The 576,716-nt window shown below is 37.7% G+C and overlaps 5 protein-coding genes and 1 pseudogene across 6 annotated transcripts; 3 read left to right on the forward strand and 3 right to left on the reverse strand.

Annotated features, from left to right (window-relative positions):
* The first annotated feature begins 120,771 nt into the window (after nucleotides 1-120,771).
* Nucleotides 120,772-376,528, forward strand: MSH4 (MUTS-like protein 4). Of its 2 annotated transcripts, none has more exons than XM_089980878.1 (24): nucleotides 120,772-120,884; nucleotides 124,684-124,887; nucleotides 124,999-125,034; nucleotides 125,125-125,237; nucleotides 145,114-145,159; nucleotides 146,514-146,560; nucleotides 180,816-180,923; nucleotides 181,068-181,143; nucleotides 274,095-274,167; nucleotides 274,267-274,412; nucleotides 274,492-274,577; nucleotides 293,022-293,161; nucleotides 293,244-293,383; nucleotides 293,473-293,523; nucleotides 293,781-293,844; nucleotides 293,970-294,113; nucleotides 294,247-294,314; nucleotides 294,417-294,475; nucleotides 294,682-294,838; nucleotides 363,436-363,488; nucleotides 363,577-363,675; nucleotides 375,085-375,220; nucleotides 375,325-375,447; nucleotides 376,208-376,528. In XM_089980878.1, exons 1-24 carry the CDS (start codon nucleotides 120,819-120,821, stop codon nucleotides 376,376-376,378), a joined length of 2,406 nt encoding a protein of 801 aa, XP_089837004.1. In that variant the 5' UTR covers nucleotides 120,772-120,818; the 3' UTR covers nucleotides 376,379-376,528. The 2 variants fall into 2 exon arrangements, with proteins under 2 accessions (XP_089837004.1, XP_089837005.1); XM_089980879.1 differs by having other exon boundaries at nucleotides 375,106-375,220.
* LOC149822254 (uncharacterized) lies at nucleotides 189,129-210,641 on the forward strand. Its single transcript, XM_089981328.1, has 3 exons — nucleotides 189,129-189,204; nucleotides 203,230-203,979; nucleotides 210,305-210,641. The coding sequence occupies exons 1-3, from the start codon at nucleotides 189,129-189,131 to the stop codon at nucleotides 210,313-210,315; spliced, it is 837 nt and encodes a 278-aa protein (XP_089837454.1). The 3' UTR covers nucleotides 210,316-210,641.
* Nucleotides 376,529-376,971: 443 nt separating the features above from the next.
* ABCI1 (non-intrinsic ABC protein 10) lies at nucleotides 376,972-389,240 on the forward strand. The gene is made up of 2 exons (XM_089980881.1): nucleotides 376,972-377,858; nucleotides 388,834-389,240. Exon 1 carries the CDS (start codon nucleotides 377,140-377,142, stop codon nucleotides 377,809-377,811), a length of 672 nt encoding a protein of 223 aa, XP_089837007.1. The 5' UTR covers nucleotides 376,972-377,139; the 3' UTR covers nucleotides 377,812-377,858; nucleotides 388,834-389,240.
* LOC149822256 (glucan endo-1,3-beta-glucosidase-like) lies at nucleotides 378,408-389,076 on the reverse strand. Its single transcript, XM_089980880.1, has 4 exons — nucleotides 388,995-389,076; nucleotides 379,710-380,689; nucleotides 378,873-379,173; nucleotides 378,408-378,769 (listed from the first exon to the last, which is right to left on the reverse strand). The coding sequence occupies exons 1-4, from the start codon at nucleotides 389,053-389,055 to the stop codon at nucleotides 378,717-378,719; spliced, it is 1,395 nt and encodes a 464-aa protein (XP_089837006.1). The 5' UTR covers nucleotides 389,056-389,076; the 3' UTR covers nucleotides 378,408-378,716.
* Nucleotides 389,241-511,488: 122,248 nt separating the features above from the next.
* On the reverse strand, nucleotides 511,489-516,699 carry LOC149822257 (luminal-binding protein). Its single transcript, XM_089980883.1, has 8 exons — nucleotides 516,564-516,699; nucleotides 514,739-515,006; nucleotides 514,307-514,521; nucleotides 513,772-514,014; nucleotides 513,148-513,627; nucleotides 512,881-513,035; nucleotides 512,601-512,683; nucleotides 511,489-512,312 (listed from the first exon to the last, which is right to left on the reverse strand). The coding sequence occupies exons 1-8, from the start codon at nucleotides 516,619-516,621 to the stop codon at nucleotides 511,814-511,816; spliced, it is 2,001 nt and encodes a 666-aa protein (XP_089837009.1). The 5' UTR covers nucleotides 516,622-516,699; the 3' UTR covers nucleotides 511,489-511,813.
* A 31,429-nt stretch (nucleotides 516,700-548,128) lies between these two features.
* Nucleotides 548,129-550,991, reverse strand: LOC149822258 (uncharacterized; annotated as a pseudogene).
* Nucleotides 550,992-576,716: the final 25,725 nt, after the last annotated feature.

A 576,716-nucleotide genomic window follows, 5' to 3' on the forward strand; every position in this document is an offset into this window, starting at 1 on the left:
GGCTCCGGGTTGCTTCTTTGGCTTCGAGCCTTCCTTCGAGAGGTCAGACTAAGTCAGATGAAGCTGACTTAGTTGAGAAAGAGGTAGAGCAGGTCAAGCTACTCAACCTAAGTGGTTTGAACCAAACAGGGTTCGATCCAAGTCAACTGGGTTCAGCAGGTTCGAACTCAGCTCAAGTAGGCTAAGTCTGGGTTCAGAAATCCAAACCGAAATCTGGACCAAAAAGGACTTTGACTTTGACTTTAAACCCAACTAGGTTCAAGTCAAGTCAACTGGGTTTGGACCAGGTCAAGTGGGTTCAGACCCAGGTCAGGTGGGTTAGGACCAGGTCAGGCAGGCTCAGGCTAAGTCAGGCAGGCTCAGACCAGGTCAGGTGGGCTCAGGTGGGCTAGGCTAGGTAGGGGAGGTTTAGGAGAGATAGAGAAGGCAAGAGAGAGAGGGGGGGTCGAAATTATGAGAAGAGAGAGAGTGGGGAGGGCTATTTATAGCCCAAGCCCACCTCCTCTTGGGTTTTTCCATGCCCCTTTTACCCCTTGGCTTCTTTTAAATTCCTGGAGGTTCCTTTTGAGGTGGGGCCCACAAGATATTTCCATAGGATATTTTGTGGGTCCCACAAGATATTTTCTGAGGAATATTTCTGTGGGTCCCACCAATATTTCTGTGGGTCCTGCAAGAATTTCGGGTTTCCGGCGATTTTTTCTGAAAAATTCTGAGTACGCCATTTTCTTCGTATTGACGTAACTAAGAAAGTTGGCTCGTACGAATCTATTGATTTCGTTTAGTTAGGAAGTTATGGCTTCCAGAGTGTTTGAGCATATATTTGCAATTCGACGAATATCCTAAGTATAACTGGCTCGCAGGAATTGATTCGTTTCGCATTCTGAGAAGAAATGCTATTTTTACCGGTAAATGCCTCATGAATTTTATTCAGATATTTTCTGAAAAATTACGGGTCTTACATCATTACCCCCTTAAAGGAATTTCGTCCGCAAAATTCAGCTAAGAGTTCAAGGTGAAGAGTTCAGGATATTTATCCCGCATATCCGATTCGGGCTCCCAAGTGCAATCATCGATTCCATGATGCTGCCACCTCACTTTAACAAGTGGAATGACCTTCGTTCTTAGCACTTGCTCCCGTCGGTCCATGATCTCCACTGGCCTTTCTTCTACCGTCATATCTTCTCGGATGTCAATGTCTTCATGTTGAATGACGTGAGAAGGATCATGAACGTACTTTCTAAGCATTGATACGTGAAATACATCATGTATTTGCGCGTATTGTGGTGGCAATGCTACTCGGTAGGCAGTCTCTCCGATCCGGCTCAAAACTTCGAAGGGACCAACGAATCTGGGGCTGAGCTTCCCCTTCTTTCCAAAACGAAACACACTCTTGGTTGGAGAGACCTTGATAAAAACCTTATCTCCAACCGCAAAAGTGAGTTCCCTACGCCGCTGATCGGCGTAGCTCTTCTGTCGACTCTGAGCAGTCAGTAGCTTCTTTCTGATCATGTGGACCTGCTTAGTGTAATGCTGCAACACAATGGGCGAGTCCAAGGTTCGCTCACCCACTTCACCCCAATGGATTGGTGATCTACAGGGTCGTTTATACAAGGCTTCATACGGCGCCATCCCAATGCTAGCGTGGTGGCTATTATTATAAGCAAATTCGGCCAACGCTAGGTGGGAATCCCAATCACCTTTCCATTCCAGCATACAGGCTCTTAGCATATCTTCAAGAGTCTGTATGGTTCGTTCTGATTGCCCATCTGTTTGGGGATGGAATGCTGTACTGAACTTGAGTTTCGTCCCCAGGGCTCTCTGAAGCTGCTCCCAAAAGTGAGAGGTGAACTTCGGGTCACGATCAGATATGATCGAAATCGGCACTCCATGGAGTCTAACGATTTCCCGAATGTAGATCTCCGCCAATCGTTCAGTTGAGTATCGAGTGTTGATTGGCAGAAAATGAGCATACTTGGTGAGTCTGTCCACGATCACCCATATTGAGTCATGTTGTCTCTTGGATCGAGGCAATCCAATGATGAAATCCATCGTAATGCCTTCCCATTTCCATTCTGAAATCTCGATCCGTTGCATCTTTCCACCAGGGCGCTGATGTTCGATCTTAACTTGCTGGCAGATCAAACACTTCGAGACAAACGTAGCCACATCACGTTTCATACCCCTCCACCAGTACTTTCTCTGTAAATCTCGGAACATCTTCGTACCTCCAGGGTGAATGGTGTACTTGCTATTATGAGCCTCCTGGAGTACTTCCTGTCTTAGCTCAGGGTTATTTGGAACCCAAATCCTTTCTTCCATCCATATTCCTCCATCTCCTTTCAAATGGAAGAAAGTACCATCTTTTTCAGCACGAGCTTTCAATTCCAAGTACTGGGGATCCTTGAACTGTTCGGCTATGATGCGATCGAGGAACTCAATGTGGATCGTCAAACATGACATTTGGATTCTGCCAGAATCAGCCAAAAATGGCTTCCACTTGACGAAATCCTCCATCAACTTCCATTGTCCGGTTAGGCTGGCCAGAGTGCCAACAGTCTTGCGACTAAGGGCATCTGCTACAACATTCGCCTTTCCAGGGTGATAGGAAAGCGTGAATTCATAGTCTTTGAGGAATTGCAGCCATCGTCGTTGCCGCATATTGAGTTCTTTTTGAGAAAAGAGGTATTTTAGGCTTTTATGGTCCGACATGACCTCAAATTTCTCTCCATAAAGGTAGTGTCGCCAAATTTTAAGTGCGAAGACTACCGCGGCAAGCTCAAGATCGTGGGTTGGATAACTTTTCTCATGGACTCTCAACTGTCGTGACGCATAGGCGATTACTTTGCCATGCTGCATCAACACACAACCCAGACCTGTTCCTGAGGCATCGGTATATGCCACGAAGCCTCCGTGACCAGAAGGTAAGGTAAGGACAGGGGCAGTGGTAAGCCTCTGTTTGAGAACCTCAAAGCACTCCTTACACTGGTCAGTCCATTCAAACTTGACTCCCTTTTTCAGCAATTTCGTCATCGGTACGGCGATTCGGGAGAAGTCTTGTATGAACTTCCGATAATATCCGGCAAGTCCAAGGAAGCTACGAACCTTAGTGATATTTTCTGGCTGCTTCCAGTCCATCACAGCTTCCACCTTCGCAGGATCCACTGCGATTCCATCTTTTGAGATCACATGACCAAGGAACATCACTTTGTCTAGCCAGAATTCACATTTTGAAAACTTAGCATAGAGTTGGTTATCTTGAAGGGTTTTCAAGACGATTTTCAAGTGCTCCATGTGTTGTTCCTTGTTCTCAGAATATACGAGAATGTCATCAATAAAGACGATGACAAAGCTATCCAAATATGGTCTGAATATCCGGTTCATTAGATCCATAAAGGCAGCAGGCGCATTAGTGAGTCCGAAGGGCATTACTACGAACTCATAATGGCCATATCTCGTTCTGAAGGCGGTCTTAGGTATATCCTCTTTCTTTACTCTGAGTTGATGGTATCCTGACCTGAGGTCGATCTTGGAGAACACCCTCGCTGTTCTGAGCTGATCGAATAAGTCCTCAATCCGAGGCAACGGATACTTATTTTTAACAGTTGCCTGGTTAAGCATCCGATAATCGATGCATAACCGAAGGGATCCATCCTTCTTCTTTACAAACAGCACTGGGGCTCCCCACGGTGACACACTAGGACAGATGAACCCTTGTTCCATCAGTTCTTCCAACTGACACTTCAACTCACTGAGTTCAGCTGGCGCCATTCGATACGGGGCTTTGGATATCGGCGCTGTTCCAGGTAAGGATTGAATTCCAAATTCAACCTCACGAAGTGGCGGAAGTCCTGGCAATTCCTCAGGAAATACATTGGGAAACTCCCGTACCACTTCCAAACTCTCAAGGGGTTGGTCGTTGGATTTTTCCACCGAGAGACTCAACAGGAAGGCCACACAACCCTTCCTAAGGTATTTTTGTACCTTAAATGCTGATATGAGCCTTTTCTGTGGAACAGGTTTGGATAACCGGTATTCCATCTTAGGCAATCCAGGTCGAGATAGAATTACTCTGCCCTCGCGGCACAGAATCTTGGCATTATTCTGAGCCAACCAATTCATTCCCAGAATGACATCGTACTGTATCATATCGATCAGGACGGCGTCAGTAGGCAAGTGTTGCCCTGCTATCTCAATATCCAAATTTTTCACACACCGGATACATTTGGTGCGTGAACCCAACGGGTTATATACTTCGATCATTTTATCAATCGGTTGCACCGAAGCGTGGAGTTGTTCGGTGAAATCGTCAGAGATAAACGTATGAGTAGCACCACAATCAAACAAGACGTAAGCTGCATGTCCATTAACAGGTACGGTGCCTTCAATCAGGTCACCATTTTCGACTTGTTCAGTCGTTACAGCATATACATGACCTGCAGCAGGCCTTTGTTCTATTCTAGGTGGAGGTCATTGAAACTGAGAACGTTGTGGTGCTGGTCGAGAGGGTCCGGCAGATCCGGCATTACTCCTCTGTTCATCTGCAGCCTTCTTGGCGCAATCCCTTATAAAGTGGCCCATCTTGCCACAATACAAGCACCCACCAATGTCACGAGGACATGGCTTTCCAGGGTGGTTCATACGACACCTTGGGCAGCTGAAGTTGGACTGCTGACCATTCGGAGTTGGGTTCTGTCTTGGCCTCACGACTTGCTGAGTGTTGTTCCCTCCTTGGAACTTCTTCTTTTGAAAGGGTTGTCGTGAACCCTGGCCACTTGGGAACGTCCTTTTACGATTCCCACCATTCACTATGGGCTTCTTTGCTACAATCACTTTAGATCGTGCCCAGTCCTCTTGGATTTTTGAAGCTGCTGCTACCGCAGCCTGAAAAGTCGAAGGCATGCTTGTTATCACTCGAGATCGCAGCCCTTCGCGCAGACCATTCACATATTTGTCGGCCCTTTCTTGGTCTGTTTCGAACAATCGAGAGCAGTAGCGCTCTAGATTCTGAAATTTGGTGGTATAGTCCATTAGACTCATACCGCCCTGTTCCAACTCCAGAAACTCCATCTTTTTCTTGTTTCTGGAATGCAATGGGAAGTAGTTATCCATAAAAGTCCTCCGAAAGTCAGTCCAAGGAATGACTTCGACTTGTGAGAACTGGATAAGTTTAGTGGTATCCCACCACTTCCGTGCATTGTCTTTCAACCGATACGTGCCAAAATTGGTCTTCTTTTCCTCTGGTACTCCCAGTACTAAGAAGGCATGTTCCGTCTCTTCGATCTAACTCTCCGCGAGCTCAGGATCGGCTCTGCCAATGAAAACTGGCGGGTCAAGCTTGAGGAACTTCTCATAAGTCACTCCTCCCAGGTGCTCATTTCGTGGTGCGACTGGTTCTGGCCTCGTTTCACGGATGGCTGTAACCAGGTTGTTGAGTGTCTCCAACAGGAATCCCTGCGTATGGGACTCCTCGCTTGGTATGGTTCTCCTCGTCGTAGGAGCCATTTATCTATGCACACACAAGCACTTGTTTTTAGTTTCTCAATGTATATATGAAAGTAAAAGCTTTATTTACTTAATATACATCACATTTACACAAGCATCGCCTTAAACAAAACGTCATGCCGCACTGGCAGACTTTAGGCGTTGAGAAACTATATACATGAGTCTACTGACTCCAAAGCATCACCAGTCTCTTTAAGACTTGGATTTCTTTGATGATGACGAACTCCAAAAGGTCCATCTATTGCCACATGACCTTGGAGCAGGCACTACTAGCTTTGGCTTGGGCGACACTTCCGCACTAGCAAGCGAATATTGGGGATATATGAGGGACTCCAGTCCACTTTCCCAGTCAGCAAGATCAAGACTCTGGGGGTCTGGAATAATGATCGGCGAACAGAAAGAATCCCCTCTTTTGTTCCTACCATTTAAGCTCGGCATATGTGATGCCGGATGGTAGCTTGGCGAGTGATAGACCTTCGCAGGGAAGTTCAAATCAAAATCCCTGAGCCTTGGCAATTCATCAAAAGATGTTGGGGTATGGTTGCTCCCAACACTAGAGTGATGCGGTCCACTGACACGCGAAGTCTCATCCCTGAGACCCTTTGAAGCCCGCCGACCCATATCGGCGGTACATTTCCTTTGGCATTCGTTGGCGGAATGCCCATCTTCGCCACAGTATTGGCAGTCTTGGACTTCATACGGGCATATCCACTCATCGTGCATGACCTTGCAGCGATAGCAGTATCCACGAGAGTCATGAGTTGCCATCTATACAAAGATGCACCCAGATCAGAACAAAAGTATAAAAACATATACTTACAGTGCGATATCGGGACTATGACGGATCTTGAACCAGGTTTCTCAGACTCATGCTCTGATACCAATTCTGTAATGCCCCGGATTTCCAAAACGAAGCTAAGTTAAAATTTTCATGAATTTCTTTTTTTTTTTTTTCATTGCAGCGGAACTTAGAAAAGCTTTTAGCAGCGGAATAAGACGATAATGAGTCGTCAGTTTTAGAAAACCCCGAGCACGTTGCAGGTATGTGGCCAAGCAACTCATTGACCACCAAAGTGTTCCATTTTATCGAAAACCACTTGTTTATTACAACATCACTGCTTAGAAAAGCAGTATAGGTTCAATAAAAGGAAGCAGTACAACTCTGTCTAGAGAAACCCTGGAACTCGATGCCGCCTTGCTCCGCATATCGCCACGCAGGTACAACACCTGAAAACCCCATGAAACGGGATCAGAACCACTGATGGTCTGGTAAGCATGCAGTCATACATCCATTCAACTCAAGTACGATAATGACCACTCAGGGTCGCAATACGCAATAACGACGCTCAAGCCTCCAAGACTTAGCGTATATCGCAAGAGCCTCCGTAGGGCTATGAGTTGAACATCCGCTCGAGTCCTCATGACTTAGAGCAAGCCTTTTCAGGGCTGTGATTTGAATAGCCGCTTAAGTCTCCACGACTTAGCCATGACCTCTTCCGAGTCTCAAAGTGATGTCTAGCTCAAGTCTTCATACTTGGCACATCCGTATCCCATGCATCTAAGGACAACTCCTCGAGCTTCGCTTAGTCGTGCGGATACAACACGGGTCTTTGCCCAGTCGGTCCAGTAGTATACCGAACATGACACCTTCACAAAGGTTATGCAGGACTGACTCAACACGTCATCCACTCATACATTCAAAGCATCGCTGTACCTAGAACTAATGCATTGTTTGATAATTAACCGCTCCCGCCTTTGGTACGCAGGTAGAGCTATTGTCCGGGCATCAACGCGACGTTCTGGGGGTTGATTATTCTATGTATTTTAGATACCCCAGAGGCCTGTTGACCCTATCCATAGTAGGGCAATATGTTTCAACTGGGAGAATCCTACTAGGCCCATATTCGGATGCATCCTCTACTTGCAGTAGTTGGGTTCAATCCTTAGATCTTAAGGATAACCACGACCCCAAAACCCATGAGTGACTGAGGCCATCGTGGACTCTATCAGGTCCAAAGTAAAATACATGTCACTCAAGGCTGTACCATCACTGTCATTCCACAGTGAGCATAATTCCTGAAGGGGTCTGCCAGTCTTACAATTACTTGGACAGAATCTGCATGCCATTTAGGCAGCCCGTGCTTTCAGCACTACGGGAGTATGTACCCGACCCCATTCAGTCTTCCCCAACACAGTCATTACTGAGGGGGTACCCCTAACACGATCTTCAACCGCGGGGTATGTGCGACCTTAAGTCTTATTCATATGCATGCAGAACACCGCTCTTTGGCACTTCGGCCACCACGAGCATCACACCTCTTTGGGTGGAAACAACACACTCTGGCTCTTCGACCCTTACGAGTCTGGTTGTGTAACCGTTCTCAATGAGCATGCATATGACTCGATCTAAATAGATCGGCTACTCGGCGTATTTTTACGCAACGAGTCCAAACCTAGCCAAGGCGCAACCTCTACTCCAGCTCAGCGGCCCTTACGAGCAAGGTGCCCTTGCAGGCACAAGGATACGAGCCGATCTAGCATCGTTCCATCAACGGACATCAATATGCCGTTCCATTGGTTCCGGCAGCTCTTCTGCCGACCATTTCGTCAGCACCTCCCCTGCTCTACCGGCAGTGGTGCGACGAACCCTTCTACGTTGTAGAGGGCAAACCATGAACTGGGTAGCACTCTGCTATATGTCAGAGTATCCTGCTACGTTCTTTCTGAGCTATTCTTAGCTTCTTCAGAAATTTCAGCAGCACTTCCTCTCTTTTACGGAGAAAGCGTGTGTTTCTTTTATCTATTTCAGCGGCATCTCCCCTCTTTGGTAGGAAATCGCCACGCTTAATTCGGGGAAATGGATGCGCACCGTTGTGCGTACTTTGCATCCATCAAGGTTGCAGGAACCCTTGGCCATAGCCAGGCCATACGTAATTAACTTAGTCTTTACGTAAAGAGCATTTTGCCAAAAAGCGAAGCCTTTCCAATAGGGGCTTCATTCGTCAAGCAGAATCTTGAACGAGGAGCGGTCAAGGAATCGCATGGGCGATTTGGAGTTGATCTCCATTTGAACGCTCATTTATGCGCTATATATGTAGTATAAGCAGAAGCATGTGCTTTATACAGCGGCGGCGTAAAGAAATGCATATACTATTGTTCAGGGTGTGTAACTGAACGAAATATTCTACATATATAACAAAGCAGAAGCCTTAGCATCGTTCGACGCGACGGCGTAAGTAAATGCATAATCGGAAGTGCAGTAATCGGAAGTGCAGAAAACAGGGAGCCTTGGCATCATACGACGCGACGGCAAAGGTAAATTACATAGCCTGTGCGATATAAGACGCGTCGGCAGAATCAGTAGATATACACCTAGATCTGTATCCAACGATAGTTACGAGGCGAGCGAGTGAACACCGAAGTGTCCTAGAGGGCTCAACCAAGAACTAGGGTGAGATACTATTTTTGAAGAACGCATATACTGCGCATTCGAACATATATATCCGACGATAGTTACGAGGCGAGCGCGTGAACACTGAAGCGTCCTAGAGGGCTCAACCAAGAACTAAAGCAAGATACTACTTCAGAAAGTATATTCTATATACAAACAATCAAATACTTGAGAGAGATGGATCAACGAAGCGAACTTACTTCAAATCGTGGAAGAAACGGCTCCGGGTTGCTTCTTTGGCTTCGAGCCTTCCTTCGAGAGGTCAGACTAAGTCAGATGAAGCTGACTTAGTTGAGAAAGAGGTAGAGCAGGTCAAGCTACTCAACCTAAGTGGTTTGAACCAAACAGGGTTCGATCCAAGTCAACTGGGTTCAGCAGGTTCGAACTCAGCTCAAGTAGGCTAAGTCTGGGTTGGACCAAAAAGGACTTTGACTTTGACTTTAAACTCAACTAGGTTCAAGTCAAGTCAACTGGGTTTGGACCAGGTCAAGTGGGTTCAGACCCAGGTCAGGTGGGTTAGGACCAGGTCAGGCAGGCTCAGGCTAAGTCAGGCAGGCTCAGGTGGGCTCAGGTGGGCTAGGCTAGGTAGGGGAGGTTTAGGAGAGAGAGAGAAGGCAAGAGAGAGAGGGGGGTCGAAATTATGAGAAGAGAGAGAGTGGGGAGGGCTATTTATAGCCCAAGCCCACCTCCTCTTGGGTTTTTCCATGCCCCTTTTACCCCTTGGCTTCTTTTAAATTCCTGGAGGTTCCTTTTGAGGTGGGGCCCACAAGATATTTCCATAGGATATTTTGTGGGTCCCACAAGATATTTTCTGAGGAATATTTTTGTGGGTCCCACCAATATTTCTGTGGGTCCCGCAAGAATTTCGGGTTTCCGGCGATTTTTTCCGAAAAATTCTGAGTACGCCATTTTCTTCGTATTGACGTAACTAAGAAAGTTGGCTCGTACGAATCTATTGATTTCGTTTAGTTAGGAAGTTATGGCTTCCAGAGTGTTTGAGCATATATTCGCAATTCGACGAATATCCTAAGTATAACTGGCTCGCAGGAATTGATTCGTTTCGCATTCTGAGAAGAAATGCTATTTTTACCGGTAAATGCCTCATGAATTTTATTCAGATATTTTCTGAAAAATTGCGGGTCTTACACCTGCAGGGTGGGCCTCGCTCGAGGAAAGTTGAAAACTGATATGAAAATCAAGTTTTTGAAATGAAGGGTTTTAAAAAAGAGAATTTTTAAAAGAAAGTTTGAAAATAAAACCGAAGTTCTAAATCAACTAGAGTCCTAAAAGGATTGAAACTCTACAATAAAGTCATGAAATTTGAAATTTGATTGTTTGAAAGATAAATAAAGAAGTTTTTGAAAGATTCTCTAAAAAATAGAGTCAGGGTTAGAGTCCTAATCCGACTGAAACTCTAGAATAGAGTCCTAATCTGACTAAAACTCTAAAATTTTGACTTCTTTCGAAAAAATTTGAATGATTTTTTTTAAAGACAGGTAAAAATGGCAATGAAAGATAGTCCTGATTAGACTGAAACTCTGAAATAGAGTCCTAGTCCAACTAAAACTTTGGAATTTTGACCAAAATGAAAGATTTTGACAGGTTTTATTGAAAATAAGTGAAAATAGAGATAAAAGACAGAGTCCTAGTCTGACTGAAACTCTGTGATAGAGTTCTAGTTCGACTGAAACTCTAAGAGTTTGGCTCTTTTGAAAGTCAGATGAGAAGGTTTTTAAAAAAAAGTGAAAAACAGGAATAAAGGATGAAATTGGGATAGAGTCCTAATCTGACTGAAACTCTGGGACAAAGTCTTAGTCTAACTTAAACTCAGAAATTTTAGCCAAAATGTTAAAAATGGGCAAGGAATAAGGCTTCTTCTGATTTAAAACTAAAATAAAATTTTTAAAAAAGGTGAAAAGGCAGAGTCCTAGTTTGACTGGGACTCTAAAATTTTGAAAATTTGGATGAAAGAAGGAATTCAGAAGCGACACCACCTAGATGGGTCTTATCTAAGAATTGAGATCAGTTAAAATTGAGTTTAAAATGAATCAGATCGCTTTCTAAGGAAAATATTTTAAAATATAAGATCTTGGAGGTTAACAAAAGGCAAATATTGATCTAAAAACCTAGGCGTTTTAAATTGATTTTGAAATAGGGTTTTAAAATTTTGAATATGGATTGAAGATTTTGAAAAACCAGAGTGTTGGATCTTGAAAATGACATGCAATGTTGTGCAATGCAATGAAATGATAAGAAATGACAAGAAATGATGTGAAATAAGAGGAAATGATATGAAATGCAACAAAATATAAACCCTGGATGAAAGATTTGAAGTCCCGGACCCCTGGCAGAGACAAAGAATTAAAAAATCCTGTCTGAGAATGAGAACTAACAATTAAAGTTGAGCCAATATAGAGATTGAATCTTGATTGCAAGATGAGAAATTGAAATTTGATGAAAAATTTAGGCTCTGAATAGTCCTGGTTCAGATGACAACCAACTGGTCCTCTAAAGACTTCAGAGAGTGGGTTCCAGTAGCAGGAGGCAGGTGTTTGTGAATGAAAGTAAAAATTTGGGGTGTTTACAGATGCCCCTCTTTGCTACTAAGTCGGTTGAAAGTCGAGCTTAGTGGCAAAGAAAAACTCACCAAATTTGGAGTATAAAAATGCCCCAGTTAGAAGATCTAACTGGATATGAAAGAATTTTGCTCTGGTGATTATGGTAGGTATGAAATGGAGAATAAATAAAAAAAATCCCTCATCGAAATGAGGCTCAGGCTTAGCTCTTGACCTGAACGGAGAAAATAGAATGGAGAAGAAAATTCACCTCATCGGAATGAGGCTCAGGCTTAGCCCTTAACCTAGATGGGATGAGAGATATCTCACGGAGGAGGCTCAGGTGTAACCCTTAACCTAAACAGGCAAAATAGAATGGAGAAAAAATTTCACCTCAGCGGAATGAGGCTCAGGCTTAGCCCTTAACCTGAACGGGACAAAAAATACCTCGTGGAAGAATGAGGTTCAGGCTTGTCCCTTGACCTGAACGGGACGAAAAATACTGCATGGAAGAACGAGGTTCAGGCTTGACCCTTATCTTGAAAGGGACGAAAAATAGAATCTTAGGAAGAAGAAACCATGATGGAACCTTCGGATTTTGCATAATAAATCTGAGAGTGGTTTGCAAAAGGAAGAAAATGGGGTTGCAGGAGGCAACTCAGAAGATGAATAAGGCAATTCTTTCAAAGAAATATAAGGCAAATTTTTTATTAGCGCAAAAGATAAATAAGGCAACTCTCACGAGGAGGGGCAAGAGTGATTCTTTCAACAACACGAAAGACGAATGAGGCGACTCTTTTGAAGCGAAACAAGACAATTCTTTAGACAACGCGAAAGACGAATAAGGCAACGCGAGGCAATTCTTTTGACAACGTGAAAGATGAATAAGGCGACTCTTTTGAAGAGGAGCGAGTCAATTCTTTTGACAACGCGAAAGATGAACAAGGCAATGTGAGGCAATTCTTTCGACAATGCGAAAGACGAATAAGGCGATGTGAGGCAATTCTTTCGACAACACGAAAGACGAATAAGGTGACTCTTTTGAAGAGGAACAAGTAATTCTTTTGACAATACGAAAGACGAACAAGGCAATATGAGGCAATTCTTTCGACAATGTGAAAGACGAATAAGGTGACGTGAGGCAATTCTTTCGACAATGCGAAAGACAAATAAGGCAATCCAGAGGAGTAGGGCGATTCTTTTGACAACGTGAAAGATGAATAAGGATATCTAGAGGAGAGGAGTGAGGTGAATCTTTCGACAACGCGAAAGATGACTAAGGCTATCATTTCGGAGAGGAGTGAGGCGAATCTTTCGACAACACGAAAGGCGACTAAGGCTATTCTTTCGAAGATGAGTGAGGTGAATCTTTTGACAACGCGAAAGATGACTAAGGCTATCCTTTCGGAGAGGAGTGAGGTGAATCCTTCGACAATGTGAAAGACGACTAAGGCTATCCTTTCGGAGAGGAGTGAGGCGAATCTTTCGACAACATGAAAGACGACTAAGTCTATCCTTTCAGAGAGGAGTGATGCAAATTTTTCAACAATGCGAAAGATGAATAAGGCTATTCTTTCAAAGAGAAGTGAGGCAAATCTTTCGACAGTGCGAAAGATGACTAAGGCTATCCTTTCTGAGAGGAGTGGGGTGAATCTTTCGACAATGCGAAAGACGACTAAGGCTATCCTTTCAAAGAGGAGTGAGGCAAATCTTTCGATAATGCGAAAGACAAATAAAGTTATTCTTTTGAAGAGAAGTGAGGCAAATCTTTCAACAATGTGAAATACGACTAAGGCTGTCTTTTCAAAGAGGAGTGAGGCGAATCTTTCAACAACGTGAAAGATGACTAAGGCTATCCTTTTATAGAGAAGTGAGGTGAATCTTTCAACAACGCAAAAGACGACTAAGGCGACTCTCTTAAGGACGCATAAGGTGATGCCAGGATGTGTCAAAATGGACATCGAACTCTTGCTTCATATCAGGATAGCTAAAAAATATTGCCAAAATGAAAAAATTTGCAGTTGATTCAAAATAATTGAAATGTGCACATTTATATGAAAAATATTCCTTCTTCTACCTAGAGTATTACCTCCAACTGGGCTAACTCTGTAGAATCCATAATCAAATTCAAATTATTGTTGTTGAGTTTCTTCAAGGAAGCTATCCATTTTTTTGATATGAAAAGAAAGAAAAAATGTTCTTAGTATCATAAAAGCAATTTATGAAAGGATATTGATAAAAGAATTTCACATGAATAAAGATAATTCTTGGCAGTTTGATATCTGGGATTATCCCATGATGATCTTTTTATGCACTTTAAGACATAGAGATTGAGCTTACTTGGGGTTTGGCGAGAATTTTGTCACATCAACCTTCAACTCGGCTATGTTCTGATTTTTCCTGGAAGAACACGTCACAAGCTCCTTCAACTTGGAAGTATTTTGAGTCTTCTTTGGTCCCAAGAATTCTATTGATAATATCATCTCTTTTATTGAGGTCTTTTGTACCCTTTTGAGACATGAAAAGTAAGCTCTCTTGGGATTTGGCAAGAATTTCATCACATCAACCTTCAACTCAGTGATGTTCTAATTTTCTCTGCAAGGACGCGTCACATACTCCTTCAACTCAGAGATATTTTGAGCCTTCTTTAGTCCCAAGAATTATATTAATATAATTGTCTCTTTGGATTAAAAATCTCTTTATGATAATAGTGATCAAATATCTTTTAGGGGATTGGCGGGAGGTTCATCGCATCAGCCTTCAACTTGACGATGATTTAAACTTTCCCTGAAAGGACACGTCACATACTCTTTCAACTTGAAGATGATCTGAGTCTCCTTTGGCTCCGGGGATCTAACTCATCCATCAGTCTTCATCTTGACGATGATTGAGAGATCCCTTTTGCAGATAGTTTATTGTAGCTCGATTGATTGGAGAGATATTAAAATTGAGTGGATTCTTTTTCACTGAGGATATTTTCACTACCTTATTACCAGAAGAATAGTCTTTAAAAATGTGTCATAGCTATGATCAATATCAATTCACTTATGGCTTCTCAACGCCATTGAATTTTTCTTTTGCCGGTCATATCGAGGATTTTTCTTCATCCTTTTGGTTGACCAACATAAAAGAGTTTGAATTTTCTTCTTTCTTTGCAAAAGTCTTGTCCTTTTGGAAGGAATGTTGAAGGTAATTTGAGGTAATTTTTTATGCAATAAAAATTTGAGATCAACAACTATTTTTCTATGACAAATTGGCAAAAAGTTCTTGGAATCCTTAGTGAAAAAAATCGTTTGATATCCAATTGACATATTTGTGGCTAGATTCTCCTCTCTTTTTTCCAAAGGAGAGACTCAGGCTTGACCCTTACCTGAACGGGTAATAAAAAATACTCCGCTCTTCCCTGAAGAGGAGGTGTTTACAAAATGGACTTTCAAAGATAAATTAAGTTTTCGTCAAAACTCCCTAACTCTAGGCTTCTCTTATGGAAAGGTGGCTGATTGGATAAGATCGATGAATTGTCATAGAGGAACAAGTCCATCACACTCTCCCTAGAAAAGGGGTCCTCGATGATGGGATGGCTTAACAAAAAATGTTGGGGAGTCACAAGGAGAACGAGCTTCCGTCGAAACTCTCCCTGGAAAAAGGGTTTCTTGTGTGGCAATAAAGATTATTTTGCAAACAGTTCGCGAATACACGAGTGTAAACACCCCAAATTTTCCACCTTCGCTCACAAACCCTTTCCTCTTGCCACTAGGACCCACTCTCTGAATCCTTTAGGAAACCAGTTGGTCGACATATGAGCGGGGCTATTCATAGCCCGAAATTTGCCCCGAATTCAAACATTTCAAATTTCAATCTTCATTTTGGGTTCAGTTTCAATCATCAATTCTTGCCTTTGAACATAAATGTTCAATTCTTTGTCTCTGCCAAGGGTCTGGGACTTCAAATTCTTCATCCAGGGTTTGCCTTTTACATCTTATTATATATCATTTTGCATCATTGCATGCCATTTCATGACTTTTCATCGCATTGCACCTCATTTTCGAGATCCAGCACTCCTGTTTTTAAAAATCTTTCAATCCAGATTCAAGTTTTAAAACTTTTTTTTTCAAAATTAATTTCAAATACCTAGGTTTTTAAATCAATATTTTGCCATTTATCAACCCCCAGGATCTTATATTTCTTTACTTCAAAGTATTTTCTTTAGAAAGAGACCTGGATTTGTTTTAAACTCAATTTTTAATTGATCTCAATTCTCAGATGAGACCCATCTAGGTGGTGTCATTTCTGGACTCCTCCATTTCCCAAATTTCTTAAATTTCAGTGTTTTAGTAGAACTAGGACTCTGTCTTTTCACCTTTTGAACCTTTTTCAAAATTCTATTTTGGTTTTAAATTAGAGGAAGTCTTATCTCTAGTCCATTTCTTTCATTTTGGCCAAAATCTTAGAGTTTCAGTCGGACTAGGACTCTATCACAGAGTTTCAGTTGGATTAGGACTTTATTTCTCATTGATATTTTTACCTATTTCCAAGAAAATCTTTCAAAAACTTTCATTTTGACCAAAATTTTAGAGTTTTAGACAGACTAGGACTCTGTCCTAGAGTTTTAGTCGGATTAGAACTCTATCCCGATCTCATCCTTTATTCCTGTTTTTTACTTATTTTCAAAAACCTTCTTATCTGACTTTCAAAAAGACAAAAATCTTAGAGTTTCAGTCAAATTTGGACTCTATCATAGAGTTTCAGTTGAACTAGAACTATGTTTTTCATCTCTATTTTTACTTATTTTCAACAAAACCTGTCAAAATCTTTCATTTTGGTCAAAATTCTAGAGTTTCAGTTGGACTAGGACTCTATTTCAGAGTTTCAGTCTAATCAGGACTCTATCTTTCATTGCCATTTTTACCTGTCTTCAGGAAAATCCTTTAAAATCTTTCAAAAGAAATCAGAATTTTAGAGTTTTAGTCGAATCAGGACGTTGTTCCAGAGTTTCAGTTGGATTAGGACTCTAACCCTTACTTCATTTTTTTAGAAAATCTTTCAAAAACTTCTTTATCTAGATTTCAAATAATCAAATTTTAAATTTTAAGACTTTATTGTAGAGTTTCAAAATTTTAGGACTCGACCCCAGTGTTTCAATCGGTCCAGAACTCTACTATGATTTCATCCTTTTACTTTTATCTCACTTGTTTTTCGAAAACATATCCAGTTCTAAGAGTTTCAAAATTATGGGACTCTATCCTAGAGTCTCAGTTGATTAGGACTCTGACCCTGGTCTTGTATTTTGTTCATTTTCACTAATCCCTAAGAAGGTCTTTCAAAATTTCTTCGTTTCTCTTTCAAAAACCCAAAATTTAAGAGTTTTAAAATTTCAGGACTCTATTCCAAAGTTTCAGTTAGTTTCGGACTCTATTTTCGAAACTTCTGATTCTCGTTCAGCGATTTCAACCCTGTTTTAAAACCCTTTTCAGTCTTTATTTCAATTTTTAAAACCCTGATATGGGGCCACACAGTTGGCGCCACATCTGGAGGAGTTTTAATCCATTTATGACTCTAGTTGATTTAAAACCTTGGTTTTATTTTCAAACTTCTTTCAAAAAACTTTCTTTCTTAAAACCCTTTATTTTTTAAATTTGATTTTCAAATCAGCTTTCAACTTTCTTCAAGTGGGGCCCACCCTGTAGGGATGCAAAACCCTGATTTTTAATTTCATTTTATATTATATCTTTTATATTTCAAAAATACAAAAATATATTAGTTAGTTTAGGTATCCTTTAAAAGTTTTTAGGAAAAATCATTTTGGCCCCTTTGTTTTTAAAGTTTTAAAATTGTTTTTGAAAAATCAGGTGGGGCCCACTCTGGCTTACGCCACATTCAAAAGCATTTTGGTTAGCTTGGGATTAGTCAGTCTTCTAGTGAGGTTGGGAGTTAAAAGTGTCAAAATCGATTTTAAAAATTCATCTTTACTTTAGTGTTTTTAACCTTATTTAATTAAAAGTTTTAAAAACCAAATGTGAACCTGCCTATGTGGCACCACATTTAAAACCTTTTTAAGTTGATTTAGGTGAATTAGGCTCATTAAGTTAGAGTTAGATTACGATTCTTCAATAAAAATTCCCCCCCCCCCCCCCCATGTAGTTTATCCAAACTCATTTTAAAAAAGTTTTAAACTAACCTAGATTCTTTCTAAATTAGTGTCTTGAAAAAATTATAAAAAGGGGCCAAAAGGGGGGGATGACCCTCATTAGCTCTCCCTATCTTTCTTGCTTCCTCTCTCTCCTCCTTCAGCCTCTTCCAAGCTCCAGCATGTTCTCCATTGTTGCAACCCCCAAGGTAAGGTTTTATTTAATTTATTTTGTTATTTTAATCATTTTTATTGCTTTATTTCATTGATTTCACTATTATCGTCCCTTGGTTGTGAGATTCAAGCCAAGCTTTCATTCAAGAACCGTGAAATTGATTCAAGAAAGTGATCTAATGTTGTGTGAGGGTAATTTTCCTGATTTCAAACTATTGACATCGTTTGAACCATCATTTTTTATATTTAAGCCAAATAAAAGATGAGATTCGCATGTTCAATGGGTTTAATCAATTTTTTCGAAGGCTAGATCGAATTCTAACAGTGTATTTCTAGATTTTTTTTATTTATTTACCATATTCATATTTATTCTATTCAATAAAACATCAAATCTAAATTTGTGATGTTATTTTGTAAGTTATTATTTTTATTTTTCATGATTAGATTAGGGTTTTTCATGCTTTATCGATAAATTGTATATCTCGATCCGAGGCACGCGGGAACAACATTATTTGATGTTTGATTTTTTGTAAAAAAATGTGATTTTTTTAGGGTTGATCAATGTGTTTGTCAATGATTTCCTATAAAAAAATCGAGTCGTTTTGGGTTTTGTAACTCTGTCAAAAAAATTAGAAATCGAACCCTGCTTTTTGAAAAGTGAAATCGCTATGTGGATTCGATAACAACTTGCCGAGGTGATATCTCCCTTGTCAAAGATCTTATCGATGATCCGTAAGTTGCAATGTGTTTCTTATTTTGTCTAGTATTTGCTTTAAAAATTTTTAATTTTTATATATCTGTTTGTTATTTTTCCTCTGACAGAAATCAAAATTGATTTCACAGAGCTCGTAATATCATGTTCAAACCCTAGATCACCTTGGTCAGATTGTATCTCCCTAACCGGAAATCTAATTGATGATCCATAAAAAGGAGTCTCTTTATCTATGTATATAATGTCATCTGATAAAATTTTATTATTTTTGAACATTGTTTTCCATATTTCCCTACACCCGAAATCAGGTGTGTTTATTTCAACTCATTATATATTCGCCTTAATCAAACGTATATTGCCGGAGCAATATTTCCCTAATCGAAGATCATTTTTTGATTTGTAAAATGGTAAATCTTGTCTAGTATCTCTTTGTAAATTTTTATAAATTTTTATGGTGTTTTGATACTCGATTTAGGTCTGACACTGTAACAGGTTCATACCCACAAGTAAAATCGCATGTTTTTTTATTTTTATTCAATTTTTAAATTAAAATAATGTCAAAAATATATTTTTTTGAATGCAGTTTAATTTTAGAGTTATTAGAACTATCCATGTCAATTTTTGCAGAGTTTGCAATTTGTTTGATATATTATTTGATTAAATCATGAAAATAGGATGCCCGCGAAGTCCCGATTCGAGTAAAACACTATCAAAATTACAATTTTCATGATTTTTTGATTTTTTTTTGGAAAAGTTTCATATTTTTAGGGTTTGATCATGTTTATAGTCATGCTAGGGTGCTTCATATCTGATTTGGTATTTATTTGAATCTGTTTGAGCCCTAAATCCAAAGTTTTACAAAAATCTTTTCTGAATATCCTAATTTCAAGGCCATAGTCTTGTTTTTAGGGGTATTTTTATCATTTTTCTCAAAATTCTGAATTTCAAAATTATTTATTTTTTAAATTTATTCAATTTTATATCATCCTTTATTATGTTTGTTTCATAGAAACATGGAAAAAAGCTTATATCTGGATAAATCCAGTAATTTCCAAATATTATTGGATAAATCCAGAAAAGTTGATATATCTTCATTAACAAGTTTGCTAGTTTTGCAAGGACATTCAAGGCTGTATTTTTTTATTTTTATTTTCTTTATTTCAATTTATCATTGATGTAAATTGTAAAAACTTTGGAATAAGAATTTAAATTCCTGCTTAGAATAGGCTGCATTGCATATAGTTTATTTTTATATAAATGTCAATGTGTGATGAATGATGATTCATATGCATATTCAAACGCAACATGGTTTACATGATTGGCACGTGCACTAGGTTCTAAGGAGTTGATAAACTCGGTGGGTTTCGTATTTGTGGCCATAGTCAGAATACGAACAAAACCCAGATTTATCATCTTTTTCTAAGCCACAAATGGCCTACATTCTTAGGCATTTTCAGAAATCATTACATATTTTTCAAACTTTTCTAAATATTTACCCCTTTTAAAATTAAATGAGATATATTCAATACATATTTGTGGTCATAGTCAGGAATATGTAAAGAATTCATTTCATGTAAATTCTATAAGGCATATAAACTCTTTTGTCAATGATTTTCTCAAAACTTTTCAGAAAATATTTTCTCAAAATTGCATTCATGCATCATTTAGGTTTAGATGCATTATGAAAATATTTCACAGAGCCACACGCCTATTCTTTTGATTAATTCCAATTCCACTTCAGAAATTGATTTTTTCAAAACATCAAAAATTCTCAGAAATTAATTTACCTTTTCTTCAAAAATGTTTTCCAAATTCCATTCACGATTTTAAAGGTGTCCTATCTCCAAGTATTTTCCAATATTTGAAGCATACATCATATTTTCAATCTACATTTTCTAAAATTCATAGCACATGCCTGATTCTTTGTGCATTTAGGAATAGAACATCGATTTAGACAAGTTGAACAAAGCAAAGCACATGATTGATCCTTGGTTTGATTACCTCTGGTTATGGTGTCAGAAACGGTTGAACCTCGTATCGACAAGCGAGTCTCATTCTTTAGAATTATCCTGCATTTTAAAACAGAGGCATGTTATTTTCAAAATCTTTTTCAAAGATCAGTTTGACTTGCAAAAGTAAAATTTTGCAATGATAACAAGTCCCTTCAAACTCTCTCTAAAAAAGGGGCTCAGCGAACAAACAATAAAGACATGTGAAAGGAGCGAGCTTCCTTGAACTCTCCCTAGAAAAAGGGTTCTTTGCAAGAGAAATGATTGATAATTGATATTGAGCCAATTGGAAATGAGTTTGACACAAAGGTCAAATCTTAGATGACCATGATCAGCGAATATAACCCGAAGGTTGAAAAATAATGATTTTGATAGAATTGGTAACCTGAAGGATTGCTTGATAAAAAAATGATGATCCGAAGATCGATTTGACAAAATGGCGACCCGAAGATCTGATTGCCAAGAATTGGTGACCCTAAGGTTGGTTGATAAAGTTGGTTGACCCAGAGGTCTGACTGATAAAACTTGATTGATAAAAATTGATTGACCCGGAGGTCTGAAAATGATTGATTTTGACAAAAGTGGTTACCGAGGTCTGATAAAGATTGTTTGGCTCGCAGGTCTAAAGATCAGCATTGAGCCTGAACCCTAATGTGAGACTAGTGTTTGGATTGAACTTTGAAAGAATGACCAGTATGAGAACCAGATTTTGAAGAAGCACCAACACGAACATTGGCTTTTGAAAGAGTACCAACACGAACATAGGGTTTTGAAAAAGTACCAGCACGAACACTGGATTTTGAAAAAGTACCAACACTAACACTGGATTTTGAAAAAGTACCAGTACGAACACTAGATTTGGAAAAAGTACCAGTACGAACACTGGATTTTGAAAAAGTACCAGTACAAACACTGGATTTTGAAAAGTACCAGCACTAACACTGGATTTTGAAAAGTACCAGCACTAACACTGGATTTTGGAAAAGGTACCAGAACGAAAACTGAATTTTGTAAAAGGACCAACGCAAAGCTGGGTTTGAAAGAAAAGTTTGATTCAAAACTCGAGTCTTTAGAAGAAAACTAAACAAATTGGATTTGAAAGAAGATTTCAGTCGAAACTCGGATCTTCTAGACCAATTCTTGAATTTAAAAGAAGGTTTGAGTAGAAACTCGAATTTTCAAAGGAAAACTAGACGAATTAGATTTGAAAGAAAGTTCGAGTCAGAATTCAAATTTTCTAAACCAATTCTTAAATTTGAAAGAAAGAAAATTAGATGAATTGGATTTGAAAGAAAATTTGAGTCGAAACTCAGATCTTCTAGACCAATTCTGAAGGAAAGAAAATTAGATGAATTGGATTTGGAAGAAAATTTGAGTTGAAACCCGAATTTTCTAGACCAATTCTTAAATATGAAGTAAAAAAAAATAGATGAATTGGATTTGAAAGAAAATTTAAGTCGGAACTCGGATCTTCTAGACCGGTTCTGAAGAAAAGAAAATTAGATGAATTGGATTTGGAAGAAAATTTGAGTCAAAATCCGGATTTTCTAGACCAATTTCTTGAATTTAAAAGAAAAAAAATTGAGTCAGAACTCAAATCTTTCAAAGGAAAATTAAACCAAATTAGAAAGTTGGGAAACTCGGGACGAGGCTCGGATCGTTAAAGGAAAAGTGGATGAATTGGATTTTGAAGAAAATTTGAGTCAGAACTCGGATCCTCTAGACCAATTCTTGAATTTGAAGGAAAGAAAATTTGAGTCAGAGCTCGAATCTTCAAAGAAAAACTAGACGAATTGGATTTGGAATAAAATTCAAGTCGAAACTCGGATCCTCTAGACCAATTCTTGAACTTGAAGATTGGCTTGAAAGTTGAATTTCGAAAGTTTAATCAGTACGAAGACTGAATTTTGGGATAGTTCGACCAATGCAAAACTGGATTTAGGTGGTTCGGCCAATGAGAACTGGATTTAGAGAATAGGCTCAACCCGAAGGTTGATTTTGGTAAGATTGGCAAAAATGGTTTTTATAAAAGACTCGACCCGAAGGTCGAATTTGGAAAAAAATGGTGTTTTGAAAGCGCTTGATGATCGTGATGGGAGATTTTCAATCTTCACCCTCACGATGACTTAAACAACTTGTCAGGGTCTCAGGATTATCCCTTATTCTGAATGGGAATAAATTTGATGCTAAACAATGCAAATGGATGCAAATGAATGCAAATAAATGCGAATGAATGCAAATAAATGCAAATAAACGATAAAAGATTTTGTTTGATCCTGCCTGCATATAGGACGTTTTAAGGTAAAAATATATTTTTAAAAGATGCCCTAGTGTAACTAGGGAGTAAGATATTGGACAAAAAGATAAATAATTGATATTTGCTGAATGTTCTCTTAAGATAATAAGTGAAAAATTGGCAATACGCTTCTTGATTGATTCGGGAGGCACTCTGAAAGAGGTCGCTCCTCACAAAAACAATTTGCAAAAGGATAAAGAGCAATAATATATAAAGAAGATGGCACCATCTATGAGAAAATTTGATGATTTTATTGATGCCTTAGAGAGAAAAGATGACAAATGGAGACTAAATTGTTCCTTCAAAATGACAAAAGCAAAATGAAAGAGATGAAGAAACATTGGCGTCATCATCCTCTTGAGTGGTCGGGAAAATGTTGGCAAGCTAGCTGGTTGACTCTCCTTCTTGACTTCTACAAGAAGCTTTCATTCAATGTAATCTTGCACGATGTTTTTTAAGATGAAACAACATTCAATATCATGCCCTATTGCTCGATGAAACTTGCAAAATCGATTTTTTCATTTGCCCTTTGTGACAGGAGGATTAGTAATTTTTGGGAGTTTAACCACTCCCTTGACCAGCATATATTCAAAGATCTTTTCGAGGGACTAATCTAGAGGAGTAAATTTGCAATCATAACCCCAACTGTCACATTTTATCTTTTGTCGGGTGCTTGCTTTCTGCTGGGAGCTGGATTTCAAAGGCTTGATCAGAACGGTCGGCTGGTCCTCTTCTTCGTCTTCAATGAAGATATTATTGTCGATGCAATCTTGGATGATGTTCTTCAGGATGAAGCAGTATTCGGTGTCATGTCCCATTGCCTGATGGAATTTGCAAGATTGTTCTTTGAATCTGCCCATAATTATTGGCGGATCAGTGGCTTTAGGCAAACAGATCATATCTCTCACAAGCATGTGTTTCAGAACACTCTTGAGTGTCTGGTCCAGAGGGGTGAAGTTTCGATCAGTACTCCAATCCTTGCGCTTTGGTTTTTCCTGGTCTTTCTCTTTATGCTGGGGACTAGATTGGTGAGGCTTATCATTGTTGGACTTTCCTTTTTGGCCTTTGAATCCCTCTGAATTGTTATCACGATTATTCTTGTTGTCTTTACTATTGTTGACAGAAAGAGTGAAGTGAGTCTTCTATTTTGGCGGGAGCCTTTCTGGGACTGACTTCAGCTTGCTCAGACATTATTCTAATCATCATCTTTCGAAACAATGAGTACATGTGAGGATCAATATCATCATTGGGCTTCTGGCTTTGGTCCCTAGCGGATCGTGGAGAGGCTGTTTTCTTGTTCAGATGCGGATGGGTAGCTGATTTGTTGGACGGGTGTCGTTTTTTTGCCAGACCTTGTTTGAACCATATAGAATCACAAGTGCTCTCTGCAGAATAGGAGGGGTTATTAGGCTCTAAAAACAATTTGAGATAAAGACAAATAGAAGAAAATATTTGTTGAGGATCAAATTAACAATTTGAAGAATATCCCATTACCAGGGATCGGGTCATCGCTGGAATCACGAATATTGCATTAATATTCTTGTAAAAGAAATAAACAACTAAAATGTGCCTTGTTACCTAGGCGAGGTCGTCAAACCATGATAAAATATGAATTGTTGAAGGAAGATGATTTTATTAATAATAAACTTGACAAAGAGGGGGCGGACAAACAATTTGTCACCACTCATGATAGTCAGAAGATACTCAAGGACTAGGAAAACAGTGAGGGTAACAAAAAAATCCCAGCTATGTTTGGCAAAATAGTATGTTCCAGACCACTGAGCCGACTTTAAATTGAACTCTGGCACAATGCCTGATAATAATCGAGCCTCAATGCACTTCTGCCTCTGTGAGAATTGCTTGACACATCGCTCTAGCTGGTAATAGATGGAGAAGAATGGTCCAAGTAACTTGAATCTCTTTCCATATGCATAAGTGTATCGAGGGGGTGACTCTTGACGGTTGAAGTAGTCCCACATGATTTCTTCTTCATGGAGGTTCTTGATCAAGAATTTGTACCGAGAAGTAGGCAGTGACTTCTTGCAATTATATCTGAATGAGCTGGCTCGAGTTGGCACATGCCGAAAGAACCAAGACTGTAATGCGTAGATGCACCCTTCTACTAAGATCGAATCTTTGAGCGTGAAGAGGGTCAATTCACAATATAAGAAAGCAAGTGCAGCCATGGCGATCGAGAGACGGTTGGTCTGCTGACTTCTCCATCTTCGTAAAAGTTGTACTATTTTGATATACATGTAGTTCTGTCCGTCTTGAAGGAAGGCTAGCCCTACTGTGCACAAGACCATCACATGTTGAATCCTCTCTCGTGCTACTCAGGATAAGGAGTCGACTTCTTCAAAAGTCTCATACTCTCGGTATAGCTCAAACAAGTCGATACACTGACTCTCATATACTTCTACGAGTGGCCAGGATCTGCGTCCAGTCATACGAGCTAAAGCATCTCGGGGGGTCGAGTCCCTTGACATTGATTAAGAATTGATGCTCTAATGGATCTTCAGGCTGACCAACTGGCTCAGGCAGACCCATGATATCTGAAAATTCATCTAGTAGTAGAGTCATCTCTCCCCATGGGAACCAGACGGTACAGGTGTGCGGATTCCACCGCTTTGCCAATGCTTGAATCAAATTGTCATTGATGATCTGCTCTCTCACTGATGATGTCAGTTCCAATCCGCAGTCGCTTAGATGGTTTGGGAACATACGGGAGAAATTCTTGAGCCATGAATAGTACCATCGGGGAAAGAAAGATCTGGTATTAAGAGTCCAATGATCAGAGAGACCTTGCCGCACCTCATAAGAGATATGGCCTTGGAAAAAAATTGAATCAAGCTGACTGGATGCCATTAGGATAGGCTGGAAAATAAAGAAGAAGTAAGGACAAGACTTGAAGAGTATACATGACTTTCGAAGAAATTGCAGGTAGGATAAAAAACAAGGTTGGAACTTGAGATTCAGATGAACGAAAGGATGAAAAATCACCTGGAGTTTTAAGAAAAAATAGAGGGTTTTCTGAAAAATCATCCAGGGTTTTAAAAATAAAAAGGGGATGTAAGATATTTCATAAAAAGTAGAGGGTTTAAAAATCGTCCAGTTTTTTTAGAAAATTTATTGAAGAAAATAAAGGAAATTAACTGAAATACATTCAATCACATCCTGGACAATCAAGTATGCACATACAACATTCTCTAAGAAGCTGACTCTAAATGCATAAGTTTTGAAATAGTTGTGGGACCATAACCCTAACTCTAAAGCTCAGATCATCTGTGTCCAATCATGCTATGCCGATATACTCGAGCCGAGGCCTGATGTACGTGGCATAAAAAAAAATTCTCTGGTTCTACGTTCATGTTTTCTAACATCCATAAGTGTCTTCCGATATACTTTGGACTATGGCCTTCGGTACGTGGCAGGAGGGGATCAACCAAAATAGGCGGCCCAGTTGTGAGGCTTTGTTTCCAACTATGGTTATGGAAGAAAGCCCAGCAACATGGTGTCTAGGTAAAGGTAGGTAGGGTTGTTTTTTAAATATGATCAACATGCAAGAAAACAGAAAGCTCTAATGACTTAAAGAAGTAGAATTTTTGAAAAATTTATGAGAAGCAAACATTGTTTTCAGTCAGATCCTAGATTAAGAAGGATTGTATTTGACCTAAGTCTAAGTGAGCATGAATAATGCCTCCTCAATCGGACCTACCAAACCATGCTTAAGTCTACAGGCAATCTATGTCAGCTGGGTTTGATTCTAGGCTCCTAGGTACACATGAAATAAAGCTGACATTGCAAAACATGATTTTGACAAGTTGAATAGAACAAAGCACCAGATTGATCAAACGAAGATATGTCCCATCACGATCGCCAAACCTGCTATCATTGGGAAATTTTACTTTTGGAAGTCAAACTAAACTTTGAAAAATATTTTAAAAATAACTCGCTTCCATTTTAAAATGCAGGATAATTCCGAGGAATGGGACTCGCTTGTCGGTACGAGGTTCAACCATTCTTGGCACCATAACCAGGGGTAATTGAACCAAGGATCAATTCAGTGCTTTTCTTTGCTCAATTGTCTAAATCGATGTTCTATTTCGAAATACACAAAGAATCAGACATGTGCTATGAATTTTTTGAAAAATGCATATTGAAAACATGATGTATGCTTCAAATATTGGAAAATACTTGGAAAAAGGAACACTTTGAAAATCATGAATCACATTAGAAAATATTTCTGAAGAAACGGAGAATCGATTTTGAGAAATTTTGATGTATTGAGAAAATTGATTTCTGAAGGAAACTTGAATGGTTTTTGAGAAAATTGATTTTCTGAGTTTTAAACTCTTGAATTGATCAAAAGGATGGGTGTGTGGCCCTGTGAAATATTTTTATGATGTGATTTAACCTAGATGATGCATGAATGCAATTTAAGAAAATATTTTCTGAAGAAATTTTGAGAAATCATTAATAAAAGAATTTTTTTGCCTTATAGAATTTAGATGAAATAAACTCATCACATATCCCTGACTATAACCACGAATATGCATTGAATTATATCTCATTTGGTTCTAAAAGTAGAAAATATTTAGAAAAGTTTTGAAAATATGCCATGATTTCTGAAAATGCCTAAGAGTATAGGTCGTTTGTGGCTTAGACAAAGATGATAAATCTGGGTTTCATTTGTATGCTGAATATGGCCACAAATACGAAACCCACCGAGTTTATCAACTCCTTAGAAGCTAGTGCACGTGCCATTCGTGTAGACCATGGTGGATTTGAATATGCATGAATCATCATCCATCACACATTGACAGCTAGATAAAAAAAATAAAGTAAGCTATATGCAATGCAATCCTATTCTAAGCAGAAAATTAAATTCTTATTCCAAAGTTTTTGTAATTTATATTAATAATAAATTAAAATAAACAAACAAAAAAATAAAGTAAAATATAGCCTTGAGTGTCTCTTCAAAACTAGCAAACTTGTTAGTGGAGATATGTCAGCTTTTCTAGATTCATCCAGCAATATTTGAAAATTACTTAATTTATCCAGATATAAGCCTTTTCTCATGTTTTTTCTGAGATAAATATAATAAAAATGATGCAAAATTGAAAAAATAATAAAAGTAAATAACTTTAAAATTCGGAATTTTAAGAAAAATAACAAAAATACCCCTAAAAACAAGACTATGGCCTCAAAATCAGGGTTTTCAGAAAAGATTTTTGTAAAAATTTTAATTTAAGGATCAAACGGATCCAAATCAACACCAAATCGGGTATGAAGCACCCTAGCATGATTATAAACATGATCAAATCCTAAAAATATAATATTTTTTATAAAAAAAATAGAATATCATAAAAATATCAATTTTTGACCATGTTTCAGTTGAATCGGGACTCCGCGAGCATCACCCTATTTTCATGATTTAATCAAATAATATATCAAATGAATTCAAAAATTAACAAAAATCAATATGGACACTTATGATAACCCTAAAATTAAAGTTCAATTAAAAAAAAATATTTTTGGCATTATTTTAATATGAAAATTAAATAAAACATAAAAATATATAATTTTGCCCATGGGCACATACCTATCACAGTGTCAGACCCAAATCGGGTATTAAATCACTATAAAAATTTATAAACATTTACAAAGAGATACTAGACATATTAACAAAAATTTTCCTTTTTACAGATCAGAAAAATCATCTCCAGTTAGGGAGATATCATTTCGGCAATATACGTAGATCCAATTTTGGGTGCAGAGAAATATAGAAAATAGTGTTCAAAAATTTTAAAAAAAATCAGATGACAATAAACATATAGATGAAGATACTTCTTTTATAGATCATCGATTGAATCTCCAGTTAGGAAGATACAATTTGCACAAGTTAATCTAGGGTTTAGACAATGTATAACGGGCTCTATAAAACAGATTCTGATTTCTGACAGAGTAAAAATAGTAAATGACCATAGAAAAATCTAAAAATTTTACAAGATATACTACAAATTATAACAAACCAACTTCTTTTTATGGATTGTCGATCGGATCTCCGATGAGGGAGATATCACCTTGAGAAGCCGTTCTTGATTCCCTATAGCGATTTTATGCTTCAAGAATCACAGTTCGGTTTTTAATTTTTTTAACAGAGTTACAGAACTCAAAATACTCCAATTTTTTTATGGAAGGTCACTGACCAATGCATGAATCCACCCTAAAAAAATTATATTTTTTTATAGAAAAATGAATGTGAAATAGCATCGTTCCCGCATGCCTAGAATCAAGAACACATATTATCAATAAAGCACATGAATAAACCTAATTTAAGCATGTAAAAACCATAAAAAATGAAAATAATATAATAAATCATGATTTTATGCTTGAACACAAAAAACAAACATTAACATGATAAAATAAATAAAAAAATTAGGAAAAACATGGTTAGAATTTGATTTAGCCATTAAAAGAGGGATTCGACCCATCCAACGGTCGAATCTTGATCTTTTTCGAGCGTTTAGCATAATAAACAAAAAGTAAACATTGTTAATATATCAAAATCGTGTAAGGGACCATCAAACATCAGCAGATCATCATCTTGAAGTCCTCACATAATTGTTTTGAAATAAAAATAAGAGAAAAGCATGCTAAAAGAGGTGACAATGGTGAAAATTCATTAAAAAATAAAAAAAAAAGGAGAAAGGGAAGAAGAAGGAAGGCTTACCTTGGCTGCATCAATGAAGGAAGGAGAAAGGCTGAGGGAGAGGTGAGAGCCATGAATTTTGGGAGAGAGAGAGAGGGTGAGAAAAAGCATGGGTTGACCCCCCCTAGAGTCCCCTATTTATAGTTTTTCAAAACACTAATTAAGGAGGAGTTCTAATTAGTTTAAAACTTTCTTAATTGAGTTAATTAAGGAGGTGGTTTTTCCAGCTGGGTTTGACTTTTCAACCTTCCTAATTAGACTCTAATTAGCCTAATTGAATTAAAATAAATGCAAATGTGGTGCCACCTATTGTGGGCCCCACTTGTTTTTCAAAAAACGATTTTAGAACTTTAAAAATAAAGGAGTTAAAAATGGTTTTTTTTAGAAACTTCAAAAAAGATAACTAATATTTTTTTGTATTTTTGAAATATGAAAGATGTAAAATGAAATAAAATTGAAAATTAAGGTTTTGCACCACTGCAGGATGGGCCCCGCTCGAGGAAAGTTGAAAACTGATCCGAAAATCAAGTTTTTGAAATAAAGGGTTTTAAGAAAGAGAATTTTTAAAAGAAAGTTTAAAAATAAAACCAAAGTTCTAAATCAACTAGAGTTCTAAATGGATTGAAACTCTTTCAGATGTGATGCCAACTGTGTGGGCCCCACATCAGGGTTTTGAAAAAGTTGAAATAAAGACTGAAAAGGGTTTTCAAACATAGTTGAAATCACCAGATGAGAATCAGAAGTTTTGAAAACAGAGTCCTAAACTAACTGAAATTCTAGACCAGAATCCTAAACCAACTAAGACTCTGAAATTTGGGCTTTTGAAAGACAAAACGAAGAGATTTTAAAAGATTTTCTCAGAGATTAGTAAGAATGAACAAAATACGAGACCAGGGTCAGAGTACTAATTAATTGGGACTCTAGGATAGAGTCCCAGAATTTTAAAACTCTTAGAACTGAATCTGTTTTTGAAAAACCAGTGAGATAAGAGTAAAAAGATAAAATCATAGTAGAGTTCTGGACCGATTGAAATTCTGGGGTAGAGTCCTAAAATTTTGAAACTCTATAATAAAGTCTTGAAATTTGAAATTTGATTGTTTGAAAGATAAATGAAGAAGTCAGGGTTAGAGTCCTAATCCGACTGAAACCCTAGAACAAAAGCCTAATCTGACTAAAATTCTAAAATTTTGACTTCTTTCGAAAAAAATTTGAAAGATTTTCCTGAAGACAAGTAAAAATAGCAATGAAAGATAGAGTTCTGACTAGACTAAAACTCTGAAATAGAGTCTTAGTCTAACTGAAACTCTAGAATTTTGACCAAAATGAAAGATTTTGACATTTTTTGTTGAAAATAGGTGAAAATAGAGACGAAAGACAGAGTCCTAGTTCGACTGAAACTCTGTGATAGAGTCCTAGTTCGATTGAAACTCTAAGATTTTGGCTCTTTTGAAAGTCATATGAGAAGGATTTTGAAAAGTAGTGAAAACAGAAATAAATGATGAAATTGGGATAGAGTCCTAATCTGACTAAAACTCTGGGACAAAGTCTTAGTCGAATTGAAACTCTAAAATTTTGGCTGAAATGTCAGAAATGGCCAAGGGGTAAGGCTTCTCCTAGTTTAAAACCAAAATAAAATTTTTAAAAAAGGTTCAAAAAGGTGAAAAGACAGAGTCCTAGTCTGACTGGGACTCTGAAATTTTGAGAAATTCAGATGAAGGAAGGGATCCAAAAGCGACACCACCTAGATGGGTCTTATCTGAGAATTCAGATCAGTTAAATTTGAGTTTAAAATGAATCTAGATCACTTTCTAAGGAAAATATTTTGAAATATAAGATCTTGGAGGTTAACAAACAACAAATATTGATCTAAAAACTGAGGTTTTTAAAATTGATTTCGAAATAAGGTTTTAAAAATTCGAATCTGGATTGAAGATTTTAAAAAACCAGAGTGTTGGATCTCGAAAATGACATGCAATGTTGTGAAATGCAATAAAATGATAAGAAATGACAAGAAATGATGTGAAATGAGAGGGAATGATATGAAATGCTACGAAATATAAACCCTGGATGAGGGATTTGCAGTCCCGGACCCCTGGCAGAGACGAAGAATTGAAAATTCCTGTCTGAGAATGAAAACTGACAATTGAAGTTGAGCCAAAATAGAGATTGAATCTCGATTGCCAGATGAAATATTGGAAATTGATAAAAAAAATTGGGCTCTGAATAGCCCTGGTCCAGATGACAACCAACTGGTCCTCTGAAAAATTCAGAGAGTGGGTCCAGTGGCAGGAGATAGGTGTTTGTGAATGAAAGTAAAAATTTGGGGTGTTTACAACACCTTCTTCTATGGAGTTGATAAAGTCACTGGAATTTGTATTTGTGGCCATATTTAGAATACGAGTGAAACTCAGATTTATCATATTCTTTTAAGTTACAAACAACTTACACTCTTAAGCTATCTTAAAAAATCATTGCATATTTTTAAAGTTTTTCCAAGTATTTTCCCTTTTAGAATCAAATGAGATATATTCAATACATATTCGTGAACATAGTCAAAGATATGTAGTGAATTTATCTTATCTAAATTCTATAAGGCATATAACAACCCTTTTATACAAAATCGATTTCTGAAAGAAAGGGAATTTCTCAAAGATGTTTCAAATTTTCTTTTCCCAAATATTATTTTTCAAAACCATATTTTATTCATCATATAAGCTAGTCAACATCATTTTCTAAGCCTTCTTTTTCTCAAAATCAATTTTCTCAAAATCAATTTTCTCAAAATCTTTAAATATTTTCCATGTCTGCTCATAACTTCCAAGTTTTCTTTCCTTCAAAAATTTCTTTAAGTTTGGCTCACAATTTTCCAAAGTTTTCCTTTCTTCCAAAAGTGTTTTCCAAGTTTTAAAAATGATTTTTCAACCATCTCCTTTTTCTCGATATTTTTAAATTCGAAGCATACATCATGTTTTCGATCTGCATTTTTTTAATCATACCACATGCCTGCTTCTTCGTGTATTTAGGAATAGAATAATGATTTAGATAGTTGAGCAAAGCAAAGCATAGGATTGATCCTTGGTTAGATTACCCCTGGTTATGGTGCCAAAAACGGTTGAACCTTGTACCGACAGGTGAGTCCCATTCTACGGAATTTTTCTGCATTTTAAAAATGGAGGTGAGTTATTTTTAAAACTTTTTCAAATGTCAGTTTGACTTGCAAAAGTAAAATTTTGGAATGATAATAGGTTTGGCGACCGTGATCAGACCTGTCTTCCCCGGAACAATCTTGTACCTTAATCTATTCAACTTGTCAAAGTCGTGTTCTACAATGTCAGCTATATTTCATGTGAACCTAGGATCAAACCCAACTGACATGAAAGCATGTAGACTTAGGCATGGTTTGGTAGGACCGATTGAGGAGGCATTATTCATGCTCACATAGACTTAGGTCCCATACAATCCTCCTCAATCTAGGATCTGATTGAAAACATTGTTTGCTTCTCAAAAAAATCAAAACTTTATCTCTTTAGGTCATTAGAGCCTTCTATTTCTTGCATGTTGATCATTTTTCCAAAACAACCCCACCTATTTTTACCTGTCCACCACGTTGCTGAGCTTTCTTCCAGAATCATAGTTTGGGATAAAGCCTCACAACTAGGCCACCTATTTGGGTTGAACCCCCTTGCCACGTACCGAGGGCCATAGTCCAAAGTATATCAGCAGGCGTTCAAGGATGTTGGAAAACATCAGCCTGAAACCGAAGAAAATTATTTTTATGCCTCATACATCAGGCTTCGACTCGAGTATATCGGCATAACATCATTGGACAGAGATGATCTGAGCCTTAGAGTTAGGATTAGGGTCCTACAGCTATTTTAAAATTTTTGCATTTAGAGTCAGCCTTTTAGGGAATATTGTATGCGCTTACTTGTTTATGCAAGATATAATGTGAATGTATCTTAGCCATTTTCGATTAATTTCCCTTTATTTTCCTTATATTTTTCAACAATTTTATAAAACCTTGGATAATTTTTCAAACACTCTATTTTTCTTCAAAACTTCAGGTGATTTTCTTTCTCCTTCATTTCCTCTGGATCTCGAATTTTTGGCCTTATTTGATCCTGCCTGCTATTTTTCTTAAGAAAATCATGTATTTTTCTTCAGGATTTCAATCCTGCAATTTTAATCTTGCTATCTGTTTTCAAACTTCATCTTCCTTATATTCTCTAACGATTTTTTTCCATTATTATAATAGAACTTGTTCGCCTACCTTCCTTTTGCCCCTTTTTTTATTCCAAAAAATTATTTCATGGATCATCTCGTCAAGAGACATCCCTTTTCAAAAATAGCATTTTCTTCATGGTTGATGATCTTGCCTAGGTAACAAGGCATATTCTTATTGTTTATTTCCTCTCACAAAATAACAACGCAATTATCGCAATTCCAACGATGACTCAATCCCTGGTAATGAGATATTCTTCCAATTGTTAGCCAAATTTCCAATTCTTTGCAAAACAATATTTTCACCTCCATCAGAGTTGACGACCTTGCCTGGGTAACAAGGCTTACCTTACTTGTTTATTTCTTTCAGAGTAACAATGTAATTTTCTTAATTCCAGCAACGACCCAATCCCTGGTAATGGGATATCCTTTCAAAATTGTCAACATGTTCTCATCATTTTCCTCTTATCCTTTTTATCAAAATTGTTGCCCACAAAAAAAAATCCCCTCATTCTGATCATCCCCCTTGTCCTACAGAGAGCATCGATATTGTTGAATGGTTCAGACCAGATCAGCCAAGAAGACTGCACCATATCAGCGCGTCAGCGATATCAGTAGCAGCAAAGAAAAGATGAGTTCCCTAAGGTCGGCCAAAAGACAAGGTCAGCAGGGTGGCGATGACATCGATTCCGCCATGTATGATCTATTCTAGAGGATGATAACCAAGATGCAGTCAGAGCAAGCTAAGACTAGATCAAGAAAGGTGTCATCCAGGAAGAAGATTAAGGGCAAAACCATCAGGAAACACGTCAAAATTGCCCAGAGGAAGGTTCAGCAGGACAGCGAGTCTGAAGGGGCAGATTCAACGGAAGAGGTCTCTTAAGAAGAGCAGGAGGTGTTTAAAAAGTTTATTCAAGAGCCTGAATCCGTTAACCAGTCAAGGATTTCGACTCCAGCAGTCGAAGACTCGATTCAGTTGCAACTTAAAGAAATGACCAGGATGGTCAAGGACCTGCAGGCCCGTGACAAGGGCAAGAAGGTCTACACTAGTGAGGACTTCTACGATGGCCTTGAAAGGGATGACAGTTTGGAAGATCTCCCCCACAAATTTCTCAAATTCGATGAGACTGACGATCCCAAGGCTCATCTGTCCATGTTCTTCACAGAATGCAACTAATTCAAGAGAGACAATCAGGCTTTGTTTAAATGTTTTTCACGCAACTTGGAAGGCGCAGCAGCCAAATGGTACTCCAAGCATATTAATCCAATCGAGCTGCGAGAGTTCGATAAGGTGGTCAACCTGTTTATCGAATGGTTCTTATTCAATATTGAGGCCTTGCCCACATTGAACCATCTCTACAGCCTGAGGTAGAAAGAGGGCGAAAAGGCCATAAACTTCATTCACATATGGAAATCCACCTACAATCGAATGAGGAATCTGATATCAGAGGAACATGCATTGGCAATCATTCTAAATAATTTCTCACAACCCCTGAGGGGCCTGATCTCTACCTCCCCATCGCGATCTTTTATCGATTTGATAGAATGAGTCGAATGTTTAGAAATGGGGATAGAAAATGGTGTATATGAGAGCCTCATTGTTATCGTCGCGAAATTTTTCCCCCGTCTTCCCTTCCTTGCGGAAGAGAGAAAGAGGAAACGCTTTCGCGCTTCAAACTTTGACCAGATTTTGGAAATTGTTTTGAAATACTCGCCTCCGTTTTTGAAAATTTGCGGGAAAATCCATGGGATGGGGCTCGACCTGTCGGTACGAGGTTCGACCGTTCCTGCCGCCTTTAACAGGGGTAATCGAACCAAGGACCAAAACTATGCTTGACTTAGCGAAATTATCAAAGTTATGTTCTATCCTAAATGCACAGAGAATTCAGGCATGTGCTATGAGATTTTGGAAAATGCCAGTTGGAAAACATGATGTATGCTTAGAAAAACATTTGGAGTTGGAAAGAATCTCTCCGGAAAAAGGTCAATTTCTCAGGAAACTCAGATAAAAAAGGGGTTTTTGAAAACATGAGAAAGCTTATAAAGATGTGGGAAAATCAGAAATAGTTGAAAATCTTGGGAAAATGGAAGTGATTCTTGAGAAAAGATGAACCTTTTGAAAAGGGAAACACTTCTTAGGAAAACTTGGACTTTGAGAGTTTTCTTAGGAAAATGATGGAAAATTTATAGGAAAACTCATTGGAGAAGGAAATTCAAAACTTGGGGAATCGAAATCCTGGGAATTTTACCTTTTGAAATACTTGGAAATCGATTTTGGATCTTGAAGAAAGATTGGAAAACTCTTTTGAATATCTTAAGAAAATATCATTTTCCTGGGAAAACTGTGGAAAAACTTGTCTTTGGAAAACCGATTTTGAAAAATCCTTAGAATTTCTTGAGAAATTGATTTCTTGAGAATGAAGTTTTCTTGAGAAAATCTTGAGAAAATCAATGATTTCATGATGCAAATGACATAAGTGCATGAATGCACTTTGAAAAGATTTCTGAGGAATTGGTTGGAAAATGTGCATTAAGTCCAAATAAATCCTTTACATATTCTGACTGTGGCCATGAATATGTTCAGAACTTAGTTGATTTGATGCACATGATTTTGAAAACTTCAGAAATATGATGTGCATTTTAAGATAGCCTAAGAGTGTAGGCTCAATGTGACTAGTAGAAAGATGACGGATCTGGGTCTCGTCCATATTCCGACTAGGGTCGTAAATATGGATCCCACCGAGTCCGTCAACTCCCTAAGAGTTGGTGCACATGCCATTCGTGAACATCCATAGTGCTTTTGAAATAAGATGTATGCATCACATAAGCAGGATATTTGCATAAATTCAAACTATATGATATGCATCCTAGTCTAAGCAGAAAATTAACTCTCTTATTCCAAAATTTACATTATTACATCACTAAATAAAGGAAGTAAAAGAATTTGCAGACTTCAGCTCCTTCTTTTGAATGTCCCTGCCAAACTTGAAATAAGGTTAGCTCAAATATGTGGGTTTTTCCAAAATTTTCCAATAATATTATGAAATTATTGGATTTAATTGGATATAAACCCTATTCTCATGCTTCCTTGATATTTGAAATGATGTAAATGCAGGAAATTCAGTGGAAAATAGTTTGAAATTCGAAATGCTGGTCAAAATGACCAAAATACCCCTAAAATCAAAGTGATACCTTTAAAATTAGGGTTTTTGTAGGAAATTTTGATAAAATTGAGATTTTGAAATTCAAATTGAATCAAATGATGATAAAATGTAGTAAGAGACATGATGACATGCTGCTAAACACATTAGGACTGTAAAATCAGAATTTGGCATTTTGCAATTTACTCAAAATAACGAATTTCGCTTGTTTTTCGCTTGGATCTGGGTCCTGCGGGACCCTGTTTTGGTATTATGGATGATCTGAACCTCAAATGGATTCCAAATTGCACCAAATTCGATATGAAGCATCTAAACACTCTGATAAACAACATAGAATGCTAAAAATCACGAAATGATATGATTTAAATGCTAAAATTCAAGGAAAGTCCTAAAAATGATGGATTTTGCCTATGGATCCGAACCAAATGCAATGCCTAATATGATAATGCAAGATTTACACCATGGAAACTTCTGATATTTTTTAGAATGCTAAAAGACCCGAAATGGAACATTTTTGGTTTTTATAGCCTCGAGATTTGAGCCATGGTGAGTCCAATAACAGGGATTTAACTCTGACAGAGGTAAAAATCACACTAATCTGATGTAAAATGCTAAAAAAATACAAAACGGCCATGGAAATTTATGAAATTCATCAGAGTAATGCACGACACCTACATGAACAACTTTCATGTTTATGACTTCAGCATTTGATCAACGGAAACACAGATAAAAATATAACTATTTCTGCCTAAACTAACAGGACAGACAAATGTAGCAAAACAGGGGCCTGACAAGAAAAATCCGAAGCAGGGGTCAACACTATTCTAAAAATTACAGTCTTTCAGATTCAAACAGAGGACATCTCGGACACCACTTTCACTTTTTACAGTTTTGGATTTGGAGCAACACACAAAGAGAAACCATAGCTCTAAGTCGATCCAAGATCTCAGAGGCTCAAATTAGGCTCTGACACGTGTCCCGAACTCTCGGATTTTTTTCAGACATAAAAAAAAATCATAAAAATCTGAAAAACTCATATTAAAAACTAAACATTCTCCCAATTTCAGAACGTCTTTCGTATCGAAAATCGAATCTCCCATAAAGGATATCTTGATTTTACAAGTCGGCAAATGATTTTCAAAACGTATCCCGGGTAACAAAACCCGACTTGCCATTTTGAACATTTACCGCAGTAAACAAATTCAAATGGCTCCGAATTTTGGCAAAATTTTAGGGACACCTAAGGGCGAATTTCGTGATTTTTTTGGGATTTGTAATAAAAATAAATGCATGAAATGACGTGTGGACTGACTGACAAAAACAGAGACCTACTGAAAATAAGCAGAATTGAAATAAATGCTAAATTAATCCTAATTAATTCATGAAATGTACTAAATGAATGAAATAAAATGCAAATTAAACCTAGCTAACTATATGAATGTTAAAAATCATCAAGGAAGCATAACAAAACATTTTTATATATGTCGTTTTATGAGAATAGCTCAATCCATCCCTCGGATGAGCTCTTTCTTCAAACGACTCCCGATTCGGATTATAGAATCACATCAAGGGGAAAAGAAGTGCACCTTGCTTCGTTACGCAGCGTAGGATCTCTTGAAAGGGGCAGCTATCACGAGCTTCCTTCGTCCTTCGCTCCAAGCTTCGGATGGTTCACAAAAATCGACCTCTGTTGGAATCGAATTCGCCACAGCACGAGCTCTACTCCACCTTCTTCAATGAGCCAAAGGGGGCACAATTTCCAAAGTTCAAAATCGGATTTTAGGAAGGCTAGGTTGGATTTTCCAAGTTCACAAGAGCTAAAAAAACAATCTCTCTTAGGCTGGGCGTGAACCCTTGTTTTTATAAATTTTCTGAAATTTTTTGAAATTCAAACAGGCTCAATCTGAGCCCTCCATGTGGCGCCATCTCAGGGGGTGCCATCTGAGGGATTTGAAATTCGATTTTGTCTTCTGTAAGGAGCCCTCAGGTGGCGCCACCTCAAAAGGCTATTTTGATTTTTAAAAAAATAAAAAAAATGGAAATTTTGTGGGTGAGACACCTCAGCAGGGGGAATTTGGAATTTTTCAAAAGTTTGCTTGATTCTCTCTGCAGGGAACTCCCAGGAGGCGCCACCTCAGAGGGTGCTCTCTTGGAGTTTGAATTTCAAATTCACTTTTTGTAGGGAGTCCTCAGGTGGCGCCACCTCATGGTGGGCTACCTTTATTAAAAATAAAATAAAAATGAAAATGGAGCCAAGTGGAGTCCTGGAATGGTGCCACCTCAAAGGGTGTTTGACACATGTCAGAAGGACAGAGCAGTGGGCTCAGAAGGCGCCACCTCAGAGGAATTTGAATTTTGCTTTTTCTGGTGAAAGGAGATCTGGACATGTGGCAGTCCAGGATGGTTCCAAGTGTCAGCCTGCTGGAGGAGGTTCTTCAGATGGCGCCACCTCAGAGGAGAATTCGAATTTCAAATGGAGGTTGGCCCTGGAGGAATGGAGGATGGACATGTGGCGCCACCTCAGGGTGGCTCCTACAATGCCATGTGGCAAGAGGGAGGAAAAAGAGGGCAGTGACATGTGTCTCCTACTTTTCTGTAAAAGTAGGGAGAGGACATGTGTCCTCTACTTTTTCTGAAGGAATGAGAAGGAGACATGTGTCACCTTCTTTTCCTGAAAGAAGTAGAAGATGACACGTGGCAGAGGGATGAGAAGGAGGGAAGGGACATGTGGCACCCTCATAGGCCATCTGGAAAAATCAGAGCTCCGGATTTTCGCCACCTAATGCCTTGTTTGAATTTTAAATGGTTTGCTTTTTCTGAAGAATGCCAGGAGTGACATGTGTCTCCTACTTTTCTGAAAGAGGTAGGGAGAAGACATGTGTCCTCTACTTTTTCTGAAAGAAGCAGAGAATGACACATGGCAGAGGGGAGAGAAGGTGGGCCAAGCCATGTGGCGCCATCTCAGACAGGATGAAAAAGGTAGGAGTTCTTGATTTTCGCCACCTATGGGTTTTTTTGAATATTTGAATTCTAGCTTTTCTGAAGAAAGCAGAAAATGACACATGGCACTTGCCTTTTTCTGAGGAAATGAGGGCTTGCCATGTGTCCTCTGCAGGAGACACTCCAGATGGCGCCATCTCAGAGGAGACAAGCCTACCTTTTCTGTAGGAATTTAGGAGTGACACATGTCTCCTACTTTTCTGAGAAAAGTAGGAAGAGACATGTGTCAGGCTACTTTTCTAGAAGGAAGGAGGGGTTGACACGTGTCCCCTGCAGGAGACACACTTCAAGTGGCGCCACCTCAGAGGAGACAAACTCCACTTTTTCTAGACAGGACAACCTATGACACTTGGCATCTCCTGGTAGTCTTTGAAATGACACATGGCGCAGGATGGATAGGGTGACATATGGCAGATAATTGGGATGACATGTGGCGGCTTCTGAAGGTAGCCCCACACTGACACTTGGCATGGAAATGGGAGGAGAGAGAAATGACAAGTGGCACCAATCCAAGGGACAAGGCTCCTATATTTTTGGGTTTTTCGAAATTCAAATTTTCAAAAGGAAAGCTTGTGTGACACCACCTCAGTGTGGGTCCCACATTGCTTCTTTATTGAAATAAGGATAAAACAACAACTCCTTTTTGGAATTTTCATAAAATCTGGACTAATGGGCAAAACAGGAATTTTGGAAAGAGTTGGCCCTTGTAGGGCGATTTTGTAAAAGAAAGATATTTGAAATTGTCAAAAAGGGCCAAATCTGAGGTGAAGTGACTGAAATCCATATTAAAAACTATCCAGATGGTTTTCCTGAGGAAATATTTTGAAATTCAGAGTCCTGGGGGTAAAATGGGAAAATTGATAATTTTGAAGACCCAGGGTTTTGAAATCGATTTTGAAAAGAGTTGAAATTCTAATCTGGATTGAAAATTTTGAAATCAAGAGTTCTGGACCTCGAAATGACATGCTGTGCAGTGCAGTGATTTGAAATGCTCATGCAATGATATGCAATGTCATGTCTTATGAAATGCAATCTTGAACCAAGACTTGGAGTTGTCTGTCTCCTGTCAGGAATAAATTTTTGAACATCTGAGTTAAAATTAGAGAAATTTTGAGAGTTTCAGATGAAATTTAGACTTTTGCAAGGTCCGAGCTCAGAAAATGACCATTTTTCCCTCCAGCGATTTCAGAGGCTGGATGATGATGTTTGGTGAAAATGTCGGGGAGGTGAGTGAAAATTTGGGGTGTTTACAGATGCCCCTCTTTCCTGCTAAGTCGGCTCATGGCCGAGCTTAGTGGCAAAGAAAAACACACCAAATTTGGGCTATACATAAAAAAAATGCCCCAGTTAGAAGGATCTGACTGGGTGTGAAGAAATTAGCCCGAGGAGGATGGTAGATATGAAACGGAGGATGAAGAGGAAAGATTTGCTCTGTGAGAGCAAAGTTCAGGTTTATGCCCTTGACCTGGATGGGACAAAAATACCTCGCATGGAACGAAGCTCAGGTTTTTACCCTTGACCTGATTGGGGAATGGAATATCTCATCGAAATGAAACTCAGGTTTGTACCCTTAACCTGATTGGGCGGAAGATGAAATACCTCTTTTATTGAGGCTCAGGTTTGTACCCTTATCCTGATCGGGCGGAAAATGAAATACCTCTTTGATTGAGGCTCAGGTTTGTACCCTTATCCTGATCGGGCGGAAAATGAAATATCTCTTCGATGGAGGCTCAGGTTTTTACCCTTATCCTGATCGGGCAGAAAATGAAATACCTCTTTGAATGAGGCTCAGGTTTATACCCTTATCCTGATCGGGCAGAAAAATGAAATACCTCTTTGAATGAGGCTCAGGTTTGTACCCTTATCCTGATCGGGCGGAAAATGAAATACCTCTTTGATTGAGGCTCAGATTTATACCCTTAACCTGATTGGGCGGAGAATGGAATACCTCTTTGGTTGAGGCTCAGGTTTGTACCCTTATCCTGATCGGGCGGAAAATGAAATACCTCTTCGATGGAGGCTCAGGTTTGTACCCTTATCCTGATCGGGCGGAAAAATGAAATACCTCTTTGGATGAGGCTCAGGTTTGTACCCTTATCCTGATCGGGCGGAAAATGAAATACCTCTTTGATTGAGGCTCAGGTTTATACCCTTAACCTGATTGGGCGGAGAATGGAATACCTCTTTGGTTGAGGCTCAGGTTTGTACCCTTATCCTGATCGGGCGGAAAATGAAATACCTCTTCGATGGAGGCTCAGGTTTGTACCCTTATCCTGATCGGGCGGAGAATGGAATGGAATCCTCGAAGGAAGAGACCATGATGGAACCTTCGGATTTTGCACAGTAAATCCGACAGGGGTTTTGCAAAAGGAAGGAAAATGGGGTCCCTAAAGCTTGAAAAGGGATTGATCTTGGGCGTCTCATTGTTGAGACTAAAATCAGCTTTTGAAATTGCCTCTTGCGAGAAAATGATTGGTGGTTCGACCTCGAACCGAAATGGGACTGTCCATGGTGGGACAGTGGGGACACAGGGGAGTGTGCGAATCTGAGAGTTTATGCTCTCAAAGAAGGGAAGGAATCAAGTCCTTAGGAGGGATTTAAAATTGGTGTCAGGATGCATCGAAAGTGGACATCAAGCTCTCACTTCATGTCAGGATAGCTAGAAAATATTGTCAAAATATTGAGAATTTTATTGTTGATTCAAAATTTTTGAGAATGTTGCACATTGTTGCAAAGATATTCCTTCTTTTCTACCTAAAGCATTACCTCCAAACAAGGTTCACTTTGTAGAATCGAGACTTGAAATCCAAATTGCTTGCAATTGACCTTCTTCAAGGAAGTTATCAATTTCCTTGATATGAGCAGAAAAGAGAATTCGATATTATGAAAGCAGTTGATGAAAGAGTATTGATAATAGAATTTCACAAATTTAAAGAGGATTCTTGATAAATTTGGCAGTTTGATATCCTGGGAGCTTCTCTCTTGACAATCTTTCTGCACTCTTTTGGCTCTCTGGGTTTTTGCTACATTCTCCTTCATTTTGGAGATGTTCTGACTTTTTCTCTCTTTCTTTTTCCTCTCTTTCTCTCTTTGGGAAAAGGGTACGTCACAAACTCCTTCAACTTGGAGATGTTTCGATCCTTCTTGGATGATGGGTTTGGAGATCTTTGGGCGATAGCTGAAATTAAATATCTTTTAGGGATTGTCGAGAGGTTCATCGCATCTGCCTTCATCTCGACAGTGCTTTGGACTTTCCCTGGAAGGATCTGTCACAAACTCCGTCATCTTGGAGATGTTTCGAATCTTCTTTGGCCCCAGGGGTCTACTCGCCTAATTCGCCTTCATCTTGACGACAGGTGAGGGATCCCTTTTGCGGATACTCAATTGCAGCTTAGGTGATTTTGAGGAAACGGGGCTTGGGTAAATACTCTCTTTTCTAGCGCTCAGGATATTTCCACTGCCTTGTCTTTACAAGAATAATCCTTAAAGTTGTGTCATAACTGCGATCGATATCAATCATCTATGACTTTTCAATAACATTGAATCTTCTTTTCTCACCATATCGAGGACTTATCCTTCCTCCTTTTGGTTGGCCAATAGAAAGAATTTGAAGTTTGAATCCCTTTTCGCAAAAGCTTCACTCTTTTGGAAGTGATGCTGAAGGTAAATTGAGATAGAGATTAGTGCAATAAAAGATTCTGAAATCAACAATTGATTGACAAATTTTCTTGAAATCCTTGGTGAAAGTGAGTGTTTGAAATCCAGCTCAATACATCCGTGACAAAAATTCTCCTCTCTTTTTCCCCAAAAAGAGAGACTCAGGCTTGGCCCTTACCTGAATGGGAATTGGGAAATTCTCCTCTCTTCCCTAAAGAGGAAGTGTTTGCAAAACGAACTTTCGAAGAGAAATTGAGCTTTCGTCAAAGCTCCCTAATATTAGGCTTCTCTTATGGAAAGGGGGCCGATAATAGTGAGGTCTGAAAATTGGGTCATGAAAGGAACGAGTCCATCATACTCTCCCTGCAAAGAGGGTCCTTCATGATGAAGATGGCCTAGTATGAAATTGGGGGGTCACAAGGAAACGAGTCTCCGTCGAGTCTCTCCCTTAAAAAGGGTTTCTTGTGTGAAATTGGAAATTGTTTTGCAAACGGTTCACAAAGATGCGAGTCCCTTCAAACTCTCCCTAAAAAGGGGCTAAGTGAACGAATTGGATAGCATGCGAAAAGAACGAGCTCCCTCGAACTCTCCCTAAAAAGGGTCTCTCGCAAGAGAAAATGATTGGAATTGGATATTGAGATTGATTGCCCCGAAGATCGAAATTGAAAATTGGAAAATTGGTTGCTGAAAATTGAATGACCCGAAGGTTAAAATTGGATGACCTGATGGTCGAAATTGAGAATTGATTTGACCAAAAAGGTCGAAATTGAGAATTGGTTGACCGAAAGGTCGAAATTGAGAATTGGTTGACCGAAAGGTCGAAATTGAGAATTGGTTGACCGAAAGGTCGAAATTGTGTGACCTGAAGGTCGAAATTGAGAATTAATTTGACCAGAGGTCGAAATTTGGAAATTGATTGACCCGAAGGTCGAAAATTGGAAATTGGTTGACCCGCAGGTCGAGAATTGGAAATTGGTAATTGAAATTGAGAGTTGGAAATCGGGTGACCCAGAGGTCGAAATTGGAGAATTGCCTGATTTGAGGACTTAAATTGAAATTTGGAGGGCAGAATGTCAAACTTGAGCAATTGACAGACTTTGATAATTGAAATGACTTGGATTAATCAAAGGGGAATGATGAGTTCGAGTCAGAGCTCGAATAAAATAGAGATCACGAGTCGGGATCCGGATCAGCAAAAGAAAATGAAGAGCTCGTATTTGAGCTCAAATAAGATAATGAGATCACGAGTTGGAACCCGGATCAACAAAGGAAAATGAAGGACTCGAATTAGAGCTTGGATAAGATAAGGAGATCTCGAGTCGGAACCCGGATCAACAAAAGAAAATGAAGAGTTCGAGTCAAGGCTCGAATAAAGTAGAGAGATCACGAGTCGGAACCCGGATTAACAAAGAAAAATGAAGAAATCGAGTCAAGGCTCGAATAAAGTAGAGAGATCACGAGTCGGAACCCGGATCAACAAAGAAAAATGAAGAAATCGAGTCAAGGCTCGAATAAAGTAGAGAGATCACGAGTCGGAACCCGGATCAACAAAGGAAAATGAAGAGTTCGAGTCAAGGCTCGAATAAAGTAAAGAGATCACGAGTCGAAACCCGGATCAACAAAGGAAAATGAAGAGTTCGAGTCAAGGCTCGAATAAGTTAGAGAGATCACGAGTCGGAACCCGAATTAACAAAGGAAAATGAAGAAATTGAGTCAAGGCTCGAATAAAATAGAGAGATCACGAGTCGGAACCCGGATCAACAAAGAAAAATGAAGAAATCGAGTCAAGGCTCGAATAAAGTAGAGAGATCACGAGTCGGAACCCGGATCAACAAAGGAAAATGAAGAGTTCGAGTCAAGGCTCGAGTAAAGTAGAGAGATCACGAGTCGGAACCCGGATCAACAAAGGAAAATGGAGAGTTCGAGTCAAGGCTCGAATAAAGTAAAGAGATCACGAGTCGAAACCCGGATCAGCAAAGGAAAATGAAGAGTTCGAGTCAAGGCTCGAATAAGTTAGAGAGATCACGAGTCGAAACCCGGATCAACAAAGGAAAATGATTTGAGAATAAAACCCGAGTCGGAACTCGGTTTTCTGAAAAAATTGGAATTTTGAAAATGTGTCAGTTTGAGTACTGGATTTTGGAATAATACCAGTACGAGCGCTGGGTTTTGGTTCAGTATTGGTGATGACCTTTGGATCATTAGGAATTGTGATGGGACGGTTTGTTGAGATCCCAATACCGACCGGATTGTTATTAATGCAATTGAATGCAAATGAATATGAGTTGATGCATATGAATGCACATGTGCATGAAATGAAGAATTTGTTTATCCTGCCTGCATATAGAACAAAATTTTAAAATGCCCAGTGTAACTGGGAAAGAAAGTTGGATCATTATTTGAAGGAAACAGGAAGGATTACAAGAGAAGGATAAATGTTTCAAGTATAAAACTTTTTCAAGTGTCGAGCATTAATAGGATCTGGCAATTCTACTCCATCAGCATTGATGAGCCGATATGAGTTTCGGGGTAATGCTTCTTTGACAACATAGGGACCTTCCCAATTTGGCGACCATTTGCCGCCGGGACGATGCTTGAGATAAGCTGTGGATCGAAGTACTAAATCGTTGACTTCGAATCTTCTTTTGATGATAGACTTCGCATATTGCCTGGCTACTCTCTGGCGATAGGATTGAGCATGCTCTGCTGCTTTTAGCCTTCTCTCGTCGAGTAAGTCTAGCTGCACTAGTCGCTGCTGCTGGTATTGATCAAGAGGTAATTGCAGAAGTGAAGCAAATTTCAAAGCGGGCTTCTGAACATGTAGCGGCAATACTACTTATGTCCCATAGACCAGTTCTGATGGGGTAGCATTTGTTGGTGTACGAATGGTGGTCCAATAGGCCCATAGTGCATCGTGGATCTTCTCATGCCAGTCACGGCCTGTTTCCACAGTTCGCTCCAAGATACGAATTAAAATCTTGTTGGTGGCCTCTGCCTGACCATTCCCTTGAGGATAATATGGAGCGAAAAAATGGTGATAGATCTTGAATTTTGAGCAGAATGTCTTCATCTTTTCATTCTTGAAATGACTGCCATTGTCTGACACAATGTCATGCGGGATGCCGAAACGGCAAAGGATGTTCTTGTGAATAAAAGAGACCACATGCCGGCCTTCTACTGTGCGGAGACTGATGGCTTCTACCCACTTGGTGAAATATTCTGTTGCGGCAAAGAAGTATTTGTGGCCATTTGAAGCTGAAGGAGTGATGGGACCTACGACATCGAAGGCCCACATAGAAAATGGCCATGGAGAGACAACAGACTGTAAATAAGTTGTCGGAGCATGAATGGAAGGTGCGTGTATCTGGCATTGCACACACTTCTTCACATAATGATAACAGTCTTGTTGCATAGTCTTCCAGTAGTACCCTGCTCTGATGATTTGCTTGACAAGGGTTTGGTAGCCGACGTGGCCACCACAAATGCCTTCGTGTGCTTCTCGCACGACTTCTTTGGCCTTGTCTTCATCTAAACATCTGGAATACTCTGAACTGAATCCACGACGATAGAGGACATTTGCCAGAATGAAGTATCGAGTAGACATACGCTGGATTGCTCGCTGCTCTTTCTTTGAGAGTTCTGGAGGAAATTCGCCAGTTTCTATGAAAGTTTTGATGTTGTAATACCAAGGCTTCTTCCCTTGCTCAGCCTGGTTTACTTGTTCCGCTGGAATGAAAGCAGGTTGGTCAAGTCTGCCAATTTCAAAAGAGCGACAAGATTCTCCATTCTTGAATGCCATAATGGAGCCTAAACTGGCTAGGCTATCGGCCACTTGATTGAAATCTCTCTTGATATGGAAGAGCTGGAATTCTTCAAACTTGCTGATAAGAGCTGAAACAATTTTCTGATAGGGAAATAGCTTCTGATCTTTGACCTGCCATTCGGCTCGAACTTGATTGACAACAAGTAATGAGTCACCGTAGGCATGTACTCTCTTGACATTAAAGTCTAATAGAATCCTTAGACCTTGAATCAGGGCTTCATATTCAGCCATATTGTGAGTGCATTGAAAGTCGAGCTTGAGAGAAAATGGAATCATTTCTTTCTCAGGAGTGATTAATAAAATTCCAATGCCTATTCCGGCCATGTTCTTAGAACCATCAAAAAATAAATTCCAGACTGGAAATTGCTGGATGTTGCATATTTGCTCATCAGGGAAGTCATCTTCGGCTTTCACTTCTTCGGCCAGAGGAAAATCCGCCAATTGATCTGCGATTGCTTGGCCTTTGATTGATTGCTGCGAGACATATTCTAAGTCATACTGCATCAGTAAGACTTGCCATTTGGCGACTCGTCCGCTGAGGAAAGGTTGTTCTAAGATATACTTGAGAGGATTGAGTTTAGACAGGATTTTGACCTCTGATGCCAATAGGTAGTGTCTTAGCTTCTGACACATCCATACCAGAGCTAGGCAGGTCTTCTCTATTTGAGAGTATCTCTTTTCATAATCTATGAAAGTCTTACTCACGTAATAAATGGCGTGCTCTATCAGGCTGCCTTCTTTGTATTGCGCCAAGAATCTGCCGCATGCGACTTGATTGACTGAGATGTATAACAGAAGAGGTTTTCCCAATTCTGGCGGCTTTAGGATGGGAGGATTAAGAAGATACTTCTTGATTCGATCGAACGATTTCTGGCACTCTGGTCCCCATTCGAACTTAACTCCTTTTCTGAGTAAGTGGTTGAAGGGCTCATATCTCATCGCCAAATTGGAAATGAATCGCCGGATTGACTGCATACGTCCTTGAAGGCTACGCAGTTCTTTGAGATTCTTCGGGGGAGGCATATCAATGATAGCCTTTGCTTTGGCTGGGTCAATTTCAATTCCCTTTTTGCTTACCAGAAAACCCAACAGTTTGCCTGATTCGACTCCAAAGACACACTTTTGCGGGTTAAGCCTTAACTTGTAAAGAATGAGTCTCTTAAAGACTTGCTCAAGTGCTTCGAGGTGATCTTCTTCCTCTTTAGATTTCACGAGAATATCATCAACATACGCGTCCATGATTTTGCGCATCTGATCATGAAAGATGACAGTCATTGCCCGTTGATATGTTGCTCCAGCATTCTTGAGCCCAAAAGGCATGACTGTATAGCAGAAAGTGCCTCAAGGCGTAGTAAAAGAAGTTTTGGATTGGTCGCGGGCGGCCAACTTAATCTGATTGTAGCCGGAATATCCGTCCATGAAAGAGAACATGGCATGTCCTGCCGTGCTATCGACTAGAAGATCGATGCTTGGAAGTGGATAGTCATCCTTCGGAGTTGCCTTATTGAGGTCTCTGAAGTCTATGCAAATCCTTACTTTGCCGCTTTTCTTTGGGACAACGACGATATTGGCTAACCAATCCGGGTAGTCAATAGCTCGGATGAATCCTGCTTTGAGCAAATCTTCGAGTCCTTCCTTGACTTGTTGTTCTATTCTGGGATCCATTTTTCTCAGCTTCTGCTTGACTGGCTTAGCATCCGGCTTTAAGACAAGACGGTGTTCGACTAATTTGGGGTCTAAGCCCGGCATGTCTTCATATGTCCATGCGAACACTTCTTTATGCCGCTTGAGAAAATCTGTAAGTCTTTTCTTTTCTTCCGGATTCAGACTGGTTCCGATCTGGAGAATTTTGGGATCTTTCTCTGAACCGATATTGACACCTTCAGTTGGATCTTGTACTAGAGGAGATGGTTCATCCTGCTTCTGAACTGCGGCGAACTCCGGTAATTCCTGAAGAGACTGATCGTGTTCTGCACAACCATCTGACTGCTTTGCAACCTTGTTATTTCCGGTGCTTGCTTTGATTCTGTGAATTGCTGTCGACTTCTGAAAGGCCTTGGGATTGAGAACGAGCTTCTTGATTGTCCGAGAAGTCATTCTGAAATTTTGGAGAAGAAATTTGGTTCAGACAAATTGGCCTATAGTAATACAAGCAATCATTTGAAGAGAACCATAAAATGGCATTGAATTATAAAATGATGAGACAGACAAAAAGGGAGTAGATGGCATCCGGATAGACAAAGAAACTTGAAATTTTATTGATTGAATTGATCAATGACATTGGTAAAATGAGACACTTATTTGGAAAAGAATAGAAAGGAGATAACAAATGATCTTCATTGTGCCCCTTTGACAAAAACAGTCTTCCTTGATGAGCTTCCTCCGGAGAACCCCAATCCTGCCCTGTGGGGACGATGTTTCTGGATCATTGGCTCGATGCGGCCATCTTCATTCTTGCCGAGTCCCTTGAAGGGTTGATAGCCATGCTTCAGGAGTAAATCAAATCCCTTTCTTGACTTCATGAATTGAGAAAACAAGGGATGATCCTTAATGGTGCTGTAGTCGATTCGACCTCCAACCTTGAAGAATTGAGGACCTTTCCATCATGTCGTGGCTACTGTGTGCAGAGATGACTCTGATGGTGCCTGAAGTATCTCTCGATTTTCTCCGAGATTGATCTCTTCACTTTCCCTGATGCTGGGAATATCTGCATTGAATGATGGCCGAGGAATCATGGGCTGCGGGAGCCTTTCTTCTGGGTCTTCTCCCAGTATTGTGGTAATCATTCCACCTTTTGACCACTTTACACATTGATGGAGGGTAGAAGGCACTGCATTAGCATTGTGAATCCACGTCCTACCGAGCAGCAAGTTGTAGGTTGGTGGTACATTAACCACATGGAAAAGGACGGAGTGCACCGAATAGTTGATAAACACCTCCAAGAATATCTTGCCCTTGGCCGTTTGACCATGATTGTCAAACCCATAGATAGTGATAGGGTCTGGAATATATTCTTCATCCTTGATCCCTAATGCCTTTGCGGTCATTTCAGGACATATGTTGAGGCTACTGCCTCCATCGACCAGCACATGTGGTACCGTCATTCCTCTGACTCGAACGACAATGTACAAGGCATTATTATGAAAGGAATGAGGCTTTGGAAGGTCCTCATCTGAGAAGGTGATTGGTGCATTGGTCATGGCGGAGTTCACGATCTGTGCCATGTCTTCAGGAGTGGTACTGGGCTTAACTTTGATTTTCCTGAGCAGATCATCCAGTACTTGTCGGTGCTTGCTAGAATTCTTGGCCAAGTCAAGGATGGAGACATTGGATAAAGCAGTCAGAGGCTTCTGACTTGAATTCTCTGGCCTTGGTCTAACGATTTGCTTGAAGAAGTCAGGAGTTCCTTTTGATTTGGGAACTGACTTCACAGGTGTTTCTGAAACTTTCATTTTATCGAATGCCGAAATTAAGTCCATCTTCTTAGAATCTGGAGCTGCTTGTCGTAATACCGATACCTAGTGCTGAACTTGTAGGTCTTGCGCAGAACATGGCTTGATATGTTCATGCGGTAGAAAGGGTTGTGCAAACACTACTGCTGTGGTGTGTGAAGGGAAGGGGTGATTGAGAATGTTCATTTTCTCTTCTTCTTCTCCTTCTACCAATAGATTCTTTTCAATAAGATCTTGCACGATGTTTTTGAGAACAAAGCAGTTCTCGGTGTTGTGTCCCACTGTCCTGTGGAACTTGCAGAACTGATCTTTTCATTTCTCCATGGGCACAGGGGGATCGGCCAATCTGGGCAATTTGACCATCTCTTTCGATAGCATGTACTCGAGCACGTCTTCGAGTGATTGGTCAAGAGGAGTAAACTTTCTATCGTAACTCCATCCTTCATGTTTGGTCTTCTCACGCAGTTTTGGCCCTTGATCCTGCTGAGGAGGCTTGCTGAACTGAGGAGCAGGCTTTGCTTTCTGATCTTTGTGGTTCGAACTGCCTGAGCTGTAGCAGTAATCTTTCTTCTGCCCTTTGTGCTGATTTCGGCCTTTGTTGTTGTTGCTGGCAGAATAAGTGAAGTGAGCTTTCTTCTTCTGCTCACCTTGGGAATTGTTCTTGGAAAAGGTGAAGCCTTCATAGACTCCATTTTCCACACTCAGCTCGAGCCATTCGGCTCGTTCAGTCAGCTCAATGAAGGTCCTGGATGGCGCTGTGGCAATCAATCCTCTTAACGGCTGCGAAAAATTGTTGAGGATCAAGGACAATGCGTGCCTTTCCGAGATAGGATCTGTCATCTTATTACAGGCTGATCTCCACCTGTGAATAAAGTCCCGTGCTTTTTCATTCTCATTCTGCCTTAAATTGCAGAGATGACTTAATGTAGGCAGCGCTTCTGTGTTGAACAAGAAGCGTTCAATGAATAGATTTACAACTTTGTCGAACTCCTTGAGCTCGATGGGGTTGATATGCTCAGCATACCACTTGGCTGCAATTCCTTCCAAGCTGCGAGGGAAGCATAGAAATAATGCTCGATTATCCCTTCTAAACCAAGAACATTCAGCAAAGAAAGTGGCGAGATGAGCTTTTGGGTCGCCAGAACCATCGAATTTGATGAATTTTCGGGGGAGATTTTCCAGATCATCATCCCCTTCTAAGCCGTCATAGAAGTCCTCACTGGTGAAGACTTTCTTGCCCTTGTCGCGGGCTTGCAGATCTTTGACAACTCGGGCCATTTCTTTAAACTGCGCTTGCAAAGGCTCTTCTTTATCTCTGCTTTTTGACCTGCGGCTTTTACTTTGGCCACGCTTCTGAAATGCCAGAGGCACCTCATATTCTTCATCTGTGTTTTCAGTTGAATCTGATTCATCTGAAATCTCTTCTGGCTGGATCTGCTTCTTGGGAGCCTTCTTACCCCTGCGACCATGAAACTTTTCTCTGAATGGATTCCTTTTTTAGCTGGTCCCGGGCTGCTCATTCATCATTTTGTTCATCATTTTTCTGAACATGGCATACATTTGAGGGTCTATGCCATCGTCTTCTTGCTGCTGCTCTCGACTCTTCTCAGATCGAGGGGAACTTATCTCTTCTTCCGAGGCTGACGAGTACTGGGATGCCGTGGTTCTTTTGCCTGATCTTGTCTCAACCATCAAATGGTATGGATGCTCTCTGCAGGGCAAAAGACCTGATTAGATTATGAGGGAATTAGCTTTTGGAAGAAATATTTGCTGAAAATATGGTAGACAATTTGGAAAAGATGTCCCATTACTAGGGACTGAGTCGTCGTGGGAATCACGACAATTGTGTTGTCATTCCTTCTGCAAAAGAAATAAACAACGAAAATATGCCTTGTTACCTAGGCGAGGTCGTCAAACCACAATAGAAGGAAAGAGAATTTTATTAAAATGAGAAAAATAAGATTTTATTGATCTTGACAAAGAGGTGGGGGACAAACAATTTGCCACCATTCACGATAGTCGGCAGACACTCTAGGACCTGGAAAGATTTTGAGAGAGACAAAGGAATCCCAGCCGTAGCGGGCAGAATGATATGCCCCGGACCATTGTGCGGAAGTGAGATCAAACTCTGCCATAACTCCTGATAACAGTCGGGCTTCGACATACTGCTGCCTCTGGGAGAACTGCCGAACACATCTCTCTGGTTGGTAGTAAGTGCAGAAGAATGGTCCCAGCAACTTGAACCGCTTGCCATAAGCGTACGTATATCTGGGAGGAGACAGCTGCCGATCAAAATAGTCCCAGACTACATCGTCTTCTTGAATGTTGTTGATCATAGACCGGTATTGCGCCACTGGAAGGAGTTCTTGACCATTGTATCTGAAAGAGCTTGATCGGGCTGGAACGTGTTGGAAAAACCAGGATTGAAGTGCGTAGATGCATCCTTCAACTAAAATGGACTCTCCAAGTGAGAATCGAGTCAGACCTCGATAAAGGAAGGCGAGCGCTGCCATGGCTATGGAGAGGCGATTGGTTTGCCGACTTCCCCATCTTCTCATAAGTTGGATTATCCTGATGTCCATGTAGTTCTGTCCATCTGGGAAAAGGGACAGTCCTACAGTGCATAGAACCATTGCATTCTGAATCTTTTCTTTGGCTGTTCTTGATAGCGAGCTGACTTCGACGAAGGTCCCGTACTGGCGGTACAACTCAAGTAGGTCAACATATTCATCTCCTTCTAACTGGATCAGAGGCCAAGATCGGCGACCTGTCAAATGAGCTAAGGAGTCTCGGGGGTCCAAACCCTTGACATTGATAAGGAATTGATGCTCTAATGGGTCGCTTGGTCGACCAGCTGGTTTTGGCAAACCCATGATTTCTGAAAATTCATCCATTAAGACGGTCATTTCTCCCCATGGGAACCAGAAGGTACATGTTCGAGGATTCCATCGCTCCGCCATTGCATGGATCAGGTTTCCATTGATGGTCTGCTTTCCGACTGCTGATGCCAGCTCTAATCCACACTCGCTCAAATGGTCCGGGAACATTCGGGAAAAGCTCTTTAGCCAGGAATAATACCACCGGGGAATGAAAGTTTCGGTGCTAAGGGCTCGATGTTCAGGACGACCTTGTCGCACCTCGAAGGAGATGTGACCTTCAGGAAAGATAGGATCGACTTGACTGGATGCCATCGAACTGAAAACAGAGAAAGACTCAGAATGAGACTTAGGAAAATGTGAGAAATTTTGAAAAAAAAATTTTGCAGGCAGGATAAAAATGCAGCTAGAAATTCGAGATCCAGTAGAAAAATAGAATGTAAAATCGCCTGGAGTTTTGAAAGAAATGGGATATTTGAGAAAATCATCCAGGGTTTGAGAAAACACCTTGTGGGAAATGAGGATATTTGGAAAAAGACCTAATGAGTTGAAAAACATTGGGAAACATAAAGAATTGAGAAAATCATACATACAATCACATCCTGCACAAACATTTATGCACATTCAGCACTCCCTAAAAGGCTGACTCTAGATGCATCAATTTGAAAACAGCTGTAGGACCCTAATCCTAACTCTAAGTTCAGATCATCTTTGTCCAATCCAGTTATGTCGATATACCCGAATCGAAATTCGAGGTACGTGGCATATAATTTCAACTCCGGTTCTAAGGTAAGGTTTTCCAACATCCTTGAGCGCCTACCGATATACTTCGGACTGTGGCCCGCGGTACGTGGTAGGGGGGTGTTAACCCAAATAGTTGGCCCAGTTGTGAGGCTCTGTCCTGAACTATGGTTCTGGAAGAGAGCCCAGCAACGTGAAGACCGGGTAATGATAGGTAATGGAGATTTTAAAAAAAATGATCACATGCAAGAAATAGAGGGCTCTAAATCCTAGAGAGATAGATTTTGAAAACTTTGAAGAAGCATACATTGTTTGCATTCAGATCCTAAATTGAGGAGGATTGTATTTAGACCTAAGTCTATGTGAGCATGAAAATTTCTCCTCAATATGGTCCTACCAAACCATGCCTAAGCTATATGCATTCAATGTCAGCTGGGTCAGAATCTAGGCTCCTAGGCTCACATGATATCAAAAGTAAAAGAGCTGACAATTTTGTGAACATAATTTTGATAATTGAACTAAGTCAAGCATTACTTTGATCAGACGAGGACAGGTCCCATCTCGGTCGCCAAACCTGTTATCGTCGCAAAATTTTTCCCCCGTCTTCCCTTCCTTGCGGAAGAGAGAAAGAGGAAACGCTTTCGCGCTTCAAACTTTGACCAGATTTTGGAAATTGTTTTGAAATACTCGCCTCTGTTTTTGAAAATTTGCGGGAAAATCCATGGGATGGGGCTCGACCTGTCGGTACGAGGTTCGACCGTTCCTGCCGCCTTTAACAGGGGTAATCGAACCAAGGACCAAAACTATGCTTGACTTAGCGAAATTATCAAAGTTATGTTCTATCCTAAATTCACAGAGAATTCAGGCATGTGCTATGAGATTTTGGAAAATGCCAGTTGGAAAACATGATGTATGCTTAGAAAAACATTTGGAGTTGGAAAGAATCTCTCAGGAAAAAGGTCAATTTCTTAGGAAACTCAGATAAAAAAGGGGTTTTTGAAAACATGAGAAAGCTTATAAAGATGTGGGAAAATCAGAAATAGTTGAAAATCTTGGGAAAATGGAAGTGATTCTTGAGAAAAGATGAACCTTTTGAAAAGGGAAACACTTCTTAGGAAAACTTGGACTTTGAGAGTTTTCTTAGGAAAATGATGGAAAATTTATAGGAAAACTCATTGGAGAAGGAAATTCAAAACTTGGGGAATCGAAATCCTGGGAATTTTACCTTTTGAAATACTTGGAAATCGATTTTGGATCTTGAAGAAAGATTGGAAAACTCTTTTGAATATCTTAAGAAAATATCATTTTCCTGGGAAAACTGTGGAAAAACTTGTCTTTGGAAAACCGATTTTGAAAAATCCTTAGAATTTCTTGAGAAATCGATTTCTTGAGAATGAAGTTTTCTTGAGAAAATCAATGATTTCATGATGCAAATGACATAAGTGCATGAATGCACTTTGAAAAGATTTCTGAGGAATTGGTTGGAAAATGTGCATTAAGTCCAAATAAATCCTTTACATATTCTGACTGTGGCCATGAATATGTTTAGAACTTAGTTGATTTGATGCACATGATTTTGAAAACTTCAGAAATATGATGTGCATTTTAAGATAGCCTAAGAGTGTAGGCTCAATGTAACTAGTAGAAAGATGACGGATCTGGGTCTCGTCCATATTCCGACTAGGGCCGTAAATATGGATCCCACCGAGTCCGTCAACTCCCTAAGAGTTGGTGCACGTGCCATTCGTGAACATCCATAGTGCTTTTGAAATAAGATGTATGCATCACATAAGCAGGATATTTGCATAAATTCAAACTATATGATATGCATCCTAGTCTAAGCAGAAAATTAACTCTCTTATTCCAAAATTTACATTATTACATCACTAAATAAAGGAAGTAAAAGAATTTGCAGACTTCAGCTCCTTCTTTTGAATGTCCCTGCCAAACTTGAAATAAGGTTAGCTCAAATATGTGGGTTTTTCCAAAATTTTCCAATAATATTATGAAATTATTGGATTTAATTGGATATAAACCCTATTCTCATGCTTCCTTGATATTTGAAATGATGTAAATGCAGGAAATTCAGTGGAAAATAGTTTGAAATTCGAAATGGTGGTCAAAATGACCAAAATACCCCTAAAATCAAAGTGATACCTTTAAAATCAGGGTTTTTGTAGGAAATTTTGATAAAATTGAGATTTTGAAATTCAAATTGAATCAAATGATGATAAAATGTAGTAAGAGACATGATGACATGCTGCTAAACACATTAGGACTGTAAAATCAGAATTTGGCATTTTGCAATTTACTCAAAATAACGAATTTCGTTTGTTTTTCGCTTGGATCTGGGTCCTGCGGGACCCTGTTTTGGTATTATGGATGATCCGAACCTCAAATGGATTCCAAATTGCACCAAATTCGGTATGAAGCATCTAAACACTCTGATAAACAACCTAGAATGCTAAAAATCATGAAATGATATGATTTAAATGCTAAAATTCAAGGAAAGTCCTAAAAATGATGGATTTTGCCTATGGATCCGAACCAAATGCAATGCCTAATATGATAATGCAAGATTTACACCATGGAAACTTCTGATATTTTTTAGACTGCTAAAAGACCCGAAATGGAACATTTTTAGTTTTTATAGCCTCGGGATTTGAGCCATGGTGAGTTCAATAACAGGGATTTAACTCTGACAGAGGTAAAAATCATACTAATCTGATGTAAAATGCTAAAAAAATACAAAACGGCCATGGAAATTTATGAAATTAATCAGAGTTATGCACGACACCTACATGAACAACTTTTATGTTTATGACTTCGGCATTTGATCAACGGAAACACAGATAAAAATATAACTATTTCTGCCTAAACTAACAGGACAGACAAATGTAGCAAAACATGGGACTGACAAGAAAAATCCGAAGCAGGGGTCAACACTGTTCTAAAAATTACAGGCTTTCAGATTCAGACAGAGGACATCTCGGACACCACTTTCATTTTTTACAGTTTCGGATTTGGAGCAACACACAAAGAGAAACCATATCCCTAAGTCGATCCAAGATCTCAGAGGCCCAAATTAGGCTCTGACACGTGTCCCAAACTCTCAGATTTTTGTCAGACATAAAAAAAATCAGAAAAATCTGAAAAACTCATATTAAAAACTAGACATTCTCCCGATTTCAGAACGTCTTTCGTATCGAAAATCGAATCTCCCATAAAGGATATCTCGATTTTACAAGTCGGCAAATGATTTTCAAAACGTATCCCGGGTAACAAAACCCGACTTTCCATTTTGAATATTTACCGTAGTAAACAAAATTTAAATGGCTCCGAATTTTTGGCATAATTTTAGGGACACCTAAGGGCGTATTCCGTGATTTTTTTGGGATTTTTAATAAAAAATAAATGCATGAAATGACGTGTGGACTGACTGACAAAAACAGAGACCTACTGAAAATAAGCAGAATTGAAATAAATGCTAAATTAATCCTAATTAATTCATGAAATGTACTAAATGAATGAAATAAAATACAAATTAAACCTAGCTAACTATATGAATGTTAAAAATCATCAAGGAAGCATAACAAAACATTTTTATATATGTCGTTTTATGAGAATAGCTCAATCCATCCCTCGGATGAGCTCTTTCTTCAAACGACTCCCGATTCGGATTATAGAATCACATCAAGGGGAAAAGAAGTGCACCTTGCTTCATTACGCAGCGTAGGAGCTCTTGAAAGGGGCAGCTATCACGAGCTTCCTTCGTCCTTCGCTCCAAGCTTCGGATGGTTCACAAAAATCGACCTCTGTTGGAATCGAATTCGCCACAGCACGAGCTCTACTCCACTTTCTTCAATGAGCCAAAGGGGGCACAATTTCCAAAGTTCAAAATCGGATTTTAGGAAGGCTAGGTCGGATTTTCCAAGTTCACAAGAGCTAACAAAATGATCTCTCTTAGGCTGGGCGTGAACCCTTGTTTTTATAAATTTTCTGAAAATTTTTGAAATTCAAACAGGCTCAATCTGAGCCCTCCATGTGGCGCCATCTCAGGGGGTGCCATCTGAGGGATTTGAAATTCGATTTTGTCTTCTGCAGGGAGCCCTCAGGTGGCGCCACCTCAAAAGGCTATTTTGATTTTTAAAAAAATAAAAAAAATGGAAATTTTGTGGGTGAGACACCTCAGCAGGGGGAATTTGGAATTTTTCAAAAGTTTGCTTGATTCTCTCTGCAGGGAACTCCCAGGAGGCGCCACCTCAGAGGGTGCTCTCTTGGAGTTTGAATTTCAAATTCACTTTTTGTAGGGAGTCCTCAGGTGGCGCCACCTCATGGTGGGCTACCTTTATTAAAAATAAAATAAAAATGAAAATGGAACCAAGTGGAGTCCTGGAATGGTGCCACCTCAAAGGGTGTTTGACACATGTCAGAAGGACAGAGCAGTGGGCTCAGAAAGCGCCACCTCAGAGGAATTTGAATTTTGCTTTTTCTGGTGAAAGGAGATCTGGACATGTGGCAGTCCAGGATGGTTCCAAGTGTCAGCCTGCTGGAGGAGGTTCTTCAGATGGCGCCACCTCAGAGGAGAATTCGAATTTCAAATGGAGGTTGGCCCTGGAGGAATGGAGGATGGACATGTGGCGCCACCTCAGGGTGGCTCCTACAATGCCATGTGGCAAGAGGGAGGAAAAAGAGGGCAGTGACATGTGTCTCCTACTTTTCTGAAAAAAGTAGGGAGAGGACATGTGTCCTCTACTTTTTCTAAAGGAATGAGAAGGAGACATGTGTCACCTTCTTTTCCTGAAAGAAGTAGAAGATGACACGTGGCAGAGGGATGAGAAGGAGGGAAGGGACATGTGGCGCCCTCATAGGCCATCTGGAAAAATCAGAGCTCTGGATTTTCGCCACCTAATGCCTTGTTTGAACTTTAAATGGTTTGCTTTTTCTGAAGAAGGCCAGGAGTGACATGTGTCTCCTACTTTTCTGAAAGAGGTAGGGAGAAGACATGTGTCCTCTACTTTTTCTGAAAGAAGCAGAGAATGACACGTGGCAGAGGGGAGAGAAGGTGGGCCAAGCCTTGTGGCGCCATCTCAGACAGGATGAAAAATGTAGGAGTTCTTGATTTTCGCCACCTATGGGGATTTTTGAATATTTGAATTCTAGCTTTTCTGAAGAAAGCAGAAAATGACACATGGCACTTGCCTTTTTCTGAGGAAATGAGGGCTTGCCATGTGTCCTCTGCAGGAGACACTCCAGATGGCGCCATCTCAGAGGAGACAAGCCTACCTTTTCTGTAGGAATTTAGGAGTGACACATGTCTCCTACTTTTCTGAGAAAAGTAGGAAGAGACATGTGTCAGGCTACTTTTCTAGAAGGAAGGAGGGGTTGACACGTGTCCCCTGCAGGAGACACACTTTAAGTGGCGCCACCTCAGAGGAGATAAACTCCACTTTTTCTAGACAGGACAACCTATGACACTTGGCATCTCCTGGTAGTCTTTGAAATGACACATGGCGCAGGATGGATAGGGTGACATATGGCAGATAATTGGGATGACATGTGGCGGCTTCTGAAGGTAGCCCCACACTGACACTTGGCATGGAAATGGGAGGAGAGAGAAATGACAAGTGGCACCAATCCAAGGGATAAGGCTCCTATATTTTTGGGTTTTTCGAAATTCAAATTTTCAAAAGGAAAGCTTGTGTGACACCACCTCAGTGTGGGTCCCACATTGCTTCTTTATTGAAATAAGGATAAAACAACAACTCCTTTTTGGAATTTTCATAAAATCTGGACTAATGGGCAAAACAGGAATTTTGGAAAGAGTTGGCCCTTGTAGGGCGATTTTGTAAAAGAAAGATATTTGAAATTGTCAAAAAGGGCCAAATCTGAGGTGAAGTGACTGAAATCCATATTAAAAACTATCCAGATGGTTTTCCTGAGGAAATATTTTGAAATTCAGAGTCCTGGGGGTAAAATGGGAAAATTGATAATTTTGAAGACCCAGGGTTTTGAAATCGATTTTGAAAAGAGTTGAAATTCTAATCTGGATTGAAAATTTTGAAATCAAGAGTTCTGGACCTCGAAATGACATGCTGTGCAGTGCAGTGATTTGAAATGCTCATGCAATGATATGCAATGTCATGTCTTATGAAATGCAATCTTGAACCAAGACTTGGAGCTGTCTGTCTCCTGTCAGGAATAAATTTTTGAACATCTGAGTTAAAATTAGAGAAATTTTGAGAGTTTCAGATGAAATTTAGACTTTTGCAAGGTCCGGGCTCAGAAAATGACCATTTTGCCCTCCAACGATTTCAGAGGCTGGATGATGATGTTTGGTGAAAATGTCGGGGAGGTGAGTGAAAATTTGGGGTGTTTACACTCATGCTCTCGAAAAATAGCCTAGACGCCAAGGGGAAAGTGCGAGCCACTTGCTCAACCAACACCATGGGTCAAAACAATAGTAGCAGCATGAAAGGCAAAAGAGGCGATGCCCTCAAGCATGATAACAAGCCTTCTGGCTTCCCGCAGAAACTAAGCACTCGAGAGAAGATAAACCATGACAGTTGGGGTTATGAGCATTAGTTCACTCCTTTAGATCAACCCCTCAAGGAAATTCTTGAACATCTGCTCGCAAAAGATATGATCAAACTTCCAAGGGTTGTCAATCCTCCATTCACCCTAGGGAAATGGAAAGATCGTTTCTGCAAGTCCACCAAGCAATAAGGCACGATATTAAACGCTGCTTTGTCCTCAAGAATATCATTCAAGACTACATTAACAAAAAGCTTCTTATGGTAGACGAAGAAGAAGACCAGTCGACCGTCCTGACCGAGGCTTTCCTTGATCATTCAAGAAAATGCCAATGCCAATGTTTTCTCCTTTCTTTCATCTTGATTTTTTCATTTTGAAGGAATGATGTAATTCCATTTCTTTTCTTGATTTGGCATTCTTCCTTCAATACATTAATAAAATCATCAATTTTCTTCATAGTTTGGTGTCGTCTTCTCCTTTTCTGCAAAGTGTCTTCTGCGAGGGGTGACTTATCTCAGGGTATCTTTGTAAACACCCTAAATTTTCACCCTCATTCACAAACACCTGCCCCCTTCCACTAGGGTCTACTCTCTGAAGTCTTCATAGTCCCAGTTGGTTATCATTATAATCGCAAATTCACTCCTTTGGACCAATCGCTCGAGACTGTGCTTGAGTATATGCTTACAAGTGAAATGATCAAGCTCCCAAAGGTAGCCGACCCACCTGTCGTCATGGTAAAAATGAAAGACAGATTTTGCAAGTTCCACCAGACAGTGGGACATGATAATGAGAACTGCTTTGTTCTCAAAAATATAATTCAAGATTACATTGACAAGAACCTTTTGGTAGAAGGTGGTGACAATGAAAAACTAGCCATTTTAAATCAACCATTTCTCCAACATTCTGCAGCAATGATATCTGACCAGCCCCAGGATCATATTCAGTCATGCTCAGGTGAGGATATCTGTGTCCAGCATCAGGTATTGGTGTTGCATCAGGCACCGTCCAACGCCCAAAAGATGGACCTTGTCTCAACTTTTAGTAAGTTGAATGTCTCAAGAGAGCCTGCCAGAGCATCCTCTGAAGTTGCCAGAAGAATTTGAGGGTTTTCTAAGTGTTTCATAAAGGTTGTTCAAGTGTTTCATAAAGGTTGTTCAAGATAAGAGCAAAGCAGCTAATGAAAGCACCAAACTGGTCCAGAAATCAATCACAGCACTCTCAAATATATCAATTCTTGAATTGGCGCATGCCTCTTCCAATCATCAGCAAGTCTTTGATGATTTGTTACGGAAGATCAAAGTGGAACCAAGCATAACTCTGGAAGACATGGCCCAGATCGTCAACCAGACCATGACCAACGCTCCAATCACTTTTTCAGACGCGGACCTGCCAAAGCCTCATGCATTCCACAACATTGCCTTGTACATTATAGTATGGACCAGCGGGATGACCGTACCCCATGTACTCATTGATGGAGGCAGTAGCCTCAATATCTGTCCTAAAATGACTGTTAAAGCTCTGGGATTGAAGGAAGAAGAATACCTCTCTGATCCCATCATTATTTATAGATTTGATAATCATGGACAGACAGCAAAGGGAAGGATTTTTCTCGAGATCTTCATCAACTATTTTGTCCATACGGTTCTCTTCCATGTCATCAACGTGCCTCTGACATATAATCTTTTATTGGGATGAACATGGATTCATAATGCAAATGCAGTACCGTCTACCCTTCATCAATGCATTAAATAGTCTAAAGGTGGCATGATCACCACGATCTTGGGGGAAGATCCAGAAGAGAGGCTGCCACAGCCAATGATTCCCAGACCAACCTACACAGCGGATATCCCTAGTATTAGGGAAAGTGATGAGGTCATCCTCAGCGAAAGCCTTGAAATGTTGAAGGTAAAGGAAGCACAATCAGCAAAGCATATCGCAGTGATGATCCGATGGCAAGGACCATATTTTTTTAAGATCGGAGGTCGTCTTGATTATAGCACTTTCAGAGACCATCCTTTGTTCCCGCAGTTTGTAAAAGCCAAAAAGGGATTTGATCTTTTACAGAAGCACGGCTATCAGCCTTTCAAGGGCTTAGGAAAGAACGAAAACGATCGGTTAGAGTCAGTAATCCCTGATCATCATCTGCGTAGGGAAGGACTAGGATTTACGGACAGGAGATCTCATAAGAATACCATCTTCGTCAAGGGGACCCATTGAAAGCATATGCCATCATTATTTTTACTTTATTCCTTTGATTTCCGTACTTTGTAGAGATGATGTCCCATTTCATTTTGTTTCGTTCATTGTCATTATTTTATTCAAATCTTCAATAAAGTTATCAATTTTTCTCATTTGTCTGGATGCCATCTTTCTTTCTATTTCTTTATAATTTGTCCTTACAAGTTCGTTGTTATTATCTCCTATATATTTGCAATTTGTCTTATGATAGATGATTTTCTCTGAATATTATTCTTTTCCTAAGATTTTCATATTGTGTTTCAAATTAATAAAGAAGCTCATCATCAATTCGAGTACCCCTCCAATCATTCTGAAGCCCGCAAGGATCCATCGGGTCAAGGCAAGACAGGAAGACAGTAAGACGATAAAACAGTCAGAAGAGTCGGCAGAGTTTGACTCATCCCTTCAAGAGTTGCCAAAGTTCATGTTGATTCATAAGCAAGACTAGCCATCATCCCTAGTTCAAGATCCGATCGAAGACAACAATATTGGTTCAGAGGACAGTTTGAAGATTCTCAAGATCGGCATGATACTGTGCGCAGATAAGAAGGAAAGGCTCATCAATTTTCTCAAGCAACATCAAGAAGTGTTCGCATGGACTTACGAAGACATGCTGGGTTTAGATCCCAAATTGGTGGAGCATCGCCTTATCTTGAAGCCAGGTGTTAAACTGGTTAAGCAGAAGTTGAGAAAAATGAATCCTTGAATTGAGCAACAAGTCAAGGAAGGACTTGAGGATTTACTCAAAGTTGGATTCATTCGAGCAATAGACTATTTGGATTGGCTAGCAAATATCGTAGCAGTTTCTAAGAAAAATGATAAAGTTCGAATTTGTATAGACTTCCAAGATCTCAATAAAGCTACTCCAAAGGATGACTATTCACTTTCCAATATCGACCTCCTGATCGATAGCACGGTAGGTCATGCCATGTTCTCCTTTATGGATGGATATTCTCAATATAATCAAATCAAGCTGGCCGCTCGGAACCAGACCAAGACATCTCTTACCACGCTTTGGGGCACCTTTTATTACACAGTCATGCCATTTTGGCTTAAGAATGCAGGAGCAACCTATCAGCATGCAATGGGTATCATTTTCCATGACTAGATGCATAAAATCATGGATGCATATGTTGACGATATCCTGGTTAAGTCCAAGAAGGAAGAAGACCATATTGAAGCTCTTGGTCAAATCTTCAAGCGACTTATCCTATTCAAGTTGAGACTCAATCCCCAGAAATGTGTTTTCGGAGTAGAGTCTGGCAAGCTGCTTGGTTTCATGGTCAGCAAAAAAGGGATAGAAGTAGATTCCGCTAAGGCAAAGACCATTATTGATATGCCACCTTCGATCAATCTTAAAGAGTTATGCAGTCTTCAAGGGCGTATGCAGTCAAATTGATGATTCATATCCAATTTAGCCATGAGGTGTGAACCTTTCAATCATCTACTCAAAAAAGGATTGAAGTTTCAATGGGGATCAGAGTGTCAGTAGTCGTTCGAGCACATCAAGAGATATCTTCTCAATCCACCTGTTCTGAAGCCGCCAGAATTGGGAAAGCCTCTTTTGTTATATGTCTCAATTAATCAAACTGCTTGTAGCGGATTCTTGACGCAGTATAAAGAAGGCAGTCGTATCGAGCATGTCATCTACTACATGAGCAAGACCTTCATTGATTATGAGAAGAAATATTCTCAGATAGAGAAGACATGACTAGCTCTGGTCTGGATGTGTCAGAAACTGAGACATTATTTGTTAGCATCAGAAGTCAAGATTCTATCAAAACTTAATCCTCTCAAGTATATTCTTGAACAACCATTTTTCAGTAGACGGATTGCCAAGTGGCAAGTTTTGTTGATGCAGTATAACTTAGAGTATGTCTCTCATAAGTCAATCAAAGGTCAGGCCATCATCGACCAGCTAGCCGATTTTCCTTTGACAGAAGATGTGAAAGCCGAGGATGATTTTCCTGACGAACGCATCCATAATGTCCAACAGTCTTCGGTTTGGAGTTTATTTTTTGATGGTTTTAAGAATATGGCTGGCATAGGGATCAAGGTTTTATTGATCACGCCTGAGAAGGAGATGATTCATTTTCCCCTCAAACTTTATTTTTAATGCACTCATAACATGGCCGAGTATGAAGCTTTAATACAAGGTCTGAGAATTTTGCAAGACTTCAATATCAAGAGAGTGTATGCTTTTGGTGATTCATTACTCATCATCAGCCAGGTCAAAGTTGAATGGCAGGTGAAAGATCAGAAGTTGCTTCCTTACCAGAAGATTGTTCTAGCCCTCATCGACAGCTTCGATGAATTCCAACTTTATCATATTCAAAGAGAATTCAACCAAATAGCTGACAGCTTGGCTAGCCTAGGTTCTATTATGACCTTCAAGGATGGTGAATCTTGTCGTTCTTTCAAAATTGGCAGACTTGATCAACCTGCTTTCATTCAAGTTATGCAAATAAACCAGGCGGAGCAAAAGAAGAAGCCTTGGTACCAAGATATTAAGAATTTCATCAAAATTGGTGAGCTTCCACCAGAATTGTCAAGGAAGGAGCAGCAAGCGATTCAGCGTATGTCTGTCTGATATTTTATTCTTTCTAATGTTCTTTATCATCGTGGGTTCAATGCTGAGTATTCCAAATGCTTGGACAAAGAAGAAGCCAAAGAAATCGTTCGAGAAGCACATGAAGGCATTTATGGTGGCCACATTGGTTACCAAACTCTTGTTAAGCAGATCATTCAAGCAAGGTATTATTGGAAAACCATGCAACAAGACTACTATCACTTTATGAAGAAGTGTGTCCAATGTCAGATGCGCACACCTTTCATTCATGCGTCAGCCGCATATTTACAATCAGTTGTATCTCTATGGCCATTCTCTATGTAGGCTTTCGACGTTGTAATCCCAATTACTCCTACTTCTAATGGTCATAAGTATTTTCTTGCTGCAACAGAATATTTTACCAAATGGGTTGAAGTTGTTACTTTGCATATAGTGGAGGGTCGACATGTGGTCTCGTTCATCCACAAGAATATTCTTTGTCATTTTGGCATACCACACGACATTGTTTCATATAATGATACTCATTTCAAAAATGAGATAATGAAGATCTTTTGTTCGAAGTTCAGGATTAATCATCATTTTTTCACTCTCTATTATCCTCAAGGGAATGGTCAGACGGAAGCCACTAATAAAATCCTAATTCGCATCTTGGAAAGGACCGTTGAGATGAGTCGTGATTGGCACGAAAAAATTCATGATGCACTTTGGGCATATCGAACCACCATTTGAACCCCAACCAATGTCACTTCTTCAGAGCTTGTTTATGGAACTGAGGTGGTACTAGCTCTTCATGTTCAGAAACTTGCTCTCAAATTCGTGTCACTACTAGAGCTACCACTCGATCAGTATCAGCAACAGAGGTTGATACAGCTTGATCTACTCGATGAGAGAAGACTCAAGGTGACAGAGCACGCTCAATCTTATTGACAGAGGATAGTTAGACAATATGTCAAGTCAGTTATTGAAAGAAGATTTTGAGCTAATGATCTGGTTTTTAGATCAACGGCTCATCTCAAGCACCGCCCACGCAGAAAATGGTTACCGAATTGGGAAGGATCCTATGTGATCAAGGAAGCATTACCACGCAAATTGTATAATCTAATTAATGCAGACGGGGTAGAACTATTCGATCCTAACAATGCCCGGCATCTGAAGAAATTATATGCTTAGAATGCTTGTTCTACATTTTGTATTCTTCAAAGAACTTTCTTCAATAATGATAAATTATTCTTTCATCTGAATATCTTCCTCCCATACTACATTGGGACATTTTTGTTATAAAAACTGGTCTTTTATTTCAAAATACTTGTATGCAGACAGGATCAAGTTAATTCTTTCATTAAAAAGCAAATTCTTTCATCAAACATCATTTCACGCATAATCGAGCATTGTCTTTTTATTTAATATGATTTGCATTCATTTGCACTGATCAACACCAACCCTCCTTGATCTTTATTCATTTGCATTGATCGGCACCCATTCTCATCGATTTGCATCGAGTTGATACCCATTCAGGATAAGGGATAAATCCTGAGACCCCGACACTAATTTATGAAAGTCATTATGAAGGCGAAGTTGAGAGTTCCTGTCACAATCTTCAAAGCCCCGGCTGGTATCTTTTTTAAAATCTAGTGTTCGTACTGGTACTTTTTTAAAATCTAGTGTTCGTGCTGATACTTTTTCAAAATTCAGTGTTTGTAATTATGCTTTTTCAAAATTCAGTGTTTGTGCTGATACTTTTTCAAAATCCAGTGTTCGTGCTGGTACTTTTCCAAAATCCAGTATCTGTACTGGTACTTTTTCAAAATCCAGTGTTCGTGCTGGTACTTTTTTAAAACCCAGTGTTTATACTGGTACTTCTTCAAAATTCAGTTTTCATACTGGTCACTCTTCCAAAATTTAGTCTAAACACTAGTCTCGCATTAGGGTTCAGGCTCAATGTCAATCTTCAGACCTGCGAGCCAATCAATCTTTATTAGACCTTCAGGTCACTCAAGTCTATCAAACTGACCTTCGGGTCACCAATTTTGTTAGTCAGACCTCCGGTCACCAATTTTGTCAAAATCAATCATTTTTAGACTTCCGGGTCAATCAATTCTTATCAATCAATTTTTATCAATCATGTTTTATCAATTAGACCTCTGGATCGCCCATTTCACCAATTTTGTCAGTCAGATCATTGGTCACCAATTTTATCAAGCAAACCTTCGGGTTACCAATTCTATCAAAGACAATCATTTTCCAACCTTCGGGTTGCATCCGCCAATCATGGTTTTTCAAGATCCGACCTTTGTGTCAAACTCGTCTGCGAATTAGCCCAAATCAATTATCAATCATTTTTCTTGCGAGGGACCCTTTTTTCAGGGAGAGTTCAAGGGAGTACATTTTTTTCGCATACAATTTTTGTTGGTTCGCTGAACCCTTTTTTAGGGAGAGTTTGAAGGGACTCGTGTTTAGCAAACAGTTTGCAAAGCAATTTTTTTATTATCACCAAAGGAACCCCTTTTCTAGAGAGAGCTTCGACGAAAGCTCGTTCTCCTTGTAACCCTCCAACATTTTTTGTTAGGTCATCCTGTCATCGAGGACCCTTTTTCTGGGAGAGTGTGATGAACTTGCTCCTCTATGATATTTTTCTCGACCTTTATTAACAGCCATCTTTCCATAAGAGAAGTCTAAACTTAGGAAGTTTTGATGAAAACTTAATTTCTCTTTGAAAGTTTGTTTTGCAAACACCTCCTCTTCAGGGAAGAGAGGAGTATTTTTTTATTACCCATTCAGGTAAGGGTCAAGCCTGAGTCTCTGCTATGAGGAAAGGAGAGGAGAATTTATCCATAGATGTGTCATTTAGACTTCAAGCGATTTCTTTCACCAAGGATTCTAATAATATTCTATCAATTTGCTATTAAAAACAGTTGTTGATCTCAAAAAATTTATTGCACAAAAAAAATTACCTTAAATTACCTTCAGTATGCTTTCCAAAAGGAAAGAGCTTTTACGAAGAAAGAAGAAACTTCAAGATTTTTCTGTTGGTCAACCAAAAGGATAAAGAAAAATCCTCGATATGATCAGCAAAGGAAAAATTCAATGATGTTGAAAAGTCATAAATGAGCTGATATTGATCATAGCTATGGCACATTTTTAAAGATCATTTTTCTGGTAATATGACAGTGAAAATATCCTGGGCGGTATAAAAGAATTCACTCAATCTCAATTTCAATATCTTTTCAATCAATCAAGCCACAATCAACTATCTGCAAAAGTAATCTCTCAATTGTCATCAAGATGAAGACTGATGGATGAGTTAGACCCCCAGGGCCAAAGGAGACTCAGATCATCTCTAAGTTGAAGGAGCATGTGATGTATCTTTCTAGAGAAAGTTCAAATCATCACCAAGTTGAAGGTTGATGCGATGAACCTCCCAACAATCTATTAAAGATATTTTATCACTGCTATCATAAAGAGATTTTCATTAAAAAGACCATACTATCAATGTAATTATTGGGACTAAAGAAGACTTGAATTATCTTCAAGTTGAAGAAGCATGTGACATGTCCTTCCAAGGAAAATCAGAACATCGCCAAGTTGAAGGCTGATGTGATGAAATTCTCGCCAAAAACCCAAAAGAACTCACTTTTCATGTCTCGAAAGAGTGTAAAAGATCATCATGGGTAAACCTCAGATATCAAACTGCCAAGAATCCTCTTTATTTATGTGAAATTCTTTATCAATATCTTTCCATCAATTGCTTTTATGAAACTGAGAATGTCTTCCTTTCTATTCATATCAAGGAAATGGATAGATTCCTTGAAGAAAGCCAACAACAATAAATTTGATTTTGATTCTGGATTCTATAGAGTTAGCGCAGTTGCAGGTAATACTCTAGGTAGAAGAGGAAATATCTTTCAAACAAACATGCTTACATTTTAATCATTTGTGAATCAACTACAATTTTTATCATTATTGATAATATTTTCAAGTTCTCCTGACATGAAGTGAGAGCTTGATGTTCATTTTGATATATCCTAGCATTATTTTTATCTTTCTTTAGAACTTGATAAGAGGAGTTTTCAAGATCTTTCCCTTCTTGTTTTAATCTAAGCGCCCAGGCTCTCAGATTCGCACACTTCCTTGTGTTCCCAACTGTCCCACCATACACAGTTCTCGTTCAGGGTAAGTGTCAAACCTGAATTGTTTTTGCAAAAGGTCATCAGTTTTAAAAGCCATTCAGTCTCAGCAATGTGACGCCCAAGATCAACCCCTTTTCAAGCTTTAGGGACCCCTATTTTCTTTCTTTTGCAAACCCCTCTCAGATTTATTGTGCTAAACCCGAAGGTTCTATCATGGTTCCTTCTTTTGAGGATTTCATTTTTCGTCCCCTTCAGGTTAAGGGTCAAACCTAAACCTCGTTATTCTATGAGGTATTTTTTGTCCCATCCAGGTTAAGGGCTAAACCTCGGCCTCATTTCGATGAGGTGAATTTTCTTCTCCATTCTTCATGTCATATCTATCATTATCACCATAGCAAATTATTCCACACCTAGTCAGATTCTTCTAACAGAGGCATTTTTATAAACCAAATTTTGTGTGTTTTTCTTTGCCACTAAACTCGGCTTTCAACCGGCTTAGTAGCAAAGAGGGGCATTTGTAAACACTCTAAATTTTCATCCTCATTCACAAACACCTACCTCCTACCATTGGGGTCTACTCTCTGAAGTCTTCAGAGGACCAGTTGGTTATCATTTGAACCAGGGCTACTCAAAGCCCAAACTCTTTATCAAATTTCATCATTTCATAACACTCCATATCATTTTTCATGTCATTTCATGACATTTTATCGCATTGCATGCCATTGTATCTCATTTTCGAGATCCAGCACTCCTGTTTTTCAAAATATTCAATCCAGATTTGAGTTTTAAAACTTTTTTTCAAAATCAATTTCAAAACCTGGGTTTTCAGATCGATATTGGCCATTCATTAACCCTCAGGATCTTATATTCCTGTATTTAAAAATATTTTCTTTAGAAAGTGATCTGGATTCATTTTAAACATAATTTTTACTGATCTCAGTTCTTGGATGAGACCCATCTAGGTGGTGTTGCTTTCGAATCGCTTTTATCATCTGGATTTTTCAAATTTTCAGAGTCCTGGTCGGATTAGGACTATGTCTTTCCACCTTTTCAAGCCTTTTCCAAAATACCATTTTGATTTTAAACCAGAAGAAATCTTATCTCTTGTCCATTCTTTTCATTTTGGCCAAAAATCTCAGAGTCTTAGTTGAACTAGGACTCTTTTTCAGAGTTTCAGTCGAATCAGGACTCTACCTTTCACTTCTATTTTTACATGTTTTCGAGAAAACCTTTTAAAATCTTTCATTTTGGCTAAATTTTTAGAGTTTCAGTTGGATTAGGACTCTGTCTCAGAGTTTTAGTCGGATTAGGACTCTATCCCGATTTCATCTTTTATTCTTGTTTTCCACTTGTTTTCAAAAAACCTTCTCATCTGACTTTTAAAAAGACAAAAAGCTTAGAGTTTCAGTCAAACTAAGACTCTATCACAGAGTTTCAGTCAAACTAGGACTTTGTTTTTCATCTCTGTTTTTACTTGTTTTCAACAAAACCTAACAAAATCTTTCGTTTTAATTAAAAATTCTAGAGTTTTAGTTGGACTAGGACTCGATTTCAAAGTTTCAGTCAAATCAGGACTCTGTCTTTCATTTCTATTTTCACCTGTTTCCAATAAACTCTTTCAAAATCTTTCGAAAGAAGTCAAAATTTTAGAGTTTTAGTGGGATCAGGACTCTTTTTCAGAGTTTCGGTTAGATCAGGACTCTAACCCTGACTTCAATTTTGAGAAAATCTTTCAAAAATCTCTTTATTTATCTTTTTAGAAATCTAATTTTAAAATTATTATGATTTTATCACATTGTTTCAAAATTTTGGGACTCTATTCTAGAGTCTCAGTTGATTATGACTCTGACCCTCGTCTCGTATTTTGATCATTTTTACCAATTTTTGAAAAGATCCTTCAAAACCTCTTCGTTTTCTTTCAAAAAATCTAAATATCAAGAGTTTTAAAATTTTAGGACTCTAGTCAAGAATTTCAGTTAGTCTAGGACTTTGTTTTCAAAACTTCTGATCCTCATCCAATGATTTCAACTTTGTTTCAAAACCCTTTTCAGTCTTTATTTCAACTTTTTCAAAACCCTGGTATGGGGCCCACACAGTTGGTGCCATATCTGGAAGAGTTTTAAACCATTTAGGATTCTGGTTGATTTAGAACTTTGGTTTTATTTTCAAACTTTCTTTCTTAAAAACCTATATTTCAAAAAACTTGATTTTTAAATCAGTTTTCAATATTCTTCAAGCGGGACCCACCCTGCAGGGGTGCAAAACCCTAATTTGTAATTTTCAATTTTATTTCATATCTTTCATATCTCAAAAAATACAAAAAAAAAATATTAGTTAGTTTAGATATCCTTTTGAAGTTTTTGAAAATCATATTTTTAACCCTTTATTTTCAGGTTTTAAAATCATCTTCTGAAAAACAAGTGGGGCCCACATTAGGTGACCCCACATTTGAAAGCATTTTGGTTAGCTTAGGATTACTCAGTGTCCTAGTTAAGTTAAAGTCGAAATCGATTTTACAATCTCACTTTCATTTCAATATTTTTAAAACCTTGTTTTTAGTTTTTATTTAAAGCTTTAAAAACCAAATGTGGGTCCACAGGGGGTGGCACCACACTTGAGGCTTATTTTACACAATTAGGATAGCAATTAAGGTTTTAATTAGGTTAGGAGACTTTAGAAGAGTCCAGAAAAAATGCCCCCCATATGGCTTATCCAAAACCATTAAGAAGAGTCCAGAAAAATTAAAACTCTTCTTAAACCAAATCCAAAAAAATCTATAAAAGGGGGCATAGGGAGGTCGACCCATGCATGCTCTCTCTCTCTCTCTCTCTCTCTCTCTCTCTCTCTCTCTCTCTCTCTCTCTCTCTCTCTCTCTCTCTCTCTCTCCTCAAGCAACCTTCCTTCCTCCATTGTTGCAGCAACACTAAGGTAAGTTTTATTTATTTTATTTCATGCTTTTTATTAATTTTATTATTTGTTTTAGAATATTTTAGTCATTGTCGCCCTTTTGGTATTGGATTTCAGCATCGTTTTTATTCAAAATCCATGAAAATGATTCAAGAAAGCAATCTAATGCTGTGTGAGAGTGATCTACACATTTTTTCTCCATTGAAATTGTTGTTAATAAGTACGTTATGCTAAACATCCGAAAAAGATCGAGATTCGGCCGTTAGATGGTCGAATCCCTCTTCTAGAGACTAAATCGAATTCCAACCATGATTTCCCCTAATTTTTTTTATTACTGTATCATACTGATATTTGTCTTATTCATTCAAGCATCAAATCTAAATTTGTTATATTATTTATCACTTTTTCTTTATTATTTCTCGTGCTTAGAATAGGTTATTCATGCATTATCGATAATTTGTGCATCTCGATCCTGGGCATGCGAGAATAGTGTTATTGATTTTCTGTCAGAAAAATATGATTTTTTTAGGGAAGAACTGTGCATATGTCAGTAATTTCTATTAAAAAAAATCATATTATTTTGGGTTTTATAATTTTGTCAAAAAAATAGAAAATCAAACTATACTTCTTGAACCGTGAAAACACTATAGGAAATTAGGAATGATTTGCCAAGGGGATATCTCCCTCATCAGAGATCTGATCGACAATCCGTAAGTTGAAGTGCGTTTATAATGAAGTCTAGTATTTCCTATAAAATTTTCATATTTTTATACGGTAGATTTCTATTTTTTCTTTGTCAGAAAGTGGAACCTATTTTACAGAGTGTGTTATGCATTGTCCAAACCCTAGATCAACTTGTGTCGATTGTATCTCCCTCACCAAAGATCAGATCGATGATCTATAAAAAAGAATATCTTTATCTATGTGTTTATTGTCATCTTATAAAATTTCATAATTTTTTAACATAGTTTAATATATTTCCTTATACCCAAAACTAAATGTGTTTATTATAACTCGTTGCGTATTCGCTGGAATCAATCATATATTGCTGGAATAATTTTTCTCTAACCAGAGATGATTTTTTTGATCTGTAAAAAGGGAATTTTTTTTTATTTGTCTAATATCTCTTTGTATATTTTTATAAATTTCCATGGCTGTTTGATACCAGATTCGGGTCTGACATTGTGACAGGTATGTGCCCGCGGGCAAAATTGCATATTTTTAGGGTTTTATTTTATTTTTATATCAAAATAATGTCAAAATTTCTATTTTTCAATTCTATTTTAATTTTAGGGTTATTAGAAGTGTCCATGCCAATTTTTGTTAATTTTTTAATTTATTTGGTGGTTTATTTAGTTAAATGACAAAAATAGGGTGCCTTCGGAGTCCTAATTCAACTAAAACACAGGCAAAAACTGATATTTTTATGACATTTCATGTTTTTCATGAAAATCATCATATTTTTAGGGTTTTATCATGTTTATAATCATGCTAGATTGCTCCACACCCAATTTGATATTGATTTAAATCCGTTTGATCCTTAGATCAAAAGTTTTACAAATTTTTTTTTTGAAAAACCCTGATTTCAAGGCCATAGTCTTGTTTTCTGGGGCATTTTGGTCATTTTTCTCAAAATTCTAAATTTCAAAGTTGTTTATTTTTATTATTTAGTCAATTTTGCAGCATCTTTTGTTATTTTTATCCTAGGAAAATATAGAAAAAGGCTTATATCTGGATAAATCCAGCAATTTCTAGATATTGTTGGATAAATCTAGAAAAGCTGACATATCTTCACTAACAAGTTTGCTAGTTTTGCAGGGACAATCAAGACTATATTTTTTTTATTTTTTTTCTTTATTTCAATTTATTATTGATGTAAATTATAAAAACTTCAGAATAAGAATTTATTTTTCTTGCTTAGAATAGGGTTGCATTGCATATAATTTATTTCTTTTAATAAATATTAATTGTGTGAAGGATGATGATTCATGCATATTTGAAATCATAATGGTCTACACAAATGGCATGTGCACTAGCTTCTAAGGAGTTGATAAACTCAGTGGGTTTCGTATTTGTGGCCATAGTCAGAATATATACAAAACCCAGATTTATCATCTTTTTTTAAGCCACAATCAACCTACACTCTTAGGCTATCTTCATAAATCATTGTATATTTTCAAAGTTCTCTAAGTATTTTCTCCTTTTAGAACTAAATGAGATGTATTCAATACATATCGTGGCCATAGTCAGAGATATGTAAATAATTTATTTCATCTAAATTCTATAAGGCACAAAAATCTTTTTATCAATGATTTTCCAAAAATTCTTCAAAAAATATTTTCTCAATTTGCATTGATTCGTTCATCTAAGTTAGAGTGCATCATGAAAAGGACTTTCACAGGGCCACATGCCCATCCCTTTTGATAAATCTTCCAATTTCATGTCAGAAATCGATTTTCTTAAAATCTCCAAAGTTTTCTTCAGAAATTGATTTTCTCAAAACATCAAAATTCCTCAGAAATCGATTTCCCTTTTCTTCGTAAATGTTTTTCAATGTGATTCACGATTTTCAAAGTGTTCCTTTTCCAAGAATTTTTTAATATTTGAAGCATAAATCATGTTTTCAATCTGCATTTTTTAAAATTTCATAGCACATGCTTAATTATTTGTGCATTTAGGAGTAAAACACTGATTTAAATAAGTTGAGCAAAGCAAAGTACATGATTGATCTTTTATTCGATTATCCCTGGTTATGGTGCCAAGAACGGTTGAACCTCATACCCACAGGCGAGTCCCACTCTTCAGAATTATCCTGCATTTTAAAATAGAGGCGAGTTATTTTTAAAATCTTTTTCAAATGTCAGTTTGACTTGCAAAAGTAAAATTTTGCAATGATAACAATCTCCCAAATCAATCAAGAAGCTTGTTGCCTTGTTATCTTCAGAAAGCGTTCTTCAATGTCAATATCCTGCTTTTATTCAGCATTCTTTTCCCTTGTTACACTGGGACATCTTTTAAAGATTTGTCTTTACTTCAAAACGTCTTGTACGTAGACAAGATCAATCAAAATCTTTCACCATCCTTCATCGTCTTTCATTATCAAGCATTATCATGCAATTTTGCATCAATTTGCATCAATTTCGGATAAGGGATAAATCCTATGACTCTGGCAGTCATTTATGAAAATCCCTCATGAGGGTGAAATTGAAAATTTTCTATCAAAACTATCAAGCACTTTCAGGGCACTGGCCTTTTCAAATTCAACCTTCGAGTCGAATCTTTTTATCAAAAATTACTCCTTTCCAAAGTCAACTTTCGGGTTGAGCCTCTTTCCAAAACTATCTTCACCGGTTCTTTTCAAAATCAACTCTCAAGTTGAATTCGATTTTCAAAACACAGTGCTTGTACTGAACCTTTATCAAAATCAAGCGCTCATGTTGGTCATTCTTACAAATCCAGTCCTTGCACTTGTCCTTCAAAATCTAGTTTTTATACTGGTCCTTCCAAATCCAGTTTTTACACTAGTCCTTTCCAATTCAGATTAACATTGGTCCTTTAAAATCCAATTTAACACTGGTCCTTCCAAATCAAGTTTTTACACTGGTCCTTCCAAATCAAGTTTAACATTGGTCCTTTAAAATCCAATTTTTATACTGGTCCTTCAAAATCTAGTTTTTACACTGGTCCTTTCAAATCCAGTTTAACACTGGTCTTTAAAAATCCAGTTTTTTACACTGGTCCTTCCAAATTCAGTTTTTACAGTGGTCCTTCCAAATCCAGTTTAGCACTGGTCCTTTAAGATCCAGTTTTTACATTGGTCCTTCCAAATCCAGTTTAACACAGGTCCTTCAAAATCCAATTTTTACATTGGTCCTTTCAAATCCAGTTTTTATAGTGGTCCTTCCAAATCCAATTTAACACTGGTCCTTCAAAATCCAGTTTTTAACACTGGTGCCTCAAAATCAAGTTTAACACTGGTCCTTCAAAATCTTGTTTTTACACTGGTCCTTCCAAATTCAGTTTAACACTCCTCCTTTAAAATCCAGTTTTTACATTGGTCCTTCTAAATCCAGTTTAACACAGGTCCTTCAAAATCCAATTTTTACATTGGTCCTTTCAAATCTGGTTTTTATAGTGGTCCTTCCAAATCCAATTTAACATTGGTCCTTCAAAATCCAGTTTTTAACACTGGTCCCTCAAAATCAAGTTTAACATTGGTCCTTCAAAATCGAGTTTTTACACTGGTCCTTCCAAATCCAATTTAACACCCGTCCTTCAAAATCCAGTTTTTACATAGGTCCTTCCAAATCCAGTTTAACATTGGTCTTTAAAAATCCAGTTTTTACACTGGTTCTTCCAAATCTAGTTTAACACCGATCTTTAAAAATCTAGTTTTTACACTGGTCCTTCCAAATCAAGTTTTTACACAAGTCATTCCAAATCTAGTTTAACACTGGTCCTTCAAAATTCAATTTTTACACTGGTCCTTCCAAATCCAGTTTAACATTGGTCCTTCAAAATCTAGATTTTACACTGGTCCTTCCAAATCCAGTTTAACATCGGTCCTTCAAAATCCAATTTTTACACTGGTCCTTCCAAATCTAGTTTTTACACTAGTCCTTCCAAATCCAGTTTAACGCTGGTTTTTCAAAATCCAGTTTTTACACTGGTCCTTCCAAATCTAGTTTGACATTGGTCCTTTAAAATCCAGTTTTTACACTGGTCCTTTCAAATCCAATTTAACACTGGTTCTTCAAAATCTAGTTTTTACACTGGTCCTTCCAAATCCAGTTTAACATTGGTCCTTCAAAATTCGGTTTTTACACTAGTCTTTCCAAATCCAGTTTAATACTGGTCCTTCAAAATCCAGTTTTTACACTGGTCCTTCCAAATAAAGTTTAACACTGGTCCTTCAAAATCTAGTTTTTAACACTAGTTCTTTAAAATCCAGTTTTTATACTCAGCCTTCCAAATCCAGTTTAACATTGGTCCTTCTAAATCTAGTTTAACACTCGTCCTTCAAAATCCAGTTTTTACACTGGTCCTTCCAAATCCAGTTTAACACTGGTGCTTCAAAATCTAGTTTTTACACTGGTCCTTCAAAATCTAGTTTAACATTGGTCCTTCAAAATCTTGTTTTTACATTGGTCCTTCCAAATCTAGTTTAGCACTGGTTATTCAAAATCCGGTCTCTGCACTGGTCTTTCAAAATCCAACCTTGCATTGGTTCTTTTACAAAATCCATTTTTGTATTGGTCTTTTTACCAAATCCAGCCTTGTTGGTCCTTTTACAAAATCTAGCTTTGTGTTGGTCCTTTTACCAAATCCAACTTTGCATTGGTCCTTTTACAAAATCTAGCTTTGCATTGGTCCTTTTACAAAATCCAACTTTGTGTTGGTCCTTCTACCAAATCTAAATTTGCATTGGTCCTTTTACCAAATCTAGCTTTGCGTTGGTCCTTTCATTAAATCCATATTTATGTTGGTCCTTTCACCAATCCTGGCTTTTGTGTTGGTCTTTTACCAAATCCAGTTGTTGTGCAGGTCCTCTTACCAAATCCGGTCATGTGCTAGTCTTTCCAAAATTCAACTTTTGAGTTGATCTTTTATCAAATACTGAATCTTTTTCAAGGTCCAATCTTTAGTCACGGATGTGTCAGTTGGATATCAAGTAATTTCTTTCACCAAAGATTTTAAGAATATTTTGCCAATTTGTCATAAACAATGGTTGTTGATCTCAAACTTTTATTGCACAAAGATTCACATCATATTACCTTCAACATCTCTTCCAAGAAGGCAAAGACTTTTGCAAAGAAAGAATAAAATTCAAGTTTTTCTGTTGGTCAACCAAAAGGATGAAGAAAAATCCTCGATATGACCGATAAAGGAAAATTCAATGATGTTGAAAAGTCATAAGTGAATTGATATTGATCACAGCTATGGCACATTTTTAAAGACTACTCTTCTAGTAATAAGGCATTGGAAATATCCCGCACGATAAGAAGAATCTCAGTATCTCTCCAATCATTCAAGCTCCATTAACTATCTGCAAAAGGGATCTCTCAACTATTGTCAAGTTGAAGACTAATATATGAGTTTGACCCCCGGGGCCAAAGGAGACTCGGATCATCTCCAAGATAAAGGAGCATGTGATGTGTCCTTCCAGAAAAATTTTAAATCATCATCAAGTTGAAGGCTTATGTGATGAACCTCCCGCCAATCCCTAAAAGATGTATGATCATTATTATCATCAAGTGATTTCAATCAAAAAGACAATATTATCAATTCAATTCCTAAGACCAAAGAAGACTCAGATAATCTCCAAGTTAAAGGAGTATGTGATGTGCTTTTTCAAGAAAAATCAGAATATCACCAAATTGAAGGTTGATACAATGAAATTCCTACCAAACCCCCAAGAAAGCTCAATCTCTATATCTCAAAAGAGTGCAAAAAGATCATCATGGGTAAACCTCAGATATCAAACTGTAAAATCTACCAAGAATTATCTTTATTCATGTGAAATTCTTTTATCAATATCCTTTCATTAATTGCTTTTATGATACTGAGAGCAAATTCTTTTCGCTTCATATCAAGGAAATTGATAGCTTCCTTAAACAAACCCAACAATAACAAATTTGAATTTGATTCATGATTCTACGGAGTTAGCCCAGTTGAAGGTAATACTCTGGGCAGAAGAGGAAATATACTTTCACATAGACATGCACATTTTTCAAACATTTTGAATCAATTGCAAACTTTACCTTATTGGCAATAATTTTCAGCTATCTTGACATGAAGCGAGAATTTGATGTCTTTTTTGACATATCCTGGCATTGTTTTTGTCCCTCTTTAGGACTTCATAACAAAAGTTTTCAAGATCTTTCCCCTCTTTTTAATCTGAGTGCCCAGGCTCTCAGATTTGCACACTTCTCTGTGTTCCCCACTATCCCGCCATAAATAGTTCATTTTTTTGGTCCAAGGTCGAGCCAGCATCTATATTTCCAACAAAAGGTCACCATAAAAGCTATTTAGTCTCAGCAATGAGACGCCCAAGATCAATCACTTTTCAAAGCTTTAGGGAACCCCATTTTCATCCTTTTGCAAACCCATTTCGGATTTATTGTGCAGAATCCAAAGGTTCCATCATGGTTTCTTCATTGGAGGATTTCATCATTTTCTCCTTCAGAATAAGGGTTAAACCTGAAACATTTTTGCAAAAAAGTCATCTTTCAAAAGTTATTTAGTCTCAGTCATGAGGCACCCAAGATCACTCTCTTTTTTAAAGTTTTAAGGAACCCCATCTTCATTGCCTTCTTTGCAGTCCCGCATTTTTATGCGGTATTTTTTTTGGTTTCCTTAATCTTTTCTCTTGAGGACTCCACTTAAGCCTCCCATTCAGGTAAGGGTCAAACCTGAACATGGTCTTCTCAATCTTTTCTCTTGAAGACTTCATTCAAGCAACCCCCCCCCCCCCCCCGTTTAGGTAAGGGTTAAACCTCAGCCTCCTCCGTGAGGTATCTTCTCTCCATTTAGGTAAGGGTCAAGCCTGAGCCTCATTCTGATGAGGTGAATCTTCTTCTCCATTCTCCATTTCATATCTGCCATCATCACCAGAGCCAATTTTTTCATACCCCATAAGATTCTTCTAATTGGGGCATTTTATAGCCCAAATTTGGTGTATTTTTCTTTTTCACTAAGCTCAGCTTTCAACTGGCTTAGTAGTAAAGAGGGGCATCTGTAAACACCCCAAATTTTCCATGTCCATTCTGGACACCCCCCTCATAGATGCCAATCCTCTTAAGTCAGCCTACCCCTAGGTCCATTCCAGTTTAGGTGTCATTTCACCCCCTTTTTATAAGTAAAATTACTATTCTACCCCTAGGTCACCTTAGACACCTGTTAGTTAGACCCAACCAAGCTCATTTTAAGTTCAAAATAGTTAGAATGTCAGTCATTTCTAGCTCCCCTAAGCTCATGGTGAGTAAATCATATTCATTTCTGATCATTTCAGCTAAAAGTGATTCATTTCCCATGAAATGAGCTCATTTCTAACTTGAATCCAAGCCAATTATCTCTGAGTTAGTTAATTCTAGCCAATCTTGTTTCCCTGAGTCTAACTTCAGCTCACTAGGAGTTCAAATGGTTCAGTTCCAGTTCAAATTTGTTTCTCATACTGTTGGAGTTCACTTTAGTCCATTTCAGCTGAGATTAAGCTAAGTCTAGTCAGTCCAAGTGGTGTTTAAGCTCCAGATTTAGTTCATCTCAGTATAACTGACCTTCATTTTAGCTCAAACCCAGTACATTTTCGTGATTCACTTCACTCTGGTGTGCATTTCTCACCATTTTCCTATGAATGATGTCATTTCTTGATCATCCAGTCTAGGAGTTTAGTTAAGTCAGTGTCTTTTTAGTTCATCTGAGTTCAGAAACCCTAGAATCTAGTTCAACTCAGTTTAAACCAGTTCAAATCTCATTTTCTAGTGTCACTCTTTGCCCTACAGGGCAAAATCATTTCTCCGATCATTTTTATTTAAAACATTAATTCTATCATTTTGCAAACTGGTACAATTGCCAATCTGGGCTCGAATCAATTTTTTATAAAATTTTAGCTATATCTGAGATTCAATTCGCATTTGGATCAGATCCAATATCATATCTGATATCCAGTACCCAATTTCTATCCTTAGACGGGAATTTTCAATTCTTTGTCTCTGTCAGGGGCTGGGACTTCAAATCCCTCATCATGGGTTTGCATTTCGCATGTCATTACATATCATTTTATCGCATTTCATGTCATTGCATGTCATTTTTTAGATCCAACATTCTTGTTTTCAAAATATCAAATCCAAACTCGATTTTAAAGTCTTTCTTTTGAAATTAATTTAAAAAACCTAGGTTTTAGAACCAATTACCGCCATTTGGCCAACCCTCAGGGCTTTATATCCCCTTATTTCAAAAACATTTCCTTAGAAAAATGATCTGGATTCGTTTTAAACTTGATTCCTAAATCAATTTCCAATTTTTACCAACTTTCTTCAAGTGGAGCCCACCTTGCAGGGGGCGCCAATCTAATTTGTCCACCTTTATTCAATTTTATTTTATTTTCATGTTTTGTTTACTTCAAAAATATAAAAATTTTAGGAGATATAGGTGACTTTTAAATCTTCTTGAAAATCTTGTTTTTAACCTCTTTATTTTACCTTTTAAAATTGTTTTTGAAAAACTAAATGGGCCCCACATGGGTGTTAATTAGGTTTAGTCAAAGCCAAATCCCATTAGGACTTCTCAAGAAAATCCCCCCCCCCCTCCTTTTGGTTTATCTTTTTAATTAAGAAGAATTCTGATTAAATATGAACTCTTCACTTAAACCTAAAATTTTCTTATAAATTGAAAGCCCATGCTCTCTCTCTCTCTCTCTCTCTCTCTCTCTCTCTCTCTCTCTCTCTCTCTCTCTCTCTCTCCTCCAAGTTCCAACAATTCCTCCATTGAAGCAGCCCAAGGTGAGCTCCTCTTTCTTTTTATTTTTAGTTTTATAAATTTTATTCATGTTTTACTCCATTGCCACCCCTCCTTATTGGATCTTTTCCTTATTTTCCATGCAAGAAACCATGTTTATGATTCAAGAACATGATCTACTGAGTGTTTATTGATATTTACACATTTTTGATCCATTAACAATGGTTAGATTAGATTTATTTTGTTAATGCCTAAATAAAGAAGGTGATTTGACTCCTCTATGGATCAAATTCCTCTTTTAATGGCTAAATCAAGTTCTTGACCATGCTTCCTTTATTTTTATTTTTATTTCATCATGCTCATGCATATTTTCATTATTTCATACATTTAATCATGATTTATAGCCTTAGTTACACATTTTATTGCTTTTAGCATGCTTAATTAGGTTTTATTTTGTTATAGGGTTTTAGTTTTACAGACTTGAATTTTGACCCCCTATTTCTGCTATTATTTTACTGCTTTAAATTCATTGCCTAAATCTAAATTTTTTATAGTAGAATCATGCGTCTCTCTACAGTTTTCAGTAAAAATAAATAAATTTTTTTAGTTCTGTAACCCTGTTTATAAAAATCAAAACTGAAGCTTATTTTTTGAACCGAAAAAATATTATGCAAATCAGGAGCATCTTTCTGAGGTCATATCTCCCTCATTGGAGATTGTAATTCAGATTCGTAAAAAACAGCATGCTCGCCTGTGTTTCTTGTTTGTTTTATGAAATTTTTATAATTTTCTATAATTGTTTACTATTTTATTTTCATCCGATATCAGAACTTGTATTTCTTGAACCGACAAGCACAATTCAGATTCAAGTTCATCTTGCTGGAGCAATTTTTTCCTAACCGGAGATCGTATCAATGATCCGTAATAAGTGACCAATCTGTTAGCATGTCTACTTTCTGTGGTGTGAATTTTGTGATTTTTCAACATCATTTTTTATTTTCTTGAAACCCAAAATCAGAGTCTATGTTTCAAGATCCAATTCATATTTGGATCAAACCCAGTATCGAATATGATATTCAATATCCAATTTCCATCCTCAGACACGAATTTTTAATTTCTTGTCTCTGCCAGGGGTCTGGGACTTCAAATCTCTCATCTAGGGTTTGCATTTCGCATGTCATTGCATGTTATTTTATCATGTTTTATGTCATTGCATATCATTTTTGAGATCCAACACTCTTGTTTTCAAAATATCAAATCCAGACTCGATTTTAAAGTCTTTCTTTTGAAATCAATTTCAAAAACCTGGGTTTTAGAACCAATTTCTGCCATTTGGCCAACTCCAGGGCTTTATATCCCCTTATTTCAAAGCATTTTCCTTAGAAAAATGATCTGGATTCATTTTAAACTTGATTCCTAAATCAATTTCCAATTTTTACCAACTTTCTTCAAGTGAGGCCCACTCTGCAGGTGGTGCCAACCTTAATTTTTCCACCTTTATTCAATTTCATTTTAATTCCATGTTTTGTTTATTTCAAAAATACAAAAATTTTAGTAGATCTAGGTGTCTTTTAAAGCTTCTTGAAAATTTTGTTTTTAACCCCTTTATTTTACCTTTTTAAAATCATTTTTGAAAAAACAAATGGTGCCCACATCGGTGGCACCATATTTGAGGTTTTTTTATAATTCCTTTAGGATTCCATTAGGGTGTTAATTAGGTTTAGTCAAAGCCAAATCCCATTAGAACTTCTCAAGAAAATTGTTTTCTTGCTTAAATGATGCATGTCATGTTCTACTAATATGCAATTCACAATCTTGTTTCACTTGCCAATATGAGTTTATGGGTAAAGCACAAACTTTTTCAAATGGAGATATGACCCATGATTGCATTTTCTACCAATTGTGTCTTATTAACCTGGGTGACACCCCAACTGTATATACTGCAAAGAGAAAATATAATTTTATAGAGAGAGTTCAAAACTCTTGTAATCCTGATATATTAGATTTTTCTCATAAGTCTTACCTACCACACCGCGAACAAATTATGGTAGTTCCCTCGGTGACAGTTCTTGTAGATAAAGGACAAAAGCAACCTTCTGTGCTAAGCCAATATTTCACAGAATCGTCAAAACCAAGCTTACTCTCCCAATAAAATACAAGAGAATTAATTTTATTTTTGATTTCTTAATTAACTCCCTTGTTAATAGTGTCAATGCAAACATGCAACCACATTCAGGGTTCATATGCAACAATGTTCATAGCACTCATTGCATGCTTTTGATTAGTCTCTACCATAAAATCAATACAATAATGCAATCAATATGCATGTACACAATCAAGGTAGGCTAATTATTGATATTTAGGCATGATCAATACAATCAATAATGAAATGCATTCAGTTAGCATGCATATCAGTCTAATATCCTACTTAAATATCTATAAGCATGCTGCACAAAATAAAATACAACCCAGCATCAATGCATGTCATACAGTGCAGTTCGGATCCCTATTAACCCAATTTTAGAAAACCCACCAAAAATCACAGAGACCAAATTTAACTCTCACAATTTTGTTGGGATTTCCCCATCATCTTAGGAACACAGTCTAAGAAACAGAATTGGAAAATTCATTGTAATAAAATCAGAAAAAATCAGAGACCGAACTCTATTTAGAAAAAATATCAGACAGTTCCTGTCAATTACAGAAATTTATTCTCATTTAAGCAATTTCTCAAGATTTATAGAAACGTCTTTTGACAAAATCCTTTTTACATAATCTTTTTATACATGTTACCTTTCACCCAGATTTTTCACAATTTTTTTTTATCATTTTTTATTAGGGTTTTAGAGCTTTCAGAATTGTGTGTCAGAACAGTCCTGTTGATAGGGTAGAAAATTTGTGCTATGTTGCAATGAATGTTTTGGCCTCAAAACTGAACCAAACAAGATTAAACACGATTCTAAATTTAAGCCCTGAATGTTTACAACATCTAATAGTTTTATTTTTATTTATTGACCTCATTTTCATAAAGATGTTGATTTTTTTAGAAACTAGTTAAAACAAAAAATGAGGACAAAATAACCAAGATTTAAACTCATGTAAGATCTACTAATCAAGAACAAAAATCATGAAAAAATTCATATAATCATATTTTTTTATGCTATAAACATGTTTACGATATCATACAACACATCTTTGATAATGTTTATACTCATCTTGCTAAAATATTAACATCCATAATTCAAGAATCACAAAACCTTTATGAAATATCTCAAATACAATTTCATCTATTCAAGAATCACAAGAAACATAAAAACAACATAGAATCATAGATTATTTATGCAATAACATGTTGTTTAATCATGGTATACATGTCATAATCTGTCATATATGATCAGATTAACTTTTTTTATCCTAAAATATCAAAACCCTAAAACAATTTTAGCAAAAATCTTCTTTAAAATGATTTTTGCATATTTTTAACTAAGATCTATGCAAAATACATATTTATAGTATCAAGAACTATGGAAAAATACTTAAAAACATGCTTTTGCATTCATTATTCATGTTAAACAATCAAATAAAATATAGATCTATCTATTCACATGATTTTTTTTAGGGTTTTGAAACTAGTCTTCTTCCAAATCATTTTCTCAACACCGATCTTCCAAAACATTGTTTTAGGTTTTTGAAAATCGTTTTCATATAAATCTAATAGCTATAGATATTCTAGGCCTAGATTACATATAGATCGAAACCCTAGATCAAAAATAGGGTATGCTAATGCATCCCGAAATTGAGCATCATAAAAGTAGAGATTCTCTACCGAAAATAGGATTCTCGCAATGACACTGTTACTTTTTGTTCCACTTGTACCTCATTATGGGCTTGATTAGACCTTCACCAAGGTAGTTGCAGGTCTCTAATGGAGGTTTGGACTACTTTAATAGCTTGGAGGAAGAAGAAGATGTGAAGAAAAAGGAAGAGATGCATTTCAATAGAGAGAGGGAGAGAGAACTAACCTTTTTAATCCTCCTCATGAGGACCTCTATTTATAGATGAGCTTAGACTAATATTAGATGTTAATATCTATTAATATAAAACCTATAAATTTTGACTATTTTTTAAAATAAAAAAAGTAAATTTTCTTCAGAATAAATATTATAATATGATGTTATTTGAATGCATTGGGTCCAATTGGATCTTAGATCCGAACCAAATCATATGGAACCAGTAGTTGGATCCGGATATAGCAAATGGATTTGAATCCCAGATGGATCCAAAACTCAATTGGATCTTAATGGATCCAAATATTATATAACCCGAATCAAGATTCGAAAACCAATTTGGGGATTTTATAAATTCATAGTATTCGGGAATCCAACCCAAAATCTGAGTTCTGTTAGAAAACCTGTATGTAGAAAAATAAATTAATGTAGACATAATTGCAACAAAAAGTGAAGTAGTGTTATGGAGAGGTTCGTTGCCTCTTTACGAGGTGACATGAGTTCAAATCCCACCACACATATATGGTTTCGGTAAGAATGTGTTACATTCCTTTTTGACAAAAAGACTATAACACCTATATGTATATAAATAAATTAAGGAAGACTCAATTTGCAATGAAAAGAACAATAGTGCTATAGAGAGGTTCGTTGCTTCTTTTCGGGGAGTGACCTGAGTTCAAATCTCCCCACACATAGGTTTTTGTTGTGCTGCACTATAATTCTCTTTTTGTCAAAAATCTGGATTAAATTATAAGACTACACATTTTTATTTATGAAAGATAAAGACTAACCGAGAATTCCATATTAAAAAACATAATTAAAAGTTTGTAATTCAAAAACCTTGGTTTTAGAAACATGAAGAAAATTCTTGATTTAGCACATGTTTTTCTTTATAGGCTTTAATATAGAACTTAAAAAGAATGGGAAGGTTGAAAATTCAATTTAGGAAGCAAGATTTCCCTTCTTCCACTTTCACAAATTTCTTGATAGAGTTAAGGTTGCCTTGTGTACATAATTGGAAGACAAGGAAAGATTTGAAACAATAATGAGAAAACAAAATGAGGAAAGAATTGATGGTGCATGAATGAGGAAAGGGGAGGGATGGTTTCAAGAAAGTTTGATTTAGGGCAAGGAATGAAAGGAAATAAGAAGAGGAAAATTGTTGAAATTTCCATAATACAAAACACACATTTTTTACTGTTGTTGGATCTCCATCTCTCTCATTCCCCACGATTTTTCCTCTCCCTCTCTCTTCCTTTCTTCCCCTCTACCTTTGTCTTGTCGTGCTATCACATATAGTGGGGTGTTGGACGAAGGAACGACTGGAGGAAGGACTGTGAACCTAGATCCAACCACTTAACTCGAGAGTGTTCAGTGACTCGACTCGTCAGAAGAGGTAGGGGCATTTTGTTTCGTATATGCTTGCGTAGGAACGTGTGACACACGTAGACACTTGTTGTCCGAATATGTATAATCATACATATATTTAGTCGTGGGAATAGATATATGTGTAATACCTAGTGAATCATGGATTAGATCTGTCAAAAAAAATATGGTTGTGACATATTTTGATTTACTATTAGATCTGTAAAAAAATACATGCATGACAGTGACATATTTTGATTTACTATTAGATCTGTAAAAAAATACATGCATGACAGTGACATATTTTGATTTACTATTAGATATGTCAAAAAATATGCATGACCATGATATATCTTGATTCGCTATTAGATTTGTCAAAAAAAATACGCATGACTATGACATATTTTGATTTACTATTAGATCTGTTAAAAAAGTATGAATGGTTGTGACATTTGATTCATTGTTAGATCTATAAAAAAAATTATGTATAGTCGTGAATGTATTCTAATTCCCTATCAGATCTGTTGAAAAATAAATGGATGGTTGTGATATGTTTGATCCACTATTAGATCTATCAAAATTATGAATAGTCGTGACATATTTGATTCACTGTTAGATCCGTAAAAAAATTTATGTATAGTTGTGAATGTGTTTTGATTCCCTATCGGATCGGTCAAAAAAAATTGGATGGTTGTGATATGTTTGATCCACTATTAGATCAGTCAAAATTATGAATGGACATAACATGTTTTGATCCCCTATCAGATTTGTCAAAAGAATTTTATGTATAATAGCTATGATATGTTTTGAATTTACGGTTTAGCTATGTCAAAATTTTAGCCAGGATATATCTTTGATTCACTGTTTAGCTATGTCACGAAAAAAAAAGCTATGATATGTTCTGATTTACTGCTTAGATATGTCATAAAATTATAGCTATGATATGTTTCAGGTCAGTGTTTAGATCTGTCATAAAAAAATGGCATACAATTGCTATATGTTTTGATTCATTGTGTAGGTCTGTCAAAATAAAATCGTGTTGGGTTCTGCTGCAACCCAGCCTACAAAACAAATTTATATTAAAGGTAATAATACATCAACAAGTTGTGGGTGGGTGATACAGACCTAGACTACCAGATTTTGCAGTAGCCCAGCCCCCTTTCGAAACATGAATATGCAGTTGGTGTTGGGCACCGCACACCCGCCTATCAAATAGCAATAAACCTTGTGATAAGAGGTTGACTGGGTGCTACAGACCGGACAACAACTCATGCTTTTCCAATGAGGTCAGCAGCAGCCCCATTTGAATTTTAAAAAAAAAGGGAAAATGACAGATAAGTAAAACAATGAATGTTTGCTACATTGGACAAACTGAACCCCATTCGGGTTAGAATCAGGAATGGACCGAAAGAGCTCTATGATGCCGGCCCAAGAATAATATAATCTCAAATACATACATGTGTGAAAAATTGACATATATAGTTATCTATGTCGATGTATACTTGTTGATAGATCTAAATTAAATAAGTTCTCACATCACACCTCAAATTGTGATAATGCTCAAGAAGTGTTCAAAATTTGAATTCAAACTGGTGCTCAGTTTAAAATCAGTGGTACCCTAAAACGGGATGTTGCGTATTTCTAAAGTTGAGAAATACATGTGGGAATTTGTTGAAACTGTATGGATCCACAAGAGCTCTAGCAAATTCTATAAGAACATGGCATGGTTATATGCATGCGAATTGTCAAAGTGACTTGACATGTAATAAAAGAGAGTTAGGCAAACATGAGCATGTGGTTTGTGGATAGTTGTCTGAGTGTTGCTTGAACTATGTCGGACTTGTTTACCCTTGTTACCACCCGAGTGTGGGATGGAATTTTGGTATCGCTATGAGATGTTGTTATATGAACCAAAATAATACACAAATCTATGTAAACACTCTTAACTAAAATTTGGGATTTTTGGGTATACCTGAAAGACGGTATGTGTTACTGGATTATCTGGGTTTTGGGTACACCTGAAAGACAGTGTATGTTACCGGACTCATAGTCTACTTACAGAGGTAGACGGTACAAACTTTGTGGGACACTCTTTGTGTTTGTGAGAGTGAGGCATCTTACCCGGTCTCCAATTATCAGAGTTAGAGGTAGCAGAACTACCAGTGTGTCCTAGGTGGTATGTCCAAGTTTTCTACAGAAGTTTTCAAGATACATCCTATTTCTAGTTTTGTCATTGGGGAGTACTCTCTCGATCGTAAATCGTCCCCTTTGGGTGTCCGTATGGCTAATCACTCAGGTCACTTGAAAAAATCTTAATGAATCCCCGAGTAGTCTTGGTCCACTATGATGTTTAGTCTGTGCGTACCCACAGAGCGAGTTAATAAGACAAACTTAAACTTTTACTTTTATTCTATATTGTTACATGTTTTGTAGTTTTGAGATGGTGATACTTGGGTTCAAATGAATTTTGAAAACTGTCAATGTGACTCTTATGGAATATGCAAAATTGAACATTTATATTCTAATAGTTGTATGTTTATCTGTACACATGGCACTATGCCCATATACAGGTATAGAATGTTGCTTACTTAGACTGGTTGCAGTATGACCCCTCTACCTTTCTTGTTTTCTAGAAAATGAATGAGGTACACAAAGCATATTGTGTGCATCATTGTGAGCAAAGCCATGAGATCAGATAGTCATAGTCTTGTGAATCTTTGATAGACATCATGGTTTGTTATTATCATTTTGTTAATAATAATATGATTTATTGAAATGATATTTAATATGGCATGAACAACTTTTGTTATACTCTGTAACTCGCCAAACTATTTGACCGAATGGTTAACCAATTATTTTGCTGTGAAATTTAAAAAAAATTACTTCAAAATTTTTTAGTTAAATAATTAGGGTGTTATAATTAGTATCTTTTATTAATAAAACAACTAAATAAATTATATGTCCTAACTTATTAAATTTCAAAATTGATTAAGCTAGTAAAGAAATGTGGGGACTTCTTACCATGGCTTGGGCTCTAGTGACAGGGTAACCTTCTGTAAGGCCTAGAGACCTAAAGACTCAATAGAATTTGATGTTTAAATAATCTATTTGATAGCCCTTGATATGTAGATTATTGTGGTGGTCTTAGATTTAATCGTACGTACACGGATTGGCAAAAAAATTTAGTTGACACTGAAAACATTGATTTTTGACATATAATTAGGCATGAACTTCAATCAATGATAAAAAACTCAAATCAACACAAATTTGGGCATGTAGATAGTCAATTTCAATGCCCTCAAAATGAGGAATGTCAAGATTGATTCTAATTTAAAAGGTAAGCCACAGATTAACTAAAATTTTTGTCAAACTAATAATAATGTTGTTCAGAGCATTTTACTCTGTAAAACCTATAAATTTTGATCAATTTTAGAAATAAATAGAAGTGAACTTTCTTCAAAATAAATGTGATAATATGTTGTTATTCGAAAGCATTGGATCCAAATGGATCTTGTATCCGAACTGGATCATATAGAACCTGTAGCCAGATCCAGATATAGCAAATGGATTTGGATCTTGAAGGGATCCAAAACCCAATTGGAATCCAATTAGATTTCTATGGTCCAAATATTTTATATAACTCCAATCAAGATTAAAAAAAAACAATTAGAGAATCGTATAAATCCATAATCCAATCCAAAATCCGAGATCCATTATTAAACTATATGTATATAAATAAATTTATGTAGTCATAATTGCAATGAAAAAGTAAGTGGTGCTATGGAGAGGTTCGTTGCCTCTCTAGGAGTTGACGCAAGTTTAAATCCCACCACACACACCCGGTCTGGCAAAAAGGTGTTACGTTCTTTTTTAACAAAAAAAACTATGACGCTTATACATGTATAAATAAATTAGCAGAGACTCAAATTGCGACGAAATGAATGCTAGTATAGTGGTGAGGTTCGTTGCCTTGTTGGGGAGTAACCTGAGTTCAAATCCCCCCATGCACACACATTTTTTTGTGATGCACTATATTTTTTTTTAATCATTTTATCAAAAATCTGGGTTTTAAATTGTAAGATCACATGTTTTAATTATGAAAGTTAAAGGCTGGCCGAAAATTCCAAAAATAAGGAAACTTGATTAGGGTTTGAGATTCAAATCTTGATCTCTTTGAAACATGAATAAAGATTTCCCCGTTTATCACACATTTTTTTCTTTATAAGATTACAATTAGAATTTAAAGAGAGTGAAGGTTGACAACTCCATCTAGGAAACTCAACCTCCTCCTTACCAGTTACATTTTTTTAGGGTTAAGGGGTAGTTATATTTTGACATGATTAGAAAAGACAAATATACAAGTTAAGTTTTGAAATTCCATTGAGAGAGTGAATGGTGAAGGAAACTTGGTGGGGCCAGTTTCAAGAATTGATAATTTTGGCAAGAAGCCACAAGGAAATAAGAAGAAAACTCAAAAATTAACCACAATGCAACACATGACTTTTGTGTTGTCTCAATCTCTCTCTCTTCTCTATCATTCCCCATGAAATTCCATCTCCTTTCTTCTCTACTTTCACGGTTTTCGTCAAGTGTTATCATCGCAAAAAAAAAATTCCCTCCCTCTGCGAGAATAAGAAGAAACGCTTCTGCGAGTCAAACTTGACCAAAGTTTTTGAAATTGATTTTGAAAATTACTCGCCTCCGTTTTGAAAATTTGCGGAAAAATTCTGTGGAATGGGATCCGCCTGTCGGTACGAGGTTCAACCGTTCATGGCGCCTTTACCAGGGGTAATCGAACCAAGGATCAATTATGCGCTTTGACTAATTTAAATTATCTAAATTATGCTCTATTTTCCTAGAATGCATAAAGAATCAGACATGTGCTATGGAATTTTGAAAAAGATGCAAGTTTGAAAAATATGATGTTTGCTTTGGAAAATGCTTGGAAAATGATTGGAAAAGTGCTTGAAATTGGAATTCCTGGGAAAATTATTGAACTTCATTAGAAATCATAAATTTGCATTGAAAAATGAATTCTTAGGAAACTTGAACTTTGGGGAAATCGATTTTGAGATTTAGATTGCTTTTTTGAGGAAATAGATTTGAGAATTCTGGGAAAATCAGGAAGTTCATTGGAAAATGACTTTTGAAATGGAATATGGATTCTCAGAAAAATGGGAAATCTCAGAAAATTTATTTTGAGATTGGAAACTTAGAATTGACAATGTGGAAATCTTGGAAAATCATAATTTGAACTTGAAAAATACTTTGAAATCTCATTTGAAAACTCAGAATTCTGAGAAAATCAAATCCTAAAAAAGATGGAAAGTTCTCAGAAAATCGATTTTTTTGAAATGAAATTGGAAAATAAATTTGAAAATAATGCAAATTGAATGAATGAACATGAATTTGAAAGATATTTCATTGAGGAATTGAGAAATCCTTCTAAAATTTTGAGAAATGCAGTGCATTCTGAAGTTAGCCTAAGAGTGTAGGCTGAATGTGGCTAATATAAAGATCATAAATCTAGGTTTTCTTCGTATTCTGACTATGACCATAAATATGAATCCCACCAAGTTTATAAACTCCATAAGAGCTTGTGTATGTGTCATTCGTGTCAACCATAGTACATTTTGGAAAAATGTGCATGAATGATGCATAAGATATCAGAATTTACAGAAATTAAACTATATGCAATCCAGTCTTATTCTATGCAGAAAATATAAATTCTTATTCCAAATTATTACATTTTATATTACAATGAATTAAAATGAAATAAGAAAATAAAATCTTCTTCTTGAATGTTCCTGCAAAACTAGAAAACATGTTAGCACAAAAATGTAGGCTTTTCTGAATTTATCCAAAAATATTGGAAATTATCAGACATTACTCAGATATAAACCCAGAATCATACCCCCTTTTTATATAAACATGAGAAATAATGAATAATTTTGAAAATAAACTTGGAAATTCAAAATTAGGGTCAAAATGACCAAAATGCCCCTGATGACCTTGAAATCAGATTTTTCTCAAAGAATTTTTTTAACTTTTAGAATTTTGAAAATCAAATGAAATAAATCTAATATAATATGATGAAATATGATGATATGCATGAAAATTTATGGAATTAGAAATTGGAATTTCGAAATTTAGGTCAAAATGACCAAAATACCCCTAATAACTAGACTATGGCCTTGAAACCGATATTTTTTTAAAGAACTTTTGTAAAAATGGAAACTTAAAATGAAAATGAGATTAAAATTAACCCTAATATGACATGACATGCTTATTTACATGATAAAAACCCTAAAATGGCGAAAATATCATAAAATATTGAATTTAACTTGATTTTCGCCTGATTTTCACTTCTGAATTTAAAGATAAACTAACATATAAAGCAAATGAACTTAGAATTGAGCCAAATCTGGCATGGACACCTAAATTAACCCTAGGAACAGAATAGAATCAAAAATTTATTTTTTTGTTATTTTCTTAATGTAGAAAGTAGCTAAAAATCCTAAAAAATCAAAAATTTGCCTAAAATGTTGTTTCTAAATGGGATTTCGGATATCAACTTTCATAAAAAATCCTCAAATTTTATGGGGTGATATAGGATAGTTAGGCAAAGATTTTTTTCTTTTACTTATTTTGGTATTGACCTATGGTCGAAGTTGTACAGCTCCGGCAAGTCGGATCAGAATCCGACGACTCTAGGATTTAGGGCAAACAGACAAGTTTCGGAAGAAATGTGGGAAAAATAGCAGACAGATGAGAAAATGTCTGAAATTGTGGGAAAATGTTTTTGACAAACATAGGCAAATTTATCTTTTTGCAGCCTTGGGATTCGGGTTATGGTTTAGAAATGGGCACACTGTTAACAGAGACCTAGATCTCTAGAAATTTTGGATATTGGAATCTGTCAGACAGAAAAGATAATTTTAGGCAAAATACTTAGACAATCTCAAAAATCCCCAAAATTTGGGAAATGACAGAGTAATGAGCTAAAAACAACTTTTGTGTTAAAAGTTTTGACAGACAACTTATGGTTTAAACGAACACAGCACATTAAGGTCGGTCTATACCCTGACAAGGAAAAATCAAGATTTTCCCAAGGGTCTGGGAAAATTGATTTTTAACAAAGGCAAATCTACTTGTAAATATCCCAAAATTTTCAAACAATTAGTAGATTCCACCATGAATCTACTGTAATTTTTAGGAGGAGATTCAGATCTCCCACAAGGGTGAATCGGGGCCGACCAGTCTGCTAAAAACCATTCTGGAATTTCTAGGGGGTTCAAAACAGATGCTATTTTTTATTTTTTATGCAAATAAGAATTTCAAATTAAACCAAACTTTTCACAGGAATTTAAGGATACACAAATCTAATAACCATAAAATTTACAAAAAAAATTTATGAAAGAAATCTCAAGAAATAGCATATGGATTTTGCATAGAATCAAAAGCCTAAGTTAAATACTAACAACATTAAATGCTCATGACATGACTTAAACTATTCTAAATGCATGTTAAGAATGAAAAATGCATGAACATGAAAATAAAACAGGAATCAATAAGGAGGAAATAATTCATTTTGATATGGCTTTCAAGATGAAAGATCCAATCCATCGAGTGGATAGATCTCTTCATCCGCTTAGCTTACATATATAAAGTATTATATATATATATACATATATATTTTGTTTATATATATTCTTTTAATCATTCAAAGCCATAAAAAAAAGGGTTTTATTTTCTTTTAAACCCATCTGAATTTAGCTACATCTTATCCTCATGAAAATGGGGATTGTGGTGCTCATGCCAACATGCAATAAAGAGGAAAACCACCTAAGACTATCAAAAAAATAAAGAAGCTAACGTGGAATATTTGAAATCAGGTAAGGAGGGTCTCACTTTGTGAGGCTAAAGGGGAACAATGGAATGACTAGATGGAGCTGGAGTTTGACTTGGCTTGGATCAGTTGAAGCCAAGGCTGAAGGGGCGTCTCTTTGATGTTTGCTGGGATTAGCCGAAGGAGGAAGAGCCTTAGAAGACTTGTACCTGCTGGAAGCAATGGTTGCAATGGAGGTTGCTGCAGCAATTGGTGACTGCAACTATTGCAGCCTAGTAGGGGCGGCAGCAAAGTGGTTGGAACCGTGGTGTGGCTGGAGTTGGGCGCCGACTGAAGGTGGACTGCACGCTGGTGATGGTGGTAGCTGTGTGAGGAAGAACCTTGGAGGAGGCTGGAAGAGGTGCAGCAATAAAGGCTGCAGCCAAAGGAGAGAGAGGGGCCGAAGAGGGGATCCAACGTGTGTTGGTTAGTAACTTAGGGAAAATATCTTTTTTCCTAAGTTTTTAGTAGACTTAATGAGAGAGAGAGGTAGCTAATGGTTGAGCATGTAATGAAAAAAAAATCGTGAATAGGTAAGTGGAAGAAGGGTTTTAAGGTGGCTGGACTAAGGAAAAAGGACGGAAAAAGAGGAGGGAAAGAAAGAAGGAAAGAAAAAGAAGGGAAGAAAGGAAAGAGAAGGAAGAAAGGGAAAAGGAAAGAAAAAAAAAAAGAGAAGAAAAAGGAAGGAAAAGAAGAGAAGGAAGAGGGGCTTACGTGAATGGGTTGGGGAAGAAAGAAAGAGGAAGAAAAAGAAGAAAGAAAAAGAAAAGAAAGAAGAAGAAAGGGAAGAAAAAGAAAAAGAAAAGGAAAGAAAAAAAGAAGGAAGGAAAAGGGGGAAGGAAAAAGGAAAGAAAGAGGAAGGGAGAGGGCTGTTGGTCGACCCCCTTGTGGGTCCCACCTCTAAAAAAAAAAGAGAATAAAATAAAAAATAAATAAAAAGAAAATGATAAAATAAGATAAAAGAGATTTATTTTTTTTCTTTTTATATATAAATTAAAAAGGAAAATGCAAATGGATGGGTCATCTCAAAGCGGGTCCAAATTCCATTTTTGAAATTCATTTTGACGATTAGAGGGGTAAAATAGTCTTTTTAGAAAAAATCTGGACGAAATGAGCTATTTTGGGCAGTTTTTTGAAGCGAGCTCGGATTTTGAAGTTTAATACCCCGTTGCGAAGCAAATCCAACATAAAATTTGAAAATTTGAGTTTGAAATAAATCCAGATTATTTTTCTTGAGAAAATATTTCCAAATTTAGACTCTTGAGGGTAAAAATGTTAATTTTAGAAACCCGAGGTTTGTAATTGATTTCTGAAAACTTTTAGAACTCGATCTGGATTAAAATTTATAAGACTGGAGTTCTGGACTTCAAAAATAAAATGAAACGCTATGAAATGTTATGAAATGCTGAGAAATGATATGAAATCATGCGGAATGATATGAAATGCCATGCGAAATGCAGACCTTGAATGAAGAATTTTGGATTTTACACCCTGATTGACAATTGTACTAGTTCAAAAGATGTTAAAATTGATAAAATTTGCAAAATGATTCAAGAAATGGTTTTTAGACTCTATTGGGTTAGAGTGACACTAAAAATTAGGGTTTTAGCTAAATTGAACTGAAATGAACTGGATTGAGCTGGTTTTTAGAGTTTCAGAACTCAAATGAACTGACCAGACACTGACTCAACTGACATTTCCCACTAAATTTTCAAGAAAAGCTGCCTTTTTTAGAGAAATAGTACGAAATGGTCACTAGAGTGAAGTGAATTACAAATTTGAGCTGGGATTGAGCTAGAACAAAGATCAGTTATACTGACATGAACTAAAATCAAAGCTCAAACACTAGCTCAACTAACTGAACTCAGCTCAATTTTAGCTGAAAGAACTGAAACGGGCTAAAATGGGCTCCTAGACACTTGAAAATGGTTTTGAACTAAAACTGGAGTACTTGAGCTCCTGGTGAGCTCAGGCTAGACTCAGGGGAGTATGACTGACTGTGAATGACTGACTCAGAGACAATTGGCTTGGATTTAAGTGAGAAATGAGCTCGTTTCTGAAGAAATGATCCCATTTTGGCAGGAATGGTCAAAAATAAAAATGCCCTTCTCACTGTGAGTTCAATGAGCTTGAAATGATTGATATTCTAACTGTTCTGAACTGACCAATGAGCTTGGTTGACTCCGACTGACTGAGGTCCAGGTTGTCCTAGGGGTAAAATGGTAATTTTCCTAATGAGAATGGGTAAAGTAGTAGTTTTTGAAACTGACTCAGGATTGGGCTCCTACACTGACCTAACAGGGTTGGTACTGCACGAGGAGGGTTGTCTGAAATGAGTGTGAAAATTTTGGGGTGTTTACACCAAGCGAGAGTGTTTGGTGACTCAACTCATTGGAAGAGGTAGGGGCATTATGTTCTTATATGTTTGTGTAGGATCGTGTGCTAGGCACCTACTGTCCAAATATGTATGACCATACATAGATTCCCTGTGGGATGAAATTTATGTGTGATACATATTGATTCACGGTTTTGTCATGTTATAAAAAATTAAAATATAGATAGTCATGATATATATATAGACAGACTCAAGATTCAAATCTATTCACTATGATCCATTTTGATTAACAAATAGATCGGTCCAAAAATATATATGCATGATCGTGTCATATGTTTAGATCTATACAAACAATATATATATATATATATATATGTGTGTGTGTGTGTGTGTGTGTGTGTAGGATTGGGTTATATTTTTGATGTAGTATTAGACCCATCAAAAATATATGCATGATCGTGTCATCTGTTGATTTATTTTTAGATTTGTTCAAATAGAAAAAAAAAAGTACGGAAGATCGGGTTATATTTTGATTTAGTATTAGATCTGTCCAAAATATATGCATGATCATGTCATCTGTTGATTTGTTTTTAGATTTGTTCAAACAGAAAAAAAAATATGCAAGATCAGGTTATATTTTGATTTAGTATTAGACCTGTCCAAAATATATGCATGATTGTGTCATCTGTTGTTTTATTTTTCGATTTGTTCAAACAGAAAAAAATATGCAGGATCGGGTTATATTTTGATTTAGTATTAGATTTGTCCAAAATATATGCATGATCATGTCATATGTTAATTTATTTTTAGATTAGTACAAACAGAAAAAAATATGCAGGATCGGGTCCTATGTTGATTTATTTTTAGATCTGCACAAAAAAAACAAATATTCATGATCGGTCATGTTTTGATTTATTATTTTACCTATCCAAAAAAAATGCATGATTGTGTCATTTATGGATTCATTATTGGATCTGTTCAAGAATATAAGTATGACCATGTAATAGTTTGATTTATTATTAGATCTGTCGAAGAATATGCATGACCATGATATATATTCGCTTTTTGCTATTAGACCTGTGAAAAAAAAATAATAAGTAAAATCGTGATATGTGTTAAATTCATGGTTTAGTTCTATTGAAATAGAAATATATATAACAGCAATATATTTCAATTTGTTGTTCAGGATCGAGTGGACAATAGGGATATGTTTTGATCCCTTGTATACTGTTGTGAAATGCGTTAATTCCTGGTTTAGTTCTGTCAAAAAAACAGAGTCGTGCTGGGCATAGCAGACCCGAATGGCAGGGCTCGACTGCCGCCCAGCTGGAAAAAAAAAAGAAAATTGCGTATCATATAGGCTGGGTGTTGCAGAACATAATAGAAGTGTTCGGTCAGCCCCAGCTCTCCTTTTTTGGATATAAATCGTGTGATAAACATGTTAATTGGGTGCTACAGACAGACAACAAGTCACGCTATGTCTATGGGGTCTGCAATAGCCTCAATGCGAATAATATATATATATATATATATATATATATATATATATATATATATATATATATATAGAGAGAGAGAGAGAGAGAGAGAGAGAGAGAGAGAGTGGACGCTTGCTACATTGGAAGAACTAACACCCATGAGGGTTAAGTTCTGGAATGGACCGAAAGAGGTCTACCAGCCCAAGAATGATTATAATACCAAATATATATATAGGTATACAAAATCTTCATGTATATATATAGGTATACAAAATCTTCATGTATAGTTATCTATGACGAAGTATACTTGTTGACGAAACTAAATTGAATAAATTCTCACATCACACCTCGAATGGTGTTAATTCACAAGAGGGATTCACAATTTGAGTACAACTTGTGTCCAATTAAGAGAATTACGGTCACCCTAAGAAGGGAATATTATGTATTTCTAGAACTCAGAAATACATATGGAAATTCATAGAAAGTGCATGGGGCCACATGAGCTCTGGAAAATTCTATAAAGATGTGGCATGTTTGTGTTCATGCGAGTTGTCAAAGTGACTTGACAAATAATAAAAGAGTGTTAGGCGAACATGAGCCTATGGTTTGCAGATATTTGTCTGAGTGCTTACTTGCGTTATGATGGACACGTGCACACTTATTACCACCCGAGTGCGATATGAAATTTTGACATCTCTACGGGGTGTTGTGATATAAACCAAAATAACATACAAACACATGTAAACACTCCTAATTAAAAATTCAGGATTTTGGGTATGTCTGAAAGACAATATGTGTTATTGGATTCCCTGGGTTCTAGGTACACCTGAAAGATGGTGTATGTTACCAGACTCGTGGTTTATATAGAGAGGTAGATTGTACAAACTCCGTCGGAGACCCTTGTGTTATGAGAGCGAGGCATTTCACCCGGTCTCCAGTCCTCAAAGTTAGGGGGACAGGACTACCAATGTGTCCTATGTGGTATGTTCAAGTCGTCTGTAGAAGTTTTCAGGATGCATCTTTTTTATAGCAGCTGTCATTGGAGAGTACTCTCTCGGTCATGAATAGTCCCCTTTGTGTATCTATACAGCAAGTCAATCGGATCACTTAAAAAAAAAACTAACAAACCCTCGAGCAGTCTTGGTCCGCTACGACATTTTGCTTGTACGTATCCATAGCGTGAGGTAATTGATGCAGAGTCGGCGATGAAGTTGATCCACAATCTGAGATCCAAATGGGTCTCTATGCGCGGAAGCTTAAAGTTTTAACAGGACAGTCCAAACAAGACTCAAACAATCGGTGATTTGAGATAGAGGCACTTTGTTTCAGTAGTTGGCGCAAATACAAAAAAGATATCCAACAATCATCACTTTCCAACGGATCTAAGAACACAAAAATTGGATCTGTGTTGTTTAATTTATGAGCAGTTCTCTGGACCAGATAGCCTAGTCGCTGGATGTCCGACCGATGTGTAGTGAGTCAACTTCGGAAGGGTTTTTGAACCCTCATACGATAGAGTTTGGGAAAACTTTAAACAGGTAAGTTATACAAAAATCTGTTATCTTTGCAACAAATCAAAATTTTCAATTTTTGGATTAATATCTTGAAAGTTATGTTCAATATACGTTGCTGTATTTTTTGTTCTAAACTATATGAGTTGATGAACAAGATTTTAAGCGTGCAGTCAAACAAGTAACTTTTTGAAATAGCAAGCGATCGATCCACCAAATACTCAAAACATGAAAGTTCTTAATCAAGATGTTATCTTTTCATAACATCATTCAGTTTGACAAACACAGCAGAGATGACAGAGATATGCTTCAAACACTAAACGCTATCAGGAATGTCACATGCAGTCCAGAACCAAATTATTACTCAAGTAATAGAGATTGACAGATATTTTAAACCAACAACGAAATATATTCAGAACAAGTAATAAACATAAAAGTTGGAGTTCTGAATGTTATATTTTCAACAAGCTAAAATTCGGAACTTTTGTTCATCCATTTAGGAGAACAGGGCAAAATACCAAACTTTGGCAAGAAATAAATATTATAAACAATCATGCAGGTCTCAGATAACATGATAACTTGCTAGGAATTTTAGATGATTCACAATGCAGATTTAGGCAAAATGTTTAACATGAAAGATGTAGGGATAGACGTTATCTTTCCAACATGCTAAAGTTCATAATTTTCTATTCAGCTGTTTGGGAGAACAGAACAAATTACTGAACACTGCTAGAAAGCTTGTCCACACGAATTCGATGTGACAACAATAACTGAATCTTAGAAAATGAAATCTCAGACTTAATAAGACGAACCTCAACAGAAATGTAATAAGTAAAGGACTTTGATTTCAATACTAACACCATATCAATAACTTGTAACAAATCAATACAGTCCTGAATATCAAGTTTTCAGTAGAAAAAATGATACACATTCATACAATATCAGAAAAGCTAAAAATAAGTTGCAAGAAATTGTATTTGTTTGCAGCCAACAAAAGACACTAATCTTCAACAACAACACTGGTTGTTCAAGCTGAGAATGAAAAGCAGCAAACGATGTCTCTAATGCCCAGAGTAGATACTCAAACAGTAACCAAGATGCAACCTATGCTCACACACAGCAGCACCAAAGCACATGAACCTTCTTCTTGGTTAAACCACAGCCACACGCCTAGCACATCCACCCTCTTTCCAGAATTTTTATCTTCTCTTAAAAGCAAATCAAAACCTACTGCTCGACTGTTATCATGCAAAATTTTACTTTCGCAAGTCAACTGACCTTTTGAAAAAGATTTTGAGATACTCGCCTCTATTTTGAAAATATGAGAAAAATTGAGAGAGGGGACTCACCTGTCGGTACGAGGTTCAACCGTTCCTAGCACCTTAAACAGGGGTAATCAAACCAAGGATTGAACAATATGTCTTGTCTTGTTTTGTTTAAATGTCTAAGATATTATTCTAAACCCTAGAATGCAGAAGGAATCAAACACATATGTGATATGATTTGGAAAAATTTATTGAAAAACATGATGCATGCCTGGAATTATTGAAAAACACTGAAGAGATTTGAAGAAAAATATTTTGAGATATTGAATTTTCGAGAAGATGATTGGGCGTGTGGCCTTGTGAGCCTCCGCAATGATGCAACCTAAGCTAAGTGATGCATGGACGCAATTTTTAAAAATACTTTTTGAAAGATTTGAGAAAATTCATTTGTAAATGCCCTTGTTTTATGAAATTCTTTTGATGACAAGGGGTTTTTGTGCCTTATAGAATTCAGATGAAATAAATTCATCATATATCCATGACTATGGCCACAAATATATTTTGAATATACTTCATTTGATTTCTAAAAAGAAGGTTTTTAGAAAATATTTGAAAGTATGCAATGATTTCTGAAGATGACCTAAGAGTGTAGGTTGTTTGTAACTTAAAAGAAATTAATAAATCTAAGTTTCATTCGTATTTTGACTATGACCATAAATATAAACTTCACTGAGTTTATTGACTTCTTAGAAAAAGGTGCATGTGCCATTCGTGTTAACCAATGTGGAATTTGAAATATGTATATGAATGACAAACCATTACAATTAATATTGAAAATAAACTATATGCAAATACAACCCTAATCTATGCAGAAAAAGAAATTTTCACTATTTTTTATTTGATTATAATTTACATTAAATATTTGAATAATGAAATAAAGAAAGAAAAGCGAAAACTAAAGAAAATAACATCTTGAGCTTTTTTATAAAATTAGCAAACATGTTAGTAGAAAATTTTAGGCTTTTTTGGATTTATCCAACAATATCTGGAAATTGAGGAATTTTATCCTGAAATAAGTCTTTCTCCCATGTATTCATAAAATAAAATCTTTATATAAAATAAAAGATGATGCATGATTTAATAAAATATGAAACTAAACTGATTATAAAATTAGAAATTCAGAATTGAGAGTAAAAAGACCAAACTACCCCTAAAAGTTGAAATTATTTGCAAAACAATGTTAAAAATCAGGGTTTTTAGAAAATGTTTTTTGAAAGATGCCTAATCTGAAGACCAAACAAATTTGAATCATTATCAAATCGGGTGGAGAGCACCCTGACATGATTAAAAAGATAATCAGATTCTCAAAATATAAAACTTTTCATGAAAAGATAAAATAATAGAAAAAGATTTGATTTTTGCTCATATTTCCTCAAAACGGGGTTTCTGCAGGAACCGATTTTTGCAAAAACAAGAAGATATGATATCAAATTACCTCCAAAAATCATTAAAATTGACATGAACACTGCTAACAATCCTAAAAATATTATATAATAAAAAAATAAATTTATTGACTATGCTGGAAACAAATATTAAATAAAAAGTTAAAAAATAGGTTGAATAACAAGCTATTTTGTACCTATCATGGTGTTAGATCAGAATAAAATATCAAACAGTGATGAAAATTTATGAATTTTGACAAAGATTAACTAGACATGACAATAGAGAGACTCCTTTTTACGAATCAGAAAAATAATCTTTGGTTAGAAAGATATTATTCTGGCAAAGTGCACTTGATTCTAACCAACACTTGACGATTCAAGAAAAGCATAATTTTGTTTTGGGTTAAAAGAAAATAGCAAATGACAATTAAAAATCACCAAAATCACACCACAGAAACTAGACATGCAAATGGATCAGTCACTTTTTACGTATTGGAGAGATCATCTTCAGTTAGGGAGATATCACTCCGACAAGATGAACCTAGAATTGAACCGTGCTTGACGATTCAAGAAGAACAAGTTCTGATGTTGGATGAAAACAAAATAGTAAACAATCATCAAAAATAATAATAAAAAATAAATAAACTAGATATGCATACAAAGATGCTACTTTTTACGGATCTGAAATACAATCTTTGATGAGAGAGATATGACTTTAGCAAGTTGCTCCTGATTCTGTACAATGTTTTGACGATGCAGAAAATAGGTTTCGGTTTTTGAATTTATAAATGGGTCATTTGATACCCAAAAATCATAAAAAAAAATCAGATTCATGAAAATATATGGATATAACCTCCATAAAAAATTTAGATCAAAACAACAAAAAAATTCACATAAAATAATGATATAAATGTGAGGCCAGAATCAAGATTCATGCAGGCCTGTCAAACAAGGTTCAAGAACTTGATCTAACATGCATAAAACGAAAAAGAAACTATAGATGTGATATTTTTTTTATTTTTCATGGATGAAATAATATAAATCTAAATCAAATATGCTCGTAAATAAAATAAAATACAGAAAACAAAAATAGCATGGGATTTGTTTGCTTTGATATAGTCGATCAAAAGAGGGATTCGATCTATGGAAGATCGAATCTTTTTCTTTCTTGTGGCTGAAATAAAATCGATATTGAAGCATCCAAAATATGAAAGAAAGGCATGAAGAACAAGGGTTTACCTGCAACTGGATTGGTCATGGATGCTACCACACGAAAAACACATTAAAAGGAAGAAGGAAAGAAAAAGAGGGGGGCGGCACCATGGAAAAAGAAAGAAATAAGAAAGAAAAAAATGAGCAAGGGAAGGGAGAGAGACTTTACCTTGGGTTGGAGGAGCTGGAGCTAAGGGAGAGAAGGATGAGATAGGCTGGACGTCCACTCTATAGGCTCTATTAATAATAATTTTTGGGCTGGAGATAGGGCTTCTAGATTAGCTTAATTAACAAATAATTAGGAGATTTTAGAAGGGGCGATTTTCTCAAAGAGTTCTATTTGAAATTCATTTTTGACTTTTCTAATTCCAAACTAATTAGAGTACCTAAGAGACCTAAATGAATTTGGAAATCTCTAAATGTGGCGCCACCTAGGTGGGACCCACGTTCCATATTTGGTTTTTAAAACAATTAAAGTATAGTTTTTGAAAAGGTTAAAAACAAATGAAAATAAAAGTAAAGGATAAAAACAAAAATAGTGTTCTAAATCAACTAAAATTCTAAAATAATAAATTTTAGAAAAAACAAATGAAAAGACAATCCAAAAGTGACACCGCCTATATGGGTCTTTTAGATTTGGATTGGATCTAAGATCCACTTTAAAATTCAGGCTTGATAAAATTTCAAATCAGAAATTCGATCCAGATCCAAATCTGACACATTGAAAAATATATTTTTCTGAAAAGCATTTCAAAACATCAAATGCAAATCACTGGGTTTAGATAAAAAAATATGAAAATTAATTTGGGAGCCAAGTTTGAAATTGGATAAAGAGAGAGTTTTGAATTTGGATCTAGATCTGAGGTTTTAAAATGACAAATGGATTTGGATCTCGAACCATGAGCTTGATTCATATTTTTAAAATGATGGATGGATCCTGAATCAAAAACAAAATTGGAAACTAAGTCTTGGATTAAAGATGAGACTGAAAAATAGATACTGAATCAGGATAATGTAATGAAAATGGATCCTGGATATAGAAATTGAAGAATGGATCCAGAATGGCAAATGATTGGACTCTGGATATCTGATAAGATAATCCAAGTTCAAAAAGCAAATTGGACTCTATATATGGTTACTAAAATGAATTGAATAGGATTCAGGCCTGGAATATAGAACTGATATTGAATATCGGATCTAGTATTGGATCTAATATCCAAATTAAAATATGGGTTGAATCTCGGATATAGATAAAATATCAAATAAAGGGATTGATACAAGTCCAGATTGGGAATTGTCCCAGCTTGGAAATTTGACAGAATTGAAGTTCTAAATAAAAATTATCAAGAAATGATTTTCCTCTGTAGGGTGAGGAGTGACATTGGACTGAACTGGTTAAGCTGGATTCTAGGGTTTCTAAACTCATGAGAACTAAAAAAACACTGACTCAACTAGATTCCTAGACCAAGTGATCGAGAAATGACACAATTCTTAGAGAAATGATGAGAATTTCAGTATAGAGTGAGTGAGTACCGAGAATATGCTAAGTGTGAGCTGAAATAAAGGTCACTTATACTGAGGTTAACTAAATCTGGAGCTTATAGCTAGGTTGACTGAGGTTAGCTCAATTTTGGCTGAAATGAGTTGCACTAAGCTGAAATGGGCTCCAACATTGTGGGAAGCAACTTTGAACTAGAACTGGACCACTTGAACTCTTGGTGAGTTCAAGTTAGACAAATGGGAATAGGATCTACTCGAATTGATTGACTCAGAGACAATTGAGTAGAATTTGAGCTAGAATTGAGTTCATTTCATGTGAAATAGACCAAATTAGCTGAAATGAAATGACACTACTCATTGTGAGCTCAGGGGAGCTAGAAATAACTGATATTTTAACTCTTTTGAACTTAAAATGAACTTGGTTGGATCTAACCGACAAGAGTCTAAGGTGACCTAGGGGTAAAATGATAATTTTACTGACAAAATGGGACGAAATGACACTTAAACTGACATGGACCTAGGGTTAGACTCCTACATTGTACTACAGGGTCAGCATCTGTGAAAGGGGGGTGTCCAGAATGGACCTGAAAAATTTGAGGTGTTTACATCAATCTCTCCTCTTGGGCTCTTAAACCCTAAAATTTACTCTTCATTATGAAGGAGAGACCTCCCCAAGATTATCGCCCCCAAGGCTAATAAAATCGCTAATTTTGAATCTAGCCATTAACACACTCTAAACAACCATTTTGACTTCTGAGTCAAAACAAAAGAACTCAAATGATGTCTAAAATGGTCCTCCAAAAGTGGCGCCACATGGGTCTAAAGTGGTTTGGATCTTGGGCAAGATTCAAACAACTCTGTGAACTGGACCCATATAAAAATGCATATGAATTTCATTAAGGCAAAAAAAAAAACTACCCTGCAACCCCGTACACCCTTTAGTGCTACAAAAAGATCATACATGACACTAAAATTATCCAGATCAGTAGAATCCAACACCTAAAAATAAAAAGAAATATCTAATATGATTCCTTAATTTGACAAAATAGAATCGAAAATAAAAATGTAATTTTTGAGAAGGTAAAAACAAACATCTCAGAAATTGAAATATGATAATCAAAATGAATTTAGTTTCTCGAATATCTAATTGGACTCAAATAGTCTTGCATGTCATGGGATCTATAAGGTATCACATCTCGGATCGGGTTTGGTGAGTTGGATTTGGATCCAACTTATCATTACTGAATTGATAATCCGGATGCTCTGCATCAGTAATAAGGCAAATCTAAATTTTTACTTTATTTCTGTACCATTGCAGTTCGAGATGGTAAATGCCTGGATTTAGATGTTTATGAAATGTTACTATTGTTGTAGTTTGAGTAGTATATGCAAGAGTATACACTTGAATATTTGACAATTGCATGTTTACTTATACACACGGTAATATGCACATATACAGTTATAGAATGTTGCTTACTCAGACTGATTGTAATCTGACACTTCTATTTCTCTTGTTTTTCTAGGAAGTGAATGAGGTACATGGAGCATATTGTAGGTGTCGTCATGAGCAGAGACATGAGATCACATATTTGCAGTTTTGCAAAACTCTAACAGATTATATGAGTTATTATTATTAATTCATGTAATAAAATGTTGACTTTTAATTATTTGAAGGATATTTCCTATGGTATGAATCATCTCTGTTATACCCTATAACTCACCCAACTATTTGATTGAATAGTTAACCAACACTCCGCTGTGAAAGAAAAAAAATTCTCAAAATTTTTGAGTCAAATCTTTGGGGCATTACACACCCTATGGGTCCAATCCAACGAGATTGGATCCAAAAATCCTAAATTATATCTAATCCAATACATCCCTAATTAGATTCAAATATAATGGATTATATTCAACCTAGTTGGGTTGGATCCAAAATACAATCCAATCAATTTTAAACAACCAAATTTTGAACTTTATCCAAGTAGGAAAACCTAAAATATAGGCCAGTTAATTTTAAAAATTATATTTTTTGAACCAACCCATAACCAAAATCACCAAATATGATCTCCTACGAGATCTATGGCTCACAATGAACCTAACTAGAGTCCCAGTTCAATTTAAACTCTTAAATTTTGCCTGAATTTAACTTGATTTCAACTCAAATTTAACTTAAATTTTACTCAAATTTAAAAGTTAAAACAAAATTCATAGGTATTACACTAAGACAATATTTACCTTCAAAATTATCCAAAATTATTCAGCAAAATATAATTTTATGAATTTGTTTCATCGAAAGAACAGTTAGAAAAACTCAATTACCTTAGCAGGGGTCTACTGTAACACCATTCTTTGAGATTACATAACCCAAGAATATAACCTCCTCAAACCAAATCTCAGACTTAGAGAACTTGGCATACAGTTGGTGTTCCCTGAGTGTACTGAGTACAATCCTTAAGTGGTCTTGATGTTGTTCTCTGCTCTCAAAGTATACTAAAATATCGTCTATAAAGACAATAACAAGAGAATCTAGGTAGGGATGAAACACTTGATTAATCAAATCCATGAATGTGTTTGAGGAATTCATAAGCTCGAATGGCATCACCATAAACTCATAGTGTCCATATCTTATCCAAAAAGTGGTATGTTGGATATCATCGTCCTTCACTTGGAGCTGATGGTAGCCGAAATGGAGATCGATCTTTGAAAATATCTTCGCTCTACTACGCAACTGGTCAAACAAATCCTTAATTTGGGGCAACAGATATTTATTTTTAATAATGGCTTGGTTCAACATGTGGTAGTCTATGCACAACCTCATAGAACCATCCTTCTTCTTAACAAACAAAATTGGTGCTCCCTAAGGTGAAACACTTAGTTTTACAAATCCGTGATCCACCAACTTATGCAACTATTTCTTGAGTTCTTCAAGCTTAGCTAACACCATACAGTATGGTGCCTTGAAAATCAGTGTTTCCAAGGCAAAAAATCAATATTGAACTCCACCTCTCTGATTGACAGGAAGACCTAGTAGATCTTCTAGGAAAACGTCTAGAAACTCATTAACAACTTTGGGGTCCTCTATCAACGAAATATCAAACTTTGTCTCAACCGTGCTGACCAAAAAGGCATTGTGTCCTTTATCCAAACATCTCTGAGCCTTCATTGCTGAGATGATGCGACCACATAGATTAGGTCTGGATATCTTATACTCTATCTTTGGGACTTTTGGTCTCGATATCACAACCTTCCCTTCTCGACATAAAATACTGGTATAGTGCTCAAACAACCAATTCATTCTCAATATGACATTATAACTTTTCATATCGAGTAGAACGAGATTGGCAGATAAAACTTGCCCTTGCAACTCTATACTTATATCTCAAATATGAGAAACACACAAAGAATTATTCTCAACAGGGGTACGAACATCAAGGGCAAAGGAAAGTGGTTCTATAGGCAATCTCAATTGATTAGCATAATCTACTAAAAAAAAGAATAAGTAGACCCATTGTCAAAAAATACTAAAGCGGCTTGTCCTACCACAAGAATCATACCTTAGATCAAGTCATTCGACTGAAACTGATTTGTCATAGCGGCATACACTTGCCCTGACACTCGGTTTTGCTATTGGTGGTGGTGCTATTGCTGGAGCTATTGTTGTTGTTGTTGTGATTGTCATTGGGGTTGGCCCTTCCCAGGTTGTTTTTGCCCCTCATCACCTTGTTTCTTAAAACAATCCCGAGGAAAGTGATCCTTCCTGATACAGTAGTAACAAACGATAGTCTCTTTAGGGCATGTTGGTCCACTGTGAACCCTGCTGCACTTTTGGCATCTTTGTTGTTACTGTTGCTAACCTTTCCTTGCTTGTTGTTTCTATCTCTTGGCAGGAGGAACAAACTTCTTCCAGCTGAAGGGATGTTGTCTACGATGGCTCTCCATCTTTATAGACTGCTTGGATGACTCCTTTTTTCCTTTCTCCCACTCCGCTGACAAGGCTATAGTAGCTTTAATCGCATCCGCAAAGTTTACGGGCATACTAGTCATGACCTGATACCTAAGGTCGTCTTTTAGACCCTTGACGAACTTCGTTGCCCTAGCCTCATCATCCGTGAATAACGTGGAGCAGTACCTCTCCAGACTCTTTAATTTGGTAGTGTAGTCGACCAAACTCATGCTCCTCTGCTCAAGCTCCAAGATCTCTTGATGCTTTCAAATCCTAGCGTGCAGAGGGAAGTAGGTCTTCAAGAACGCTCTTCAAAAGGCCTACCATGAAATGTCGGCCACTACCATGAATCGCACTATACGAGTAGTATCCCACTACTTTCTAGCATCACCCTTTAACCGATAGGTACCAAAATTGGTTTGTCTATCATCGGGCACAAGTAGAAGTCAAAAAGCTTGCTCGATTTCCTCACGCCAATTCTCAGCAGCTTCGGGGTCAGCTTTCCTTGCAAAAGTAGGTGATTCCAACTTAAGGAACTTCTTGTACGTCACTGTCCCTAGGTTTGGATTCTGATGAACTACCTGCACTGGAGGGACATGATGGTTCTAATTCTGCGTCAGTGTTTGAATGGCCTAACCTATATTCTGAAGGGTGTCAATGACAAAACCCCTCTGAGTCTGCCAATCGTCACTAGAAGTATTTCCATTGGAAATGTTTCCACAAGAAGTGTTCCCATAATGAGTCATCTATAGTTAATCAAACATAACTTAGCTATAATCTGAGCACTAAATTTAAAGATATTTTATTTTATTCTCATAATAACCACATATTTAAATATTGCTTTATGCAAATACATGGATTTGATGAAACATACTTATAGATAGATATTGGATGGATGGACGGGTTGTTAACCAATAATTACGACCCCTGGGCTCTGATACCAACTATAATGCTATGATAGATTTTAACTCAAAAATACCAACAAACTTTTTTATAATTTAATAATGCAACGATCTCACTAATGGACACGTTTCAACCATACCAAGCACTAGACGTCTCACCTGAGTGCAAGCGCAAGCGTGTCTTAGCCTCCTAGTACCAGATCTAATATGGAACCACCACTAACAAATTGATTGAATCATTACATAAAAAATCATTAATTTAATTATTTCACCATTGGCATTGCCTTAACCAAATTTGTAAGTTCCACGATATTTTTAAGATAATATAATACGATGCACTTTAGTGAATCGAAATTTCTTGTATGATTTCAAGAATTTTTCATAATTAAATTTGTAAGGATATACGAGGTCCGAAATTGCGTAAGTAAGATATACACACCAATCAAAGGCAATCTTTAACAAATTAACTTCTGAGAACTTTAAGGTAAATTCATAATATATATATTTAGTTTATCCCCAAATTTGGGACCCAAACGAGGAAAAAAACTTGTTATTTCATGTGAATTACTGGAAACATATATCGATAGAACGTGAGACATAACGAGAGCAAATTTCACAAGAAATGAGATTTTTTTGGGATAAACTTTGAGGGTTTAATTGTAAGTAGAAAATTAAGAATGAAAATATGTGGTGATATTTTTTTTATTATTATTATTTAAATAATTAAAAAGGAATTATTTTTTTATCATTTTTGAGCTAGGTTTGACTAGGGGGAGACCCAAACCCTTGGTCGACCCTCAAGTGGGACGGTTGTGGCCATGAAGACCAGCTGGTCAAGGGGTTGACCAGTCTGGGCGGTGGCATGGAGGTAAAAACTCCATCTCCTTTTGAATGTCGGTCATGGGTTGGCTAAGTGGGCGACAACCCATGGCATTTTTGAAAGGCCTTAAGTGAAGCTTAAATGGCGTATGGTTATTAGCTGTAGTGGGCGGCAGCCTTGGGGCTCCTTCTGTAATTTTTCATCAACTTAAATGGCAATTAGAAAGCCCCTTGAATGGCGTTATTGAATTATCTTTAAGGAATTTTGAAAAGAAGAAAGTGTATGGTGGAGTGGGCGTCACCCCTAGCCACCCATCTCCTACAAATTTAATCTCATCCCTTGGTTCATTAAGCATTAGAGTATAAAAGTTTTTATGGAAGGAGAGAGAGAGAGAGCATCCTTTGTGGTTGGCGAGTTTGGAGCATCTCTCTCTCTTTCTCTCATTCCCCCTCTAGCCGTGTGGTGTGGGTTATCCACCACTTGCGTGGAGCCCTTGCAACCGAGCCTCACCTTCAACCGAATCAAGGTGAAGCTTCAACTCATTATTTTTGTTTCTCTTGGAAAAAATTATACGTAGTATGAACATGAAGCCATGAGGTCGATGCATCTATGGATGCATGACTCATGGCAGATTAGCTACTCTAGTTGATGTTATGGTTGTTGAGAACCCTCTTTTTGGTTTCATGGAACAAGAGGGGCTCAAAATCACCGACTTTAAGGCTTTGTTTCATTTCATTTTTGTTTAAAAAAAATTTGTATACAATATGTAGCTCGCCTTATGCTTTCTAGTTTCGTAGCTATTTTCGGTTGGAAAGCATCTTGGGCTTGTTTTCTTGTTGTTTCTATTTCATAAAATTAGTTGTTACGTTTTCTTTTAATGCATGTAAGAAAACGCATCTTTCTTTTGCCTTGTTTTGTTTTCGTTCATACATAAGCATATCTTTTGTTTCTTATTTCGGTGTGTGCATGTCAGGTCTGGGTCTCTGTCCTATGACAGAGCCTAGTCTGAACCCATGGGTACAGATTAGGGGGTCTGGCAGACCGAGCGGTCTGGTCTAGAGGACCAGACCCGTGGCCCAACTATTTCTCCTTTTGGCCTTGGCGCCATAGTGGCCACCGGGTGAAAACTTCACCTGGGTAGTCTCGTTACGGGCCACTGTGTCTGCATGTTTGGTTTGAACCGTGGGTTCAGACCAAAGTTTATTCAGACCTCACCAGACCCGTGCCCCCCTTTTTTTCATTTCCTTTTGTTTAGCCTTGGCACATAGTGGCCGTCGGGTGCTAGCCGCGCCTGGGTGGCCAGCTTCGAACCCCATTCCCTGACCTGCATGTTTGGTCTGAACCATGGGTTCAAACCAGAGTTAGTCAGACTTGTAAGGTTTGGTCCAGAGGACCAGACCCGTGCTCCTTTTTCCTCCTTTTGGGCCCTAGTGCGAACATGGGTTGTCGGGTGCTAACCGCACCCGGGTTACTCTGCTGAACGAGAGTCTTGTGTGGGCTGCTACCTCTAGCAGCAACCTGGTCTGAATGAGGGTTTAGACCAGGGTCTAGTTGATCCTAGGCCTGGTCCAAGGGACCAGACCACAAACCTTCATTTTCCCTTTTAGTTCGCACCTTGGGACAGTGTAGGCGCTAAGTGTTGGAGCCCCGGGTGCCAAGCCAACCATAGGTTGGTCCTTGACGCACTAGGTGTGCGTCACCGGACAAAACCCATTTGGTTCAGATCCGGGCTTTTCTCAGACCTATAAGGTCTGGTCCGAAGTACCATACCCTAAGAGTTGTTGTCCAGTTTTAGTTGAACACTGACAGATTTCATAATGAAAGAAAAAAAATGAGTTGTGATTTAAAGAAAAAAAATTTGGGGTGTGTATGACTAATGGACTAAGTATGTCGGGATCGTGGTCCAACAGATCCGTTTCAGACCCTTAGCACAGACTGTGCAGTGTCCGATGGCCTCTGAAGCCACTTTTGGTGTTTTTGGTCTAGTCGGCACCTTGTGCCTGGCACATTCGGGTATCCGAATCAGTGTTGGACCCAAAGCGAACACTGTGTCCCTCCGTTGTCTCTTCTTGGCAGCATAAGAATGAGTTGTCGGGTGAGTTTTACACTACCCACATGTACATAAAGAATTCCTTTGTCGTAAGTGTTCGACAAATTCTTCAAAACTATTGTTTGAGCACCTTTAGGTTCCGCAAGTGCGACGACCAACCGTGGTAATGCTAATGTAATTCCCATAAGTTGAGAATATTCTAGACTTCATTCTCGACACGTAAGTGTGTTGAATTCACGAATCCTCTTATGAAATTTGTTTCGCTTTGTCAGCATCAGAGCAAGATGTTTGGTAAACTTTATATAACCCATTGATATATATATATACATACATAATTGTCCTTCGTATCGTATTTGCATCATTTTTCCCTGCAAGTGCGGTGACCAACCATGAAAATGCCAATGTAATTCTCATACGTATGGGAATATCTTAGATTTCAATCTCAACACGTGAGTGTGTCAAAATCACAAATCTTTTCTTTGAAAGTGGTCTCGCTATGCAAGAATTGTCCTTTTTTTTGACATTTGAAGTTCTAACTACTTGGAATTGTAATTATAAGCTTGCAATACTTGTTTCAGCTTAATGTACATACAATTATGATTATGTTAAGCTCTTTGAATTGCATATCTCTCAAAAATGTGGAATGGTACACTCGCTTGCACATCATTATATAATTGAAATATGTTTCTCCTAGATATGCATTTGTAACGTTGCCTCTATTTCATAATTGTGCGATTAACTTAAGATCATGTGGTTCTTAGTCTCGCACGTGCACGTAGCACATCTTGACACTTGTACTACTTAGTACGTACCTCGAAAGGGTACACTTTGGGCTCTTGCTTGAGGCATTGACGAATGCATAAAGTGCACATTATACTTGTGATATAAAGAATGATGAAGACTTAAATACCATAGGATATGAGCAGTACACTGTTGTGGTTTTTAGACTCGGTTGGAGTCTTTGGGCGATGGCCCCATGTTCGTGAGTGAGCTCACACATATCTATACCCTAGAAATGAAAAAGATAAAATGGTGTTATGATCACTTTCATAGGCGACGTGCTCTTTATTAGCCGTGTGAGGCTAAGCACGTGAATGGGCAAGCTAAGTCCTCATTTGCGTATCCCGTGGGGACCACGAGGCATAAACACCTCGAAAGAAGGTATGACTTGGTAAATGAGCCTAAAAAAGATAAACTCGTCGTGCCTCATTCATAAAACGCTTCACCTTAGAGAGGGTGGATGGTACAACCCTGAGTGACTAGTCGTTACTACGACACATATTTTTACAGTAGTTGTAGCATCCTTTGACCTTCAGTCACTCAGAGTTAAGGAGGTCGAGGTGATCTTTTAAGGTACCTCACTACTGCAGTAGTATGGATTGCAATCCTTACCTATGCGAGGGTCTCTCTCAGCTGCGTGCTGCTCGCATGAGGTTTACTTGGTCTGTAGCATCCCCGGTTACCACATTAGAATTTGAATAACAAATGTCAGGTGCATGGCTCACAGAATGCGAGGTTCATTCACGTACCCGAATGAGTAATCAGAAGAACTTAAATACTAACCAATCACAGCTAACATACCTTAGTAGTTCCATACTTGCTACTTTGTTTACTGCTTTCGTCTTGCTTTCCTTAATATTCCTAGCTATTTGTGTACAGTAGATGCGTAGTTCCTTGTTTTACTGCTACAGCCTATTGTACTTGTACTTTTGTGGTTATTTATAATTGTAGCACGTACACTTACCTGACACTTGCATACACATATATGCTGACATATATTCCATGTTATATACATGCTCTTCCTTTGAGAAATGGAGATATGATGTTGTTGATTCTTCACCACCTCGCAAGAGTGTTGACCCCATTTTATGAGGATGTAGGTGATGAATAGGTACATCGGCGATGCGACGACGCACGAACTGGAGGCTTGGGGACCCACACTTAGCTGAAAATCCTGGCTCCTTGTTCGTTTTGGGGTTTTGAGGGGATGTCCCTCTTATTTTTGAGAGACTGTGAGATTTGATGTACTTTTGTCTTGTTTTGTATTTAAACACTTTGGGTTGTATATTTTGGACTTTGATGGATATGTATCACTTACTTGTGGCTCGCTCAGACTTGCGTTCGTTTACCCTTGTCTACCCCTTTCTTTAGATGATTTCCGTTGTTTATCGTAAAACTCTTTCAAAAAAAAAATCCTCAAAAATCAAAGGATTTTTTCAAGGTCAGGATTTGGGGTGCCACAAAATTAAGCTCTAAAGAGTCAGCCTGCGTATGCACCGACGTTTAATAGCTCCTTAGAACAATGCTTAAAAAAAGACATCCAAATAACAAACCTAGTTTTATTCTTTATTTATGTTGAGAAAACATAGCAGAAAATATTGATTTGAAATTAGTTAAACATTCAAGATTTTTGGTTAAACCTCTCAGACACATTACATTCTTAAGCACACAGGTTCGATCTTACATAAACGAAATTATTTGAAATATTGAATAGTATGTCTAATTAACAAACCATTCATGCATATGTCCAAATGTCGATAAATAAAATAATCAAATAATTTTAAATTAAAGTTTTGATAAATAACCCTCAGAATCTTGAAATTATCGGTCTCACACAATACCCTCACAACATCTTGCATCCACTCCATCAAATCACATGTTACATGAAAAATATTTTATTTTAAAAACATGAGACTTTAAAGAGTCTTAATAAGATTCACACAAATAACACAAATATATAATACATTGAGCTTGTATAACATGTATAAATCATAATATACAAAATTCAAAATTAAATATGCAAATGAATTATTAAACAGTAAAGTTTACGAATTTATATTTCCAGAATATGCATAATGATAATATCTCATTTCAACCATGTACATCAACAATACATTTCAAATTCAAGATATTTATTAACATGCATGCATCCACATAATCATATGAATAGATATCAAACTCTAAAAAAGTAAAGAGAGCAGTTATTTTAAATTTCCACTTGATTACCAAAAAACCTATCGGGTATGCATAGGCCATCTACGAAACAGATTAGACTACTCGGGTGTTTATTATGTCATGTATTTTAATTTCTCGAGTAACTGATTTAGTCAGCCCCTAAGAGCGGCACTAGGCTGAGAGACGTAGCAGCGTACACTGAGAGACATGGTTTGGGGCATGGCTTCGTGACATATGGTGATCGATTACTCACTTCTGTAAAAGATCTAGAAGCATAAAAGAAAAGGGCTCATAGAGTTTCATACCGCTTACCCTATCTAAGGTACACCAATGACCATTCCGGTTAAGCATACCTCGGTAAAGGCATACCCTGAATCCTACTCAGGGTTATCTTGTTGATTAGGCCATGGATAAATGCATCTATCATTTAGGCTAGTGCATTATCATCTCATTGTTCTCTTTTTTAACCTTAATTTAGCATTTTATTGAGCGCCCATATGCTCATACAACCCTGTGGGATTTCTATCACCCAACATGTTTTCACAAATACCACATCACATAGCATTATATACATTCTTATAAATAATGGATCATCTAAACATGCTATTTAACAATTATTAATGTAGTGTCACATATTTTCAATAAATAGAAATGTGCAAGCATCATTAAAAATTGTAGATCTCATATATAACTATCATATTTTTATTGTGGTTGCCTTTATTTGTCAGGAACACAACCTAATAAACCAATATTTAAAAGCATGAGTATAAAAATAATTAAAATTCCTCTATTGAACCCTACTTTAACAGAGTTATAAACCATATTCTGTAAACTGTAGTATTTTTCTCAAATTAGAGAATTTCTTGAGATTTATAGAAAATGTTTTTGGAAAAACCCTTTTTAGATAGTCTTATATTATATGTTGGACTTCACCCAAAACTGTCATAATTTATTCAGAGTGATTTTGCTTAGGCATCTATACATCTCAAAAAGATAGGTCGAAACAGTCCTTTAACCATAGCCTGAAACTTGAGTTGTTTTAGGATTGGCGTTTCTTTCTCAAAACTAATCCAAATAAGATAAAACAAGATACTAAAACTAGATGTGTAGATTATCTTGATATTTTTATTTGGATTTTTCGAACTGATATTCTCAGGGATACATAATTATTTCTGAAACAGGTCAAGAAAATATAACAGTCATCTCAAGTAAGAGTTTCTTAGAAAACATTTTTGCTAAAAACTATTGTGAACCCATAAGTCTTTGAAACTTCAGTATTTTAAATTCAACTAGATTTTAAAATGACTAAATTATGACTTTCACAAAAAAGAAATACATTATGGCGAAATCTTACCTGAATCAACAATGAAACCATATTTAGATATCCCTTTCAAAAACATTTTTATGAAACACCCGTGATTCATGTTTTGTAAATCCAAATGAGCAATATCTTCACCCAAGAAAATGTGTATGATTAATCTAATATTGTAAACAAACATCTGAGATAATATATCATACACATATGCATGTTTGGTGTATATTACCTGAAAAAATCAATAGATCACTAAATCGAAAGGAAATTGGGTGATCCGATATTCTCACCAACACCTAGAGTGATGCAGGTTTAATGGCTGTTCAAGCCACACACTTTGGACTTCCTAGGCATGAATAGGAGAGGAGCAAGAAGAGAAAGGAAGAAAATGAAAAAGAAAGGAAAGCGAGAGGAAAATATTTTTTTTTAACACATGAGAATGAGAGGGGCATGTGGGAGGGGGTTTAGATAACACTCTCTCACCTGACCCAATGTTTTGACTTGGTTAGAACTCCCCCCTCCAAAAAAGTGTGGAAGGGGAGGAGTCCTAGCCTAGTTCAAACTCTATCTCTTTAGAATTCCTTTCCTAATTAGTTATCTTATTTAAGACTCTAGCCAATTAGGACTCTACTTGTTTGACTTTTTCACATGCTAACCATTAAAAACTATCTAACTTAACTAATTGATCTAAGAGGTGTGAGACGTCCCACCCTCTTTGTTTTCTTAATTAATAATTTAATTAGATTTTTGAAAAAATATAATTTTACAAATAAAGTTCTAATTAATTTTTTTCCAATTAGACCAAATGAGATTTAAACTGCATGGACTCTTGGATTCAAATGGGGAACCAGATAAGTCATCCCATATGAGGGTCCAATCCATTGATATTAGATCCAATTAATATTTTAAATTAGATCCATTCCAAATATTACCTTAATCCATATTGGATCCAAATGCTAGGATTTAGATCTAAATCCCAAATCCATAGTCTAAAATCATTTACTTTCTTATTTAGTCCACATATTTTCAAATTTATAATTATTCTTATACTATTCTTCATAACTCGAGACTAAATTTCATAATTAGTCAAAATCAAGAAATTCAAGAAAATCAAGAATTTTCACTCAAGTCATAGATGCATAAAAATCATCATTTATTCACTTTAATTGCCAAAGAAAAATCTCGGGTTTTAAAGTTGATGGGGCCGAATGATAATTTTGCAAAAGTTTTCCTAATCGGTAAAGTCGTTTTAAGGAGTTTGGGTGTAAGGGTTGTCATCGGGGCTCAGTAAAGCTTTCCTAGGTTAGGTGTTGGTTTCTAGGACATGGGGGGGGGGGTCTGGACCAGGTTTGGTCTACAAGTGAGTTCGTTTGATAGTTAGGAGATGTCAGATCCGTCCAACGTATAGGTCAGGTTCTCTGCAGAAAGCGGTTTTAGTGTACAAGTTTTGGGAAAAAACAAAAAGCTTAACTAAGGATAGGATTAAAAGTTGGAGACTACTTACAAGTACAAAGCAGGTTGGGGAAGTGTCCCACAAATTATCGAATAAGGTTGTTCAGGTTAGGTAGGCTAGACCGGCTAAGCTAGACCTTGTGGAGAATTTGACAGAATAAAGTTGTTCAGGTTCTAGATTTTTTGAAATAAAGGTGCCCCAATTTATAGTTTTCTAGGTGGATCTAAATATGTTTTTTGCATATCAGAGTCCAAAAAAGATCTATGGTTGAAATCAAAAGAATTCAAACCAAGGGTTATGATTCAAGATTAAGGAGGTGATTTAGGGATATATTTTAGGTTTAGTGGGGGTCATTAACAGATGAGTGTCCTTAGCTGGCTAAAACACTTGAAAATTGGTGAAGTGCACCTTTTTTTTTGAACCTGCCGACACGAAGAACCGTTAAAAGACTTAACGACAAATACTGTAAGATTTATTGATAAATGAATGTGTCATTATATCTACTAACAATACATGATGTCATGATTGAAAACATATCGTTTGGAAATAAGATGTGACAACATAGGTTTTATGACAATTCAAAAGATTTAAAGACAATTCAAAAGTATTAAAGACAAATTGATTTATCGTTAAAAATCTGAAATTAGTTTTTGATTTTGATGCTGGTTTGACCTCATTTTTGGCTTGTTTAAAAGCTTAGAACCTCCTCTTCATTTGGTTAAAAACGTTGAAGAGGTAGTTTCAAAGGTTAAAAAACAAACTTGATTGGTAAAATAAAGATTTTTTGATATGACAAATATCAAATTGGGTGTCTACGGTTCTTTCTTGTGCATGCGCACACGCTTGTACACGACATCAGGGAACAAGCACAAGTTGCTTCGAGTGCGTCGAAAACATCCAAACGCAGCCTTCGCATCTCAGAGTGTCCTTCCGTGTCACTAGGGATACTACCAAAATTGCGCGTCCCTGTAATATAGGGTTCAGCATACTCTAGGGCCGCTATAAAAGGCGATTAACGTTCGAACCTCCTCGTTTTCCCTCCTCCGCCCAGAGAGAGAGAGAGAGAGAGAGAGAGAGAGAATGGAAGAGGAAGGGCGGGAGAGGTCGAGTTTAATCGTCGGACTCATAGAGAACAGAGCCAAGGAGGTAGCAATTTCGTGATATTCTATCTATTACTGTCGACCTTATTACTGCAATCCACTTTTCAACTCCCTTGAAGATTCTGTCGGTCATCTCCGATTTTGTCTCTTTCGAATTCCCGTATGCAATTTTTCCCGATCCAGAGTTAGTACATATATCCAGGAATAATTCTTTTTCTTGATGCTTCATCTTGGTGAAATTCGGTATGAAGTTATAGGCTTTCTCATTGAATTCTTAAACTGGGAGTTCAGCTTTTGGACTTCATTCCTTGTTTGATTCGAGATGATGGGAGATTATATGATCTATGCTAGGTGTTAGGTTCTCTTGAATTTCAATCCCGTTGATGTCGTTAAATATTTCCATTTCAGTGTGAAATTGTAGGGTTTGCATAGAATTCTGACACTGAGAGTTCGATTTTCGCTTATCTTTGGAGTTCATTGCTTTTTTGGTTTGAGATGTGGAGATTGTCCGATCTATGCAATGTTTTGCAGTTCTAAAAAAATTTCAATTATTTCAATATTATCAAATGCTTTGTTTCCAGTTCTCTGGAAGTTCTTATTTCGATCTCCTCTGATTCATTTTTATTGGCAACTTTAAATAGTGAAAATTTAAGGTTTCTTTCTTCGGTGCTTTCTGTTGTGAAACTTTGTCAAGAATCTTGGCATTCTGAAAATTTGGTGCTGAATCTGAATTAAGGCGTTGGAACTATATATTTCCTTTGGAGGTTCATTTGACTTATTCTAGGTACTGCTATTGTACAATTATGCTGATGTTATTTCATTTAATTTTCAGAGTGCTAAGATTTTCCCTTTACATCTTGCATATACTTTCTCCATTATTTATGTTGTTTTCGTTTATTACGTCATTGTTTTTTCCAAATACTGAAACAAGGGTGACTACTTGAAACGTTGCATTTACATTTCTCGTTAAGTTTTCCTTGGCGAGATTTCAGTAAGAAATGCACGGTATGATGTCAAAACAGAAATGAATGTTGAATCTCCATTTCCTTTGGATGACAATGTTCTATTTTTCTGTTTTTTGTTTAATTTGGCTAAAATGGTTGGTCTAGTTCATGCTAGGTACTGATGCGTTCTTGCTTGCTTAGTTTTGCTTGTGCTCTGATTAGGTCGTCATATTAGATCATAAAAAAAACTTAGTTGTATGGATCCTTTTCTTTTTCTTCGTTTATTTCACTGCATTTTGAGATAAAATCCAGCAAATTTGACACTGTGTACTGTGTGTATAATTATTGTTCTCTAAGCTGATTTAATGTTCTATTATTTGAGAATTTGGATGCTGATAGAAACTATCATTTTTTAATCTTAAAAAGATTTACTTAATCCTTATGGTCTCCTCATGTAATGCCTCTTTGTTTAGATCATAAAAAAAATATTATTTGTTTTTTTAATTTATGCAGCAAGTACCTCTGGAAAAGGGAAACCAAAACCCAAAACAAAAGAAAAAGGAAAAAAAATCAATGTAATCCGAAATAACATGTGATGATTTTTGAAGGAAAGAGAATGATAATGAGCCTGATGATTGTGTATCATGTTCTGTGAGTAACAATGCTTATTTTTTGCTCAGTTGATAAAAAATAAAGGAGCATTTGCACACTATCTTTATTTTGAATGCTTTAAATGTTAAATTGTGCATTTAATTCTTTCAACTTTTAGTGCTGATGTGTCATAGGGATTCAAGGTGATAGTTTTGGTTATTTTTTCAAACAAGTCAATTTTTTTGTTCTTTTAACCAAGGTTGTAAGTATCGTATCGTTACTCGTATCAGTCGGGCCCAAAGTAACACCATATCGTATCGTATCGTAAACGTATCATAAATTTTTAATAAAAAAATCCAAAAAAAATAGTTTCAATTATAAAAAATCATATCATATAAAGCAATGATAAATTGCACAAAATACAACCATAAATTCACATATGAAGTCAACTATATAATTTAAATCAATAACAAACTATGCAACTAATAACTAACAATCTAAATAAAAGACTACATAATTTAAATTTTAAACACAATTAAAGCCTTACATTTAACCAATAAGAGTTCATGATAACTAAAAACATTATATTTAACCAACGTCTTACATGCGAATCTTCATCTCTAAAGTTATAAACTATAAAGATCCTAAAACTAAACTATCTTCTAGAGCCTATTTGTCAAACATCAAGATAGTATTTCCTCAGTTCTGCATCCAATTGTCGCTCAATAATCTTTTTATGTTGGGTGTTTTTTGGCAAGTGGGTTATCATCATCATTATCTTCAGAATCTAGAATAATCGCTGGAAGTCCTTCATTTCTGCATTTTTGCAAAATTTTTCTTCTTCGAATATCTTCTACTTCAGCAATAACATCAACACGAAAAGTTGCAGAAATAAATGGAGAATCACATGAACGTACATTTTGATCTTAACCTGCAATATGTTGCTTAAATCTATGCAACCCACCTCTAGTAATAGCACTACAAAACAAACATCTCAAATTCAATGGTAACCCTAGTCGTGGTACATCATCAATGTTTCTGCATTATTGTCATACATGATCATCTCTAATATGACATGAATGTGAAGATGACATCAAAGAATCTAAAATAAAACAGAACCAATTAAAAAACTCAATAAGAAGCACGAAACATACATTTCCCCAAAAACACTCAATAAGAAGCAAAAATAGAGATTTTGTACCTTAACCCACTTGACTGAAAAAAATGGTGGAAATGCACTCTTGATAAAATCGCAAAAGCTCTCTCTCTTGCACACGAATCGGCCTCCAAATTGATCTCATAGAACTTAGGGTGCGTGGATTCCCTTCTAACGAACTCTAGACATATAGAGAACTCGACCTTCAAGAGACCTTTTAAACCCAAAATGAAAAAAATACAACTTTCCGCCTTTTTAAGTGTGCCAACACTGTATCGTACGATACAGATATGATACACACTCGTATCGCGATACGAGTGTGTATCGTATCACAAAACACAAAAGTAACGATATGTATCATACTATATCGTACGATACGGTACAATACATACAACCATGTTTTTGACTGCTATTGAATGTATTGCCACACATTGTTTGTGTCGCGCTTCACTTGGATGCTTCAAACGCCAGATCCAACATTTAGGCTTTCTTGATTTCAGTACAAATATGATTTTGAAGTGATGGTTTTGATTAGTTTTCCAAATGCAAGTTCGACCTTTTCTTTTGGGTGCTATTGGATGAGCATGTCACTCAATTTGTTTGATGCTCTTTTTGGTCTTGAGATTCATTATAGTTGTGATTTTCATACTTGTTTTATATATGTATATATGCATACAATTTTTTGCTAGCAAATTTTCTTAATTCATTTTATTATTTTTCTTTGTACCATAGCACTGACTGTTTATTTGTTGTCCTTATTTCTTTAACAAATGTTATATTTGTCTCTAAGTATTGTTGTTCTCATGTCTATAATTATGCTGAATATTTCATGCCAATGCAATGGGAATTCTGCTAAGTTTTAGTTAAGGTTAGGATTCGTTATATTCTGATTGTGTCATATTAGGGTCCATTTTTTTTGGTAGGTGCATCACTAGGCTGCCTGAGCTGCTAATGCAACTTGTAGATTACTGAAAGTATGCAGGTTTTACCTGGAAACTTTCATATATTTGAAACTAAGATACTACCTGATACTATCAGAATCTAATGTTGTAGATCAAAGAATTGGTATTGCAGTTGTGGTTTCCTGTTGAATGATTGTATTCATCATTTTTCTTCCTTGGTGATCTGAAAAACAACACATTTCATTAATTCAGGTTGGATTAGCTGCCTTTGACTTTAGGTCAGCTTCGCTGCATCTTTCTCAATATATAGAAACGAGCAGTTCATATCAGAACACAAAGACCCTGCTTCAGTTTTATGATCCTGCAGTGATCATTGTCCCACCAAACAAGCTGGCAGCTGATGGCATGGTTGGAGTTTCCGAGCTAGTGGACCGTTTTTATTCATCTGCCACTAAGGTGCTGATCTTGAGCATCTTTTAGTATCAAAAATGAAAGAAGAGGGGAAAAAGCCTTCTAGTTTTCTAGACATGGCTATATTATTTCCTTTCCCTTGTGGATTTTTTTCAGGTTGTAATGGCTCGTGGTTGCTTTGATGATACCAAGGTCATAGCATCTCTTTTGAAAATGTCATCTATGTTGCCATTTTGCTTTCTTTTCATGTTTTCACATATTGTGTAACTGTTCGTCATCCAGGGAGCTGTACTAACTAAAAGTTTGGCCGCTCAAGAACTCTTTGCACTTGGTCTGGATACATACAGCAAGCAGTATTATCTTTGCCTTGGTGCTGTTGCACCAATCATAAGATGGTTGGTACATGCACAATCTAGTTGTTATTTGGAAGCATATCATTGTTAAATGGACTTGTTTGTCTTTTTCAATTTCTTGACCTATTTTATTGTGAATCTTGTGTAATTCATACATTATGTGCAAGAACCTGTGCCATTGAGTATGTGACAAAATCTTCCAGTGCAGAAGAAAGTAATTGTTCTTGTCCTTATCCAAATGCATCGCCTACACTTGATTATGCATGATTAGGAAAGCTTTATTGCAGTCTTATCCATTTTTTGGATGTATACAGTATGACAAAGATGATGAGGCATTAGTTTGTTGCAATTTCTGTGTTGGTGCCAATAAAAAGACGTGTTGGTGCACTGCACCAAAATGAATACAAAGAGAGAGAGAGAGAGAGAGAGAGAGAGAGAGAGAGAGAGAGAGAGAGAGGTTTCAGTGGCCATGTATGCATGTGCATTTGATGTTGGAGGAGGAGAGAGGGTCACTGTTGTAACTGCTTGAGAGAGTGAGTGTAATACCTCGAAATTTTAACCCAGATTTATGTGGATTTTTTTTTATATAACAGCGGAAAAAATAACCAATATAGGGTTAATCATTTCAGAATATTACATTTGAGAGAAAACTCAACACACGTATTTCATTTCATTATAATATAAACATTTAAATTACCATAAACCCACAGAATCACTGGAACAGTAAATCAACAATCTCAATCCAATGCCTCATCCCGCAACCGCTCATAAGTCTACTCGTTTACCTGAAAATGGTAAAAATTATAGGAATTAGACTACCACGTCTAAGTAGGACAACTGTAACTTTTAATGCAGGTATATCATGAATCTAGCATATGATGTGGGTGTTAAAGGTGATTCTCAACATATGTCTAAACAAGTAAGCAATTTATGTCACAGAAACCAACATTCATATACGTGAACATGTAAATAGTTATCCAACAACCATAACTGAGCAAGTAAAGCATCGTTGTAACATTAATAAACAAGTAAATGTGTATTGCAACAGTCATAACAATAACCTGTACAACTCTCAGATAATTCTTCAACTACCTCATATTTACACATTTCACAATTTTATATCGTCACAATCTCAGAATATAAAGCATGTTAAAGAACATAAACATATCTCTCCAGTATTTCCACTCACCATGATACCTAACTGCACTAAATTGTGTTTAAATTATCTTACCCCGCGGGTACACACGAGCACAGGTGACCATCTCAGAAGAGAACGTTCGGGGGTATATTATTCAAGAGTATTTTATTAACCCAAACATTCTAACTGAGACTGAATCCCCAAGGGAGTGATCAATAGCCGAGAGAATCTCCCAAGGGCTCAACTCAAAATATGATGCATCCCTAACTTTTGCAGAAAACATGAAACTACCACCTAGAACACATAGGTAGTCCTGGTCCCTAACTCCGAGGACTGGGACCAACGAGACGCTTCACGTTCAAAACACAACACAAGTCCTCGAAGTTTTGTACCACCTACCCTCTACAAGGTAAGCCTCAAAACTGGTTTCATTAGTTAATCATTTTCCCGAAGTTCAGGACATTTCCCAACTTCCTTCTACTGCCATAGCAGTAAATCCCAACCCTAGTCATTTTACCAAGGTTTATAAAACAGTCTCAATCCTTTGTAATATTGATTTCATAAACCCACTCAAAGTACTCCGATCCCTTTAAACCTGTCAAGAACGCAACATTTATAATTAAGTTTTCATCATTTTATTGTCATAGCACAAGCTAAGAGCCTAAGTACCTGTATCGATTAATCAATCCGATATAGCCCATTGCGCAAGTTTTTTTTTCCAAGTATCCGCCTCGCGGAAAGGCATATGTCCATATGTCAATAAGTGCATCATCATATGTTTGGAGCCAGTATAACAACCTCATTCTTGAAACACAATTAATCTGTTGTCTACAAGCAAATTCAAATCATACATTTTCTGACCAACAAGCAATTTAAGCATATGATAAAAGGAAACATCCAACAACCACTGCAACCTTGGCAAATCTAGACCGGATCTGTCATGTTGAAGAAATTGGAAGGTCTCTCCAGATCCACTAACTCATGGGAATCAGCGGACCTGGCTAGAACCTCATGTGCCTGTTATTTCATAGTTTTGGTCTGAAACAACACTATGTTCACTGTAAGCAAACCTAAACATTTTTAAGGAAAAAGCATATGTATAAACCAGTAAGATCAGCCCATGCACCGATTGAGAAACCAAATCGCATACATGGGTTCTAACTACTGACTGTCAACTGGTCATAGCCCAGTAATTTTGGACAATTCTGGACCAGATCGACAATCATAGCGTAAGTCGGCAACTCAGTCATTTGTTGTTCTACTAGTACAGCAACATGCTGGTGACAACGTGCTGTGAGTTGGCTGATGTCATGGTGTTAGCAACAGGTAATTGCTGCAGAATTTCACAGCAAGAGACTGCTGACAGCAGCTAGAATGCATAACAAAATCGGCAGCATAAAGTTGCCAAAACAAAATTTTCCTTTTTACCAATCGAGTGTCAATATTAAACCAGTTTCGACAAACTAACGTTGTCCAATAAAAACTTTGATATGACGTAACATGACAGCTTCAGACATCACATTATCATGAACCTAGATTGTTCTTGAAAGAGATAATCTACTGAACAATATTAAAACACATTAAATACGACAATTCTTGAAAATACATTCATCATGACATCTCTTGAATCACAATTGCATTCAATATGACAGCTCTTACCAAAAAAAAAACAAATATCATTTGCTGGCAGTTAGAAAGACATGTATTGTTCAAAATAGATCATTAATTCTTTCTATTCATATATCTATTATTTAGTTCATAGGTTTTCTTCATAACATACAAATGCGCGCATATAGCATATAATTAAAATTAATTAATTATTGCTGGGGACCAAAACAAAAGTTGGAAAATAAAAAGAAAGGAGATGCGAGTCGCTAAGTATAACTCTCATAGAAAAAAAGATAACTCTTTTTTTTGAAGTATTCATTATTATTGCATACAATGACAATGTCAGAAGAAATAAAATTGCACTGATTGCTTCATATCTCCATTCATTAGGATCGATGGTATCAACTACCAATGGAATCAACTCCCGCTGATAAATGATAAATAAGATAAAAAAAGGAAAAATAAAAGAAAAGGTTCCAATTCCTATCTCAGTCTATTTGAAATATACCATATATATACCTACCGTCGTGATACACTTAATAACAATAACCAGAAATTAATTACATTACCTAAATGAGATAAAACAAAAATATTTTATCTATCAATTGATCAAATTCAAGCATAGCGTCCCCACGATTCAAATAAGACTTTTGTTCAATGATCCATTACTTGAACTTGATTAAGGCAATTTTAGTAACCTCTTAATTCACCTCTATGGGAGGTTACAAGTATCATAGAATTTCCCACAAGTTCTGGTGGAAGCCAATCAATCAGTTTCAAATGAAACTTAAATTAGTTAATGATTTTGGATAAAATAATTAGATCTTGTTGGGTCGAGTTATTTGTGGATCTCATGATCCATATCAAAAGCTAATAACTACTTAACCCCCAGCCCAGTATTAACCAATAATTTGATTAATTAATTATATCATTTGAATATCATTTGACCAATTCAATTGTAACTCCTTGGGTTAAATTTTAAATAGGCGAGGAAGAGCGAGAATAATAAAAAAGAATGTTCTTTCTTTTCCGTATCCTTATTTTGGTTTGTGTTTAAAAAAAATAATAACTGGTGATGAATATGAATTGGGAACAATAATTAATATAATTATAATATAGAAGAAAATAGAATAAAAAGATTTGATTTTATTATTATCGAACGCATAAATCAATATGCATGGATTATACCTTTCGTTCCGCTTCTAGTTACTATGTTAATAGGATTGGGACTCCTGCTTATTCCAACAACAACAAAAAATATTCGTCGTATATGGGCTTTTCTCGCTGTTTTATTGTTAAGTATAGTTATGGTCTTTTCCACCAAGCTGGTGATCCAGCAAATAAACGGTAGCTCAATTTATGAATATCTATGGTCTTGGAGCATCACCAATGATTTTTCCTTAGAGTTCGGCTACTTGATTGATCCACTTACTTCTATTATGTCGATATTAATCACTACTGTTGGAATCATGGTTCTTATCTATAGTGATAATTATATGTCTCATGACCAAGGATATTTGAGATTTTTTGCTTATATGAGTTTTTTCAATACTTTTATGCTGGGATTAGTTACTAGTCCCAATTTGATACAAATCCATATTTTTTGGGAACTTGTGGGAATGCGTTCCTATTTGTTAATAGGTTTTTGGTTTACCCGACCAATTGCAGCAAATGCCTGTCAAAAAGCGTTTGTGACTAATCGTGTAGGGGATTTTGGTTTATTATTAGGAATCTTAGGTTTTTATTTAATAACAGGTAGTTTCGGGCATGGCCAGCTCCCATTAAAGCGGTACGTGAGCTGGGTTCAGAACGTCGTGAGACAGTTCAGTCCATATCCGGTGTGGGCGTTAGAGCATTGAGAGGACCTTTCCCTAGTACGAGAGGACCGGGAAGGACACACCTCTGGTGTACCAGTTATCGTGCCCACGGTAAACGCTGGGTAGCCAAGTGCGGAGCGGATAACTGCTGAAAGCATCTAAGTAGTAAGCCCACCCCAAGATGAGTGCTCTCCTATTCCTACTTCCCCAGAGCCTCTGGTAGCACAGTTGAGACAACGACGGGTTCTCTGTCCCTGCGGGGATGGAGCGACAGAAGTATTGAGAATCCAAGATAAGGTCACGACGAGACGAGCCGTTTATCATCACGATAGGTGTCAAGTGGAAGTGCAGCGATGTATGCAGCTGAGGCATCCTAACAGACCGAGAGATTTGAACCTTGTTCCTACATGACCCGATCAATTCGATCAGGCACTCGCCATCTATTTTCATTGTTCCATTTTTTACAACATGAAAAAACCAAAAGCTCTGCCCTACATCTCTATCTATCCAAGGGATGAAGGGGCATTGGGAGGTTCCCTTTGGTGTCCCTTCCAGTCAAGAATTGGGGCCTCACAATCACTAGCCAATATAATAATGCTTTTCTCTCATGCCTTTCTTCGTTCATGGTTCGATATTCTGGTGCCCTAGGCGTAGAGGAACCACACCAATCCATCCCGAACTTGGTGGTTAAACTCTACTGCGGTGACGATACTGTAGGGGAGGTCCTGCGGAAAAATAGCTCGGCGCCAGGATGATAAAAAGCTTAACACCTCTTTTTCTTATTAAATGAAAAGGTCGTCTTATTCAAAACTCTAATTATGACATCCCCTCTCTCCCACTTCACACCTCGGAACAACGCACTGTTCTTATAGAGTAGAGAGAAACGCGCTTCCACATCTTCTTAATCCGAAATAAAATGGCTGAGGAGAGGAAAGGTTCCTTTTGGAGGGTACTCCCGGGAACGGATCCAGTGGAGACGGGGTGGGGCCTGTAGCTTAGAGGATTAGAGCACGTGGCTACGAACCACGGTGTCGGGGGTTCGAATCCCTCCTCGTCCATAACCGGCCTCAAAGGGGAAGGCCCCTTCCTTTCCTTTATTACCTCTGGGGGTAGGAAAATCATGATCGGGATAGCAGACGCAAAGCTATGGAACTCGGGTGTAGGTCTTTTGTCGAAATGCAATGGCCTTACTATTTATCGATAATAGTTACATATAGTACGCCCGGTCCGAATCAACATATTTGTGTTTTACTCCCCGTAACTCTTCCTCAGCCAGGCTTAGGCAGAATAGCAGAGCAAGTCCTAGTAGCATAGCAAAAATGCGTTCCTCGTCATTACATTAACATTAATATGCTTGCTCGCGGTAATTGTGGCCACCCATCTAAATTATGGATGAATTGAATTATATTTATTTATTTATTATAGTATTGATGCCTTGTCACATTGCCCTTTCTGAGATGATTCATAGACCATACATATTGGAATAATATATCATTGCTCTTCCCCTTCTCCCTTTCTCTCATCCTTCCATTCATCCGCATCCCTCTATTTTGGCTTCACAACTTACACAATCAATCAAGATTCTTTACTTTATTGAAAAAGGATTTCAGTTGCTACAACTATATGATTATTATCTCATATAATGACCGATTCCTTGGATCTCGAGAATACGAAGCAATGAGCTGGTTATTAATTTATATTAGGTTAGGTAGGGTCCAATTCTTTCTTTTAGTCCCAACGAGTCACACACTAAGCATAGCAATTCTATCATACCAAAGTGGTAAATCGAATTGTTATTCAAACATATATAATTGATCATTTTTGACTAAACGGAAAAAGACCTAACTAAACGGAAAAAGACCTAAACTAAATTGAGTTTTTTGCCCTCTCCATGGATACTTATCCATGGATAGAATCGCAAGAAAAGGAGACATTACTCTTCATCCAAAAATATCCAAATTTTTATCCCTAATACTCCATAGATAGTTCGAACTGGATAGGAACAATGATCAATTTTAACTCGAATGGTCTGTAGGGGAACCCTACCCTCTCTAATCCATTCAACGCGGGCAATTTCGTTTCCGTTGAGACGTCCTGCAATTTGTACCTGAATTCCCTTTGCATCTGCTTGTTCAGCTAATTCAATAGCTTTTTTCATTGCCTTTCGAAAGGAAACTCTATTCTTTAATTGCAGAGCGATATATTCTGCAAGAATATTAGGTTGCCCGTAAGGTCTTGGAACTCTTGCGATAGCAATGTTGAGTCTCCGGTTCACGGAATGAAAGCTTTTTTTTACATTAGTCTGTAATTCTTCGATTCCTCGGGCTCTACCCTCTATTAACATATTGGCGAATCCAATATGAATTATGACTTGTATCAAATCAATTCTTTTTTTAATATCTATACGTGCAATTCCCTCAAAACCTGAGGATATTCTCATATGTTTTTGTACATAATTCTTGATACAATCCCGTATTTTTTCATCTTCCTGGAGACCTTTAGAATAATTTTTTGGTTGTGCGAACCAAAAGGAACGATGACTTTGGGTTGTACCAAGTCTGAAACCAAGTGGATTTATTTTCTGTCCCATATCTACCTACCAATATTATCTTTCTAAACTAAAATAAAAAAGTAATGTTTTGAAAATCAAATATTTTTCAAAGTGAAGTTAGGTCTTTCGCTCAATACAATAGTTATATGACAGGTGGGTCTTTTTATTGGGTAATTACGTCCCCGAGCTTGCGGTTTTAACCTTTTGACGATAACACCTTCGTTGACTTCGGCTTTACTAATAAATAAATCAGCTTCTTTCAAACCCCTATTGTGACTAGCATTTGCTGCTGCAGAATAAACTAATTTGAAAATGGGGTAACATGCTCGATAAGGCATGAGTTCCAGTATCATAAGTGCTTGCTCATAGGAGCAACAACGAATTTGATCAATTACCCTTCGTGCTTTTTGAGCGGACATACCTATATGTCGAGCTAAAGCTCGTATTTCTATACCCTGGGTCTTCTTTATCATAGGGTTTTACCTCATACACACCAATAAAAATAAGAATAAATCATGAGCACCTATTTCATTTTTTATTTACATTACTACATTAACTATATTACCATTACCGCCGAGATCTATTATCGTTTTTCGCGTGACCCCGGAAAGTTAGAGTAGGTGCAAATTCTCCCAATATGCGACCCACCATACGATCCGTTATATAAATAGGTAAATGCTCCTTTCCGTTATGAATAGCAATTGTATGACCGACCATTGCAGGTATAATGGTGGATGCCCGGGACCAAGTTACTATTATCCTTTTTTCCTCCACGTTGAGCTTCTCAATTTTACTTAATAAGTGATTAGCTACAAAAGGATTTTTTTAGATGAACGGGCCACAAGTGATTACTCCCCTTTTCATTTTGTAAAGACGAAAAAACCTATTTTCGTTCGCCCATCCACATCATTCATTATTTTTTCTTTCTATTTACGGCGACGAAGAATAAAAATATCACTATATTTATTCCTTTTCCTACTCCTTCTTCCAAGCGCGGGATAACCCCAAGGAGTTGTGGGTTTTTTTCTACCAATCGGGGCCCTCCCTTCACCACCTCCATGGGGATGGTCTACAGGGTTCATAACTACTCCTCTTACTACAGGACGCTTACCTAGCCAACATTTAGATCCGGAACCAGTCAATCTCCCATGTTGCCACCCACCCGGGATGGTAACCATAAGCTTTGACCAGCATTAAATGCTGGGCCATTCGTTGAAGATAAGAGTACATCGAACCCATATGAAGTCTAACCATGAGCGGACTGTATCCATTGGGCAAATATGGGTTCGATCAAGATTTGTTTTTCTCGAGTACCAAAAGCAAGCATGACGTCATTATGAACATAGAGTCCCAAGGTATGGAACCCCAGGAACAAGCTAGCCCAACTTAAATGAGATATGATAGCTTCTTTATGGTCTAACATTCTTGCCAATACATTATCCTCATTCTGCTGCGGATTGTAATCCCTAATGAAGAATATAGCTCCATGAGCAAAGGCTCCTGTCATGATGAACCCTGCGATGTATTGGTGATGAGTATATAATGCAGCTTGAGTAGTAAACTCTTGTGCTATGAATGCATAAGCAGGTAAAGAGTACATGTTTTGAGCTACCAAGGAAGTAACAACTCCCAAAGAGGCTAGAGCAAGACCTAATTGAAAATGAATCGAATTATTGATTGTGTCATAAAGACCTTTATGCCCACGTCCCAATCGACCCCCCGGAGGAATATGCGCCTCTAGAAGATCTTTAATACTATGCCCAATCCCGAAGTTAGTTCTATATATATGACCAGCAACGAGAAAAATAAATGCAATAGCTAAATGATGATGGGCAATATCGGTCAGCCATAAACTTTGAGTTTGCGGATGGAATCCCCCGAGAAGGGTTAGAATGGCAGTTCCCGCTCCTTGGGAGGTACCGAATAAATGACTACTGGAATCGGGGTTTTGGGCATAAAGATTCCACTGAAATCCGATGGTGTTTTTCGTAGTAGTCCAAGGGGTTGGTTCACTTTTGGACATGCTTCGTTTGCTTTGCTTTTCTTTTTCGGCCACATTTGGCATGGTGCTAGAACCTTGTTTAGAGATGTTTTTGCTGGTATCGACCCAGATTTAGATGCTCAAGTGGAATTTGGAGCCTTCCAGAAACTAGGAGATCCAACTACAAGGAGACAAGTAGTCTGATACAACATTTCTCTCGTATGTCTAGCCTATGTTCCATTTTTTTTTATATAGGGTACCGGAGAAATATTGATTCGAATCATCACCTATTACTCTTGACCTTCACTTGTCTGGGAAATGATCCCAAATGAACAGGTATGGAAGCTATAATTGTAAAACACGATCGAATCTATGGAAGCATTGGTTTATACATTCCTGCTGGTCTCGACTCTAGGGATAATTTTTTTTGCTATCTTTTTTCGAGAACCGCCTAAGGTTCCGAATAAAAAGATGAAATGATTTTTCATTATCTCAATTGAAATGATGACCCTCCCAATAGGGAGGGTCACCATTTCAGCTAGTCCCCGTGTTCCTCAAACGGATCTCTTAGTTGTTGAGAGGGTTGCCCAAAGGCGGTATATAAGGCATACCCAGTAAAGCTTACAAGTAAACCAGATATGGAGATGGCGACTAGAGTTGCACTTTCCATTATTAAGTAATTTCAAGACCACGCTGGATCTACGATAAGATAGTTTATTTACAACGGAATCGTATACAAAGTCAACAGATCTCAAATAATGCATGCAATAGGATTTATGGCTACACAAACCATTGAGGGTAGTTGCAGATCTGGGCCAAGATGAACTATTATAGGCGATTTATTAAAACCATTGAATTCGGAATATGGTAAAGTAGCTCCTGGATGGGGAACTACACCCTTTATGGGTGTCGCAATGGCTCTATTTGCAGTATTCCTATCTATTATTTTGGAGATTTATAACTCTTCTGTTTTACTGGATGGGATTTCATTAAGTTAGGTCGAGAAGAACGGGTAAGTCCTAACTTTCAAAAAAAAGAATCACTTAGGATTCAGATTTCTAGGTCATCTCATTCTGTTTGGTAGTTCGACCGTGGAATTCTTTTGTTTCGGTATTTCCGGAATATGAGTGTGTGACTTGTTATACCTATTGATAATACAGAGAATAAGTCTGTCATCTCGTCAAGGGAGATGGTTCTAGCCCATCAGATAGTCAGTCTAGTATCTGGAGCACGGACTATATGGAATAGATCAAGAACTATTTGAACTATGATTCATACCTACTATACATACCTCGTGACCGGCCTCCAATTATTTTCAATTAACTTTTTAACGAAGTGTTTCATAAATCGAACCACCTTTTTCCTTCAGAATCATGCTTAGTTTGAGCTGAGCGAGGGACAGGACAAATATTTCTATGGATTCTTAGTTATTATATCTGTTCATTGAATAAGTGAAGTGATGATCAAACGAAGGGGTTCCTACTCAGAGAACTTTTTGGTTCTGTTTTGTTCTTTGTTGAATCATCGTGGTTCTAGTAGGAATCTGAGGTTTCAATTGATTCATAGGGTCTCAACAAGATAATTCCTATCAATAGTAAATTCGTATGTATTACGTATAAACAACAAATAGGGTAAGAGAGCATTCAAAAGGCCTGTAACAATCAACATAGGATGAGCCAACTTGATATTTTGGCGCTATCATCACAAAGAAGAGATTTAGGTTTTGGTTCCTTCATTTTTTGGGGAAAGATTGAATCAAGTGAAGTGCCTAAAAGGTTTCAAATCTTTCTTTTCTATTGCACGTTGCAACCAGAACCAGTATTGGGGTGTTTTCGCTTGAGCCGTACAAGACAAAATTCTCATATACGATTCTCAGAGAGGGTCCCTTTGGTTCACCTATCTCAATAAAGTATATGATTGGTTCGAGGAGCGTCTCGAGATTCAAGCGATTGCAGATGATATAACTAGTAAATATGTTCCTCCTCATGTCAATATATTTCATTGTCTAGGAGGGATCACACTTACTTGCTTTTTAGTACAAGTAGCTACAGGTTTTGCTATGACTTTTTACTATCACCCGACCGTCACATAAGCTTTTGCCTCTGTTCAATACATAATGACTGAAGCCAACTTCGGTTGGTTAATCCGATCAGTTCATCGATGGTCAGCAAGTATGATGGTTCTAATGATGATCCTGCACGTATTTCGTGTTTATCTCACAGGCGGTTTTAAGAAACCACGCGAATTGACGTGGGTTACGGGTGTAGTTCTGGCTGTATTGACTGCATCCTTTGGTGTAACTGGTTATTCTTTACCTTGGGACCAAATTGGTTATTCGGCAGTCAAAATTGTAACTGGCGTACCCGAGGCTATCCCTGTAGTGGGATCGCCTTTGGTAGAGTTATTACGCGGAAGTGCTAGCGTGGGTCAATCCACTTTGACCCGTTTTTATAGTTTACACACTTTTGTATTACCTCTTCTTACTGCCGTATTTATGTTAATGCACTTCTCAATGATACGTAAGCAAGGTATTTCAGGTCCTTTATAGAGAAGACAGAGCATAGGTATTTGTAATAGATCATATATCATTTGGGTAGGAACAAAAAAATAGTATTTCATTGCTATAAATATGGATTATTGAAAAGAATAAGACATGTTATTTGGATATTTCCCTTCAACCCCAAAGTATTTTTTATTTGATACGAATAGTTGAAGTGGATTCTCGGAAGAGAGGATGGATTATGGGAGTGTGTGACTTGAACTATTGATTGGTCCAGGTTGGGTATTGTTCTGTTCTATTTAGTCACGTTTTACTCACATGATGATTCCATTCCAATCTCTTTCCTGTTTTACTTTTTTATTGTTATTGTTTTTTACGAGATTAGCCTCCTATGACAAGGCATATATAACATATATATAATTATATCTCAGCGCGAAGAAAAGGAGAGTCAGAAAGAAGAGTCTATGATGAAGGCTAAAAACGAAAGATGACATTAAAAACGAAATAAGACATGACTCTTACTCTTAATTGAGTCAGAGTAGGGGCGGATGTAGCCAAGTGGATTAAGGTAGTGGATTGTGGATCCACCATGCGCGGGTTCAATTCCCGTCATTCGCCCATCCACATCATTCATTATTTTTTCTTTCTATTTACGGCGACGAAGAATAAAAATATCACTATATTTATTCCTTTTCCTACTCCTTCTTCCAAGCGCGGGATAACCCCAAGGAGTTGTGGGTTTTTTTCTACCAATCGGGGCCCTCCCTTCACCACCTCCATGGGGATGGTCTACAGGGTTCATAACTACTCCTCTTACTACAGGACGCTTACCTAGCCAACATTTAGATCCGGCTCTACCCAAACTTTTCTGGTTCACCCCAACATTACCACTTGTCCGACTGTTGCTGAGCAGTTTTTGGATATCAAACGAACCTCTCCAGATGGTAATCTTAATGTGGCCGATTTACCCTCTTTTGCAATCAGTTTCGCTACAGCACCTGCTGCTCTAGCTAATTGTCCACCCTTTCCAAGTGTTATTTCTATGTTATGTATGGCCGTGCCTAAGGGCATATCGGTTGAAGTAGATTCTTCTTTTTGATCAATAAAAACCCCTTCTCAAACTGTACAAGCTTCTTCCAAAGCATACGACTTTCTGGATGTAGATGATGATATCTAGACAGATGGATCTTATATGAATCATATGATGAAGTACCACATGAGTGGATATATAGGAATCCAAATCTGCCGAATCACTCATGCTACGATCTTCTACATCCTAGGTCTCCCCATTCCGTCATCTGGCTTATGTTCTTCATGTAGCACTCATACCGAATGACTCTATGAAATTACGTCGATACTTCCATTCCACATATTACGGGTAACGTAGGAGACATCTCTATTTTTCCCCTGGGGATCTTTAGAATTACCACTGCTTAGCTTTCAATTCGCCTCTGACCATCAAATGAAATGTGAATAACCCATCCTCCTCTCTTTGAAACAAGGGGCGCTTCCGGTTCTATCCGTGCTTCAAACAATTTTGTCTTCTCCATATTACCATATCTCTAGAGTCAATAATTTTATATGAGGAACCACTGAACTCAATCACCTGCTGTCGTTACTCTTCAGTTTTCTGTTGAGGTCTATCCCGTAGAGGTACTCAAATTGGATCAGTGATCGATTTCTAGGTTTTGTCATAAACCTAATTGGTTACTTCCAATTACGTAAATCAATGGTTCAAACCGCACTCAAAGGTAGGGCATTTCCCATTGATATAGGAACTTCTGTACCAGAAACAATGGTATCTTCAATTATAGCCCCTCTGGGATGTAAAATATATCTCTTCTCACCATCCCCATAGTGTATGAGACAAATGTATGCATTTCGATTAGGGTCGTATTCTATGGTTACGATTCTACCAGATATGTCTTTTTCATTCCGTCGAAAATCGATTTTACGGTATAGACGCTTATGACCTCCCCCTCTATGCCTTGCGGTAATGATTCCTCTGGCATTACGCCCTTTACCACAACGATGCTGTCCATAGATCAAATTTGTTCGTGGATTGGATTTCACTTGACTGTCTACGGCTCCTTTGCGTGTGCTAGGGGTAGAAGTTTTGTATAAATGTATCGCCATGTTATTAAGTATTTTTTTTTATTTAAGTTCTTTTCTCTATAAGAGGTGGAATAGAATAACCCGGTTAAAGCGTAATGATCATACGTCTGTAATGCATTGTATGTCGCATAATAGGTCCCATTCTTCTACCCTTTCCCGGGAGTCGATGGCTATTCATAGCTACTACCTTGACACCAAAGAAGAGTTTGATCCAATGCTTTATTTCTGTCCTAGTTGATCCTGATTCGACATTAGAAGTATATTGATTGTTCCCCAATAATCGAATACTTTTTTCTGTAAATACTAAATCCATTTTCTTCTCTATGAGTTTCAGTATCTATAAGAATTAGAATTCTTACCGTTTCTACCGTTTCTATCTTATTCTTATAGTATGAATATACCAATTAGTTATGTATGGATGATGAGATTCTGTTGATATGGAGCCAATTCTATTATTGAACGTTCCAATTCGCGTGCATCGATCCTAATGAATGCAGATATAATTGTTTCCAGAAAATGTTTTTTTTTTAATAGTCATAGACTTTCTGCACATGTATAACTTAATTCGATGACATTTTACAACCAAAGTTAATTTCAGAAATCATGTTTAACAGTTATTGGTTTATAATAACTTAGGTATCCAGAAACCAACATCTGCTGATGCTAGCACCTGGATATTAAGGGATTCACATCTGGTGACAGACTTGCTCTAGTTGCCAAGTTGACTTGCATACATGTGCTTATAAGTTTAGCACTGTACAAAGGATGGACCTTGCACCAATTAGATGTGAAGAATGTGTTTCTTCACATTACTTCTTAGGGATTGAAGTCCTAAGATCAAATGAAGGGATTCTTCTATCCTGAAGAAAGTATTATTAAAGGAAGTTGGAATGCTTGGATGCAAAGATGTAGATACCCAACCATAAGTTGGGCCAAAGTGAAGACAAGAAATTGAAAGACAATGAAAGGAATCAAAGATTGGTTGGGAAGCTTAAATATCTTACCATTAATAGGGCCGGTGTAGCATATGTTGTAAGTGCATTCAGTAGATTCATGCATGTTCCAACTCTTGTGAATTTGAATGCTATATATCAAGTTTTGAGATACTTGAAGCAAAATCCAGAAAAAGGGTCTTTAAAATGCAAATCATGGCCATTTTGACATAGATTATATGTAGATGAAGATTGAGCAGGAGTGTTTGAAGATAGAAGGTCAAACTTAGGGTATTGTGCATTAATTGGAGGAAATTTAGTGTCGTAGAAAAGTAAAAAACAAACAATGGGGACTAGATCTAGTGCAGAGGCAAAGTATAAAGCTCTAGCACATGGAATATGTGAAGGCATGTGGTCAAAATCATTAGTCTCAGAATTGCAGCTCAAGGTCAAGATACCTATCTCATTATTTTTTTATAATAAAGCTATCATACAAATAGCATCAAACTCACTCATCATGAAAGAACCAAACATACAAAGATGGATTGTCACTTCATCACGAAGAAGATTGAGACAAAGTAATTGGCAGATATCCTCACTAAAGTTGTAAATAAAGGAGACTACAGGAGATTAGCGGCAAGTTAGGGATGTTAGATATCTTCTCCACAACTTGAGGGAGAGTATTTGAGAATGATATAAAAGAATAGGGATATTTCAAGCTTTATGATACTCTTATTGCTTTATTAGTTCTTTATATTTTTCTGTAAGAGCATTTTTGTCCAAGACCATATTCTTTGTAAAAACATGTGTATATGTTTAAAGAAGGGTAATAAAAGGGAATTATTATTGTGCCCTAACTTCTCTCCGTACCGCGACCTATTTCTTTCTACTCTCTTCTTCTAACTCTCCTTCTTTATCACTCATTTTCTACACTCTTTTGGATAAGCAAAGGATTCAGCCATGATCACCTGAGTGAACACCCCCCCCCCATGTGAGATTCTTCACTAGAACCTGTTTTGTGAGAAAGAGAAAAGAAGAGGAGAATAGGGGTTGCGGATGTCACGATTTCCTTAATGAAATCGTGACCTAGAACCTGTATTTAAAGTTTTAACCTACAATATGGGTTCGGGTCTGTTATGATATCCAAACCCGGTACATGGTACATTCGGTAACACATGATATTATACAAAATACTACTTTTTCACCTCCCCTCAAGTTGATCATGGTTTTGAACCATGAATAACTTGCCTTTAAGCATCCAAAAACGATCTTTTGTTAAACCCTTTGTAAATATAGCTGCTACTTATCTTTTAGTATTAACAAATTCAGGCTCGATCTCTTTTTCTTCAACTTTTTGTCTTACAAAATGCTGGTCGATCTCAAGATGCTTGGCACGATTGTGATGTACTGGATTGAATGACATGTTGAGAGCACTTTGATTGTCACACAACAAGGTAGACCGAGAGATCGTTTCTCCCACTTCAATCAGTAAATGCCTGACCCATGTGACTTCGACAGTATCGGCAGCCATGGATCTATACTCGGCCTCAGTGTTTGATCTAGCGACGACCTTTTGTTTTCTACTACTCCAAGAGACTAAGTTTTTTCCAATGAAGACACAATATCCTGATGTAGACCTTCGTTCATCTGGATCCCCTGCCCAGTTTGCATCACAATATACAATAAGCTCACGCATATCCTTGCCAGACGATTTTGGAGAATATATCAACCCATCCCCAATTGTTCCTTTCAGATATCTGAGTATCCTCTTAACCGCCTCCATATGTACAGTACGTGGTGCATGCATAAACTGAGACACTTGATTCACTGAATAAACAATATCATGTCGAGTGAATGTGAGATACTATAACATCCCTATTAGACTGCGATACTTGGTGGGATCCTCACACAAACGCCTAGGCTTTGAAATTCCTAGGTGGGTACCTTAAAAGGTACCAATCTTGCCGATTAGGAACGCCTAGTAAGTGACTAAGCTACCTCCGCCTAGACATGAGGGCAATTTAGTTATTTATTATTATTATATATATTCTGTTATTTTTTTTATATATATAATTATATATATGTGCATGTTTTTGTGTGATTTGTTCTGTGAAATGTTGAAAACGTAAATATAAATATATATATATATATATATATATATATATATATATATATATATATATATATATATATATATATATATATATATATATATATATGTGTGTGTGTGTGTGTGTGTGTGTGTTACTTTGCTTTTGTGATTTTTTCTGTGAAACATTGAAAGCATGCACAATTAATTTTAATTGATTGTGCTTATTTATTTGTGTGTGTTACTTTGTTTTTGATGATTTTTTCTATAAAAGACTGAAAGCATGTTTAGTATTATAGATTATGTAATATGTTATTTATATGTATGTGTATTGTGCTTCTGTGAAAGGCTGAAAGCATATTTTGTTGATTATACTGAATATGTTATGAATAATTGAATATATATATATATATTTATATATATATATATATATATATATATATATATATATATGTGTGTGTGTGTGTGTGTACAATAATATATATATATATATATATATATATATATATATATATATATATATATATATATATATATATATATGTATATTCTGGTTGTGTATGTTAATATATTTTGTAAAAGCGTGCGTAATTTTGTACTTGTGTGATGAAAACATCTTATTAGTAAAAGAAGTAAACATATTGTTATGTATATTTTGTATACTTTTTTATATTTTAATTGGGGTACCGACTAGTCCCGCTTAGTCCTCGACTAGTCTTTTTAGGAGTCTACCGACTAGGCACCGCCTAGCGCTTTTGACTACATAGCTTATTGCCCTTTCGGTAGGAGAATACCTTGGGAAAATACACTTGATTTCTCTATGGTCCAACTTATTTTTAGCCGAGAAACATGTAGATAACATATGCACCCAAAGATTTTAGGGAAGACATGAAATCTCTTGACTACAAGATCTAGTTTTTCAAGAGCGTCCTAGGGCATCACTAGGCATCCTATTAATCAAATAGGCAGTTGTTAGAAGTGTGTCTCTCCAATATCTCTTAGGGACATTTCTACCTAAGAATAAGGTACATATCACCTCTAATAGATGTCTATTCTTCCTTAGTGCTATTTCATTTTGCTAGGGAGTGCTTGGGCAAGTTGTCTGAGGTTCAATACCATATTTCTTCATATATTTCCTCAGACAACGAGACAAATATTCTCTATCATTATCTGAAAACAATGTCATAATAGAAGTATGATATTGATTTTGAATCCACTTGTTAAAAATAGGGAATATAGATAAAACTTTGTCTTTGGATTTCATTAAATACCCAATAGTCATTCTTGTGTAGTCATCCACGAAAGATACAAACTAACAAATGACCTTCAATCGACAAAATTACTCTATGAAGCATCTGAAAAGGCCTAGTACTCCTGGATTCACTAGTAGGAAAGTTACTCTATGAAGTTTGGTACTCTGACAAACATCACACTCTAAGACAAAATCTCTTTCTACTTGTACCATAGTCACCTATATTGTTCAATATAATTTCTCAACGAGGGTTCTTTTCGGAGAGATTTTCAAAAATTGATTTTTTTCAAGAAATTCTTGGGAGTTTTAAAAATTAGAAAAATATAAAAAATAATAAGATAAGAAAATAATAGGTTTTCATATCAAAATTTCTTGTAAAAATATAAGGAAATACGTTAAAAAAGTTTTTAAAATACAAAAGAAACAAAAAATACAAAAAATGCTTTAAAATATATAAATAAGATTTTTTTTAAAATATTACAAAATTATCATGATAAAAGTGTGATATTATCGTCATATTTTCATATCTGGTGATATTTTAAAATATCATGATATTTCACATCGTGATATTTTCAAAATATCGCCGATATTGGTGACACTGACTTATAAAACTTCTGGGACTAAACAAGAGTAAGTGACCTAACCTATTATGCCACAACTTCACACTATCCAAAATAGGGGTCAAACTTGGTTCATTCATGGATACCAATGCCTTTGGTTCCTCCAAAGTGTATAATCCTTGATTCTCGCTGCCATGACCAAAGATCTTCCCTGTCTTTAAATCCTAAAACAAACAATAATGAGAAAAGAAAGTTATACAAGAATTTAGTTTCTTCATAAGAAAATTGATAGAAAGAAGAATCATAGTAAATGATGGAACATGGAGTGACAATTATATTCTGTTTTTACTGGCTTTGATGCATGCTTTTGTTTGTTCTCGTCTTCAGGAAGGGGAATGTGTGTTATAGACCTGGTATTTGTTCTTTGACTTCTTACCATTTGTTTTGTTATCATATGAAAATTGGTCTTGCATTCCATCTTTGTTGGTGTGTGAATCATTTAAGATCTATGAATACTCAAGAAATCTAGCATTATTATTAAAGTAGTTTTGTGTAGGAGGAATTTATCTATCTCTAGAAGATCTTATTAATAGCTTTCTTTTTATATTTTTATTTCCATGTTCCCATGGTTTCTTTCCTTTCCCACTCATTTGCATTGTTCTTTGCCATCAATTGACAAATGATTTTACTAATTTTTTTGGTTAGCCCTTATGGATATCCATCCATAATTTTGTTCATAATACAAGTTATGATAAAGATGTTCATAAACTTCTCATTGTAGCTTGGTGGCAATGAGTGTCACAAACCAATACATATCGCATCTCATCTTGAGTCTTACTTTTGGCATTCAAGGTCTTGGTTGTGTTTCTCTGCCTTTGAAGAAATAGAATAATGGATAACTTTCTTTTTTTGGGAGACTTTATTTCATAAAGGATGAAAAACTAGGTTTTGGTTCCTATGTTGGTGTTTAAGCTTTTAACATCTGCAAAAAAAAACAAACTTCCAAAGGCAGGCCATGGTTTTTTTTTGTTGTATTTGTGATTTCAGAATGGTTTTTTGGATGCATGCTTACATGTAAAGTTCTAAAATAAGTACTTACACATTAGTAGGCTGTTAGACGATTGCGTCCTGACCTTTTGCTTTAACTTTCTATGCCTTTTCTTCTTCATTTTTAATTATGTTGCATGCTATATTCTATGGTCCACCTGCCTTTTGAGATGCTTCATGCCATTAGAAGACAGACTGCATTTAAAATGATGTGTTCCTCTTGCCCTTGTTGATTTTTCCTTTCAAAAACCTATTTAATATATATAAGTTGTTGTATCCAAAGAATTTCTAATGTCTGATACATGGTGCTAATTCATATGGATTTTAGGGCAGAAGCAGAAAAAGGTGTAATTGTCACTAACCATTCTTTGACGGTAAGATAAAGTTGTCTTAAATTAACATGCTCTTATTTGAGTTATTTTCCTTTTATTCTACATATTACTGGTGCTCTAAAGGAGAGCAGATCAGGTGATCTGCAAAATCATGAAACAAAATGCTCTAACATCTTCATCATCCAGGTGATCAATGGCCATCATGGCTGTCAATGATGACATCATCTGTACCCATATGGTCCCCCCACCACTTGCTCAGAGGATAGTGGCAGTGGGATCAATGGACGGTGTGGATGTCAGAGCATTTCCCTGCGTGATTTGGCAGATCATCTGATCTGCTCCTGCTCCAAAGTCTTTAATGCTCTTCTTTTTGAACTTTTCTATGTATATTTTTTATGGTTTTCCATGTTTTGTGTGAGGATCGGCACTGAAGCATATGATTTGTCCTATAAGAGTAGGATGAAGAAATGTGGATTGGTTTATGTTTTTTCCCCTTTTTGGGATTGATTACATATTTGTTATTTTGTTCACAAAAATATAGCATTATTGCATGCTTTCTTTCACATAAATAAGGTAACATGAAAGAAAACAGAGAGGCGAATATTCAACTAGCAATATGAAGTATTTGTCAATTGTCATGTATCCAAAGATAATCCTGACAAAGAATGTCAATAATTCACTTTCTCTAATTCCATGGATCAGGAGTCAAAGGGGTATGACTGTTGTAGGCTCTATTGACAGAAAATAAAATATTGATATCTAGCATTGGCTGTAGGTGAGGCTTTGATTTTTCTCGCTCCTTGTGCTAGAATCATTTAGGAATGCAATCTCTATCCTTTTCAAATATGTTCATCTCCACTGAGAATTAGATAAGAAGTTAATTTATTCTAGTGTCAAAGCTGTCGTTAGCTAAAGATGCACTTGAAAGTTTTGAAAGCTATAGAAAGAGAATTTGAGTTTGGTCAGTGTAATTTGTATAATATTAAAAAGTATAAATGTTAATAAGTTACTTATATGATTACCAAATCTAAATTGTTAGTGTAGCTGTAACAGACATGTGATAATCCATGTTGCTTTTCTTGATGTGTCAATAATGGACAGATACTTGCATAGGCATATAAGCTCTTTATGTTTGCAATGTTCATGTAGGACACATTCTTTTGTTAGTTTTTACTGGTGTAGCAGATTTATCGACAAATGTCTTTTTCAGATCCTCAAAACAGTTGTATACCATCTGCTCTCTAGTTTTGCTAAGATACCTTGAGCATCCATTTATGTCCTGACTTGTGCATTCATTTCATTGCAATATACTGGCGAATATATCATTTCTTATATTTTGGGTTTGTTTGCATCTGTCATCATGGCTTGTTTCTAGACCTTATTCTGTGATTTTCAGGTAACTTTCAATGGCTCTTCGGATCATATGAATATCGATGCTACGAGGTATCTTGTTACTTATAGTAGTCTTCAATGTTAAAAGAATTTAGTATCGACTTGTTCTGCTGAGACTAATTCTGCATTTTCTTTTAATACTTGAGGACTGTGATCTTTTCTTTTAATATTTGAGGAGTGTAAGCTTTTTGCACATGTTTGTGTTTTCTCTCTCTCTCTCTCTCTCTATATATATATATATGTGTGTGTGTGTGTGTGTGTGTGTGTGTGTGTGTGTGTGTGTGTGTGTGTGTGTGTGTGTGTGTGTGTGTGTTTACATGTACATATTCACCTAAATTGGCATTTCTAGGATGTTGGCAAACATGAAATGTTTTGAAGATCTCTCTAAGTTGAGATATTCAATGTTTCAATGCAGGGTCACTGATGTAAATATTGGATTATGTGCATTTAATGCATGACCAGCAAATTTGTTGGAAATGGTCTGGATTCATCTGATTTGACTGTTCTCAAAGTTTCTAAACTTAAGTTGGTTGCTTTTGGGTAAAAACCAACCAAAGGTAGGTGGTTTTTGTTAACTTGGTGAAAATGAATCTCGTGTGGGAGATAACTGAGGCTTTTCAATAAATTAGGCATAAAAATTGATGCAATTCTTAGACAATATTGTCTGTTATTTTATGTTATGTTAAACATAACTGAGGGTAAGAAGATAACTCTTATTGCTGAGGGTAAGAAGATAACGTTTCAGATCGCTTGGTATCTTTTCTCCTACTACCGAGCAATGGTGTGTAAACATGTTTAATATATAATTTGTGTGTGTATGTGTGTGCGTGTATGCATGCCCATCTATGGTACCCGAACACTCCATTTTGCCCTCCGTACCCATGTCGACACGCATCGACACCCTCCATACACACAAGTTTGTATTTAATTTATAATTTATAATTATATTTTCAGTTTATAACTTTATATTTTCAGGATATAATATATATTTTAGATGTAGCATGTATATTTAGATTATATTCAGTTTATTTTGAATTTATTTTGTATTTGTGCAATATATATATATACATACATACATATACATATATATAGCGTGTCCCCGTACCCACATTTTTTGAAATTGCCGTGTCAAGCTGTCCGTACCCTTACCCTTACCCTTACTCAGGTGACATAGATGCCCATTATAAAGATACACACATTTCTACATGCATACATATATTTGTATATGAGAACAGATCTGCAGTACCGTGACTTGAAAGTAATTTTTGAGTGTGCAACACGTTAGAGATAGATGAGAGGTACCAGTTGTTGCCTCCAATGAATTCTTGTGATGTGGGGAGGTACTTTGTATTACTCTTATTTATATTGTTACCCTAAGAGGGTGTGTTTCAACAAAATAGAAAGTTTACTTTACAATTGATTCCTTAAAAAATAGGGCCACTAAGACCAAATAGGGAAAATAATAATAATGTCACAGTGAAACACGTCTCTTTATAAATGTCTTCATGCCTCTTATGAAATGACCAATCTTCCCTTCACATTACTTGTCTTAACATGCGCCCCTCAAGTTGTACATGCTTCTGAATCATGTACAACTTGCTCTTCAACTATTCATTTCTTGCTGTAGATAGGCCTTTTGTGAAGATATCTGCAACTTGATATTTTGAACTTATGAATCTTGCTTCTCTGATTCTATTCTTTATCTAACAAAATCATAGTCACAGATATAGGCGATATTTTGAAAATATAGCGATAATATCACTATAACAATATTAAAGGCAAAATATCAAGATATTTTGAAAATGACAGAAATTTATATATATTGCTATAATATCACGATAACATCACATTATTATCAATTACTTCTTACTTTTTTACTTGTTTTCTATATCTTAAGTACATTGTTCTTTATTTTTATATTTTTTACTTATCTCTTTTGATTACATGTATATTTTATTATCTAAACATGTTATTTTCTTACTTGTTTCTTCTATTTTTATATTTTTTAAAACTTTTTAAGCCCCGAATTTTTTCCGAGTTTTTTCAACTAAACCTATATTATCACTAGAAATTGCCTTGCCTAGATATAGCTGAGACCTATATTTGTGACTATGAACAAAATTGGAATCCATGTAGGAGTGTTTTGATTTGTCATGAGAAAACTGGATTTTGTGCTAGCGCCTAGGCACTCTTATTGTCACAAAACATGACAAAAATATTGACCTTTAATCCCAACATACTTAAGAGGCTACCAATCCGTGCCATATCTAAAATGATGGTTGCCAATGCTCTGTATTGAACTTTTGTGCTTGACCTTGCAACTGTCTTCTGTTTTCTACTTTTCTATGAAATTGAATTCTTGCGAAAATATGCACAAAACCTTAAAAGTGAACTTGTGGCTGGATCACCTGACCAGTTAGCAACTGAATACCCTATGATAGATTATATACTCATACCTCTTGATTCATTCTTGTGAAATATCAACCCATGGCTAACTATTCCCTTTAAGTATCTCATAATTCTCTTTAAAAGTCACTTAAGGACCCAATCACAAGCCACTAAGGGCTAGAAGCACACACTTACAACTTAAAAACATTTATAAAAAATGTACAAAAATGCATAAAACATGCATTGCTTTACAAAGGGGACAATGACCCTTATTTATATAGGAGAGCACTAGCAACTAGCCGTTAGCTATTCCTAATGGCTAGTTCAACATGCTTTGTACACTTGTAGTATATATTACATAGCTTATGACAATAGAGGCTATGTACACTACAAAAAAGTACATAGCTTATAATGTAAGGGCTTATACACTTGTAGTTTATATAGCTTATGCAATGCACAAGCACAATTACAAGTCCACCAAGGGACAATACAAAGGAATAAGGCACTACACAAAAACTGTAAAATTCGAGAATTTTCTATGAATTTTCCATGATTATTCATAAATAAAAGTAAAATTTTGCCCAAATATGTTATGCAATTTTAATTAATATTTAAATTGCATTTAAATTTTATTTGGCATTTAATTGTTGATTTTAAATTAAATTGGCACTTAATTGCTAATTTTAATTGAATTGACATTTAGTTGGAATTATGGTTAACTTAGCAATTAATTTGGAATCTAGAAGGCATTTAAATAATAATTAGCATTTAAATTACATTTCTTAATTTAATTAGGATTTTTAATAAAACCATAAAAATTAAATTGGGCCTAAATAATGGATTTGGACCTTGATGGGGATCCAAGTGTGGGTCGACCCATGTGGGAATTTGTTTGGATCCACTTCAGAGGAGACCCAAGTGGGAGGGGAGCAAGTGGGCAACCAAGTGGGCCAGGTGGCAACCAAGTGGGAGGTTAGTGAAGCAAGTGGATGGGGGACCACCAATCATCCCTTGTGCAAAGGAGAGTAGCTTGGAGAAGCTTCTTCTCCTATCTCTTCCCAAAGGTTGACACCCCCTCTCCCTAATTCTTAGCAAACCCTAAGCCTAATCCTCTCTATTTTTAGCCCCTCATCCCATCTCTCAATTTCATCTCTCATCTCTCAAGCTCACCTCATCAAGGCATACTCCCTATCCCCTATTCACGAATTTGGAGGAAGCACTTAATCTCATTCTTCTCTCTCACTCACATATTGGGAAGAAGGCACTCTTCCTCTCACTCTCAATTCATGAATTTGGAGGAAGGCCATCTATCTCAATCACGATTTGGAGAAGGAGCTCTCCCTATCTCATTTTCAGTTCTCGGAGAAGGAGCTTATCCTATCTCTCAATCCACGTTTTGGATGCGGAGACTCTCACCCACGATTTTGAGAATTCTCTTTTGGTTTTTTTGAGAATTCAATTTCTATATAAGAGGTAGGGAATACTCTAACTTTGTATGGTTGTAGGGATCCTAAGCATGCTAAATCTGAAATTTAAATGCATGTTAGAACTAGGTTTTTGTGTAAATCCAAGTTTAAATGCATGCTAGAATGATAATTCATGGAAATTAAAATTGAGTCATGTGTAGGAATTGAGGATTTACCTAAATTAGGATTTTATATGCATGTTACAATTAGGGATTATGTTAATCCTAATTTTGAATGCATATTAGAATGATGTTTTGTAAATTAAAATTGATTCATACGTAGGAATTGGGGATTTACCCAAATTGAGATTTTATATGCATGTTAGAATTAAGGACTATGTTAATCCTAATTTTAAATGCATGTTAGAATGATGTTTTGTAAAAATTAGAATTGATTCATGCATAGAAATTGGGGATTTACCCAAATTGGGATTTTATATGCATGTTAGAATTAGGGATTATATTAATCCTGATTTTAAGTGCATATTAGAATGATGTTTTGTAAAAATTAGAATTGATTTATATGTAGGAATTTGGGATTTACCCAAATTAGGATTCTATATGCATGTTTGAATTAGAGATTATGTTAATCCTAATTTCAAATTTATATTAGAATGATGTTTTGTAAAAATTAAAATCAATTCATGTGTAAGAATTGAGGATTTTCCTAAATTCAATTTCTATATGCATGTTAGAATTGATGATTTTGTTAATTCTAATTTTAAATGCACATATTGGAATGAAGATTCATAAAAATTAGAATTAATTCATGTATTAGAATTGAGGATTTTCCCAAATTCGATTTCTATATGCACGTTAGAATTAGGGATTTTGTTAATTCTAATTTTAAATGCATATTATAATAAGGATTCATGGAATTTAGAATTAATTCATGTGTTAGAATTGGGGTTTTACCCAAATATGAATTGTATATGCATGTTAGAGCCATGTTCTATGTGAAGTTGAATTTATTCATGTGTTAGAATCATGATTATATGTAAATCTGAATTTCTATATATGCATTAGAAATATAATTTTATGCAAATATGAATTTATACACGCATTAAAAATATGCTTCTATGCATAACTAAATTGATACATTGGTTAGAACCATGTGGTTATGCAAATCTAAAATTATTTGAGCATTGGAATGAGTTCTCATGCAAATCTGAAATTAACTATTGTTTGAATTTATAATTCATGCAAATATGAAATTAACATGGTGTTTAATTTTATATTTGATGATGTGTATATGTGCACATAAATTTCAGATTTGATGGAATGCATGGGATCAATTAAAAGTCAGCTTTTGATAAAATATTCATGTACACAAAAATTTTAGGTTTGGTGGAATGAATAAGAATAATTAAAACTCAGTTTTGATAAAGTGTTCATATGCACAAAAATATAGAATACATGGGTATAATTTAATTTCAATTTTGAATTGGTGCTCATGTGTACCAAAATTCCAGATTTTCTGGAATGCATATACATGACTGAAATTCAGCTTTGAATTAGTGTGCACTGAAATTTCAGATTTTATGAAATGCATATCCATGACTGAAATTCAGTTTGAATTGGTGCTCGTGCACCGAAATTCCAGATTTTATGGAATGCATATACATGACTTAATTTCAGTTTGAATTGGTGCTCATGTGCACCAAAATTCAAGATTTTATGGAATGCATATATATGATTGAATTCAGTTTTGAATTGGTGCTCACGTGCACTGAAATTTCAGATTTTATGGAATGTACATGACTGAATTTTAGTTTTGAATTAGTTCTCATGTACACTGGAATTTCAGATTTTATAGAATACATGTACATGTCTGAAATTCAGTTTTGATTGTGCGCTCTTATGCACAGAAATTTCAGATTTTATGAAATGAATGTACATGTCTGAAATTCAGTTTTGATTGTATGCTCTTATGCATAAAAAATTCAGATTTTATGGAATGCATGTACATGTCTGAAATTCAATTTTGATTGTGTTCTTTTATGCACAGAAATTTCAGACTTTATGGAATGAATGTGCATGTCTGAAATTCAGGTTTTGATTGTGTATTATTATGAACAAAATTTTTAGATTTTATAAAGTGCATGTTCATGTCTGAAATTTAGTTTTGATTTGTGATCATATGCACAAAATTTTTAGATTGGATAGAATGTATGTGAATGATGACATTTTAGATTTTAATTGGTGCTCATATATACAGAATTTTCAGATTTGAAAAGGTGCTTATATGCACATAAATTTTAGACTTAAATTGGAGCTTGTATGCACAATTTTTTTTGGATTTATATGGTGCTGATGTGCACAAAAATGTTCTGATTTGTTGTGTTTATATACACAACAATTCAAGATTTGGTGAGTATGTTAGTGCTGTGTATCTGCACAGAAACATCATATTTATATTTATGTGATGTTTATGTTGATGCTATGTTTATGAACATAGTAAATATGTTTAAATATCATGCTTGTGATTAATATATGTTAAGCATGTTGTTATATGTTATCATGCTATTAAAAATGATTCATGATGTTAAGCATGGTGTTTTTATACCACATGATATGTTGAGATACAACATGATATTGATATGCAACATGATGTTATGCGAGCGCTATAAAACATGAAATGCATGCATGCGCTTGTAATGCTCATGAATGAGTTTGAGTTCAAAGGAACCAATGTGGTGCAGTTTTGCACATATGCATACGTGATATATAATTATATTGTATTGTAAAACATGAAAAGGCATGCATATACAATGCTCTTAAATAAGCTTGGGTTCAAAGGAACCAATGTGGTGCAGTCTTGCATATATGTATATATGATATAATTATTGTACTATAAGACATGTAAATGAAAAAGGTGCAAAAGGATCCGACCCGATCCATATAATCCATGTAAAGATTGTGTTCAGTATACGTTAGGACCCCAGCCATGTAAGACCCGAGTCATGTAACTTTTCCTTGGGATCGGGTCTGGATACACCAGACCCGGATCCATACTTCTGTAGTGTAAAATTATAAATGCATTGTTTTAGGTCACGATTTCTAATTAGAAATCGTGACAGCCGCAGTCACCTCTTTGGGTTCTCCTCTCCGTCTCTCTCTCTCTCTCTTTCTTTTCTCTTTCTCAATACAGGTACAGGTGAAAATCTAACATGGTATCAGAGCATAGATCCACCTAAAGGCTGAAAAAGATTTCGGCAGAGGCGACGATCAGAAATTTGAGGTTTTTCGTTCCTCTCTTTCTTCCCTTCCGTTCTTCTTCATCTCTTTGCTTCTTTATCCATCCTCTTCTGTCTATTTTTCTGAAATCCCCTGTGTACTCACACCTCGCGTGGGTCTACTTCTGTGAATCTGTGATTCACGTGAAACCTATTCATGTTAACCCAAATCGTGTATAAAAAAAGGGTTACGGGATTTCACGTGAACCTATTCACGAGGGTTTACTTTTATTAATTGTTTGATCTCCTTTTGCCCTAACTTTTCCAAGTCTATCTCTGCATATTCGAATACTACAGTGTTTCCCATGATTTCTTACTGCCTTGCTGTGCAATTTATCCTTTGATTATTCATTTCTACACTTGTCAAAAAAAGGGAGGTATATTTAACGTGTGAAGGTGTTTTTCACACGTTAAATATCAATTTTTTGGAGTGCATAGAAAAAGCTTCAGTTCCTGTATTCTCTGATTCTTTCTGACAGCCTGCAACCCTCTGTTTCTCAAAAAAAAAATAAAAAAAGAGAGGAAGAGGGTTGAACATTTCGTGGATACTCCTGTCGTTTCTCATTCTCAATGGATTCTTATCACTCTCAATCAAATCTTTCTTCAAGTTTTCTCAACCAGTTTGTTTCTGAAAAGTTGAATACCTCAAATTTCTTGATTTGGAAGAGACAAATTATTCCTTTCATAAGGAGTCAAGGTCTCTTAGGTCACCTAGATGGAACCACTCCAGTTCCACCAGAATTTGTCCCAAGAGAAGAAAAAGATGATCAAGGGGCGAGTTCAATCGTGTATGTCAAAAATGTTGAATTTCTCAATTGAGAAAGAAAAGATCAATTAGTTGTTGCATACATCACATCAACTCTATCTCAAGAGATCCTTGTTGCCATTCCTGACAATTGTACAACTCTACAACTCTGGGAAGGACTGGTTCAGACGTATTCGCAGGTTTCTCAAGCACAAGTGGTTTTTCTAAAAAGAGAATTTCAGTTGCTAAGAAAAGATTCCATGACCATCATGGAATATTTGAACAAGATAAAGATCATCACAGATCAACTTGCAGTTATAGGGTGTGCCGTTAGTGACAATGACATGGTGCAACAAACTCTGAGTGGATTGGCATTTGACTACAATATGATAGTCACTTCACTATTGTGCCTTCCTGTTCTTCCTACCTTTGATGAGCTACGAGCCAAATTGATCCAGTATGAAATGACTCTGAAGGGATTCTCTGAAGAAACTCATAATCATCCAAATACTCAAGAAGTTTTGGCCTAAGGAGTGACTTATGGTAGATGATGGGGACGAGGAGGACAAGGGCGAAGTGGACACGGAGGGCGTGGTCTGCTTCCCACTCCAAACATGTTAGCTCATGCGCAGGGACCAAGATATCCCTACTTGCTTCCTTTGTAACAAAAAGAGACATATCAAGGCGAATTGTTGGCATAATCCAGATAACAAAGGAAAGGGTCTCCAGACAGAAACCAAAAGAAAGCTCACAAATACCAAAGACAATGGAGAGATTAAAGATTTGCTGATATCTGCCTTGTCAGAGTTGAAATCGAAGCAGAGTGATGAAGGCACTTGGTTTGTCGACTCAGGGGCAACGACTCATCATCCTGTTTCTCATGTTGGAAAAACTGTCATTCCCATGTCACATTCCACTTTTACTCTTTCTGACGTTCTTCATGCTCCTGACATTAAGCAAAATATTGTCTCCGTCTCCAAACTTATTGATGATAATAATGCTTCAGTTGAATTCACTCCCTTCTCTGCGCAGTTCAAGGACCTACGCACGAGGGAAACATTCGCTGAAGGAAAGAGACAAGGCAATATGTATGTCTTTGAAGAAGCTCCATGTCATGCTGTCCACCCTGCTCACTTGAATTCGAAGCCTTCATTAGAGTCGTGTTCATCCTCTTCTGCCAGTGTTTTTAGCATCTCTGAATGTAACAAGCCATTCTTATGACATAGTCGGTTAGGACATTGTGAGAGTCATTTTATTGAGAAACTTGTCTCTAATAATCTTATTCCAAAAGAAAGTCTCAATGGGGATGAGAGCAGTCATAAGTGTTCCAATTGTTTTTCATGCAAGAGTCATGTATTGCCTTTCCATTCCATTAATAAGAGAGCTTCAAAACCTTTTGAGATTATTTGTTCTGATGTATGGGGACCCGCCCTAATTGTCTCTGGATCTGGAAGCAGATACTATCTAATCTTTGTTGATAGTTATTCTCGATACACTTGGATATATTTCATAAAAAATAAGTCAGAAGTCTTCTTTTTGTTTCAAAATTTTCTTTCCTTGGTCAAAAATCAATTTTCTGAGTCCATTCAAATTTTCCAATGTGATGGAGGTGGGGAATTCTCATCCCGTGATTTTATTTCTTTTCTTCGAAATAACGGATTAGGAAGAAGGGTGTCCTGTCCTCACACTCCTCAACAAAATGGGATTGCTGAACGAAAACATAGACATATCGTTGAAAGTACCATGAGTATGCTTCATGACAGTAATCTTCCCATCAACCTATAGATAGAAGCCTTTCATTCTGCCGTGCATGTGATAAATAGACTGCCCATGGTTGTTCTGAAAAATAAGTCTCTTTATCACTGTCTTTTTGGAGCTCATCCTAGTTATCATGATCTGCATGTTTTTGGATGTGTTTGCTATGTGCATATTGATCAGTCTCTGAGAAAAAAGTTTCAGGACAAGGCCCAAAAGTGCAGGTTTGTGGGATATGCAGATGACTACCAAGGATATAGGTGTCATGATCCCACCAACAAATGTATCAGAATCTCAAGAAATGTTGTCTTTGATGAACAAATTTTTGATGACGGAGCTGATGCAATGAATATGCTAACTGAAGTTTACTATCCGTGGTTGAGTTCAGAACTTTTGCTGGCTCCAATGAAGTATGTTCCTCAGATTGCGTGCAACAAGAAGAAGAGATGTTTGAGAACAGTGGGACGTCGGGACCACAGAATGTAGAGGAAGTACCGGGAAAATACATAGGCATTGTCTATTCTAGACAGAGACCGACAACATCAAGCCATTCAGATCATGTCTTAGTCGGCAATTCGACTCCTTCCCATACTCTTGAGGTCAGAAAATCAAACCGCATACGACATCCCATTGACATATGGGTTAGCTATAACAACTTCTCCTTGGATCTTCAACTCTTTTTAACTGCCCTCAATAAGGTAGATGAGCCCATTATGTACTACCAGGCAACCACTTCTACCAAGTGGGTAGAAGCCATGAATGATGAATTGCAAGCCTTGCATGAATGTGGAACCTGAGAAGTTGTTCCCAAACCACCTGACAAAAATGTTGTCGGATGTAAATGGGTCTACAAAATAAAGTACAAGTCAGATGGAACCATTAAACGATATAAGGCAAGGCTTGTGGCAAAAGGATTCACTCAAGAAGCTGGGCAAAACTATGATGAGACTTTTAGTCCGGTTGTAAGAATGGAAACAATTCGAATTATTATTTCTCTAGCTGTTGAATATGGATGGAAGTTGAGTCAGCTTGATGTGAAAAATGCATTCTTGCACGGAGATTTGAAGGAGAAAGTATACATGGAGCAACCCCCTGGATATCAAGAACAAAATTGTAAAACCCATGTGTGCAGGTTAAAAAGAGCCATCTATGGTCTGAAGCAAGCATCTCGCTCTTGGTTTGATAGCTTATCGCTAGAGATTTCGAAACATGGATTTTCACGTTCCATGCTGGACCACTCATTTATTTTTAGAAGCCAGACTGTGATCACTCTATTATTAATTTCTGTCGATGATATTATCATCACAGGAAACTCTGCAACCCTCATCCAAGAAGTAAAAGACTTACTAGGTTAGAGGTTCAAAATGAAAGATCTTGGAATTCTACGTTATTTTCTTGGTGTAGAAGTTGATAACAAGGCTCATGGCTTGACACTCACTCAGCACAAGTACACCGTAGATGTTCTTAGCAAGGCAGGAATGAAAGACTGCAAACCTCTAGGAACTTTGAGTGTGCTTCATCAAAAACTTAGCGCTGATGATGGAGATCTGTGTGATGACCCCACCAGGTATCGAAGCATAATAGGAATGTTACAGTACCTCACATTCACCAGACCTGATATTGTTTATTCAGTCAATCAAGTGTCTCAATCCATGCATGCGCCACATACTGGACATATGGAAGCAGTCAAGAGGATCCTTAGATATCTGAAAGGGACTATTGGGGATGAATTGATATATTCACCACAGTCATATGACAAAGATGAGCACGAACTCACTGTATATTGTGATGCAGACTGGGCAGGAGATCCTGACGAGCGGAGATCTACATCAGGATATTGTGTCTTCATTTGAAGAAATTTAGTCTCTTGGGGTAGTAGAAAACAAAAGGCTGTCGCTAGATCAAGCACTGAGGCTGAGTATAGATCCATGACTGCTGCTACTCCCGAAGCCACATGGATCAGGCATCTACTAATTGAAGTAGGAGAAAAGATCTTCCACACTACCTTACTATGTGACAACCAAAGTGCTATCAACATGTCATTCAATCCAGTACATCACAATCGTGCTAAACACATTGAGATCGACCAACATTTTGTGAGACAGAAGGTTGTAGAAAAAGAGATTGGGCCTGAATTCGTCAGTACTGAAAGACAAGTTGCAGACATATTTACCAAAGGGATAACAAAGGACCGTTTTTGGATGCTTAAAGGCAAGTTGTTCATGGTCCAAAACCATGATCAACTTAAGGGGGTGGTGAAAAAGGTGCAAAAGGATCCAACCCGATCCATGTAATCCATGTAAAGATTGTGTTCAGTATACGTTAGGACCCCGACCATGTAAGACCCGAGCCATGTAACTTTTCCTTGGGATTGGGTCTGGATACACCAAACCCGGATCCATACTTTTGTAGTGTAAAATTATAAATGCATTGTTTTAGGTCACGATTTCTAATTAGAAATCGTGACAGTCGCAGTCACCTCTTTGGGTTCTCCTCTTTGTCTCTCTCTCTCTTTCTTTTCTCTTTCTCAATACACGTACAAGTGAAAATCTAACAGTAAAGGCATGCATGTACAATACTCGTGAATGAGCTTGGGTTCAAACGAACCAATGTGGTGCAAATTTGCACATACGTGGCATGCAATTTTATCGTACCGCAAGGCATGAGAAAGCATACATGTACGTTGTTTCGCTCTAGAACGAGCAAGGAGTTGATAAGAATCCATGGGGTGCGATAAATGCACTAAGTATGAAAAAATAAATACATCCACACATAATTTGATGATCACCCTCACATGCGATATGCTCATATGGGCTGAAGGCGTCAAAGCATGCATGAATGGGTTGAGGTCAACTCAAACTTAAGAACGTGAATAATAGAATACCTTGGAGAGGTACTTGGGTTATTTGAGCCTTGAATTGCCTAAAGAGATAAGACACATGTAATATAAATTGACCCTTAGTAATGAACATGACCCAATGACTCATTCATTTTAAGGCTTACCTTGGAGAGGGTAGGTGGTACAACCCTGCATATTATTCTTTTAATGTTTTATGAGAGCGAGATATCTCACCTGGTCTCCAGTCCTTGGAGGTATAGGAGACTAGACTACCAATGTGTCCTAGGTGGTAGATCCGTACATTCCGCAGAAGGTTTTTAGTGGCTTTTAGGGGATCTCTCTCGGCCACATACCGCCCCCATTGGATCCGTTTCAGGTAGTTACTCGGGTTATTAAGATATTTAGCATAATAAACATTTGAGTGGTCCCATCTGACTTGATGATAGTGGCCTGCTTGTGCTCGCAGGAGGGTAAGCAAGAGAAACAAAGACCTTGTATTGAAAACATGCCCTAATTGTATAATACATAATTATGAATATTGGTATGATGCTGCATGATATGGGATGGCAAAGTAAGATAGCTATTATTGAGATTATGGAATAGTTTTTGTGAAAACTATTATATTGTGTTGAATTTGGATATTGAAAGCATGCAATTGATATTCGTATATCATGATTATGCAATTGATGTATTATGTTGACTTGTATCCTGAATGAATGAGGGTTATGTATGCTCAAGTTTTGTGCAACTTGCATTGTTATTGTACCTACTAGAGTCGATGAGTTTGACCCTATATAAATTATTCAAGTGATGAATAGTGGCTTTACGAGCGATGGCGGTATGCGATAGAGGAGCCAAAAACCACACTTTCTTTAGGATCCTCCTGGGGAAACACTCAACTTAGATTTTTTCTCAAGTCATAATCAGTTTATTTTCAGTTGATGTATTACGACTTACATTTTCAATTTGAATTAGATAGTTCGTTTACTTATATTAATGATTTGGAATTTCGATTATGGATCATATGTTATGTTTTGGATTTAGATTCTTTTTAGTGAAACCGAATTACGAAAGTTAATGTGGATCCAAGTCCAAGGGATTAGGATCTAGTCCCACGATGTTAAAAGTAACTCTGACCCTCCCAAGATTTGTAACCAAAGGCCAAATTGAATTATTTCGCTGTATTTGATGTTTGTAATTGGGTAGTCTCTTTCTAGAACTAGATTCTATGGAGCTATTAAATGCTAGTGCTTGTGCACAAGCCGACTCCCTAGAACTTAGTTCTGTAGAGCAATGCCTTCCAGACTTGTTCTTGGTCATCTTTTTAGAATATGTTCTAAGGGGCTATTAAACGCTAGCGCTTGCGCACAAACTGACTCCTTAGAGCTTAGTTCAGTTAAGGCAGTGCCATTGATAAAACCTCACATTAAATTGCGCATTAAAAAAAATGGCCAAATTTTCGGGTTAAAATTTTGGAACATTACAAGTACAATGTGCATACAAAAGACTTAAAAGAGTAAAAAACATAATCACAATCATATAAATAATATTATCTTTATTATGATAGAATACTTAGAAAAGCATTAACAATAAATGAGGGGGGATCCCCTTTATATACACATGGAGAGGCTCAAAGAGCCGTTGAGAGCATCCAAATGACTATAAATATAGCCGTTGGGGAGTTCCCAACGACTCTTAGGGCCTTTGACAAAAATGCCCTTAATCAAATACAAAATTACAAAAATAAAAGAAGAATAAAAGGACTGATGTGCCCCTAAATGGGCACAACCTATTACAAAAGATGAAAATACCCCTAGCGGGTATTACCTATTATAACATTATAAATAAAATATATATACATATATATGAATATATATGTATATATTTACAATATGAAACAAATATATATGTTTGAAATATATATATATATATATATATATATATATATATATATATATATATATATATATATATATATATATATATATATATATATATATATATATATATATATATATATATATATATATATATATATATATATATATATATATATATATATATATATATACAACTTAACACATTCCCTTTTGATTGATGAAACTTCCTGGTCCGGCTTAATCTGTAGTTGTGAAATTGTGGGGAAGAGATTTCCTCTTTGTTTAGCAAGATTTTGGTTCTCATTATCCTAATGAACATTTGCATCAGTTTCTTTTGACAAATGTAGTTCTTTTTTTTTTTGTGTGTGTTTCTTAGAGCATGGAGCATGCTAGTTTCTTATGATATAAAATTACTGAATTTATTTTTGTAATGAAATATGTGAAAAAACAAAACAAGAGCCTCAAAGGGCTTACAATAACATAAACACTGTGCACATGCACAAGTCCACTAAGGGCAATACCATGCATTAAGGCAAAAAAGCAAGATTAAAATGAATAACATTTTATTCATAATATACTCATAAAATGAGTTAGAATACTTTAGAAGATCATTAGAGAATAAAAGGGGACAAAACCCCTACTTATACACATAGGTCGTCTCAATAGAGTTGTTGGACTCTATTAACTAGTAAAAAAAGAACCCAACAACTCTATTTGATATTTGACCAAATAATCCCTATCAAAATAGAAAAGGACAAAAAAAATAATAAAATAAAAGTACTAATGTGCCCCCTAATGGGCACAAGCTATTATAAGAACTGAAATAACCAAAATACCCCTAATGGTTATTTACCTATTACATCATTATAAATACATACATATATATATATATATATATATATATATATATATATATATATATATATATATATATATATACAACTTAACACTCCCCTTCAAACTTCAGTGTAATCACCGAAAGTTTGAAAATACAAAAAAATCAAATGGGAAGGATTTAAGTCTTCAAATGTCTTCGTTAGAAGACACATCAAAGAATTTTGCAAATATAAGTCTTCAAATGTCTTCATTGGTGATCGTCCCAGAATGCCTTCATCGGCTATCTCTATCTTCATGATATGATGCATCAAAGATATTTATTTCTCAATCCATCACATCTTTAAGAACCTGTCGAGAGAACAAAACAAAGATTCCAATTACACAAACGAAGATATCCTAACCAAATAGTTTTATAGTTTCAAAACTAATATGAATATTTTGAACAAGAATAACACACTAGAATTTTCAAACAAAGTAGTAAATAATTTTAAGATTTTTAGAAGCATTAGTAACAATTTAGGCAAGATACACTAGGTAAGAGGAACATACCTCAAAGATAAATTTTCTTAAACTATCATAAACCAAAAATCAACATATTTTTCAAGAAAACATAAATATTGATCATAAGAGAATTTGATCACTAAAGGACATATAAATCATCAAGAAGAGATAAACAATTATGCATAAATAATATTCCAAAGATTTTAGAAAAGCTCTTCAAATCAAATCATCAATTATACTAAGCAAGCACGACGACATGCATATAAAATATAACAATTTAAAAAAATTCTTAAGAAAAGATGAGTTAATTAATATTTATGCATATAACAATGTGAACAAGATAATAAATATGAGAGATATCCAACATGTAATTAAAGCATATTTAATGCATGAGAGCAATTTCATAAATCACAACCCATTAGGATTCACAACATAGAGTCTTAATTTTAGATCTTAGAATTAGACAATGCCGCAAAAGGGATAGACATAGGATAGATCCTAGAATTAAGTGGTGGGCACTGAAAGGAGCTAAACAAGGAATGTTTGTAGAGCAGGTAGTTAAGGAAGTTGATTGGTGTCTCGAGGAGGATTCAGAATCAATGTGGAATAAGATAGCGGGTGGTATGAGAAAAGTAGCTAAGGAGGTATTGGGTGAGTCTAAAGGCGGTGCACCACTAGGTAAGGATACATCATGGTGGAACGAGGATGTCAAATTAGCTATTAAGGTTAAAAGAGAGTGTTATAGAAATCTAAGTAAGAGTCGTGATAATGAGAATTTGGAGAAGTATATGATAGCAAAGAAGGAAGCTAAAAAAGTTGTTCGAAACGCGAGGGCTAAGGTATATAAGGAGGTTTATGACAAGTTGGATACCAAAGAAGGCGAGAAGGATATTTATAGGCTTGCAAAGATGAGAGATAGGAAATCGAAGGATTTGGGTATGGTTAGATGTATCAAAGATGAAACACAAAGGGTTTTAGTCAAAGATGAGGAGATTAAGGAGAGATGGAAAGATTATTTTGATAAGCTATTTAATGATAGTCATGCTCAAGATCTTGGAGACTTCTCCATTCCTTTTCATGAGATAAATCGTGACTTCATGCGCAAAATTCAAAAGAAAGAAATTGCAGAGGCTTTGAAGAAAATGAAATCAAGAAGGGCAGTTGGCTCAGATGGTATACCTATCGAGGCTTGGAAATGCTTGGGAGAGAAAGGTTTAGAATGGTTGACAAATCTTTTTAACTTGATTTGGCGAACAAATAAGATGCCTAATGAGTGGAGGAAGAGTACTTTGGTGCCTTTATATAAGAATAAGGGTGATATACAAGATTGCACAAACTATCGTGGTATAAAACTCATGAGTCATACTATGAAACTTTGGGAGAGGGTGATTGAGTCTAGGTTGAGGAAGGTTGTCATGATATCGGAGAATCAATTTGGTTTTATGCCTGGAAGATCAACTATGGAAGCTATACATCTTCTTAGACAACTTATTGAAAGATATAGAGAGAGGAACAAAGATTTGCATATGGTTTTTATTGATTTAGAGAAGGCATACGATAGAGTACCTAGGGACGTTCTCTGGTGGACAATGATGAAGAAAGGTGTTTCTCTCAAGTACATTAGTATAATTAAAGATATGTATGAAGGAGTAGTAACCAATGTCCGCACTTGTGGAGGGGTGACAACCAATTTCCCGATAACGGTTGGGTTACATCAAGGATCTGCTTTAAGCCCTTTCCTATTTGCAATAGTGATGGATGAGCTTACGAGATCAATTCAAGAAAATGTACCGTGGTGTATGTTGTTTGCTGATGATATTGTTTTGATTGATGAGTCTAGAGCTGGGGTTAATGCTAAGTTAGAATTATGGAGACAGACATTGGAAGCTAGAGGTTTTAAGTTGAGTAAGAGTAAGACTGAATATATGGAATGTCAGTTTAGTAAGCAACGAAGTAGTGATGGGAGTGTAGTGAAGCTTGGTGAGCAAGATATACCAGTGAATGATTATTTCAAATATTTGGGATCCATCATTCAAAAGTATGGAGAAATTGATGGAGATGTAAATCATAGGATAAAGGTTGGGTGGATGAAATGGAAAAGTGCTACTGGAGTGCTGTGCGATCGTAGAATGCCATTGCGGTTGAAGGGAAAGTTTTATAGGACGACTATTAGACCCGCTTTACTATATGGTACGGAATGTTGGGCTGCCAAGAGACATCATATTCAAAAAATGAGTGTAGCTGAGATGCGGATGCTTAGATGGATGTGTGGAAATACAATAAAAGATAAGATTCGGAACGAAGAGATACGTAAGAAGGTAGGTGTTGCACCCATTGAAAATAAGATGCGAGAGAATCGTTTACGGTGGTTTGGACATATTCGGCGAAGGCCTAATGATGCTCCAGTTAGAAGGTTGGAGAAATGGGAAAATATATTAGTTAAAAGAGGTCGGGGTAGGCCTAGGAAGACTTGGATGGAGATGATAGGAAAGGATATGAATGCTTTGAACCTCACCGAGGACATGGCGTTGGATAGAAATGATTGGAGGAAAAGGATTCATGTGGAAGACCCAAAATGAATTTCTTTTTTGGTTCATATCGCTGACCCCAATTGTTTTGGGATGAAGGCGTAGTTGTTGTTGTTGTTGTACAACCCATTAGGATTCACTCAGATAACCTAGAATGTGTCTAAGCACAAAGGACCAAACAACAATCTTAATATATATATATATATATATATATATATATATATATATATATATATATATCAACTAAATGCACATAATATGCATGAAATTTTACCAATAAATATTTTTTCATACAAGGAAAAAATGTAAAAAAAGTTTAAAAATTTCATTGGCGAGATTCTTTAAAAAATCTCACCTAACAAAGAGAATGATATTTGCAAATCTTAGCAATAGTTTGACCACCACAACCAATTACCTCACTAGACCTCCAAACCTCAAAATTTAAGTGTATCAGCTACTAAAACAAGAACACAATCACAGAGCGACTTATGATCTAAACAAACACACAAAAAGTACAAATAACCAATGAGTACACATAACTCACCACATTGAAAAACATCTCTTGTCTACATAAAATGACACTCAAAATTCAAGTGTATCAACTACTAGAATAAGAACACAGTCACAATGCCACTTATGGGCTAAACAAACACAAAAAAAAGATGTGAATAACCAATGGGTTCACATAATTCAGCACATTGAAAAACATCTCTTGCCTACATAAAATGACACTTAAATAAGAGACATCATAGAAGAAAACACACGCGGTAAGAGAGCTTGTAATGAAAACAAACTAATGTCATCAAGAAGAATAATGATATCAATTTTAATAATCTTTCGAAATACCATGGTTTCAAAATTAAATAACCATCACAAATAAACATAATTATAAGCATCCAACATAATAATATTGGCCAAATAAGCAAATGAGTGATACAACACACTCATAAAACCAGAGATCAAATAACCGTCTATTAAAGCCGAACTATAAGCCAACAATCTAAAGTGACAAAAAAATGAGGTGCATACAACTCACCTCAATAAACATATTTGGTTCAAACAAATCCAATATGGATCCAGAGGCCAATCAACTATCAATCAGACCCAAGATAAGTGACAACACGTCACTCATAACCCTTGAGAATCTAGACTGATAAGATGACATAAGGTGCACACATAACTCACCTCAACGGCTAACCCTGACGCAATAACAAGGCCAAAAATAAATGATGCATCATATAAAATTCTGTGATGGACAAATCAAATGCCATAAAAAAGGCGATATGGGCTTATGAAAATCAATTTACAGATAAGTGAGTTCATATAAAAGAACCGATTTGAAAAAAACAAAGTTTCAAATTAAAATTAATAAAGGTAGATGGAATATGAAGTAATCACATGCAAACAAGATGTCAATTGATAATTTTTCATTAACCTTGTATAAACAAAGGCAATCATGATAACATCAATGACAATGAGCATGACCAATATAAGCAAGCTACATAGAGAAATATCTCAATCTAGATTAAAAACCAAAAGTCATTATGAGACAACAATGACATATAACATTAAAAAGGGCCAAAACACAGAGATTCTCAAAAAGCCATATAGAAAACCAAGAGTATACACAAGTAAAACTAATCATAGACTCACAAAGAGATCAAAATTCATGTATATGCAATAATCTAATAACTTTAAGCCACATATCTTATAAAAAAGCTATGACGGATCACATAAGATATGCATAAGAATACCATGATTTTGTTAAAATGTACTCCATATATATATTACATCAATACCTGATAGGGGTATTTTTGTAATTTCACATAGTTGTTTTAGAAAACAACTATTTTTATTTTTTGTTAAAATGTAATTTCTTTTTTTCTTTTTTCTTTTTCTTTTTTTGTATTCTTTAGGAACCAAAAGGGGCTCCAACCATAGAGTTGTTGGAGCCTCAAACGGTCACAAATGTGACCGTTGGGGGCTCCCAACGACTCCATGGGAGCCTTCTTTTGAGGCCCTTGGCCTTCCTTTTCCTTTCACTCCCTCTTGTATAAATAGGGGTGAACCCCTTGTATGTATGCATTCTTGAGAGCTCTCTCTCTTTTCAATAAGAGACTTTTTATATTGTTGCCTTCTTAAAGGCTTGTGTTTGTATTGTCCCTTAGTGGACTTGTGATATTGTCTGTTTTATTCATTCTTGTAAGTGCTTATAAACACTCTTTATATTTTCGCAATATCTCATTACATGGTATCAGAGCCACTCGGTTCTTGAAAGAAAAGTGTGGTACGTATATTTCATATTTTGTGTATCTCTTCTCTTCTCACTTCTTGGAAACATCATGGGGGCAAAGATCAACCTATCCTTCAAGCTCAATGGAAATAATTACATGATGTGGGCATCGGCAATGGAAAACAACCTTAAAGGAAAGAAGCTTTGGGGTTTTGTCAAGGGTACCGTTTCAAAACCTAAACTTATGCTCACAAAGAACGAAGGAGGTCAAGAAAAAACTCTTGAAGGAGATGCTCGCCTCAAGGCCATTGAAAATCATCAAAAAGAAGTAGAAGATTGGGAAAGCAATCACGCAAAAATCCTTGCGTGGTTTATGAACAATGTTGAACTCAAGGTATGTGCTAATATAGCTAAATTTCACGGGCCAATGAGGCTTGGTTCTTTATGAAGGGTATGTATACCTAAAAGGATCTTGCAAGAGCGTATTTTTTGCAAGAAAAGATTAGAACCACCAAACAAGGTGATTCTAGCTTTCAAGACTATTGTAGTGCCTTAAACCCACTATGGGATGAATTGGCTCTTTTAGAGCAAAAATGGGTTGCTATGGAAGATGTTGAATTAAGACAAAAACAAATGGAACAAGAACGATTGTTTCAATTTTTTTTTGGGATACGTCTGAATTTGAGCAAGTGAGATCCTCACTTCTCCATAGATCTATCTTTCCTCCAATTGAGGATGCCATTGCCGAAATCACTCAAGAGGAGACAAGGCTTGACATGAGTAAACATGTTGATGAAGTGCTTGCCGTATCCAAATCCGACAACAATGTAAGAACCTATAAACCTCCTTACTTTGGGAAACAAGGAAATTATAATGGAGGAAGAAAAATGATTGTTTGTCATCATTGCTATGAGCCGGGTCACATCAAACCCGCTTGCCCAAAGCTTAATTTCAAGCCAAAGGTAGCCTCTCTTGAAGAAACTACCATCAAAGAAGATGAAGGCAAGAATGGTGACCTCAAAGAAACTCTTGGGCAAATATCTATGGCTCTTCAACAAATTCTTAAAGCTTCTTCCTCCACATTGGGTGCGACTATTGCTTCTACATCATCACCCAATACGTATTCTAGGATCCTTGACTCCGGAGCCTCTTTTCATATGACCCCCATGAAAATGCACTTGTTCATGTTTGCACCAATTCGAAGGGTTCTTGTGTCTCTACGGCCGATGAAACATTTTTAAAAATTTCAAGTATCGACTCTTTTAGAGACTCAAAATTTTTGTGTTCCAAAAGTAAGAGTTGTTCCCAAACTAAATTTAAATATCTTTTCGGTCTCCCAAATTGCCGACCATGGATGTGAAATATCTTTCTCATCTAATGGTTGCTTTGTGCAGGATCTCCAGTCCGGGAAGCGGATTGGGCAAGGCCATAGGAAGGGAGATCTCTACTATATGAATCATGTAGACCTTCCCACAAATTATTTTTGTTCTTATGTCCAAGAAAAAAATATGGAAACTTGGCATAAAAGACTTGGTCATCTAAGTTATTCCAAAATGTACCTTTTTCCCTTTGAAAACAAATTTTGTAAGAAAAAAGAAATTAATTGCAAAGATTATATTTTTGAAAAAATGAAGTCTATTCCGTTTCTAACTAGAACTTTTCTTTCTTCAAGACTATTTGAATTGGTGCATTCGGATGTCTTTGGGCCTTCTCCGGTCATGTCTAAAAGGGGCTATTCTTATTATGTTACTTTTATTGATGACTTTACTCGGTATGTTTGGATTTATTTTCTTAGTCATAAGTCGGAAGTATTTACTTTCTTTAAAGATTTTCATAGAAAAATCCAAAATCAATTCCAAAGTAACATATCTACTTGGAGAACTGATTCCGGTGGTAAATATTTATTTCATGAATTTCAAAACTATTTAACTCAAAATGGAATTTGTCATAAAAAATCATGTCCTAGAACCCCTCAACAAAATAGTCTAGCGGAAAGGAAACATAGGCACATTGCAGAAACCACTAGAACATTACTTGTCTCTAGAAATATTCCAAAGAAGTTTTGGGCCGAAGCCGTTCTAACCGCAACTTATCTAATCAATAGAATGCCCTCTTCTAAGTTAAAAAATGCTTCTTCCTATGAAAAACTCTTTAAATTTTTACCCGATTTCATTCGTCTTCGTATTTTTGGTTGTAAATGCTTTGTTCTATTGCATAAGAGAGATAAGTTGTCTCCAAAAGCAATTGAATACGTTTTTCTAGGATATAGTGAAAATAAAAAAGGGTATAGATATGATTTTAAAAATGATAAACTTTATGTTTCAAAAGATGTAACATTTCTAGAAGATAAGAATGGTTTTGATAAAATAGAAGAAACAAATGAAATTAATTAGATATTTTTATATGATCTTATTGATGACATACAAAATGATTCTCTTGAAAGCATAGAAGATACATGTGAGGTGTCTAACCTTGATATAATACCCTCAAATGATAATGATGCAAATATGAATGTATACTCAAGAAATCAAGAAAACCCTATTAGTGCCCTCGAAAAATACTCCCAAATTTCTGAGTCTACAGAGGAACCACAAATTAGACATTCTTCTAGAATATCAATACCACCAAATAGGTTTGTATCCTATGATTCTTTGACACCCAACTATCGAGCATGTTTAATAACCTTACATTCTTATTTTGAACCTGTTCACTATAATCAAGCTAAATCTATACCACATTGGGTTGAAGCAATGCAAGTTGAACTAAATGCACTAAAAAAGGCTAATACTTGGGAAATAGTTAATCTACCCCCACACAAAAAACCTATTGGGTGTCGTTGGGTTTTCAAAGTCAAAACTAAAAGCGATGGATCTTTAGAATGATATAAAGCTAGGTTAGTCGCTAAGGGATACTCACAAGAATATGAAATTGATTATGAAGAAACATTCGCTCCCGTAGCTCGAATGACCAGTGTCAGGACTTTAATAGCTGTCGCATCAACCAAAAAATGGCCTATTTATCAACTTGATGTAAAAAATGTTTTTTTAAATGAAAGTTTAAATGAAGAAGTTTACATTGATCCACCACCTGGAATTAATATTGAGCAAGGTCAAACTCTTCGGCTTTTAAAAGCGTTGTATGGCCTTAAACAAGCCCCTAAGGCTTGGTATGATCGTTTCAGCGATATCATGATAAAATTAGGATTTTACTCTTGTTATACTGACACTGCTCTTTTTGTTAAAAATGCAGGTACTAGTATTGTTATGTTGTTACTTTATGTTGATGATATGATTATCACTGTGAATGATCAAAATAGTATTGTTGATGTTAAAAATATTTAAAAAATAATTTTCATATGTCTGATTTAGGTTTTCTTAGATACTTTCTGGGAATTAAAGTTGCATATTCTTCTCGAGGATATATTTTGTCACAGATAAAGCTTGCTGTAGATATATGTTCAAGTTTGACATTTCAGATGATAAACAAGTAGAGACTCCCGAGGTTATTAATGCCAAATTACGGTTGGAAGATGGAGTTCTTCTGGAAGATCCCACACCCTACAGACAACTCATTGGGTCTCTCACCTACTTAACCATCACCAGACTAGATATCACCCATGCAGATCACTCTGTTAGTCAATTTCAACATGCTCCTACAGCTGTGCACATGAGTGCTGTTCTTCGGATCATTCGTTACATTCGGAACACCATCAATAAAGGACTATTTCTATCCTCCTCTTCTTCCTTGAATCTTCTTGCTTATACTGATGCAGATTGGGGAGGTAATCCTAATGATCGAGTCTCAACTACTGATTTTTGTGTCTTTCTAGGGGACTCTTTGATTGCCTAGCGATGCAAGAAGCAGCAGAAAGTTTCACTATCATCTACTGAAGCTGAGTATCAGGCTATGACAACCACAACAATGGAACTTGTATGGCTTCGCAGTCTGCTTAAAGACATGGGGGTTGATATTACCGAAGCTTCAAAGCTATGTTTCAACAACAAGAGTGCCATCTATATTGCAAGCAATCATACCTTCCATGAGCGTACCACACATATCGAAATGGATTGCCACTATATTCGCGATGAATACTTACGAGGAACAATTGCTCTACCGTATGTCACTTCAGAATATCAGTTGGCGGACTTATTTACTAAAGCCCTTCCGGCTCCCCGCTTCATGTTTCACCTTGGCAAACTTTCCGTCATTTTCCCGTAAAGTTTGAGGGGGGGGGGTTGTTAAAATGTACTCCATATATATATATATATTACATCAATACCTGATAGGGGTATTTTTGTAATTTCACATAGTTGTTTTAGAAAACAACTATTTTTATTTTTTGTTAAAATGTAATTTAACATTGGAAGCTAGAGGTTTTAAGTTGAGTATGAGTAAGACGGAATATATGGAATGTCGGTTTAGTAAGCAACGAAGTAGTGATGGGAGTGTAGTGAAGCTCGGTGAGCAAGAAATACCGGTGAATGATTATTTCAAATATTTGGGATCCATCATTCAAAAGTATGGAGAAATTGATGGGGATGTAAATCATAGGATAAAGGTTGGGTGGATGAAATGGAAAAGTGCAACTGGAGTGCTGTGCGATCGTAGAATGCCATTGCGGTTGAAGGGAAAGTTTTATAGGACGACTATTAGACCCGCTTTACTATATGGTTCGGAATGTTGGGCTGCCAAGAGACATCATATTCAAAAAATGAGTGTAGCTGAGATGCGGATGCTTAGATGGATGTGTGGAAATACAATAAAAGATAAGATTCGGAACGAGGAGATACGTAAGAAGGTAGGTGTTGCACCCATTGAAAATAAGATGCGAGAGAATCGTTTACGGTGGTTTGGACATATTCGGCGAAGGCCTAATGATGCTCCAGTTAGAAGGTTGGAGAAATGGGAAAATATATTAGTTAAAAGAGGTCGGGGTAGGCCTAGGAAGACTTGGATGGAGATGATAGGAAAAGATATGAATGCTTTGAACCTCACCGAGGACATGGCATTGGATAGAAATGATTGGAGGAAAAGGATTCATGTGGAAGACCCAAAATGAATTTCTTTTTTGGTTCATATCGCTGACCCCAATGGTTTTGGGATGAAGGCGTAGTTGTTGTTGTTGTTGTTAAAATGTAACTTATTTTTTTATTTTTTGTTTTTCTTTTTTTGTATTTTTTAGGAACCAAAAGCGGCTCTAACCATAGAGTCGTTGGAGCCCCCAACGGTCACAAATGTGACTGTTGGGGGCTCCCAACGACTCCATCAGAGCCCTCTTTTGGGCTCTTCTTTTGAGGCCCTTGGCCTTCCTTTTCCTTCCACTCCCTCTTGTATAAATAGGGGTGAACCCCTTGTATGTATGCATTCTTGAGAGCTCTCTCTCTTTTCAATAAGAGGCTTTTTATATTGTTGCCTTCTCAAAGGCTTGTGTTTGTATTGTCCTTTAGTGGACTTGTGATATTGTCTCTTTTATTCATTGTTTTAAGTGCTTATAAACACTTTTTATACAACAACAACAACAACAACTACGCCTTCATCCCAAAACAATTGGGGTCAGCGATATGAACCAAAAAAGAAATTCATTTTGGGTCTTCCACATGAATCCTTTTCCTCCAATCATTTCTATTCAACGCCATGTCCTCGGTGAGGTTCAAAGCATTCATATCCTTTCCTATCATCTCCATCCAAGTCTTCCTAGGCCTACCCCGACCTCTTTTAACTAATATATTTTCCCATTTCTCCAACCTTCTAACTGGAGCATCATTAGGCCTTCGCCGAATATGTCCAAACCACCGTAAACGATTCTCTCGCATCTTATTTTCAATGGGTGCAACACCTACCTTCTTACATATCTCTTCGTTCCGAATCTTATCTTTTATTGTATTTCCACACATCCATCTAAGCATCCGCATCTCAGCTACACTCATTTTTTGAATATGATGTCTCTTGGCAGCCCAACATTCCGTACCATATAGTAAAGCGGGTCTAATAGTCGTCCTATAAAACTTTCCCTTCAACTGCAATGGCATTCTACGATCGCACAAGTGCGGTTATCGGAAAATTGGTTGTCACCCCTCCACAAGTGCGGACATTGGTTACTACTCCTTCATACATATCTTTAATTATACTAATGTACTTGAGAGAAACACCTTTCTTCATCATTGTCCACCAGAGAACGTCCCTAGGTACTCTATCGTATGCCTTCTCTAAATCAATAAAAACCATATGCAAATCTTTGTTCCTCTCTCTATATCTTTCAATAAGTTGTCTAAGAAGATGTATAGCTTCCATAGTTGATCTTCCAGGCATAAAACCAAATTGATTCTCCAATATCATGACAACCTTCCTCAACCTAGACTCAATCACCCTCTCCCAAAGTTTCATAATATGACTCATGAGTTTTATACCACGATAGTTTGTGCAATCTTGTATATCACCCTTATTCTTATATAAAGGCACCAAAGTACTCTTCCTCCACTCATTAGGCATCTTATTTGTTCGCCAAATCAAGTTAAAAAGATTTGTCAACCATTCTAAACCTTTCTCTCCCAAGCATTTCCAAGCCTCGATAGGTATACCATCTGGGCCAACTGCCCTTCTTGATTTCATTTTCTTCAAAGCCTCTGCAATTTCTTTCTTTTGAATCTTGCGCATGAAGTCACGATTTATCTCATGAAAAGGAATGGAGAAGTCTCCAAGATCTTGGGCATGACTATCATTAAATAGCTTATCAAAATAATCTTTCCATCTCTCCTTAATCTCCTCATCTTTGACTAAAACCCTTTGCGTTTCATCTTTGATACATCTAACCATACCCAAATCCTTCGATTTCCTATCTCTCATCTTTGCAAGCCTATAAATATCCTTCTCGCCTTCTTTGGTATCCAACTTGTCATAAACCTCCTTATATACCTTAGCCCTCGCGTTTCGAACAACTTTTTTAGCTTCCTTCTTTGCTATCATATACTTCTCCAAATTCTCATTATCACGACTCTTACTTAGATTTCTATAACACTCTCTTTTAACCTTAATAGCTAATTTGACATCCTCGTTCCACCATGATGTATCCTTACCTAGTGGTGCACCGCCTTTAGACTGAATATATTTCCACAATATCTCATTATAGATTTCACATAAGATACTAATATACCCAAAATATATTTTGAATTATCATGCTTACGTAAAAGCGAATAAAACAACAACTCACTTAAAAAGAGATTTTAAGAAAAAACTCTAATTTCAATTTTATTTGAGAACACGTCTAATTTTCAAACCAAAAATACCAAAAACAATTTTGAATGACACATAAAAACATGCATAGAGATATGTCCACGACACATAAGGAGCTTAGGAATAGACTACTTATGAGTTAAAGAGCCATTAAAATAACATTTTATAAAAAAACATTTCATAAAAACTCTAATTCCAATTGATTTTAAAAAACATATTTTATATATCCAAGAAGTAACCATAATGTTTTAAACAATTTTTGAAAAATATATCATAAAATACCTTTTATAGATTAAACAAGAGATACATACCAAAATACGAGAGCCTCGAGTCTAAGCCATATATCTGTAAAACCCGAAAAAAAATAATTTGGATTCGGGTCGGATCCGGACCCGGACCCGACCCTGACCCAACCTGAGGCCACCGCCTCCCTCACGCCTTCTAAAGACAGCGAGGCAGGGGAGGGGTTTCAAATAAAAACCTTTTCCCCCTTTGCTCTCTCGTTCTCTCTCCCTCTCTGCAGCACATCCCTGTCATCGTTGCCCGTGCTCGACGTTCGCCGACAACCACCCCCAGTCCGGTGGCCTCAGCAGACACCCCTTCTTTGACCGCCTGACACCGGCGTGGTTGCGAGTCCTGGCGACGAGACCTTCCATACGACCTCGTGCGCCGATGGCCTCAGCCAACCCCCGTCTCGGTCACCCGCTGCTTGCCGGAGGCCACCTGACGATCGATTCCCTAAGCAACCCCTGACGACCCCGTTACCCTTGCCCTCGTGCCTCTTCGGTTCCGCAGAGGATCCCCCGACGTCGGAGCTCCCTCTGCTCGTAGGAGCCTGACGCTGGTGACCCCAAGAGCAGCCTCTCCTTCCTTCGTCCCTTTCCTCCCATCGAATGAGGTCCCGCTGCAGCCGCCATCTTCTGAGCTGTCCCTAGACTCTCCCATTGCTGTCGTCTTTCGAGGTAATTCCCTCTCTCGCTGTTTTCTTGTTGGAGACGTCGGCAGGAGGTCGCCGACCTCCTGCCTCCCTTTTCCCCCTCCTCGTCTGTCTTTATCTTCTTCGCCCTTCATTTTTTGGCAGGCGGCAGGATTGTCGCCTGCGTCGGGTCGGCATGCCGGCAGGGGCCAAACCCCGACCACCTGTGTCCTCTCTTTGGAGGGATGACAGGCGCGATGCCCTGTCGTTAGCTCGCTCCAGCAGGCCGGCAGGGGCCAAGCCCCTGCTGCGCACTCTCCTTTTCGGCAGGTGGCAGGGCTGCCGCCTGCGTCGCCTCCTCTCTGGCAGAGGGCTCCCAGGTGGCCCTTGTGACTTGGTCGGCAGGATGGCAAGGCCCCCTCTGCATGCCTCTTGTTCAGGCAAGTCGGCAGGGGCTGAGCCCCTGCACCATCTTTAGCATGGGAGGGGCCCAACCTCCTACCTGTTTTTTTTTACAACAGGGGAGGGGTCGAGCACGCTCCCTGCTCTCTTTTACACCAGGGGAGGGGTCGAGCCCCTCCCTGCTCCCTGTTACGGTAGGGGAGGGGGTCGAGCCCCTCCCTGCTCCTTTTTTTCTGGCAGGGGAGGGGTCGAGCTCCCCTCCCTGCATCGCTATTGTTCAGGGGAGGGGTCGAGCCCCCTCCCTGCTCCCTCTTCGTTGGCGTCAGGCAGGGGATTCGCCCTCTGTCTGTTTGCGTGTTCGATAGGCAGGGGCCAAGCCCCTGCCTCTTTGCGTATTCGGCAGGCAGAGGCGAAGCCTCCTGCCTCCCCCTTTGTGCTAGCGGGTAGGGGCTTGGCTCCTGCCTCTTTGCTCTTCCGGTAGGCAGGGCGAAGCCCCAACCTCCCTCGTTGCCTTCATCAGGCAGGGGTGCAGCCCCTTGCCTCCCTGTGGTTGCTGACAGCAGGTCAGCAAGGGCACGCAACCCCTGCTCCTGCTTCTTTCGCGTTCGGCAGGTTCACAGGGGCACGCTGCCCCTGCCTCGGTTTCTTTCACGACAAGGCAACGACAACGTCCCTGTCGTCTCTACCTTTCTGATTGAGATAGCATGTTAACGTCTTGCTTTTGCAGCTTGTACGACAGATCCTGCTTGCGCCCCGCGACCCAACCCGTTAATCACTTATACCTGCAGATATCAACAAGCTCACAACTCTCCAAGGTAGGGAAAGATTGCACGAAGGACTTGGACAATTGAATTAAGTTCAATTAACTCAAAAGGACAATTAAATAAATATATATGCATATATATATCATATATATTTATACGAGTACGCATTTAACTCAAGGTTGCGGTTTCGCGATCCTTGTCCTTTACTTTCTGTCATGTCTTTACTTTGTCGTCCCCCTTTGCACCTAGGCTCTTGATTTTGCAAATGCTTCGTTACTGCCTTGTCATTGCAGATGACACTCAGGTTTTTGCTCATTGCATGTGCAATAAAGGCATCCTCGTGGAGGATGTAGGAGGCGTTTACCACTCTTCCTCTTACGATAAGAGTTGAGTCGGGAGCTCAACGATCCATCATTGTCGAAGAAGAGGGATCCCTAGTAGGGATCTTGGCTTTTCGATTGATCAGTCTTGCAAAGTAGATTTGAGAATTTAGGGAGCTGCGCAAAAGCATCAAGACTGCCCAAATCAAAGTATTTGGAAGGATGTGATTGGCTGGTTCTGTTCGTCTATTCGACATATCTTAGGTAACCCCGAATTGGGGCTTGAGCGGACTTCTTAGCGGGGAGTTCTGTTGAGAAACCCGTATCTCGTTTATCGAGGCCAGTATCGAGTCATGCGAGACATGTAGATACCACGATAGCGGATGAGATTCTTGAAAATCGTATGCCAAATGTTAACACAAGTTGGTTGTTTCAAAAGATAAAGTAAAGTTTGAGAAACATTACATCTTTGCGAAACACTTTTGTTGAGGCTCCTATTGAGGAACTATACCCCTTTCATTCTAGAGTACTTGTAGTCGTGCACTACACGTTAGTACTGCGATGATCGAATGAGACAGTCGTGCGACCTCGAACAGTGCTAAATGCACAATGCTGTAAACACATAAAAATGGGATTGCCTTCACAGGTAATATGCTCATTTGGTAAAAAGACCAGAGGATATTGAATGAGTCGTCAGTTAATTTACCCCTGACGCACTCATTCGCTTCTTGTAGTCTGTCAAGGGAAATCACAAAGCAGTACACACTCCAAAGGACAGGTTGTTAACAAACCCCATGGGCAAAAATCCGGCCTCCTTAGTCGTTGGAGTTAGGGGAAGGGACTACCAGACATTATCCTAGGTGGTAGATCCCATGGACTTCTGTAGAAGTTGGATAAATCCGTTGCCAAGTACCTACCTTTGGGGAATCCTCTCTCGGCTAAAGCCGTCCCCTTAGGAGCAGACTCAACTAGCTATTCGGGTTATTGAAAATATATAGAATAACAGACGCCCGAACTAGTCTCAGTTGTTTCTACGATTTGTCTGCGCGTACCCGTAGGCCAGTAATATCGAAACATAAAGTCTGTTCACACTGGTTGAGTCATAAGACTTTTGTGTGTTTTGGATATGTATTTTTTGTCAAGTAAAATCTTATCGATGAAATTACGTATCTCTTTGGTGTCTCCGAGATTCTTATGATGCTTATGCAGGTAAATGACACGTCACGCCTACATAGTTGTATTGCAGAAGATTGCATTATGATTGTTTGTGTGAATATATCATACCTGTGTAACATGATTGCTGAGTATCATGAATATTTGATTAAAATGTCTTGAAGATACATGTGTGAGTTACACGCTAGAAAGGTCGAATGCGATGTGCTTTGAGATAAGAATTGTGAATGCATATGATAATGCAATGATTTGAATATTTGCATATATAACTTGAATCCTATGTAAATTTATTGAACTACGTAAGAGTTGCATATGTCGATGTTTAGGTTGATTCATATTATGTAATCTGTGTGTTCTCATGTGTATAGAACTCATGCTTTGTTTATGCATGCTTTGAGGTCCTATTTGAGGAATGCAATGTTCCTTGTGGCAATGATACGATGCGTAGTATTATATGCTTCTGTATGATGTGATTGAAATGCCACGTGATAAGAAATGTTGAAAGCATGCGATAAATGTTCATGGTTCATGGAACCTTATTGGAGGAATGCGTGATCTTATGTTTTGTTTTACCATGTGAAGTGATACGATACATATTGCTGGTATACATGCTTGTGCCCATATTGGTGACTGCTGACCCTAAGAGCGGTCAATTGTTCAGAGCAGTCGATTGTATTGATGTATGTATCACTGAGTATGGTATCTGTTGAGGACCTGATCTCCAAATGATCATCTGCGAGGGTGTGTATGATCAAGATCAGGTGACCCGGCTAGAGCGGTAGAATCTCTATGAGGATGTATACTGTCCAAGAGCGAGTAGCCGCAAAGACGGTGAACTTCTGTGAGGAAGTGTATTGTCCAATACCAGATATACCATCTAGGGCGGTAATTCCTTGTGAGGTTGTACATTTTCCAGACCAGGTGAACCGGCGTTGATCTTGTTAATTATAATAGTGACTATCGACCTGAGAACGGTCATTTGTGTTGATGCGTGTATCACAATAATTTTTATTGGATATGACATTTGTTGAGGACCGGGTTCCCAAAGGATTCTCTGTGAGGGTATGTATGATCAAGATCTAATAATCGGCTAGAGTGGTAGATTCTCTGTGAGGATGTACACTGTCCAAGAGCAGGTAGCCGTAAAGACAGTGAACTCCTGTGAGGAAGTGTATTGTCCAAGACCAGGTATACCATCTAGGGCGGTAATTCCTTATGAGGTCGTACATTTCCCAGACCAAGCGATCCGACGTGGAACTTGTGAATTTTGATTATCATGAAAAGTTATGGTGAACTGTGATGATCTTCTGAGATTGATTGAAATAGCAGTTATGAATCTATAGATTTGGCTTTCTGTTTTAACATGATTACATGCTGGACTCAGACGTGAGAATCAGATCTTTGTTGATTTCTGATCATGATATAAAATTATGTTTTGGACCTTCTATAGAAGGACAAGTTTTTATGAGACAGTATGACGCCTTAAGTGAGTCATAATAGGTGACAGTTGGCCGCATAAAGCCCTGAGAGATGAGAATAAATTAGGGTTGTTCAAGACAAAGAGTTTGCTAGAAATAGTGAGAGCGATAAACGATGACCTGATAATGATTAGATGCAGAGACCCCGCTCAAGGAACGTAAACAAGCTAGAACAATGTCTCGTTGTGTCTCTTCATCCGTGTCGAATCAAGTAGAAGATAACATTTCTTATAGTCTTTTGCTAAACCCTTTTTATGACTCTGTATAAACTCTTGCGAGGACAAAAGTTTAATCACACATACGTTTTGTTCAATTGAGCTTTGAACTGCTTACTTGCTTTGAGCTGCTTATCTGTTTAACTGTTGATTTGTTTTAAACAGCTTAGCATGCTGAATTAAATGTACTTAATTCAGTTTCCTGTACTCTCTCTTGTGCACCTACTAGTTTTTCGTGAAACTAACCTATTCTATGGGTACAAGTGATGATTAGGTACACCACGGGCGATGGCGTGATTGAAGATGATTTCAAGATTCCCTTTTTTTGCTCTTAGCTCGCGTCCTTGACGTTTTTCGGTTTTGTCACAGATTTTCCTTTGGATATCCGAATTTTGTACTTTTTGGTTCTTTTAGCTAACGTGCCCAAAGTTGTCAACTTTCCTTTCTAAATTCAATAAAGGAATTATCTTACGCTGATTACATAAACAAACTCTGAAAGGAAAGAGATTTTCTTCTATTCTCTTGCCTATTTTTTGAAAGGTTCGCAACTTTAAAATTTTAGAGCGTTACAATATCAATCTAAATTTTCCTTTCTAATCACGAACTCAGACCAAATACCAAGATCAAGAATCCCTAACTCTGATACCATGTAATGAAATATGCGAAAAAACAAAACAAGAGCCTCAAAAGGCTTGCAATAACATAAACACAAGGTGCACATGCACACCAAGGGATAATGCAAGGGGCCAAAATAGGCAATACAAACAACCACTAAGGGCAATACCATGCATTAAGACACAAAAGCAAGATTAAAAATAAATAACATTTTATTCATAATAAACTCATAAAATGAGTTAGAATGCTTTGGAAGAGTATTAGAGAATAAAGGGGGACAAAGCCCCTATTTATACACATAGGCAGTCTCAATAGAGCAATTGGACTGTTTCGACATTTATAAATATAGCTATTGGACTATTCCAACAGCTGTATTGACTAGTCAACTCTATGTTAATTAGTAAAAAAAGAACCCAACAACTCTATTTGATATTTGACCAAATAGTCTCTATAAAAACAGGAAAGAACAAAAAGAAAAGAATAAAATAAAAATACTAATGTGCCTCTAATGGGTAGTGCCTATTACAAGGAATGAAATGACTAAAATATCCCTAATGGGTATTTACCTATTATATCATTAATGTAGAAGGTTCAACTAAAGAACTCTTTGTTAGTTGCTGCGTTAAAACTCTAAAATCCAAATTGTCAAAAAAATGTTTAGATGGCTTGTGCTTATTAATGGCCTTTGCTAAATTTATTCCAGTTACTTCATTTTGTTTGTTTAAAGCATCTTTTCTGATCAATTGCTTTCTTTCTTGTTTGACTTTTTTCGATTGAAATGCTTAGTGTGCAGAACTTGGAAATCATTGACCCACTGGATTCTGCTCTAGGATGCGGGGAAAAAAAGAAAAGAAGTCTCTTCCATTTGCTAAAGACCACAAAAACAATTGGCGGGTATTCTTTAATTTTTTGTCTAACTTGTGCACACTATTTTCATCAATTCTGTCTCGTTTGCTTTTGTGACTGAGCTTCTTTCCCTGTCAAATGTAGATCAGGCACTTTATTTAATACAGTTTCAATCTGGGCTTCTTTTTACAGCACTAGGCTTCTTAGAGCTAACTTATTACAGCCACTTAAGGATATAGAGACTATCAATGCCCGTCTAGATTGCCTGGTTAGCATTCCAAATTCTATTTCTTAAATTTTGCCTGTCTGAGATTGCTTGCTTTTTGTGAAGCTGATCTAGATTATACTAGTGGTTGTTATAATTGGTAACTGAATACTTTTCTTTTCTCGTTAATTTCTAAAGTTTGAATTACACTTCATATTCTTTGAAAATCTTGCTGGATGTGATTGGTTTAATAAAGTAATTGGAATTTGTAAAATTTTTATTTCAATCTATGGGTATCGCTTGGTCTGTCAAATTAACGGTGGGAGCAATCCCTTGTTCTATCAATTTAGTAGTGTGACCAATTGCTTTAGTTTGATGCAGCAATTTTCTTCTGTAGCAAAGCTTTGAATTACAATACAAATGAATTTTTTGCATATACAGGGCATATTTGATAGTCAAACAAGTTATACTTTATTATTATTATTTTTTGTTTGTGGCTTTCTGTGCAACAATTCGGGTTTTTCAAGACCTTTAACTGAATACATGTACCATTATGAAGATGTGGAAAGAGGAAAACTCCAACTTTAAAGTCCCTTAAAAAAGGTGTAATGAATCAAGAGCCTTCAATTACCAACAAAGTGTCCACCAAAGATCCCAATGGACAAGCACAAAAGTGGCCACTGAGGGCATACTCAAACAACCCACAAAGTGCACACACAAGAAAGCTAAAAATGTAAAAAATATAGATTTTATTGATAACCCAAAATAGTCAAACTAGTCAACTTTATGTTGACTAGTCAAAAAGAACAAAAAAAAAAGAAAAGAAAATATTTACAACAAAAAATCTAAATATATACATATATAATACATATATATATATACACACATATATATATATATGTATATAATACATATACATACATTGGTATGTGTACATATAGATACACATATATTATATATATACATTATATGTGTATACAATTTAAGACTTTAAATGACAGAGAGTTTGTCTAAAATGAAGTAAAATATAAGAGCAACGAGAGGTTTGGTGAAGAAATCAGCCAACTGGTACTTTAATGTAACATAGGGAAGATCAATATTTCCATGTAGATACTCCTCAATACATAGTGACAATCCATCTCGATATGTTTAGTGCGTTCATGAAATGTACGGTTGCTGGCAATGCAGATCACACTTTTGTTGTTACAACACATTCGTGAGGCTCTTGTTACTTGAACTCCTATATCAGCCAACAATCTTTTGAGCCAGACCACCTCCATCGTTGTGGTAATCATGACCCGATATTCAACTTCAGTTGATGAGAGAAACCTTCTCCTTTCACCGCCACAAAATTAGAGATTTACTTAAAAAGATACAAAAACCTACGATTGAGTGCCTGTTATTGAGATCATCTCCATATCAATAGAAACAATTAAATCTAATGTAGATGAAGCACATAAGAAGAGGTCTTAAGAAAGCAAAGTCTTAATATATCTAATAATAAACAAAACTGTTCTCACATGAATAGAAGTAGGAGTGTCCTAAAATTTAATGGTTGTGTACAATGTGTGCTATATCAGGTCTAGTAATTGAAAGGTAAGAGAGTGCTTCAATAAGCTGTCTGTAAGGAGTTAGATCTTCAAGAGGTTCTCCATGATCAATTCTTATCTTAGCATTAACAATCTTGGGAGTATCAAGTCTCTTATCATCTGTGATTCTAGACGAAGACAATATTAAAAGCAAATTTAGACTCAGACAACAGATACCCCCTAGGAGAATAAACAACTTTAATCCTTAAGAAGTATCTTAAGAAACCAAAATCAGTCATTTCAAAGTGTTTTGAGAAGTTTTTTAATGTTTTTAACTCACAGTTTGTCTCCTCCGGTGATGATCATGTCATAAACGTAGAGGAGGAGAATAATAATGCATGCATAAAAACTCTTAAAAAACAAAGTCGTGTCAGTCAAACAAGTTTTAAATCGAATATCAAGCATAACTTGACTAAACCTATCATACCAAGCTTTCGGCGCTTGTTTAAGAGCATAAAGTGCTTTGTCTAAACAAAGAGCTTTTCTCTTAGGAGTATTCACATCAGGCGCCGCCTCTATATATACTTCTTTAACTAAGTTTTCATTAAAAAAAGGTATTTTTGACATCCATATGGTATATAGACCATTTTCTAACAGAAGCTAAGGCTACTAAGGTCTTAACAATGGTAATCCTAGCGACTAGAGCAAATGTTTCTTCGTAATCTATGTCGTATTCTTAGAAATATCCTTTGACAACTAATCTGGCTTTATATTTTTTAAGAGTTCCACAACTCTTGGTTTTCACCTTATATACCCACCTATAACCTATAGGTTTATTTCCTTGTGGGATATCTTGAATAGTTTAAGTATTGACTTTTTGTAAAGCTTCTAACCCCACCCTCATGGTTTCTACCTACTCAGAATGTTCTTTGGCTTGAGCATAGGTTAAGGGTTCTACATATGAATGAATTAACACAATATATACCTTGTAATTGTGTGAAAAATAGTTATAAGAACTTTTTAGGTAGTTTTGAGATTCTAGATGACCTTTTAGTTTGTACTTTAGACTGATTTTCAATATTAGAATGTTTTTTTACTGCACATGGATGCTTAGGATCCCTATGCCTAGAGTATTGCAAACAATTCTTGTCCCTATGGGATTGCTCTTCACTAATCATATCATTATGGGACTGTTCTTTATTTACCATATCATTTCTAAAGTCATTACCATTATCGAGGTTAAATTATTAATCACAATCATCAGTATTATACTTTGAAATTAAATCTAACAAAAAAGGACAGTTGCTTCCTTAGAATTTTCAAAATCAAAGAAACCTTCCTTTTTCTAAAAAGGATACATTTCTTGAAATATATAATTTTTTATTCTTCAAATCAAAGCACATGTAGTCTTTTTGGTTATCTGCATAACCTAAAAAGGCACAAGTGATGGCACAAGAAGAAAGTTTATCATTCTTGTTAGTAAAAACAAAGCATTTGCATAAAAAAACTCTTAGTCTAGAATAATCAAGATCTATTTTAAAGAGTTTTTCAACTAGTGTCATATTTTGCAAAGATGTCATTATGTTACTGAGATATACTGTGGCTAAAGATGCTTCAGCCCAAAAATCTTTTGGTGCTTGGATTGCTATAAGGTTGTCATTTCCATAATGTTTTTGTGTTTTCCTTCAACCAAACCTGTTGTGGTATGAAGACAAGATCTTGATGTCTGATGCCATGCAAATTTAGATCATTCTTAAATTCTTTTGATAAAAATTCTCTCCCTGAATCGGTACGAAAGATGAAAATATCATTTTCAAACTTATTTTTGATCAAATTGTGAAATATTTGGAAATGTAAGCAAACTTCGAATTTATGTCCAAGGAAGTCCAAGTATACATAGAAAAATCGTTAACAAAAATTACATAGTATGCATATCCACGCTTAGATATAACTGGTGTTGGGCCCCAAATATTTGAGTGTATTAACTCAAGTGGTCTAGAAGAAACAAAAGTTCCTTATTAAAATGGTAATCTCTTCATTTCACCAAGAATACAATCTTTACAAATACAATTTTCAAAATTACAATTTTTTTCCAAACTTGAAAAATATTGAATTTTGAATACATTAGGGTGACTAATTCTTTTGTGCCCCAAGTCTAAATCCAATTTTTGAATATTATAACAAAGTGTATTCTTGAGTATTTCAAAAAGTCCATATAGTAGAGACATCATTCTCTATGGTCTTTCTCAATTCACTTCCTTGTATAACTCCCCAGAAGATTTTCAACCCTTGGAAAACACGTAAAAGTTTAACCCTTTCATTTAACAGAGATATACTGTATCTTGAAAACAAGTTCCCCATCAGATTCCCTAATCTTGGAAACGTACTTCCTCAAAGGCTCGTCTTCGTCGGACTTACCTGGTATTGGAATAGTACACTCTCACGAAATCGTTCCAACCAGACTACTGGTTTTCGACTTTACATCCTACAGGCTTGTCTTTGTCGGATTATTGGTTTTAGACTTGTATATCCTCACAAGCTCATCCCAGTCGGAATATCCGATCTTGGATATGTAAAACTTCACATGATCCTTTTCTTCGGAATCGTTCTTGAACGTGTTTTGAAGTTATCAAGTGCATTCTATTAGCATACATGCATAAACTTAATTGACTGCTCACCGAGGCAAAGGCTACCACTTCAGCCACAAGCAAATTCAATTAACACAAGATTATCGGCCACCTCTTTGGGACACCAACACATATCAATTCAAATGACCAATCACAAAGTCATAAGCCGCTTGTCTGGGATCGAACATTCAATGGATCATATATTCAAAATAACTGGCACATATTTAATTTCTATCATGGTTTAATTCAAGCATTTCATGTATGCATGCATCACATCAGTTGTCATATCATAACATCACATTTCATGTTATTCATATGTTTGTAAATTGAACCTCGAAGCATGCGTATATAAAATCGGTAATTCCATTCATACACATTTGATGCATCAATTTTTCAAATGTAAATCCAAGCAAGCGTATATAAAACATGTAATTCCATGTATGTGTATGTGAACATGCCTATTTCATATTACCTTATTGCTCTTTGAAAATCCAAGTTCTGGTTTTATACGTGATAGCTACATTCTTTGGTCATTTTTTTTTCAGTGTGCTATATTTATGACGGCATCCCAAAAGTGGATGAGTTCGAACATCAAGTGATTTCAAATCTTTAACCACGAAGAGTATAGGAAAAAACATATATTAATCATAACTATATCTCGTATTAGTTAATGCTAAAAAATCCCAACTTTACTGATAACTACAAAAAAGGCTAGCCATTTAGAGGTTTAATCACTTGACAAAAATTGGTGTGACTGTTCTCCTGAGGGATATTTAGGCAGGGTCTGTCATAATTTCAGTGTGCCAATGTCGTGACAGAGCTTTTGGCACCCCTGAAAATTTGTTGAATCTAAGATTCTTCAATGTGCCACATATGCCAATTTGTCGCCTTGCGACATTATTAAGCAAAATGACTCCTCTTACTGTAACGATCCCAACTCATACATCTTGAAAATGCAGATTTTTTTATTATTAAAATCAGCGCGAAAAACTTTTGAGAGACCCGGGGTCCTCACAGTTTCAATTCCAACTGGATAGCCAAATACCACAAAGGGACTTACAATCATCATCTACATGAACCAAATCAAATCTCTTTATTTATGAATCAAGAATCAACTCTAGGGACAATGTTCTACTCAAGAGAGATTAAAGTAGTATCTAATTGAAACAAAAGAACTGTAGAACTAAAAAACATAAAGAAAGAGCCACTCTGTCCACAAGTGAAGCTGTCGAGAACCAAGTGTGACTCTCGTGCCCTCTCAGTAGCTAGCCAAACCTTACTGGTCACCTGTTCCTGCAAAAAACAAACAAAGTAGGGTGTCAGAACTGAAATTCTAAGCACAACTACTTCTAGTGAAACCAGGTGAGGCAAAGAATATAGATAAGATTTCATGTATTAATTTGAGTGAGTGCAGATATAACAATTTGCAACATTTAAGTAATCATACACGCGACAGGTTACATATGCCAAGCAGGAAGGAACAATAAAGCAGTAGCATATAGCAGAAACTAAGTAGTCAAGACTTTCAATATGCATTAGAAAATAAATAACATACACTCCTCAGCATGTAATGATTGAGAAAATAAGTAAAATGTGCATTTCTAATGCATCGCAGGAAAATGCATGATCTAAGTGCAATGAATGAATCCTTTGTTACCTATCATTTAAGTTTTTCTTTTCTGTATGCATGCCCTATTAAATGCATACAACTTTAAGTTCCCTTTTCTTTTAATTACCATTTTCCGCGGATACACCAAACTGGTACAATCCCCGAGGTCAAGTTAGGTTCCCACGATAACTTAGCACACAATTTGTATTTTACTACTGGGTTCTAAACTCAACCTCGACGGAATCATCTTCGGAACATTAGACCTCCACATCTAATGTCGGGGACACAAGGGACACCCCACGCCCATATGTGCCACTTTCTTGGTACAAAAAACTGTTAAAATATGGTATGCGTATGGATCTGGATCCAGATCCATACACACGTTATGTTTTCACTTTTAACACATGCTCAATGCCATTTCATTAATGGCATTTCTGTAATCTTTTCAGCTATTGTATTTTTACCTATTTATAAAGTTTAGAACTGGGAGGTTGGGTTAACGTGCGCCGCCCACAGCCATTGTGAATCTCCCTCTTCTCTCTATCTCTTTTCTTAGTTTCTGCAGTGAAGGTTGAACCCCACACAGAACCTTTTATGGTATCAGAGCTCGGTTGCGGAACCATACCAGACGTGTGTTCAGCGAGATCTGAAGATTTCTGAAGGAACAGTTTTTGATACACCTCTTCGTCCTTTCTTCCTCCTTCCTGGTAACTTCTGCACTCGTTTCTTTTTTCTTCTGATTCTTGTTCATTCCTCTTCTTCACAGTACTGCAATCATCACCATCTGGTTGTCTCCTTTAGCATCAACGTCTGCATCATCATTAACGTCTGCAGTTTTCACATTTAGCGCCCCTCTTCGACATCAAGGACTGCAATTTTCCTCTCTTTGACAGCAGTTTCCTCTCTTTGATTGTAGTCTCTTTGATTGCAATCCCTTTGATTCATGTTTTCCCTCTTTGATTGAAGTCTCCTTTTGATTGCAATCAAATCTACTGCAGTTATTGAGTATTTTTTTGATTTATTTCCTCTTTGAATACAGAAGTTTCCTTTTCTATTATTGTTTAATGTTTTCTATGCGACGCCTATAGGCAGGTTATAACAGTCTACAATCTCGACCCTAAAAAAAAAAGAAAAAAAAGGTTTACGTCCATTAATATCACGAGTGCATCCCTTATTAAAGTTCTATTGATTAATTAAGTGATCTTCAATTTTCTTCTCTTTCTCTTTATTCGTCTTGTTCGTTTATTCGTTGTCCCATTGATATGGATTACTCTTCGTCATCTACCTTGTCCTCCGGTCCCTCTGCAAATTTCTTGAGTCAGCTTTTTACAGAAAAGCTTACTCACTCTAATTTTTTGACCTGGAAGAGACAAATACTTCCTTTTATACGAAGTCAGGATCTCGATGAACATCTGGATGGTTTGGTTCCTATACCACCATGGTTTATTTTGCAGGAAACCGCCAATGAGAAGGGTGACACAATTACTATTTCCTTTAAGAATCCAGAGTATACAACCTGGAGGAAGCGGGATCAGTCTTTGGTTGCTTATATTACGTCAACACTATCTCAAGAAGTGTTGGTTACTTTTTTCAGATGATTGCACTGCGGCGGATCTGTGGAGTAAGTTGTCTCAGACATACTCTCAGATATCAAAACCTCGAGTTATGTACTTAAAAAATGAGTTTCAAAGTTTGAAGAAAGGCTCCATGCCAGTCATGGAATACATAGGCCGCTTGAAGAGTATTACTGACCAATTGGCGGTTATTGGAAGTGCTATTTCAGATAAAGATAAAGTTCAACAACTCCTCAATGGATTGGGCCCTGATTTTGACATGTTTACCACAACTTTGTCATGCCTTCCTCACTTGCCTACTTTTGATGATCTTCAAGCGAAAGTTCTCCAGCATGAGATGATTATGAAACAAATAGTAGAAGGAAATGAATCAGTTCGTTCTCATTCAGTTTTGGCCATGGACACTTCTATCGGTTTTGGACGAGGAAATGGAGGGCATCAAGGAGGCAGAGGCCGCAAACGTTTTGGGCAGGGAGGTCGTGGTATCTTACCTAGACCTAATATTTCTGGTGTTTTTAATACAGGGAATCAGAGGAGAGTGCCCACTTGTTTCTAATGTAACAAAAGAGGACATGTGAAAGCTGATTGTTGGTTTAATCTACAAAATAAAGGAAAAATAAACAAAATTGAAAATAAGTCAGCTACTACTGTGGACACGAAAGCGCCATCTACAGATATGCAACAACTTTTGTTATCAGCATTATCACAGATGGCGATCAAGCAAAATGAACAAGGCGAGTGGTATGTTGATTCCGGCGCTGCCACTCATGTTACGGGTAATGTCGGTAAGTTATCTCACTTATTGCCTTATTCTGAAAAAGGTAGTATAGTTACGGGAGATGAAACTTGTCACTCCATTAGTCATACTGGCAGTGCACATATCCCTATGTCAGAGTCCTCACTTCACTTGTCAAATGTTCTCCTTGCTCCTAATATTAAAAAGAACATTGTTTCTGTAGCTAAACTTGTTGACGATATGAATTCTTTCGTCGAATTTATTCCCTCTTCTGTTTATGTTAAGGATCTACGAACGAAGGAGACATTCGCTAAGGGGGAGCGACAAGGAAACATGTACGTTTTCAAGGAGATTCCCTCAATGTCTTCACCTTCAGCCCCAGTCCTCCAGTTAAAGTCGTCCAAGCATTCTTCAGTGTCTTCGCCTTCAGAGTTTTTTTTTTCCCTTCGTTGGAAGTTTTTAATTCATCTGATTGTAATAAGCCAGATATTTGGCACAATCGTTTGGGCCGTTGTAGTCGGGGCTTCGTTGAAAGTCTTGTATCTGATGGTCTTCTTCCATAGTCTAGTTTATGTTCATTTTTAGATAATAATAAATGTTCCTCATGCGAACTCTGCAAAAGCCATGTTCTTCTGTTTCATATTATTAATAAAAGGGCTTCAAAGCCATTTGAGATTATTTGTTCCGATGTTTGGGGACTCGCACCTATTCCTTCTCTTTCCGGTAGTCGTTACTATGTTATCTTTATTGATTCTTATTCCCGTTATACTTGGATATATTTCTTGAAACATAAGCATGAAGTTTTTCAAGTATTTCGGGAATTCCATTCGATGGTCAAAACAAAGTTTGCTTGTGATATTGTGCATTTGCAATGTGATGGTGGAGGAGAGTATTTATCGAACGAGTTTATTGCCTTTCTTCGGGATAAAGGAATAAGTCGTCAGGTTTCTTGCCCTCATACTCTTCAACAAAATGGGGTTGCGGAAAGGAAAGACATGCATATTGTCGAGAGTGCGATGATCATGTTACATGATAGCATTGTCCCCGTTAGTCTCTGAACAGAAATTTTTCATACATCTGTTCATGTCATAAATCGTCTTCCTATAACACTTCTGGATCAACACTCTCCATATTATACTTTATTTGGGCAACATCCCTCTTATGATGAGTTGCGTGTTTTTGGTTGTGTATGTTATGTACATATTGATTCATCTCTGCGAAATAAGTTTCAGGACAAGGCCGTTAAGTGCAGATTTGTTGGGTATGCGGATGAATACAAAGGCTATCGATGCTATGATCCTACTACAAAACGTATTAGGACCTCTATGAATGTTGTTTTTGATGAAACAAATTTTCTGGAAAATGACTCTGAAGCGTTGCCATCTCGAGAAGTAGAGGTATATGATCCATGGATGAGTTGTAACGCCCCAAAATTTCGACTTGTGATTTCGAAAACCTTATCGAAAAACCTTTCAAAGATTTAAAGTTTAATATTTAAAAACAACAGCGGAAGACATTTAGAAAGGGACACAAGTCAACAATCCTGGGTACGTTAGCTGAAAAACCATCATTCACATGTACAACATCTTAAAGGAATTTAAGAAATAAGGCAATCGATTAAAATCTGCAGTTTATTACAAAATAGGTCTTTTATTCCAAAGTTCAATAAATCTAAGAAAAACTCCAAAAAGTCCCAGAGCCAAGCCGCCAGCAGAAAGATGATGAATCTTGATCCATGTTGCACCACGCCATCGGCTGCCCGTAAGGTCCTACTCCTCACCTGCCCATGAAGTGGGTCAGTTTTACAACAAACCAGTAGGTGCACGAACAGATAAGTAGAATGAAAAATAAAACAAGATATTCATGAGATAAGCAGTTATAATATTTAAGCAATTAAAACAATTGTAGTCTATTCTAACAAATGTAATAAGTGCAAAGAGAAGCAGTGGGAGTCTCAGTCATCTATATCTATTCATGAATATATTATTTAAGTTCTGATATTAACTGGCCTGTGGGTACGCACAGACGCGAAACGTAGAAACAGCCGAGACCGATCCGGGGGTTTATTATGTCAGGTGTTTTCATTAACCCGGATGGCTGACTGAGTCCGCTCCTAAGGGGACGGTCAATGACCAAGAGAGTAAATCCCCAAAGGCATTCGTGGCCCATGGATGCATCCAACTTCTGCAGAAGTGCCTGGGAATTACCACCTAGGATAATTTATGGTAATCCCAATTCCCCTAACTCCGATGACTGGGGAAAACCGAGTCTTTTGCTCGTGGGGTGGTTGTTAACAACCTGTCCATCGGAGTCTTTGTACCATCCATCCTCTCCCTTGATGAACCGTGAAGATCGGATGGGTACGACGGGGGTTTCTTAACCGTCGTCCCATCCTATATGCTCTGGTCCATTAGACCCAATCGAGCATCTTGCCTGTGAAGGCGAAATGGTCCCCATTTTATGTGATCTCAGCATTTTGCTAATAGCATTCATCGAGGTTGCCACAACCTCATCATCCCACCATCATAACCCACATGGGACGTACTTGTCCAAAAGTACGATCGTACCTTCCTAGAGGTACAACTACGATGGAAGGGCAACATAATGGTATATGATTCTTTGGTTCCTACATGACATGTTTTGCTTTTCTGAGCAATTGGCCCGTGGAGGCCGATATTATTACATCCAAAACAATAAAGTGTAAATTTCACACTTCAATACACTCCATGATCTTACATAAAATTCATACCGTACTTGCCTTAAGGTTCGATTACAATAGCAATTTCAGTGCATTCGGAATCTATTCACAAAGTCTACCTTAAGTATGCAGTTCCAGAGGAGTAATCATGCAAGATAGACAATCATCAGTTAAGTAATCTTGCACGTAAACAGGCATGCCAATTAAACTACTTGATGAGTCTACTAAAAGAATTTACATTATGCAATTTCAAATGAATCACAAAGAGTAAACTTTGACCAGTCAATATTTCTTCAGATACACAAGTATGCAAATTAACTATTCTTCCTCAGAAGTCTTATTTTATTTTGTTCATACATACTATTCGTGCGACTTTCCCCTACCTCGGGATGTCTTGCAGCTGCGTGTGCCTACGCGTGTAGATGATACGAGGCTCGGGCCGCGGAGCCAGAACGAGGGTCCGATGCGAGGTCTGCAACAGTGCTATGTTAATAATAATGCGGAGCAAAAGAAAGACAAACCTGCCTATAGGAAAAAGAGAGGCAGCCGGGGTGTGCCCCTACTGGCCGAAAACCGAAAAACGACAAGGGGCGGGCCCTTGCCTGCAGACAGCAACGGGGCGACAGGGAATGAGCCCCTGTCGACAACTACAGAGGCGGCAGGGGGGTCAGCCCCTGCCAATCGCAAAGAAGCGGCAGGAGCTGAGCCCCTGCCGGCAAAATAAATGTGGCAGGGGCTGAGCCCCTGCCAGAAACAAACAAGTGACAGGGGCTGAGCCCCTGCCAGCAACAGCCAAGTGGCAGGGGCTGAGCCCCTGCCTGAAATAATGAAAGTGGCAGGGGCTGAGCCCCTGCCTGCGAAAATGAAAGTGGCAGGGGCTCAGCCCCTGCCAGCAACAATGAAAGTGGTAGGGGCTCAGCCCCTGCCATCAACAATGAAAGTGGCAGGGGCTCAGCCCCTGCCAGAATCGATTAGGTGGCAGGGGCTGAGCCCCTGCCTGCGAAAATGAAAGTGGCAGGGGCTCAGCCCCTGCCAGCAACAATGAAAGTGGCAGGGGCTCAGCCCCTGCCAGCAACAATGAAAGTGGCAGGGGCTGAGCCCCTGCCAGAACCGATTAGGTGGCAGGGGCTGAGCCCCTGCCTGCGCAAATGAAAGTGGCAGGGGCTCAGCCCCTGCCAGAACCGATTAGGTGGCAGGGGCTGAGCCCCTGCCTGCGCAAATGAAAGTGGCAGGGGTTGAGCCCCTGCCAGAAACGGCAAGTGGCAGGGGCTGAGCCCCTGCCGGAATCATCGAATCGGCAGGGGCTGAGCCCCTGCCGACTGACACTAGACGGCAGGCAAAGAGGTGCCGCAGGGGGTGACTGGACCCCCGCCGGCCCTTCGACAGCCCTACAAGAAAAAAAAAAAAAGGTGAAGAAAGGTGACAGGGGCCTGAGGGCACCCTGTCGACCCTCCGAAGGGCACAGGGGACGTGGGAGGGCACGGCAGGGGCCATACGCCGCCTGTCGGCCTCCCGGCGAGGAGACAGAGGGGGGGGGGGAAGGAGGGAAAAGGGAGGAGAAGAGAAGAGGGAGGAGCGTACCTGGGAGCGGTGGCCGGCGTCGGCGACAGGGCGCAGCGAGGGAGGTGACCGGCGCGGAGGGGGGAAAGCTCGAGAGGGCTGCGAGAGGGGGGCGAGACTCCCCTCGCCCTCCAACCTCTCTCTTAAAGGCGAAGGGGGGCATCGGAAGGGGAAACCCCTGGTGGGTTTCCCAAATCTTCCCGCAAGAGAAGGGGGAGAGGGGGGTGGGTAGCGGCGCCCGAATGCTCGGGTTTTTCTTAAAACCCTAACATAAAAAGGGGCCCGGGTCGGGTCTGGACCCGACCCGGCCCGGGTCCAAACAGATTTTTTTTTTTTTTTTTGGGATTTTACATCCTACCCCTCTTAAAAGAATTTCGTCCGCGAAATATCTATTACCTCGAAGAATCAAAATACAGGTCAGGATATTTTTCCCTGATATCGTTCTCAGGTTCCCAAGTATATTCGTCAATCCCATGATGTTGCCACCGAACCTTTACAAATGAAATGGTCTTTGATCTAAGCACTTGGTCACGACGGTCGATGATCTCCACTGGTCTTTCTTCGAAAGTCAAGTCCCCTCTAATGTCCACATCATCATAATGAATGATATGCGATGGATCGTGAACATACTTCCTCAACATGGATACGTGAAAAACATTATGGATCTGAGCATACTGCGGAGGTAACGCCACGCGATAAGCTGCTTCTCCAATTCGCTCCAGGATTTCGAACGGTCCGACGTATCTAGGACTCAGCTTTCCCTTCTTCCCGAACCGAAATACGCTCTTCGTCGGAGATACCTTAACAAAAACCATCTCACCAATATCGAAGGTAAGCTCTCGTCGGCGACTATCTGCATAGCTCTTCTGCCGACTCTGAGCGGTACGGAGTCGTTCCCGAATCATCTGCACTTGTTGAGTATAGTGTTGCAAGACTATAGGTGCCTCCAATTTTCGCTCGCCAACCTCGTCCCAGTAAACAGGGGATCGACATGGCCTCCCATACAAAGCTTCGTATGGGGCCATCCCGATGCTCGCATGGTAGCTGTTGTTGTACGCGAACTCCGCCAAACTAATGTGGGAGTCCCACTCTCCCTTCCAGTCCATCATACAGGCTCGAAGCATGTCTTCCAAGGTTTGAATCGTACGCTCCGACTGCCCGTCCGTCTGAGGGTGAAATGCAGTACTAAACTTTAACTTTGTGCCCAACGCCAACTGAAGTTGTCCCCAAAACCTTGAAGTGAATCTAGGATCACGATCGGAGATAATCGAGACTGGAACACCGTGCAATTTCACAATCTCTCTAACATAGAGATCAGCGAGACTATCTAACGATTGGTTGAGACGGATAGGTAGGAAGTGAGCCGACTTGGTGAGTCTATCTACGATCACCCAAATCGCGTCATGCTTCCTCCGCGTCCTCGGAAGACCGACTATAAAGTCCATGGTAACATCTTCCCACTTCCAAAGAGGGATCTCTATCTGCTGCATGACCCCACCGGGTCTCTAGTGCTCGATCTTGATTTGCTGACACGTTAAACACTTCGAGACATACTCAGCCACGTCTCGCTTCATACCGTTCCACCAATAACTGCGTTGCAGGTCCTTGAACATCTTCGTGCTACCCGGGTGAATTGTGTACCTAGACTTGTGGGCTTCCGCAAGAACTTCATCTCGAAGAACCGGGTCATCAGGAACCCAAAGGCGCTCCCTTAACCATATACTTCCATCCTCCTTCAGACGAAAAGGTGTATCTGCCAATATCGCTTGAGCCTTCAACTTTTCGTAGCGTGCATCAGTCTTCTGCCCATTGATGATTCTCGCTAGCAGCTCAGGTTGAGCAACAAGGTGAGATAAGCCGATTAAACCTTGAGTGACCGCGAAAGGTTCCCATGAGGCTAGGTCTTCGACCAACCTCCATCCAGCAAATAAAGCATTTATCGAGATTTCCGGTGCTTTGCGGCTGAGAGCGTCAGCCACAACGTTCGCCTTTCCTGGGTGGTAGGAGAGGGTGAAGTCGTAATCCTTGAGGAATTCAAGCCAACGTCGTTGTCTCATATTCAATTCCTTCTGTGAAAATAGGTACTTAAGGCTCTTATGATCGGTGAATGCTTCAAACTGCTCCCCATACAAGTAATGTCGCCATATCTTTAGTGCGAACACCACCGCAGCTAACTCTAAATCATGAGTTGGGTAGTTCTTCTCGTGAATTTTAAGTTGTCGAGAAGCGTAAGCGATCACCTTCCCATTCTGCATCAGCACGGCCCCTAGGCCTGACCCAGAGGCATCAGTATAAATCACGAATCCGCCCTTACCAGAAGGTAAGGTCAAAATAGGAGCACTGGTAAGTCGCTCCTTCAACAACTGGAAACTCGCCTCGCACTTCTCGTCCCATATGAATTTAGTCTCTTTCTTCAGTAACTTTGTCAGGGGTAACGCAATTTTAGAAAAATCCTGAATGAATCTTCTGTAGTAACCCGCTAGTCCAAGGAAACTCCTGATATCACGCGCGTTCTTTGGTTGCTGCCAACCAAGTACAGCCTCCACCTTTGTAGGGTCCACGGACACTCCTTCCTTAGAAATAACGTGTCCCAAAAATATGACTTCCTCGAGCCAGAATTCACATTTAGAGAACTTGGCATACAAACGTTCCTTTCGCAAGGTCTCCAACACAACTGTTAGGTGCTCTCGATGTTGCTCTCGACTTTTTGAGTACACCAAGATGTCGTCGATGAACACTATCACGAAGGTGTCCAAAAATGGCTTGAACACCCTATTCATCAAGTCCATGAAAGCTGCGGGGGCATTGGTCAGTCCGAACGGCATGACTGTGAACTCGTAATGTCCGTATCTCGTCCGAAAGGCCGTCTTAGGAATATCCTCATTCCTAATTCTGAGTTGATGGTATCCGGACCTAAGATCGATTTTCGAGAAAACCTTGGCCTTCTGCAACTGATCGAACAAGTCTTCGATACGCGGCAATGGGTACTTGTTTTTTATTGTGGCCTGGTTGAGCATTCGATAGTCGATGCACAATCGCAAAGTCCCGTCCTTCTTCTTCACGAAGAGCACAGGAGCTCCCCAAGGAGAAACGCTGGGGCGAATGAATCCTTGATCCAACAACTCCTGCAACTGCTTCTTGAGCTCCTCAATCTCAGCTGGCGCCATTCTGTAGGGTGCTTTGGAGATTGGTGTCGTACCTGGTAGCAATTCAATACTGAATTCTACCTCACGAGACGGTGGAAGTCCCAACAGCTCTTTAGGAAAAACGTCGGGGTAATCGCGAACAATATCAAGCTCACTGATGGGAATGAGCATTGGATCTGACTGGATAACACTAACCAAAAAGGCAGTGCATCCCTTCCGCAAGAAGTTCTGTGCCTTAAGTGCCGAGATCATCCGGCTTGCTCGAACAGGTCTGGGAATTCTGAATTCTACTCTCGAAGAGCCTGGAGGTGATAAAACGATCTTGCCATCACGGTAAAAGATCTTGGCATGATACTTGTGCAACCAATCCATGCCTAGGATGACGTCAAATTCAGTCATCTCCAGCAGGATAGCACAAGCAGGCAAGTGCCGCTCTGCCACAACTACGTCCAATTCAGGTATGAAAGTGGTGCAAACCGTGTTCTTCCCAACGGGGTTATACACGTCTAATGCATTATCAAGCATTTTTACCGTTATATGTAATTTTTTTACGATTTTTTCAGAAACAAACGAATGTGTGGCACCACAATCAAAGAGTGCAAAAGCTGCTTGATCAGCAACAAGAATGGTACCTTGAACGAGATCCCCTTTGGTCAATTGATCGACCGTGGCTGCATAAACTCGACCCGGCTCTCTGCCACTGCTTGGTTGTGCTCGCTGTTGTTGCTGATGAGGTGGTCGAGGAGGCTGAGATACGTTGCCGGTTCGCTTGAGTTCATCTGCTGCTTTCTTCCGGCAGTCGCGTATGAAATGGCCCATCTTGCCACAGTACAGGCATCCGCCAGTGTCCCGCGGACAAGATTGTCCCACATGAGGCCTCTTGCACCTGGGGCAGTTATCACTCGACGGTTGCCTGGGTGGTGGAGGGCCCTGTTGTCGCTGGCGTTTTGCTGGAGGAAACTGCTTCTTCCCTGCTTCAGTCTTCTCTGGAAAAGGTGGTCGTTGCCCTGGGCCGCCGGAAAATGTCTTCTTCTGCTCACCACCTGACGCGGTTGACTTCTTGGCTTGCACACTTTTTGAACGCTCCCAATCCTCGTTCAGTAGGGTGGCTGCTGCTACTGCCGCAGAAAAAGTCGTGGGCATGCTGGTGAGAACCCTATGCCTGAGTCCTTCCTTCAGTCCGCGAATAAACTTCCCGGCCCGCTCATGATCATCCTCGAATAGGTGAGGACAATAGCGCTCCAACCGTTGAAATTTGGCGATATAATCGTTCAAACTTAAGCTGCCCTGACACAGCTCCAGAAATTCCACCTTCTTCTTTTCCCTCGCATGAGGAGGGAAATAGTTTCCGAGGAAAACCCTTCGGAAGGCCTCCCACGGAATCACCTCAGCACCCGGAAACTGCACCTCCCGCGTAGTGTCCCACCATTCTCGAGCGTCGTCCTTCAAACGAAAGGACCCGAACATCGTCTTCTTATCATCAGGAACGGACAACACTTGGAACACCCGTTCCACCTCTTTAACCCAACTCTCCGCCAAGTCAGGATCAACCTTGCCCGAGAAAGTAGGAGGGTCTAGCTTCAGAAATTTCTCATATGTGGCGGTTGGTGCATTCCCAGCAAGGGAACCCGGATCCTGATGGGGACGACCCTGGTTACGAATCGCCTCAGCTAAGGAGTTGAGGGTATCCATCATGAATCCCCTCTGTTCACGCAACTCATCGGCCATGCTGTGGCTTGAGTTTCCCGCCATCCTTAAAAGCAACCAAGATAAAAATCAAAAATACTGAAGACATACCAGTAGGCATAAGTATAGAAACAAAGGCAATAACATAAATCTTTATTCCGAGAGTCAAATATTTAGAATCCAGCTGTGCTGGTACATAAGCAAAAGTTATATTCCGCAGTTATAAATGAGTTCACAGACTCCAACAAAACTGGGTGCGTGCTACCTCCCCTTAGGGACGACTAGAGTACTTCCTAAGATATTCCCTTCTATTGCCTGTGCGCCTGAATCTGCGCTTAGGGGTGAAGGGAAGTGGCTCATCGTAGGAGGGCTCCTGCCCGTAAAGGGGCGTCGCCGGAGTATATTCCGGTGAGCCAAGGCTATAATCTGAAGAATCCGTCGCAGGTGTATATGTGGGTGATACACCGCCCACTGGGTCTGCCGGAGGTGGCGGTTGCTCGCCGGCAGTCGAAATTGCGATCTTGTCGTCATGCTCAGCCTTGTGGAAGCAAGCATCCATGGTGTGGCCTGTTTCTCCGCAGAAACCACACTCCTCTGCTAACTCAGGGGGAACAAAATCTCCCGATGACTCCTGTGGTGTCTGATGGTGCACCCGAATGTGTAAAGGCACGAAACCACCTTCTCGAGCATGCACTTCAGCCCATGCTGCTGCCAAGGGTATCTGGTAGGCGATCGGTAGTGAGAAGCCTTGCTCATCCGTAAAAATGGGTAGAGGAGGGCGGTTAGTCCAGTAACCAGCCCCGAACATCTCACGTCCGCCCCTCCCCCTTACGGAACGACCACGTACACTACGCGTGCTCCTACCGCGAATACCATTAATGTAACAACCCGTTAAAAAAAAAATGGTTAGGATTCGGGTCGGATCCGGACCCGGACCCGACCCGGACCCAATGGAGGCACCGCCTCCCTCGTGTCTTTAAAAAGATAAGGCAGGGGGGGGTTTCAAATACGAAACCCTCCCCCTCGCTGTCTCTTCTCCCTCACCGCCTCCCGACTCTCCCTCGCTCGTCTGCTGCCGCCATTTGCGACCTCTCTCCGCCGCCGCCGCCGACGCCGACCACCAGGTACGTTCTCCCTCCTCTTCTTCTCCCTTTTTTTTCCGTCTCTCTCTCTCTCTCTCTCTCTCTCTCCCATTCCTCCCCCCCCTCGGTTCTTCGTTGCACAGGGAGGGGAGGGCTGAGCCTCCTCCCTGCTTTCGTACGGCAGGCGAGGGGCGGAGCCCCCTCCCTACTTCCGTACGGCAGGGGAGGGGCTGGGCCCCTCTTCCCTGCTCTCTGCTACGGCAGGGGAGGGGTCGAGCCCCTCCTCCCTGCCCCTTTTTGTTGCGCCAGCAGGGGCCATCGGCCCCTGCCTTTCATTTGCCAGCAGGGGCCCATGGCCCCTGCCTTTCTTTTGCACCAGCAGGGGGCCATCGGCCCCTGCCTTTCATTTGCCAGCAGGGGCCTATGGCCCCTGCCTTTCTTTCGTCAGCAGGGGCATAGGCCCCTGCCTTTTGTTTGCCAGCAGGGGCCTATGGCCCCTGCCTTTCTTTGGTCAGCAGGGGCATAGGCCCCTGCCTTTCATTTGCCAGCAGGGGCCTATGGCCCCTGCCTTTCTTTCGTCAGCAGGGGCATAGGCCCCTGCCTTTTGTTTGCCAGCAGGGGCCTATGGCCCCTGCCTTTCTTTGGTCAGCAGGGGCATAGGCCCCTGCCTTTTGTTTGCCAGCAGGGGCCTATGGCCCCTGCCTTTCTTTGGTCAGCAGGGGCATAGGCCCCTGCCTTTCGTTTGCCAGCAGGGGCCATCGGCCTTTGCCTTTCTGTGTGCCAGCAGGGGCCATTGGCCCCTGCCTTTCTCTTTGCTAACAGGGGCCATCGGCCCCTGCCTTTTTGTTTGCCAGTAGGGGCCGATCCCCTGCCCCTTTTGTGCGCAAGCCTATACCCTTGGTCGACAGACCCGGGGAATCTTTGGAAGCTACATCGTAATGGGGACAGATTATTACAATTGTTGATCTCCAGCGAGGAATTCCTAGTGAACGTGAGTCATCTGCTCACATTGACTACATCCCTCTTTGGGCGGCAAGGCTCATTTGGCCCTGCCCCATCCTTTTTGGTTTTGAGTCATTTGGGACCGTTGGCCCCAACTCTATGTATTGGAGAAGTTGAGTCTTTGCCTTGCTTTTGCTTTGTCGGGGCTTGCATGTTAATATCGCATATTCGCAGCTACGACGGATCTCATTCGCGCTCCGCGACCCGAGCCGTCAATTGTGTACGTCCGCAGACGTCGGCAAGCTCGTAACCCTCCAAGGTAGGGGAAGATTGTACGAAAGACTTGGATAATTGAATTAAGTTCAATTAAACTAAAAACGATCAATAAAATGAATATATATATATATATATACAAATATATATATATATATATATATATTTATACGAGTATGCACTTAACTCAAGGACGCGGTTTCACGATCCTTGCCCTTTACCTTATGTCAGTCTATACTTACCATCGTGTATCACGTCGAGATCTCGTGTTGCATTCTTGCTTATGGTTTGTATGTGCCGTCACGCATCGTGGCGAGGTTCAGTGTCGCACTTCTGCTTACCGCCTTTACCTTGTCGCCGCGCTTTGCGCCTAGGCTCTTGTTTTTGTATGTATTATTACTGCTTTGCTATTGCAGATGCCGCACAGGTTTTTGCTCTTTGCATATGCCTTAAAGGCATCCTCAGGCATTCACTTCTCTCTCTTGCGACGAGAGTTGAGATGGGAGCTAGCGTTACATCCTCGTCTAAGGAGGGGGATACCTTGCAAGGATCCTGACTCCTTAAGTATGCAGTCCTGCAGACGAGTTGGAGGTTCTGTTGAGAAACATGTATCCCGTCTATCGAGGCCGGTGTCGAGTCATGCGAGGCATGTAGATACCCCGATAGCGGATGAGGTTCTAGAAAATCGCAGGCATAATGTTGGCACAAGGTACTGCTGTTTCAAAGGATATAGTAAAGTTGATAAACTTTACATCCTTGTGAAACACTCCTGTTGAGGCTTCTTTTGAGGAGCTATACCCCCTTCATCCTAGAGTACTTGTAGTCGTGCACGACACGTCTAGTACTGCGATGATCGGATGAGACGGTCGTGCGACCACGAACAGTGCGAAATGTACAATGCTGAAATCACATAAATGGCCTCACATTCGCCTTCACAGGCAAGATGCTTGAGTGGTTTAAAGACTACAGCATAGAGTGGGTCGTTAGTTAAGCAACCCCTAACGTACCTGTTCGTTTCAAGTGGTCTGTCAAGGGAGAGGACAGGACGGTACAAACTCCAATGGACAGGTTGTTAACAACCACCCTACGGGCAATGATCCGGCCTCCCCAGTCATTGGAGTTAGGGGAAAGGGGCTACAATAGTTAGCTCAAAACTTCTGCAGAAGTTGGATGCATCCGTGGCACTGCCTCCTTCGGGGAATCCTCTCTCGGCTAAAGCCGTCCCTCTGGAGCGGACTCAACTAGCTTTTCGGGTTATTCAAATACATAGAATAACAGACGCCCGAACTAGTCTCAGTTGTTTCTACGTTTTGCCTGCGCGTACCCGCGGGCCAGTAATATCGAAACATAAAGTCTGTTCACACTGGTTGTTGAGTAGTGAGACTCACTTGCACTCGCTTGCACTACTGACTCACTTGGACTCACTTGCACTCGCTTGCACTACTGACTCACTTGGACTCGCTTGCACTCGCTTGCACTATTGACTCGCTTGCACTACTGATTCGCTTGCACTACATACGCGTTTGCACTATTTATCTGCTTGCATTGCTTACCTGTTGAACTGCTTATCTACTTTAAACTGTGTAACCTACTGAATGAAATGTACATAATTCAGTTTCCTTGTAGTCTATCTTGTGCACCTACTAGTTTCTTTAGCGAAACTAACCCAGTCTATGGGTACAGGTGATGAATAGGCACTTCACGGGCGATGGCGCGATGGCAAGATGGTTTCAAGACTCTCTTCTTCCTGCTCTTAGCTCGCGTCCTGATGTTTTTGGGTCTTGTAATGGATTTTCCTTGGGACATCCGAATTTTGTACTTTTGGAACCTTCTTTTAATGAAAGTGCCTTTTTCAAGTAGCATGGGTTGTATGTTTTGGTTCTTCAGCTAACGTGCCCAAAGTGGTCAACTTGCCTTTCTAAAATTAACAAAAGGATGGGCTTCCGCTTATTTCTTAAACCAACTCTGAAATAAAGAGATTCTTTTAGTCTCTTGCCTGTTTTATGAAAGGTTTGAAAGTTGAAATTTTGGGGCGTTACATCTTGGTATCAGAGCTAAGGGAAGTAAGGATTCTTGACCATTGAGCATCCGCATCGCGCTGTGAGTATACCTTTCTTTTTGCTTAGTAGGTGTTTTTTTTGCATTGTTAAGCTAAGAGGCTTGACGCGTTCTGCTTATGTACCAGCATTGCTGGGTTTTCCTAAACTACTCATGTTAAACATGAATAGTACTTATGTTTCTGGCTTATTTCGATCCTCCTGAAAATTCTAATTATTGGTATTCCTTGTTTACTCCAAGGATGGCAAGAAACTCGAATGAAGGGTCTGCTGACGATTGGTCAGATCAGCGGGGATTCGTGTTGGATTCCATAAGTTCCCTAGCAGCGGCTATGCGAGACCAGATTCGTTCTCAAAGGGAACCAGCGCCCGTTTCTGAGCCGAAGCCGCATACCGCAGTGACGTATGAGAAATTCCTGAAGCTTGACCCCCCGACCTTCGATGGCAAGCCCGACCCAGACATGGCCGATAACTGGGTGAAGGAGGTGGAACGAGTGTTCGAGGTCTTGTCAGTGCCCGATGACAAGAAGACGTTATTCGGGACCTTTAGGCTGAAGGAGAATGCCCGCAGTTGGTGGGACATGGCCCGGAGTATGCAGTTTTCGGGAATTTCGCCCATTCCTTGGGAAGCTTTTAGAAAGGCTTTCTCGGGGAACTACTTCCCGCCTCATGCGAGGGAGAAGAAGAAGGTGGAGTTCTTGGAGCTCAGCCAAGGCAATTCGAGTTTGACGGATTATATCGCCAAATTCCAGCGCTTAGAACCCTATTGTCCCAACCTGTTCGCGGATGATCGCGAGCGAGCAGGAAAGTTTGTTCGGGGGCTAAAGGAGGGGCTCATGCATCGGGTCCTAACCAGCATGCCCTCGACCTTCTCTGCGGCAGTTGCTGCTGCCACCCTCCTGAGTGAGGCCTGGGAGCGCACTAAGAGTACACAGGGCAGGAGGCCACCCGCTACGGGTGGTGAGCCGAAGACACCTTCCGGTGACCCAGGCAAACGATCGTTCCTTCCTGTGAAGAGCGAAGGAGGAAGGAGACGATATCCTCCTTCGAAGCGTCAGCGGCCTCAGGGCAACCCTCCAGCCAGGCAGCAGACGAGCTATGTGTGCCCCAGGTGCGGTCGATCCCACATCGGGCAGGCGTGCCCGCTCGACACAGGCGGATGCCTGTATTGTAGCAAGATGGGCCACTACGCGCGCGACTGTCGCAAAAAGGCGGCTGACGACGCCAGGCAGACCAGCGGAGCACCTCTGCTCCCTCGGCCACCACAGTCCCAACAGCAGTATCAGACGCCGCAACCGCAGGCGAGCGGTCAAAGGAGGGCACCGGGACGCGTCTACTCAGCCAAGGCCGAGCAGCTGACCAAGGGCGACCTAGTGCAAGGTACCCTTTTTGTCGCTAACCAAGCGGCTTTTGTGCTTTTTGATTGTGGTGCCACACACTCTTTTATTTCGGTAAATTTTGCCGAGTTTTTGCGCGTACCTGTAAAACCCTTACATAATACCCTTGAAGTGTATAACCCGATTGGAAAAAATACTGTTTGTGCGACCTACGTACCAGAGTTGGACGTAGTCCTGGCAGATTGGCATTTACCGGTTTGTGCTATCCTGCTAGTGATGACGGAATTTGACGTCATCCTAGGCATGGATTGGCTGCACAAGTATCATGCCAAGATTTTTTGCAGAGATAGCAAGATTGTTTTGTCTCCCCCGGGAATGCCCAAGGTGGAATTCAAGATCGTGAAACCTGTTCGGGCAAGCAAGTTGATTTCGTCGCTGAAGGCGCAAAGCTACCTCAGGAAGGGATGCACTGCCTTTCTGGTTAGTGTCGTCCAGTCCGAGCCGACGCGAGTCTCGATGGGAGACTTGGAGGTTGTGCGAGATTTTCCAGACGTCTTCCCGGAGGAACTGCCAGGCCTTCCTCCACCTCGTGAGGTGCAGTTCAACATCGAGTTGCTGCCGGGTACTGCGCCAATTTCTAAGGCTCCATATCGGATGGCACCAGCCGAGCTCGAAAAGCTCAAGAAGCAGTTGCAGGAGTTGATGGATCAGGGATTCATCCGCCCCAGCGTCTCGCCTTGGGGAGCTCCTGTCTTGTTTGTGAAGAAGAAACACGGATCTTTGCGATTGTGCATCGACTATCGGATGCTCAACCAGGCGACAATAAAGAATAAGTACCCGTTGCCACGCATCGAGGATCTGTTCGATCAGTTGCAGAGGGCCAAGATCTTCTCAAAGATCGACCTTAGATCTGGGTATCATCAACTCAGAATTAAGGGAGATGATATCTCCAAGACGGCCTTCCGGACCAGGTATGGGCATTACGAATTTACGGTCATGCCCTTCGGACTCACTAACGCTCCTGCAGCGTTCATGGATCTCATGAATAGGGTGTTCAAACCCTTCTTGGACACCTTCGTGATCGTGTTCATTGACGACATCTTGGTGTATTCCGATAGCTGGGAGCAACATCGTGAGCACTTGAGAGTTATTCTCGAAACTTTGCGAAAGGAGCGTTTGTACGCTAAGTACTCTAAGTGCGAGTTTTGGCTCGAGGAGATCATGTTTTTGGGACATGTCATCTCCAAGGAAGGTGTGTCCGTGGATCCAGCGAAAGTCGAGGCTGTACTCAGTTGGCAGCAACCGAGGAATGTTCGTGACATTCGGAGTTTTCTTGGATTAGCTGGGTATTATCGAAGATTTATCCAGGACTTTTCTAAGATCTCTCTACCCTTGACGCAACTCCTGAAGAAAGAAGCTAGGTTCGTGTGGGACGACATGTGCGAGAACAGTTTTCTGATGTTGAAGGAACGTCTTACGACTGCTCCTATTTTGGCCTTACCTTCGGGTCAAGGCGGCTTCGTGATTTACACCGACGCTTCCGGGACAGGCTTGGGTTGCGTCTTAATGCAGAACGATAGAGTGATCGCCTATGCATCGCGCCAACTTAAAATACATGAGAAGAATTATCCGACTCATGATTTGGAGTTAGCAGCGGTGGTCTTTGCATTGAAGATATGGCGGCACTATTTGTATGGGAAGCGGTTCGAGGCTTTTACAGATCATAAGAGCCTAAAATATTTGTTCTCACAGAAGGAGCTGAATATGAGGCAACGGCGTTGGCTGGAATTCCTCAAGGATTACGACTTTACCTTGTCCTACCACCCGGGAAAAGCGAACGTTGTGGCCGACGCTCTGAGCCGCAAGTCTCCCAGCGTTTCCGTTAATTTGTTATTTGCGGGGTGGAAGCTGATCGAGGATTTGATATCGTGGGAACCGTTTGCAGTCACTCCAGTTTCGATCAGTCTTTCCAGCATGGTAGCTCAACCTGAGCTATTATCTAGGATCTTTGTTAGTCAAAAGAGCGATGAGCAGTACGAAAAGCTGAAGGCTCTAGCGCAGCGGGCCGATACCCCCTTTCGTCTGAGTGAGGAAGGAGGTGTATGGCGTAAGGATCGTCTCTGGGTGCCAAAAGACCCTATTTTGAGAGATGAGATTCTCGCTGAAGCCCACAAGTCCAGGTACACGATTCACCCGGGCGGCACAAAGATGTTCAAAGATTTGCAGCGCAGATATTGGTGGAGTGGAATGAAGCGGGACGTAGCCGAATACGTTTCGAAGTGTTTGACTTGCCAACAGGTTAAGATCGAGCACCAGCGACCAGGCGGAGTGATGCAGCAGATGGAGATTCCACAATGGAAGTGGGAGGACATCACGATGGATTTCATCGTCGGTTTGCCAAGGACGCGGAGGAAACACGATGCGATTTGGGTGATCGTGGATCGACTCACTAAATCGGCGCATTTCCTCCCTTTTCGGCTCAGTCAGTCCCTGGACAGCTTGGCAGATCTCTATGTCAGGGAGATTGTGAGATTGCACGGTGTTCCTGTGTCAATCATCTCCGATCGTGACCCGAGGTTCACCTCCAGGTTTTGGGGACAACTGCAGTTGGCCTTGGGCACGAAACTGAAATTCAGCACCGCTTTCCACCCTCAGACCGACGGACAATCTGAACGCACGATTCAGACTTTGGAGGACATGCTGCGAGCGTGCATGTTAGACTGGAAGGGAGAATGGGACTCTCATACCGGGTTGGCAGAATTCGCGTACAATAATAGTTATCATGCGAGTATCGGTATGGCCCCGTACGAAGCTTTGTACGGGAAGCCTTGTCGATCACCTGTTTACTGGGATGAGGTTGGTGAGCGGATGTTAGATTCACCTATAGTGCTACAGCACTATACTCAGCAAGTGCAGATGATCAGGGAACGTTTGCGTACCGCGCAGAGTCGGCAGAAGTGTTACGTTGATCGTCGACGTAGAGAGCTGGAGTTCTCAACAGGAGATATGGTTTTTGTTAAGGTATCTCCTACAAAGAGCGTTTTCCGTTTTGGGAAGAAAGGAAAGCTGAGTCCCCGGTTCGTCGGACCTTTTGAGATCCTGGATCGGATCGGTGAGGCGGCTTATCGTGTTGCGCTGCCTCCTCAGTACGCTCAGATCCACGACGTCTTCCACGTATCTATGCTGAGAAGATACGTTCACGACCCATCACACATCATTCATTATGATGATGTGGATATCCAAAAGGACTTGACGTTCGAGGAAAGACCAGTGGCAATCGTTGACCGTCGAGACCAAGTGCTCAGATCGAAGACGATTTCTCTTGTAAAAGTACGTTGGCAACACCATGGAATAAATGAATGTACATGGGTTCCCGAGTCGGATATCAGGGAAAAATACCCTGACTTGTATTTTGACCAGTGTAAGGAATAAAAATTTCGCGGACGAAATTATTTTTAAGGAGGGTAGGATGTAACAACCCGTTAAAAAAAAAAAAAATGGTTAGGATTCGGGTCGGATCCGGACCCGGACCCGACCCGGACCCAATGGAGGCACCGCCTCCCTCGTGCCTTTAAAAAGATAAGGCAGGGGGGGGTTTCAAATACGAAACCCTCCCCCTTGCTGTCTCTTCTCCCTCACCGCCTCCCGACTCTCCCTCGCTCGTCTGCTGCCGCCATTTGCGACCTCTCTCCGCCGCCGCCGCCGACCACCAGGTACGTTCTCCCTCCTCTTCTTCTCCCTTTTTTTTCCGTCTCTCTCTCTCTCTCCCATTCCTCCCCCCCCTCGGTTCTTCGTTGCACAGGGAGGGGAGGGCTGAGCCTCCTCCCTGCTTTCGTACGGCAGGCGAGGGGCGGAGCCCCCTCCCTACTTCCGTACGGCAGGGGAGGGGCTGGGCCCCTCTTCCCTGCTCTCTGCTACGGCAGGGGAGGGGTCGAGCCCCTCCTCCCTGCCCCTTTTTGTTGCGCCAGCAGGGGCCATCGGCCCCTGCCTTTCATTTGCCAGCAGGGGCCCATGGCCCCTGCCTTTCTTTTGCACCAGCAGGGGGCCATCGGCCCCTGCCTTTCATTTGCCAGCAGGGGCCTATGGCCCCTGCCTTTCTTTCGTCAGCAGGGGCATAGGCCCCTGCCTTTTGTTTGCCAGCAGGGGCCTATGGCCCCTGCCTTTCTTTGGTCAGCAGGGGCATAGGCCCCTGCCTTTCGTTTGCCAGCAGGGGCCATCGGCCTTTGCCTTTCTGTGTGCCAGCAGGGGCCATTGGCCCCTGCCTTTCTGTTTGCTAACAGGGGCCATCGGCCCCTGCCTTTTTGTTTGCCAGTAGGGGCCGATCCCCTGCCCCTTTTGTGCGCAAGCCTATACCCTTGGTCGACAGACCCGGGGAATCTTTGGAAGCTACATCGTAATGGGGACAGATTATTACAATTGTTGATCTCCAGCGAGGAATTCCTAGTGAACGTGAGTCATCTGCTCACATTGACTACATCCCTCTTTGGGCGGCAAGGCTCATTTGGCCCTGCCCCATCCTTTTTGGTTTTGAGTCATTTGGGACCGTTGGCCCCAACTCTATGTATTGGAGAAGTTGAGTCTTTGCCTTGCTTTTGCTTTGTCGGGGCTTGCATGTTAATATCGCATATTCGCAGCTACGACGGATCTCATTCGCGCTCCGCGACCCGAGCCGTCAATTGTGTACGTCCGCAGACGTCGGCAAGCTCGTAACCCTCCAAGGTAGGGGAAGATTGTACGAAAGACTTGGATAATTGAATTAAGTTCAATTAAACTAAAAACGATCAATAAAATGAATATATATATATATATATACAAATATATATATATATATATATATATATATATATATATTTATACGAGTATGCACTTAACTCAAGGACGCGGTTTCACGATCCTTGCCCTTTACCTTATGTCAGTCTATACTTACCATCGTGTATCACGTCGAGATCTCGTGTTGCATTCTTGCTTATGGTTTGTATGTGCCGTCACGCATCGTGGCGAGGTTCAGTGTCGCACTTCTGCTTACCGCCTTTACCTTGTCGCCGCGCTTTGCGCTTAGGCTCTTGTTTTTGTATGTATTATTACTGCTTTGCTATTGCAGATGCCGCACAGGTTTTTGCTCTTTGCATATGCCTTAAAGGCATCCTCAGGCATTCACTTCTCTCTCTTGCGACGAGAGTTGAGATGGGAGCTAGCGTTACATCCTCGTCTAAGGAGGGGGATACCTTGCAAGGATCCTGACTCCTTAAGTATGCAGTCCTGCAGACGAGTTGGAGGTTCTGTTGAGAAACATGTATCCCGTCTATCGAGGCCGGTGTCGAGTCATGCGAGGCATGTAGATACCCCGATAGCGGATGAGGTTCTAGAAAATCGCAGGCATAATGTTGGCACAAGGTACTGCTGTTTCAAAGGATATAGTAAAGTTGATAAACTTTACATCCTTGTGAAACACTCCTGTTGAGGCTTTTTTTGAGGAGCTATACCCCCTTCATCCTAGAGTACTTGTAGTCGTGCACGACACGTCTAGTACTGCGATGATCGGATGAGACGGTCGTGCGACCACGAACAGTGCGAAATGTACAATGCTGAAATCACATAAATGGCCTCACATTCGCCTTCACAGGCAAGATTATTGAGTGGTTTAAAGACTACAGCATAGAGTGGGTCGTTAGTTAAGCAACCCCTAACGTACCTGTTCGTTTCAAGTGGTCTGTCAAGGGAGAGGACAGGACGGTACAAACTCCAATGGACAGGTTGTTAACAACCACCCTACGGGCAATGATCCGGCCTCCCCAGTCATTGGAGTTAGGGGAAAGGGGCTACAATAGTTAGCTCAAAACTTCTGCAGAAGTTGGATGCATCCGTGGCACTGCCTCCTTCGGGGAATCCTCTCTCGGCTAAAGCCGTCCCTCTGGAGCGGACTCAACTAGCTTTTCGGGTTATTCAAATACATAGAATAACAGACGCCCGAACTAGTCTCAGTTGTTTCTACGTTTTGCCTGCGCGTACCCGCGGGCCAGTAATATCGAAACATAAAGTCTGTTCACACTGGTTGTTGAGTAGTGAGACTCACTTGCACTCGCTTGCACTACTGACTCACTTGGACTCACTTGCACTCGCTTGCACTACTGACTCACTTGGACTCGCTTGCACTCGCTTGCACTATTGACTCGCTTGCACTACTGATTCGCTTGCACTACATACGCGTTTGCACTATTTATCTGCTTGCATTGCTTACCTGTTTAACTGCTTATCTACTTTAAACTGCGTAACCTACTGAATGAAATGTACATAATTCAGTTTCCTTGTAGTCTATCTTGTGCACCTACTAGTTTCTTTAGCGAAACTAACCCAGTCTATGGGTACAGGTGATGAATAGGCACTTCACGGGCGATGGCGCGATGGCAAGATGGTTTCAAGACTCTCTTCTTCCTGCTCTTAGCTCGCGTCCTGATGTTTTTGGGTCTTGTAATGGATTTTCCTTGGGACATCCGAATTTTGTACTTTTGGAACCTTCTTTTAATGAAAGTGCCTTTTTCAAGTAGCATGGGTTGTATGTTTTGGTTCTTCAGCTAACGTGCCCAAAGTGGTCAACTTGCCTTTCTAAAATTAACAAAAGGATGGGCTTCCGCTTATTTCTTAAACCAACTCTGAAATAAAGAGATTCTTTTAGTCTCTTGCCTGTTTTATGAAAGGTTTGAAAGTTGAAATTTTGGGGCGTTACAGTAGTGCTTCGCATCAGCAGATATTTGAAGGGAACAGTGAATAAGGGAATATTCCTATCCTCTTCTTCTAAATTAAAATTGCTTGCTTATACTGACTCAGATTGGGGAGGTGACCCTAGTAACCGTCACTCCACCACTGATTTTTGTATTTTCTTAGGAGAATCTTTGATCTCGTGGCGATGTAAAAAGCAACAGAAGGTCTCCTTATCATCCACTGAAGCCAAATACAGAGCCATGGCATCTACCACCATGGAAATAGTATGGATTCGACGTCTTCTGGAAGATATGGGAGTAGTTGTCAAAGAACCCACAAAGCTATGCTGTGACAATAAAAGTGCAATCTACATTGCCAAGAACCACACATTTCACGAGCGAACAAAGCATATAGAGATGGACTGCCATTATGTCAGGGAAGAATACTTGAAGAAGGTCATTGATCTACCATACGTGACGTCTGAGTATCAACTTGCGGACTTCTTCACAAAAGCTCTTTGTTCGCCTAGATTTCATTTCCTTCTTGACAAACTTGCGGTTATCACACCGTAAGTTTGAGGGGGGGTGTTAAAATGTATACTCAAAACATTATTGTAAGTATAAATATATATACTTATATACATAGAGATATGTATACATATGTTATATGTATACGTATCTCTATATATAAGTATATATATTTATACATTTTTCTCTTTTTACCCGAAAAGGGTAATTTAGTCCTTTTACATTTTGCGCATATTCCATTTGGAATATGCTGTAATTTTTCCTTTTATTTTTTAATTTCTTTTATTTTTATTTTTTCCTTTTTGTATTTCCAAAAAGGTGCATTGGGGGTCTCCCCAATAGAGTCGTTGGGGAGCCCCCTCTTGCACCTCTCCTTTCTTGTATAAATAGGGGTGTTCCCCCTTGTTGTAAAATAAGCTTGAGAGTCTCAAGCATTTGCTTTTATTTATGAAATACATGCATTATTGCATGTTTATTATTTATACGCTTTTTGCGTATTTTGTTCAAGTGTTGTGAGAGTGCTTTCGTGCACTTCTTTTATAAAGTATTTGTGCTTGTATGCGTATTGTCTCTTCGTAAACAATTTCACAGACAGGGGTTGAGCCCCTGCACCTCCTTTCTTCTGGTTCTCGGTAGGTCAGCAAGGATCGAGCCCCTGCCACCTCCCTGAGTTCGGGAACGACGGCAGTGGCTGAGCCCTATCGTCGTCTCCCTATGCTCTGGTTGGCGGGGAGTGGTCGAACCCTCCCTGCCTTCGAGCTACACAGGGGGAGGGGTCGAGCCCCTCCCTACTTGTTTATTGCGCAGGGAAGGGGTCGGCTCCCTCCATGCTTCCCTGTTTCGCTAGGGAGGAGACGAGACCCCTTTCCTCCCATGGTTTGGGAAGGGGAGGGACTGATCTCCCTCCCTGCACCCTCTTCTTTAGGGCAGGGGCATCGCCCCTGCCATCGCCAGTTTTCGGTAGGCAGGAGCAAAGCTCCCTGCCTCTGTACTTTTCGACAGGCAAGGGCGAAGCCCTTGCCTCTCTCCTTGCCTTCGTCAGGCAGGGGAGAAACCCCTGCCTCTGTCTGAACAATCGGCAGGCAGGAGCGCAATACCCTGCCTCCCTATTCTTGTTGACAACCTCATCATCCCACCATCGTAACCCACATGGGACGTACTTGTCCAAAAGTACGATCGTACCTTCCTAGAGGTACAACTACAATGGAAGGGCAACATAATGGTATATGATTCTTTGGTTCCTACATGACATGTTTTGCTTTTCTGAGCAATTGGCCCGTGGAGGCCGATATTATTATATCCAAAACAATAAAGTGTAAATTTCACACTTCAATACACTCCATGATCTTACATAAAATTCATACCGTACTTGCCTTAAGGTTCGATTACAATAGCAATTTCAGTGCATTCGAAATCTATTCACAAAGTCTACCTTAAGTGTGCAGTTCCAGAGGAGTAATCATGCAAGATAGACAATCATCAGTTAAGTAATCTTGCACGTAAACAGGCATGCCAATTAAACTACTTGATGAGTCTACTAAAAGAATTTACATTATGCAATTTCAAATGAATCACAAAGAGTAAACTTTGACCAGTCAATATTTCTTCAGATACACAAGTATGCAAATTAACTATTCTACCTCAGAAGTCTTATTTTATTTTGTTCATACATACTATTCGTGCGACTTTCCCCTACCTCGGGATGTCTTGCAGCTGCGTGTGCCTACGCGTGTAGATGATACGAGGCTCGGGCCGCGGAGCCAGAACGAGGGTCCGATGCGAGGTCTGCAACAGTGCTATGTTAATAATAATGCGGAGCAAAAGAAAGACAAACCTGCCTATAGGAAAAAGAGAGGCAGCCGGGGTGTGCCCCTACTGGCCGAAAACCGAAAAACGACAAGGGGCGGGCCCTTGCCTGCAGACAGCAACGGGGCGACAGGGAATGAGCCCCTGTCGACAACTACAGAGGCGGCAGGGGGGTCAGCCCCTGCCAATCGCAAAGAAGCGGCAGGAGCTGAGCCCCTGCCGGCAAAATAAATGTGGCAGGGGCTGAGCCCCTGCCAGAAACAAACAAGTGACAGGGGCTGAGCCCCTGCCAGCAACAGCCAAGTGGCAGGGGCTGAGCCCCTGCCTGAAATAATGAAAGTGGCAGGGGCTGAGCCCCTGCCTGCGAAAATGAAAGTGGCAGGGGCTCAGCCCCTGCCAGCAACAAGGAAAGTGGCAGGGGCTCAGCCCCTGCCAGCAACAAGGAAAGTGGCAGGGGCTCAGCCCCTGCCATCAACAATGAAAGTGGCAGGGGCTCAGCCCCTGCTTGCGAAAATGAAAGTGGCAGGGGCTCAGCCCCTGCCAGCAACAATGAAAGTGGCAGGGGCTCAGCCCCTGCCAGCAACAATGAAAGTGGCAGGGGCTGAGCCCCTGCCTGCGCAAATGAAAGTGGCAGGGGCTCAGCCCCTGCCAGAACCGATTAGGTGGCAGGGGCTGAGCCCCTGCCTGCGCAAATGAAAGTGGCAGGGGTTGAGCCCCTGCCAGAAACGGCAAGTGGCAGGGGCTGAGCCCCTGCCTGCGCAAATGAAAGTGGCAGGGGCTCAGCCCCTGCCAGAACCGATTAGGTGGCAGGGGCTGAGCCCCTGCCTGCGCAAATGAAAGTGGCAGGGGTTGAGCCCCTGCCGGAATCATCGAATCGGCAGGGACTGAGCCCCTGCCGACTGACACTAGACGGCAGGCAAAGAGGTGCCGCAGGGGGTGACTGGACCCCCGCCGGCCCTTCGACAGCCCTATAAGAAAAAAAAAAAAAAAGGTGAAGAAAGGGGACAGGGGCCTGAGGGCACCCTGTCGACCCTCCGAAGGGCACAGGGGACGTGGGAGGGCACGGCAGGGGCCATGCGCCGCCTGTCGGCCTCCCGGCGAGGAGACAGAGGGGGGGGGGGGGGGGGGAAAGGAGGGAAAAGGGAGGAGAAGAGAAGAGGGAGGAGCGTACCTGGGAGCGGTGGCCGGCGTCGGCGACAGGGCGCAGCGAGGGAGGTGACCGGCGCGGAGGGGGGAAAGCTCGAGAGGGCTGCGAGAGGGGGGCGAGACTCCCCTCGCCCTCCAACCTCTCTCTTAAAGGCGAAGGGGGGCACCGGAAGGGGAAACCCCTGGTGGGTTTCCCAAATCTTCCCGCAAGAGAAGGGGGAGAAGGGGGGTGGGTAGCGGCGCCCGAATGCTCGGGTTTTTCTTAAAACCCTAACATAAAAAGGGGCCCGGGTTGGGTCCGGACCCGACCCGGCCCGGGTCCAAACAAATTTTTTTTTTTTTGGGGGATTTTACATGAGTGCAGATCTTTTTGCTAATACATAAGAAACATGTCAGGCGAATTGTACTTCCTTTGGCTTGAGCAGGGGGTTGGATGACTCACAGATGCGTGTTGAACCATCTTCAGTAAAACCAACCCCAGTAGAACGCTTCTCTGGACATATATACACTAGCCAGGACAAAAATATAAAGCAGAGGAATGTGGAAAGCATCGCTAATGATCCGATTCAAAGGCCGTCACACATTAGGCATCCTATTCAACGAAGGGTGAGTTATGAGACCTTTTCTCTTGATTTCCAGTTGTTTATGCCTCAGCTCACAAAACAGGATGGACCCACTTGCTTTAATCAAGCTCTTAAATCTCGTCATTGGACTGAAGCTATGAATGAAGAAATAGAAGCACTTCATGAGTGCCAGACTTGGGAAATAGTACCTCGGCCAGAAGGAAAGAATGTAGTTGGCACAAAATGGGTTTATAAAACAAAGTATAAGCCTGAAGGAAGTATTGACAGATATAAAGCGCGACTTGCTCGGGGATTCACACAACAATATGGTGAAGATTACGATGAAACCTTTAGTCCAATAGTCAAAATGGGTACAATTCGTGTCATCATATCCCTAGCAGTCGATCGAGGATAGAGGCTTAGCCAGATGGATGTTAAAAATGCATTCTTGCATGGAACTTTAAAGGAAGAAGTGTATATGGAGCAACCTCCTGGTTCTACCGAAAAGGATCCTACTGCCTGGGTGTGCAAACTAAGGAAATCTCTGTATGGGTTGAAACAGGCGTCCCGTTCTTGGTTTGAAAGTTCCTTTATGCAAATTCAAAGCTATGGTTTTAGAAGATGCTCTCTGGACCACTCGCTCTTTATTTACCAAAAGACAAGCACCGTTATACTTCTTCTTATATATGTTGATGACATTGTGATCACTCGGAGCTCAGATAATCATGTGCAAGACGTGAAGCAGTTTTTAATGAAAAGTTTCAAGATAAAAGATTTAGGGGAGTTGAGGTACTTCCTTGGTGTGGAAGTTGACAGGCAACAAGACATATTGACACTCATGCAACAAAAATACACTTTTGATCTTCTAGAAAGAGCTGGGATGATGAATTGCAAACCTGTCAGCACTCCGAGTGTATTACATCAAAGGCTAAGCTCTGAAGATGACCATCTTTGTGTCAACCCAACAACGTATAGAATCCTTGTTGGGATGCTGCGGTACTTGACTTTTACCATACCTGATATAGTTTATGCTGTCAATCAGGTATCCTAGTTTATGCATGCTCCAACGGAAGGTCATATGGAAGCTGTGAAGCGCATTTTACGATATTTAAAAGGAACTATAGGAGATGGACTTGTTTACCGCAAAAACGATAACCTGCATAGAGGGCACGAACTCGTCACTTATACAGACGCAGATTGGGCAGGGGATCTAGATGAGAGACGATCTGTCTCTGGATATTGTGTATATATTGGACACAATTTAGTGTCCTGGAGCATCAAAAAACAAAAGGCAGTGGCACGGTCAAGTACAGAGGCTGAATACAGGTCGATGGCTGCAGGCACGACAGACGCTACATGGATTAGACACTTATTGAGTGATCTTGGAGAGACAATTATTCAATCATTTCTTCTATGTGACAATCAAAGCGCAATAAACATTGCATGTAATTCTATTCAGCATAGCAGAACGAAGCACATTGAGATTGATCAACATTTTATACGGCAGAAAGTCGAGATGAAGGAGATAGAACTACCTCATGTTCGAACAGAAGCTCAAGTGGCAGACTTGTTTACCAAGGGGTTAACAAGACATCAATTTTGGTATTTGAAGAGCAAGTTGTACATGCTCCAAGACCACGTACAACTTGAGGGAGGGTGTTAAAATATGGTATAACTTTTAACACATGCTCAATGCCATTTCATTAATGGCATTTATGTAATCTTTTCAATTATTGTATTTTTACCTATTTATAAAGTTTAGGGTTGGGTTAACGTGCGCCGCCCCCAGCCATTGTGAATCTCCCTCTTCTCTCTCTCTTTTCTTAGTTTCTGCAGTGAAGGTTGGACCCCACACAAAAACCTTTTAAAAATAACAGCTGTGTCAAACACACCACCCCCAGGTAAAGTGACGGACTCTCTGTAAAACCGTGGCTAGGAGAAGAAACCTCAATATCGGGTTCATGAGACAAAATAAAGCACACGGAGTTTTTGTATCCTCACAGTCTCCCCAAGACCGGATCTCTAAGATCCTCATTCTCTAGATGAGAGATCCCAGAACATACATTACATTGTTCTTAATTATTATCTTTTTATCAAAAGTCAATTCTTGAAGTTTTGCAACACCATATGCAAAAGTAAAAGCAAACACTCGCATCCACCCCTGCGAAAACCCCTTTCGGGACTCCAACCTGTGAGGACAACAAAAACAGTGTAGTAGTATGCAGTAACAGTAAGTGTGGTTTAAGTGATACAATTAAATATATATAAAAAACAACCAGTCCACAGCTCTCCGGGCCGGTGATGATCCATTAGGCCATCGATGCATCACATATCAAAACCAAAGTAGTGTGCTATTCATAACACCGGACCAATGAGACAAATGCACGTTATCCCATGCAAAATAAAGCCAACTATAAGCATGTCATTTCTCAATCATATGCATTGTTATCATGTGTGTTTCTTGCCATCACATTCGTGTATTCGTGCCAATGCATACCTCCTTTGAGTGTGGGAGTGTGCACGCAAATGACACATTCTCATCAAGTGTACATGCTTACGCTAACTACAAAGTATCAATGACCTGGCAGTTGCATGACAACACGTGATCACATTCATGATTTCGTAACCAGGACAATGCATACCAGGATAACATTTTACATCTCCTATCAAAAGTGTAAATTTATACATATGCTAGAGTAGTTGGTCGGGCTTGTCAATCCCGGACCGGGCAACCTACCGGCTGAATAGTCAAATTCAATCCAGCCGACTGGGCCTGTCAACCAGTCCTGCCGACAAACATATCAACAAATTATGCTGGAACTACTTGGGCGGTCATGAAAGAAAAACATAGTTTGCATAACACCATGAGTCTATACCAAAGAGGAAATCATATTTGAAAATACAAGGACTGACTGATCATGAACGGATCATTATCCAAAGTCCACGATTTCAGTAAGCGCTCATATGGGCTCACTCGAAAATTAAATGATAAATCTGTTTAACAAAACCAGCTATATATATGCTACAGGGACAAAACCGATAAATCTCAGGCATAAGCAAATATTTCAATCTCTCGTGCATGAATAAAATTAGCATTATGTACAACACTAACCATGACAAACATAGTTAGCTTAATGCACGTGTCTCAACACACATTCAAGCTGTTTATATCCCGATTACTGCGTCAGTACAACCCACGTACACACACTAAGTTTTATAACAGAAATTTTATTTTCTGTTCAGCACTGAAACAGCCCTCGGAAAGTGGGTACCTACTAGTATTTTCCCAGTCAAAAATTTCAGTTAAAAACCATTCAGATTTCCTTTTTCTTAATTCTGGACAGGAAAGTCTATTCTTCTCCTTTTTTTTTTTTTAAACAGTTACACAGGGTTACATCTCAACCTTGGCGTCACTTCTGAATGTGTAAAACAGTTTTGTTATGATCATAGGTGCCGATCCACCCGAATCAAGCTTCACTCAACGTGAGACTTCATTCAGAAAAGAACACGGATTATAAGTTATCAGTTCAGTGTGATCTCAACTCAAGAAAACAAACAGACCAAATACGAACAGGTATGTCCAATTAAAATCCTAAACAACAACACTTTGGACTGTGCAATGGCAGTTCAACTTAGGTACACGTTCACCCACCAATTAGTGGAAGTAGACTCAGCGTGAAGCCCCTTTCGGTAAAGAAATACAACTACAGATTTATGCCTTGGCATAAATCCATTCCAAGAATGTGAATCTACGTTGAAACAATGGCTTTAGTTTAAATAAAAACTAAGATTCTTAACAAAGAAGAAAATCAGTTCGTTTAGGCTCATCGATATACATAAATCTTTTTCTTATAAAGAAAGAGGAATGCAGGCGAACAAGCAAGAGAAATCGGGCATGGGGAAACGATCCATGGTTCGCCCCTATGGTTCTTGAAGAAAAACAACCATCTGGAGGTTCTCCATGGATTCTCGTCGCAAAATTTTACACGGAATCGAACCGATGTTTAATTCCTCATCTAGATTCAAAAGAAGAACCACACCTTCGAGCCGGTGTTTGGGGCTGCTACCGTGGGGGTTGATATCGCCGCCTCCGGTGACTCCGCTGCCGAGCAAGAGGTCGGGCCCCAGCATTACCCCTACATGTTGTGTGAGAGAGAGAAAGAGACTGGAGGACCGACGTCGGTGGCTACCGCACGCTGGGAGGGGAAGCACTACGAAGGAAGAGGAGAGGCGCACGATGAAGGCCTCTCCCCCCCCCCCCCCCCCCCTTTTTTGCGAATTTTTTAAAGAGGGACGGGGGCGTCGATGGTTACGAGCTTACTTAAAACCCTATCGGGTTACGGGTCGGGTCCGACCCAGGGTCGGAGCGTTCTTTTTTTTTTTGTAAACTTTTTCTTTTAAAAAACATAGGTTTTACATCCTACCCCTTGAAAGAAAACACAGCTTTTTGGTATCCGACTCTTCTGCTGGTTGCTGGAAGGGAGAGGAGGGAGAACCACAACAACAAATCAATAAGCCTCCAATGCACTTGCCTTATTTCTTTACGTGAACTTATAACAGCCAGATCCGGTCGGGTCTGAGACTCTTCAGTCCAGACCCGATATTATAAAGATAGAGATACAGGTCCAGATCTGGACCCGTATATGCATGCAGTCCAATCTTAATACCCCTCGTAAAAGAATTTCGTCCGTGAAATTAGAACGTACCAAACAAGTGCGGGTAGTATTGACGCATATCTGTCTCAGGTTCCCATGTGCACTCATCCAACCTGTGATGCTGCCAGCACACCTTCATGAACGGAATCGTCCTACTCCGCAACGTCCTCTCCTGATCCGCATAGTGCTGGATGATTTCTAGAGACTACACTGCTCTCACTCCAACCTCATCCCAACACACAGGAGATCTACATGATCGGCCATACAGTGCTTCATACGGGGCCATACCAATACTAGCATGAAAGCTATTGTTATAAGAAAACTCTGCAAGCTTCATATACTTGTCCCAATCACCTGCCTAATCCAAAGCACACACTCTCAACATATCCTCGAGTGTCTGAATCGTTCGTTCCGACTACCCGTCTGTCTGTGGATGGAAAGCGATACTGAACTTCAAGGTAGTGCCAAGGGCCTTCTAAAGCTGACGCCAAAATCGAGATGTGAACCTCCGATCTCGATCTGACACTATCGAACGAGACACTCTATCAAGTCTAACAATCTCATCCATGTAGAGATCGGCCAAGCTTTCCAAACTTTGATTGATCCTGATCAGAAAAAAATGAACACTCTTTGTCAAGCGATCCACAATCACCCAAATGGCATCTTTCTGCCGTTGAGTCTTAGGCAACCCTACGATGAAATCCATTGAGATATCATCCCACTTCCACTATGGAATCTCGAGTGGCTGCAGAAGTCCGCCAGGTCTCTGGTGTTTAATCTTCACCTGCTGACAGGTGAGACACCGGGACACGAACTCCACGATGTCCCGCTTCATCTCATTCCACCAGTAAGTCCTCTGAAAATCTTTGAACATCTTGGTGGAACCCGGGTGAACGAAATATCTAGACCTGTGAGCTTTACACATAAGCTCCTCCCGCAACGCCTTCGAAACCTACCATCTGTCTCCGAACATGATGGTTCCGTCCTTCTCTCAGTGAAACTACACTTCTGGCTTCTAGGCACTTTCGCATAACTTCTTAAAATCTGGGTCTGCTGACTGAAGTTCTTCGATCCGATCTATGATCTCTGGTCTTGCCTGTATCCCCGCACAAAGGATGTGTCCAGAGTCATCAGCAAAAGGCTGCCATCTGACAAACTCTTCGACTAGATCCCAACTGTGTCCAATGAAGCTAGCTGCTGTGACCGACGCCTTTCTACTAAGTGCGTCCGCCACCATATTCGCCTTACCCGGATGTTAAGCGATGGAGAAGTCATAGTCCTTCAAGAACTCCAACCACCTCCGTTGCCTTAAATTCAAGTCCCTCTTAGAGAAGATATATTTGAGGCTCTTGTGATCGGACATGATATCAAACTGTTCCCCATAAAGGTAGTGACATCAAATCTTTAACGCGAAGACTACTGTCGCCAACTCCAAGTCATGTGTGGGGTAATTCTTGTCATGCACCTTCAGCTGTCGGGAAGCATACACTATTACCTTTCCGTGTTGCATAAGAACACAACCCGGTCCAGTCCCCGACGCATCACTGTATACCACAAAACCACCCGTACCGGAAGGTAATGTCAAAACCGGTGCCGTGGTCAACCTCTTCTTTAGCTCTTGAGAACAGTTTTCGCATCGAGGGGACCACTTGAACTTCACTCTTTTCTGCAACAACCGAGTCATCGGGGCAGCTATACATGAAAAATCTTGAATGAATCGACGGTAGTAACCTACCAATCCCAAAAAACTTCTAATGTCTGTCACCGTCTTCGGTTGTTCCCATGACAAAACGGCCTCCACCTTTGCTGGATCAACCTCAACTCCTCTCTCGGATATCACATGACCGAGAAACATCATCATATCAATCCAAAACTCGCACTTTGAGAACTTCGCATAAAGCTGATGTTCTCTAGTGTCTGCAACACAACTCGCAGATGCTCTGGGTGATCTTCCACACTCTCTGAGTAAATCAGAATGTCATCTATGAACACGATAACAAAAGAATCTAGCCACAACTTGAAAACCCGATTCATCAGATCCATAAATGCCGCAGGGGCATTAGTAAGCCCAAAGGACATTACCAAAAACTCATAATGCTGATATCTGGACCTGAATGCTGTCTTAGGAATATCCTTAGTTTTAATCCTCAGTTGATGATACCCTGAACGAAGGTCGATTTTTGAAAATAACTTTGTCTTTCTCAATTGATCGAACAAATCATCTATCCTAGGCAGAGGGTACTTGTTCTTCACAGTCACTTGATTCAACATGCGGTAGTCAATGCAAAGCCGCATTGAACCATCCTTCTTCTTAACAAAGAGGACCGGTGCACCCCAAGGGGATACACTCGGTCTAATAAATTCTTTGTCAAGAAGCTCCTGCAACTGCCTCTTCAATTCCACTAACTCATCAGGCGCCATGCGATACAGAGCACGAGACACTGGTGCCGTACCAGGCACTAACTCGATCGTGAACTCAATTTCTCGATGTGGTGTCAACCCCGACAAATCCTCGGGAAAGACATCTGGGAACTCGCGAACATCTAACTGTTCCAAGGGTATTGCCTGACTATCCTGAACGGACACATTGGCCAAGAACACCACGCAACTCTGCTTGTGGTACTTTAGATCTTCAAAACTGAGACGATCTTTACCCCGCTTACCAGTCTCGTCGAATGATATAACAATGCAGACAAGTCAGGACGCTCCAAGATAACTTTCTTGCCCCGACATTGGAGGGTCGCATTATGCTTGGACATCTAGTCCATACCTAGAATGACATCATAAAATGTCATATCCAAAATGACCAAATCGGCGGACAACTCATGGCCTTCTATCACAGTGCCTACTGCCGGGAAATACTCCCCGCAAGACGAGGATGCACCCATAGGTGAGATCACACCAAAAGCCTTTTCGAGGCTAGATGAAACTAAATTGAGTAACTTTGCAAATGAAGAAGAAATAAAGCTATGGATTGCACCCGAGTCAAACATCACATGTGCAAAGTGTTCAACAACTAAGAAGATACCTTCGATCAGATCCGCCTGCTGGCCTTGAGAGGTTGCTGCCGCCGCGTAGACCCGCCCAATGGTCTTGTACTGACCCTGCTGCTGCTGAGGTGGCTGCTGCTGCTATCCTCCCAGAGTCATAGGCTTGTTTGGGCAGAAGGGAGCAATGTGCCCTGGCTGCTGACACTGATAGCAGACCCCCTTGAACGATGGGCAAAAACCTAGTGGGTGGTTCTTGCCGCACCTGCTACATGTCTGCTGGGCCTTCCTCTGCTGTTTCTGCGGCTGAGGTCGACCCTGCTGCGCGCCCTGCTGTCGCTCGTCACGGGTCCGCTGCTTCTTTCCACTCTGCACCTTCCCTCCTGCCGGTGGATTCTTCCTCGTCCCCCCCGAAGAACCCCCTTCGTTGTTGCCTCCCTTCTCGAAACCACCCTTGGATCTCTCCCAATCCTCGGTTAGAACGGTAACTGACTCTATCGCCTCGGCCAAGGTAGAAGGATGACTCATGAGCACACGAGTCCGTAACCCATCCTTCAGTCCACGCACGAACTTGGCCGCCCTTGCCTTCTCACTGGCGAATAAGTTCGGACAATACCTCTCCAAACTCCTGAATTTGGTGGCGTAATCCACCAGGCGCCTGCTTCCCTGAGCAAGATCCAAGAACCGTTGTTGCATCTGCTCTTGGGCGTAGGAAGGGAAGTAGGTGTCTAGGAACTCTTCCCTAAACACTTCTCAAAGGATCACCTCTATGTCCGCGTACTTCATCCTCCGCAGGGTGTCCCACCACTTCTTGGCATCGCCCTTCAGACGGTACGTGCCAAACGATGTCATCCTGTCCTCAGGCACAGGTAGGACGTCGAACGCCCGTTCAATCTCCTTGACCTAGCTCTCTGCAGCCTCTGGGTCGGTCTTGCCTAAAAAGGTAGCCGGGTCCAACTTCAGGAACCTTTCGAAGGAAACACTGCCCGCATTCGAAACAACGTCGACAAGAGGGTCACGCACGGCTGCCTGTGCTGCCTGCATGGCCTGTGCCGCCTGCAGGGCCTGAGCCGTTTGCGTCGCCTATGCCGTCATGGTCTCAGTTAGGGTGTGGATGACTTTCATCATAAAGTCCCTCTACTCCTGCCAGTTTGCGGGAGCAGTAGTGGAAGATGAAGTACCTCTGCGTGAATACGACATCTACAATGCACATATTTTTCACAAATTAGACCCTTACCGATCCTACCCCCTTAGGGTTGATCACGAACAATAATTGTTTATACAATCACACTAAGACTTTTAAATTCACACCAAATAAAAGTTTAACTATGAATGCAATCAATCATACAGAGTTCATATGCTTTAAATAAAAATATTAAATAGCCTTACCAGTGAAGACGACTGCTCTGGAGGACGAGTCACAACTTGTTGACGTTTCAGGACAGGGATCACATACCAAAAATAAAAATTTAAATACTCAAAAGATGATAAAATTACAAGTCTTTGTGGTGGCTTTGATATTAAACATGTAACCATTCCAACTCGTACACCTTGAAAATGCAGATTTTTTTTTTAAATAAGTACAAAAAACCTCCAAGAGACCCGGGGTCCTCACAGTTCTAATTCCAACTGGATAGCCAAACACCACAAAGGGACTTACAATCATCATCTACATGAACCAAATCAAATCTCTTTATTTATGAATCAAGAATCAACTCTAGGGACAATGTTCTACTCAAGAGAGATTAAAGTAACATCTAATTGAAACAAAAGAACTGTAAAACTAAAAAACATAAAGAAAGAGCCACTCTATCCACAAGTGAAGCTGTCGAGAACCAAGTGTGACTCTCGTGCCCTCTCAGTAGCTACCCAAACCTTACTGGTCACCTGTTCCTGCGAAAAACAAACAAAGTAGGGTGTCAGAACTGAAATTCTGAGCACAACTACTTTTAGTGAAACCAGGTGAGACAAAGAATATAGATAAGATTTCATGTATTAATTTGAGTGAGTGCAGATATAACAATTTGCAACATTTAAGTAATCATACACGCGACAGGTTACATATGCCAAGCAGGAAGGAACAATAAAGCAGTAGCATATAGCAGGAACTAAGTAGTCAAGACTTTCAATATGCATTAGAAAATAAATAACATACACTCCTCAGCATGTAATGATTGAAAAAATAAGTAAAATGTGCATTTCTAATGCATCGCAGGAAAATGCATGATCTAAGTGCAATGCATGAATCCTTTGTTACCTATCATTTAAGTTTTTCTTTTCTGTATGCATGCCCTATTAAATGCATACAACTTTAAGTTCCCTTTTCTTTTAATTACCATTTTCCGCGGATACACCAAACTGGTACAATCCCCGAAGTCAAGTTAGGTTCCCAGGATAGCTTAGCACACAATTCGTATTTTATTACTGGGTTCTAAACTCAGCCTCGACCGAATCATCTTCGGAACATTAGACCTCCACATCTAATGTCGGGGACACAAGGGACACCCCACGCCCACATATGCCACTTTCTTGGTATAAAAAACAACAGCTGTGTCAAACACACCACCCCTAGGTAAAGTGACAGACTCTCCCTAAAACCGTGGCCAGGAGAAGGAACCTCAATATCGGATTCATGAGACAAAATAAAGCACACGGAGTTTTTGTATCCTCATAGTCTCCCCAAGACCGGATCTCTAAGATCCTCATTATCTAGATGAGAGATCCCAAAACATATATTACATTGTTCTTAATTATTATCTTTTTATCAAAAGTCAATTCTTGAAGTTTTGCAACACCATATGCAAAAGTAAAGACAAACACTCGCATCCATCCTTGCGATGACCCCTTTCGGGACTCCAGTTCACGAGGACAACAAAAACAGTGTAGTAGTGTGCAGTACCAGTAAGTGTGGTTTAAGTGATACAATTAAATATATATGAAAAACAACAAAGTCCACAGCTCTTCGGGTCGGTGATGATCCATTAGGCCATCGATGCATCACATATCAAAACCAAAGTAGTGTGCTATTCATAACACCAGACCAATGAGACAAATGCATGTTATCCCATGCAAAATAAAGCCAACCATAAGCATGTCATTTCTCAATCATATGTATCGTTATCATGTGTGTTTCTTACCATTACATTCATGTATTTGTGCCAATGCATACCTCCTTTGAGTGTGGGAGTGTGCACGCAAATGACACATTCTCATCAAGTGTACATGCTTACGCTAACTACAAAGTATCAATGTCCTGGCAGTTGCATGACAACACGTGATCACATTCATGATTTCGTAACCAGGACAATGCATACCAGGATAAAATTTTACATCTCCTCCTATCAAAAGTGTAAATTTATACATACGCTAGAGTAGTTGGTCGGGCTTGTCAATCCCGGACCGGGCAACCTACCGCCTGACTAGTCAAATTCAATCCAGCCGACTGGGCCTATCAACTGGTCTAGCCGACAAACATATCAACTAATTATGCTAGAACTACATGGGCGATCATGAAAGAAAAACATAGCTTGCATAACACCATGAGTCTATACCAAAGAGGAAATCATATTTGAAAACACAAGGACTGACTGATCATGAACAAATCATTATCCAAAGTCTTTGTATATACACGAGCTGTAAAAACCGAAAAAAGTGATTCGGGCTGGATCCAGACCCGACCCGAGGCCACTGCCTCTGGCTGTCTTTAAGAGACAGCGAGGCAGGAGAAGGGTTACGAAACCCCTTCCCCTCTCTGCTCTCTCGTTTCTCTCACTCTCTCCCGACCGTCTCCCTCTCCTCTGCGTTGCCGATCACCACCACCGACGACCCCCCTCCTTCTGGCGAGCTCCTTCCGGCAGCCCCAGGTACGCATCCACCTCCCCTCTTCTTTTCTTTTCCTTCTGTCTTTCTCTCCCTCATCTCTCCGTTTGCGTAGGGAGGGGCTAAGCCACCTCCTTGCCTCCCTCAATCGCAAGGGATGGGCAAAAGCCCCTCCTTGCTGCCCTATATCGTAGGGGAGGGGCAACGCCCCCTCCCTGCAATGTGGTTTGTAAGGGAGGGACCCAACCACCCTCCCCCCTCCCCCCCCCCCCCCCCCTCCTGATGCCTCTGTTGCAGTGGAGGGGTCGAGCCCCTCCCTGCATGTCGTATTAGCGGGGGACGGGTCGAGCCCCCTCCCTGCGTCTCCTTCTGGCAGGGGAGGGGTCGAGCCCTCCCTGTGCTTCGTGCGGTCAGGGGAGGGGTAGAACCCCCTCCCTGCACCATCTTTAGCAGGGGAGGGGCCCAACCCCTCCCTGCTTCTTTTCCGACAGGGGAGGGGGTCGAGCTCCCCTCCCTGCTCCCTGCTCTCTGTTACGGCAGGGGAGGGGGTCGAGCCCCCTCCCTATGCCTCTTCTCTCTTTAGGCAGGGGCATCGCCTTTGCCTCTGCTGTTTTTCGGCAGGCAGGGGCTGTAATGAAATATGCGGAAGAATCCAAGAATGCTAAAGCATTCACTATGTCCCACACGGACAAATGCAACAAGCATAAGAGAGAAAATCCACTAAGGGATATACGAAAGGCCTTATAAAAAGGCTACACACATGAAAAATAATATCACTATTATTGAAGAGGAGCTCTCAAGAGCAATACCACATACATGGGGGGTTCCCCCTATTTATAAGAAAAGGAGACCAAAGGGGCTCCCAATAGAGTCGTTGGGAGCCCCCAACGGTCACATATGTGACCGTTGGGGGCCCCAACGACTCCATTGTGGGGCCCCTTTTCGGTATCCAAAAAATACAATTTTTAAAATAAAAATAAAAATAAAAAATAGTAAATTAAGAGAAACAAAATAAGTACCCCTATGGGGTACTTTGTGAAATGACCATAATACCCCTATCGGGTATTATGGTATTATTACATATGTTTTAACACCCCCCCTCAAACTTTACGGGGGAATGACCAAAATTTTGCCAAGAAGGAACAAGAAGCGAGGAGCAGGCAGGGCTTTGGTAAAGAAATCTGTAAGTTGATATTCTGAAGTGACATATGGCAGTGTAACTGTCCCACGAAGATATTCATCACGTACATAATGACAGTCCATCTCAATATGTTTAGTCCTTTCATGAAAGGTGTGGTTGTTGGCAATATAGATGACACTTTTGTTGTCGCAACAAAGCTTCGAAGCACCGGTAATTTCGACTCCCATATCTTGAAGAAGACTTCGAAGCCACACAAGCTCCATTGTAGTGGTTGCCATAGCCCTGTATTCTGCTTCAGTAGAAGACAATGAGACTTTCTGCTGTTTCTTGCACCTCCAAGCAATTAGCGAATCTCCTAGAAACACACAAAAGCCAGTAGTTGAGATTCGATCATTTGGGTTTCCTCCCCAGTCAGCATCAGTATAAGCTAATAAATCTAAGGAAGAGATTAAGGATAGGAATAGCCCTTTAGTCAAAGTATTTTTAATATATCGAATGATCCGGAGCACAGCACTCATATGCATAGATGTAGGAGCATGCTGAAATTGGCTTGCAGAGTGCACAGCATGAGCAATATCGGGCCTGGTGATAGTCAGATAGGTGAGGGAGCCTATGAGTTGCCTGTAGGGCGTAGGATCATCCAACAGAACTCCATCCTCCAGTCGTAGTTTAGCATTGATAACCTCGGGAGTCTCCACCTTTTTATCATCTGAAATCCCAGATTTGGAACATATGTCTGCAGCAAGCTTCATCTGTGACAATATATACCCTCGAGGAGAGTATGCAACTTCTATACCAAGAAAGTACCTGAGAAAACCCAGATCAGACATATCAAAATTATGTTTTAACATATTTTTAACTTTAAGAATACTACTTTCATCATTGCCAGTGATGATCATATCATCAACATAAAGCAGAAGGATGATGATACTATTACCTGCATGTTTAACAAAAAGAGCAGTGTCAGTATAACATGAGCGAAATCCCAATTGTAACATGATAGCACTAAATCTATCATACCAAGCCTTAGGGGCTTGTTTAAGACCATATAAGGCTTTTAATAACCGAAGGGTTTGACCTTGGTTAACACTGATTCCCGGCGGAGGATCCATATATACTTCTTCATTCAACTGACCATTAAGAAAGACATTTTTAACATCTAATTGGAATATAGGCCATTTCTTAGATGATGCTACCGCAATTAAAGTTCTAACGCTTGTCATGCGAGCCACGGGAGCAAAAGTCTCCTCATAATCGATGCCATATTCTTGTGAGTATTCCTTAGCAACTAATCTAGCTTTATAACGCTCTAGGGAACCATCACTTTTTGTTTTGACTTTGTAGACCCATCGACATCCTATAACTTTCTTTGTAAGATCTCGTGTTTTCAGACCTTAGTCACTTCATGAAAAACTTTGAAATTTGGCTAAGTCTGGTAAGAAAATCGTTTGAGGCTTGAGTTTAGACCAAGGTCTTAGAGTTTGGGTTTGACCCAAGTCTCATCATCAGGGTCTAGACAAGCCAATCGATGTGTGGCAAAGAGTTTTAAATTCAACCTTTAAATTCAAGCGAAATTCAAGCGAAGTTCGGGTTATTTTCGGGCAAAATTCGGAATTTGATATTCATGTAATATATCGTTGGATGCGTCTCGAAATTCTGAGTGCAATGGTATTTTACTTTTTCAAATCCGAGTTCCGGTTGGCCCAGAAATCACGTTTTTCTAAAATTTTATCAGTTTGTTGGGACGGATCCGAAATTGGATCGGATTGAATCCAAGGTATAGGATCCAAATTTTTATGGATTTGGGTCCTAGTTAGGTCCTACAAAAATCTGGAATGGATATAAGTCTCAATCCAAATCTTGTATGAGTATGGGTTTGGATCTTGCATCCGGATCCGATCCAAAATCCAAGCTTAACATTTTTATGACTTTAAATTCAGCTGGGAGTTTTAAATTGGGGTTATTATTATATAAAAAGTCTCCAGCGTCAACATGACCAATTTTGGGAACTTTTGAGTACCCATTAATAAGTAAATTAAAAAAAAATGTATTTATTAAATTAATGATTTTTATTAATTTCGGGAATAGAGTTAAGAGGGTTTAGGGTTAGCCCTCTTCCCTAATTAAAAAAGGGTATTGAGGATTCCATACCTTTTAGGATTAGGAGGTCAAATAGTCAACCAAATGTACATTAGGGAAGGAGTCTAGAATTTGGAAACTCCCTAATGTGGGAGACCCAAATCTGGAAACTCACTAATGAGTTTCCAGCATTAAATAGGAGAAGGAAGGGGGGGGCGGCAGCCCTTTTCCTTTCTTTTGGCTGGAGAGAAAAAAAACAGGAGAGAGAGAGAGAGAGAGAAGAGAGAGAGAGAGAGAGAGAGAGAGAGAGGAGAAAGCAATGAGGAGTGAAGGAGGTAGAAGAGGAGGTTGGAAGCATTGGAGCTCAGCCACATGCCCCCATAGCCTCTATTCTTTTCTTTTTCCAAAAAGGTACGGGTACTTCTTCTTGAAACAAATGAGAAATAGGGTAAAGATTGGATTTTCCATGCTTCTTTTGATGGAAATCCACAGAGGAACAGTGAACCTCGATTTTCACCATTATCCCGTTTCGTATAGGCTGTATTTTTGCTGTTTTAGAGAAATATATATATAGATACATATATATGACATACTAGGGGGCAGATTTCTCAAAAGAGGTGTTTTGCTGCTGTTTTTGACAGCATGCACAGGTCCAATCTGGACCTGTGTACATATTTTGGACCCAGCCGACAGGGTCGGCTGGGCTGGGTATCTTTTTTAAAAAAAAAGAAGAAGAAAATTTCAGTTTTTGCAAAATAAGTGGTGCTGCTGTTGTTGACAGCATACACAGGTCCAAACTGGACCTGTGTACATGCTGTTGGACCCAGCCGACAGGGTCGGCTGGGGCAGGTGTGTGTTCTCAAAAAAAAAAAAAAAATCCAGTTTTTGTGGGGTGGGTTTTGCTGTCACCTTTGACAGCCTACACAGGTCCAAACTGGACCTGTGTGTATGCTTTTGGACCCAGCCGACAGGGTCGGCTGGGCTGGGTGTTCTTCCCTTGTTCAAAAAAAAGGAACACATGATATTTTTAGTAGGCAGTTGTGCTTAAATAAAATTTTTTATGCTGTTGATTGTTGACAGCATACACAGGCCCACACTGGGCCTGTGTATATGCTGTTAAGCCCAGCCAACAAGGTCGGCTGGGCTGGGCAGGGTTGCAACAAAAACATTTGAAAAAAAAAAAAATTTTAGTTTTCTTGTAACAAGTATGCTGTTCTTTTTGACAGCATACACAGGCCCAAACTGGGCCTGTGCACATGCTGGTGGACCCAACCGACAGGGTCGGCTGGGCTGGGCATTGTCCTTTCAACAAAAAAATAAATATAACAAATAAATAAAACAACAAAAACTTTGAAATCTGTTTTTTGTGAAGTATCGGCTGTTGGTTTGGCTGGCTGGCAGCCAGCCGAGTGGCTCTCGGCTGACTGCCAGCTGCTGGCCGAGCCGACAGGCCCAGCCAAGTGCTTGGCTGGGTGAGTGGATGGTTTTGGCAGGGCTGGGGCAGGCCCAGTCGACCCAGTCAGTGGGTGCTGGCCTGGGCCTTGGCCTTGAGAAAATTTTTGGGTATACTTTATACAGGAAATTTTCTGTACAGGTGGGACTTTTTGACAGCATACATAGGCCCAAGCTGGGCCTGTGGATATTCTGTCAGACCCAGCCGACAGGGTCGGCTGGGTTGGGCTGTTAAATACAAAATTTTTCTCATGTGGATACTGTAACATGCTAGTAACATGAGTGTGTTAAATTAAGAAAACAGAGCCTGTTGTGTGATTAGTAAAGTTTAGAATTTTTACTCTTGAAGCACGATAAACTTTAAGAATGAGTCATGTACTTGAAATTTTGATTTCCATATCTGTTGGAACATGTTTACACATTACTCCATGATAAAGTTTGTTTTGAGTACTTACACATCGATGGATTTGACATGTGTTGTTGCACATACATAAACATATGAATGCTTCTTTGCCCATCTCAACACAAATCATGGTTAAAGGTATATGTAGTAATGATTGCACAAAGATGCTTGCATACTATGCATATGCACGGGGAAAAGGGGCATAACATGGGCAGTTTAATTTGCATACGGGAATGTCATATTTCATGTTCATTATCAATTGGTTAATTTGTTACATATATGACTACACTTTGCAGACATGTTAATACCATTGCATACTTTACATATGATTGTGATTCGTGCATTAGTGCTCCGGTGATCAAATGAATCATCGCGGGTTTGGTAAACCCGAGTTGTGGAAATGTTTCCCTTACTCATTTCAATGCATTGCAAAGATCATGCCTTATTAATATTTCAGTTTTATTGCACTGTTCTATATGTTTCCACAGGCCGGAGTCCTGTGATGGCTCTCGCGAGGTAGATGCGAGCTTTTATCTTTCTTTTTGCATATGATGTTGTAAAACTTAAGAAATTAAATTTAAATAAAAGAATTATAAAGAACGGTGTAATATACCTTCTGGGATCACCCATCCGGAGAATGGGGATCTTAGAAATCCGGTCTTGGGGAGACTGTGAGGATACAAAACTCCGTGTGCTTAATTTTGGTCCACTGAACCCGATATTGAGGTTCATTCTCCTGGCCACGGTTTTAGGGAGAGTCCGCCACTTTACCCGGGAGTGGTGTGTTTGACACAGCTGTTGTTTTTGGTACCAAGGAAGTGGCACTTGTGGGCGTGGGGTGTCCCTTGTGTCCCCGACATTAGATGTGGAGGTCTAATGTTCCGAAGGTAATTCGGTCGAGGGCTAAGTTGGAACCCAGTAATAAAATATAAATTGTGTGCTAAGCTACCCTAGGAACCTAACTTAACCTCGGGGTTTGTACCCGTTTGGTGTATCCACGGGCAACGGTAATTAAAAAGAGAAACTTAAAGTTGTATGCATTTAATAGGGCATGCATAAGGAAACAAAAGACTTAAATGGAAGATAATAAAATGATTCATGCATTGCATAAAAGACATGCATTTTTCCTGTTATGCATTAGATCATGCATACTTTAATGGTTTCCTTATTCAGTACATGAGGGTAGATGTTGAATGTTAAATTCTGGTTGCATGCTGAAATTTTAGTAGATGCTACTGCTTTACTGTCTTTGCGTGCTTAGCAATTATGATTGTTGCATGATTAAATTCTCAATTGCTATAAACTGTCTTGTATGTATTTCCATTAATTGTTGCATGATATCTCATCTTCATTCTTTATCTCACTTGTTTCATTAAGAAGTAGCTGTGCTCAGGATTTCGATTCTGACACCCTACTTCATTGGTTTTTCGCAAAAGCAGGTGATCAGTGAAGTCGACAGCTACTGCGAGGGCGCGAGAGTCACAACGAGTTTTGACAGTCTTCTATGTGGACAGAGTGACTCTTTGTTTTGTTTTTTTTATTTAGTGTTCTTGTTATTTGCTTATTGTCATCAGTAGTTACTTGAGTCAGACACTTTATTTTTGAGATTTGTTTTTCATTCATGAATAAAGGTAATGGTTAGTTATGGATGTTAATTGCAAGTTCCTTTGTGGTTTGTGGCTATCCAGTTGGAATTGGAACTGTGAGGACCCCGGGTCTCTGGGAAGTTTTCCGCACTGTTTTAGAAAAAAAAAAAAATTTCGCATTTTCAAAGGGGATGAGTTGGGGTCGTTACATTCTTATTTGGAGGAAGGTGAACTATTTCCCAAGTTTTAGCTTTATTTAAAGCATCTAGTTCAACTTTCATTGCTTCAACCCAATGAGGTATACTTTTTGCTTGATTATAATGGGAGGGTTCATAGTAAGAATGCAAGGCTATTAGACAAGATCTATATTTAGGTGAAAGAGTTTCATATGAGACAAACCTATTAGGTGGAATTGATTCTCTAGAAGAACGCCTAAGGGAGGTTTCTTCTAGGGGTTCATTAAGCCGCAAGAATTTTTCTAAAGCACTAATAGGTGTTAAAATGTAAAACTGTACATATATGTATATATAATAATATTATATTATTATTATATATATAAATACATTTTTAATTTCTTTCTTTTCTGTATTTTTTTTCGTATATTTTTATTTTTTGTCTTTATGTCATCTAGTTCAGTTTGAACTAGAATGACTGTTGCTAGTCAAGTCCTGTCCAGACTTGACTAGCAATAGAGCTGTTGGACTGACACATTCCAACAGCTCTAAATAGAGCTGTTGGACTGTGCCCAACAGCTCTATTGAGTCCTCTTTCAGCTGTGTATATAAAGGGGTGCAGCCCCTCTTGTATTTCACTCCAATGCTTCTTAAGCAATTGGTTTTTCATATCAATAAAGAATACATTTTTATTTTTATTTTGTTTCCAGTTATACCCTTTTTAAGGGTTATGCTTTAGTGTCATTCTTGACACTTGCTCTTGTTAATCAAAGCTCGTGTTTCGAAGATCCCTATTTCATTTCATGGTTTCAGAGCCGCGGAAGTACTAAATCTTGAGGAAAAGCTGCCTCGGTTTCCGTGCCCGTTTGCAAAAGTGTTCGCCACTTGAAGAGAAGTGTTTTATCACTTCATTGGAGAAGATTTCACATCTTGTTGTATTGTTTTTTTTTTCTTTCTTTCTCATTTTCCTTCTTGTTTCTCTTCTATCCCTATTCTTTCTCTCCTTGTAATCGATGGATGACAATGATAAAGTCACCATCATGCCTATGAAACTAAGCGATACGAACTATGTAACATGGGCTTCAATCATGAAGCACCATATATGGGGAAAAGGCTTATGGGGGATTGTGGATGGTTCCGATTCGGAACCTAAGCTATCTCTTACTAAAAAGGAGGGAGATAAAGACGTCCCTCTATCGGAAGAAGAGAAAATCAAGGCTATTGCCTCATACGAGAAGAAATGGAAAGAATGGAGAATATCTCATGCGAAGATAATGTCATGGCTTATCAATAGCGTTGACATTAAAAAATGCTCAAGTCTTGCCAAATTTGATCATGCCGATAAGGCATGGGAATACCTTAAGAATATGTATTCCCTTAAAGATATTGCACACGTGTGCAACCTCCAAGAAAAAGTTCGAATGATGACACAAGGAGACAAAACTATTCGTGAATATTACAATGGGTTGTCCGAACTTTGGGAAGAACTTTCCCTTTTAGAACCAAAGTGGCATTGTGCCGAAGACATCGAGCTTCGTCAGAAACAACTCGATGTTGAACATTTTTACCAGTTTATCACTGGATTAAGGCCGGAATTTGAAACCACTAAATCGGCCCTACTTCACCGGGGAAAAATTCCTTCTATTGTTGAAACTATTGAAGAGTTAACAATGGAAGAAAATCGTCTCCGAAAAGGTTCTTTAAAAATTGAAGATGATTCTGTTTTAGCCGTGTCTAGACCAGGGAATCATGTTCGATCATATAGGCCTCCTCACTTTAACCGACAAAATGGTGACTATGATAAGAAGAAAGTTATTTGTCATCACTGTCATGAACCGGGACACTACAGGCCACAATGTCCCAAACTTAAGAAGCTGAGAGAAAAAAGAGCTGCAATTGCTGGATCGGAGCCTAAAGATCAGGATGCACCAGTTTCCCTGGCCCAACTAATGGAGATCCTTCAGCCTCTCATCAAAGGTGCCTCTTCCTCATCTGAAGCTTCAACCGGCGCAGCAGCCTCATCTTTTTCTGATTTAGGTAAAATTTCTTGGCTTCTTGACTCTGGTGCATCTTTTCATATGACCCCAAATAATCAAAGTCTATCCAAATGTGTTAAAAATAAAACAAGTGTGTCAAAGGTCTTTACTGCTGATGGGACTTCTCTTGAAATAGAAGGAATAGGAGATTTTGAAAAAAATTATAAAACAAAATTTTTTTTTATTCCAGAAATTAGACATGTTCCCAAATTAAATTTAAATCTTTTATCTGTATCTCAAATTTCTGATTATGGGTGTAATATTTCTTTTTCTTCTCATGGTTGTTGGGTACAGGATCGCCAGTCAGGCAAGCTGATTGGGGAAGGCCATAGAGAAGGAGGACTCTATTACATGGATTTTTTGGAAATGCCGAAGAAAGCTTTTTGTTATAATATTCAAAAAATAGAGTTGGAACTGTGGCATAAGAGACTTGGTCACCCACATATAGCCAAAATCCAACATTTTCCAAATCTAGGGAAATTTTGTAACTCTGAATCATTTGATTGTAAAGATTGTATTCTCGGCAAAATGAAAAGATTACCATTTCAGAACAGAACCTTTTTCTCTTCAAGACCACTTGAATTAATACACTCGGATGTTTGGGGTCCTGCACCAGTAATTTCTAAAGGAGGATTTGTTTACTATGTTATTTTTGTCGATGATTTCTCCCGACATACGTGGATGTACTTTCTCAAACATAAGTCTGAAGTATTTTCATACTTTCAAACTTTTCATAATATGGTTAAAAACAAATTTCAAAATGATATTACTATTTTTCGCACAGATTCAGGGGGAGAGTTTTTATCCACAGATTTTCAAAATTATCTTAAATTGCATGGCATCACACATCAAAGATCTTGTCCTTATACACCTCAACAAAATGGACTGGCAGAACGAAAACATCGACATATTATAGAAACCACTAGAACTTTATTAATAGCAAATCAAGTCCTAAAGACTTTTGGGCAGAAGCTGCCTTAACTGCCACCTATCTCATTAATAGGATGCCATCTTCTTCGTTACAAAATATCACTCCCATTGAAAAACTTATGAACATTTTCCAGACTACTCTAGATTAAGAATATTTGGGTGCAAATGTTTCATATTTACTGACAAAAATGATAAACTTTCCCCTCGTGCGATTCCCTGTGCCTTTTTAGGATATGCTGAAAACCAGAAAGGTTATAGATGTTTTGACTTCAAAAATAATAAACTATATGTGTCTAGAAATGTTTCCTTTCTTGAAAAGGAGAGCTTCTTTGATTTTAGAAAATTAAAAGACGTCACTGAGTACTCCTTTTTGCTAGATCTAACATCAACATCTGATGAATATGACCTTGATTGTAACTTTGATGATGATCCAAGAATTATTGATCTTAATGTTGAAAATGAAGAAGTTCATAGAGATACTAGTATTCAATATTCCAGGCGACAAGAGTCTAATACTCCATGTGCACTTGAGAAATATTCTAACATTCCAACTAGACAATCATCCCGAATCTCGAGGCCTCCAGAAAAGTTTGTATCATACGAGTCTTTCTCACCCACATATAGGGCAGTTATTGCATTAATTCACTCATATGAAGAACCATCCACATATTTTCAAGCAAAAAATGATATCAAATGGATAGAAGCCATGAAAGTTGAATTAGATGCACTTGAAAAGGCTTCTACATGGAATATTCAAGATCTTCCTCCAGGGAAGAAAACTATAGGATGTCGATGGGTTTATAAAATTAAAACCAAGAGTGATGGTACTCTTGAAAGATATAAAGCCCGTTTAGTAGCCAAAGGTTATGCCCAAGAATATGAGATTGATTATGAAGAAACCTTTGCTCCGGTGGCTCGTATGACTACTGTCCGAACCTTAATTGCCTTAGCTTCTATCAAAAAATGGTCTATTTTTCAAATGGATGTCAAAAATGCTTTTTTAAATGGAAAGCTAGTTGAAGAAGTATATATGGAACCCCCTCCTGGTCTAAGTATTCCTAAGGGTAAAGTCCTTCGCTTAGAAAAAGCTCTTTATGGACTTAAACAAGCACCAAAAGCTTGGTATGATAGGTTTAGTCGTGTTATAATTGATATTGGTTTTTAATTCTGTTTAACTGACACTGCTTTGTTTATTAAGAATTCTGATGCAGGGATCATTGTGCTTCTTCTCTATGTGGATGATATGATCATCACCGGAAGCGATAAACAGGGAGTTGAAACAATCAAAACACTTCTTAAATCTCATTTTGAAATGACTGATTTGGGCTTGTTGAGATATTTTTTAGGTATTGAAGTTGCTTATTCTCCTAGAGGATATTTTTTATCTCAGACTAAATTTGCTTTTGATATTGTTTTCAGGTCTGGTATTACTGATGATAAGAAAGTTGACACTCCAGAAGTTGTTAATGTTAAAATGAAGATTGATGATGGAGAACTTCTTGCAGACCCTACTCCTTACAGACAGCTTGTCGGGGCACTTTCCTATCTATCCATTACCAGACCAGATATAGCACATGTTGTTCATACAGCAAGTCAATTTCAACATGCTCCTACTTTTGTTCATATGGGAGCAGTCATGCGTATTATCAGATACATCAAGTCCTCTCTTTCACGAGGACTTTTCTTATCTTCCTCCTCTTCTCTTGATTTAATTGCATATACTGATGCTGATTGGGGAGGTGATCCCAATAACAGACACTCAACCACTGGCTTTTGTGTCTTTTTAGGGGAATCATTAATCTCGTGGAGGTGTAAAAAGCAGCAGAAGGTATCTCTCTCATCCACCGAAGCTAAATACAGAGTCATGGCAACCACGACCATGGAAGTAGTTTGGCTCCGACGACTGCTTGCTGACATGGGAGTTGACGCAACAAAGGCTTCACAAATGTGTTGTGACAACAAAAGTGCGATCTACATTGCCAGTAACAGAACATTCCACGAACGCACCAAACACATCGAAATGGATTGTCACTACGTCAGAGAGGAATATCTACACGGGATAATTGATCTGCCATATGTCACTTCAGAATATCAGTTAGCAGACCTCTTTACAAAGCCTCTCGCTGCTCCCCGATTTCACTTTCTCTTAGACAAACTTTCGCTCATTGTACCGTAAGTTTGAGGGGGAGTGTTAAAATGTAAAACTGTACATATATGTATATATAATAATATTATATTATTATATATATATAAATACATTTTTAATTTCTTTCTTTTCTGTATTTTTTTTCCTTTATTTTTATTTTTTGTCTTTATGTCATCTAGTTCAGTTTGAACTAGAATGACTGTTGCTAGTCAAGTCCTGTCCAGACTTGACTAGCAATAAAGCTGTTGGACTGACACAGTCCAACAGCTCTTAATAGAGCTGTTGGACTGACACATTCCAACAGCTCTAAATAGAGCTGTTGGACTGTGCCCAACAGCTCTATTGAGTCCTCTTTCAGCTGTGTATATAAAGGGGTGCAGCCCCTCTTGTATTTCACTCCAATGCTTCTTAAGCAATTGGTTTTTCATATCAATAAAAAATACATTTTTATTTTTATTTTGTTTCCAGTTATACCCTTTTTAAGGGTTATGCTTTAGTGTCATTCTTGACACTTGCTCTTGTTAATCAAAGCTCGTGTTTCGAAGATCCCCATTTCATTTCAATAGGTTGGGCTTCCTCACGCCGAGTGTATACTTGGAGATTCTCACCATTAGTTGGTGATACATCATTATCATGAGAATCATGAGTATTTTCTAAAATTTCCGGATGACTCAAAGAGTCATCATTTGAATCTTCTAAAAGATCATTGATAAACATATAATCAATTTCATTTGATTTTTCCAATATGTCAAATCCATTTTCATCTTCTAAAAAGGTTACATCTTTGGAGACAAATAACTTATTGTTTTTATGATCAAAGCATCTATAGCCTTTTTGATTTTCACCATATCCTAAAAATACACATTCTATTGCTTTAGGTGACAATTTATCTCTTTTATGTAAAAGAACAAAGCATTTACACCCAAAAATCTGAAGACGATTGTAGTCGGGTGTCATATTAAAAAGTTTTTCATAAGGAGAGATATTATTCAATTTTGAAGATGGCATCCTATTGATTAAATAGGTGGAGGTTAACACGGCTTCGGCCCAAAAATTTTAGGAATATTTTTAGAAATGAGTAAGGATCTAGTGGTTTCCAAAATATGCCTATGTTTTCTTTCCGCTAGACCGTTTGTTGAGGAGTTCTTGGGCAAGATTTTTGATGACAAATGCCATGTTGTTTTAGATATGATTGAAAATCATTTGATAAGTACTCTCCACCCGAATCGGATCTAAGAATGGATATTTGACTTTGAAATTGATTTTGAATTTTTGCATGGAATTCTTTAAAGAAGTTAAAAACTTCCGATTTAAAGTTAAGAAAATAAATCCATACATATCTAGTATAATCATCAATAAAAGTAACATAATATGAATAACCACCTTTAGATAGAACCGGAGATGGCCCCCAAACATCGGAATGCACCAATTCAAAAGGTCTTGTTGTCACAAAGGATCTAATAGGAAAAGGAGTAGACTTCATTTTGCCAAAAATGCAATCTTTGCAATTGATATCTTTTTCTTTACAAAACTTGTGTCCAAAAGGAAAAAAATACATTTTAGAGTAACTTGGATGTCCAAGCCTTTTATGCCAAGTTTCAATATTTTTGTCTTGGACATAAGTACAAAAAGAGGTATTTGGAAGCATTAAATTATCCATAAAATAAAGGTCTCCCTTCCTATGGCCTTGCCCAATCTGCTTCCCGGATCGGAGATCCTGCACAAAGCACCCTTGGGATGAGAAAGATATTTCACATCCATGGTCGGCTATTTGAGAAACGGAAAAGAGGTTAAGATTTAATTTTGGAACTATTCTAACTTTTGGAACAAGGAAATTTTGAACATTTTTAGAATCAAGAGTTCCAACACCATTTATTTTGAGAAAGGTTCCATCGGCCGTAGAGACACAAGACATTTTTGAATTGGTGTGCACATTGGTTAATGCATTTTCATGAGGGGTCGTGTGAAAAGAAGCTCCGGAATCTAAAATCCAAGAGTACGTACCGGGAGGTGATGATGAGGCAATTGCGGCACCGGAGGTGGAAGAAGTAGCCTTTAGAATTTATTGGAGAGCCAATGAAATTTGTCCAAGAGTATCTTTGAGATCCCCGTTCTTGCCATCATCTTCTTTGGTGGATGATTCTTCAACGGAAGCCACCTTTGGCTTGAATGCTCCATTTAGCTTTGGGCAAACGGGTTTAATATGTCCCGGCTCATAACAATGATGACATATAATCATTTTTCTCCCACCACTCCCTTGCTTACGAAAATGAGGTGGTTTGTATGTTTTGACATGATTGCCGGGTTTAGATACGGCAAGAACTTCATCAATGCTTTTACCCATATTATGTCTAGTCTCTTCTTGAGTAATCTCGGCAATAGCCTCTTCTAAGGGAGGAAATGTGGATCTATGGAGGAGTGACGATCTAACTTGTTCAAATTCGGGACGAAGCCCAAATAAAAATTGAAACAATCTATCTTGTTCCATTTGTTTTTCTCTTAGTACCACATCCTCCATAGATACCCATTTAGGCTCTAAAAGAGCCAATTCATCCCACAAAGGATTTAGAGCACTATAATAGTCTTGTATGCTCATGTCACCTTGTTTTGTGGTTCTCATTTTTTCTTGCAAAAAATAAGCTCTTGCAAGATCCTTTTGGGTAAACATACCCTTCATAAAAAACCAAGCTTCATTTGCCCTGCGGAATTTAGCAATATTTGCACATACCTTAAGTTCAACATTATTCATAAACCATGCTAGGATTTTTGCATGGTTACTCTCCCAATCTTCCATTTGATGATGATAGTCTTCAATAGCCTTGAGACGATCATCGCCTTCAAGTGCTTTCTCTTGATCTTCTTCCATCTTTGTGAGCTTAAGTTGGGGTTCCGGAATGGTTCCCATTACATAACCCCAAAGCTTCTTCCCTTTGAGATTATTCTCCATTGCGGATGCCCACATCATGTAATTTTTCCCATTGAGCTTGAATGATAGATCGATCTTGACTTCCATTGCTACAAAATGGAGGTGAGAGAGAAAAAAAAAGTAGAGAGATACACGATTTTACCTTAGAAGATCGTATGGCTCTGATACCATGTAATGAAATATGCGGAAGAATCCAAGAATGCTAAAGCATTCACTATGTCCCACACGGACAAATGCAACAAGCATAAGAGAGAAAATCCACTAAGGGATATACGAAAGGCCTTATAAAAAGGCTACACACATGAAAAATAATATCACTATTATTGAAGAGGAGCTCTCAAGAGCAATACCACATACATGGGGGGTTCCCCCTATTTATAAGAAAAGGAGACCAAAGGGGCTCCCAATAGAGTCGTTGGGAGCCCCCAACGACTCCATTGTGGGGCCCCTTTTCAGTATCCAAAAAATACAATTTTAAAAATAAAAATAAAAAATAGTAAATTAAGAGAAACAAAATAAGTACCCCTATGGGGTACTTTGTGAAATGACCATAATACCCCTATCGGGTATTATGGTATTATTACATATGTTTTAACAGGGGCAAGCCCCCTCGCCTCGCTCTTCCCTAGCATCAGGCAGGGGCCAAGCCCCTGCCTCCTTGCATGTTCGACAGGCAGGGGCGAAGCCCTCTGCCTCTCTTCTACTTTGTCAGGCGGGGGTGCAACCCTGCCTGCCCTCGCTCTCTGAAGTTGGGTTGCAACCCCCTGCCTCCCCATTGGTAGCTGACAACAGGGTCTTGCAACCCCTGCCCCTGCCTCCTTGCATGCTTGACAGACATGGCCGAAGCCCCCCGCCTCTCTGCTACTTTGTCAGGCAGGGGCGTAGCCCTGCCTGCCCTCGCTTTTTGAGGGCAGGGGTGCAACCCCCTGCCTCGTAATTTGCTGACAACAGGTCAACAGGGGCTCGCAGCTCCTGCTCCTGCTTCTTGCGCTGATAGCAGGTGCGCAAGGGCACGATGCCCTTGCCTCTGTTTCCTTCACGTCAGGTCAGCGGTAGTGCCCCTGATCTTCTATTTTTTGTGTTAGCTTGCTAAGACTGTTGCTTTTGCAGCTCGTACGACGGATCTCGCTCACGCTCCGCGACCAGAGCCGTCAATCATTTACACCCGTAGGCGCCAACAAGCTTGCAACTCCCCAAGGTAGGGGGAAGATTGCACAAAGGACTTGGACAATTGAATTGAGTTCAATTAACTAAAAAAGATCATTAAATAAATAAATAAATAAATATATATATATATATATATATATATATATATATATATATATATATACAAATATATATTTATACGAGTATGGATTTAACTCAAGGACGCGGTTTCACGATCTTTGTCCTTTACTTTCTATCATGTCTTCCTTTTGCTGCCGCGCATTGCGCTCAGGCTTTGCGTTTGCACTCCTGCTTACAATCTTTACTTTGCCGTCTTGCTGCCGCGCATTGCGCTCAGGCTTTGCGTTTGCACTCCTGCTTACAATCTTTACTTTGCCGTCTTGCTTTGCGCCCAGACTCTTGCTTTTGCAAATGTTTTGTTACTGCCTTGCCATTCTAGATGACGTTCAAGTTTTCGCTCATTGTATGTGCTATAAAGGTATCCTCGTGGAGGATGCAAAGTCCTTTACCGCTCTCTCTTTTGCTACAAGAGTTGAGTCGAGAGCTTAACGATACATCCTCGTATAAGGAGATGGATACCTCACAAGGATCCTGACTTTTCGAGTGAGCAGTCCTGCAAGGTAGACTTGAGAATTTAGGGAGCTGCGCAAAAGCATCAAAGACTGCCCAAATCGAAGCATTTGGAAGGATGTGATTGACTGGTTCTGTTCGTCTTTTCGACATATCTCGGGTAACCCCGAATTGGGGCTCGAGCAAACTTCTTAGCGAGGGGGTTCTGTTGAGAAACCCGTATCTCGTCTATCGAGGCCGGTATCGAGTCATGCGAGGCATATAGATACCCCGATAGCGGATGAGATTCTAGAAAATCGCATGCTAAATGTTGGCACAAGCAGTTGGTTGTTTCAAAAGATAAAAAATGTCAAAATTAAAGTTTGAGAAACATTACATCTTTGTGAAACACTTTTGTTGAGGTTCCTATTGAGGAGCTATACCTCTTTCATCCTATAGTACTTGTAGTCGTGCACTACACGCTAGTACTGCGATGATCGGATGAGACGGTCGTGCGACCTCGAATAATGCTAAATGCATAATGCTGTAATCACATAAATGGTGATTGATCGCCTTAACAGGCTAGATGCTCGAGTGGTTGAAAGACCACAACATAGGATGGGTCGTTAGTTAAGCAACACTTAACACACCTATTCGCTTCTTGTTATCTGTCAAGGGAGAGGACGGAGCGGTACAAAACTCCAATGGACAAGTTAACAACCACCCCACGGGCAAAGATCCGGCCTCCCCAGTCATTGAAGTTAGGGGAAGGGACTACCAGACATTATCCTAGGTGGTAGATCCTATGGACTTCTGCAGAACTTGGATGCATCCGTTGCCAAGTACCTGCCTTTGGGAAATCCTCTCTCGGCTAAAGCCGTCTTCTTATGAGTGGACTCAACTAGCTTTACACTACAAAAGAAGTGCAATAAATGCACAATGTTTATAAGCTTAAGGAGACAACTCCTTACTGTAATACCTTCTTTCAATGGGCTCACATAGCCCTTATTTATAAGCACATTTAAAGTGTCGTTGGGCTATTCCCAACGACTCTTATTAGAGACGTTGGGAGTCAGACGTTGGGAGTCAGCCCAACGTCTATCTTTTTTAAACATGTACAACAGTCAGTGGCTGATAGTTGTACACTGTAAGCTACAAAAATATTACATAAAAGAACAAAAATAAGAAATGAAAAAATTACAAAAATAAGAAAAATAAAAAGCAAAAATTACAATCATATTAAAAAACATGAATATGCATAAAATGTATAAATGACTAAAATACCCCTACAGCTAATACAGTCTTATGAATTACAATTTAACACCCCCCTCAAACTTAGGGCAAGATGACCGAAAGTTTGCCAAGGAGGAAATTGAACCGCGGAGCACACAAGGCTTTGGTGAAGAAACATGCCAACTGATATTCTGAAGTTACATATGGAAGATCTATAACTCCTTTCAGATACGCTTCTCGAACATAGTGACAGTCCATCTCAATGTGTTTAGTTCGCTCATGAAAAGTATGATTTTTGACAATGTATATTACACTCTTGTAATCACATCATAGCTTGGTGGGCCCTTCTATTAAGATCCCCATGTCTTCTAATAGCTGATGAATCCATACAATTTCTATGGTAGTAGTCGCCATGGAACGATATTAAACTTCTGTTGAGGATAGAGACACTTTTTGTTGCTTCTTACATCTCCATGAAATCAACGAGTCTCCTAAAAACATACAAAAACTAGTGGTAGAGTGACGATTATTTGGGTCACCTCCCCAGTCAGAGTCAGTATAAGCAATTAATTTTAATTCAGAAGAAGAGGATAAGAATACTCCCTTGTTTAGTGTGCCCTTTATGTATCTCACAATCCGCAAGATGGCACTCATGTGAACTGATGTTGGTGCATGTTGAAACTGACTTGCAGTATGAACTGCATGAGAGATATCTGGTCTAGTAATACTCAGATATATTAAAGATCCCACAAGCTGTCTGTAGGGGGTGGGATCAGAGAGAGGAATACCATCATCAATCTTCATTTTGGCTCCTAGTATAGCAGGAGTTTCACAAACCTTATCATCCGTAATACCTGATCTGTCAATAATCTCAGACGCAAGCTTAGTTTAAGATAAAAAATACCCTCTATGAGAGTATGCTACTTCAATACCCAAAAAATAAGTTAGAAATCCCAAATCAGACATTTCAAACCTATCCTTCAAAATTGATTTTATGCTTTCAACCCCTTTAGAAGCACTTCCGGTTATAAGCATATTATCCACATATAAGAGCAGAATGACAATCCCTGCATTGTTTTTTCTAACAAATAAGGCAGTGTCAGCGAAACAGGAAGAAAACCATTTTCTAACATTACGAAGTTAAATCTATCATACCAAGCCCTGGGGGCTTGTTTTAAATCATAAAGTGCTTTTCGAAAGCAAATCACTTTCCCTTTGGGAGTCTCCATTTCTGATGGAGCATCCATATATACCTCTTTATTCAGATCACCATTAAGGAAGGCGTTTTTAACATCCATTTGATAGATGTTCTATTTGTTGATTGAGGCAACGGTAATGAGACATCAGACAGTGACCATTCGAGCCACAGGGGAAAAAGTTTCTTCATAGTCGATCCCGTATTCTTGACTATATCCCTTTGCAACTAATCGAGCCTAATATCTCTCAAGAGATCCATTGCTCTTAGTTTTTACCTTAAATATTTATCTACACCCTATTGCTTTCTTACCCTTAGTAAGATTTTGGAACTCCTAAGTCTTTTCCCTGTTGAGAGCTGAAAGCTCACATTACATTGCTTTCAGCCATTCATCATTCTTTTTGGCTTCTTTGAAGTTTCTGGGTTCTATATAGGAATAAGTGGCGCTAAGGCAGACTCTATGTTTAGGTGTAAACAAATCATATGAAATAAACCTAGAAGGCATCTTTCTACTTCTCTCTGTGCTTCGTAGGTTTTCATCATTTGTTGAATTGGACCCACTAGGTTCACTGAATTTTTCAATTGCACTCCTAAAATTGTTTCTATCTCTATGGGTATATGTTATAGGATCTCTCAATGCTCCTTCGTTTCTATGTTGGGAGATAGGTGGATGGGAAGAGTCATCTTCTTTATCATTGACGTCATTATGAATGGAATCGTCATCACTATCATCATCATGTGCTAACATTTCAAAAAAAAAAGAGTAATCCATGTTTTCTTCAAAGGTTTCACTCCTTTCAAAACCATTAACATTTTCCAGAAAACTCACATTTCTGGAAACATATAGCTTGTCATTCTTAATATCATAACAACAAAACCCTTTTTGGGTTTCAGAATATCCAAGAAAAGCACAGGCAATGGCTTTTGGTGAAAGCTTATCGTTCTTGTCAGTAAGAACGAAGCATTTACAACCGAAAATTCTCAACCGACTATAGTCGACTTCTCTGGTATACATTTTTTTTAAAGACGAGATATTGTTCAAGTTTTTAGAAGGTAGCTGATTTATCAGATGTCTAGATGCTAAAGCCGCTTCAGCCCAAAAACCTTTTGGGATGTTTTGAGAAACAAGTAATGTTCGAGTTGTCTCTATTATATGTCTATGCTTTCTTTCGGCTAATCCATTTTGTTGAGGGGTTTTCGGACAAGATCTTTGGTGAAGAATACCATGACTTTCAAGATAATTTTTGAATTCACTTGAAAGGTATTCTCCACCAGAGTCAGTTGTAAAATTTTTTAGATTCCCATTAAATTGATTTTTAATCATCATGTGATAGGTTTTAAAAATCGAGAAAACTTCATATTTGTGTTTAAGAAAATAAGTCCAACAATATCTCCTGTAGTCGTCAACAAAAATGACATAATATGCAAAACCTTCTTTTGATAGGACGGGTGCCGGTTCCCATACATCCGAATGGATAATTTCAAAAGGTATTGTTGTAAATATAGATCTTTGACAAAAAGGCAATTTTTTCATTTTCCCAAGAATACAGTCATCACAAGTGAAATCACTTTTACATAGACTTTTAACAAAAGGTAAATGAGAAATTTTTACAATATTTGGATGTCCAAGTCTCTTGTGCCACACATTAATATCCTTTTGTTGGACAACATTACAAAACAAGTTCTTTGGAATTTGAAGGGAATCGACATAGTATAGATGACCCTTCCTAGAGCCTTCCCCAATCAATCTCTCGGACCAGCGATCCTGTATCCAACATTTGTTAGATGAAAACTTTATATCATACCCATGATTCGAGAGTTGAGAAACGAAAAGCAAATTTAAGTTTAATTTGGGTATAAATCTAATTTTTGGAATAATGAACCATTATTTTTTCAAAATTTTCTATTCCTTTTACTTCAAGAGATGTTCCATCCGCGGTTGAAACAAAAGATGGAGAGAGATTTTTTGAGTATTCGGAAAAAGAACTGAAACTTAGGGTCATGTGAAAAGAAGCACCCGAATCTAAAAGCCAAGTGATCTTACCTGGAGGAGAAGAGGTTGACATGTCGGCTCCGTAAATAGCCCCTTTTAGAAGAGGTTGAAGTGCATCCCCCATTTGTTGCAATGAGAGAGCTCCATTTGAAGATGACAAACACTCTTCCTTTTGAGGTTGGGATGTAGTAGCCATGGCAAGTAACTTTTTCCACTTTGGGAAAATAGGCTTGATATGCCCAGGTTCCTTACAAAAATGGCATAAAAGCTTGCTATAATCCTTCTTTTCTCCTTGACCACTTTTGTTTTGATTCTTGAAGTGAGGAGGTTTATGGGTCCTTAAGTTGCTCCCCGGTCTTGAGACGACATTAACTCCTTCATTTTCTTCATTATTGGAAGGTGTAGCTATCACACTTGGTTTATACCCATACGAGTCTTTTCCCCACTTAGTTTAGTAATTACATCTTCAAGAGAGGGGGAAGTGAAGGCGGATAAAAGAGAAAACCAAATTTGTTTGAATTCAGGCCTAAGTTCATTCAAAAAATTAAAAAATCTATCTTCTTCCAATTGTTTATGACGAAGCTCTATGGCTTTTCCACTCCACTTGGGTTCGAGCATAGCGAGCTCATCTTAAATAGAAGAGAGTTCGGCAAAATACTCCCTTATAGTCATCTCTTCTTGATGAAGAGTTAGCGCCCTCTTTTGGAGGTAATATTTATGGGACAAGTCCCTAGAGGTGTACACCTTCTGAAGGTACTCCCACGCTTGAGAAGCCTTCTTAAACTTGATAATATTGACGTTAATTTTTGTTTCTACGGATGAGAAAATCCATGAGAGGATTTTAAAATTCCTCATCTCCAATTCTTCATGCTTTTTGGTGGTCTTCAAGAGCCTTGGCTCTTTCTTCGCCTTCAAGGATTTTATTTCTCCTTTCTCTATCAAGGTTATCTTTGGCTCTGGTTCGAGAATCGAGCCTTGGACATAGCCCCAAAGCCCTTTTCCTTTAATATGAGCCTCCATGTTTCCGGCTCAAACGTGATAGTTGGACCCATTGAGTTTGAAGCAGAGAGAAAAATAAGTCTTTTTCACCCATTAGAGAAGAGAGATGATGAAAAAGAATACGTACCACAAAGGATTTTTAGACCTTTCTTGATAGAAGAGTCTTCTAAAATATTGGATGAGCAAGCGGATCCACTTCAATCACCAAAAAATCGAAGGCACGCTTTTTAAGGTGCCCAAAAAGTGAGAATCCACACGATCTTTCTTTCTCCAACCTTGCTCTGATACCATGTGAAGAATCCTTGCAAGCAATCAAGTTTTTAAATAACTTGATACTTCAAATACTCAGGACACAAAATAAATGCACATTGTTTATAAGCTTTACACCACAAAAGAAGTGCAATAAATGCACAATGTTTATAAGCTTTACACTACAAAAGAAGTGCAATAAATGCACAGTGTTTATAAGCTTAAGGAGACAACTCCTTACTGTAATACCTTCTTTCAATGGGCTCACAGAGCCCTTATTTATAAGCACACTTAAAGAGCCGTTGGGCTATTCCCAACGACTCTTATTAGAGACATTGGGAATCAGCCCTGCGTCTATCTTTTTTAAACATGTACAACAATTAGTGGCTGACTGTTGTACAATGTACACAGTCAGCCACATAAATATTACATTAAAGAACAAAAATAAGAAATAAAAAAAATTATAAAAATAATAAAAAATAAAAAGGAAAAATTACAATCATATTAAAAAACATGAATATGCGTAAAATATGGAAATGACTAAAATACCCCTACAACTAATACATTGTCTTATGAATTACAATTTAACAATTAGATCCTTGCTTACTTATACCCATACGGGTTTCTTCTCCACTTAATTTGGTGAGAACATCCTCAAGATAAGGGGGAGTGAAAGAAGACAAAATAGAAGACCTTATTTGCTCAAATTTGGGCCTTAGCCCATTCAAAAAATTGAAGAATCGATCTTATTCTAATTGTTTGTGACGAAGTTCAATCGCCTCTCTACTCCATTTTGGTTCGAGCATAGCAAAATCATCCCAAATGGAAGAAAGATCGGTGAAATATTTCTTAATGGTCATTTCGCCTTGAAGAAGAGTTAGGGCCTTCTTTTAAAGATAATATTTATGGGACAAATACCTAGAAGTATACATTTTCATAAGAAATTCCCTTGAGAAACTTTTTTAAATTTGATAATATTTGCGTTGATTTTGGTCTCAACAGAAGAAAAAATCCACGACAATATTTTGAAATTCTTCATTTCCCATTCATCATGTTTTTTCAAATATTCTTCAAAGGCTTTGGTTCTTTCCTCCCCTTCACGGGTCTTAATTTCACCTTTCTCCATCAAGGTGATTTTTGGTTTCGGTTTTGGGATTATGCCTTGCACGTACCCCCAAAGACCTTTCCCTTTTATGTGAGCCTCCATGTTTCCGGCCCAAACATGATAGTTAGAACCATTGAGTTTAAATCCAAGAGAGAAATGAGACTCTTTTTCACCCATTAGAGAGGAAAGAAGGAAGAAGAAATATATACTGCAATAAGATTTTTAAGCTTTACTTGTTGTAAGGCCCTTCTAAAATAATGAAGGAAGAAAGGCCCCCACTTCAATCTCCAAGAAGCCAAAGGCTCGTTTTTCGAGGCACCCAAAAAACAAAAAAACACACGATCTTCAATCTTTAACCAAGCTCTGAAACCATGTGAATTTGTCTTCAATGAGACAATACACATACAAGCACTAAACTCTTGCAAGAGATGTGCATAAAGGCACTCAAAGAACACTTGTACTAATATGCACAAAGGCATAAAACAATACGAACATGCACAAAGGCATTAAATGCCACAATATATTAGCAAAATAAGAAAAGCTTGAGCTCACAAGCTTGAAGAATTACAAAGGGGAACACCCCTATTTATATACCTCAAAAGGAACCACAAGGGGGGCTCCCAAAGGAGTCGTTGGGAGGCCCCAACGACTCTATTGCCCCCCCCCCCCTAGGTGGCGCAAACCATGGAAAAATAAATAAAATAAAAAAGAGAAAAAAGAAAAAGAATAAAAATAAAAAGTACAAGCATATTCCAAATGAAATATGAGTAAAATGGGAAATTATAGAAATACCCTTTTTGGGTATTTGGAAAATAAATATGTATATATATATCTATCTATCTATATATATATATATATATATATATATATATATATATATATATATATAACAACAACAACAACAACTACGCCTTCATCCCAAAACAATTGGGGTCGGCGATATGAACCAACAAAGAAAATCATTATGGGTCTTCCACATGAATCCTTCTCCTCCATTCATTTCTATCCAACGCCATGTCCTCGGTGAGGTTCAAAGCATTCATATCCTTTCTTATCACCTCCATCCATGTCTTCCTAGGCCTACCCCAACCTCTTTTAACTAATATATTTTCCCATTTCTCCATCCTTCTAACTGGAGCATCATTAGGCCTTCGTCGAATATGTCCAAACCACCGTAAACGATTCTCTCTCATCTTATTTTCAATGGGTGCAACGCCTACCTTCTTACGTATCTCCTCATTCCGAATCTTATCTTTTATTGTATTTCCACACATCCATCTCAGCATACACATCTCAGCTACACTCATTTTTTGAATATGATGTCTCTTGGCAGCCCAACATTTCGTACTATATAGTAAAGCGGGCCTAATAGTCGTCCTATAAAACTTTCCCTTCAACCGCAATGGCATTCTACGATCGCACAACACTCCAGTTGCACTCTTCCATTTCATCCACCCAACCTTTATCCTATGATTTACATCTCCATCAATTTCTCCATACTTTTGAATGATAGATCCCAAATATTTGAAAGAATCATCCACCGGTATTTCGTGCTCACCAAGCTTCACTACACTCCCATCACTACTTCGTTGCTTACTAAATCTACATTCCATGTATTCTGTCTTACTTTTACTCAACTTAAAACCTCTTGCTTCCAATGTCTGTCTCCATAATTCTAACTTAGCATTAACCCCAACTCTAGACTCATCAATCAAAACAATATCATCAACAAACAACATACACCACGGCACATTTTCTTGAATTGATCTCGTAAGCTCATCCATCACTATAGCAAATAGGAAAGGGCTTAAAGCAGATCCTTGATGTAACCCAACCGTTATAGGAAAATTGGTTGTCACCCCTCCACAAGTGCGGACATTGGTTACTACTCCTTCATACATATCTTTAATTATACTAATGTACTTGAGAGAAACACCTTTCTTCATCATTGTCCACCAGAGAACGTCCCTAGGTACTCTATCGTAAGCCTTGTCCAAATCAATAAAAACCATATGCAAATCTTTGTTCCTCTCTCTATTTCTCTCAATAAGTTGTCTAAGAAGATGTATAGCTTCCATAGTTGATCTTCCAGGCATAAAACCAAATTGATTCTCCGATATCATGACAACCTTCCTCAACCTAGACTCAATCACCCTCTCCTAAAGTTTCATAGTATGACTCATGAGTTTTATACCACGATAGTTTGTGCAATCTTGTATATCACCCTTATTCTTATATAAAGGCACCAAAGTACTCTTCCTCCACTCATTAGGCATCTTATTTGTTCGCCAAATCAAGTTAAAAAGATTTATCAACCATTCTAAATCTTTCTCTCCCAAGCATTTCCAAGCCTCGATAGGTATACCATCTGGGCCAACTGCCCTTCTTGATTTCATTTTCTTTCTTTGGAATCTTGCACATGAAGTCACGATTCATCTCATGAAAAGGAATTGAAAAGTCTCCAAGATCCTGAGCATGACTTTCATTAAATAGCTTATCAAAATAATCTTTCCATCTCTCCTTAATCTCCTCATCTTTGACTAAAACCCTTTGCGTTTCATCTTTGATACATCTAACCATACCCAGATCCCTCGATTTCCTATCTCTCATCTTTGCAAGCCTATAAATATCCTTCTCACCCTCTTTGGTATCCAACTTGTCATAAACCTCCTTATATACCTTATCCCTCGCGTTCCGAACTACTTTTTTAGCTTCCTTCTTTGCTATCATATACTTCTCCAAATTCTCGTTATCACGATTTTTACTTAGATTTCTATAACACTCTCTTTTAACCTTAATAGCTAATTTGACATCCTCGTTCCGCCATGATGTATCCTTACCTAGCGGTGCACCGCCTTTAGACTCACCGAATACCTCCTTTGCCACCTTTCTCATGCCACCCGCTATCTTATTCCACATAGATTCTGAATCCTCTTCGAGACACCAATCAACTTCCTTAACTACCCGCTCTACAAACATTCCTTGTTTAGCTTCTTTTAGTGCCCACCACTTAATTCTAGGATCTATCATATGTCTATCCCTTTTGCGGTATTGTCTAATTCTAAGATCTAAAATTAAGACTCTATGTTGTGTAGCTACACTTTCTCCCGGTATAACCTTACAATCGATGCAACAACCCCTATCTCTCTTTCTAAGTAGGAAAAAATCTATCTGACTCGTATTAACCCCACTTTTAAATGTTACTAGGTGAGACTCCCTCTTCCTAAACCAAGTGTTTGCTAAGATCATATCATAGGACAAACCAAAATCTAAAATCCTTTCTCCACTTTCGTTTCTTTCTCCTATACCATAGCCTTCATGGATACTCTCAAATCCATCCCTACTAATGCCTACATGCCCATTAAGGTCACCGCCGATGAAAAGCCTTTCTCCATAAGATATCCCTTGTACTACTCCGTCTAAATCTTTCCAAAATTGACGCTTAATGGAATCATCTAAACCTACTTGAGGTGCATAAACACTAATAATATTAATAATATTCGTACCTAATACCAATTTAATAAGTAAAATCCTATCACCCTTCCTACGGACCTCAACTACATTATCTATAAACTCACGACTCATAACAATCCCTACTCCATTCCTATTCCTATTTATTCCTGTATACCAAATCTTATATCCCCAAGGTTCTATCATTTTTGCTTTCTCACCTAACCATTTGGTCTCTTGTAGACATAAAATATCAATCTTTCTCCTACACATAACATCTACTAACTCTACCAACTTACCAGTTAAAGATCCTATGTTCCAAGTGGCTAACCTAATTTTATGGTCTTGGACTAACTTATTTACCCCCACCCGTCCAACAAAGTGAGGGAACCCTTGCCTATTTGACACCACACCCGGGCGCCGGTGTGACGCGTCGCTTCCGGGCGACGACCTAGCAACCCTTGCCCATTTATCATTGCCTCCGGGCTATAGAGTACAACGCGTCGCTCAGTAGGGAACGCTCCAACGAAATTCTCATATTGGTTCATATCAGAGTTACCGGAAGCGCCTAGCTAAAAGGGGAAGCGCGCTTCCCCGAAGCGCGCTTCGGAAGCGCGAAACGTCGCGCTTCCGAAGCGTGGGGGGAAGCGTCCCCCTTTTTTGGGAAGCGCGTTTCCCTTTAATGGGGGACGCGTTTCCCTTTAATGGGGGACGCACTTCCCTTTAATGGGAAGCGCGCTTCCCATCACGCTTCCCCCACGCTTCCCCCTCGCTTCCCCCACGCTTCCCCCTCGCTTCCCCTGTTTTTTTCAATTTTTTTGTATTTTTTATTTTTATTTTTTTCGCTTCCCCCTCGCTTCCGAGACGCTTCCTAGGTCGCTTCCGAGACGCTTCCTAGGTCGCTTCCGAGACACTTCCCGAATCGCTCCTAAGTGGTCCCACGCTTCCCCGCTTCCTAAAATTTTGAAAGTGCCTCGCTTCCCGCTCCCGCTTCCTCAACTGGCAACCATGGTTCATATTCATAGGGTATGACTAAGTTTTTATGCTGGCTGTCACAGGCCTACCGCAACCCTCCTCCTTTATCCGGGCTTGGGGCCAGCAGTGTATAACTAAACAGTTATACACAGGCGGAGTTATGTATATATATATATATATATATATATATATATATATATATATATATATATATATATATATATATATATATATATATATATATATACAACGAGATTTAAGAATTACATTTTAACGCAATAAAAATACTTTTTCTTTTCAAAAATAGAGGTGGGTCTTTTGGCTCTCTTCGGCACAACTTCTACCATGTTCATAAACTATGTGGCATAGGTGCGGGTGTGGATGCGGGTGTGAATACGGGTGCGAAGGTTTGGTCACTCAATCTGACCTCATAGATGCGTTTAGCATGGTTTGTTTGTTAGGAACCACTCTATGGATCACTTTTCGATGTAAAAATAAAATTTTGAGACATGAAATTTTTGTACATTTTGGGCCATTAATTTTTTAAGTCCTTGAAAAAAAAGTATGTTTTTGTAAAAAATGATTTAAAACCTGTTTTTACTAAAGAAACAAATATAGATCACATTTGTAAGGTTAAATTTACAAAAAAATGAAAAATTTATGAAGATGTGGTGCTTTTCTATTACATTACATGTATCAACGACTATAGCAAATTTATATTCTATATACACATATACCGATGCACACCAATGTTGTCAGTATCAAAAAATCCTGAATTGGGTCGTATCAAATTGACCTATATCGATCACAATCAACTGATTTTTTAAATTAAAAAAATCATAAAAATAGAAAAAAACTTTAAAAATTCAGAAAAAAAATTCATGGACGTTGGCAACACTGTCCCATGATTTTAAACAATAAAAATTCATTTTTGATGTATTAATATAAAACTTTATCTTTATTGAAATATTATTAAAAGCTGTCAACATATTAAAATAGTGTTTGTATGTGACGGAATCGTGTTACAAAGATAGAGAGAGAGGTTACTGGAGGCGGCACTGGTGGAGGTAAAGGAGGAGCCACCACTAGCGGAGCTGCGGAGGTGAAGGGGGAGCAGGAGCCGTAGACAAAGGTAAAGTGGTCGAATTTTAAGGTTAGGGATTAGGAACTTTATCAACATTAATAAGGCGATTCAATGGACCGGTTGAATCAATTCACTTCAGTCTAAATCCTCCGAGTTTTGAAGGGGACGATTAGGCCCATATAACATATTGAAATGCTGCCGATACAATACAAATTGGCCGATTCAAGCAACATTGATGCACACACACAACTATAAGTATCTTTAGGTTTTAAAGATTTTTTTTCAAATTTAGACAATTTTGGACTTGGTCAAAGTTGACTAAGTAAAAAATTGGGAAAAAATGGTTGGGTGTGGGGTTGACCCCACCAAAAAGTTGTTGACCCACACCCAACTGTATCAAATGCCACACCCACACCCAGCAGTGTCAAAGCGAGTGCTTCAGGGTACAAGAGCACCCATGTTACAATTCTGTAGCAAAGTTGGGAACTGGGTCACTGGGTTTTATACTTTCTTGGACTCCAGATTTGGATCCTTACTTTATTTCATCACAGCTAACAACTCCCTAAATTTCATTGCCCTAACTACTATTGCAACCTCTTTGGAGAGATGAAGGATGCATAGATTTGCAATGATTGATCTCCCTCCTAACCCTCTTTGTGCAAAAGAGCCTCTTGTCATTCCTCTTATGCTCAAAGCTACAAAAAATGCATCTTTTTCTTGAAATTCATGGTGGTGTGACTTTCACACCACCAGTTTCCCAGGCTAGAGTGAAGATGCTGGACTCTTTCCGGTTGCTTCTCTAATCTCATCTTGTCCTAGAATTCACCTCAGTCTGGTCATCGCCCTCATTGTCTCCCTTATAATCAATTCCCAACTTATTAAGGTATCTAGTTGTTATAATATAGGTTCTTATTATATATATGATTGTAATATGTATTACCCTTCAGGGGTATTTTGGTCTTTTAACCATTGTAATAGGTGTCACCCATTATGGGCCTTTTTTATATTTATTTTTTTGTACTTTGTTATATTGTCAAGGGAACTTTTGTCCTTGATAATATAACAAGATTATAGTAGTAGTTGGGGAGCCCCCAACAGCCATATTTGGGGAGCCTCTCACTCCCCTCTTGTCTATAAATTTGGGCCTTGTGCCCCTTGTAAACTTATGTATTTTGTGTGCATTTGATATTCAATAAAGCCTTTATTTTTATGTTGTCTGTATTTCTCTAAGCCCCTGATAAGTGGCTATTGTGCTTGTGCATATTTCTCTAAGCCCCTAAGTGGCTATTATGCTTATGCCCTTTGTGTGAGTTTGTATTCGCCTCTTGCTTGAGGTGTACGAAAACTTCTTGATCTCATTACATGGTATTAGTGTCATTGCAATTTTTATCGTGGTAAAGTTTGTTTGTGTGGACGTGAGATCGTGGACTCGTGGTGCCCAAAAGAATTTCGCTTTCATTCTCTCTTTCTTCCTCTCTATCTCTCATCTTGTTAAAATATGTTATACATATATATATCTATATATATAGAGTATGACACACATATATATATATATATTACATATATATGTCTATGTGTCTATCTACATGTGTATATATATATATATATATATTGCTTTTGTAATACCCAATAGGGGCAAATTAGTCTTTTCACATTGTACATGCATATCCTAAAAGATATGCTCTTTTTCTCCCTTTTCTTTTTTCTCCCTTTTCTTTTTACTTTTTTCTTTTCTTTCTTTATTGATTGAGAGGGGTCCACAAAGAGTCGTTGGACCCCTCCAATAGTCATAAATGTGACCGTTGGAGGGGCTCCAACGACTCTATGAGAGCCCCTCTTTGGGTCTCTTAGTGTGTATAAATAAGAGGCTTGACCCCATGTATTCTTCAAGCTTCTAGTGAAGCCTCATGTGAGTGGAATATATTTTTTCACCTTATTTTGTGTGTTTTACCACTTTTGGGGTTTATTGCAATCTTGCCCATTAGTGGCTTCTTGTGTATGTGCGTGCGTTCGTGCTTGCTCTTGGAGATATCGCCTCACTCATTTGACACTTCATTACACATCTTTCTCTTTCTCTTCTTGTATCTATGGAGGATAAATGAAACATGATTGTCACCATGCCCGTGAGACTTAATGACACAAACTATGTGATGTGGGCATCTATAATGGAGCACAAAATTTGAGAAAATGGTCTATGGGGCTTGGTGGATGGATCCGAGAAAGAACCAATGTAAAGACCCCAACTGACCCTCGAAAAATCATGATTTTTTTTAAAACAATTGTGGAAAACCTCTAAAGGAGTCGAGGTACATCACCGATTTAATATATCCATTCCATAAACCATTTCATGCATAGAGTCAATAAAACATGATAATCGAACATCATTTAAGGTATCAATAAGTCAAAAGTTCAAAAACTAAAATCGACTCCATCTAAATCCTGCACACAGGTCAGAACCTAAGCCTTGAGTCCTCCAGCCAGTCTCACGTATCACTGAGCTTTCGTGCCTGAAAAACAGTTTTAGAAAATGAGTGAGAACCAAAGTCCTTGTATGAATTCTTCTAAAAATCCAACAATAAAAGAAATAATATAAATTAAATCAAGCACAAATTTAAGAGAAAATCACAAGCAATAATTTACCAGAATTAACTTACCATTCAAGCATATAACAATATTATACTAAATCAAATATTCAAAAGTGCATGAAACTAATGCTGAACAGTAAAGGATGCATGATTCAATGCACATGCATAAATAACTTTTTAAGTTATTTATCAGAGTTGCTTTTGTACGCATGTCCCTATTAAATGCACAGAAATTTAATTTCTACTTTTCCTTACAAACATGCAGATACTCAAACGGGTAAAGTTTCCGAGGTTCAAGGTAGTTCTCAGTTATAGCTTAACACACAATTTGTAGTTTAATTACTGGGTTTCAGACTTGTTCCTCGACTGATATTAGGAATACTCACTTTCTATCAGAATATTAGGAATCATCACCTAATGCCGAAACATAAATGAAAATTTTCAACCATTGACATCACTTTCTTGGTATACCAATAACTACCATCAGAATATTAGGAATCATCACCTAATGCCAGGACATCAATGAAAATTCTCAACCATTGATGCCATTTTCTTGGTATACCAGTAATTACAACTGAGTCAACATCACCACCCCTCGAAAAATTGGCTGAAAGTTCCCTAAAACCGTGGTTGGCAACATGAACCTCACGTCGGATTCTTGGGAACACAATTGCATACAAAGTTTTAGTATCCTCATGGCCTCCCACGATCGTCATCAGATTTCTACACTATAAAAGGGACATCAAGGAAGAACATTATTACATTGTTTGATCTCTTTTACCATTTAATCAATTACAAGTTATTTACATAAGAACAATTTTGCAAATCCATATGCAATAACAAATTTTGGGCCCTTGCCCTAACAATTCAACAATGTAATTAATTTTGGAAAACCAATAATTTTCGGAAATCATTTTGCAATGCATAAACAATTTTAATAGCACATGAGCAACACATGCTCCTGGCTTATATAAGCCCTGCACTGGTTCACACATAACCACTAACACAATCTCAAAAATGGTTCATGCCATTGCAAAATTTCAGTGAACATAAAGGACAGTTTCACAATTTATGTTCAGAACGCACATTTATTACACAAAAAGAATGGGCATTTGACCATGCACATACACATGCATATAGAAAGCTTGCAAACCTATCTATTTATGATCAGATTTATGCATATGATCAACAAACGTGCAAACGATCTACTCAAAATCAAATTTATGCATATGATCAGCTGTCATGCAAACATCTATTTATGGTCAGTTTTATGCATATAATTAACAGACTGATCAAATTCATGTACATAATCGGTTGACAGAAAAATCAACTACTTATGATCATATTTATGTACATGATCGGCTGACAGAAAAGTTAGCTACTATGACCAGATTCATGTATATGATCGGTTGACAGAAAAGTCAACTACTGTGACCTGATTCATGTACATGATCAACTAATAGAAAGTCAGCTATTGTGACCAGATTCATGTATATGATTCGTTGATTGAAAAGTTAGCTACTCCGATCAGATTCATGTACATGATCTGCTGACAGTAAACTGAATATATTATGGTCAGATTCGTTCCCATGATCGTCTGACAACAAACATATATTTATGATCAGATTCATGCACATGATCAACTAACTGCAAAACAAGTATTTATACTCAAATTCATGCACATGATTGACTAACAATAAAATAATATATGCTTATGGTCAGATTCATGCACATGATCGACTACTGAAAAAAATACATATATATGCATCAATTTCATGCACATGATCGACTACTGAAAAATACATATATATGCTCAGGTTCATGCACATGATTAGTGAACTGAAAAAATACGTATATATGCTTAGGTTCATGCACATGATCAGTGAACTCAGAAAAATACATATATATGCTCAAGTTAATGTACATGATCAATGAACTGAAAAAATACATATATATGCTTAGGTTCATGCAAATGATCAGTGAACGGAAAAAAATACATATATATGTTCAGGTTCATGCACATGATTAGTGAACTGAAAAATACATATGTTATGATCAGATTCATGCACATGATCGACTGACAACATACATATATTTAAGATCAGATTTATGTACATGATCGATTACTGAAAAATACATATATATGCATCAGGTTCATGCACATGATTGACTAACTGAAAGATATATATATGTAATCAGATTCAATCACATGAATCGACAGACTAATAAACATATATATCAGATTCAAACACATGAATCAGTAGACTGATATATATATATATATATATATATATATATATATATATATATTCAAACACATGAGCCCAACTCGGTTCTCTGCACTGGAGGACCGAGCCTAGGCTCGGTCCCGTCCAGGTGAAGGGCTAGGCTCGACTTGATTGTCGAGCCCACCCCTTTTTTTTTTTATTTTGTTTTCCTCTGTTGACCGGAACCGAGCCTGACTCGGTTGGGGGTCCAACCGAGTCTGGCTCTATTGTGGCCTACCTAGCCCTGGGCTGGCCACTGACCCCGGGTCACAGCACGGCTGGATTTGGGACCTAACTCAGCCAGGCAGCTCGAAGCAGGGTCGGGTTTGACCCGTGCAACTCAAGCATTGCTAATTTTATTATTTTGAGTTGTTGCATCGTTCTTTTATGCAACACAATAAAATATCTCTTAGCGCACTCTATTGACGCAATGGACGTAGCACACACAGCAAAGCATAAGCCTTTAAAGCTTTACCTACGCTCGGAATCATCAGCGAATTCGACAATCTCCGAGGTAGGGGAAGGTTGCACAAAAGACAATGGAAGGACAATCTTAAAACTTGTGAATAAGCATATAATATATATATATATATATATATATACACTTTTAATTTAAGGACGTAGTTTTGTGATCCTTGTCCTTTTTCTTTACGTCATTTACTTTGCCGTCGCGCTGTTACGTGCACAGGTTACTGCTTATTCATTTTATTTAGTCGATGTATGGTTTCGTACATCGTTCACTGCTTACACAATTTATTTAGCTCGATGTGTGGTTTCGCACATCGAGTATTACTTTATGTCATTTACTTTGCCGTCGCGCTGTTACGTGGACACGCTACTAACGCAATTTATTTAGCCAATGTATGGTTTTGTATATCGTGTATTTGCTTATGCAATTTGATTAGCCGATATACGATTTCGTATATCGTGCATTTGCTCATGCAGTTTATTTAGCCAATGTACGGTTCATACATCGTGCACTGCTTACACAATTTATTTAGCTCGATGTGTGGTTTCACACATCAAGTATTGCTTTATGTCATTTACTTTGCAGCCGCGCTGTTACGTGCACAGGATACTGCTTACGCAATTTATTTAGCCAATGTATGGTTTCGTACATCGTTCATTTGCTTACACAATTTGATTAGCCAATGTACATTTTCGTACATTGTGCATTTGCTTACACAATTTATTTAGCCGATGTATGGTTTCGTATACCGTGCACTGCTTGTGCAATTTACTTAGCTCGATGTGTGGTTTCACACATCGAGTCTTGCTTTATGTCAATTACTTTGCCGCTGCACTAAAATGTGCACATGCTTACACTTACTTTTAAAGACGCAGATTTGCACCTGCTCGCCAAGTCTTTTAAAAAAAAGGGATTTCATGCAAGATTTAAATAATTGAAATATTCGTTGTTTCGAAAAGCAAAAGCAGATATTTGACAGTTGCCTATTCGCAACCAATTTTTTTTCAACCTTATATCGCCCTAAGATGTACATACGGTCTTTTGTCCTGATATCCGAAAATGACTCGGATATCCCCGACAAAGAGCACGGGACGTTGAGATTTTCTAAATAGAGTTGGGGTTTCTTTCTGAGAAACCAATACCCCTTTCATCGTGGCGGTACTATCAGACATGTGCGGCATGTTAGTACTATGATGATTGGATGAGAGGTTTATGGTAACCTCGTAGCGTGCAAGTGAGCAATGTTATAAATCACTTACATAGTGATGTTTCGCCTTCATAGGCAAGATGCTCGTGTTGTTTTAAAGGGCCTGAGCATGTCAAATTTAAACTAAAATGATTACATTGTTTCTTTTAACACATTGAAGTTGGGGTTTCTTTCTGAGAAACCGATATCCCTTTCATCGTAGCGGTACTATCAGACATGCACAACATGTTAGTACTATGATGATTGGATGAGAGGTTTATGATAACCTCGTGTTAAAATATGTATATATAAATATATATCTATACATATACTTATATATATACATATGTATATATATATAAGTATATATATATATACATATATGTATATATATACGTTTTTTCTTTTTTTCTTTTTTTCTTTTTTTGTACACCCAAAAACGTGATAGGGGTATTTTGATAAAATCCATGTACTTTTTACTTTTTAGGTTTTTCATTTTTCTTTCATTTTTCTTTTCATTATTGTAGGACCACAAGGGGCCCCACCCATCTAGCCGTTGGGGCTCCCAACGACTAGAAGGGAGCCCCCTTGTGGTCCCTTTCTCTTGCATTTGATCCTCTATAAATAAAGGGCTTTCCCTCTTGTAATGTCATGGTTTTTTTAACCCACTTCTCTTCTTCTTCAATAATATTTTGTTTTGCCGTTTAGGCACTTTACCCCTTAGTGGGTTACTTATGCACTTTAAGTGCTTGTGTTCTTAGCTCCTTGTCTAAAGAGTGCTTTGCATTGTTGGTGCTTCCGCTAATTTCATTACATGGTATCAAAGCCTTCTAGCTGGTGATCTTGTTTCTCTTCTTGTGGGTTTATTGGGAAGCATGCCTTTCAATCTTCTTGTGGCTCTCTAGCTGGTGCTCACTAAAATTGAAGGTGGGGTTGAAAAAGCTTTAGATGGCGATGAGCGCATCAAAGCTATCAATGATCACCAATCCAAAGTAGAGGATTGAAAAAATAACCATGCCAAAATCTTGGCATCGTTCATGAACAATGTTGACCTCAAGAATTGTGCTAACATTGCTAAGTTTAGAAGAGCTAATGAGGCATGGTTCTTTCTTAAGGGTATGTATACCCAAAAAGATCTAGCTAGACAATTTTTTTGTCAAGAAAAAATTAGGTCTACTAGACAAGCTGATATGAGTGTCCGCGATTACTTTAGTGCTTTAACCCCTCTTTGGGATGAACTTGCTCTTCTTGAGCCCAAGTGGGTGGCTCCGGAAGATATTGAGCTAAGAAGAGAACGAATTGAAAAAGAGCATTTCTTTCAATTTCTTCATGGGCTTCAGCCAGAATTTGAACAAGTTAGGGCATCTCTTCTTCATAGAAGTACAACCTTACCTATTGAAGATGCTCTTGCCGAAGTATGCCACGAGGAAACTCGTCTTGGCATAAGTGTAAAGAGTAATGAAATTTTGGCCGTTACTAGGCCTGGATCAAATGTAAAAACATATAGACCTCCCCATTTTTACAAAAACAATGGGTATAGAAAGGGAGTGATTTGTCACTATTGTAATGAACCGGGGCATATTAAGCCGGTTTGTCCAAAGCTCAAAGGAAAGGTGGCCACGGTTGGAGAAAATTCTCTAAAGAAGGAAGAAGAAAATGTCAATGGTGGAGATATCAAAGAAACTCTTAGCCATATTTCCGAAGTTATCCAACATCTTCTCAAGGCTTCCTCACCGTAACATCAGGAGCCGCCATAGCCTATTCTTCATCACCTCCAGGTATTTGGATACTAGACTCCGATGCTTCTTTTCATATGACATCTTATAAAACCTCTCTTTCTAATGTTTTTTCCGAACCCATATCTTCTTATGTGTCAACGGCCGATGGGACATCTTTGAAAATTGAAAGTATTAGAACATTTGATTTAAAATCCTCTCAAAACTTTTTTGTTCTCAAAGTAAGAGTTGTTCCAAAAGTGAACCTAAACCTTTTTTCCGTTTCCCAAATTACCGATCATGGATGCCAAGTCTCTTTCTCACCTAAACATTACACCGTGCAGGATCTCCATTCAGGGAAGCTGATTGGGCAAGGACATAGGAGGGGCGATCTTTATTTTATGGATTTTTTGACTCTTCCATCCAAGTCATTTTGTAATTTTGTAAATGACAAAAGTATTAAAGTTTGGCATAAGAGACTTGGTCATCCGAATTTTTTGAAGATGTCTCTTTTTTCTTTTTTGGATAATACTTGTAAAGACAAACATATGACTTATAAAGCTTGCATTTTTGAGAAATCTAAAGCTATTCCATTTTCTCAAAGAAATTATGTTCCCACTCGGCCATTTGAGCTTGTTCATTCTTATGTATGGGGACCCTCCCCTGTTGTATCCAAAGGAGGTTTTTCATATTACGTAGTTTTTGTTGACGACTTCACTCGATTTACGTGGATTTACTTCCTAAATCGCAAATATGAGGTTTTCTCTTTTTTCAAAGAATTTCATGCAATGGTTAAAAATCAAATTTTAGGAAACCTATCCATTATTAGATCCGATTCGGGAGGCGAATATATGTCCAATGACTTTCAAAACTACTTAAAAGAAAACAGAATTTGTCATCAACGTTCTTGTCCAAACACTTCGCAACAAAATGGTCTTGCGGAAAGAAAGTATAGACACATAATAGAGACCACAAGAACTTTATTAGTTTCCAAGAACATTCCAAAATCCTTTTGGGCCGAAGCGGTTCTAACCTCAACATATCTAATCAATAGAACCCCTTCATCCTCTTTGAAAAATCTTTCTCCGTTTGAAAAACTTTACAAAATATCTCTCGATTATAAAAGACTAAGAATTTTTTGATGTAAATGTTTTGTCCTAACTCACAAAAACGATAAAGTTTCTTCAAGGGCAATTAAATGTATCTTCTTAGGATATAGCGAAAAACAAAAAGGCTACCGATGTTTTGACCTATTAAATAACAAACTTTATATATCAAAATATGTTGCTTTCTTAGAAGAAGAAAATGGTTTTTGTATAACCTAAATGAAAATGTTGATTATTCCTTTTTATTTGACTTGTTACCTCAAGAGAAAAATATAGATAATCATGTTGAAACTATTGAATCTTGTGAAACTCTCATCAAGGATCATTTTGAACCTCCAGATGATGGGCAACATGACCTATAAGAAAATATACCAAGTCACACAAAAGTTTATTCTAGAAGGAATGAAAGTAATCCTCCTTGTGCCCTTGAGAAATTCTCTCAAAACTAGTCTATAGAAGAATCCTCTCAAAGAAGATCAAATCGTATTTCTAAAATACCTAATAGATTTATATCTTATGATTCTTTTTCTCCAAATTTTTGAGCCTGTTTGTTAGCTCTTCACTCATTCCATGAACCATCTCATTATAGCGATGCTAAACAATATGCTCATTGGAATGAAGCAATGAAACTTGAACTTAATGCACTTAAAAAAGGCACAAACTTGGGAAATCATTGATCCTCCTAATGACAAGAAACCCATTGGATGTAGATGGGTTTTCAAAGTAAAAACTAAGAGTGATGATTCTTTAAAAAGATTTAAGGCTCGATTAGTAGCTAAAGGATATGCCCAAGAAAATGGGGTGGATTATGATGAGACTTTTGCCCCTGTTGCTCGAATGACTAGTGTTTGAGCTCTTATTATAATAACTTCTATTAAAAAATGACATATTTTTCAACTTGACGTTAAGAATGCCTTTTTAAATGAAAATCTGATTGAAGAAGATTATATGGAACCACCTTCTGGCATGAATTTAAATGGTAAAATTTTGAAATTAGAAAAGGCTTTATATGTCTTAAGGAAACTCCTAAAGCTTGGTATGACAAGTTTAGTAATGTATTAATCAATTTGGGATTTATTTCTTGTTATACTGACACTGGTCTTTTTGTTAAGAAAACATGTGACTCTATTGTTATTCTACTTTTGTATGTGAAGATATGATCATCACTGGTAGTGACAAGAAAGGGAGTAAATGGTGTTAAGTTCATGTTAAAGAAAACTTTTGATATGTCTGACCTTGGGTTTTTGAGATATTTTTTAGGTATTGAAGTGACATACTCTTCACGAGGATATATTCTATCTCAAATGAAATTAGCAGCAGACATCTGTACCAAGTCAGGAGTATCTGATGAAAAGAAAGTTGAAACTCCTAAAGTTATTAATGCAAAGTTGAGACTTGAGGATGACGTTCTACTTGAGGATCCCACCCCCTATCGTCAATTGATTGGATTCCTTACTTATCCATCACCCGTCCTGATATAGCTCATGCGGTTCATGTTGCAAGCCAGTTTCAGCATGCGCCTACTACAGTTCACATGGTGGTCGTGATGCGAATTGTGCGATACATCAAAAATACCATCTCCAAAGGGCTTTTCTTATCTTCCTTTTCATCTCTTGAATTAACTGCTTTTATTGATGCTGACTGGGGAGGAAATCCCAATAATCGAATCTCAACTACTGAGTTTTGCATTTTTCTAGGTGAATCTCTCATTTCGTGGAAATGTAAGAAGCCACAAAAGGTTTCACTATCATCCACTGAAGCTGAATATCGGGCCATGACAATGACAACTATGAAAATTGTATGGCTTAGAAGTCTCCTCTATGACATGGGCGTTCTCATTACATCTTCCACCAAGATGTGTTGTGATAACAAAAGCGCAATCTACATTGCAAGCAATCATATATTTTACGAGCGGATCAAGCATATTGAAATGGATTGCCATTATGTTCGAGATGAATATCTCAGAGAAACTATCACATTACCATATGTTACTTCAGAATATTAGCTGGCTGACTTCTTCACCAAAGAGCTTCCAACTCCGCATTTTTTGTTTCTTCTTAGCAAACTTTCGGTCTTCTCCCCGTAAAGTTTGAGGAGGCATGTTAAAATATGTATATATAAATATATATCTATACATATACTTATATATATATACGTATTTTCTTTTTTTCTTTTTTTGTACACCCAAAAACCCGATAGGGGTATTTTGGTAAAATCCATGTACTTTTTACTTTTTAGGTTTTTCATTTTTCATTTTTTTTTCTTTTCATGGACATGTAGGCATTAGTAGGGATGGATTTGAGAGTATCCATGGAGGCTATGGTATAGGAGAAAAAAACGAAAGTGGAGAAAGGATTTTTAGATTTTGGTTTGTCCTATGATATGATCTTAGCAAACACTTGGTTTAGGAAGATAGAGTCTCACCTAGTAACATTTAAAAGTGGGGTTAATACAAGTCAGATAGATTTTTTCTTACTTAGAAAGAGCGATAGGGGTTGTTGCATCGATTGTAAGGTTATACCGGGAGAAAGTGTAGCTACACAACATAGTCTTAATTTTAGATCTTAGAATTAGAAAATGCCGCAAAAGGGATAGACATAGGATAGATCCTAGAATTAAGTGGTGGGCACTGAAAGGAGCTAAACAAGGAATGTTTGTAGAGCAGGTAGTTAAGGAAGCTGATTGGTGTCTCGAGGAGGATTCAGAATCAATGTGGAATAAGATAGCGGGTGGCATGAGAAAAGTGGCTAAGGAGGTATTGGGTGAGTCTAAAGGCGGTGCACCACTAGGTAAGGATACATCATGGTGGAACGAGGATGTCAAATTAGCTATTAAGGTTAAAAGAGAGTGTTATAGAAATCTAAGTAAGAGTCGGGATAATGAGAATTTGGAGAAGTATATGATAGCAAAGAAGGAAGCTAAAAAAGTAGTTCGAAACGCGAGGGCTAAGGTATATAAGGAGGTTTATGACAAGTTGGATACCAAAGAAGGCGAGAAGGATATTTATAGGCTTGCAAAGATGAGAGATAGGAAATCGAAGGATTTGGGAATGGTTAGATGTATCAAAGATGAAACGCAAAGGGTTTTAGTCAAAGATGAGGAGATTAAGGAGAGATGGAAAGATTATTTTGATAAGCTATTTAATGATAGTCATGCTCAAGATCTTGGAGACTTATCCATTCCTTTTCATGAGATTAATCGTGACTTCATGCGCAAGATTCAAAAGAAAGAAATTGCAGAGGCTTTGAAGAAAATGAAATCAAGAAGGGCAGTTGGCCCAGATGGTATACCTATCGAGGCTTGAAAATGCTTGGGAGAGAAAGGTTTAGAATGGTTGACAAATCTTTTTAACTTGATTTGGCGAACAAATAAGATGCCTAATGAGTGGAGGAAGAGTACTTTGGTGCCTTTATATAAGAATAAGGGTGATATACAAGATTGCACAAACTATCGTGGTATAAAACTCATGAGTCATACTATGAAACTTTGGGAGAGGGTGATTGAGTCTAGGTTGAGGAAGGTTGTCATGATATCGGAGAATCAATTTGGTTTTATGCCTGGAAGATCAACTATGGAAGCTATACATCTTCTTAGACAACTTAGTGAAAGATATAGAGAGAGGAACAAAGATTTGCATATGGTTTTTATTGATTTAGAGAAGGCATACGATAGAGTACCTAGGGACGTTCTCTGGTGGACAATGATGAAGAAAGGTGTTTCTCTCAAGTACATTAGAATAATTAAAGATATGTATGAAGGAGTAGTAACCAATGTCCGCACTTGTGGAGGGGTGACAACCAATTTTCCAATAACGGTTGGGTTACATCAAGGATCTGCTTTAAGCCCTTTCCTATTTGCGATAGTGATGGATGAGCTTACGAGATCAATTCAAGAAAATGTACCGTGGTGTATGTTGTTTGCTGATGATATTGTTTTGATTGATGAGTCTAGAGCTGAGGTTAATGCTAAGTTAGAATTATGGAGACAGACATTGGAAGCTAGAGGTTTTAAGTTGAGTAAGAGTAAGAGTAAGACTGAATATATGGAATGTCGGTTTAGTAAGCAATGAAGTAGTGATGGGAGTGTAGTGAAGCTTGGTGAGCAAGAAATACCGGTGAATGATTATTTCAAATATTTGGGATCCATCATTCAAAAGTATGGAGAAATTGATGGAGATGTAAATCATAGGATAAAGGTTGGGTGGATGAAATGGAAAAGTGCAACTGGAGTGCTGTGCGATCATAGAATGCCATTGCGATTGAAGGGAAAGTTTTATAGGACGACTATTAGACCCGCTTTACTATATGGTACGGAATGTTGGGCTGCCAAGAGACATCATATTCAAAAAATGAGTGTAGCTGAGATGCGGATGCTTAGATGGATGTGTGGAAATACTATAAAAGATAAGATTCAGAACGAGGAGATACGTAAGAAGGTAGGTGTTGCACCCATTGAAAATAAGATGCGAGAGAATCGTTTACGGTGGTTTGGACATATTCGGCGAAGGCCTAATGATGCTCCAGTTAGAAGGTTGGAGAATTGGGAAAATATATTAGTTAAAAGAGGTCGGGGTAGGCCTAGGAAGACTTGGATGGAGATGATAGGAAAGGATATGAATGCTTTGAACCTCACCGAGGACATGGCATTGGATAGAAATGATTGGAGGAAAAGGATTCATGTGGAAGACCCTAAATGAATTTCTTTTTTTGGTTCATATCGCTGACCCCAATTGTTTTGGGATGAAGGCGTAGTTGTTGTTGTTGTTGTTGTAGAATTAGAAAATGCCGCAAAAGGGATAGACATAGGATAGATCCAAGAATTAAGTGGTGGGCACTGAAATGAGCTAAACAAGGAATGTTTGTAGAACAGGTAGTTAAGGAAGTTGATTGGTGTTTCGAGCATGATTCAGAATCAATGTGGAATAAGATAGCGGGTGGCATGAGAAAGGTGGCTAAAAAGGTATTGGGTGAGTCTAAAGGCGGTGCACCGCTAGGTAAGGATACATCATGGTGGAACGAGGATGTCAAATTAGCTATTAAGGTTAAAATAGAGTGTTATAGAAATCTAAGTAAGAGTCGTGATAATGAGAATTTGGAGAAGTATATGATAGCAAAGAAGGAAGCTAAAAAAGTAGTTCGAAACACGATAGATAAGGTATATAAGGAGGTTTATGAAAAGTTGGATACCAAAGAGGGTGAGAAGGATATTTATAGGTTTACAAAGATGAGAGATAGAAAATCGAGGGATCTGGGTATGGTTAGATGTATCAAAGATGAAACACAAAGGGTTTTAGTTAAAGATGGAGAGATTAAGGAGAGATGGAAAGATTATTTTGATAAGCTATTTAATGAAAGTCATGCTCAGGATCTTGGAGACTTCTCCATTCCTTTTTATAAGATGAATCGTGACTTCATGCGCAAGATTCAAAAGAAAGAAATTGCAGAGGCTTTGAAGAAAATGAAATTAAGAAGGGCAGTTGACTTAGATGGTATACCTATCGAGGCTTGGAAATACTTGGGTGAGAAAGATTTAGAATGGTTGACAAATCTTTTTAACAAGATTTGGCAAACAAATAAGATGCCTAATGAGTGGAAGGAGAGTACTTTGGTGCCTCTATATAAGAATAAGGGTGATATACAAGATTGCACAAACTATCGTTGTATAAAACTCATGAGTCATACTATGAAAGTTTGGGAGAGGGTGATTGAGTACAAGTTGAGGAAGGTTGTCATGATATCGGAGAATCAATTTGGTTTTATGCCTAGAAGATCAACTATGGAGGCTATACATCTTCTTAGACAACTTATTGAGAGATATAAAGAGAGGAACAAATATTTGCATATGGTTTTTATTGATTTGGAGAAGGCATACAATAGAGTACCTAGGGATGTTCTCTGGTGGACAATGATGAAGAAAGGTGTTTCTCTCAAGTATATTAGTATAATTAAAGATGTGTACGAAGGAGTAGTAACCAATGTCCGCACCTGTGGAGGGGTGACAACCAATTTTCCTATAACGGTTGGGTTACATCAAGGATCTGCATTAAGCCCTTTCCCATTTACTATAGTGATGGATGAGCTTACGAGATCAATTCAAGAAAATGTGCCGTGGTGTATGTTGTTTGCTGATAATATTGTTTTGATTGATGAGTCTAGAGCTGAGGTTAATGCTAAGTTAGAATTATGGAGACAGATATTGGAAGCAAGATGTTTTAAGTTGAGTAAGAGTAAGACAGAATATATGGAATGTCGGTTTAGTAAGCAACGGGGTAGTGATGAGAGTGTAGTGAAGCTTGGTGAGCAAGAAATATCGGTGGATGACTTTCAAATATTTGGGATCTATCATTCAAAAGTATGGAGAAATTGATGGAGATGTAAATCATAAGATAAAGGTTGGATGGATGAAATTGAAAAGTGCAACTGGAGTGTTGTGCGATTGTACAATGCCATTGCGGTTGAAGAAAACGTTTTATAGGACAACAATTAGGCCCGCTTTACTATATGGTACGGAAGGTTGGGTTGCCAAGAGACATCATATTCAAAAAATGAGTGTAGTTGAGATGCGTATGCTTAGATGGATGTGTGGAAATACATTAAAAGATAAGATTCGAAACGAGGAGATACATAAGAAGGTAGGCGTTGCATCCATTGAAAATAAGATGAGAGAGAATCGTTTACGGTGGTTTGGACATATTCGGCGAAGCCTTATGATGCTCCAGTTAGAAGGATGGAGAAATGAGAAAATTTATTAGTTAAAAGAGGTCGGGGTAGGCCTAAGAAGACTTGGATGGAGATGATAGGAAAGGATATGAATGCTTTGAACCTCACCGAGGACATGGCATTGGATAAAAATGATTGGAGGAGAAGGATTCATGTGGAAGACCCAGAATGATTTTCTTTTTGGGTTCATATCGCCGACCCCAATTGTTTTAGGATGAAGGCGTAGTTGTTGTTGTTTTTTTTTCTGTTCATTATTGTAGGACCACAAGGGGCCCCACCCATCTAGTCATTGGGGCCCCAACGGTCATATTTATGACCGTTGGGGCTCCCAACGACTAGAAGGGAGCCCTCTTGTGGTCTATTTCTCTTGCATTTGATCCTCTATAAATAGAGGGCTTTCCCTCTTGTAATGTCATGGGTTTTTCAACCCACTTCTCTTCTTCTTCAATAATATTTGCTTTTGCTATTTAGGCACTTTACCCCTTAGTGGGTTACGTATGCACTTTAAGTGCTTGTGTTCTTAGCTCCTTGTCTAAAGAGTGCTTTGCATTGTTGGTGCTTTCGCTAATTTCATTACACCTCGAAGTGTGCAAAATGCACATTGTTGAAATCACATAAATGGTGATAATCGCTTTCGCAGGCAAGATGCTCGAGCTGGTTTGAATGACCAGAGTATGTAGAATGGGTCGTCAATTAAAATAGAACCTGACGTACAATTCGCCTCTTTGGTTCCGTCAAGGGAGAGGATAGGATGATACAAAAACTCTGATAGATAGGTTGTTAACAACCACCCCTCGAGCAAATGACTCAGTGTCCCCAGTCATCAGAGTTAGTAGACGGGACTACCCAAAATTATTCTAGGTGGTAGACCTCATGGACTTCTGCAAAAGTATGGATGCATCCCCTTGAACAAGTGACCTTTGGGGAATTCTCTCTCGGTCATTGGCCGTCTCCTTAGGAGCAGACTCAGCTAGTTGTTTGGGGTATTAAAATAAATAGAATAACAAACCCCCGTGCAATCTCAGTTGTTTCTACATGTCTCCTGTGCATACCCTTGGACAACTAATATCGAAACAAAGTTATCTTATTCACTTTACTTATGTTGAATTGCATATCATGTATGAAATAAAACATGTGTTAATTTTGTTCTAAATTGTTATACTTGTGTACCTACCAACTTTTCATAAACTAACCCATCTTATGGGTACAGGTGATGATTAGGTCAGTACGACAAGTGATGCCACGATGACATGATGAGATCAAGATGAGACTCTTTCCCTGACGTTTCGCTCTTGAGGACAATTTTATATATATGATTGCATAAGGGTTTCCTTGAAAATTCCTCTTTTGTATAAACTCTAAATTATTAAAACTACATTTTTGAATCTATATGGTTTCAATGATTGTACAAAGGTACAAATCCGTTGTGTAAAGGAAATTTCGCACTGTAATGCGCCCAAGGTCCATTGATTTGCTATTTCAAACACCATTTTTCGCTGAACAACTATTTTAAACTTTGAAAAATGATCGATTACAAAGCTTTGAAACTTTTCGTAAAAAGTTACAAGTCCGGGATTTTGGGGGCGTTACAATATAACAAGATTATAGTTGTTGGGTGCTCCCAACGACTAGATTTTTAGCTGTTGGGAAGCCCTCAATAGCCATATTTGGGGAGCCTCTCACTGTTAAATGTAATAAATGTAAATATATATGTATATATATGTTTACATATTCATTTCTATACATTTTTTGTATATTTATAGTTCTTGGGTATTTTGGTCTTTTCACATGTAAACACACAATAAGTGTATTTTTAATTTTCTTTCTTTATTTTCTTTTATTTATTTTTGTAAATATTTTCAGCCTCAAGGGCCTTTTGAGAATACTCCATAGAGTTGTTGGACCCTAACCAACAGCTATATTTCTAACTGTTGCCCAACGGCTCTATAGAGCCCTCTCTATGTGTATATATAGGGGTTAATCCCCCCTCTCCATGTATTCTTTTCTTAAGGGAATTTCCCCAATACAAGATCATTTTTTATGTGAGTTTCAGCCCATAAGTGGCTTATCCTTGTGTGTCTTTGTATTGACCCATAAGAGGTCACATTCTCAAAGTATTCTCTTGCCCATTAGTGGCTCTCTAAAGCATATACATCTGTTCCTGACACTCACTCCCCTCTTGTCTATAAATTTGGGCCTTGTGCCCCTTGTAAACTCATGCATTTTGTGTGAATTTGATATTCAATGAAGCCTTTATTTCTATGTTGTGTGTATCTCTAAGCCCCCAAGTGGCTATTGCACTTATGCCCCTTTGTGTGGGTTTGTATTTGCCTCTTGCTTGGGGTGTGTGAAAACTTCTTGATCTCATTACACTAGTAACATTGACTCTAGGCCATTCTTAAACAATCACGACTTATGCCAGCTACGAGAAGTACTCCAAGCCCCATTCAGCATGCCACATGACTGGCACCACCAATGACCAATGCTGGCATGAATACGCTTCCCATACAACCAAGGATTACTTGCATCCATTTTAGAGCTACAGGATTTACCTGGTTGGGTATAATGCTGGAAGCTCTTGGCCCCATGTTTAATGTCAAGCTGACTTAGAAGGAAGCTTTTCTCTATGTGCAGAAGCCATGAATGGATGGCTTTACATCAACAGATTCCAGGGTGCCTTGGTGAAAACAGTTCATAAGAGTATTCAACCGCTTTGTTTCAGAACTAGCTCTTAGATCCTTCAGTAAAAACTAAAAACTACACATCCCTGCAAAGATGTTTATTTATCCTTAAGACTTTGAATGCTATGTTCTTTCATTTTATGTTGGTATCCAGTATCAGCCTGAAACTTGTTCCCTTGTTACATCTATCATAAATGTCACAAAGCTTTTAACTTACAATTCAAGTATGTAGACCTTAGAATTTTCTGATCACCATTTTGTAATAATTGTATGGATATAGTTTGTGATTCTTTTGCATATTTTGATTGGAAAAGTAACAAAAGTTAATTTTTAAAATGTCATAAATTTCATCTTCAGGATGAGTTGATGAGCAATGAGGAGTTGTTCTTTGGTCTGTCAGATGTGTTACGGAAATTTCCACAAGAAACTGGTATACCATGCTATACATCTATTTCATGCTATTTTTTCACAGAAGTGGAGCTGTACTGTAAAATAATTAGTGTACACTATTTTGGTTTTTCAAATCTAGATCGTGTACTTTGCCACTTCTGCTTCAGGCAAAAAAAAGTTACAAAGGAGACATTGGGACCACTGAATGCTAGAAAAAGCCAAATGATTATAGCAAGTATCATTCTTCTCAAAACGGTTTTATTGGCATTGCCTTTGCTCTTAAAGGTGACCTATCCATTTGACTTTAATCATGTCATGATTTTCCTAGCATTCTGCTATTTATTTGAATCCACAAATATTGCAGGTTCTCAAGAATGCAAAAACCTTTATTTTTTGCAATATCAACAAGACCCTTGGTGAAAACAAGAAATATGATGGCATAATGAGAAGGTAAAAGTCCAGTGCTTCCAAACGTGACTGGGTGGGATAAGAATGACTTGTTCCATACTTCACAAAGGTCTCGTTTGACATTTAATCTCATGTGTATACTACTGCATTTTTTGAGCTTACTAAGTTTGGAAACAAAAGAAGTGCCAAACATTTTTTCCAATGTTATACTTTTGTGTTACTAAGATTTTGTGCACTTACTAGTCAAAAGTATGTAAATAACACATCCATTTTGGAGCCTTTGATATTTTGTCAACTAGGTTTCATCATTCAGGCTGGCCTCTTGAATGTGGAAATTAAAAAAAAAATGCATTGAGTGGGTATATTTACAAACTGAAGCAAGAAAGATGATGGAGAAAAAATATTAGGTGCATGTGAATATATATCTATCTAATATGTATATTGATATATATAGTTCTATATATCTGTGAATATATATTTTTTATTTTGTATATATATTATATATATAATATTTATATTTTTTCTGTGTATGTAAACTGAAATACCCATCAGGGGTATTTCAGTCATTTCACTCTTGTAACAGGGGCAGCCTATTAAGGGCTGTACAGTACTTTTATTTTGCAGATTTTCTGTTTTTATTTTTATGTTTTTTAGTCAAAATGGCTGTTGGGACCGTCCAATGACTAGTTGGACTGCCTCCCTTCTCTCGTGTTTGGCTCTATAAATTGATCCCTCCTCTATTTTGTAAGCAATGCTTCACTAAGCATATTGGTGATTAATACAAGACTATATTTTTTATGTTCTTCTCTCTTATGAGTTGTTATTGTGTATCTCCTTTGTGAGATTGTATTTGGTCCATAAGTGACCTCTTTGTGTTTGTGCTCTCTTGTAGCCCTTAGTGACATTCTCTTGTATTTCTTTTGCTTCATTACAGCATGTTCAAAGTTGCACGTATATATTTTTGTCTAGGCAAGCTACCCTATGGATTCAAACCCAAGGCCCCTTGAGTGCGACCTAACCATCCAATTATGTTGTTCGTTCCCCAAAGATGTACAGATTGATTATACATAAACCTTAGCAAACTAAGTTCCAATTATTCACTGGTTACTTTATAATTACATGGATAACTGATAAAACTTTCATGTAAATATCTTTAAATGATTAAAGCATTGTTGACTTTTAGGTTTCATTGTACCGACCCCAACTCATACCCTTTGAAAAATGCAGATTTTTTTTTCTTAGAGTTGCGGAAAAACTTCCCAGAGACCCGGGGTCCTTACAGTTTCAATTTCAGTTGGATAACCACATACCACAAACAAACTTACATTTATCATCCATAACTAACAAACTAAACTCTTTTATTAATGAATCAATAAGAGTCTCATACTCAACTCAAAAGTGAGGTAACAACTGCAAAAAATAAAAAAACTAAAAGAAACAAAAGTAGAGCCACTCTGTCCGTAAATGAAGCAGTCTGAAACAAATGTTACTCTCGTATCCTCTCAGAAGCGAGTCTACTTCACTGATCACCCGGCCCTACGAAAAACCGATAAAGTAGTGTGTCAGAATCCAAAGAATCCTGCGTACAGGTCCCTCTAGTGAATCAAATAAGAATAAAGAACATAAATAAGATCCATGTAATATTTTAGAGGGATACAGTTATAACCAATTTATAAGACAATTAACTATTCATGCAAAAATAAAATAAACATTAAGCATGAGGGAACACAAAGTAAGTAACATGAATCATAATTTAATCAATAAGGGCATTTAAATGCAAGAGAGGACATCATGTATTGATCAACATATAACAACCAAGAGAACACGTAAACATGCATGATCTAATGCATACCAGGAATATGCATGATTTATGTGCAATGCATGAACCTTTTATTATCTTTCATTTAAGCTTCTCTCTTTCCATATGTATGTCCTATTAAATACACACAACTTTAAGTTCCTCTTTTTAATTACCATTGCTCGCAGATACACCAAATAAGTACAATCTCCAAGGTCAAGTAGGGTTCCCGGGGTAACTTAGCACACAATTTGTATTTTATTACTGGATTCCAAACTTAGCCCTCGACCGATATCAAGAAACAACACCATCCATTGAAACATTGAAAAATAGCATCCAAAGACGGGGACATCATGAAAACAACATCCTCTGGCGCCACTTTCTTGGTATACCAAAGCAACAACAGTTGTGTCAAAACAGACCACCCCCAGGAAAAGTGACACACTCTCCTTAAAACCGTGGCCAGGAGAAGAACCTCAATATCGGGTTCAGGGGCAACAACACGCACACAGAGTTTTTGTATCCTCACGGTTTTCCCAAACCGCAATATCCAAGATTCTCACACTAAAGTAGGGACATCAAGGAGGCATGAGGTACACTTTTCTTTACTTTCTTTTATCTTGTTATTAATTCATTTCTTTTACATTTGCAAATCAACATGTAAAAATTAATAACATAAGCTTGCAAAACAGCATGCCAAGGTCTTCACGGGACCATAGTCCGTAGCAACAAAGAACAGTGCAGTAAAAACCATAATATCATTTCTGATTTGTGCAATGCATCAAAATAACAAAAACAGAGAACAACTTGTTCTCGAGGCTCACCCAGTTGCTGATGATCCAATTGACCATCAATGCATTTACAAGCAAAAATCATCAATCATATGCCCATATGCATTCATTCCACATGCCTTTTCATGCACGATCATGTACGTCAATATAGAAATATGCATTAAACAACAATATTCTCATGCATGCGTATGAGTTCACATATTCATGTTAAATGTAATTCTTTTGCACAACCCACACTTTAATCACACCTGTGAGCATTCTGGTCTATGTCACATGGGTGCGGGTGTGGGGATGCGGCACTTCCAAAAAACCCGGGTGCGGCAGGGGAAAAAATGTAAAATATATATATATATATATATATATAATTTTGAAGTTTTAACAGTTTAACATTTAACAGTAAACATTGTCATAAACTCATAATATGATTCATCATGCATGCAGTATATCAACCTAAATATCAAATTATCAATCAAATAAGTAAAGCAATTACATAAATCGACCTAAATATCAATCAAATAAGTATTGTATAAAAGAACTAAATTACATACCAAAGTATATCCTGATGAAGTAATGGATGTTAATAATTTTCTTCTTCATCATCAAATATATCATTAGAAAGAATACTGGGCTCAGCTAAATCCATGTTTGTTACATTGAATTCATGTTCTCCCTCGAAGTCACACTCTTCTGGGTTTACATCCCAAAATTTGGATGTTTCTTGTCTGCGTTATAAACCCAATTTGAAAATGATAAATACAATACAAGTATATTTAAATGAAAACTAAGAAATAATCAAATAACTAAGAGAACAAATTAGTACCTGTATTCATCATTGCTTCGCGAAAGTAATCGAAGATTTGAATGAACATATACTAAATCCTCTGCACGCTTGCTGGTGAGTTTGTTTCTCTTCGTGTTGTGGATTTGAGAATATGTGCTCCAATTTCTTTCACAACAAGATGAACTAGCAGGCTGCGATAGCAATCTTAATGCAAAACGTTGCAGAAGAGGTGTTTCTGATCCAAATGTTGACCACCATGTGATAAGATCTATATTATCTTCTTCTCTTGCGAATAATGCCGGTGCATATAATCTCGAAGATGAAAATTTTCCAAACTTTTGTGTGACTTGATGTAGAAGACATGCTTCTGGAAAAAGTCTTGTCATACACATATTTCTATGTCTTGATAGCTCTGGGTCTAAATTTGGAGGGACACGACCAATACCACCAGCCCGCCACTTATTTGCATAATACTTTGGATTAAGAGAATGTGCCATGCAATGCAAAGGAGTGTTGCTCTTATCCCATCTTCTGACTAAAATTGAATGAATATGATTAAAAAAATCTGAATCATCCAATGCGGGATTTTTTTCTTCATGCATGAAAACTATAACTTGTATTTTTTCAATCATATTATCCCACATTTCATAAACTCTGTGAAGCATGTGCTCATCCTTATCAACTTCTCTTAACATTTCCCAAATAGGTTGCGTAAATTGAAGGAACTATACCAATCTGTCCCAAAACTCATCATCAAGAATGAATTTCTTAATTTCTTGAGCCTTGATATCATCATCAGCACGATAGAATGTCCAATTTTCATCAGTCACCATGTTAATCAAAGCATTCTTCACTCTTTTAATCCTCTTCATCATCACAATGATGGACGCAAAACGTGTTTCAGCGACCTTCAACAATTTTAAATCAGAATGCCTATTAAATATAGCATTAGCACGATGGTGGTTAACAACAAAATTCCTAATGCTTTTGACATTTCTTTCTAAATCTTCAATCCATGAACATAAAACATATGTTTGTGAATTTTCTTCTTCTTTGGGGTTGTAGATGCTCTTTAGGGCTAGATTTAAGCTATGTGCTACACAGGGAGTCCAAAAAATATGAGGGTACTCACTCTCCAAACTCAACACTGCACTTTTATAAACTGTAGCGTTGTATGTATTGATTTGTACCACTTTCTGATCACCCACTTCTTTTGTCACTTCTATAAACAATCCCTTCAAATACTCTGCATTTTTATATTCCCCAGATGCATCAACTGCTTTCAAGAATATTGGGCCACTAAGCGAACAAGCAATGAAATTGATTAATGGACGCCTTTGAATATCTGTCCATCTATCAGACACAATAGAAACTCCATTTTGCTCCCATGAATATTTTTTAATCTCTAGCAACCTCTCCACATTTGCCCTCTCTTCTGCAAGAAGTGTGGTTCGTATTTTTTCTGAACTTGGAGGCACATAACCACTCAAATTACAATTTGCCAAGGATGTTACTAAATCCTTCCAATAAGGATTTCTAGCCGCATTAAATGGGAGTGAACCAAAATAAAAATACCTCCCAACTTTTTTATCCAATTCTTCTCTTCCATATGTATTGAATGTTGCTTGTATCGTTCCTCTACCTCCTATATTGATTTTTCTTTTTTTTTCAGCATCTTCTTGGTGGCTTGCAAATGGCACACTGACTGCAGAAGAATCGGCCATTGCCTTTCTCTTCTCATATTCTTCTTGTATTTTCTTGTATTGTCTTTGCATTGCCTCATCAACTTTCCTGCAAGCTGAAATGCCATGTCCTGGTATCTTCAACAAATGAGCCTTCACTCTTGTGTAAGACCCAACAAAATCTCTTTCGCATAGCTTGCATCAAAATCTCTTGTTTCCACCACCTCCTTCTCCAGTTTTTGCAAGTTTATCTACATGTACCCATAGTGGCCCCACATCATCAATCCCACTGCAATTATCAGCAAAACTCACATGTTGGGATGAGGATGACGCAAGTCCTTTACCTTTATCCGTCATTTTTATCCTGAAAACACAAAAAAAATACATTACAATTTTCAAATCAATTTGAAAACACAGGGAGAAGGGGGGGGCTCAGCCCTTCCCCTGCCAACCCAACAAGAGAGCGAGAGCGAGGGGGGCTCGGCCGAGCCCCTCCCCTGCTGAAAACAGAGAGAGCCAGATGGGGGAGGGGCTCAGCCCCTCCCCTGTCGACCCAAAAAAAAATCCAGATGGGGCAGGCGCTCTTGTCGACCCAAAGAAAAAAACAGATGTGGGAGGGGCTCGGCCCCTCCCCTATCGACCCCCCCCCCCCCCCCCAAAAAAAAAAAAAAAAAAAACAGATGGGGGAGGGGCTCGGCCCCTCCCCTGTCGACCCAAAAAAAGAGCTAGATGGGGTAGGGGCTTGGCCCCTCTTGTGCCCAAAAACGAGGGAGCAGGGGGGGCTCAGCCCCTCCCCTGCCGACCCAACAAGAGACCGAGAGAGAGGGGGGGGGTGCTCGGCACCTCCCCAACCGACCCAAGAAGAGAGTGAGAGACATACCTGCGAAAGGAGAGGAGGAGCCTGGGAGGCGGAGCTGGGGCGACGATGGGAGAGCTAGAGCTCAGGGGGAGAGAGAGGAGAGATTAGGGCAAAAATTTTTTTTTGCCCTAATCCTCCATTTCATTGGGGGAATTTTTTTTTACGCCCAAATTATGGACAAAAATGACCCTGGGTGCGTTGACCGCACCCAGGGTCGTGTTGACCGCACCCGGTGCCGCACCCGCACACGCACCCGCGTCGCGTCGACGCGGGTGCGACATCTGTTTTGCCGAGTCCTTGTGACATAGATTCTGGTAATAGTGCACGTGCCAAAGGCATTATTTAATATAGACATAAACATATAGAGAGAAGGTGTACACCCAAAACTCTTCATTCATAACATATATTGAATTAACACTTGTGTTCATGACCACAATCTGAAATCTATCATGCATACCAAGGTAAAATTTCAGATTTGAATAACGTCACATATGCATAATCATGTGTGCTGTATAATCACAATAGATTGCATGCATATTCCAATGCAAGATCTCTTTACACGTACACATACCTGTCAATGGACTGTTCTTTTTGGAATAACCCATGCATATTTCTAGCATGTGCATACATACTGTCCATGCATATATATATATATATATATATATATATATATATATATATTTGTTAGAACAAGGATCATACAAGCCGAAAATCTTTAACTGGAAAAGATGCTATACACAAAGCATCAAAATATGCTAGTTGGATCAACAGGTTAACCCAGAGGTTTAGAAATCCAAACCTAAGTTGTCTGGCAATATCTCCATAAACCAACGATTTCTGACTGATGGATTCCGCTACTAGCTATATGCAGAAGGTGAAGCATCAAATAAGTAATAAAAAAATGGAGAGGAAATCTTGACTACTTAACCTCTGATTTAGACAAATATTACTCTCAGGCTACACTAGCTAAGGACAACTTAGTCTACTTAGCAACACAAATGACACGACCAATCATTTCCAGTGAGTTAAAAATCAAGAATTATAAATTTTGTTCTGAGTTTGGCTTGGAACCAGATCCAGCAACAGATCATCATGAAGTACAGTAGTGAAGTACATATTTTCTACTGTGAATTAAAATTTCGAAGCCTTTTCACAATTTATATGCATGTTGGAATATGAAAAACAGTCCTATGTAGCAGAAACAACAAAAGTTAGAGCTTGAGTTAGTTATCCATAAATTTTATTGTCTTAAAGTATTCATAGATCTTGGAATAATAAACACCGAAACCAACATTTCTAAAGTTTGAGAAATAAAATCATTAAGTGGGATCACCAGAATTTTCTACCCACACATACAACACGTGCACAGTACACAACTGTTAAAATATAACTTGCGTATGGATCTGGATCCAGATCCATACGCATGGTATGTTAATGAAACACATGCTGTATATTTCTCATTAATGGCATCCTTGTAATATCTCTGATATTACAAGGATAGTTGTATATCTGCTTCATATATATAAAGGTTAGGGCTTGGAGGTCGAGCGATTGAATGTCGCCCCAACCATTGTGTTTCTCTCTCTCTCTTCTCTCCCTGTTTCCTGTAGATGTTGTACCAGATATCAAATTTGATATGGTATCAGAGCATTAACCATCCTGTGCGTGAAGAAGCTCTGAAACAACAAATCGTGAACTGCGTGAACAACGTGTTCCTCCTTTCAGCGTGAACAACGTGTTCATCGAGATGGGGACAGCGTGTTCATCGAGAACAGCGTGAGCAGCAGATCGTGAACAACAGCTCATCGACTGTGTTCATCCCAAGTTCTTTCTTTTCTGTTACTCTATCGTCTCTGTTGGTTCCAATTTTTTTTTCCTAAACATCACCGACTGCTGTTCCCTTTTTATTTCAAACCATTTTTTATTCCACACGTTTCCTTTCCTTTCCTTCATTGCTGTTTTAGTGTTCTTTGTGCAACACTTTTGGTCGTACAGGTATATGCCTTATTATAGTTTTACTGATTGATTAAGTGATCTCAAATATGTTTATTTCTTTTCATTCATCTTGTTTGCTTATTCATTATTCCACTGATATGGATTACTCTTCGTCTTCGTCATCTGGTCCCTCTGCCAATTTCTTGAGTCAGCTCGTTACAGAAAAACTTACTCATTCTAATTTTTTGACCTGGAAAAGGCAAATCCTTCCTTTTATATGAAGTCAAGATCTCGATGAACATTTGGATGGTTTAGTTCCTATACCACCACGGCTTATTTTGCAGGAAACCAAGGATGAGAAAGGTGACACAATTACCATTTCCATTAAGAATCCAAAGTATACAGCTTGGAGGAAGCGGGATCAGTCTTTGGTTGCTTATATTACGTCAACACTCTCTCAAGAAGTGTTGGTTACTCTTTCAGATGATTGCACTGCGGCGGATCTGTGGAGTAAGCTGTCACAGACTTACTCTCAGATATCAGAATCCCGAGTTATGTTCTTAAAAAATGAATTTCAAAGTTTGAAGAAAGGCTCCATGACAGTCATGGAATACATAGGCCGCTTGAAGAGTATTACTGATCAATTGGCAGTTGTTGGAAGTGCTATTGCAGATAAAGATAAAGTTCAACAACTCCTCACTGGATTGGGTCCTGACTTTGACACGTTTACCACAGCTTTATCATGCCTTCCTCACTTGCCCACTTTTGACGACCTCCAAGCGAAACTTCTCCAACATGAGATGATTATGAAGCAAAGGGTAGAAGGAAATGAATCAGCTCGTCCTCATTCAGTTTTGGCCATGGACACTTCTGTAGGTTTTGGACGATGGAATGGAGGGCATCAAGGAGGCAGAGGCCGCAGACGTTTTGGGCAGGGAGGACGTGGTATCTTGCCTACACCTAATATTTCAGGGGTTTTTAATACAGGGAATCAGAGGAGAGTGCCCACTTGTTTCTTATGTAACAAAAGAGGACATGTGAAAGCTGATTGTTGGTTCAATCTACAGAATAGAGGAAAAATAAACAAAATTGAAAATAAATCAGCTACTGTTGTGGACACAAAAGGGTCATCCACAGATGTGCAACAACTTTTGCTATCAGCATTGTCACAGATGACGATCAAGCAAAATGAACAAGGCGAATGGTATGTTGATTCAGGTGCCGCCACGCATGTTACGGGTAATGCGGGTAAGTTATCTCACTTATTGCCTTATTTTGAAAAAGGTAGTATAGTTACGGGAGATGGAACTTATCACTCCATTAGCCATACTGGCAATGCACATATCCCTATGTCAAAGTCCTCACTTCATTTGTCCAATGTCCTTCTTGCTCCTAATATTAAAAAGAACATTGTTTCTGTAGCTAAACTTGTTGACGATATGAATTTTTCTATCGAATTTACTCCATCTTTTGTTTATGTTAAGGATCTACGAACGAAGGAGACGTTCGATAAGGGGGAGCGACAAGGAAACATGTACGCCTTCAAGGAGATTCCTTCAATGTCTTCGTCTTCAGTCCCAGTCCTCCAGTTGAAGTCGTCCAAGCATTCTTCAGTGTCTTCGCCTTCAGAGTCTTTTGTTTTTTCCTTCATTGGAAGTTTTTAATTCATCTCATTGTAATAAGCCAGATATTTGGCATAGTCGTTTGGGACATTGTAGTCGTGGTTTCGTTGAAAATCTTGTATCTGATGGTCTCCTTCCAGAGTCTAGTTTATGTTCATTTTCTGATAATAATAATAAATGTTCTTCATGCGAACTCTGCAAAAGTCATGTTCTTCCTTTTCATATTATAAATAAAAGAGCTTCAAAGCAATTTGAGATTATTTGTTCTGATGTTTGGGGACCCGCACCTATTCCTTCTCTTTCTGGCAGTCGTTACTATGTTATCTTTATTGATTCCTATTCCTGTTATACTTGGATATATTTCTTAAAACACAAGCATGAAGTTTTTCAAATATTTCGGGAATTCCATTCGATGGTCAAAACAAAGTTTGCTTGTGATATTGTGCATTTGCAATGTGATGGTGGAGGAGAGTATTCATCGAACGAGTTTATTGCCTTTCTTCGGGATAAAGGAATAAGTCGTCAGGTTTCTTGCCCTCATACTCTTCAACAAAATGGGTTGCAGAGAGGACATATTGTTGAGAGCGCGATGAGCATGTTACATGATAGCAATGTGCCCGTTAGTTTCTAGACAGAAGTTTTTCACATATCTGTTCATATCATAAATCGTCTTCCTATGACACTTTTGGATCGGAAATCTCCCTATTATACTTTATTCGGGCAACATCCCTCTTACGATGAGCTGCGTGTTTTTGGTTGTATATGTTATGTACATGTTGATTCATCTCTGCGAAATAAGTTTCACGACAAGGCTGTCAAGTGCATATTTGTTGGGTATGCAGATGAATACAAAGGTTATCGATGCTATGATCCTACTACAAAACGTATTAGGACCTCCAGAAATGTTGTTTTTGACGAACGAAATTTTCAGGTCAATGACTCTGCAGCGTTGCCATCTCGAGAATTAGAAGTATATGATCCATGGATGTGCGCAAATCTTTTTGCTAATACAGGAGAAACATGTCTGACAAATTTTCCTTCCTTCGGCTTGAGTAGGGAGTTGAATGACTCACAAATGCATGTTGAATTATCTCCAGTTGAGTCTCCAGTTGAGCCAACCCTAGTAGAACGCTTCTCTGGGCAGATATACACTAGACAGGACAAAAATACAGAGCCTAGGAATGTGGAAAGCATCGCCAATGATCCGGCTCAAAGGCCGTCACGCATTAAGCATCCTATTCAACGATGGGTGAGTTATGAGACCTTCTCCCTTGATTTCCAGTTGTTTATGTCTCAGCTCACAAAACAGGATGAACCCACTTGTTTTAATCAAGCTCTTCAATTCCATCATTGGACTGAAGCTATGAATGAAGAAATGGAAGCTCTTCATGAATGCCAGACTTGGGAAATAGCCCTCGGCCAGAAGGAAAGAATGTAGTTGGCTAAAAATGGTTTTATAAAACAAAGTATAAGCCTAAAGGAAGCATTAACAGATATAAGGCACGGCTTATTGCTCGAGGATTCACACAACAATATGGTGAAGACTACGATGAAACTTTTAGTCCGGTAGTCAAAATGGGTACTATTCGTGTCATCATATCCCTAGCAGTTGATCGAGGTTGGAGCCTTAGCCAGATGGATGTTAAAAATGCATTTTTGCATGGAACTTTAAAGGAAGAAGTGTATATGGAGCAACCTCCTGGTTATGCCGAGAAGGATCCTACTGCCTGGGTGTGCAAACTAAGGAAATCTTTGTATGGGTTGAAACAGGCGTCCCGTTCCTGGTTTGAAAGTTTCTCTATGCAAATTCAGAGTTATGGTTTTAGAAGATGCTCTCTGGATCACTCACTCTTTATTTACCAAAAGGCAGACATTGTTATACTTCTTCTTATATATGTTGATGACATTGTGATCACTGGGAGTTCAGATAATCATGTGCAAGACGTGAAGCAATTTTTAATGAAAACTTTCAAAATGAAAGATTTAGGGGAGTTGAGGTACTTTCTTGGTGTGGAAGTTGACAGACAACAAGACACATTGACACTCATGCAACAAAAATACACTCTTGACCTTCTAGAAAGAGTCGGGATGACGAATTGCAAACCAGTCAGTACTCCTAGTGTATTACATCAAAGGCTGAGCTCTGAAGATGGTCATCTTTGTGTCAACCCTACAATGTATAGAAGTCTCGTGGGAATGTTACAGTACTTGACCTTTACCAGACCTGATATAGTTTATGCTGTCAATCAGGTATCCCAGTTTATGCATGCTCCAATGGATGGTCATATGGAAGCTGTGAAGCACATTCTACGCTATTTAAAAGGAACTATAGGAGACATACTTGTTTATCGCAAGAACGATAATCTGCATAGAGGACATGAACTCATCACTTATACAGACGCAGATTGGGCAGGGGATCCAGATGAGAGACGATCTGTCTTTGGATATTGTGTATATATTGGACACAATTTAGTGTCCTGGAGCAGCAGAAAACAAAAGGCAGTGGCACGATCGAGTACAGAGGCTGAATACAGATCGATGGCTGCAGGCACGGCAGAAGCCGCATGGATTAGACACTTATTGAGTGATCTTGGGGAGACAATTATTCGATCTTTTCTTCTATGTGACAATCAAAGCGCAATAAACATTGCATGTAATCCTATCCAACATAGCAGAACGAAGCACATTGAGATTGATCAACATTTCATACTGCAGAAAGTCGAGATGAAGGAGATAGAACTACATCATGTTCGAACAGAAGATCAAGTGGCAGACTTGTTTACCAAGGGGTTAACAGGACGTCAATTTTGGCTATTGAAGAGCAAGTTGTACATGATCCAAAATCATGTACAACTTGAGGGAGGGTGTTAAAATATAGCTTGCGTATGGATCTGGATTCAGATCCATACACATGGTATGTTAATGAAACACATGCTGTATATTTCTCATTAATGGCATCCTTGTAATATCTCTGATACTACAAGGATAGTTGTATATCTGCTTCATATATATAAAGGTTAGGGCTTGAAGGTCGAGCGATTGAATGCCGCCCCAACCATTGTGTTTCTCTCTCTCTCTCTCTCCCTGTTTCCTGTAGATGCTGTACTAGATATCAAATCTGATAACAACCACATGACTAGCCATGGAAAACTGGAAATACTAAAATTGCCAACACTTGATGCATTTCAGATAAAAATCGAGTATTCTGAAACACCTATCCTCAATACACAAATACACCAGTACTATGTATGACTGAAACAAACTTGACACCAAGACTTAAAATGATATACAGTTCGTGCACATGATGTCTAGTTAATGTAAAACCCGAAAATTTTGAGTATAAAATTTTCCAATTTTTTTCAATTTGGGCCTAGATCCACATTACGGATCTAGGACCCATAAAGGGGGTAATTAGGATTTATTCATTTGAAACCTTGATTTAATTATAATAATGAATAAATAAAATTTTTAAATTTTAAAAATCTAATTTAATTCGAGGATCCACAGTGGATCCATTTTGACTTGGGGCCGGGTTGCGGGTCTCGGGTTCGGACCCGAGCCCCACCCCATAATTTTTCTGCCCTGTTAAATGAAAAGGGCAACCCGATAAGGGTTGCCCGATAAAACCTAACACAAACAGAAAGGGGGGCGCAGGGGCAAGGGGGTTACGCAGAGCGTAACGACCCCGCGCCCATCTCGGCAGAGAAGGGGGAGGCCTGGGGCCGATAAAGGAGGGGAGTGGAGAGGGGCTCTCACCCTCTTCACTCAGCCCCATCTCTCTCTACTCAATCTCTCTCTCTCCCCGTCTCTCTCTCCCTGTCTGCGTGCGCGCACCGGAGAAAGAAGGGGTCGCCGGAAAAAGGCTGCGGCAACCCGCAGCCACCAGTAGCCACCAACAGCCACCAAAGTCTTCCAGCAAGCTCCCTTCTTCACGGCAGCCGCGGGGAGCAACACCAGCCGTCTGTGCCTGTGCGTCTCGAGCCTCCGATCGTAGGAAAAGTCTTCTTGAGGTACGATACTTCTAACGATCTTGGGTGAAGGATCGAACCTGAGTTCGATTCCGGGTAGTGATTTGAGGGGGGGGGGTTTCGTAATGCCGGTATTATTCTGAGGATTTGGGGTTTCTGTGCCTAACCCTAAACCGAAAACAAATCCAACCCAATTTGATTTGGGGATTTTTTTGCCTAATCCTACCCTACAGAATCCCTAAATCACATCGATTTGGGGTTTATGTTAACCATAAACCTAAAACCCCAAATCTATGATTTGGGGGTTTCAGATCCTTTTTTTTTATGAGTGGTGTTTTGTCTTTGCTGGATTTCGGGACAAAGAGGAGGGGTTTCGATTGTGTTATGGGTTGACGTGCCATGCATTTCTCGTGTACCCTGCTGCTATATATTTTTGGTTTTGTCTGGTTGTGTTGTGGTATTTGAGTGCTATTTCATTGTTGAGGCAAGACAAGGAAGCTTGTATACTTTGACACTTAGATCCATGTTGATGCTCCTGCATATCGGCATTTCATGTTTGCTGAAGCGCGGATATACTCTCCCCATTAGTATGCACATGATTATGGGATTGCAAGATGGACAATAAAGCATCTTAGTTGTAGGAGTCAGTAAGTGCACAAAATGAACTGTGTCTGGGATTTTATTGCCCACCCCAGAAAAGTGGCGAGTACACCATATTGGTTGCAGAAAACATTTTTATCTTATAACTGTCTTCTTCATTGTGAAACATAGTCAGAGGTGAATCTTGGCCATACTCCAGGTTTGTGCAAGACCATATGAATGACAAGTCCCTTGTTGCTTGGTGTAGGTTTCACATTATGGTTTCATAGCACAAGGAGCTCTAATGTACATATATGCCAAATGTAGGTTTAATATGAAAAACATGGAATCTGCACATTTGAACTTGTACTCCTTATTTATGCAATTTCTCAATGATTTGTAAACTCTTAATACACAGGAATGACCACCTGTAACTTAATCAGGTGTAGTGTTAGGTTCAAAATTTAGTGATTATTAGGAGTATAGTTGCTAAAATGAATATCAGTTAGTGTTACTGGACTACACTAGTATGTGCTGAACAATTTATGTCAATTGAATACCTTAGTGTATGCTGAACAGTTACTAGAAATCGTGTACTCGGTGAAATTCTGACTTTCCTACCCTATCATACTAGCGTACCCTGTTAACCTTTGATTTGACATAGTTTAGCTATATTGCAACAGTATGACCTGCCTTTGCCATATTGATTTTTATTGCACCATCATAAATTGCTTCCACAGCTCTAACTTTCTTGAAACAGTAGGAAGTGACTTCACTTGATTAAAATAGCATTGACTATTGCATTTTTGTATTAGGTTACACCAGATCGTTTACTTTTTCCTACTTATGAATATTTGATATAGCTTCCCTTGAATGTCTTGTACTATTAATATGATTGCAAAGTTTGTTTGGTGGAGGTGCATACATGATGTGAATGCGTGCAGCCCTGACATATAAATTTCTAAATCCGGTTTATATGCTTGTGTGTGGGTAATAACTCATGCTATGAATGGAAGGTTTTATGTATCTACATTATGGGACATATTTAATTATCATGCATGAATGATTTGGTTTCAAGTGCATGTGCATATATGGGATCGAAGTCTATTGGCATGCATAAATATTCTCATGAAACTATGAATGAATGTATGTGTGTTAAGTGATTACATGAAAACACTTACACATGAATGGTTACGCATGCATAGGACTGCTAAAGCTCATGTACATTGTTAAAATGGTATGAATGAATGTGCATTTGGAATTATGTTGGTATAATTGCATACATTGCAAGTTATGGTTTTTGCATACGATGCACCGATGGCCAAATTGGACCATCATCGGCCTAGAGAGCCATGGGTTGGGTTTTCTTTTATATATGTTTTTAACTGCATCACTGAAACCACATAAGATGGTTTGGCACTTTACTACACTGTTCTAGTGGTTTATACGGGCTGGAGTCCCGAATGGGTCTCCGCAAGGAAGGATGCGGGTTTTCACTTTACTTTTGCATATGATGTTGCAAACTTAAAGAAATTGACTTAATTAAAAATATAATGAATAAGAACAGTGTAATTTACATTCTGGGATATCTCATCTGAAGTATGGGAATCTTGGATATCCGGTCTTGGGGAGACTGTGAGGATACAAAAACTCCGTGTGCGTTGTTGCCCCTGAACTCGATATTGAGGTTCTTCTCCTGGTCACGGTTTTAGGGAGAGCCGCCACTTTACCCGGGAGTGGTGTGTTAGTCACAGTTGTGAGTTTATGGTACCAAGGAAGTGACACTTGTGGGCGTGGGGTGTCCCTTGTGTCCCCGACATTAGATGTGGAGGTCTAATGTTCCGATGGATGGTGCTGTTTCCTGATATCGGTCGAGGGCTAAGTGGGAACCCAGTAATAAAATACAAATTGTGTGTTAAGCTACCCTGGGAACCTACTTGACCTCGGGGTTTGTACTCGTTTGGTGTATCCGCGGGCCACGGTAATTAAAAAGAAGAACTTAAAGATGTGTGCATCTAATAGGGCATGCATATGGAAAGATGAAACTTAAATGAAAGATAACAGAAGAAATCATACATTGCACATAATCATGCATTTTTCTGTTAGGCATTAGATCATGCATGTTTGGATCATTCTTGATATCATGACATCATTTGGTGGTAGTATACGCTTTACTTTGTGAAATCATGCTGAAAGGTTTGGTTATTTATTTATTGATATGTGACATTGCTTTACTGTTCTTGACTGGTAAGTATATGCAACTGTTAGTAGTTATAGATATATAAATGTTGCAAAATTTATATCTGTACTCAATCAAATCACTGCATGAAATCTTATTCATGTTCTTTCTCTCACCTGTTTCTTTAGAAGTAGCTGTGCTCAGAATTTCGGTTCTGACACCCTACTTTGTTGGTTTTTTCACAAGGGTGAACAGTGAAGTTGGACATGCATCTGGGGATGGATGAGTTACACTTGGGCTTGTCAGTTTCAGTAGAGGATAGATTGGCTCTTTCTTTTGTCATTCAGTTCTTTTAAATTCTGCAATTGTTACTTTACTTTCAGTTGAAGAAAACCTTGTCTTTGAAATTTTCTTACTCATTAATAAAAGAGTTTTAGTTGGTTGATATTGATGATAATTGCAACTTCGTTTATGGTGGATGGGCTATCCAATGGAAAGTGGAACTGTGAGGACCCCAGATCTCTGGGAAGGTTTCTGCAACTCTTAGAAAAAAAAAAATATTTCACATTTTTAAAAGGGTCTGGATTGGGGTCGTTACAGTTAAAACATGAGAAAATTCCATTTTTAACATGCATTGAAATACACACAGTTAATGAAATCTAGGAATTTAGGAAAAACCACATATATCTATATAAATAAAAAAAATCTTTTTTTTAAGAACAAGTGGCTCAGCCAAAACTGGGTCTAGCACACAGCCAGACCCACCCAGCCGACCCAGTCGGCTGGGTCAGGTACCCAGCCCAGCCGACTGATTGCCTGGGCCCTAACATGGAAATAAAAATTTATTAACTCTTTTTTTTATTAGAATTCACAACAACCGAAATTCCCCAAATCTGTCGATTTGGGAGTTACGGAAACCCAAAGCAAGCTTGAAAATAATACATCTGTAAGAACACCGAAACCCTACCAAACTATTGCATGGGATACAAACCTATTTCCCATTCTTATTTGAAATCAAAAGAGAACCCGTACCTTTGAATCAGTGTTTGGGGTTGCTGCCGTGAGAGAAGGAGGTCGCCGACAGCGGCCTGCTCTCGCGCACGCAAACAAGAGGGAGAGAGACGTCAAGGAGGACGCTAATGGCCCTATTTGCTGGTGACAGCAGCTAGGGGGCTGGCTTCGTCGGACGACGTCGGTGGTTGGCACACGCAAGGGAAAGGACAGGAGAAGGGGGGAGCGAACGAGAGAGATGAGAGGTAGAGACGAGGAGGAGAGGTGTGGGAGAGCGAGACTCGAAGACCCCCCCCCCCCCCTTGTAGGAGAGTGCCCGAAAAAGGAGGAAACCTCCCCGACGACTATGCATCACCCCCTCTCCCCCTTTGTGAATTTGGGGTTCTGTTGTGTTAGGGTTCATTCAGAACCCTAACTCTTCGTTTTATCGGGTGTAAGCCCCCTTTTTTTTTTTCGTCACTTACCTGCTACGGGGGAGGTGCGGCTCGGGTCCGAGACCGAGACCGAGACCCGGGATCCAGACACAGTCTAGACCCGCAACACCCCATTGCAGTGTGGATCCGTGTCTTACCTGCAATATGGATCCACAAGTTGGATCCAAATGGATCCAATTGTGGATCCCTGCACTAAATTTATATATATATATATATATATATATTTATATATGACATTAATTATAAATGTATATGCTCCTTTATGGGTTCTGGATCCGAAATACGGATCCTAGGCTCATTTTGCACATTTCGCATTATTTTATAAAGGAAAAACACAAAAAATTTCGGTTATTACATTCATAACAAATGTTAATGACATACATAATTAAGGGAACATCATGCATGACTCAAATGCATGCATACTTGAGGAATGCATACGATCTGTAATATTATAATTGAATGGATAAGGGGAGGAGACACCTTGTTTCAGTTGCCTGGATATATTGATATCATAGACATCATCTAGTGATATGTTGCAACACAAAATGGTTCTTTGGTCAAAAGCAGAAAAGGGAAAATATCATGGTACATATTAAAAATTGTCAAAAGCAGAAAAGGGAAAATATCATGATACATATTAAAAAGATAATATTGTCTGAGAAATCCAAATTTTGTTGAAATTTTATTTTTTAATTATTATTGTTTAGAAGTCACTGACAGTTCTTAAGAAAACCACTTTTAATTATAATGGGAAAAACCCTTGTGATATTGCTGAGATCGGGTTTGGTGACTGATTGATATATAGCAGTTACAGTTTACTGTAGCATAATAGGATATCATGTTCCAGGATCAAAGATGTGATTGACGAAGATATACTTCATGCAAGAGTTCCTTTTGTTGCACAAACTCAACAGTGTTTTGCTGTCAAAGCTGGAATTGATGGATATCTTGATGTTGCAAGGAGATCATTTTGTGACACTAGTGAAGGTCAGCTGAAACAAAATTTGCTTCTATTAAGTCTATTTCAAACTTTTATCACTTTGTAATTTCAATTTAAAATGGTAAACAGCTATCCATAATCTTGCAAACAAGTACAGAGAAGACCATAAACTGCCAGGTTTAAAAATGCCATTCAACAGCAGGCAAGGTTTTTATTTCAGCATCCCACAAAAAAACATAAACGGAAAGCTACCAAGCCAATTTATTCAGGTTTGACATTTTTCTTCTTTGTAATATTGCTTTTTATACTGTTTATTTTCCATGGACTTTGTGATGAGATTTTTGTACAAGTGGGACAGGTCGTGAAGCATGGGAAAAACATTCATTTCTCATCCCTTGAACTTGCTTCTGTGAGTATTACATTTATAGCTGGTTAGTGGTTCTGTTGGCATCAGAAATATTTTTGGAAAATTTTATGGCTTTCAACTGTGAAAGGAGATCTGCTTGTGATTTTTCTTGTTTTTAAATCCACTTGTAGACTTGTTGCAGCTGTTGATGTTTTTCGCTACAATTTTTTTCCATCATCTAATTTTCTTTTATACACCTTTTTATTTATGTATGTATCATATTTATTTTACTTTATTAGTGACTTCTGATTGCAATGCAGCTGAATGTTAGAAATAAATCTGCAGCAGTAGAGTGTCATACCCGAACAGAAATTTGCCTTGAAGGTGGCCTTGAAGTTGGGACATAGCTTGTTCCGCTGGTCCATTAATTTTGTAATTGAGGTTTAAATGTTGTTTCTATTTGTCTCATAAAATCATCAAGGTAGCTTTTCTTTTTCCCTTTCTTGCAGGACTTATTGATGCTATACAAGAGGATGCCTCATCACTTACAGTTTTGGCAGAGATTTTGTGTCTTTTGGACATGATTGTAAATTCATTTGCACATATGATCTCTACTAAGCCTGTTGACCGGTATACACGGCCAGAATTTACTGGTACTATTTTTGTGTGTTTTTGTCGAGTGTGGAATGAAAATATAGAAGAGAAGATGCTGATCAGTAATGTTGAATTCTACGATCTATGTTTTTTATATAATAAAAGTTCTGTGGTCTGATATTGTTAATGAAGATAATGGTCCATTGGCAATTGACAGTGGAAGGCATCCCATCATGGAGAGCATACACAGTGAATTCATTGTAATTTTCTTTGCTTTTTCCCCTTAGACTAGTTCCTTGTTCAATTTCTTTGGGTAAAATCTCCACATGTGCTTGTTAATAATATGATTCCTATTGGTGCAGCCAAACAATATCTTCCTATCAGAGGCATCGAATTTGGTGATTGTTGTGGGTCCAAACATGTAATACACTTCCATTTGTGAAATAACTGTTAGTTTGTTTGGAAGGTGTAGTAGTGCTCATTTGAAACTTGCGGCATGGGTCACTGCCAAACTCTTTTGAGTGTGGTTTTCCTTAGAAAGAGTGTGGGTTTTAAAATGTGAGGCTTTGACAGATTTTAAATACATCATGCTGACCAACTTTAACTGAACATATGTTTCTCATGTAGGAGTGGCAAGAGCACATATCTTCAGCAAATATGCCTTATTGCCATCCTTGCTCATATTGGTTGTTATGTTCCTGCCGACTTTGCATCTCTACGTGTGGTTGATCGAATATTCACACGAATAGGGGTTGGAGACAATATTGAATGCAATTCTAGCATGGTAGGGTTTGCAATTTCTGGAAATCTCTCCTTTTAATGCTATAAACAAGATACCTGCCTATTAAGTATTCTTTTCATTTATAAATACATCTCACCCAAATGAAAAAGTATGCTGCTTTTACTTTTTAAATCATCACATATAGGGCATGTTTGACAATGATAAAATATTATTCCTAAACTTTTTTATCCCATTTATGGGTGGGACCCATGCTGTTAATATATATATATATATATATATATATATATTCTAGTCATGTAAACCAAAATACCTAATAAGGGTATTTTGGTCATTCCATACCTGTAATAGGTACTGTCCACTAGGGACAGTTTTTATATTTTTCTTTTACTTTTTTTGTATTTATGTAAAAGGGTCTACCTCCAACAGTCAAGCTGCTCCCAACAGTAAAAAAGGTGACTATTGGGAGATGCTCCCATGAATCATATTTGTGACCATTGGGTGCTGCTCCCAACAGTAAAAAATATGACTATTGGGAGCTGCATGGGAGCTCTTCCCTCTTCCTTTATTGTAATATATATATATATATATATATATATATATATATATATATATATATATATATATATATATATATATATATATAGGGACACTTCTCTCCTTTTGTTTATACTTCTCTAAGCATGTTATGTGCAATAAAATATATATTTTTTACAATGTTGTGTTGATTTTTTTGACTCTTTGAAGTCTTATGTATGCCTTAGTGTGTGTACTTTGTTTTGTATTTTCGCATACTTAATTACATGGTGTTAGAGCCATAGCTCTTGGACTTGTGGAGAGTGGCCATCAAGTGTTCGTGTGCTCGTGCTGATTGATGTGATTTAAAGAGAAGTATTCTTCCATATTTACTTTATCTCCCTCTTCTTCCTCACATTCAAAATGGAGCATGATTTCAAGATAGACGTCCCCTTCAAATTATAAGACTTGGGCTTCCGTCATGGAGAATAATCTTAAAGGAAAGAAGATTTGGGGATACGTGATGGGCACTATTTCTAAACCTCAAATTTTGCTCACCAAGAAAGAAGGAGAACAAGTCAAATTTTTTGAAGGAGATGATCATGCCAAAACCATTAGTGATTATCAATTAAAAGTAGAGGATTAAGAGAGCAACCATGCAAAAGTTCTTGCATGGTTTATGAACAATGTTGGCATGAAAATATGTGCCAACATTGCTAAGTTTAGAAAGATGAATGAAGCATGGTCATTTATGAAGGGTATGTATACCCAAAAAGATTCTGCAAGAGAATATTTTTTGCAAGAAAAGATAAGAACTACCAAGCAAGGGGACATGAATGTCCGTGACTTTTTTAGTGCCCTATCCCCTCTATGGGCAGAGTTGACACTTTTGGAGCCTAAATGGGTTGCCATTGAAGATGTGGAACTTAGGCCCCAACAAATGGAAATAGAACAAATTTTCCAATTCTTATATGGTCTTCGCCCCAAATATAAACAAGTGAGATCTTTCCTTCTCCATAGATCTACTCCTCTTTCCCTAAATGATACCGTTGTCGAAATATGCTAAGAGAAAACTCGTCTTGGCATGTCTAAAAGAGGAGAAAATGAAGTGTTGGTGGTATCTAAGCCCGACAACCACGTGAAGTCTTACAAGTCTTCATATTTTGGAAGGCAAAATAACTATAGTGGTGGTAACTATTGTAACACCCCAAAATCGTGGACTTGAAACCTTTTATGAAAAAGGTTGAAAGCTTTGAAATCAATCATTTATCAGAGTTTAAAACAAAAGTTCAGCGGAAGATCAGGTTCAAAACAACAAGTCCCTAGACCTTGGGCACATTACAACCAAAAAGCAGTTTCCCCCTTACAAACCGATTTGCAGTTCAAAAAGATATTTTATTGAAATTAAAGAAGAACCACATTTTGGTAATACAGTTTTAGAAATGCAGAGTTATAATCAAAAGAGATACTTTCAAAGAAACCTTGTACCATCTTATCAAAAGAGTCCCCAGGGGCACAACGTCAGGAAAGGGCATTGCCTTGAGTACATCGCGTCATCGTGCCATCGCAAGCTGTCTCAACCTGTTCACCACCTGCCCATGAAAATGGGTCGGTCTCACAACAGACTAGTAGGGGTGCAAAGGACAAGAAAGAGCAGAAGCTGCAATAAGTAAGATAAACGCTAGCTCAAGCAGGAACAAGCAAGACTAGCAGATCTAACCAAATGTGCTGTGGAGTAAGCAAAGCTCTAGTAAAGCAGACAGCTACGTAAAAGAGCAGGAAGGATCAGAGTGCTGAACAGACAACTATAGCAATCTCACAAATATAATAGGTGAAGAGTAACTAACTCTATCCACCAGCCAAGCAAAGCAATTTCATAAGACAGGTATTCATAACAACACTCGTAATACATCCAAGTACCATAGGATGACTCAGTCCATCGACAAGTGATTACATTAATCGTGAGGCACAAGCTATTGCATCACAAGCAATTCATAAGCAATACAAGATAAGCAATCAACTAGTATTAGAAGCTAGTTATTACCAAGCAAGGAACTGCGTAAGCAGTTTAACCAACAAGGGTAACGCCTCGACGGGCGTACCTAGCTCAACGAATAGCATACCGAACTACCGAGCTAACAAACAAGCAAACAAAGCACGTCACAACATGTGTATCTCACGATCATGTGTATAAGTTATATCTTGTCTCATTACTGAGCAGGCCGTTGTGGGTACGCACAAGGCAAAACGTAGAAACAGCCGAGATCGATCCGGGGGTCCATTATGCTATGTATTTTATTATATCCCGAATGACTGACTGAGTCCGCTTCCTAAGGGGATGGTCTGTGACCAAGAGAGTAAATCCCCAAAGGCAAACAAAAGGCCCAATGGATGCGCATCCGTACTTCTGCAGAAGTGGCCCGAAGGATTTCCCCTAACCTCCGATGACTGGGGAAGGTTGGATCTTTGCCCGAGATTGCCACATATGACTGTCCATCGGAGTTTTGTACCATTCATCCTCTCTCTTGATGAACCGTTCCGAATGAGCACGACGGAGGGTTTCTTAACCGCCGTCCCATTCTCATGCTCTGGTCTTTCAACCCAATCGAGCATCTTGCCTGTGAAGGCGCATGATTATTATTTAGGTGAGTTATACGCGCCATTGCGCGTTCGAGGCAAGCACACAATTCACATCCTGCTCACCGCAGTACACATCGTAACTATTCACATATACAATCACGATGAAAGGGGGTCAATCCCCAGTGAAGGTAGAAACATCACTTTTGTGATTTCAAACACATGCCATTGCATGTTCGAGGCAAACATTGGCCTCTCATCCTACTCATCGCAGTACGCAACGTACCTGTTCAAAAGTACAACCACGATGAGAGGGGTATGAATTTCTCGCAGGAAATCCCCAATGCTTCTACTTTATAGAAATCCGCAGTGAACTCATTCCAGTTCCAACTGATCGTGCTCGGATCCTATAGACAATCGCGAGCAATCTGCCTATTAGGCGAAAACAACATAACAGAATTAACTTAATGTGTCAATACACGCTTATAGGTTACTATATACCTTTTGTTCTGCTCTCGTAGCCCAAACATATCGTATGAGACTAAGGGTACAACTACAAGAGGAGTAACATGGATCTCTCGTAAGAGATCCAACATTACCTTCACGAAAGAAGGCACCACAATCATGGTTGAATCAGAAAGCCTAAAAACTAGGTCTCGCATCAAAGGTGAGGTAGCGCCGATCTAGCGATGGCACAAGTACTTCGCCAGGATTCCCGCCCCTACTCGTGCACAGGCTTCTAAACCAGGCTATCTGAGTCAAATCGAATAGGTGAACTAAGGTTGTAACACACCTATCCCGAATGCACCGATTTGGGAGATCTGGCCGCTATCACTTTACAAGCTATACATTCCTAAAAATAGGATCGCACCTAAGACGATGTCTTTTGAGAACTGAAGTGCATAAGTGCGTGCCGTGGCTTGTAAGCCAAGTGAAACGATATACACTATACATTCGAAGCTGCACGCAGGGAGTGTAAGCTGACAAGAGGCAAACTCATGCACATACTAATACAAAGGCAAAACGAGGGACAAGACTCGGTGGGCGAAGCCGCACCGCGAGGGTAGAACGCTAAAGCTCCACACGAGGTATGAGATCATACCTCGATCATCGTAACGCACAAGCAGGCAAATCCGTAAGCAACTCGTGAGGTAAGAGATCCTATACTGACCACGCGAGTGTAAGGGACGACTCACGAGGCATGGGGTTGCACCTCGATAGATCAATAAACGCAAGTAGGAAAAGGAGCGTGCGACAAAGATAGGATACATGCACGAACAAGGCATATGCACGAAGCGCAGCAACAAAGTAAAGACGAATACATACAAAAGGTAAGTGCAAGAGCAAGCACGACAACACAGGAAAGTAAAATACGAAGAGTAAAGCAGAAGCAAAGCCATGACGCATAAAGCACGGGGCAACAAGTAAATACAAGAAGTAAAGTACAAGAACGTAAAGGAGGACCAGGCATCCTGGAGAACAAGGCAAACATAAGCAAGTAAATGCCAAGGCGCAAAGCGCGGGGCAGCAAGAAAGTAAAGTGCGAAAGTAGGGAGGATAAGGATCGCGAAACCGCGTCCTTGAGTTAAAAGACATGGAATGTAAAAACAGGAATGAAAAGCCTAGGCACATATAGTGCGGCGGCGACAGAAAAGAAAGTGCAAGAAAGTAAAAAGGACAAGGATCGCGAAACCGCGTCCTTGAAGGTAAAGACATACGTATATATATTATACATATACATATATCGTCCTCTTTTAGTTATCTTCCTTATTTTAGCATTTATCAGTTCATTGTCCTTTCACGCAAGAATCCCCTACCTTAAGGGGTTGCGGGTCCTCGTACGCATGCAGCGTAGGCAAGCAAGAGCTCGAGCCACAGAGGGCGAGCTAGATCCTCCGTTCAACCTGGAGAGCTTAGATAGTTAGCATATGCCGAAATAAACAAGCAACACAAGGCCGCAAGGCCTCCTTGCCTGCAGGAGGCAGATGCAGAAACTCTTCATCCTGCAGACAAGGGTGCCAGAGGCAGGGGCCTTAGCTCTGCTTGGCAAAAGCTGCAGAGGCAGGGAGCAGGAGCTCCCTGTCTGCCAGCACAAAGAAAGGCAGGGGAGGGAGCAGAAGCTCCCTGCCACATCTGCCACAACAAGGCAGGGGGGGTGACACCCCTTGTCAGAACACGAGATAGGGGCGCAGCTTCCCTGCCGGCAGCAAGAACAAGGCAAGGGGGCAAAGCCCCTTGCCAGAGAACAAAGATGCACACAAGGAAGCAGGGGGGGCTTCGCCCCCTGCTGGCATGATGCAGGAGGCAGGGGGACAGAACCCCCTGCCGAAGAGCAACAGAGGGTGCAGGGGGACTCCGCCCCCTGCAGGGGAAACAACAGGAGAGCAGGGGGCTTCAACCCCTGCTGAGGAAAAACAGAAGGCAGGGGAGGAGCCTCTCCCCCTACCAGAAACAACAAGGGAGCAGGGGGGCTCGCCCCCTGCAGGCAAACACAAAAAGGAACAGGGGGGAAGGGGGTCCCCCTGTCAACAAAACAAATGGCAGGGGGACGGAGCCCCCTACCAGCACAACAAGGATGGCAGGGGGAAGCGGAGCCCCTGCCGACAAAGCAAAAGAGGCAGGGGGCCGATCCCCCTACCGAGAAGCAACGGAGGGCAGGGGGAGCTCCCCCCCCCCCCCTACCAGAAAACGATAGGAGTGCAGGGGGGCTCGCCCCCTACCGAGAAACAAACACAAAGGTAGGGGGGGGGGGGGGGCGCCCCCTACCGAGAACAAAGAAAGAGTGACAGGGGGGCGGAACCCCCTGCCAAGAAGGGTCAACGACAGGGGGCTCAACCCCCTGTCGACCATCAGTAAACAGGGAGGCAGGGGGGGTTTTAACCCCCTGCCAACAAGTGGTGACGACAGGGGGCTCAGCCCCCCTGTCGATCCACCCTGCACAAAGGGGAGGGTTATACCTCCGAAAAAACGCAGCAAACGGGGCCGTCGGAGGCTGGCGTCGACTGAGGTCACCGAACGGAGGGTGGTGGTGCTGCCGAAGTCGGAAGCCTGTCGCCGGCACACGGGGCCCCTGGCACCAGCGATGGCCAGACAAGGAGGGGACGAGCGGCGACTGCAGGGAGGAACAACAGAGGGGTGACCGATGGCGACGAACCCTCGCTCGAAGGGTGAGAGGCGAAGAGGTGGTGGCCGTGCTTGCAGGATACCGGCGCTCGGGGGGTCGGCGGCGGCTCCCACGACACAGGGAACGAAAAGGGGGTTCTGCCGGAGCTAAAAGGCCGTCGGTGGCCGGCGCAGGGAGCAGAACAAGGGGGATGCTGAGGCTGCCGACTGTCGAAGGTCGCCGGCGCTCGAAGGCCATTGGGTCGCCGAAACTCAAAGGGGAGGCGAAGAGGGGAGTGCTCGCACCGTCGGGAGGCCGCAGGGAGGATCGCCGGTCGTCAGGGAGGCTGCCGGACGGAGATGCGCACCGGCGTCTCCAGTCGCCGGCGGCCGCAGCGTGAGGGGGGAGATCGGAGCAGAGGAGTGAGAAGGGGCGAGGGTTTTGCCCCTCGCCCGAGATGCCTGTGACTTAAAAGTCACAGGCTTCTCGATCATTCGAGAAACCAGATCCGAGTTCGGGCTCGGGTCCGGGTCCAGCTCGGATCCGGGTCAGAAATGACGGACCAACCTTGGCACGTGTCAGACACGTGGTCCGACACATGCAGGGCACGTGTCTGACACGTGTCCGACACCGATTTTTTTTTTTTTTTTGAACCGGGTTTTACAACTATGGTGGTAGAAAAACTATTTGCCACTATTATAATGAGCCAGGACACGTAAGGCCTAATTGTCCTAAACTCAATGATAATTTAAAAAACAAAGTGGCTTCCATTAAAAAATCCATAACCAAAAGGGATGAGACAAGCAAAAAAGAGGAGACTTTAAAGACAGTTTCTCTTTCTCAACTATCAAGGGCACTTCAACAAATATTCAAATCATCATCTACATCCGATGTTGTATTGCCTCTTCTTCTCCTCCAAGTATGTGCTTTTGGATTTTTGATTCGGGAGCCTCTTTTCATATAATCCCTTATAAGGACTCTCTTTCCGATATATGTATCAACCCAAATTTATCGTTTGCTTCAACCGTCGATGGGACCTCTTTAAAAATTGAAAGCATTGAGACATTAAATTCAAATTCCTCTAAAAAATTCCTTGTTCCAAAAATAAGCGTTGTTTCTAAACTTAATTTAAACATTTTTTTCGTTTCTCAAATATCCGATTATGGATGTGAAATCTTTCTCATCAAAAGGTTGCACCGTGCAGGAGCTCCGATCTCGAAAACAAATTTGGCAAGGAACTAGAAGAGGAGATCTTTATTACATGGATTTTTTGTCTATTCTCTCTAAGTCATTTTATAATTATGTCTAAGAAAAGGATATTGAAATATGACATAAAAGACTTGTACATCCTAGCTTTTCCAAGATGTATCTATTCCTATTTATGGAGACTTGTTGGAATGAAAAAGATATTACTCGGAAAGATTGTATCTTTGGAAAAATGAAATCTATCCTCTTTCCTCAAAGAACTTTTATTTCAAAAAGACCTTTTGAGTTGGTTCATTCGGATGTATGTGGACTTTCTCTGCTCATATCAAAGGGTGGTTACTCTTACTATGTTGTTTTCATTTATGACTTCACAAGATATGCATGGGTCTACTTCCTTAATTTAAAATAAAATATTTTTTCATTCTTTGAAGAATTCCATATGATGGTTAAAAGTCAATTTCAAAGTAACATTTCTATCCTTAGATCCGACTCCGGTGGAGAATACATGTCAATGAGTTTCAAAATTATTTAAATAAAAATGGTATTTGTCATCAAAGATCGTGCCCTAGAACTCCTCAACAAAATGGGTTGGAAGAAAAAAAATGTAAGCATATCATGGAAACCGCTAGAACCTTACTTGTTTGTAAAAATGTTCCTAAAAGGTTTTGGGCCAAAACCGTCTTAACTTCAACATATTTAATAAATAGAATGCCTTCTTCGATTTTATAAAATACTTCTCCATTTGAAAAATTATTCAAAATAGCACCTGATTTCAAACAATTACATATTTTTGGTTGTAAATGTTTCGTACTTTTCTACAAGAATGATAAATTATCTCCAAAGGCAATTGAATGTGTCTTTATGAGATATGAAGAAACACAAAAAGGATATACATGTTTCAATTCTAAGAATAACAAACTTTATTTGTCAAGGGATGTGACTTTCTAAGAACAAAAGGTTTTGATAAAGAAAATAACAAAGAAGTATGCTATGCTTTCTTGTTTGATTTCTTGCCAAGGTATAAAATTGATTCTCATGAATCAAATGAGTGTGAATTAAGTCACGATATCTCTTTGAATGATACTTCCTTATATGATCAAGATCTCGATAATGGTAATTTGGAGTTATTTCATAATAATAAAGATAATTTAGTTGCGAACCCCTCTCAAAATATTCAAGTTTATACCTAGCGTTGTCAAGAAAACCAAACAAATGCTTATGAGAGATACTCTCAAGACCTTTCGTTAGATGAAACTCTTAGTCAAAATTTGTCACATAGAGATACCACACTTAAGAAATCCGATAGAACTTCCATTCCACCTAATAGGTTTGTATCTTACGAATTCTTCTCATCAAACTACAAGACATGTCTTCTAACTATTCATTCTTATCATGAACCCTCTCAATACAGTGAAGCCAAAGATTGTCCTCATTAGATTGTGGCTATCAATTTAGAACTTGAAGCACTTCGTAAGGCTCATACTTGAGAGATAGTACATTTACCTTTTGGAAAGAAATCTATAGGATGCAAATGAGTTTTTAAAGTTAAAATTAAAAATGATAGAACCTTAGAATGATACAAAGCTAGGTTAGTTGCCAAAGGCTATTCACAATAATATAAAATTGACTATGATGAGACATTTGCCCTTGTAGTTAGGATGACTATTGTTAGAACTCTCATAGCTATTGCATCCACCAAAAATTGGCCTATTTACCAACTAGATATGAAAAATGCATTTCTCAATGAGGATCTTAGCAAGGAAGTCTACATCGATCCTCAGGCGGGTTTTAAGATTGATCAAGGAAAATTTTTAAAATTAAAAAAAGCTTTATATGGTCTTAAACAAGCTCTTAAGGCTTGGCATGACAATTTTAGTGTTATGATAAATTTGGGTTTTTGATCATGTTATACTGACATTGCTCTTTTTTTTAAGAATACAGGTACAAATATTGTGATATTGTTGTTATATGTTGATGACATTATAATTATAGGAAGTGATAAAAAAGGAGTTAGTGAAAATTAAATTTATTTTAAAAGAAAATTTTGATATATCTGATCTGGGTTTCTTGAGATATTTCTTAGGTATTGAGGTTGCCTATTCTCCCAAAGGATATATCTTATCACAAATAAAGCTAGCAGCTGACATTTGTGCTAAGTCAGATATTTTTTATCACAAGAAGGTGGAGACTCATGAGGTTGTCAATGCAAAATTAAGACTTGAAGATGAGACTCTTCTTGAAGATCCTACACCTTATAAACAATTGATCGGATCCCTCACCTACCTGTCCATTACCAAACCCGATATAACTCATGCAGTCAACCAATTCCAGCATGCCCCAACGACTGTGCACATGGGTGCAATGTTAAGGATTATTCGATACATAAAAAAACTCAATAAGCAAAGTGCTTTTCTTATCCTCATCCTGCTCTTTAAATTTGCTTGCCTATACTGATGCTGATTGGGGAGCAAACCCTAATGATAAAATCTTAATTACTGGTTTTTGTGTTTTTTTAGGAGATTCTATAATTTCGTCGAGGTGCAAGAAGCAACACAAAATATCTTTGTCCTCAACTGAAGCTGAATATCGTGTGATACACAACAACAATGCAACTTGTGTGGTTAAGAAGTCTTCTCAAGGATATGGGAGTGATCATCTCAAATCCTTCGAAAATGTGTTGTGATAATAAGAGTGCAATCTACATTGCGAGCAACCACACATTCCATGAGCGAACCAAACATATTGAGATGGATTGTCATTACGTACACAATGAATATCTGAGAAAAACTATTGAGTTGCCATGTGTTACATTGGAGTACTAGCTTGCAGATTTCTTCACTAAAGCTCTTGCTGCACCTCGATTTATTTTTTTTCCTTAACGAACTTTCGATAATTTCACCGTAAGTTTGATGGGGGTGTTAATATATATATTCTATTCATGTAAACCAAAATACCTAATAAGGGTAATTTGGTCATTTCATACCTGTAATAGGTACTGTCCACTAGGGATAGTTTTTATATTTTTTCTTTTACTTTTTTTGTATTTATGTAAAAGAGTCTTATTTGTGACTCTTGGAAGCTGCTCCCAACAGTAAAAAAGGTGATTGTTTGGAGCTGCTTCCTCTTCCTCTCTCTCTCTCTCTCTCTCTCTCTCTCTCTCTATATATATATATATATATATATATATAGGGACACTTAGTCCCCTTTTGTTTATGCTTCTCTAAGCATGTTATGTGCAATAAAATATATATTTTTTACATTTCTGTGTTGATCTTTTTGACTCTTTGAAGTCTTGTGTATGCCTTAGTACTTTGTGTATTATCCCATATTGGGTTTGTAATAGTGCGTGTGCACTTTGTTTTGTATTTTCGCATACTTGATTACACATGCACATATCAAATGCATAAGTATTTTCACCCCCCTTTTCTTGATTTTTGAGTTAATCTCTTCATAAAGTGAAGAGAAAGGGGCAGACAGGTGGGTGGGTGGCAGAGCTCTGACTTTTTCTCTCCAAATAACTTTGTTAAATTGTAAATACCAAATCATTGTAATTCTATATTATATATATATATATATATATGTGCATGTATCTACCTATATATATATTTCTTGTAATAGTCATAGGGGTATTTTAGTCATTTTGTACATATTCATATTATTGAATATGTTATAATTTTTTTCCTTTTTCTTATTTTATTTTTATCTTTGTTCTATTTGAATTTAGGATATCGTGTACCTTGGGGGGCCCACCTTCTAGTCGTTGGGCCCCTCCAACGGTCACTAAATGTGACCGTTGGAGGGCCTCCAACGACTAGAAGTGGAGCCCCTCCAAGGTCTCCATTTCTCTATTTAAAGGGGATCTTCCCTTGTGTATTTTTATGGCTTTGAGTCAAATCCCAAGCATTATCTAATAAAGTTTTTTCATTCCTTTTTTATGCCTTAGTGCATTTGTGAGATATTATGGGTTGTGCACAAGTGTTCTAAGAGTTCTTATTGTGCATTTGTGCACACGTTTTTCCTCAAGAACTTTGTGTCTTAATTGTAGTGTCTTTTTAGAAGACACTTTTACATGGTATCAAAGCAAGGTTGAAGAAAGAAGATCGTGTGGTTCCTCACTTTTTTTGGGTGCCTCAAAAAACGTGCCCTCAAATTTTTTTGGTGATTGACGTGAATTCTTCTCTTCATCCAATATTTTAAAAGCCTTTTTTACCAAGAAAGATTTAAAATTCTTTTGTGATACGTATCTCTTTCTCTCATATCTCCTATCTAATGGGCGAAAAAGACTCCTATTTCTGTAATATCGCGTATTTTAGTACTTAGTCATTTTAGAATTTTGACGAAAATTTGGCTAAGTCTGGGAGAAAAATCGTTTGAGGTTTGATTTTTAGACTGAAGTCTTATAGTCTGGGCTTGACCCAGGTCTCATCGACAAGGTCAAGGCGAGCCAAACAAAATGTGGGAAACAGTTTTAATTTCGGCCTTTAAATTCAAGTGAAATTCGAGTGAATTTCGGGTTATTTTTGGGCAAAATTCAGAATTTGATATTTGTGTAATATATCGTTGGATGCGTCTTGGAATTCTCAGTGCAATGGTATTTTATTTTTCTCAATTTGGGTTCCGGTTGGCCCGAAAATTGCGTTTTTCTGAAAATTGAGCAGTTTGTCGATATGGATCCGGAGTTGGATCCAAGGCCTAGGATCCGAATGTTTATGGATTTGGGTTCTATTTATGTCCTACGTAAATCTGGATTTGATCCAAGTCTTGCTCCAATTTTTGTTTTGGGTATGAGTTTGAATCTTGGATCTGGATCCAGATTCAAATCCAAGCCCTATGCTTTTTCAGCTTTAAATTCAATATAAAGCTTTATTTTGGGTTTAAATAAGGTTAGGGAGCCTTCTGGGTTAATTTGATTATTTTTAGAAGTTTTTAGATATTTTTAATTAATTAATAATTAATAATTAATTAATTAATTAATTAAATAATATCAATTCCGAATTTTTATTTTTGGGCTGAGTGGGACTCTCTTAAAGAGTCCTTATTCTTACCTAAGAGAGGTTATGAGAGAGTTTTAAAGGAATTAGAAGTTTTAAAAGTTAGCAAATGGGAAAAGTCAACTTTTTTTTTAGAGTTTCAAAAAATTAGGAAACTAGGGGAGAGTTTCCCCTATTCGAGACTCTCCAGCCCTATTAGGAGAAGGGGGGAACATCACCCCCTCTCCCTTACTTTATAAAAGAAAAGAAAAAGAAGGGAAAGAAAGAAAGATGGAAAGAGAAGAAAGAAAGGGAGAGAAGAAGAGGAAGAAGGAGGTAAAAGGAGGTAGAAGGAGAGGAGGATCCAACCATCCATTAAGTCTTTTCCTCGATTTTACTAAGGTACGGGTTCTCTCTTTGAATTAAGTGAGAAATCGAATGCCGATTCGATTCTCATGCAATAATTAGTGTAAATCCATGATCAAGGGATGAATCTATATGTTCATCCTAGAATACATGGATAAGGATCCATGAATCCCTTTTTACATAGGTGTTTTTTATTCTTTTTCACATTTTTTAAAATATATATATATATATATATAAATTTCTGTATGTGTATTTTATTTTGGTAAAAAGCAGAATTTACCTCATAATAGGTACGTTACAAGCATGCCTTAACATTCACATGAATTAGTTTTTGGTTGTATATATGCTTTTATTTTGATGTGAATCAGATATGATGTTCAGGTGGATATGATTGGTTGTATGTATGCCTTGACATTTACCTGAATCAGATTTTATCATTTGTATAATGATGCTCACATGATTCTGGAAACCCACAAGTTGGTAAAGGCTGTTTGATAAATCTTTAGTGTATGGTTTCAGTTTGCATAAGCGTGAGTAATGATATTCTGTGTTCAACAAAAATCTGGAATCATGATCATGTTAAGAATTTGTAAGTCACCTGGGCATTGTGTTTTCTGTTAAATCATAAATATGCAAATCTGTAATTTATTCATGAATCTGATTATTTATATCTGATATTAAAATTCATGAATCTGTAAAACTGCGTGTTTGTCTGTGTGGTGCATATATTTACAGAGTAAAATTTGTAGTATGTACAACAAGCACTATATTGTATATACATACACACTAAAATTTGTTGGTGTGTACTTGTAATATGTTGAATGCATATGCATGCCCTGTTGTGCATATACACATGAATGACTGCAGGTGTATGGGCTGGCTCGGCTAGACCGGCCTGGCAGGGACCTGCCAGGCCCCAGCCCGGCTCTTGGGCTGGACTCGGACAGGTCCGGTCTGGGGTCTGTCAAGATTAGACCCAGCCGACCAGGGTCGACTGGGCCTGTTTGGAACCCCAGCCGATTGGGTCGGCTGGGTGTGAACCTCTTTATAGAAAGAAAATTTTTAAATATATATATATATATATATATATATATATATATATGTATTAAGAATAGGCACTTACAGTTACGCATTGATTTGATCAAAATATTCAACAATTAAGCATACACTTAATAAATTTTACATTGACAGGCATGTAGCACTTGATAGAAATTGCGTTGATGTGCATATGTCTATTCCAAACAGAATTAGTGCATTGATAGCTACACATGCACTTGATAAAATGTGTATTTGATGTTTTCTTCCAATGAAAAACATACATTGACAAGTATGGATGCACATGATGGAAATATGTAGTGATATGCATATGCAAGTTTATTAATATCATGTAATGGATATGAACCTATGCATATTCAAAGGGTACTATGCATTGACACGTGTATGCACACTTAAGGAAACTATGTGTAACACCCCAAAATTTTAAACTTATGAACCTTTCAGAAAACAGGCAAGAGACTAGAAGAAAATCTCTTTCCTTTCGGAGGTTGTTTATGAAATCAGCGGAAGATAATTCTTTTGTTGAATTTAGAAAGGCAAGCTGGCAACTTTGGGCCCGTTAGCTAAAAGAACCAAAACTCATAATCCATGTTACTTACAAAACACTTGGAAAAGCCACTTTCATTAAAAGAAGTTTCCAAATAGTACAAAATTCGGATATCTAAAGGAAAATCCGTGACAAAACCCACAAACGTTCAGGACGCGAGCGAAAAGCAGAAAAGGAAATGTTGAAGCCATCTTGCCATCGCCCGTGGTATACCTAATCATCACCTGTACCCATAGAATGGGTTAGTTTCGCGAAAAACTAGTAGGTGCACAAGAGAGACTACAAGAAACTGAATTAAGAGCATTTAATTCAGCATGCTAAGCAGTTTAAAGCAGATCAACAGTTAAACAAGTAAGCAGTTCAAAGCTCGATTGAACAAAACATATGCGTGATTAAACTTGTCTTCGCAAGAGTTTATACAGAGCCATAGAAAGGGTTTAGCATAAGACTGTGAGAATGCTATCTTCTACTTGATTCGACACAGATGAAGAGACACAATGAAACATTCCTCTAGCTTGTTTTCGTTCTTTGAACGGGGTCTCTGCATTTAATCATTATCAGGTCATCGTTTGTCGCTCTCACTATTTCTAACAAACTCTTTGTCCTGAACAACCTTAATTTATTCCCATCTCTCAAGGCCTTACGCAGTCAACTGTCACCTGTTATGACTCACTTAAGGCGTCATACTTTCTCATAAAAGCCTACCCTTCCATAGAAGGTCCAAAACATGATCATGATCTAAAATCAATAAAGATCTGATTCTCACATCTGAGTCCTACATGAATTCATGCTAAAACAGAAAGCCAAATCTATAGATTCATAACTGACTATTTCAATCAATCTCAGAAGATCATCACAGCTCACCATAACTTTTTATGGTAATAAAAAATCACAAGTTCTACGTCGGATCGCTTGGTCTGAAAAATGTATGACCTCACAATGAATTATCGCCCTAGATGGTATACCTGGTCTTGGACAATACACTTCCTCACAGGAGTTCACCGTCTTTGCGGCTACCCTCTCTTGGACAGTGTACATCCTCATAGAGAATATACCACTCTAGCCGATTACCAGATCTTGATTATACATACTCTCACAAAGAATCCTTTGGGAACCCGGTCCTCAACAAATGCCATATCCAATAAAAATTATAGTGATACATGCATCAACACAAATGACCGCTCTCAGGGTCGATAGCCACTATTATAATTAACAAGATCAACGCCGGATCACCTAGTCTGGAAAATGTACAGCCTCACAAGGAATTACCGCCTAGATGGTATACCTGGTCTTGGACAATACACTTCCTCACAGGAGTTTACCGTCTCTGCGGCTACCCGCTCTTGTGCACAGTGTACATCTTCACAGAGATTCTACCGCTCTAGCTGGGTCACCTGATCTTGATCATACACACTATCGCAAATAATCCTTTGGAGATCAGGTCCTCAACAAATACCATATTCAGTGATACATGCATCAATACAATCGACTGTTCTGAACAATTGACCGCTCTTGGGGTCAGTAGCCACCAATATGGGCACAAGCATGTATACCAACAATATGCATCGTATCACTTCACATGGTAAAACAAATCACATAGAATTCAAGTTATATGTGCAAATAGTCAGATCATTGCATCATCATATGCATTCACAATTTTTATCTCAAAGCACATCGCATTCGACCTTTCTAGCGTGTAACTCACGCACATATCTTCAAGACATTTTAATCAAATATTCATGATACTTATCAATCATGTTATATAGGTATGATATATTCACACAAACAATCATAATGCAATCTTCTGCTATACAACTATGTAGGCATGACATGTCATTTACCTGCATAAGCATCATAATCTTAAGAATATCGGAGACACCAAAGACATACATAATTTCATTGATAAGATTTTACTTGACAAAAAATACGTATCCAAAACACACAAAAGTCTTGTGTGAACAAACTTTATGTTTCAATATTACTGGCCTGCAGGTACGCACAGACAAATCGTAGAAACAACTGAGACTAGTTCGGACGTCTGTAATTCTATGTATTTTCCACAACCCGAATAGCTAGTTGAGTCCGCTCCTAAGGGGACGACTTTAGCCGAGAGAGGATTCCCCAAAGGCAGGTACTTAGCAACGGATGCATCCAACTTCTACTGAATTCCATGGGATCTACCACCTAGGATAATGTCTGGTAGTCCCTTCCCCTAACTCCAACGACTGGGGAGGCCGGATCTTTGCCCGTGGGGTGGTTAACAACCTGTCCTTTGGAGTGTGTACCGCTCTGTCCTCTCCCTTGACAAACTACACGAAACGAATGAGTGCGTCAGGGGTAAGTTAACTGACGACTCATTCTATATGCTCTGTTCTTTTGACCAAATGAGCATCTTACCTATGAAGGCGATCTCATTTTTATGTGTTTACAACATTGTGCATTTAGCACTTTTCGAGGTCGCACGACCGTCTCATCTGATCATTGCAGTACTAGTGTGTAGTACACGACTATAAGTACTCTAGGATGAAAGGGGTATAGTTCCTCAATAGGAGCCTGAACAAAAGTGTTTCGCAAAGATGTAATGTTTCTCAAACTTTACTTTTGACATTATTTATCTTTTGAAACAACCAACAACTTGTGCCAACATTTGACATGCGATTTTCTCGAATCTCATTCGCTATTGGGGTATCTACATGCCTCACATGACTTGATACTGGCCTCGATAGACGGGATACGGGTTTCTCAACAGAACCCCTGCTAAGAAGTTCGCTCGAGCCCCAATTTATGGTTACCCGAGATATGTCGAAAAGACGAACAAAACCAGCCAATCACATCCTTCAAAATACTTCGATTTGGGCAGTCTTTGATCCTTTTGCGTAGCTCCCTAAATTCTCAAGTCTACTTTGCAGGACTACTCACTCGAAAAGCCAGGATCACTGTTAGGATCCGTCTCCTTGGACGAGGATGTATCATTAAGCTCCCGACTCAACTCTTGTCGCAAGAGGGAGAGTGGTAAATGCCTCTTGCATCCTTCACGAGGATACCTTTATAGCACATGCAATGAGTGAAAACCTGAGCATCATCTGCAATGGCAAGGCAATAACGAAACATTTGCAAAAGCAAGAGCCTGGGCGCAAAGCGCGACAACAAAGTAAAGACATGATAGAAAGTAAAGGACAAGGATCGCGAAACCGCGTCCTTGAGTTAGCTGCGTACTGGTATAAATATATATATGCATATATATTTATTTAATTATCCTTTTTAGTTAATTGAACTCAATTCAATTGTCCAAGTCCTCCGTACAATCTTCCCTTACCTTGGGTAGTTGCGAGATTGCTGGCGTCTACGGGTGTAAGCGATGAATGGCTCGGGTCGCGGGGTGCGAGCGAGATCCGTCGTACGAGCTGCAAAAGCGAGACGTCAACGTGCTATCTTAGTCAAAAAGGTAGGGAGGACAGGGGCGTTGCCGCTGTCCTGACGTGAAAGAAGCAGAGGTACGAGCAGCATGCCCCTGGCGAACCTACTTTACGTACAAGAAACAGGGGCAGGGGCTGCGAGCCCCTGTTGACCCGTTGTCAACAAGAATAGGGAGGCAGGGTGTTGCGCTCCTGCCTGCCGATTGTTCAGACAGAGGCAGGGGTTTCTCCCCTGCCTGACGAAGGCAAGGAGAGAGGCAAGGGCTTCGCCCTTGCCTGTCGAAAAGTACAGAGGCAGGGAGCTTTGCTCCTGCCTACCGAAAACTGGCGATGGCAGGGGCGATGCCCCTGCCCTAAAGAAGAGGGTGCAGGGAGGGAGATCAGTCCCTCCCCTTCCCAAACCATGGGAGGAAAGGGGTCTCGTCTCCTCCCTAGCGAAACAGGGAAGCATGGAGGGAGCCGACCCCTTCCCTGCGCAATAAACAAGTAGGGAGGGGCTCGACCCCTCCCCCTGTGTAGCTCGAAGGCAGGGAGGGTTCGACCACTCCCCGCCAACCAGAGCATAGGGAGACGACGATAGGGCTCAGCCACTGCCGTCGTTCCCGAACTCAGGGAGGTGGCAGGGGCTCGATCCTTGCTGACCTACCGAGAACCAGAAGAAAGGAGGTGCAGGGGCTCAACCCCTGTCTGTGAAATTGTTTACGAAGAGACAATACGCATACAAGCACAAATACTTTATAAAAGAAGTGCACGAAAGCACTCTCACAACACTTGAACAAAATACGCAAAAAGCGTATAAATAATAAACATGCAATAATGCATGTATTTCATAAATAAAAGCAAATGCTTGAGACTCTCAAGCTTATTTTACAACAAGGGGGAACACCCCTATTTATACAAGAAAGGAGAGGTGCAAGAGGGGGCTCCCCAACGACTCTATTGGGGAGACCCCCAATGCACCTTTTTGGAAATACAAAAAGGAAAAAATAAAAATAAAAGAAATTAAAAAATAAAAGGAAAAATTACAGCATATTCCAAATGGAATATGCGCAAAATGTAAAAGGACTAAATTACCCTTTTCGGGTAAAAAGAGAAAAATGTATAAATATATATACTTATATATAGAGATACGTATACATATAACATATGTATACATATCTCTATGTATATAAGTATATATATTTATACTTACAATAATGTTTTGAGTATACATTTTAACACCCCCCCTCAAACTTACGGTGTGATAACCGCAAGTTTGTCAAGAAGGAAATGAAATCTAGGCGAACAAAGAGCTTTTGTGAAGAAGTCCGCAAGTTGATACTCAGACGTCACGTATGGTAGATCAATGACCTTCTTCAAGTATTCTTCCCTGACATAATGGCAGTCCATCTCTATATGCTTTGTTCGCTCGTGAAATGTGTGGTTCTTGGCAATGTAGATTGCACTTTTATTGTCACAGCATAGCTTTGTGGGTTCTTTGACAACTACTCCCATATCTTCCAGAAGACGTCGAATCCATACTATTTCCATGGTGGTAGATGCCATGGCTCTGTATTTGGCTTCAGTGGATGATAAGGAGACCTTCTGTTGCTTTTTACATCGCCACGAGATCAAAGATTCTCCTAAGAAAATACAAAAATCAGTGGTGGAGTGACGGTTACTAGGGTCACCTCCCCAATCTGAGTCAGTATAAGCAAGCAATTTTAATTTAGAAGAAGAGGATAGGAATATTCCCTTATTCACTGTTCCCTTCAAATATCTGATGATGCGAAGCACTACTGTAACGCCCCAAAATTTCAACTTTCAAACCTTTCATAAAACAGGCAAGAGACTAAAAGAATCTCTTTATTTCAGAGTTGGTTTAAGAAATAAGCGGAAGCCCATCCTTTTGTTAATTTTAGAAAGGCAAGTTGACCACTTTGGGCACGTTAGCTGAAGAACCAAAACATACAACCCATGCTACTTGAAAAAGGCACTTTCATTAAAAGAAGGTTCCAAAAGTACAAAATTCGGATGTCCCAAGGAAAATCCATTACAAGACCCAAAAACATCAGGACGCGAGCTAAGAGCAGGAAGAAGAGAGTCTTGAAACCATCTTGCCATCGCGCCATCGCCCGTGAAGTGCCTATTCATCACCTGTACCCATAGACTGGGTTAGTTTCGCTAAAGAAACTAGTAGGTGCACAAGATAGACTACAAGGAAACTGAATTATGTACATTTCATTCAGTAGGTTACGCAGTTTAAAGTAGATAAGCAGTTAAACAGGTAAGCAATGCAAGCAGATAAATAGTGCAAACGCGTATGTAGTGCAAGCGAATCAGTAGTGCAAGCGAGTCAATAGTGCAAGCGAGTGCAAGCGAGTCCAAGTGAGTCAGTAGTGCAAGCGAGTGCAAGTGAGTCCAAGTGAGTCAGTAGTGCAAGCGAGTGCAAGTGAGTCTCACTACTCAACAACCAGTGTGAACAGACTTTATGTTTCGATATTACTGGCCCGCGGGTACGCGCAGGCAAAACGTAGAAACAACTGAGACTAGTTCGGGCGTCTGTTATTCTATGTATTTGAATAACCCGAAAAGCTAGTTGAGTCCGCTCCAGAGGGACGGCTTTAGCCGAGAGAGGATTCCCCGAAGGAGGCAGTGCCACGGATGCATCCAACTTCTGCAGAAGTTTTGAGCTAACTATTGTAGCCCCTTTCCCCTAACTCCAATGACTGGGGAGGCCGGATCATTGCCCGTAGGGTGGTTGTTAACAACCTGTCCATTGGAGTTTGTACCGTCCTGTCCTCTCCCTTGACAGACCACTTGAAACGAACAGGTACGTTAGGGGTTGCTTAACTAACGACCCACTCTATGCTGTAGTCTTTAAACCACTCAAGCATCTTGCCTGTGAAGGCGAATGTGAGGCCATTTATGTGATTTCAGCATTGTACATTTCGCACTGTTCGTGGTCGCACGACCGTCTCATCCGATCATCGCAGTACTAGACGTGTCGTGCACGACTACAAGTACTCTAGGATGAAGGGGGTATAGCTCCTCAAAAGAAGCCTCAACAGGAGTGTTTCACAAGGATGTAAAGTTTATCAACTTTACTATATCCTTTGAAACAGCAGTACCTTGTGCCAACATTATGCCTGCGATTTTCTAGAACCTCATCCGCTATCGGGGTATCTACATGCCTCGCATGACTCGACACCGGCCTCGATAGACGGGATACATGTTTCTCAACAGAACCTCCAACTCGTCTGCAGGACTGCATACTTAAGGAGTCAGGATCCTTGCAAGGTATCCCCCTCCTTAGACGAGGATGTAACGCTAGCTCCCATCTCAACTCTCGTCGCAAGAGAGAGAAGTGAATGCCTGAGGATGCCTTTAAGGCATATGCAAAGAGCAAAAACCTGTGCGGCATCTGCAATAGCAAAGCAGTAATAATACATACAAAAACAAGAGCCTAGGCGCAAAGCGCGGCGACAAGGTAAAGGCGGTAAGCAGAAGTGCGACACTGAACCTCGCCACGATGCGTGACGGCACATACAAACCATAAGCAAGAATGCAACACGAGATCTCGACGTGATACACGATGGTAAGTATAGACTGACATAAGGTAAAGGGCAAGGATCGTGAAACCGCGTCCTTGAGTTAAGTGCATACTCGTATAAATATATATATATATATATATATATATATATTTGTATATATATATATATATTCATTTTATTGATCGTTTTTAGTTTAATTGAACTTAATTCAATTATCCAAGTCTTTCGTACAATCTTCCCCTACCTTGGAGGGTTACGAGCTTGCCGACGTCTGCGGACGTACACAATTGACGGCTCGGGTCGCGGAGCGCGAATGAGATCCGTCGTAGCTGCGAATATGCGATATTAACATGCAAGCCCCGACAAAGCAAAAGCAAGGCAAAGACTCAACTTCTCCAATACATAGAGTTGGGGCCAACGGTCCCAAATGACTCAAAACCAAAAAGGATGGGGCAGGGCCAAATGAGCCTTGCCGCCCAAAGAGGGATGTAGTCAATGTGAGCAGATGACTCACGTTCACTAGGAATTCCTCGCTGGAGATCAACAATTGTAATAATCTGTCCCCATTACGATGTAGCTTCCAAAGATTCCCCGGGTCTGTCGACCAAGGGTATAGGCTTGCGCACAAAAGGGGCAGGGGATAGGCCCCTACTGGCAAACAAAAAGGCAGGGGCCGATGGCCCCTGTTAGCAAAGAGAAAGGCAGGGGCCAATGGCCCCTGCTGGCACACAGAAAGGCAAAGGCCGATGGCCCCTGCTGGCAAACGAAAGGCAGGGGCCTATGCCCCTGCTGACCAAAGAAAGGCAGGGGCCATAGGCCCCTGCTGGCAAACAAAAGGCAGGGGCCTATGCCCCTGCTGACCAAAGAAAGGCAGGGGCCATAGGCCCCTGCTGGCAAACAAAAGGCAGGGGCCTATGCCCCTGCTGACGAAAGAAAGGCAGGGGCCATAGGCCCCTGCTGGCAAATGAAAGGCAGGGGCCTATGCCCCTGCTGACCAAAGAAAGGCAGGGGCCATAGGCCCCTGCTGGCAAACAAAAGGCAGGGGCCTATGCCCCTGCTGACGAAAGAAAGGCAGGGGCCATAGGCCCCTGCTGGCAAATGAAAGGCAGGGGCCGATGGCCCCCTGCTGGTGCAAAAGAAAGGCAGGGGCCATGGGCCCCTGCTGGCAAATGAAAGGCAGGGGCCGATGGCCCCTGCTGGCGCAACAAAAAGGGGCAGGGAGGAGGGGCTCGACCCCTCCCCTGCCGTAGCAGAGAGCAGGGAAGAGGGGCCCAGCCCCTCCCCTGCCGTACGGAAGTAGGGAGGGGGCTCCGCCCCTCGCCTGCCGTACGAAAGCAGGGAGGAGGCTCAGCCCTCCCCTCCCTGTGCAACGAAGAACCGAGGGGGGGGAGGAATGGGAGAGAGAGAGAGAGAGAGAGAGAGAGAGAGAGAGAGACGGAAAAAAAAGGGAGAAGAAGAGGAGGGAGAACGTACCTGGTGGTCGGCGGCGGCGGCGGAGAGAGGTCGCAAATGGCGGCAGCAGACGAGCGAGGGAGAGTCGGGAGGCGGTGAGGGAGAAGAGACAGCGAGGGGGAGGGTTTCGTATTTGAAACCCCCCCTGCCTTATCTTTTTAAAGGCACGAGGGAGGCGGTGCCTCCATTGGGTCCGGGTCGGGTCCGGGTCCGGATCCGACCCGAATCCTAACCATTTTTTTTTTTTTTTTTTTAACGGGTTGTTACATCCTACCCTCCTTAAAAATAATTTCGTCCGCAAAATTTTTATTCCTTACACTGGTCAAAATACAAGTCAGGGTATTTTTCCCTGATATCCGACTCGGGCTCCCATGTACATTCATTTATTCCATGGTGTTGCCAACGTACTTTTACAAGAGAAATCGTCTTCGATCTGAGCACTTGGTCTCGACGGTCAACGATTGCCACTGGTCTTTCCTCGAACGTCAAGTCCTTTTGGATATCCACATCATCATAATGAATGATGTGTGATGGGTCGTGAACGTATCTTCTCAGCATAGATACGTGGAAGACGTCGTGGATCTGAGCGTACTGAGGAGGCAGCGCAACACGATAAGCCGCCTCACCGATCCGATCCAGGATCTCAAAAGGTCCGACGAACAGGGGACTCAGCTTTCCTTTCTTCCCAAAACGGAAAACGCTCTTTGTAGGAGATACCTTAACAAAAACCATATCTCCTGTTGAGAACTCCAGCTCTCTACGTCGACGATCAACGTAACACTTCTGCCGACTCTGCGCGGTACGCAAACGTTCCCTGATCATTTGCACTTGCTGAGTATAGTGCTGTAGCACTATAGGTGAATCTAACATCCGCTCACCAACCTCATCCCAGTAAACAGGTGATCGACAAGGCTTCCCGTACAAAGCTTCGTACGGGGCCATACCGATACTCGCATGATAACTATTATTGTACGCGAATTCTGCCAACCCGGTATGAGAGTCCCATTCTCCCTTCCAGTCTAACATGCACGCTCGCAGCATGTCCTCCAAAGTCTGAATCGTGCGTTCAGATTGTCCGTCGGTCTGAGGGTGGAAAGCGGTGCTGAATTTCAGTTTCGTGCCCAAGGCCAACTGCAGTTGTCCCCAAAACCTGGAGGTGAACCTCGGGTCACGATCGGAGATGATTGACACAGGAACACCGTGCAATCTCACAATCTCCCTGACATAGAGATCTGCCAAGCTGTCCAGGGACTGACTGAGCCGAAAAGGGAGGAAATGCGCCGATTTAGTGAGTCGATCCACGATCACCCAAATCGCATCGTGTTTCCTCCGCGTCCTTGGCAAACCGACGATGAAATCCATCGTGATGTCCTCCCACTTCCATTGTGGAATCTCCATCTGCTGCATCACTCCGCCTGGTCGCTGGTGCTCGATCTTAACCTGTTGGCAAGTCAAACACTTCGAAACGTATTCGGCTACGTCCCGCTTCATTCCACTCCACCAATATCTGCGCTGCAAATCTTTGAACATCTTTGTGCCGCCCGGGTGAATCGTGTACCTGGACTTGTGGGCTTCAGCGAGAATCTCATCTCTCAAAATAGGGTCTTTTGGCACCCAGAGACGATCCTTACGCCATACACCTCCTTCCTCACTCAGACGAAAGGGGGTATCGGCCCGCTGCGCTAGAGCCTTCAGCTTTTCGTACTGCTCATCGCTCTTTTGACTAACAAAGATCCTAGATAATAGCTCAGGTTGAGCTACCATGCTGGAAAGACTGATCGAAACTGGAGTGACTGCAAACGGTTCCCACGATATCAAATCCTCGATCAGCTTCCACCCCGCAAATAACAAATTAACGGAAACGCTGGGAGACTTGCGGCTCAGAGCGTCGGCCACAACGTTCGCTTTTCCCGGGTGGTAGGACAAGGTAAAGTCGTAATCCTTGAGGAATTCCAGCCAACGCCGTTGCCTCATATTCAGCTCCTTCTGTGAGAACAAATATTTTAGGCTCTTATGATCTGTAAAAGCCTCGAACCGCTTCCCATACAAATAGTGCCGCCATATCTTCAATGCAAAGACCACCGCTGCTAACTCCAAATCATGAGTCGGATAATTCTTCTCATGTATTTTAAGTTGGCGCGATGCATAGGCGATCACTCTATCGTTCTGCATTAAGACGCAACCCAAGCCTGTCCCGGAAGCATCGGTGTAAATCACGAAGCCGCCTTGACCCGAAGGTAAGGCCAAAATAGGAGTAGTCGTAAGACGTTCCTTCAACATCAGAAAACTGTTCTCGCACATGTCGTCCCACACGAACCTAGCTTCTTTCTTCAGGAGTTGCGTCAAGGGTAGAGAGATCTTAGAAAAGTCCTGGATAAATCTTCGATAATACCCAGCTAATCCAAGAAAACTCCGAATGTCACGAACATTCCTCGGTTGCTGCCAACTGAGTACAGCCTCGACTTTCGCTGGATCCACGGACACACCTTCCTTGGAGATGACATGTCCCAAAAACATGATCTCCTCGAGCCAAAACTCGCACTTAGAGTACTTAGCGTACAAACGCTCATTTCGCAAAGTTTCGAGAATAACTCTCAAGTGCTCACGATGTTGCTCCCAGCTATCGGAATACACCAAGATGTCGTCAATGAACACGATCACGAAGGTGTCCAAGAAGGGTTTGAACACCCTATTCATGAGATCCATGAACGCTGCAGGAGCGTTAGTGAGTCCGAAGGGCATGACCGTAAATTCGTAATGCCCATACCTGGTCCGGAAGGCCGTCTTGGAGATATCATCTCCCTTAATTCTGAGTTGATGATACCCAGATCTAAGGTCGATCTTTGAGAAGATCTTGGCCCTCTGCAACTGATCGAACAGATCCTCGATGCGTGGCAACGGGTACTTATTCTTTATTGTCGCCTGGTTGAGCATCCGATAGTCGATGCACAATCGCAAAGATCCGTCTTTCTTCTTCACAAACAAGACAGGAGCTCCCCAAGGCGAGACGCTGGGGCGGATGAATCCCTGATCCATCAACTCCTGCAACTGCTTCTTGAGCTCTTCGAGCTCGGCTGGTGCCATCCGATATGGAGCCTTAGAAATTGGCGCAGTACCCGGCAGCAACTCGATGTTGAACTGCACCTCACGAGGTGGAGGAAGGCCTGGCAGTTCCTCCGGGAAGACGTCTGGAAAATCTCGCACAACCTCCAAGTCTCCCATCGAGACTCGCGTCGGCTCGGACTGGACGACACTAACCAGAAAGGCAGTGCATCCCTTCCTGAGGTAGCTTTGCGCCTTCAGCGACGAAATCAACTTGCTTGCCCGAACAGGTTTCACGATCTTGAATTCCACCTTGGGCATTCCCGGGGGAGACAAAACAATCTTGCTATCTCTGCAAAAAATCTTGGCATGATACTTGTGCAGCCAATCCATGCCTAGGATGACGTCAAATTTCGTCATCACTAGCAGGATAGCACAAACCGGTAAATGCCAATCTGCTAGGACTACGTCCAACTCTGGTACGTAGGTCGCACAAACAGTATTTTTTCCAATCGGGTTATACACTTCAAGGGTATTATGTAAGGGTTTTACAGGTACGCGCAAAAACTCGGCAAAATTTACCGAAATAAAAGAGTGTGTGGCACCACAATCAAAAAGCACAAAAGCCGCTTGGTTAGCGACAAAAAGGGTACCTTGCACTAGGTCGCCCTTGGTCAGCTGCTCGGCCTTGGCTGAGTAGACGCGTCCCGGTGCCCTCCTTTGACCGCTCGCCTGCGGTTGCGGCGTCTGATACTGCTGTTGGGACTGTGGTGGCCGAGGGAGCAGAGGTGCTCCGCTGGTCTGCCTGGCGTCGTCAGCCGCCTTTTTGCGACAGTCGCGCGCGTAGTGGCCCATCTTGCCACAATACAGGCATCCGCCTGTGTCGAGCAGGCACGCCTGCCCGATGTGGGATCGACCGCACCTGGGGCACACATATCTCGTCTGCTGCCTGGCTGGAGGGTTGCCCTGAGGCCGCTGACGCTTCGAAGGAGGATATCGTCTCCTTCCTCCTTCGCTCTTCACAGGAAGGAACGATCGTTTGCCTGGGTCACCGGAAGGTGTCTTCGGCTCACCACCCGTAGCGGGTGGCCTCCTGCCCTGTGTACTCTTAGTGCGCTCCCAGGCCTCACTCAGGAGGGTGGCAGCAGCAACTGCCGCAGAGAAGGTCGAGGGCATGCTGGTTAGGACCCGATGCATGAGCCCCTCCTTTAGCCCCCGAACAAACTTTCCTGCTCGCTCGCGATCATCCGCGAACAGGTTGGGACAATAGGGTTCTAAGCGCTGGAATTTGGCGATATAATCCGTCAAACTCGAATTGCCTTGGCTGAGCTCCAAGAACTCCACCTTCTTCTTCTCCCTCGCATGAGGCGGGAAGTAGTTCCCCGAGAAAGCCTTTCTAAAAGCTTCCCAAGGAATGGGCGAAATTCCCGAAAACTGCATACTCCGGGCCATGTCCCACCAACTGCGGGCATTCTCCTTCAGCCTAAAGGTCCCGAATAACGTCTTCTTGTCATCGGGCACTGACAAGACCTCGAACACTCGTTCCACCTCCTTCACCCAGTTATCGGCCATGTCTGGGTCGGGCTTGCCATCGAAGGTCGGGGGGTCAAGCTTCAGGAATTTCTCATACGTCACTGCGGTATGCGGCTTCGGCTCAGAAACGGGCGCTGGTTCCCTTTGAGAACGAATCTGGTCTCGCATAGCCGCTGCTAGGGAACTTATGGAATCCAACACGAATCCCCGCTGATCTGACCAATCGTCAGCAGACCCTTCATTCGAGTTTCTTGCCATCCTTGGAGTAAACAAGGAATACCAATAATTAGAATTTTCAGGAGGCTCGAAATAAGCCAGAAACATAAGTACTATTCATGTTTAACATGAGTAGTTTAGGAAAACCCAGCAATGCTGGTACATAAGCAGAACGCGTCAAGCCTCTTAGCTTAACAATGCAAAAAAAACACCTACTAAGCAAAAAGAAAGGTATACTCACAGCGCGATGCGGATGCTCAATGGTCAAGAATCCTTACTTCCCTTAGCTCTGATACCAAGATGTAACGCCCCAAAATTTCAACTTTCAAACCTTTCATAAAACAGGCAAGAGACTAAAAGAATCTCTTTATTTCAGAGTTGGTTTAAGAAATAAGCGGAAGCCCATCCTTTTGTTAATTTTAGAAAGGCAAGTTGACCACTTTGGGCACGTTAGCTGAAGAACCAAAACATACAACCCATGCTACTTGAAAAAGGCACTTTCATTAAAAGAAGGTTCCAAAAGTACAAAATTCGGATGTCCCAAGGAAAATCCATTACAAGACCCAAAAACATCAGGACGCGAGCTAAGAGCAGGAAGAAGAGAGTCTTGAAACCATCTTGCCATCGCGCCATCGCCCGTGAAGTGCCTATTCATCACCTGTACCCATAGACTGGGTTAGTTTCGCTAAAGAAACTAGTAGGTGCACAAGATAGACTACAAGGAAACTGAATTATGTACATTTCATTCAGTAGGTTACGCAGTTTAAAGTAGATAAGCAGTTAAACAGGTAAGCAATGCAAGCAGATAAATAGTGCAAACGCGTATGTAGTGCAAGCGAATCAGTAGTGCAAGCGAGTCAATAGTGCAAGCGAGTGCAAGCGAGTCCAAGTGAGTCAGTAGTGCAAGCGAGTGCAAGTGAGTCCAAGTGAGTCAGTAGTGCAAGCGAGTGCAAGTGAGTCTCACTACTCAACAACCAGTGTGAACAGACTTTATGTTTCGATATTACTGGCCCGCGGGTACGCGCAGGCAAAACGTAGAAACAACTGAGACTAGTTCGGGCGTCTGTTATTCTATGTATTTGAATAACCCGAAAAGCTAGTTGAGTCCGCTCCAGAGGGACGGCTTTAGCCGAGAGAGGATTCCCCGAAGGAGGCAGTGCCACGGATGCATCCAACTTCTGCAGAAGTTTTGAGCTAACTATTGTAGCCCCTTTCCCCTAACTCCAATGACTGGGGAGGCCGGATCATTGCCCGTAGGGTGGTTGTTAACAACCTGTCCATTGGAGTTTGTACCGTCCTGTCCTCTCCCTTGACAGACCACTTGAAACGAACAGGTACGTTAGGGGTTGCTTAACTAACGACCCACTCTATGCTGTAGTCTTTAAACCACTCAAGCATCTTGCCTGTGAAGGCGAATGTGAGGCCATTTATGTGATTTCAGCATTGTACATTTCGCACTGTTCGTGGTCGCACGACCGTCTCATCCGATCATCGCAGTACTAGACGTGTCGTGCACGACTACAAGTACTCTAGGATGAAGGGGGTATAGCTCCTCAAAAGAAGCCTCAACAGGAGTGTTTCACAAGGATGTAAAGTTTATCAACTTTACTATATCCTTTGAAACAGCAGTACCTTGTGCCAACATTATGCCTGCGATTTTCTAGAACCTCATCCGCTATCGGGGTATCTACATGCCTCGCATGACTCGACACCGGCCTCGATAGACGGGATACATGTTTCTCAACAGAACCTCCAACTCGTCTGCAGGACTGCATACTTAAGGAGTCAGGATCCTTGCAAGGTATCCCCCTCCTTAGACGAGGATGTAACGCTAGCTCCCATCTCAACTCTCGTCGCAAGAGAGAGAAGTGAATGCCTGAGGATGCCTTTAAGGCATATGCAAAGAGCAAAAACCTGTGCGGCATCTGCAATAGCAAAGCAGTAATAATACATACAAAAACACGAGCCTAGGCGCAAAGCGCGGCGACAAGGTAAAGGCGGTAAGCAGAAGTGCGACACTGAACCTCGCCACGATGCGTGACGGCACATACAAACCATAAGCAAGAATGCAACACGAGATCTCGACGTGATACACGATGGTAAGTATAGACTGACATAAGGTAAAGGGCAAGGATCGTGAAACCGCGTCCTTGAGTTAAGTGCATACTCGTATAAATATATATATATATATATATTTGTATATATATATATATATTCATTTTATTGATCGTTTTTAGTTTAATTGAACTTAATTCAATTATCCAAGTCTTTCGTACAATCTTCCCCTACCTTGGAGGGTTACGAGCTTGCCGACGTCTGCGGACGTACACAATTGACGGCTCGGGTCGCGGAGCGCGAATGAGATCCGTCGTAGCTGCGAATATGCGATATTAACATGCAAGCCCCGACAAAGCAAAAGCAAGGCAAAGACTCAACTTCTCCAATACATAGAGTTGGGGCCAACGGTCCCAAATGACTCAAAACCAAAAAGGATGGGGCAGGGCCAAATGAGCCTTGCCGCCCAAAGAGGGATGTAGTCAATGTGAGCAGATGACTCACGTTCACTAGGAATTCCTCGCTGGAGATCAACAATTGTAATAATCTGTCCCCATTACGATGTAGCTTCCAAAGATTCCCCGGGTCTGTCGACCAAGGGTATAGGCTTGCGCACAAAAGGGGCAGGGGATCGGCCCCTACTGGCAAACAAAAAGGCAGGGGCCGATGGCCCCTGTTAGCAAACAGAAAGGCAGGGGCCAATGGCCCCTGCTGGCACACAGAAAGGCAAAGGCCGATGGCCCCTGCTGGCAAACGAAAGGCAGGGGCCTATGCCCCTGCTGACCAAAGAAAGGCAGGGGCCTATGCCCCTGCTGACCAAAGAAAGGCAGGGGCCATAGGCCCCTGCTGGCAAACAAAAGGCAGGGGCCTATGCCCCTGCTGACGAAAGAAAGGCAGGGGCCATAGGCCCCTGCTGGCAAATGAAAGGCAGGGGCCGATGGCCCCCTGCTGGTGCAAAAGAAAGGCAGGGGCCATGGGCCCCTGCTGGCAAATGAAAGGCAGGGGCCGATGGCCCCTGCTGGCGCAACAAAAAGGGGCAGGGAGGAGGGGCTCGACCCCTCCCCTGCCGTAGCAGAGAGCAGGGAAGAGGGGCCCAGCCCCTCCCCTGCCGTACGGAAGTAGGGAGGGGGCTCCGCCCCTCGCCTGCCGTACGAAAGCAGGGAGGAGGCTCAGCCCTCCCCTCCCTGTGCAACGAAGAACCGAGGGGGGGGAGGAATGGGAGAGAGAGAGAGAGAGAGAGAGAGAGACGGAAAAAAAAGGGAGAAGAAGAGGAGGGAGAACGTACCTGGTGGTCGGCGGCGGCGGCGGAGAGAGGTCGCAAATGGCGGCAGCAGACGAGCGAGGGAGAGTCGGGAGGCGGTGAGGGAGAAGAGACAGCGAGGGGGAGGGTTTCGTATTTGAAACCCCCCCCTGCCTTATCTTTTTAAAGGCACGAGGGAGGCGGTGCCTCCATTGGGTCCGGGTCGGGTCCGGGTCCGGATCCGACCCGAATCCTAACCATTTTTTTTTTTTTTTAACGGGTTGTTACAACTACACTTATATGAACGGTTGTAGGAGCATGCTGAAACTGGCTGGCGATGTGTATAGCATGTGACAAATCGGGTCGAGTAATGCTGAGATACATTAAAGAACCTACCAACTGTCTGTAAGGAGTAGGATCGATTAGAGGAACACCATCGTCAATCTTCATGTTTGCTCCCACAACTTCAGGGGTTTCACATACTTTGTCATCAGAAATTCCTGATCTGTCAATAATCTCACAAGCAAGCTTAGACTGAGATAAAAAATAACCACGTTGCGAATAGGCAACCTCAATTCCAAGAAAATATGTTAGAAAACCCAAGTCTGACATCTCAAATTTTGAAGTCAAGACGGACTTAATACCCTTGACTCCTTGAACATCATCGCCTGTAATTAACATGTCATCAACATATAGTAATAATATTACAATCCCTGCCTTAGATTTTCTAGTAAATAGAGCAGTGTCAGTATAACATGAGGAGAAACCATTTTCCAGCATTACACTGGTAAATCTGTCATACCAGGCTTTGGGGGCCTTTTTCAAACCATAAAGGGCCTTTCGAAGACGAAGAACTTTATCTTTAGGGATCTTCATGTCTGGTGGAGCATCCATATAGACTTCTTCATTAAGATCACCATTTAAAAAGGCATTTTTCACATCCATTTGAAAAATATTCCAATTTTTAATAGATGCAATTGATAAGACATCTAACTGTAACCATTCAGGCTAAAGGAGCAAAAGTTTCTTCATAATCAATTTCATACTCTTGCCCATACCCTTTTGCAACTAAGCGAGCCTTATACCTTTCAAGGGATTCGTCGCTCTTAGTTTTAACTTTAAAAACCCATCGACAACCTATAGTTTTCTTTCCCATGGGTAGAGTTTGAAAATCCCAAGTTTCAGCCCTTTTAAGAGCATTAAGTTCATTTTGCATAGCTTCTTGCCATTCTATACATTTTTTTGCTTCTTCAAAATTTCTTGGTTCAAAATAAGAATGAATGACACTAAGACAAGCCCTATTTCGGGGTGAAAAGGAATCAAAGGAGACAAAACGAGTGGGAGGTCTCCTATTCCTCTCAGATCTTCGGTGATCGAGAACAGGAACAAGTTCACTATATTGATCAATAGCACTTCTAAAGGTGTCTTGGTTTCTACGTGAGTATGTTATTGGATCACTTGAAATCCTGCCTTCTTGTTGGTTATGCTCTTCGACATCACCCTCAATGTCCTCATCATGGTTTGATGATACATCATCATCACTAGATATATCATCATTACTAGACAATAAGTCAAAAAGGAAGGAATAATCAAAATTTTCTTGTTGAGAAACATTTTTTTCAAATCCACTTTCATTTTCCAAAAAAGTAACATTTCTAGAGACATATAACTTATCTTCTCGAAGATCATAACACCGAAATCCCTTTTGAGTTTCAGAATATCCAAGAAAAGCGCAGGGGATAGCCTTGGGAGAGAGTTTGTCATTCTTATCCGTAAGTATGAAACACTTACACTCGAAGACTCGTAACCTATTATAATCCGGTTCGAGTTTATATAAAATCTCAAAAGGGGATATTTTCCCTAATATTCTAGAAGGCAAGCGATTTATCAGATAAACAGAAGCAAGAGCTGCTTCAGCCCAAAAATTTTTAGGGATGTTTTGGAAAATAATAAGGGTTCTAGTGGTCTCAATGATATGCCTATGTTTTCTTTCGGCCAACCCATTCTGTTGAGGGGTTTTAGGACAAGATCTTTGATGAATAATTCCATGATCTTCAAGATATATTTTAAATTGGTTGGAGAGATATTCTCCTCCAGAATCACTTCTAAAATTTTTTATGTTACTGTTAAATTGATTCTTGATCATTGAATGGAAGGTTCTAAAGCACGAAAAAACTTCATGTTTGAATTTAAGAAAAAAGATCCATGAATATCTAGAGAAATCATCCACAAAAATAACATAATAAGAAAAGCCTCCTTTTGAGACAACAGGTGCGGGTCCCCAAACATCGGAATGAACAATTTCAAAGGGTTTAGATGAGAACATAGTTCTTTGCTCAAAAGGTAAACTTTGCATTTTTCCGAGAATACAGTCATTACAAGAAAAAGAACTTTTACATAGGTCCTTTGCAAAATACAAATAAGATAACTTGGTGATATTAGGATGACCAAGTCTTTTGTGCCACACATTTATATCTTTGTTTCGGGCAACATTACAAAAAGATTTTGGAACTTGAAGAGATTCCATATAGTATAAATCGCCTTTTCTAAAGCCTTCCCCAATCAATTTCCCGAACAGGCGATCCTGTATTAAACATTTATCACATGAAAATTTAATATCACAACCATGGTCCGAGAGTTGAGAAATAGAGAAGATTTAAGTTAAGTTTAGGTATAAATCTAATTTTTGAAATAAAAAAATCTTGAGTTTTAAAATTTACGTATTCCTTTAATTTCAAGAGAGGTTCCATCCGCAATGGAAACAAAGGATGGAGAAACATTTTTTGAATAATCGGAAAGTGAAAACATGTTTGGGGACATATGAAAAGATGCACCTGAGTCCAAAAGCCAAGAGACTTTACCTGGAATGGAAGAAGTAGACACGGCGGCACCGGATGTAGCTCCCTTGAGAAGAGGTTGAAGGGCTTTCATTATTTGGTTCAACGAGAGTGACCCACTTGATGATGCCTCTTCCTTTTGTGGTGCACCGGTGGTGGCCATAGCGAGAAGCTTCTTCCATTTGGGACATACGGGCTTGATATGCCCCGGTTCTTTACAAAAATGACATATAGTCTTGCTATAGTCCCTCTTTCCTCTTTGTCCACCATCTCCTCCTTGATTTTGGAATTTAAAATGAGGAGGACGATAGGTCTTTACATTATTTCCGGGTCTTGATACGACATTAACCTCATTGTTTTCTTCATGATTACAAGGAACCATAAGAACACTTGATCCTTGTTTACATAAACTCATACGAGTCTCCTCACCACTTAATTTGGTGAGAACATCTTCAAGAGAGGGAGGAGTAAATGAGGATAGAAGTGATGACCTTATTTGCTCAAATTCCGGTCTCAACACATTCAAAAAATTGAAGAAACGATCTTCTTCAAGTTGCTTGTGGCGGAGTTCAATTGCCTCTCCACTCCATTTTGGTTCAAGCATAGAGAGCTCATCCCAAATAGAGGAAAGATCGGCAAAATATTCTCTAATAGACATTTCACCTTGAGTAAGGGAGAGGGTCTTCTTTTGAAGGTAATACTTATGGGATAGATCTCTTGATGTATACATTTTCTCGAGATAATGCTAAGCTTCCGATGCTTTTTTGAATTTGATAATGTTGGCATTAATCTTTGTTTCGACGGATGCGAAGAACCAAGAAAGAATCTTGAAGTTCTTAATTTCCCATTCGTCGTGCTTCTTGGAGTATTCTTCAAGATCTTTGATCCTTTCCTCTCCCTCAAGAATCTTGATTTCACTTCCGTCAGGGAGCCCCCTCTTGCACCTCTCCTTTCTTGTATAAATAGGGGTGTTCCCCCTTGTTGTAAAATAAGCTTGAGAGTCTCAAGCATTTGCTTTTATTTATGAAATACATGCATTATTGCATGTTTATTATTTATACGCTTTTTGCGTATTTTGTTCAAGTGTTGTGAGAGTGCTTTCGTGCACTTCTTTTATAAAGTATTTGTGCTTGTATGCGTATTGTCTCTTGGTAGACAATTTCACATGGTATCAGAGCTCGGTTGGTGATTGAAGATCGTGGGATCCTCCTTTGTTCGAGTGCCTCGAAAATCGTGCCTTCGGATCTTTATTGGGGAGACCCCCAATGCACCTTTTTGGAAATACAAAAAGGAAAAAATAAAAATAAAAAAAATTAAAAAATAAAGGGAAAAATTACAGCATATTCCAAATGGAATATGCGCAAAATGTAAAAGGATTAAAATACCCTTTTCGGGTAAAAAGAGAAAAATGTATAAATATATATACTTATATATAGAGATACGTATACATATAACATATGTATACGTATCTCTATGTATATAAGTATATATATTTATACTTACAATAATGTTTTGAGTATACATTTTAACACTGTCGACCTGCCTAAACAAGAGGCAGGCAGAGGGGGTCTTGCCACTCTGCCGCGCAAGGCACAAGGGCCACCTGGGAGCCCTCCCCTGGGAAACCTCTGCCAGAGAGGAGGCGACCCAGGAGGCAGCCCTGACTCCTGTCGAAAAGGAGAGTGGGCGGCAGGGGCTTGGCCCCTGCTGGAGCTAGCTGATGACAGGGCATCACCCCTGTCGTCCCTCCGAAGAGAAGACAGGTGGCCGGGGTTTGGCCCCTGTGGGCATGCCGACTCGACACTGGCATCAACCCTGTCGCCTGCCGAAAAAAGAAGGGCGAAGAAGATGAAGACAGACGAGGAGGGGGAAAAGGGAGGCAGGAGGACGACGACCTCCTGCCGGCGTCTTCAACAAGAAAACAGCGAGCGAGGGAGTTACCTCAGAAGACGACAACAATGGGAGAGTCCAGGGACGGCTCAGGAGATGGCGGCGACAACAGGACCTCATTTGATGGGAGAAAAGGGGCGAAGGAAGGAGAGGCTGCTCTCGGGGTCACCAGCGTCAGGCTCCGACGGGCAAAGGGAGCTCCAACGTTGGGGGCTCCTCTGCGGAACCGAAGAGGCACAAGGGAGAGGGTAATGGGGTTGTCGTGGGTTGCTCAGGGAACCGATCGTGAGGTGGCCTCCGGCAAGCAGTGGGTGACCGGGACGGGGGTTGGCTGAGGCCATCGAGGCACGAGGTTGGACGGGAGGTCTCGTCACCTGGACTCGCAACCACGCCGACGTAAGGCAACCGAAGAAGGGGTATCTGCTAAGGCCACCAGACTGGGGGTGGTTGCCGACGAATGTCGAGCATGAGCGACGATGACAGGGATGCACCGCAGAGAGGGAGAGAGAACGAGAGCAAAGGGGAAAGGGGTTTCTATTTGAAACACCTCCCCTGCCTCGCTGTCTTTAGAAGGTGCGAGGGAGGCGGTGGCCTCAGGTTGGGTCCGGGTCGGTCCGGGATCGGATTCGACCCGAATCCAAGTTTTTTTTTTTGGGTTTTACACTATGCTTTGAGGCGAATATGTGTATGCAAATGACATCAGTAATGCACATTGAATAAAAGCATGCCATTAAATTGAATATGTGCATTACATGAAAGCGTGCAATTGTCACTATTACATGAATTGAATGTAAACATACTTCTAAATATCTTTGTTTCACACACAGCTGAAACTGCATATATGAATATGCATTTAGAAATCATGTGAATTATGACATATTGTTATGATTTTTGCTCATGGTGCATCGATGATCCAAGTGAATCATCGCAGGCCTAGAGAGCCTTGAGCACGCTCCTTCTTTATTTACATGTAAATGCATCGTAAAAATCACATTTATTTTTATTGCACTGGATTGCATTGTTCTATGTGTTTCCATGGGCGGCAGTCCCGTGATGGTTCTCGCAGGGGTAAATGCGATCTTTTGCCTTTGCTTTTGCATGCTGAATTGCAAAACTTAATAATTGGCTTTTAATAAAAAGTTAATGAATAAGAACAATGTAATATGTTGAGAAGCAGTCACCGTATATATGCATATGCATATGGGTAGTTTGGTAACTACTTAAGAGGTCAGGGGCATTATTGTAAACAAGATGTTTTAGTCTAATCTCTCTATTTAAGTGAGATTAGACCTAATGAGCATAGACGATTCTTCCTCTCTCTCTATCTCTCTTTTCTCTTATTTGCTAGAAACCCTAGCCAGCTTCAACATGGTATCAGAGCAGGACGTAGCTTTGGGCGTATGACTTGATCGATCCACACGCTGATCGGGTGGCGCTGTGTACATCGTGAAGAGCAATCTGAACAACGACAAAGCTGATCGCTATGTGCAGTGACTACAACGATCACTGTATACAGAGTGTACCACAATCTGGAACTTCTTCAGCCAGCAGGAACATGATCGGGCGTGCGCTGTGCGTGTAGTAGCAGGTATGTGCGCGTAGCAGTAGGGAGACCCCGATCGTGCCGATGGTGGTTGATGATGGTTGTATGGATGTCGAAAAGGCCTGCAGTCTCCATCATGATGCAGTCGTGGTATGCAGGTTGTTGAATTTTTTTTGCAGTCGTTGTATGCATCTTGTCGCTGTTTTTTTTTAAAGGTGAATAGTTCAGATTTTATCAGGGTGATTAAAATCTGGTAGAGTCGGCTTCCTAGTTGGTAGTTGGTGCACACGTTAGTTTTGGATCTGAACAACGTATTACAGTTTTTTTTTTGTATATATCAGATTTTATCAGTATGATTAAAATCTGGTAGAGTCGGCTTCTCAGTTGGTAGTTGGTAGTTGGTGTGCACGTCAGATCCAAGTTTTCAGCAGTTGGTAGTTGCGTGTGGTTGTATTTCCATGGCTGAAATGCAGAAGTCAGACATAAAGACCGAAACTGTGTCTGATTATAAAGCCTTTGCAAACCCATTTTCATATGGATCATTTGTAAAGTTGGATGAGACTAACTGTGCTAGATGGTCGCGTACGTTCATGATGTCTGTTTCAGGGCAGCGTAGAAAACATTTTTTGTTGGAAAATGAGCCTACAGACAAAACTGAAAAGTATGCTACATGGGAAGAGGACAATGATATTGGCATGTCTTGGATTATGAATAGTGTGCAACCTCATATAGTCGACAAACTTATTTATTACACCTCTGCAAAACAAATGTGGGATAATTTGCAAGATACTTATTCTCAAGAAACTAGTGTTAGTCATATTCTTCAAGTAGAACATATCTATAAATTGCAGCAAAGAGAGCAAACTCTAGCCCAATATTATGCCTCCATGAAGGCAACTTTTGAGAGACTAAATGCTCATAGACTATTATGTTGTGACAAACAAAAACTACACCAGGAGCATACCATGGTAGCACGGTTCCTGACTGGCTTGTCAGCTGAATTCTCAGTTGCCAAAGTTCAGATGTTGACAGGCTCAGATGTTCCACTCTTGCTGTGGCATATAATCGACTGAGCAGGCTTGCCATGTCCCTTCCTTCATTTCAATCGGAATCACAAACCTCTGCTCTGTCTGTCTCCTATGGCTGAGGTCGAGGTTTTCTTCCAAATTCTCGAGGTCGTGGACATGGTCGAGGCACGGGAGGACGAGACAAGCTCCAGTGTACCTACTGCGGGAGATTTGGGCATTTAGAATGTAGAAGGTAAGGTGAGATGCGCAGAAATCGAGGTAGAGAGAGAGAGAGAGAGAGAGAGAGAGAGAGAGAGAGAGAGAGAGAGAGCTGCACAATAAGAGAACCTGTTAAAATGAATTAGGGCTAATCTCTATATTAAATAGAGATAGTCCAAGGAACAAAATTACACCCAGGTCCCTCATTAAATATTAAGATTCAAATAACCTCTAGTTTAGAAAAACTTATTTACTAAAAGCCTCTTAGTCTCAACACTCCCCCTCAAGCTGGAGCATAGATATCAATCATGCTCAGCTTGTCACAACATTTTGAGAAATTTGGTCTCGCCAGGGCTTTGGTAAAAACATCAGCTACTTGATCTTGGGAAGATACATGATCGGTGCAGATATACCCAGCCTGAACCAAGTCGCGAACGTAGTGACAGTCAACTTCAATATGTTTAGTCCTTTCATGAAACACTAGGTTGTTGGCAATATATGTAGCAACCCTATTGTCACACATCATCAACATAGGTAGGGATACTTTCTCCTGAAGTTCGGTCAAGACTGATTTTACCCACATAATCTCAGTTGCAGTCTGGGCCATTGCTCGGTATTCAGATTCAACACTTGACCTGGATACAACGGTTTGTTTCTTACTCCTCCAGGTAACAAGATTTCCTCCCACAAACACACAAAATCCAGATGTTGACTTCCTATTTTCAACAGATCCTGCATAATCTGCGTCAGTGTAAGCAACAACGTCCAAAGATGGATTTCGCTGAAACAACAGACCTTTACCAGGAGATGCCTTTAAGTACCGAAGAACTAGCTGCATCCCAGTGAACTTTTGTAGGTTTGTCCATGAACTGACTGATTTTACTCACAACTAATGAAATGTCAGGTCTAGTAACAGTCATATATAGCAACTTACCCACCAAGGATCTAAAGCTGGCACTATCCACATACTCAGACTTCTCATTGAACATGTGAGTTTTGGGATCCATTGGAATATTAGCTGGCTTAGCTCCTAGCATTCCTGTCTCTTTTAATAAGTCCAACACATACTTTCTTTGAGACAACACTAAGCCCTCTTTGTTTCTTGCAACTTCGATACCCAGAAAATATCGAAGGTGACCAAGATCTTTAGTAACAAAGTGTTTCTGAAGATGATCTTTTGTGGCAGAAATATCTTGGGCACTGCTCCCTGTTAATATGATGTCATCGACATATACCACCATAACAACAATTCCATCACTGGTTTTCTTGATAAACAAGGAGTGATCTGAAGCTGACCTGACAAAGTCAAAACTCGACATTACCTCAAATAATTTGTGAAACCATGCCCGCGGACTCTGCTTCAGGCCATAAATAGCCTTCTTCAACTTGCACACCTTCTGACACTCCCCCTGAACCTCGAAGCCTGGGGGTTGTTGCATGTAGACAGTTTCATGCAAATCCCCATACAAAAAAGCATTCTTGACATCCAACTGAAACAGGGGCCATCCATGGTGCACAACAACAGAAAGAACGAGACAAATAGTGCCAAGACGAGCAACTGGGGAGAAAGTTTCAAAAAAGTCAACACCATAAGTCTGAGTGTAGCCTTTTGCAACCAACCGGGCTTTGTACCGTTCAATCGACCCATCCGAGTTATATTTAATGCTATATACCCATTTGCAGCCTACAATATTTGCATCTGTGGGAGGATCAACCAAGTCCCAAGTGCTTCGAGACCATAGGGCATCCATCTCATCACGCATAGCCTGCATCCAGTTGGAGTCAACTAGAGCTTGACTGTGATGAAGCGGAACAAAGGAGGCAGACATAGCAGAAATAAAATTCTTCATAGATGCCCCAAGATTAACTTCTGATACAAATTGCGAGATGGGATAAAGAGTGCACTGTCTCTTTCCCTTGCGCAGAGCAATGGGAAGATCATCATCAGATGTAGGGACAACAGTATGCTCAGAAATACTTACCTGAAGAGAAGGAGGTGATGGCGACATGGAGGTAGGAGGAACCCTGTGAGTGTATACTATGGGAGGGTTTCGGAAGCGAGACACACCTGACGATGGAGACAAGGACTAAGGAGAAAGCGACTCTAATGGAAAGGGAGGAATCGACAGAGGAAGGATATCACCAAGGCTCTCCTGTAGTCTTGGAGTAGTACTTGAAAAATAAGGAATAGACTCAAAGACGGTAACGTCCGCACTGACATACTCTTTATGAGATATAGGGTCATAGCCACGATATCCTTTTTGCTTCTTAGGATACCCAAGGAAAACACATTTAATAAACTGCGCAACAAGTTTATCTCGATCAGGACCCAACTTATGCACAAAACACACACATCCAAAAACTTTAGGGGGGATAGGAAAGAGAGGAGCCTCTGGATGGAGAATTTGAATTGGGATCTGGTCTTTAACAGAGCTTGACAACATGCGATTTATAAGAAACCCGACTGTCAAAACCGCATCGCCCCAGTATGAAGCAGGCATATTGGATTGAATCATAAGGCACCGAGCAACATTAAGGATTTGTCTATGTTTCCTCTCAGCCACCCCATTTTGCTGGGAGGTATGGGGACATGTAAATTGAGGTTGAATCCCATTAACATAGTAGAATTGAAGTAAGTCTTTGGATTTGAACTCAAGAGCATTATCAGTGCGAACAATTTTAACACATACGTCAAATTGAGTTTTTATCTCTGCAATTAAAGATTTAAGAATGACAGGACCTTGAAACCGATCTTTTAACAGGAACACCCACGATAGCCTTGAGAAGTCATCAACAATAACTAGATAATAACGACACTGAGACCTATTCGGAATCCTACTCGGACCCCACACATCTATATGAAGAAAATCAAACAATCCTTGACTTGACGGACTCTGACTGGAGGGAAAAGAGCTTCGACAGTGTTTTCCCAATTGACATGTTTCACACTGAAAAGAAACTGAGGGAGGTATATGAGGAATGACACGATGAAGTTTTGTCACTAGAAGGTGACCCAAACGATGATGCCACAATAGAGGACTTGAGGATGATGTAACAGCTGAATAGTCCGAAACCTCTGGTTGGTGTAGGAAATACATACCACCTTCCTCATAGCCGCCACCAATCCTTCTCCCCGTCAGCAAGTCCTGAAAGGTGCACCCCATAGGATAAAAAATCACTCTACAATTCAAATCTTTTGTCATTCGACTGACGGATAATAAATTATGTGGAAACGAAGGAGCATGAAGAACATGCGACAATTGAAGAGTAGGGGTAATAGACATGTTTCCCTGCCCTACAATTGGGGAAGAGCTACCATCAGCAAGACGTACCCCTTTTTGACCGGTCACAGGTTTTAAACTCAAAAAGTTACTCGAATTTCCGCACAAGTGACCAGAGGCTCCAGAATCAATGATCCACCTACCACCTTGACCAGATGGGCCATCACCTGCCGAGCACACAACCTCCGCAACAGAAGACTTCGAATTGGATGATCGTAAAGCAAGGAGCTCGTCATATTCAGCCCTGCTAAGAGTTACATAATCATTGGAGGAATCTGCATCTGATTTAACCACTTGAGCCATAATATAAACTAATGGCCTTGATTCACAAAATGCAGGAGCAACCACACACGCACACCCAAAATCAACTACGAACCCGACTATATCAAGTTTTGACTTCACCAATGAAATCTGAGAAACACGACCTTCGACTGTTCAGATCCAAACTTCAAATATAATTTTAAAGAAACTTGACCAAAACCTTCCACCTCAACCAAGGATGGCTATAGGCTGCAAATCAAGATCACACATCCAACAGGACATAGCGTGTGTTACCATCACCCATCAGCCACTATTATAACCAGTAGCAGTACTCAAACACAGAATCCCACGACAAAAGAAACGGTTCCCACAAACAAAATATTTTTTTTCAACACAGCAGGGAATCACACCTGTTGATTCCAAAAAAAAATTATATTAACATGCTGCTACCATGCCTGCTGAGTTAAAAGGATCACGACACAGCACCCAACTGCTTGCTGAGTCAAAAAGATCACGACACAGCACCCAGATGCACAACCAACAATAATATGTGAGTTAAAAAGATCACGACACAACACCCAGCTGCTTGCTGAGTCAAAAAGATCACGACACAGCACCCAGATGCACAACCAACAATAATATGAGCACGCAGAGACTGCTTTCAAGCCTGCTGAGTCAAAAAGATCACGACACAACACCCAGATGCACGGCCAACAATAATATGAGCACGCAGAGACTGCTTTCAAGCCTGCTGAAAAAAAAATCACGACACAGCACCCAACTGCTTGCTGAGTCAAAAAGATCACGATACAACACCCAGATGCACGACCAATCAATACTATGAGCACGCAGAGACTAGAGATCACGACAACTGCTCACCAAATAGAATCTGAGCACAACCAGCGATAACATGAGCACGATTTTTTTTTTTAACTCACGACAGCTGCTCCCAGCCATATACATCATGACAGCCAAAACACATTCAGTTTCACGACTTTTGCACAACACTAGTACTTATCAACATGGATAAATGTATTCACGACAGCTGCTCCCAGCCATATAGATCACGACAGCCAAAATAAAATCAGTTTCACGACTTTTGCACAACACTCGTACTTATCAACATGGATATAGATATTCACCATAACCATTAGATCTGATTACAGATCTGAGTCATGACATTTGTCAGATCTCAGATCTGTTATCAAATCTGTATCACTTATTTCAAAACAAAGATCGATCACACCTTTTCCGTAATCACTCGAACTTGGCGCAGGGCACGAGATCACTCTCCCAAGGTCGACTGCTCTGATACCATGTAGAAGGTAAGGTGAGATGCGCAGAAACCGAGGTAGAGAGAGAGAGAGAGAGAGAGAGAGAGAGACGTCTGCACAATAAGAGAACCTGTTAAAATGAATTAGGGCTAATCTCTATATTAAATAGAGATAGTCCAAGGAACAAAATTACACCCAGGTCCCTCATTAAATATTAAGATTCAAATAGCCTCTAGTTTAGAAAAACTTATTTACTAAAAGCCTCTTAGTCTCAACATAGAAGATAGATGTTTTGACAAGAATGGACGACCTCCCGCATCTTCAGCTAAAGTTGCTCCTGCAACACAAGTGGCCAAACCCGAGTCCCCCATTGTTCCTCCTAGTGATTCGGTCACTCTCACTCGTGCTGAGTATGATGATTTGTTGGCACATCTTCCATCTAGTTCTCTCGTGGTTGATATTGCATGCTCTGCAGGTGATGAATTATCATGCTCTGAAGGGCATCTAGCCATTTATGTGGAAATAAATGTGACTTCAAATTTGTATAGTGTTGCTAATCATAAAAAGGTTGTTCTTGCCGATGGGAGTTCCTCTCCCATTGTTGGCGAGGAAAATATCTCCATCTCCCTTACTCTTCAGTTATCAAATGTTCTCCATGCCCCTTCGTTCCCTCAAAATTTGTTATCTGTTAGTCGTGTTGCAAACGAATTGAATTGTCGAGTAATATTTGATCCTGCCAGTTGCACTTTTGAGGACTTGCTGACGGGGAAGACGATTGATGGAAACTATGAGGAAGGTGGAGTCTATCATCTACACCAACCAATTGGCTCTGTTCATTCGGCAGTTGAGTCCTCTTCTAGTCCGCTGCTTTGGCATCATCGTCTTGGTCATCTTTCGTTGCTTAAATTGTGTAGAGTTATTCCTCATATCTCGCCGTTCACTACTCTGCTGTGTGAAGCATGTCAGCTTGGAAAGCATCATAGGAGTTCATTTTCGTCTAGTCAGAGTTCTTGTTTGATCTTCTTCATGTTGATGTTTGGGGTCCAAGTAGAATTCCTAGTCGTTCTAAGTGTCGTTATTATTTAGTCATTGTAGATGATTTTTTTCATATTATCTTTGGGTATTCTTGTTAAAAGATAGGGCTGAAGCCCCTATTATTCTCAAATCCATGATTATTGAAATAAAAACTCAGTTTAATTCTTGCGTCAAAGTGGTTCGCACTGACAATGCTCTTGAATTCAAATCATTTGAATCATTACAATTTTACAAAAATCTTGGGATTCAACCTCAGACTTCTTGTCCTCGTACCTCGCAACAGAATGAAGTTGATATGTGATAATATAGTTGCTACTTATATTGCAAATAACCCAGTGTTTCATGAACGACAAAGCATGTTGAGGTAGATTGTCACTATGTACGTGACCTGGTCCAAACTGGGTACATTTGCACCAAGCACATATCTTCAGAGAACCAAATTGCTGATGTCTTCACAAAACCCCTAGTGAGTTCAAAATTTTCAAAATGTTGTGACAAGCTGAGCATTATTGATATATATATGCTCCAACTTGAGGGGGAGTGTTTGAGAAGCAGTCACCGTACATATGCATATGCATATGGGTAGTTTGGTAACTACTTAGAGGTTAGGGGCATTATTGTAAACAAGGTGTTTTAGTCTAATCCCTCTACCTAAGTGAGATTAGACCTAATGAGCATAGACGATTCTTCCTTGCTCTCTCTCTTTTCTCTGATTTGCTAGAAACCCTAACCGGCTTCAATATAATATACATTCTGAGATCTCTCATCAGAAGAATGAGAATCTTAGAGATTCGATTTTGGGGGACCATGAGGATACAAAAAAATTATGTGTGCTTTACTTCTTACCCCTGAACCCGATATTGAGGTTCTTTCTCCTAACCACGGTTTTAGGAAGATTTACCTGGGGTGGTGTGTTCGACACAACTGTTGTTTTGGTATACCAAGAAAGTGGTACTTGTGGGCGTGGAGGGTCCCTAGCGTCCTGACATTAGATGTAGAGGTCTAATGTTTCGAAGGTGATTCGATCGAGGGCTAAGTTTTGAACCCAGTAATAAAATACAACTTGTGTACTAAGCTACCCTAAGAACCTAACTTGACCCTGAGAAATTGTACCCGTTTGGTGTATCCGCGGGCAACAGTAATTAAAAAGAGGAACTTAAATTCTATGCATTTAATAGAGTATATATATGGAAAGGAAAACTTTAATGAAAGATATTAAAGTGTTCATGCATTGCACATAAATCATGCATATTCCTGCTATGCATTAGAACATGCATATTTTACCTGTTCCCTTAATTGTTACATGTTGGTGGATGCATGATGTTTAATTTCTAATGCATGTTAAATGTCCTGCTTACTAAAATTGTGATCCATGTTATTGTTTTATGTTCTTTTATGCTTAATAAATGTTCGCTGTTGCATGAATGATTAATTGAGTTATGTAAATGTCATAATTGTATTCCTCTGAACTATTGCATAAAATCTTATCTGTATTCTTTAGCTCACTCATTTCATTAGAAGTACCTGTATTCAGGATTTCGGTTCTGACACCCCTACTTCTATGGTTTTTGCAACCATAGGGGATCAGTGAAGTGACTCGCTTCTGGGATAGCTACGAGTGCTACACTGTAACGCCCCAAATTTCAAACTTGCTAACCTTTTCAGAAAAACAGGCAAGAGATTAGATATATCTCTTTCCTTGAGAGTTTGTTTATGAAATCAGCGAAAGATTTTTCTTTGATAAATCATAAGGCAAGCTGACAACTTTGGGCACGTTAGCTAAAAGAACCAAAACTCACAAGATTCAGATATCCTAAGGGAAATCCGATACAAACCCAACCGTCCAGGACGCGAGCTAAGAGCAGGAAGAAGTCTGGAAGCCATCTTGCAATCGCGCCATCGCCCGTAGAATGCCTAAACATCACCTGTACCTATAGAATGGGTTAGTTTCGCGAAAAGCTAATAGGTGCACAAGAGAGACTACAAGGAATTGAATTAAGTACATTTAATTCAGTAGGTTACGCAGTTTAAAGCAAATATGCAATTAAACAGGTAAGCAAAGCAAGCAGGTAAATAGTGCAAACGCGTAAGTAGTACAAGCGAATAAGTAGTGCGAATGCGCAAGTAGTGCAAACAGTAAGCAGTTCGAAGCAAGTAAGCAGTTTAAAGCAAGTGAGCAATTCAAAACAAGTAAGCAATGCAAGGCAAGTAAGCATTGCAACTGACAAACGCAACATACGATTCAATTGATCGTAGGCTGTGAACTACCACGCAACTAGCTTGTTCTCGTTCCTAGAACGAGGTCTCTGCATCTAATCACCATCAGGACATCGTTTGTCGCTCACTACTTCTAACAAACGCTTTGTCCTGAACAACCTTAATCTATTCTCATCTCTCAAAACCTTACGCGGCCAACTGCTACCTGTTATGACTCACTAAGGCGTCATACTTTCTCAGAAAAGCTCACCCTTTCGTAGAAGGTCCAAAACATAATCACTAACTCAAATCGCTAAAGATCTGATTCTCACATATGAGTCCTGCATGTAATCATGCTAAAACAGAAAGCCGAAACTATGAATTCATAGTTGGCTATCACAAACAATCTCAGGAGATCGTCACAGCTCACCATAACTTTTTATGGTAAGGAAAAACACAAGATCCACGTCGGATCGCTCGGTCCGAGAGATATACGACCCGACAAGGAATTACCGCCCTAGAGGGTATACCTGGTCTTGGACCATACACTTCCTCACAGGAGTTCATCGACTTCTCGGTTACCCGTTCGTGGACAGTGTACATCCTCACAGAGATTCTACCGCTCTAGCAGGGTCACCTGGTCTTGATCATACATACCCCCACAGCGAACCCTTAGGGAAGCGGGTCCCCAATAAATGCCATATCCAATGAAAATCATTGCGATACACGCATCAACGCAAATGATCGCTCTCAGGGTCGATAGTCACTATTACCATCAACAAGATCAACGCCGGATCACCTGGTCTGGGAAATGTATAACCTCAAAAAGAATTCCGCCCTAGATGATATACCTGGTCTTGGACCATACACTTCCTCGCAGGAGTTCACCGCCTTTGCGGCTACCCGCTCGTGGACAGTGTACATCCTCACATAGAATCTACCACTCTAGCCGGGTACTTGGTCTTGATCATACACGCCCTCGCAGATAATCCTTTAGAGATCAGGTGCTCGACAAACATCCCACTCAGTGATACATGAATTGATAATGCATTGATAACCATTGACCGCCTCGGGGTCGGTAGCCACAATATGGGCACAAGCATGCATATCAGCAATATGCATCGTATCACTTCACATAGAAGCATATAATCTTACGCATCGTGTTATTGCCACAAGGAATATTGCAATCCTCAAATAGGCCCTCAAAGCATGTTTAAACGACACATGAGAACGCGCAGATATGGCAATCCAGTTGATTCTATGGGCGAAGGGTAACTAACTCTACCCGTCAGCCAAACAAAACAACTGAATAAGACGAGCACTCATAACAATGCTCGTAAAACATACAATTACCATAAAATGGCTCAGTCCATCAACAAGTAATTAAATTAATTATAAGGCATAAATCATTGCATCACAAGCCATTCATAAGCAATCATACGACAATAGTTATATCACAATATGTAAGCAACTTATAAGACAAGCGGTCACATCAATCCTAGTTGCCACCAGTTCGTAGATTACGAGTTGTATGCAATCACATTAATCATAAGAGATACAAGCCAACAAGTGCTACGCTACAATAAGCACCAAACAATTCGACCAAGGGATAAAGCAAGTCACATGCTAATATGTAGCAACTAGCATAATGCTATTATTATAAACATTTAATTTGCATGAGAAGATCCTTATTACTCCGCAAAGAACTGCGTAAGCAGTTTAACAACTAGAGTAACGCCTTAACAGGCGTGCACAGCTCAACGAGTGGCATACTAAACTACCGAGCAAGCAAGCGATTCAGTAGTGTAAGCGAGTCAGTAGTGCAAGCGAATCCGTAGTGCAAGCGAATCAATAGTGCAAGCGAATCAATAGTGCAATCGAATCTCACGACCCAACGACTAGTGTGAACAAATCTTATGTTTCGATAATTACGAACCTGCGGGTACGCGCAGGCAAAACGTAGAACCAACTGAGACTAGTTCGGGCGTCTGTTATTCTATGTATTTTCAATAACCCGAATAGCTAGTTGAGTTTGCTCCAAAGGGACGGCTTTAGCCGAGAGAGGATTCCCCAAAGGAGGTTGTGCCACGGACGCATCCAACTTCTGCAGAAGCGTTGAGCTAACTAATGTAGCCCCTTTCCCTTAACTCCAATGACTGGAGAGGCCAGATTGTTGCCCGTAGGGTGGTTGTTAACAACTTGTCCATTGGAGTTTGTACCGCTCTGTCCTCTCCCTTGACAGACACAGAAGCGAATAGGTACGTTAGGGGTTGCTTAACTAACGACCCATTCTATGCTGTGGTCTTTAAACCACTCGAGCATCTTGCCTATGAAGGCGAATGTGAGGCCATTTATGTGATTACAATATTTTGCATTTAGTGTTGTTCGAGGTCGCACGACCGTCTCATCCGATCATCGCAGTACTAGACGTGTCGTGCACGACTACAAGTACTCTAGGATGAAGGGGGTATAGCTCCTCAATAGAAGCCTCAACATGAGTGTTTCACAAAGATGTAAAGCTTATCAACTTTACTTTATCTTTTGAAACAGCAGTACCTTGTGCCAACATTATGCATGTGATTATCTCGAATCACATCCGCTATGAGGGTATCTACATGTCTTGCATGACTCGATACCGGCCTCGATAGACTGGATACGGGTTTCTCAACAGAACACCCGCTAAGAAGTTCGCTCGAACCTCCAATTCGGGATCACCCGAGATATGCCAAAAAGGCGAGCAGAACTAGCCAGTCACATCCTTCCAAATGCTTCGATTTGGAGCAGTCTTTGATTCTTTTGCGCAGCTCCCTAAAATCTCAAGTCGACTCTGCAGGACTGCGCACACAAAGAGCCAGGATCCTTGTAAGGTATCCTGCTCCTTAGACGAGGATGTGTCGCTCGCTCCCGATTGAACTCTTGTCGCAAGAGGGAGAGTGGTAAATGCCCCTTGCATCCTCCATGAGGATGCCTCAAACGCGTATGCAATGAGCGGGAACCTGAGCGTCATCTGCAATAGCAAGGCAGTAACAACACATGCAAAAGCAAGAGCTTGGCGCAAAGCGCGACGACAAAGTAAAGACGATAAGCAGAAGTGCAACGCAAACCCTCGGCACAACACACAACGACAAGTAAAGGACTGTAAGCAGGAGTGCAACGTAGAACCTTTGCGCGATGCGCGACAGCAAAGTAAAGGACAAGGATTGCGAAACCGTATCCTTGAGTTAAATGCGTAGTCGTATAAATATATATATATATATATATATATATATATATATATATATTTCTATATATATATATATTTATTTATTTAATGGTCTCTTTTTAGTTAATTGAACTTAATTCAATTGTCCAAGTCTTCTCTGCAATCTTCCCCTACCTTTGGGAGTTGCAAGCTTGCTGGCGTTTGCGAGTGTAAGCGGTAGACGGCTTGGGTCACAGAGCGCGAGCAGGATCCGTCGCACGAGCTGCAAAAGTAACGATCTTAGCAAGGTAATACCAAAATAGGAAGTCAGGAGCACTGCCGTCGTCCTGACGTAAGGGAAACAGAGGTAGGGGCATCGTGCACATACGCACCTGCTATAAGCGCAAAGAGCAGGGGCAAGGCCATGAGCCCCTGCTGACATGCTGTCAGCAAACAACGGGGAGGCAGGGTTGCGCCCCTGCCTTATGAAGGCAACGAGGGAGGCCGAGGCGTCACCCTGCTTGCCGGAAGAACAAAGAGACAAGGGGCCAAGCCCCCACCCGTTAGCACAAAGGAGGAAGCAGGAGGCTTCGCCCCTGCCTGCCGAAAACACCAAGAGGCAGGGGCTTGGCCCCTGCCGGTCGAGCACGTAAACAAGCAGGGGACAAAGCCCCTGCCTGACGCCCGAGAAGAGGGAGCAGGGAGAGGCTTGACCCCCTCCCCTGCCGTAACAGGTAGCAGGGAGGGGGTCGGCCCCCTCCCCTACCGTACCAGTAAGCAGGGAGGGGCTCAGCCCCTTCTGCATACTGGGAAGGCAGGGAGGGTCGAGCCCTCCCTTGCGAAGATCGAAGGCAGGGAGGCGTCGAGCCCCTCCCTTCGATAGACAGAGGCAGGGAGGGTTGGACCCTCCCCTACGCACCTAAATAGGGGAATCGAAAAAAAGGGGCAGGGGCATTCGGCCCCTCCTAAAATAATAAAAAGGGCAGGGGCCTTCGGCCCCTGCTAGAATAAACAAGGCAAGGGCCGATGGCCCCTGCCGGAATATCAAAAAGGGGCAGGGGCCTATGGCCCCTGCCAGGGAAATGAACAAAGGCAAGAGGCGCAGGGGCCAACAGCCCCCCTGCGGCTCTTGGAAGCGGAGGCAGGGGCCAAAGGCCCCCCGGTCGGCATGCTAAACAAGGAAACGAGACAGGGGCCAAGGCCCCTGTCGGTTTCTTAGAGGAACAAGAAGCAGGGAGGGGTCGTGCCCCTCCCCCCCTAAAAGGGGGCACAGGGAGGGGGGTTTGACCCCTCCCGTGGCCACACAGAGAGGTGAGGGAGAGAAGAGATGGGAGAAGTAGAGAGGAGAGAGAGAGTGGCGAACGAAAGAGGGGGAGAGAGGGGCGTACCTGGTGGTCGCTGGCGGCGGCAGTGTCGACGTCGGAGGGGGGTCGCAGGTGGCAGTGTCAGAGGCTGTCGAAAGGAGGAGCTCGTCGGAACAGAGCTTGCCGGAAGGAGGGGGCCGTCGGTGGCCACTACTCGACAGATGCGAGGTCGGGTACGGAGGCATCATCGACGAGAGAGAGAGAGAGAGAGAGAGAGAGAGAGAGTCGGGGGGAGAAGAGAACGATAGAGCAAAAGAGGGGAAGGGGTTTCGTATTTGAAACCCCCCCCTTTCTCGTTGTCTTTAGAAAGTGCGAGGGAGGCGGTGCCCCCATTTGGGTCCGGGTCGGGTCCGGATCCGACCCAAATCCAAGCTATTTTTTTTTTTGAGTTCTTACATACACAGTTGCTAGACAACTTTACAGATGGACAGTGTGCCTCTACTTTGCTTTTGTTTTCTTTACATTTACTTGTTATTGCACTCTGATTCTTTTTATGCAATTGTCTCGAAACTACTATTTCTTAATTAATAAAATTTTGGTTTGCTATGGTGTGGATGATAAATGTAAGATCCCTTGTGGTTGGTTGGTTATCCAATGTGGAGTGAAACTGTAAAGACCCCGGGTCTCTGAGAATGTTTCCACAATGGTTCTTTTAAAAAAAAAAATTGCATTTTCAAGGGGTATGAGTTGAGGTCGTTACAATTTCTCTCTTGGTTTTAAACTTAATGGCTCCAATTATCATGTTTGGGTCGAAAACATGAAGGCCCATATTAAAGGAAAAGGGATTTGGGGCTATGTCCAAGGCTCGATTCCGGAACCAGAGCCTAAAATCACATTGATGGAAAAAGGAGAAATAAAGATCCTTGAAGGAGAAGAAAGAGCCAAGGCTCTTGAAGACTATAGTAAGAGACATCAAGAATGGGAGATGAGGAATTTCAAAATCCTATCATAGATCTTCTCATCCGTTGAGACAAGGATTAATGCCAACATCATCAAGTTCAAGAAAGCCTCTCAAGTGTGGGAATACCTTGAAAAGATGTACACTTCAAGGGATTTGTCCCACAAGTATTATCTTCAAAAAAGGGCCTTGACCCTTCAACAAAATGAAATGACTATTAGAGAGTATTTCGCGGAATTATCTTCTATTTGGGATGAGCTTGCTATGCTTGAGCCCAAATGGAGTGGAGAGGCTATTGAACTTAGGCATAAACAATTAAAGAAAGATCGCTTTTTTAACTTTTTGAATGGGCTTAGACCCGAATTTGAACAAATTCGATCCTCCCTTCTATCCTCTTTCACTTCTTCCTCTCTTGAAGATGTAATTACAAAACTAAGTGGGGAAGAGACTCGTACGAGTATAAGCAAAAATAATCCAAGTGTTCTAACAACACCTTCCAACCATGAAGAAAGTGAATGTGTTAATGCCGTCTTAAGACCGGGAAACAACTTGAGAACCTACAAACCTCCCCACTTCAAGAATCAAAACCAAGGAGCAAGTGGTCAAGGCGAAAAAAGAGATTACAGCAAGCTTGTGTGCCACTTTTGTAAGGAACCGAGGCACATCAAACCGATTTGTCCAAAATGAAAGAAGTTGGTAGCTATGACTACCACATCTCTACCTCAAAGGGAAGAGTGCTCGTCATCTTCAAATGGAGCTCTCTCGTTACAACAAATTGTGGATGCACTTCAACCTCTTCTCAAGGGGGCAATTTTCGGAGCTGCCATGTCAACCTCTTCGCCTCCCGGTAAGCCATCTTGGCTCTTAGATTCGGGTGCTTCATTTCATATGTCCCCAAGTATTAGTACCTTTTCTGAATACTCAAACAATCTCTTTCCATCATTTGTTTCTGGATGAAACTTCTCTTGAAGTAAAAGGAATTGGAAAATTTGAAAAACAAGGGTTCTTTATTCCAAAAATTAGATTTATACCAAAACTAAACTTAAACTTGCTTTCGGTTTCTCAACTCTCGGATCATGGGCGTGATATAAAATTTTCATCTAATAAATGTTGGATACAAGATCGCCGGTCCAGGAGGTTGATTGGGGAAGGCTCTAGGAAGAGAGATCTATACTATGTCGATTCTTTTCAAATTCCAAAGAACCCTTTTTGTAATGTTGTCCAACAAAAAGATATTAATGTATGACACAAGAGACTTGGACATCCAAATGTTGTAAAAAATTCCTATTTACCTTTTGTTAAACACCTATGTAAAAGTGATTTCACTTGTAACGATTGTATTCTTGGGAAAATAAAAAATTTACCTTTTTGTCAAAGATCTATGTTTACAACAAGACCTTTTGAAATTGTCCATTCAGATGTATGGGGACTGACACCATTTTTATCAAAAGGGGGTTTTGCGTATTATGTAATCTTTGTTGACGACTATACAAAATATTGTTGGATATTTTTTTTTAAGCACAAATATGAAGTTTTTTCGACTATCAAAACCTATCATATAATGATTAAAAATCAATTTAATGAAAACTTAAAAATCTTTAGAACTGACTCTGAAGGAGAATATCTTTCAAGTGAATTAAAAAATTATCTTGAAAGTCATGATATTCTTCACCAAAGATCTTGTTCGAAAACTCCTCAACAAAATGGTTTAGCTGAAAGAAAGCATAGACATATCATAGAGACAACTCGAACCCTTCTCATTTCTCAAAACATCCCGAAAGGTTTTTTGGGCCGAAGCTGCTTTAACATTTGTCTACCTTATAAATCGGCTACCATCTAAAAATGTGAACAAAATCTCGCCTTTCGAAATGTTGTATACCAAAGAACCTGACTATAATCGGTTGAGAATTTTCGGTTGCAAATGCTTTGTTCTTACTGACAAGGACGACAAGCTTTCACCAAAAGCCATTACATGCGCTTTCCTTGGATACTCTGAAATCCAACAAGGGTTTCAATGTTATGATGTTAGGAATGATAAGTTATATGTTTCTAGAAATGTGAGTTTTCTGAAAAATGTTAATGGTTTTGAAAGAAGTGAACCTTATAAAGAAAATATGAATTATTCCTTTTTATTTGAGCTGTTAGCTAAAAATGATGAGAGTGATGATGAACTCACTCATAATGAGGCTAGTGGTAATGAAGATGAGAAAAATATTTCCTTCCATCCATCTGCCTATCAACACAGTGATGAAGGAGCATCAAGAGATCCTATAACATATACTCATAGCGACAAAAGCAGTTTTAGAAATGCAATTGAAAAATACAGTGTGCCTAGTGGCTCCACTTCAACAAATGAAGAAAACCTATGAAGAACTGAGAGAAATAGAGATGTACCTTCTAGGTTTATCTCATACGATTCTTTTACACCTAAACATAGAGCTTGTCTCAGTGCCATTCACTCCTATGTAGAACCCAAAAACTTCGAAGAAGCAAAAAAAATGATGATTGGTTAAAAGCGATGGATTGTGAACTTAGAGCCCTTAATAAGGCGAAAACTTGAGAATTCCAAGATCTTCCCAAAGGTAAGAAAACAATAGTGTGTAGATAGGTATTTAAGGTAAAAACTAAGAGCGACAGATCTTTTGAGAGATATAAAGCTCGACTAGTTGCTAAGGGATATAGTCAAGAATACGAGATTGACTAAAGAGAAACATTTGCCCCTGTGGCTCGAATGGTCACTGTCAGATGTCTCATCACCGTTGCTTCAATTAACAAATGAAATATCTAACAAATGGATGTTAAAAACGGCCTTTTAAATGGTAATCTAAATGAAGAAGTATATATGGATGCTCCGCCAGGAATGGAGACTCCCAAAGGAAAGGTTCTTCGTTTTTGAAAAACACTTTATAGTCTAAAACAAACCCCCAAGGCTTGGTATGATAGATTTAATTCTGTAATGTTAGAAAATGGATTCTCATCCTGTTTCACTGACACAACTTTGCTTGTTAGAAAAACCAATGCAGCGATAGTAATACTGCTTTTATATGTGGACGATATGCTAATAACTGGAAGTGATACAAAAGGAGTTAAAAGCATAAAATCAATTTTAAAGGATAAATTTGAGATGTCTGACTTGGGATTTCTAACCTATTTTTTGGGTATTGAAGTGGCATACTCTCATAGAGGGTATTTTTTATCTCAAACTAAGTTTGCCTCTAAGATTTTTGACAGGTCAGGTATTACAGATGATAAAGTTTATGAAACTCCTGGTATAGTAGGAGCCAAAATGAAAATTGATGATGGCATATCCCTCACAGAACCCACTCCCTACAGACAACTTGTGGGATCGTTGATGTATCTAAGTATTACTAGACCAGATATTTCTCATGCAGTTCATACTATAAGTCAGTTTCAACATGCACCAACATCTGTTCATATGAGTGTCATTTTGCGGATCATCAAATACATAAATGGTGCATTAAATAAGGGAGTATTCTTATGCTCTTCCTCTGAATTGAAATTAATTGCTTATACTGACTCTGACTGGGGAGGTGACCCAAATAACTGTAACTCAACCACTGATTTTTTGTGTGTTTTTAAGAGACTCGTTGATCTCATGAAGATGTAATAAGCAGCAAAAAGTGTCTTTATCCTCTACCGAAGCTGAATATCGAGCCATAACAACTACTACCATGAAAATTGTATGGATTCATCAGCTATTAGAAGACATGAGGATTAATGTAGAAGGGCCCACCAAGCTATGTTGTGATAACAATATTGCAATTTATATTGCCAAAAATCATACTTTTCATGAGCGAACTAAACACATTGAGATGGACTGTCACTATGTTCGAGAAGTGTTGAATACGCAGAGAGAGAGAGAGAGGTCGGCAGAGAGAGAGAAAAAAACTAATTTTTCATTCATTAGGGCTACTCTCCTCTAGTTTAAATAGGGGAAGTTAGTCTCAAGAGGAAATTACATATGGGTCCCTTATTATGAATACAACAACAACAACTACGCCTTCATCCCAAAACAATTGGGGTCAGCGATATGAACCAAAAAAGAAATTCATTTTGGGTCTTCCACATGAATCCTTTTCCTCCAATCATTTCTATCCAACGCCATGTCCTCGGTGAGGTTCAAAGCATTCATATCCTTTCCTATCATCTCCATCCAAGTCTTCCTAGGCCTACCCCGACCTCTTTTAACTAATATATTTTCCCATTTCTCCAACCTTCTAACTGGAGCATCATTAGGCCTTCGCCGAATATGTCCAAACCACCGTAAACGATTCTCTCGCATCTTATTTTCAATGGGTGCAACACCTACCTTCTTACGTATCTCTTCGTTCCGAATCTTATCTTTTATTGTATTTCCACACATCCATCTAAGCATCCGCATCTCAGCTACACTCATTTTTTGAATATGATGTCTCTTGGCAGCCCAACATTCCGTACCATATAGTAAAGCGGGTCTAATAGTCGTCCTATAAAACTTTCCCTTCAACCGCAATGGCATTCTACGATCGCACAGCACTCCAGTAGCACTTTTCCATTTCATCCACCCAACCTTTATCCTATGATTTACATCTCCATCAATTTCTCCATACTTTTGAATGATGGATCCCAAATATTTGAAATAATCATTCACCGGTATATCTTGCTCACCAAGCTTCACTACACTCCCATCACTACTTCGTTGCTTACTAAACCGACATTCCATATATTCAGTCTTACTCTTACTCAACTTAAAACCTCTAGCTTCCAATGTCTGTCTCCATAATTCTAACTTAGCATTAACCCCAGCTCTAGACTCATCAATCAAAACAATATCATCAGCAAACAACATACACCACGGTACATTTTCTTGAATTGATCTCGTAAGCTCATCCATCACTATTGCAAATAGGAAAGGGCTTAAAGCAGATCCTTGATGTAACCCAACCGTTATCGGGAAATTGGTTGTCACCCCTCCACAAGTGCGGACATTGGTTACTACTCCTTCATACATATCTTTAATTATACTAATGTACTTGAGAGAAACACCTTTCTTCATCATTGTCCACCAGAGAACGTCCCTAGGTACTCTATCGTATGCCTTCTCTAAATCAATAAAAACCATATGCAAATCTTTGTTCCTCTCTCTATATCTTTCAATAAGTTGTCTAAGAAGATGTATAGCTTCCATAGTTGATCTTCCAGGCATAAAACCAAATTGATTCTCCGATATCATGACAACCTTCCTCAACCTAGACTCAATCACCCTCTCCCAAAGTTTCATAGTATGACTCATGAGTTTTATACCACGATAGTTTGTGCAATCTTGTATATCACCCTTATTCTTATATAAAGGCACCAAAGTACTCTTCCTCCACTCATTAGGCATCTTATTTGTTCGCCAAATCAAGTTAAAAAGATTTGTCAACCATTCTAAACCTTTCTCTCCCAAGCATTTCCAAGCCTCGATAGGTATACCATCTGGGCCAACTGCCCTTCTTGATTTCATTTTCTTCAAAGCCTCTGCAATTTCTTTCTTTTGAATCTTGCGCATGAAGTCACGATTTATCTCATGAAAAGGAATGGAGAAGTCTCCAAGATCTTGAGCATGACTATCATTAAATAGCTTATCAAAATAATCTTTCCATCTCTCCTTAATCTCCTCATCTATGACTAAAACCCTTTGCGTTTCATCTTTGATACATCTAACCATACCCAAATCCTTCGATTTCCTATCTCTCATCTTTGCAAGCCTATAAATATCCTTCTCGCCTTCTTTGGTATCCAACTTGTCATAAACCTCCTTATATACCTTAGCCCTCGCGTTTCGAACAACTTTTTTAGCTTCCTTCTTTGCTATCATATACTTCTCCAAATTCTCATTATCACGACTCTTACTTAGATTTCTATAACACTCTCTTTTAACCTTAATAGCTAATTTGACATCCTCGTTCCACCATGATGTATCCTTACCTAGTGGTGCACCGCCTTTAGACTCACCCAATACCTCCTTAGCCACTTTTTTCATGCCACCCGCTATCTTATTCCACATTGATTCTGAATCCTCCTCGAGACACCAATCAACTTCCTTAACTACCTGCTCTACAAACATTCCTTGTTTAGCTCCTTTCAGTGCCCACCACTTAATTCTAGGATCTATCCTATGTCTATCCCTTTTGCGGCATTGTCTAATTCTAAGATCTAAAATTAAGACTCTATGTTGTGTAGCTACACTTTCTCCTGGTATAACCTTACAATCGATGCAACAACCCCTATCTCTCTTTCTAAGTAGGAAAAAATCTATCTGACTCGTATTAACCCCACTTTTAAATGTTACTAGGTGAGACTCCCTCTTCCTAAACCAAGTGTTTGCTAAGATCATATCATAGGACAAACAAAAATCTAAAATCCTTTCTCCACTTTCATTTCTTTCTCCTATACCATAGCCTCCATGGATATTCTCAAATCCATCCCTACTAATGCCTACATGTCCATTAAGGTCACCGCCGATGAAAAGCTTTTCTCCATAAGATGTCTCTTGTACTACTCCATCTAAATCTTCCCAAAATTGATGCTTAATGGAATCATCTAAACCTACTTGAGGTGCATAAACACTAACAATATTAATAATATCCGTACCTAATACTAATTTAATAAGTAAAATTCTATCACCCTTCCTACGGACCTCAACTACATTATCTATAAACTGACGACTCATAACAATCCCTACTCCATTCCTATTCCTATTTATTCCTGTATACCAAATCTTATATCCCCAAGGTTCTATCACTTTAGCTTTCTCACCTACCCATTTGGTCTCTTGAAGACATAAAATATCAATCTTTCTCCTACACATAACATCTACTAACTCTACCAACTTACCAGTTAAAGACCCTATGTTCCAAGTGGCTAACCTAATTTTATGGTCTTGGACTAACTTCTTTACCCCCACCCGTCCAACAAAGTGAGGGAACCCTTGCCTATTTGACACCACACCCGGGCGCCGGTGTGACGCGTCGCTTCTGGGCGACGACCTAGCAACCCTTGCACATTTATCACTGCCTCCGGGCCTAGAGAGTACAGCGCGTCGCTCAGTAGGGAACGCCCCAACGAAATTCTCATATTGGTTCATTTTCATAGGATATGACAAAGTTTTTATGCTGGCTGTCACAGGCCTACCGCAACCCTCCTCCTTTATCCGGGCTTGGGACCGGCAGTGTATAACTACACAGGCGGAGTTTCCCTTATTATGAATGAAATATCAAAAAGACACTTTTAAGAATAAAACAGAATTCAGTTGACTAATCTTAACACTCCCCCTCAAGCTGGAGCATAGATATCGATCATGCTAAGCTTGTCACAACAATGGGAGAAACTAGGCCTCGCAAGAGCCTTGGTAAAGACATCAACAACTTGATCTTCGGAAGATACATGATCTATGCAAATATAACCAGCCTGAACCAAGTCACATATATAGTGACAGTCGACTTCAATATGTTTAGTCCTTTCATGAAAAACTGGGTTGTTGGCAATATATGTAGCAACCCTATTGTCACACACCATCAACATAGGTAGGGATACTTTCACCTGAAGTTCGGTCAAAACTGATTTTACCCACATGATGTCAGCTGCGTTCTGAGCCATACCTCGGTATTATGATTCAGCACTCGACCTGGCTACAACAGTTTGTTTCTTACTCCAGGTAACGAGATTGTAACGCCCCAAAAATCCAGGACTTGTAACTTTTAGAATAGTTTAGAAAGCTTTGAAATCATACAATAATCAGAGTTTAAATAGTACTTCAGCGGAAAATGATATTTTTAAAACCACAAGTCAATGGACCTTGAACGCATTACAGCGTAAACTTTCCTTTGTCGAATTCCGCACAACTATTGAAATCAAATGGTTTTGAAATGCAATTTCAATGATGGAGAATTTGTTTGTTGAAACCGAGAAGAAGTTTACTAAAACAACTTTAGTAACTCAAGGTTTAATAAAAAGAGAAATTTTGGAATACCCTTTATACCAAATTTACCAACATGTCCTCAGGAGCGAAACGTCAGGGAAGGAGCTCTATCTTGATCTCATCACGCCATCGTGCCATCGCAGACTGTATTACCTATCCAAAACCTGCCCATAAAATGGATCAGTTTCACTAAAAACTGGTAGGTGCACAGACATGACAATATAAAACATAATTAAGCAGAATAATTTAATATGTCAAGTAGACAGACAATTAAATAGCAATTTGCTTTCAGCAGAGTCATAGAGCAAACTATCATGAGCACAATGCTAAAATTATTACAAGCATTTTACTGACACAAGTAGGCTAACTACTACAAGCAAAGAACTGCATAAGAAATTTAACTAGCAAAATACAATATTTCATCAACCACACACACAATTCCATAAGTATTGAACCGGTGGCACACCATAACTTTCATACGCGTATAACTCAACAAATTGTGTAATCGGATTTAAATTATGTTTCGATATTAACTGGCCAAGTGGGTACGCACAAGGCACGACTCTAGAAACAGCCTAGACTGATCCGGGGGTTTATTATGCTATGTATTTTATGATAACCTGAATAGCTGACTGAGTCCGCACCTAAGGGGACAGTCGGTGACCAAGAGAGAAATCCCCAAAGCAGCATAAACAATCGATGCATCCCAAACATGGAGAGCTACCACCTAGGATAATTATGGTAGTCCCATTCCCCTAACTCCGATGACTGGGGAAGCCGAGTCTTTTGCTCGTAACTGCCATTAATGGCCTGTCCATCGAAGTTTTGTACCTTTCTGTCCTTTCTCCTGACAGGAGTCAGCGATTCGAATGAGTACATTAGGGGTAGTTAACTGAAGACCCATTCTACATATTCTGGTCTTTCGACCAACTCGAGTATCTTGCCGGTGAAGGCGAAAACATCACTTATTTAGGTGATCACAACATTTTGTTATTTGCACTCATCGAGGTTGTCACAACCTACTCATCCAATCATCGCAACGTAAGAAGACATACTTGTCAAAAGTACGGTCGTACTTGTCAAGAGTACGACTACGATGAAAGGGAAATGGTTCCACAAAAGAAACCCCAACAGATATTATCTGCAAAAAAATTAATACAACACAGCCTGGCAAGATAAGTCTTGAATTCACTTCAACAACATTTTTTATATTTCATGATGCAAGGTCATCTCGGATCTCTCGTCCGATCAACAAAGTACTTAACATGTGGTGCATGTCTAAAAGTACGCTATACTGAACCATGGAGGTGTGTGGGCTTCTCAAAAGGAACACTCAATACACAACTTCATAACGATCCAAAGAATAAAGGAGTGCTCATTTGACACGATTCATCCTTAAAAGCCATAATGCCACATTAAGTCATTCACGCAAGGCACACCACTATCAATCTTGCATCCAAAATTTATCTTAGTATCGACATGTGACACTAGATTGATAAATAAAGAATGGGTCCTTCAACAAAACCCCACTCATTCATATGTTCATGCCCCTGATCGGGGTTATTCGAATTGGGTCGCAACTCGAATCAGGGTTATAAAATATTTCTCCCAAGTGTGCGGACTTGGGAGGACTCAAATGTAACTTCGAAATCCTGCGAGGATTAAAACTTAACTTTGCAAAAGCTGTGTCATTTGAAGAGCACTGGGTTTGCAGGAGGAAACCCTCTTTTAAAGAACTGCAATGCACAAGTACAACTTTTAGTGTTTTGAAAACAACTGAATCAGGATAGGCACAAGACTTCATTTATGTAAGTATATATTTACCATAAATGTGAGCATATGCAGGTTATAACATGACGACAAGCAACTCTCGACTTGCGATGCCGCACATTAAGCGAAAAACGCATAAGTAACACACGAGGTGCCAAACCATACCTTGACCACTTAGAGAGGCAAACACATAAGGTCATAAGTAATACATGAGACATGAGGTCGTACCTCACTCAAAGGAAATATGCAGGCAGAAATGTATACACGCAAACAAGGGCATATGTATTTCAAAAAGTGCGAAACCACCTTCAACACATAAGCAAATACGCAAATTAATACTCGAAGAGTAAAATCGTACCTCGACTCATAAACATGCAGACAAGAATAATACGCCACGCAAAAGCAATATAAATCTAAGTACAACTAGCATGAACATCTTAATTATTTCAACTTAATTAGATCTATTGCCCCTTGTGCAACTTTACCCTACTTTGGGATGTCGTGCAGCTGCGTACGCCTACGCGTGAGGATAATACGAGGGTCGAGCAGCGGAGCACGATTGGGACCTGTTGCGTAAATATGCAAGAGTGTTAAATATTCAATTTTGCTAATATAATTAATGGTGCGACTGAGGCATTGGTAGAATTAGGCGACAGGGGACCTCGGCCCCTTCCTGACCGAACAACAAATGGCAGGGGCCTCAGCCCCTACCCAACAACAACTGACAGGGAGTAAAACCCTGATTGTTGATGACAGCGAGGCGGTAGGGGACGAGCCCCTGCCGACGACACTAAGGCGGCAGGGGGCAAGCCCCTGCTGACAGCAGCGAAGCGACAGGGGGAATAACCCCTTCCATCGGCAGCGAATCGATAGGGGGGACAACCCCTGACGATAGCAACAAAGCGACAGGGGGAATAGCCCCTGCCATCGGCAGCGAATCGACAGGGGGGACAACCCCTGCCGATAGCAACGAATCGGCAGGGGTCGCGCCCCTGCCGACGGTAGCGAATCGGCAGGGGTCGAGCCCCTGCCGACGGCGGCGGATTGGCAGGGGTCAAGCCCCTGCCGACGGCGGCGGATTGGCAGGGGTCGAGGCCCTGCCGACGGCGGATCGGCAAGGGTCGAGCCCCTGCCGACACCGGCAAATCTGCAAGGGTCGAGCCCCTTGCCGTCAGCACAGAAGCGGTAGGGGTCACGCCCCTGCCGACATCACCGAGGTGGCAGGGGGCTAGCCCCTGCCAAAGAGAGAGGAATCAGGGCGGCAGGAGCCATCAACCTCCTGCTGACCCCTACGAAGATCATGGCAGAAGGGAAGGTGACAGGGGGACGACCGACCTCCTGTCGGTCGCCCGATCTCTCACAAGGAAGAGAAAGGGGCTCCGCAGGGGCCATTTTCCCCTGCCGGCACTCCAGCGCACCCCAAAAGAGAGAAGGGGATGACAGGGGCCCTGTATGCCCCCTGTCGGGTCTCCGATGGGCACAGAGGGAGGTGGGAGGGCGCGGCAGGGGCCGTGCGCCGCCTGCCGGCGTCCTAGCGAGGTGACAGAGAGAGATGGGAGGGGGAGGAGGAGAAGGTGGAGACTGCGTATCTGGAAGGAGACTGACGTCGGCGGCGGTCGGCGGCGTGCGCAGGGAAGGAGGAGAGGGCCGCGTGAGGGGAGCGAGGAGCTTCGAGAGGGAGGTGTGCCTCCCCTCGCCCTCCTACGCTGCTCTTAAAGGCTCAGGGGGGGGCGATCTTCGGGGAAACCCTAAAAGGATTTCCCTAAACCTGTCGAGAGAGGTGGAGCTGCGCGGGTGAGGTGCGGCACACAGGGGGGTTTTGTTTTTTAAACAAAACCTCTCCTGCGTCGGGTTTTAAAAACCCGAACGAGGGCGGGCCCGGGTCGGGTCCAGACCTGACCTGACCCGGGTCCGATTTTTTTTTTTTTTGAAAACGCGGGTTTTACAGAGATTTCCTCCCACAAAAACACAGAATCCAGTTGTTGACTTTCTATCTTCGATAGACCCCGCATAATCTGTGTCAGTGTATGCAACAATGTCCAAGGAAGGATTTTGTTTAAACAACAGTCCTTTACCAGGAGATGACTTTAAGTACCTGAGAACCATCATAGCTGCATCCCAGTGAACTTTGGTAGGTTTATCCATGAATTGACTAATTTTACTCACGGCTAATGAAATGTCAGGTCTAGTAACAATCACATATAACAACTTACCCACCAAGGATCTAAAATTGGTACTATCTACATATTCAGACTTCTCATTGAACATAGGAGTTTTGGGATCCATCGGAATGTTAGCTGGCTTCGCTCCTAGCATTCCAGTCTCTTTTAATAAGTCCAACACATACTTTCTTTGTGACAAAACAAAGCCCTCTTTGTTTCTTGCAGCCTCAATACCCAAAAAATATCCGAGGGAACCAAGATCTTTAGTAACAAAATGTTTCTGAAGATGATCCTTTGTTGCAAAAATATCTTGGGCACCGTTTCTTGTTAATATGATTGTTAAAATATGTTGTAATTTCGTATATATATTTTATATATATAAGGTGATACATATACATATATTACATATGTATATGTATCTAACTATATATATATAATATATATTGCTAAGGGTAGTTTAGGTATTTTACACATTCATTTTCGTGAATATGATTTTGTATTTTTTCCTTTTTTCTTTTTTATTTTTCCTTTTTCATTTAATGCAGTGTACTTGCATTGGGAGGGGCCCAACCCACTAGTCGTTGGACCCCTCCAACGGTCACATTTGTGACCGTTGGAGGGGCTCTAACGACTATGTGGAGCCCCTCCCAAGGCCTCCTAAAAGCCCTATAAATATGGCCAGCTCCTCTTGTATTTCTTTAAGGGTTTTGGGATTATAGCTCAACCTTTTAGTGGTTTATGAATCTTATGAGTGCAATTGCACATTTGTGATTCCGTGTGTTGTGCTTGTTGTGCACAAGTATTCCAAGTGTTCTTGTTGTGTGTATGTTCGCACATTTATTCTCAAAGTTATTGCGTTATCAACTAAAATATCTTGTTGAAGATACTTTTACATGGTATTAGAGCCTCGTTGAAAAAGAAGAATTGTGATTCGCCCTCTCTTGCATTCCTCGAAAAGCGTGCCTTCAAGTTTTTTGAAATCAAAGAGGATCACCTTCTTCGAGCAATATTTTAGGAGCCTCTCTTGTCAAGGAAGACGCGAAAAGTAATTGAGGTACATATTATTCCTTGACTTCTTTCCTCTCTAATGGGCGAAAAAGACTCCCATTTCTCTCTTGGGTTTAAGCTTAATGGCTCAAACTATCATGTTTGAGCTGGTAATATGGAAACCCATATTAAAGGAAAGGGGCTTTGGGGTTACATTCATGGATCCATACCGGAATCGGAACCCAAAATTACCGTTATTGAAGGAGGGGATATTAAGATCCTTGAAGGGGATGAAAGACAAAAGGCCCTTGAAGAGTATTCTAAAAAACATGATGATTGGGAAATGAAGAACTTCAAGATCTTATCTTGGATTTTCTCATCCGTTGAGACCAAGATAAACGCCAATATCATCAAATTTAAAAAGGCTTCTGAAGCTTGGGTATATCTTGAGAAAATGTACACCTCAAGAGATCTATCCCACAAGTACTTTCTCCAAAAGAGGGCTTTGACACTCCAACAAAATGACATGACCATTCAGGAGTACTTTGCCGAATTATCCTCTATTTGGGACGAGATCGCAATTCTTGAACCTAAATGGAGTGGAGAGGCAATCGAATTAAGGCACAAACAACTTGAGGAAGACCGGTTCTTCAACTTTTTAAATGGCCTTAGACCCGAATTTGAACAAGTTCGGTCCTCTCTTCTCTCTGCTTTCACATCCCCCTCACTTGAAGATGTTATCACCAAGCTAAGTGGTGAAGAAACCCGTATGGGGATTGGCAAAAATAATTCTAGCATTCTTGTTACTTCCTCTACTCAAGAAGATGGTTAAATGGCTAATGTCGTGTCAAGACCGGGAAATAACATGAAGTCCTATAGACCTCCTCATTTCAAGAATCAAGGTCAAGGAGGAAATGATCGGTATGGCAAAAGAGACTATAGCAAAGTGAATTCAGTTAATGGCCTTTACCGAAACACCTTGAAGTCTTTGCACAACTTCCTTCCAGACTTGACGTCAAACCTAATTTTAGATCAACGTCTGACAAACAAAAAAAAATTTCAGCAGTCTAGATCTCCACTTGATCTGATTCCACTATCATTGGGTTTTTCTCTCAACCTTCACACGACTTCAACCTTCACGTGATCTCCTTGTTGGGTCTTCAAACAATTTCCATATCTGGCAGCAGACGACTTCAACTACATCAAAAAGAATATCAGATCTGAATACGATCTGATTTTGAGAAATCTGACTTCGACAGAAAATATCAAATCTGAATCTTTAAACAAAAAACGACGATAGAGGCTTCACAACACCTTAAACATACGATCAGATCCAAAGGAGTATGCAGGTCCATGACTTGTATAAGAATCCCTATAAATTTTTTGTTCTCGACAACCAGAACATTAAAAGGAATGGCGATATAAGCCGATCTGTGATCAGATCTGAATTAGCGAGGACCTAAAATAAAGACCATAGGCAGATCCAAAAACACATGATGATATAAGCTTCACAACAATAATCTGATCGCAGGCATTCAACAGTGATTTATCACTAATTTTAGACATGATCACCGACTGCAATGATTCAACAGTATCCAAAAAAAATTTATTCTACCCCAAAATAATATCAATTTGATCTAACCGATCCAGACGATGTCTTTAGATCTGAAATATCTTCTTCTTATGCTTCACGATAATTAAACATGATCTACGATCTGCATCAGCTGCTCCACGATCAACAACATAGCGACTTCAAGATCCATGAGCAGTTCACGATCCACACATCCGATCCTTCTTCACGATCTACAACCACCACCAGCAGCGTCTTCAAGCCACAAGCACACGATTTTAGAAGCTTCTCCATGATCAGCGACTGCAACGTCTTCAGAATCCATGAGCAGTTCACGATTCAATATATCTGATCCTCCTTCACGATCTGTGATCAGCAACAGGATCATCGTGATCGTCATCAGCAGCGTCATCTCAGAAGGGAGACCTGCTCTGATACCATGTTGAATACGCAAAGAGAGAGAGAGAGAGAGAGAGAGAGAGAGAGAGAGAGAGAGAGAGAGAGAAACTAATTTTTCATTCATTAGGGCTACTCTCCTTTAGTTTAAATAGAGGAAGTTAGTCTCAAGAGGAAATTACATATGGGTCCCTTATTATGAATGAAATATCAAAAAGACACTTTTAAGAATAAAACAGAATTCAATTGACTAATCTTAACAAGAAGCATATCTGAAAGGAGTCATAGATCTTCCGTATGTAACTTCAGAATATCAGTTGATCGATTTCTTCACCAAAACACTGTGTTCTCCGCGGTTCAATTTCCTTCTTGGCAAACTTTCGGTCATCATGCACTAAGTTTGAGGGGGGTGTTAAATTGTAAATACCAATTCATTATAATTTTATATATATTATATATATATAGGAAGATACATGCACATATATATATATTTCATATATATGTACATGTATCTACCTACATGTATATGTATATATATATATATATATATATATATATATATATATATATTGTAATAGTCATAGGGGTATTTTAGTCATTTTGCGCATATTCATATTATTGAATATGTTGTAATTTTTTTCTTTTTTCTTATTTTATTTTTATCTTTTTCCTTTTTAAATTTAGGATATCGTGTACCTTGGGGAGCCCACCATTTAGTCGTTGGGCCCCTCCAACGGTCACATTTGTGACTGTTGGAGGGGCTCCAACGACTAGAAGTGGAGCCCCTCCAAGGTCTCCATTTCTCTATTTAAAGGGGCTCTCCCCTTGTGTATTTTTATGGCTTTGAGTCAAAGCCCAAGCATTATCTAATAAGTTTTTTTCATTCCTTTTTTATGCCTTAGTGCATTTGTGAGATATTGTGGGTTGTGCCTTTGTGCACAAGTGTTCTAAGAGTTCTTTTTGCGCATTTGTGCACACGTTTTTCATCAAGAACTTTGTGTCTTGATTATAGTGTCTTTTTTGAAGAAACTTTTACAAACTCTACCCCCATGGATTTTTTTTTTTTTACTTTGGAGTCGAACCATGGTTGCCAGTTGAGGAAGCGGGAGCGGGAAGCGATACGGGAAGCGGGAGCGGGAAGCGAGGCACTTTCAAAATTTTAGGAAGCGGGGAAGCGTGGGACCACTTAGGAGCGATTCGGGAAGTGTCTCGGAAGCGACCTAGGAAGCGTCTCGGAAGCGAGGGGGAAGCGAAAAAAATAAAAATAAAAAATAAAAAATACAAAAAAATTGAAAAAAACAGGGGAAGCGAGGGGGAAGCGTGGGGGAAGCGAGGGGGAAGCGTGGGGGAAGCGTGATGGGAAGCGCGCTTCCCATTAAAGGGAAGCGCGTCCCCCATTAAAGGGAAACGCGTCCCCCATTAAAGGGAAACGCGCTTCCCAAAAAAGGGGGACGCTTCCCCCCACGCTTCGGAAGCGCGACGTTTCGCGCTTCCGAAGCGCGCTTCGGGGAAGCGCGCTTCCCCTTTTAGCTAGGCGCTTCCGGTAACTCTGAGTCGAACACATTATTACATTGGCAAGAATGGAACTTAAGCTCCATACCACGTAATTACAGCATCTTGTATATGCTACCTCTGTACTATGTAAGATTTTTTTTTTATTGGTGTAATATCAATAGAGAGAGGAAGGGGAAGGCTGTAAGAACATTAAGATTTGTAAAAAGATCATTTTTTGCGAGTTCAAGACTCCCAAAAGTTTTCCATGGATGGCCAGTCTCTAATTAATATGTCAAGCTATAAGCCACCTTGTAGCATTTCAACCAGGATTTGGGGAAAATACTTCTGGTATGCATTGTCATATATGTATCTAATCCATGCAATTTATGAGACAAGGCAGTTTTGAAGCTAATTATTATGGGCTAACTGTTTCAGTTTGCCTTGAGTTTCATTCATTCATTTTACTGCCTGATTTGCATTACACAGTTCATGACAGAGATGAGAGAGACAGCATTCCTCATGCAGAATGTCTCCTCAAGGTGTGAAATAATTCAAAATCTATGGCTTTTTATTTGTTGGATTGAGAGAAGAATATCCGTTTCCTTATATTGGTTATTTTATTTGTAGGAGTCTTATTGTGATTGATGAACTTGGGAGGTCCACATCCTCCACTGATGGATTTGCGGTTGCATGGAGCTGCTGTGAACATTTGCTGTCGCTCCAAGCGTAACTACTTATATCTTATCCCATCTATTTTAATTCAGGGACTAGTAATTTACCTATTCGTAACTTTGACACCAAGTACTAAAATTTACTGGTTACTAGATTTTCTGTGTTTCTGGAATTATCATTTTTAAAACCTCATTACGTTCAATTGCAGTAAAGGAGTGAATGGTGTTGTATCATTCTTTATTAACAAATTCGCTTGCCTTAGCTGGTTCAGACACATGGTTCCTCTCCCCCTCTCTGAACTGCTACCTATTGACTAACTCTTGCACACACTAACTCACAAAAAATGTTTCGTTGTAAATGCTACCATGAAAATAATCCAATGTCTTCTTAAATTCAGTATGATAATAATTCAAATTCTCTCAAGTAATTTCCTTTCTTTTCTTTTCTGCAAATATGGCCAGATTGGTGTCTGTGTGTGTTGCAAGGTTATACGTATCGTATCGTAACCCGTATTGGTCGGGCCCAAAATAAGATAGGTATCGTAAAAAAAACTTAAAATTTTAAAAAAAAATCGTGAAAAATCAGAAAAAATAACAAAAATTGTAAAAAAATCATAACACATGAAACAATGACGAGTTGCACAATATATAACCAGAAAATCACGTGTTAAAATAAATTGTATAAATATATATTCATGTATATGTATATATATACCTGATATAGATATATTTATACAATATACATATATTAGGGGTATTCTGATCATTTTATATATTGTAATAAATGTTAAGATATATACATATATATATATATTAGTATGTATATATTTATGTAAACCGAAATACTCATCAGGGGTATTTCGGCCATTTCAGTTGTAAATAGGCATCAGCCCATTAAGGGTTGACTTCCTTTTTTATTTTTTAACTTTTTGTACCTTTTATTTTTATGACGTGGGGCAGCTCCAACTAGCTGTTGGAGCTACTCCCAACGGTCAGAAATATGACCGTTGGGAGCAGCCCAACAGCTAGTTGGACTGCTCCCTTGAGGCCGCCTTTATTATAAATAGGGCTCTTTGGCCCCTTGGAAATGTACTATCTTAGTAGAAACTTTTTATGCAATAACAAAGTTTGTTCGGCCCTTGTGTGGGTGGTTCGATTATTCAATCGAGCATTCTACTTGATTGAAGAGTGTTCTTGCATATTTGTTGGATTGGATTCATTTCATTATATTGTTCTTGCACATTTATTAGATTGGATTCATTTCATTACATGGTATCAAAGCTTTGGTGCTCTTGAGGCATACTTCCATAATATAAAAAAGGCGGATCGTGATAACACCAAGAGGATCGTGGATCCTTGCATCGGGAAGCGCACTACCTCTTCAATTGTGTATTATCCTTCTTTCTCTCTCTGTTGCTTCCCTATTCTTCTCTTTTTTTCTTTTTCATTGTAAAGAAATGAAAAATGAAAGAAAAGTAATAGTCTCCATTCTCGTACGCCTAAATGATACAAACTATGTGATGTGTGCATCTATAGTAAAGCACAAAATATGAAAAAAAGGCCTATGGGGTTTTGTGGATGGTTTCGAAAAGGGGCCTAAACTCATTCTCACCAAGATTGAGAATGGAAAAGAAATTGCTTTCCAAGGAGAAGAAATGTTTAGAACCGTTTGCGATTATGAAAAGAAATGGAAAGAGTGGAGGATGAGTCATTCCAAGATCATTGGATGGCTCATTAATAGTATGGGCATTCACAAATGTTCTAGCTTAGCGAAATTTGATTTCGCTAGTGATGCGTGAAAATATCTTAAAGACATGTATAGTCTTAAAGATATTGCTCACATATGTAATGTTCAAAATAAAGTTAGAACCATGATCCTAAGAGAGATAAGCATTAGGGAATATTATAATGTAGTCTCTTTCTTTTGGGATGAATTGGCTCTTCTTGAGCCAAAATGACATTGTCCCCAAGATGTAGAACTCCGTGAGAATCAAATTAAAAGAGAGCATTTCTACCAATTTGTCAATGAGATTAGATCCGAATTTGAAGGCACTAAGTCAGCCCTCCTTCATAGAGGAGGTGTACCATTCATAGTAGAAACCCTTGAGGAGTTAACTATGGAGGAAAATATGTTGAAGAAACCATCCGGTCCAAAAGAAGAGGAATCCATGCTTGCTATGTCAAAGCTCGATAATCATACTGAGAGCTATAAACTTCCTCATTTTGTGAAAAATAAGACTGAAATAAACTCTAACTATGAAAGAAGTGACAAAAGAAGGGATCATGAATACAAAAAAGGTGACAAAATTATATGCTACCATTGCTATCAACCGAGACATATCAAACCTTTTTGTCCCAAAAGAAAGAGAAAAGATCATAGAGATGATAAAATAGTAGCTTTAGTTGAAAGCCATAATGTAGATGACTCCAAGTGTATCGGCTCGCTATCCTTGGCCCAACTAATGGAGGCACTACAACCAATGCTCAAAGCTCAAGGCTCAAACTTCTTCCTTCTCGAGAGTTGCCATATCTACAAGTGGGTACCCCAGTAAGACTTCTTGGATACTTGACTCCGGTGCCTCTTTTCATATGACTCCAAATGAGTTCATACTATCCAAATGCCAAATATTTCTTATGTTTCAATGCATTGATGATCTCTAGAGTATCAGCTCGTTTTTCATCTGAAAGTCCTGACCGTTCAATGATCTTTGTTGTATACTTAGTCTACGATAACAAATAACTACGAGGTGAGTAAGTCACTTCTATTCCAAGAAAATATCGTAAAAAACCAAGGTCTGTCATATCAAAGTTATCTTTGAGCACATTTTTGATATGACTAACTTACTGATTATCACCTCATATGATAATCATATCATCAACGTAGAGAAGTAATATCACCATTCCTTCATTAGAAGACTTGACAAATAATATAGTGTCAGTATAACAAGATTTAAAGTAAAGTTGTGTCATGACACTACTAAATCGATCATACCAAACCTTGGGGGGCTTGCTTTAAACAATACAATGCTTTTCATAACCAATTTTTTTTTTATGTGCTCAATTTAAACTTGGCGGGGGATCCATGTAAACTTTCTCATTGAGATTACCATTCAAAAATGTATTTTTTACATCCATTTGAAAGATTGACCATTTTTTAATTGATGCTATATAAATAAAGGTTCTAACAGTGGTCATTCGAGCTACTGGAGCAAATCTCTCATCATAGTCTATTCCGTATTCTTGAATATATCTTTTGGCTACCAACCTAGCTTTATATCTTTCTAATGTCCTATTACTTCTAGTTTTTATCTTATAGACCTATCTACGTCCTATAGTTTTTCTTCCTTTAGTTAATGTTTGAATTTTCCAAGTTTTTGCCTTTTCTAAAGCTTCTAATTCATCATTCATTGCTTTAATCCATTTTTGATGATTTTTAGCATTATGATAAGATGACAGTTCTACATATGAGTGTATAGCCATTAGACAAGCTTTATATTTAGGTTCAAAAGAGTCATAAGATACAAATCTGCTAGGAGCCTTTGAAATTCTCAAGGATTTTCTAATACTAGAGGAATTTATATCTTAATTTTTATAATATCTTTCTAAAGCACATGGTGGATGGTCTTCGGTACGTCGAGTGCATGTTTGAATTTCATTATCAGATAGGTCTATATTATCAAGACCCTCATTCACATTCTCATGTGCATCATGAGTGTCCTTATTGTCACTCTCGTGCATATCATGAATGTTATCACATCTTTTATGCTCATTGATACAAGGTTTTAAAACCCGTGACTCGGGACTCGACTCGTGACTCGGCGAGTCAACTTGGTGACTCGGACCGAGTTTTGTTAACTTTTGATTTTAATAGAAAATAATATATAATTTGTCTCAAACCATGTTTTTCAGTAAACAAGAGATGATAAACTCATATACAGGGGCTCATGTTAAGCAAAATATGTCTGTAGTTGGGACTTTTTAAAATGGTCCATGCTTGGTCTGTACTGAAGTTGATGAGACCTGACCAACTCATAAATGTTGTAATGGCCAGTTCACCAGGTTCTACCTTTTGTAGGCCCAATCCACTTCAAAATCAGAGTTTGATCCTGGCTCAGAAAATATTGGACTTCTGCTTTATGAAACATGCCCACATATCAAAAGTAACCATGTACAATATAGAATTACACTTTTAAGCTGCATTAGGATGACTGCCAGAAAAAATTGGCCACAATATCTGATTATGCAGAATAGACTCACAAGGAAATCATCTAATAAAAGACAATATTGAATAGCAGAATGAGGGGCCGAGGCTTATAGTTTTTTAGATGAAACTATGAAGGATATCCAATGTTCTTTGTAAGAGAAATTCAGCCATACTATAGGCTCAAGAATCACAGTCTTGCTCATGTAGTGTACACTTCCAACTACACATAGCTAAAGACAAGTTCTTTTCAAAGTCATGATCCTATTCAATCATAAAAAATAAATTAACATTATAGCCATTTCAGTAATTTGAAAAATAGAAAGATATTTGAGAGAAAGATATTTGAGAGAAATATGGGTTACATACTATGTGTGAGAAAATCCATAACAAAATCAAAGAAGAAATTCTCAAGACAATTGATCAAATTATACAAGCCAATTAATTATTCCCTATTGACGCAAGAAACCATTTTTTTTTATTCTGAAATACCCAAAAAATCAAATTTCAAACATCCCAGAACTCGCCCGAGTCAGGCCGAGTCAAGCTCGAGTTTTGGCAAACCGAGTTTGCCTTGCCGGGTTGACTCGCTGGAGGGTCGAGCCGAGTCAACAAGTTGACTCGACGAGTTTTAAAACACTGCATTGATAAGGTCGAAGAGAAATGAATAGTCACAATGCTTTTGGATTTTCTCTTTACCAAATCCATTTTCGTTTTTAAGAAAAATAACATTTCTTGAAACATATAATTTGTTTCTTTTAATTTCATAACATCTATATCCCTTTTGATTTTCGGCATAACCTAGAAAAATACAAGGAATTGCTTTTGAGGAAAGTTTGTCACTTTTGTTGGTAAGAACAAAGCATTTCCAATCAAATACTCCCAACCTTTTATAATCGGGGGATGTTTTAAATAATTTTTTAATAAGAGAAATATTTTCAATGGTTTTTGAAGGCATCCTATTTATCAAATAAATCGTCGTAAGAGCAGCTTCGACCCAAAATATTTTTGGAACATTTCTTGATATAAGAAGTGTTCTAGTAGTCTCAACAATATGTTTATGCTTTCTTTCAGCTAGTCCATTTTGTTGAGGAGTATAAGGACATGTTTTTTTTGTGTGTGGCCTGGTTTTGGTTAGGGGATGTTAGCATAAAATGGATCAGGAAGTGCCACTTACCGAAAGTGAATATGGATAATCCAGATGAAGCTTTGGTGGAAGTGGATTATCGTCCTTCTCCTCAGTCAATTGATACCCTCGATGAGCCCAGGTTGTCGGATCGAAATGTGAGTAAGACCCTTGAACTCCAGAGAGAATGAGAAAGTGATAATATGTATGTTGCTCTTAACACACTACCATGGGTGTCCTATTTATAGTGGAAGATCTATATAGGTTATGATTAACACATTGATGGACAAGTACATGACTTCTTCATATTCACATAACTGTCCTACAACCATAACCCCCATGATCTGAACAACCCTTTGATGTTCTTGGATCAATACAGGTCACATCGGGTTGGATCCAATCTAAAAAACCAACATTCTCCGACTTGACCCATTGACACGAAAAAGCATAATATTGAGGTTCTTTACCGCTCTCTCGATGCAATTTGCATGTGGGTTCACATGCTATACTGAATCACAAGAACAAGAACAAATCATACGAGTCATGAAGATGAACATCTCTATATGAGATGTCATATTTTTATGTACTACAATATCATTCATTTTAAGTGTTTAGCATGTTAAGAGTACCTTTATGAATAGGCTAGTCTCTGACCCATTCTTTTGGTCCTTTTAATATTGTTATTCTATTATTCTTTCTTCACAAACGAATGACACTTTACACATAATCAACAATATACAAAATCATAGAGAATCAATGTAGTTTCATAAATGTGATTATATAAAGCCATAATGTATTGGCATACATCACAAGCAATCAAATAGACACATCCTCATTGCATATTGGGATTACAATTCCGATACTAGCCCTTTAGTAAGAGAATCTTTAATCATTTTTTTGTTCTAATTGTATCAATACACACTAAATTATTCTCTATTTTTTCTTTAACAACAAAGTACTTTAATTTTATGTATCTACACGAAGTGGTGCTCTTGTTATCATTAGAGAACGATACAATAACTTCATTATTACAAAAGATCTTCAGTGGCCTCTTAATATAATCAACAATACCAAGACTCATAATGATGTTTCTAATCCATATGGCATGTCTCGTATAGAGCAATAAATTTTTCATATATGGTGTGAGTTGCAGTTATAGACTACTTTCTGCTTCTCTATAAGACAACACCACCTACTAATAGGAAGACGTATCCTGTATTAGACATTCTACTGTCGAGACATCCTCCTAAATTCACATTTGAGTATCCAACAACCTCAAGGTGGTCTACCTTTCTATAGGTCAACATATAGTCCTTTGTTCCTTGCAAGTAGTGCATGACATTTTTTGCAGCCTTTTAATGTGTAATGTTTGGATTAGATTGATATCTACCATGCATCCCAATATCAAATGTGATGTCAGGTTATGTGCAGGTTTGCGCATGTTGCAAACTCCCAATCGTCGAAGCAAACAAGATGCATGCCATCTGAACATTTTCAATATCATCATGAGGATAGTCCTTTAAGCTCAATTTATCCCTTTTTACTATGAGTGTTGAACCTGGAGAACAATGTCTCATCTTATATCTTTTAAGAACTTTAAAAATATAGGATTTCTAAGAGAGATCGTGTAGACCCTTAGTTTTATTATAATGGACCCCGATTCCAAGGACATAAGTAGCATCACCCATGTCCATATCAAAATAAGAGAAAATAAATTATTTTGTTTAATGTAGTAAACCTAAATCATTAGTTATAAGAAGAATATCATCATCATACATAACCAAGATTATGAACTTACTCCTACTAGCCTTAAGGTATATACATTGATCACTAACATTTTCAATGAATTCAAAATTCAAAATCACCTGATTAAACTTTTTATACCATTGGCAGGAGACTTGTTTAAGTCCATAGATTGATTTCTTCAATTTGCAAACTAAATTGTTCGAGTCATCTACACTGAAACTATGAGGTTTTTGCACATATGCCTCCTCTTCTAGATCCCCATTCATGAAAGTTGGTTTTATATCCATTTGATGTAGCTCTAAATTAAAATAAACTATAAGGGTCATGATTATTCTCAACGATTCTTTAGTTGAGACAAGAAAAAATATTTTATTATAATAAATCCCTTTCATCTTACTAAATCCCTTTACAACAAACCTAGCCTTGTACCTCTTTCCTCGCCCTTTAGAGTCTATTTTGGCCTTAAAAACTCTGTTACAACCTGCAGGTCTGACTCTATCAGGTCGATGTACTAGATCTTACACTTGATTCTTTGCTATGGAGTCAAACACTTCTTTTATGGCATTGATCCAATGTATCAATCTATCACTATCAATGACTTCTGTAAAGGTTAAGGGATCATCATCAATATCTATAAAATTGTTGGGCTTTTGTAAATACACCACATAATCAAGATAAATAACAAATTTCTTGATCCTCGTGGACCTTTATATAGGTGCTACTGGTGGTTTAAATTGAACTTGTGCATCCTGTTGATATTGTATATCTTCATCAACAACTTTTTCTACTTGGAATTGATGTTCATTGACTTGATTTTCTCTAACATCAACCAAAGGGACAATGATCGAGAAAACTAAGTTTTTTTCTTTTGCAAGTAGAGAAACTGAATAGTGCAATTCCTCAAATGCAAGACTTTGAGATGCATCTATCACAATAAAACTATTTTGAAGAAATCATATTTCATTTATTTCACTATTTATAGTATATAAGATGGACAATAAACCTAAAACCCTTTAATCTTTTTGGATAACCAATGAAAAATTCACTCATCATAGGATCAAAAGCTTTTATATGTGAGTTATATAATTTAGCTTCACTCAAACATCTTCATGTGCATATATATGATAAGAAAGGTTAGCTTCACCCCATAAGGTTAAGGAAAGGTTTTACTGATTTAACATCACTCAAATCATTTTCTTAAGCGTATGGTTTCTCCTTTCAGTTATACCATTATGGTAGGCACTATCAGACATGGTGTATTGAGGCACAATGCCTTCTTCTTTTAGAAACTGTGGTAATGGCCCTTTTTTTTGTAGTCAAGATAATTTTTGAACTCCTTTGACACAAATTCACCTCCAAAACCAGTTTTAAAGATTTTAATATTTGTTTTAAATTGAGTCTTTGTATAGCAATGAAATTTTTTGAAACAATCAAATACTTCAGATTTGTGTTTAAGAAAATATATTCAAGAGTTTCTACTATAATCTTCCACAAACACAACATAATAAGATACTTCTCCTTTTGATATAACCGGAGTCTGTCCCCATAATTCGAATGTACCAGCTCAAATGAATTTTTAGATATAAAATGACTAGGCTCAAAGGGTAAGAATTTCATTTTACAAAGAATGGAATATTTACAAATAAAATCCCTTTCTTTATAACTTATATGAAATGAAAACAAATGTAATTTAGACACATTAGGATGTCCTAGTCTTTTGTGCCAATTTTCTATATCTTTATTTTTCACAAAATTACAAAAAATATGTTTTGATAATTCAAGATTGTCCATAACGTAGAGATCTCCTCTTTTATGGCCTCGCCGAATCGGCTTCCCGGACTGGAGATCCTGTATCAAACAATCATTAGATGAAAACAAAATTTTATATCCATCCGCAATTTGAGAAACGAATAAGATGTTTAAATTCAATTTTGATACTACTCTAATATTTGGTATAAAGAAAGTTTGTTGTTTTTGAAAAGCCCCAAAGCTTTTAATTTTTAAGGAAGTTCCATTGGCGGTTGAAACATAAGAATCATTTGAGTTAGTATGACATTCAGATAATATGGACTCATTTGGGGTCATATGGAAAGAAGCATCAGAATCAAGAATCCAAGAAGTCTTATCGGGGTCAACACTTGTGGATATGGCCGCATCCGAGAAGGAAGAAACTTGATTTTTAAACATTGGTTGTAGTACCTCCATGAGTTGTGCCAAAGATAATGAGCCGCTGCATTTGGAATCGTCTACACCATTTTTTTCAAAAGATGGTCCCAGCGAAGTCACCTTCTTATCATCGCTTTGATCTTCTTTCCTTCTTTTGGGGCAAAAAGGCTTTGATATGTCCCGGCTCATAGCAATGATAATATATTATTTTGCCACTTTTCTTGTATTCATGATCACCTCTTTTATCATTTTGACTTCTTCCATAATCATTGAAATTTTTTCCATTCTCATAATTTCTTACAAAGTGAGGAGGATTATAACTCTTACTGTGATTTCTGCGTTTTGACATAGGAAGCATGGATTCTTCATCTTTTAAAGAGAATAATTTTTTCAACCTATTTTCCTCAATAGTTAACTCTTCAAGAGTTTCAACTATGGTAGGTACACCTCTTTTATGAAGAATGACTGATTTGGTTCCTTCAAATTCGGGTCTAAGCCCATTAACAAATTGATAAAAATGCTTCGTTCTTATTTGTTTTTCAGAGAGTTTTATATATTGGGGGCAATGCCATTTTGGCTCTGGAAGAGTCAATTCATTCCAAAGAAGAGAGAGGGCATTGTAATATTTTCTAATGCTTATCTCTTCTTGGGTCATAGTTTTCACCTTATTTTGCACATTGCATATGTGAGCAATATCCTTGAGACTATACATATCTTTAAGATATTTTCATGCATCACTAGCAAAATCAAATTTTGCTAAGCTAAATCATTTTTTTATGTCAATACTATTGATGAGCCATCCAATTATTTTTGAATGACCCATCCTCTACTCTTTTCATTTTTTCTCATATTCGATGACGGCCTTAAACATTTCTTCTCCTTGAAGAGCTACTTACTTTCCATTTTCAATCTTAGTGAGTATAAGTTTGGGCTCTCTTTTGGTCCCATCAACCAAACCCCATAGACCCTTTTTCTATATTTTATGTTTCACTATGGATGCCCACATCACATAGTTAGTACCATTGAGTCTTACGGGAATGGAGATGATCACTTCTCTTTCACCCTCCATTTTTACAATAATGAGAGAGAGAGAGAATGAAAAAAGAAGGTAGCAAGAATTTTGTTGAGGAGATCTTTGATGGTGCGCTTCCCGATGCAATGCTCCCACAAACCGATGCTCCACCAATTTCACGATCCTCCTCTTGACCTTTCCGAATGAACAACAACCCGAGCACCAAAGCTTTTATACCATGTAATGAAACAAGAACAAAAGCAAAACAAGTCTCTTATGGACCTACAATAATACAATCAACCAATAAGAACTAATTGATTGATCCAACCACCCTCACAAGGGTAAAAAATAAAGGTTTTTGTATTCTACAATATGCTTGGGCTTGAAGCCCTATTTATAACAGCAAAGGAATAGGGCTGCTCCCAACGGCCATTGGGAGCATCTCCTACAGCTAGTTGGAGCTGTCCCATTCAAAACTGCCAAAGCAAAAAAGCAAAAAAACAGAAAAAATAATAATTATACAGTCAGCCCCTAATGGGCTGACTTCTATTACAAACTGAAATGACTGAAATACCCTTCCCTTGATAGGGTATTTTGGTTTACATAATATATACATACATATATATATATATGCATATATCTATATGTATATGTATAAATATATATTAGAAGCTTGTCTTAACACTCCCTACCTAGGGTCATAGGTCAGGCTTGCTTGAGAGGAATATGATAGAAGAACAATTTATAAAAGTATGGTTCTTTACAATCAATATCTGGTGCTTGGAGGATAGAAGAATAATTTATAGGAGTATGGTTCTTTACAATCAATATCTGGTGTTTGGAGGCTAAATACTTAAGGTCATGTCTATCATGCTTTGAACAAGTTCAATGATGTATTGTATGTCATGGCTTTCACCTTTCAAAGGACTTCAGTTTAATTCGCCAAATTGCTTAAGGGTCGTGGCTGTTGTCCTTTGAACAAGTTCAGTGATGCATGTCATGCTTTTCTCCTTTTTAAGGCATCCGCTTCAGTTCGTTTTATATTCTTAGTCATCAGTATCACATTTTGTTATGGTGAATTGATGTCTTTGGCTTTATTTTTCTTTTTAGTTGATGAACAATTGTTGGGAATTCTTGATCAGAGCAAACCTCTCTTGTTCATCAAATGGAAAATACTTGACGGTTTTTTGAGTTCTTATCGTGACTTGTGCAGAATTGTGTGTTTTGCTGTCAGTTATACTATATTTGCTACACACATGGAGAACCTCACTGAACTGGCAACCCTCTATCCAAATGTCAAGGTTTTGCATTTTCAAGTTGATGTGAAGAATGATAGATTAGATTTTCAGGTTCCATTCTGACCTTTTATCATTACTATCGTTTTGCTGTTATGATTGTATAAGGTTCTCTCATTGTGGCTACCATCTGAATGGCATTATGGTTTGAAAACCAGTTCCGACTAATGGATGGGCCTCACCATGTGCCACACTATGGCCTTGTGTTGGCTGGGGTTGCTGGATTACCGAGTTCAGTGATTGAGGCAGCCAGAAGCATAACCGCAAAGATGGTGAAGAAGGTAGTGTTTCACAAGTTTGGTTTGTACTGAAGTCCAGTCTTTCAGAGAACCATTGGTTGAAAACTCAACATAGACTTGAGTCAGATCTTTTGAGTCTGTGATAGCTCTTTCCTTTCACTTGGTGGATCATTGTCTCTTCTTTGCTTGGTTTGTCGTCTCAGCTACTGGATTAGGCAGATTCAACCTATTGAGTTAGACCACGATCCAGATTATTATGCTGCATCCACGGTTTTTTCGTAAAACAGCAGATTACTCCGACAAAATTTGATCCCAATCCCTGCCAATTCCTCAAACCCAACTCATGTCTTTAGTGGAATTGGAATCCATTTCCACCAATCCTTTGTCCATTTTCCAGCTACAAAGAGAAAACTAGTGGCCTTTAATTTCTACTAAATTCTCAGTTACGGAGCTCTGCTGTTGTCTGCTACATTCAAATGGGTCTGAGGTTGAATCATCTTGTTTCAATATGTGAGTTTCATGGAATCTGAATCCAATTTCACTAAATCCTTTGGACATCTTTCGGCCAAAAGGAGGAACTTTGTGGAATTAGATTTCAATTTCATAGAATTCTCAGAATTCATGCACAACCTAATGGTCTGCTTGGGTCCGAGAAATCATTGGAATGATAATCTATTTCCAGTTGCAGACTGAAAGTGGCTGAAGAATTCAGTGATATCAGATTCCAATTCCAATAAATTTTTCACGAATCAAGACACAAGCTTAGATTGTTTGAATTATTTTGCCCACTGTTAATTGACAGGAAGCACTGAGGATGGAACTGAACTGCATGCAGTATCACCCGATTCGGATGGATTATCGAGTTGTGCAAAGGCTGATATGCTTGAAGTACTCGAATCATGATGAGCATGGGATCCGGAACGCATTGCAGAATCTAAAGGAAAGTTATATTAATGGGAAGCTCTCCGGTTGAAACTAATAAAACTATAGACAAGCTTTTTATTTCGTGTAATGATAAATAGCCGGTTAGGCTCGTCTCATTTTCTTGGTATAAAAAGCATTGAATCTATGTTGAAATCTGTCGAGAGAGAACAATTGCAGCATTAACGCTATCGGTAATTTTTGCCGCCCGGCAAGTCTGTTAACATCCAGCTAGAACCAGATCGGGGTAGTTGCTAGAATATGCTTTTCTCGTGAATCCAACCTTGCAGATGTGTTTGGCACGGTCCGTTTGCTAGGAATTGAATGGGTCGTGCATTTTTTTATGAAAAAAATAAGATCTTTTAGATGCTCGAATATTTATGAGAATTCTGACCCGTGGATTTTCAAGCCTTAAACTTCATGGATCCTGCTTATGCGTCGTAATCGACCGATCGAGAGGCCGGTTTCAATAAAGCCAAGATGTAGATGACATCCGCATGGTGAGATTCAAGAAAAAGAAGAAAAAAAACTCAAATATATTTTCGGTAGTGACTCAGATCGAGGCATGCCTTGGTGGTTAGGCAAGCTGGGGTTAGGCAGACCCCTACCAGATATCTCTTAAGCCCCATGTGGCAGAAGATTCGAACCTGGGCCTTCAGCTTGGTTGGATTATTCATATTTTGTTCAACTTGGATTTGGTTGATGTCTAAGCGGACCCAGATTAGACGTGGTCCCATTCCAGTAAGAGGGATGTATCTGTACTCGGTCTGAAGCAGACACTTCGTCCCGAGAGAGAGAGAGAGAGAGAGAGTAATGCCTCCTCCCTTCCCCAGGCCCAGGGTGGCGCTGCACAACGTCTCGTGCATGCGCAACGCCCAGGTGGTTCTCCGCGACATCAATGTTTCGGTGCACGACGGCGGTGCGCTGGTGCTGACGGGCAGCAACGGGGCGGGAAAGTCCACATTCCTGCGCATGCTGGCGGGGTTCTCTCGGCCGTCGGCGGGTCGCATCCTGTGGAACGGCCACGACGTGACCTCGCCGGGCGTGGCCGCTCAGTGGCGCCTGCAGCTCAACTGGCTCTCCCTCAAGGATGCCGTCAAGGACGACCAGTCCGTCCTCGACAACGTCCAGTGGTTCGAGGTGCTCGAGGGCAAGCATGGCCGCTCCCTGCCCGCCCTCGAGTTCATGGGCCTCGGCCGCCTCGTCTCTGAGAAGTCCCGCCTCCTCTCCATGGGCCAACGCAAGCGCCTCCAGCTCGCCCGCATGCTCGCCATCGACCGCCCCATCTGGCTCATGGATGAGCCCTCCGTCGCCCTCGACGACGACGGTGTCAGGCTGCTCGAGATCATGATCGCCGAGCACCGGGAGAAGGGCGGCATCGTCTTCGTCGCCACGCACCTGCCGATCCAGATTGAGGACGCCATGAACCTCAGGCTCCCCCCCAGGTTCCCCCGGAGGAAGACCCTCGTCGACCTGGTGCGTTGATACATCGGCGCCGCACCACCCCTTTGGACCCCACCAATCCTTTGAGGGTAAGTAATTGCATTGCGTCCTATCAAGAATTATCATGTTTTGTGGATTGGTTGTTTTCATACTCCCATGCCATTGTTTCTGTTTGTTTAACTTTATCTTCTGAATAAATGAGACAAATTGTGAAATTGGGTTTGTGGGAAGAATGGAATATCTGATGTTGCCTATATTTTCTAGATAAATGGGTGCCGTTGGGACTGTTCGGGAAATTGCATTGATGGAAATAGCAGAGTATCCGAAATTATCCAAATTTTATTGGTAATACGTTCTTGGGTGCATATCAAGAAAAATGCCACAAATCGGGAAACTGTATATGTAGAAACAATATAGCGCCCAAAGTTATCCAGCTATTTTGGATAACTGACTGTTTGAATGTGCGCACTTATCCAGAAATGGGCATATTTGAAGTGGAGCAAATTGCAATGTCCCAGCCTATCCCACTTTTCTGGAAAAGTGGGTGAATCTGACGATTGAGAACAAAACTTGAGAGTTGAGACATTTGCTTAGGTAGCTTTCAGAGTGGATACCATTTCAAACGTTTTCAGCGAAGCTTTCTCAAGGGAAAAATCTGGGTACATACTGAGAATATTATACTTGTTCAGTACACTTAAACTAAAGGAAACCAAGAGAGCAATCGTAGCTTCTATCTTTTTGCAATATATGCTTTCTTACTTATGCTTAACGTTTATTCCAGGTTTTACTTCAGATGTTAACCATTTGTGGCTTCAGCTCTCAAGGTTGAAGGCCATTCCGGCTGTACTGTAGCCAAAACTTAGATTATTGCTAAATAGCATTACATGATTATCTGATGCCGCATCTTCATCTAATCCCAGTTCTGCATGCTACATAGATTTGGATTTTTAGGTTTCTTCCCCTGAAGAACTTGAAGATTTGTATGTGCAATCTCCATAGCCTGAACCGGAATGTCAAAAGTATACGATGAGAAAAACAGAATCTTATGCAAAAGTTGGAAAGCTCGGGATGGTAGAGAATTTCTTCTGTCAGGTGTAGCTTACTTGGATCGATCGTGGCAATAACTCCAGTCTGGCCAAAGTCACAGTCATAAACTTCATGTCCATAGGATTGATAGTATGCATTCATAGCATATGCTGCATGAGCTTGTATGGTGTTTGGTAGGTAGCAAGAACCTCCGGGCTGGATTGGTTGGCAATCCAAACCTTGGCTGCATATGAAATCAATGTTTCTTTGCAGCACTGTAGAATCTGCCGTTGATTTTGGCACACACCATTGTCTTGCTGTGGAAGGTTCTTGGTCTGTAGGTGCTGCTGCTGTTGCATTAGTTGCTCCTCCCTTGGCCTGCATAAAGGGTGTTGCATAGATGCTTGAACTCAGCAGGTATAATATCTTTAGCTTCACCTCTTGCTTCATATGCCTACTCATCGATCCATATATATATATATATATATATATATATATATATATATATATATATATATAGAGAGAGAGAGAGAGAGAGAGAGAGAGAGAGAGAGAGAGAGAGTATAAATGCATATTACTCTGTGTGCATGTTCATGTGTGTTATTGTGCTGCCTACAAAGCAAAATGGGAGATAAGACATGCATTTAGGCTCTTTGCAAATGAAGATAAAAGGCTGAAGTATGCAATGAATTGCTGATGTGAAAGCGGATGATTTTGTTTCACATGCTAATTTGCTACGAATGAGTGCAAAGAATTATGTTTTAAAAATTTATTCGCTTATAGATTTATCATATGAAACCTATAATGTTATTTTCTAGCAGCTAACTTGTGTGTGTGTGTGTGTGTGTGTGTGAGAGAGAGAGAGAGAGAGAGAGAGAGAGAGAGAGAGAGAGAGATCCTGGTATATTACTCACCGATGATCTTAGGATTCCAATGTCATATACAGGCGTAAGATCTGGCTGAAAGAGCCCAAAATTTCTCTCTGTAATTGGCCCTGGCTTAAGATTCTCATTGAAGAGTGAAAAGATGTATGTGTCGAAAGTTCTTCCGGGCATCAATGGTGTTCCAATACCTGAAGTTACATGTCTAATAAGGTTTCCATTATATGCCGTAGCACTGGCCACATCGACACCTAGCTGTCCAGGATTACCAAGTGAGGGCCAGCCTGTTTCAGCAATGACAATATCGATGTCCTCGAAACCAAGTGATTTCATAGCTGAGAAAACGGCATCTAACTGCCCATCAAGCATATTGGTGTAGGCCATATTAGTCTGTCTGTCAATTACTCCTGGGTTTGGCTCAAATAGTGCATAGTTTAAGGTTTCTGGAGTGTAGCCAAAATAGGGATAAGGGTTTATCATGAATGGTGCATTAGTGGCCCTCAAGAAATTCAATAGTGGCTTGAGAATGGATCCCTCAAATTCCTGTCTGAATTTTCCTTCTGATGGTGGGTTTGATACGGAGAGAATGCCCAGAGAGTGAGGCGTGGATACTTCAATTTGCTCTAGTGAGGCATCAACAAGAGCAGCATGGAGATTTTGCATGGAAGGCAAGAGGGAAGAAATGATCATATCATCACTTGATGATAGAATTTCATTGCCTACCATGATGCGGATGATGCTAGTGTCAGGGGTATAAGGCAGAACGTTGGTCTCCACCCATTGTTGAGCATAGACCAGTGAGGCCAGTTTGGGAACGTCATCATTGGGAATGCCTACAGTGATGGCAATGTTGGTGTGAGCAAATGCTTGCAAGATATTCTGGTCAGAGCCAAAGAGCTTAACCCGATCAATAATTGTGCTTTGCTGTAGAAACCGAGCAACTTGAGAAGGTGCAGGTAAGTTATCTGCAACAGTACCATAATTGACGCCAATACCCGTTCCTTCTACATCTACTGCAAGAGTAAAAAAGTGACATGAAAACAAATAGATTTAAGCTTTTCTTTTCTATTGATGTTGGAATCTTTGCATGCCTTTATTAGAAAATCTATGGGTTTAGCATTAGGATAACTTCTACTCAGACCAAGATGGATCTAAGGATCTCAAAGAATTAATTTTGAAACATTTGAAAAAATAAAATTAACTGAGGCTTCCATATAACCAGATATCCTAGGAGAATTTTTCAATGCTATTGCAATACATCAATTTTCCATCTCTTTTCTAATTTGTGAAAAGGTCATATATATATATATATATATATGGTCAGGTTTCCATGACATCTAAATAAGTTATTTTCTTCTTTTTTGGTTGTTTTTTCATTAAAATTAACCCTACAAATGTGGTCTATAGTTTTGTTAGTGGGGGTTGGCTTTTGGATTGTCAGTTTATGATATGTAGGCATGATTTTGTTAGCCTTGAAAAATCAATGGCATAATATTAACCTTTTATATATATATATATATTGCTACAGTTGTTTGTACATACAATCTAGTAGAGAACATTTTTTTCAGCTTTTTTACATTTTTTTGTGGATCTATTTGTGATCTACATAGTTTGTCTAGTAGAAATAGGTCTCAGATCATGTATTTGCAACATATAAACACATTTTCTGAGGGCTTCAAAAATCAATGGCCCACAAAGTGTCAAAAATTCAACAACAAAAAGATCATATTTTTACATTGAGAAAATATGATACAAGGTTTGTTCCTTGGCAAATAAAACTTGTTGAACTCATCTATAAGGTCAGATTGAGTGGATACAACTTGCATCTATGATTTTCCTACTAGATCATTCATACTGTTGACAGTAGGAAATATATATATATATATACATATATATATATACATATATATATATATATATATATACATATATATATATATATATATAATCAACTGTACATAATTCCATAGTATCTAGTTGGAAACACTATAAATGAGTGTAGCTGAGATGCGTATGTTTAGATGGATGTGTGGAAATACAATAAAAGATAAGATTCAAAACGAGGAGATACGTAAGAAGGTAGGCGTTGCATCCATTGAAAATAAGATGAGAGAGAATCGTTTACGGTGGTTTGGACATATTCGGCGAAGGACTAATGATGCTCCAGTTAGAAGGATGGAGAAATGAAAAAATATATTAGTTAAAAGAGGTCGAGTTAGGCCTAAGAAGGCTTGGATGGAGATGATAGGAAAGGATATGAATGCTTTGAACCTCACCGAGAACATGGCATTGGATAGAAATGATTGGAGGAGAAGGTTTCATGCAGAAGACCCAGAATGATTTTCTTTTTTGGTTCATATCGCCGACCCCAATTGTTTTGGGATGAAGGCGTAGTTGTTGTTGTTGTTTCTTGTGGATCTGACCCTATAGATATGATCTACATGGTTTGTTTAGTAGAAAATAGTTTTTGGATCAAGAAAATTGTGATTTATGTGTGCAGGTTTTTAAGGGTTTAAAAAATCAACAGCATGCAATGTACCAAAAATTCAGGATTCAAAGAATCTTTTTTTGACATTCTAAAATATGATCCAATGTGTGATCCTTAGCAAACAGATCATGCTGAACATGTTTGTGGGGTGTGATTAAGTCAACACTTTCCAACTGTACGAATGAGCTAGAAATCATATGTACAGGTCAATCGACCCAATCGGACCTCATAAATGGACTCAACAAAGTCCAAATGCTAGGAACCAGCTCTTGGGTCATGTTTTTTTTATGAAAAAACATGGTTTCATGAGCCATACAATTATCCCATATTTTTAATCCCTTTAAATCAGGGATTTCTCTCTCTCTCTCTTGTCTATGGTAGCCTGGTAGGGGTTATTATGGAATTTTTTTAGGCAATTTTGAAGAAAGCATCTACACCCACAATAACTGTGTGTCATTCTTAAGATGTTTCTAAAATAAATTTATTTTTGCCTACCAATGCCCCTCTTTCATCTTTACCCCCCCCCCCCCCCCCCACACACACACACATATATATATATATATATATATATATATATATATATATATATATATATATATATATGTATATGTATATATATATATATATATGTATATGTATATATATATATATATTTCTCAGGTAGTGGGAAGCTACCCGACTGCATCCCTACCATATGGCTTGAGACCTATGTCACATGGGTGCGGGTATGGGTACGAGTGCGGAGCAATTTTGGACACGGGGACACGGCTATATATATGTATATATATTTTAAAAATATATATATATATAACAATAATAAGACTCGGTCAAAGTTGTGCCCATTAGGGGACACAACTATATATATATAACAATAATAAGATTCGGCTATATATATATATATAAGATCAATTTTTTTTTAGTTTTTATACGCCTTTTGCCCTAAAAAATGGACAAAAATAAACTCGATCAAAGTTGACCGAGTCCAAAATGTGGACGGCATTGGCCCTGGTACATTGACCGAGTCTGACACTTGGTTGACCGTGTTCGCCCCGTGTCCGAAGCCGCACCAGTGTTCGCACCCGTGTCGGGACGTGTCGACGCCTGTGCGTCGACCTTATAGCCGAGTCCGTGTGACTTAGCTTGAGACTGCCAATTTTCAGTGTTTTTTCAAAATTCTAACCTTACAGATGTGTTCAACATGATTGATTTACTAGAAATTGACACTTGGATCATTTGGTTCTGATTCATGGATAGGTTTTTATAAGGTTAAAAAATCAACGGTTTATAATTTTCATAAAATTTTGAGGCTTCAAATACCATTTTTTTCATCCAAAATGCATCACCCAAGTGTCAAATTCTAGTAAATCAATCGTGCTGAACACATCTCTAAGGTCGGGATTTCGAAAAAACACCAAAAAAATTCTTAGTGGGTAGGGTTGGTACATTTTCTGGTAGGTTTCCATTTCTCTCTCTCTCTCTCTATATATATATATATACACTGTCACCAATATTGGCGATATGATATTTTGAAAATATATATTTTCAAAATATCTCCAGAAGACAAAATATCACGATATTATCCCGATAATATCACAATATTTTTTGGAAAAACTCTTTTTTTTAAGTTTGCATTTCCTATTTTATGTTTCTTTTATATTTTAAAACCTTTCAAACATGTTTCTTTATATTTTTGGAAGAAAAATAATGCAGAAATTATTATTCTCTTAGCTTTTTTGTTGTTATTTATATTTTTTTTTCAATTTTTTAAACTCTCGAGTTTTTTTTGAGATTTTTCCGCTTTTGAAAATCTTTGCGGGAAATATCCTCGCCGAGATAATACCTTGAATGATATAGGTGACTATGATATATATATATATATATATATATATATATATATATATATATATATATATATATATATATATATATATATATATATATATATAGTGTGTGTGTGTGTGTGACATTTACTTCAGTGCTTGGAAGTATTGATTGTAAGATGTTTTCATTAAATATCTTATGGATTTGAATGTGATCTCCAGTCTTCAGGTAGAGCACACATTAGATCAAAAGGCTTTGATGTGTATCTATGTCATGGAGAAACCATTTTGGTGGCGTGTCCCTCGTGATATGAGCAGACACGTGGATACAGACACCAACACATACAAACAATATTTTTAATATTATTTTACTTTTAAAATTTTAGAATCTTATTTTAATAAAATGCATTTTTTAACATCAAAATTATCAAAAATAGTTTTTATTAATAAAAAAAATTCTAAGATCTCGTGTCCTATTTTGCAAAAAAAAAAATTGAACTTGTGTCATGTGTCCTCATGTCCACGTGTCTTTGTAACATTGATGTGTATAGAAGCGTTTTAGATGGATCTAAAGGTCAACAACTCACATTGCACCAAAAAATCACCATAAACATAAATAAAATTTACATCAAAACAATTACATTCAAAGCATGCTTATTGCTAAATAAACCATGACACATCAAAATGATTGGATCAACTAAATCATACCTGCAGCCATGACTTTCTACTATAAAATAAAGCATATATGCTATGTCACACGGACTCGCCAAAGAGGCCGCCACACTCGCATCGACGCGACGTGACGCCGGTGCTGGTGCGGGTGTGACACCCGGTGCAACAAGGTGTGGTCAATAAACCTTGGGTGCAGTCAACCTGCACCCAAGGTTATCTTTGTCCAAAATGGACTCGGTCAACTTTGATTGAGTCCATTTTGGTCAAAAAAAAAGAAATTCGGGGGGTGGGGGGGGGGGAGTTGTTAGGGCATGATCACGCCACCCCTCCTACCTTTCGCTGCTCCTCCTCCTCACTGCCACCTATGTCACATGGGTGCGGGTGCGGTGATGCGGCACTTTAAAAAAACATGGGTGCGGCCATGTGAAAAAAAATCGGATCTGGGTCGGATTTGGATCCGTCCCGGATCCAAACCTGATAAAACATAAGCTGTGTGCTTTAAATAAGCACGCAGGGTAGGGTTTCTATTCGAGAAACCCTCCCCACGTTGCTCACTCTCTCTCCTCGCTCACCTTCTCCCGTTCGTTTTTCGGCCACCAGACACTGGCAAGCCCCACGTCCGACGAGCCCCATGTCCGGCGAACCTTGGATTTCCAGCCACCCTACGTCGGTCCTTCCTGTGCCAGCGATGCGACCTCCGGCCCCCTTTCATATGAGCTCCCTCTCGCCTCTCTCTTTCCTTGTTGTCTTTTTCTTCATCTTCTTCAAGCGAGCCTCCCTCAATGGTTTTTTTTTTACATATCGGGTTGACCGCACCAGGTTCCGCACCCTCACGCGCACGTGCACCTGCACCCGCATCGCGTCGACGCGGGTGCGTCACCTGGTTAGCCAAATCCTTGTGACATAGACTGCCACCAATGCCTCACCACTCCACCACTGATGCCATCGTGCTGCCTCTCTCTCTCTCTCTCTCTCGTTTTGTGAACTATCTTAACACCTGGCCGGCCAGGTGTTGGGTTTGTTTGACCTGAATCTGACCTGGGCAAATGCCCAAGTCTGATTAAACTAATTGAAAACTGTTTAGACCCAGGTCTCATTAAATATGAATCAGACCTGGGTCTAGACAGACCCAGGTGTGATTCAGAGTATATCAGACTTGGGTCCAGAACCAGGTCTGATTCAACTAGTTCATATCTGGGTTTAAGCCCAGGTCTGATTCGACTGGGTCTGGGCACAGGTCTGATTAGACTAAATGAGACATGGTCCAGGTCTATGGCTGCATCCCTAATAGAGTTGAGAATTCAAATCTGGGCAGCTGATTGGACCCAAACTGCTACTAGACGATACACACACCTTGGCACAGTGTTGGCCCGCACATGTGTGACATAAGATAATTGTTTTTATTTCATTAGTGCTAAAACTGTTAAAAATTATATATATCTATATATATATATATCATCCCTGCACCCTAGTTTTATAAATTGCTGCATCCCTGCACCCGCACCCACACCCGCACCCACACCCGCACCCACACCCGCACCCGCACCCGTATTCATACCTGCATCTATGTGACATAGCATATATGTATGCACACACACAGAAACAACAGTTTGCATGAGCTGCACCTACTTTAATGTAGTTGGAAAATATACATTATTTAGTTATAGTCTGTTTTCTAGGGATCTTGGATTATTGTTTTGGATGTAAAAGCATGAATTTTCGAGGCAATAAATTTTGGTATATTATGGGGTCACTGATTTTTGAAGTCCTTGAAAATGTGCATGCACATCACTGTCACCTGGTCCAAATCTCATGTTCTACTAAATAATCTATGTAGATCACATGTGTAGGGTTTAATCGACAAAAAAAAACTCAAAGAATGTAAAAATTATGGTCTCTACTAGATGGGAATAGGTGCACACAATCCACAATATATATGGAAAAGTTTTGCTACAATCATTTCTATGTATAAACAGCTTAGAGAAACCTTTTTTTTTTTGGGCTATGTAACACGGACTCTTCTAACACATCGCCGCACCCGCACCCATGCGGGTGTGACACTTGAACATGGCTTCCTTTGTGTCAGGTGAAGTCAACCACACTGGGGTGTATTTTTGTCCAAAAGTAGATTCAGTTAACGCTAAACAAATCCAATTTTACCTTTATTATATATATAAATAAATAAATGCACACACATACACAGTGTTAACTTAAAGTTGTTAAAAATTATATATATATATATATATACCCTCCCCGCACCCAAGTTTTTTTAAAGTCGCCGCATTCACACCCGTATCCACACCCACACCTATGTGACATAATTTTTTGGTAAATTTAACCTTAAAGATGGTCTTTATGCTCTGTTTTGTGAGGTTTGACATTGGATTCACTGATTTCTGATGTATGAATGGATTTTTTAGGTGATCCAAAAATCAATGAACATAAAAGCTTCAAATTTTCGTGACTTGTAAAAACATATTTTTCGCTAAAAAAAATTCAATGGCTGATTCCTAACAACTCAACCATGCTGGACACATTTGTGATGTCACATTGAGTCAAAACAACTTGCATCATGAGATCTTGACTAGATTGTACAATTGATTGTAGTGTGTGTGTGCGCCCGTGAAGGTTTGGTAGTAGGTATGAATGCCAAAGCTGTCGTTTAGATACACAAGAAATGCAGAAAGCAAAATAATGACCTTTAGCAGGAGTTACAATCGGCACTATATATATATATATATATATATATATCTGTGTGCGTGTGCGTGTGAAGCAACAGGTACATCTGGAATGTGCCTCCTCTAGTTGGAGATGTTTGCAATTTCAAGAATTAGAGACCTTGCATTTTTCCAACTTCCCAACTACCCCCTCACCTGCCCTCCCAACAGAGCCTTATTTGAAACCGATGACGACACCAAATGCAGGTGCAATGATATTCACAACTGCACTTATCTGAATCATTTTCCACTTGAAAGATGGCAGTATTAATGTGTTCTTAGCCTTACGTTCAAGCTGTTTGATTGAGAGAAATTATTGGTAGTATCCATCAGGTGCTTGAAATAGCGTTTTGTAACTTTGTGAGTGATCATGGTACTTGTTTTTCTGGTAGCTGCAGTGCAGAAAGCCATTTAAGAGGTAAACTTTGGACATGCAGGATCTCAAAAAGTGGGAAAGAAATATATGAAAGCAAAAGCTTAAGAATGCTTTTGGAATAAGTGAAGAAGAAGCATTTAAGAAGCCATCATCTGAGATAAGGAAAGTATTGCTTTGAGAATTGATGAAAGCAACCGTGCGTAAAATTGAATTTTTTACACTCAAAAAATAAGGAAATACTAAATTATACTACGATATAGTAAATTATTGCATTCAAAAGCTCTAAAGTAAAACTTAGAAGGGAAGCATGTTTCCTGAGCTGTGATTTCTGTTGAGGGGGCATGTGATTCCTTTTGCAAGGAAACCTGCCCTAACAGGTATTAATTTCTGAAACTGTGAACTGGGTGTGCCCCTTACCTATGCAAGGTTCTGGCTTCCTGCAATTTTCCCAAGCATGAACCTCAATTCCGGAAGCAGGTCATTATCAGGTAAGCTGTCTTAGTGCTACCATTTTGGAAAGAGAAAGGATATAATATATTTGATATTGAACATGACTTATGTTGAGGCCTTTTGATGAAGTTAATGGTTTAAGACATCTTGTTTATGTACCTGTGTTTAGACTGATGAAAGCTCGAGATTTGATCTATGGGATCGGAACTAGTCTGACCCGTACAGAGGGCTTTATCTAAGGAAAATGTCTTGAATTTGATGTTATCTTTTTGGACTTTGATGAATTTTGCTCAACATTATCATAGTTTCATCATTTTTATTTACTTGTTTAGTTAGACTTTTCAACTGTCATGTTTATTCATTCTACATCCTAGTCAAATCATATAATTATTTCAATTTGTCATAGTGGGTTTACCTGCATTTGTTCATGGGTAAATTCCTAGTATGTGCTATTTTGCATGAACACATCTGTAGATATGGGGTTGTTTTTATCATGTAGTAATCCATTGTTTATTGGGGAATGAGATATGGGAGAAGGCGTGCTTATGCAACATAGAGTGCTTGTCTTTTGTTATCTTAAAAAGTCAGAATTTTGTTATTCAAAACTCAAAGTTGGTGTGTTTTGTTACTGCAGTTTGCATATGATCCACTATCGATAGACGAGAGAGCTATGGATGGTATTGTCACCAACTGGTGGTCGCTAAGTCTACCAGAAAATGGTTTGGTAACTTCTTCATATGCAGATTCACAACAGCATTAGGGAATCACGTCTAACATTCGATAGGAGTAACGTACCTCTGATGGAGAAAGCAATGAGGATGATATTCACAGCAATAAATGGAGCAGGTTTCACCATGATTGTATGAACACAGGCTGAAGAGTGATGACAGCCAAAGGGAGGTTGAAGATGCTTTTCTTCTTATTGATGCTAAGATTCTTAGAGTGACTTGGGTAAATATAATAATCCGTGTAACTTTTTGTGATTCTGTTGATGTCGACTTTATTATGGTGCAATATCAAGTGTTTGTAGCCGTTTTGCTAGTAGATTCTGTTGCTTTTTACCCTGTTTTGACTTAGTCGTGCAGATCAAATATTGGAGAAGAAATTAGCAATAAGCATGCGTTTGAGGCCTGTGTTGATGGTCTCAGAAGAGAGGCTGAGTTTCTGGGCAAGTGCTGATTAAAGTTGGGTCTCAATCAATCAGGAGAGTTGTATGAGTTTCCGAGTTAGTCTCACTAATGAGGCCAAGTCATGAGTGCTTAGTCTGTTTGGTGGAACTTTGCTTTCCATCAAATGAGCCCATTGTTTGTCGCAACCAAATGCCGTGTCGACAAAAAATTGTCTCCTCTGGCCAAGTTTGTCCAACTACTCAGCGAGCAACTTATGTGGTTTTCAAAACAATGGTGTTAGCTACAAACAGCTTGATTGCATTAGCACTTGATTCAGGATTATGCAGGCAAGGACCAAGTTGGTCCGTGTTTAGTGGTTCTCTTTGGCGTGATCCTTCATGGGCTTTGGTTGAATGGTGACTGCATCACTGGAGCACTTTATAAAGCATATACATCTACATCATGTGTTTTTCTTTTATTTCTATGGGGAATCAGATACAATGGTGCCTTTTATTTTTCACTTCAATTATTGTGAATCTGGTGGTTGCCACATAAAGAGAAAGTGGGGGGATAAGGTTGCAAGTGATTCCCACTTTAGTGAGGCACAAGCTTGTGCTAAAAGAGAACCATGTGCACCTTCCTGCATTCGTGAAGCCGCTCCTCCCTGCCTAAGATCCCCACATACTACACAAGCTTGTGCTAAAAGAGTGCCTTTGCACTAGTTTTGCTGTTTTCTTCCTGCATGGACACAATTATCAGAGATGTTCCGGAAAACTTCGTGATTGTATCTCGACACTTTCAAAAGCTGATTAAATACCAGAAAACCTGTTATATATTTTCAAAATATCACCTATATTCAAGATGTCATTTAATCACGATATTAGAAGTTTTTGCAAAACTTTTATATTTCATTATACTCTTTTTTTATAGTATTCACATGATATGTCGTGACGCTGCATCATGCATTGCCCACACGGCCACCCATCTTGGCATTTCTCGAGATGGGCATGGTCTTCATCTCGAGAAATGTTGAGATGGGTTGCTGTCAGTGGCTGCAGCGGTGCTGCATGATTGCAGCATCAATGTGCCTTCTATTTTATATGTTATATATTTTCTTATATTGTAATATTTTCTCAAGTTCTGAGGAGGAGAACAAAAATTCTGAATTTATTGGGGTTTTTGCCCCTCTTAGAATAACTGTGTTTGCAAAGTTTTGGTCGTGATGGTGCAAGCCAGGCATTGATGTTTTGAGTGGAATTGAGTGTGACCAATGTTCTTGGTCCCACCAAAGTTGGTGCTGCACTTAATCATGACTGCCTTTCTTTCAAAGATGAAAGATCAGGTGGTTCTAATTTTTCATTACCTTTGTATGATAAAGAACCTCACTGATTGATTTCATGAGAATTGCAGCCAGCGTGTACGCCTACTGTAGTAAAAAAGAGTTGTAGATTCGCCAGATTGGCTCGCAATAACATTGATAAATATGTACTGTCATGTACGGGTGCAAATGGATCGGATCCGTTAGACATTATTGGACGTTTTGAAGAAGTAGATTTGGGCTTTACATGATTGGATTTGTGGGATTGGAGTTCGAATTCTCATTGTTACTTTTTCTCAGATCTGCATTCAAATTCAAATGAAATCCAAACCCTTTGCACTTTTGGTATGTAAAAACCCTTGCTTTCAACCGTTTTCTTAATGGGTCGGTGTTATAATTTAAAAGTTGGATATTCAAATTCAAACCTACCATCACATATTGGACCTTAACTCGGATTTACCATGATTTGGTCTCAACTCGACCAATTTTCACCCTTACCATCCTATAATGAAGATCTGATCATCACGACCCTCTGATGGATGGGTTCAGCATGCTCACGATTCATGTTGCCGATGAAATTGGCTAGCGCGATGTTCGTTGTCAATGGGTTGCTTCTGGTCCTCATGATGTCGGATATGCACTGGATCTCTTGCTCAAGAAGATGTAGGTAGTGTTGCCAAAGGAGTTGAATCATGACATATTCATATCTAATTCAGAATTTTAAGAAGCAAGTTTTCATCTGATTTCAGTCCAAACAAAATCTGATGTAGTAGAGTTAAATCTGAAATTCACTTTCTATAACGTAATACTGAATCTGATAAAAATGAGGAAGGGGCAAGAAACAAGAGTTTGCATGTAAAGAGTGTAAAGGATTGTATATGATCTAGGGCGATTCAAATACAGATCTAATAGAAAACACCGAAAACTACTACTGTACAAGTCTTAAATGGATCAGAATATACTGTTAGATCTTATTTTAAGATCGATTTTCAAGGATAATGTCTCAGATTTGATGGCGACTGAATCCAATCCTTTTGCACCCTTATGACTGAAGGTGTAAGTGGGTTGGGATTCATCGGACCAGGTCTGAAAATTGGGCTCAAACCCAAACTGATATGAATCAGGTTCAGTGTTGGTTATACCCTTTATTTCAGATCTACATGGAGATTTGGTTTCATATGAGGTGAGTATAAATGGGTCACGTTGATATCGGGTTTGGGTTGTATTTAGTTTAGATGAAAATTGCAGTGGGTCTATAGTACTTTGGGTTCAGGTTGATTTGGTCACCTATTAGTTTGGGTAGAGTTTAGTTCATCCATCCACTTTAGATCTTTTTTTCTAATGTAAAAATATGTTATTTTAAATCATGAAAATTTCGTACATTGTGGGCCATTGATTTTTAAGCCCTTGAACAAACAACTTGCATGTTTGATCTAAAACCTGTTTTCTACTAAGCAAATTATATAGACCATATCTACAGGCTTGGATCTATAAAAAAAAGTAGAAAAAAGTATTTTTTACTATATTGCATGTACAAACGACTGTAGCATATATATATATATGTATGGAAAAGTGGTAGCTGCACAAGCCTTAGGTGTGCAGCTACCAATGGAAGCGTTTTGGCCATCCATCGTGGCCTTGATGGACGGTCAACGCAAAAAATGCGGGGAAACTCGCTAAAAAGCGAGTTTTCCGCTTTTTAGGATTTCAGAGCGCTGCTAAAGTCTAAAAAAGCAAAAAAATACTGTTTTCAGCATTTTTTTCGTGTGTTTTTGCTGGCCGTCCATCAAGGTCATGATGGACAGCTAGTATGATTGCATTGCTTGTTGCACACCTAAGAGTTTCACATCTACCACTCACTATATATATATATATATATATATATATATATATATATATATATATATATATATATATATATATATATATATATCAAAAAATGATTGTACTACACGACAAATATAATGAGTTTTCCCAAATGCTCACAAATTTCTGAAATTTCTCCGCTGTCCAAAACTGCAAATAGAAAACTTTTTAGGACCTTGTTACCCTTCACACAATATAACCTTACGGAGTTTGCGTGATATATCGTTCTGCCCATTGACTAAAAAAAACATCACTTAAATGTATATTCACACATATTTTTTTATGGTCTTCAAGAAGCATGCAAAAAAATATGTTATTTATGCAGTCTTCTCTGCTAATCATAAAATCGCAAATACCTTAGTAAAATCACATATTTTATACCAAAGTTGCGGCAAACCGTGCAAACCTCCTTTTTTTTTAACCGTCACTTAAATGTATGTTCGCACCTTTTTTTGTGGTCTTCATGAAGCACACAAAAACAAGCTTTGTGAACATCCTTATGATCGTAACTTCACAAATACCTTAGTAAAATCACATATTTTATACCAACATCATTGGATATCGTGTAAACCTCTTTTCTTCTTTTTATAATCCTCACTTAAATGTATATTTTTACCTTATTTTTTGCAGTCCTCATGAAGCGCAAAAACAAATTTTGTGAACCTCCATATGCTCGTAACTTCATAAATACCTTAGTAAAATTTCAATAATTATTTGTGGAGTTTTCTAAAAATATAATAATTATTTATGGAGTTTCCTAAAATTACAATAATTATTTATGGAGTTTCCTAAAATCTCAAATCCATCATTATAATTATAATTCACAAGTTATAATTCAGTAGCCATTTTATAATTCAGCTGACATTTTCTGTTATAATTTAGCAAACATTTATAATTCAACAAACCTAAATGTTTGTTGAATTATAATAGGAAATGTCTACTGAATTCTAAATCTCTGTTGAATTATAACACCATTTCGTGAGACAAGGGATTGACACCAGTGAGCTTTCATTGCATGATGATAATCCTCTGCACCTACTCAATTTAGGCATGGAAAAGCTCCCTCTGCATGTCCATGAGCCTCCGAAATGACTCCGCCGTCGACCCCTCCCCAATGCCTAATTCCTCAAGCTCTGCGATGATCTGCTTCTCCTTCTTCTACTGCTCCATTCCTTTGACACGGGCTAGAGAACGGGGTTTTCAACTAGGATTGAAAAAGATAAAGGAAAAGAAGGGGGTTGGATAACCTAGTGGGCCCTACCCAACTTGACCTTCATGGCTTTGTGCGCCTAGCTAGTTGGGTCCGAATCGGGTCCCGACCCAAGTAGGTTGGTCCCCCTCCAAACTGCACAACCTAACGAAGCAATATAATAAATCAGAAATATAAACGAACAAGACAATTAATCTAACAATAAATTTAAAAGCTTAAAAATAAATATTTTAATAAATATTTATATCTAAGAAAAGCGATTATTATTATTAAATTGGGTCCAAACCCACTTGGACACCAAGTCCATGATGAAAATTCATTTACACCTTCAATCTTTTGAATTGTGTTTAGATTTCTATAAATCCTTATTTATTATTTGTTTTAGCAATATTTTAAATAACCAATATATATTAAAAATAAAATGGATGATTAAATATTCTTTGACCTAAATGCCCTTAGGTGTAAAAATCAAGGTTTTAATGACTAAAACCATCAAGTTGGCTTAAAAATCAAATGAGATCACTCCAATACATTACAAACATCATAAAATATGTTTTTAGTATAAATTAATATAATAAATTGTTAAATACCTGAAATAGTTTTATAAATGCCCATTTTACCATTGTCATCCAAAAATGAGTAAATGAACATATAAAATATTCTTAAAAAAAATTAAAAGCTAAAAACACATTTCCAACTCAAAGATAAAGCTAATTTCTTTATTCATTTATAATATCCAAAGTTTGTAGGTTTTATATTCTACCCCCCTTAGAAGAAATTTTGTTCTCAAAATTTATACAATTATTCAAACAGGTAGGAGTATTCATCAGGTCATTAACCCTTCCTGCCCAAGCCATCCGGTGAATAAAAGATCACACAATAAATATAAGTCTTAGGTATATTTTTAGGTTTACATCAATAACATTTCAAACATCACATATAATTACAATTTTACATAAAAAAGGTAGATATCTTACCAACAAAGAATGTCTTACTCGCATCTCATGGTCACTATTACCAAACTGCTCTGATACCATTTTGTAACACCATCTAAAAATAACCTTAATTATTATTCAAATATTAAAATTTTGAGACCAATTTTTTTTTTTGATAAATAAATAATATTTTATAATGAAGAAATTGTTTTTAAAAAATAGTTAAAACTTTGGGTGGAGTTATACTAAAGATAACAATCAAATCAAAATGTATGGGATATACACATTTCAAACCATATACAATATAAGACTGAAATATAAAGAGTTTTAATTTCATTTCAAATTAGAGTATAAAAATAATAGTGTAGTCTCTACATGATCAAGCATTCAAAGGTAAAGACCTGATATATTATTCATCAATCATAAAGTGATAGGCAAAAGAACAATGTCCCATGAGTCATTCATTTCAAGCATTCAAACATAAAGCATTTAAAAGCATTTCACCACTTAATATTCTATTCAACCTTTACTCATATCATAAAGCATAATCCATATGAATTCAAGACATACAAGTCATCACATAAATATATATGCATTTAAGACATTCAGATCATTGCATAATTTTTATATGCATTCATAGTACTTATAATTAATATATCAAATCATATTTGACCATTTTAGCATGAAACACACATGCATACTTTCTAAGTAAATAAGTTATATATTTATGATACATATCAATCATAATACATAGGTATGATATATTCACTCAAACAGTCATAATGTAATCATTTAGAATAAAATTATGTAGGCCTGATGTGACATTCACCTAATAAGTCAAAGCTACTCATTTGTAGGCGTGATGCGCTAACATTAACATCACAATCATAACCTCATATCAAGATCTAAAATCAATAAAGGTCTGACTCTCACATCTGAGTTCAATATATAATCATGCTATAACATAAAAGTCAAATCTATAGATTCATAACTAGCTATCTCAACCAACTTAGAAGATCATCATAATTCATCATAACATTTTATTTAATCATATAATTATTTACAAGATCCACACCAAATCACCTAGTCTGAGAAATGTACAACCTCACAAGGTTTATTCATAAGAGCACGAGATATATCAGTCTGTGCATAATGGTATTTTCATAATCCTATCATGAAGATGATTCTATCGCACATGCTTTAGTGCATAATTCATTTATAACATACATGACATATTTCATCAAAAATATCATTTCACACAAGCAATTTAATTTAGTTATGTTATCACATCAATCATGCAACATTCATTCACACAAATGCATGCTCAAACATATACCTACAACAAACATACTCCATATTTTGCTAACTACAATAATGACAAGCATGATCTCCTGAACCACAACAAGAAAAACACTTTTATTCTCATACATTCAAATCATGCTTAGCATGATCTATGAACTACACTAACAATAGTCATAGATATCCATAACTAAGTGAAGTGTGTGAGCATAAAGGTGTTGCATAAAATAAAATAAAATTATTGTGTCATGAATTTCATCATATATACTTACCACAGTGTTTACCCGATTTGCATTTTATATTGCATTTCATTTAATACACATTGGCTTATAGACATTTTGATAGTTAGCATAAGTATCACATTTTTAGTATATCCTGCACTCAAATCAGTTAAACATGTAGGCAACCATAGCACCCCTAGATATCAACAACTACGTGTGTGTGCACATAACAAGGTTGAAACAAAATATAGGTAGTTAAGCATACATAACAACCCTAGATATCCACAACTACGTGTGGTGTCTGCACATAACTTGTATTTGTAATTCAGTTAAGTATTTAGCACAACATCATCGTTATGCAATTAGTGCATAAACAATCTCTCTACACGTTCACTTAAGAAAACTTTAATAATGTAAAGAATAATTAATTGAAACTCGAAAGATCGAAGGTTTTTGAAATTCGCAAAGACCGTTTAAGCTAACAAAGCATCGAACACTTGGTGAGCGGCCAAAAATGCAAAAAACATCAAAACTAGGGGCACATACTGAATTGGCTGGGGCAGCGAGGCAACGATACGGGGCTCACCGGGCTCAACGATGGTATATAGGCCCTTATTATAAACCCAAAAATAAAATGGATCAAAAGAACCAAATCAGAATACAGATAAGAAAAGTAGATTAAAAGACACAACACACTAGTTGTATGTTAATACACATGCACATGCTTCCTCTCATCTTACCCACAGACAATGTGAGAAAGGGGAGTATTTTTCTAATCTTTTGGCCTTACCATAATTTCAAATTCTCCAAACCAGCAATGGCAACTCTTTCATGAAATCTTGAAGAGCAAATCACAATTCTTCCTTCTTATTGATTACAATGGTATCGATCTACATAGTGATATTGTTGACATGGACGATGATACAAATTAAAATAGGATGACAAAAAACATGAAACATGCGAGAAGAAGATGAAACATGCAGAGTAATAGACAACCCAAAAGAAAAGAACCTTCACCAAACAAACCAATACAACGTCCAACTAATCATGCACCGTATGAGATCGTCAAATAAAGAATCAAGGCATTTTTTCACCGCCCATTGCGACTACAATTAGCTCTCACGCGAGACATCAAGACCCCAAAACATGCAAGTGGTTGGCATTAACAACTCTACACGGTGCAAATCTCATCCTCTCAAGGCTTTCTCTTAGATAAAATTCAACTTTCCCGTGACAACAAACAAGCAAGAAACATAAATCCCCAAAACGCTGATCACACCACTATTAATGGCAAACTCCTCCAACTTCCATAATACACAACCCTGATCTTTCGAAATAAACCCTGAATTAACACAATTAAGCCAAACCCAAAGCATTTTCACCAGTCATCTTGCAGCAAAATCTCCATCAATGAAGAAAACCCTAAATTTCATCCAGAAGTACAAAATTTTTGCAGTTTCCTTCGCGATGAAGTCAGATAAACAACAGGAACAAAAAGAAATGAGGCACGAAATGGACGAAGCGATTGAAAAAAAAACCATTTTGTGAGACAAGGGATTGACACTGGTGAACTTGCATTGTGTGACAATGATCCTCTACAACTGCTTAATTTGGGCATGAAAAAACTCTGTCTACATGAACATGAGCCTCCAGAATGATACTGCTATCACCCCTCCCCGATGCTCAATTCCTTGAGCTCCACGGCATTCTCCTTCTCCTACTTTAATGCTCCATTCCTTTGACATGGTTCAGAGAATAGGGTTTTCAACTGGGATTGAAAAAGAAAAAGGAAGAGAAGGAGGTCGGGTGCCCTAGTGCACCCCACCTAACTTGTGGTTCATTCATAAGAGCACGTGATGTATCGGTCTATGCATAACATAATCCTATTATGAACATGATTCTATCATATATGCTTTCATGCATGATTTGTTCATAACATGCATGGCATGTTTTACCAAAAATATCATTTCACACAAACAATTTAATTTAGTTACGTTATCACATCAATCATGCAACATTCATTCACACAAATGCATGCTCAAACATGTATCTAAAATAAACACACTCCATATTTCACTAACTACAATCACAAGAGTCCTAGATATCCACAACTAAGTAAAGTGTATGAGCATGAATGTGTTGCATATAATAAAATAAAATTATTGTGTGATGCATTTGCATCACGTATACTTACCACGGTGTTTACCCAATTTGCATTTTATATTGCATTTCATTCAATAAACATTGGCTTATAGCCGTTTTGATACTTAACATAAGTATCACATTTTTAGTATATCATGCACTCAAATCCATTAAACATATAGGCAATCATAATACCCCTAAATATCCACAACTACGTGTGTGTGTTCACATAACGAGGTTGAAACAAAATATAGGTAGTTAAGCATACATAACAACCCTAGATATCCATAACTATATGTGGTGTTTGCGCATAACTTGTATTTGCAATTCAGTTAAGTATTTAGTGCAACATCATGCTTACAAAATTAGTGCATAAACATGCTCTCTACAAGTTCACTTAAAAAAACTTACTTTAATAATGTGAAGAACAATGAATCGAAACCCAAAAGACCAAGGGTTTTTGAAATCCACAAAGACCGCTCAAGCTAACAAAGCATCAAATGCTTGGTGCGCAGCCAAAAATGCCCAAAGCTTCAAAACTGAGGGCACATACTGGATTGGCTGGGGCAGCGAGGCAGTGATACAGGGCTCACCGGGCTTGACAACGGTACATAGGCCCTTATTATAAACCCAAAAATAAAATGAATCAAAAGAACAAAATCAGGATACAGATAAGTAAAGCAGATTAAAAGACACAATGCACTAGTTGCATGTTAATGCACATGCAGATGCTTCCTCTCATCTTACCCACGAACAATATGAAAAAGGGGAGTATTTTGCTAATCTTTTGGACTTTTCATAATTTCTATTGCTCAATAAATGCTCATATAAATCATATAACATACCAAGGTTTGGGCTTCTCATATGTCATTAGTGCATCTTTTTAGCAACAATCATTTGTCTCATGTCATCAGTGTTTTGGTCATCTCCCATTGTTTTTTAGTTCGGCTCAATTGAGATTGTATATTTATCATGAGCACTGCTGTCACTATCTACGTCATCACTACTATTATCATATTCTCTACCATCTATGCCATCATTGTTGCCACTAATTGATAGTTTGATTACACAAAATAAATTAAAATTCATTGTCTCATCCTTCTTTTCCACGTATGCAACATATTATATTTTCAACTTTTAAGATAACCATGAAAATATCATATCCATCATCACACGTATATCTAAAATGTAAATTTCAATGTCCAACAACTTATACCTAGACTTATTTTTTGCTCTGGAAGGCTGGATGACATTCACATTGCTACGATAACGATTACTAGCATTGGTCTGTCCACATAGTTTCACATTTTTTGTAGTGATCCTTTGATCATGTACACCATTAATTGTTTTGTAGAAGTTTTTCATTATCTGCACATCAAACATCTATATTCTTAATCGGTTAAGAAAACTACATACCCTCCACATGTACAACATTACTATTGTTCATTGTTTGGGATAGTTGCATGTATGGGACATCAACATCGTTCACTGTTTGGGACAATTTGATGTTTAACAATACATTGAGCTCAATAGATTATTCATGAGATAGATTCATATTCTCCACATGATTCTCATCATTGTATTTATTAATAAATTCTTATGTATCCTTTTCAAATGCTTCTTGTTGCACTATATGAACTACTATGTAAACGTCACCACTAAATAACATCCCTTTTACATCATCATCATAAAAAACATTTACCCAATCTGTTCATCACCTATCTTTGGAGAATAAATATACTGAAGGTTGACTAACTCTTCACTATATCTGATTTTATGAGACAACATAGCTATGAATTCCTTAAAGCTAATGCTTTTGGAGACCACTAAAGATCTCCAACTATGATCATCAATGAGATGATAGTGTAGTTTGAAAGTGCAGTAGGATCGAGGCAACGAGCACTAGAGGGGGGGTGAATAGTGCTTTTAAAAATCGTCTGTGGAATATTAACAGATTTTGCAATTTGAAAAGCAATCACACAAAGGAACACAAGAATTTATCCTGGTTCGGTCTTTCCCGACCTACATCCAGTCCCCAAGCAAAACCCGCTTGAGATTTTCACTATCAACCTTGTGTAACTACAAGATCATACACAGACCAAATCCGGTCTCACTTCCAGTAACACACCTACTGAAAGCAAACAACTCCTTTAAACCAAGGAGTCCTTCCTTTTACAGAAAATAAGTAACAACTTACAATACAACCTATGAACCTTTCTTTTGAATGCAAATGAGATGCAATTGGCTTTTGAGGTTGTTGAAATACTCTACTCACGAATTCACTATCTCTCAAAGGAACTTGAGTGAAAAACTGAAGTGAAAATATTACGTGAGTGAGAAAACAAATACTTGAATGAATAGGAGTGAAAAGCAAGAAGTAATTCAATTGGATTTTATATTTTTTATTATAGAATGCACTCATATTTATAATTGAAAGTTTCCATACGTTGAAGGTATGAAAGGGTGTCAAAACAGTCCATTTTGAACGATCAAAACGTTTAAAAAATAAAAAGACACGCCTTTTTGAAGTTTCAGGAAAAACGGCAAAATTAGTTGACTGGACCAGTAGTTAGTCGACTAATAGTTAGTTATTAGTAGACTGACAGTTATCGTCGGTCGACTGATCTGTTAATTGAGTCGTTTAAAAATCTGAACTTTTGAAACTTAGTCGACTAGAGATAAAATTAGTCGACTGATAATATCATCAGTAGGCTGAAAAATCTTTCAGTCGACTGTTGCTAAAATCTTCTGAAAAACATACATTATGTCTGGTCGACTGATAAAAGCATTAGTCGACTACTGCTAAATTTTCAGAAAACACATGTTCTGTCGTGTCGACTGATAAAAGCATTAGTCGACTACTGCTAAATTTTCAGAAAACACATGTTCTGTCCAGTCGACTGATAAAACCATTAGTCGACTGCTGCTAATTTTCCAGAAAACAGACATTCTATCCAGTCGACTGATAAAACCTTCAGTCGACTAATTTGAGAAAAATGACTTTTTAGAAAATATGGCGTGAAAGAATTAGTCGATTGGTAAGTCTATTGGTCGACTAATAAACACGAAAAATTAAGAAAAGAGTTTTATAAAAAGATTTTCATGGGGGGTTCTTTTAGAAAAGTTTTTCTAAAGACTTTTTAGGTAAAATGCAACCTAAATATGCACTCTAAGTAAGGCTCTTATAAGAATCTAAGACTTTTAATGAATTTAACATTTGCACACTAGTCTTCAAAGATTCTTCATCGAATTCTTCAATGTCTTCATTGCCTTAGCTGAAATGCAGTTGATTTCACTTGCTCATCATCAAAACCTTGTACTTGAAGTATCATGTACGGCTTCATTGTCGTAACAATCTCCCCCTTTTTGATGATGACAAACTTAATCAAAGATAAAACATTTATATGCATAGATGGAGATTTTACTCCCCCTATCAATATGCTGCAAAACATTAAAAGTTAGCACATTTAAAGGACATATATCACATATTGATTGGTTTGCATTTCCATTAGCACATCGCATTTAAAGCACATATATCACATATTGATTGGTTTGCATTTCCATGCTTTCTTTTTCTCTTAATTTCGCATTTTAATTTTGTATTTCTCATGCAAGATCTCCTGTAATGCTATCTTTTTCTACCCCTTTGTCATAATAAAAAAGAATAAGGGCAGAAATAGCATAAGAAAAATGGAGATATAAGTTTAAAATATTACAACCCATAAAGTATCAAAGTTTAGTAAATACATAACATAAAGATTGGAAAAGTGAGTTGAGCAAGTCCTTGATTGAAGTAATCTCTTTCTGAATCAAAGATAGTTGTTGAGTCACATCTTCACGAAAATTGCGTTGATGCAGCTCCAAAGCTTCCAGTCGTTGCAAAACTTCATCATTTTCTTGACTTGTAGAAAATTTCTTTCTTTTTACATGAGATGAAGGTGTCGCAGAAGATGGTGAAGGTTCAGAAATTGATGGTTCAATAGGATCAGATGGTTCAGTTTGATCAACATTTAAAGGAGGCAGATATTTAATTTTCATTCTTTTAAAAATTGTTTGATCAAAGAACTCCTTTTGCTCAATATATTTTTCATTTGTTAAAGGAACTTTGAAATGTCTGAAAATACGAGTTAGAAGACATCCATAAGGAAGAAATGGTTTTTGTTTCCACAAATTAGTAAAATACACATTGGCCCAATTTACAGAAATATTTCCAAATAAAACATAAAGAGTCGTAGAAAGATCTGTGGAATAGTAATCAAAAGAACCAGTTTTAGGTAGAACATTGTGGGCAAGGATTCGTCCAGCAATGCGTGCACGAGTTTGAAGATTAGTATTTTTGAAAGGAGGGCAGTGAGGTGCACCTGGAAGAAGAATTTGTTCAAAAATTCTCTTATCATTTAGTTCAATAGTGTTGAAAAGAATGTCTGAAGATGGAATTTCTAGGATTTCTCCAAGTAGTTTAGAATCAAACTCGATTTCAACATCACGAACAAGAGAGGACAAAACTCCAGTTTCATGATCAAAATGTAAATTCGTATAAAACAATTGAATCAGAAAAGGATAATAAAGGGTATCTGCACAAGCATCAAAAAGATGTGAAATTCCTGGAAATAATTCTCTTATTTTGTAATGAGAAAACAGGTGAAACAGTATATTTCAGCCTGGTAGAATAGGTAGTGCAGAAATCGATCCAAAAGTATCATATAAAAGAGGATTTCAGAGTAATCTCAGAGAAAATCCATGTCTTGAAGAAGGTGTAGGAGGAGGAGAACCTAAACCTTTTGCAGATGTAGACTTCGAACGATGCATGGTTAAAAAAATAGATTTACCAAAAAGAATGTTGGCTTCCAAATGACGTCCGACAGAAGGAAGATGTTGTCCGGCATTGTGAAACAAAAATAGAGGAGGATACGGTGGCTGACGGCAGGTGAGAAGGTGGCCACAAGGGGATTCCTTCAATGGTTGAAGATACATCGTCACAGCAAGAGAGTTCCGGCGTGATTTGAAGATGCGCCAGTTACTGCAAGAGGATTCCGGCGTTTCCCGGTCACGGCCAGAATATTCTGACGAGGATAGGATTGAACGACACTCCGAGGGTTTTTTTTTGGAAAAGAGAGAGGAAAGAGAGAGAGAGAGAGAGGGTTTCATTTTTTCAAAGGGTTTTGTTTTTAAGAAAAATGAAAAGGTGTGAAAATAAAATGAAACGATGCCCTTAAAAAAAATCGAGTGTTAAAAAATCCAAGGGGTATCGGGTCCCTTTAGTTAAAATTTAAAAAAAAAAATTTAGTCGACTAAAACTTTATCGGTCGACTAAGAATGTGCAACTCATTCTAAAAATTTTAAAACATCAATCGACTAGAAATATATCGGTCGACTAATATGGTGCGATTCATTCTAAAAACATCAGTCGACTAAAATTTTATTGGCCGACTAATATAGTGCAATTTTGAGATTTTGTTCAAAAATCAGCAATTTTATAAATCCAAAAATGAGCAAATACCTAGTTCTCTCCTAATTCTCATAAAATCTTCATTTTTAAGAGGTTTAGTGAAGATATCGACATGTTGTTCTTTAGTGGAAATAAAATTTAATGAAATATCTCCTTTTAACACATGATCTCTTAAGAAATGATGTCTAACTTCAATATGCTTAGTTCTTGAGTGCTGAACAAGATTTTTAGAAAGATTTATAGCACTAGTGTTATCACAATAAATAGTTGTTGTGGAGTAATTCAAACCAAAATATTTTAAGGTTTGTTTCATCCATAGTACTTGTGAACACGCTAAACTAGCTGCTATATATTCTGCTTTAGTTGTTGAGAGTGACACTGAATTTTGCTTTTTACTAAACCAAGAGACTAAGGAATTTCCTAAGAAATGACAAGTTTCACTAGTACTCTTGCGATCAGATTTACTTCCTGCAAAATCTGCATCACTATATGAAACTAAATCAAAGGAAGATGATTTTGGGTAAAACAAACCGAAATCTGAAGTATCTTTCAAATAACGAAGAATTTGTTTTACTGCAGTTAAATGAGATTCCTTTGGATTAGCTTGAAATCTTGCACACATACAAACACTAAACATAATATCAGGTCGACTAGCAGTTAAGTATAATAGAGATCCGATCATACCTCTGTAGAGCTTAGTATCTACACTTTTACCATTTTCATCTTTATCAAGAGAAGTAGTTGTACTCATAGGATTCCTTCTTGATTTCGATGAGTCCATCTCAAATCTCTTGAGAAGTTCTTTTGTATACTTAGCCTGATTGATGAAGATTCCTTCTTCAGTTTGCTTTATTTGAAGTCCAAGGAAGTAGTTTAATTCGCCCATCAAGCTCATTTCAAACTCTTTCTGCATAGCTTTACCAAATTCTTTACAAAGAGAATCATTAGTAGAACCAAATATTATGTCATCAACATAAATTTGCACAATAAGAATATCTGAATTAAGATTTTTAATAAATAAAGTGGAGTCTACCCGACCAATGGAAAAACCAGATTGTTCTAGAAAATTTTGTAGTCTTTCATACCACGCTCTTGGTGCTTGTTTAAGTCAGTACAAATCTCTTTTTAATTTATAGACTTTTTCTGGATATTTCTCATTTTCAAAGCCTGGAGGTTGCTCTACATAAACTTTTTCATTGATGTGTCCATTTAAGAATGCACTCTTAACATCAATTTGATATAACTTGAAGTTCATGTAACTAGCAAAAGCAAGCATCATTCGAATTGACTCCAATCGAGCCACTGGTGCATAGATTTCATCAAAATCTATGCCTTCTTCTTGATTATAGCCTTGTGCTACTAGCCTTGCTTTGTTTCGAATGACTTCGCCATTTTCATCCAGCTTATTTTGGAAGACCCATCTTATTCCAATTATTGGATGATCCTTTGGTCTATCAACTAGATCCCAAACATCATTCCTAGTAAATTGATTAAGTTCTTCAAACATGACCAAAAGCCAAAATTCATCATCACAAGCCTCATTGATATTCTTTGGTTCTATTTTAGATATGAAAGCAACATTTGCAATATATTTTTCTAATTGCCTTCTAGTTTGAACACCACTTTTTATTTCTCTAATAACTTGTTCATGTGGATGATTAGGAACTTCTTTCCAAACAGGTTGAAGAGGAATATTTTCTTGAGAAGTATTCTCTATCAAGGGTTCTTCTTAAAGTATTACTTCTTCTCCTTCGCTTAGAGGTATAACCTGCTCACAATTTTCATCAAATGCAACATGTAAAGATTCTTCAATGCAAGTTGTTCTTTTATTAAAAATACGATAAGCTTTACTTTTAGAAGAATATCCAAGAAATATTGATTCATCTGATTTTGAATCAAACTTATCAAAATTATCTTTGATATTTAACAAGAAGCATTTACTACCAAAAATTTTGAAATATGAGATCTTTGGTATACGATCATAATATAATTCAAAACATGTTTTATGTAAGATTGGTCGAATAAGAACACGGTTTAAAACATAACATGCTGTATTTATTGCTTCAGCCCAAAAGTATTTTGGTAAATTTTTAACTTGAAGCATGGTTCTAGCACATTCTTGCAAAGTTCTATTCTTTCTTTCAACAACTCCATTTTGTGGAGCCGCTCTAGGAAAAGCAAAGTTGTGAGATATACCATGTAAATCGCAATACTTTAGAAAAGATTCATTTTCAAATTCACCACCATGATCACTACGAATTTTAATTATAGATGTAGATTTTTCATTTGTAATTCTTCTACAAAGTTTAGAAAATTCCGAAAAAGCATCATTTTTGCTTTTTAGAAAAATCACCCATGTAAACCGAGAATAATCATCTACTATAACAAAAGCATACTTGCTACCATTCAAACTTTGAATTCTAGATGGTCCAAATAGATCTAAATGTAAAAGTTCAAGAGGACGTTTTGTTGAAACTATATCTTTTGCTTTAAAAGAACTCTTAATTTGTTTACCCCTTTGGCAAGCATCACATAAGTGATCTTTCTTATATGGTATTTTAGGTAGGCCTCTAACAAGATCATTCTTGGATAACTTGGAAATAATTTTAAAGTTAACATGTCCAAGTCTCTTGTGCCATAATCATTGAATTTCATTTGAAACAATAAGACATTTTTCATTAAAAGTGGGTAACTCATCTAGATATAGTTCATACACATTGTTCCTTCTTTTACCTTTAAAAATGATCTTTTTATATTGAAAATCAGAAATTAAGCATAAATCATTTTCAAAAGAAACATAAAAACCTTTATCACATAATTGACTAATAGATAATAAATTATGCATTAAACCATCTACTAAAAGAACATTTTCTATCAAGGGAAATTTTGGATTACCAATATTACCAATACCTATTATTTTTCCCTTGTTATTGTCACCAAAGGTGACGGTTTCTCCATCCTTATTTTGGAGGGTGAAAAATAAATCCGGCCTTCCAGTCATATGTTTGGAACAACCGTTGTCCAATATCCATTTGCTCCTTATTTTGTGTACCTACAACAAAATTAGAAAACAAAGCATTTGACCCCTTTCTATTTTCGAGTCCATGAGAGTTAGTCTTAGGAACCCATATCCATTTGGATTTTGGTTTCCTTTGATAAAAAGTATTCTTTCTATAACAAGCTTTAGCATTTCTAGAGTAATCATGTCTAGGCTTATAAGCATTATAAGTTTCATGATTAGATGTATTTCTACTAGAAATTTTAGTTCTTTGAACAAATGGTTGAGAATATTGTCTTTGATTTTTCACAACATAGTTTGGTCTATTTTGAGTATAAAAAAAGCTATATCATAATCTGGTTTTATTAACCGAACACCTTTGAGAACCAAGAAGTCTTTCTAGATTCTCTTGACCATTTGTGAATTTGGTCACTATAGAAAGAAGATCATTTGATTTTTCTTTTAAACTAGTTATTTCTTTTTGTAAGAGATTGGTTCTTGTTCCAATTTCTTTTATCTCAAATGCTTGACAAGAGTTTTCCTTCTTGAGATCTTCTATCTCTTGAAGTAACACTTTGTTTTGAGAGTCAAGAGTTAAATTTTCAGTTTTTAACTCTTTGTTTTTAGAACTTAGACTCTTAAATTTAGCATATAAATCATTGAATGCTTCTAACAAATCATCATAGTCAAATTGACTTACCGAATCTTCTTGTGATACAAAACACATGTTGGCGACTTCTTCATTTGATTCTTCATCGAAAGAGGAGTCACTATCATCCCAATATGCTTGAAATGCCTTTTTCTTCTTGAATTGGTCTTTGGGCTTGATTTTGAGAAGAGGACAATCTTTCTTGATATGTCTTGTCTTTTTGCAGTTAAAGCACTTGACTTCATTGAAATTAGAAGAATCTGCTTTCTTTACCTTTCTTTGAAATCTTTTCTTTTTGATGAATCTTCTGAATTGCCTTATAATGAGGGCAATATCTTCATCTTCATCTTCTTCTGAATTTTCTGAGTCAGAAGTAGCCTTTAAAGCAAAAGATTTCTTTTTGGGTTCTTCTTCTTGTCTGTCTTGAAGTTGGACTTCATATGCCATTAGGTTACCAACCAAATCTTCAAGAGTGAGAGTGTTTAAATCATTTGCCTCTTCAATAACAGTGGTTTTTCTCTCCCATTCAGAAGTTAAACACCTTAGGATCTTTCTGACTAAATACACTTGTGAATATTTTTTTTCAAGGGATTTCAGAGTGTTAGTTATATCGGTCATTCTTGTTACCATGTCTGATATAGATTCATTTTGCTTCATTTTAAACAATTCAAATTTATGAACCAAAAAAGCAATTTTGGATTCCTTTACCTTTGACGTACCTTCGTGAGTCACGAGAAGAGTATGCCAGATTTCATTTGTTGTAGAGCATTGAGAGATGCGATTGAACTCTACCTTGTCAACGGCACAATATAATGCATTCATTGCCTTGACATTAAGTGAAGCAGTCTTCTTTTCTTCATCGGTCCATTGGCTGAAATCAGTTGATGGAGTTTGGTATTTTTCTGAAACAACTCTCCAAATATCGAGATCCATGGATTACAAAAATATTGTCATTCTCACTTTTCAGTATCTATAGTTTGTTCCGTAGAAGAGAGGAGGACGAACAGAGGAGCTTCTTTTTTTGTGCTGAGATGTTGTAGTTGCCATGCTAGATGATGATCAAATCAAAATAATAGCAAACCTGCTCTGATACCAAATGAAAGTGCAGTAGGATCGAGGCAACAAGCACTAGAGGGGGGGGTGAATTGTGCTTTTAAAAATCGTCTGCGGAATATTAACAGATTTTGCAATTTGAAAAACAATCACACAAAGGAACACAAGAATTTATCCTGGTTCGGTCTTTCCCGACCTATATCCAGTCCCCAAGCAAAACAAGCTTGAGATTTCCACTATCAACCTTGTGTAACTACAAGATCATACACAGACCAAATCTGGTCCCACTTCCAGTAACACACCTACTGAAAGCAAACAACTCCTTTAAACCAAGGAGTCCTTCCTTTTAAAGAAAATAAGTAACAACTTACAATACAACCTATGAGTCTTTCTTTTGAATGCAAATGAGATGCAATTGGATTTTGAGCTTGTTGAAATACTCTACTCATGAATTCACTATCTCTCAAAGGAATTTGAGTGAAAAACTGAAGTGAAAATATCACGTGAGTGAGAAAACAAATACTTGAATGAATAGGAGTGAAAACCAAGAAGTAATTCAATTGGATTTGATATTTTTGAGTGTAGAATGCACTCATATTTATAATTGAAAGTTTCCATACGTTGAGGGTATGAAAGAGTGTCAAAACAGTCCATTTTGAACGATCAAAACATTTAAAAAATAAAAAGACATGCCTTTTTGAAGTTTCAGGAAAAACGACAAAATCAGTCGACCGGAACAGTAGTTAGTCGACTAATAGTTAGTTATTAGTAGACTGACAGTTATCGTCGGTCGACTGATCTGTTAATCGAGCCATTTGAAAATCTGAACTTTTGAAACTTAGTCGACTAGAGATAAAATTAGTCGACTGATAATATCATCAGTAGACTGAAAAACCTTTCAGTCGACTGCTGCTAAAATCTTCTGAAAAACATACATTTTGTCCGGTCGACTGATAAAAGCATTAGTCGACTGCTGCTAAATTTTCAGAAAACACATGTTCTGTCCAGTCGACTAATCAAACCATTAGTCGACTGCTGCTAATTTTCCAGAAAACAAACATTCTGTTCAGTCGACTGATAAAACCTTTGGTCGACTAATTTGACAAAAATGACTTTTTAGAAAATATGGCGCGAAAGGATTAGTCGACTGGTAAGTCTATTGGTCGACTAATAAACACGAAAATTTAAGAAAAGAGTTTTATAAAAAGATTTTCATGAGGGGTTCTTTTAGAAATGTTTTTCTAAAGACTTTTTATGTAAAATGCAACCGAAATATGCACTCTAAGTAAGGCTCTTACAAGAATCTAAGATTTTTAATGAATTTAACATTTGCACACTAGTCTTCAAAAATTCTTCATCGAATTCTTCAATGTCTTCATTGCCTTAGCTGAAATGCAGTTGATTTCACTTGCTCATCATCAAAACCTTGTACTTGAAGTATCATGTACGGCTTCATTGTCGTAACATAGTTTAATAAATATTAAGGCCATCATTAACTACCTACACAATAAATAAATAAGTATTACACAAACACAATCCGCCCTATGCCCATTATGCCAACATAAAAATACCAAAAATTAAATAAAGGACAAGTAGACACACATAAATCATCTTCAACACAAACATATATATATATATATATATATATATATATATAAACATAGTAAACTCTAAATGGTAAATCACATAGAAAATATTAAATAAACCATAGTTCAAGTAAACAACTACACATAAATATTCATGGGCCTAGATGATGCTCATTTCTACAAAAAAAAAAGTTCATAATGAAAATAAAACAATATATATTATTTGTATGAAACCCACCTTTCAACCTAACTAGGTAAACAACCACACACAAATAAACAATGCTCATATTTGTCATATAGGACGATCAATTTTTCAAAAAAAAGCACACCCTGAATAAAGAGAAAATATTAGAAAAACATGCTCAGAATAAAGGCAAGAGTGAGACTTCCATGAGAGAGCGAGTGCGTGTGTTGGCATGCCAGAAGTACCTTAGCAATTGACTCATAATATTTTGGAATTAGAGACCACCTTTGTCTTCTTTTTGAGTTTATGAAACTTGATTGTCAATAAAAGATGAGAAAAAAATAATAGCTAAGAAAAAGAAAAGCATATATAAGAACAAAGTAATCTCACTCTAATGCATATTACACGCATGCCATGTCTATTACACCAACATTCTCATCATATTTATTTGTGTGTCAGTTTATGTTACACCCCTAAACTATTTTGAAAGTAGATGTACAAACCAATAAATTACAAAATGATTAATAAATGTAGTGCTACTTTTGAGTCATTTTAAAAAAAGTTATAAAGCAAAACGATTTAGCGCATGAATACACTTCTACTGTTCTTAAGTAGTAGTATAGATATATGTACAAACCAACAAATTACAAAATGACTAATAAATCCACTATTACTTTTGTGTCTTTTTTAAAAAAGTTGTAAAGCAAAACCGATTAGCGAGTGTGCCCTTCGACCACTCGTAAGAAGTATTATAGATAAGGTGTATATGTAATTCAAAGGTTGTATATACATTATAGTTGGAATTTCATAATGCAAATTGTTTTGACTCAATCTAACCTCATAGATGTGTTGAGCATGGTTGATTTATTGGGAATTGACCCTTGGATCATGCTTTTTTGATGGAAAAATATGGATTTACAACCATTGTTTTTTACATCACCAACAAAACCTGTACAAAAGTTGTATTCCGACAATTCTAAAATATGGTTCCCACTAAACACATGTTGATCACATTCATGGGGTTATTTGGGTAAAAAACAAAATGGAGTTTGCTAAGTCTTATACATACAAACGATTGTAGCAAACCATATATATATATATATATAAAGAGAGCGAGAGAGAGATTGGTTCTTCCTAAGGACAAAAGTGTGCGAAGTCTTAGTTTTCACTTTTTAAGTTTGTTTTTGGAATCTAACATTACAAAATATGATCTATATGGTCTGTTTAGTAAGACATGTGAGCAGGTTTTATAAAGACTTCAAAATTTTCATAAATTTTAAAACTTACAAAATCATAATTTTATTGAAAAAACATGATCGAACAATTGATTCCTAGCAAATGGATAATGATAAACACATCTTTTGGATTAGGTTTACCAAACATGGCTTGAAACATCAAAAATCAGCATTGTCCACATCATATGGATGGTATATATACACACAAAAGGGGGTATCATTGGGTCTCCCTTTTGTCTGTCAAAATCGGACGGGCGCTCAATGAGTGTAATGCCCCAAATTTTTAACACTAAAATTTTAGAGAAAACTTTTTTTTCTTTTTAAAATAGCGAAAACAACACTTTTTGTTTGGGTTAAACATTCTGGGCGGGTTATAGTACAATCAATCAGTATAACTGAATTAAAATGTGAACATTAAGAATTAATTAAGTTTTAATAATTTAAAATACGTATCAAAGTATTTTGATAATAATAATGATTTTTTCAAAACTATCCCTGAGAAAGGAAAAAACTTGCTCTCGACGCCACCTAAGCATTCTGCATTCGCTCCGCAGTTGCACATCATAACCTACCTAAAACCCCATAAAATGGGCCAAACTCATGAAAGCCTAGTAGAAAATAACATACTTGCAATAAATGCACGATATCAGAATACATGTAAACACATCCTTATATATTAATCATATAACACATATTTTAGCAGGCAATAAACATAAAATCATGCTAGCAAGTCAATTTAATGCGCATTCATTTATGCTAAGATTTGTATTGATACACAAATTTATTCACATGCATGAACATTTACAAAATGCACGAAAATATATAAGATGCATGAACTTGCCATTTTAGTGATGCAAGTCTTTCATGCATGAATAACTTCTTATCTTCACTTATTGTTTTCTTGCTTAAATGATGTTGGCCATGTTTTATCTATATGCAATTCACATTTTTGTTTTACTTGCCAATTGTCTGTGGGTACAACAAAGACTCTTTCAGATTGAGGTACAACTTAGGTTTGTATTTTCAAACAATTGTGTCTTATTGACCTGCGTGATGCCCCAACTGTGCATACTTTGAAGAGAAAATATAATTTTATAGAGAGAGTTTCCAACTCCTGCAATCCTAATATATCAGGTTTTTCTCATGAGTCTTACCTACCATACCGCAGACAAATCATGGTAGTTTCTCAAATTACTGGTCCTGTGAATGAAAAAAATAATCTTCTGTGCTAAGCCAAATATCTCACAGAACCGTTAGTACCATGCTTAATCTCTCAATAAGTCACAAAGTAAAATACAACTCAACATCGATATATGCCATACTGTGCAATTCAAATCCCTATTAACCCGATTTTGGAAAACCCACCAAAAATCAGAGGAACCAATTTTAACCCTCCAACTTTTACTATGAATGCCCCATCATCTTAGTTACACAGTCTAATAAACATAATTAAAAAAATTGCTGTAATAAAATCAAGAAATTTTTGGGATTGAATCCTATTTAAAAAAAATATTTGATAAATCCTGTCAACTGCAAAAATTTATTTTGATTTGAGAAATTTCTCAAGAATTACAGTTTTTTTTTTACAAAATCTTTTTTACAGAATCTTGTATACATGTTACCTTTCACCCAGATTTTTTACAATTTGTTTTGATCTATTTTGATTAGGGTTTTAGAGCTTTCAAAATCTTTGGTTGGAACAGTCCTGCTGATAGGGCAGAAAATCTGTGCTCTGTTGTAATGGATGTTTTGGCCTTAAAACTAAACCAAACAAAACAAAACAATACTTTAAATTCAAGCCTTGGATGTTTAACACTCTAGTATTTTGTTTTTTATTTATTAACTTCATTTTCATAGAGATGTTGATTTTATTTTTAAACTGGTTGAAACAAAAAACGAGAATAGAATAGCCAAGATTTAAACTCATGCAAGATCTATTAGACAAGAACAAGAATCATGGTGAAATTCAAATAATCATAATTTTTTATACTCTAAACATATTTACAACATTATACAACACATCTTTGATTATATTTATGTTAATCTTGCTAAAACATTAACAACAATAATCCAAGAATTACAAAACCTTCATGGAATATCTCAAATATAATTTCATCTATGTAAGAATCACAAGAATCATTAAAACAACATAGAATCATGATTCATCTATGCAATAACATATTGTTTAATGATTTTACACATGTACTAATCTACCATATATGACTAAATTAACTTTCTTTAACATAAAGCATCAAAACCCTAAAATATTTTTGGCAAAACCTTCTTCAAAATGATTTTCGCGTATCTTTAACCAAAATCTATACTAGAGACAAATTTACAGCAACAAGATCTATGGAAAAACACTCAAAAGCATCATTCTATATTTATTATACATGTTGAACAATCCAATAAAATATAAATCTATCTATTCACACGATTTTTGCTTTTTAGAGTTTTGAAACGAGTCTTTAACAAATTATTTTCTCAAAACTGATCTTCCAAAACACCATTTTGGGTTTTCAAAAATATTTTTCATGTATATTTAACAACTATAGATATTCTAGGCATAGATTACATGTAGATCCAAGCCTTGGATAAAAAAGAGGATATGCTAATGCATTCCAAAGCCGAACATCATGAAAGTAGAGATTCTTTATCAAAAATGGGCTTCTCGCAACTGTATCACTACCTTTTTCTCCACTCCCACCTCATTTTGGGATGGATTAGACCTTCACTTAAGGTGGTTGTAGGTCTTTAGTAGAGGTCTGAACTTCTTCTAATGTTAGGAGGAAAAAGGTGATATGAAAAAGAAGAGAGAAGAGATGCACTTCAATAGGGAGAGGGAGAGAGAACTAACCATGTTAATCCCTCTCAGGAGCACCTTTATTTATAGATAGGCTTAGACAAGAGTATCATCTCTAATATAAGATGTTAATCTCTATTAATATAAAATAAGAAAATAAATTATGGGTCCTACCACATTAGATTTCGAAATTTATTAAGCTAGAGAAGAAAGGTGGGGTCTTCTTATTCTGGCTTGAGCTCTAATGATATGATAACCTTTCGGGAGGCCTATAAACCAAAAAAACTCAAGAGAATTTGATGTTTAAATAGTAGATTTGATAGCCTTCAAAATGTAAGTCATCGTGGTGGTCTTAGATTTAATTGTACGTGCACAAATCAATAAAAATTTTAGTTAACACTGAAAAACATTAATTTTTGACCGATAATTAGACATGAACTTCGGACGATGATAAAACACTCAAATCAATGCATGAACATTTACAAAATGCATGAACATATACGAAATACATAAGCTTACTATTTTAGTATTGTGAGTCCTTCATGCATGAATAAGTTCTTATCTTCAATTATTGTTTTATTGCTTAAATGATGCATACTATGTTATGTCTATATGCAATTAACAATCTTATTTCACTTGCCAATATCTGTCTATGGGTACAACATAGACTCTCTCAGATGGAGGTACGACCCAGGTTTGTATTTTCAAATAATGGTGCCTTATCAACCTGCATGATGCCCAAAATGTGCGTACTTCAGAGAGAAAATATAATTTTATAGAGAGAGTTTTCAACTCCTGCAATCTCGATGTATCAGATTGTTCTCATGAGTCTTACCTACCACACCATGAACAAATCATGGTAGTTTTTTCGGTTACTGATCTTATGGATGCGGGATAAAAGCAACCTTACTAAACAAATCATGTAGATTATATTAGTAAGATTTGACCTACAAAAACAGGATTTTTTTTAAGAAAAAAAGTGATTTCTACTCATTAGTCTTGTACCTTCATTAGTAGCCAATATTTATCCATATATATATATATATATATATATATAGAGAGAGAGAGAGAGAGAGAGAGAGAGTGTGCTAGTTGCCTGACCACCCATGTGCATGATGCAAATGGACACAGATTTAGGGTCCATCGCGTGTGCGTGATAGATACTCAACATATATCTTATAAGAAAAGGATTTTTTTAAATAGGGCACAGACTGAGGCACTCCTAAAAGTCTTTTTTTTTAAACAGGGCACACATTGAAGCCTTTTAGTTGCACTTAAAAAGAGCAGCTAAAAGAATTTTTTTACAGGACGTGCATTGAGCGTCTATCATATGTGTAAACACCCCAAATTTTCCACACTCATTCTCAAACAACCCTCCTCGTGCAGTGCCAACCCTGTTAGGTCAGTGTAGGAGTCAAACCTCGAGTCAGTTTCAAAAAATTAATATTTTATCCATTTTCATTAGAAAAATTACCATTTTACCCCTAGGTCATTTTGAACCCCAGTCAGTCGGAATCAACCAAGCTTGTTGGTCAGTTCAAAACAGTTAGAATATCAGTCATCTCAAGCTCATTCGAGCTCACAATGAGCAGACCATTTTTATTTCTGACCATTCCTGCCAAAATGGGATCATTTCTTCAGAAATGAACTCATTTCTCACTCAAATCCAAGTTAATTGTCTCCAAGTCAGTCAGTCATAGTCCTCAGAGTCTAACTTGAGCTCACCAGAAGTTCAAGTGCTCCAGTTTTAGTTCAAAACCATTTTTTTAGTGTCCAAGAGCCCATTTTAATCCATTTTAGCTCTTTTAGCTGAAATTGAACTGAGTTCAGTCAATTGAGCTAGTGTTCGAGCTTCGATTTTAGTTCATGTCGGTATTATTGACCTTTGTTCTAGCTCAAACCCAGCTCAAATTCGTAATTCACTTCACTCCAGTGACCATTCCGTATCATTTCTCTAAAAATGGCAGTATTTCTTGAAAATTTAGTCGAAGAGTCCAGTTGAGTCAGTACCTTGTCAGTTCATTTGAGTTCTGAAACTCTAGAATTCAGCTCAATCCAACTCATTTCAGTTCATTTCAGGTCGAACCCTAATTTCCAGTGTCACTCTAACCCAGTAGAGTCCAAAAACCATTTCCTTAGCCATTTTACAGATTTTATCAGTTTTTATGTTTTTTAAACTGGCATAGCTGCCAATCGGGGTCTAACATCCAAAATTCTTCATTCAGGGTCTGCATTTCGCATGTCATTTCTCATCATTTCATATCATTTCTTAGCATTTCATAACATTTCATCTCATTTTCGAAGTCCAGAACTCCAGTTTTATAAATTTTAATCCAGATTGAGTTTTAAAAGTTTTCAGAAATCAATTTCAAACCCTGGGTTTCCAAAATTGATATTTTTACCCCCAGGAGTCTAAATTTGGAAATATTTTCTCAAGAAAAACAATCTCGATTTCTTTTAAAATTAAATTTTCAAATTCTACATGGGATTTGCTTCGCAACGAGGTATTGAACTTCAAAATCCAAGCTTGTTTCAAAAACTGCCAAAAATAGCTCGTTTCGTCTAGAAATTTTCTGAAAAGACTATTTTACCCCTCTAATCGTCAAAATGAATTTCAAAAGTGGAATTTGGACCCGCTCTGAGATGGTCCATCCATTTGCATTTTCTGTTTTAATTTATAAAAAAGAAAAGATTTTTTTTTTACCTTTTTCTTTATTTTCTTCATTTTTTTATTGTTTTTCCTAAGGTGGGACCCACAAAAGGGTCGACCACCCTGGCCCCTCTTTCCTCTCCATTTCCTTTTTTTTCCTCTTCTCCTTTCCCTTTTCTTCCTTCTTTTCTTTACTTCTTTCTTTCTTTTCTTCCTTTCTTTTTCCTTTTTCTTTTCTTTCTTTCTTTCTTTCTTTTTCTTCTTTCTTTCCTCCTTTCTTTACTCTCCCTCCACTCATGTACAACCCTTCCAGCCCCCTCTTTCTTCTTCTTTCCCTCTCCTTTCTTCTCTTTTCTTTCCTTTTCCTTCTTCCCCTCTTCTTTCCTTTTCCTTCCCTTCCTTCTTTCCCCTTTCTTCCTTACTCCCTTTCTATTTCCTCCAAAGCCAAATGACTACAGCCATTCACGTAAAAGCTTATTCCCCCCTCTCATTCCTATCTAATTATATGATAGTTTATCTTTAAATTCAGAAGAGAAAATCAGGCGAAATCAAGTTAAAATTGATATTTTATGATATTTTTGCCATTTTAGGGTTTTATTCGTGTAAATAAGCATATAAAATCATATTAGGGTTAATTTCAATATCATTTGCATTTAATATTTTTCATTTTTGCAAAATTTATTTCAGAAAACTATGGTTTCAAGGCCATAGTCTTGTTATCAGGGGCATTTTGGTCATTTTGACCACAATTTCGAAATTTCAATCTTTAATTTTATAAATTTTCATGCATATCATCATATTTCATCATATTATGTTTGATTTATTTAATTTGATTTTCAAAATTCTAAAATTTACAAAAATTCTTTCAGAAAACCCTGATTTCAAGGCATCTGGGGCATTTTGGTCATTTTGACCCAAATTTCGAATTTCCAAGTTTATTTTCAAAATTTATTCATTATCTATCATGTTTATATCAAAGGTGGTATGAATTTGGGTTTTTATTTGAATAATATCCGATAATTTCCCATATTTTTGGATAAATTCAGAAAAACCTACATTTTATGCTAACATTGTTTTCTAGTTTTGCAGGAACATTCAAGAAGAAGGCTTAGTTATTTTATTTCTTTATTTTATTCAATTCAATGTAAAAATAAATGTAATATTTGGAATAAGAGTTACTTTTCTGCTTGGAATAGGGCTGAATTGCATATAGTTTAATTTCTGCAAATTTCAAATTCACTATGATTGACACAAATGGCATATGCACAAGCTCTTATAGAGTTTATAAACTTGGTGGAATTTGTATTTTTGGCCATATTCAGAATACGAATGAAACCTAGATTTATGATTTTCATATTAGCCACATTCAGCCTACACTCTTAGGCTAACTTCAAAAATGCACTGCATTTCTCAAAGTTTCAAAAGGATTTTCCAATTCCTCAATTGTAATTTTCTTTCAAATTCATATTCATTCATTCATTTCATTCAAATTGCATTATTTTCAAATTCATTTTCCAATTTCAATTTCAGAAAAATCAATTTTCTCAAGGATTTACCAAGTGTTTCTCAGTATTAGATTTTCTCAAAATTCTGAGTTTTCAAATGACATTTTAAAGCATTTTCCAAGTTCGAATCAAGATTTTCCAATGTTTTAAAATTCTCAAATTTCAAAATCCCAAGTTTTTAGAAATCGACTTTCTCAGATTTCCCATTTTTCTGAGAATCCAGTTTCTTGAGAATCTATTTTCCATTTAAAAAATCAATTTCTAATGAATTTCTTGAATTTCTCAGAATTCTCAAATCCATTTTCTCAGAAAAGCAATCTAAATCCCAAAATTGATTTTTCCAAAGTTCAAGTTTTCCTGAGAAATCATTTCCCAATGCAAATTTCTAATTTCTAATGAAATTCAATGATTTTCCCAAGTATTTCTCAAGCATTTTCCAAGCATATTTCAATTTTCCAAAGCAAACATCATGTTTCTCAAACTTGCATTATTTTCAAAATTTTATAGCACAAGCCTGATTCTCTGTGCATCTTAGGAAAATAGAGCATAATTTAGATATTTGAGTCAAGTTAAAGCACATAAGTGATCCTTGGTTTAATTACCCCTGGTAAAGGCGCCAAGAACGGTTGAACCTCGTACAGACAGGCGGATCCCTTTTCATGGAATTTTCCCGCAAATTTTCAAAATGGAGGCGAGTAATTTTTAAAACCATTTTCAAAACTTTGGTCGAGTTTGACTCACAAAATTCGTTTCTCTCTCGCAAGAGAGGGGAAAAATTTTGCGATGATAACAGGTTTGGCGATCGTGATGGGACTTGTCTTCGTTTGATCAATTGTGTGCTTGACTTAGTTCAATTTTCTGAATCATGTTCTATGGAATGTCAGCTTTTATTTTCTGATATCATGTGAACCTAAGAGCCTAGACTTGAACCCAGCTGACATGAATTGCATGTAGACTAGGCATGGTTTGGTAGGACCAATTGAGGAGAATTATTCATGCTCACTTAGACTTAGGTCTGAAATATAACACTCCTCAATCTAGGTTTTGTATGAAAACAATGCTTCCTTCTTCAAAAAAAATCAAAATCTCTATCTCTTTAGGTTTTAGAGCCCTCTGTTTGCCTGCATGTGCTCATGTTTTCAAAAACCACCCCACCTATGTCTACCTGGTCTTCACGTTGCTGGGCTCTCTTCCAGAACCATAGTTCGGGACAGAGCCTCACATCTGGGCCACTTATTTGGGCTAACGCCCCCCTGCCATGTACCAAGGGCCATAGTCCAACGTATATCGACAGGCGCTCAAGGATGTTGGGAAAACACAAGCCTAGAACCGGAGATGAATTTTTATGCCACGTACATCGAGCCTCGGTTTGAGTATATCGGCACAGCATGGTTGAACACAGATGATCTGAGCCTAGATTTAGAATTAGGGTCCTACAGCTCTTTCAAAATTGATGCATTTAGAGTTAGCTTCTTAGGGAATGTTGTATGTGCATAATTGTTTATGCAGGATGTGATTGAATGCATTCTTCTTTTATTTCTCAATTCTCTTTTATTTTCCTTTTACATCATTTTCTAAATTTCATCTATTTTTTCAACAATTTTATCAAAACCCTAGACGATTTTCAAAACCTCATATTTTTCCTCAAAAAGTCCAGGCGATTTCCCTTTTCCTACCTTTTCTCTAGATCTCGAACTTCCAACCTTAATTTGATCCTGCCTGCAAATTTTCAAATGTTAAAATCTTGTCAAACTTCTTTTCTCTATGTCTGCCAGATTTTCATCTCTTTTCGAGTCCTTGACATCTCCTACATCATCTCTATTTCTCTCAAAAAATCTTCAGTCTAAACCATTTCATTTACTCTACAGAAAGCAGGACCAGACAAGTGAAGATGAGATTGATCCAGTCATGTATAAAATGTTTCAAAAAATGATGACAAAGATGCTATTAGAGCTACCCGAGTCAAGCACCAGAAATGAACCAACCAAGCAGAATGATCAACCTCTCCAGTTCAGTCCCCAACATAAAGGGAAAGAGCAGGAAAAACCAAAACACAAAGACTGGAGCACTGATCGAAAGTTCACCCCTCTGGATTAGAATCTCGAGACTATTTTAGAAAATTTGCTTGCAAAATGCATGATTCATTTACCAAAAGTCGTTGATCCCCCATCAATCATGGGCAGATTCAAAGAACAATTTTGCAAGTTTTACCATGCAATAGGACACAATACAAAAAATTGTTTTGTCCTTAAGAATATCGTTCAGGATCATGTTGATAAAAATATTTTAAGGGAAAGAAAAATGGTGGACCAGCTGACCGTCCTAGCCAAACCCCTTCAATCCCGCTCCCAGCAAAAAGCAAGCAGTCAAAAGAAGCCAAAGCATGAAGGTTGGGGTTATGACCGCAAGCTCACTCCTCTAGATCAACCCCTCGAAAAGGTCCTTGAATACATGTTGAGCAAAGGAATGGTTAAGCTTCTAAGAATTCCTAATCCTCTGGTCGCCCTAGGGAAATGGAAAGATCGCTTCTGCAAATTCCATCGAGCTACGGGGCATGATATTGAGCGATGCTTCATCTTCAAAAATATCGTTCAAGACTGTGTTGACAAGAATCTCTCTGTTAAAGAGGAAGACCAACCGGCCGTTCTGACCGAGCCTTTCCTTGATCATTCATGAAGATGACAAATGTGAATGCTTTCTCATTTCCATCATTTCTGTTTTTTGCTTCTCTGAATAAATGTAGTCTCCAGTTGCTTTCTTTAAATTTGTCATCCTTCCTCCAGGACATCAATAAAATCATCAATTTTCCTTATATTTGGAGGTCATTTTCTTCATAATGTTATTTTCTGAACTCTCATGCAATATTCCCTTTATAATGAATGCTTTTCCCGGAAAAAAATTTTTCCTGCCTTCCTTCTTAGATAATCTATCAAGTTCACAGGAAAGCTCATTACCAATTATGCATTACTTTGTTATATTCCTTCAAAAATGTCTTTTTCTTCATGGTTGACGACCTCGCCTAGATAACAAGGCATATCTCGGTTGTTTATTTTCTCTCATGGAATAACAACGCAATTGTCGCAATCCCAGCGATAATCTCATCCATGGTAAAGGGATATCCTTCAAAATTGTCAACCCAATTTCAGATCTTCATCCATTATTTTCATTCTATTCTCCAAGTCATTGCCTTCAAGAATTTTCCCTCATTCTAATCATCCCATTTGTCTTACAGAGAGTTTTGGCATCGTGGAATGGTTCAGACCAGATCCAGGAAGAAAACAATGTCGCTTTAGCACCCTAACAGTAGTAGCAAGCAAGAGATGGATTCTTCGCGATCTGTTAGGAACCAAAGTCAACAAGCCAATGATGATGTTGATCCCCAGATGTATGCCATGTTTCAAAAGATGATGAATAAGATGATGGCAGAGCAAACAGGGGCCAGTTCTGACAAGATTCCTACCAAGAAAAAAATCAAGGGCCAAACATTGAAGAAACAACTGAAGATATCTAAGAAGCGTATCCAACATGAGGATACATCTGATGAAGCAGAATCAGGAGGTGACATCAATGAAGAGTGTGAGGCTCAGCAAGCTTTTTAGAAGATGACTCAGGGGCGGGGGTCAGCCAATAAGCTAAAAGATCAGTCTGCTAATAACTCTGACCTGTCATAACTCAGAGATGTGGTTAAAATGGTTAAGGATATGCAAGCCCGCAACAAGGGCAAAAGGATTTTCACAAGCGAAGATTTCTATGATGGTTTAGATGGGGATGATAGCCTAGAAGATCTCCCCTGTAAATTTGTCAAATTTGATGGGACTGGAGATCCCAAGGCTCACCTGGCTATGTTCTTTGCGGAGTGCAATCAATTCAAGAGAGACAATCGTGCTTTGTTCAGATATTTTTCTTACAGTCTGGAGGGCACCGCCGCCAAGTGGTACTCAGAACATATCAATCCCATCGAGTTGAAGGAATTCGATAAAGTAGTCAATCTATTTATCGAATGATTCCTTTTCAGCATTGAAGCGCTACCAACATTAAACCATCCCTACAATACAAAGCAAAGAGATAATGAGAAAGCCAGAAACTTCATATGCAGATGGAGGGGCACTTGCAATAAAATGAGAAATCCCATCCTAGAGGAGCACGCACTCCAGATTATTTTGAACAATTTCTCACAACCTTTGAGAGGTCTTATCTCCACCTCGCCTTCCAAATCTTTCATTAAGCTTGCTGAACGGGCCGAGTGGCTTGAGATGGGAATAGAGAACAGGGACTATGATGGCATCACCCTCGTCAAGAATAATCAAGATTCAATAAAGAAAGAAAATTTCACATTCTCTGCCAATGTCGGCCGCAACAACTACAAAAATAGCAAAAGCAAACATGCAGGTCAAAAAGAAAAATCTTCAAAGAAGAATGAAAAATTGAGTCAGCAGAAAGAAAATATAAAACGGGATAGTTGGGGTGACGATCGTCAGTTTACTCCTCTTGAGCAACCTCTCGATGAAATCCTTGAATATATGTTGACCAAAGAAATGGTAAAGCTCCCAAGAGCCACAAATCCTTCCACGATCATGGGAAGGTTCATGGACCAATTCTGCAAATTTCACCGGGCAGTAGGACATAATACTGACCATTGTTTTATCTTCAAGAACAGTGTTCAGGATTGCATTGATAAAAATCTTCTCGTTGAAGATGAAAAGAAGGACTAGTCATTTTTCCTCAATTACTCAAAAAGCCGACAATGCTAGCATTTTCCCATTTTTCATTTTGCATTCAAAGGCTGATGTAATCCTGTCTATCTTTCCTTGATTTGTCATTTTCCTTCAATGCATCAATAAAATTATCAATTTCTCATTCTCTGCATCATGTTTTTCCGCGAGGAGTGATATTCTTCAGAGTCTCTCCTGAATCAATCAAAAGTCAGTTGCTTTGTTACCTTCAGAGAGCATTCTTCAAACATCAATTATCTTCCTTTTATCCAAAATTTATTTCCCCTATTACACTGGGGCATTATTTTAAAAAAAAATTGTCTTCAAAACATCCTGTATGTGGGCAAGATCAAACAAATCTCTCATTTTGCATGCATGTGCATTCATTTACATCATTTTGCATACATTTGCGTTCACATGTATTCATTTGCATTCATTTGCATCAAATTCATTTCCCCTTCAGGTAAAGGGATAAACCTGAGTTGCCCATTTAAGATTAGGGATAAATTCTGAGACCCCGACAGTTGTCCAAGTCATAGTGAGGGTAAAGACCGAAAATCTTCTATCAGAATCAATTGGTAAAATTTCAAAAATCCAGTGTTCGTGTTGGTAAAATTTCAAAACCCAGTTTTCGTGCTGGTAAAATTTCAAAAATCCAGTGTTCGTGCTGGTAAAATTTCAAAACCTAGTGTTCGTGCTGGTAAAATTTCAAAACCCAGTGTTCGTGCTGATAAAATTTCAAAAATCTAGTGTTCGTGCTGGTAAAATTTCAAAAATCCAGTGTTCGTGCTGGTAAAATTTCAAACATCCAGTGTTCGTGCTGGTAAAATTTCAAAAAAATAAAAAAATTCAATGTTCATGACGGTAATTTTTCAAAAAACTAGTGTTCGTGCTGGTAATTTTCCAAAACCCAGTATTCGTACTGGTAATTTTTCGAAACATAATGCTTGCACGGGTACATTTTCAAAATCTGGTGTTCACACTGGTACACTTTAAAATTCAGTGTCCACATTGGTCTAGTTTTCCTTCAGGATTCGAGTTCCGACTCGAATTTCCTTTCCTTTCAAAATGATCTATTTTTCCTTCAAGATTCGAGTTCCGACTCGAATTTCTTTTCCTTTCAAATTGATCTACTTTTCCTTCAGGATTCGAGTTTCGACTTGAATTTCTTTTCCTTCCAAATTGATCTACTTTTCCTTCAGGATTCGAGTTTCGACTCAAATTTCTTTTCCTTCCACAATGGATCTAGTTTTCCTTCGAAGATTCGAGTTCCGACCTGAGTTTTCTTTTCCTTCTGAATTGGTCTAGAAAATTAGAGTTCCGACTCGAATTTTCTTCCAAATCCAATTCAAATGTCTAGAATCAGTCTAGAAAATTAGAATTCCGACTTGAATTTTCTCCTAAATCTGATTTGTTTAGCTTTCCTTTAAAGGTTTGAACTCCTACTCAAACTTTTCTGCAATTTAGTAATTGGTCTAGAAGATCCAAGTTTCGACTCAAATTTTCTTTCAAAACCCAATTCATTTAGTTTTTCCTTGAAGATTTGAATTCTGATTCGAATCTTCTCTCAAAACCCAGTTTAGCACCTGGTCCATTCAAAGCTCACAACTTGAATCCTTCATTCTTAAATTGTGATCCTTAGGTTAAATCCCTATGAAATTGATAGTTTGTAGGTCAAACCTCTGCGTAACCAATGTGATCCTTAGGTTAAATCCCTATGGAATTGGTAGTTCGTAGATCGAACCCCTGCGGAACCGATGCAATCTCTAGGTTAAATTCCTATGAAATTAATCATTTGTAGGTTGAATCCCTGCTTAACCGATGTGATCCCTAGGTTAAATTTCTATGGAATTGATAGTTCTTAGGCTGAATCCCTATTGAACCCATGTCGTTCTTAATTGAACCAATGTCGTTCTTAGGACGAATCCCTATTAAACCCATATTGTTCCCAGAGAACCAATGTCGTTCTCAATTGAACCCATGTCGTTCCCAGTAAACTAATTTCTAATTTCGACCTTCGGGTCAATCAATTTCCAAATTCAAGCCTTCAGGTTACAATCTTACCAACCTCAGTCAAATTTCTGTCTTCGGGTTACAACTTTATCAATATTTATCACTTTCCAAGCGTTCAGGTTACAACTTCATCAATGTCAATCAATTTTAAATCATCAAATTCAATCTTTCAATCAAATCCTGCTTTCGAGCTGGTCGGTCAACAAATCCTGCTTTCTAGCTGGTCGGTCAACAAATCCTGCTTTCGAGCTGGTCGGTCAACCCAAATCCTGCTTTCGAGCTGGTAATTCAAAACAAAACCCAACTTTCGAGTTGAGCTTTTACTGAGTCTTTTTAGAACTCAATTTAGTCTGGGATGTGTCAATTAAACCTCAAGCAATTTCTTTCACCAAGGATTTCAAGAACATTTTGCCAATTTGTCATTAAATATTTGTTGATTTCAAAATCTTTATTGCACAAAATTATTACCTCAGAATACCTTCAGTATTACTTCCAAAAGGACAAAGCTTTCATAAAGAAGGATTCAAAATTCAAAATCTTTCTATTGGCCAACCAAAAGGACGAAGAATAAATCCTCGATATGGCCAGCAAAGAAAATTCAATGTTGTTGCAAAGCCATGAGTGATCGGTATTGATCACAGTCAATGACACATTTTTAAAGATCATTCTTGGAAAATAAAGGATTCGAAATATCGTGGGCGATACAGAAAAATCCACTCAATTTTCATATCTCCTCCATCACCTAAGCTGCAATTAAATATCTGCAAAAGTGATCTCTCAATTGTCGTCAAGATGAAGACGAATTATGCGAGTTAGACCCCTGGGGCCAAAGAAGATTTGAATTATCAAAAATTTCAGAGTTCTAGTTGGATCAGGACTTTGTATTTTTATCTTTTTGAACCTTTTTTAAAACTTCATTCTGATTTTAAACCAATTGTGGTCATATCCTTGCCCATTCTCATCATTTTTTACCAAAATTTCAGAATCTCAGTCCAATCAGGACTCTTTTTCCCGAATCTTAGTTGGATCGGGACTCTTTTTCTAGAGTCCTAGTCGAATCAGAACTCTATCTTTTACTACCCCTTTTACCTGTTTTTTAGAAAGCTTATCAAAATTCTTTGTTTTTGGCCAAAATTCTAGGGTCCCAATTGAATTAGTACTCTTTCTCAGAGTCCTAATTGAATCAAGACTTTATCCCGATTTCGTCTATTACTTTTGTTCTTCACTTGTTTTCAAAACCTTTTCATCTGATTTTCAAAATCATTTATTTTAGCCAAAATTTTAGAGTTCTAACCGGATTAGGACTCTTTCTCGGAGTCCTAATCGAATCAGCACTCTATCTTTTGTAGGTATTCTGGCTACTTTTAATCAAATCTTTTTAAAATCTTTCAAAATGAGTCAAAAACTCAGAGTTTTAGTTGAATCAGGACTCTGCTTGAAGAGTCCCAGTTGGATCAGGACTCTAACCCTGATTTCAAATTTGAGAGAATCTTTCAAAAATCCTTCTATTTATCTCTTCAAGAATCAAAATTGTTATACCTTTATCATGGAATTTCAAAATTCAGAGATTTTATCCCAGAGTTCTGATCGAATCAGGACTCTATCCAAAGCTTGTTTTCTCACTTCATTTTCACTGGTTTTCAAAAGCTTTGTTTAAATCTCATCATTTGTTTCTCAGAAAATCCAAAATTCTGAGAGTCCTAGTCCAATTAGGACTCTGTCCCCAGAGTCTCAGTTGGATCAGAAGTCCATTTGATTTCAATACTTATCGTTATTTTTATTGTTTTTGCAAATTATTTCATTTGTTTTTCAGAAAATACCAAAAAAATCTAGAGTTTCAATCCGATCAAGACTTTGTCCGAGAGTCCTAATCCAATTAAGAGTCTATTCTTAAGTTTGTTTTTACTTTCGTTTTCATTCATTTTCATTTGTTTTTCAAAAATTAGGTCATCTTGCACAGTCCAGTTAATTCAGGACTCTATTTCGAAGTTTCGGTTGAGTTAGGACTCTAACTCTGACTGCGTTTTTTGACTTATTTTACCAGTTTGGTGAAATCTTTCAAAAACCTTTTTCATCTGACTTTCAAAATTCTAAAATCTCAGAGTCCTAAAATTTCAGAACTCTAGTCTAGAGTTCCAGGTCGATTGGGACCCTATTTTCAAGCCTTTGAATTTTATTTATTGATTTTAACCCATTTTCAAACCTATTTTAAGTCTTTATTTCAAATTTTCAAAACTATGATGTGGGGCCCACCCAGTTGGTGCCACATCTGGAGGAGTTCTGACCCAGTCAGAACTCTGTGCCATTTCAAAACTTTCAATTCCAAGTTTACTTTTAAAACACTTTTGAAAAGATGCTCGTTTTCAAGTTTTAAAATTGTTTTTTAAAATTCAAGTGGGGCCCACTCGAGGTGGCACCACATTTGATAAACTCAGGGTTAGACTAGGGTTAGTGAATGTCCTACTTAGGTTAGGAATCTAGAAGAGTCCAAACTTGATTTTAAAAGTCATATTTTTTTACTTTAGATTTTAACCTTGATTTTAAAGTTTTAAATTAGGGTTTTTTGAAAAATGCCAAGTGGCGCCACATTTGGATTTTTTTTAGGGTTTTTTTTAGAGTCTAATTAAGAGTCAATTAGGGTTAGCTAATTAGGGTTATAGTTAGGTTAGAATCCTCTAGCAAAATCGTTGCTCTTTAGTGGATTTATTAGAAAGAGTCTCGGAAAAAAGAAAAACCTCTTAATTAACCCTAATTAAGTGACTTTTTAAAAACCTATAAAAGGGGGACTTCAAGAGGTCAAAATAGGTACTTTTTCTCGTCCAATTTTGTGGCCTCTCTCTCCTCTCTAGAACCTCTTCCTTTCTCTATTGCAGCTGCATCCTCCAAGGTAATTTTTTATGCTTTATTTTGTGCTTTTTTATTAGTTTTTTTTTATGATTTTTCAATAGATTTCACCATGGGAGCCTCTTGTTTCATGGATTTAACTATGAAATCCATCCAAGAACCTCAAAAATGACCCAAGAAGATGATCTAACTCAGTTTGAGGGTGATTTCCAGTATTCTAATCCATTAGATTTGATGAGAGGTACGTTTTCTATGTTCTTAACCGACGAAAGATGCGATTTACTCGTTAAATGGGTTAAATCCATCATTTCAAAGGTAAAATCAATTCCAGCTATGGATTTCCTATTTTCTTTTTATTTTTTAGCATATTAATATTTATTGCATATGTTTCAATATTAAAATATATTTCATTTTGTTGTTTAGGTATTTTTTATTGTTTTTCATTGTTAAATCATGATTTTTTTTTAGGGTTTTCTTAGATTTTTATGTATTTGATTCTAAATCTGTAGAAATCATGTTGTTTCGTATTTAAATATGCATTTAAAATTTCTGATTTTTTTATATGTAGTTCATAGATGTGTCAGTGAGTCCCTGTAAAAAAATCAGAGGTTTTGTGATTCGAGAACTTTGTTAGAAAAATACAAAGTCGAATCAGGATTTTTGTTGATTAAAATCGTTGTTCAAATTCAAGTATAACTTGTAGATATGTTATTTCTTTCATTCGATATTCAATTTGAGATCCGTAAATTGCAGTAGCTTTTTATTAATGTAGGCTATTTACTGTAAAATTTTCATATTTTTTTGTCACCGTTTGATATTTTTCCTCTATCAAAAAGTCAGATCCATGTTTTAGAACTCGTTATGATTTACTAAAACTTTAATTCAAGTTGTGTTGATCATAGATCGTTAACCGTAGATCTGATTCATAATCTTTAAAAAAAGAAGTTCATTATTTATATGTCTGTTATTTACTGATGAAATCTCAAATTTTTTTGATGAAGTCTGCTATTTTTCTTTGTACCTGTTTCAATCAATTTTATATTCGTTAAATTAAAGTACAGATTGTCGGAATGATATCTCCCCAACCGAAGTTGCTTTTTTTTATCTATAAAAGGAGATTCTTTGTTTTTTTGTTTTTTTGTCTTTGTAAAATTTCAAGAATTTCCATGGTGAATTGACCCCTGATTCGGGTCTGACACCATGACTGGTACATGCCCGTGGGTAAAAATAACATATTTTAGGGTTTTAATGCAATTTTTGAATTGGAGTAATGTCAAAAATACCTTTTTATGATTCCAATATAATTTTAGGGTTATAATAAGTTTATATGTCCATTTTTATCAATTTTGGATCTCATTTGATGCTTGAATGGATTAAATTGCAAAACAGGGTGCCCGGAGGATCCCGAAACACTGCCAAATCATGATTTTTATGATATTTCTAAATTTTCGTATATAAGTTCATATTTTTAGGGTTTTTTCATGTTTAGAATCATGTTAGGACACTTCATGGTCGATTTTCTTGTTATTTAATTTTATTTAAATCCTAAACCCAAAGTTTTACCAAATTTTTTTTTGAAAACCCTGATTTCAAGGCCATAGTCTTCCTATCAAGAATATTTTGGTTATTTTGACCCCAATTTCAAATTTTTATCTCTCATTTTCATATTTTTTCAATTTTATTTCCTATTTCATTATGTTTATCTCAGGGAATCATAGAAAAAGGCTTATATCTAGCAAAATCTAGTAATTTCAAGATATTACTCGATAAATCTAGAAAAGCCAACATATTTTCAATAACAAGTTTTCTAGTTTTGCAAGAATATTGAAGCCTTTACTTTCATTTAATTTTCTTTATTTGAATTCAATTAGTGATGTAAATTAAATGTAAACTTTGGAATAAGAATTTCAATTTCTGCTTAGATTAGGATTTGTATTGCATATAGTTTGAACTTTGATATATAACTGTTATGTTTGTCATTCATGTGCATATTTTTATAAATTCACCATGGTCTACACGAATGGCACGTGCACAAGCTCTTAGGGAGTTGACAAACTCGGTGGAATTTGTATTTATGGCCATAGTCAGAATACGAATGAGACCCAGATTTGTGATCTTCGTATTAGCCACATTCAGCCTACACTCTTAGGCTAATTTCAAAATGCACTGCATTTCTCAAAAATACAAAAGGATTTTCTCAATTCTTCAAAACAATGTCTTTCAAATCCATATTCTTTCATTTCATTCAAATGGCAAATTCCAATTTCAATTCAGAGAAATCAATTTTCTCAAAATTTTATAAGTCTTACTCAGAAATTGATTTTCTCAAAACTCTGAGCTTTCAAATGATATTCCAATTATTCTTCAAGTTCAAATCACGATTTTCCAAGTCATAATATCTTCAATTTCAAAGTCTGAATTTAGAGAAATCAAGTTTTCCAAAGTTGTTTGAAATTCCTCAGAAATCGATTTTTACAAAACCTCTAGATTCTTCAAAAATTGATTTTCATTTTCCTCAAAAATATTCTCTCACCATGATCCACGATTTTCCAAGTGACATATTCTTCAAGAACTCTCTAAGTATTTCAGTTATTCTAAGCAAACATCATGTTTTCAAACATGCATTTTCTGAAAGCCATAGCACATGTTTGATTCTTTGTGCATTTAGAAAATAGAACACGATTTAGACAAGTTGAGCAAAGCTAAGCACACTTTTGATCCTTGGTTCAATTACCCCTGGTAAAGGTGCCAGGAACGGTTGAACCTCGTACCGACATGTGAGTCCCATTCTACGGAATTATCTCATATTTTAAAACGGAGGCGAGTTATTTTGAAAATCTTTTTTCAAAGGTCAGTTTGACTTGCAAAAGTAAAATTTTGCGATGATAACAAACAACAACAAATTTGAATTTGATTCTTGATTCTACAAAGTCAGCCCAGTTGGAGGTAATACTCTAAGTAGAAGCGAGAATATCTTTCACACAAATGTGCTCGTGTTTCAATCATTTTTTAATCAACTACAATTTTTATCTTATTGGTAATATTTTTTTGTTATCCCAACATGAAGCAAGAACTTGATGTCCATTTTGATATATCCTGGCGTTGTTTTATCCATCATCAGAACTTGATAATAGGAGGTTTTAAAGTCCTCTTCTATTTGATCTGAGCGTTTGGGTTCTCGGATCTGTACATTTCCCAATTTGTCCTCACTGTCCTGCCATAGACAGTTCATTTTTTAGGTCAAAGGTTGAGCCTATTTTTCTCGCAAAAGGTCATTTTCAAAAGCTATTTAGTCTCAGTCAGGAGATGCCCTAATCAACTCCTTTTCAAAGCTTTAGGAACCCTCATTTTTCCTACCTTTTGCAACCCCTTTCGGATTCTTTGTGCAAAATCCAAAAGTCCCATCATGTTTTCTTCATTCGAAGATTCCATATATTTTTCATACACTTTTAGGATAAGGGTTAAACCTGAGCCATCTTTTTGCAAAAAGGCCATTTTTCAAAAGCTATTTAGTCTCTGTCATGAGTCACCCAAGATCAATCCCTTTTCGAATCTTTAGGGAACCCCATTTTTATTGCCTTCTTTGTAGCCCCTCATTTTCTATGAGTTATTTTTTGTGGTTTTCTCAATCTTTTCTCTCAAGGACTCCACTCTATTTTCCCCTTCAGGATAAGGATATTAAACTTGAATCATTGTCAAAAGGCCATTTTTCAAAAAGCCATTCAGTCTCAGTCATGAGATGCCCTAATCAATCCCTTTTTCAAATCTTTAGGGAATCTCATTTTCATTTTCATGCCTCTTGCAGCCTCATTTTGATGAGGTATTTTTTATTCCCAATCAGGTTAAGGGTTATACATGTACCTCATTCTATGAGGTATTTGTCATCCCATCCAGGTTAAGGGCTAAACCTGAGTCTTTTCAAAAAGCTTATTTTGTCTCAGCCATGAGACCTTCCTTCGATCAAAATCTCCCTTTGTCATAATTTTGGGATCTTCGTCCAAAAGTTCCATCACGATTTCCTCATTTTCTTTTATCCAATTATTTTATTCTCAAGGATTTTATCTTTTTTTCAAGTCATTCAGGATAAGGTGCTAAACTTGAGAATCATTTTCACAATCAATTCTTCCACACTCAGTTCAGATTTTCTGACTGGGGCATTTTTGTTTTAAAATTTGGTGTGTTTTCTTTGCTACTAAGCTCGTCTTTCAACCGGCTTAGCAGCAAAGAGGGGTATCTATGAAAATCTTAAATTTTTTAAAATTTTAAAATTTCCCTTTTTGCCCCTAGCACCCACCTTCTGAGTCATTCATAAGGGCAATTGAGTCAATTTCTAATCATTTCTCAGATTCACTTCCTTGTTGAAGATCCAAAATCCAATTTTATTTTCTATACTAGACTCAATCTTGGATCCAGATCAGACATTCCAATCCAATTCTGAGCCCAATTCTTCTATTTTCAATCCAAATCTAAAAAATCCAAAATCAATTATTTTGTATGGCTCAAGTATTTCATTCAGATCCAATCTCTATTTGGATCTATTCCTCTCATTTTTCCTTAGTTCAAGATCCAAATTTGATCTTTACTCAAAACCTCAGATCCATATCCATTTTTAAAATTCAATTTGTTTGAATTTGATTTTAAAAGCTCTCCTTTGCAAAATCCTCAAATTTCAAAGTCAATATTTTGCAAAATCTTTTAAGACTCCATCTGGATCACATCTCTTAAATCCCTCGCATTTTTCTTATATTGTAGGTTTTCTTTCAAGAAATAACATAAAGGGGCAAAATTTCAGAAAAATAACTTTAGGGTTTTGAAAATATTGTAATTAAAACCTCATTTTAAAAATTTTCAGAAAATTTGAGGGACTATTTCTGAAAAACTTGTAACGACCATCTTCTTTATAACCACTCATGAAGGAGAGGGAGAGTCATCGAGTTTTCTCTGAAGAGTCATCTTCCAACATATAAGAACGAGCTCCTCTTTCCCCCTCTCCGACCTCTCTTCTCCCCTTTCTTCTTCTCCCTCTTTCCTCTTTCCCCTCTCCATCATCAAAAGCGTTGGAACTGCCCAACAAAGAATATCAAAGAAACCAGCCTACGGGTATCCATTCCACTTCAGCTGATCCAGTAAGATGCTCTCTCTCCCTTCATTTTTTTTTTCGTTTTATGAATTAGATCAATTGGTTTGTTCAGGTATTTTATTAGAATCGTTTGATTGATCCACTCTTTTGCTAGGATTATCTAGCATTCATTTATTTCATTTTCCTTTCCTTTACTGCATTTTCTATTTGTTTTGTTCCTCTTAATCATTTTAATCTTGCTCGTTAATATTGATTTGCATCATATCGTACTCATCAACATTCATCCGCTATGCACTTTGTTTACATTTGAGAAGCTTTTCCACTGATTCATATTGCATCTGCATTTGCCAGTATCATTTGATTAATATATGATTTGCAAGCTCTCTAGCTTCAGATCTGTATCAAAATCTCATTCCATTAGCATTATTTATCTGTATTTGATTCCATTCCTTCTCTGATTACATCTCGGTTCATCATATTCAGTTGCATATCATTACATAGTTCATTTTAGTATATTTCCTTTGGTCACACCATTGCTCTCTCTACATATTTTAATTCTTCATTTTTTGCATCTCTTACAACACATCACCTTCACCCACTGTGTTACCCAGCATCTCATTCACATTGGATTCGATCCAGAGTTGGGATCGTATCCTCTGTTACATGCATTATCATCAGTTGTATTTTTTCTCACTCATGCATATTCTGTGATTTTGCTTCTAGCATTTGTTTACAATTCCTGTGAGTGCTTCATTGCATCATCATTTGTTTCTCTGTTTCATTTGACTTCTGTTACATTGCATTGTTGCATTTGTTCATCTCATTCACTGCATCATGTTCTTTTGATTTTATTGCATAGCATCGGATTAGCATCATCATTGCCTTTGTTCTTCAACTCATCTTCAACATCCAGCATAGCATTTCATATGTTTTGCATCTCTTGTATCTATTCACTATGGACTTCATAGCATTTGCATATGCAGTAGCTTGCAATTAGTGTCTTCAACAACATCAGATGCAATCTAGCAGTATCAACATCGATTGTCTAAGCATTGCTAAGCATCATTCATGGCCCAGTTTACAACAATGTTTGTTGTGTGAGCTCAATCTGCTGAATCTGATTGCTAAAATAAATTTGATTGCTGAAATCTATTTGTAAAAGCAATTTGACTTGTGAAATCGATTTGCTGTAAAAAGAGAATTTGTTGCGTGAGTTCATCTGATGAAGTCAATTGTTGAAATCAACTTGATTTGTGAAATCCATTTGCTTTATGAAACTGATTTGTTGTGTAAAATCAATTTGAAAATCGACTATGCGAATTCAATTTGTTGAAGTTGATCGTTGAAATCGATTTGTGAGATCGATTTACTTATGCAAATTTTTTTATAGTTGATTAGTCTGATTGAATTTGCATTTACAGTATACCATTCAAATCATTTGTTGTTAGACAATATGCGTTTAGAAGCTATGTATTTAGATGTTATTTCATCTGCTATTAATCATGATATTCATCTGCTGTCAATCATTGGATGCATCTGCTATTATTCACTTGATGAATCTACTTTTAGTCATTTGATCCATTCGGTTCATTTGATTCATCATCTATATTATCTGGTTTTCATTTAATCTCATTGTTGCATCATCGCATCTCCTTCATATCTTGTTCATCGCACATTGTCGTCATCCTTGCATATGTTTCATAACATCGCATTCATCTTGCATTGGATCAGTCCAGCATCATTTAGCATCGTTTGCAATTCCTGTCATTGTGTTCTTATACATCCCATCTCAGCATTCGTTTAAACACCATCCCCACTATTCCCATAATCTCAAAATCTCTTCTGATATTAGCATATGTTAGAGGTGGTATTCAGGTGTTTTCACTGTGTGCCTATCCACTGAAGGTGCTTCACTGTGGGCCCATCCACTGAAGGTGCTTCACCGTACGCCCATCCACTGAAAATGCTTCACCGTGTGCACATTCATTGAGGTACTTCATTGTGTGCACATTCATTGAGATATTTCGTTCTGTGCATACTGTCATACTTGTTGAGATGCTTCACTATGAGCAAACCGTCACACTCCTCTCGAGATGCTTCACCGTGAGCACATTATCATAACACTATACACCCATTTCATATTGGATTCATTTCCTGCATATCCCACTCACTATATTCAATTCATTTCACCATACACACCTTATCACATCCATTGTATTCATCTCACCGTATACACCTTATCTTAATCATTGCACCCATTTCACTGTGTGCACATGATTACATCCACTGTATCCAGTTTACTGTGAAACATGTGATTTATCCAATTCAAAATCAGGTTTTTGATTGGCTGTGAAATTCACCCACTACATTTCATCTATAAGTTATGCACAACACTTAGTTCGGCATCCATCATCATCGAGCTACATTCATTGCTCGGGTCATCACACATTCCTGTGCATTTTTATTTCATTTCCTGCACATTATCATCTCACTGCATGTGCACATTATATTAAGTTTATCGTTTTGCATCTTATCACATCACTATGCATTCCCATCTATTTCCCAGCACTTCACTGCATACCCCAGCTCATTTTCCTGTACATTGACTCCTTAATATGCTGTGTAGAATCACCTGTGAAATCACTATGTGGAATCACCTGTGAAATCACTATGTGGAATCACCCATGAAATCATCCTGATGTGTTAGGTGAAATCACCTCGATGGTGTTGTGTGAAATCACTCACGCAGCATGCTCTGCATTATACACTCAGCATCATCCTGTTGTACAACATAATGATACATAGTATCTGCACTTCAGTGTGTAAGCATCTTGGTGTGCTGCGAGAAAACACCCAGTTTTCTGTACATCGACACCTTGATGTGCTGGGTGAAACTATCTTAATATGTTATGTGAAGTTACCTTAACGTGTTGTGCTGAAATCAACTGGTTGATACCACATGAAATACACTGGTTAATGTTGCTAATGTTGCTAAAATCCACTGGTTAATGTTGCTGAAATCTACTAATTAATGTTGCTTAAGTCCATTTGTTGGAGCTGCTGCAAATCAGTTTGCTTCTGCTAAAAGTAGTTCGTAGATCTACTATGCTATGGTTAACTGATTTGAAAAACTCGAACGGTTGTGTGTTGATCACCCTGTGGCATATATGATTCATGTTGCATAGTCATCAACCTCAGCTTTTTTCATCTCCTGTATTTGCATATTAGCATATGTTTGCACTTCATCTTTTGCATTGTATATTAACATAATGCATGTGTTTGTATTACATTTTCTGCAAATTTGCATTTCATCCTCTACCTTCCATTTCTAGATTGCTCATATATATGCATTTCTGTTTTAGGCATTCTGTATCGCATATGCATTTCCTATTTTATATGCATGTCATATTGCACATGCATTTCATATCACATATGCATTCCATATTGCATATGCACTTCATATACGCATATGCATCTCATATAGCATATGCATTTCATACTGCATATGCATTTTAGGTCTCATTTGCATTTTCATATGCATATGCATTTTCAGGTGCACTTTCATATGCACTTCAGCATATACGTCTTCATTTCCATTTCGCATAATCATTTTCATTTCCATTTTAACATAATCTATGCATTCTCATTTTAACATAATCTATGTATTTTCATTTTAACATAGTCTATGCATCTTCATTCTAGCATATGCATTAGGCATTTCATCTATGCATATGCATTACATCTTAGCATATGCATTAGGCATTTCATCTATGCATATGCATTAGGCATCTCATCTATGCATAGACATTGCATCTTAGCATATGCATTAGGCATTTCATCATTAGCATATGCATTTCCATCTTACCAAAGCATATGCATTCTCATTTTACCATTAGCATATGCACTTCGATCTTAGCATAGCATATGCATTTTCATTTCAGCATAGCACATGCATTTTCATTTAGCATATGCATATGCATTTCTATTCTAGTATAAGCATAAGCATTTCATTTTAACATAATCATATGTATTTTAGTTTTAAAATAGCATTTGTAATTTCTTTTTATATTTCATATTTTTGCTGCTTTGGGTTATTTTATGTTTTGCAGGGAAGCAGGGAAGAACTTGGCTTTTGCTTTTGTATTAGAAAATTTTCATGTTCAATTTCAATTTAAGATTGTAATAATTTCATATTAATGAGAATTTCTATTTTTCCTATTTAGATTAGAATGGATGAGCATGTAGTTATATTTTAATTTGCATAATTGACTGTGGCATGTCATTTTTATTTTCTTTCAAAAGAGTACTATGGTGAAACACGAATGGCACATGCACCATTCTAATAAGAGGTAAATAATCCTAAGTAAATGATTCACATTTATAGCCATAGTCAGAATGTGAACAATACTTATGATTTTTATCTCTTATGGAATAAAATTTGACCTACACTTTAGGACCTTTTCAAAAAATATCATATTTTTTGAAAAATTGATTTTCTTTTCTTCCTCTATCAGAATTTAAAATATAAATTAATTTAAAATATATTTGTTGTCATAGTCATGAATATATTAAAAGTTAATTTTGTTTTAAATCCTATAAAGGTATAAAATCTATTTCATTCTTTATTAGAATTCAAATAAAGATTAGATTAGAATATGTTTCTGACCATAGTCATGAATATATTAAGATTTAATCTTGTTTCAATTCTATTAAAGAATGAAATTTGCTTTTTATTCCAATTTCAAATAAATTCTTTAAATACATTCATCATTTAAGGTAGAATTGCATCATTATTTTTCATTTTTCAAAATTATTCAAAACATTTTCAACTTCAAAGAATTTTCCAAGTGATTTTTGAAATTCATTTTCCACTTAATTTTATTTTCAAGAATTAAATTCAAAATTGTTTTTGAAATTGAATTTCAACTTCAAATTTAAAATCATTTTCAAATTCAAAGTATTTTCAAAAATCATTTTCAAAATCCAAAATAAATTCAATTTTGATTTCAATTTCCATTTCAGTTTCAAATTTCAATTTTAAATTCTTTATTCTAAATTTTAATTTTAAATTTCATTTTCAATTTCAGAAGTTCAAATTCAAGTCTCAATCAAATTTTCATTTCAAACTTTTCCCAACTCAATTTCAATTTATAAATTCATTTTTCAAAACTCAATCTTTCAGAATTCCAAACTTCAATTCTAATCTCAAGTTCATTTCAAATTTCAAACTTTCAATTCAAAAATCATTTTCTGAACCTCAAAGTTTACTTCTTAAAAGGATGCTTTCAAATCCATTTCAGGATCACTTGGGAAAATCCAAATTTCTAAAATATTTTAGAAGAGCATACATATTTTTTATATTCAAATTCATAGCACAAGCCTGATTCAATGTGCATTTAGGATTTTATAATAATCTCTTAGTCAAATTTAGGCAAAGCAAAAGGTATTGATTCAATCATTGGTTTGATTACCTCTGGTAAAGGCGTCAGGAACGGTCGAACCTCGTACTGACGAGCGAATCCCGTCTCTCGATTTTCCTGCAAATTTCAAAACGGAGGCAAGTAATTTTAAAATATCTTTTCAAAAGGTCAAGTGGACCTTGCAAAGAGTTGTTCTTCTCTTCTTTCCCCTCAAAAGAAAAAGAAAGAGAAAATTTTTGCAACGATCACAAAAATCCTTAAGTTATTACTTATATGAACAAACACATTGAAAATATTGATTTTGGAAATCAATTTAATAAACTAGATTTTTGGTTAAATCTCTCAAACACATTATATTTTAAAAACATTACCAACAGATGCCACTAAGAGAAATTAATTGAACATGAAATAGTCTCATTTAAATATTAAACCATTAAAGCAATTATTTAAATAAATGGCCAATTATTATCGAATAAAAAAAAGATAAATAGCCATTGGAATCTCGAAAACATCAACCCTCTCCAGCATCCTGCACTCACTCCACAAATCACCTATTGCCTGAAAAATATTTTTTTTTGAAAGCATGAGACTTTTCTCAGTAAAATTCACACAACTAATACAAGATACAATATATAAAGCTTGCATAATAAACATCAATCACTAGAAGACTGCATTTGAATATCTAGTAAGCAGACAAACGATTTTATGAAAAGTTCATGTATTCACAATTTTACGTCTAAACAAGCATGATATATAAATTTCAAGTATACACAACTGCATTTTAAATAGAATCAAAACATCTAATAATATGCATGAATCCACATAATCACATGATCATAAATAAAAGTACAGTAAAGTAATGTGAACAAGTATTTTATATTGCACTTGATTATCAAGGCTTACCTGGGTATGGCGTAGGACCAACACGAAACATACTATACTACCCGGGTATTTATTATGCTATGTATTTTAATTTTTCTGAGTAGCTACTGGATCGTATCCCTCAAGGGCAGAGTCAGTGGTTGTGAGAAGTAATGGCATTCTCTAAGAGAAATCTACATGAGGGCGTGGCATCGCACCACAATGTTGATCATGGTCACTCACTTCTGCAGAAGTATTTTATGGACATGACTGCCTAGGATATAAGAAGCAATCCTGGTCTCTCCTAAAGTCTCTGGGATGGGGAACCGTCGAGGCATTGCCCCTTGCAACATATAAAGAATAGGGCCTAGAGAGTTCATACTGCCTACCCTCTTTAAGGTAGGCCATACTAGTCATTCTGGTTCAGTATACCTTGATAAAGGCATACCCAAAAATATATCACAGGGTTATCTTTATCAATTAGGTCATAGGTAAATGCAACTACCATTTAGGCTAGTGTATTTTCATCTCACTATTCTCTCTCTGGAACCATAATTTATTATTTTATCAAGCACTCCAAGTGCCCATTCAATCCTGTAGAATTTATATTATCCTACATGCATTTCACAAATACTGCATCTCAAAGCATAACATGCATTCTCATGACAAAGAATCATGTCAACATTCTATTTAACAATTTATGCAATATCACATAATTTCAATATTCAGAATAAGCATGCATCAATTTCACATTTATGAATCAACTAAGAACCATAGTTCAAACATCACTGTCAATTTATTTAGGTCTCGTGGCTAGAGTAGCCCAAACTCTCATAATTGAAACATGTTGCCAATTCATAATACAATCAATATGTCTATGTTTATCCTTTTACATGCTTTGCAAATACAATCATGCTTATGCTCAATTTTCATGAAAATAAACACTTAATTCACCATAATTGAATTTATTCACACATCTCAATTACAATACGTGTAAGAGCCTTTTTCTAAAAAAATAGGGCATTCATACACCACAACTATAACAATCAAACTCACCTTTATCTCTATCATAAATATTTATATCAGATCTAATATGATTCAAAATTGAATTTATGAAAAGTTTAGAAAAAACATCAAAACATAATTAAGTTATAAACCCGACTTTCCTGATAAGAGCTCTTATAAACCCTGAGCAAATCAACCTAACTCCAATTAATATTTTAACTTTTCAATACTCAAATCATATCAGACTTAATTAAAATATTTATGATAGCATATAAATTAAGTAACTCACTACAACTAACCCATAACAAAAAATACATGAGTCATTTTCCCAGATCTAGGCCCCCATAAGCCCAAACCGGAAATGCTTACATATTTTTAATCACATTCAGTTGTAACCATGCTTAAACAAGGTGAATACAAATAACTTAATTCAGTTCATGTTGCACAAAACTTGTAAAAATTGTATCTCAACAACATATGCATTTGAAAGAATAGAAATCCAAGGAAAAACTCAAAACCCTAAATCATTTTCTAAGAAATTGGGGTCTTGATTATCTTACGAATAAACCATCAGATCTCTATTAAGTCAAGCATGAATTTGAATATTAAACAAGCTAAACATACTGAACACAATCATATAAATAAAGGTAGTCTTTTTTGGAATTAATCAAAATAATTGATTTACAAGATAATCAAGATTTAATCATATTTTTCAAATACAACTTGCATAAATTTCCTTTCAGATATTTTTAAATGTTTAGCCCTTTATTTATGATTCAATAAGGATTATAAACACTCATAATATGTAGTTTATATATCAAAAAAAATTAAAACCACAAGATTCAAACACGTTACTACTTAATCACAATCATAAGTTGTCAGGGAAATTCAGATCCCTGATGACCCATTTTTATAAAATCTGTTATGATTAACAAATCACATATAAAATCACCATATTTTTTCTATGACTGTTTGTCAAGAATACATCTTAATAAACAGACCTCAAAAATAATGAGTATAGAAATAATTAAAAATATTTTATGGAACCCTGTTCTGACAGAGTTTTGATTCAGAATCTTTAAACTGCAAGATTTTTATCATATTAAATATTTTCTTGGAATTTATATAAAATGTTTTTGACCAAACCCTTTTTACACGGTCTATTATTATATGTTAATCTTTACTCAAATGTTTTATAAAATATTAGGAGTCATTTTTCTTGGGCGTTTATATCTTTTGACATCTGTCTTTGAACTGATGTGTTTTGGAACAACCAATAACACATTGTTGGTTCGTTTCTTCTTTAATCCGAGCATTGTCGATTGCCATGTATGCTTGCATGCTGTCACAAAATTCGCAACTGACTACAAAAAATATGTTTGTGTTTTGACAGCACATATGCACGTGCACCTCCTTGCTTATACTTGTAAGAATTCAGCATTGCTAATTATTCCTATTATGCAGCTGAAGTGAATGTGTCGATAGCTAGCTGAGAACACTTGTGATGCATTGATCAATATTGCAGATTTTTGTTCCACTGAAATTTGTGAATTGTTGGACTGATTTCACCTTGTTCGCAACTTGTTTGGAACACAAAGTGACATTAGAATATCACCATAATCTCAAACAGAAATTGTATCAGTTATTTTTTTTGTGAGTGCATCAATTACTTGCACACTATTCATTCTAGTGTGGCATTGTCCAACTGAATTTCTTGTTAGTGTGGACTTTCATACATTAAGAATCAAAGTCACTCGGAAAAAGAGTGTCTTTAAAACTGAAAATAGCTATATATAGATATAACTCTAACTGAATTATATATATATATATATATACACACACATATATATATGTCACCTTCATTTTAGGCATTTTCATTATATATATAACATATATATGTTACAGGAATTATATATATATGGGGATACGTAAAAAAATGAAAATGCCTAAAACGAAGGTGATGTATATATATATATATATATATATATATATATATATATATATATATATATATATATATACACATCACACTATTCATTCTAGTGTGGCATTGTCCAACTGAATTTCTTGTTAGTGTGGACTTTCATACATTAAGAATCAAAGTCACTCTGAAAAAGAGTGTCTTTAAAACTGAAAATAGCTATATATAGATATAACTCTAACTGAATTATATATATATATATATATATATATATATATATATATATATATATATATATATATATATATATATATATATATATATACATACACATATATATGTCACCTTCATTTTAGGCATTTTCATTATATATATAACATATATATGTTACAAGAATTATATATATATGGGGATACGTAAAAAAATGAAAATACCTAAAACGAAGGTGATGTATATATATATATATATATATATATATATATGCATTTATATAATATACATACATATCTATATACTTATATATATATGTATGTAGTTCTTAGTTGAGTTTAGCATCATTGGTCTTTATGTTAAAAAAACAACAAAAATAGTTTTTAAAATTATTTTTTCTATATAGGTTTTATCTCTTCCGCATTGTACACTTGGCGTGTATGCACATTCGATAGATTGACCTCCTATAATCGGGTTGGGTCTTCATCAGAGTCGCCTGCTTAAGCTGCCCAGATTCACCTTTCAGAGAAGGGAAGCTACCAGCGGGAGGGAGCAGGGCAATAAGGGTGATTCCCAAGCAAGAAATGGTTATGACCCACCAGCACAAGGTCAAGGATCTCACAGGAAGTTGGGAGGGGGGAAACCCTAGCAGATCAATACCAATCAATTTTGCTTCATACTTAGATTTGAGAAATTATTTTCAACATGAAGTTTAAATTTGAATTTTGACTTTAATTCACATTCAAAATTCAAATTTAATTAAAATTTCACTTTTCATTAGCATCATATTTGAATTTTAGTTTTAATTCACATAAAACTTGAATTTCAATATTAAGTTTGAGTTTAAAATTGAATTCAAATCTCAAATTTGAATCAATTCAAAATTCATTATTGATTTTCACGTAAATTTAACTTAAAAAAAATGAATTTAATTAGAGTTTGCATGTTGAATCCAACTCTAGATTCAAGAATTCAATTTAGTTTCAAATTGAAATTTCTAATTTGAATTACAATTCATATTTAAATTTTGATTTTAATTAACATCAAAACTTGAGTTTCAATTTTAAATTTGACTTAAAAAATGAATTCAAATTTTGAACGTGGAATTTAAATTGAATCTATATTTTAAAATCAAAATTAAAGTTAAATGTCAATTTCAAATTCCAAAGGAAACTTTACTTTGAATTTAATTTGAATTTTTAATTTATGATTCAAAAATAAATTTGAAATTTAGGTTTTTATTCTATTTTCAACTTTGAATTAAAGTTTGAACCTCTAAGTCCTAATTTAATACAAGTTCTAATTTAAAGTTAAAAGTTACATTTCAATTTGAATCTGTGTTTGTTATAAATTCATACTTAAATTTGAAAATTAATTTTCAATGAGCTTGCATGTTAAATTCAACTCTAGATTTTTAGTTTTCAATTTAGTTTAGAATAAAAAAAATTTAATCAAATTTAGCTTCAAACTTGATTTTGAAATTCTAATTTGATTTGAAATATCCAAGTTACATTTTAGTTTGTATTTAATCTTTAAAGTTAAATTTGAATTCAGGTATGCAAATTGAAATGTATTTTTTGAATCTTGAATTCAACTCTAGATTTGAGTTTGTAGTTTAGTTTCTAATCTAAAATTCTATTTCACTTCAACTTAGAACTTGAAATTGAAATTCTAATTTGATTTTTAATATCCAAGTTAAATTTTAATTTAAATTTGAATTTAAGTATGCAAATCCAAATTTGTCTATAGAATTCAACTATATAATTCTCAACCGATGATGTTGGGCACTAGGTGCTTTATATTCATTGCAAAGCTTTGGAGTTTCATGTAGAACTAGAGTAGATGTCATCATATTGAGTTGATGGATGGGCAATAACAATGTTTTTTAAGAGGAAGTGTTGGGTGGATTGACCAACTTTCGGTAGAGCAACACTTAAGCCAACATTTCACTCCACATTTTGTCTCAAATTCAAAATCAAATTTGAATTAACATCAAAACTTGAATTTTAATTTCAAGTCTGACTTGTTGGTTGCAATTGAGAAAAGCCGATGTATTGGTGTGCTTTGAATGGGTGGTATGGTTGCTACTAGAATCTCATTTTCCTCCTGCGTCTATTTTTATTTCTAGAGGTGGTCGAGGAAGGATGACTCACCACCCCCTCCCCTCCCCTCCCATGGGAGAAGGATCGTCTGATTCGCCTATTCAGCACTGTAACGCCCCAACTTTTTATAGTAAAAATTTTGGAGTAATTTTTTTTTTTGAAATAGCAGAAGTGCGAAAACACAAGTCAGGTGCATTACAGGTAAGTCACAAAGTAGTACTAAATAACTTCATTCATTCATTAAAATATCCCTTACATCAATTAAAAGTAACTACACTAATCAGAGTCCAACATAACAAAAAACACTAAATAATGGAGATCTCCTGACCCAATCCAGAACGACGCCCCAATGCTTTAAATTACTCATTACCTGAAAAACATTTAAAGCAGAAGGGTCAGACTCCCCTGTCTGCGTAAGAAGCATTATATTTATATGTGTTGCTCAGTGTCCTGTGTACAAATATGTGCAACATCTGTAGATATAACTAGCATAGAAATTTACATCATTCTAAGGAAATGATTATGCTTGCTAATTCATGATACATTGCAAAAGATAACTGAATTAAAAGTACATTTATTCATATTAGCATAAGTTGTAGTTTCACAAGTTCTACAAATGTCATATCAACAGTTCACAATTCTTCAGAAGTGAGTTTTTCAATCGACTTAAATTATTTAATGTTTATTTTACTCTTACCCTGTGGGTACGCACAGGCATAGACCTTGTAGCAGACCGAGACCATACGGGGGTCTATTATTTAATAACCTGTATGACTAGCCGTACGGATATCCAAAGGGGATGGTCCATGACCGAGAGAGAACTCTCAAGTGGCTAGAACAAGAAATTAGGATGCACCCTATGACACTTCTGCAGAAGACTTAGATCTACCACCTAGGATACATTGGTAGTCCTGGTCCCCAAACTTCGTGGACTAGGGACCCGGTGAGACGCCTAGCTCTCACGAAAACAAGAACGCCCACGAAGATTGTACCACCTACCCTCTCTGAGGTAGACCATGGGTCCAGTAACATATATCGTCTTTTAGGTATACCAGAGCCCAGAGAATCTGCTAACATATACTGTCTTTCAGGTATACCCAGAATCTCAGAGGTTTTATGTCTTATGTTTCATTTCACATTTTCTTTATAAACATGTGCGAACCATCGCACCACGAGGGGTCCGGTAACATATACCGTCTCACAGGTATACCCAGAACCCAGCAAGCCTCATGATTAGGGATACATTTTTTTTTCCAATTATGTCCTGATACCAGCCCTTGCACCACGGGGTTTTCCAAAATTTCGAACCCAGCTCGGGGTTCCAAGCCTTGTATGCATTCGAGAGCCAGAGTGTCATAAGCACCCTCAAAATAACATTTCACAGAACGTGGCTTGACTCGAAGACCACAGTGTCATCTAAGTCAGGAGCAAGGGTGTATGCACTTGCATCTCGCGTACCAAGCCATTTACGTGACACAATATATATATATATATATATATATATATATATATATATATATATATATATATATATATATATATATATATATATATATATATATATATATATATATATATATATATATATATATATATATATATATATATATATATATATATATATATATATATCCCTAAGTATGCCCCTAGTGAAGTCACATGGACTTCACCCAACATATCGGCTGTCACAAGCCTAGTTAGTACCAGAATGAGGGTCCGTCCCAGCATCCACGAAAATGGTATAGTGCCACATCCGACGCGGTAGGTGGTGGTGAACCCCCGCCATTGACCAAATTGCACCATAGTGGTCCGTGCTACAACTCGTTCCAATGTTGCAGTTTCGTAAGACTGGCACGTTCCCGACTAATAGTGCATACATAGCAACATAATGATACCTGCTACCCAACCAGAAGGGTTGCAACTCTGGCCAAACCCAGTGGCTCACGTCGGGTTCACCCAGGTCTCGCTTTGTCAGTCGGCAGCATTCTAGCCGTTGTTGTAACCGGCTCAGATCCCCAACTGGTCGTTGGGAAAACCAACAACAACAACATTGATTGGTCTGGCCATCCTGCATTGAGCCATACCGATGCTGGACATAATAAGATCTACCTAATGGGCCGCTCGGCCCCTCTGGGCTGGAGTAACCGTATGAGGCTGGGGTCGGTCGACCCCTGCCTATGTTTTTTTTTTTATATATATAACCCTTACCGGTCATATAATATGAATAAGATTTTTTTTTTTGGGGGGGGGGTCTCGTGAATATGCTCATGTTAGCATATCGAACCGGATTAACTGGGATCATCTACTATGAGAAGATTCACCCCATGCGGCCCTGCCTTGACACCATCATAGGCGCAAACCAATAGCTATCGTTTTATGTGTCTCTATCTATATATATATATTTTTTATATGATGTATACCATTCGTAAGAGAAATCATTTCTATTAAACTTATTAGACTCCTACGTATCAATGTTTGCAACATGGATAGACCTTATGTTTATGGGTTTTTTTTTTCATTGCAAGACATCAATAAAAAAAAACTGAAACCTAACAGCAGCCTTGTACACATTAACTGATCTAGTGATGATAACCGATCAAACATAGCATGATAGCTATTCTGGACCATATTTGAAATAACATTTTTTTTTATATAGCCTCTAAAATAACCACATGGGAAAACTACATACTGTAATATTAGCATGTACAATAGCATGTTTAGATTTATTTCACAAATAGGTGTCGAAGACAAGAACATCATATCTCATGATTTTCATTTTTTTTGTTTTAACGAATTGTGTATGCAACATACTAGCAGGTGCAGCTGAACAACATGTTTAGATGCAGTTTAAGACATGCGTTGAAGACAAGAAATTCCTATCTCCACGATTTTGTTTCTGAGGAACTAAACCTACATGATCTACCAAGCATGGTAAGATCATCGGAGTTTATGTAAATCAACTAAGATACAAGCACCAGAATTTATGTAAATCAAACAGCAAAACCGTGATCCCATCTTTTTTTTTTTTAGAGATCACTAACTATACAGTTATGTTTTTAGTTTTATTCTAGATATGTCCACAAACGTGTAAACCTCCCTTAGTACGTAGGTCTAAGGTTCATAGCATGCATTTATGTAGGAAAGCTTCTATGTATATATATATTTTTCTACAGTGTATATTCAGATATAAGTTTTTTTTTTGTAGTGTCGCACTAGATCATGTGTTTGCATCACATGGTCCCTACGATCATCAAGCCGAGGCTATTGGCTGAACTTTCATAGTTCGTCATCTAGGCAAACTGAAAGTTTTGGCTCACACCCAATCATACTTCATGACGATGACCATTACCCATGTCTATTGTGATGTCCAGCCTCAAATCGACAACACTACACATGTTTGTGCAGAAAGACATCGAACACACATGTATAAATCAAATACTCCTTACCTCGTTGGAGTCTCACAACAGCATGGCTGCAATTTCGTTCCTTCGTTGGAGCGACCCACACAACTTCAATGATGGAGTCCCCATGATCAGCAGGGAAGGAAAGGGTGGATGGCCAAAAACGTTAAGAGAGAGAGAGAGTAGGGAAGTCCAGCCGTTCCCCCCTCTCCTCCCAATTTTATGCACAATAGAGATGTTGCTTCTTCCCCAGCTATTGTGAAGCCCCCCTTTCTATCTTAGATTGGTAAGTTTCCTTTTGGCCTTGGTGTTTTTTCAAGGGAGATGTTCTTGCCTTCGTCTTCTCCATTGGTTCTTGGCCACATATTGCCATCTGATCTGCAAGATCCTGGAGGTTTGGTTGACATAGGCATGATGTCGATCATGTCTGGTACAATTGTTGCTTCTGATGTTGATGGGGCGCACCTTGCGCCTGACTTTGGTGAAGTCTTATCACCCAAGATACAGGCGAGCACCGAGTTTATCGTGCGTGATGATGGATCTGTAGAGGCAGTGAACCCCTCTGGGCATGTTGATGCTTTTGCATGGCGATGCTGTAGATTCGCTAGAGGTGCAACACTGGGATGTCGCTTATTCAACTTCCATTGGTATGCCTTCTATGGACATCCATGTTGGATCCTCGTCTGATCAGGCATCTGAGAAGATGAACCCTCCCAGAACGTTTCCCCTGGTTGGTGTAGGTTCTTGCATGGGTAGAGTTAATGCACAGTGTTCTTGGGTGCAGATTGTGGGGTGCAACGTGATTTCTGGTAACTGTAATCGTTGTAAAAATTATCCTTCTTTTTAGGAAAGGAAAACTCTCGCAAGGTCCACTTGACCTTTTGAAAATGATCTTTAGAAAAATAACTCGCCTCTATTTTTAAAATTTACAGGAAAATGGGGAGACATGGCTCACTCATTCGTATGAGGTTCAACTATTCCTGCCTACTTTACCAGGGGTAATCGAACTAAGGATCAAATTTATGCCTTTAACTTGTTCAAATTTGCCTAAGAAATTATTCTAAGTCCTAAATGCACATAGAATCATGCTTGTGCTATGAACATTGAGAAATGACAATGATGCATGCTTTAAAGAGTTATTTCGATTTGAAAATATCTTAGAATTGAATTTCCAAGTGATTTTGAAATTGAGTTGAAAATGTACTTTAGAAAATTGTTTGAAAATATCTTGAAATTGACTTGGAATGATTTAATTTGGAAATCAAAATTATTTATGAATTTGAGATCGAAATTAAAATTGAAATTTTGAAGATTGCTTTGAAAATTGAAGTTGAAGTTTTGAACTGGAATCTTGAAATTGAAGTTGAACTTGGAATAAAATTGAAGTTTGGATTTCATAATTTGAATTGAGAGATGGATTGAAAATTACTTGGAAAGTGATTAGAAAATAATGGGAAATGAACCTTGAAAATTGTATAAACATTGAATAAAATAATCATTGAAAATATTTTGAAATTGGATTAGAATCAACTTTGAAAATTATTTGGAAATTAAGTTTGAACTTGAAAATAAAATTTGAAATCAAAATTGAATTTGAAATTGAAATTGCTAGGCAGTTGAAATTGAAAGTTGGATTTTGAAATGGAATTTGAAATTAACTTTTTGAAATGGAAATCATAGTTTGAAACTGAAATTTTGAATTGAAATGGAAATTGGAGATTGAATTTGAAACCAGAGTTTGAAATTGAATTTTAAAATTGAGATCAGAATTGAAACTAAAATAAAAAAATGGAATTAAAAAAAAATAAAAAATAAAAAATTGAAATTGAAATTTGGAAATGAATTTAAAATTGAAATGGAAATAAATTGGAATTGATTTCGTTATTGAAATCAAGATTTGAAAATGAAAATTGAATTTTAAATCGAAATTGAATTTGAAATTAAAATTGAATTTGCAAAATGAATTTGAAATTAGAATTTGAGATTGACTTTTAAAATTTAAAATTAGAGTTTTAAAATTGAAATTTAGAACTGAACTTTGAAATTGAAATCAGATTTATGAAAATAACTTGAAAAATTAGTTAAAAAATGTTTTTAAGATTAAAAATTGAAATTAAGATTACATTTAAGGTTAAAATGGAAAATTGGAAGTTGAATTTGTCTTGAAAAAGTCAAATTAAAAATTGAATTTGAATTGGAAATTTGATATTGAAGTGGGAATTGAAGTTAAATTTAAAATTGTTTTGGACTTTGAAAATAATTTTGAAAACACTTTTGAATTTGCAAATGATTTTAAATTTGAAATTGAAATTCATTTTTGAAAATAGTTTTGAATTTACAATAATGGAAGACAGATTTTGAAAATCACTTGAAAAAATACTTTGAAATTGAAAGTATTTTGAATAATTTTTAAAAAAATAAAAAATAATGATGCAATTCTATCATAAATGATGAATATGCTATTTTTTAAAAAATTATTTAATCTTAAATGGGAGTCGCGGGAGGGGCTCGTCCCCTCCCTATGCTTTTTTTGCCAGGGAGGGATTGAGCCCCCTCCCTATGTTACGGGAGGGGCTCGGCCCCCTCCCATTTATTTATTTTTTGTCAAGGAGGGGTCGAGCCCCCTCCTTGTCTTACGGAAGTCGTGGGAGGGGCTCGACCCCCTCCCCTTTTTTTTGCGTTTTTTTCGCCAAGGCGGGGCTGAGCCCCGTCCCTGTCTTACAGGATGCCCGGGAGGGGCTCGGCCCCCTCCCTTTTTTTTTTGCCAAAGAGGAGCTGAGCCCCCTCCCTGTCTTACAGAATGAACGGGAGGGGCTCCCTTTTTTGCCAGAGAGGGGCCGAGCCCCCTCCCTGTTTTGTTTTGTATATATGTGTCTTGTAGGTACGTTGTTGAGCTAATTACGCGATTCTTAGTGCTAAGCATCGCATGCGACTAAAAATGCAATCTAAAAAGAAATAAAAAAAAAATGCAAAGGCAAAAGCAATTCAAATCAGGTAAAAACCCATGGTGAGTAAGTGATGCAAGTGCATCACATGTTATTTAATTTATTAGATGCAACACTTTTCTGTTCACACACTCACTTAGTTGTGGATATCTAAGACTGCTTTGATGGAGTTTGGAGATCATGCTGAGCATGATTTTAATGTATGAGAATAGAAGTATTCTTATTTTTGGAGTACGGATTCCATGCTAGTTATGGTAGTAGTTAGCGAGATATTGGAGTGAGTTTGTTGCAGGTACATGTTTGATATTGTTTTAATGTGAATGATTTGAATGTATTGCAATGTTTGATGTGTCTGTATCCATGCTTGCATGAACTTATTTTCCATTTGATTATGCATTCGATGTGAAATTATATCATGAATTTTTTGTTCAAATGAATGTATCATTTTATGTAATGTGATTTCAAATTTCTAAATATTCTTGTGATGTGTATAAATATAATGTGATGGTGTTACACACGAAAATATATGTATTACTTTAAACAAAAAATTGCTCACAAACAATCACCAAACAAGAATTAATAGATAAATTAGATATTTGTTTCATCGTAGCATTATTAAGATTCTCTTTTAACTAGTGATGATAATATCTATAATATTATAAGACAAAATGGCTGCAAACTGTGAATGAATGTACCATATGATAGTTGATAATGATGTGTCACATGAATATATAGATTGTGTTGACAATTTTATTGAATTTGCAACGACAAGTGTCAGTACAGTGGATCCCACCGGTCAAATCAGATGCCTCTGCATGATGTGTAAGAACAATCGATTTATATAACCTCATGGCATTAGACATCACCTATATAGGAAGGGTTTTGTTAGTGGTTATCAGAATTGGACGCTCTATGGTGAAGAATTTTGGAATAATTTTAATGCATGGGTAAATGTGGTGCACGATAATCCATATATAGATTTGATATTTGATGTCGTAGGACCAGAAATAGGTTTTTTTATGGGACATAGTGATGCACCAACCGGGGTAAAGGAAGAATCAACAAACGATGCAACTAGTACATTTTTTGACTTAGAGATGTTGATGAGCCACTGTGGAATGGTTGCGAGAGTCACATTATCTTGTTTGCAGTTCTTCAACTATTGAATTTAAAGTCAGTATAATTTGAGTCAATCATGTTTTGACCGTATGTGCTCTATTATGAAGAGTATGTTGCCCAAAGATGAAAAATTGCCACAAAATCTCTATCGTGCAAAGGTTATGGTCAATGCTCTAGGTATAGGGTATTAAAAGATAGATGTTTGTCTCAATCACTGCATGTTGACTTACTTAGACACAAATAATAGCTAAACTTTATTCAAGTGTCATTGGTTTGATTACAACAACAAGAGTTGGCAAAGCCTCAGGCATTGTGGAGGTGAATCATAAATCAAGGTTTGGAACATATGAACATTTCATATTAGCCTCGCAAGCTCAAAAAGTTTATTATACTTTATATCTGACTACACGTAAGTCAGATAGAAATGAATGGTGGGCAGTTTGTAAGGTGAAGTCTAAACTATACCTCAAGTATGATCAGTTACAGGAAGACAAGAATACTGAAGAGGGTGATTACTATCAATTAGATGATATGTATGACTTCTCTTATGGTCACGATGTCGCACATCGTATGCATATCATATCACCATTGTCCGATAGCACATACATGGAAGAATGTGATCCAAATGATATACCAAGTGGATGGGCGCTAAATAAAGAAGAAAAAGATGATGATGAAGACAAGGGGGAGGAAGAAAAAGAGTATGAAAGTCGAACAAGTGATGAGGAATAATTCTCGAGCTAGTGAAATACATCTTGTAATATATACCTGTATTTGATTTGAATGATTAGATTAATTTGAATGTATTAAAATGTATTGTAATGATTTGAATGTTTTGAAGGTATTGCAATTTTTGAATGTATTGTAACTCTTTGATAGGTATAGAGTTATGAATTGAATATATTGTAACATATTAGAATGATTTGAATGAAATAGCAGATATTTGAATGTCTTGCATGAAGTTTTTTTCGATTTGATTATGTATTCATGAAGATATAAAGTTGTGTAACTGATCCAATGTATTGAAATGTATTGCAATGTTTGAATATATTGCATGATATTTTTTATTTGTTAGAATATGGTTCATGGAGGTCACAGTCGTCGAGCACCCAGTGGTAGCCAGTCTGAGTCTTCATCTTTACGAGTTGCTTCGATAGGTATATCATTTAAATAATTGTATACTTGATTAGTTTAAATATGCATTGTGTGAATTTCTAACTCATTGTTCTGTAGGTACTGTTTTGCCTACACATGACCCACCTACGTCGGATGCAGGGTCTTCTCAGTGTGACCCACGATGAGTAATTCAAATAGTGTATATCGATAGTCGATCGTAAGTATTTCATTGTCACTTGTCTAATACTTAACTTATAAAAAGTGTATATCGACATTCGATTTTTAATGTGTATCAATTCATGTGCAGTGCGAGGTTTGAGCAGCAAGAAGTAATACAAGAAATTATGAAGTCATTACTGCATCATCTTTCAGGACCAGTAGCGCAATGGAAAGAGTACCCGAGAGAGGTGTTGGACAGTTCAATGTCCTCATTCACGGTATGCAATCATTTATCATAACAAGAAGTGTTTCATATTTATGTGTGCTAACTTTCTGAAAGTATTTATAGGCTTTTCATCGCTTCGCGACTATAAACGAGAAGAAAAATGCAAGGGTAGTGTGGCAGAAGGTGGTTGTCAACCAATTTGCCAACATGATGCACAATATAAAGACTACAGCAAAAAAAGCAGTTGGTGGGATAGATGATCCACTGTAGTGGAAGGGCCATGGGCCTTCTACTATCAAGAGAAATTATTGGGAGGGCATGTGTGACAAGTGGGAAAGCAATGAATTTTGAAACCGCTCAGCAAAGGCTGCACAAAACCGAGCGAAGATGCCTGATGCTCATCTACACACAAGTGGATCTAGGACTTTTGGGAGCCACCACAAGAGAATGGTAACTCATGAATATATATATTGTTAAGTTTGTAAATATTTCAGCATACTTATTAATCGATTTTTTTATCATTTAACATTATAGGAAGCAGAAAAAGGAGACATTGTGCCTTACAAGGATGTGTTTATTGAAATACATAAACATAAGAGCACGAAAGATTTTGTACGAGAGAAGGCGAGAGCGACATCGATATGTATTTATTGTATTAATAAACATTGTAATATACAAGTTACTTTGAATTACGTTATCATAAATATTGTAATTCTAAATTATTAATTTATATTCTAATCATTACTTTGTAGGAGTCATACGAGCAACAAATGGTACAACAATATGGTGATGACTCCACTCAGCATCCGCCTTTTGATCCTGCAGCATGGGTGACTACAACTGGTGAACCCAAAAAGGGTCATGTGTTCGGGTTTGGGAGTAACATAAACACCACACCAGTTGTTGCCTCCTGCAGCCATGGCTCTCAGAATTCTCTCGCCAGCATCAACTCCCAACGTTTGAATGACCCTGCTATGTCTTGGGATGGTGTTTGTCAGCGTCTTGAGAAAAAGATGCAGAACTTTTTAAACGAAGTCATTCCCAATATTGTCTGTAATGAGTTATGCAACTTTTTTCAGGACAGGGGAACTTCGTCTACATTCAACATGAGCTCCGGTGCCCGTCAGGTATAAAGATTCATGTCATTTGTTTCTTGTCGTTAGATTTTAAGTTCGTATATGCATGATTGCCTCACTATGAATTTTTTTGACATCTTATAACACATATGCATGATTGATTCACTATAAATTTTTTTTGACACCCTTATAACATATATACGCATGATTGAATCACTATGAAAGTTTTTTTACAACCTTATAACACATATATGCATGATTTAATCACTATAAAAGTTTTTGAAAAACCTTAGAACACATACAAGCATGCTTTTATCACTATGACAACTTTAGAATACATATGAGCCTAATATTAGCATATATGAAAGTTTTTTAATGCCTTAGAACACATATGAGCCTGATATTAGCATATATGAAAGTTTTTTAATGCCTTATAACACATATATGCATGATTGAATAACTATAAAATTTTTTTACTGCTTTAGAACATGATAGGCATGATTGAATCACATATAAAGTTTTTTAACTGCCTTAGAATACATATAAGCATGATTTCATCACTATGAAAGGTTTTTGACTGTCTTACAACACATATATGCATGATTGTGATACATAACACATTTATTTGACAGCCCTATATACTATATATGCATGCGTGAATCACTGTGAAATTCTTTGATAAACTTAAAACGCATATCTGCATGATTGAGTTACTATACATTTCTTTTTCAGTCTTAGAACACATATTTGAATTATGTTAATGTCCTTAAGTTTATTGCTATTTTCTGTGTCATTCAGCCATTTACTTTGTTGCATTAGATTAGGTGCATTGCAAATAATTTATTTCATTAAATTTTGTTTATGAATACTAACATTTTTTTTCTCTTGTAGGATGCTGGAGATGATCAGCGTAGAGGAACTGATGGAGGCATGGAGGGAGGCACAGATCGACAAAATGAAGAGGATGATGTCCAGAATCTTGATGAGGATTAGATTCATTTGTTTAATTTCTTTAACATGCTTGTAACTAATCATAACTTCGCAAGAACTGTATTTGATTGTTAAAGTTTGCCTAATCTAGAACTTGTGTTAAATTTGTTCTACCTGTATATGTATTTTTTTATGTGTGTTTTCCTTTTTATAAGCAGGTTATATGAATTATATAACGAGAAATTTTTCTCGAGTTTCAGAAAAATTTAAAAACAAAATAATTAATTTTTTAAAAATTAGCGATAGATTGGCAATGAATATTATTCATCGCTACTCCATCGCCAATTTGAAGCAGTCGTCAGTTTGTGACAGAATTTAAGTTGTCGCTAATGTCCATCGCTAATTTGGCGACGGACATTAGCGACGGATACGTATCCCTCGCTAACTAGTAGCGACTGATTAGCGACGGATTAAATTTCGTCGCATAACCAAATCAATCTCTATTTAGCGGCGGATTCACGACGGATATGATCTGTCGCTACGTAGCGACGGATTGGCGACAGATAAATTCTGCCATAGTATAGCGACTAGGGTTATGCGACGAACGCTATTCATCGCAAAAACCATCGCTAACATATTTAGCGACGAATTAGCAACGACCTAGCGACGGATAGCGTTTGTCGCTAATACGCATATTTCTTGTAGTGTGGGGCATAAATTGAAATTGATTTAACCAATTGAAAATGAGATTTGATCTATTGAAGATCAAATCTCATAATCTTAATGGCTAAAATGAAAATGCACAAAGTAAATAGCAATTTGAATGGATCAAAAGGCATAAAAGCAAGATTAATACATAAATAATGTAAGTCTACATTGTTATTCATGGAATTTAAATGAAATTGAAAGAAAAGGAAGAGAAGAGGGAGCGACATTTAGGGAAATTAAAAAAACAAAAGAAAAGAAAGGAATTAGAAGAGAGGAGAGAGAGAGCCTACCTTGAGGGTTGGAGGAGTCCTTCTTCACTTCAGCCACCAAACAAAATTAGAATCAAGAATGGAAAGAGGAGAGGTAGGTTTTTTCTTCTTCGAAAACTCGCCCCCCTAGATCTATTTATAGTTAGATCTAAGGGCATTGTGGGCAATTGAAAATGAAATATTTTGGAGAGCCAAGGGCTGAGGCGGCAAGGGACTCATTAGGGGGGGGGGACCCCATGTGGGTAATTTTGAGATTTTTTAAAATGGCATTTTAGGTATTTTTCCATGCGGCACTACTTTGCAAGTGGTTCCCATGTGTGTGTTTTAAAGGTAAAGAGATGGGGTTAAATTTAGGTGAAAATGAAGTTTTTAAGGCTAGATCAAAGATTTAAAATGAAAACCCATTTAAAATTTTGAAAATGCCAAGTGACGCCCCCTTTAGAAATTTTATTGTTTTTTTCTTTTTGATTTCAAAATTAAGATGAAAGGTTTAAAAATATAAGTGAAATAAAAGATGAGAAATAAAAGGGAAATTTGAAAATAACGGGTTTTCAATTGGATTTAAGTTCCAATTTTGTCTTCCAAATTAAGTTAAAACCTTATTCAGATTGAATTTTGAGAAATATTGCAAAAAATATTGAATTTGGATTTAAAATTCAAAGATTATTTTTGAAATTGAGATAAAAATTGGATTTTGAATTTGAATTTGAAATCCAAGAATTAATTTTGAATAAAAACTGGATTTTGAATTTGGATCTGGATCCATTTTGATATTTTGAAATTCAGATTGAATTATGAATTGGATCCAGGGTATTTTTCAAAAGATTTTTACAAAATGATGGATTTAAATTTGAAAATCGAGAATTGATTTTGAAATTAGGATAAAAATTGAATTTTGAAAAGGATCTAGATCTGAGGTTTTGAATAAAAATTGGATCTGGATCTCGATTGAAGGAATTGGTTTGAATTGGCAATCGAACCCTGAATATGAATTTCTGAAAATTTGAAATGAAAATACCCAAATTCATGATGGAAATTAGGATTTAGATCTGGATCTTGGATTCAGCTCAGAGAATGGAATTGGATCTGAATTAGAATCCAAGAAGTGAAATTGGATCTTAGATGTTAGATGAATCTGAGTTCAAGTTCAGAAATTGATTCAATTATCCTCCTGATTGGATTAGAAGGTAGATCTAGATGGAAATGGATCTAAAATGATTAATCGGATCCTGGATATCCGATGGGATATTCCATATTCAAAAGGATAAGTTGGACTCTTAATATGGATCATAAAGTGAATTAGATGAAAAAATCCAGGTCCGGGATAAAAATTAGACACCAGATCCAACATTGGATCCAATATCCGAATTGAAATGGATTGGATCTTGGATATTGATAAAATATCAGATAAAGGAATTGATCTGAGTCCGAATTGGGACTTGTCCCAGTTTAGAAAAATGTGAGAAACAGTGTCCTGAGTACATTTTTATTTTTATTTTTTTCGCCCTGCAGGGTTAGAAACGCGTACTGAACTGGTATGAACTAATTTGAACTGAACATAATTGGAATAAACTGAATTAAAAGTTATTTATACTATGGTGAACTGAAACTAAAGCTAGAACACTAGCTCAATTGGCTAAGGCTAGCTCAATTTGGACTGAATTGAGCTCAAATGAGCTAAAATGAAGGTCCGAGTGTGTGAAAAAGTGACTTTGAACTGGGATTGGACCATTCAAACTCTTGATGAACTCACATTAGATTCATGGGGATATGATCTACTGGGTTTAACTAACTCGGGGACAATTTGGCTAAAATTCGAGCTAAAGATGAGCTTATTTCACGAGAAATGAGCTAATTTAGCCGAAATGGTCATAAATGATGAGGATTCGCTCATCGTAAGCTCAGAGGAGTTAGAAATGATAGACATTCTAACTGTTCTGGACTTAAAATGAGCTTGGCTAGGTCTGACTGACAAAAAGGCTAAGGGTGTCTCAGGGGTAAAATGGTAATTTTATTGTCAAAACGATGTTAACTGACCTCTAGACTAGGATAAACCTAAGGGTGAGACTCTATACTTCCCTGCAGAGGTTTGGCATCTGTGAAAACAGATGTTCGGAATGGACCTAAAAAATTTGGGGTGTTTACAGATACCCCTCTTTGCTGCTAAGCCGGTTGAAAACCGAGCTCAGTAGCAAAGAAAAATACACCAAATTTTCAAAATAAAATGCTCCAGTTAGAAAAATCTGACTGGGTATGAAAGAATTGATTGTGAACATGATCCTCACAAAGTGAGGTTGTAAAATGTGAGAAGAATTAGGATCCTTAAAGCTTTGAAAGGAGAGATTGATAAAGGAGAAATCTCATGATTGAGACAAAATAAGCTTTGGCAAAAATTCAGGTTTTAGCCCTTAACCTGAATGGGACGAAAAATACCTCATGAAATAAGGCTCAGATTTAACCCTTACCTGAATGGGGATGAAAAAAATAAGGAATCCTCTAATGAAGAAATCATGATGAGACTTTTGGATTTTACACAAAGAATCCAAAAGGGTTGTAAAAGGTATGGAAAATGGGGGTCCCTAAAGTTTTTGGAAAAGGGATTAAAGCAAATGGGGTGTCTCATGACTGGGACTAAAATAGTTTTTGAAAATGACCTTTTACGAAAAATAGCAGGTTTGACCTTAATCTAAAAATGAACTATCGTCGGCGGGATAATTGGGAAAAATAGAACATATCAAACCGGACATCAAGTTCTTGCCTTGTGTCGAGATAGCCAAAAAAATATTGACAATAAGATTGTAGTTGACTCAAAATGATTGAAATGTGCACACTTGTGCAAAGAATATTCCCTTTTTCTACCTAGAGTATTTCCTCCAATTGGACTAACTCCGTAGAATCAAGAATCAAATTCAAGTTTGTTGTTATTGAGTTTCTTCAAGGAAGTTATCCATTTCTTTGATATGAAAAGAGAGGAAATATTCTTAGTTTCATAAACACAATTGGATGAAAAGATATTGATAAAATATTTTCACATAGATAAAGACGATTCTTGGCAATTTAGCCATTTGATATCTGGGGTTTACCCATGATGATCTATTTTCACTCTTTGAGATATAAATTTGAGCTTTCTTGGGGTTTGACGAGAATTTTATCGCATCAGCCTTCAACTTGGTAATTATCTGATTTTCCCTGGAAGGACACATCACATGCTCATTCAACTTGGGGATGTTCTAAGTCTTCTTTGGTCCCAAGAATTAGATTGATAATATTGGCTCTTTGATTGAAATCTCTTGATGATAATAGTGATCAAATATCTTTTAGGGTTTGTTGAGAGGTTTGTCGCATCAGCCTTCAATTTAGCGATGATCTAGACTTTCCCTCGAAAGATTCGTCACATACTCCTCCAACTTGGAGATGATTCAAATTTTCTTTGTCCCTAGGGGTCTAACTTGCCTATCAATCTTCAACTAGATGATAGTTGAGGGATCCCTTTTGCAGATAATCAATTATGTTTGTATGATTGGGGAACTTTGGAGAAATTGGGTGGATCCTTTTATTGGACGGAATATTTTCACTGCCTTATTACCAGAAGAATCGTCTTTAAGAATGTGTCATAGATATGATCAATATCAATTTATTTCTGGCTTTTCAATATCATTGATTTTTTCTCTGCCAACCATATCTAGGATTTTTCTTCTTCCTTTTGGTTGACCAATAGAAAAGCTTTGAATTTTTTTCTTTTTTTTTGTAAAAGTTTTACCCTTTTAGAGGGAATATTGAAGGTAGCTTGAGGTAATTCTTTTGTGTAACGAAAGTTTGGAATCAATAAATATTTTTGATAGCATACTGGCAATATGTCCTGGAATCCGTTGTGAGAGAGTTTACTTGATGTCAGATTGATAAATCCGTGTTTAAAGTTTGGACCTTGAAAGTTCGACCAATGCGCAAACTGGATTTTGATTGATCGACCATTGCGAAGACTGGATTTTGGATTGATCGACCAGTGCAAAGACTGGATTTTGTTTGATCGACTATTGTAAAGACCAGATTTTGATTGATCGACCAACACGAAGACTGAATTTTGGTTGATCAACTAGTGCAAAGACTGAATTTTGGATTGATTGACCAGTGCAAAGACTGGATTTTGATTTGATCGAACAATGCGAAGACTAGATTTTGGTTTTGATCGACTAGTACGAAGACTGGATTTTAGACTGATCGACCAGTATGAAGACTGGATTTTGGACTGATCGACCAGCACGAAGACTGGATTTGGATTTATTGACCAGTGCAAAAGACTGGATTTTGATTAATCGACTAGTGCAAATTCTGGATTTTGTTTGATCGACCAGTGCAAAGACTGGATTTTGTTTGATTAACCAGTGTGAAGACTGGATTTTGATTGATCGACCAACGCGAAAACTGGATTTTGGATTGATCGACCAGTGCAAAGACTGGATTTGGATTGATCGACCAACTTAGAAGCGATATTTTGATTGATCGACCAATGCGATGACTAGATTTTGATTGATTGACCAGCTCGAAAGCGAGATTTTGATTGATTGACCATCTCAGAAGCAGAATTTTGATTGATCGACCAGCTCGAAAGCAGGATTTTGATTGATCGACCAGCTCGAAAGCAGGATTTTTATTGATCGACCAGTGCAAAGACTGGATTTTGATTTGATTGACCAGTGCGAAGATTGGACTTTAGTTTTATCAACCATTGCAAAGACTAGATTTTGATTTGATTGACCAGTGTGAAGACTGGATTTTGAATTGATCGATCAGTGCAAAGACTGGATTTTGGTTTGATCGACCAGTGCAAAGACTGAATTTTGTTTTGATCGACCAGCGCAAAGATTGGATTTTGGTGGAAAGATTTAATCCGAAGTTTTGAAATTTATAAAATTGCAGCCCAAAGGATGGAAAATGTTTGACATTGATAAGACTGTAACCTGAAGGTTGGAAAATGATTGAATTTGATAAAATTGTAACCCAAAGGTTGAAAATGATTGAAATTGATAAAATTATAACTCGAAGGTTGGAAAATGATTGAATTTGATAGAATTGATGACCCAAAGGTTTGATGGTATTAAGCATGAAGTTGAATTTGACCAACTCGAAAGCTAGAATTTGAAGAAAAGTATTCCATCTGAAGATCGAATCTTTGAAAATTGCCAGTGCGAGGACTGAGGTTTTTTAGAAAAAAGGGTTTGATCTAAGATCGAAAATTTTAAAAATGACCAGTGTTGGGACTAGGTCTTTAAAAATGGTTTGATCTAAGATCGAAAATTTTGAAAATGATTCAATCTAAGATCGAAAGTTTTGAAAATGACCAGTACGCGAACTTTGTCTTGAAAATGGTTCGATCTTAAGATCAAAATTTTTGAAAATAACCAGTTCAAGGACTGGGTTTCATAAAATGGTTTGATCTAAGATCGAAAATTTTAAAATTACCAGTTCAAGGACTAGGTTTCAAAAATGGTTCGATCTAAGATCAATTTTTTTGAAAATAACCAGTTCGATGATTGGGTTTAGAAGATGGTTCAATCTAAGATCAAAATTTTTAAAAATAACCAGTTCGAGGACTGGGTTTTGAAGATGGTTCGATCTAAGATAAAAAAATTTAAAGATGACCAATTCGAGGACTAGGTTTTGAAAATGGTTCAATCTAAGACCAAAATTTTTAAAAATAACTAGTTCGAGGACTGAATTTTGAAAATGGTTTGATGTGAGATCAGAATTTTGAAAAGATTGAAAACTGAAAAAGGAGATTATCAATTTTCTGAAGGTTAAAATGAGAAATTTATAAGGATTCTTGATCCAAGATAGTTTATGATTCAAACAAAGTTGCATGGTGGCATGGTCTCAGGATTATCCCTTATCTTGAATGGGTATGAGAAGAAATTGATGATAAAAAGATCTTCTTAGTCTTTATCTGCATATAGAATGAATCTTTGTAAGAGATCAACCCAAAAGTTGAGTTTGACTGGTTTAAAAAACGTAATTTTGAAAGAGGGTTCAACCCCAAGGTTGATTTTGAAAGGACCGGTTTGAAAATATCTTTTTGAAAAAATGTTCAACCCTAAGGTTGAGTTCGAAAAGACCAGTTTGAAAACAAGATTTCGAAAAATGTTCAACCCTAAGGTTGAGTTTGAAGAGACCGGTTTGAAAATAAGATTTTGAAGATGTTCAACCTTAAGGTTGAGTTTGAAAATATCGGTTTAAAAATAAGATTTTGAAAAATGTTCAACCCTAAGGTTGAGTTTGAAGAGACCGGTTTGAAAATAAGATTTTGAAAAATGTTCAACCCTAAGGTTGAGTTAAAAATGACCGGTAGAAATCACTTTTTGAAAAGAGGATCAACCCAGGGGCTGATTTTGAAAAAGACCAATAAAAACTAAATTTTGAAAAGGAGATCAATCCAGGGGCTGATTTTGAAAAAGATTGGTAAAAATTGAATTTTGAAAAGGAGATCAACCCAAGGACTGATTTTGAAAATTACCGATAATAGTTGAATTTTGGAAAGGAAATCAACCCAGGGGCTGATTTTGAAAAAGATCGTTAATATTTTAGAAAGGAGATCAACCCAAGGGCTGATTTTGAATGGACTGATTCAAAAATAGTTTTTGTAAAAAAAGATCAACAAAGGGATTGATTTTAAAACAAATAATCAACATGAGAGTTGATTTTAAAAAATGATCAACACAAGGGTTGATTTTGAAAAATGATCAACGCGAGGGTCGATTTTGAGAAATGATCAATGCGAGGATTGACTTTAAAAGATGATCAATGCGAGGGTTGACTTTGAAAAATGATCAACACGAAGGTTGATTTTGAAAGATGATCAGTTCGAAAATAGTTTTTGTAAAAGAAGATCAACACGATGGTTGATTTGAAATGACCGGTTAGAAACCAATTTTTATAGAAGAAATCAACACAAGGGTTGATTTAAAAAGACCGGTTCGAAACCAGTTTTTGTAAAAAGAAAATCACCATGAGGGTTGATTTGAAAAGACCGGTTTGAAACCAGTTTTTATAAAAGAAGATCAACACAAGGGTTGATTTGAAAAGATCAATTTGAAACCAGTTTTGGTAAGAGACTCAACCCGGGGATTGATCTTGAAAAAAATTGGTAAAAATTATTTTTTGATAAAAAGACTCAACTTGAAGGTTGAATTTTTTAAAAAGAAACCAACAAGAACTGGTTTTGACGGAAAAACTCAACCCATGATTTTGAAAAAGACTGTTGCTTTGAAAATCTCTCGGCGATCATGATGGGGATTTTGCAAATTTTTTTGAAATCTTCATGACTTTGGACAAACTCCTATAAGTAGTCCTATTGCTCCTATGAAATGATCCTAGGATTGTCCCTTATCCTGAATGGGAACGAGAAGGAAATTGATGAAAAATTGATGGAAAATTATAAGAGTTGATGATGAAAGATTTTGTTTGGTCTTGCCTGCATACAAGACATTTGGAGTGAAAAAGAGTTTTCAAAATAAAAGATGTCTCAGCATAGCAAAGGAAAAAATATTGGATATCTCATATACGAAGAAACTCGATGCTTCAATACTGAAATATTAACAAGTGACTGGGTAGTGCCAAACTAAAGAGGACATAAAAGGAAACGGGACTACACTGTCTTTACAAACTGACAGGAGCAAAATAAAAGGAATGAGGGAGCATTGGCTTCATCATCCCTTTTCATGTCTGGAAAAGGTGTCTACGAGATAGCTAGTTTATCATCTTCCTTGTCTCTTACAAGAAGCTTCTCGTCAATGCAATCTTGTACAATGTTCTTGAAGACAAACAATGTTTAGTATCGTGCCTCATTGCTCGATGGGACTTGCAAAATCGATCCTTCCATATTCCCATGGCGACAGAAGGATCAACAGCCTTCAGAAGTCTAATCATGTCCTTTGACAACATGTACTCGAGAACACTCTCGAGTGTTTGATCCAGAGGGGTGAACTTTCGATCATTACTCTAGTCTTTGCGTTGTATCTTTTGTTGAGTGCTTGGTTTCTGTTGAGGCTCAGTTGGGATAGTTGACTGGTCCTCTTTCTCATCTTATATGAAGATATTCTTGTCGATGCAGTCTTGGATGATGTTTTTCAGGACAAAGCAGTACTCAGTGTTATGTCTCATCGTTCGATGGAATTTTATAAAATTGATTTTTAAACCTTCCCATGACCGTGGGAGGATCAGAGACTCTTGGGAGCTTGGCCCATCCCTTAGTCAATATGTATTCGAAGACTTTTTCATGCGGCTGATCCAGAGGAGTGAACTTGCAGTCATTACTCCAGCCATCACATTTTATCTTTCCTTTCTGTTGGGATTTCTGGTGAGGGCTCGATTGGAAAGACTTATGATCCTATTTGAAGGTGTTCCTCATTTTTCCTACATTGCTACTTCTGTCAGGCTTGGAACTTCCCGTGCCGCTATTGTTGTTGTTGTCAGTGGTGTTCTTAGAGAAGGTAACAAACGCCTTCTTCTCGACGGAAACTTTTCTGGAACTGGCTTTAGCTTGCTCAGACATCATTTTAGTCATCATTTTTTTGAACAACTGATACATGGCGGGGTCGATGTCATCTTTGCTTGTTTGACCCTGCCTTTTGGCTGATCTTGGAGAATCCATCTCTTGCTTGCTACGGACACTCCGAGATGATGCAGTCTTCTAGCCGAATTTTCTCTGAACCACGTGATAATGCTAAAGCTCTCTGTAGAACAAAAGGGATGGTTTAGACTGATAGAAGGTTTTGAAAGATTAAGCTTGATAAAGAAAATGACAAATAAGCAAGAGTTGGAATAAGGTTGACAATTGGAAATAATATCCCATTACCAGGGATTGGGTCATCACAAAAATTATGACAATTGTGTCATCATTCTCATAAAGAAAATAAATGACTAAGATACACCTTGTTACCCAGGCGGGGTCATCAACCAAAAAATAAAGTGAAGATGGAGTCCTGAAGTGAAGAAATAGTTGACAAAAAAATCAGGCCGACAATTTAAGCAAGATTGTTCCATTACCGGGAACTGGGTCGCCACAAAAATTGTGACAATTGTGTTGTTATTCCATGAGAGGGAATAAACAACTAAAATATGCCTTGTTACCTAGGCGAGGTCATCAACCATGATAAAAATGCCAAAGTTTTTTGGAAAAAGGATATCTTTTGACAGAAAACTCTAAAAGGATGCCTTTGAGATGCACTGGGGCAGAAAAATAGAAATGATTTAGAATGATGATAAAATGTAGGACTTTATTGAAGAAAAATGGAAGGTAGATCCAGAGAAATCAAGATCTAGAAGAGGAGAAAAGGGTATACGCCTAGAGTTTTGGAAAACAAAGGAGTTTTTAGAAAAGATTTACAGGGTTTTGAGAAAATCGAACTGGAGAAAGAGGAGAATATACACCTGGGTTTTCAAAAAAATAAAGGGAAAATTTTGAAAGAAAATATTCAGGGTTTGATAAAAATTATTTTGGAAAATGTAAGGAAATATAAGCAAGCATCATAGAATCATGGCAGGCGATACAAACAAGGATGCACAAACACCACTCCCAAAAAAACTAACTCTAAATGCACAAGTTTTGAAATGGTTGTAGGACCCTAATCCTAAATTTATGGTTTAGATCATCTGAATCCAATCAAGATATGCCGAAGCTTGAAGTACGTGGCATAAAAATATCTCTGGTTCTAAAGTAATGGTTTTTCAACATCCTTCAGAGCCTGCTGATATACTTTGGACTATGGCCCTTAGTACGTGACAGGGGGGTTTTTAGCCGAAATAATTGGCCCAGTTGTTAGGCTTTGTCTCGAACTATGGTTCATAGAGAAAGCCCAGCAACGTGAAGACCGGGACAATATAGGTAGGAGACATTTTTAGAAATATGATCAGCATGCAAAAAAATCAGAGGTCTTTAATGCAAAGTCCTAAAGAGATAGAATTTTGAAAATTTGTAAGAAGCATACACTTGCATACATTGTTTGCATTCAATCCCTAAATTGAGGAGGGTTGTATTAGACCTAAGTCTAAGTGAGCATGGATATATCTTCTCAATTTGGTCCTACCAAACCATACTTAAGCCTATATGCATCATGTCAGCTGGGTCAGAGTCTAGGCTCCTAAGTTTTGCATGAAAAATGAAACTAACATTTGTAGAATAATGACTTAGACAAATTTGAACAAAACAAAGGCATGAATTTGATCAGACGAAGACGGGTCCCATCTCAGTCGCCACTTCTGTGATCGTTGCAAAAATTTTCCTTTTTTTTAGGGAAGGAAAACTCTCGCAAGGTCCACTTGACCTTTTGAAAATGATTTTTTGAAAAATAACTCACCTTTATTTTTGAAATTTGCAAGGAAATGGGGAGACAGGGCTCGCTTGTCGATATGAGGTTCAACCGTTCCTGGCGCCTTTACCAGGGGTAATCGAACCAAGGATCGAATTTATGCCTTTAACTTGTTCAAATTTGCCTAAGAAATTATTCTAAGTCCTAAATGTACATAGAATCATGCTTGTGCTATGAACTTTGAGAATTGAAAATGATGCATGCTTTGAAGAGTTATTTCGATTTGAAAATGCTTTGAAAACATCTCAGAATTGAATTTCCAAGTGATTTTAAAATTGAGTTGAAAATATACTTTAGGAAATTGTTTGAAAATACCTTGAAATTGACTTGGAATGATTTAATTTGGAAATCAAAATTATTTGTGAATTTGAGATCGAAATTAAAATTGAAATTTTGAAGATTTCTTTGAAAATTGAAGTTTGATGAATTAAAGTTGAAGTTTTGAACTGGAATCTTGAAATTAAAGTTGAACAATTTGAAGTTGAACTTGGAATAAAATTGAAGTTTGGAATTCAGAATTGGAATTTGGAACAAAATTAAAAGTATTTTGAATAATTTAAAAAAAAATAAAAAATAATGATGCAATTCTATCTTAAATGTTGAATATGCTATTTTTTAAAAAAAATTATTTAAATTTTAAAGAAAATTTTATACTTTTATAGAACTAAAATAAGATTAATTTTCATATATTCATGACTATGGCCACAAATATACTTTGAATTAATCTTTATTAAGATTCTAATAAAGAAGAAAAATAGATTTTGTGCCTTTATAGAATTAAAACAATATTAATTTTTAATATATTCATAACTATGGCCACAAATATACTTTGAATTAATCTTTATTTAAATTCTAATAAAGGAAAAAAAAAGAGAAATCGATTTTTAAAATATTATACAACAACAACAACAACTACGCCTTCATCCCAAAACAATTGGGGTCAGCGATATGAACCAAAAAAGAAATTCATTTTGGGTCTTCCACATGAATCCTTTTCCTCCAATCATTTCTATCCAACGCCATGTCCTCGGTGAGGTTCAAAGCATTCATATCCTTTCCTATCATCTCCATCCAAGTCTTCCTAGGCCTACCCCGACCTCTTTTAACTAATATATTTTCCCATTCCTCCAACCTTCTAACTGGAGCATCATTAGGCCTTCGCCGAATATGTCCAAACCACCGTAAACGATTCTCTCGCATCTTATTTTCAATGGGTGCAACACCTACCTTCTTACGTATCTCTTCGTTCTGAATCTTATCTTTTATTGTATTTCCACACATCCATCTAAGCATCCGCATCTCAGCTACACTCATTTTTTGAATATGATGTCTCTTGGCAGCCCAACATTCCGTACCATATAGTAAAGCGGGTCTAATAGTCGTCCTATAAAACTTTCCCTTCAACCGCAATGGCATTCTACGATCGCACAGCACTCCAGTAGCACTTTTCCATTTCATCCACCCAACCTTTATCCTATGATTTACATCTCCATCAATTTCTCCATACTTTTGAATGATGGATCCCAAATATTTGAAATAATCATTCACCGGTATATCTTGCTCACCAAGCTTCACTACACTCCCATCACTACTTCGTTGCTTACTAAACCGACATTCCATATATTCAGTCTTACTCTTACTCAACTTAAAACCTCTAGCTTCCAATGTCTGTCTCCATAATTCTAACTTAGCATTAACCCCAGCTCTAGACTCATCAATCAAAACAATATCATCAGCAAACAACATACACCACGGTACATTTTCTTGAATTGATCTCGTAAGCTCATCCATCACTATTGCAAATAGGAAAGGGCTTAAAGCAGATCCTTGATGTAACCCAACCGTTATCGGGAAATTGGTTGTCACCCCTCCACAAGTGCGGACATTGGTTACTACTCCTTCATACATATCTTTAATTATACTAATGTACTTGAGAGAAACACCTTTCTTCATCATTGTCCACCAGAGAACGTCCCTAGGTACTCTATCGTATGCCTTCTCTAAATCAATAAAAACCATATGCAAATCTTTGTTCCTCTCTCTATATCTTTCAATAAGTTGTCTAAGAAGATGTATAGCTTCCATAGTTGATCTTCCAGGCATAAAACCAAATTGATTCTCCGATATCATGACAACCTTCCTCAACCTAGACTCAATCACCCTCTCCCAAAGTTTCATAGTATGACTCATGAGTTTTATACCACGATAGTTTGTGCAATCTTGTATATCACGCTTATTCTTATATAAAGGCACCAAAGTACTCTTCCTCCACTCATTAGGCATCTTATTTGTTCGCCAAATCAAGTTAAAAAGATTTGTCAACCATTCTAAACCTTTCTCTCCCAAGCATTTCCAAGCCTCGATAGGTATACCATCTGGGCCAACTGCCCTTCTTGATTTCATTTTCTTCAAAGCCTCTGCAATTTCTTTCTTTTGAATCTTGCGCATGAAGTCACGATTTATCTCATGAAAAGGAATGGAGAAGTCTCCAAGATCTTGAGCATGACTATCATTAAATAGCTTATCAAAATAATCTTTCCATCTCTCCTTAATCTCCTCATCTATGACTAAAACCCTTTGCGTTTCATCTTTGATACATCTAACCATACCCAAATCCTTCGATTTCCTATCTCTCATCTTTGCAAGCCTATAAATATCCTTCTCGCCTTCTTTGGTATCCAACTTGTCATAAACCTCCTTATATACCTTAGCCCTCGCGTTTCGAACAACTTTTTTAGCTTCCTTCTTTGCTATCATATACTTCTCCAAATTCTCATTATCACGACTCTTACTTAGATTTCTATAACACTCTCTTTTAACCTTAATAGCTAATTTGACATCCTCGTTCCACCATGATGTATCCTTACCTAGTGGTGCACCGCCTTTAGACTCACCCAATACCTCCTTAGCTACTTTTCTCATACCACCCGCTATCTTATTCCACATTGATTCTGAATCCTCCTCGAGACACCAATCAACTTCCTTAACTACCTGCTCTACAAACATTCCTTGTTTAGCTCCTTTCAGTGCCCACCACTTAATTCTAGGATCTATCCTATGTCTATCCCTTTTGCGACATTGTCTAATTCTAAGATCTAAAATTAAGACTCTATGTTGTGTAGCTACACTTTCTCCTGGTATAACCTTACAATCGATGCAACAACCCCTATCTCTCTTTCTAAGTAGGAAAAAATCTATCTGACTCGTATTAACCCCACTTTTAAATGTTACTAGGTGAGACTCCCTCTTCCTAAACCAAGTGTTTGCTAAGATCATATCGTAGGACAAACAAAAATCTAAAATCCTTTCTCCACTTTCATTTCTTTCTCCTATACCATAGCCTCCATGGATATTCTCAAATCCATCCCTACTAATGCCTACATGTCCATTAAGGTCACCGCCGATGAAAAGCTTTTCTCCATAAGATGTCTCTTGTACTACTCCATCTAAATCTTCCCAAAATTGATGCTTAATGGAATCATCTAAACCTACTTGAGGTGCATAAACACTAACAATATTAATAATATCCGTACCTAATACTAATTTAATAAGTAAAATTCTATCACCCTTCCTACGGACCTCAACTACATTATCTATAAACTGACGACTCATAACAATCCCTACTCCATTCCTATTCCTATTTATTCCTGTATACCAAATCTTATATCCCCAAGGTTCTATCACTTTAGCTTTCTCACCTACCCATTTGGTCTCTTGAAGACATAAAATATCAATCTTTCTCCTACACATAACATCTACTAACTCTACCAACTTACCAGTTAAAGACCCTATGTTCCAAGTGGCTAACCTAATTTTATGGTCTTGGACTAACTTCTTTACCCCCACCCGTCCAACAAAGTGAGGGAACCCTTGCCTATTTGACACCACACCCGGGCGCCGGTGTGACGCGTCGCTTCTGGGCGATGACCTAGCAACCCTTGCACATTTATCACTGCCTCCGGGCCTAGAGAGTACAGCGCGTCGCTCAGTAGGGAACGCCCCAACGAAATTCTCATATTGGTTCATTTTCATAGGATATGACAAAGTTTTTATGCTGGCTGTCACAGGCCTACCGCAACCCTCCTCCTTTATCCGGGCTTGGGACCGGCAGTGTATAACTACACAGGCGGAGTTGATTTTTAAAATATTATGGTTTTTTTAAAATGACTTAAGAGTATAGGTCAAATTTTATTTAATAAAAAATAATAATTCTAAGTATTATTTGTATTCTGTCTAGGGCCACAAATATGAACTTTACTTAATTTCATTTTTCTTCTATTAAATGGTGCACGTGTCATTCGTGTTTCACCATAGTATATTTGAAATAAAAAAAATAAAATAGATTATCATGGAAATTAAATTTAAACTATATGCTCATTCATTCTAATCTAAGCATAAAGTAAAAATTCTCATTAATTGAATTATTACAACCCATGAATTATAATAATTGAAAAACAAAAATGAAAATTTCTGCAAAATGAGCAAACTTGTTAGAAATAAATGTAGGTTTTTTATGGATTTTCTTCAATTATTAGAAAATTAAAGAAAATATCCAAAAATAGCCTTTTATGCCCCAAAAAGTAAAGAAGAATTAAAAATAAATACAAATGATGCATGGTCTTTGCAAAATCACTTTAGAAATATGTTTTGGAGTTTAAAATTTTCAAAATTGGGATTTAAAACATTTAAATTCATTTTAAAACTTGAGTTTAAAATGAATTTAACTTTGAAATTGAGGATTTTGTGAAAAATATATTAGAATTTATTGAAATAAAAGGGAAATTAAACTCCAAAATTTGTTTAAATATATGAATTGAATTTGAAAATTGATTTTAAAAAGTTAAAATGCCTAATTTAACTTCATTTTAACAAGAACAATGATTTTTATAAAATCAATTTTGAAAAATGTAATGAATGAAGGATCAAATGACCATTGAAATTTATGAAAATTGATGTGGAGACTCCTAACAACCTTAGTAACACTTTAGAATTGAAAAATATAAGAAAAGTTTGAAGAAAAATCTGAATTAAGGCTTTTTATCCAATTAAAATGGGATTTTGTAAAACCAGGACTTAACGAGCAGATCTGTCAGAGTATTTCGGGTAAATGAAGGCCTAAAACAGCTCAAATGAAGCTAAAAAATGAATCCATGGATTCGTGACACATCAAAAAAATATTTCAAAATTATTTTTAAAATTTGAGATATGACTAAAGCATTAGAGAATTAATTTTAGAAACAAGGAATTGGATTTTAGCAGACAAGTTTCTGTAATTTTAGTGTTTTAGAGGCTAAACCAACTCAATTTCTCCCAAATTTTTGGCAGAAGTTGTTTAATTCAACCAAAAAACAACTTTAATTTACATAAATAAAAAATAAAATCTGGTTTGGAAATGGTGACTTTGGAAAGTCATTGTTTCATCTCAGGAAATGGACCTGTTACATAACTTTAAGTTCTATAACCAGTCTCGGTTTTTGCCAAAATTGGAATATTAAATTAGCATAAAAGTTTATGACATTTAACATGAATAAATTAGACAAAAAATAGAAAAAAAACCTTTTACAGATTTCAAAAATGAGTTTTCATTAGAGAGATCTAATCTAAACAAGTTGATATAAAATTCAAGTAATGCTTAATGAGGCAAAATGACAGGATTCTGATTTTTGATCAGAATCAAGCAGAAATATTCTATAGAAGTTGTTGAATATTTTTAGAGATAAACTAGACATGCATAGAAAAAATATCCAATTTACAGATCTAAAAAATGATCTTCCATTGGGGAGATCCAATCCAAGCAAGTTGGTTCAAAACCTGTGAAAAGCCTGTCAAAGAAAATCAGTATGGTTTTAGTTCTTGATTCGAAAGGCAGATGAAAAGGAAATGAAAGTTTATAAAAATTGTCATGCACAAACTAGACATTCTAAGAAAGAAACTACTTTATACAGATCTGAAAAATGATCTTTCATTTGGGAGATATGAATGCAACAATTCAAACTTGGGTATGAGCAACGCCTGAGATTGCAAACAGACAGAGTTTTGACTTAAAATACAAAAGAAATAAAAATCCTACATAGGCATTGATAAAAATTTGCAGAGATTAATTAGACATGTAGATGAAGAAAAGACTTTTTACATATCTCAAAGATGATCTCCCAATAGGGAGATATGACTGTGACAAAATGGGCTAAAAACAAGACCATTAAAATGATATAGTATAATAGGGTCATGGTTTCTGATCAAAATCAGGTATAAAAACACTATATAAATTGCTAAAAATTAGCATGAACAAACTAGATTCAATATTGGAGACATCACTTTTTACAGATTGGAGAGATCATTTTCAGTTAGGGAGAAATCACTCTGACAAGTCGGTCCAGTTTCTGGGAAAATCTGGGCGGCCCAGAATGAGAGGATCGGAATCCTGGTTTTTTTGCTGGATCAAACCAACTCAAGATGATCTGATTTTTTGTGAGATCCTAAAAACACATGAAGGAAGATGCAGTAAAAATATTAGATTAAAATGACAGCTAATTATATGTGAATTGATAAAATTAAAAATAAACCAAAATAAAAAATATCATTTAAACATGATTGAATAGAATAGAACCTCATTAATGAATTGATCTAATGATCAAGCATGAGATCTATCATTTCAAATCATGGATGATGATAAAAATGATGCAAAAACAGAATTAAAGCATCTAAAAATGAAATTGAAAGTATTGGGGCATAAATTGAAATTGATTTAGCCAATTGAAAATGAAATTTGATCTATTGAAGATCAAATCTCATAATCTTAATGACTAGAATGAAACTGCACAAAGTAAATAACAATTTGAATGGATCAAAAGGCATAAAAGTAAAATTAATACAGAAATAATGTAAGTCTATATTTCTATTCATGGAATTGAAAGGAAATTGAAAGAAAAGGATGAGAAGAGGGGGCAACATTTAGGAAAATAAAAAAAAAAACAAAAGAAAAGAAGGAAATTAGAAGAGAAGAGAGAGAGGGCCTACCTTGAGGGTTGGAGGAGGAGTCCATCTTCTTCACTTTAGTCACTAAACAAAATTAGAATCAAGAATGGAAAGAGGAGGAGAGGTAGGTTTTTTCTTCTTTGAAAACTCGCCCCCCTTAGATCTATTTATAGTTAGATCTAGGGGCATTGTGGGCAATTGAAAATGAGGTATTTTGGAAGGCCTAGGGCTGAGGTGGCAAGGGACTCACAGGGGGGGGGAACCAATCCCATGTGGGTAATTTTGAGATTTTTTAAAATGGCATTTTAGGTATTTTGCCAAAATATTGACACGTGATACCACTTTGTAAGTGGTGCCCATGTGTGTGTTTTAAAGGTAAAGAGATGAGGTTAAAATTAGGTGAAAATGAAGTTTTTAAAGCTAGATCAAAGATTTAAAATGAAAACCCATTTAAAAATGCCAAGTGGCACCCCCTTTAGAAATTTTATTATTTTTTCTTTTATTTCAAAATTAAGATGAAAGGTTTAAAAATAAAAGCTGAGAAATAAAAGGAGAATTTGAAAATAATGATTTTTTAATTGGATTTAAGATCCAATTTTGTCTTTCGAAATCCAAATTGAGTTAAAACTGGATCCAGATTGAATTTTGAGAAATTTTGCAAAAATATTGAATTTAGATTTGAAATTCAAAGATTATTTTTGAAATTGGGATAAAAATTAGATTTTGAATTTGGATTTGGATCCATTTTGATATTTTGAAATCTAGATTGAATTATGAATTGGATCCAGGGTATTTTTCAAAAGATTTTTACAAAATGATAGATTTGAATTTGAAATTCGAGAATTGATTTTGAAATAAGGATAAAAAATAAATTTTAAAAAGGATCTAGATCCAAGGTTTTGAATAAAAATTGAATATGGATCTCGATTGAAGGAATTGGTTCGAATTGGCAATCAAACCCTGAATATGGATTTCTGAAAATTTGAAATAAAAATACCCAAATTCATGATGAAAATTGGGATTTAGATCTAGATCTGGGATCTAGCTCAAAGAATGGAATTGGATCTTGGACCTGAATCAAAATCCAAGAAGTGAAATTGGATCTTAGATGTTAGATGAATCTGAGTTCAAGTTCAGAAATTGATTCAATTATCCTTCTGAATGGATCAGAAGGTAGATCTAGATGGAAATGGATCTGAAATGATTAATTGGATCCTAAATATCTGATGGAATATTTCAGGTTCAAAAGGATAAGTTGGACTCTGAATATGGATGATAAAGTGAATTAGATAAAAAACCTAGGTCTAAGATAAAAATTGGATACCAGATCCAACATTAGATCCAATATCCGAATTGAAATGGATTAGATCTCGGGTATTGATAAAATATCAGATGAAAGAATTGATTCGAGTCTGAATTGAGACTTGTCCCAGTTTAGAAAAATGTCAGAAATAGTGTCCCAAGTAAATTTTTATTTTTTTTGTTTTCGCCCTGTAGGGATAGAAACACGGTATTGAACTGGTCCGAACTAATTTGAGTTGAACATCATTGGAATGAACTAAATTGAAAGTTATTTATACTATGGTGAACTAAAACTGAAGCTAAAACACTAGCTCAACCGACTGGGACTAGCTCAATTTGAACTAAATTGAGCTCAGATGAGCTAAAACGAGCTGGAATGAGCTAAAACGAAGGTCCGAGTGTGTGAAAAAGTGACTTTGAACTGAGACTGGACTATTCAAACTCTTGATGAACTCACATCAGACTCATGAAGATATGATCTACTGGGTTTAACTGACTCGAGAACAGTTTGACTAAAATTCAAGGTAAAGATGAGCTTATTTTGAGAGAAATGAGCTAATTTAGTTGAAACAATCTGAAATGATCAGAATTCGCTCATCGTAAGCTCATGAGAGCTAGAAATGATAGACATTATAACTGTTCTGAGCTTAAAATGAGTTTGGCTAGGTCTGATTGATAAAAAAGCTAAGGGTGACTCAGAAGTAAAATGGTAATTTTATTATCAAAACAGGATAAATTGGCTTTTATACTGGGATAAACTTAGGAGTGAGATTCTATGCTGCCATGCATGAGTTTGACCTCTGTAAAAAGAAACGTTCGAAACTAACCTAAAAAATTTAAGGTGTTTTCAATAACCTCAGATCTACCTCTGCCTCGCGTTATTGATGGGAAGAAAACTATTAATATCCCGAAGACCTTTTACACTCAAAGGTAAAACAGATTCTAGAACTCGCTAGTCTACAAGTGGGACACGCGTCCGATAGAGCGCGAGTTTTACGTATCAGAGCTGTCCAAGAAGTGAAAGTTGTTCTAAGCCATATTTTTCTTCCTAGTTGGAGAGCGAGTTTGTGGCTCGCTTTGATAATCGCAAATATAGGAAGCAGATCAGGTCATGCTGAAAATGAGCGTTTTTGCTCATGCTGACATCCTGGCCATCCGATTTGCATTTTAAAAAGTTCAAAAGTCAACAAAACCACGTGGCATTCATCCAAAATGATGTCCGCATGAGCAAAAACGCTCATTTTCAGCATGACCTGTTCTGCTTCCCAAATATATGCTTTTAGTCGTTTGTAGAAGACCTTGGACTACTGCGGGCAAGACCCTGTTAACAGAGCGATGGGATGGTGTTGGGATCCCCAAGTTTCATGGCTTGAGGTCGATTCCCATTTGGGTTCAGAATTTTGGTCTACCGCTGGCAGTGTGGTGCAAAGATGTTTGTGTTGATTGCTAAAGCCTTAGAAGGGAAACTTGTTGCCATTGACGAGCGCACTTCTTCACAAGATAGATTTCATTTTGCAAGAATCTTGATTGAGGTTCCAATCAATTCGGGGAAGACGGAGTCTTTGCCATGCTCCTTGGGTGAATCGTTTTTGCGGGGACTTTCAAATTGAATATGAATCGTCGGTAAAGGAATGCGGGGTATGCCAATCTTGTTTACATGGGACAGAGTGTTATCCCAAGCGCCAGTCTCAGCAGGCTCCCACGAAGAAGTCAGGGGGTGATGGATGGCAGCAAGTTAGAAAGAGGAAGACTACGAAGGCATGGGTCCCTAAACAGAATAATAAGGCTAATCATAATTCCTTTGAAGTGTTAAAAGAGAATCTGGAAGAAGATGTTGATGAGCGGGTAGCCTCACATGGTGATGGAGTGTTGGATCAACATGTGAGTGAAGAGGTTGGTGTCATTGATTTTCCGATGGTGGGTGTGCATGATGTGGGAGTGATATTGGAGACATCCTCTCGCTCTGTTGAGCAAGAGGTCTCTTCCGTTAGGGCTCGAGATTCGCAATTGGTTCAACTGGTTCATGTCCCTCTGTTGGTGAATACGAGTCTGGTTGATGAGACGATAATGGCATCACCTTCGAAGGATGGTGATGGTGTGGAGTCTTCAAATTCGGACCATGCTGAGGAGGTGAAGCATCCAGCGGTGGCACTGCCCACTGATTGCAGATCAGTTCCCCTACAAGGCCTAGTATGATAAATGATATAGTGTATGATCCTGCCCTATCTAGCTCGAAGCGGAAGGTGGGGAGACCAAGGAAGGGTGTTTTGCTGGTTGAGCTTGCTCCTGTGAGCCACATCACGTTGAGACCCCGTGGGGGTGGGGGGCTGAAGAAAAATAGTTCTCAATGAAGGTCCTATCATGGAATTTGAGGGGCATTGCAAAAACCTCAGCTCATCGAGAGCTTCAAAATTTTATTCAGTCCCATAGACCGAAAGTTATGTTCACTGTTGAACCGATGATTTAGCTCCAGCGATTTTCAGTGTTTCGGCACAGGTATGCTAACTTTAATCGTGTTTATGATTCAATGTCACCTTTTGATAGGATGTATATTATGTGCTTTTGGGATCCTCTTTGTGTGGAATGCATTGATATTCATGTGAATGATGGATTTATATGGTTTTCGGTTATGGAGAAAGTGAATAATAAGAGCTTTATGGTGGCAAGGGTGTATTTAAGTAACCATTATGGTCACGGTTCCCAACAGTTTGCAGCTCTTTTGGCTACGGTGGATGCCCACATAGAGCCATGGGTCATTATTGGGGACTTCAACTGTGCCATTGATGCTTCAGAGAAAATGGGCTTATAGCCCAACGTGTATTATGCTTCTCACTTCCATGATTTTTTTCTGCAGGTGGTATGTTTGACATTGGTGACCCTAATGCTAGATACACTTGGACCAATAATCGAGGGAGAGGTCTAATGTTCAGTGTAGTCTTGACAAGTGCTTTGTCAATTATCAGTGATTTGATGATGTGAGGATGGAAAACAACTTGAAGGTGTTTTCTAGATCCATAGCAGATCACAGTATGATTCTGTTTGACATCACAGAGGTTCCGAGGCAACGAAGGCGTTCTCCCTTTAAATTTTTCTGTTGGTGGCTCACGGAACCAGAGTGTATGAGAATTATTGTTGAATGCTGGAATAAGCCGCAGTCTGGGTGTCCAATAATTAGGGTGCTGAATAAATTGGATGATGTCAAAGCAAAGGTTTCTCTTTGGAGGAAGTCCCTTGTTGGGCGTTTGGAAGACAAGGCTAATGTATTTATGACCAGCTCTCCTTAGTGCAGCTTCAGATGGATGGGCTGGGCTTGCTCCATCATTCGAGGATATTGAGTTGGAAATCACTCTTAAGAAAGAATTGAGAAAGGTTCTCATGCAAGAAGAATCTCAATGGAGGCAAAAATCATGCATTCAATGGCTTAAAGAGGGTGGTAAGAATACAGAGTTTTTTATGACCTGTAAAAGGTAGAAGAAAAATTAATAATAATTATTTTTTAAGGGTGAATGACTGATGTGACCGAGGATGCAGCTATAGAAGAAGTGTCTGAATTTTTTTCAGAACTTATTGCCTAAAAAGGAAGAGAGACAGGATTGCTTGCCTTATCAGGACAATCTGACTGTTTCCCAAGCTGAAAATGAGATGTTGTTGATGCCTATCTCATTTGATGAAGTAAAACGAGCTGTTTTTCAAGCTAATTTTGAGAAAGTTCTTGTCCCTGACATGTTTCCTGGATTATTTTTTCAGAAGTGTTGGGATTTAGTAGGGAATGATATATTCCTGGTTGTGCGTGACTTTTTCAATAAGGGGTAGTAAAAAATGTTAATTCTACTTTGTTGACTCTCATGCCTAAGAAAGCAGGGGATAATGAGCTCAAGCGCATTTTTGGCCTATCTCCTTGTGCTATTTCGCATACACAATCATATCCACGGTAATGGTGAATCGTATGCGTGATATCCTTACCACGGTGATCTCTGGAACCAATGAGCGTTTCTGAAAGGTAATGATATTAGAGAAAGTATTTTACTTTTTCATGAGCTGATTGATTCTATTGTTAAGAAGAAGATTCTCACGTTGTGTTTGAAACTTGATTTATCGAAGGCTTATGATAGGGTGTTGTGGACATTCTTGAAGAATTCTCTGCTAAGGCTAGGTTTCAACCATGTTTAGGTTGAACGTATCATGTTATGTGTGTACTGCTTCATTTCGGCTTGTTGTGAATTACATTTCAGGAAAGAAATTTCATAGTGGTAGAGGTTTGAGGCAAGGAGACCCAATCTCCCCTTATCTCTTCTTGGTTATCATGGAGAGGCTCACGAGAAAGCTGAATTTAGGGGCGGACCAAAATCAGCTTGACGTCATCCAATTCCCTGCAATGGACCAACATGTGTCTCATTTGTTCTTCGCGGATGATTTGCTTCTGTTCTGCAAGCCTATGGAGGATAGGATTGGTAGTCTAAAGGGTTTCTTGCATGAGTTTGAATTTTCCATTGGAATGAAGGTAAATAACTCGAAAGCAGTCATGGTCCCTTTTAATATTGCCTATAAAGATGTGATTCAACTTTCATTATTGGTTGAATGGAACATTAGTAATTTGCCATTGAAATATCTGAGCCTTCCCTTATGTGTGGCCATGTTGAATTCGATGGTGTGTCAACCGGTCATTGCAAAAATCTAGCAGTGTATCGAATCATGAAAGACTAAGTTGCTTTCCTACGCAGGGAGGATCCTACTAATTCAAAATATGCTAGCTTTCTATTCCAGTTTTTTGGCTTTTGTCATTCAAAATTTTGAAGAAATCATTGAGCAACTGGAATCATTGTTCAGAAACATTTTATGGCAGGATTATGAATCAGGTAGAAGGCCCCACCTTATGGCGTGGGAAGTGATGTGCAATCCCAAAAATAAGGGAGGAGTGGGCATCCGTAGGATTGAGGAGATGAATGCAGCGTATTTAGCTAAGCTTTTGTTAGATATTTATTTTTCTGATTCTTGGTGGACTGAGTTCATATTTGCTTAATAGAAGTTTCTGGGGTGTGAAGCAGGATCTGGGATCTGGGGGTTGGAAGGTTATTTATTGGGGATGGAAGCATATTGTAGTCTTTATCTCATGTAATATGCAGAATGGAGTGGGCACTAGATTTTGGACCGACCCTTGGATTGGAGTTCCTCCAGTTTCTCTCATCTCGCCTAGTGAGAGAGGACGGTTCTCTAATGTGAAGTTGACGGTGAGGGATGGCTTGCAGATTTTTGGGGAGTCTCCTCATGCGCCTTGTGCGAGCCTACAAGTGGTATGGCCTTCTAGCTTTTGTGGAAAGGGGCCCGTTATGCTAGAGACCTTTCCAGAGGTGAGTTATGGGATACTACTTGCCAAGATGCCACATCTTATCAGTGGTATAATCTGATTTGAGCTATGAATGTGCCATCAAGAGCGTCCTGGGTGGTGTATTCGGCATGCTATGGCAAATTGCTTACTCAGGACAGACTTCAAGGTTTCAGAGTCTCTCTCCCTAATAGCTGTATTTATTCGGCAAGTCTTGGATTATATCTGATCACGTATGGGTGGATGATGATGTTGAGGCAGCGGTAAGAACTGCGTCAGCCATGTATAGAGGTTTTGATTTAGTTGGGTATGCATCCTATGATTGTAATACCATTCATGTTATTGGTGGATTTAAGAGGCTTAGTGCAACATCACCTATCGAAGATGAGTGCTGTGAATTATTTTCAGATTTCTGATGTAACAGTGTTATGTTGATTTCTAATAACATGTGTTGGTGAAAGATGGTCTCAGCTGCAATGAAAGGGCATCTGACGTCTTCATCTGCCATTCGGTTTGCTCGCCGTTTGAATTTCTAGAAGGTATATATTGTAGAGGGCCTCCTTTGGCATTGAGCCTTATCTTCTTTATGTTGTGTTCTTGTGATACTTTGTATTGGAAGGACAAGATTCTAGATTGGCTTCCATCTTCGGGAGATCATTTGTAATTGATTTTTGATATTTAATAGAAATTTGGGATAACCCCCCAACGTTATTCACTCAAAAAATAATTTGACCTCAAATTTAATTCGAATTCTGAACTTAGAATTGAAATTGAATCTGTAATTTGAAATAAAAATTGAAGTTAAATTTTAATTTTGAATGGCAACTTAATTTTGAATTTTGAATTTCCAATTCAAACATAAATTTGCATTTGTGTTCATTATTCTATTTTCAATTTGAATTTAAACTTTCAAATCTTAATTTAGTACAAGTTTTAATTCAAAATTCAAGGTTGTATTTCAATTTATATCTGAATTTGAGTTTTTATTACAAATTCATACTTAAATTTGAAAATTGATTTTCAACATGAAGCTTAAATTTGAATTTTTACTTGTTTCCAAATTTATAATTCAAGTTTAATTAAAAGTTTACTTTTCATTAACATCAAATTTGAATTTTAATTTACATAAAACTTGAATTGTAAATTTGAATTAACTTTGAGCTTGAATTAAGATTGGATAAAGTTTGAATACAAATTTTAATTTAAAATTTGTCACTGATTTTCGTGTTAAATTTCACTTTGCAAACAAATTTAAATTTAATTAGAGTTTGCATGTTGAATTCAACTCTAGATTTGAAAATTTAATTTACTTATAAATTGGAATTTCTAATTCGAATTCAAATTCATATTTGAATTTCAGTTTTAACTTGAGTATCAATTTTAAGTTTGACTTCAAAATTGAATTCGAATTTCGAACATGGAATGAAAATTGAATCTATATTTTGAAATCAATATTGAAGTTAAATGTCAATTTCAAATTTTGAAGGAAACTTTATTTTGAATCTTCAATTTACAATTCAAACATAAATTTGAATTTATGTTTTTTATTCTATTTTCAACTTTGAATTAAAATTTAAACTTCTAAATCTTAATTAAATACAAGTTCTAATTCAAAGTTCAAAGTTGCATTTCAATTTCAATTTGAGTTTGTCACAAATTCATACTTAAATTAGAAAAATGATTTTCAAATTGAGCTTACCTGTTAAATTCAACTCAAGATTTCAAATTGAAATTTTTAATTCAATTTTAGCTTCGAACTTGAATTTGAAATTATAATTTAATTTAAAATATCCAAGTTACATCTGATCTTCGAAGTCAAATTAGAATTCAAATATGTAAATTGAAATTTGCTTTTTGAATTTTGAATTCAACTCTAGATTTGAGTTTGTAATTTAGTTTCGAATCTTGAATTCTATTTCATCTTCAACTTTGAACTTGAAATTAAAATTTTAAATTTGATTTTTAATATCCAAGTGATGTTTTTGTGTTGATTTCAAAAGTGCTTGAAGGGAAGCTCATTGTTGTTGACGAGTGTACTTCATAAGTGAAATTCCACTTTGCAAGAATTTTGATAGAAGCACCTATTAACTTGGAACAGGTTAATTCTATGCCTTTTTCGTTGGGAGAATCATTCTGCAAGGAGCTACACTTTGAGTTTGAATCATTTATGAGGGTGTGCATGATATGTTAATTGTATATGCATGGGACTAATCTCTGCCCTAGGCGTCAATCCAAATAAATTCCTAAGTTGGAGGTGATGGATGGATGCAAGCATGAAGAAAGAAAAGTTTGAAGGTATGGGTGCCAAAAATGGTAATAATTTGAGTCTTAACTCCTTTGAAGTTTTAAATGAGTTGAATGATAATGATATCAATGAGAAAAATAACATTGTTGGGGTGGAAGATTTGAACCAAAGTGAGGTTAAGATAATTAATGCTTTATAGTTGGCCGATGGTGTGGGTGATAGCTTAGTTGAGGGTTTGATTCACACCCGATTTGACCCATTTGAAAACCAAATTTCATACGATCATTTATATGTCAACAATTAAACATTCATTTCACTAAAATGCACATATTTAATTAAAATATTATGGTGTTACAATGTCTGAAAAAGTTGGGTGTTACACTGTAGGTTCTACTTCTCGTCACAATTATAACACAACTCCTTGCTGCATTGATTCATTATTTGGGATTTACTAACAAACTCGGTTTTGATAGGAGCTCGAATTTATTTTTAGCACCCTCTTCTTTAACTTAGGTGCATGATCCTGACCTATCAGGGGGTCGAGTAGGCCTCTTGACTTGACTAGATTTCTTTCACCTTCTACTAGTCGTGCTTTCACAAAGTACTCTTCCAATGTTTGGCGATCTAGAGCTATAAGCTCAATTTAGATTTCTTCTTTGAGACCTCCCATGAATGTGTTGATCATGACAGGTTCAGACCAATCACCACATTATGCTTAGGTCCTCGATCTCATCTTGATATTCCTGAATGAACCTTTTTGTCTCAAGTTCTTCATCTCCATATTATGATTTATATACGGAGAGGGTCCAAACCTTTTGAAGAGTTCTTTTTTGAACTCTATTCAAGTTGGTGTTTCATGGTGTTGTTTGCGCCAATGGTACCACTAGAGTGTTTCACATTCAAGGTGAGCAATAATGCATCCTAACATTCTTTTGCGGAAGATTTTTTAGTTTACATAGTATTGTTTCGACTTATACAACCAATCATGGGGGCCTTCCTTGAAAAATAGGAGAAGGTATCTTCATCTGTCACATGAGAGTGACACCAAAGTTGAAAGCTCTCAAACTGGATCCATGGACCTCCGGGTGTCGACTGAGGATGGGTTCTCGCACGTCTTCCTCAACACTATCATGAAACTCCTCACAATCATTACCACCTCTGCCTTTGATGTTGAATATCAGGTGTTGGGTGGCGACTTGTATGGTGGTCTAGAGTCGTTGCACCATTTGGGTGAGGTTGTTTATGCTGGTTTTGAGGGTGGTCTTCGGTTTTTTATACCTCCAATTTTAGTGTTGGTGTAATATCTATAATTTTTGTATGATTATTAAATAAATAAAAATAGAATTTGGTCTCAAATATGGTTTGAAGTTTTATTTGGTATTTATATTATATTAAATTTTATTTGGGTTTGAATATCTATTTGAAACTAATTTAGGTCTAAATATGGTAACTAAACCTAATGGCACTAAACCTAGAAAGGAGCATGAGCTTAATACATTTTGGGAAATTAAATTAAATAGGAATTTATGTGGGACGCCCATAACATCCTCATTACTGTTCTGGCAAACATTTCAGTCAATCGGTGGCTCACCGATTAAATCAAAGTTGACATTTATGTTTCTCATCTCGAGGACATTGAGATTGACTATCTATACGCCCAAATTAGTGGTGATTTGAGTGTTCCATCATTGGCTAAAGTTTATGCCTAATTGCAGGCTAAAAGTCAATATTTTCAGTGTTGACTATTTTTATCGATCGATCTGTGCATGTATGATTAAATCTAAGACTATTATGATGATCTACATTTTGAGGACTATCAAATTGACTATTTAAAGATCGAATTTGATTGAGTCTTCGTATCTATAGACCTCTCGAAAGGTTATCCTATCACCAGTACCCCAGTCCTAGGTGGGATGCCCATTTGAATTTGGATTTCATCCATTGGAAATGAATATTTAATGTGGTGAGGGACTTCAATTGAAAATAAAAGAAAGTGGGGCTCATGCCTAGGGCAACCCTATAAGGATGAAAGAGGGCTATGTGTGAATGCATCTCTCTCCTTCTATAGCTACTCCTCTCTCTATCTCTATCTCTTCCTTTCATGCATTCTCACTCTCTCTCTTTCACACCTCTTCCTATTTCTCTCACCCCTCACTCTATTTCATGCCCCTCTCATCTCTCTTACTTCTCTTCCTCTCCTAATCACTCTCTCTCTCTTGCACACCCTTGGAGGAGATACCATCGGCATCTTGTGTGATGTGGTTGTGGAAGGGAGCTCTCCATTCCAATGATTTTTTAAGAGCTCTCTCTTCCAACTATTTTTAAAGAGCTCTTCATTGACGTTTTTGAAGTGCTCTCTATTGGCATTTTGAAAGGCACCCCATTGGCAATTTTAGGTGTTTAACAAGGGATCTATTTCAATATTTTTAAAAAGTCTTCATTCCAATGATTTTATGAGATAAGGTACATTTTAACCATTGTTTGTGAGTATAGTTCTAGAATACTCAAATATGAAATTATATTGATGTGAGATTTGAGTTTTTCTCAAATCTGAAATTGATTTAGGTGTTGAATTGTTGTTTTATGTAAATCTGAAATTCATTTAGGTGTTGGATTATTGTTTCATGCAAATCTGAAATTATATGTGTTAGATTTATATTTCATGCAAATCTAAAATTATATATATTGGGTTTCTATAAATCTGAAATTATATTATGTGGATTGGGTTTATATAAATCCAAATTTATATTGTTGTTGGATTTAAATTTTTTCTCAAATCTAAAATTTATATATATGTTGGATTGATGCTTTATGCAAATCTAAATTTATATATGTTGTTGAATTTGGGATTTATGTAAATATGAAATTTATGTATGTGTTGGATTGATGTTTCATGCAAATCTGAATTTATATTATTGTTGGATTTGAAATTTATGCAAATATGAAATTTATATATGTGTTGGATTTGTGTTCTACGTAAATTTGATATTATATTTGTTTGGGATTTGGGTTTTATGCAAATCTGAAATTTATATATATGTTAGAATTGTGTTCTACATAAATCTAAAATTATATTTGTTTTGCATTTGGAGATGTATGTATGTGCACATAAAGTGTTTGTGAAGAGGTTTATATGCATATGAAATCTAATTTTTTTATAATATGTTTATGCTAGGATTTATGTGCATATAAAGTATTTGTGCATAGGTTTACATGCACATGAAATCTGATTATATAGTGTATTTATGTGCACCAAAAAATTCAGATTCAATGGTGTGTATATGTATAATCAAATTTTAGATTCAATGGTGATCACATATGCACAAAAATTTCAGATTTAATGTTGTGCATATGTGCATAATATTTTCATATTCAATGGTGAGCATAGGTGCACAAAAAATTTAAAAAAACTGATTTATACCTATGTGTTGTGTTATATTTTTTTTGCATAGAAAATGTGATTAAATACTTATGTTTGTGCTATATTTTTATACATAGAAAATCTAATTTAATGTACATATGTGCATAAAAATTCTAGATTTAATGGTGTGTATATGTGTATAGAAATGTGTGCATATGCACATAAAAATTTAAGATTTAATGTTGTATGTATGTACACAAAAAATTCAAATTCAATGGTATGCATAGGTGTACAGAAATTTCAGTTTCAATGTTGTACATATATGTATCAAAATTTTAAAATTAATAGTATATATATGTGCACAAAAATTCCAGTTTAAATAATTTATATGTGTGCACAAAAATTCCAGTTTTAGTGGATTATTCATATACAAAGAAAATTTTATTTGAATGGGTTGCATATTTGCACAAAAAAATCTGTTTTGAAGATGTGTTTTTGTGCATAAAAAAATATGTTTTGAAAATGTGTTTATGTATATAAAAAATTTTGTTTTGAAGATGTGTTTATGTGCACAGGAAATTTTGTTTTGAAGATGTGTTTATGTGTACAAAAAATTTTGTTTTTGAGATGTATTTATGTGCACAAAAAAATCTGTTTTGGTGGTATATTTTGTGTATAAAAAATCTAATTTATAACCATGTGATTGTAAAGTGTTTTCTGCATAAAAAATTTGATATATACTCATGTATTGTGCTATATTTTTGGTGTATAGAAATATGATTATATACATGTGTTTGTGCTATATTTTTGTGCATAAAAAATCTGATTAGATACATGTGTTTGTGTTATAGTTTTGGTGTAAAAAAAATTGAATTATAGACATGTGCTATGTTTGTGGGCATAGAAAATTTGATTATACACGTGTTTGTACTATGGTTTTGGTGCACAGAAAATTAGATTATATACATGTGTTTGTGCTATATTTTTTGGCACAAAAAATATGATTACATACATGTGTTTGTGTTATGCTTGTAGTGCATAAAAAATATGTTTTTTAAAAAGATGTATGTGCACATAAAATTGGTTTTAAATATCATGATTATGCTTAAGTTATGTGCATAAAAAATCGGTTTTAAATATCATGTTTGTGATGAATTAGTATAAGCATGATATTATTATATTGTTATAATATTAGAATGCTTCCATGATGTTAAGCATGATGTTAATATATTGTCATGATATTAAATGTTATCATTATATTAAGCATAATGTTGAAATGTTGTCATGATGTTGATATATTGTCATAATGTTAAGCATGATGTTAATATTATATTATTGGTGTGAGTTTTATGAAAATAATTTTTAAAATAATATTTTTAATCAAAATCAAGTGAAAGCTAGACACCAAAAATATAAAAACCGGCTCACACGAGTGGTGGAGTCCAGGTCGATCTTAGGGAACGCAAAATACTTTGTATTCGACACACAATCTAAACTACGCTTTATTGCTAAAAGTAAAAATAATTAATTAAATAAATAAGCAAGAGAGTAACACCCCTGCAGAGGGCTTAAACAAATAATTAAAGTGCCTTATTACAAACCCAAATGGATAAATAAATGGAAGAAACAAAATCTTAATTTAAAAATAAATTAAAAAGGTCTTCAGTGCTTGAGGCTTTAGTCCCTTCTTGAATTGATCTGCTTCCCTTTTGTCTTCCCTCTTTGTCCTCTTTGGGTAACTAGGTTGAACACTTTTTGTTCTTTGAGGGCACTTCTGAGAGCCTGAAGGGACCTCATAGGGCACTTCAGGGGTACGAAAATAGCTTCATCGCACATCCAAACCTTTTCTATAAGAAACAAAAACAAAAAACAAAGCAGTGTGAATAGATCTTAAACAAGAATTTACTAACTAATGACAAAAAAATCAACAAAATAAGAATTAAATAACTAAAAATTAACTAAAACAAGAATTAACTATGAATCAACTCATGTAACAACTAACACTAAAAGACAAAATAACAAAACAACCTAACTAACTATAATTCAAGAAAGCAAATGTAACAAACTAAGCTTAACTAATTGAACTAAAACACAAGAATATGGACTAACCAAAAATCAAGAATTGACTAAACTACTATTAACAATAAGAAACAAGCTAACGATTTAACTAAATTAAAACAAAAGGATGTTAACTAATCAATAACTCGTGAACCCAATTTAACAAGCAAATGCAAGTGACTAATTAAAAACATGAAATTGAGCTAAGCTTATTCTAGTTAATTAATTAAACTAACAATAAGTATCTAACCGACTGATATGCATTTACTAACTATGTAATCTACCTAAGTTAATACATTTTGTAACTAAGAATTAAAATACTAACTCATAGCTATGTATCATGCAAAGCAAAAAGAACCAAACTCATTCTTAACAACTAAAACTAATTATGTAGATCAATGAAAGACTAGCTAACTAACTAAAATTAAAACAAATAGCAACCTAGCTATGCTGTACAGAATACACTACTTAACTAAGCACTAATCTAGAAGTATAAAATTGATAAAATTAAAAACAAGCAGCTAACACATGGATCAATAAGAAACTAAATGACTTAATTAATAGACCCAACATTAAACTATAGGGCTACGACTGATAAAAAAATGACACTATACGCTTCAACTTTTTAAGAAAATGTTGAGTAACAAGATAATAAATCAGCTACGGTATCCTATTCTGATCTAACTAATGAATTAGTGACTTCTGAAATTACACAAAATACCTATCTACTAACTTTAACAACATAACAACTTGGTCAAGTAATAAACGATATGCTTCTAAAAAAACACACATCCAATAGAAACGTAAACCAAAAAATGGCTGAACAAAAAGAAAGAACACACTGGAACTGAATAATCTAGGCTATGTATGCAATGAACTAATCTAATTAATTTTTTTTTTGGAACCTGACGTGAATTAAAACTGCAATTAAAAATGACATTCAACTATCTAATTGGCTACCAAATACTGATTCAATAAAAATGATAATCAGTGAAGTTAAATCACTACCTCTAATCTAGCTAATAAATATAAAATTTCTGGGATTAAAAGCCTAACTACTTGACTGATAAAAGAAAGCAAACAAAATTTGACTTAAGCTAAAAAAATGATAATGGAATCAAGAAAGGCATATCGACTAGAAGGGAGAAAAAATATTATTTACTAGATCTAAAAAGCATCAAAAGAATAACATGAAACAAGTTATTATAAATGAGATATAGACTAAACTAATCAAGAACTTAATCAAGAAACATGAAAATATATGAAACCCTATGATAACACTAACGATCCACTGAAATCAAGATTATCTAATATTTAAATCAAGAAACGGCTAAACTATCAAAATGAAATATATTTTTTTGTTCTTTTTATTTTTTAGATGCAATAAAACTAAACTAAATATGTTGATGGTGTAATGATGTGCTTTATGCAATGCAAAAAATCTAAAACTACGTGAAACGGGGAAGAAAGAAGATCACCTCGCGGATCGCTTCCGACAGATTAGATGAGAAGAGAAACGATTATTCTCGAGCTACAGATGCACCTCCTCGATGAAGAAGATGAGATTGTCAACGATGAAAGAGGCTAGAAGCAAGAAGAAAAGGAAAAAGAAGAAGAAAGAGAAGAAGAAGAGAAAATCGGCTTTGAGAGAGAGAGAGTGAGGAGAGAGGAAACCAAAGGGGGGGTGTGAGCTGATGGGGAAAAATGTGTTTTCCTCTTTCTCACCTACTATTTATATTATAATATTAGGTTAATCCAATTTTTTAAAACAAGTCCAAATAATTTCCAAAAAGGCTTTGCTTTGAAAAATGATTTTCTCTAAAATGACTATTCTTAAATTGATTAAACTTAGCTAATTAAAACCTAATCTAATTAAAATATAACTAAAAAAATTTCTAAACTAATAAAAACACTAAAAACACTAAAAACACTGGGCACGGCTTGAAATTCATGATTTTTTGATATTTTTAATTCCAATATGGTTTCTCGAAACTAACGATAAAAATAGGCTTTTAAAGCTATTTTCACTGGATCATGCATAAATAAAGATGAATAAAATGTGAATATGTATACATGATCAATTATGATATTATAATGCTTTCATGATGTTAATATATATTGTCATGATATTAAAATATTGTCATGATGTTGAACATGATGTTGGTATGTTGTCATGATGTTAAACATGATGTAATATGTTGTCATGATATTAAAATATTGACATGATGTTAAGTATGATATTAAATTATTGTCATGATATTAAGCATAATGTTAATTTGTTGTCATAATGTTAATATGTTGATTTGATGTTGATATGCAACATGATGTTATATGTTGTATGTAGTGCTATAAGACATGTAATGCATGCATGCACTTATTGATGCTCATAAACGAGCTTGTAGTTAAAGAAACCGATATGGTGCCATAAGTGCATAAATATGATATATTGCATATGATTATATTGATGTGCTATAATACATGAAAAACATACATGCGCATGGGATTGCTCATGAATGAGCAAGGGGTTGAGAGAACCCATTAAGTGTTTAAAGTACACCAAGTTATAAAATTAATATACATGCATACATATTATATAAATACCTCAAAGTTGATGCCGGGGTATAATTGCTCAAGGTCACCTCAGAGCGGATGCGATGGTGCGTACTGGGAGCATTATAAATGGGTTATTAATATAAATGAGTAAATAAAAGTTGTGCAATTACCTCAGAGCGAATGTAGGGGTATAATTACTCAAGGCCACCTTAGAACGGATGTGGGGGTGCGTACTGAGATCATTCTAAATGAATGAGCAAATTAAATTATGCAACTACCTCAAAGCGGATGTAGGGGTAGAATGCTTTTGCCAAAAAGGCAATTATGGCAAGTGACCTCAAAGCGAATACAGGGGTACTTGGCCATACGGGGGTAGAATGCTCTTGCCAGAAAGGCAATTTTGGCAAGTAACCTCAAAGTGGGTGTGGGGGGTTACTTAGCCATGTTTGAAAATTACCTCAAAGTGAATGTGGGGGTAATCAACTATGGTGGGCCAAATTATAAATGGCATATAAAAAAAGAGATATAGATATGCATTGACTTATTGCCCTTAATAAAGATAACCCTATTTAGTGGATTTTGGGTACACTTGTATCTTGGGATCTGGGTATCCTTGGAGGGTGTATGTTATAAAAAAATCCCTGGCTTACCCTAGAGGGATTAGGTGGTATAACTCTCGAGTGACCATGTAAGATATTTTTTTTATGAGAACAAGACATTTCACCTGGTCTTCAATCCTCGAGTGGTAGAAGGCCTAGACTGTCAATGTGTCCTAGGCGGTAGGTCTTACGACTGTTGTTGTGGTATAGGATGCATTATAGTTTATGCCATCTTTACAGTCTCTATCGAACAAGCTTCACCCAGTTAGGAATCTGATTCAGTAAGTCACTTGGAAAATTTAAAATATATAACATAATAAACATCTCTTGTGGTCCTCTGTCTTGATGATTTTTCACGTGTATCCGATGAGAGTGTTTATCAAGAGAAACAAAAACCTTATACTTGGGCACATTTATTTTATGTTAAACATATATTGAAAATATGTCCTAATAATATAAGCACTCAATTATGGATATTTGTATGGTGTTGCATGACATTAAATAGGAATATGAAATTATTGAGAAAGTCACATGTGAGATTATGGATTGGCTTTGGTCATAACTATTATAGCATTTATCGATTTGAATTTATGTGTTGAAAGCATGCAACTAATGATTTGTATGGTTGATCATGACCATGTGTTTAGTTGTGCCATTTGATGCATGTGTAATTGTTGAATGCTTAACTGATACATTATAATTATTATGATTGAAATGGATATATGGGGGTATGATCTTGTGTACTCATAGTTTTGTACAAGCATGTAGTGCTAGTATGTTCCTACTGAGACTCGATGAGTCTAATGCCATATAATAATCACTCAGGTAATGAGTAGTTACGCTGGAGCTATTGGTGGGATGTGATAGGTGGTGCTAAGAACCAAACTTTTTTAAGATCTCGGGGACTTGACTTAGATTTTAACTATCATTAAGACTCTATTTTATTTGATGTATTAGTATTGTTATATTTAAATTTGGAGTTAGATAGCTATGTTTGCTTATAATGGTTTGAAATATGGTTTGTGGACAGTATGATATCTTGTACATTTCATATTCGGGTTTCATATTTGGATTCCATAGTTGGAACTGAATTACGAGTGTTCATGGATCTAAGTCTAAAATGGGATTTGGATCCAGTCCAATTATATGTTCAAATACCTGTAACTCGCCCAAGATTTCTAACAAAAAATAAAAATAAATATTTTTGTTGTATTCTAGTTTCTTGATGAAAAAGTTTTTGTCTTTGGTTGCCTCTTCCTCGAACTTAGTTCTATTGGGTTATTAAATGCTAACGCTTGTGCACAAGTTGAACCTTTACAACTTAGTTTAGTTAGAGAAATGTCATAAATAAGGTTTTTTTACTTTGGTTGTTTCTTTTTCAAACTCAATTCTATTGGGCTATTAAATGCTAGTGCTTGTGCACAAGCTGGCCCTTTAGAGCTTAGTTCGGTTAGAGCAATGCTATAAATAGAATTATTGTTCTTATTTGTCTCTTTCTCAAACTTTGTTCTAAGGGTATTAAATGCTAGCGCACAAGCTAACTCTGTAGAGTTTAGTTCGGTTAGAGCAATGCCATAGGTAAGGCCTCACATTAATTTGCTTTAAAAAAATGGCTAAGTTTTCGAGTTAAAATTTTAGGGTGTTACAATTGGTGTCTTCCACAAACTGGGTGAAGGTTTTGATGTTTATTTTGAGATTTTGGACTTGGGGGTTTCGGAGAGCCATAGAAAATTTGTACTGAAACTTTGTTGCATTCCAATGGGCTTAGGTTCAAGATTTGAGCTTATGGGTTAGGTTAGAGTTTGGGTCAAAGTCAAAATCGGGTAACATGGTAGGCTGGTTCTGATAGAGTTCAGTAGAAAATTTTACTACATCCAAGCAGTACCATAGAGAATTCTCAAAATTTAGGAGAAGGTTTTGAACACCTAGACTAACTCAGGTTAAATTTTTAGGATCAGAGGGTTTGCAATCTTTGAGAAACAAATAGGACAAGTTGCAGGTCAGGATAGGTTTTCTACAGTTTGGATTGGGTTTAGAAAAAATAGGCCTGGTTTGTAAAATTTATATCTCAACACAGAGTTATGATAAAATCATGATTTTTGGTGGGTTTGAACTAGGGATCCTAAGGAATCTTGAGTCAAAATTTCAGAATGGATGATTTACAGTTTTGGTTGGGCGACTTCGAAAAGTTTGACAAAGTTTGGGTTCTGTTAGAAAATAGGATTTGGACAGACTTTGGTTTAGGGGGTTCTAGGCTTGAGAAAGGCTTAAGGGGTTCTAATGACTTACAAGACTTGGTCCTGGTATAATAAGGTCTGTTGCGGGTCTGGGTTATCCGGGGTTAGCTAGGGTTATGCAGTTTATGCTAGGAAAGGTCGAGTCCTCCAAGTTGCTGGTGCAGTCTACACGAACTGATTGTAGTTAGTGTCTTAGCTTGGTCCTTAGGCAATTTCAGACCACAGTAGGATCTAAACCACCTAGATGTTGAAGGGTGGAACCCTTAGAGAGATTGAGATGAGTTAGGGTGTAGGGACTCACAGTAGAGAGAGAGAGAAGAAGACATCCTCTATAGAAGGGGATGTGAAATAGAGAGAGAAGATTAAGAGGGAGATGTGTTTTAAAGAGTGAGAGGCAAACCAGTTTTATATTTTTTTATATGCTTCAATACAAATGAGCCACTATATATAGGCTAGAATGAGCCTTATTAAGGCCTCACATAATACAAAGCAAAATAAATGGAAAATACTTGACTATAGATAAACCTAGTCTCCTTAGATGGAGCCCTCCCTTGGATCATTAATGCAGAGCCCAATTCACAAGGATCACTTGGGCTTCCCCATGATCCATTAAGGAGAGTCCCCAAGAGGTTGCATGAGTCCCCTAGAGGACTTAAATACCTTGGGTACCAAGGGGGATGGGGCCCACACATCCTTCCATGGAGTCTTTTAGAGGAGACATTCCATGTGGGTCCCACTTGCATTCAATCTCCTCATTAATCATGAGGGTGCCCAAGGGTGGGTCCCACATAGCTGATGTGGTGACTTTTAGGTGGGTCCCACTGGGTTAAGGTGGCTTGGAGCATTAGAAGTTTGGATTCTGAATTCAGATCAACTACACTTAGATCTGTTTGCAAGATTTGGACCCTTGGAACTAGATCTGGGTTTCTCACGACTTGGTGGGCATCAATTCCCATCTAGATGTTGGACCATGGATCCTCCTATATGGTCGAGGGGGCAGCAGCCCAAATCCCAAGCCGAGAGACATTAGGGCATCTTCTTCTTTCTTTGGTTCTTATAAGAAGCAGTCCCAAAAATGTGAGAGGAGGTTCTTCTTGAATGTTTTTAGCTGATTGCTGAAATCACACATTTAAGAACCAATCATGTGGTGTTGTCCTATCGGATTCACCTCACTGAACGTTCACCTTGTGAGTGGACTGCCCATGGGAAGATGGCTAGACATCGACTAGCTATTGGTCCATTTGTGTGTTGTATTAGATCTTAGGAACATGACAAACCTCTTGGCTAGTGTCTTCATTGCCAGAGCTAAGGATGTTGCCTAGTCTTGGCAGACCCCTTTATTAATTTTGATTATATGTGGATTGTATGAATGTTATGTGTTATCTTCCAGTTTATATTCATCGATTGTTAGCAGTTGATTTCTTAATTGATTTTAACTTAATATTTTGTTTGGTTGAATCATAAACTATTATTGTTTAGCAAGAAATTTTTGTGTGGAGTTATGTGCCAAATTCATAATTGAGGTATGTTTATGGGACGCCCACCAAGTGTTTGGTGAAACACTTTAATGAACTATTATTCATTGTTTGCTAGTTGAATCTGATTTTAAGTTTTCGTGAACTAGACAGTTAGAGATATTGTTTAGGGCATGTTCTTGTGTTTCACAAATTTGTGTTGGAATCTTAGGGCAAAACCTTGTTTATGAGTTGTTTGTGAGATGCCCACCAAGTGTTTGGTGAAACGTCCCAATAACCCAACTGAACATGTTTAGTGCAGACTTTAAGTAGATTATTTTCTTTGCATTGGTTGTTGAATTTTACTATCTCATTGTCGATGTTCAATTTAAGTTGAATGCACTTTGTGATTTGTTTGTTTATTGTGTTATGTGTTGTAGTATTTAGGAACAAAAAGGTCCCTCAACCATGACAACTTAATCTTTTCTTCATCGAACGCATCCTCATTCGCTCCGAAATGAATATCATACAACTACTTGAAATCTCCCCACTGATGTCCACTCACTGGCTCCTCATGGCACTTAAATCCTGTGATTTGTTTCATGTCCTCCAACGTAATGGTCATCTCAAAATCTCTTAAATGGAATGTGTTGGTTGTTGATTTTCAGAACTACATAATGGAGTTTTCAGAGACTGTTCAGGTTCTTTGTCAATAAAACCATGACCTTCACTGACAGATCAATGTCTTGATGCAAAGGATTGAGTCCCATGTTTTGTGTAGGTCAATTGAAAATCTAACACGGTGTACGACTGTGCTAGGACACTATATCGGATTAGAGGGCAAAAATGTTGTTTATGAGAAGGATGAGTTTTTTTATGCTTCTACGGTTTTCATGAGGGAACATCATGATCAATCTCTCTATAAGATCCATGGTAATCTGATCTTCGGTGAGATCAAAGATAGCGAGAAAGAAGGAGAAGGCTCATATGTTGCTCTCATGAATGTTGAACCTATCATGGGTGATGCAGCTTCCTTCTCCCTTGAATTTGACTTGAGTATGTGGAGTGAGGACAACTTGAATGTTTTTATTCCTAATTTTGATAGTAATACCTTCAATATCGCTCTGTTCACTCTAGGAATACACAATGAGTTCACTAGCTCTCAAAGGTTTGATTTTTTTCATATTCATTCCACACATATGATTGCCAATGAAATCTTCACCATAAAGGAAGAAGATTTTTAATGACGTAGAATACTCAAAGCAGACATAGTTAGAGCACACAATAGAAACAATGCCAGTTATAACTCGATCAACACACGTAGCTCCTACATTTAGTAGAAACACCAGCTAGTAGGTTCAACAGCAACACTTCCAACACACGATTTGATGGAAACCATATAGGAGTTTAGCCGCTTGGTTAGCTCCAGCATGAGCCAGCCAAAAAATGCTTCACACGTAGCTCACAATGTCAAGGACAAAATGGTTTGCGCCTAGCCGTTAGTTCATCAACTCACTCTCTCTAACACAAGAAATCACATAAGCAGAAAGGAGAGGGTGGTGTATGTTCTCCCCCGATGATTCACTGAATCCCATGTTTGTGTTCAGGGGGGCGAATGAGTGCCACGTATTTACGCACATGGGGCTCATATTCCCGTGTATGTCGACATAACTTTGCATCGGACTCTGGTGTTGTTGCAAAGACTTAATCACCCTTACTTGCTTTTCTTGCCCTGAAATGATGGTTCGAGGAAATGAAAAAAATATCCTCCATTCAAAAGTTGGGAAACTACGGTTTTGAGAAAAGGACAAAAAAGTCCTCCATCTAGAAATTTTGATGTTAACTATTTAAGGTGTAGATGTTCGCTATTCATTAAACTCATGCGCCATCTGCTGTAACAGTAGCTCCCATTGTCAACGCAAACTTTGCCTTCGTCTCCAGTCGAGGTTTCTGCCTTGTTTTGTATCATGTTTTACAACACATTGTTGCCTTTTCGTGCCTGCCTTGTGTTACAAAACATTCCCGTGTCTTCTCTTCATTTTTGTTGTCGTTAGGCATTATGGAAGAAATCAATGATGCACAAACATTCCAACCAGTGTCATTAAGGCGTCGTGAGTAGCTTTCCATCTCATCATGCTATCGATGAAGAACGCATGTCATCTTGTGTGCCATTATAGCATTGTTTTGTTACTGCAGGTAGATCTTGTTCTTACGATGGTTGAAAACTTATCGATATTTGTAAGACGTTGGGACCTGTTGACAAGACTGCTTGTTTACAAATGCTAGGAAGGGCCTCCACCCCATCAGGTATCCTATATTCACTCATTATATGCATTGTATCTCAAACCGCTGTATTAGTAACATACTACTGATTTGTGAGATATTGTTTTGTTAGTTAATATCAATTTATTTGCTATTATGCTTAATTTCTTTTGTGTCGATTTGTAATTTAATGTGCGATATATTTATCAACCTTTTAGATATTATGGTTTTGTATTGTCGATTTGTAAGTTATTATGCTGAACTGCCGTATCGATTTTCAATATATTATTCGATATGTATATCGATTTGTAAGATATTATATGTTTTGTAATATGTATTCATAAGATATTTGTACACAGACTTTGAAAACGTGTGTGTGCAGAAACACATCGTTACACACATTCAAATCGTTGCTCTGTCAGCGATTTGTATTGAACTCGCTTCACAGCCTCTTGGATCTACTGACAGTGTTATCGTCAACACACATGTACGACATTTTGTGTCTTTTATTGGCAAGGTAAGTGACAACTCGATGCTCAGTATAAGCAAATATCAAACCGCACTTGCTTTTATACTATCATTCATTAAATCGATTCTTTGACTTGCTAACCCTTATCGGTATCCATTGTTATATGCATCCTGATTAAATCGTAGTAAACGTATGTGTTTGCTAACGCAACATGATATATTGCTTACAAAACATTCTCGTGTATTCTCTTCTTTTGCGTTGTCGTTAGGCATTATGGAAGAAAGCAATGAAGCACAAACATTTCAACCAGTGTCATTAAAGCGTCGTGAGTAGCTTTCCATCTCATCATGCTGTCGATGAAGAACACATGTTGTCTTGTGCCATTTAGGCATTGTTTTGTTACTGCAGGTAGATCTTGTTCTTACGATGGTTGGAAACTTATCGATATTTGTAAGACGCAGGGACCTGTTGACAAGACTGCTTGTTTACAAATGCTAGGAAGGGCCTCTACTTCATTAGGTATCCTACATTCACTCATTATATGCATTGTATCTCAAACCGTTGTATTAGTAACATACTACTGATTTGTGAGATATTGTTATGTTAGTTAATATCAATTTGTTTGCTATTTTGCTAGCAACACAAACTGATATATTGTTTATAACATTGTTGAGCTTATCATCAGGTTGTAATGAAGATGATCTAGCTCAATCAATTGAAAGTTATGGAGAATTGAACATCTATACTAATGACGCAACTGAATAATTGAACATCTTCACTAATGATGCACATGATAAGAAGGGTGCAGACATTAGACCCACTCTTGACTTGAATGTTTCAGTAGAAGAAATGCAATTCAATAATGAAGTAGATTATCATGACAGTACACATAATAAAAGTGTAGGTACTGCGAATGAACATGAAAATACACTTGACTATGTTCTGGTAGAAGGAATGCAGTTTAATAATGAGGAAGCTGCATATAAATTTTACAATGATTATGCCTTAAAAGTTGGCTTCAGTGTGAGAAGGTTTTCTTGGTCAAAAAATGCACAGGGTGTCATGGTGAGAAAAACATATGTTTGTCCCAAGCAAGGTTAGAAGAAATCAATGGGAAATCCAACAAGGAGCATGCCAGAATTAAGATGTGGATGTCAAACGAGAATGGTTTTGAGAAGACATCCGAATGAGAAATTTTTAGTTCATACTTTAATCAGTGATCATAATCATGATTTATCTGCATCATTTATGACTCCTATGTTAAGGTCACATCGTAAAGTAACTGTAGCACATGTTGTAATGGCTGAAATAGCCGATAGCGTCGGCATTGCACCAAGAAAGACATATAATTTGTTTGCCCACATAGATGGTGGTCGTGATAATGTGTCATTCACACCTTTGGATCTAAGAAATCACTTGAGAAGGAAGAGGACAAATAACATGAAGAATGAAGAAATATGTTCTATGGTTGATTACTTACAGAAGAAATCAAGCAATGACCATGGTTTCTTTAGTGCAATGCAACTGGATGAAGATGGATATGCTGTGAATATGTTTTGGGCTGATTCAAAGTCAAGAGTAGATTATGAATGCTTCAATAATGTGCTTGTATTTGATACTACAATAAAGATTAATACTGAACAGTGGCCATTTGCGTAGTTTGTCGGAGTGAACCATCACTAACAGAGTTGTATATTAGGCAACGCATTTTTGTATGACCAGACCAAGGAAAGATTTGAGTGGTTGTTCAAAGTATTTACACAGGCAATGAACGAGAAGCAACCTGAAGTTGTACTTACAAATGGTGATCACACAATTGCGGTTGCAGTGCTTCATGTGTGGCCAGATGCACATCATCGCCTATGTTTGTGACATATCTTTCAAAATGCAGCGAAGAACATAGGACACATATTTAATCAGAAGACAGGGTTTGATAAAAAGTTTACTAGGTGTGTACTTAAGAGCGTAGACGAGATCACCTTTATGTCTGATTGGGAGGAAATGATTCAGACATACGACCTTGAAGATTGTCTGTGATTACAAAATTTATATGCAGAAAAAGAGAAGTGGGCATTGGCATATGGAAGACAATACTTTTGTGCAGGTATGATAAGCACACAAAGAGCTTAATCTATGCATGTCACGCTGAAGAAAATCCTGTATTCATGTTTAACAATGTTTCGCTTGATATGGACAATGTGAGTAAATCTGGTGTCAACGAGAAGTGCCACATAGCCTTCCGTTACCAACAACTGTGTAGGTCATTTATGCATGTTGCTGATTTGGCATCGAGAAGTGAAGAAGGCTATGTATGCATGAGAAAAACGTCAAGGGAGTTACTTGAAAACGTGCAGTTAATTAACCTTCAGTCCGTTGCAGCGAATGAATATCAGTCAAAGATAATGGGATCGAACAACATAGGTGAAAATCATGCTTCGCTTGACACTCCTGAGAAGTTGTGTCGTAGCCTAAACATCATCTTCAACAAGTCAGTAGTGAACATTGTTGATTATGATGAACATATTCATGAAGCGAAGGGTATCAAAAGAAAACCTGCCTCTGATCGCAGTCGTCGGAGGACAAAGGGTGCACTAGAATTGGTTGGCAAGAAAAGGTCTAAGAAACAACCAACCTCTAATCAAAATCAACAAAGCCCTTCTCATGAAAAGGTATGTAAGACATTATATTGCTTTCCATTACGTGAAGCTTGTCAATATCTAACTCGTGTAATGTCCAACATGCAACAATACCCTAAAGACGTAATACCCAACATGCTAACCTTCATTCCTCCTGACTAGATTTCCGACAACGATAGCTTCAGTTTTACAAGTCTTTTGGTATGTAATCAATGTTGGGATGAGGTTTGCATTTCTTGTAAAACTTAAGGCAATATTTTATATTTTTTGTTTCATGACAGGCTTTGATGAATTCGCAAGAGAAAACTGGTACACAGGAATCTCGTTTGGGATATTAATTAAGATGTCATGCCTCTTTGCATGACCCGATTTCCACATTGTTGGATTTGTTAAGAGTTTAGGGTTTACAGCTGAGCTAGTTTACTGAGAAATTGTTGGGTTTCCCTTCTTATTTGAACCGCAACTGAACTCCTGGGACATCCATTGATCTTGCCGAGGAAGTCTTTCATATTCACTAGATTTTGATTTGTTGGTGACGATTTGTGGTTTGTGCTTGGTGGTGCATGGATCGATTTCGTATTCGCTGTATAGCGATTTGTTCAGTCATTCGGTTGGGATTTGTATGAGAAATCTATAACAATCATTCGTACACGCTTAATATGTATTTACAACGATTTGTAGTTCAAATACTGTGCATCGATTTAATGAGATATTTATAATAAATTAACGATTTCAATACAGAAATCGATGTACGTATAGCATAATACAGTACAAATCGAGACAAAAATTGAACATGAAGCCTCAACCTGATTCCCTATAACATAAACCCTATACCCTAAACTAAATAAACATCGGAGAACACATTTGCAATTTATTTGGTCAACACAGGCATGTAATCAACGTTCGAAAATGATAAAAGTAAAGATCGATAAGAAATGATTGACATTCACAAATCGTTGTAATTCTCTACCTCCTGTACTGAAAATCGCAAAATAAATTTGCATTGTATGCTATAAAAAAAATATGGTAATGTTCCTCGTTTAATGATAATAGTCAGCTACGATAAGGTACGTTTATCATTCAGAAATCGCAATTTTCCTCGTTGTCATTGAATGTAAATCGCAGGACACATATGCAATTCATAAGGATAACAATGGATGAATTGACAGAATTATCGGTTGATCGTACATTATTCATTGATCACGGTGGTTGAGCAGTAGATCTTTTAGCTCATAAATAGTCGCACAAGTACTAGATGGTGTGACTATCTTCTACTTTGTGAACAAGCAACAGTCAAACTGACGGTTCCTTTATAAACCTTGAGTTCATCACTCAAACATGTAACCAGCTATATAACAAATTATGGTCGATGAGGCAGACAAAGACAGCTACACGACCAACAATGACGAATCAGACGTATATTGTCTACGGGACCTTGTTGACCACATAAATCGCATGTGTTCTGCGATTTTCATTAAAAAATGGCGAGTTATATTGTGATTTGTGAATAATATTACTCGTGGCAATCATACATCTATTGCGATTTTCATTCAAAAGCGACGAGTTAAATTGCGAGTTATATTGTGATTTTCATTCAATCAAGGAGGTTACGCAATGCCACAATTTCTGAACAACAGACATCTATTTTTTATTACAGTTTATTTATTTACGAGATCCATATACGAAACATATCTGTTAGATGTAATAAAAAAGAATTAAACAATAAAATAATGTCACATTACGACAATTACTTATAGAATTACAACAAATAACTATAGTGTATTTTTAGCATCAAACTTTTCTTATCGCTGTTGATTGTTATCATTTACGACGTCAGAACTTGTTCAATTATTTTTCACGGCATACATCGCAAATCTTTTTTGCGATTTTCTATCAAGACGGAGACAAATACAACGATTGTTGAACAAAAATAATCTATTATATCGATGTTGACCTTAATCATTTCCTAACGTCAATTACGGGACCTTGTTGACCGCATAAATCGCATGTGTTTTGCAATTTTCATTCAAAAATGATGAGTTATATTGCAATTTGTGAACAATATTACTCGTGCCAATCAGACATCTATTGTAATTTTCATTGCGATTTTCATTCAAAAATGATGAGTTATATTGCGAGTTATATTGTGATTTTCATTCAATCAAGGAGGTTAGGCAATGCCATGATTTCTGAACAACAGACATCTATTTTCGATTAAAGTTTATTTATTTACGAGATCCATAGACGAAACATGTCTATTAGATGTAATAAAAAAGAATTAAACAATAAAAGAATGTCATGTTACGACAATTACTTATAGAATTACAACAAATAACTATCGTGATAAAAAAGAATAGCTAGGGTTTATTCCGTGGCACTTGACGAATCAGATGAAATATGATAGAGAACTCGTGTCTTTCTTTTTCTTGGTGGATTGTCTATCCTCGGTGGCCTCTTGGTTGCATCCATCTGATTAAAAAAATTGGTCATCATCTTTACCATTAAGTTTAATTGTCTCCCCATATTGCTTACATCCGTCCTTAATTTCTTATTCCCCCTCTCCATCAGTTTGAACCTTGCGGCGAAGACAACGTTCCTTTTTGTAACATGTGTTCGCTCTTCATCACGATTTGTTACTGAGAGAATCGTTGTTGTAGCCGAAGGGGGATGACAGACGAGTTGTAGCTGCTGGGATGCAACATGAAAGGGGGCAGTTGGGAGGCATGGGTTCCCAATTTTCTCAATCTTCAGATTTTGTCGCATAGGTTCTCAATACCTTTGGAAATAGAATGGATCAAATTGTCATCCTTTATAATCATACGCTACGGCACAGACACCACCTGTGTTCCAAATTAATAATTCGTCCCTGTAGCGTTTGTGCCAATTCACATTCATGCCCCCACCACTATTCATCTTCCTTCTCACTTCCAATGGCTTATTTGGGATAGACTGCCCCAAGCCAGATTGTAGGAGAACTCGACTACCATGCTGCAACTCGGCTTCATAATTGCAAAACAGTCACAAATCGCGGCCATACAATCTAGCAGCCTCGGCAACAACGTCTTGGTCATCGTCCTCCCCATCTCCATACGGTCTCCACAAAACCTGTACATTGGTAATTCTTTTTAATAACGAGTGACAAATATATTACAATTTACTTAAGAATGATATGGCGACAATGATATGTACTAAGGAAGACAAAATCCTGCAGCGATGATTACTTAAGAATGCTAAACATTTCAACGATTTATAATACTAAATGATAAATGTTGAACTGATTGTAAACAATTTTAGAACGTTTACCTCATTTAGTTGCAGCCCATCTAAAATGGACTTAACATTATGAACTGTGACATTTATTCTAGCCCAGCGACCGATCTTTGAAAAACCACAAATCGCAGGGCCACAATGTGGACGCAATGGGATAATATGTTCTCACGCCCAAGCCTAACAAAAACAATATATTAGTAACACTACAACATTCAATGAGCTTAGTCTACAAGTACTAAGTATGTAATAAACAAATACCTGAACAAATGGCCAAAATCTTTTGACTGTTTTCGTACCCTTACTCGCACGGTAGAGTTGATTGTACAAGTGTGCGAGCATAGCGGCACCCCATGCATAGTTGTCGACTTCATCTAAGTCTTCCAGGTACTGCAGTTACATGTAACTTATTCTCAAACCAGAACAATCGAAAAATAAAGTAAGACCAAAAAAATAAAAAAGAAAGTCGTGCAACTCTTGGTCAGCTATTTCAGATGCACAAGTAGTAGAGCGACCTTCCCATTTATTACGAAAAGATGAGACCTTCATTGATGTGGAATTGATTTCACTATAAATACATTGTCTCTATTCGTCCATGGACATTCCTAGAAGGGCCGTGCATTTTTCCCTTGCGTTATAGTTTGAATCCCATAATAGGACAACACTGCCAATGCAATTAAGGCCAATTATCCGCGCCACATCTTCTAGGGTCATGGTGATCTCAAAAGAATCAAACTAGAACGTGTTCGTCTTATCATTCCACTTATTTACCAGATGGGTCATAGTCTTCCAGCAAGTTTCAAAATATTGCTGGTTTAAAAGGCCACCGAAGTGCATATTTCATAATCGGTCCTTCTGATATGCACTCAGCTGACCATACCACGACAAAACTACAGGCCACTGACACTGACCTCCGAGCTTTTCACCTGGTGCTCTACTTTTCCTCTGACCTCCCTGTAACACACAATAACATATTATTCCTACCAATTGTAAATTAGTACCATTTGTACTTATAAATAATATTCTACTAATTGCTATAAATAATATTGGTTGCACACACACTATCACATTAATCGCTATACATATTAATACCTAACAGAGTAATCGCTATACAAAAATTGCTAAACATAGTATTAAATCTTCACAGAGAGGACGAATTTATTTACCTTGGTCGCACTTTTCTCCTGTTCAACCAATCCCTCCAACCTAGGCTTTTCTGGTTGGTCTACTACCTCCCACTGCTTTTCCACTTCTACCGTCCCTAGCTCCATCACCGGTATCGTCTGATTTTCAATTTGTTCCTTCCTTTCCCTTTCCTTCTCTTCCTCCTCCACCTTCTCCTTCCTTTCTCTTTCCTTCTTTTCCTCGTCCTCCTCCTTCCGCCACCTTTCTTTCTCTTCCTCATGTTGTTTTCTTCTTTCCTCCACTTCATCTTCATGCTTCTTCCTTTCTCTTTCCTTTTTTTCCTCCTCCTCCTTCTCCTTCCTTTCTCTTTCCTTCTTTTCTTCATCCTCCTCCTTCTTTTGTCTTTCCTTCCCCTTCCTTTGCCTTTCCTTCTCCCTACTTTGCCTTTCCTTTTCTTTCTCATCCTGAAGCTTATTTCGTTCATTCTCTTCCTCCTCCTTATTCAATTGCCTTCGCCTCTCCTCCGCCTCCTTCAGTAGCTTTACCCTGTTTCGCATTGCTATATGCTTTAACAACAGCTTTCGCGTTTCCGTCTTAGCATCCTCCTTTAGATTGTTCAATTGTCTTTCCCTCTCCTCCTCATTCTTTATTTGCCTTTCCCTCTACTCTGCCTTCTTCCTTTGCCTTTGCCTTTTCTTTTCATTCTCCTCTTTATTTCTTTGCTTTGCCTTCTCTTGGTCTTCCTTCTTCTGCATCTTTAGTTCTTCAGCATTCTTTCTTTGGTCAATAGCCTCGATGTCTGATGGATAATCCTCCGCATAATACAATTCCAATGCTTTTTCCCTGTCTTTATCATTCTCAATCTTAAGTATATTTTGGTACCTTTCAAAAAACTGAGATAGATGGGACTGGCAGATCACTTCTCTAATACACAACCCATAGAACGACGGGGTATTTCTTCTCTGATGAGCCGCAGACATTGCTAACATGCACAACACATTAAATGATCATCATGATTACAAATCGTCACAATATTTGGCTTCATAAGTACACATCGTTGTGAGATTTAGCAAACTTATGTACAAATCGAGGTATCTTAATAAACACACATCGCTATTGCTTTGAATGTATAAATTGTCGCCAATTTAAACTTACATATCATTGTATAAATCGCAACCTTAAGATTGCATAACGAAACCTTACATGAAACTCAACGAAACGATAGGATTTTGGGTATTCCAACTGTAGAGTAAGAAACAATCCTAACGTATATGCAATAGATGGTGGCAACGATGTTGTGTCTGCGCGTAAGATGGAAACGGATGCTCTGGCGGTAGCAGAGCAAAGGAAAGGATGCTCCGGTGGCAACAAAAGAAGGCAATGGATGATCCGGCGACAACAGATGAAGGCAAAGTATGCTTCGGTAGACTTTTCTGCTTAGGGAGAGAATGGATTGTTTTGAACTATTTAAATCCTACAACATAAAGCTTGCTACATACGCAAACTTTGCTGAAAAATTTAGCGCGATCACGATAGAGGGCAGTTTTGTCCTTTTCACGAACCGCCATTTTCGTTTTCTAGATGAAGGGCATTTATGTCCATTCCAGGAAGAGGAAGAAAATGGCGGTAAAGGGTACTTAAGTCTTTGCGACAACACCAAATTACGATGCTATGTGATGCGGACACACATGGGGATACTAGCCGGTCTGCATCTTATACGTGGCGCTCATTGGGACCCCCCAAACATGAGATGTAGCTACCGGCCTTGTTCGGGGGGGGGGTAACATATAACCTGCTCCAAGAAGAAAGGGTTCCAAGAAATAAAGACGTGGGCACTAATTAAAGCACACCTAAATTCCTACCTACTTTCCAATGTCTACTTGAACCTACCTAAGACTACTCAACTACATGCATTTAAACCCTATCTAACATATTAAATATATTCAACTACATGCATTAAACCCCACTTCAAGAAGCTTCCTAACGTAGCTGAATTTTCAGGATTCATGACATTCATTAGGAAACCTAACACCTAATTATAACCTAACTCTAATTAAAACAAATGCTTAATTTAAAGTCTAAATAAACTTAATAGAAAACCTGAACCTCATCCCGCGAGGCCCTTTATTTCCTTTCAAGACAAGGGATAATCCTAAATTCCTCTATCATCAATTTTTTCTCAAATTTCTGTCAATTTCTACTAAATCTTTATTGTCAATTGCATTAATTTATTCCTTTTATCAACCCTTTTATCTTTTATCCATTTCTATCAATCTTTTTAGACTTTGTCAAATTCTCTTCAGGATCAGGGATAATCCTGGAAACTATCACAAGTAAAATTTAGATCTTAGGCCATCTTGGGTCAAAGACCTTGAATAAGTTTCTCATCCTCATCGTCAGAATCTATTCATGCTTTTTTGTCAATCGTTTTAAAACCTGATTTTTGGGAAGAAGTTATTTCCCTCCCGTCTGAGTTCCGACTCAGGCCGTGTTTTCATTTTATTCTATTTTTGGAAAGACCGGGTTCCGACTCAGATTTTTTTCTTTTTTATATGCTTATTTCTGAAGCTTGCCATTATGATAAAAATAGAAAATGTTATTCTAGAAACTTATATTTCTAGAATTTACATTGATATTTTAGAAATACAAAAATGTGTTATCGCTGGTCTTAAGTAGCTCCATGGTCTAAATCGATTAAAAATGGCAACTAGTTGACCCAATTTTGAAAAATCTATGTTGTAACAAAAACTTGCTGCATCAAAATCTCAGGGTTTGCTTCGCTTCATCCTCGAAGCACAAAAACATTATAGTTCCTCCAGGGTCAAATCCAAACCGCATGGTGTAGACATCCAATTTAGGACCAAAATATTTTTCATACCAAAATCCCCAAATTTCATCACTAAATCTGACTTCAATATGATTTTTAACCTTCAAAATGACCTCTTTAAGGTTTTTGGTCGAAAGAAAAGTTAAGAAGAGGTTTTCAGCTTTCCAATAAACTAAAAATCAGGTCAAGCCGATATTAAAGTTGAAAGTTATGACCAAAACAAGTTTTTAGATGTTAACAATACATTCAATTGTCATCACCTTGTTTTGAATTGCCATCAAGTTTGTTTCGAATTGTTGTCAGCCTCCCCCATTTTTTGGGTCATGATGTCGACAACCCTTAATAACATATGTAATTGTCGTTAAGACATGTCACTTCCATAAAATGTCATCAACACCAATCATTTTTTGTGGTTTGTCATTAACATAGGGGTTAACATCATATTCAATTATCGTTAACACCAAAATATGTCATTAACTGCCTTTTCTAATGACGAAATCATTTGTCATTAGCAGATTTCGAGCATTTCTTTTTAGAAAGCACGTTCAGCCCTCAATCTTTTGAAAATATCTCAGAATATCCTATTTTCCAAGCCCTATTTACAAAAAATAGATCTTTTATTCAAGGCAACATGCCTTGGATGAATCCTAGCCCTTGATTCAAATCAACAAAATAGGAACTATCTATCCATATGGATCTTGGATATGTAAGAAATATATCCAAATCTGCTAAAAAACACTATAAATAAGGGGGTGCCCCCACCCCCATAGAAAGGGAGGATCTAAAATCTATGTAGCCTCACTCTGTCAAAATCCTTACACGGCCTAGATATGCCTAGCCTAGCCTACCACACCTAGCTTTACTTAGGTTCTAAATTCCCCAATCTCACATTCATTTGGAGCTCGAGCTAAACTCGAACCAGGTCAAAGTTTCATTTGTGCTCCCTCGCTTGTCAACCGTAGAAAGGGCTACCTAAGTTCGATGAGAGATTTTGTATTTTTTTATTTGTATTTCATTTATTTTATTTTTTTTCCTACATTTAGATTGTTCTAATATTGAAATCTTGTTTGTGTTTCATGTCTTCTTGGGTTTTGGTAGTTCTTGCCACCGAACTCAGCTTTTTTCTAGGTTCGCACCCAAGGTACACACTTCTGTAATGCGATCACCCAAAAAATGAGGATCTAAAGTCCCTAGACCGGTTGATCCCTAATCAACGGAGGCACAAAATCTTGAAGAATCGCCCCCACATTTCAAGTTCGGATCCAAGTCTTGGATATTTTTATAAAAGAAATATTTTTGTTGAAACCTCTTTTGTTATTTTTGAATCATTTTTCAAAGGAATCAAAAGAAGGGATCCACAAAATGGCGATCATGGTTGGATTGTTTGTCTGATCTGAAGATTCAAGTTTTTAGATTTAGCCTTGTGAGGTTAGTAGCTTTGGTGTGTGTTTTTATTAAATTTTTGGATTTCAGATCCACCTAGGATCCAAATCTTGTTTTTCTGTGTTATGCCTTCCTCGACACTATCATATTGACATGGTCATATCTCCTTGATAGTAAGTCACTTTCTGATATTCTAGGACTCATAAAAAAGTAGAAGATTGGCTTTTCAATTTTCATGTTTAGCATATTCTCACATTATGGCTTTACGATCTTTGAAAATGTCCTTGAACAACAGAAATAGTCAGTCTTCTGACTGTTTCCTGCAGGAAATTTTCTGTTCTTAGACTGATATACACATAAACAACAAAAATTTCATGGTGGGTTTTGAACTCATGACGTTATAAAACGTGCCAAAAAATATAAGCATTAGGCTATGAGGTTAACATGTAATTATATATACAGAATAAATAAATTTATTAACTAATAACTCCATAGTCATATACAACAAAAATGAATTACAATGTACCAAACACATGCAACAATAGAGCGTCAGTCTTTATAATTGACACAAACATGGAAATCCATAAAGGCAAAATTAAATAAATAATCTACTATTTAACATATGCTTAAAAAATTATTTATACACACCATCGCATAGCATATAAAATAGTCAGTCAAAAGAAAATGCTCTCTGATACCATTGATAGAAATTAGGGTTTAAAATATAAAATCCTAATAAAATAATATAAATATATGATATCATGCTCCCAAACAATAAAAAAGTAATAAAAATATACCTTAAATGGAGCTTTTGACTCAACATCTTCTTCCAAAAGCTTTTTGTGGTTATCCCTCTCAACCTTAGCCTCTCAATGATATAAATGAACTATGGTTATCTTAAGAAGTATCCATCTTTTCTTAACCACCTCATTTTTTTTTACTAAGCTTTCCTCGTATATAGCTAGATTTATATGGAAATGTTAGCTACAGGTTGTTTTAGGTTATCTCTCGTAAGATTATCCACTACAGGTAAAATGAATTATTGACTTTTAACTTTAACCATTTACTGAAACCATAAGTGACGTGGGATATTCATATTATTGTTGAACTTTTAAATGAGAGATAATTTCAATAAGTCATTTCCTATAAAAAATATTTTCAACATCCTTCCAAAGTTCAATATCCCGTATAGGCCTACTGTCAAAACCCATAGCCTATGTTAACCATTGAGGATCCAGAATACAAATTGAATCTTATGAAACTTTTTCATAAAAATTTGATAAAAAAAAATCAAAATATAATTTTAATAAAACACCTTTAAAAAATTTATTTATCAAATTACCAAACTTGATTTTTTTTTAAATCCGAATTGCACTTTTATTGAACGTTGAACATTCTCCAAAAATGGTTTTTGGATCCCTTGTTGGATACTCATCATGTCTCAAGTATTTCACTAATTATCTAATATATGCCCTTCAATGAATTTATTACAACTTATTTGGGTATATTCAAAATAATTAGATCATATACTTACTAATAAATGAGCCCTTTGGATCAAAAGATATTATGAACTCTTTTTTTGTATAGAGAAAAATATCTAATGACAGTAAATAATTTTAATATGATTTCTCATAAGCAACATAGTTAGTGTACATCCAAGCACCCATGTGTTGACGTGAAGTCCTACTTAGACAAATAGTCATTTCATATCTAATATGAACACTATGACAGCCCTCTAAATGAGTTGCACATTTTAACCTATGGACCCTGATGATATCTCATATCATCTCATGACCAAAATATATTAGTACCCACAAACAAAATGATCTTCAGCCTAAGGTTACACTCCTTTTAAAAAAGAAGCCACCGTAAGACCAGGCTTTAGCTTAGTTGATTGAGCATGAGCAAGCCCCGGTAGAGCCCGAGCTTCTTTGTGTGGACACCTCTGCTTGTCCATCTCACACCCATACCTGGTTACGGCTGCAAATGGATTGAAACTTGGCCCAGATAATGCCAGATCCAAATCCAACATGTAAACCATAGATCAAAATCTAATCTAGATCAGATTTGCACATCCGATAAGGTGAAATTTGGACCCCCAAACATGCCGTAATACATGATTCAGTAAAAAAAAGAATTAAAAAACAAGCTGCTTACATGTAATAAAATACAATTGGATTAGATCCAACTTTAAATACCGATCTGAATGCAATTGGAATCCGAAGATAATTTGATTTAACAGATTTCAATTTACTCTGGAGTCTTTCTTTAACGATTAAATCAAAAAAATAGCAATCCAATTTGCTGGTATCTACGTCTCCAATTGGCTGGTAGAGCGAAATGAGTCTATAATACGTGTTTGATTAGAAGATGTTGGCATAGAAGGGGATTACATTTTGCGTTTCTTTTCCATATTCAATCTGCACTTGGGCAAAATGAGAGAATATGATATTAATAAGATAAAAGTAAGCTAGGGGCCCGTACGTATGCGACCCTTTGATCGGTTTTGAATGAAAATGACACTTGATAACAAGCTTTACCTAGTAACATTTTTTAGATCAAGCAATTGTACAACCTCTGAGAGTCTCTTGGGCCCAGCCGCATACAGTGTAAAGGTCAGGGAGAGAGAGAGGCAGGGACTACAAAAAAACATAGATTATAAAATTTAACAGCAATCTAGCTACACTCAGATGTAATAGTGAATGTCACATAAAAGAACGAGAGAAAAATGAGTAACTTCCTCCCAAAAATCGAAGGGAATCACCATTTTCACCTCCTTTCTCACTTGCTCTAGAATTTCTCCATGTCATGAAAAGCAAAATCACAGAGAAACAAAAAAAAAAAAAATCTAAAGCTCATCGTGCGACTCGTCGTCATCATCTCCACTGGAAGAACCACTGGGACCGCCAGATCTCTGGTAGACCTTTGAGATGATCGGGTTGCACACGGCCTCAACCTCCTTGAGCTTCTCCTCGTAGTCCTCCTTCTCAGCGCTCTGGTTGTCATCGAGCCACTCGAGCGCCTCCTTCACCACTGCCTCGATCTTCTCCTTCTCCTCGGCCTCGATCTTGTCAGCCAGCTTGTCCTTGTCATTGATGGTGTTCTTCATGTTGTAGACATATGTTTCCAAGCTGTTGCGGGCATCAATCCTCTCCTTCACCTTCTTGTCTTCCTCTGCAAACTCCTCAGCTTCCTTGACCATCTGTTCAATCTCTTCCTGGCTCAGTCGCCCCTTGTCGTTTGTGATGGTGATCTTCTCCGACTTTCCTGTGCCTTTGTCCTCTGCCTTCACGTTCAGGATACCATTGGCATCGATTTCAAATGTGACCTCAATCTGAGGGACACCCCTGAAAGGTAGATGGATAGCACAGAATAATTAACAAAAAATCAGATAATTGGAATGACATGAAGCAAAACGGATGAGTTTTGCTGCAAACAATTAATTTTTCATGAAAAACAAATCGTAGTCATAGAAAGAATTAAATAAGCAAAAAGCTTTTAATTACCCATAAGCAATGGGAAAACAGTCAAAAGGAAAGGCTAAGCGCATTTATCAATTTATTTTAACAAGGCCGCAACCAACGCCATAAACATGAGAATTATGAGTCAGAGAAACAGATGTCAAACAATATTACCTTGGGGCAGGTGGGATTCCAGAAAGATCAAATTTTCCGAGCTCCCTGCAGTCCTTCGTAAGACTCCTTTCACCCTCAAATACCTGCAAAACAAACGAACAAATCAATAACCCCAGGAAGAATCACTAGCCAATTAGTTTTCAAGAGCAGCGAGTTATGAAATAGGGCAACAGGAGGTATCTAGCCAACTATCTTTTTACATTAGCTTTCACGCAATGATCATATTGAATAACGTTTAAAGACATGTTAACAAGCTCTTCGCTGGAACTTCATATAGTACCTGAATGGAGACGGTGGTTTGCTGATCCTGGTATGTAGTGAAGACTTGAGATTTCTTGGTTGGGATGACGCTGTTTCTCGGAATCAACTTGGTCATTACCCCACCAACGGTCTCAATACCAAGAGTGAGTGGAGTCACATCCAAAAGAAGAATATCTGCACCCCAACAACTGCTGTTAGATTCGTCTTTTCATAGGCTCTGATGGATTTGTTAAACAGAAAACAATATGAACAGAACTATAGGAGAGAGAGAGAGAGAGATGCAAACCTTTGGTCTCTTCACCTCCTTCCCCACTGAGAATGCTCCCTTGAACAGCTGCTCCATAGGCGACAGCTTCATCCGGGTTGACACCCTTGTTGGGCTCTTTTCCATCGAAGAAATCCTTGAGAAGCTGCTGAACCTTTGGGATCCTGGTACTTCCACCAACGAGAACAATCTCATCAATCTGGTGCTTCTCCAACCCAGCATCCTCCATTGCCTTCTTGACAGGACCCATGGTCTTCCTGAAGAGGTCATTGTTCAACTCCTCGAAACGAGCTCGTGTCAATGGCTCAGAGAAGTCCAGGCCATCGTGCAGAGACTCAATCTCAACCCTGACCTGGTGCTGATTGCTCAATGCTCTCTTGGCACGCTCACATTCTCTCCTCAGTTTCCCAAGAGCCCTGTTGTCCTTGCTGATGTCCTTCCCGTGCTTCTTCTTGATTAACTTAATGAAGTACTCCATGATTCTTTGGTCGAAATCCTCACCTGTATATCATGCAGATTTTAAACTTACGTGTCAATGACCATCAAACAAGAAACATATGAACAACACATCAAAGTTTTAAAGTTTGTATTTGAATCAATATCAGTGATACATTGAAAAGAAAAAGGACGCAAGGCCATCCATACCTCCAAGATGTGTGTCACCATTCGTGGCCAGAACCTCAAAAACACCGTTATCAATGGTCAAGACACTAACATCGAAAGTACCACCACCAAGATCAAACACAAGGATGTTTTTCTCTCCACCCTTCTTGTCCAGGCCATAGGCAATTGCAGCTGCAGTAGGCTCGTTAATGATACGAGCCACATTAAGTCCAGCAATCACACCAGCATCCTTGGTCGCCTGTCTTTGTGCATCATTGAAGTATGCTGAAAGAAAGTGCAAGAACAAAGTCAGAAACCAAAACAGATAATTCTATAAGAAACAGAAAAAGGAAACATGAGAAGTGAGAAAATTAAGCCAGAAACCTAAACAGTTGTATTTTATAAAAGCAGCAGGAGGAAAAGAGAGAACAGAGACTCAAAATTCTGGTGGATACCAACAGAGGAATCAAGTCATATTGGTCTGAGTAAGCAAGTTTCAAATGCAACTCAACTCTGGAATCCGATTCAAAAGAAACAGGAAATATTAAAAGCCCAACCAAGGAGTTTCCTTTTTTACCGGGAACTGTCACAACTGCATCCTTAATCTTCTTCCCCAAGAATGCTTCAGCTGTCTCCTTCATCTTAATCAGAATCATGGCACTGATTTCCTCTGGGCTAAATACCTTTGTCTCTCCATCCTTAATTTTGACTTGTATATACGGCTTCCCATCTTTATTCACAATTTTGAAGGGAAAAAGTTTCATGTCCTTCTGGACCTCCTTGTCCTCGAACCTGCCATACAAACACGGGAACAAGTTCTCATAAACTGTTCACAAGCAGGACAAGAGAAAAGCAAAAACTTCATCACTGCTGCAATGTGCGCAAAACCCAGGCTACAAGAAATTTTTGGAGTTGTGGGTAGTCGCCCAACATTTCAGAACACTGGCTTTGGTTACAATTAACACTATGACCTAATTTAGCACATATTATATGAAAAATAATATCTTACTTTCTACCAATCAGTCTCTTGACATCAAAAATTGTCCTTTCAGCATTTACAGCTGCTTGATTCTTAGCAGCCTCACCGATCAGTCTTTCAGTGTCAGTGAAAGCAACCCAGGATGGAGTAATCCTGTTTCCTTGATCATTGGCTATGATTTCCACATGGCCGTTCTTATAAACACCAACACAAGAGTATGTTGTTCCAAGGTCGATACCAATTACTGTTCCCAACTTGGTGGCTTCTTCTTTTGAGACAGCAAATGCAAAAAGACATCCTGAGGAAAAAAATAGCAACAAATTAAATACAGTTCAGCAATCCTCATGGAACTTGAAATTAAAGATTAAAAATGCATCACGGACAAAATCCTTGATCTGAAAAAGCAAAATCTATTGAAAAAACAGTCCTATCATCGAAGAACTACCTTAAAAAATGAAAGAAAGAAAAGGAGAACAACAGAATCATACCGATTTGAACTAAGTCTAATGACCTATAACAAAAACTATCATGAAATGATAAGAATAGCTATGCCAGTACCATCTCTAGCTCTATGCAAATGACCAAAACAAATTTATTTTTTTGCACGTAAACAAGCTGCCTGGCCCTCCTACAATTTTCATCTTTAAGATGGAAGGCAATCACATGGTTACTCCTACACATGAACCCGGTTCTTAGACTACTATTGTATATGGATATCAAATCCCCACATTTAACAAGCAATGCATTGCAAAGAATTAATGAAACTACAACACAACCGAAAGGAAGAGAAGGCATTTCAGAAAACTATGCCGACAACATTCATCCATTGCCACAATCGATCGAGAAAAAGTTACAAACTCCATGAGCTAGATTGATCCCTAGTGGTGTCAGGACAAACCTCTTTATCCAATTCCAGAAAAGGTAGGATATGCTGCGATATTACATTATGCTCAGAGGGCAGTTATACCAGATTATCTAATGTAATTGAATTAAGTGAGTGCATTCAAAACATATCACTAGGATATTATGACAGTTGACAATTTAAAAACTCAGGCGTGTTCATCATAACCTCACATAACCAAGATTCTTAATGATACCGAAAGGTCTCTAACCCTCATCGAAGATCAAAATTCATGCAATGAAGAAAATAACGGAAAACATAATCAATGTGTCGATATGAAATCCTCGGCAGCAAGCTTGCAGGTGAACCTCACTCAAGAGAGGAAACTCCACAGTGACTTTTTTTAATTCATGATTTATAGATTACTAAGAGCAAAACTCAAGTATTTCTGCCGATAATTGTAGCGTTAACCTAGATTTCCAAGCAAACTACCAATAAGGAAATAAGAAAAACTATGAACTGGATCGATCTTCATATTATTCTAGGAAAACAAAAAGAATCAACGAAACATATAACATAGATCTCTCTCTCTGAAAAAAAAAAACAATCAATGATGCCGACAAGGAAAATAAATCGAAAGCCCGAAAAAAGCCCCAAAAAATCGCACTATACAGAATAAGAGAAAGCCAAAACCTAAACCTGAACTCAATCCAACTCTGGCTACCAATGAATACATAGAAAAGCCCTCAACTAGAACAGAAGTTATGATCAAACTAATTAGAACGAAAAACCATAAAATCTAACAAGCACCTCACCGAGCACTCGAATCTCACATTTTCTAAACAAAAAAACAAAGCGCTCATGCATCAAATAACTCGCCAAATCACGAATCCATAAGTTGATCTACGATTTCTCATTAAACAAGGGAAAATTTTCACACTTGTACGCTAAAAGAAGAAAAAACTACGGATCAAAACAATCACAAACTATCAAAAGAGAAAAATAGACCCATACCTAGGGATAAAACGGCCACGAAACAAAGAGAATGCAAGTTCCTGCGAGAGCGATCCATGGCGCCCCAACTCCCAGAGCGTGAACAGAACGAGATCTGAACGTTTTATTTCTCTCTGCCTTTTCTGTTTTAAGGACGAAGAGGAGGGAGGCCGTGGCGTTCATTTATACGCGCGATTGAAGAGACCATTTCGAATCCGGGCGATGACGCGAATTAGGCCTCATTTTTCTTACGTGGACCAATAGAAAACTAGAGGGCTGTTTTCCAACCAATCGCCTTCGAGCCTGTGTTGGGACCTCGACCACCGTCCGATCTAGGGACCTCGGCGCCATCAGAAGTCTCTAGATCTTCCCAACAACGTGCGGTGGGGGGCTTGACCTGTGCCAATGACGGAAATTAGCCCTCCACTTTTCGCAAATACCGGAAGTTTTGGACAATTTGTCCGAGTCCGAGTCCGAGTCCGAGTCCGAATCCGATTCGGGTAAAGCGCGGATTGGAAAGTAGCTGTTCATTTGTGGAAATAAAAATGAGTCGGTTCTTAGCCGGCCCAGCATGACCGTGGGGACATTTGACGGACAGACGTGGAAATTAGTTCGGTTGATTGGTCCATACCCAAAAAATGCAGACAGGATTTGGTTTGGACCCTAATATTTACTCTTATCAGTATTGGTAAATAAATTCAGTTTCGATCTAATTCCCAAATTGCAACACCAGATCCAACTATGAAGTTACTCGAATTCAGAAGGAGCTTACTCAGGGATTGGCATCTGATCGGTCCATCACAACTTGTGCCTGATAAGATCCAACATGATGCAAATGGATCAGATCTCATATCCGAGATGAAGGACTTCGTTATGATCTGAGTCTCTATGGTACTGGATCCACCTAAAATGGGTAAAGGCCGACTGATTTCCATGTGGAAAAGTAAAACGGTTCAGGTTATACTTGTTTCCAGCATGTCCTGACCGATAATTTTGATACGCTCCATGCTTGAATCGGCTTTTTTTTAATAAATATAAAAAAATACCAAAAAATACTTTTTAATATTGTTTTTTTTATTTATTCTAATGGTTTTAACACATGTCACGTTATGATTGACACAATATTTTTTTATGATTTTTAGGCCAATATAGAACAATTCAGCTGAGTATCAGTATCAACTGATATAGCTATATTTCCAAAGAGTTAAATATTTTCAAAGCATTTATTTTACAAAAAAATAGCACCTTGAAAAAAATAAATAATGTTTCAAAGAAATATTTCACAAGTATCTTGTAAGGCTAGAAATTTTAGATAGATTTTTAAAGAAATTAATCCTCAAGAAAACAAATATTTGACAAATATTCATTGTGCAAATAACTACCCTTGATTCTTATAAACTCTATCCATACTCACGAAGAATCTTTTGCATAAACTACATGGATAGTTTAATAATACTAAGTTAGAGTTTGTATGAGCTCACGAAAGGCTATAGTAACGGCCTTTATTAATAAGCATACACTTGGCTCCATGAATAAAGTCAAGGTTCAAGAAACCTCTGGAATTCAACTTAAATACTTGTAGTATGTAAAAAATATGATAGTCAAGGATCCGCCTAAATAGGCGAAGTGCTCAAAAATGCCAAAAGCACCAGATCAACACTAAAAGATAGAATAACTCATGCTTACGTACATATCTAAAGTGGCATCTGCCTAAACAGGCACAGGCTCATATATATATATATATATATATATATATATATATATATATATAGAGAGAGAGAGAGAGAGAGAGAGAGAGCTATCGTTGAATAGGAAGAAACATATAACTGTGTCAAAACTTTGGCTACCCAAATGAAATATGTAGGCCAACAATGCCCTGAAATGCCCATAAGAGGCAAACACAATAATAAAGCACTTACTAAGAAAGAAAATTTTTATATTTCTAATTCAGACCTAGGCCTACCTTGGAGAAGTTAAGAGGTATAAACTCTAATGGATACTAATGTTAATATGCTTCTCGAGTGATAATGGTTCAACGTCCTTGTCCATCGTAAATATGGGACAAGAACTACCAAATATATATCCTAGGTAGGTAGTCTACATACTTCTGCAGAAAGTTATGGTGCATCATTATTTATGACCCAAAGTGAACTTCTCTCCTAGTTATTAAACTGTCCCCTGCAGAGTCATAGAGCTAGTTAGTCATACGAAGTATTGAAAAATATAGCATAATAAACTCTTGTATGATCTAAGTTGACTCAAAGTTTTTCATGTGAGTACCCACAGTGGGAGTTCAATGTCGAAATATAAGTTTATCAAAATCACACTATTGTATTCTTGTTATAACACAAATCAGACTCTCAAGATTTAGAAACATTGTAAATATTAAATATTATGCTTTTTACCTAGAATTGATAAGATACCTACCAAGTTGTCACAAGTTTGAACTTATTATTATAAAATTTTAGGTGAGCAATGAACAAGAGATGGCGTGAGGCAAGGTCAGCATTTGAAACCAACAACTTCCAGAATCACGAGACCAACTTAGGATATTTTTTATATTATTTTGAATCTTAAGTCTTCTTGAAGTTATAAAACTATTTTTGAAACTCTGATATATATAAAACTATAAATTTTGAATATGCTCTAATATCTAAAAAGTGTTTTCCTCCACCTATCACCTGTCAGAGTCGTTCGACCTGAACCTCAAGCCAAAAAACTTTGTTTTTTCATTGCTTGAGAGTTTGAAGCAAAATTTTTTCAATTTTTTATGTAAAAATCTTGATTCAGGGGTTTCAGAGCATGATAGACATGGTATCAGAGCCTAGGATCTTGAAAAGTTCTTAGATCAGAATATGCCTTGTCTCCGACATCTCGTTGTAGGTATTATATCTTAACTAATATTATTCAACTTAGCATAACTTAGATATGCCAAGAAGTTGTTTTGAATAGATGTCTTATAATGACATGATTGTGGCTATCAACACCTTGACTAAGGTAGTTGAACACCAATGAACGGATATGCGCAATATGAGACTATAAGTCCAAGAGTTAGTTTTGCAGGACACCCAACCCCAAGCGATTGGGTGAATGTCATTGAAGCCAAATAATGCATCTGAAACACATATGCCCGCTGGAGTAGTTAGACTATTGATTTTGTGGTGAAGAAGGGCATACTCACCTTGAGTGTCATATCAAGAAGGGTTATGAATTAAGGCAACAAGCACTAGAAAACTTATCTGATGTAGAATCACATGTCAGTGGTCCAAAGATAAAAATCATGGCTTCAGACTCATCTATGAGTACGACAAATCCAGGAGAACCTACAAACTCTTTGGCATCACCTAAGTACATACTGGCATCAACCAAGTACACACTGACATCACCCGAATACACACCTACAACACCTCCCTATTCATCAATCTATGATCTGGCTACTTTTAAGTATCCTCCACACATACAAATTCACACACTAACATCTCTAATCCATGATCCATCCCCATCCTCCTACCCTTCGTACAAGGCAAGGCCCACTGGAAATAGAAGGGAATATATAAAATTATACTCTATACACCTATAGGGAGAAATTAGGAGTGATTGTTTTGGAGTCAGTCTGTTGAACTCCAAATAGATAGTTGGCTTTTTAATTATGTTAACCAAACCTGTTAGTAATTTTGTATCTATTGCAGATATTATCAGTGTTATTTTCTGTTGTTTTATTCCTATATATGTTGCATACAATAATCAAGTCATTTTAATATGAAAAGGATGACTCACTACACGAGAAGGAATCTGACTCCATCGGTTGAATGGTCTGAGCAATGGGGGTTTGTTATGGAGACCCTCAATACTCTTGCCATGGTTATCTAGGATCAGGCCCGAGACAGGCAAGGTGAAGAAGTTGTACCTAGGAATTGTAACCCAAGAGGGGTTATATACGAGAAATTTTTGAAATTAAAACCTCCAACGTTTATCGAAAAGGCTAACCCAAAAATGGCAGAAAGTTAGGTTGAGAAAATCAAACGAGCCTTGTCAATGTTATCTGTGACAAAAAACAAGAAAATGAACTTTGACACATATAGGTTAAAGGATAACACTAGAAAATGGTGGGACACCATCAAAGGAATTCATTTTTCTAGAAATAAAGTGATCCCCTAGGAAGATTTTCGTTGGGCCTTCTTAGAAAACTATTTTTCTCTGCATGCAAGGGATAAAATGAAGGTAGAATTCCTCGAGTTAAGTCAAGAAAATATGAACTTAGTAGATTACACTACTGGGTTACAGAATCTAGAGAGGCATTGTCCCAACTTATTTGTCGATGATCATAAGAGAGCAAACAAGTATGTTAGGGGACTTAAGAAAGGGCTTTGCTTCAGAGTCCTGACAAGTATGTCACAAACTTTCTTACAGTTGTGGTTGTGGCCACCTTTCTGAATGAAGAGTATGAGTGATCGAAGGAAAGTTTGAACAAGAAAAAGATAGTAGAACAATAAGAAAATGACAATAGGTGATTTCCTGGTGGCTAGACACAACAATCACCATTCCAAAAAAAGAATTTCAAAGGAAGAAACTCTACTCCACCAATCCAGAAACCACCACAACAGAAAAAACCCTTTCAACAACAACAATCCAACACCTATTACCCCAAATGTAATCGGTAGCATTCGGGACAGCCTTGCCCCAAAGATACGAGAGGTTATATATATTATAGCAAGATGGGCCGTTACATTAAGGAATATTGCAAGAAGGCGACAGATGATCAAAGGAGATCCTTACGAGGAGGACAATCATCTAGGCAGCCCCAACCTCAGCAGCAACCGTAGAAGCCAACAACAACAAGTCGTATTTATGACGCTACTGTTGAGCAGCTCACCAAGGGCGACCTAGTGCATTTGTTTTATTCGACAGTGGTGCATCACATTCATTTATTTAGATAGATTTTTCTAAATAATTGCATATACATGTTGAATCTCTGAACAACACATTAAAAGTATACAATCTTGTAGGATATACTTCTCTCAGTGTAACATATGTACCGAACTTGAATGTTGAAATAGAGGGACAAAATCTGCCAGTTGATGCAGTCCTACTTGATATGACGAAATATGATGTCATATTAGGCATGGATTGGTTACACCAACACTTTGCTAAGATCTTATGTCGAGAGAAAAAATTATATTATCTTGACCAGGAAACCCTAAGGTAGAATTTAGGATTTATAAACCTGTTCTGAAAGATCGAGTGATATTCGTGTTGAAGGCTCAAAAATACATGAAGAATGATTGCACAACCTTCTTGGTTAATATATCATATGTAAAGCCGACATCTATATCTATTGATAACCTAGAGGTAGTATTGAGTTTTTGGATGTCTTTCTAGAATAATTATGAAGATTTTCTCCTCATTGAGAGATAGAATTCGGTATTGAATTATTACCTAAAACTGTGCAGATCTCCAAGCCACATTATCAGATGGCTCTAGTAGAACTCAAAGAATTAAAGAAGCAATTATAAGAGTTGATGGAGAAAGAATTCATAAGTTCAAACATATCACCTTGGAGAACACTTGTGCTATTTGAATCCAAACCAATTTTGTTTGGAAGACAACCTAGGTTATTGTTCTAGTATTTGGATCTAGACCCATATTGCCTGGTTGTCCTGGTATTTAGATCTAGATCCATTTTCTATGTATGACAATTTAGCTTGTCATCCAAATGAATGGGTCCAAATTCATGTCTCGATTTAGTTGTCACCCAAACCCAAATTTGTTCTCCCTATGTTTGGATTGAGATTTTGATCCAAATTGACTTATCATCTTTTTTTTTAGATCTAGGTTAGATCCAATCTGAGTTGTCATCTCTATGATCGGATTTGGATAAGATCTAGTCTAAGTTGTCATTCCACGAGCCAGGTTGTTGAATGAGCATCTCGAACTAGATTGGATCTAGATCCAGATTAGTCAGGTTTTCGTTTAACCATATAATGTGTCATCCAAATCCAAACTTGCTATTTTGGACCTATTTCATAAGAAAGTTGTTTTGGTCTTGAAAACTTACCAAAATCTTAGATTTTTATGTCAAAACCTTCCCAAAACCTAGATATAGCCTAACCAACCTTGCAAAATTGATTTTCTTTGCCCCCAGGCAATCCAATCGGCCAATAGGAGCTTGACACTTCATTTTCTATCCAATCTTATCCAATAAGCTATAAGGCAATTGGTTCTAGACCTTTTAGCCTAGAAACCCCTAAACCTAGGTTCAGAATCCACTCAAAAACTTATAAATAGATGTCCTACCCCCTAGTCCAACATCTATGATCTAAAAGCCTCAACACCCAAACCCCATCAATTTAATCCCAACTTAGTGCACTCATACCTGAACTCTGTTGGAGCCTTGACCCAACCTAGATTTGGATCCCTATCTCACCCAAGTCTTTTATAGCCCATGCTTAGCAGAGGTTTTGACGGTTCATTGTCGCACACACCATTATTCTAGAAAGGACTACTTAAGCCTGATGCGAGATTTGATTTCCTTCACACTTTTACTAGATTTGTGTATTTAATTTATTTATAAAGTGTAGATTTTTCTAACGGTTTGAATACTATCTTGTTTGGTGATTTTTTCAAGCTTTGGTGGTGTCTTTACCCCATCAGACTCAATTTGCTTTATAGGATCACATTTGAGGTATGTCTTATTGAATGCCAAAGCAAAGATTAAGGAACTGAAGTTTCTGATTAGGTTGATCTCTGCTCAACAGAAGGGGAAAGATACTTGGCTTGCAGATAAGAACCTCAATTTTTTTAAAAATCTAGATCTAGTTTCAAAATCAAAGTCTTTACCAAAAGATAGATCTACAACCCTGTATCTAAAGAAATAAAATTAATTAAAAATGATTGTGCAAAAACTTAACAAAATTTGAATGTTCCATATGCACAAGCAATTGGGAGCTAGATATATGTAATGTTGTATACTTGACCATACATAAGTCATGTTGTTGGCCTTGTCAGAAGGTATCAAAGTAATCCAAGGCTTCCACATTGGAATGTGACAAAAGAATATTTATATATATTAAGGGAACTAAAAAATTCATATTGAACTTTCAAACAGATACTTGAAAGCAGAGATGATGGGAAGTCCACTTCAAGACATATTTTCTTATTTCAAGGAAGAGTTGTTTCTTGGTTATATATGTATTTTGCATAACACATAAGAAACGGATCACATTTCATGCAACATGACTACCATATTTGGTGTCTAGACAATTGATTTATGAAATATTTAAAGCTAGACATAGTTGAGACACTAGTTTAAATTTATTTTGATAGGGATAAGAAAGCAATAAGGAGAATTGCCCAAAGATATTATCTCTTAGGTGGGGTCCTCTACAAAAGATGATATAATAGTGAGCTCTTTAGGTGTCTAGATGAGAAGGAGGCTCTAAAAGTCATGTAAGAGTCTCATGGTGGGCCTTACAAAAGACGTATTGTCATCAAAATGATGTTCAAAAAAATCCTGAGTGCAGGGTACTATTAGCTGACCATAGACTATGATTGCTACCATTATGTCAAAAAATATAAAGAGTGTCTAAAATATGTTGATGTTATCTATGCATCATCATTTGCATTGCATTCAGTTGCATCTTCATGGTAATTTTTCATGTGGGCATTTGATGTCTTAGGTCTCATTTGCCCTCATGCATCTAAAGGTTATTGCTACATATTTGGTGCCATTTAGTATTTCATCAAGTGGATGAAAGTTGTCTCATTGGCCAGATTCGAAGGTCAACATGTAACTACATTCATTTTTAAGAATATTGTGTATTATTTTGGTATAGCCAACGACTTAGTGAGTGTAATAGTTCTCATTTCAAGAATGAAAATGTTAGGAAGATTTGTAAGAAGTTTGACATAACTCAACATTTTTCGACTCCATGTTACCTCCAAGTTAATGGTTAGGTCAAGGCCACCAACAAAACCATCATTTTTATCATTAAGATAATTGTTAAGACAAGTCATGGCTGATATGAGAAATTGTATGATGCATTGCTTGCATACAGTACCACTATTTTTCCTCCTACCAATGCAACTTCATTCGAGTGAGTACATGGGACCCAAGCCATCTTTCTTTGTAGCACTTACATTCTCTTAGGATAGTTGTTGCCTTAGAAATGCCTGATAATTCATTAAATGTATTATATAATTAACATAATATGTATGTCATTGTCCATATTTTTAGAGCTATAACCCATGTTTATGTGAAATCTAGTCATAGGAAGCTATGTTTCGAATTTTGTTCAATTTGGAGTTAAATTGACAAAGTTATGAGCATTTTCGTGAAATGGAGCGAATTCTGGTGAGATCCAGATCTAGATCTATATGAGAATGATGATTTTTGGATCAGAATTGGATCACATTGACCCAATCTATAGACCCATTCATATTTTTCCAAAAGGGGCGCCTAGCTATTTTTGAGAAGTTTTGAGTGTTTTTTAAAACACTTTTTCATAAGAGTGTTTTTGCATTTTTTTGAAAAGAGGAAACAAAGAAATAGGACAAAACCCTTAGGCTGTTTTTTTGTCTAGATTTATGAGTTGTCCACAACACCAGCCACCTCCATCTTCTACCTCCCACCTGCATTTCATCACATCGTGGAGTTTTTTGGGTGTTGCGCCGCCGAGGAATTTTTCGGGCGTCATCATCTTCTTCCCTTCCATTTCTCTTTGTCTTGTTTTTTTTTTTTAATTTGTGTCAAACTTCTTCTCACTTTCTGATTTTTTTATGCAGCAACATGGCAGCCATCGATGGAGTTTGATCTTCGCACCGAGGAGCTTTTCGGGTTGTTATCCAGCCGAGGAGATTTCTTGGCCCTCACGCGAGCCAAGGAGTTTTCTGGGCTAGCGCTTTGTTCTCACCTACCGTCCTTCGAACCACTGCCACCGCTCTATTATCAAGTTGCCATAAGTTACAGACTTAAGCAGAGGTAGAAAATGCCATGGGAGACCTCAAATCTGGTACCAAATGAAGATCGTTCGGTAAGATCTCATTCCCTTTTTTTATTTTGTTTTATTTTGATTTCTTTTGCTAGTTTGTCAAAATCGGCTAGCTTATAGTTAGCCGTTTTTGGGTCTTTCAATCACATTGCATTTTGATTTTTTTTACAACATTTAGGTAGTTAAAAATCTCCTTGTGCATGTCATAAAATCGAGTCTAGCTTTAGGTAGAGTCATTGTCTTATTTTATTTTGATTTTTCTACTGATTTTTAAAAACTGGCTAGACTATGTCTAGCCATTTTTGATGTTTTAAAAAAAATTTTGTATTCTGTTTTTTTAGCAGATTACAGTAAGTCAAAGTGTGTTTTTAATTCTCTAGGGTCGAGTTTAGTTAGCTCTTGTAAAAAAAATAATAAATAAATATATTTCATTGTTTGCTTTGTTCCATTTTTTTGTGTTCTAAATCATTTTTTATTTATTTATTCAAGCTCAACAATGGCTGTCGTCTTCCCCATAGAGGAAGGCAGCCATTGCTGAATCTTGAAGCTACATAACTCTTTTTAGTAGGTGTAGAGATTTTATTAGTTTCTAAAAAAGTATATTCACTGCATTTGGTCATTATGTTTTTGGTAGTCAACTACTAGGAAATTGCTACATGCATATAGCATTTCAATTGTAATTAGACATTCACGTTTTGGGTCTGTTCATTTCAAATTCTTCCATGCATTAGCCATTTTAAATAGCATATAGGTTAGATTGTAGCTAGTTGGTCTATCATAATTTCTAAATTTAGAATTTGCATGAAGGGCATGATGGGAACTTCAAATCAATAGGCGTTTTTGGCCTTTAGGGTGGTTTCCAAATTTTTGTGGGATTGCAAATTGGAAAGTTGGGTCTTCCTTGAAGATGCCAACCTAGAGAGGATCCCCTCCTCTACATATTTGGTAAGTGGAGAAAGAGTTCAAATTTACTCCAAATTTCAATTGATTGGATTTTAGAAAGATAGCATATTTTATTTATGGGAACCATTTAAGAACCGTGTGGGCCGATAGGGACTAACGATTTTGACATTGTAAAAATTCAAATCCCACTAAGGCAAGAATGCATAGGCCCCACCTTAAGTCCACTTAGCTTAAGTAATTATTAAATGCCTTTTCCTAGTTAGGTTAGAGTCATATAATTAACATTTCATATTTCATTGATTTAGGAATTGATTGTCTTAGGCGTCTTTGTCCATTGCATGTTAAGTATTAAGTAGCATGGTACAACAATAGGTTAGTTAGTCATTTAGAGTTATGTATTTCAATTTCATTTCATTTTAATTAGGTCCCATATAAGGGATGATTTTTATTGAATAGTAATTCCTTTATCTCTAATGTGTTAATTTTTGGTAAGTTGTTGTTTTATGTGAATGTTTAAAGTTCAGATTATATAGTGTTGTCATTGCTTGATTAGATACTATCATGATTGATTCTAATTTAAGTTCAAGTTTAGGTATTAGGTTAGTCTTGCATGTGTATTTAGTTTTATTCTAGGATTAATACATGATTGTTTAGAGTAAGTTAGATTTTAGTTTAGAATTAATTTTTGTTAGATTAATTACATTCTGTTAGTGTGTTTTCGCAGAGTAGTGTGGGTGACTAGTCTGTTTGTGTCTGCAAATTAAATCACTAGTGCATGCATTGAAAGATAGGCAAGTGTTTTTCTAATTGAATTTTTTAAACCAGATTTGCTGTCTGTGGTAGTCATCAATTTATGTGGATTTTTTTAGCATTTTTCTAAAAAATTACTTTCATTCTTTTCATTGATATGTTGACTGTAATAAGACCAAAAATCAACTCAATTGAAGTTTATTTGGTCGGGTTTTAAAGCGTTTTCAAAAACTGTTTTTTCAGGATTTCGAATTTCGGTACAAGCTTGTTTTCAGATTTTTACTGATTTTGAAATACTTATATCCGGAGCTTCCAGATGAATTTTTTAGTTCTGTAAAATCTGACAGATTCTTGAATGTGTCAGAAATAGAATAGAATAAATTTTATTGATTTTGAACTTTATTTTCCCCTCTAAACTGCCTATTTTTGAAAACCTATCAGAATTCAATTTTGCACTATATTGAGGGCAAAACAATCATTTTGTTAATTAGTTATTTTTTTATAGTTTTTCTTATTTTTCTGCATATTAGTTAGTATATTTATAGTAGTTAACTTAGTTAGATTGAATATAATTAGTTAGTTTAATTAGATATTGCCTTTTTAGTTTATTTTTAGTTTAATTACAATTTAGATTTAGTAATTAATTTTAGAATTAGTTTTAATGTAATTTTTAGAATTAATTATCATAATCGTTTACTGACTTATTATTTTCTATATTTTAGATTGACAAGCAGCTAAAGGTTAAAGGGTAATCTCATCAAGCATGAGAAAATTAGAATTAGTAAAAAGATGAAAATGCCCCTATGGAGAAGGCTTAAGCAACCAATTTTAGAGTGTTTTTGTTAATTTTTAATTGTTTATTAGTGTGTAACTTAACTGTAGTTGTTTTAATTTATTATAAATGATTGTTATATTAATAAAGTAAAATTTTTAGAGATAATTATGAATATGGTCCCATTCCCTGAGGATTCAACCCGTACTTGCCACTTTCGTGGAAAGTCAGTTTTTATACATTTGGTTGTTGATTTTCTAAAGTTTTTATCAAAAATTATGTTTTAAAAATACCATTGCAAAAAGATCAACCAATGCCCATAGAAGCCCAACAGAAACTTAGGTTGGCTGAGTTAGATCTCTTGCATGAGAAAAGGCTTCTTACAACTGAGCATAACAGGAAATACATGAGAAAGATTGAGCAATACTATGCAAAACATGTGATCGAGTGATTCTTTCAAGTCAATGACTTGGTCATGAGATTCATTCACCATATGGGCCCTCACACTCTATAGAAGTGGTGCCCAAATTAGGAAGTTCCATATGTTGTTAAACAAGCCTTGCCTAGGAATTCTTATCGACTAATCAATTCTCATGGAGTTGAATTGTTTGATCCAATCAATGCCATATATTTTTAAAAAATTATTGTTAGGTTGGATCTTTTTGAAAACTTTGTATAATATTTCCTCTTGTTTTATAAAATGTGTCTTTAGGGAGATGGGTTAGAAATAAAGTCTTGAAGCCCAAGTCTTGATAGAGAGACTACCCTAAGGGAGAAATTTGGCAAAGAAATAAAGTTTTCCAAATAATTGTATCCTAACTGAGGATTTCTAGAAGCAAATCATGAAAATTCATAGTTAGATATCTTGAATCAATGACATAAGGCCATATAAGATTTCTTTAAATAACCAACTTTATGAGCTTAAGTCACTTTCTGCTTGGCCTTTCTTCTTTAATTCCTTTGGTTGGTCTTAGGAGATCCTTAGTTATTATCCTTAGGTTGACCTCACCTAGTAGCCAGACTAAATGAGAGGTGAACAATGTAAAAAAGAGGCCAAGTGTGTGGAAAAATCATATACCTTAAGAGAGAAAAAACTCTTTCATACCCCTAGGCTTGGTAGTTTTTGTGGAGGATATTGTCCTGCCATAAGTTTAGATGACAACAGTTTGAGTGGTGAAAAGAACCAAAGTGGCCACACACGTAAAAAAAGGTCGGAAAGAGTAAAAAAAGGGGCCACATGAAAAGAGTGAAAAGTCATAAGAAGTTGAACTGAACTTATCTCCGCTATTTTCTGTTTCCTAAGGACAAGCGTTTGCAAGGTACTTTCCTTGTTTGGCGGCATATGGAGTTCTAGTCTCTATAAGACCAAGTGTGGCAGTCTAGCACTATGAATATTTAATTATGAGTTTCTACAACTAGTTGTCTCTTTATTCCTGATAAGATTTGATAAGGAGGGTGTTGCTAAAGGCCAAGCCAATTTTTCTTGACTTGGGATAACAGCTAACCTTGAAAGAGAAAAGAAGGTTGAAGTAGACAAGTTTTGAAGTTCATTCAAATAAAAGTTCATTGAACTAAGGCAATTGGGGGCATGATTGTGCACACCCTAGTCATGGGTTTATAAAAAAAGCTTTAAAAAATCCCAAGGTCTAACAAGTTCTTGAAAGGTGTCACTCATTCATTCCTTGCATGTTTTTATGCTCACATCTATGCCCTTAGTCTCACTCATTCATTACTTGCATGTTTTTTTGCTCACACCTATTCCCTTAGTCACAAATATTCATTCATGCATTCACAAGTTTAGAGAGAGAGTAAAAAAATCATAGAATGCCACAACAAAATCCATGAATGTACATCATCATCATCACAAAAAAGAATTGTATCAGTATCATGATTTGTATATCATATCCTGTATGCAAAGACAAAGGAAAAGCATGACTAGGGGGTCTCATGTCTTTCTGACTTCCCCAAGCTCTCTTTAGCTCCTTCCTTGGACTAATTATAGGCATAATTGTCCTAGTTGTCCATTCTCGTGACTCGTTGAGTGGGTCATCGAGCCGTAGTGCCTCTTATTGAGGATTAAAGCTCTAGTTAGTCCACTCCACTCCTCATTGGTTGTGGGGACCTCCCGCATTGTAACGCCCCAGAATTTCTAATCCAAAAATTAGTATAATTTTTCAATAATTTTTTTTTAAAAATATAATCCAACTTGAATGAGAGGATCAGTCATTTTGGTTTTGAATTAGACAACTCTGGGTGAGTTACAAAAACTAGCAAACTAAACTATACTAGATTCAATTTTCATTTGGACTTGTATCCAGGTTCCCACACCAAATGATTTCATTATAGAATCTAACTCCACATAAATAAAGAACTAAGAGTAATGCCATTCCAAGCATAAACCATAATGTATCAATATTGCAAACTTAACAATAACATGTTCAAAATATAAAGAGTAAAAAATGTCTCAGTTCAACTGAGATTCAAAAATTTCTAAGATCAAGGGTCGATAGATCATGGTAACCCGGCTTCGCCATCACATTGCGTCATCACACAACAAATCAGTTGTCACCTGAAAGTATTCCTTTAAAGGGTTAGACTCATGAAAGCCTGGTAGGTGTATACACCAAACACATAAAAACTATACAAGCTAGAACATACATCACATTTAAGTACATCATATTTATGTATATCTTATTTATGTACATCACATTTAGGTACATCACATTCATATACAACACAATCGTGATATCATAATTCAACAAATGACATATCATGAGATAACTTAAATAGGATAAGTATTAAACATGTAACTCATCATTTAATAATAATGATCAAAGTTGTGCCAAAAAGTCTTAGTTTATCTTGATTACCGATCCTAGGTACTCGAGGGTTTATCATTGAAAACAGATGCGACTACAATGAGTGTTTATTATGCAATGTATTCTTGTATTGCCCAAAATATCTAACTGACCAGGTATTCAAAGCAGGTGGTCTGTGACCAAGAGTAAATCCAACAAAGGCAACGTTCAGAATACGATTGCAATCTAAGACTAGCTGAAGTAGTTGTCATCTATCACCAAAGACACATGGATAGTCCCAGTCTCCTAAACTTACGAGTGACTAAAGACCATTTAAGATGTCATTGCTCTCATAAAACATGACATACCACTCAAGGTTATACCACCTTACCCTCTCCAAGGTAGGTATAATTCTGAATGGGTTATTGGGTTTGTATTAAGTGATTCATAATCATATGTGCCTTAAACCATTAGGCTATTTAGGGCTCAATAGCCCAAATACCCTTTAGGGTAACAATCATATTAGAATACAATCGTATTTACCCAACCCAATTTAGTGTTGCTTTGGCGCCTTTAGCCCTTATGAGCACTTCTCTGAAATTCCACTAGAGGGGGGTGAATAGTGAAATACGATGCAGATCGATAAAATAAAAAATAAGGCAATAAGGCACAACACAATAAACACAAGATTTATACTGGTTCAGCCGAGTTACTGACCTACATCCAGTCCCCAAGTAAAACACTTTAGCCTTTCACTATAACATCCGTGTTACGGGAAAAATAGTACAACACCCTCTTCCTCAGAGGTCTACTTCTCTCAACAGAGAAGGGAAACACCCTCTTCCTCAGAGGTCTACTTCTCTCAATAGAGAAGGGAAACACCCTCTTCCTCAAAGGTCTACTTCTCTCAACAGAGAAGGGAAACACCCTCTTTCCCAGAGGTCTACTTCTCTCAACAGAGAAGGAATATAGTGAATAACAGAAAGTTACAATACTTCCTATAGAACCTTCAGAATGATATGAATGTACGTATGAAGGATTCTCAGAATGTTTTGTTCTTTTCACTCAGACAATACTCTTTGTCAAAGATCTATTCTTGACTTTTTCTCTTTCTTTTCTTTTTCTTTTTCTAGGCTCTCTTTTTCAAAAATCAAATAGGATTTTTTCTCGGTGTAAGCTCACATGTCCCTTGTTTGAAAAACTATTTTGTTTGTGTTTATATAGCCTTCAAAAAGTAGTTGTTACCTTTTTGAAACGATAGTCTTTTTGGGATGTGAGATGTCAAGTCATTTCAAAAATCACTTTATGGATATTCGAAAAAGTCTTCTTTCTATAAAAGTAGTATTTTGGGTACACTAGTCGTTGTAGTATTTTAGGTATGATATATTTTATGTAAAAAGTCTATTTCTCATAATAAATGACTTATAGTATATTGAACGTTGGATTATAAACCATCATGTAGTTTTATCTTTATTCAAATTAATGATTTGTAGTACTTTAGTATTTTATTTAGAAATTGTCACTTTTTTACTTAAATGGGTGTAAGTACAATAAATGCTTTGAGTCCTTTATTTTGTAAATAGTCATATCTAAAAATGCTTTATGAGGTGTTATTTAATGTCTACAGAAAGAATGATGACTTTAAGTAAGTCGACATTCTTGAGTGGGGATTTTATTATTGAATAAATAGTCATTTTTTAAATGCTTTTGAGGTGGCTTTTAATGCTTACAAAAATAATGATGACTTTAAGTATAAGTCGACATTCTTGAGTGTGGATTTTAGTATTAAATAAATAAATGGTCATATCCTGAGTAAATGCTTTGAAGTACCAATTAATGCTTATAAAAAAAATGATGTTCTCAAATATAAGTCGTCATTTCTTGAGTGAGTATTTTTTAAATACATTTAGTGCTTTGAATAATACATATATTAAAATTGTCATTTCTTGAATTAATTGCTTTAAAGTACAATTATTGCTTGAGTATTTTAAATAATGTTTTCAAATACAAGTCATCATTTCTTAAATAAATGTTTTGTTCAACAATAAATGTTTGTGTATAAAAATAATGTTCATTTTCTCAAATCATCATTTTTCAAATGAATGCTTGTGTATATCTTTTCATAATTTGTCTTTTCTTACATAAATGCTTATGTATTATGAACCAATACATCTTTTCATAATTTGTCTTTTTTTACATAAATGCTTATGTATTATGAACCAAAATTTCTTACGTAAATGTTTGTGTATTATGAACCAATGCATTTTGTTTTTTCTTACATAATTGAAATCATTAGCTTTTATATCTTTTCAAGTTGTCTTTTTCATAAATGCTTGTAGGAAGTACAATGATTTGTTTCAAAAAGGTGTTTTTGAAATGCTAGCATATACATAACGTATCTTTTTATGAAAGCTTAACTTTTTGTAAATAAATGACTTGTATGATTTCAAAGCATATAGTCTAATATGAAATATGCATGCTTCTGAAGGTTCTGTTACATATGACTCTAAAGAAGAAAAAAAATCTTCATCTTGAGGTAGTCAATCTTCTTGGATAATCTTTATGAATGTATGGCCCATCAAGCTTTTTCTTCAGAGTAGTATGATTACATCAAATAGTTGCACTTGATCAAGTTGTCTTCACTCTTCTTAAGTGAAATAACCTTGCATCAAATACTCGTTAAATACATAGCACATTATATCCAGTCATAATATAACATATTCAGTTTCACATATGAAAGCATATCATATTTATCATATCCCATAAAAGCATATCATGTATTTATCATGTATCATATATATGCATCATGAAAGCATATCATATTTATCATGTATCATCAAAACATAGTTTCTCAACATTCTCCCCCTTTTTTATGATGACAAAATATTCTCCTCCTGTCAATAAGCCATATATATTATGATGATTTAAATATGACATCAGAAATAAAAAATGCATAGAAATAGTAATCATAAAAAACACCAGAATTAACATAAAAAAGTTTGTGTATACTTCATGTGTATGAGATAAAGAGTTAAACGTTTTTCTCCTACATAGGAGAGGTAGGTTTTCTCTCCCCCTTTGTCATTGACAAAAAGGAGGGATCAGGGTCGAAGAGTTAATATTATAGACCAGGTTGAAGCAAGTTGAGAGTTGAAGACAACAAGTCAAGAAATGGATTTCAAAAAAATACATGGGGCGATCCATTGTTTTGAGACAGAGTAAAGAAGGAAGTGAGCTCAATTCATGTGAGAGAGATGAATAGAGATAAAGTCAAGCTAAAAAGACATAATGAGAAATTTTAAGTTGGGCGTACGAAGAGAGTGATGACAGACATGGATTTTCAAATAAGACATGGATAGAGAAGAGGACAAAAATAATTAATGAGTGATATGAGATGAAAGAGATAAAGAAATGTTATGATTGCTTATTTAATATATAAATAGTTTTTATGGATAGACGTGAAAGGAAATAGGTCATAGGGTGATCATGTGATGTGTACTTTGAAAGATATGACATTTTTGAAAGAAAAGAATGACTTAAAAAATGTGTCATGATTAATGTGTTTTCATATTTGTAATTTTTATGAGTATACGTGAATATGAGAAGGACACACTTTGACTTTGAATAGTGGTAAGAGAGATGATGAGACAAAAAGAGAAAGAGTCAAAAATGTATTCGAGAGATTCGAAAAAAAAATGATAAGAATAGATAAAGTAAACTTTGATAAATAGTTTTTTTTTTAAAAAAAAATTGTAATATGTATGAATGATAAACTAAGCAATAGTATAAACTAATGATAAAAAAATCATATGATATTGCAAAGTTTTATCTGAGTAAAAATACAATTAAGTGTGATTAATTATAAGTCACTTAGTTTATAGATTCCTAATTCTCTTCTAATTCGTATAAAATCTTCATGTTTTAAAGGTTTAGTGAAAATATCTGCTAAATGTTGATTAGTGGGTATAAATCCAAGTCTAATTATGATGTTTAAAACTTTTTCTCTTAAAAAGTGGTGTTGAATTTGTATGTGCTTTGTATGTGAGTGAAGAATAGGATTTTTAGATAAATTAATTTCACTTGTATTATCACATAAAATAGTTGTATTTTCGAATTTTAAACCAAAATCATTTAAGGTTTGTTTCATCCAGATGACTTGTGTACATGTTCCACTTGTGCTTTTTCTATCAGATTTACTACCCGCAAAATCAGCATCACTGTATGAGATTAAATCAAATATAGAAGATTTTCAATAAAATAACCCAAAATCAACAGTTCCTTTTAGATATCTCATTATTCTTTTTACAGCTTTAAGATGTGATTCTTTTGGATTTGATTGAAATCTAGCACACAAGCAAACACTGAACATAATATCTAGACGGCTAACAGTTAAATATAATAGTGATCCTATCATACCTCTGAATAATTTTGTATCAACAGTCTTACCATCTTCATCTTTGTCCAATGCAATGGTTGTGCTCATAGGTGTATTCTTTGAAGCAGTTGAGTTCATGTTGAACCTCTTTAGAAGTTCATGAGCATATTTTGACTGATTGATGAAGACTTTATCCTTGGTTTGATTAATATGCAATCCAAAAAAGTAGGTGAGTTCTCCCATCATACTCATTTCAAATTCTTTTTGCATAGACTTAAAAAAATCTTGACAAAGACCATTGTTAGTAGATCCAAAAATGATATCGTCCACATATATTTAAACGATTAAGGTATGAGCATCCACTATTTTTACAAATAAAGTTGAGTCTGCTTTGCGTAGAGAAAATCCAATTTTTAATAGAAAAGTTTTCAGTCTATCGTACCAAGCACGAGGTGCTTATTTTAATCCATATAAAGCACGTTTTAGTTTAAAAACATGATCAGAAAATTGTTCATTTTCAAAACCTGAAGGTTGTTTTACATATACTTCTTCATTTATAAAACCATTTAGAAAAACACTTTTAACATCCATTTGGTATAGTTTGAAATCCATATAGCTTGCATATGCCAAAAACATTCTTATACATTCAAGTCTAGCAACAAGAGCAAATGTTTCATCAAAATCAATACCTTCCTCCTGATTGTATCCTTAAGCCACTAGCCTTGCCTTGTTTCTTACAAGATTACCTGATTCATCCAGCTTATTTCTGAAGATCCATCTTGTCCCAATGATTTGATGATCTTTTGGTTTTGGTACAAGATCCCATACATCATTTCTTTGGAACTGGTTAAGTTCTTCAGTCATTGCTAGCATCCAGAAGTCGTCTATGACGGCTTCATCAATCTTTTAAGGTTCAAGTTGAGAAATAAATGTCATATTTGCAATACGTTCCAACTGAGCTCTTGTTTAAACCCCCTTGGTTAGGTCTCCCAAAATCTGCTTTTGAGGATGATCTCTGATTTTGGCAAATGTTCTTTGAAGATCATCTTCATTGGGTTTGGCTGTGTTGTCTAAGAATAAATCTGTACTTTCAACATCATCATCGTTAGTATGCTTAAGAACAGATTGATCAATAGATTCACAAAAACTGACATGCATAGATTCTTCAATAGTATTTGAACTCTTATTAAATACTCTATATGCTTTACTATGACTTGAGTATCCTAAGAATATGCCTTCAACAGATTTAGCATCAAATTTATAAACGTTATCTTTTGTGTTAAGGATAAAGCATTTACACCCAAAGACTTTAAAATAGTCTATCCTTGGAGTTCTGTCATAGAATAATTCATAAGGAGTTTTATTTAATAAGGGCCTAATAAGAACTCTATTTGATATATAGCATACAGTATTAACAGCTTCTGCCCAAAAATATTTTGCAAGGTTATTATGTTGCAGCATAGTTCTAGCAGATTCCTGAAGGGTTCTATTCTTTCTTTCTACTACATCATTTTGAGGTGCAGCTCTAGGGAAGGCAAAGTTATGAGAAATACCATGCAAGTTACAAAAGTTTACAAAAAGCTCATTATCAAATTCTCCTCCATGGTCACTACGGATTTTTATAATAGAACAAGATTTTTCATTTTGTAACTTTTTACATAAAATTTCAAATTCACAAAATGTATCACTTTTGTTTTTCAAAAATATTACCCAAGTAAATCTTGAGTAATCATCTACAATGACAAAAGCATATTTATTATGATTAAGACTGGCTACTCTAGAAGGACCAAAAAGATTCAGGTGGAGAAGCTCTAAAGGTTTTTTACTTGAAATAATATTTTTTGATTTGAAAGATGATTTTGATAATTTTTCTAATTGACAAGCATCACAAAAAATAGTCTCTTTTAAATGGTATTTTAGGTAACCCACGAACCAAGTTATTTTTAGCCATTTTAGAGATATATTTGAAGTTAACATGTCCCATTCTCATATGCCATAAATTTTGAGAGCCATTATTTGCTTATGAGACAATATTCAGAAATGTTTTCTAGGTATAATTCATATATATTATTTCTTCTTATACCTTTTAAAATGATGTTTTCATTGGTGTCTGCTATAAGGCATGCATCATGTTTAAAGCTAATATTATAACCTGAGTCACACATTTGACTTATACTTAAGAGGTTATGTTTTAAACCTTTAACAAAGAGAACATCTTTGATAAGAGGTTTATCGATATTACCAATATTACCAATACCAATTATCAAACCTTTGTTGTTATCTCCAAAGGTGACAGTTCCTCCTTTTTTTATGATGAAGAACAGCAAAAAGATCTGGATGTCCTGTCATATGTTTTGAACATCCACTATCTAATATCCATCTGTTCTTCTTTGGAGCCTGCAAAATATTAAGTAAAAATTCTTTGTACCCAATCGGGTCCCTTTTTGTTAGACTTGGGAACCCATATCCATTTTGATTTGGGTTTGTCTATAACTTTAGAGGAGTATAAAGTATGAAAGTTGTAATGCTCCTGCTTAGGTTCAGCAGAACCTTTGATGAAAACAATCTTTTTATTTATACAAGAAGGTTTATTCATGTGAGAATAACCAATACCATTCTTGTAAAAAGAGAATTTTTGAGAGGATAGGAGTTTATCCAGGTTGTCTTTCCCTTTGGTAAACTTGAAAACTGTTTTCATAAGGTTTTCAGTTTTACTTTTTAGTTCTGAAATTTCTACTTGAAGATTTATAGTTTTGAAGCTAGTAGAAGAGATTTCAGAAGTAATCATACAATTTTTCTTTTTCAACTCAGAATTTTCAATACTAAGTTTTTCATTTTTCTGTATAAGCTCTAGATTTTCAAATTTCAAATTTCAAATTTTTATTTTTGAGAATCATTTTTCTTGATTCTTCAAAAAGTTCTTGAAAAGCATTTTGAAGTTCTTCAAAAGAAAAATCAAGGGATTCACTTACAGAGTTTTCTGCCATGAAGCACATGTTAGCGGTTTCAGCTTCATCATTACTTGACTCTTCACTTGAGGATGGTTCAGAATCATCTCATTGAGCATGCAGAGCCTTTTTCTTGAAGAACCTTTTCTTTGGTTCCTCAGTTTTGGATTTTTTTAGAAGAAGACAGTCACGTTTTACGTGACCTGGCTTATTGCATTGATAGCACATGGTGTCTTCTTTAGAATCTTTGTGCTTTTTGGACAGCCTGTTCTTTCTCATGAAGCGCTGGAATCTTCGAGTAAGTAGCATAATTTCAGACTCTTTTTCTGAGTTCTAATTCTCAGAAAGGGCTGAGAAGGCTAGAGTTTTCTTTGTAGGTTGATCCTCTTCCCTTCTTTTCTTCATATGGACTTCATAGGCCATAAGGTTGCCTATTAAGTCATCCAGTGTAAGCTTGGATAAATCTTCAGCTTCTTCAATTGTTGTTGTCTTTTTCTTCCAGTTTGTTGTGAGAGATCTCAAGATTTTCTTCACCTTATCAGTCTGGGAATCTGTTTCTCCCAGAGACTTGAGGTCGTTGGTGATGTTTGTGAATCTTGTAAACATCTCTGTAATGGGTTCATCTTTGTTCATTTTAAACAGCTCATATTTTTGAACCAGAGATGAGATCTTGGCCTCTTTCACTTTGTTGGTTCCTTCATTAATAACTTCTAGAGAGTGCCAAATATCATAAGCAAATTCACAGATAGTTATTCTGTTAAATTCATTTTAATCAATGACACAATACAAGGCATTCATAGCCTTTGCATTTAGATTGGTCATCTTCTTTTCTTCATCAGACCATAAGCTATAGTCTGAGGAGGGAGATGTGTATGGATGCTCAACAATTTTTCATACAGCAAAATCTATGGACTTTAGGAATATAGTCATCCTGCATTTCCAATATCCATAGTTGGAGCCATTGAAGAAAGGAGGGCGAGATGCGTGTTGACCTTCGATGTCACGAGCATAAGAGGTTGATGCCATTTGTGCCGGAAGACTTGTTATGTCGAAACCAGCAGAACCTGCTTTGATACCAAATGAAATTCCACTAGAGGGGGGGTGAATAGTGAAATACGATGCAGATCGATAAAATAAAAAATAAGGCAATAAGGCACAACACAATAAACACATGATTTATACTGGTTCGACGAGTTACTGACCTACATCCAGTCCCCAAGTAAAATACTTGAGTCTTTCACTATAACATCCATGTTACGGGATAAATAGTACAACACCCTCTTCCTCAGAGGTCTACTTCTCTCAACAGAGAAGGGAAACACCCTCTTCCTCAGAGGTCTACTTCTCTCAATAGAGAAGGGAAACACCCTCTTCCTCAGAGGTCTACTTCTCTCAACAGAGAAAGGAAACACCCTCTTCCTCAGAGGTCTACTTCTCTCAACATATAAGGGAAACACCCTCTTTCCCAGAGGTCTACTTCTCTCAACAGAGAAGGAATACAGTGAATAACAGAAAGTTACAATACTTCCTATAGAACCTTCAGAATGATATGAATGTACATATGAAGGATTCTCAGAATGTTCTGTTCTTTTCACTCAGACAATACTCTTTGTCAAAGATCTATTCTTGACTTTTTCTCTTTCTTTTCTTTTTCTTTTTCTAGGCTCTCTTTTTCAAAAATCAAATAGGAATTTTTCTCGGTGTAAGCTCACATGTCCCTTGTTTGAAAAACTATTTTGTTTGTGTTTATATAGCCTTCAAAAAGTAGTCATTGCCTTGTTGAAACGATAGTCTTTTTGGTATATGAGATGTCAAGTCATTTCAAAAATCACTTTATGGATATTCGAAAAAGTCTTCTTTCTATAAAAGTAGTATTTTGGGTACACTAGTCGTTGTAGTATTTAGGTATGATATATTTTATGTAAAAAGTCTATTTCTCATAATAAATGACTTATAGTACATTGAACGTTGGATTATAAACCATCATGTAGTTTTGTCTTTATTCAAATTAATGATTTGTAGTACTTTAGTATTTTATTTAGAAATTGTCACTTTTTTACTTAAATGGGTGTAAGTACAATAAATGCTTTGAGTCCTTTATTTTGTAAATAGTCATATCTAAAAATGTTTTATGAGGTGTTATTTAATGTCTACAGAAAGAATGATGACTTTAAGTAAGTCGACATTCTTGAGTGGGGATTTTATTATTGAATAAATAGTCATTTTTCAAATGCTTTTGAGGTGACTTTTAATGCTTACAGAAATAAAGATGACTTTAAGTATAAGTCGACATTCTTGAGTGTGGATTTTAGTATTAAATAAATAAATGGTCATATCCTGAGTAAATGCTTTGAAGTACCAATTAATGCTTATAAAAAAATGATGTTCTCAAATATAAGTCATCATTTCTTGAGTGAGTATTTTTGAAATACATTTAGTGCTTTGAATAATACATATATTAAAATTGTCATTTCTTGAATTAATTGCTTCAAAGTATAATTATTGCTTGAGTATTTTAAATAATGTTTTCAAATACAAGTCATCATTTCTTAAATAAATGTTTTGTTCAACAATAAATGTTTGTGTATAAAAATAATGTTCATTTTCTCAAATCATCATTTTTCAAATGAATGCTTATGTATATCTTTTCATAATTTGTCTTTTCTTACATAAATGCTTATGTATTATGAACCAATACATCTTTTTATAATTTGTCTTTTCTTACATAAATGCTTATGTATTATGAACCAAAATTTCTTACGTAAATGTTTGTGTATTATGAACCAATGCATTTTGTCTTTTCTTACATAATTGAAATCATTAGCTTTTATATCTTTTCAAGTTGTCCTTTTCATAAATGCATGTAAGAAAGTGCAATTAATGCTTTTGAAATCTTGAGCTATTATATCTTGTCAAAATGTCTTTTTCATAAATGCTTGTAGGAAGTATAATGATTTGTTTCAAAAAGGTGCTTTTGAAATGCTACCATATGCATAACGTATCTTTTTATGAAAGCTTAACTTTTTGTAAATAAATGGCTTGTATGATTTCAAAGCATATAGTCTAATATGAAATATGCATGCTTCTGAAGGTTCTGTTACATATGACTCTAAAGAAGAAAAAAAATCTTCATCTTGAGGTAACCGATCTTCTTGGATAATCTTTATGAATGTATGGCCCATCAAGCTTTTTCTTCAGAGTAGTATGACTGCATCAAATAGTTTCACTTGATCAAGTTGTCTTCACTCTTCTTAAGTGAAATGACCTTGCATCAAATACTCGTTAAATACATAGCACATCATATCCAGTCATAATATAACATATTCAGTTTCACATATGAAAGCATATCATATTTATCATATCCCATGAAATCATATCATGTATTTATCATGTATCATATATATGCATCATGAAAGCATATCGTATTTATCATGTATCATCAAAACATAGTTTCTCAACATTCTCCTGTGAAGGCAAATCCCATAAGTTAAGTGTATGAATATAGGCATGTATTATCTATAATATGGTCATTCCTATTGCACCCAAGGGTTCTCATTAGATCTGAGCTCATACATGAGCTACCATAAGTACAAGCATGCTAGATGGCTTATAGTACGACAAAAAGAATATAATTTTCATGCCACACACAACAGATATGTATCAAAGCATCATAAATTTCTTGATGTATGCATATAACCTTAATGTCATGTGACATTTCATATCAACATGAAGTGGTGTTCAACAAGGTTTTATAGTCATGCTAGGGAGAGAGGAAGAGAAGCTGAGGGAATAAGAAAGGCGAGGACTTCCCAAAATTGAAAAATGAGGGGAGGATGGCTGGACCCCTCTCAAAAATTATGGTTTTATAAAGGAGGGTTTGGGGTGATTGTAGATGAATGACTAAGAGGGGGTGAATGGAGATGGAGGGTGGAGCTAAGTCAACCCTAAGATCCTTTTTCCCTTTCCAAGAGCCTTGTTCCCCCTTTCACAAAAATGGCAAAAACCCAAAAAGAATGTGAAGCTTGGGTGTTCCATTTTTGGAATGCATTGGAAATATGCATGGGCTATTTGAATTTGGCTCTTGGGCTAAAAAGAGGTGGGTGTCCAAATTGGGTGGGTGACACTCTCCTTTCCCTCCATTTTGAAATCCTCAAGGAGCACCCCTTCATGCACATGGCATGGGGGTGCCTCCTTATTAGGTCTGACCCAACCCATTTAGAAATGGGTTGGCCTAAAATCCGAAACTCCAATGCCCCCAATCCAAAAATCTAAGTTTAATCATTTTTTTCTTAAATGGATTACCAAATTAAATCCATTAACCACCTAATTGCCAATTAATTCAAATGAAAATCTTCAACACTAATTAACAAAGGTTTGCCACTAGATGCTATTTGTAAGACTCACATATTTTCAATATAAATTCTAAATAAATCTAAGAGGTATTTTATATAAAACTATTATATGAACCCGAAATATAAAACAAATAGATTTCAATAAACCAATTATACTCATAACGTATACATCATTGGAGATATATGCTCAAACATTCAGTGAGCCATAACTCTCTCCTTGAACAAAATTAGGAGATTTTAATGAGCCAACTCGCTTAGTTTTGTCGATAAGAAGAAAATGGTGTATTCATATTTTTTCGTAAAAAATATCAATAAAACCTGAAAATACATGAGACCCACAAAATTATTTGGTGGACCCCACAAAAATATCTCACCAAAAATATCTTGTGGGCCCCATATAATTATTGCATGGAATCATGAGGTGGGCCCCATAAGGATATAGAAGTCTTTTTATTACTTCACCACTAAGTTTGGATCTTTGACCAAATGGGCATCTGGATCAGATTCAGACTCTATGGGGCCCAAAACCCAAACTTTTGCCTATAAATAAGAGGTGACCTCCCCTTAGAAAATCGTCTAACCATCTCTCTAGCCACTCTCCTCTCTCTCTCTTGGTTCTATCCTAGTCCAAATCCACTTGCAGTGAGCTTGGACCTACCTAGCCTAGGAAAAGCTCAATTGGTCAAGATCACTTGACCTACTAGGCTAGCTTTTCTCTCTCCTCCCTTGTATTAATCTTAACCTAGGTCAAACCCACTTGACCTAGATTTACCCTACTTGAGGTAAGCTTGGATCCACTTGACCTAGACCGAACCCAGTTTGAACAAATGCCCTTAGTCCTAACTACTTCACCTCCTCTACCATCCCCTTGACTAGGTCCAACCCATCTGACCTAGCCTAACCCACTTGAGGAAGGTTCAAACCTAGTTGGACCTAAACTAGGTTCAATCCATTTTTTGGTCTAGACCTCGTCATATCACCACTTCATTGAGATCTATAAGAGACACTCTTGGTTGTAACCATACTGGACGTAAAGGACGTGCCGACCATGACCTAGGAATGCCTTAACTACCTCGTTGGAGCACCGCCATCTGGCTTGGGTAGGTTTGTGCACCAAACAGTGCCAAAGTTCTACTCTTCTCGATATATATGTATTTGCTTATGCTTTTGAGATTGCCATCGCACCGAACGGTGCCAAGGCTTTTGCTTTCCGTAATATATATGTATTTGCTTATACTTTTGAGATTGCCATCACGCCGATCAGTGAAAAGGCTCTTGCTTTTTGCAATATATATGTATTTGCTTATGCATTTGAGATTGTCGTCGCGCCAAACGATGCCAATACTCCTGCTTTTCATAATATATACGTATTTGGTTTCTGCAAGTATTTAGTCTGGTTTCACCGGTCAGATCTTATATATGCTTTCTGGTGTGAGTTTTGAAAAATGATTTTTAAAAAGATATTTTAAGTAAAAAAATACGTGTGAAAGCCAGACACCAAAATATATAAAAACTGGCTCGCACGAGTGGTGAAGTCCGGGTCGGTCTCAGGGAATGGGAAAATACTTTGTATTCAATAAACAATTAACTACTCTTTATTATAAAAAATAAAATAATTAATTAACTAAATAAAAAATAGTACGACCCTTGCAGAGGGTTTAAACAAATAAAAATAAAGTGCCTTATTACAAACCCAAATTGAATTAAATTAAATAAAATAAAAACCTAATCTAAAAAGAAAAGAAAAGGTCTTCAGTGCTCTGAGCTTCTTGTCCTTCTTTCTTGTTTTGCTTCCCTTTTGTTTCTTCTCTCAAGTGATAAGGGCTATATACTGAAATGATTCGCCTTCAGAGGGACCTGAAGGGACTTTTGAGGAGACCTTTTAGAGACCTCAGAGGGCTCCTTGGGTATACAAAAAGAGGCTCACAACACGTCTAAATGCTTCTCTGCAAGAATCAAAACACGAAACACAAAATAGAGAAAGAAAACTATGAGAAAATCATAGGTTAGTTTTGAGAAAAATCATAAAAACATGAATTAACTATCATGAAATAAACTAACATGTAACTAACTAATAACAAACTAAAGTGCTAAAAGACAAAATAACAAAACTAACTCTCAAGAATTAAATTATAACAAACTAACAAGATTCTATAACCAGAAACACAAGAAAACTAAATTGGTCGAAAATCCAACTTGACTAAAATTGATGATTAATGACTAATTAATTAATGAAAATAAGTAGCAAACTAACAAATTTAACTAATTTAATTGACTAGCTAACATGCTAGAACTAATTTCAAGATCTAACTATTAATAAAGCATCAAGAAATCAAGTATTAAGTTGCTAACTAACTAAATAATTATCAAGAAACATGAACCAAATTTTGTGCATTAATTAAAACTAACTTTAATAATGATTCTACTCAATGGTAAACTAGCTAACTAACAAGATAACATCTAATCTATCACTGTTGTGCAGAGTTTAACAAATTTAGCAATCTAGGATTGAAGGAAACTAACTACGTCAAAGCTACAATGAAGCAAGACTAACCGGTTATGTTGGAACTCAATTGACTTCAAGAACAAGTAAATATCAACTACCTAACCACTAAACGAATCTGGACGTGTGGGCTGTAGATAATGGAGAACTAAGTCTCATGGAAGTAGCTATATCTAAAAAAATATATATATCAAGATTACCTATGCTAAAAAGAATGATAATACAATAGAGAAACGGGAATCAGCTACATCTATTGTAACTAATCTAACTTTTAATTATTCTAATTAATCTAATGACATTAAATTAGATATAAGACTATTTTAATTAACAGAATTAATGTGACTGAATTTAATAGATAACCAAAATAACTAATTATCCTAAATCAATTAAATCAAGACTACTTAACTAAAAACAATAATTGGCTTAACACAACTATTTATGATCTATTTGCTGAAAATAAATTTTTTTGGAAGTAAATAAGTATTTAACTAATTAATAAAAACAATAATTAAACTATCTATTTTACTAAAATAATAAAAATTAAAATAACTAATCTATTTATTTACTGATTTATCTAATTTAAACTAATAATTAAATGAAAACTAATTTAAGAAATTAATAGAAAGCAAAAACATGACTAAACACTAACTAAAATAATCTAATACTAAAAATAAACAAAAAATATTCAAATCTAATTGACAAAAATAAAAAAAGAAATAAAAGAAACTACAAAAACCTTAAATCGATTAATTGAGAAATCTGAATTAATCTAATCTAATAAACACCAAAAATAAAGAACATGATCTAAATTAAATCAAACTTAAGAATATATTTTTTTCAGATGCTAAATCTAAACTAATCTAATTAAATATATAGATGATGCAATGACATGATTCATGATATGCAAAAACTAAAACTATGGTGAAACAGTGGAGAAAAAGCAAACCGTGATTTACTTTCGATGAAGGGGTTGAGAAAAAGAAGATGATATTTTCCTTGAGTAGCGCGTACCTCTGGCGATCAAGGCAAAAAGAACTGGTGATAGAAAAAGATCAAAAGCAAGATGAATCAAAAAGAGAGAAAAGAAGAGAACGGGGAAGAACTAGTTGGAAACGAAAAGGAGGAAGAAAACAGGGAGAAGAGGTCTGCATTTTTTTCAAGAAGGAAAAACGTGCGCTACAACTTAAAAAGTATTATTTATACTAAAAATTAGGTGAAAACATAATTTTCTATGGAAGTCTAATTTTTTTTCAGAAATTCCAAAATAAGTCTTCCTAAAAATGTGTTGTTCAAAAGAGGTTTTTTCTAAACTAATTAAAATTAGTAACTACTCTCCTAATCTAATTAAACTATAAATTAAAAACTCCTAAATTAAATAAAATACTAAAAAAATACATGGCAACCTTCAAAATTGGTGATTTTCTAATATTTTCAATTTTAATACAATTTTCTCGAAACTAACAATAAAAATAAGTTTGTAATATGATTTTTATATGGATCATGCATAAAATAAAATCGATAAAATACAAAATATATGTATGATCAAATTTTCTCATGCTTATCGTTTGCTAGTCATCGATCGAACTAAAGCAAAAAATAAAAAATAAAGTAACTAATCAAAGCAAAAACCTAACTCACTTTCGTAGAAATCACGATTGCATTTAGCATATACAACAAGCCCTTTAAACATCTGGGTTACCCAAGTGGACGAGTAAGGTCTCGTGAGCGTTTGCAGTGATGCTACCCACAAAAATCTCGGTCATGTATGCATAAAAATTTTAATTCAAGAAACATTAGGCAGTTAAGGAGTTTGTTTTAACAAATATTTCATGCCATTACACTTTCAAAACATAATTAGAGTCTTTTACAGGCCACCACAGAATAAAACTTTTTCTTCTACTTTTCTAAGAAAAACCATAATCATTTATGCTTTAATCTTAGAAAATCAAATATACACATGTCATTATTTACTTGTCCTCACTCATATGTTTTCTGCACAAGTTTTCTCAATACTTATTCATAAGTAGTGAACTTTTTCTTTTATGATATTTCTTTTCTTGTTTTTTTTTTCTTTTTTTTTTCTAGATTTTCAATTTTTTCTACACTTTTTCTTTCTTTTGTCGAGCACTATATCAAATTTCCAGTTTCGTGACCTGTGTAACGAGTTTTGGGTCAGTAACTCCCAGGTTAGACGACTTTAGGGTACCAAATATAAAGTATCCCTCAGACTTAATTGTTTGAGTCACTAGACCTTCCATTTTCATAGTTTTCATATAGTTTGCTTCTCTGTCATGTGCAATGTCAATATCTATTAAGATCTCTATAAAGTTCATGTAACAGTCTTTCAGGCCGGTGGCTCCCAAACCAAATGGCTTTAGGGCACCAGGTGTAAACACCCCTTAGGCTTTACTTGATCAAACAAAATAGGCCATAGATATTAACTTAGACACATAAGTGATTTCCTTCATTATCTTTTTTGACATGGGAATCAAACACTTCAACTTGTGTCTGAGCCCTTGAGAATATGAAAATATCACATAACTAAAAGTATGTTCTTTTTCATTTTTTTTGAGCTCATGAATGCAATGTTGTTCATTTGCTTAGTTTTTCAAAAATAAAACTGTGCATATTCCTACTTATGATTCAAAATAAACTCTAACATGCATCTATAATCATTTCTTTGAAATCCACATAAACAACCACATTTTTCTATATTAGCGTAAAAAAAAAATCATGGGGCTTAAAAATTCTCTAAAAAATACTAAGTTATGTAAAGAATTCATATAAGATCAAACTCATTTCTTAAAAGCCCAATTTTTATGAGTTATCATCAAAAGTGCAAGTACAAAAACAAAAAAAAATTGGGTATGCAAACTACACCCTCCCCCATCAGTGGCACTCCCCCATGCTTGCATGAAACTGAGTGAATGCATATGAGAACGAAAATAAATGGGAGAGAAGTAGTAGAAGTCACCTGATCCACGTTGTGGAACCTTACCTGATACGGTATATCAATAGCTCTACAAAGATTCCACCTGTCTTAATGTTTATAACTCATAAAAATGCACAAAATGCAATGCATACATGATCTAGCATTTATGCTCATGAACAAGGAAATAAACAAACGCATCCTAAGAAAACTATGAAAGAATAAAAAATTGAATCCTAAAAATACAACATACAAAGATGTATGTTGCCTCACTCATCAACGAGGTCAATGACCTCGATGTCCTGACTAACCACGACATCATAAACATAGGGCTTCAGTCGTTGCCCATTGACCTTGAAGGTCCCATTTATACGAGGATAAAAAATAACAACTGCTCCATGTGTAAACACCTCTCGTACTATAAACGGGTCATCCCATCTGGATTTCAGCTTTCCTGGAAAAAGATGGAGCTGCAAATTATAAAGTCAGACATTTTGACCAGGCTTGAACCACTTTCTCAAAATAAGATGATCATGGAAGCGCTTGGTTCAAGCCTTTTAGATCTTAGCATTCTTGTATGCCTCATTTCGCAACTCCTCTAGCTCACTCATCTGCAATTTATGTTCAGCGCTAGCTTGGGCCATATCAAAAATAAACTTTCTAATCGCCCAAAAGGCCCTATGCTCCAACTTGATAGGGAGATGACATGGCTTCCCAAAAACCAATCGGTAAGGGAATATACCAGAGTCTTGAAACTAGTCCTATAGGCCCAGAGGGAATAATCAAGATGCTAAGACCAGTCCTTGCGGTCTGGCTGAACTGTCTTCTCAAGAATCTACTTTATTTTCCTATTGGAGACCTCAACCTGGCCACTCGTCTGCGAATGGTAAGGTGTAGCAATCTGCTGATGTACTGAGTACTTCCTAAGTAAGTAAGCAACATGCACATTCCAGAAATGCTTACCTTCATCACTAATCATCGATCTCGGGACTCTAAACCTACTAAAGATATTGTGCTTGAGGGTGGCCATGACCTCGAACCACTTGAAAACATAAGCCACCGCCACTAAAATGTAAATAAAGCCAAACAACGGTGGGAAGGGACCCATAAAATCGATACCCTAAACATCAAAAATCTCAACAACAAGAATGGGAAGAAGGGGCATCATATCGCTCTTGGGAAGAAGGGGCATCTCCAATAAAAATCGTGAGCATATCTATGAAGTGTTGGCCGCAAAAATTCAGACTGGAGGACCTTTACAACGGTCTTCTGGCTAGAAAAGTGGCATCCATAAGCCAAAGAATGACAGAACTTTAGAATAGAATCAAACTCCTCCTCGGGGACACACCTTTGAATCGCCTGATCTGAGCAAAACTGAAACAACTCTAGATCCTCCTAGAAATAATGGTTCACCTGCGACATGAATCGATTTCGCTCGTTCCTGTTCCAATGTGCAGGGAACTCTCTAGTCACCAAATAGTTTATGAAATGCGCGAACTAGGGCAAACGCTTGACATGAAGCAACTGCTCATTCAAAAATGAATCATCAATCTGTCCTTGATCTACAGATAGCTCCATAGTCAGTCTAGACAGATGATCTGCTATAAGATTCTCACATCCACTCTTATCTCGAATCTTGAGATCAAATTCTTGTAGCAGAAGGATCCACTGAATGAGACACAGTTTGGCATCCTTTTTACTCATCAAGTACCATGGAGCGGCATGATCAGAGTAAGCGATCACCTTGGAGCTCAACAAATATGAACAAAACTCCTCAAGCGCAAACATTATAGCTAACAATTCCTTCTTAGTGGTCGTGTAATTCAGCTGAGCATTAAAGAAAGTCCTACTAGCGTAGTAAATGACATGAGAATTTTGTTCGACCTTCTGACCCTGAATGACTCCAACTACATAATCGAAAGCGTCACACATAATCTTAAAAGGTGTAGACCAATCGAGAGATCTCAGAATCGGTGCAGTGGTTAGGGCCTCCTTAAGAGACAAAAATGCCTTCAGACAGGCATCATCAAAACAAAACGGCTGGTCTTTAGAGAGCATGTTGCATAATAGTCTAAAAATCTTGCTAAAATTCTTAATGAACCGTCGATAGAAACCTGCATGCCCTAAGAATGAACATACCTGTCGCACAGAGGTTGGTGGAGATAATTTGGAAATGGTCTCCACTTTGGATTTATCCACCTCAATCTCTTTCTCATATATAATGTGTCTGAGCATAATCCTCTATTGTACCATAAAATGGCTCTTCTCTCAACTAAGCATAAGATTTGTCTCACTAGTTTTTGCAGATAATCACCAAATGAAGAGCCATAAACTGAGAAGTCGTCCATAAAAAACTTAAGAACGTCATCGACCATATGGGAGAAGATGGCCATCATGCATCTCTAAAAAGTTGTCAAGGCATTGCAAAGCCCAAACAACATTCTCTTAAATGCAAAGGTGCCATAAGGACAAGTGAAGGTAGTCTTCTCCTAGTCCTCTCGGGGTAGACAACTACCTGATTGTAACCTGAATAACCATCCAAGAAACATAAATAATGTTGCTCTGCAAACCGCTCTAAAATCGGGTCAATGAATGGCAATGAAAAATGATCTTTCTACGTTACACTATTCAACTTTCGATAGTCAATACATACTCGCCACCCTGTGGTGGTCCTCATGGGGACAATCTCTCCTTTATCGTTCAACGCAACGATGAGCCCCAACTTCTTGGGGACAACCTGAGTAGGGCTCACCCATGAACTATCAGAGATGGGATAGATAATCCCTGCGTCCAACCATTTAACCACGTCCTTCTTCACCACTTCTTTTATGTGGGGATTCAACCTCCTTTGTATCTCCCAAAAGGGTTTAGCATCCTCGTCCATGATGATTTGATGCATGTAGAAAGAGAGATCTATCTTCTTTAAATCCGCCATCGACCAACCAATCGCCTCCTTATTTCATGCAGGACCTGAAGAAGCTGACTCTCATGCGAGTCAGTCACATTTGCAGAAATGATGATGGGGAGCATTCGATCATTGCCTAGAAAGGCATACTTGAGCAAAGCTGATAAAGGCTTTAGCTCAAGATCAGGTAGACTCTCAACAGAAGGTAAGGCAGGCTTCTCTGCCATATCCGAAAGTGGCTCAAACTGCCAGGTCCACTACGCTTCTCCTGTCAACTGATTAAGCAGACCATGGTCATCTCCCAAGAGTGATTCATCATCCTCATCTTGAGGAGGACCACTCAACGTCTATATCGGCTCTGCCTCTACCAAGTCCTAAATGAAACTGATCTAGAAATAGACATCCGCTCTTGCAGAGCCCATTGCTGCATTGAAGATGTTCAACCTCATCTTCCTGTCGCCAAACAACACATCCATTGCTCCTATGTGGCAATTGATGCATGCATTGGCAGTGGCCAGGAAGGGGCGACCAAGGATAATGGGCGTCTGCCTAACATTGTCAACTCCCTCTATATCAAGAATGATGAAGTCAACAGGGAAGTAGAAGTCTTCCACCTTGACCAACACGTCTTCAAGAATCTCTCGCAGAACCTTGATAGAATGATCTGCCAGCTGCAAGGACATCAGTGTTGGCTTCATCTCTTTTAGTCTGTAAGCATCATAAAAGAAACCTGGCAAGATGTTTACACTTGCCGCAAGGTCGAGAAGGGCACGCTCGACAATAATGTCTTCAGTGATGCAGGAAATGATAGGATCCCCTGGATCCTTGAGCTTTGGTGGAGTTAGGTATTGAAGCACTCAACTCACCTGCTCAGTCAAATATATCTTCTTTGAAATATTGGACCTCAACTTCCACTTCTGCATATAAAGCTCCTTTAGGTACTTTGTGTATGTAGGGACCTACTGGATGGCAAGCATCTCCTGCATCTTCACCCTCTGCTTGACAAACAACTTCGGCTTCTCTAACACCTCAATAAAGGGGTTTTTAGGTATATATGATTTGGAAGGCTCAGATGAGGGAGCCTTCCAGCTGTCTTAAGGTGGATCGATAGGGACCAGTTGCTCAACTGGTCTCTCACTTTCTTCTGCAGCCTCCCTCAAGTAGTATTGCTTTCCACTCCTAAGGGTGAAAAACGCTTTAGCCTGCTTCTGATGACCATCTCCTCTATGCAAGGCATGCATCGACTTCTTACCCTTAGGATTCATCACCAACTGACTGAGCAATGTCCCCTCACTTTGCCTGTTAAGCACCTCAGTGAGCTTTCCATTTGCGTCTCTAACTTGGAAATCGACTCAGTATGAAAACTCAGGTTTGCCTTAATATCCGAGAAAGCCTGTAGCATCTTGTCCTCAAAGGACTGGCTGGATGCAGGCTCCTAGAATGGAGGCTGACTATAGGATGGCTGGAAAGAGAGAAAACTAGGTCTCTTAAAACCAAGCGCATAACCGCCTTGCCTGGGTGGTTGCTAGGAAGGGGGAAGGTGTTGTGGATTTCTCCATAAGAAATTGTGATGGTTCTGCCAACCCAAGTTATAAGTGTTAGAATATGGGTTTGAGTGATCATCGCAAAATTTTTTCTCTCTTGGTATTTCTTTCTCTTCCTCCTCTTTTCCTTTCTAGCCTCTATTTTCTCCTTTTTGAAGGGAGAAACTAAAAGAAAGAAAAAAAGAAGAGAGAAGAAAAAAGAAAAGAAAAAGAGAGAGAGAGGGAATCTTCTGCGAAGGTCTCACTTGACCTTAATTTTGAAAATATTTGGAAAATTACTTGCCTCCATTTTGAAATATTTGCAGAAAAATTGGGAGACGGGATTCGCTCGTCGGTAAGAGGTTCGACGGTTCCTGGCGCCTTTACCAGAGGTAATCGAACCAATGGTCGAATTTATGCCTTTTTGCTTTGCTAAAAGATTATCTAAGAATTTATTCTAAGTCTAAATGCACAAAGAATCATGCTTGTGCAATGCAAGGATGTATGCTCTTTTGAAAAGAATGATTTTGGAAATCTGAGATTTTCTAAGTGAAAATGTGATGATGGAATGAAGATATGATTTCTGAATAGTTGAATCTAACTTAGAACTTGAGATAGAACAGGAAAAGATATTTTGAAGTTCTAAGTCTTTGAAATAATCAGAGTTGGCGAGAATAAATCTTGATTTTGAAAAGAATGATTTAAAGCTGAGATAAAAGAAAAAGAAAGGAAGTTTCAAAGTCAGAAATGGACTTTGGATTTGAATTCTGAACCTGGATTTAGGAAAGGAAATGAATATTTGAAATGGAATTGAATTCCAGATTCGAAGTTTTGAAATTTTGAGAAATCCAAATTGAGTTTGGAAAATGGAATTGGTTTTAAGAGATCTAGATAAGATATGAAAAATGGAATTGGTTTTTGGATTTTGGGAATCAAGATAGACTTGGATTTTTGAAATCTGGCATCCTAAATGGATTTGGATCCGAAGTCTAAGATCCAAAATGAAGTTGAATTTCGGGATCCTAAATGAAATTGAATCCGAAGTCTGGGATTGGGTTCTAAATCTACAGTTGGATTTTAAAAGTCCAAAGGGGACTTTTGAAGATGGATCTGGGTTTTGAAAACCCAAATTGAATTTAAAGCTTAGGAAAAATCGAATTTCAAAATCAATCCCAAAACTTTGATTTTGAATTTTGAGAATCAAGACTTAATGACGAATCTTGATTTAAAGCTTCAGTTTTGAAATCAGAAGATAAATCAGAGATTTCAAAGTTAATTTTGAACTTTGAAATTGATTTTGAGATATTGATTTGAGTTTGAATTTGAATCTTGAAAATGAATTTGGAGTTTCAAAGTTGAGTTGAACTTTTGAATTCTGATTGTAATTTGAAGTGGAATTTAAAATAAAAATGGATTTGGAATTTCAAAGTCAAATTGGACTTTAAATTTGGATTTTGAATTTTGAAATGAGATAGAAAGATGAATTGAAATGGAAATTTGAAGAAAAGATAATAAGGATCACTTGGATTTTGAAAAAGAATTTTGAAAATATGATGCAATTCTATTCTAAATGATGAATGAATTCAAAGAATTTTGAAATTGAGTTTGAAAGCTTATTTCATTCTTTAAATGAATTTAAATAAGATTGAAAATATAATACATCCTTGACTATGGTCATCGAATGTATTATATAATAATCATATTTGAATTCAGGTGAAGAATAAAACATATTTTGGTGCTTTTATAGAGTTTAAAATGAAATTAACTCTCAAAATATCCTGACTATGGCCATTGATATATATGTTGAGTTAATTTTGAGTTAAACTCTGATAAAAGAAGAAGATATATATTAAAAATATGATGATTTTTTAAGAGGAATCCAGTGTTATTCCATAAAAGATGAAAATCCTAAGTCTTGTTCACATCCTGACTATGACCATTGATGTAAATCATCAACTTAGGATTTAATCACCTCCTATTAGAATGGTGCACGTGCCATTCGTGTTCCCATTTGTTGATTTTTGAAAAATAAAGGCAAAAAGTATGAAAACAAGCAATTTATGACATTTACAATGCTCATTCATTCTATCTAAGACTGGAAATGTAAAGAATTCTCGTTATATCTTGCTATTACAATTTAAAACTCCAAATCTAAGAAAAAAAATGACATTTTCTGCATAGTTCCTACAAAATTCAAGTTAGCACAGAATGGTAGAAGAATATAAGTGGAGATTACAATTCAGGAATGCATAAGGGTGTGCCTATCTTAACAAAGAAACAAACATGCAAGGAGTCATACTTATATAAATGATAGAACACACATATGCATACTTTACATGAGAGCATATATATACACATAAGCACATGCATGTATCACTTTTATGCTAGTGAAAAATCTGTATACGAAAGGGGTGTGCAGGAAATGTGGCTAAGAATGTTGAATGTAAAGTATACAAATGAGCAAATGCTGTGGAAGATACCAAAATGCCAAGGTGTGGAGCAAAAATGCAAATGAGATGTTGTACCAGCACGTATGCTACAATGGTGATTTGTAGAGGTGATATGGGGTTGAGGTATAGCTAGGGATGAGTAAGGATGGGTGCTGGAATAAGGTGATGACAGTACCTAATGTGGCTGAGGTTATGGATATTAAACAGTGGACAGGGAAACTACATCTGGTGAGAGATAGGGAAGACTTGTTATGCTACTGTTTCAGTGGTGCAGGGAAAGTACATGTTACAGGAAAATGAAATGAGGTGAATATAGGACTGTGTAATTGATGCAGTGAAATGCTGAGCGAGATGGATATGTATACTAATAATGACGACAATATGGCGGGGGTTAGGTGAATATAGAATACGTAGAGGGGATAGATAATAGTGTTGTGAGATATTGGAGTTGAAGGTGAGGCACTTGCTATTGTGTGAGTGGCACCATGGATGCTGCTGTAGAAAGATGCCAAGGATGTAACAGGTATATGTGATGGAATGGTGGTGACAAGGTTGGTGTACATGGCATAGGAGTGGCTGTGAAAGCTATGGTGCAAAGGTGAGGAAGCGAGGTTCTTTGTAGATCAAAACCAAGATTGTAGCATATATCTTATAGTGGCTGCTCAACCTACAACACCAATAGCCAAAGAATTGGTCTCGAATTACCATATCAAGACACAGGATGGGAAGCACCTCAAGAAAAGGTATTGATGCTGGAATGATACCTGCTACGTGAGAAAGTGAATTAGGTGTGGAAGGAGATTGGTTTTCGCAGCTATTGCTGGAAGCAAGGGGCTACAGTAGCTCACATGGCTGTTGTGCTTAGGGAAATTCACAAAGCTACAACACGGTATACATGGTGACGTGTTGTGCACAAACTGCGTGTACATGTATAGTGCAGTGGAGTGACACAAGGTGTTTAAATGTGGTGTAATGGGGCTGTAGATGGTGGCAACAGTGAAGGGTAAGGTAGTGATACATATGATAGCAGCAGGTGCGGGTGGATTTTACTGAGTGTCCATAGATTTCTATATAAAAAAAAGAATATGATGGAAAAAAAAAGCATGAATGGTATTGCTGCAAACAAAATTTCTTGAATGAAAATGGAATCAGGAATGCGATAAGATGGGTAATGAGAATGCAATGATAAATCAGATGCAGGACATATCTAAACACAAGCTATAATGCAGATATAGACCTAACCATTCCAATGCAAAGCAGAAATGAACACACCAATGGACTGATATCCTGTTAACATTTGAAGTAAAACCAACCTTAGTACTTGCACCAGGGCTTTCTTACAGGAGAATATATATTTCTGAGGAATAACTGCCGTTTCTGCTGCATAGTTGATGAGAAACCAACTACTTGAATAAGAAGATCAGTACCTTATGCAGTACATGAAAATGATTTTCTGCCCAGATATCTTCATACAACACATTTAAACGGATCTCACAGCCGATCAGTATACTTCCAGCACCTTAAAGGGATTGCAGTGGGCCCATAAGGATGTTTTCAGCTGATACATCCCACCAAGCACAATTCTATATGGCATGACAAGATTTTATTGCACACAGTGAAACACTTCTAATGGGTGTGGCTAGGTGTTGATATGTAACTAAGAAAAAAAAATAGTAATGCAAAATAGACTAGAATACTAACATTTGATATGAAGGATAGCTTTATCATGTAATCTCTGTTAAAACACTCACAATTTTCTGCTAGGGAACACGAAACAACATGTTTTACTTGGCTGGAGGCAGAGATGGTACCAAAATTGATCTTGGCTGAACTTGTTGGGCATGTTGCTGAGTCAGATATTGGCTTTAAACTTGTTGTTGAGTCACATATTGGCTTACAACACTAGGATTGACCCAACCACCAGCCAAATTCATGTTGCTTATGTCTATGCTTCCTCTCATTCGCCCAGTAGGCCTCCAGTTCTGTTCAGAAGTCATACCGAGTGAAGTTTCAGACCGAGGTATTGGTGCAACAGGGTTGTTCCACCTTTGATCAGTAGCCAGTCTAGTATTTTCAGCACTTCTAGGAATTGACAATCCTGAGGATAGTGATGGCCTGGTCGTATGAGTTAAAGGCACCACATTTTGCATCAAAAGACTTTGCTGGTTTGCAGTAGGAACTGTTGCCAAAGGTGGAGTAGTAATCGTGACGAGGACTACAGTAGGATGTCGGGGTAGCCGAACAGGGAATGATGGATGTGCGCTGCAGCTACGGGGAATTCTTCCGCTTTTCTTGCTGGAACTGAAGATCCCTTCGCCGACCAAGGGAGAAACTCCAGGAAGGGGAGAAGAAAAGAAGATGCGTGAAGAAAAGTGCATGGAAGGGTAGAAGACGGATCGAACAAGAAGGCTGTGGAAGGGTGAAGGCGGATCATATAAAGAGCAGAGGGATGCTGGGGTGAAGACGGATGAGTTTGTGGTCTTCCTACGTGCTCTTTTTAAAGAGGGGGGGAGAAGAGTCTGGAAGGGTGGAGGTTATGGATCGACGACTGAGGCGAATGAGGATGATTGAAGGGTTGGCGATGGGGGAAGGCCTGCGAGGCCGTTGCCAATCGAGGGTATCATGAAATAAACTAACATGTAACTAACTAATAACAAACTAAAGTGCTAAAAGACAAAATAACAAAACTAACTCTCAAGAATTAAATTATAACAAACTAACAAGATTCTATAACCAGAAACACAAGAAAACTAAATTGGTCGAAAATCCAACTTGACTAAAATTGATGATTAATGACTAATTAATTAATGAAAATAAGTAGCAAACTAACAAATTTAACTAATTTAATTGACTAGCTAACATGCTAGAACAAATTTCAAGATCTAACTATTAATAAAGCATCAAGAAATCAAGTATTAAGTTGCTAACTAACTAAATAATTATCAAGAAACATGAACCAAATTTTGTGCATTAATTAAAACTAACTTGAATAATGATTCTACTCAATGGTAAACTAGCTAACTAACAAGATAACATCTAATCTATCACTGTTGTGCAGAGTTTAACAAATTTAGCAATCTAGGATTGAAGGAAACTAACTACGTCAAAGCTACAATGAAGCAAGACTAATCGGTTATGTTGGAACTCAATTGACTTCAAGAACAAGTAAATATCAACTACCTAACCACTAAACGAATCTGGACGTGTGGGCTGTAGATAATGGAGAACTAAGTCTCATGGAAGTAGCTATATCTAAAAAAATATATATATCAAGATTACCTATGCTAAAAAGAATGATAATACAATAGAGAAACGGGAATCAACTACATCTATTGTAACTAATCTAACTTTTAATTATTCTAATTAATCTAATGACATTAAATTAGATATAACACTATTTTAATTAACAGAATTAATGTGACTGAATTTAATAGATAACCAAAATAACTAATTATCCTAAATCAATTAAATCAAGACTACTTAACTAAAAACAATAATTGGCTTAAAACAACTATTTATGATCTATTTGCTGAAAATAAATTTTTTTGGAAGTAAATAAGTATTTAACTAATTAATAAAAACAATAATTAAACTATCTATTTTACTAAAATAATAAAAATTAAAATAACTAATCTATTTATTTACTGATTTATCTAATTTAAACTAATAATTAAATGAAAACTAATTTAAGAAATTAATAGAAAGCAAAAACATGACTAAACACTAACTAAAATAATCTAATACTAAAAATAAACAAAAAATATTCAAATCTAATTGACAAAAATAAAAAAAGAAATAAAAGAAACTACAAAAACCTTAAATCGATTAATTGAGAAATCTGAATTAATCTAATCTAATAAACACCAAAAATAAAGAACATGATCTAAATTAAATCAAACTTAAGAATATATTTTTTTCAGATGCTAAATCTAAACTAATCTAATTAAATATATAGATGATGCAATGACATGATTCATGATATGCAAAAACTAAAACTATGGTGAAACAGTGGAGAAAAAGCAAACCGTGATTTACTTTCGATGAAGGGGTTGAGAAAAATAAGATGATATTTTCCTTGAGTAGCGCGTACCTCTGGCGATCAAGGCAAAAAGAACTGGTGATAGAAAAAGATCAAAAGCAAGATGAATCAAAAAGAGAGAAAAGAAGAGAACGGGGAAGAACTAGTTGGAAACGAAAAGGAGGAAGAAAACAGGGAGAAGAGGTCTGCATTTTTTTCAAGAAGGAAAAACGTGCGCTACAACTTAAAAAGTATTATTTATACTAAAAATTAGGTGAAAACATAATTTTCTATGGAAGTCTAATTTTTTTTTTCAGAAATTCCAAAATAAGTCTTCCTAAAAATGTGTTGTTCAAAAGAGGTTTTTTCTAAACTAATTAAAATTAGTAACTACTCTCCTAATCTAATTAAACTATAAATTAAAAACTCCTAAATTAAATAAAATACTAAAAAAATACATGGCAACCTTCAAAATTGGTGATTTTCTAATATTTTCAATTTTAATACAATTTTCTCGAAACTAACAATAAAAATAAGTTTGTAATATGATTTTTATATGGATCATGCATAAAATAAAATCGATAAAATACAAAATATATGTATGATCAAATTTTCTCATGCTTATCGTTTGCTAGTCATCGATCGAACTAAAGCAAAAAATAAAAAATAAAGTAACTAATCAAAGCAAAAACCTAACTCACTTTCGTAGAAATCACGATTGCATTTAGCATATACAACAAGCCCTTTAAACATCTGGGTTACCCAAGTGGACGAGTAAGGTCTCGTGAGCGTTTGCAGTGATGCTACCCACAAAAATCTCGGTCATGTATGCATAAAAATTTTAATTCAAGAAGCATTAGGCAGTTAAGGAGTTTGTTTTAACAAATATTTCATGCCATTACACTTTCAAAACATAATTAGAGTCTTTTACAGGCCACCACAGAATAAAACTTTTTCTTCTACTTTTCTAAGAAAAACCATAATCATTTATGCTTTAATCTTAGAAAATCAAATATACACATGTCATTATTTACTTGTCTTCACTCATATGTTTTTTGCACAAGTTTTCTCAATACTTATTCATAAGTAGTGAACTTTTTCTTTTATGATCTTTCTTTTCTTGTTTTTTTTTTTCTTTTTTTTTTCTAGATTTTCAATTTTTTCTACACTTTTTCTTTCTTTTGTCGAGCACTATATCAAATTTCCAGTTTTGTGACCTGTGTAACGAGTTTTGGGTCAGTAACTCCCAGGTTAGACGACTTTAGGGCACCAAATATAAAGTATCCCTCAGACTTAATTGTTTGAGTCACTAGACCTTCCATTTTCATAGTTTTCATATAGTTTGCTTCTCTGTCACGTGCAATGTCAATATCTATTAAGATCTCTATAAAGTTCATGTAACAACAGTCTTTCAGGCCGGTGGCTCCCAAACCAAATGGCTTTAGGGCACCAGGTGTAAACACCCCTTAGGCTTTACTTGATCAAACAAAATAGGCCATAGATATTAACTTAGACACATAAGTGATTTCCTTCGTTATCTTTTTTGACATGGGAATCAAACACTTCAACTTGTGTCTGAGCCCTTGAGAATATGAAAACATCACATAACTAAAAGTATGTTCTTTTTCATTTTTTTGAGCTCATGAATGCAATGTTGTTCATTTGCTTAGTTTTTCAAAAATAAAACTGTGCATATTCCTACTTATGATTCAAAATAAACTCTAACATGCATCTATAATCATTTCTTTGAAATCCACATAAACAACCACATTTTTCTATATTAGCGTAAAAAAAAAATCATGGGGCTTAAAAATTCTCTAAAAAATACTAAGTTATGTAAAGCATTCATATAAGATCAAACTCATTTCTTAAAAGCCCAATTTTTATGAGTTATCATCAAAAGTGCAAGTACAAAAACAAAAAAAAATTGGGTATGCAAACTACACCCTCCCCCATCAGTGGCACTCCCCCATGCTTGCATGAAACTGAGTGAATGCATATGAGAACGAAAATAAATGGGAGAGAAGTAGTAGAAGTCACCTGATCCACGTTGTGGAACCTTACCTGATACGGTATATCAATGGCTCTACAAAGATTCCACCTGTCTTAATGTTTATAACTCATAAAAATGCACAAAATGCAATGCATACATGATCTAGCATTTATGCTCATGAACAAGGAAATAAACAAACGCATCCTAAGAAAACTATGAAAGAATAAAAAATTGAATCCTAAAAATACAACATACAAAGATGTATGTTGCCTCACTCATCAACGAGGTCAATGACCTCGATGTCCTGACTAACCACGACATCATAAACATAGGGCTTCAGTCGTTGCCCATTGACCTTGAAGGTCCCATTTATACGAGGATAAAAAATAACAACTGCTCCATGTGTAAACACCTCTCGTACTATAAACGGGTCATCCCATCTGGATTTCAGCTTTCCTGGAAAAAGATGGAGCTGCAAATTATAAAGTCAGACATTTTGACCAGGCTTGAACCACTTTCTCAAAATATGATGATCATGGAAGCGCTTGGTTCAAGCCTTTTAGATCTTAGCATTCTTGTATGCCTCATTTCGCAACTCCTCTAGCTCACTCATCTGCAATTTATGTTCAGCGCTAGCTTGGGCCATATCAAAAATAAACTTTCTAATCGCCCAAAAGGCCCTATGCTCCAACTTGATAGGGAGATGACATGGCTTCCCAAAAACCAATCGGTAAGGGAATATACCAGAGTCTTGAAACTAGTCCTATAGGCCTAGAGGGAATAATCAAGATGCTAAGACCAGTCCTTGCGGTCTGGCTGAACTGTCTTCTCAAGAATCTACTTTATCTTCCTATTGGAGACCTCAACCTGGCCACTCGTCTGCGAATGGTAAGGTGTAGCAATCTGCTGATGTACTGAGTACTTCCTAAGTAAGTAAGCAACATGCACATTCCAGAAATGCTTACCTTCATCACTAATCATCGATCTCGGGACTCTAAACCTACTAAAGATATTGTGCTTGAGGGTGGCCATGACCTCAAACCACTTGAAAACATAAGCCACCGCCACTAAAATGTAAACAAAGCCAAACGACGGTGGGAAGGGACCCATAAAATCGATACCCTAAACATCAAAAATCTCAACAACAAGAATGGGAAGAAGGGGCATCATATCGCTCTTGGGAAGAAAGGGCATCTCCAATAAAAATCGTGAGCATATCTATGAAGTGTTGGCCGCAAAAATTCAGACTGGAGGACCTTTACAACGGTCTTCTGGCTAGAAAAGTGGCCTCCATAAGCCAAAGAATGACAGAACTTTAGAATAGAATCAAACTCCTCCTCGGGGACACACCTTTGAATCGCCTGATTTGAGCAAAACTGAAACAACTCTAGATCCTCCCAGAAATAATGGTTCACCTGCGACATGAATCGATTTCGCTCGTTCCTGTTCCAATGTGCAGGGAACTCTCTAGTCACCAAATAGTTTATGAAATGCGCGAACTAGGGCAAACGCTTGACATGAAGCAACTGCTCATTCAAAAATGAATCATCAATCTGTCCTTGATCTGCAGATAGCTCCATAGTCAGTCTAGACAGATGATCTGCTATAAGATTCTCACATCCACTCTTATCTCGAATCTTGAGATCAAATTCTTGTAGCAGAAGGATCCACTGAATGAGACACAGTTTGGCATCCTTTTTACTCATCAAGTACCATGGAGCGGCATGATCAGAGTAAGCGATCACCTTGGAGCTCAACAAATATGAACAAAACTCCTCAAGCGCAAACATTATAGCTAACAGTTCCTTCTTAGTGGTCGTGTAATCAGCTGAGCATTAAAGAAAGTCCTACTAGCGTAGTAAATGACATGAGAATTTTGTTCGACCTTCTGACCCTGAATGACTCCAACCACATAATCGAAAGCGTCACACATAATCTTAAAAGGTGTAGACCAATCGAGAGATCTCAGAATCGGTGCAGTGGTTAGGGCCTCCTTAAGAGACAAAAATGCCTTCAGACAGGCATCATCAAAACAAAACGGCTGGTCTTTAGAGAGCATGTTGCATAATAGTCTAAAAATCTTGCTAAAATTCTTAATGAACCGTCGATAGAAACCTGCATGCCCTAAGAATGAACATACCTGTCGCATAGAGGTCGGTGGAGATAATTTGAAAATGGTCTCCACTTTGGATTTATCCACCTCAATCTCTTTCTCATATATAATGTGTCTGAGCATAATCCTCTATTGTACCATAAAATGGCTCTTCTCTCAACTAAGCATAAGATTTGTCTCACTAGTTTTTGCAGATAATCACCAAATGAAGAGCCATAAACTGAGAAGTCGTCCATAAAAAACTTAAGAACGTCATCGACCATATGGGAGAAGATGGCCATCATGCATCTCTAAAAAGTTGTCAAGGCATTGCAGAGCCCAAACGACATTCTCTTAAATGCAAAGGTGCCATAAGGACACGTGAAGGTAGTCTTCTCCTAGTCCTCTCGGAGTAGACAACTACCTGATTGTAACCTGAATAACCATCCAAGAAACATAAATAATGTTGCTCTGCAAACCGCTCTAAAATCGAGTCAATGAATGGCAATGAAAAATGATCTTTCTACGTTACACTATTCAACTTTCGATAGTCAATACATACTCGCCACCCTGTGGTGGTCCTCATGGGGACAATCTCTCCTTTATCGTTCAACGCAACGATGAGCCCCAACTTCTTGGGGACAACCTGAGTAGGGCTCACCCATGAACTATCAGAGATGGGATAGATAATCCCTGCGTCCAACCATTTAACCACGTCCTTCTTCACCACTTCTTTTATGTGGGGATTCAACCTCCTTTGTATTTCCCTAGAGGGTTTAGCATCCTCGTCCATGATGATTTGATGCATGTAGAAAGAGAGATCTATCTTCTTTAAATCCGCCATCGACCAACCAATCGCCTCCTTATTTCATGCAGGACCTGAAGAAGCTGACTCTCATGCGAGTCAGTCACATTTGCAGAAATGATGATGGGGAGCATTCGATCATTGCCTAGAAAGGCATACTTGAGCAAAGCTGATAAAGGCTTTAGCTCAAGATCAGGTAGACTCTCAACAGAAGGTAAGGCAGGCTTCTCTGCCATATCCGAAAGTGGCTCAAACTGCCAGGTCCACTACGCTTCTCCTGTCAACTGATTAAGCAGACCATGGTCATCTCCCAAGAGTGATTCATCATCCTCATCTTGAGGAGGACCACTCAACATCTATATCGGCTCTGCCTCTACCAGGTCCTAAATGAAACTGATCTAGAAATAGACATCCGCTCTTGTAGAGCCCATTGCTGCATTGAAGATGTTCAACCTCATCTTCCTGTCGCCAAACAACACATCCATTGCTCCTATGTGGCAATTGATGCATGCATTGGCAGTGGCCAGGAAGGGGCGACCAAGGATAATGGGCGTCTGCCTAACATTGTCAACTCCCTCTATATCAAGAATGATGAAGTCAACAGGGAAGTAGAAGTCTTCCACCTTGACCAACACGTCTTCAAGAATCTCTTGCAGAACCTTGATAGAATGATCTGCCAGCTGCAAGGACATCAGTGTTGGCTTCATCTCTTTTAGTCTGAAAGCATCATAAAAGAAACTTGGCAAGATGTTCACACTTGCCGCAAGGTCGAGAAGGGCACGCTCGACAGTAATGTCTTCAGTGATGTAGGAAATGATAGGAGCCCCTGGATCCTTGAGCTTTGGTGGAGTTAGGTATTGAAGCACTCAACTCACCTGCTCAGTCAAATATATCTTCTTTGAAATATTGGACCTCAACTTCCACTTCTGCATATAAAGCTCCTTCAGGTACTTTGTGTATGTAGGGACCTACTGGATGGCAAGCATCTCCTGCATCTTCACCCTCTGCTTGACAAACAACTTCGGCTTCTCTAACACCTAAATAAAGGGGTTTTTAGGTATATATGATTTGGAAGGCTCAGATGAGGGAGCCTTCCAGCTGTCTTAAGGTGGATCGATAGGGACCAGTTGCTCAACTGGTCTCTCACTTTCTTCTGCAGCCTCCCTCAACTAGTATTGCTTTCCACTCCTAAGGGTGAAAAACGCTTGAGCCTGCTTCTGATGACCATCTCCTCTATGCAAGGCATGCATTGACTTCTTACCCTTAGGATTCATCACCAACTGACTGAGCAATGTCCCCTCACTTTGCCTGTTAAGCACCTCAATGAGCTTCCATTTGCGTCTCTAACTTGGAAATTGACTCAGTATGGAAACTCAGGTTTGCCTTAATATCCGAGAAAGCCTGTAGCATCTTGTCCTCAAAGGACTGGCTGGATGCAGGCTCCTAGAATGGAGGCTGACTATAGGATGGCTAGGAAGAGAGAAAACTGGGTCTTTTAAAACCAAGCGCATAACCGCCTTGCCTGGGTGGTTGCTAGGAAGGGAGAGGGTGTTGTGGATTTCTCCATAAGAAATTGTGATGGTTCTGCCAACCCAAGTTATAAGTGTTAGAATATGGGTTTGAGTGATCATCGCAAAATTTTTCCTCTCTTGGTATTTCTCTCTCTTCCTCCTCTTTTCCTTTCTAGCCTCTATTTTCTCCTTTTTGAAGGGAGAAACTAAAAGAAAGAAAAAAAGAAGAGAGAAGAAAAACGAAAAGAAAAAGAGAGAGAGAGGGAATCTTCTGCGAAGGTCTCACTTGACCTTAATTTTGAAAATATTTGGAAAATTACTTGCCTCCATTTTGAAATATTTGCAGAAAAATTGGGAGACGGGATTCGCTCGTCGGTAAGAGGTTCGACGGTTCCTGGCGCCTTGACCAGAGGTAATCGAACCAATGGTCGAATTTATGCCTTTTTGCTTTGCTAAAAGATTATCTAAGAATTTATTCTAAGTCTAAATGCACAAAGAATCATGCTTGTGCAATGCAAGGATCTATGCTCTTTTGAAAAGAATGATTTTGGAAATCTGAGATTTTCTAAGTGAAAATGTGATGATGGAATGAAGATATGATTTCTGAATAGTTGAATCTAACTTAGAACTTGAGATAGAACAGGAAAAGATATTTTGAAGTTCTAAGTCTTTGAAATAATCAGAGTTGGCGAGAATAAATCTTGATTTTGAAAAGAATGATTTAAAGCTGAGATAAAAGAAAAATAAAGGAAGTTTCAAAGTCAGAAATGGACTTTGGATTTGAATTCTGAACCTGGATTTAGGAAAGGAAATGAATATTTGAAATGGAATTGAATTCCAGATTCGAAGTTTTGAAATTTTGAGAAATCCAAATTGAGTTTGGAAAATGGAATTGGTTTTAAGAGATCTAGATAAGATATGAAAAATGGAATTGGTTTTTGGATTTTGGGAATCAAGATAGACTTGGATTTTTGAAATCTGGCATCCTAAATGGATTTGGATCCGAAGTCTAAGATCCAAAATGAAGTTGAATTTCGGGATCCTAAATGAAATTGAATCCGAAGTCTGGGATTGGGTTCTAAATCTACAGTTGGATTTTAAAAGTCCAAAGGGGACTTTTGAAGATGGATCTGGGTTTTGAAAACCCAAATTGAATTTAAAGCTTAGGAAAAATCGAATTTCAAAATCAATCCCAAAACTTTGATTTTGAATTTTGAGAATCAAGACTTAATGACGAATCTTGATTTAAAGCTTCAGTTTTGAAATCAGAAGATAAATCAGAGATTTCAAAGTTAATTTTGAACTTTGAAATTGATTTTGAGATATTGATTTGAGTTTGAATTTGAATCTTGAAAATGAATTTGGAGTTTCAAAGTTGAGTTGAACTTTTGAATTCTGATTGTAATTTGAAGTGGAATTTAAAATAAAAATGGATTTGGAATTTCAAAGTCAAATTGGACTTTAAATTTGGATTTTGAATTTTGAAATGAGATAGAAAGATGAATTGAAATGGAAATTTGAAGAAAAGATAATAAGGATCACTTGGATTTTGAAAAAGAATTTTGAAAATATGATGCAATTCTATTCTAAATGATGAATGAATTCAAAGAATTTTGAAATTGAGTTTGAAAGCTTATTTCATTCTTTAAATGAATTTAAATAAGATTGAAAATATAATACATCCTTGACTATGGTCATCGAATGTATTATATAATAATCATATTTGAATTCAGGTGAAGAATAAAACATATTTTGGTGCTTTTATAGAGTTTAAAATGAAATTAACTCTCAAAATATCCTGACTATGGCCATTGATATATATGTTGAGTTAATTTTGAGTTAAACTCTGATAAAAGAAGAAGATATATATTAAAAATATGATGATTTTTTAAGAGGAATCCAGTGTTATTCCATAAAAGATGAAAATCCTAAGTCTTGTTCACATCCTGACTATGACCATTGATGTAAATCATCAACTTAGGATTTAATCACCTCCTATTAGAATGGTGCACGTGCCATTCGTGTTCCCATTTGTTGATTTTTGAAAAATAAAGGCAAAAAGTATGAAAACAAGCAATTTATGACATTTACAATGCTCATTCATTCTATCTAAGACTGAAAATGTAAAGAATTCTCGTTATATCTTGCTATTACAATTTAAAACTCCAAATCTAAGAAAAAAAATGACATTTTCTGCATAGTTCCTACAAAATTCAAGTTAGCACAGAATGGTAGAAGAATATAAGTGGAGATTACAATTCAGGAATGCATAAGGGTGTGCCTATCTTAACAAAGAAACAAACATGCAAGGAGTCATACTTATATAAATGATAGAACACACATATGCATACTTTACATGAGAGCATATATATACACATAAGCACATGCATGTATCACTTTTATGCTAGTGAAAAATTTGTATACGAAAGGGGTGTGCAGGAAATGTGGCTAAGAATGCTGAATGTAAAGTATACAAATGAGCAAATGCTGTGGAAGATACCAAAATGCCAAGGTGTGGAGCAAAAATGCAAATGAGATGTTGTACCAGCACGTATGCTACAATGGTGATTTGCAGAGGTGATATGGGGTTGAGGTATAGCTACGGATGAGGTATAGCTAGGGATGAGTAAGGATGGGTGCTGGAATAAGGTGATGACAGTACCTAATGTGGCTGAGGTTATGGATATTAAACAGTGGACAGGGAAACTACATCTGGTGAGAGATAGGGAAGACTTGTTATGCTACTGTTTCAGTGGTGCAGGGAAAGTACATGTTACAGGAAAATGAAATGAGGTGAATATAGGACTGTGTAATTGATGCAGTGAAATGCTGAGCGAGATGGATATGTATACTAATAATGACGACAATATGGCGGGGGTTAGGTGAATATAGAATACGTAGAGGGGATAGATAATAGTGTTGTGAGATATTGGAGTTGAAGGTGAGGCACTTGCTATTGTGTGAGTGGCACCATGGATGCTGCTGTAGAAAGATGCCAAGGATGTAACAGGTATATGTGATGGAATGGTGGTGACAAGGTTGGTGTACATGGCATAGGAGTGGCTGTGAAAGCTATGGTGCAAAGGTGAGGAAGCGAGGTTCTTTGTAGATCAAAACCAGGATTGTAGCATATATCTTATAGTGGCTGCTCAACCTACAACACCAATAGCCAAAGAATTGGTCTCGAATTACCATATCAAGACACAGGATGGGAAGCACCTCAAGAAAAGGTATTGATGCTGGAATGATACCTGCTACGTGAGAAAGTGAATTAGGTGTGGAAGGAGATTGGTTTTCGCAGCTATTGCTGGAAGCAAGGGGCTACAGTAGCCCACATGGCTGTTGTGCTTAGGGAAATTCACAAAGCTACAACAGGGTATACATGGTGACGTGTTGTGCACAAACTGCGTGTACATGTATAGTGCAGTGGAGTGACACAAGGTGTTTAAATGTGGTGTAATGGGGCTGTAGATGGTGGCAACAGTGAAGGGTAAGGTAGTGATACATATGATAGCAGCAGGTGCGGGTGGATTTTACTGAGTGTCCATAGATTTCTATATAAAAAAAAGAATATGATGGAAAAAAAAAACATGAATGGTATTGCTGCAAACAAAATTTCTTGAATGAAAATGGAATCAGGAATGCTATAAGATGGGTAATGAGAATGCAATGATAAATCAGATGCAGGACATATCTAAACACAAGCTATAATGCAGATATAGACCTAACCATTCCAATGCAAAGCAGAAATGAACACACCAATGGACTGATATCCTGTTAACATTTGAAGTAAAACCAACCTCAGTACTTGCACCAGGGCTTTCTTACAGGAGAATATATATTTCTGAGGAATAACTGCCGTTTCTGCTGCCTAGTTTATGAGAAACCAACTACTTGAATAAGAAGATCAGTACCTTATGCAGTACATGAAAATGATTTTCTGCCTAGATATCTTCATACAACACATTTAAACGGATCTCACAGCCGATCAGTATACTTCCAGCACCTTAAAGGGATTGCAGTGGGCCCATAAGGATGTTTTCAGCTGATACATCCCACCAAGCGCAATTCTATATGGCATGACAAGATTTTATTGCACACAGTGAAACACTTCTAATGGGTGTGGCTAGGTGTTGATATGTAACTTAGAAAAAAAAATAGTAATGCAAAATAGACTAGAATACTAACATTTGATATGAAGGATAGCTTTATCATGTAATCTCTGTTAAAACACTCACAATTTTCTGCTAGGGAACACGAAACAACATGTTTTACTTGGCTGGAGGCAGAGATGGTACCAAAATTGATCTTGGCTGAACTTGTTGGGCATGTTGCTGAGTCAGATATTGGCTTTAAACTTGTTGTTGAGTCACATATTGGCTTACAACACTAGGATTGACCCAACCACCAGCCAAATTCATGTTGCTTATGTCTATGCTTCCTCTCATTCGCCCAGTAGGCCTCCAATTCTGTTCAGAAGTCATACCGAGTGAAGTTTCAGACAGAGATATTGGTGCAACAGGGTTGTTCCACCTTTGATCAGTAGCCAGTCTAGTATTTTCAGCACTTCTAGGAATTGACAATCCTGAGGATAGTGATGGCCTAGTCGTATGAGTTAAAGGCACCACATTTTACATCAAAAGACTTTGCTGGTTTGCAGTAGGAACTGTTGCCAAAGGTGGAGTAGTAATCGTGACGAGGACTACAGTAGGATGTCGGGGTAGCCGAACAGGGAATGATGGATGTGCGCTGCAGCTACGGGGAATTCTTCCGCTTTTCTTGCTGGAACTGAAGATCCCTTCGCCGACCAAGGGAGAAACTCCAGGAAGGGGAGAAGAAAAGAAGATGCGTGAAGAAAAGAGCATGAAAGGGTAGAAGACGGATCGAGCAGGAAGGTTGTGGAAGGGTGAAGGTGGATCATATGAAGAGCAGAGGGATGCTGGGGTGAAGACGGATGAGTTTGAGGTCTTCCTGCGTACTCTTTTTAAAGATGGGGGGAGAAGAGTCTGGAAGGGTGGAGGTTATGGATCGACGACTGAGGCAAATGAGGATGATTGAAGGGTTGGCGATGGGAGAAGGCCTACGAGGCCGTTGGCGATCGAGGGTCGCGGCGAAGCAGGAGGAGGATGGGTGGAAGAGAAAGGGGGGGAAGCTTCTGGAGGGGGATCTGCGAAAGGGAGAAAGCTAGAGAGAGGGTCTGAAAACCCTGACTCGGCTTTCTGAGGGTTGTAAAAGAGTTTTTTTCCAAAATTTTCCAAAAAAGGTCTTTTAAAACAAATTTTCCTTAAAACAGGTTTTAAAGTCATTTTTCTGCAATTTTACTATTCTGATTTTTTCTTTTGTTCTTTTCTTCATTCTCTACATTTTTTTGGTATTTTTGAAATAAAGTTCTAAAAACTAAGGAATTTTTTAAACTAAATTTACAAATATTTACAAAAAAAAGGTTTTCTGTTATTTTGGGAAAATTTCTTCAAAAAAATGGGTTAGAAATGAAAATTGAGCCTGGATTCTAACGAATCTGAGAAATGAATGGAAATTTTATCAAAAATTGACCTGATTATTCAAAAGATGGACCCAGGAGCAAAGGGGGAAATTTTAGATTTTTTTTTGGAAAATTTGGGGTGTTCACAGATGCCCCTCTTTGCTGCTAAGCCGATTGTAAGCCGAGCTTAGCGGCAAAGAAGACACGCCAAATTTTCTTAAAAAAAATGCCCCAGTCAGAATGTATGAACTGGGTGTGGAAGAATTTGCTTTGAAAAGCTTTATTTTTCAGGTTTTATACCTCATCCTGAAAGGTTTTTGGGAAGAAACGAAATCCTGGAGAAGAAAGTAATTTTGAACAGAAGAAAAATGAGGACATTGCGATGGGACTTTGGGGTGAATGTCCCAGAATGGTGAAAAGGAGAGATTTTAAAGAAGTCTCATGGCCGAGACAAAGATGAGAATTTTTGAAAAACACAGGTTTAGCCCTTAACCTGGATGGGACATTTTTGAAAACTACCTCGTGAGACGAGGTTCAGGTATAATCTTCATTTGAAATGGATATACAAAGCATGGCTTCCTTGATGGGGAAAACCATGATGGTATTGGGAGAATACCTCACCGAGACAAATCTTTTTGAAAAATACAAACAATGCTAGGTTGTATCAAAATAGATATGGAGCATTTATTTCATTTTTGGATAACCAGAAAATTTTGCCAATAAGATGAAATTGTAGTTGATTCAAATGCTTGAAAGTGTGCGCGTATGTGCGAAAGATATTTCCTCTTTTCACCTAGAGTATTTCCTCCAACGAGGTTAACTCCCTGGATTCCAGAGTCAGATTCAAAATTTAAAGCTGTTGAGTTTCTTCAAGGAAGTTACCCATTTCCTTGGCATGAATAGAGAAGAAATACTCTTAATTTCATAAAAGCAAGCAGTGAAAAGACATTGATGAAAGGATTTCACATAAGAAAAGATGATTTCTGACATTTTTGGCAGTTTGATATCCTGGGGCTTTTTTCCATAATGATATTTTTTTGGCACTCTTTTTGAGATATTAAGCTTTCCTGGGTTTTCGGGGGAAGTTCATTACATCATCCTTCATTCTGAAGATGTCCCAGTTTTTCTCTTTTCTTCGGGGAAGGGTACGTCACAAACTTCTTCATCTTGGAGATGCTCAGATCCTTCTTTTTCTCAGGAAATATACTGATGATAATGGCTCATTGGTCGAAAATCTCTTGATGATAGCAACAATCAAATATCTTTTAGGGTTTGTGGGGAGGCTCAATGCAGTCGCCTTCATCTTGACGATGATCTGAACGTTCTTTGGAAGGATCCATCACAAACTCCTTCATCTCGGAGATGATTTGAATCTTATTTGGCCCCGGGGGTCGAACTCGCATATTTGTCTTCATCTTGACAACAATTGAGAGATCCCATTTGCGGATATTTGATTGAAGCTTTAAATGAATGAATGAGGAGATATGGATTGAGTGGATTCTTTTTATCGCTCATGATATTTTCACTGCCTGATTGCCAAAAAATCAACTTTAAACATGCTCCATAGCTATGATCAATATTGATTCGCTTCTAGCTTTTCAACATCATTGAATATTTCTTTTGCTAATCATACCAAGGATATTTCTTACCTCCTTTTGGTTGATTAATAGAGAGAAGATTTAAATTTTATTCTTTTCGCAAAGAAGCTTCACCCTTTTGAAAAGAATACTAGAGGTAATCTGAGGTGATTCTTTTATGCAGTAAAATATTGGAATCAACACATATTTTTAGCAAATTGGCAAAGTTTTCGAGAATCCTTTGTGAAATAATCATTCAATATAGATTTTGACAGGACCTCGAGCTGACATTTTGGAGAAATAATGTGAGGATTGGAAAATTCGACCAATAAGAACTGAATTTGGCAGGACCAACTTAAAAAATGGGGTTAAGCAAGGAATTTTGGAAAAGAACCTGGGTAACAGAATTTGCTAAAGGACCAGTGTTAAACTGGGATTTGAGAAGGATTTTGATAAAGGAATTTTTGGAAAAAAAAGATTTTGATAAAAGATCTTGGTAAAGGACCAGTGTTAAACTGGAATTTGAAGGACCAAATATTTGGAATTTTGAAGAACTGATGTAAAAACTGGAACTTTAAGGACCAATTCATGAAAATTGGAATTTTGAAGGAGCAATATAAAACTAGATTTTTGAAGGACCAATTTGAGAAAATTAGAATTTTGAAGGACCAATGTAAACATTGGGATTTTGAAGGACCAGTGTAAAACTGAAATTTTGAAGGACAATTTGAGCAATTGGGATTTGGAAGGACCAATGTAAACATTGGAGTTTTGAAGGACCAGTGTAACACTAGAATTTTGAAGGACCAATTTGAGCAATTGGAATTTGGAAGGACCAATGTAAACATTGGAATTTTGAAGGACCAGTGTAAAACTGGAATTTTGAAGGACCAATTTGAGAAATTGGAATTTGGAAGGACCAATGTAAACATTGGAATTTTGAAGGACTAGTGTAAAATTGGAATTTTGAAGGACCAATTTGAGAAAATTAGAATTTTTGAAGGACCAATGTAAACATTGGAATTTTGAAGGACCAGTGTAAAACTGAAATTTTGAAGGACCAATTTGAGAAAATTGGAATTTTTGAAGGACCAATGTAAACATTGGAATTTTGAAGGACCAGTGTAAAACTGGAATTTTGAAGGACCAATTTGAGAAAATTGGAATTTTTGAAGGACCAATGTAAACATTGAAATTTTGAAGGACCAGTGTAAAACTGGAATTTTGAAGGACCAATTTGAGAAAATTGGAATTTTTGAAGGACCAATGTAAACATTGGAATTTTGAAGGACCAATTTGAGAGAATTTGAAAGGACCAATGAAAACATTGGAATTTTGATAAAGGACCGGTTGAACTGGATTTTGAAGGACCAATGTGAGCATTGGATTTGATGAAGGATTTTGATGAAGAACCAGTGTTAGACTGGATTTGAAAGGACCATTATAGAAGGTCGCACTGCTTCTATGAATGATTTCAGGATTATCCCTTATCCTGAATGGGAAAACTCAGGTTCATCCCTTAACCTGAAGGGGAAAGAAGGATTTTTAAAGAGAATAAACCTGAAGCTTGAAGTTTGGAAGGGATTAGCCGGAAGTTTGGATTTTAAAAGAAGGTCCAACTTGGCAGTTGGGTTTTTGAAAAAAAGAGTCTGAGTCGGAACTCGGATATTTAAAAAGATGGATGGACCAACCTGAGAGTTGGGTTTTTGAAAAGGAGATAAGAATCTGAGTTAAAACTCGGATATTTAAAAGAAAGATGGAATATATAAAAGGGAAAACCCGATTCGGAACCCAGATCTTCAAAATAAAAGATAAAAGAGAAAATTGAGTTTGAAAACTCGAATTTTTGAAGCAACGATTGGTTCCAACACGAGCATTGAATCCAAAAGGAAGTTCGAGTCGAAACTCGGAACTTCAAACGAAAGATAAAAGAGGAAAACCTGAGTCGAAACCCGGATTTTCATGATAAAGGATAAAAATAGAAAATTGAGTTTGAAAACTCGAATTTTTGACAAAATGATTGGTTCCAACACGAGCATTGAATCCAAAAAGAAGTCCGAGTCGGAACTCAGAACTTCAAACAAAAGATAAAAGGGGAAAACCAGAGTCGGAACCCGGATTTTCAAGATAAAGGATAAAAAGAGAAAATTGAGTTTGAAAACTCGAATTTTCGACGCAATGATTGGTTCCAACATGAGCATTGGATCCAAAAGGAAGTCTGAGTCGAAACTCGGAACTTCAAACAAAAAGATAAAAGGGAAGACCCGAGTCGGAACCCGAATCTTAAAAGAAAAAGATAAAAGAAAACCCGAGTTTTTGGAACTCGAATTTTTAAAGAAAACGATTGGTCCAATGCGAGCATTAGCACCAAAGGGAAGCTCGAGTCGGAACTCGAAACTTCAAAAGAAAAGATAAAAAGGAAGACCCGAGTCGGAACCCGAACCTTTAAAAGGAAAAGATAAAAGATAAAAGATAAAAGATAAAAGAAAATGATTGGTCCAATGCGAGCATTAGAACCAAAGGGAAGCCCGAGTCGAAACTCGAAACTTCAAAAGAAAAGATAAAAAGGAAGACCCGAGTCAGAACCCGAACCTTTAAAAGGAAAGGATAAAAGATAAAAGATAAAAGATAAAAGAAAACGATTAGTCCAATGCGAGCATTAGAACCAAAGGGAAGCCCGAGTCGGAACTCAAAACTTCAAAAGAAAAGATAAAAAGGAAGACCCGAGTCAAAACCCTAACCTTTAAAAAGGAAAAGATAAAAGATAAAAGAAAATGATTGGTCCAATGCGAGCATTAGAACCAAAGGGAAGCCCGAGTCATAACTCAAAACTTTAGAGGAAAAGATAAAAGGATGATCCGAGTCGGAACCCGAATCTTAAAAGGAAAAGATAAAAAGAAAATTAAGAAATTGATGAAAATTAAAGAAATTATGGAAGATGATTCAGGTTTATCCCTTAACCTGAAAGGGAAAAAGAATAAAATTAACGAATTTGACAAAATTTGATAAAAGGTTGATAAAGAAAAAGAATTGATAAAAAATGATAAAGAATCAATAAAATCGATAAAATTGGTAAAGAAATAAGGATTAATAAAGAATTGACAAAGATCTGAGGATACTTGGAAGATGATGAGAGACTTCAGGAGTATCCCTTATCCTAAAGGAAGAAGGACCTCGTGGGACGAGGTTCAGGTTTATCCCTTAACCTGAGAAGGAAATAGAATAAAATTAACGAATTTAACAAAATTTGATAAAAGGTTGATAAAGAAAAAGAATTGATAAAAAATGATAAAGAATCAATAAAATCGATAAAATTGATAAAGAAATAAGGATTAATAAAGAATTGACAAAGAATGACAAAGATCTAGTAAAAATTGGTAAAATTTGGTGGAAACATTGAGGATACTTTGTAAGATGATGAAAAGACTTCAGGAGTATCCCTTATTCTGAAGGAAGAAGGACCTCGTGGGACGAGGTTCAGGTTTATCCCTTAACCAGAGAGGGAAAAAGAATAAAATTAACGAATTTGACAAAATTTGATAAAAGGTTGATAAAGAAAAAGAATTGATAAAAAATGATAAAGAATCAATAAAATCGATAAAGAAATAAGGATTAATAAAGAATTGACAAAGAACGACGAAGATCTAGTAAAAATTGGTAAAATTTGGTGGAAAAATTGAGGATACTTCGGAAGATGATGAAAAAACTTCAGGAATATCCCTTATCCTGAAGGAAGAAAGACCTCGTGGGACGAGGTTCAGGTTTATCCCTTAACCTGAGCAGAAAATAGAAGTAAAAAAGGAATATCTCATGGGAAAAGAGGCATCAGGTTTATCCCTTAACCTGAAAGGGTAATTGAGATAAGAATTGACAAGAAAAATTAATAAAATCAATGAAGGATCAATAAAATTGACAAAATTGATAAAGATGAATAAAATTGATAAGACTGATAAAGATTGATAAATGAAAAATTGATAAGAATTTGAGAAAAAGAGTTTGTTTGATCCTGCCTGCAAACAGATTTTTGAAATATGAATTTATATATCTATATATTTAAAAAAAATGCCCCAGTATAACTGGGAAGGAAGAATAATATTTGAAGAATGTTATTTTGAGAAAAATAGGAGAACTTTAAAAATGAGATATTTAGAATAAAGAATTTTGAAAGAAATTTTGTCAAAAGAAGAAATTAGGTCGACAAAATGATATCCCATTACCAGGGATTGAGTCGTCACAGAATTTATGACAATTGCGTTGTTACTCCATGAGGGAGAGTAATCAACTAAAACACGAAGTAAAATGCTATTTAAAAAAAAAGATATCTCTTTGACGGAAAGAGATTTTATTTATGAAAAGATAATCAAGAAAATAGAATCAGAAGATACATTAAAAAAATAGGAGGGAAAATGAATTTGAAAGTAAATGGTAAGGATTTAAAATTTTGAAGAATTTGCAGGCAGGATCAGAAGAATTTGAAGAAATCATAAGAATAAAAGGCAAA

Source organism: Nuphar pumila, chromosome 11 (genome assembly GCF_984573655.1).
Source record: "Nuphar pumila chromosome 11, dmNupPumi1.hap1.1, whole genome shotgun sequence".
Lineage (NCBI taxonomy): Eukaryota > Viridiplantae > Streptophyta > Magnoliopsida > Nymphaeales > Nymphaeaceae > Nuphar > Nuphar pumila.

What these genes read in the sequence shown, in the direction of transcription:
- MSH4 (XM_089980878.1), top strand. Translation starts at nt 120,819, where the DNA reads ATGGAAGAGGAAGGGCGGGAGAGGTCGAGTTTAATCGTCGGACTCATA. An exon ending in GTTGCACCAATCATAAGATG is followed by an intron (nt 125,238 to 145,113) that starts GTTGGTACATGC and finishes TATGGATTTTAG; the next exon opens with GGCAGAAGCAGAAAAAGGTG. An exon ending in TCACTAACCATTCTTTGACG is followed by an intron (nt 145,160 to 146,513) that starts GTAAGATAAAGT and finishes TGTGATTTTCAG; the next exon opens with GTAACTTTCAATGGCTCTTC.
- LOC149822254 (XM_089981328.1), top strand. Translation starts at nt 189,129, where the DNA reads ATGGCGATCAAGCAAAATGAACAAGGCGAGTGGTATGTTGATTCCGGC. An exon ending in TCATGTTACGGGTAATGTCG is followed by an intron (nt 189,205 to 203,229) that starts GTAAGTTATCTC and finishes TTCCTTGGGAAG; the next exon opens with CTTTTAGAAAGGCTTTCTCG.
- ABCI1 (XM_089980881.1), top strand. Translation starts at nt 377,140, where the DNA reads ATGCCTCCTCCCTTCCCCAGGCCCAGGGTGGCGCTGCACAACGTCTCG.
- LOC149822256 (XM_089980880.1), bottom strand. Translation starts at nt 389,055, where the DNA reads ATGGTGAAACCTGCTCCATTTATTGCTGTGAATATCATCCTCATTGCT. An exon ending in CATTGCTTTCTCCATCAGAG is followed by an intron (nt 380,690 to 388,994) that starts GTACGTTACTCC and finishes TTACTCTTGCAG; the next exon opens with TAGATGTAGAAGGAACGGGT. An exon ending in TATTGCCACGATCGATCCAA is followed by an intron (nt 378,770 to 378,872) that starts GTAAGCTACACC and finishes ATTCCGGTTCAG; the next exon opens with GCTATGGAGATTGCACATAC.
- LOC149822257 (XM_089980883.1), bottom strand. Translation starts at nt 516,621, where the DNA reads ATGGATCGCTCTCGCAGGAACTTGCATTCTCTTTGTTTCGTGGCCGTT. An exon ending in TGCAGTTGTGACAGTTCCCG is followed by an intron (nt 514,015 to 514,306) that starts GTAAAAAAGGAA and finishes ACTTTCTTTCAG; the next exon opens with CATACTTCAATGATGCACAA. An exon ending in AGGAGGTGAAGAGACCAAAG is followed by an intron (nt 513,036 to 513,147) that starts GTTTGCATCTCT and finishes GTTGGGGTGCAG; the next exon opens with ATATTCTTCTTTTGGATGTG.